Source organism: Sciurus carolinensis, chromosome 3 (assembly GCF_902686445.1).
Source record: "Sciurus carolinensis chromosome 3, mSciCar1.2, whole genome shotgun sequence".
Lineage (NCBI taxonomy): Eukaryota > Metazoa > Chordata > Mammalia > Rodentia > Sciuridae > Sciurus > Sciurus carolinensis.
This window is the reverse complement of record NC_062215.1, coordinates 14,224,358-14,795,632: the sequence shown is the minus strand read 5'-3', so window position 1 is coordinate 14,795,632 and position 571,275 is coordinate 14,224,358. Positions and strand designations below refer to the sequence as shown.

At 45.2% G+C, this 571,275-nt stretch overlaps 15 protein-coding genes, 3 non-coding genes and 2 pseudogenes across 44 annotated transcripts; 8 read left to right on the top strand and 12 right to left on the bottom strand.

Moving 5' to 3' along the window:
• Positions 1–1,341: 1,341 nt before the first annotated feature.
• Ccdc47 (coiled-coil domain containing 47) lies at positions 1,342–24,721 on the bottom strand. The gene is made up of 13 exons (XM_047544512.1): positions 24,402–24,721; positions 19,191–19,471; positions 18,330–18,437; positions 17,138–17,312; positions 14,613–14,734; positions 14,368–14,433; positions 10,929–11,030; positions 10,614–10,724; positions 9,377–9,462; positions 6,487–6,545; positions 6,087–6,196; positions 5,701–5,868; positions 1,342–3,044 (listed from the first exon to the last, which is right to left on the bottom strand). Exons 2-13 carry the CDS (start codon positions 19,452–19,454, stop codon positions 2,964–2,966), a joined length of 1,452 nt encoding a protein of 483 aa, XP_047400468.1. The 5' UTR covers positions 19,455–19,471; positions 24,402–24,721; the 3' UTR covers positions 1,342–2,963.
• Positions 24,722–25,174: 453 nt separating this feature from the next.
• Positions 25,175–63,655, top strand: Ddx42 (DEAD-box helicase 42). 3 transcript variants are annotated; one of them, XM_047544504.1, is made up of 18 exons: positions 25,175–25,344; positions 34,694–34,926; positions 37,505–37,655; positions 42,415–42,476; positions 43,993–44,029; positions 44,856–45,005; positions 48,289–48,393; positions 49,688–49,807; positions 50,633–50,809; positions 51,360–51,488; positions 52,097–52,196; positions 52,756–52,803; positions 53,587–53,684; positions 55,139–55,415; positions 56,825–57,051; positions 58,747–58,857; positions 60,375–60,476; positions 62,024–63,655. In XM_047544504.1, the coding sequence occupies exons 2-18, from the start codon at positions 34,706–34,708 to the stop codon at positions 62,717–62,719; spliced, it is 2,811 nt and encodes a 936-aa protein (XP_047400460.1). In that variant the 5' UTR covers positions 25,175–25,344; positions 34,694–34,705; the 3' UTR covers positions 62,720–63,655. The 3 variants fall into 3 exon arrangements, with proteins under 3 accessions (XP_047400460.1, XP_047400459.1, XP_047400461.1); XM_047544503.1 differs by lacking the exon at positions 25,175–25,344 and adding an exon at positions 25,699–25,717; XM_047544505.1 differs by lacking the exons at positions 25,175–25,344; positions 34,694–34,926; positions 43,993–44,029 and having other exon boundaries at positions 37,639–37,655.
• Positions 63,656–63,765: 110 nt separating this feature from the next.
• Ftsj3 (FtsJ RNA 2'-O-methyltransferase 3) lies at positions 63,766–71,133 on the bottom strand. 3 transcript variants are annotated; one of them, XM_047544507.1, is made up of 21 exons: positions 70,910–71,133; positions 70,665–70,757; positions 70,399–70,504; positions 70,016–70,062; positions 69,829–69,908; positions 69,309–69,408; positions 69,021–69,215; positions 68,824–68,939; positions 68,615–68,719; positions 68,430–68,530; positions 68,114–68,194; positions 67,877–68,026; positions 67,630–67,765; positions 65,979–66,160; positions 65,704–65,824; positions 65,340–65,620; positions 64,987–65,072; positions 64,807–64,906; positions 64,522–64,705; positions 64,345–64,439; positions 63,766–64,249 (listed from the first exon to the last, which is right to left on the bottom strand). In XM_047544507.1, exons 2-21 carry the CDS (start codon positions 70,729–70,731, stop codon positions 64,057–64,059), a joined length of 2,526 nt encoding a protein of 841 aa, XP_047400463.1. In that variant the 5' UTR covers positions 70,732–70,757; positions 70,910–71,133; the 3' UTR covers positions 63,766–64,056. The 3 variants fall into 3 exon arrangements, with proteins under 3 accessions (XP_047400463.1, XP_047400462.1, XP_047400464.1); XM_047544506.1 differs by lacking the exon at positions 70,910–71,133 and having other exon boundaries at positions 70,665–70,898; XM_047544508.1 differs by lacking the exons at positions 69,829–69,908; positions 70,016–70,062; positions 70,399–70,504; positions 70,665–70,757; positions 70,910–71,133 and having other exon boundaries at positions 69,302–69,408.
• Positions 71,134–71,222: 89 nt separating this feature from the next.
• On the top strand, positions 71,223–75,970 carry Psmc5 (proteasome 26S subunit, ATPase 5). 3 transcript variants are annotated; one of them, XM_047544513.1, is made up of 12 exons: positions 71,223–71,312; positions 71,902–71,973; positions 73,553–73,622; positions 73,911–74,008; positions 74,165–74,221; positions 74,300–74,530; positions 74,755–74,881; positions 74,971–75,161; positions 75,255–75,353; positions 75,441–75,551; positions 75,661–75,747; positions 75,869–75,970. In XM_047544513.1, exons 1-12 carry the CDS (start codon positions 71,289–71,291, stop codon positions 75,920–75,922), a joined length of 1,221 nt encoding a protein of 406 aa, XP_047400469.1. In that variant the 5' UTR covers positions 71,223–71,288; the 3' UTR covers positions 75,923–75,970. The 3 variants fall into 3 exon arrangements, with proteins under 3 accessions (XP_047400469.1, XP_047400470.1, XP_047400471.1); XM_047544514.1 differs by having other exon boundaries at positions 71,230–71,312; positions 71,803–71,973; XM_047544515.1 differs by lacking the exons at positions 71,223–71,312; positions 71,902–71,973 and adding an exon at positions 73,340–73,457.
• Positions 75,971–76,023: 53 nt separating this feature from the next.
• Positions 76,024–86,362, bottom strand: Smarcd2 (SWI/SNF related, matrix associated, actin dependent regulator of chromatin, subfamily d, member 2). 2 transcript variants are annotated; one of them, XM_047544511.1, is made up of 13 exons: positions 85,848–86,362; positions 81,342–81,526; positions 81,103–81,145; positions 80,840–80,962; positions 79,226–79,381; positions 78,659–78,754; positions 78,427–78,528; positions 78,132–78,293; positions 77,871–77,968; positions 77,570–77,705; positions 77,294–77,416; positions 77,057–77,158; positions 76,024–76,983 (listed from the first exon to the last, which is right to left on the bottom strand). In XM_047544511.1, exons 1-13 carry the CDS (start codon positions 86,061–86,063, stop codon positions 76,930–76,932), a joined length of 1,596 nt encoding a protein of 531 aa, XP_047400467.1. In that variant the 5' UTR covers positions 86,064–86,362; the 3' UTR covers positions 76,024–76,929. The 2 variants fall into 2 exon arrangements, with proteins under 2 accessions (XP_047400467.1, XP_047400466.1); XM_047544510.1 differs by lacking the exon at positions 85,848–86,362 and having other exon boundaries at positions 81,342–82,532.
• A 12,577-nt stretch (positions 86,363–98,939) lies between these two features.
• On the top strand, positions 98,940–110,096 carry LOC124980763 (intercellular adhesion molecule 5-like). 2 transcript variants are annotated; one of them, XM_047546649.1, is made up of 8 exons: positions 98,940–99,084; positions 102,987–103,062; positions 104,829–105,095; positions 105,912–106,232; positions 106,489–106,767; positions 107,644–107,913; positions 108,567–108,809; positions 109,166–110,096. In XM_047546649.1, the coding sequence occupies exons 2-8, from the start codon at positions 103,008–103,010 to the stop codon at positions 109,369–109,371; spliced, it is 1,641 nt and encodes a 546-aa protein (XP_047402605.1). In that variant the 5' UTR covers positions 98,940–99,084; positions 102,987–103,007; the 3' UTR covers positions 109,372–110,096. The 2 variants fall into 2 exon arrangements, with proteins under 2 accessions (XP_047402605.1, XP_047402606.1); XM_047546650.1 differs by having other exon boundaries at positions 98,945–99,074.
• Positions 110,097–116,310: 6,214 nt separating this feature from the next.
• LOC124978955 (60S ribosomal protein L23a-like) lies at positions 116,311–116,771 on the bottom strand (annotated as a pseudogene).
• A 7,513-nt stretch (positions 116,772–124,284) lies between these two features.
• Positions 124,285–125,638, bottom strand: LOC124978972 (somatotropin). The gene is made up of 4 exons (XM_047542966.1): positions 125,378–125,638; positions 125,069–125,185; positions 124,774–124,935; positions 124,285–124,485 (listed from the first exon to the last, which is right to left on the bottom strand). The coding sequence occupies exons 1-4, from the start codon at positions 125,636–125,638 to the stop codon at positions 124,285–124,287; spliced, it is 741 nt and encodes a 246-aa protein (XP_047398922.1).
• A 7,969-nt stretch (positions 125,639–133,607) lies between these two features.
• On the bottom strand, positions 133,608–136,863 carry Cd79b (CD79b molecule). The gene is given in 7 exon segments (XM_047546570.1): positions 133,608–134,131; positions 134,237–134,278; positions 134,567–134,643; positions 134,646–134,684; positions 134,919–135,233; positions 136,111–136,161; positions 136,749–136,863. Coding segments are annotated over 7 exon segments (690 nt in total). The 5' UTR covers positions 136,816–136,863; the 3' UTR covers positions 133,608–134,032.
• Positions 136,864–140,551: 3,688 nt separating this feature from the next.
• Positions 140,552–182,814, bottom strand: Scn4a (sodium voltage-gated channel alpha subunit 4). The gene is made up of 25 exons (XM_047544848.1): positions 182,719–182,814; positions 168,654–169,308; positions 168,444–168,562; positions 168,228–168,317; positions 167,804–167,932; positions 167,257–167,348; positions 165,327–165,641; positions 164,345–164,408; positions 163,967–164,108; positions 162,692–162,901; positions 161,995–162,148; positions 160,038–160,276; positions 158,163–158,336; positions 157,165–157,521; positions 152,402–152,890; positions 150,311–150,446; positions 149,698–149,852; positions 149,012–149,185; positions 148,368–148,490; positions 146,868–147,146; positions 146,560–146,613; positions 146,231–146,368; positions 145,597–145,701; positions 144,750–145,020; positions 140,552–143,939 (listed from the first exon to the last, which is right to left on the bottom strand). The coding sequence occupies exons 2-25, from the start codon at positions 168,924–168,926 to the stop codon at positions 142,648–142,650; spliced, it is 5,574 nt and encodes a 1,857-aa protein (XP_047400804.1). The 5' UTR covers positions 168,927–169,308; positions 182,719–182,814; the 3' UTR covers positions 140,552–142,647.
• A 5,058-nt stretch (positions 182,815–187,872) lies between these two features.
• Positions 187,873–188,490, top strand: LOC124978837 (mediator of RNA polymerase II transcription subunit 28-like; annotated as a pseudogene).
• Positions 188,491–193,987: 5,497 nt separating this feature from the next.
• Positions 193,988–198,565, top strand: Prr29 (proline rich 29). Of its 2 annotated transcripts, XM_047547297.1 has the most exons (6): positions 193,988–194,069; positions 194,307–194,382; positions 194,567–194,679; positions 195,552–195,772; positions 195,912–195,982; positions 196,169–198,565. In XM_047547297.1, exons 1-6 carry the CDS (start codon positions 194,010–194,012, stop codon positions 196,183–196,185), a joined length of 558 nt encoding a protein of 185 aa, XP_047403253.1. In that variant the 5' UTR covers positions 193,988–194,009; the 3' UTR covers positions 196,186–198,565. The 2 variants fall into 2 exon arrangements, with proteins under 2 accessions (XP_047403253.1, XP_047403252.1); XM_047547296.1 differs by having other exon boundaries at positions 195,912–198,565.
• On the bottom strand, positions 196,994–205,738 carry Icam2 (intercellular adhesion molecule 2). 4 transcript variants are annotated; one of them, XM_047547292.1, is made up of 5 exons: positions 205,623–205,738; positions 201,184–201,287; positions 199,586–199,852; positions 197,977–198,297; positions 196,994–197,326 (listed from the first exon to the last, which is right to left on the bottom strand). In XM_047547292.1, exons 2-5 carry the CDS (start codon positions 201,251–201,253, stop codon positions 197,139–197,141), a joined length of 846 nt encoding a protein of 281 aa, XP_047403248.1. In that variant the 5' UTR covers positions 201,254–201,287; positions 205,623–205,738; the 3' UTR covers positions 196,994–197,138. The 4 variants fall into 4 exon arrangements, with proteins under 4 accessions (XP_047403248.1, XP_047403250.1, XP_047403249.1 ...); XM_047547294.1 differs by having other exon boundaries at positions 205,635–205,724; XM_047547293.1 differs by lacking the exon at positions 205,623–205,738 and having other exon boundaries at positions 201,184–201,407.
• An 11,288-nt stretch (positions 205,739–217,026) lies between these two features.
• Ern1 (endoplasmic reticulum to nucleus signaling 1) lies at positions 217,027–295,354 on the bottom strand. Of its 2 annotated transcripts, XM_047544856.1 has the most exons (22): positions 295,113–295,353; positions 267,741–267,861; positions 252,400–252,433; positions 251,171–251,243; positions 247,130–247,202; positions 244,683–244,805; positions 241,235–241,336; positions 239,891–240,152; positions 238,380–238,458; positions 237,188–237,353; positions 233,925–234,043; positions 230,328–230,519; positions 228,356–228,623; positions 227,914–228,004; positions 227,279–227,468; positions 225,807–225,906; positions 225,330–225,529; positions 221,831–221,978; positions 220,848–220,975; positions 218,659–218,782; positions 218,184–218,251; positions 217,027–217,438 (listed from the first exon to the last, which is right to left on the bottom strand). In XM_047544856.1, exons 1-22 carry the CDS (start codon positions 295,167–295,169, stop codon positions 217,226–217,228), a joined length of 2,931 nt encoding a protein of 976 aa, XP_047400812.1. In that variant the 5' UTR covers positions 295,170–295,353; the 3' UTR covers positions 217,027–217,225. The 2 variants fall into 2 exon arrangements, with proteins under 2 accessions (XP_047400812.1, XP_047400813.1); XM_047544857.1 differs by lacking the exon at positions 218,659–218,782 and having other exon boundaries at positions 217,301–217,438; positions 295,113–295,354.
• A 15,278-nt stretch (positions 295,355–310,632) lies between these two features.
• On the top strand, positions 310,633–310,702 carry LOC124981540 (small nucleolar RNA SNORD104). The gene has a single exon (XR_007108050.1). It is a non-coding gene; the product is annotated as a small nucleolar RNA SNORD104 (small nucleolar RNA).
• Positions 310,703–310,907: 205 nt separating this feature from the next.
• On the top strand, positions 310,908–311,039 carry LOC124981567 (small nucleolar RNA SNORA76). The gene has a single exon (XR_007108073.1). It is a non-coding gene; the product is annotated as a small nucleolar RNA SNORA76 (small nucleolar RNA).
• Positions 311,040–313,382: 2,343 nt separating this feature from the next.
• On the bottom strand, positions 313,383–418,823 carry Tex2 (testis expressed 2). 2 transcript variants are annotated; one of them, XM_047545068.1, is made up of 12 exons: positions 418,691–418,823; positions 378,415–380,083; positions 358,469–358,669; positions 356,963–357,308; positions 352,055–352,302; positions 340,607–340,753; positions 335,369–335,468; positions 326,129–326,261; positions 320,005–320,130; positions 318,019–318,228; positions 316,013–316,133; positions 313,383–313,833 (listed from the first exon to the last, which is right to left on the bottom strand). In XM_047545068.1, the coding sequence occupies exons 2-12, from the start codon at positions 380,056–380,058 to the stop codon at positions 313,711–313,713; spliced, it is 3,399 nt and encodes a 1,132-aa protein (XP_047401024.1). In that variant the 5' UTR covers positions 380,059–380,083; positions 418,691–418,823; the 3' UTR covers positions 313,383–313,710. The 2 variants fall into 2 exon arrangements, with proteins under 2 accessions (XP_047401024.1, XP_047401025.1); XM_047545069.1 differs by having other exon boundaries at positions 320,005–320,124.
• Trnas-cga (transfer RNA serine (anticodon CGA)) lies at positions 368,346–368,418 on the bottom strand. Its single transcript has one exon. It is a non-coding gene; the product is annotated as a tRNA-Ser (tRNA).
• Positions 418,824–461,135: 42,312 nt separating the features above from the next.
• Pecam1 (platelet and endothelial cell adhesion molecule 1) lies at positions 461,136–532,017 on the bottom strand. 11 transcript variants are annotated; one of them, XM_047544288.1, is made up of 17 exons: positions 531,957–532,017; positions 506,768–506,930; positions 506,655–506,681; positions 496,878–497,171; positions 495,059–495,364; positions 492,994–493,269; positions 490,721–490,969; positions 488,812–489,087; positions 486,763–487,050; positions 486,012–486,119; positions 484,824–484,851; positions 484,026–484,099; positions 481,825–481,878; positions 480,274–480,336; positions 474,500–474,556; positions 466,911–466,933; positions 461,136–462,181 (listed from the first exon to the last, which is right to left on the bottom strand). In XM_047544288.1, exons 2-17 carry the CDS (start codon positions 506,829–506,831, stop codon positions 462,152–462,154), a joined length of 2,217 nt encoding a protein of 738 aa, XP_047400244.1. In that variant the 5' UTR covers positions 506,832–506,930; positions 531,957–532,017; the 3' UTR covers positions 461,136–462,151. The 11 variants fall into 11 exon arrangements, with proteins under 11 accessions (XP_047400244.1, XP_047400243.1, XP_047400245.1 ...); XM_047544287.1 differs by lacking the exon at positions 531,957–532,017 and adding an exon at positions 523,383–523,538; XM_047544289.1 differs by lacking the exon at positions 531,957–532,017 and adding an exon at positions 522,604–522,622.
• Positions 532,018–544,801: 12,784 nt separating this feature from the next.
• Milr1 (mast cell immunoglobulin like receptor 1) lies at positions 544,802–561,184 on the top strand. Of its 3 annotated transcripts, XM_047545469.1 has the most exons (8): positions 544,802–544,945; positions 545,035–545,076; positions 546,645–546,698; positions 550,649–550,918; positions 555,170–555,286; positions 557,806–557,895; positions 559,198–559,266; positions 559,849–561,184. In XM_047545469.1, the coding sequence occupies exons 1-8, from the start codon at positions 544,894–544,896 to the stop codon at positions 559,899–559,901; spliced, it is 747 nt and encodes a 248-aa protein (XP_047401425.1). In that variant the 5' UTR covers positions 544,802–544,893; the 3' UTR covers positions 559,902–561,184. The 3 variants fall into 3 exon arrangements, with proteins under 3 accessions (XP_047401425.1, XP_047401426.1, XP_047401427.1); XM_047545470.1 differs by lacking the exon at positions 546,645–546,698; XM_047545471.1 differs by lacking the exon at positions 559,198–559,266.
• The last annotated feature ends 10,091 nt before the right edge of the window (positions 561,185–571,275 follow it).

Sequence of the window (571,275 nt, the reverse complement as noted above, 5' to 3'; positions counted from 1 at the left end):
TCCCCCGCAAAATACCTTATCAATTTTGGCAGATAAAGTCAGAGAACTTGGAAAGGATCTCCTTGGTTTCTACAGGGAGAGAAAAACAAAGCAAAACTGTACCATTTGGAGAAAAGTCCTACAGAATACCATACCTTTGTAAAGTACTTGAGTTTACAGTTTTACATTGTTATCTCTTGGTTCTGAACTACCTATAGGTAGGTAGATAGTAAAATAATTAGTATCCTCACTTCCTATGAGAACAGGCTCAAAGAGGTCGAAGACTTGCCTAAAAGTCAAAGGGTTAGTTTGCTAGCCCTTGCTTTTGTTTTGCAGACCCCTGCTTATTTTGGCATTGCTTAGTATCCAGGCAGTGGAGATTGGAGGACTGAACTTTCTAGTGAGAGACAGTGAAAAACATTCTCCTCCCTTGGTCTTGTCATTCATAGGAGAGATAATGGTGTCTTAACCCAAGAGAAGGACTTATCATGGTTTGTGGATCTTAATGTCCCCCAAAAACCATGTATTGAAGACTTGTGGTGCTCTGTTGGGAGGTGTCAGAGCTATCAGGAGTTGGGGCCTAGTGGAAGTAAAGCTGGGGCATTGGGGGAGTGTCCTTGAATGGGATATTGGGACTCCAGTCCCTTCTCTCAATTTCTCTGCTTCCTGGTCACTATGAAGTGAGCAGCTTTACTCCACTGTGCATGCCCTACCATGATGTTCTGCCTCACCATAGGCCCAAGTGACCAAGGACAAGCAAGCATGGACTGAAACCTCTCAAACCATGAACCAAAATAAATCTTTCCTCCTTTAAGCTGGTTATTTTAGGTCTGTCATAGTAACAAATGCTAACACAAACTGCAGGAAGGAACCCACCAGTAATATATGGGCTGGGCACAGTGACAGGCCTATAAAACCAGTGACTTGGGGAGTGTGGCAGGAGGATTGCAAGTTTGAGGCCAGTCTTAGTGACTGTCAAAAAAAAAAAAAAATTATTTAATAATTAAAAAGGGTTGGGGATGTAGCTCAGTGGTAGAATATTCCTGGGTTCAATCCCTAGTACCCCCCCAACAAAACAAACAAAAAAAAAGAGGGGACTCTAAGAATATAAAACACTTCAAAAAGTGGTAAGTGAACAACCAAGAGATCAATTCTTTTTTTTTTTTTTTTTTTTGGTGGTGCTGGGGACTGGCTGCAAGGCAAGCACTCTACCAACTGAGCTATATCCCCAGCCCTCAAGATCAGTTCTTTTGAAGGAAAAGCACTTCAGGGCTGACTTTTACTGATCAGAAAGAATTTTCCTATGGGTATATACTCTTGTAAGACAACTCCAGAAAAGTCAAGGCGGCACTCTTGAGATTATTGTCAATCAGTTTAATATATGTCCATAGGTAGTTCATTATGAAGACTTAAATTACAAAATTAGCTGCCATGGTCCAAATATGTGGGACTTTAAGAAAGCTTATATTACTTAAAAGATAGCTAAGCATATCAACTTTGATTTCTAAAATGTATTTTAAAGGCTTGTAATGCAATGCTAATTCTAGAACTATATAGCACTAAATTAAATGTTATTTTTGTCATTTTAATAACTTAAATTCACAAACTGTTAAAAAATATTACATCTGCATCTCCCAGTTTACACATTTCTGTATTAACCTAGAGAAAACCCATGTGAAAAGTTCCCATGCAGTTACAAAGGCAGCGGTACATGCTGTTTTCACAGCAACTCATTGTTATTGCCTCAGAACAACAGATCTGCACATAAAGCATCAACAAAAATCCCTCTTCCCATACCCACCAAAACACCCAACCCTTTCCCATCCCCAGCAAAAATTACCTGGTACCAGCAGTGACTTAAAAAATGCTTTCTTGGTAGAAGCATTTATAAAATGCAGAGATCTGAACAAGCCAAATGCTTGTACAGACAGATGGGCCTCTCCCCCAAGTTTCTTCCTCAAGAGGCAGAACTCTCAATAGTTTAGGAAAGCTCAGTTTTTGAAGTATTATTTATGCTCTTTGTGGCTATTTCTTTGAAAGGACATACCCAGTCTCAACTGTGGAAGAGAGAAAGCAGAGGGAGAAGCTAAGGTATACAGCCATGACAGAGTAAAGCTTCTCCATGAACATCCAATAGATTGCATTAGTCAAGAAGAAAAATATTTGTGATCTCACACAGATCAATGATCTGATTACAGATGTGATCTAGGTGAAGCAGTTAATTTTTCATGCATTTGATACTCCAGAGAAATAAACATAAAGCCATTTAAAATACAGCATTCACATTGTCATTAGCTCATAGTATGAAGTAAGGAGAAAATCATGCTCCTTTACTACCTACCTCTAGAATTTTCCAGGTACACATCAATACCCTAACACCTACAGATTTCCTACAATACTGTCATCAGCAACTCCCACCTACAAAACATACTGCATTAGGTTCTGAGTTTCCTGAAATTTTGTCACCACAGTGTTCTAAATTTAACTTTTTCACAAGTTCAATGTAGACACAGAAGAAAACACCAAGCAATATTTATTGTGCAATTCCAGTAGTTAATTGTGGAATCTTGGTTTAGAGTCAGGTTCCATAGCTACTCCATCTGCTTAAACAAAAAGCAACAACCTAATTATCCCCTGTAAATTTCATGATAGTTCTTCAAACATTAAAACACTAAAAACATTGATGATTCATGTTATAATTTAAAAAATACTTTAAAACTACACATATTTTATATATAATTTCTTTTATAAAATAATCAAAATAATTTGATTATCTGGAAGAAAATTACTGAAATAGAGCCCTTTCAATGTATCCACAACCTCTGTAAAACTCCAAACCAAGAGCAGAATAGATGATGAAATTAGGATTTCTCAGAACAGAGAGTATCTGAACTTTAAGGTGAGAAAAGGAATTGTGTTTTTTTATGTTTCCTATGAACTCAGAGCTTATAGGTGGCATTAGGACTCAGATCTCTGGGATGATTTTACATGGCTTTCACTTTGATTTGTTTCATTTTCATTTGCTTCTTCTCTAACTTCTTCTGTTCACGCCTCAATGCGGCTTCCTGGAGGATAGGAAGGGAGAGAAAGAAAGAACCCAAACTTAGTTGTAAGCACATTTGAAAAAAATCAAAAGCAGAATATTGCCTATATTATTCAAAAACTTAGGCTTGTAACACAAATAACATTCTAGAACAGAGTTAACTCTTGATAGCATAACAAATTATGTTTCAAAAGGTGATCTGTAAATTCCTGATCTGGGAACTACTGACTATTCTAGGTTCCCACACAAATAATAAAGAACTTCCTATCAATACTACAGTGTAAGTAAAAATGCTTATTAATCCATAGGTGTCTTTTCATATAAGTAGTTTGAAGAACTGAAATATCAATATTAATGCTACTTTAATGCAAACACATTCTGAGTCTGGATTCACAAAGGAGGAAAGAACCAACCCCCTTTGGCAATGCTCTGCCTACTGTGACGGCCTAGTAGCAGGCAACTACAGCATATATGTCAAAAACTATATTATTCTGGGACAGTTATATGAAGTAGTCAAAGATATTCTCCCAACATCCTCTTCCCTCTTTCTCAACCTCTATCTCCACCACAGTCAATCTTTCCCCAGCACTATCCATCCCTATTCCCATATTACATATTATACTCATGTATAAAACTCAAGATACTAGAATATAGTATGGTTAAAAAACATATTTATGTTAATATATTTAAGTGATATTTTATGCCAAGACCAATATATGTGAAAAATGTTCACTTTCAATAATTTAAAAAATGCAAAACAAGACACCATTCCTCACTATCAGATTTATAACTTCAAGCAACTGATAATGTGTTTTCATAAAGATATGAGTAAAGGGGAGCTTTCATACAGTGTTAAAAGTGTAAATAGGTACAACTTCTTATTGGCAGTATCTATTAAAATATTTTTCATAAATATATGTATACATGCATACCTACATACTTAATATTTCTTGAAAACAATCCTAGAAGAAATATATATTCACATGTATGTACATACATATGGATACCTCCCAGGACTGTTTTCCTTAAGAAATAAAAAAGCACATATGTGGGAAGATATTAATTTCTTGTATTTATAAGCTGATTTACATTAAGAAAAGATATATACACACTTAGCATATGAATGGATATATAAACAGTTGGAAAACTATATAAACAGTATTTCCTTTAACAGTATTAACAGTAATTACCTTTAGGGATGGGGGTGTTTGAAGGATTGTTATATTATTTTTACATGGTAATTATGATTAATTTTAACTTCCGTGTATATTTTTCACTATGCTTTTCAAACTAAATATATAAGAAAACAAAACAAACAAAAAGCTATATTAGCAGTGGCAGGGAGGTCCAGCTCACTTGTATGAATGAGCCATTCAAGTTGGAAATTGGCCAGATGCAGTGGCACATGCTTTTTAATCCCAGCTACTTGGGAGGCTGAAGCAGGAGAATAGCATGTTCAAGGTTATCCTTGCCAAGTTCAACGCTAGCCTCAACAACTTGATGAGATCCTATCTCTTTTTTTTTTTTTTGCAGTACAGGGGATTGAACTCAGGGCCTTGTGCTTCTGAGGTAAACACACTACCAACTGAGCTATAGCCGCAGCCCGACCCTATCTCAAAAAAATAAATTAAAAAAAAAAAAAAATATATATATATATATACATATATATATATAAAGGGCATTACCGCTTAGTGGAAAAGCACCCCTGGGTTAAATCCCCAGTACTGCTAAATAAATAAATAAATGTCAGTCAGAAATTGATTATAGCTTTCTTTTTTCTTGACTTCTTTTCCAGTTAATTCACTAGATCTTCTCATAAGGTTCCCACACTAGACATTACAAAACAATGGTTCTTAAAAAAAAAAAAAAAAAAAATGGTTTACATCCACAAGAAACTTTCAGTCTAACTCAAGTTCTGGGTCGCCTTTTTCCTTTAACCCACTCTAGATTCAAATCCTAGAAAAAACAGAACTTCCTTTTTCATATAAAAATGAAAGATATTAATGATTCCTGTATAGATTTTTTATGTGTATATATTAAAAAGTCATTTTCATTTGTAAAGAAGACTGCATAAACAGCTAAACTTTTAGGGGAAAAAACCCATCAACTAACCCAAACCAAATCAAATGAAGCATGATGAGATAGATCCAGGCACGGTGCCTCATGTTTGTAAGTGGTTTGGGAGTCTGAGGCAGAAGGACTGCAAGTTCAAAGCCAGCCTCAGCAACTTAGCAAAGACCTAAGCAATTTAGAGGGAACTTGCCTCAAAATTAAAAAAAAAAAAAAAAATTTTTAAAAAGGCCGAGGATGTGGCTCAGTGTTAAGTGCTCCTAGATTCAATCCCTAATACCAACAAAAAAAGGAAAGAAAAGAAACATGATGAGAGAGATGCAGGCAGAGCTGTGATATCCTGGACACTTAGATTATAGTTTTAATGCCTCTTCTGGCAACTGTAGTGCACACAGAAGTTCACATTTTTTTGGCATCATATCCCCTTTGCTCTGAAGAATTTTCTTCAATCTTCGAGATTATTCTCATTTAAATTCACAAAATATCCCAAATGTTGAGAAAATACTAAACTTTAAGCCTGCATACATTCCTATATAGAACTACCTGAATAATAGGCATCCTGATATAAAAATCTGTATTGCTTCAGTAATAAGGTAAGCGTGTCTTACCTCCAGTCTGCGTTGTTTCTCAGGATCTTCTTCGTTCATGATGCGCTCCTTCTCTGCTCTTTTCTTCTCTTCACGCCGCGACTGTGCAGCTTCCTGTCTCTGCACGTGTGTCAGTTTCAAGAAGTTCTCTTCTACTCGTGCACGGTTCTTATCTGCTTTTTGTTTGCCCTTTCCCCAAGAGACAAAGTCTTTCATAAGAAATGCATTTCTATTGCCACAAAAGTAAAATTTCACTCAGCATTCTTGCATTAAACTACTTTCATCTGGCACTTTTCAACTAGCAAAAGTCAATAACTGAAATCATTGACAGCTGTTCCCTTTACACCCCTACCCAGAAAAAACACTAATAAAAGGTACCAGTTTGTAATAAAGGCTTTGGGTCTTACTTCTCTGTTGAGTCGAAACTTTTTGGCTTTATCAATAGAATAAATCACCATGTTCATCAAGGGTAGCAACGCCTCCATATCCTTTGGGTAAGTGTTACCTGAGCCAGGCACTGGAAAACAAAGTCATTTTCTTATTGAGTTAATGGCAGCATTAGTACTTGAGTCACCGATTTTTTTTTTTTTTAATGTTAACAGACTCCTCTCTCCAAGTTTCCTAGCAGAAAATAGAAATTAAAATATATAAAATGTGATCTTCTTGAAGAAACCCAAAAATCAATACACAGGCATGAGTTTATTAGTTTTAATGTAGAGTTACATATATCAATAGCAAAGGAAAAATACTCTCCTTAAGATCATCTCATAGAAAACCAAGAACTCAGAGAGGACCCAGAACACTTACCATTAAATGTAAACAATAGTGTCCTCTTAGTGTCAGGCAGCTTTAAAGGCTGACCTTCCCTGTCATAAAAGAAAAGTCTTTTAAGACAGTACATAAGACAGACATTTTCCATGCACACAAGTCATTCTGATTCATTTAGATGGGCAGATACCTGCAAATAATCAGCACAGTATATGCCTTGGCATCCCCAAGTCAAATATAATCTCTGGGCCTAAAGGAGATTTAAGGTCATCTGGTCTATTTGGCTATGTGATGAAGGCATTCCCAAGTGACCTTCACCCTACATTTGAACACCTTCAGTGATGTCCCCTGCAGGTAGGATATATTCCATCTCAACTGGGAAGCCAGAAATGAGTATACATTTAAGTATGAGGTTCACATTTTATATGACACTTGTGCTTTTTTTTGTTTGTTTGCAGTACTTGGGATAGAACCCAGGAGCACTCTACCACTCTGCTAAATCCTGTCTTTAAAAAAAAAAAAAAAAATTTTTTTTTTAAATAATTTTGAGACAGGGTCTTCCTAAGTTGCCTAAGTTGGCCTTGAATTTGTGATCCTCTTGCCTCAGCCTCCCAAGTAGCTGGTATTACTGGCTTGTGCCACCCTGCCTGGCCTATTTGCTTATTTTGATGAATTATATTTTATTTCCAACTTCTATGCTATCTTCCCACAATAAAGCATCTTACTTGAGTTAGCCTCTGAAGAAATTTAGGGATAATCTACTATAGCATACGGTTGGCCCTCCATATCCATGGGTTCCATACCTGCTGAGTTAACCACCTGCAGATAGGAAATATCTGGTAAAAGAATGGCAACTGTAATGAATATGTACTGTACAGACTTTTTTTTTCCTGCCATTATTCCCTAAGCAATGCAGTATGACAGCTGGTTACATAGCATTTACATTGTACTAGGTATTATTAATCAATCTATAGTTTTAAATATATGGAAGGATATGCATAGGTTATATGCAAAGACTAAGACATTTTTATGTAAGAAACTTGAGCACCCTTCATTTTTGGTGTCTGAGGGAAGTCCTGGAACCAATTCCCTGTGGATTTGGGGGGAAGACTATATAATTTAGTTCTGTCTTTGAAGATTCCTTTATAATCTTTAATTGTCAGTAATCCTCCCACTTGATAAATATTCCAATGTGATATTTTGTCCCTGGCGTTGCAAGGATGATACAACACCATCTAGAGGGTATAATCTGAATAATTCTCATACACAATTAAAATCCAGAATGAGTTTTTTCTTGTTGTTATTGTTTTGATGCTGGAGAGTCAACCCAGGGCCCCTAGATAGACAGCTTTATTTATTTACTCAGTACTGATAATTGAACCTACTGCCATTTTACCACTGAGCTATAGCCTCAGTCCTTTTTATTTTTTGAGAGAGAGTCTTCCTAAGTTGCTGAGGTTGGCCTCAAACTTATGATCCTCCTCCCTCAGTCTCCCCAGTCACTGGGATGACAGGCTTTTAATTGTACTCAACTCCACTACCCATGAGAGTAGTGTGCAACTAGAAATTTAGATAGTAACCAGTTCTACATGACAAGCAAACTCAATGATGCCCTCCTGAGACAGGCTGTGAATTTAAAGAATGAATCCTAGCCCTAAATATGTACACCTGGACAATATTACTTTAAAGCTAAAAACTTACTTGGGGATAACTGATAATATGCTAGCAAATGATATAATCACCTAATTGTTTAAAGAGAAAAGCCAGAAAAAGTTATGACAAAATACATAGATTTATAATCAAAAGTCAAACCTCATAGACAAATTAATATTATAAAATTTGGAAAAAAAAAAAGTGCTGGATGTGGTGGTGCTACTTGGGAAGATGAGGAAAGAAGATTGCAAGTTTGAGGACAGCCTGGGCAGTTTAGCAAGACCCTGTTTCAAAAATTAAAAACCAGGCATGGTGGTGCATGCCCATAATCCCAGTGACTGGGTAGGTTGAGGGGTTCCTAAGTTTATAACCAACCTCAGCAACTTAGCGAGATACTACCCCATAAGTAGAAAATTAAAAAAAGGACTGGGCTGTAGCTCAGTGGTAAAGTGCCCCTGAGTTCAATCCCCAGTACTAACAAATGAATGAATGAATAAAATTAAAAGGATGGGGATGCAGGATGTGTTACCATTTGTGTGCGAGGACCCGAATTCAATCCCTAGCACCAAAAACAAAAACAAAAACCAAGATGTTCCATCTTCTTAATATCAATCATTCTGTAAGAGTCTCATGAATCATGAGTGGGTGATGCAAATAGGCAGAGACACAGGCAAAATAGGTTAGGCTAGACTCATTTGTATGTCTCCCATATATTTTCTTTCTTTATGTTTTTGGTCCTGCTGAGGATTGAAACCAAGGCCTTGCATATGTTAAGCAAGTGCTGTGCCACCTGTGTTACATCCCCCTCAATGACATCTCTCTCTCTCTCTCTTTTTGTTCCAGGGATTGAATCTAGAGGTGCTTTCCACTGAGCTACATCCCCAATACTCTTTAAAATGGTATTGTTTTTGTAGTACTGGGGACTGAACTCAGGGCCTCACACGTGCTAGTTAAGTGCTCTACCACTGAGCTATAGCCTCAGCTCATTCTTTTTATTTTATCTGAGACAGGGTCTAGCTAAATTGTAAATTGCCAAGGCTGGCCTCAAACTTTCGATCCTCCTGCCTCAACCCAGTTGTTGGGATAAAGGCGTGCACTATCTCACCTGGCTTTTCAATGACCTCTCATGATGCATACAGTCAAAACAAAGGAAAACTTGGATACCATCACCAACTTCCCTCACTCATTTGGTAAGAAAACTCAAAGAAGCACTTTGTGGTGTTTCAACACAGAAATAGCAAGAAATACTAATTTCAATGTTTTATCTCATACGTACTCTTGCATAATTTTTGGACCAGAGAACTGGTCTGAAAAATGAATGGATTCAATCTTGTCAGCATAGTGTGTAAGAAAGTGAACCATCTGAAAAACAGAAAATAAAATTATTTTTTTAAAAGTTGATTTTGATGCATTTCTCTTTTTCCATAAAGATTCACCCTTCAATCCCCCTTATTTTGAAAAATAGCACTCAGACCAAAATGTTTTAAAAATTTAATTTAAATAAGGAACCTCTCTAAAGTGAAATTAATATCATTCTCATAGAGCAGCTGACAATATGTCTCAAAGCAATTCTGTAAATAAGAATGAAAGCATGAAGACAAAATCTAAAATAATTCAGGGGATTCTTCTTTTTATTGGTACTAGAGATTGAGTCCAGGTCACTTAACCACTAAGCTTCATCCTCAGCCCTTTTTATTTTGAGACAGGGTTTCACTACGTTGCTTGGGTCCGCCCTAAATTGCTGAGGCTGGCCTTGAACTTGTGATCCTCCTGTCTCAGCCTCCCTAGGTGCTGGGATTATCGGCGTGTGCCATCATGCCCAGTTTCAAGGATTTTTTTTTTTTTGGTACCAGGGATTGAACCCAGGAGCACTTAACCACTAAGCCACATCTCCAGCCCTTTTAAAATATTTTATTTAGAGACAGGGTCTCACTGAGTTGCTTCCGGCCTCACTAAATTGCTGAGGCTGGCTTTGAACTCTCAATCCTCCTGGGTACTGCCTCGGCCTCTGGAGCAGCTGGGATTACAAGTGTGTGCCACCATGCCTGGCTTAAGAGATTCTTTTTAACATGTCACCTTGAATTTACATTTGAAATTATCCCTGAGTTATTATATAATTTAATGTAACTAAGATCTATTGTTATAACACAAATAAAAGAAAGAAATGATTCTCTGTACACCTTCTTTTCCCATGCTAACTGAAAGTCAATATTATGGACCAAATGACATGGTAAAAAGAATTAAAGTTGTGCTCCTTCTTCAAAAAATCTGCATCATTAGTTATGCTAGGAATAATTTGCTATTCATTCAGAGAATTTTTTGACTAATCAAATTGTCCTTTTGACAACTATTACTTAAAGTACTGCTTAAAGTAAACTATTGCTTTCAGGATTTGTGTGAAAAAGGAATATGTAACTAATGCATTGACATAAAGGGAAGAATTCATACAGGGTGACTTTTAGGCAGAGTGCCTTCTTAATGCCAGGTCTGGCAAATGTCTTTTTTGCATTTACCTTTGTATCCATCATTCCCTCTGTGACTTCTCCCATCTCTGATAGAATGGCCAAAGAGTCTGGCAGTCCATACTTTGCTCCAGACTTAGGTTTATCACTACAAAACTCACTCTGGAGGAAGAAAAAATGGAAACTAAGACAGGATATTTGATTATGCACAAAGATTTCCCCCACAAAAAGTGTATGTATTGACATATTTCAAAGCAGAGTTTAACAATATTTGAGTGAGGTAATTAATTGTCCTGTGCAATGAACATCTATTCAATAAAGAGGCACATTTTCTACACTTATTTGCATCAGAAAAACTTGACATACCAGATCCTGCATCTCTTTTTGTAGTCGCACCAAGGCTTTCCGTGTGCCAACAGCAAACACATAGGTATCCATGTCTTCATCATTCATGGTTACTTTTATTTGCTTTTAAAACAAAACAAAACAAAGCTTACCTATTGGGTCTATGATAGGTAGATTTCTAAATGGCCCCTAAGAACTCCCTTGAGTGGGATTTGCAAATATGATGTGATCACTCCCATAATCATGTTGTTATAAGGCAGAAGGTTCTCAATTGGTTGATTGTGAATGAACAAAAAGGAGTATGATCTTGGGTATACCCACTAAGTGAGCAAATCCTTAAACAGGACTGGGTCCTATTTGAAGAAAAGAATCAAACAATGAAAGGGCTTATGAGAAGAATGAATGATAGAGAACTGAGGGTGGCCTCCAGGAGCTGAAAAGTCATTCCCACTTGACAAGTAGAAAGAAAAGGGAGACCTACAACTACAAGAAACTGAATTATGCCAACAACCTGAATGACCTGAATGAGAAGAGGTCCCCAAGAAGAAAATTCTACTCTAGCCAACACTTCAATTTCAGCCTGTTAAGACCAGAGCAGAGAACCCAGTGAACCCATGCTTGGACTACTTATTTTTACAGTGAGATAACAAATGGGTATTGTTTTAAGCTGCTAAATTTGTGTTAATTTGTTCTGCAGCAATAGAACACCAACAGATTCATAAAGGAGTACTCAAGTCCAGAAATCAGCGTTAACAAGATCCTACCTGGAAATGTGGTAAAATAAGAAATACAGGGCTGGGGATATGGCTCAGTTGGTAGAGTGCCTGCCTTGCAAGCACAAGGCCCTGGGTTCAATTCCCAGCACCGCAAAAAAAAAAAAAAAAAAAAAAAAAAAAAAAAAAAAAGAAATACATTTGTTTTTTGTCTCAGGTACCAAGCTCCTAAAACCCTTAGAATTGCCTGAATGATTAGAGTGTCTTTTGTTGTTGAGAAAAGAACCCTTTAGGATCCCACAAATTTATGCTAATGCAGTGACTTTGGTTGGCCCCTAGATGGCCTCAGGAATGGGGCTGGTCACCAGAAAATCGAGGGCTTACAGGGTGTGATCTTTCAGCCCTATTCAGGACATCTGGGGAAGAGAGGAAGAATGGAGATTGAGCTCTACAAAGACTACAAAACAAAGATGGGGATTTAGCTCAGAGAATAGTACCTGCCTAACAAGTTCAAGGTCCTGGGTTCATCTCCAGTAGAACAAAAAAACTCCTGAATAAGACTCAGAGGGCTTCCAATTTGGTGAACTCATCAATTTGCTGGAAGAGTAAAATGCTGAGAGGTCATGCTCAATGCATACCCCTCTCCTATATCCAACCCTATGCCTCCCTGTTATTTGGCTATTCCTGAGTTGTATCCTTATGTGTCTTTTTTATTGGCCATTCCTGAGTTATATCATTAAAAAGAAATCAGTAAATGGCAGTAAAGTGTTTTTCTGAGTTCTGTGAGACAACCTAACAAATTAACGAACCTAGTCAGGGGTTGTAGAAATGTCCAATTTATATCTGATCAGTCAGAACTGTACATGGCAACATGGATGGCCTGGGATTTGCAATTGCCTCTGAAACAGGGAACTGGACCCTTCAACCTATGGGATCTAAGCTAACTCCAGGCAGACTATATCAGAATTGAATATTCAATTGGTGTCCAGGCAAGTACAATTATTAATACTCTGCATTAGGTCAAAATCAGAAGCCTAAAGAGTCTGATATGATAAAACATGGCCCTATTTATCATCTTATTTATATTTTTAAGTGTTTGGGCCAAACAATTATCAGTATATGGAAAAAAATAAATATTAATATTGGGTAAGACCTGGCAAAATGGTAGCTGTAAAAGAAAATGTTTCTGCTCTTTCAACATTGACAGAAAATTACATAAAGTCAATATCTTAAACAGAATCCTGCAAGAAAAAAAAAGTAACTAAATATAAAAAATCATGAGTTTATTAAAGCAATTTCTCTTTGGGAGGTAGGGACAAAGGAGGGAGAGAAGGAGAAAAAGATAAAAGTATGGCTGGCCCAGAGGAAAAGAGATTAAGTCTACTCTAGGAAAGAAATGAAAATGATTCAAACACCAAAGAATAATTTCTATAAAAAGATGGCTGAGGGCTGGGGATATAGCTCAGTTGGTAGAGTGTTTGCCTCACATACACAAAGCCCTAGGTTCAATCCCCAGCAACACACGCACACGCACACACACTCAAAGATGGCTGTAGTCACAGCAAACTTTCCTCATTTTTAACTAATGTTTGGTGGGGAAAAAAAGATGATCGGAATATTAAATGATGAGGCTCTAAAATTTAGTGGATTAAGTCATCAATGGTCCATTAAAAAAAAATTAAAAGATGTAGGTTTACAACTAAAACTGAAACCTTTAATGAGTTTCAATCCAATAACATTTCAAAGTACTAAATTTATACAATATAGCACTTACTTAAAAACACTGCTTTGTATTTCCACATATGCATATATATGTCTTATTTTACTAATTCACATAAAAGAAGAAATTGTCCCTTTTTTTTGTTTATTTTTTTTGATACCGGGGATTGAACTCAGGGGCACTCAACCACTAAGCCACATCTCCAGCCCTATTTTGTATTTTATTTAGAGACAGGGTCTCACTGAGTTGCTTAGCAGTTCGCTTTTGCTGAGGCTGGTTTTGTACTCGTGATCCTCCCACCGAGCAGTACTGGGTATTGAACCCACAGTGTTCTATCATGGAGCTACATCCCTAGTCCTTTTTATTTTTTTATTTTGAGATACTTGCCTAGGTTGGCTTTGAACTTACAATTCTCCTGTCTCAGCCTCCAGAAATGCTAGGATTACAGGTGTGTGCCAAGATGCCCAGCTATTCTGTATATTTTTGTTTCTTGTACCAGTGGGAACCAACACAAAATATTTACTGAAAGAATTAAGGAAGGAGGAATGTGGCATTTCTAATAAAGGATACATTTGCAGTTTAGCAAGTTAATTTAATGAAGGAAAAAAGGTATGCCTAACAGTAAGACTCCTAAATCATGATTTGAGCTCTTTCAACCAAAATTATCTGAAGCAAAGAAATCTGAGAAGAAACCCAGCTCTTTGCCAAAAATAAAGGCATACACAAGAAACAGAGTTAGATATGATGGCAAACTATTTGTGACAACTGCACTTCCCTCTATCAAGGCTAATTAAGCTGATCTCTATGGTGGTAGAGTATTATCTCCTTCCTTCCAAAAAGCACACTAAGGCCTCCTGATAGTTGCACACTGAATGGAGGAAGATCTGTTTAAATAGAGAAGGATCAACTTTTTGGTAAGGGATACAAGTTGCCAGAAATTCCAAAAAACAATCAGGTATAAATGGAATAAGGTCTAAGAAGTTACAAATTCAATCTGTTATAGAAAACCAGCAGAAATAATACATACCACTTGATCACTCATTGGCCTCATCATCCGTGCCAGGACATTCAGTAAGTCTTGTCTCTTCAGGAACTAAATATATAAAGAGTTAATATAGTTATCAAATATCCTCTATAACACTTTTGCCAGGTAGTAGAATAGTTAGACCTCATTTTAAATCAAACATGAAGAGATAAGACATTGAATTTAGAGCATTAGGAACCACATCTGGAAAGGGAAAATATACATTGGACCAGAAGTTCCCTACTTACCCTCAGCTGGATAAGCATTCCCTCACAGCACACTCGACCAGAACACCACAAGTTATAGATGTGCTCATTCTCCTGGTTCAACTTTCCAGTGCTTGTAGCTTCTTTGTTAGTTCCATCATCCCCTAAGGGTAAAACCACTTAATGTGATTCACTGATTATTTTGGGGCCTAATCATTACACCCTTCCTCTATCCTGACTCCAACATGATCATAGCTTTAGGGTAGCAATAATTTGTTATCTCATAGAATCTCTTTTGGACAGAGAGTATATGGACTGGCACTGTTCCTTTAACTACTACTTTTTTTTTTTCTAGTTTAGGGGTTCCATTTTCACTCTTCAATAGATTTGATGTATTTCTTGTACTTCTTTACTCATTATCATCTAATTTTTAAGGATTACTCAGTGTCACAGTATCTTTTTTTTAAATACATTTTTTTAGTTGTAGGTGGACATAATGCCTTTTTTTTTTTTTTTTTTTAATGTGGTACTAAGGATCAAACCCAGTGCCTCACATGTGCCAGGTAAGTGCTCCACCACTGAGCCACAACCCCAGCCCCTCATAGTGTCATCTTGATGAACCAACCATCTTTATAAAAAAAATTGTTGACAAGTCCTAGATTTTCTGCAAAAGCTTCATTAACCTCAATTATCTCTTCTGATAGAGGAAAAAAGAATTCACTAGCTTTCGCACTTTCCAATGCACCAAATTTCTCTTGTTTTAAAAAATTTTGTACCAACTTCAGACAGACTATAGTAAACATCTCCCACTGAGAGGCAGAGCAGAGGGATGGGTAAGGGGAAGCAATGTAGAATGAATTCTTAAAAAATAATGTTATCTGTGCATATATAAACATACCACAGGGAATTTTACCTTTGTGCATGAGTAAAAAGAACCAATCAAATACAAATAAATAGAGGAGCAAAAGGAAGTCTACTAAAGTAGAGGAAAGAGAATGGGGGGAGGGGAGGAAAAAAGTGGGATCATGAACTAAAATCAAATTCCAAGCATGTATGAGTTTGTCAGAATGAGCCCAACTACTGTGTATAACTATAAAGCTGTATATTAAAAACAAAAACAACAACAACAACAAAAAAACAACTCCCAGAGTTGCCTGCACCAAATTGATTCCTATCCCTGGTTCCAGTACTATTTTCTGTTGTCATCCTTTCATGTTTCTCTGTGAATTTATGCATGGAGAATGGAGCAGATGGCACTTGCCCTCAGATACCAGCATGTGGTAGGCACTAAAGCTGTGGGCAGCTCCTCATCATTCACTGGGACTTGTATGCTGGGTGACCGTCTAGATTGGTGGAAACAGAGGCTCCTTTTTACTTTTAAAACTCTTTGTCTCCATAAAAAATAACGGACTCTAGCACCACATGAAAATGAAGCAAGAGAGAGGGCCAAAAGCTGCTTATGTTTTTTAATTTTCTGGTCAAAAAGCACTCTGACAAACCACTGCACAGCAGTGAGAGCAAAGGACAGCATGGACTTTGGCATTTTTTTTTTTTTTTTTCCAGTGCTGGGGATTGAACCCAGGGCCTTGTGCTTGTGAGACAAGCACTCTACCAACTGAGCTACATGCCCAGCCCTGGACTTTGGCAGTTTAATAGTTCAGCCAAGTTTAAATATTTCAGCTCTTCAGTTCCTTCCTTAGGAAAATAGAAATTATACCAAACTGACAAGTATTGTTACAAAAAAGTAAATAAGAAACAATGTATGCAAAGTACCAAACACAATATATAAAGTCTGCTAAAGAGTAGAGTTTATGAATCCCTATTTACTATTTTTTAAAATATTTTTTAGTTGTAGATGGACACATACATTTATTTTATTTATTTACTTTTATATGGTGCTGAGGATTGAACCCCATGCCTCACACATGCTAGGCAAGTGTTCCACCACCAAACTACAACCCCTGCGCTGCTATTACTAATTTTTTTTTTGTATCGGGGTTTGAATCCAGGAGTGCTTAACCACTGAGTCACATCCCCAGTCCCTTTTTTTATTTAGAGACGGGGTCTCACTGAGTTGCTAAATGCCTCGTTAATCTGCTAGGACTGGTTTTGACTTGCAATCCTCCTGCCTCAGCTTCCTGAGCCACTGGGATGACAGGGGTATGCCACCATGCCTGGTGCAGTTATACAGTTGACTGATAAAAGATAAGAAAATTACTACATAAATGCAATATACTCAGTATATTAAACCTAAAAAAAGTGTACCCTCTTCAAGCAGTACATGAAAGCAATTAGATGCTTATGCTTAGGAAAAAACGCACAAAGCTAAGGTACTAGGGAACAAAACTGAACAAATTATATTGCTTTATTATGTGCACGTACAAATATGTAACAAATCCCACAATTACACATATTTATAATGCACCAATTGAAAAAAAAATGTGAGAAGAAAATGCTTCTTCTTCAGCAGTTAATGAAAGCACTTAGAAGCTTATGCCAAAGGGAATAAACTGTTCTTACTAGACTATTTTCAAGCAGGCAGCAGGACATATATTGGCCTAACTTACCCACTAAGGTAAAGTTGCTCTCCAAAAGTTCTCTATGAGTGTTAAACCAGGCCTGAGCGAGGCGACTGTTTTTATTCTTTCCAATGATGTAGTTCATGATATAGGCAAGGAGACCAGTCACCATCAAAATTTCTAGATAATAACTCTCCCAACTGTTCTGGAGGTGTGCAGGTACCTAAAGAATCAAAATTATTCCTATTAATGTTCAATAAGGCTGAATGATAGAGTCTAATAATGGTAAGAAAAATGAGAAGACCCATAGGCAAAAGTAAATCTTTTACATAACTGTCACTGAATATGGTTGTACGTTGAAAAATAAGCCTATTTTGGTTTTCTAGGTCAGTTTTGTAAAAGATTCTTTAAGGAAATGTAAGGACAATCAGATGAGATGAAAAGCTGGCAAGCCCTTTATATTAACTTGGTTCTGAGTTCCATCCCAAAATATATCCAGTGAACAGTATTTCTGTTCATTTATTTCTATTTTTTTTGTGTGTGTGTGTGTTGGGTTTGAAAGCAGGAGTGCTTAACCACTGAGCCACATCCCCAGTCCTTCTAATATTTTATTTAGAGACAGGATCTCACTGAATTGCTTAGGGCCTCACTAAGTTGCTGAAGCTGGCTTTGAATTCACGATCTTCCTGCCTCATCCTCCTGAGCCGCTGGGATTACAGGCCTGCACCATCATGCCTAGCTATATATTTATTTATTTTTATTTAATTAGTTACACATTATTTCTTTTAAAAAATATATTTTAGTTGTTGATGGACATTTATTTATTTATTTATTTATATGTGGTACTGAGAATCTAACCCAGTGCCTCACACATTCGAGGTAAGTGCTTTACTGCTGAGCCACACCCCCAGCCCCATTATTTATTTCTTGATAATTAAACTAACTAGGAGAGCTAGAATAAAACATAGGCATTCCTTTTCTAGGTGTGGATCTTTATTTCTGGGGTGATGGTGGTGCTGGTGATCAAACCCAGGGCCTTGTGCGTGCTTAACAAGGGCACCACCACTGAGGTACACCCCGTTTCTAGGGTAGATGTTTATCAGAATAACTGATGTCAAGTTCTTTCTCAATGCCTACTATTACATCAACATTAGCCATATGTCACTAATTATATTTCTGGGATTAATGACATGAAGATATTTTGTTGGTTAGTTTGGAATTCAGAATCCTGTATACCTACATCAACAATTGTTATTGGGTCTTTGTTTTTGCTAGAAGATGTATCTGGTTTGTCTTCATAACCTTCAAATTCTTCATCATCATAAGGCTCACTCTCAGTATCTCCCTCCTATAAAAATGAGACATAATCTGTTTTTCTCTACAAATGTCACCAGCATGTGTCTGATTTTGTGGGCAACATTTATAAAAGAAAAGAGACTTATTAACAAAAAGCCCAGAACAAAGATAGTACATGTTTTCAGCAAAATATCAAAGGGTTCAAACTTACAGTTCTAAGATAAATAAGTTCTGGAGACCTAATGTACAATACAGCATGGTAAAAATTAGTAATACATTGTACACTTAAAATTTGCTATGACAATAGATCTTAAGTATCTTCATTACACATACAAACAAAGGAAGCTATGAGGTGACAATATGTTAACTAGCTTGATTGTCGTAATCACTTCACAATATACACACATATCAAAACACCACATTGTACAACTTAATATATATAATCTTCATTTGTCGCTAAACTTCAATAAAACTGAGATAAAAATCCAAAAACACAAAAATGAAGAAGTATGGGGAGTACCCAAAATTCTAAATGATGACAATCCTCACCCATATATAATATCTGTTCTCCAGTCCCTTCCCTAGTCAGGATTTCCATAGAGGAGGAAAATACAAATTACCATATTAATGTAAAAGGTGGAAACATTGGTAGGTAGAACTCTACTTATTGAAGAAAAATGAGATTCCAGAGAGTAAAGGTCTCCCTAGATCTGTGTCTTATTTCTAATATTTGAGAGAAGTGCTAATTATAAAACTTTCCATCCTCCAAATTTCAAAAACAAAATCAATGAAAGAGAACCCCCACCTGGGTATCTGTATCTTCAAAATCTCCTTCTTGGTTTTCATCTTGCCCTTCCAATTCCACAGTGGTCTCATCTTCATCATCTTCAGTAGTTATCACCCGTTGAGGAGATTCAGTGACAGAATCTTCCAGGACATCCTCAAATTCAGCAAAGTCATTATCATCATACTCTACTATGTCCTCCTCATCCTCAAAATCATCAAACTTGGCTTCAGAGACACTCCCAAACACCAAAAGGACAACAAAGAAAGCGTGGAAAGCTTTCATTGCACCTTAAAAATAAGCTTAAAAAACAAAACAAAAAAAGTCTTAAAATGAACTACTATTCTACATACATGAAAATTTGTAAAAAGTTAAAATAAAAATTTACAAACCTCTCCTGCTTTTCTCTTACTCAGTACTCTCGGATTCCAAAAACAGTATACAGAACAAAACAAAACACACACACACCAAAAAAATGAACTTAGGTCAAGAGGCTTGGGGTCTAGTGTAGACCTCATCACTAGTTATCTATAAAATCTTGGATAAATCAATTAATTTCTTTAGCCTGGGGCTCTAAATTTTTTTTCCATTTAAACTGGGTATTCCATAAACAATTTTTTCTTCTTTTTTCAATATACACTTTGACGGCCTATATCAAGCTTTCATTTTCTAAAGAAAATGAAAAGGACAAATCATGAAGGAATAAGATGCAACTATTTACCTGTTAGTGATAACCAAAATAATATGTAAAAAAAGCCATGCAAGGCTGGGGATGTTGCTCAATGCATGTGCAAGTTGGGCTTGATCCCTAGCATAGCACGCGCACGCGCGCGCGCACACACACACACACACACACACACACACAAAGGCCATTTGCCCTTAGATCAATTTTGTGTGCCTGCACATGTTATAAGAGTATACACTTAAGACACTAAGTGCTAGGTACTGTCCTAAAGGCTTTATGAAAAGGAACTGATTTAATACACAAAAAGCAAATGTTTTAATCCTCATAACAACCCTCTCAGGAAAGCAGAATCACCAATATCCCCATTTCACAGATAAGGAAAATGAGGTACAGAGATGTTAAGTAACAAAACTATCACATGACATAGATCTGTGATTTGATCCCAGAGTTCTGTCTTCAGAATCTTTGCTATGAGCTATTTCTCAGGTTGCTTCTCAAATGTAAGCTGGTGGCTGTGGCTTTATATTACTTAGAGTAGTAATTTACTAACAAACTGTTTCTAGTATGTATGGTAGAATTCAATATACTATCATTTTATGGCTTTCAGAAAGGAAAAGTAAGTATTCAACATTTGAACAAGTTTGTGAACTAACAAAAAACATGACAAAAAATTATATGAAAATATAAAAGACAATGCAATCATTTTATCTAACAGGTAAAGTATTTGTGCTGCAATAGGAAGTAGCTAAGGGAGCTTGGGATGTAGCTTAGTTGTAGAGTGTTTGCCTAGCATGTGTAAGGCCCAGGGTTGACAAATAGTTAAGATATTTCGAACGATCAAAAAACCATTTAGAGTAATGCAAAACCAGGCCTAGTCACTTAGGCAGGAAGGAGAGATAAGGGGGGAGAGAACTGGAGAACAAAAGAGACTTTAACCTATAAAAGATGTAGGGTGAACTCACTTCTTGGGACTTTTAGAACATCAGCCATGGCCCCCTTCTTCCTGCTGGGAGAAGTCTGTATTATTCCCTTTAAATAAACCTGCTTAATATGCTTAAAAAAAAAAAAAACATTTAGGAGCCAGTGGTGGCTCAGGAGGTTGACGCAGAAGGATCGCAACTTCAAGGCCAACCTTAGCAACTAAATGAAGCCCTAAGCAACTAAGCAAGACCCTGCCTCAAAATAAAAATAAATAGGGCTGGAAATGTAACTCAGTGGTTGATCAAGCCCCCAGATTTGATTTGTAGTACAAAACAAACAAACAAAAAAACTCCACGAAAAGCCAAACCACTTAGGGTTTTTTTTGTTTTGTTTGTTTTTCAGTCCTGCCCTCTTATCTAAACACCCGACCTATATCATCCATTATCTAAAAGGCATGCCTATTTTCATGTCATACAATCCCCCCTTCTCAAATACTATACTTGGTAACTATTTTAGGTTTCGTGGAGTAGACACCGGTGTGTTGGGTACCTTTGAAAAATAATCCTTTAAAAATGTAAGGCATTCTTAGTTCAAAGGCCACCTCTAGGGGTGGTCCTGGGGGGCCCCCTGGACCTTTGATGGAACAGATGGGAGGAAGAAGAGGTGGATGTGGAGGACCTGGAAAAATGGATAAAGGCGAGCACCGTCAGGAGCGCAGAGATCGGCCCTACTAGACACACAGACCCCGCAGAGCTGCATTGACTACCAGATTTATTTTTTAAACCAGAAAATGTTTTAAATTTATAATTCCATATTTATAATGTTGGCCACAACATTATGATTATTCCTTGTCTGTACTTTAGTATTTTTCACCATTTGTGAAGAAACATTAAAACAAATTAAATGGTAGTGTGCTGAGTTTTTTTTTCCTTCTTTTAAAAATGGTTGTTAACTAAGATTTAACAATGGGAACCCCTGTGAGCATGCTCAGTATCAATTTGGAGAATCAAGAGGGCCTCTAACTGTAACAATGTTCATGGTTGTGATTTTTTTTTTAAATCAAATTCCAAATATTTATAAACAAACAAACAAAAAAGGCCACCTCTAGGGCTTTTGTTTGTTGACTCCTGCTCTATAGTCATCTTAAACTCAGCAGGTTATCTGAATTCCCCTATTTTTATATTAATCTCATTTTTTCCAGTCTTCTTTTATAAAATGAAATATCTAATTTCGCACTTCTACATTTGAAATTTAATCAGCCATCACACTCTCATGTATTCTTTGATTTCCAAAGTCACTGTAATTCAAGTTATCACCACCTGCTGAGGAACCACAGTATTATCCTAAACTGAATTCTTTCCCTAGTTCCTACTACTCTTCCTTCAAAACCACTGTCATAGTTCTAAAACAACTTTTGTTACATAAGGATTCATTAATCCTCAAAGGTTAACCAATTCCTATTCCTGCAAAACAATATAAAAAGTTTTCTGGCTTTCACAGTTTGCCATAAAATGATGCTACTATATCAACTATACCTTCATTAGGTATATTACCATGCCACTAGGCATATGGTCATGCCAAGATAAGTGAAACATGATTCCTGACAAAAATTTGCTCAGGGATCTAGCTTAAAGGCTATGTATTACAGTATTATTTATGACAGTACAAATTTTGAAACTATTTGGTTAAACTATGGATGTATCCAAACAATCTTACTTTTGTTCACCAAAATTTGTTACAAATGTAGTGTTTAGAAACAAATAGACATAAAGAAAAAGGTTTAAAGGTACATATACCTACATACGAATAGTAGTTAGTGTGTATGGTATGTTTATTGGTATTTTGTCTTTTTTTTTCTTTTTATTTCTCTAACTTTCCTATGATATATGCTTATAATTAAAAGAAATAATTCTTTGTAAATAAAAATACTTTTCTGCACTGGAGAAAGAAGACTGAGGAACAGCTATGACACAAAGGCCTGAAATAACCCAACTTGAGGAAATGAGGCTGAAAAGGACAGCAGTGATTTTAAGTTTTGTTTATTGAAAATGAGTAGTTTGACAAAGCCATCCTTAAATGAGATAAAGAACAACAAAGGAGAAAAATGAAGAGGAAAAAGGTAATAAATTCAATTTAGTACTTATTTAAAAAGAAAGTAAATGGATGGGCTGGGGATATAGCTCAGTTGGCAGAGTGCTTGCCTTGCAAGCACCAGGCCCTGGGTTCAATCCTCGGCACCGCAAAAAAAAAAAAAAAAAAAAAACAAAGAAAGTACATGGAAATATAAGAGTTCAGGACACAGACATGAGCTAGAAAAAGATACTATGAGAATGGACAGATCACCCAGAAAGTATTGAGCTGAGTGGGTGAGAGGTGGGGGGAGAAAACACCCAACGAAAATCTGGAAACAAGTCATAACAGCCAAGAGGTGGGCACATATCTCCTGTAATATCTACCACACAAAAGGCACTCTTTAAATATCTGTTCCCCTCATTATAAACACACTTTTAAGTGTTAAAAAGTGTTTTAGGGCATCCCTTTTCAGATCCCAGGCTTAAATCTTTTCAAATAGAAGCAATTAAAGGTTAATCCTGGTGCTGTCAACTTGATTAGACTGCCAAAACAGAATGGTCATTTTAGACTGAATTTCAACATGGAATGTTCATACCATAGAAGCATTTTTAAGATAAGTTAGCATGTGACAGGGCTCCTTCAAGGTTATTTAGGTTAAAATTATACAAGTCATTTGTGTATTGGCTTTTCCTTTCATAAGTCTGGTGCACCTGTTAACCCATTTCTCAAATGCACAACTCGGTGCCAGGCCACCCAAGCTCTGGGGCTTCTGAAGCTAGGGAACACTGAACCAAGGCAGGGCACAAGCACCAAAAAGTCTGGTTTGATTATGTTTTGTAAGCTAACTAGGCAGTCTCTCAGTGACTAACTCTGGACTTAAAAACGAAAGAGTAAGTAAAGTAACCATTTTTGGTTGTTATTTTAGAAGAGGCCTCTATGATATTAGCTAAAATGTAAAATCTCTAGACATGTAGTCATTCCTGTCTCCTTAAAAGTGTTGGTTAAAAAACCGTTTTATATTAGCAATCTTCAGAGAAGGCTGACTACAGAAAGTAATTGCTTCTGTCAAATCACCCTTCCTTCAGTCTCTCTCCACCATGGAGAATCCGTTCATCCCAGTGTCTATGCGCCATTCTTCTTGCCTCACATTGTAAATTCCCTCTAACTTTGTCCTTTTGGCTGGCATTTGCTCAGAGATCTGCGAAGATTTCAAAAATCACTGAAATTACCCCAGCCCCCCAAAAACCAGTAGAAAATGGGCCAGAAAAGTGTGGACAGAGGTGTAACATAACATATATATGTATGTGTACGTGCATATATATACGTATATATGCCTGTGCGTATATATATATACATATACACACACTTTTTTATATGATTTTTTAAAAGAAAGTCAGGGATAAGAAAAGTCGCAGAGATTGATGCATGTCACCACTGGCTGGACATAAGGGCTGGTTAAGTGAAAAACAGGACCAGATTATAGGCCACGCAACTCAGTCACCGCTCCGCCAGGCCCAGCCCCACCGACTAACGCGTCATGGCCCGCTACCTACCTTCCCAAGGCTGAAATCCGGCCCGGCGCTTCTGTGGCCTGCTTCTCAGCCTGGCTGCCACCTTTACCGTCGCCGAGGTTTTACTAGCGGCTATGCCAGTAGGACATCGCAGAAGCAGGTAGCTCAGTCACGCCGCGCCTCTCTTCACGTAACCTCTGCCGTCCGTTACGTAGAATGCGTGCGGCTCATCCGCGCCTGCGCGCGGCCTGGGGGGCGTAACGCGAACTCGGTTACAGCGCCAGGCCTCTCCCTCCCCGGCCCAGTTGAAGCGAGGTGGGGCTGCTGGGAAGATTACATAATCCCCGCCCCTGGGCCATAAGTGCTCTCGCCCAAGCCAGCACTTTCCATTAGGGTCCATTCGAGTTGACGTCACTCTGAACTGGTGCTCCGGAAGCTAAAGGTGGCCATGCTCCATGGGACCATGTGGTCAGAGGCATGCGAGGAAATGTCCAAATCGTATTTGCAAAGGACCTGACTTCAGGGGATCGACTTTTTTATGTACATGTTGTTTTCGGCCAGGCGCCTTTCTCTTGGGATCCTTGGGCGACTCCCTGCCACTGCCACTCTTGCTGCATTCCCAGACCCCCTTTCTAGACGGGCCATGAACACTTTACCCAGCAGCAGTTTCCCGTCAGAGTGCCCAAGGAGCCTGTGAGGGATGCTGGAACTTCAAGGGCGGGAAGTAGCGGTGCCTTCCGGCAGCCATAGCCCCCCAGGCCCCGCCCTTTGGCCCGCGCTCTCCTTACTGCGCATGTCAGGTGTGCGTTCCCCTCCCTCCTTGGCCCGCCCCCCCGCCAGCAACGGGCCGAGAGGCGGCGGCGGCGGCGAAGGGGGCGGAGGGGAGGAGCGCGGCGGGACAGGCCCCGGACCGCGCGTACTTTGGGTCGTGGGATTCTCTCCACGCCGGCGGTAGTAGCAGCTTCCGCTGCAGCCATAGCAGCAGGTTTGTGTGGGGGAGGGGGGCAGGACGCGGGGTCGCTAGCCCTTGGAAGCACTGGAGGTAACTGTGGGGCCTACCGAGGGCTGAGGAACCCCGGCCTCGCTTAACAAAGAGTCGGCGGAGCTTCTTCTGGGCCCCGGCCGCCCAGGGACCGGGGAGGGATGGGAGTGCGGTCTAAGGCCTCGAGAGAGCCTTCGGAGCCGCGTCGCCCTCCCACGGCTCCCGCTGCTAGCAACTCATGCCGAGGCCCAGTTGGCGGCTTTCCGGAGGCGGTGCCTGCCAGGTTAGGGACGGGATTTGCAGGGTGCCGGGCTCAGAGGCCGAGAGTCACCGGGAGGATTCTGACTCAAGTAGGCAAGGAGATACAAGTCCCCGGGTAGGTGTTCCCGGTAGCAAAAGTTGACAGATAAGGTTGTAAAGACAGTGATCTTTGTGAAACCTTGGGTAGATCAGGGATTGGCATCACCATTGTCACAAACTTTTTGCGGCCTGCTTGAAATCTTATATGAGTAAATAATTTCTGTGGATTGCAAGCACACGCGCCAAAAATATAAGGAAAAACTTGTACTCGTGAGTTTGGGGTGCATTACAAATTCCTTGTCCTAGTGAGCATTTTTCTCTTTGGCCCTCAGTCTTTGTTTGCCTTTTAATTTTCTGTTACTTTCCTGTATATTATGTTTTGTAGATGATTTTTGCATATCTGCACCTGCCACATACATACGCACGAGTTACTACCGGGCAAGGGACTAGATTTTAATTCATTTAAACTTTTTAGAGCCCCACCCAGTTCTGGCAGGTAGAAAGTGAGCGGTGTTTAGAACAGATACTTGTTTTTAGACTTGTGAAGAAGTATTTTTCTGTACCTAGAAGGAAGGTTATGTAGCATAATGTGTAATTCATTCATTCAAGAAATATTTTTATTGATGCCTACTGTGTGCCTGTTCCCTGGCATTGTTTTAAATATTAGAGAAGTCTTTGACCCCTGTCCTCACGAAACTTTCTTATGGGGAGAGAGCTGAATATATATTCGACTGTATATTAGAAGTTAATCAGTATTTAAGGAGAAAAAGAAAGCTGAAAAGCAGAATGGGAAGGTGGTTTCAATTTGTAGTAGAGTGGTGAGGGAAGTCCTTTCAGACAAATTGATATTTAAACAAACTAGAAGGAGGTGAGGGAGTGAGCTGTAGAAATATTTGGGGGAAAGGAACTTTCCAGTGGAGGGAACTGCAAGAAAGAAGACCTTGAAGAGGATAAAGCTGGCCTGTTAGAGGAACAGAGAGAAGACTGATGTGCTTGAAGTACTAAGCAAGGAGGGAGTAGTAGGAGATAAGGTCAAGAAAGGCAGGTGGGAGAGGACCAAGACATTTTAGGCTATTATGAAGATTTCACCTTTATCCTGCATAAGATGGGAACCATCTCCCAGCAGAGGGCATAAGATTTGACTTACATTGTAATAATGTAACATCATTCATGGGGTAGGGCAGTTCTTCAGATTTGTGTTCTGTCATAAGGATAGTCATAGTCCTTAGTATCATTAAACTAACAAAGAAAGGGATGCTTTTAAAATAGTTAACAGCAATTACTTACATTCGGTTTTAAAAGAATGTGATGAAATTCTTGTTTTTTATACAGATTTTCATTAAAGAACTGATCAGTATATAGTGTGAGGTTTCTCAAAGCAGATTATTAGGTAGGGTAGATGCTCATCAGCTGCCACTGTACTTCTCCCCAAAGTTTCCTCCAAAAACTTAGTAATAAAGTAAGAGTTTCTATAATCAGTTGATTTTTTTTTTTAAGTCTACTACTTTATTGATTTATTGTATGAGGAATGGAACCCCCAGGGGTGCTCTACCATTGAGCTGTACCCCCAGCCTCTCTATTTTGAGACAGGGTCTCTAAGTTGCTGAGGCTGACCTCAAACTTGTGGTCCACCAGCAACTCTCAAGTTGCTGGGATTACAGGAGTGTGCCACTGTTCCTGGAAAATGTCAGGTGGGGAATTTGGTGAAGGAGATGCCACTTCTCTGAGGAAATCATATTTGTGTCATTGTTCTAGGAGTTGATATTTCAGATGGTCAGTGAAGGATATCAAGTGTAGGTAGATATAGTGAGATTTAGAAGAGAGAGAGGATCTAAATAGCAGGAAGAGCATTCGTCAGAGTTCCTGGTGTTCTTGAGAAACTGAATGCACGTGGGGAAATCTGGTTAATATGAATGGTAAAGTAGTTTTTCTATCTCATTCCAGCTTGATTGAGTAACTATGGAGAGGTACTGAATTGTAGGAAGTAACAGAATCAGAATTGTGTGTTTAGAAAACATGAGACCAGGATCTAAAGAACCTGGAGAAATAGGGTTTTCACTGAGCATATCAGTGCTTACCTCTCTGATATGACTAGTTCCACAGTATAACCCACAGAATGCTATTCTGCCAAAGGAAGTAGATATTTGGGATGCCTCCAGAACTGCAGTATCTTTAGGTGGCCAGAAGGTAGGGTAAAGTGTACATCTTTTTTATTTATGACTGTAGATGCCTTTTAGCATTGTTTCTTGGCCTTCAAATCTTTGGCTCTAGTTTTGGCTTTGGAAGCAGGAGCTTCCTTCTTTCCCTTCAGAGCTATTTTGATGAAAAGCCATTTTGTTCCCCCCACCCCTGGCGTTAGGGATTAAACCCAGGAGTGCCTCTACCCTTGAACTATATCCCCCATTTTGGTTTTTTTGAGATAGGGTCGCAGTTACCAAAGGTAGCATCTAACTTTGTTATCCTCCTTCCTCTCAAGTAGCTGAGATTACAGGCAGGTGCCACCATGCCCCATGTATTTTCTCTTTTGATAGTAACATTCAAACGGGTGTGGGGTACTATCTCATTCTGATTTTGATTTGCATTTCCCTATTACTGAGTCAAGCATCTCTTCCTGTGCTTATTGGCTATTTTTGTATCTTGTTGGGAGAAATGTCTTTTCAGGTCCTTTACTCCTTTTAAAATTGGTTTGTTTTTGTTGAATTTATTGTTTTTAATGAAAACCCATGAAGTTTCCTTGGTGTAGGAAGCTGAATGTTGAATATTTACCTCGAAGCTACTGAATAATTCCATTTTCACCATCTCTGTCATCAATCTGAGAAGTGTTTATGGAGGTAGTGGTGAGATTTTAGAACTGTTAGATAAACTAGCTGTCCAGCCTGGTGGGAAGGATGATATACCAGGCATATTCTTGACCTGAGAGAAAGCTGTGTGTGCATCTTTGTATGTGTGTACCAAAAAGGGAGCTTTGAACAGACCCACATTTAGTAAGACTATAGTTAATGTTTTAATAATCCTTATTATATTTTGACTTAAATGATTTAGTAGATGTCTCTTAATATTCAAATTAATTTTAATAAGAGGAGTGTCCATCTTTTTTTCTTTATTTCTCTTTTTTTATAACTTCATATAACCACTTAGAGTGGTAACATGTTACCATGATGTATGCTTATAATCCCAGTGGCTGGGGGACTGAGGCAGGAGGATCACAAATTCAAGGCCAGCCTCCACAAGTTAGGACTTAAGCAGCCTAATGAGACTGACTGAATAAGGGGGTAGGGGTGGAGATGTAGCTCAGTGGTAAAGTAACCCTGGGTTCAATTCCCATACCCCCACACCACTCTCCCACCGAAAAGAGAAATTGGATGGTTATCTTCTTCTCTTAGCTATAATTCCACAAAACTTTGTGTCTGGTAGCTATATGCAGTGCTTTATAATAGGAAAAAAATTAAGAGAGCAAGTAATTAATGATGCATTTAGGATGATCTGGTTAAGATTAATCAGAAAGGACAGACAACTAGAGAACAAGGTTTGAAATAATGGAAGACATTGGTTTTCACAAATTCTAGGATGAATTTTGGAGAGCCTGGATACATATCATTCATTCATTCATTTATTTTGCAGTACTAGGAATTGAACCCAGGAACACTCTACCACTGAGCTGCATCCCCAGCCCTTTGTATTTTTTATTTTGAGACAGGATCTCACTAAATTGCTTAAGCCCTCACTCAATTGCTGAGGTTGTCCTCAAATTCTTGAGTCTCCTGCCTCTCCCTCTGAAGTCACTGGGATTACAAGTGTGCACCATGGTGCCCAGTCTGTACTTTATTTAAATGATGCTCATCTTTTTTTTTTCCCCATCTCGTGGTAAAATACCAGTGCTACTTCTCATCAAAATGAAGTTTACCACAGTTGTAAATGAACTTTCCCAGTGGAAAATTGCCCTTCTGCTGCCATTACATTTCTCAGCCTCACTTAAATGAAAAAGAATTGGTGGTGGTTATCATAAGCAAAAATACGAAGTACTATAGCACTATCTACTTTGCTTCTTACCACACAAACTTTGAAAGACACAGAGATGCTTTATAGAAAAGTTTAGTTGGTTTTGAAAAGGCACATGGATGTAGTTGATTTTTTTTGTTTTGTTTTGTTTTGTTTTGTTTTGTTTCTTTTAAACATTCAGGAAATTTTGCCACCACCACTCCACTCTTTCTGTTGCATGATGGCACCTGTGACTATTGGGATAGACAAGAATGTCATTCAAACTAAAAGCCAGAGCCAAAATTTACACAGTAACAGTATACTTTTCTTCATGCAGCGTTTTGTTTCCTAAATACTCAATTTTATAACTTGTATTAGAATGCATAAACTTGTATTCTAACGATTTTACATTTAATGTTAGAATACAGGAAAAAAAATGAGGAGGAATATAGACCTGGGAAAGAGAAAATGGTGACATAGAACCCTTATTGCAGTGAAAATAGACACATTTGTACCCCAACTATATGATAAGAACGTAATCCATTTATATTTCCAGAAACTTCTCAAAGCTTTCCTTCATTTATGAGAAAGATCCTCCTCTGACTTTAACTGGGATGAGATGTATCAGTTTGTTTCCATAGAAAAGTTCAGCACAACAGGAAGTAGTTTTAACCTTGATCCACTCACCTGTTAGCTTAAGGACAGCCATACTGCCCATAATCATTTCAAAAACCCACATAGTGAACCGGGTGGCATACGCCTTTAATCCCAGCAGCTAAGGAGGCTGAGACAGGAGAATCAAGGGTTCAAAGCCATTTGCAGCAATTTAGCAAGGCCCTAAGCAACTCAGTGAGACCCTGTCTCTAAATAAAAATACAAAAAAAAGGCTGGGGTTCAACTCCCTGTATCCCCCCCCCAAAATTCCAACATGTAAATTTAAAAATTTATTTCCATCTATAACTGACATGACTGTTCTGTCCTTATTCTCTGCCTTTTCAGCTTGGGAAACCACTCTCGGTTTGGCTTTAAACCCTCAGCACCTTCAGCAGCATCTGCTTGATTAGGCTTTCTTTCCTCTTGACTCACAGTTGTATTTGTATCTCCATAACAACCTCCTCAGCAATTTATTTGCCAACTTTTTCTACTCATCCATTCTTTTAAAATGCATTCCCTTTTTACTTAAAGTAATGATTCTTGGACTGGAGTTGTAGCACAGTGGTAGAGTGCTTGCCTAGCATGTGTGAGGCACTGGGTTCAATTCTAAGCACCACATAAAAATAAATAAATAAAGGTACTGTATCCATGTACAACAAAAAATATTTTTTTTTTTACAAAATTTTTTTTTAAAAATTAATGATTCTTTATAGTTGACAAGGTATTTTTGTATGGTATGCTATTAGGATACATACTGAGCTGTTCACCTTGCTCTACCTGTTTTTCTGAACATGTATCCTGTAACTTTCCCAGATGTCCTACTAAACTAACTGTAGCTGCAGTGAACTATTTTTCTGTTCGCCATACTACTTGCAGCAACTTCAATCTAAAATGCCTCTGCTGCCTCTTTGCTCTTATGCCTCTTTATGTTTTGAAACTTAATACCAGTGTCATCTCCGGAAACAATTATTTTTCCCCAGGAAAACTTCTGTGACTTCTTTTGACTCATCCTAGTTCAAAGAACCCTTTCCTGGACCACCAATTAATGAGTGAATTTTGTATAAAGCATCATGTGTGGGTGGGGTTTCTTTGTTGTAGTTTTTGATGGTGCTGGGAATCAAACCCAACACCTCAGTGTGTGCTAAGCATATGCTCTACCACTGATCTACTACCAACCCTATTATGATGTTTTTGGTGTTTTCATCTTTTGTCTTTTGTGATGGTAGGGATTTAACTCAGGGCCTCGCACATGCTAGGGAAATGCTGTACCACTGAGCAACATCCCCTGACCACGATGTTGGTTTTCAGCTACCTGAAACCTACAGTGACAACTCCTAGAGAACAGGGACTATATCTTTAGTATGTAAATGTCCAGCACCTAACTACTTACTTTCTTAGCAAACTTGCAGTAAACTGTTGAAACTTTTCCTGCTAGGAGATCATTCATGTGATTGATTGATTGATTGATTGATTTAAGGGGGGAGATGGGGAGTCCTAGGGATTGAATCCAGGGATGCTTTACCACTGAGCCACATCCCCAGTCCTTTTTATTGAGACAGGTCCAGGGTTCTTGCTCACTTACTGAAGCTGGCCTTGAATTTTTGATCCTCCAGCCTCAGCCTCCATAGCTACTGAGATTATAAACATGTGCTGTGTGATACTTAAAATCCACCTGAATCTAAATGATGTCTTACCATTCTTCCTTTGCCTATTTTCTGATTTCTTCAGCTTATTCATTATATGTACATGATATATGCTAGGCAAAATGAGGTTAAAATTTAGAGTCCATTTTTGTGTATTTGGAAAATACTTGTAAACATAGTTATACACATTAGTTTAAAAACATTAAATACTAAGATTTTCTTGCTTGTAAATATTCTTAATAAATTTCATCTCCTTAAAATTACATTGATTTTACATCTCAGTAAAGTTACATTGAGGTAACACCTTATGAGAGTCCTCATTAAGTTCAAGTAAACTAATACTAAGTACCTACCTTAGCTATGTTTACCCGTGATAGGTCTAAAATGAGGAAAGACGGTCCCTGTCTGGAGCTTAGTTGTGGTCTAAGACTAGAAATTGACATACTTTAACTTAAATTTTATTCCAAGCTGACTAAACTAAATGCTGTATCATTCAAATAAAACCTGTAAGATAGATCCATGTGAGGGGCATAAACCAGAAAGGTACAGAGCAATTTATTCCAGGTCCCTTCAACAATATTACTGTAAAATGTGGTTTTTGGAACTTTTTCCATCTCAACTTCAAAGCCATTTTCTTACTAATGGTAAATACCAAAAAGAAAAAAGTGAAAATCAAAAAACTGGTATTAACATTTTGACCTAGACTTCCAACTCTGTTTGTAATGTGTGTTTTACATAAATTGAATCATACCACCCACCTTGTTTTATTCAATGTGTAATGGACACTTCCATAAATATAAGTAGTAATTAGAATTTGTAAGAGTTAGAACACATATTCCTTTTACTAGGCAATTATGTTTTTGTTTCTGTTTTTGTTTGTTTTTTTTGTTTGTTTTTTTGCAGTGCTGGGGATTGAACCCAGGGCCTTGAGCTTTCAAGGCAAGCACTCTACCAACTGAGCTATATCCCCAGCCCAGGCAATTATGTTTTAAAAATTGATACTAAGAAAATAATTAAGGATATACCCAAAGATATAGCTATCTTGTTGACAACATAAAATAGTAGCGAAGGAATATATTTATTGACATTGCAAGATATTACAGTATATCAATAGGTGAAGAAATCAATAAAATACACAGTATGGTTTCAGTTTCGTTTTTAAATTTTGTATATGTGTATGCATAGAAAAAAATAACAAAAGATATGACAAAACTACTTATCTAGGAGAGGAAATTTCAGGCAATTTAAAAAAAATTTTTTTTTTCCTCCCCCAGTACTGGGTGTTGAATTTTCCCTGGGCAAGCATTCAACCATTGAGCTACACCCCAACTCCTTAAAAAGTGTTTTTATTTTGAAACAGTTGCAGTAAGGTGCCCAGGCCATCCTTAACTTGTGATCCTCTTACCTTAGCCTCTTGAGTAGCTGGGATTTCAGGTGTGTGTCACCATATTGAGCTCCAGCTTTCTGAATTTTCTGCTTTCCTGTGAAATTTAAATAAATTATGTCATTGAGAAAGCTCTTTGGATTAAGGGGGGGAAAGGCTTTTTGGAGCCAAGACTAACAAAATTGACTAATAAATTTGTAAAACGATTTTGTCAATACTCAGGAAATTTCTTTGTAATCCTTAACCATAGGCTAACTAATACTTCAGGGAACTTGTCAGTGAATTATGGTTTCTTCCCAGATAGTTTACTTTCTAGTAGGAAGTTGTTCAATAAATTCCTGGTTAATAAGTACCCTTCAGAGAGACATACGTAGGTATTAACTCTAAATACTTTTATGTCTTTTTTTTTTTTTTTTAACAGTCTCACTGTTGCCCAGACTGATCTCTGACTCCTGAGCCCTAGTGAGGCTCCCACCTTAGCCTTCTAAGTAGCTGAGATTATCAGTGCCCATTGCCATTCCTGGCTCTGATCTTACCTTTTAAGTTTCAAGTCTTTGTTTCTTCCAGATGTTCTTACCAGAGTACAATTTTGGTTTTGGGACAGTGTTGCTGATAGCATCTCAGCCTTTGATATAGTAAGCATTATATTATAATGGGGCGGTTTTTTCTTTTCTTTTTTTTTTTTTTAAGGTACCGGGGATTGAACTCGGGGGCTCTCAAACCACTGAGCCACATCCCCAGCCCTATTTTCTATTTTTTTAGAGACAGGGTCTCACTGAGTTGCTTAGCATGTTGCTTTTGTTGAGGCTGGCTTTGAGTTCAGAATCCTCCTGCATCAGCCTCCCAAGACGCGGGGATTACAAGCGTGTGCCACTGTGCCCAGCTTGTTTTTGTTTTTTGAGGTGTTTTTTTTTCTCCTGGTGACTAACTTCTGTAAGGATAAAGATTAAGAGATTGTTTTTTATCTTAATATCTTTAAATTACCTAATCTAATACCTACCCCATATTAGATTCCCAAAAATATTTCTCTTGTAAGTACTTTTGGCAACTTAAATGTTGATTAGCAATGAAATCCTTTTGATGAGGGTGGTACTGCATTCCTATTTGAAACCCCAAAGAAGCGGATAATTCTTCAATATTTTAGGAACTAATCATTTGGTTGAGGTTATTATATCTGTCTGAAGTGCAGTGTTACAGTTTCGTTTTGTTTTCTATTTTATTTATGTGCGGTGCTGAGAATCAAACCCAGTGCCTCACACTTGCTAGGAAACCTCTACCACTGAGCCACAACCTCAGGCCAGTGTTACAGTTTTGAGAGACAAAAGCTTAAAACAAAATTGTGGGTAGCTATTTATAAAGTTTATTTTATATTTGTGCATCTTATTCCTAACAGATCATTGGCACCATGAACTGGAATAAAGGTGGCCCAGGCACTAAGCGGGGATTTGGTTTTGGAGGTTTTGCCATCAGTGCTGGGAAGAAGGAGGAACCTAAACTCCCACAACAGTCCCACAGTGCCTTTGGGGCAACTAGCTCATCTTCTGGATTCGGAAAGTCAGCTCCACCACAGCTTCCTTCCTTCTACAAAATTGGATCTAAGCGAGCCAACTTTGATGAAGAAAATGCGTAAGTGGTATTTTTCATGCTTTAGCAAAATTTGGTCTTTAAGTTGCTCATTTTATTAGCAGAAATTAAGGCAAAGAAACTTTGTTTCCCAAATAATGACTTCCTAAGTTGATTATCTCACTGTATTGCATTTTTCTAGTATGTAAAATTGTTAAATTTACTTTTTTGTAAGGAATATAATATTTATACCTTTATTTCTTCCATGAATCATGATTTCTCCTGGACTAACATTTTAGTGGGAAGTTATGCAATAAATGCATGATTTCAGGGTGTGAGGCCATTGAAACTTAGTATGGTTGAAGAGTTTTATATAATTTATGTGAGTTTTGATGGTCTTTGCCGCAACCTTTTATTGACACCATATAAATTGTTTTGTAAAAACAGTTGTCAGAACTGGTAGAAGCACATGTTACCATAATGTCTAACTTCTCAAAATCATTGTATTGTAGCATCTTACAGTGATAGAAAAATCTACTCAGATTTTCCCTACAATGTTGGTTTTTTTGTTTTTTGTTTTTTGTTTTTTTGGGAGGGGGTGTGATTCTTGGGATTGAACTCGGGCACTCAACCACTTAGCCACATCCCTAGCCCTATTTTGTATTTATTTAGAGAGAGCTTCTCACTGAGTTGCTTAGGGCCTTGCTGTTACTGAGGCTGGCTTCGAACTCGTGATCCTCACACCTCAGCCTCCCCAGCTGCTGGGATTACAGTAGTATGCCGCTGCACCCAGCTTCCCCACAGTTCTTAAGAAACATATTTATCGATTATAATTTTTACCTTGCTTCCCTAATAAGGTGTTGTAAAAAGCTGGGATATAAGTGTTTGAGCCCTAATTCCTAAGGATAATATCTCTTTGCTGAATTTAAAGAAATTTCTTACTGCTATTATTTGGCATCCTGGTTCTGACACTGAATTTGTTTTGACTTGCTGTACTAGGGATTAAACCCAGGGCCTTGCACATGTGAGGCAAGTGCGAGCTACATTTTCAGCCATTTTGTTTTATTCAGAGGTTGGGTCTCCAAGTTTCCCATGCTGACCTCATACTTAGGATCCACCTGCCTCAGCTTCCCATATAACTGGGATTACTGGCATACCTCACTATTCCCAGCCATAATTTTTTTTTAAATAAGTAAGATTATTAAAATAATGATAAACAGTTGAGTAAATGCATAAAACAATAATATTTTATCATCAAGTTTTACTTGCTCTACATAATTGCATGCACCATACTCTTATATTGCTGGTAGCACACTAGGTTTGTTTATACTAGCATTAGCACATCTCCACAGACATGTGAGTAATGTGTTGTTTACATTGTCAGTAGACTTCAGGAAATTTTCAATTCCTTTATAATTTTATGGGACCACCACTATATATGTGATCTGTTGTTGACCCAAATGTTCTTGTGAAATATATGACTATATAGCATATATAATTACTACATTAATTTGTATATATGTCTGTATAGTGTAAATTGTTGGTGCTTTTCAAATAATTTCTATGAAAACTTGAAAAGTTTTAAATTTTTAAGTTGCAGATATTTAAACTAATATTTGGTTATATATATATATTTTTTTTAAATAATTTTGAGGTAAGGTTTAAACAATGTTTTGTGTTATTTTAGTTTATCAAGATCTGTATTGATACCTCTTCTAGAATGTTTGTTGTAGAAAGAGTGATGGTTTCTCAGGCTTTGAAGATGTCCTTTCTGAACACTTTTAAGTAGTGTGGGTGAATGATTGTGGACTGAGCAATTATTTTTAACTCTAAAAGTTTTCTGTTAGTTCTCAGAAAATAGTCCAGAACTTCTTAAGAAAGTCCTTAGCCCTTTGAAAATATCTTTAATTTTTTTAAGGATTATAAAGAATGTCGTTTTTAATATTTCATTCAAAAGATTTATTTTTCCTTTTTAGCATATACTCTTTAATATTTGCTATTCCTATTCCAATAATGAAATACTTAATTTATACTGAAAATTTATTCGTTTTAACAGAACTGGGGATGTGATTTGAACAGACACTATTGAAATGGATTATCTGCTGTGACTGCTTTCTTGTAATATTAGAATTTTTGTACATACTTAGTAATACTTAGTAATTAAGTCCTTAGTCCAAAGTCATGGAGGTCTCTTAATTTGACCTGAAAAGGAAACTTTTTTATTTTTTTGTTGTTTTTTTTTTTTTTTTTTTTGGTATTGGTATTGAATCCTGAGGAGCATTAGCACTGAGTTACACCCCTGGTCCCTTTTCTTTCTTTCTTTTTTTTTTTTCTTTCTTTCCTTTTAGGGTGTGGGGGTGGTAGGGTCTTGATAAATTGTTAGTTTTGCTGAGTTGTTAAGGTTGGCTTCAAACTTGGAATCCTCCTGTCTCAGCCTCCTGAGTTGCTGGTTATAGACATGCCATACCATGCCTAGCTAGGAAAAATCTTTTTAGTAGTAAGATAGACCATAATATCCTAACGCCAAAAAAAAAAAAAATGGTTGTAACAAAAGATATACCATAGTAAAAATTTCTGTTAAATTCTGATTCACTAATCCCAAACTAAATAGTCAGTTACTAATCTATATTTTAATTTTTAGCTATTTTGAAGATGAAGAAGAAGACTCCAGCAATGTTGATTTACCTTACATTCCTGCTGAAAACTCACCTACCCGCCAGCAGTTTCATTCCAAGCCAGCAGATTCTGACAGTGATGATGATCCCTTGGAAGCATTTATGGCTGAAGTAGAGGCAAGTATCAGTTCATTGCTTCATTAAAATATGTAGCAATTAGCTGGGCATGGTAACACCTACCTGTAATCCCAGGTACTCAGGAGGCTGAGGCAGGAGGATTGCAAGTTTAAGGCAAACTTCAGCAACTTAGCAAGGCCCTAAGCAATTTAATGAGAACCTGTTTCAAAATTTAAAAAAAGACCGGGGATGTGGCTCAGTGATTACATGCCCATGGGTTCAATCTCCAGTACCAAAACAAAAGCCCTCCCTCCTCAAAGTCTGTTTTAGGTTGTTTTAAGGTAAATGCCAGACACACAATTTCATCCATCAGTATTTCTGTATGTGTAAGATAACTTTTAAACATAACTACTATATCATAGTAACACCTAAACAAAACCCTTAAATATAGATCTTACCATGATCTTGCTTGCAAAGCAAGCACTCTACCAACTGAACTCTATCCCTAGTTCCTGATCTTTTATTCTTATGATCCTCTTTCAGTTCCTCAAATATAGAGGCCCCTTTATTGTTTTCTATATTTATTCTCTCTCTCTCTCTCTCTCTCTCTCTCTCTCTCTCTCTCTCTCTCTCTCTCTGGCTTACTTTCTTTTTTTTACTTTACTGGGGATTCAACTCATGGCCTCATGTATGTTAGCTAGGCACTCTACTGCACTACCTTTACTCTTTATAATTTCTTATTTACTTCATCCACTTATAAAACTTAACTTCTGTGTGCATAATTCACATCTTTAGTCCCATGCTTTGTTCTCTTTGGTTTTAACACTGCTTTTCTGGAAGCATAGTGACTATTTTTACATGGGCATGTCCCACTGCCATCTTAAATCAAATTCATCATCATTTCCTCCTTAACCATTCACTCTCTTGTTATAGTCCTATTACTAGCACCAGTATTCACGCAATCACCTTGATGTAAAACCTTGTTTTAGCATCTTTCTTTCACTTGCCCCCACACCACTTTTTTCTAAGCAGATTATCAAGAACATATACATATATATGTATATATATACATTTGTCGGAGGGTAGGGTACTGGAGATTGCTTCCAGGGGCACTTTACTACTAAGCTATATCCCCATCCCCAGATCTTTTCATTTTTTATTTTGAGTTGCTTAGGGTGCTGGGGTTATAATTCAGTTGGTAGAGTGCTTGCCTCAAATGCACAAGGCCCAGGGTTCAGTCCCCAGCACTACAAAAAAAAAAAAACTTGAGTAGGTTAGGGCCTTGCCAGGTTGCTGAGGCTGACCTTGCACTTGATATCTTCCTGCCTCAACCTTCCAAGTAGCTGGGATTATAGGTGTATGCCAGTGAGCCCAGCTTCAAACATAATTCTTAACTTACTATAGGACATAGAAAAAAAGTGTATGTAATTTTTAACATGGGAAAACTGAGCCGTAAGATAATTCACTCCTTTGTGTATGTGTATGATGCTGGGGATTGAGCCCAGGACCTCATGCCTGCTAGGCTGAGCCCTAAGATAATTTGTATCATCTGCCCTTCATCATATTGACAATATGTGGCATAACTGGAATTCAAACCTAATTTTTCTTGCTTTAGTAGTCCCAAGAGCCTAACTTTTTCCAGTATATAACACTGTCCTTCTTCACTTACTAAGTCTGTTGATCTTCACAATTTCCCTTGCATCTTTTCATTCCTTTCTGTTCCCACTATTATTTATTCTACTTGATTCCCTCTCAACTCTTGCGTGATTTAAATTTTTTCCCTCCTTTAGACTCTCTCCTGTTTATGTAGTCTATAGCTACAGGTCGATGAGACCAAATCACATTTCTTATTATGTTAATCCCTTTGCTTAAAACCTCTTCTTCATTGCTAATGAAATAACATTCTCCCAGATTCCTTAGTTATCTTTAGTCGGAATTCATCTCTCCTCTAAGAAAAGGGGGAAAGGCTGCAATATGCATCTGTTTTAGTTTGAGCTAGATGTTGTTTTTAAAAATAGCCACTATTTTTAAATCAGGGAATTTTATCTTAATTTTCAAGCTCCATAAAGTGAAATACCTGGCAATACTAAGCCAGCATTCTTGTGTGGCAAAAACAGGCTATTGCTGAGTAAGTAGCTGTCTGCTTTAGACAGGGCATGCATTTTCCTTGATCAGATCAGTTCCTGTTTTAACGTTGAGACCACTGCTTACAATTATTTATCATTGCATTTGCTTTGTAAGTTTTCTTTTGGTAGAGGAATATTTTTCCAAACTCAGTTCTGTTACCTAATCAGAAAATAAAAGATGGAGGGCAATACAAGAAAAATTAGCACACTTCTTTAGAAGATTATTCCTATTTATAGAAGTGCAAACAAAAGTATGTCTATATGGCAAAAAAAAAAAAATACAACTTTTCTTATCCTGGCTTTATTCATTTGTTACCAGCTTGGCACCCATTAGATATTTGAGTTTCTCACCTTTGATTTAGTCCAGTTCAAGATACTTGTTGAAACAGTATGTACCTAAAAGGTGACATGGCCAGAACTCACCTCTAGCCCCCAAATTCTTCATGCTGTTTTGTTCTGTATCTGAGTTCTTGCACTGTGTATTTCTGCCACTTAAACTATTCAGGACATTTATCATATGCTTCCCAAAATTATTCAGGACATACGTGAAACTTACGATGTATTTAGTAAATGATTTGCTCTGAAAGTAAAGATAATAAATGATTTGCTGTGTTTGAAATGTCTTGTGCCCATTGTTTTCTTCCTCCTCTTGAGATCGTACGTTTCCTAAAGGTTGTGTTTCACAGAGAACCTTTTGTCATCATTTCTTGAAATTCCTTATGATGGATTAAAAGAAACATCCATTCTTGATTTTTTTAGGTTTAAATTATAGTAGTGGCAGCTGACATACTCCTTTCTGAATGAGAGTAAACAAGAACATCCCAAATTCTCTTGCTTGACATTTTAATAGAAGTTGTTTGAAGGTTTAATCTTTTTTGGTACAGTATCATTTGTTGTAGTATCATTTCTCCTGGGTTTATCTTTTCGGTGTGTATCGAAGGGTTTTGTTTAGAGAGATTAAATATTGTCTGATCTAGAAGAACATGTTGATGCCTAAGTGGTTTTTGTTTTGTTTTGTTTTTGTTTTGATATTGGGAATTAAACCCAGAGATGCTTTACCACTGAGCCATATCTCCAGTCTTTTAGTTTTTATTCTGAGACAGTCTCTTTGACTTGCCCCAACTGGCCTCAGACTTTCTGTTGTCTTGCCTCAGCCTCCTGAATTGCCTCCTGAATTGATTATAGGTGTGTACCACCTCACCTGGTTGTTTGCATTAATTCTTTTTTTGGTAGTTGTAGATGGGTAGAATGCCTTTTGTTTTATTTATTTTTATGTGGTGCTAAGGATTGAACCCAGTGCCTCACACAGGCTAGGCAATCACTCTGACACTGAACTACAACCCCAGTCCTGTTTGCGTTAAATCTTGATCTTACGTGTCAGTTTTCCTAAAAAGTATAAAGTTTTCTAGTATGTGAACCAGATGATTTGTTTTTAGGTAGTGTTCTAAAGAAAGATTTAGACTAAAAGAAAATAATCTGCAAGTGTTGTGACCCGTTTAATGTTACATTGTATCATGTTTAATTTATAATAATATGTATATCTTGTATCTGGCAGCTCTCAATCCCTTGAAAAGTAGGTTGTTCCTGTGTAATACTTTTTAAAAAATTAATTCCTCTCTTGGGAACATTTGATTGGAACACTTGATTTAATAGAACATCTAACCATGACATGATCTACATAGTGGCATTTTAAAAAATCAAGGATAATCTGAAATGCTTTATAATGATAAAAAATTGTGCAGAACATGTATAACCTTAGAAAAACCATTTATATTCTTTTGATATTAATTTTAAGTTTATAAAACAAAGGAACTATTTAGATTTGCAATTGTTGATTTACTGTGCATAAGAATTGCCTTAAGAAAATGAAGAAAACTCTACACATTGAACTCCATCTCCAAGAATTCTTATGTAGTAGGTCTAGAACAGAGTTTTCAACTCATAATTATTAGTATTTAGGGTTGAGTAATTTCTTTTCTCATGAGGGCTATTTTATATATTGGAGAATATTCAGCAGCATTGCTGACCTTTGCCAACCTGTGACACCAATCTCCCTCAATCCCCAAGAAGTGATCCGTGGTTATGAGTTTGTTAATTTTTCTGTCCATGATATAAATATGTGTGTTACAGATAAAAAATTTTGCAGTTCAGCTGGATATGGTGGCTATTTGGGAGACTGAGTCAGAAGGATCACAAGTTTGAGGCTAGCCTGCAGAACTTAACAAGACCCTGTCTCAAAAAAAGTGAAAAGGGCTGGATATATAACTTGGTGGTAGAGTGCTTGTCTATGTGCAAGGCCCTGTGTTTAATCCCTAGTACTGCCAAAATAATAATACAATAAAATAAAAATCACACAATCCATGTATAGCCAGTTTTAGAATATTTGGATATTTCTCCTTTAAAAATAATTGTCAGAAGTGGACTTTGGTTACATCAAAATGCAATTGTCAAAACAGCTAGGGCTGGGGTTGTGACTCAGCAGTAGAGCCCTTGCCTAGCACATGTGAGGCACTGGGTTTAATCCTCAGCACAACGTAAAAGTAAATAAATAAATAAAATAAGGTATCATGTTCCATCTTCAACTAAAAAAAATAACTAAAGCTATGACAATAGTTCTAATCTGAAAATTCTTTATTAAAAATTTTTTCTTTCAGTGTTTTTAGTTGCTTGCATATAACCTTTTGTTTCATTAGGATCAGGCAGCTAGAGACATGAAGAGGCTTGAAGAAAAGGACAAGGAAAGAAAAAATGTAAAGTAAGTTGTTTTCTTCTCCCTTACCTTGGTTACTTGAAAATTACTAAAATACTGCCAGGTCTACTCTCCCAAAGTTTATAGAGGAAAAATTTAAGGTACATAAATATCTTTTCTTGAATATATTCCTGTATTTTGAATATTTTTATAGGTATAGAGATGGCAAAAAAATCTTCGCATTTGCAGTAATTAAAACGTATTCTGTTTAAAGAGTAGCATTTGGTTTTCGACTATAAATAGTTGTGGTAAACATAAATAAATTACGGTGGGGGTTAGGAGAACACTGTTACTAAAGTTTGGGTTCATTGTTCTTAGTTTTGTTCCATAATTAGTATAAAATAGGTTATAAAGAGTGACATCATGGAATCTGCAGTTGTAGCTTAGTGGTAGAGGGCTTGCCTAGCATGTATGAGGTATTGGGTTCAATCCTCAGCACCACATTAAAAAAATACATAAAGGCATTTTGTCCATCTACTACTAAAAAAAATAATAAAAAGTGACATCATGCTTTAGTAACCATAGTCAGAACTTCAATACTTTATTTCCTGGGAAAGAGAAGTCTCTTGCTGGATATATTCCTAAGGCTTTTTCTACCAGGCATAGTTGGATTTTTCTATCCCTTTGCATGCAAGTCAGTGCTTCAAGCCCTTCCCAGGGTTCCTGTACCATGTGGAGGTTCAACCCTCCTTTGGTGCTTACAGTGTATTGCATCCTCTTCCAGCTGCCTTAGCCTAGTGGTGTTGCTTGCTGATTGCCTGAGGAATACTAAGTGCTTTAGGTTAGGCGGAAAGTCTGATTAGAAAGCGATGGCTGTGGATGGACTTGGAGAATAACTCTTTGGTAGAGCATTTACCTAGCATGCACAAGGTCCCCAGTTTGATTACCAGTACCATGCCCCGTCTCCCATATGCAGTTCTTTGAGGAAAATAGTTTGGATATGTATGGGAACTAAACCATATTTTGCATAACTGCAAGAGATCCAGCAACTGGCAGTAGTTCCCTTCTCCATATGAACTGCTTAGGAGTTTTAGTTCCAAGCTCATGAAGGAGTTACTGTAGCTTTTTCAATCTTTCCCCCATCCACAAGGCAAATGATTTTGGCTCAAAGTTATTCTAGAGCTGGAAACTAAGGGACATTAAGAAAGTTGGGACTTACTTTCTAGTGTATACCAAATGCAGGATGTTTTTATAAAATGAAGTAATTTTCACAACTGCATTGTGGTTTTATGGGTTGACAAGGCTAGGATCCTTTGGTATCTACAGAAAGTTTTTACTTCTATTCATATTAGTAATTGATATTTTTAGGATACCATATCATCCCATTCAAAAGAAATGCCAAGTGTAGCCCAATAGAGCAAAACCACACATATTTGATTTACAGTGTGCTCATTGCTGCTTTGTTATTGTTAGTGTTGAGTGTTCCTGTTCTGCATGGAATCCAACACTAATTTACTGTAAGTATGGAGCTGGGTATGTGGAACATTTGCAGGGAAGTTTGTTTCTCCGCTTGTTTTTCCAGGGGTATTCGAGATGACATTGAAGAGGAAGATGACCAAGTGAGTTCCTATGCAGTATTTCTCTTTTATTTTTACCCCACAAAGTCTGTACTGGGAACAAGCTAGAACTTGCCTTTACTGAAATGGCCATTCCTGACATTTAGCAGGGAATGTCATTTGACTTGCTTCTTTTCTACCTGTGTGACCAATTGGAAATATTCCATAAAGATTCACCTGGCTTTCCCCAGTTTCAAAGATGTAACTTTTGATCAGCTGACATCAAAAACAAACATGAGCTTTATTCAGCTTGCTTTCTTTAAATTCAAAATTAATGTTTATTCTGACAAATCAGTAATAGTATAGGATCTATTGATGGCCTTAGAGCATCTAACCTCTATCTCTAAGGGTTCTGTTTCATTCTTGTATTTGAAAATGGAACATTAATGACTGTCCATTAGTATTTCTTTTCTCCATTGTTGAGTTTTAAGATGGTGAGAAACAGAGTAAGCAATAGCCCTTTCCAGGTTTGTGACCTTTTTGATCAGTGTCTGCTTCCAAACTTGGATTGGTAAAGTCCCAGTGTGTGTTCTATAGCTCTGGGCAGGTTAGATAGACACCCCACCCCAGGAAGGCTGTGGAATAAACAGATTTATAAATCTTCTGTTAGACAAGTTAAATTATTTTGTAGTACTAATTGCCTTGTTCATTTCTTGTGTTTGTTCTCCTGAATACTGCTATTGTAAAAGGATTATTACTAGTAAAAGTCTTACCTTATTTGGTAGGTATTTAAACTGTTCAGTCTTCTGGTACAGTGTGCTTTAATTATTAGAACAGAAACATTTCCAACTGTACTTGGGTGTGATTATGTCCTTGTGCTTTCCTGCAGGAAGCTTATTTTCGATACATGGCAGAAAACCCAACTGCCGGTGTGGTTCAGGAGGAGGAGGAAGACAATCTGGAATATGATAGTGATGGAAATCCAATTGCGCCTTCCAAAAAAATAATCGATCCTCTTCCTCCCATTGATCATTCAGAGGTATGGTGTTTCTTGTTGCATTGTTATTATTTCAAATGGATACAGTTTTCTTTAGCTTTAATATTTAGGGTTTCCCAATATCTGAATACTCTCATGCCATGAGAATATTTGTACTTTGGGATCTTATCATCCCTGTTGAGGCTTTCATAGCCTATGGTGTTACTGAAAGATAGAGCTGAATCACTTGTTCTCATTTAATTTTAGAATTTTTAAGAGTTTTTTTTTTTTTTTTTTTTTTTAACAAGCAGCTGTACTTGTCTTCCTGAACCAATACTTACTATCTTCCTTTCCAATTGGCCTTAAGTCTTCAGTTGTTTTTTAGTTGCTATAAATATTATTGCCCTCAAATAGGCAGATCAGAGCCTTTTTCTTCAAAGTAAAGGCCAAGAATTATGAGTTCCATAATCAGGAAAAGGAAATGAGACTGTCAATATACACACTTGAAAAAATATCAGTGCTTCCTCCAAGTTAAATATCAGACTAGAACTTGCCTACCCTAGTGACTAGATCTAAAGCAGTGGTTCTCAAAATGTGGTCCCCTGAAGGAACCCTTTCAGAGTCCATAAAAGTCAAAAGAATTTTTATGATACTAAGAATTTGTCTTTTTCGTTGCATCAGCATTTGTACTGATAGTATAAATGCAGTATAGGTAAAATTATTGCCACCTTAGTATGAATTAAAGCAGTGGCACCAAGCTGTTCTAGTAGTTATTGTATTATTCCTTGCAAGACCATTGCAATTTAAAAACAAAAGTGGGGAGTTCATTTAAGAATACCTTTATGGAACAGTAAAAATTATCATTTATTACATCTGATCCTTGAGTTACATGTCTTTATTTTTTGGAACTGGGGATTGAACCAAGGGGCGCTTAACCATTGAGCCACATCCCCAGTCTTTTTATTTTTTATTTTGAGACAGGGTTTCACCAAGTTGCTTAGGGCCTCACTGAGTTACTGGGCTAGCTTTGAACTTGGGAATCCTCCTGCCTCAGCCTCCCAAGTCACTGGGATTACAGATGTATACCACCATACCCATGAGTTAAATGTCTTTTTATTCTGTGTGCCCAAATGGGAAGTACACATAAAACATTTCTGTTGCATATCAAAATATGATAGTTGACTCAAGGAAAACCACTTAAGTGTTCAAGTTGTAGGCTGAACTAGCTGTTTTATTTTCATGGAATATCATTCACCTGAGAAAATAAATGATACTTCAAGGAAAACAATTGTGTTTGTTGTCAGTGCTAGAAATTAAAACTTTCAAACAAAAATTAGAATTTGGAAAACTTATATTTACCATACTGAGCTTGCCAGTTTTTTAGTACTTTAAGACTATGGTGATAAAATTGATGAAATTAATAAATATGAATTTTAAAATTCATAATGAGCTGTGTCAGCATTTAGATAATCTGCATACTATCTTAGTGAACCAATATTTTCTATATGATCACTACATGACATTACAAAATCATGTTTGAATAAAGGTCCATCAAAATATAATCATGATCAATGACTTTTAAAATTTTTATTTATTTTTTAATATATTTTTTTTTTAAAACAGGGGTTGCTTTACCTCTAAGCTACACCCTCAGAAGCACTTTTTTTTGTTTTTGAGACAGGGTCTCCCTGAATTGCTGAGGCTGGCCTTGAACTTGTGATCTTCTTGCCTCAGCCTCACTGAATTGGGCCACAAGTGTGCACCACCATGCTGACTAGACCAGTGACTCTTAATGTAATTGGTATACAAAGTTCAGTGATTTGGTATCAGATTACACAATGAAAATAACCTTTAAATAAGAAGTGGCCACTAGTCAAGTTTTAGTGTGATATAAAAAAAGAATAGAAGCTGAGTGAAGTGGCACATAATTTGTAATCCCGGCAGCTCCAAGACTGAGGCAGGAGGATTGAGTTCAAAGCCAGTCTCAGCAACTTTGCAGGGTATATTTTTTTGGCTCCATCCCTGGTACAAAAATAAAAGTTTTGTTAAAAAAAATAAATAGGGCTGGGGGTATAACTCAGTGGTAGAGTACTTGCCTAGCACATGTGAGGCACTGGATTCAATCCTCAGCACCACATAAAAATAAAGGTATTGTGTCTATCTACAACAAAAAAAGTTTTAAAAAATAAATGTATTATAAATAATTTGATGTTAGAGAATCATTTAGGCAAATTCAGTTGAACAAAGAGATGCTTTATTACTGAGCTACATCCCAGCCCTTTTTAAAATTTTGAGACAGGTTCTCACTTAGTTGCCCAGGCTGGTTCCCAATGCTGGGATTACAGGTATGCACTGCCATCCCCAGTTAGCCAAATTCTTATGTGGTGGTATGCTGATGTTTTGTATCTTAAAAGTGACCAATGGAACAAGCCCCAGAAATGACTGCTTCTCTCTTGGAATTAAAAATGCATAGCCTTTTTTTTTTTTTAAATCTTGCTAGGGATTGAACCCAGGGGCACTTAACCATTGAGCCACATCCTGAGCCCTTTTTATTTTTTATTTTGAGACAGGATCTCGCTAAGTTGCTGAGTCTGGCTTTGAACTTGTAATCCTCTTGCCTCCTCCTCCAAGTCAGTGGGATTACAGGCATGCACCACTATGCCAGGCTAGCCATACATTTTTAAAATTATGCAAGCGGTTTCTTGTTTTTAAACAGGATAGAGCTCCCTCTCATGGGAAAGCTTTTTCTCTTTTTTAAGAAATATTAGCAATGTGTTTAAATGCCTAGAACTGGGTGAACAATTTAATCCAAAACATATTTAAATGTTATAGGATGAAGTGTCTTCCTTAAAATTCTTGTCCTCTTAGGACTTTGGCATTGTAGAAAGTCCTTGTTCTGCTTCTAGGTTGTTCAACTCTGAGGTGTTGTCACTGGGCATGTTAGTACATACCCAAAATCCTAGTGAGTGAGGGAGGAGTGCTGAGGCAGGAGGATCACAAGTTCAAGGTCAGCTCCTACAACTTTAGTGAGACCCTGTCTCAAAATAAAAAGGACTGGGGTAAAGCGCCCTTGGGTTCAATCCCCAGTACTAAAAAAAAAAAAAAAAAAGTTTTTTTGAGGTGTTGTTAAAGGTTGGTCTCTTTGGGAAGTGGATTTATATTTATAAGAAAAGGTAGAAGCTTTACTTACTGGAAATGCGTGGCAAGAAAAAATGAATTCCTTTGTTCTTTCTAGCAGGAAGGGGATTATTTGTGTAATATTTGTAAAAGACTATTTTGCACTAAAATCAAACTTACAGGATTGACTCTTGAATTCTAGACTAACTTTGAATAATTGGACCTGCAGATTGACTACCCACCATTTGAAAAAAATTTTTACAATGAGCATGAGGAGATAACCAACCTCACTCCACAGCAGTTAATAGATCTCCGGCATAAGCTCAATCTCCGGGTAAGACACTCATTTAGCAAGCATTTTTATGTTAATGGTAGTTAGTCTAGGTTTGTAGTCTTGCTTTTGCAAATTAATAACCTTGGATATCTTTTCTAATGGTCCCTCAACTGCCTTTGCTGGAATAATAATTATATCGCCTAGGCTTACTTGTCTTTATTTGATTGTTTTAGTCCTCCAGATGATATTTTAGGATAGGACATTTTTTCTTTCATGTATTCAGTCAACTTTATATGTACTGTACTGTGTGATATAGCAAAGAAGGGTTATAAAACCCCTCTTCAGGGAGAGGAAACAGGATTGTGAATAACACATGAAGTCTTAGCATATTTTGAAATTATGATACACTTCTTAAATTACATGTAGTGCACTTTTTTAAAAAAGAAATGAAGACCTTATAAAGACATATATCCACTACTTTCAGAATGAGATGGTTTTAATTGCTCACCAAAGTGTTTTGGGTTGCTCTTTGGCTATATTGTTTAGGGTCCTTCTCATGTTAATTAATGAAACAGATAATACACTGATCTACTTTGATGTGGATAACTTTCTGGTTCCTTTGCCTTATTGAGTCCTATGTGAAAACTCTTGTTTTTCAAGAGGGGGTGTGTGTGTGTGCACGTGCGCACACATTCATTTGTTTGTGTTTGTTTTCCCAGAGGTTACCAATCCTCCCATAAAACCTTTAATGAAATCCTATTTGGAAATGTCAGCATCACTGGGGAATCATTGAAAGGTTAGCACTGTTGGAAACACAATAGAGATTATAAACTGTTCTTGACCTGGGCATAGTTATAACAGTGCTTGGCAGTGACTGAAACATCACTTGGGGATACAGTAACTCTTTTGGCTGTGATAAATTATATTTTTGTAACCAGTGGGTATATACTTGTCTTAATCTGAGCTTGTATGCAATTTTTGTTTTGTTTTGGGTAAATTTTATTTTATTTTTTTCTCCCACCTCGTTAATATTTATGCAAAACTAGGAAAAAAGAATATTTTTTTTAACAATTCCTTGAATGGGTTTTCTTTTTGTTTGAGATAATTTTTATTTTAAAGATTTTTAGGTATTTAGTCATTTAAAACCAAGTGACAGTTATCTCAGGGAGTTGTGTTTATGTGAGGTCCTCATTCTGTTTGAGGTTTTGCCTTTTTAGTGTATACTTTTGGCTTCAGATTTGTTTTTACTTTTTCATACTAAAGCTAAGTGTTAGATCCAGGTAAGTGTTGTTGAACTTCAAATGCTATTTATATTGTAGTACAAGTCATTCCTGGGAGTTGTCTCTATCTCTAGGTTTCTGGTGCTGCACCTCCTAGACCAGGAAGTAGTTTTGCTCATTTTGGATTTGATGAACAACTTATGCATCAGATTCGGAAATCTGAGTACACACAACCCACTCCAATACAATGCCAAGTAAGTAAACATAATGAAAGACAAATGAAGAAGAATGATATTTCATAACAATATTTAGTTGACAAAAAAGTTACGACAGTAAAATAATGTTTAAGGCAGAATTATGTTGACATGGATAAAAGGTACAAATACTTCCTGTGGCTTTGTCTTTAACTTTTCCTCTAATTAAAAGGTGATCAGTGACATAAATGAAACCCAAGAGGATTTTTAAAACTTTTTAAAAATTAGAAAGCAAATGTGAATTATTCACCCCTCTGGGAAATTATAAGTGGCCAGGAAATGTCCTTTTGTGCCTGATAAATACCTTGAAAGCATGATATGAAGAAACAGTCCTACAAAAAAAAATTTGTGCGTAGACAAATTTAGCACTAGCAATGACTGAAATTGCTTTGTCCATGAACTGAAAACTTTCATTTATTACTGAAAGTTAATATCTTCTCTTTCCCAATCATAGGTGTGAGTCACTTATTCCTCAACAATTGTCTGTACCTTCTCAAGGGGAGAACATTTTTTAAAATTTTAGCAGTTACTTCCATTATAAATTGCTATTTTGCATTTCTACATATCAAACAAAATGTAGGTAGTTATATTCTGTAAATGGTGATTGAGCCACATGAAGAAAATGATGATTTTTCCTATAAATCAAGATGCTTGTGGGAATGTCAGGCCTTTTTCACTATTTGGCAGTCAGTATCCATAGCCCAGGATATTTTTGTTTCTTTGGATATAAATGTTACTAATAATAATTTATCCTTCCTCAGGATTTCCTTCAGTTCATCTTTAAAATTGAAATTTTAGAGTGTATATACTTTACTTTTTCTCCAGGGTGTGCCTGTGGCATTAAGTGGTAGAGACATGATTGGTATTGCCAAAACAGGCAGTGGAAAAACTGCAGCCTTTATCTGGCCTATGTTGATTCATATAATGGACCAGAAGGAATTGGAACCAGGTGATGGACCAATTGCAGTGATTGTGTGTCCTACTAGGGAGCTTTGTCAGCAGGTATGTGCTTTGTATAGGTTGTCTTCTTCCAAAAGTGGATTAGCAAAAGACTACCCAATCAAGTGGATAGAATAACCAGGAAACTTTTTTTTTTTCAATTGTGATAAGTACATACAAAATTGACCATTTTTTTTAGGTGTACAGTTTGATGGCATAAAGCACATTCACACTACTGTGCTACCAGGAAACTTCTGGAAAGTATTCTGTGTTACATATTTTCTTTAAAAGTAGATACACTTTTCTACTGTTTTTTGAGGGAAAAAAGGTATTACAATATGGGAATTGTTTGTATTAAAACCTCACAATGTTTTTCTCTAGGGTTAATTCATTTTTCTTGATAGAAAGGCAATGGCAGAATCAGGAAGAAAAGTTAAAAGAATAATCAAGGCAAGATTTTAGACAGCTTGAGTTTATGAATAAAATTTTAAACCATGTTCTAAGTTTTCATTTTCTTTATTCCATTCGGTGTTTTTCAGAACTCCCTCTTGGGTTGTGATAGAGGTGTTTGTTAGTGTCCCAGTTTGTTAATATGTTATTAACAACTTTGTAGATCCATGCAGAATGTAAGCGGTTTGGGAAAGCATATAATCTTCGATCAGTGGCTGTGTATGGAGGCGGGAGCATGTGGGAGCAAGCCAAGGCCCTTCAGGAAGGGGCAGAGATTGTTGTGTGTACCCCAGTAAGTATATCTTGTCTAAATGACTTCTCAGCCTCTCGTATGGAAAACATGGTTAGTTTTGAAGGGAATTCCCCCCAAATTGTGGTAGAGCAGGGTTAAAACTATCCTGATGAATGACAGCCTCTGGTTTCAGTATGATTTTGATTGGTTGACTTAAACAGCAATCCAGTATCTGTAACATACACATTAGCAGCTGCAAGTTCCCCTCTATTTCAAATAGTTTTTCTTGTGCTCTCTTTGGAAATGGATCATGGTTACTAGATCTTCAAGAGTTAGAAAGATACTCAGTTTGGTTAGAACTGCCTAGAGGATTGTGATCTAAACATGAGAACCCATCAATAAGGTTTTAAATCATATCATTTAAGAATACCTTACAAAGATTGTTCTGGCCACAAAATATAAACCATGGTTAAGTAAAGGAAGAATCTAATTGAGTTTTTAAAATTCTGTTCTCTCGAGCTATATAGTACATAAAGTTCCAGACTGTCAGACTGTTATCTATTATTATCTAAGACTGAAAAATTAGCACTTTTGCCAGGGATGCAGTTTTGGAAAGTTCTTGTAAATGTCTTTAATTATAATTATTATTCACTTTGTGCATTTCACAGGGTCGACTGATTGATCATGTGAAAAAGAAAGCTACTAATCTTCAAAGAGTCTCTTACCTTGTGTTTGATGAAGCAGATCGAATGTTTGATATGGGATTTGGTATGCCTTGAAAACCAGTCTCTTCTGTCTCTATCCTCATACTAGTTTTTTTCCATGTTTTTCTAGATTTAACCAATTATTTTAAGTATAAGAGAAGCTAAAAATACTCCTGGATTGGTTTAGATTATAGAGGATAACTGAGACTTTAGCTACTTTTTGGAGTTTTCTTAGAAGTATATTATTCTTGATTGAGTCAAGGAAATTTGAAAGTTGCCTTGTATAGAGGGGGAATATTTTCTGTTATTTTTATTCATATGATGTTGATGTGAAAGTCAAGATCAGTATTCTTGGGTAGGTGAATATCAAGTCATCCAAAGTCCTTGATTTTTTCCAGACTCTGTAAATTCTAAATAACCATCTTTGCTAATTGTGATACCACCCAACTCAGCTTCATGGAGGGCAAGTTTTTTGGAGCTTCTTATCAAATGATATGGCTAAGAGTTTCAAAGCTTCCTTAATTCCTACAACTTCTCATGAGAATTTTACTAAAATGACTTTTTCCAGGCCTCTTGAAATGTATTACAGGGTTATAATATTAATTTTACTGTTGTTCTTCCAGAGTACCAGGTTCGATCCATAGCAAGTCATGTCCGTCCTGACAGACAGAGTATGTATGAAGCAGCTTTATTATAAAACCTCATTTGTACTTAGAATGAACACCTGCCTATTTTATGGACAGTTATGGAAGCAAAACCAAGTATTTATATACTGGTTAGAACCATACATGGAGCAGAAATGACCATTTATCTGGGCTAACAGAACCTAAGAGAGGTTGTAGGATATAACTACCCATTTTTATAGATGATAAAACCAAGACTCGGAAATTGAATGACTTGCCCTAGTTTGTACAGTATTATCAGTGAGTAGAAATTGCACAATATAGATCTGATTTGAAATCAAAAGCCTTTTTCCTCAACCATGCTGACAGCTCATTTTTTGACTAAAAGTGTAATAAAAATATAATAAAGGAAAATCTTTTTTCTTTATAGAATCAATTTCTAACTAAACTTAAAAAGTTCAGATAGATTTTTGTTTTTTAAAAAACAAACAACTGAGTGATTCTGGGTTGTTTTTTGTTTGTTTGTTTTTTGTTTTTTGTTTTTTTTTTTAGAATTGAGTCCAGGGGCAGCTTAACCACTGAACCACCTCCCAGCCCTTTTTTATATTTTATTTAGAGACAGGGTCTTGCTGAGTTGCTTAGGGCCTCAATAAATTGCTAAGGCTGGCTTTGAACTCACAATCCTCCTGCCTTAGCCTCCTGAGCCACTGAGATCACAGGCATGTATTGCTCCACCTGGCAGAGCTAAAAAATTCTGAATGTCAAGGAAGCTTAGTGGGTATTCAATAAAGTCGTACTGCTTCTTTAACAGAATTTACTTTACTTTTTTAGCTCTCTTATTCAGTGCAACTTTTCGGAAGAAGATTGAAAAACTGGCCAGAGATATCCTGATTGACCCTATTCGAGTGGTGCAAGGAGATATTGGAGAGGTAACCTTAAGCAGAGCTAGAAGGGACTCCACTGGGTTATTTCTCATATTATAGAAACATAAAATTGATTCCTCACTGGAGATTAAAAAAAATTAAAATGCCATGTTTATAAATGAGACAGCATGTTTCACATTTACTTTGAAGTACACGGGTTCGTTAGATGAGACAAGATTGGCAAAATGTTATAATTGTTGAAGCTCAGTGACAGGTACATGGAATTTGATTTTGTTCATTTTGCTTGTTTTGGAATGTTTAAAAAATTCATAATAAACCTCTTTTTAAAAAGGTTTAAAGAAACAAAAAGGTCTACCTGAAAGACTATCATTTTAAATGATTATTTGAAGTCTGCATAGGATAGAGTGGGATGTCTCTTATGGACCTGGTGAAAAAAGTTAATGTTTGATTTCCTACCTATACAAATGACCTATGTGAAAAAATTTCTCTGAATTGCAATTTAGAATTCAGAATTCAGTTAAGCTGCTCAGAGAATTCCTTAAGTTGCTTGTCATGTGGTTTTTTTTTTTTTTTTTGTATTAAAAATATGTGGGTATGTGGTATGTATATGTAATATGGGTTTTTTTGTTTTTTGTTTTTTGTTTTGGTACTGGAGATTTAACCCAGGGATGCTTTACCACTGATCTACATCCCCACCCTTTTTATTTTTTATTTTGAGACAGTTGCTGAGGGCCTTGCTAAGTTGCCGAGGCTGGCTTTGAACTTGCAATCCTCCTATGTCAGCATCCTAAATTGCTGGGATTACATATGTGCACCACTGTGCCCAGCAGTTTAAAATATATTTTGTATAATATCAAACAATAATTGTATATATTTATAGGGCACTGCATATTTTAGTGTGTGTGTATATATATATATATGTGTGTGTGTGTGTGTCTGTGTCTGTGTATGTGTATATACAGTGTACTGTATCCAGATCAGGGTAATTGGTATTTCCATCTCCTCAAACATTTTACCATTTCTTTTACTTTGGGAACATTAAAATCTTCTCTACCAGTTTTTTTTGTTTTTTTGGTTTTTTTTGGAAATACATCATTAGTTGTTGCCAACCATAGTTATTTCTTGCTGTGTTTATTATTCAAGAAATTTTTAGTGTAGTTGTCATCTTGACATTTTACAGTTTTAATTTTTGAGTGCCTTCTATGTGTATGTATGAATTGTGCTAGGAACAGTGAGTGGGAAGGATCCAGAAGAGATTTCTTTATAAGGAATAATCTGAATAGGTATATGAAAAAAAGTATTGCAAAGAATTGGGATGTACAAACTAAAAAGTATGTGTACATACAGGGGGAGGAGAGCAAGATGATTTGTAAAGAGAAGTAACTTTTGAACTGTACTTGATATGCTTAAGGAAGACCCAGAGAGAACAGGGATCATTCAAGACTCCTCAGATGCAGACAACAATGTCACAATCACCTATTTTGTTTCTTCCTTCCCAGGCAAATGAAGATGTGACACAGATTGTGGAGATTCTCCATTCTGGGCCTAGTAAATGGAACTGGCTTACCCGGCGTCTGGTGGAATTTACTTCTTCAGGGAGTGTCCTCCTGTTTGTTACTAAAAAAGCCAATGCTGAAGAGCTAGCCAATAACCTTAAGCAGGAGGGTCATAATCTTGGGTTGCTCCATGGAGACATGGATCAGAGTGAAAGAAACAAGGTCATTTCAGACTTCAAGAAAAAGGACATCCCAGTCCTGGTGGCCACAGATGTTGCAGGTAGAGTATAAGTTTCACAGTAACTGTAACCAGTTGCTCTGAGGGTGCTGTCTTACTTTGTTTTGAGACCTGTATCATCTGACCAGGCTGAAAAACTCAACTAGCCTGACTGGCTTCACCCTGCAGAGCAGCATTTCAGCATGGTGATCACAACCTGGAGTTCTGGATACCACTTTTCACTTAGTGTCTCTCTGAACACAGTGGCCCTACAACTAGAAGACACTTGGGGAAAAAAAGGTTTTTCCCTTTTTGTGTGTCTGAATATAGTAGGTATCTTACATTGATCGTTATTAGTTGGGCATACTTCAGTCAAGATCAGAAAAGTAGCAGGGGGTACACACCTGTAATCCCAGCAGCTTGGGAGGGTATAGCAAGAGGATCTCAAGTTCAAATCCATCCTCAGCAGCTTATCTAGGCCAAAGCAACTCAGCGAGACACTGTCTCTAAATAGAAAAAAAAAAACAGTAGAGATGTGGTTCAGTGGTAAATTGCTCCTGAGATCAATACTTTGATTCCTAGTTCAAAAAAACAAAATCAGAAAAGTTTTTGGAGTGTGATTTTTTTGGGGGGTGTGGGGGGCGCCAAGGGTGAGGTGGTGGGTACCAGGGATTGAACCCAAGGGCACTTAGCCATTCAACAGCCACATCTCTAGCACTTTTAAAAATTTTTGTTTTGAAACAGAGTCTCACTTCTTAGAGACTCGCTAAATTGCTGAGTCTGGTCTCAAACTTGCAATCCTCCACCTCAGCCTCCCAAGCCACTAGGATTATAGTCATACACCCCACACCCAGCTGGAGTATATGATCTTTCACTTTTTTCTGCTATTTTATTAGCTACCCTAAAAACAGGTCTTTTTCTCTCAGGAGAGAAAATGCTCAGCTTTAAGATACATTTGATCCTGGGTATAGTGGCGTATTCCTACAGTCTCAGCTACTCTGGAGGCTGAGGAAGGAGGATTGTTTGAGGCCAGCCTATGCAAAATAGTAAGACCCTATCTCCAAAAAACACATTCGATGTCAGTTTAATTTTTTTTACAGAATCTGGTGAAAAGAGAGAGTGTTGGCAGGGATGTGGCTCAATGGCAAAGTACTTGCCTAGCATGTGTGAGTCCTTGAGTTCAATCTGTAGCATCACCAAAAAAAAAAAAAAAAAAAAAGAGTGAGTGTTTGGCAGGTTATTGATGACAAAAGATAAACCATTACACTAGATGGCCTAGCATCATTGAATCTGTGGGGGTCCCATTTGTTCTAGAGGGTAACTTATGTGCCTGTACTACAGCTCACCAAACCCATTCACTCTGCCTAAATAAGGGAAATTAATTTCTTAGAGCTCAAGCATTTTTAGTTACTTTGATCTTTTGACTCCAGGTGAAGAATATAAGAATTTGGTTGCTTTTTTTTTTTTTTCAGCCCGTGGTCTGGACATTCCTTCAATTAAGACTGTCATCAACTATGATGTGGCACGAGACATTGATACCCATACTCATAGGATTGGCCGCACAGGAAGAGCGGGCGAGAAAGGTGTAGCCTATACCCTATTGACCCCTAAGGACAGCAATTTTGCTGGTGACCTTGTCCGGAACTTGGAAGGAGCCAATCAACACGTTTCGAAGGAACTTCTAGATCTGGCAATGCAGGTGAGGGACTGGGCACACGTCACGTTGCCTCAGATTGTTCAACAGCTAAGTTGAATTCCAGCAGGCAAGGAAGGTAATATAGACAGTTGGGAAGAAAATGGGTTACAAGGTACAGATTGGAATTGTGGAATATTAAAGTTCATCTGGTCTATTGGCTCATCCTGTCCTTTTGACAACATCTGTGTTGAAAAGTGTTGAAAAGCTACTCCTTGCTTTGTGCTAAAATCTGTCCTTGTAATTTCTACCTACTTAGCCCATGGTACACTTATGAGTGATATCTGCTCTCTTGATGCTACCCCCTCCCTGCCCCTGCAAAAAAAGAAAACCCAAAATGGCTTCTCTTTTGGAGGGCTAAAATGGATGGTGTCTTTTTTTTTTTTTTTTTTTTTAATGTGGATTTTTTTTGTTTTGTGTTTTGATTTCTTGTAGATGGACTCGGTGCCTTTATTTTATTTATTTTTATGTGGTGCTGAGGATTGAACCCAGCGCCTCACATGTGCAAGGCAGGTGCTCTACCACTAAGCTATAACCCCAGCCCTGGATGGTGTCTTTAAGAAAACAATTGTGTGGTACTTCTTACAGGCTGAGATCTGAGACCTTTGACCACATGCTGATTGCCCTCTTTCAGAGATGTCCCAGTCCAAAACCCAGTGAGGCGTTATGCCAAATCAAAACTTTGAGTCATCTTAATACATGTAGCTCCCAAGTTACAGATGGGTTTAGAACAAGTTCTGATATTGGGAACTGTTTTAATTTAAGTCTTTGTTAGATTTGTGGGCCAGCCCACAGCTGTGTTAGCCTGAGTACTGCACTTTTAGTTTGGCACTACCTACATTTCTGATCCTAGAGTAAAGGAGAGTGCAGGAGAGAGGAGGCAAATAGTACTTTTCCCATTTCCTTGGGGGAGAGAGCCAGTGCTAAACTAAAAATTTGAACTGGGTACATTTTGTCTTTGATTTTTTCTTAACATTTCCTTTTGCATTTCATGCTTTCTTTGCTCAGCATTTTTCTCAGTCCTGTCTACCCCTCAAGTACTCTACTTTTTTAATAATGTATGAATGTCACATAAAGCTTTAACCTCCCATAGATGTTTGTATTCTTAAGTGACTGTGAATGAGTGTAGTGAACAGTTTTCTGGCTGTGATCAAGTTCAGTGAAAACTTTAAGATAGTGGGTAAATAAAATTTTCAGTTGTGTGGTTACTAGTACTTCCTGGGAGTCTGTTCCTAGAGTTGAATAAGCCAGATGAACCTACTTTTTTTTTTTTTCCTTCACTGCTCAACCAACCAGTTCTATAAAATTAAGCTCTAAATGTTTATGTCAATAGAACGTATAGGTTGTTTGAGAAACAAAAACAAACAAATAATAATTCAGTATCCTTTAGGAGTTTAGAAGTGGCCAAAGTGACTACTCTGCTTTTAAAGCTTACTTAATCACTTCCCTTCCAGGAGGCCTTGATGGAAGGAACAGTAAAGGAAGCCTTAGAATATAAATGTAAATCTAAACCTCCTAACAAATTTGGTAGATTAAACTACTAAAAACAGCCAGGCTGTGGGTCCTATGAACACTGTCTTCCTTGCCATAAACGAATAGACAAAGACTTCTTCCCTCACCTTAATTTCCTCTTTGACCTTGTCCTCTTCCTCTGGGCTTCTCTCCCTCCACTGGCTTAACCTTGAATTGTGTTCAATGCAGAATGCGTGGTTTCGGAAATCCCGCTTCAAAGGAGGGAAAGGCAAAAAGCTGAACATTGGTGGAGGAGGCCTAGGCTATAGGGAGCGACCTGGCCTAGGCTCTGAGAACACGGTGAGTTCAGATTGCAGTAGTGCTCTTAGAATCAGTTCCATGCCTTAAATGATGGTAGGACTATTCTGATTTACCTTAAAAAGCCTCAGAGTTCAGAATCTTGCCTGGCAGGTAGCATTTATTTAATCTGTTGGTTGAAGTCAATGCAGTGCTGGCTCATAACAAAACTTACTATTGAAGAATCATCTATGTGTACTTGGCTGATCAGCTTTGCTCAGGAAATTAGTCTAGATTTGCAGTGGTTCTCAAATTGTAGTCCCTAGACCAGTAGAACATAGACTCATCTTCCACCACAGACTTGGTGACTCAAATTCTGGAGATGGGGTCTGTTTTTACAATCCCTCCAACAATGGCTTACAGTCTGCTGTTAGGAAAACATTGCCAGAGAGTCAGTGTATAATCTCTAGCTGTATCTTGTCAGAAATGATCCTGTGCTCTGGGAAATTGCATTAGAGGGGTAGGGGTTAGCTTTTCTCCCAAACCAGTTAGCTAGAACACCCCCTTACTGGCTTAATTGCCTGGTGGTTTTGTTTTTCCCCCAGCCCTCCCCCACCCCCTGGAGATGGGGGTCTTGCAATGTTGCCATTCATACTGCCTTAACCTCCCAAGTAGCTGGGACTAAAGGCACGTGCCATCTGTACCTGACTCATTTTGAGCTGGCAAGCTCAAGCAGTGCTCCCACCCCAGCCTCCTGACCTCCTCTCCTGATTGGCCAGGACTCTAGATATGCGCTAGTAGACCTGGCATCTGATTCATGTCTTTTTTTTTTTTTTTTTTTTTTTTTTTTTTCCTTATTGGTGGTGCTGAGAATTGAACCCAGGGCCTTGTGCATGCCAGGCAAGCACTCTACCAACTAAGCTATATCCCCAGCCCAATTTATGTCTTGTTGATCCCTAAGCTATGGAAGAAAGCTGCCAGTATACTTTTCTGGAACATTATAGTTAACCTGGCATCTTTGATATATAAATACTCTTTTTTTTCCCACAGTAATGATGATAATTAATAATAGTGATAGCTAATAGTTATTGAGCACTTTATCTGTGCCAGGGCCATTCTAAGTATTAATCTTCAACCCAACGTAAACATTCAGATAATAAAACTGAGGTGCCCAAAGTTACACACTGGGTAAGTATTGAAATAGAAATTCAGACTCTTAATGGCCTTGATTCAGAGCCTAAACATTGTAAAATATGCTATACTGGTGACTTTTCATCTTTTACATAATTTTTATTGAATTGAATGTATAAATAACTAATCAACTTTGGGCATGATCTGATGGACATTTCTGACTATTAGGGTTAATTTGTAGAAATAGAATTACTGGGTTGAAGGGTACAAACTTTTTTAAATGACTTTTTGTTACTGCACCTTTTCTCACAAAGTGTTAAGTAATTTTAAAAATATCCAGTTCCCCTTGCAGCCCTCTTTTTAGAGTTTTCGGTATAATGAGGCCCACTCTGTGGCAGTCTGCTTTTCCATCTGTTTTTCCATTCTCATGGATATGTTTATTTTCTTAGGACCGAGGAAATAACAACAATGTAATGAGCAATTATGAGGCCTATAAACCCTCCACAGGAGCCATGGGAGATCGACTGACAGCAATGAAAGCAGCTTTCCAGGTCTGCATTCCCAGCCCATTTACACCTTTCAGTAGTAACTCCTAAGCAGTGATGAAGGGGCCTACTTTTTCTGAGGTGATAGCTGAGCTTGTAGGCTTCATGTGGAATTAAGGCCTTCTCATTGCTTGGATTGCACATTAAACTTAACAGTACCTTACCTGGAGATCTAAGTGTAGAGCTAAACCCCTTGTGCTAGTCATCTGAATCTGTCCTAGCTGGAGTCTGGGACTACTGTACTACTGCAACAGGGTTTGTCCTTTTCTCTACAGCCTGTGGTGTTACTGACCTCTAAGACTTTTGCAGACTGGTTGAGTAATTGCAATGTTTTTGGCTACAACCAGTTTGATGCTATTCATCTTTTATGAACTCCACACCTTCTTTTCTTTTTTTAAATAGTGTCTCACTGTGTTGCCCATACTGGTTTCAAATGATCCACTCACCTTAGCCCCCCTAGTAGCTGGGATCACAGGCATGTGTAACCGTGCTCAGCTTTCTTATGAACTTACCTCTTCCATACTTGCCCTTCCACTTATCAAGCTGGCATCTGATTGACTGGGCTTTAATTTACATATTTAATTTGTCTTCAGACAGATAGTTCCAGTTTGGTCTCATAATTTTTTTTCTTCTGTTTTTCATTAATAGAGGAATTCAGAAACCCTTGTTTATGAATCTAGGATTTATTTTTCAGATTTGAGAAACAATGTGATACATAGTACACATATTGTCACACCAACAGGGTCTATAGCCACATCTTCTATAATCAGTCTCATGTCTGAAGCAAAATAGTCATACTAAGCTAAATAAATAGAAACTAAATAATAGCCTTCAGTCAGTTCAAGTTAGGTTTTGCTGTCACCTTTTTTTTGGGGGGGGCGGTAATTGGGGGTTTAACCCTTTGTTGCTTTACCACTGAACTACATCCCTAGTCCTTTTAAGATAGGGTCTCCTTAAGTTGCTGAAACTGACCTTAAACTTGCAAGCCTCCCAAGTTATTTGGGATTGAGTATGGTGCTGGGGATTAAACCCATGGCGTTGCACATTTTAACTGTTGTTTTTTGTTTGTTTGTTTGTTTGGTTTTTTCGGGACTGGGGATCGAACCCAGGACCTTGTGCATGCAAAGCAAGCACTCTACCGGCTGAGCTATCTCCCCAGCCCCCGTGTTGCACGTTTTAGATCTATTTCTAATCTGCATTCCCAGCCCATTGCTGTGAAACTTTTTAAAAAGTGTTTTTTGTTTTTAGAACTTTTTGGTGTTTTTGAATTGTAAATAGCAGATTGCAGACCATAAATATGTTGAATTGCTATAAACACAAAAGGCTTTATTCTAGCCTGTCAGGCAATATATGTTGATACATTTAGGTTCATCTCTCCACAAAACTAACTGTCTTTACAGCACAAGATCAAAAGGGCCTGTGCTATGGGGGCTATCAGGATACAAAAGTCACAGTGCCTGGATAGCTAATTTCTGTGTAATCATTGTCAAATTTATATGTATACTCGTTTCTTGAATTTGTTAACATAACTACTACTGATGTCTTTCTTTCAGTCACAGTACAAGAGTCACTTTGTTGCGGCCAGTTTAAGTAATCAGAAGGCTGGAAGCTCTGCTGCTGGGGCAAGTGGATGGACTAGTGCAGGGAGCTTGAATTCTGTTCCAACTAATTCAGCACAGCAGGGCCATAACAGTCCTGACAACCCCATCACCAGTGCTGCCAAGAGCATCCCAGGTTTTGGCAATACAGGGAACATCAGCAGTGCTCCAGTGACCTACCCTTCTGTCGGAGCCCAGGGAGTCAACAACACAGCTTCAGGAAACATCAGCCGAGAAGGAATTGGGAGTGGCAATGGGAAAAGAGAGAGATATACTGAGAACCGGGGTGGTGGCCGTCATAGTCACGGAGAGAGTAGCAATCGGCATGGTGATAGTCCACGTCACGGAGATGGTGGTCGCCATGGAGATGGATACCGCTACCCAGAAAGCAGCAGCAGCCGCCATACTGATGGCCATCGGCACGGAGAGAACAGGCATGGAGGAAGCACAGGCCGGCATGGGGAGAGCCGGAGTGCAAATGATGGTCGGAATGGAGAAAGCAGGAAAGAAGGTTGTAATCGTGAAAGCAAGGTGGACCCCAAGGTGGACAGCAGCAAGGTGGACAAGGTGGACAGCAAGACAGATAAGACAGCAGATGGTTTTGCTGTCCCTGAGCCACCCAAGCGCAAGAAAAGTAGATGGGACAGTTAGAATGTATGTGCTATAGCGTGAAATCAGTTGTCTTTAATTTTATTTTTAGAGAGATTTTGGTAACTAGGTGTCTCAGGGCTGTGTTAGGGCCCAAGGTGTAAGGACCCCCTGCCCTTAGTGGAGAGCTGGAGTGCAGAGACATTACACCTTCATCTGAACAATCGTTCAGATGTTTTCTTGGGAAGCTGTTTTGGTCCCAGCAAGCAGTGAGAACTGGGTAGCTTCTTTTGGCTCTGGGTGAGTTTCTTGAGGATAAGTGGAAGGTACTTTCAGAGAAAAGGGCCTTGTAGGGCACAAAACTCACTCTAGGTTTATATAAGTAGCTTCTATTTTTTACTAAAATGTCACCTTATAAACATCTATAAATTGAATTTCTTTTTCTTAGCTATGTGGCCAGGCAGTCCCCTTTTTAGGAGTTTGTGTCTGCAAACTCAGTCCATTGAGTTGTTAGGGATGTTTGGGAAGCAATTTGGTGCTTCCAGACATTCGTGAGAGGGAGATGCCCAATTCCAAACAAGAGTTGACACTCAGGTCCCCTATAGCCAGGTTTGTATACAGCCCTGAGACATGTAGGAAGAGGCAGCCTTCCAGACCTAGGCTTTGAGATTTCCAGAGCCATTATGATTGAAGGGAAGTGATTGCTCCTGGAAAGGGTTCCAGGATTGCTCCACGTCTGAGGTGTTGCTAAATTTAAAATTAAAAAAACAAACTCAACAGCTTTTAAAATGTCTTCTCCTATTTCATTGTATTTTTTTTTTTAAACTTGCCCCAGTGGTAGAAATGTCTTTTGCTGAAATGATTTTGATGATTTTTGTTCTATCTTGTTTATAAAAGGAAAAGAAATATACAAACTTTGAATTTTGTGACTTTGTGAAGGTTTCTTTAAGATGTGCATTCCTCTCTGCTTGCTCTCTAGTAAACGTTTTACTACTGGGATCTGCGGATTGTTTGTCATTTCTACCTTACAGTAATGGTGCATATTAAATTATGACTTGGCACAGTGTAGTGGGGATGGTGGGAACACTCAGATATGGGAATTTATTAAACTGTCAGAAAAGATACCTCTTCTATCATTTCGGTTTTTATTCAGAACTCAAGATGCCCACATGCCCAAGAATAGGCTATGACAAACATGACCAATGCTGAACTCCACCATGGAAGTGTGGAGTCTGTCAGAGCAACAGAAAAGTTACTGCTTTCATGAGAGAACATCCTTTAGCCACTAGAGGCCACTGTGGAGCTGTGGGTACTACAGCAGGGCTGGTATCAAGGCCAGAGTGAGCTACCCCTTCTCTTTCCTCAGTTTTATAATCTTCCCAGAAGACAGGTAGCTCTACTCATTTCCGCTTCTGTTTTTTCTTCTGCTCTTTACGTTGTTGTGCTCGCTGATCTTTCTTCATCCTGGAGTCCACCACCTTGAAATGACCTCTAACTCCAGCTGGCCGCCTCACCTTGCGGCCCACACCTTTTTTAGCTACAACATAGGTGACTTGGCGTTTCTCCTTGCCAAGCCCAGCCTTCTTGTAGAGACTACAAAGGGGAAAGCAGATGGGTTAGAGGTCTGCTTTTTTGCTGTTTTTTTTTTTTACCCTATTATGCCTCTGTGCATGTATTCCCCCAGTTACCTTCTTAGCTGCGCCACCTTTTCTCGTTCTGAGATGTCCACTGTGTTCACCACAGCTTCTGCCTTCTTCTTGGTCTGCTCCAACTTCTTCAGCATCTGGGATGGAACCTCTGTCAGGTGACCTTTCACCCCCCATGCTCTACCCACACCTAACCTCAGGCAACCCCCCACCACTTACCCTCCGTTTCTTTCTGGCCTTGGCCTCAGCCACTTTCTTGATGGGACGTGCATTGATTTCCCGCCAACGTTTTCGGTAATACTCCACCTCTTTCTTATCAACAGGCAATTGCCTTATCCGGTGCTGTTTCTCTTCCTGCACAAACCACTCTGGAAGCTCCCCCTCATCTTCATTAAATGCATACCTGAGCAAAGTACATCAGTCCATTAACCAACCACTTCAGGCTTTAGGAAGAAATCATCCACATAACCCACCATACCTGATTATTTTCTGTCCCCCCCTTACCGGTTGAAGGAGTTGTCTATAAGGTCTCTCTTGGCCTTTTTGGAAGAGGCAATAACAGCACCTAAAGCAAGGCCTTCAGGATCTAGAATCCGATGTTTCACTAGAGGGAAGGACAAAAGTCAAACCCTGATTCCCAACAGGTTCCCACTGGTCTCATTCCACTGCGTACAGAGCTCTCACCTGGGTCCTCGATAGGCACTATCTCAAACCCGCTGTCATCTGACTTAGGTCCACGGCTTCGCTTCTTACCACGTGATGATTCACAACTGTGGAAGATGGAAGGACTATATTCTACCCTCTCTAGTGCCATGCAGACCACACTGCACCTCATCTCTGCTTACTACCAAAAACCACTTAAAGAACTTGCAGAAATTCTGCCATTCAGATTGTGCCCTTGCCAGTTAAGTCAGAAACACTAGTACTTTTAAAGCTACCAATCTATAGCCAAGGTTATAGGAACTGCCCAAATTAGAGAAATGATTCACACCACTGCCTCTACTTCACTCCGTTTCCCATCAGCTGTACCCACTCACCGCTCTTCATCCTCACTGCTACTGCTATCACTCTCTGAGCTGCCATTTTCTTCCCCTCCAGGATGAGTGGCACTTTCTGTTCCTGAGGGAGTCTTTGTCCCTTTAGGGATCTCATCCTGGTATTGGGGAGACTTCCTTGGGGTCTTCAAACTGGAAGGTGGTGGCTGCTGCTGCTGCTGGTATTCTTGCTGCTGCCCCTTCCGGCGGCTCTCATATAACAGTTGGGCCTGACTGATTTCCAGGGCCTCATCAGCATCATCCTCCAGCCCACTGAAGCCATCCTGTGGTAGAGGGATTTTCAGCTACCTTTATCCCTGGGAATTCTAGTATTGCATCAACCTTCTTGCTCCCAGCTTCCTCTTACCTTTGAGAACCACAAGTTGGCTTGCTCTTCCTGCAGCACTGTCTTTTCCTCCAGTGGTACCAACAGTGGATTTTCTTCCTCTACCTCCTCCTCTTTATCTTCTACTTGAGTAAACTGCACACTGCAGACCCAAAAAGAAAGTTGGGGGAGGCCTGGCACCCCTGCAAATTCCCAGAAGCCTTGCTCCCCTTGTCTCTGGCAATTCCCACAGGGACTCTGCCTCAGAAATTGAGCTGAGGGTGGTGACACTCCCTTTGGGCACACACACCCCTTACCTCTTTGGGTCCTTTAGACCCTGATGTCTCCTGATTCCTGCCAACTCCTCTGAATCCAGGTCACTGTCCAGAGATGCATCCTCCTCCTCCTCAGCATCTGACACATAGATGTCATCCCTTGGCAAGTCAGACAGAAATGTGTCTGCAGCACTCATGTCACCTTGTGTTACTTTCTCTAACAACTGAAGAGAAACAAATCAAATGCTCAGAGGAAATACAGTGCTTTTTCTCACTTCCAATATCTTGGTTCATCCTCAGCAACACAAGGAATGCAATTACGCTATCTGCTTTCACAAATAGGGTAGCTATGACCCTGGGATGTTAGTGGCCTGTCTAAATCCCACTCAGGTCCAGTCCCAGTCATTGGTTTAAAAATCACTTTCTTCCTGAGTGCAGCGATGCGCCCTGTATATCTAGCAACTTGGGAGGCTGAAGGAGGAGGCTCACAAGTTCCAGGTCAGTCTATCAACTTAGCAAGACCCTGCCTCAAAAGGGCAGGGGATGAAGCTCAGTGGTAGGGCACCCCGAAGTTCAATTCCCAGCATTGCAAAACAAAAAACAAAAACCTTCTCAGAAGGTACTTGAATAACCTGAGAATACATCTACACTTTGATTCCACTGAGAAAAGCAGCCCAGACAATATGTCAAAAGAACTGTTTCACTTCGAACATCAGAACCTCAAAATTTTTTGTGTGTGTTATTGGGGATTGGACCTGGGGCACTCTATCACTGACCTATGTCCCCAGTCCTTTTTATTTTTGAGACAGAGTTTTGCTAAGTTGCCCAGACTAGCCTGGAACTTGGCAATCCTCCTGCCTCAGCCTCCTAAGTAGCCAGGGTACAGATATGTATCATCACACCAAAATCTATTTTAATCATGGCAAATGGCTATTATTTCTTCAGTGTTTACCACAACAGGGATTGTACCTAACCATGTTTTTAAAAAAAAAAAAAAAAAAAAAAAACTTCCTCACTAAAACACTAACATATTCTTCTATTATGTACAGATGAGGAAACTGATGCAAAAAGAAGGAAGATGGGAGTGAGCTCAGAGTCACATAGTTCAACTGGTGGATCTGGAACTGAGTCTAAGTTAAGCCTAAGCTAAGTTAAGTCTGCTCTAGGGCAGGCTCTACTGCCTTTCCTGTGCAACAAAGCTGACCTGGATTGTGACATGTCCGCAAAAAAGTCACAAAAACTTGTTTTGCTGTGACAGTTTTTAATCAGAAAAAGCTTGTGCTTCAGTACATGACATAACACCACCCAGCAGTCTAACATGAGGTGCTAACTTGGTAACAATGAAGAATGTTGTTTTCTGTTGAGGGACACCCTGTCTTCATCTGTGCTGGTCACCCAAATGCCCTGGGGCTGCATCTAATATAACCTGAACTCTTGGTCCTAATAATCTCATTCAGAACCATAAATCTATAAGACACAAATCTTCCTCTTTTCATCACTGTAAGCTTCTTCCCATCCTCTTGTGTTCATGTGGTTCTAATTTTATCCCATCTCCTCCTGCCTACCAAGTCTTTACAGGTGCAGTCAGCAACCAAAGCCTGTAATCATTCAGTACACTTACCCAATGCCTCCCACCTCCAGATACACAAACTGACCGTTGTTTCCTCAATCTCTACACTCAACCCCACCTCACCTGGTGACCCCGAATGGTGCGCAGGGAAAACATGCCTGTCTCTCCCTCATCTGCAATGGAAACCCCAGGCAGATCCATCTTCAGCTCTACTCGTTCCCGCTGTTTTCTCTGCTCACGTAGCAATTTCTTTTTCTTCCTGAAGGGATGGGTTGAGACATTAAACCTGTTGGGTTCTGAAGATTCCTTATCTATGCCTTCCACTTCCACCTTCAGGCACTGAGGGACTGTGTATTAGAATGCCCCTCACCTCTTTAATTCTGCTACCTCCTGGGCTTTCATCTCTGCCAGGGTCTGGTTTAGTTGCTCCTCCTCCTCCTCCTCCTTAGAGGGCTGCCTTGTGGTTCCACCTATTGACTCCTCCTCTTCCTCACCTTCTTCTTCCTCTCCTGAGCTGAGGCTGACAAAACAGTCCAAGGAGTTGTTATTTTCCCAGACACGTCCTCCAACACCCAGAACAGCTATCTTGATTTAGTTCCCACCTCACCTGATGTCTAGTGCCTTTGCTTGCTCTTTCAGTTTCTTGGCCACATATCGACGAAGTTTTGTTCTCCAGTTCAGTAGTGACCTGTCCCAGAAATACTCATATTATCATCTCTTCCTTTGTTCTTGTCCCCTCTTCTATTTTCAACCCACTATTTAATTTTTAGACTTCAGCCACATAAATGCTAAGGCTCACGTCTCAGCCACAAACCTCCAGCACAAGAGCACACTTTTCCCAGAGATCCAATATCATGGCCTTCAGAGAAAGACCCTTTCCAGTCCTCAGGGCTCCTGGTCCCAATACCCACCACACTGTATACCTGAGTTCCTTGCGCCCCAGCACTCTGATGTCCTGACAGCATGCCTGTATGTCCTCAGTGGTGGCTGGATGTTGTGCCAACTCTTCATCATCTATTGAAATCTATTTGGGAGGAAAAGGAGTCAGGGGAGATTCTCAGGTCCTGTGACTAGAGTTCCCTTACGTTTCTTGAGTTTGAAAACTCACTTCGCTGGCCTTGGAGAGGAAGTCAACAGGGTTGGCAGCTCGCAGGAAGTCAGTGACTGAAGTACGGTGATAAAGAGTAAGGTCACCTTCAGCATAGCCTTCAGCCTTAAGAAAAATGGGTGGGTGGTTGTTTCTGAGGTATCTGAATGACTCATAGGGCACAGCCTCCCCAGAGTTCTAGGACCTGTGGCCCCCTTCCCCAGACACACCTTTGGCTTCTTCTTGGACACCAACTCAGTAACAGTCTTAGCCTGAACTTCAACCTCCTTGAAGGCAAACTTGGGATCGAAGAATTTACTATCAACCTTGTCAGGAGCCAGAAATCCTAAAACGATTATGACATATTTCAAAATGTGGTTTAGTAGTTAGAAGACTGGATCAAGATTAAGAAGGAAATAATGCTTACCCTGGCAGACTACAAAGATTTCTGCAGATTCATGGCGAGAAGCTTGGGGCTTGGTGGCTTGGACCCGACGGAACAGCTGCTGGAATATCCACAGCAAGGGTTGATAATCACGAGAACGGAAAACCTTTGTGATGAAGCAGCCACCACGGGCCAAAAAATCACAAGCCAGACGCAGAGCCATCAGTGTCAAGTGGGCTATGGGACAGAGACAGTCAGTGAGGACCTGGGTGACCTGCAAGTATACCACCTCCACCCCCACTCTCATCTCCAAGCCCACACACCCTGCACCTTGTGAGTAAGCATCATGGACCCAGCTGGCCCCAACATTGGGGGCCCCGTCATTGAGTACAACATCAACCTTCCAGGTCTTCAGCTCCTTCCTCAGGGCCTATGCAAAAGCAAAGAGATTGTGGCAACAGAAACAAAGACGTAGCTAAGAATTCAGTTCCCAGCTTACCACCTATCATCCAATTATTTACTAAGTGTCCTCCATGGCCCAGATCCTGTGCCAGACACTGGGGGATATAACAGAAAACAAACTAACACATCTCCATCGTTATGAAAGCTAAGTATAACAGTTCACTTGAAAGCACTTCACTAAAGTCTGCCCTTCCCCAATTCCAATCACCTTCATCCCCAACTCTAAGACAGGAGTAGACACTGGGATTGTCATGGGTCTGTCAGAGATGTCATGTGGGTACTTGCTCAAAGCATAATAAACAGGAAAAAAAAAAATGACTTTAGAGGGAGTTGAAGGATGTGGATGTTTGCATATAAAGGGACAGGGAGAGAGAGAGATTCCTATTACCTGCCTACATCGTTCTGTAGTGATGTCCTCCTGGAGAGTCACCACATTGGGGAGAGGCTTGATTGGAACCAAGTCCACTCCTGGGAGAAATCAGATCAGAGTATTCTAGAGGGCTGCCTCAATGAAAGGAGGAGGGGTACCTCATACACACTCCCTAAAATACCCAGGAGAGTCACCTGTTACTCACCCACAATAAGACTGGATACAGGCATAAACTTAGCAGCCACCTGGAGCCTATGAAAGGAACAGAGATTAAAATACCTAGGACTATCCCTTTCCCTCTCTTGTCTATGTGATTTCTCACCCTCACTGTTAGGGGCACCTCCTCTGGAGTGGCCAACATGTCATATACACGTTACAAGTCTTTTCTACACAATCAAGAAATGACCCTCGGCCTCTCGCGGACTTTACCCCCCAGGTTAAAAGAGACCTATGCTCTAGAGTGCACAGAAATCTTAGGCTGGAATTATTGCACTGCGGGTCCGGAAAGGTCCGTATCCCGATCTCAAACAACACAATTCTTAAGCCAACCAGGGCCAGGAGGTTGCCTTCAGAGGATGTGGTACCCACCATCCTCCTGGCGCAGCACACAGATCCAGCAAGGCTCGGGCTTTCTGCAGGAACTGAAAGCGGCGATTGAGTTGGATCAACTTGAAAGCAGAGCGGGAACGGTAACCTGGGGTTGGTGGCAAAACAATAAGGTTCACTTAGCACTTTTCCAGGACTTCCCCATTTACACAATCCACCACCACTTCTGCGGAAAAAGAATCCAATATTCGGAAAGGCAAAACGAAAAGAATCCGGATCATTGTCTCTCAGAGCAAATCCTGACTCACCAGTCTCCTTTGCCAGATGATAAAACTTGTCCCGCCGACTCTTTCCAACTTTGCCCTTCTTGCCCATGATGAAAAGGTAGAATGTTACTCAATCTGGGGAGAAAGCAGAGTTGGGAACGTAGCTTTTAAACAAATTCCCCTTCCATTTCCCACTTCCCGTAGCAACCACGATCCTCGCCTAGTTTCCCAAATCTCAACCGAGAACCGTTCACAGCAGCAGCAGCACATGTAGACAGCAAGTGTACTTGTACTTCCGCTTCCGCTTGCGCCCTCTGCGTTTCTGGCGTCAACTCTTTCGCCATCTTGAGTGTGGCCATTAATCTTCAAGTTTTGCCCCTAGATATTACGAGTTGAAAGTTAGAACCAGAAAGGCATATTAAAAGAAATAAATACATAGATTCTAGGAAGCAACAACCAGGAGTTCTCTTTCGTCTACATTCCCTAACAAATTTCCTGACTTCGAGAAACCGCCCTTCTCATCAGGGTTCCGGTTCGCATGTCGCCTCACATCCCGCCCACTGACCCGGAACTCTTCTCTGCCGGGTTCTTAGGCCGCGAGCCCTCGCTTCCGCGCCTGCGCTCTAAGGCGGCGCGGATGCCGGCGGTCTCCGTTGAAGAGAGAAGATGGCGCTTGACGGGACAGAGCAGGTATGGTGGCTTCGGCGGCGGTCGCAGTCGGGCAGAAACCGTGGCTGGGTATGGAGCCGGCATGATTCTAGGTGGGAAACGGGCCGGGACAAGAGGGTCAAGTGGGTCGGAGTTAGGTGGACCAATCCAGAGTGGGCCTTGCCTGAGACCGGATCTGCTGTGTCAGCGCCGCCACCAGCGAGTCTGGCAGGGCTGGGTAGAAGTGGAGTATGGAGCGGTGGGATAGGGAACACGACGATGCGCAAGTCACAGTAGGCCGGGGGCCGGTCCTTAATGCTGGCTGTAACACCAGTAATAACACCTCGAATCTATATGGCGCTTGCCACAATGCAAAGTACTCCAGTGTATATGGTTTCTTAATTCTCCTAAAAGCCTTAGAAGGTAGTTGATATTTGCATCTTTATATTTTAGTCACGGGAAATAGAGAGTTAAAGGGAGGGAGGAATTAGAACCTAGATGTTAAGCCTCTAAAGCTCTTTTTGCCATCCAGAGCTTCCTGGTAACAAGCCTTATGGTGAAGTGCCGTGGAAGTGACTACCCCTTGGACGTTTATCCTCACGTTTAGTAATTACACTGTGTCTGTCTTCAGATGGAACTTGAAGAAGGAAAAGCAGGCAGCGGACTCCGTCAATATTATCTGTCCAAGATTGAAGAACTCCAGGTGAGAACAGACTGGTTGGGAGGACAAGGGGAGTTGGAAGGGATGAAAATTGAGGGAAGCAGATTTTCATATAATTCCATTGGGAATGCAGTGGAAGAAACTATTTTCCTAGTTTCTTTGAAGTTTTTTGAAAAATACAAGAAGTAACAAGTACATTAAGTAAGCAGTCTCTTGTTCCCTTTAAGCCCCACCTCTTTCAGAGCAGTAGTATTCACAGTTTGTTATTTTTCTTCAGGTGTGAAATTTTAAGAGAAAAGGTACCGCCAGCCCAAGGCCATAATTTTTGGAAGAAGTGTGATTGCAAGGATTTCTTATAAAAGGGAAGGCCTAGGCCCAGGATATCAGGAAGGGTTGGCGACTGGGTGAAACTTCAGGAACTTGAGGAAGGACAGTATTGAGTCTGGACAAATCTGATGTCATGGGGACTGAGTTAAAGGAACAGGGCAACCCAGTGCTCTATTTTAAAGAGTTAAACCAGAGCCAGCATGGTGGTGCACAGCTGTAATCCTAGCAATTCAGGAGGCTGATACAGGAGGATTGCAAGTTCGAGCCCAGCCTCAGCAGTTTAGCAAGACCCTGTCTCAAAATAAAAAATGAAAAGAACTGGGGTATGGCTCAGTGGTAAAGTGCTGCTGGATTTAATCAATAGTACCTCCCCACACACCAGAAAAAAAAGAGCTAAGCAAGAAAAATAGGTGGGATTGGGGTGGGGGAGGCACAAGGACAATTTCCAAACCCTCTGTATACTTGCAGATATTGTATTTGGTTTATCATTTTTTAATTCTTCTACATGTAGTTTCCTATGTTCATCTAAGTACTCTTGAAATGAAGCTGGTTTGTTGATGCTATGCCCATGTGCAGTTTGGTGACAGGTTTTTTAAGTGCCTTACCTTTTAATTGATAGCAGCTTGGCTAGAATTAAGGCCTCTCACCTAAAGCTATCTCTTGCTGGGTGAGGTATGCCTATAATCCCAGCAGCAGGAGACTGAGACAGGAGGATTGAAAGTTCAAAGCCAACCTCAGCAATTCAGTGAAGCCCTTGGCAACCTAGCAAGATCCTGTCTCACAATAAAAATTTAAAAAGGACTGGGCAAGGCACAGTGGCACACAATAATCCCAGCAACTTGTGTGGCTGAGGCAGAAGTATCACAAATTCAAAACCAACCTCAACAACTTAATGAGGCCCTAAGCAACTTAGAACCTATCTCAAAATAAAAAGGACTAGGGATCTGGCTCAGTGGTTAAGCACCCCTGGATTCAATCCCTCATACCAATAAATAAATAAATAACAAAGCTCTCTCCATTGCCTCTTCAAAAGAAAGTCAATACACAAGCCAGCTGTAAACTTTTCTCCATTAGATTCTTTTTTCGTGGACCAGTATTACACCTCCTTTTGTGGTGGCTGCCCTAGACTCCTCAGGGATTCTTGGAGGACTGAACAAGGGTCATTAGGATCCTACTGGAGAATCTGAAATAACATGCAGGTGACTTTCCCATGGTTCACATCTGCCTGTGAGGGTCTTGGCCAAGATCCTGCTGTTGCTCTTGAATAGTGGAATTTGTCTCTTGCCCTCCACAGCTGATTGTGAATGATAAGAGCCAGAACCTTCGGCGGCTACAGGCACAGAGGAATGAACTAAATGCAAAAGGTGAGGGGGGCAGAGAATATGGAAAGCCGTACATGGGCAATTTGAGATGTGGCCGTTCCTAATCTCCCTGACCTGCAGCCTCACAGCAGTGCTATTTCCTTCCTGTCTACAGAGATGCTTCACACAGACATTATGTTGTTTCCTGTGTACATCTCTCTGTAAACCCCTTCAAGATGTGACTTGTCTTTGTATGACCTTCCCTTCAAAATTTTAAAGTATTACTTGATTCTTGCATGTTGAATTCAGGGGACGGGAAGGGAGGTCACTACTGTGTCTTTTGCCATCTAGTTCGTCTACTGCGGGAGGAGCTACAGCTGCTACAGGAACAAGGCTCCTATGTGGGAGAAGTAGTCCGGGCCATGGATAAGAAGAAAGTGTTGGTCAAGGTAAAAGCAGAATGGGCCCAGGCTGTTGTCCATAGCACTCCTGCCCTTTGTACGTAACCTTGGGAAGACTGTGTTCTAGGACACCCATGGGTCTTCCTGGGTGAGGTTAGTGATTTGGTGGCAGCCAGAGAAGGTCATGAGCCCCTGTTTCTTCAGGTACATCCCGAGGGCAAGTTTGTTGTAGATGTGGACAAGAACATCGACATCAATGATGTGAGTGAAACTGATGAGGTAGGTAGGGGTGGTCAGCTCTTAGGGCATTACTTCCTGAAACTTGGCCCCTCCATCCAGGTGACACCCAATTGCCGGGTGGCTCTAAGAAATGACAGCTACACTCTGCACAAGATCCTACCCAACAAGGTGGACCCTCTGGTGTCACTGATGATGGTGGAGAAGGTGCCAGATTCAACTTACGAAATGATTGGTGGACTGGACAAACAGATCAAAGAGATCAAAGAAGTGATTGAGCTGCCAGTGAAGCACCCTGAGCTCTTTGAAGCATTGGGCATTGCACAGCCCAAGGTGAGGAACAGGCTTCTCCAGGAGATAGGCTGTCCTCCCTCCTCTTCTGGCTGGGGGAGAGGTTTCTAGGTCACTAAACTGGTTTGGATGTAAGCTCTGGAGGGACCTCAATGAATTTGTGTCCCTAACCTCCAGCAAGTGAGCAGACACAAACCAGCACTCACGAAATGTTCACTGAGTGAATGAGGCTGGCTTTCTGCCCTGAGTCTTGCTGTTTCCCCCAGGGAGTGCTGCTGTATGGACCCCCAGGCACAGGGAAGACACTTTTGGCCCGGGCTGTGGCTCATCATACAGACTGTACCTTTATTCGTGTCTCTGGTTCAGAATTAGTGCAGAAATTCATCGGAGAAGGTAACAGTGGCTAGGAATGAGCAAGCCAAGTGGAAGGGTGGAGGGTACGAAGCCTACTAGCTCCTAATGCCAGGCTGGCCTCTGCACAGGGGCAAGAATGGTGAGGGAACTGTTTGTCATGGCACGAGAACATGCTCCATCTATTATCTTCATGGATGAAATTGACTCCATTGGCTCTTCACGGCTGGAAGGGGGCTCTGGAGGGGACAGTGAAGTGCAGCGCACAATGCTGGAGCTGCTCAACCAGCTGGATGGCTTTGAGGCCACCAAGAATATTAAGGTGAGGTGGTGGCCTCAGGACAAGCCAAGAGAAGGCCTGGGGTGACAAGCAAGCCAAAAAGCTTAGCTGAATCTTCTCCTTTTCTGTGCTTAGGTTATCATGGCTACTAATAGGATTGATATCCTGGATTCTGCACTGCTTCGCCCTGGGCGCATTGACAGAAAAATTGAATTCCCACCCCCCAATGAGGAGGTCTGTGACGGGTGGTACCTGGAGCGGCCGCGGCCGTGGGGGTGGGGGTGGGGAGTGGGGCTCAGGGCTCTTTTCTCCCATCTCTAGGCCCGACTGGACATTTTGAAGATTCACTCTCGGAAAATGAATCTGACCCGGGGGATCAACCTGAGAAAAATTGCTGAGCTGATGCCAGGAGCATCAGGGGCTGAAGTGAAGGTAATTAAAGTCTCAGAAATGGGGCAATAGCAGGAATGTCTGGGTTCAGGGACCAACTAGGTGTTGAAGGGCCGTAGCAACAGGGTCTCAGCTTCCTTCTCTTGCTCAGGGTGTATGCACAGAGGCTGGCATGTATGCACTACGGGAACGGCGAGTCCATGTCACCCAGGAGGACTTTGAGATGGCTGTCGCCAAGGTACATTCCTCCACCTTTCTGTCTTTGCTGTTGGGCTGATGGTGGCAGTGGAACAGGGGCTTAGCTTGTGTTCATTCAGTTCATAGCTTAATGCTCATATGTGCTTGCTCTCTTTCCCTAGGTCATGCAGAAAGATAGTGAGAAAAACATGTCCATCAAGAAACTTTGGAAGTGAGGGATGTCTTTTGTGTGTATCCCTTAAATAAAGGTCTGTGGGACAAGCCCTCTAGGACTCGAATATGTTAATGAATGGTCACACTATTCAATGACCAGATCTGGACACCACCAGTAAACAAAGGAATTTATTTGGAAATTTCCAAACCTGCCAGAAGTGGCATTTGCCAAGCCCTAGGCCCACCCTCCTGACTAAGCTCCAAGGACAAAAACAATCCTCCCAGCCTCCCCTCACCTTATGATGCCCTCCACCACGCACACACACCCCTACCTCCGGCTGGGCTAGAGATGTGGTGCATCCCCTCCTCTCTGAGGCTCCAGCTCCCTCAGCCCAACACCTGGGTAGAGGGGCAGCCCCCTGGCATCCCAGGAGATGATGGCGGCTATAGCCGCTTGCATAGATTTGAGTAAAGAAAATAAGGAAGGAGGCACCAAATAGGGCTCCTTGAAAAACCCCAACTTACCCCTGTACAAAAAAGTGGCTCCCACATAGAAAATCCTGCTCCCCAAATAGTGCAAATACCCAAAAGAAAGGAAAATACCAGCAACAAGGCTGGGTTACAGGAATGGCAAAGAACTTTGGTTTAGAAAGGCTAGGAAGAGTCTGGGCTGGGCCTCCTCTTCCTCACCCAGCTCCTTAGAGCCAGCTCTGCCCAAGAGGGGAGCCTGTAAACAAGCAAACCCAGCAGCCTTTGGTTCCAGAATGTCTGTTATGACAACAAAGCAAAGCCTCCAGCAGTCCTACTTGGGCCTGCCTGCAGGGAGCAGAGGAGGCATCTTGAGAACCCAATTAAAGCCAACGCAAAAAGTAAGTAATAAGGCTTTGGGGACCAAGCAACAAGGAATCCTATCTCTACATTTATGAAACTAAAGCTGGGGAATAGAGGTTAACAGGAGACACTGTCACCCCTCATCCCATCCTACATGTCTTCAGCCCCAGCCAGGTCCCAGAAGATGGTCCCCTGCCAGGCTCTAGGGCTGGGAAGGAAGGAAGACATCCCTGAGCAGTTAGGTCAGGCGAATTCCCAGCACCTGTTCCAGTTCCTGCCTTCGCTGCTGCACCTGGAGGAGGAAAACCATGGCTCAGGCCTCTGCTATTCAAAACCAAAGAAAGACAGACTGAGCAGAGCCTCACCTTGGCAAAGATGTGCCTCCCCACTGCTTCTTGGGCCCAGGGCTGGTGGTAGAAAGCAGCCCGTCTCTCCTCCTCAGGATTTCCGATCACATCAGTGATGATCTGCAGAGAGCCCAGAGGAAAGCCATGAAATAATTCTTACCCCTGAGCCAGTCTGCCCTTTGAACTGGAAGAATAGTACTTGGGGATAAAAATCACACAGAGCTTCCCATGGGTGAAAAGGACAGAAGACCATACCTTGAGGTCTCGGCGTTGAGAACGGAGCCATTCCTGGATAAAGTCCTGGGGGTCAGTGCTAAAGCTGAGCATGAAATCCCTCTGAGTCTTCAACTGGTTGATGGACTCAATGGTCTCATGGATCTGGGGAAGGGGTGCATGTTTCAGATGTGCTCCACCAATGGGATCTATTCTCACTGAGCCAGAGATTCTATCCCCAACATGCTGTAAGTATGAAAATAACAGGCCCGCCCTCATCCTGGGTCCCAGAGGAGGTGGTAGGAGTGGAGGGCCCACCTTGACATCTAGAGAGGCAATCTCCTGCTGGTTGGTGGTAGAGGCCAGAAAATTGCTCATCTGGGCTTTCAGTGGGTCATCCACCTCCACATCAATGTCATAACACGCTGTCTTTTTCTGGTCATTTGGGTCCACACTGCAGGCAGTGCACAGGAAAACGAGGGGAAGTGTGTAGCCATGTCCATCATGCCCACCTGGGGCTCATTCTGTGCAATAAACCAAGCCGCCGTGCCTCTCTTTGGCTTTAGATCAAGCCATGGGTGAACCTGCTCTTCAGAGTTTCCTTGTCTGCTTCACTTACCTAATGACATGGTTGATGACAATGGGGTCTGGATGCTGCAGCAATCCAGCCAACTTCATTGGAATCTCAGAGAATCGGAGTCGGCCACAGCTGAAGATCTGGAAAGAGCACCAAAGATGGTGATGCCTGAGAGCACAGGAGGTGTGGACCATTACAGGGCCAGCAAGGGCAGCAGTCAAAAAGACTGGCCAAGAACTAGCCTACTGGGGCTCTAAGGCAGATGAGGCGGGCTGGGAAGGCAAAGGATGGCGCCCAGCTAACCTGGCGGAAGTAACGGTTGCAATTGATGTACTCGCGCTCGTGCCCATCTTGCAGCTGATTGTGCTTGATATAAAGCCACAGGGCCTGCATGATGGCAGCCCTCGTCTGTGTGTGTACTCCCAGCAGCCTTGCCAGCCGAGGGTCCAGTTTATACTGGGGAGGCTGGGGATGGATAGAGGGGAGTCATAGGAGGGGTTTTTGTAGGAAAATCAAGCAGAACACAGCAGGGACAGGAAGGGTTTATAGAAATCTGCCCTCCCCCACAAGTCCCTGTAATCCTAAGGGCCTCTGACACCTGATGGTCCAGCATGAGCAGAAGGGTGCACTTGACATTTAGGTCTCCTGGCCGTTTCACTTGGAAGCCATCTGTTTCCTGGGTGGTGGGCATCCGGTGCCACTAACAGGTAGGAGGGGAGGGGAACAGTACTTATCACCAACGGGAAGGCTCCAAGAATCCTTGGCCATTCCCCAAATGACCCATTAGCCTGTGACTGATAAGCTCTCCCCAGGCCCAGGGCCATTCTTACCTCCACCAGGTGGTTGTCGGGTCCATATAGTTCCTTGTCTAACTCAATGACAAGACTCTTAAAGAATGAAGAAAACTTCCTCTTCTGTTTGCTAGGCTGGGAATGGGAAGGGATTATGAGATTGGGGGGGGGAGGTGGTGGTGCCCGCTGAGTTCTTGTACCAAAAGCTCTATACTAATCCCCCAAAAGGAACATTGTTTCAGCCCTGGAATTCAGGACACTGATGAATTTAGGTCTGAAGGAGCTGTCAGATTGGGTAAATTGACCAGCCACGGGGAAAGGCTTAATGCAGCCTCACTGCCAGCCACTTCAAGACACTTGGCTGCCATCTGCAGGAAATTTACAGCTACACATCTTCAACCTGGGGCTGCGGATGTGGCTCAATGGTAGAGTGCATCCGTGATGCCCTTTCTATTCCCAGCACCAACAAAACAAAAACCAGCCTCTAATTGGCTAGGGCTGTGTCCTCTCCCTATGGCAAGACTTCTCTGGGAATGCCCATTTCCGGTCCCAGTCTTAAACCCATACAGGCCTCCTCCCCTTCGTACACCTCCTTCCCCAACTCACATCATCCAGCAGTTTTCCCTCCACTCGGAGTTCCCAGGAAGCCACTTTGTCCCCTGCTGGAGTTCCCCCAGGGGTCCCTGCAGTTCCCGCACTATCACCTTCTGCCTTGCTGGGACTGAATGTATTGGAAATGTAGATCCGAAGCTTCCGCTTTTGCTAAAGAGGGGGAAAACAAACAACTAGAGGTGGACCAACAGTTAGAAATCACTACCCAATCACCTTCCAGATGAACTCATTCAGCAATCCATACTGAGTGCTATAGACCAGGGACTGTGCTAGGCAGTGGGAAATGGAGGCAGTAATCCCAGCCCTGGCCTTCAAGGAATCCACAATAATATGAGGAAAACAGATATATCACCACTAATGCCAACACAGAGAGACTGGCAGTGTGACGGGTACACACAGGGTGCTGTCAAGAAAGTCAGAAGCGGGCTGGGGCTGGGGCTCAGTGGTAGAGTGCCCGCCTAGCATGTGTGAGACCCTGGGTTTGATCTTCAGCACCACATAAAAATAAAACAAAGGTATTATGTCCACCTACAACTAAAACAAAATATTTTTTTTTTAAAAGTCAGAAGTCCCTAGGTCTGGGAGTGTGGCTTAGTAGTAGAGTGCTTACCTAGCATGTGTGAGGCCCTGGTTTCATCCATAGGACCACAAAAACAACAAAGAAATGAAGCCTCCAGGTTATATTTTACATGAAACCTAAATAACCACCATTGCCCCCCAAATAGCCTAGGCTCCTGGAAAGCCTTCACCACAGGAGACTATTCTAGATTATTTTTAGGAGTACAGAGTGTGAAAGAAATGAAAGCCTCTCTAGAGTTGGTAAGAGAAAGGAACTATCCAGGCAGGTATGATGGTGCACCTGTGATCCCAGCAACTTGGGAGGCTGAGGCAGGAGGATCACAAATTTGAGGCCAGCATGGGCAACTACGGAAGACCTCAGCAACTTAGCAAGACCCAGTCCTAAAATAAAAATAGGAAAGCTTGGGGACATAGCTTAGTGGTAAAGTGTCCCTAGGTTACAAAAAAAAAAAAAAAAAAAAAGAAACTACCCTACTATCTTATCTACCCTTTGGCACCTTTCAGACTTTTGACCACATGATTCATAACTTTTTTTTTTGTAACTGAGGAATGAACCCAGGGGTACTTACCACTGAGCTACATCCCCAGTCCTTTTTATTTTTTGAGACAGGGTCTTACCAAGTTATTGAGGCTGGCCTCAGACTTACAATACTCTGCCTCAGTCTCCTGAGGCACTCATTTACATTTTAAATAATCACCCAGAGGCTGGGAATGTGATTCAATGGTAAAGCATTTGTCTACTATGTGGGAGGCCATGGGTTCAATTCCCATTTCAGTCTGCTAAAAGAAAAAAGAAAGTACTTCACTACTGACATATTTTTATATTTTCAACTGTGTTATATTCATTTAAAATATGCTGACCACAACACATTAAACTGAGTTCACGTCCTACTAATGGGCTGCATCTTGCATGTGAAAAACACTGCTCTAGTTCAATGAAGACCCCACTTGGCCCTGGAAACAAGGCGGAGGTAGGAAAGGGAGGACAAACATTTTGGGAAAGACCCCAGTAATCAGGGTTGCACATACTGTCAGAGGCTTTTTGATGGCCTCCTGGATCTCCATCCGCTTGCGAGCAATGGTCTGGTCCAGCTTCCGCTCAAAAGCTAAGAGATCCATGTATGCCTGAGACTCTGGGACAAGCTCCCGAATCTGAGGGTAAAGAAATCCAACAGCTTGCTTCCAGCAGTTCTGGCTCTTTCTTCCCTTCCTTCCCCATCCAAGGATTGGGGGAGATGGCCTCCCACCCAGTCAGCCAGACACTGGGGAGAGCTCTTTCCCAACACACTCACTCGCTGAGGTAGAACCTTATCTGCCATCTTCCTCCTCTTTAACCTGGGGAGGACAGAAACTCATTTAAGAGGTTAACAGTCCAAAGGACTCTCGTCCCCAACCCACCCCTCCAGTCTCCAGCAACCTTCCCCAGGGAGCCAGGAGTCTCCCTCAGTCATCAAAGCTCTTGGGATAGAAGGAAATCTTCTGCTACCACCAGAGCTAGACTAGGCAGTGTGGGAGAAATTAATGGTCTTACCCCCGGCGCTGGGCAGGAATCGGGGGCTGGGCCTGGGGCACAAGCAGGCGTTTTCGGAATGGATCCATCATGGTGGGTGGCATGCCAGGTCGAAGTGGAGCAGCAGTGCCAAATGGGGAGCCAGTAGGGGGTCCCACCTGCAAGCCAGCCATGGGCATCCGGCTCCCTGGGGACATGCCAGGCCGCTGGGGGAAGTAAGCCAGTGAGGGTGCATAGTTCAGTGGCAAGGCCCTACAAGGCAGGTAGCCTATGCCCTCCATCCCTCTCTCTAGCCAGGCCTGGCCCTGAGCAGCACATGGGGAGCCCCACTGGAGGCTGGAAACAAAGGGGAGCTGCTGCCTGAGTACAGGGTGTAAACCACACCTGCCCTGCCCTGCAACCGCCCTTGCAGCCGTGCCAGCAAATGAGGCTGCCAGAGCCCAGGGGTGGGAGGAGAGTGCTGCCTGTAGAGGGAAGGGCCTGGGGAGCTTCTCAGGGACGGTGCGGCCTTCCAGCCCCAGCATGCTGTGACCCTGCTCCCTGAGACTGGAGGGCTCTGAGGCACTCTTAGATGGTCCCACTAAGCATTCCACTCCTCCTCCCCCCAGATCTTGAGAAAGAAGCAAGGAGGGAGGCGGGGGGGCAGTGTCACAGTCAGGCAGAGGGGTGTAGGAGGATATAAGCAAGCTAAGGGGGCAGAGTCCCAGAGTCCATTCCTGTCACCAGCCTTATGGTAACTGAAAAAGGTTGTCAGTATGCTAGCAAGACTATTAGGCAGAGGTACCCCAGGTGAGCAACTGCAAGAGGATGCCATGGATGTGTCCCAATAGGTGGGGATGACCTCAGGCACAGAACAGAGACCATTTGGTCACCATATGGCCCCTATCCACAACCAGAACTTAATCCTCCTCTCAACTCCTTACTGTTAACCCCTCCTCCTGCCCCTAAGCCAGAAGACCCCAAAAGAGAAGCTATGGCCCCTGGGTTGCTGTGAGAGTGAGAGCAGCTGACACCTGGACTCTGCCCTTGATCCAGGCACCACCTGGCAGCCTGGCTGGTGCTGGCTCAACTTAACCCTAGCAATCCCAAATTAGAGAATGGGGATCAGATTATCCTGGGATGCAAGAAGCAGAGTCACAGGGTAAGCAGCCACAATCTGGATGACAGAAATAGCTTCTTTTAAAGCCTGCAGAAACATCACTCGACCCAGGCTCAGCTCCCCAGCATTTCTGTAGAGCCCATCTGGGAGTCCCTCCACCCCTCAACCCCCTTCCCATGGCTGCTGCCTGCAAGGCCTGTTTGGCAGCTCTGCTTCGCACACACTGTCCCTGGCAGCTTCCCGGGGCTGGCCCCAGGGCCCAGATTATGCAACCAGCACAACCAGCCAACCAAACCAGGCTGAGTGGAAACTTGCACCAAATCAAAGGACCCTCCCCCATCCCAGCATCCTGGAGATGTCTCCCCCGCCTCTTAATGGGGCACCCAATATGTCCCAATACAGTCAGATTTGTGACCAGATGCAGAAATGGAGAAAACTTGACCCAGAGATGTTTGGAAGGGAACAAGGGAAGTAGGGTGGGAGAGTTTGTAGAATGAGGAGTTAAAAGTAGGGGCCCTGGGACCTCAGAAGTCCTGCCACAAGTCTCTCCCCATCAGGAAGAAATTCATCAGAGCTGCTGAAAGGCAAAAGACAGCCTGTTTTTCTGCCTTAATGAGCCATGGCCAGAGATTACAGAAAGAGGCGGGAGGCAGGCGGGGGGCGGTTAGTGTGGCCACAGCTGTTTAAGCCCAGCCCAGAAATCTCAGGTTTGAGTTTTTCCCAAAGTTTAGGACAAAGGGAAGGAACAACTGCAAAGAGTAAGCTAGTGAGATGTGGTCCCAAGAAACTACTCACTAGGGTTCACAAAACCTGCAGCACCACACAATCCTCCTGGGCAGGTGCTCAGGTAACAGGAAATTCCAAAACCAGGCAGCACAGGAGGGCCTGGAATAGGCCTCACCCTATTAAGTCTGGAGACATCTGCTCCAGACTTCCTGGGTTCTGAGCCCCCAGCAGAAGGCTGCTTACAGTTCAAGTCCTGGCTCAGCCTGGCCAAGCTCCACACCTGGGCTTTGAAGCACCAGTAATTCCTTCCCCTTCAGAACAACAACTCAAGGGTTTTTGTTTTTTTTGTTTTTTTTTTAAACAACTCAGCCTCCCAGCCTCCCCTCCTGCAGCAGGGCTAGGCAGGTCTGGTTCCGTCCTCTGAACCCCAGAAGGTGCAGCGATTTCCTTTCCTTTGGCCCAGCACCCACCCATTTTCCAAGCTTAACAATCACCCAGGAGAACAGGGATGCTGCAGCCTCCAGGGGAGCAATCTAGGGCTCAGGTGAGACATGCTCTGCTTCATCCAAAGCCTTTGGCCCTGATGCTTCTGGTGGATGGGCCTAAGGGCCTCAGTTGGAGAACAAGACCCCCAACACACACCCCATGAATAGAAAGTATTTAGAACTCTCTGGAGTAAACCCAATGATACATAGTTGGATTTTGTTTGTTTGTTTGTTTGTTTTAAGCTTTTCAGTTGACTGTGATCCAAAGCTAGAACCATCCTCTGGAGGGAGATGGGCTATCATATCCCTTCTTTCAACAGGTTCACCTGTTTGCCCAGTTAGGCCCCCAAATCCTTGTTCTTCCATTTACTCCACGAAGCCTTATCAGACAGGAACTCCTTTGTTCCCCAGACCTCAAGCCTTGGAAGTCTTACAACTGAACTTAGAAAGAAAGCAACAAGATCCCCCTTAAACTCAACCAAAGTTAGCTGGCTTCTTCTTCCCATCTATCTCTTTTGTCCCTCAGAGGAGGAGGAGGATGGGGAGATGATGATGATGGGAAACTGGTGGGGTGGGAAGTCCAGCTATCTCCTACGCTACACCTAACAGCCCAGGGCTATCCAGCCAGCCAGCCTGGGATTGCCACAAGACCCAAGGCCATTCCCTAGAAACACTATGGAATCCATCCTCACAGGGGCTTTCCCAAGGGCACATTTCCTATGGGTTGCATGCCAAGGAAACTGAAGAGGCTTTAGTGTGTTCCAGGTCCGTCAAGGCTAAAAGCCCCCAAGGCCAAAAGCCCCCAAGAAGCTCTCAGGCCAGGTCTCAGCTAGCAGGCCCAGGGGCGAGAATGACTGATGCAGGGTCCCTCAGTAACACCCTGGACCCATGAATCCCCAAAGGGGAGAACAAGATGGGAAAGATGGACAACATTTGGAGTTCTTGGAACCAGTTTTGTCTCTGTTCATACTCAAACCCATTGTTTTCTTTTAAAGAAGAAAGGGGAATAAAGAGTAAGGGGAAAAAAATCACTATCCCCAATTAAATAAGTATCTCCTTTGAAAGTGAGGGTTCAAGGGACTTGGCAGATTAGGTATATGAGAATCCACTTGTGAGACCTCTACCTAAGGACACCAAGATATAACACAGGAAGCCACTGTGCACACCTTAAGACATTAGCACAACATGGGTTAGGATATGGCGCTGTCAGAACCTGGAAACTAAATAAAAGCAGAGAGGTGTGGAAAAAAGGATGGACACAAATCCCAAGCATTTTAGGGCAACCTGAAATAATGCACTGGGGAACTGACCAGTCCCATAACAGAGTCAGGCTGACCACAGGATCAACTCTCTGCCTCTCAATGACCTTTGAAGCTGCAACCTGAGATGCTGTCTTCCAGAGATCAGGACAGTACCCTTTGAAGCAACTCCTGCAGCTGCAAGCTCCTCTAGACCCAGACCAGTAAGACTCGCTGAAACCATTCAGATCCTCAAGACTCATCAACTCCTGGACAATGACATTAGGCAGGAAGCCCAGAAGACAGTCTGCCCAAAATGGTCTGTTACTGGGCTGGGTCTTCCTCAGGCCTGGCCACCACTGTCTCTGGTCTAACCCAGAGTAATCCTGGCAAAGGCCTGGGACTGACCAGGGAGTCTAGTATGCTCCTGCACAGGCTGGAGTTCCTGAGCCCTCTCCTCTGCCTCCCACGCTGTGGGAAGCGAGGCCTCCTTCCTCCTCACTAGTTAGCAGCTGGGAGCCATCTCAGACAGGCTAGGGCTCTGCCAGTTCCCAACTATTAAAAAGGAGAGTAGACCTAGAGTGGGACCGAAGCCAATGCTGGGTAACCCTAGATTCTCAGTAAGGACCCTTTTCCAAAACTTCATCAACTCTCAGGGCTTCTCAACCCAGAAACTGCACTAGGTTTCCCAACCCAAGCGCGCCCACAACGCCTCCATCTCTCACGCAGAATCCCTGTGCCAAGAAGACAAGAGACTCTTCCAACTGCTTCAAACCTTCCACCCTTTTCTCTAACTCTGCCTCCATTCCCTAGCCGCAATCCGAGGGTCCTCAGCTTGGCCCTTCACTGGCTCCTGAGAATTCCTCCTGCAAGGCCCCTGCGCCTTCTTCCCGGTGCTCCTCCAGGGCCCTCACTCAAGGACCCCGGGCAATATAACCTGGCGCCCTCGCGGCGCCGACCGCCGGTCGGCCCGCCTTACCTGGTACTGAGCAGCTGGGCCCGCGGGGCCCATGGGGCGGAAGGCGGCAGTCCCGGGTCCCCCCACGCCTCCAGCGGGTCCCGGGCCCCTGAGCGCCGGGCCGGGCAGCATTCCGGGTCCCGCTGGGGGAGGCGGCGCTCCCAGGGCCGCAGCCACGGCGCCGCCGCCGGGACTCAGCGGGGGCAGCGGGAACCCGCCCGCGCCACGGCCCGACATAGCTCCGTCCCGTCCTGCGGTGCTCGGATCCGGCCTCCGGGTTCCGCGTCGAGTCCGCTCCGCGCGCTGTACTCCGCAATCCGGGACTTTCTGATCTTAATTCCGGGTTCCGAGGTTTACCAATCCGGGTTCCGGGATTTCCTAATCCAAGTACGCGAGTTCCTCACAGACGCGCTTTGGGTCAGGGCCGACCGTGATTCCGCTCCTACACGGGAGATCCGGATCCGGGATCTGCTGCGGGCCCGCTCGCCGCCTCCGGCCTCAGGAGTTTTGATCGCCGGAGTCCAGTTACCAGAGGCGGCCACTCACTCCAAGCCCCGCCCAACTCGGTCCAGCGCTATGCCCCGCCTCTACCTAGCAGCCCAATGGAAAACGACTCTTCAAGTCTCGCTCCTCGAGAGACACGCCCCTAACAGAGACACCGCGCCTAACCGCCGGCCTCAGAGCCCCGCCCACACCCCTTGGGCTGGCCCTTCACCGGAGGGGCGGGAGCGGAAGTTGCGCATGGAAGCGCCAAGCCAGGGGCGGGGTCAGAGGTCGAAGGTCAGTCAGGGCCTCCACAGCTACAGCTTTCTGCGGGTTGTAGCTACCTCGCCAAGATACCGACTGTAATAGTTTCATTCAGTCCTTCTTTCTTTCTTTCTTTCTTTCTTTTTTTTTTTTGGTGCTAGAGCTTGAACCCAGGGGTTCTCTACCACTCAGCTGCAGCCCCAGCCCTTTTTATTTTTTAAGACAGGGCCTCGCTTAGGCTGCTCTTGATGTCAGTCGTTCTTCATTTTCAGCGTTAAAGAAGCTTCAGAACTGTTATCCAGGGCAGAAGAGCCATCGACTGGGTTTGTTTTTAAAAGCTCATCCTGGTTGCTCAGAGCTGCCAGGGAACATAGGCGGCTCCAGACTTGATCCAGCTGTGTGAACGGTTGACTTGGCCGGACGCCTAGGTCTTATCACACATTTTTAAGATGGGTCTGCCTGTCTTCAAGGAAGCCTGATGCTTTACTCTACAGGGCATGTTTCTAGTGGAAGGAAATTTGCATAACAAGATACCTCCCTGTAGTTAAATAAGTTCTCCAGTGTTTATAGCACTACATTTTTAAAAATTCAGTACTTTTTCAGATACCACTGTCCTGTTCTCAGAAGGTGTTCAACATAAAGTGCTTCAGCTGAGCTAGGGACCAACCTTGTGGTGGTGTGGAGTCTCCCTCCCCAATACAGATCAGTGCTTCGTAAACTTTAATGAACATAAAATACAGATACCTGAGGCTCTTGTTAAAAATGAAGTTTATGATTCAGTAGGTCGGGGCAGGACCCAAGATTCTGCATTTCTAACAACCTCCCAAGGTGTGCGCTGAGTAAATCACTCTTTTGGGAAGCCACCACAGACATATTTTTCCCTACAAAAATATCCTCTGCTTTATGTTTTCATCCCCAGCCAAGTGATTGATTCCTTCCTTGCACCCCAGATACTGTTTATAAAAGTCTTCCATCCCTTTTTAGAAATTATTTCTCACCTGCACCTCTTTGTATCTTTGTGATAAATTCTGCTGTGACTGTTTTCCTGCCTCTTGGTCTTCTCAAAGATCCCTCTCGTTTTCCCCTGAGTTGGTTACTTGTCACTATGGGAGCAGGCTACTGAAATTCTTTGTTTCAGTCATTGAACCATGACCCTTTCCCAACCCTGTAAGATGGATAATTAATGTCTATTTCCACCCTTTGAACCTTCTAGAACAATAGTAGTTCTGGAGAAGTGCTAGGGGCAGTAGTGAATCAGAATCCTCTGGGGACCTATTCCAAATGATCCCTGCCAACCTTCCCTGCAAACCAATGGCTCCCAGTGTGGTATTATAAAAATAAGCCTTCCCAGTAATTCTGATACAGTCCCCTTTGTAGAGAACTACCACTCTGGAAAACAGGCAAGCTAATACATGCATTTAAAAATAGATAAAACAACTAAATATAATCCAGGCCCTGTAAATTGTTTGCTTAAACCCTCCCAGCTCCCTATTGCTCTTAAATTGAATATCACACCCTCTCCCATGATATATAAGACTCTGCAGACCCTGACTCCTGCTTACCTCTGTAGTCTCATTTTAAATCTCTGCCTTTGTCTCTTGAAACAGTCCAGATAGTGTCTTTGCAATTTCTCAAACCACCAGACCCTATTCTTCCTTAACTTTTCTGCTGTCTTTCTCTAGTTCCCACCAAATGATTATCATAGTATGTAATTAAATATGTGTATACTGGCTTACCATCTGATCTGGCTCCTTCACTAAAATATAAAACTCTATGAAGGCAGGATTCTTTCTCTCTGATATTCACATAACATTAACTATATCAGTGAACAATTAATTGTGCATGTATGAATATGTAACAATTCCATTATGCATAATTACGGTGCATCAATAAAAATATGGAAAAAATTTTAAAGTGAACAATTCAGTGACATTATATTCACACTATTCTGCCACCATCACCTCTATTTAGTTCTGAAACAGTTGTTATCACCCCAAAATAAAATTAAGCATTAAGCATTATCCATTCCTCCCTTCTTCCCAATCCCTGGCATCTACCAATCTGCATTCGATCTCTATGGATTACCTGTTCTGAAGTTCTGGATAGTTCATGTAACTGGATATTTTGTGTGGCTTTTGTGTCTGTCTTTCTTCACTAAGCATAAGGCGATTTTGTTTTTGTTAGTACTGGGGACTGAACTCAGGGGTGCTCTATACTGAGCTACTCCCACAGTTCTTTTTTTTTAATTTTGAAACAGGATCTTGTTAAGTTGCTGAGGCTGGCCTTGAACTTGCAATCCTCCTGCCTCATCCTCCCAAGTTGCTGGAATCACAGGTGTGCACCATCATGCCCAGCTAAGCACGTTTTTGAGGTTCATGTATGTTGTGGCATGGATCAGTACTTTCTTTTTATGGCTGAATAAACTCCATCGCATGTGGAGTAATTTCTCTTTTATTTTGTCATTGATTTCTACTCTCAGTCCATTATGATCTGATAGAACACAAGGCAGTATCTCTATTTTTTTTGCATTTCCTAAGGGCTGCTTTGTGGCATAACATATGGTCTATTTTCGAGAAGGTTCCATGTGCTGCTGAGAAGAAAGTGAATCCGCTCGTTGATGGATGGAATATTCTATATATGTCTATTAAGTCTAGGTTATTGATTGTGTTATTGAGTTCTATGGTTTCTTTGGTTGGTTTTTGTTTGGAAGATCTATCTAGTGGTGACAGTGGTGCGTTAAAGTCACCCAGAATTATTGTGTTGTGGTCTATGTGATTTCTGAAATTGAGAAGGATTTGTTTGATATACAGGGATGCACCATTGTTTGGGGCATAAATATTTACTATCGTTATGTCTTCCTGATTTATGTTTCCCTTAAGCAGTATGAAATGTCCTTCTTTATCTCTTTTGACCTGACTTTGGCTTGAAGTCCACTTTATCTGATATAAGGATGGAAACCCCCGCTTTTTTACTGAGTCCATGTGCGTGGTAGGTTTTTTCCCATCCTTTCACCTTTAGTCTGTGGATGTCTTTTTCTATGAGATGAGTCTCTTGCAGGCAGCATATTGTTGGGTCTTTCTTTTTAATCCATTCTGACAGTCTATGTCTTTTGATTGATGAGTTTAGGCCATTAACGTTCAGGGTTATTATTGAGATATGATTTGTATTCCCAGTCATTTGGTTTATTTTGGTTTTTAAGTTGGCTTGGTTTCTCCTTTGAGTGGTTTTTCTCTTAGGTAGTTCCTCCCTTTGCTGGCCTACATTGTTGTTTTTCATTTCCTCCTCATGGAATATTTTGTTGAGAACATTCTGTAGTGCAGGCTTTCTATTTGTAAATTCTTTTAACTTTTATCATGGAAGGATTTTATCTCATCTTCAAATCTGAAGGTTAGTTTTGCTGGGTATAGGATTCTTGGTTGGCAACCATATTGTTTCAGAGCTTGAAATATGTTGTTCCAGGCCCTTCTAGCTTTTAGAGTCTGGGTTGAGAAGTTGGCTGCTATCCGTATTGGTCTCCCCCTATATGTAATCTGATGCTTTTCTCTCTTGGCCTTCAAAATCCTATGTTTATTTTGAATGTTAGGCATTTTCATTATAATGTGCCTTGGTGTGGACCTGTTGTGATTTTGTGCATTTGGTGTTCTGTAAGCCTCTTGTATTTGATTTTCCATTTCATTCTTCAGGTTTGGGAAATTTTCTGATATTATTTCATTGAATAGGTTGTTCATTCCTTTGGTTTGTATCTCTGTGCCTTCCTCAATCCCAATAATTCTTAAATTTGGTCTTTTCATGATGTCCCATAGTTCTTGGAGATTCTGTTCATGATTTCTCACCATCTTCTCTGTTTGGGCAATTTTATTTTCAAGATTAAATATTTTGTCTTCATTGTCTGAGGTTCTGTCTTCCAAGTGGACTAGTCTTTTGGTGATGCTTTCCATTGAGTTTTTTATTTGGTTTATTGTTTCCTTCATTTCAAGGATTTCTGGTTTTTTGTTTTTGTTTTTTTGTGTTTTTTTTTGGTTTTTTTTTTTTTGTTTTTTTTTTTTTTGAGAATCTCTATCTCTTTGTTGAAATGATCTTTTGCTTCCTGCAGGTGCTCTTTCAGCTTATTGGTATTATCATTCATTGCCTGCATTTGCTCTCTTATCTCATCGTTTGCTTCGTGAATCATCTTAATCATGTATAATCTGAAGTCCTTTTCTGACATTTCTTCTAACATACTGTCATTGGATTCTATTAATATAGAATCTAGATTTGTTTGGATCATTTTCTTCCCTTGTTTTTTCATGTTGTTCATATATTTTCCCCTCTAGCAGTGCAGATCTGGGGTATTGCAGATTTCCCCCTATAGGCTTATAGTGGCCCTATAGGTTTCCAAAACCCTTTCTTTAAGGGGAGATCAATATTAGCAGTGCCCAAATCAGACACTATGCAATCCTAGACCAAATAGCCCCTATGGGGACAATAACAAAATTATCATAGTAAACAGAATGAGTTCAAATATTATCTTCGGTAAAACAAACAGGTTTGCAACAAGGTCTGCAATTTCTTATGGAGGACAAAGAGGATGCAGAGGGATGAAGAATGTGGCTGTTAATGGGATAAGAAAAGAATATACAGAAATTCTAGAAAATAGAAAGGGTGAAAGTGTAATCAAAAGTAATTGGATATTAGCATGCAAAAAAAGGGAGAAAGAGACTCTGAGGGAACAGGTAAACAAAAGGAAAAGAGAGCAAGAAAAGTAAAGAAATAAAAACTTAAATTTTTAAAAAGGAGAAAAAAGAAAATCTACAGTACAACCGTCATATACTAATGAAACCTCCCAGTGTTCAGTAGCCTGATGCATGAGAGGTACCTGACAATGAGCTTCAAGCCTCCAGCAGGCGTCTCAGGATGGGTTTTGCCCCACCCAAAGATCGGAGCTACGGCTTCCAGGATTATCCCAGATGGCCGCTCTGGCTTCGAAATGTGTTGGCAAATGGGGAGCTGCAGCTCAGGGGTGGACGTGGTCAGCTGGAGGTCCTGGAGATGAGATGCAGTTGGTCCAGCAGGGGTTCTGGAGGTCCGGTGTGTTTGGTGTGGTTGTGGGATCCTGGATGCCGGGTGCAATAAGTCGGTCTGGGGTCCCGGTGATAGGGCGCAGTCAGTTGTTCTGGGGGTCCTGGCGGCAGGGAGCAGTCAGTCGATGTGAGGGCCCCAGAGGCAGGGAGTGATTGGTCGGGCTGAGGTATCCTGGAGACAGGGCTCAGTCAGTCCAGCCAGGGGTCCTACGGGGTCTGGCTGTTGTCTCAAAATGGCGGCAGCCACGTGTAATCAAACCTGCAGGTACTGCAACAGTGAACTTCCAGGCAACAGCAGGCAGCTGGTGCTCCCCTGGCGGTCAGCGATCAGTTTGCTGACTGTTGTCAGACGATCGGGAGGTGAACCTCATGCGTTGGGTGATGGATAAGTGTAAGGCAGGTGATGGACTGGCGAGAGGCAGGCAAATGGTGGATGATAGACGCCTGACAGTGAGCAATCTGCTCTCAAAAAAGGCGTCGATATGCTGGTAGACTGCAGGTCATCACAGCAGACAAATGGGGTAAACACCAGGGGATCAATAAGCAGCAAAAACTGCCTCACCGAGAAACAGATATCCTCTGCTTGAAACTGGAGTTACGGAGCGACAAGGAACACAGCCTCCCTCTAGTCCGCCATCTTGGATCTCCATTGCATGTGTATACCACAGTTTGTTTCTTTATTTGTTGATGGACATTAGAGCTGTTTCTGCTTCTTGGCTATTGTGATTAGTGTGCATCTATGAACATGCATGTGCTTATATTTTTTTTTTGAGTAGTTGTTTTTAATTATTTGGGTTATATACTGTGTCTTGATCATTATTATAATGTACATGAACAAACAAATGATCTATGAATGTGGTAGGAGAGAATAATAAATAATAATGTTAACATTGAGTTAACTGCTATGATAAAATATCCTAAAAATGTTAGGGAGAAAATAGAGACATCTAACACATGATAGGGATAAAGGAAGATTTCATACAGAGTAAGCAAAGAGTAACTGAAAGCACATGAAAGGGAATACAAAAAGAAAAAGAAATGGCATTTATTGAGCACCTTCTATGTGTTAATCTCTGATATATGTTAACAAAGAAGATACATGCACAACAGATCATTTCCCCGTGTACTATATTTTGAATCTTGAGTGTCCCCCAAAGCACTGTGTGTGAAGGTCTTGGTCCCGCAGCTTGGTACTGTTGTAAGGCAGTAAAGTCTTTGAAAGGTGAGGCTTAGTGGGAGGTCCTTAGGTCACTGGAGGCATGCCCTTGATAGGGGATTCCTCTTTGTAACCTGGTGTAGGCATTTTTTTCCCACTACATGCTCATGCCATGATATGTTGCCTTGGCACAGTCCCAAAGCAACATGACCAGTCAATCATAGACTAGAACCTGTAAAACTGTGAGCCAAAATAAACCTTTTCTCTTTATAAGTTGATTGTTTCAGGTATTTTGTTATACTGATGACAAGGTACCCTGTTAATGGGGAAAAATGATCAATGAAGACTTCTTGAAGGAGGTTATGTATGAGTTAGGCAAAGAAGACAGAGTATGACTTAAAGGAATGAAGCAGTACTAGGTGAATCAGAATGAATCAATCTGTGTTGCTGGATCATCTGTGTGCACGTTGTGGTCATAATTCTCAACATACACTATTTTCACAGTCAGCACAGTCTAGCAGGTAAAACATCAAAAGTGTAGAGACTTCTGATGGTGGGAACAGATAGAGGTATAAAAGCAGTGGGCTTCAGTCAGGTACAATAAAGCATGCCTACGATCCCAGGTACTTGGGAGGCTGAGGCAGGAGGATGACAAATTCAAGCCTAGTCTTGGCAACTTAGTGAGATCCTGTCTTAAAATAAAAACTAAAAAGGGCTTGGGATGCAGATCAGTGGTTCAAAACAAAAGAACAATAAAACAGCGAAATCCTGTGGGGGGGGGTTTGGCCTGGGAGCCAGTCTCTTAACCTCTTAACCATGAGAAACCTCAGTGGTTTTATGTTCTTCTGATGTTGCTGTGACAAGGAGTTGGCAAAGAGAACCTAGGAAATTTGGAAAGGCTCCTTTGGAAGGAAAAATTGACAGATGGTGTTTACAGTTTTGCTTTGGTTCTTCCATCAGAGTTGAATGCCAGATGTTTTCTTCTGGTTTCTAAGCTAGTGTGTCACATCCAAAAGGCTCTTTTGCCCAAATGTAATGAAATGTGGGTATACACAGGTAAGAGTGAGCACACAGGCAGTGAATCCCATGCTGGCTCAGCAAAGTCTGACTTGCTGCTGTGTAAAGCCAAGATTTGGTGTTATTATTCTAATCGTTTTTAAATTTTTTTTAAAGTCATGTAACAGCATCAGTGTCTGACAAAAGAGGACTGGATAATCCACATGAGACAATGTTATGCAACCATTAAAAAGGATGTTACAAGCTGGGCGTGGTGGTGCTGTGTCAGCGATCCCAGGTGCTTGGGAGGCTGAGGCAGGAGGACTGCAAGTTTTAGGCCAACCTCAGCAATTTCGTGAGACCCTATTACAAAAGTTTAAAAAAAAGGGCTGGGGGTATAGCTCTGTGGTGGAGCACCTGCATGTGTGAGGACCTGGTTTTGATCCCCAGTACCACAAAAAGAATTATAAAAAAGGTCTTATTAAAAGGAAAACTATAGACATGGTAAGATCAGTAATTACTGAGTAGAAGAAAGGAAAGGTGAAGTTGAGGACGCTTTTAGGGTAGTAAAACTATTCTGTGTGACACAGTAATGGTGATCACATAATATGCATTTGTAGAACTCCAAAGAACTGACAGGACATGGTGTGTGCCTTTAATACCTGCTACTTGGCAGGCTTAGGCAGGAGGACCAAAAGTGTGAGGCCAGTCTCAGCAACTTAGCAAGACCCTGTCTCAAAATAAAATTTTAAAAAAGGCAGGGGCGGAGGGAGGAAGGCTGGGGATGCAGCTTAGTGGTAAAGTGTTTGCCTGGCATGCACTAGGCCCTAGGTTCCTGGGGGAAAAAATCCACAGAACTATGTAACACACAGAGGGAGCTTTAGTGTGAACTTCAGATTCTAGCTGATAATAATGCATCAATACTAGTTCATTCATTGGAGCAAATGCATCACAGTAATGAAAGATGTTATTTTTTTTTCTGTAGATCTAAAATTGTTACAAAAAATAAAATCTATAAACTGGAGTGCTAAACACTGGAGTGGGGGAGTAGTGGGTGGCAAGGCTACAGCTAGTCTGTAACACTTTCACAGTCTCTGGAGTTAAGGTCTGGGACATGATTTTGCAATTTGTTCTCTCTCCAGTGCATGGTTAAGACCTGCATGGCATTGTGGTCTCAGAGGCCTTTGCTAGTCACTTCTTAGATCCTTGAGGTGACCTGGATTTTGAATTTGGATCCAGAGTATTGGTATAATTAATAAACAGATCACTCCTATAGGGAGACAACAGGAAATGGCCTCTACTGGGATTCTGTCATATCTGTACCCTCCTCCTGGCCCCTAAGTGTCCTTGTCCTTTCAGTTTCTCTCTTTAGCTCTTTTCTCTACACCTGATGTATCCAGACATACTCATCTTCTTCCATCCTTTCAATTACTGTCTGTTTTCTGATGACCCTAAATCTCCATCTCCAACCACCACATTTCTCTTGAGCTTCAGATCCATATTTCCAGTTGCCTGCAGATGATTCCCAGCACTGCAAAAAATAAAAAAATAAAAATAAATAAATAAATAAATAAAAAGCATAAAAGCCACTGACTTGTGAAACAGTCTGTCTAAACTTCTTAGCAAGCATAATTGGCTCTTTATTATCTGTCCTCATGCTTTTTTTTTTTTTTAGTTGTAGATGGACATAATACTTTTATTTTTATGTGGTGCTGAGGATGGAACCCAGTGCCTCACATGTGCTAGGCAAGCACTCTGCCCCTGAGCTATGACCCCAGTCCATGTCCTCATGCTATCCTGATAGCTTCATTTTTCCCCAATAACCCATGTGTCCCACCATCAAGCCACAATGAACTCACCTCCTCTGAACATGCCAAGCTGCTTCATAGCTCTGTTTTCTTTCTGCCTACAGTGTCACTAGGATATAAGTTTCTCAAAGGCGGGGGCTTTGTCCTGTTTGCTATTGTGTCCCCACTACCTAGAACCATACTTGGTATAAAGTTAAGTACTCAATACATATTTATTAAGTAAATAATCTTCCCCAGTTTTCTGCCATACAAGCAGTTTATCCTTCAAGGTCAGCTCAAATGTCATTGCCTCTGAAATTTTCTTTTCTTTTTTTTTTCTTTTTTTTTTTTTTTTTGCGGTACTGGGGATTGAACTCAGGGCCTTGTGCTTTCGAGGCAAGCACTCTACCAGCTGAGCTATCTCCCCAGCCCACCTCTCAAATTTTCGACTTACTATTCCCATCTTCCAACTGCCATCATCAATTTGTTGGGACCTTTTTGATTTTTCCCAGTACTTGGTCCAAGGCTCTGTAACAATATGCAACATATTATGCTGCAGGCTTTGTGTGGGGAACTGTCTCCATCCACAAACCCCGCCTGTGTGAACTCCAGGAGTCACAAGGACTTTGTGGAAATCACGAGGGCTCAGGAAATAACTCTGATAACTCCATTCCCCACCCCAGAACTCTGTTTCACTGTCCATTCTGATCAGTAGATAAACCATTAGGACAGGTTGAAACCACCTTAACCTTAACAATTCACCAAATCCTTAAGCATAACCTTTGCCAGAACACTGATCCATTTGAAGGAACAACTTTTCCACTTCCCTAAGAAAGCACCTTTCACATAAGGACAGGGCCAGCCAGGCAAGCCTATTTGCCAAAATTAACTAAGGCGCCAATTTATAAAATTATCAGAATGTTTAAAAAATTATTTTTAGATGATACAGCTATTTTTATTAGATGGGATTATTTTAACAGCCCTTTTTAATGCCTTGAAATTTAAGTTTTTCAATAAAAAAGCAAAGTTTGGATGATATGCCCCTGAGGAATTGGGAAAAGATTAATACACATATAGCATTTGACAAAATAAAAAATGACATTCAAGGGCTGGCAGTATAACTCAGTGGAAAAGCGCTTGTCCAGCATTTGGGAGGCCCTGGTTTCTATCTCCAGCACTACAAAACAAAAAAAGAGACACTCAAAAGTTACCTGAAAGAAGTAAGTAGCAGAAGAATCCTGCCAAATATGAGTGCAGATATTTTGGTTTCTAACCAAGAATGATTAGGATGTTGATTTGTAGCAGTTTGGTGAAATGAACATAAATGGGTAAACCATTCAAAGCCACAAAGGAGAAATGGGGGTGGTTTAAAGGGTTACCACAATACATCTTAAGGACTTGGCTCAGATTTGCTTTTGGTTTTGTCATTATTGTTTATGGGTTTTCTTCCTGCTCCTCCTCCTCCTCCTTTTTCTCTCAGTAGTAAGAATTGAACCTGGGGTCTTGCACATGCTAGGCAAGTGCTCTATCACTAAGCTACATCCCCTGCGTGCCTCAGATTTAATATGCATTAGTCAGAAATATGTTAGTAAGGATCCAAAAAAGAAAAACAAGAAGTGAACATGCTAAAAGTTATTTAAAATAAGAAATTTATGAGGAAGCAACAGGAACAATCACATGACAAATACATATTGCTAAAGAAACACGAGATACACAAATGAAGATAACAGCAAAAATACTTTTCATAGAAAAAACAGTCGTGTTGAGATATAGTTGACAATCAACTATACATTTGAATTACACAACTTGACAAATTTTGATGTAAACTACTTTTTTATTTGGTTCCAGGCATTGAACCGAGGGTGTGTAACCCCCAGTCCTTTTTTAAAAAAAATTTAATCTATATATATCTTTAGTTGTAGGTGGACAGAATGCCTTTACTTTATGTGGTGCTGAGGATGGAACCCAGTGCCTCACACATGCTAGGCAAGCATTCTACCATTGAGCTACAACTCCAGCCCCTCCCCAGTCCTTTTTATTTTTTATTTTGAGACAGGGTTTCTGTGAATTGCATAGGGCCTAGCTAAATTGCTGAGGCTGGTCTCTAATTTGCAATCCTCCTGACCCAGCCTCCTGAACCACAGGGATCACAGGCGTGTGCCACTGCGCCCAGTCATAAACTATTTTCTTAAAGACTTTAATTACCTTATGACTTAACTTCAGACAAATTGAAAAATCCTTACAGTACTTTCATGAAGATTAAAAAAAATCAACTAAATCTTGCCAGCTGGGTGCAGAGGAGCAGGCCTGTAATCCCAGCAATTTAGGAGGCTGAGGCAGGAAGATCAGAGTCTCGGAAGCAGTGAAATCCTGTCTCAGAATAAAAAATAAAGAGGGCTGGGTATGTAGCTCAATGGTAAAGCACTTTTGGATTCAAAAACCAAAATACCCCAAATTTACCAGAAATCTCCCAAATCCGTTAAAACCAGGCCCTACAGCAGTTAACTTCGAGCAAGTTTATGAAGAGTTAAAAGAAACACTGCGTTTTGAAGAACTGGTATCAGGAGTCCTCCCCACTTTGCCCTTTTGAGCTGTCTGGGGGATGGGATGATGTCTCTGATAGGCGTAGTTCCTTCATTCCGCTTCTGATAGAGGATGTCAGAGGTGGGGATGATGACCAACGTTAATGACCAGAAGAAGGTGATGGTAACATCTTCTCTGGACAAACCCAAATTTTCATTTGGAGAAAAGTGAGCGAAAGATGATGGCCTAAGTGTTCTTTGCGTGTGGAGTGGGGCATAAAAATGGGGGGTAGGGAGCGCGAGGAAAAAAAGGACTTTTCGAATACTGCCAGAGTCTCGCTAACCCTACTTCCTAGCTCAAGCGGGGGCAGCCTTCAATGGACCCCGGAGAAATCTGGGGGAGTAAGGGCCTCAAGACTTATGCTTTGCAAGATGCACTATCCTAGGAAGAAATGGAGCTGCGCGCGCAACTAACTGCAGCGCGGGACGGCGCGCGCGTTTAGACAGAACCACCAGACGAAGACACAGGGGAGGACAATCTCTTGTTTTCTTTATAGAGCCATTTTTTGCTGCAACATCCAATTCCATTTCATTTTCACTTTGTTTTATTGAGTATTCATTATCCTCAGTGAAATATGTGCTCTCTGCCACACAGGATACAGGCCTCCTTACCCTTATTTTCCCTGCGCATCCCTCCTTTCGTTTTACCTTCTTGTCCCCCCACTTGTCTCAGCCAATTCCGTTGAGATTTCGCGTTGACGTCACGAGTTTCTAGGCAGATCAGGAAAATCCTCCCGGCTGCTAAGCCGGGATGCGCCCCCTCCTGGTGGTGCGGACCAAACGGTCTGAGCGCGTGGCGGGCTGTTGAGAGAGGAGCTTGCTAGGCGTCTAGCTACACGAAGAGTGGTGTCCCGTGAAGCGAAGAGCGGCCCCGCGAGGGCAAGGGACGTGCAGACGGCCTCGGCTCAGTGAGGATTTAGGTCTTATTTGGTTGGTTTGAGTTCATTCCGCGTTCTGCCCCGCCTTTTCTATCAAATCTGGAGGCCTCGCTCATGGTTGGCCTCGCCATTCACACGAGTGGCTGGGTGCCGGGAGGAGCACTCGTTTTTTTTCTTTTTATTTTTTGGTGCTGGCGATTGAACCCACGGCCTTCCCGATATTTTTAAAAATGTTTAAATACTGTCTGCCTTAAGTAAAAAAAAAAAAAAAAAAAAAAAAAAACCTTGAATGGACTAGGTGCGATGACCGCTCTTGTAATCCCAGCAACTCCGGAATTTAAAATTTAAATTGGCTTACATTCTAGGCCAGCTTCAGCAATTTAGTCTCAAACTAAAAATGAAAAGGGCTAAGGTTGTAACTCAGTAGTAGAGCACCCCTGGGTTCAATCCCCAGTACCAAACAAACAAACCCTCATGACTCCCATGTGCACCCGCCCTGCACCCTGCTAGTTGGAAGCTCTACCCAGCTAGAACTGGTCTTACGCCCTGCACCCAAGGGGCGGTCTGAGTTCCTTTCCATAAGTATTCACATATTTTATCTAGTTCATTCATCTGTAGTTGCTAAACGTTCTTAATAATTCTAGACTCTTGGGATCCAGCATTGGATAAAACAAAGGGTCCTACCAGTCCAGAGCAGGAGAGGCAGAGACACTGATGACAGACACAAGCCTTTCAAGTAAAGAGGAGTGTGTTAGAGTGTGATGTGAGCCATGGGAAAAGAAGGTAACAGACTGAGTGAGCACTGGGGCTCTAACAGAGGGGAGATAGTTGAACTGGGTAGTGTTGGGGGAGAAGGAAGTAAATCACAGCTGGAGGGAAGTGAAGGTGGTTTAAAGGGCAAAATGTAACTCCTTTTTATAAGAAACTGCAAGAAACCCTTATATATAAGTGGAAGGTGGGAATCCCAAACTTGTACCCGAGGTCCACTGCAGGCCATTCGGCCAAAGCAATTCATAGCATATCAGTATTTGCCCCTCTTGCAACCAACACCCAGGGACTAGTGTGCTGACCTAGACTATCAGACAGTTTAATATTTTAAAATTTGGCATAGAATCTCTGGAATAAGAGGAATTTTAAAAAAGATTTAAAAATTGTTTTCTAGGGATGCTGATTTTGTTAACAATATGAATATAAAATCTCATGTTTGAGAACCGGATTATAACCTGCCACTTGAAAGCAAGGTTGGAAGATTAGAGCTGTTGGGATAGTGCATAGGTGGTGGGGAGGGCATGAAAAACCAGAACAAAATGTGTGTCTGTTTATGAATATGCACCCTGCTTCTTATGCCTACTTACGGGCATAAAAATGTACTAGTAGTGACTACAAGGAAAACCAGTAAGCTTGATGTAGTGATCAGAAGTGGGGGGTCTTTGTCTTAGCTAGAATTCTAAGAGCAGAACGTAGTCATGAGATAAATTCACAGCAAGGTCAGACTTTGCAAGCACAAGGGTAACATCTGCGAGCTCAGGAGAGATTAATAGAAGGAGCTCTCAGATTAACTTCTGGAGACAGAAGTCCCCTCAAAGCACAAATAATCTGGATTCATGGAAGGTACAGAAGCAGTGAAAGACCGAGCATTGGCTTATATTCAAAATGCCTAGATTTGAATCCTGCCATCCTCTGTTATTAATTGTGTGGCCTGAAGCAAATTAGTTTACCTCTCTTAGCCTCTACTTCTTCATCTATAAGATTGGGGATAATCACAGGATTGTATGAGACAATGATAACACAGCACCCTGTCCAGTGCTTGGATTATAATGTTAGAAATTATTACACAGAATATAATAGAGTCATTGCAAGAAGATACAAAAATTAGAGTATTAAATCTGAAATAGTTATTAAGAGAGTACTTTGCCCTCAACTTCAAAAGTTCATTTGGATTATATCATGTACAGATAGATAATGTGACTTTTTTTAAAATTATGTACTATGGACTGAGGGTATAGCTCAGAAATAGAGTGCTTGTCTAATATGCACAGGGCCCTGGGTTCAATTCCCAGCCCCAGAAGGAAACAAATGAACAAACAAAATGAATTTTAAACATGCCCATCAAGAAGTAGGAAATCCATTTTCTTTCGCCTTTCCCATGCCACTTCCAAAAAACAAAAATGACATATAAAATTGATATTGTCTAAATTTTTTGTAAGGTGTAGAAAATATTTAAAACACTGCTATTTTTATTAACATACTTGATTTGAACTAACTCATTTGATCCTTATCTCCCTTTATTATATCACTTAGAATTATTATTTTATACATTTATCTTTCCCACTAGACTTCCACGAATTCTGTGTCACAGGACAAAACTGTCTTCAACAACTTAAATAACTTGGCATGTTGTAGATGCTCAGCAGTTGTTGAAAGAAAGAATATATAAATATAAGCAGTCCCACTTGGGACTTTTGTACTTTTTCCAACAGACTTGTTACTCAAAACACAATTTTGAAATTTTCTTCACAGTCTGAGTGCTTTATTTAGAATATCTTCAATGATAACAGATCTTCCTAGATAAGGAATATAAGTCACTTAGAGCAAAGTTTGGCAAATAAGGTGACTGAGTAATATTTTTGTTCAAAGAATAAGATGGTTGAATAAAGAGATAGATTTTTCTTTTACACCTTGTAAGTTCTAAAAATCATTTCCAAAAAAGTTTTAAATAATGGTGTCATCAGTGGGAGCTCATAGCCTCCCATAGTGTAATTTTGAGGGATAACATTCACTTAGAAGTATGAATTTTGATAAGACTATTATCTTTTTTTTTTTTTTTTTTTTTTTTTTTTTTTTGCGGTGCTGGGGATCGAACCCAGGGCCTTGTGCATGCAAGGCAAGCACTCTACCGACTGAGCTATCTCCCCAGCCCAAGACTATTATCTTATGCATAAAACTAAAGTAGACCTGTACAAAACATAATGTTTGAAAATTCAAATACAAAATGAGAGAGTTGAGTGTGATCCCCCAGTATACATTGTGGAGGGAAAAAAGGAAAGTAAAAAGAAATTTTTCTTAGAAAAAATTAGCTTGAATAGGGTTTTGAAAGAAAACTGAACTTGGTATGAATTGGTGGTGAAAAAGAAGTGTACGCATAGATGTAACTCAATCAAAGCAGTAAATCCAGTTTTTTTTTTGTTGTTGTTGAATGTGAAGGCAGGTTAAAAGGAGATGAATTATCTTGAGGAGTATTTCACAGAGGTCCTGAAGGGAAAGTCCTGATGAAACATTTCTCCCTCACATCAGAGAACAAGATTGTAATGACCATGTTCTCTAGATTGAGGGTCATATTCTTTTACTGGATAGTGCCAGATAAACACTGCCAAAATCCATCTCTAAACTGTTTCACATGTTTCCATGTTGGCTTTCTATGAACTCAGCCTAATAGATGGAGGCAAACTAGTAAAAGCATAAGTATAATATTAGCTTATATAAGAATCTTGCTAAGCAAATATTCCTTCATAACTGGGTATGGTGGCACAGACCTATAATCCTAGCTACTCTGGAGGCTTGGGCTGGAGGATTACAAGTTTGGGACCAGCCTCAGCAATTTAGCAAGACTACATCTCAAAAAAATAAATAACAGTTGGGGATGTAACTCAGTAGAGGAACTCAGCACTCCTGGGTTCTGTCCCCAGTACTCCCAGTACTTAAAAAAAATAACGAGTATTCCTTTGTCCTTTAACATATTTTCCATCATTGTTCTATGCTCATAAGCCAACTTAAATAAATATATGCAAGAAGTTCTTTATTGCACTCAAATTACTGATATTTTTGCTATAGTCTCTTCAGACTACATGAAGTATCAGGAAAGGGACTGACTTAACAACATCGAAGAATTTTATATGACTTTTTTTTTTTTTGGTCACTTTTTCCAACACTGCTGTCATTTTTCATTCTCTCCAGCTTTTAGCTTTTCTCCCAAGGATGGAGATGCTTCTATTTGGTGTCTGGACCCTGCTGACCTTGATCCCTTGCCCAGGTGAGGCTGTTTGGGAAAGTTTCTTTAGCCAGTATATGTGTGGATACACATGTCTGGTCAGTGAGGAAGGGGATGAAAAGTATGGAGTGGGGCAACTATTAAGTATTTATTCATCTTGGCCCGTGGGAGAAATTATCCTCTTTCTTGGGTCACTGGAACACAGAGTGCCCAGGTATCTCTGGGTTGTAATTGGGTTAACCTAAATTAATAGACTATCAGAGAGAACTCTCCCTAGGAAATATGCCTTTTCTGCAAGGCTCCCTGCTACCCTACAATTGTTCTTGTCTTTCTCCTTTCAAGAACATTTTACTTCTTTGTTGCAACCTTTTGTGTCATGATTAGCCATAACAGGATCCTTTTTGTATGTGTGTGTGCTAGGCAAGGCATCACACATGCTAGGCAAGGACTCTACCACTAACTACATCTCCAGCCCTATAATGGAATCTTGTTAGGGCAGGGCCTATTATAACTCAGTTGCAAAAAGTTGTTGCATTGGTAAGAAAGGAACTCTGTAGCCTTATCAGGTAACATTTCTACAAGATCTGTGCAGAGGGAAATGTTTGTTAGATGTAGTAGATGGTGGATATGATAGCTAAAGGCGACTTGCAGGGAAGGCTTCAGGAGACCGTGCACCTCACCTGTATCAGGTGTCTAAAATATTTCTGATGTTTTCCTCAGTGCACCTGAGAATATTTCCCTAACTTTGTGTTAACTTTCCATTGCTGGGACACAATACTTGGGACAAAAAATTAACTTAAGGAAAAGCTTTTTTGGCTCATGGTTTCAGAGATTTCAGTTCATAGCCACTTGTCCACATTGTTTTTGAGCGTGTGGTGAGGCAAAACATCATAGTAGGATCATGTGGTAGAACAAAGTTGCTCACCTTCTGGCAGCTGGGAAGCAAAAAGAGAGAGAAGAGTGGCCGGGTCCCAATATCCCAAATGACCTGTCTTCTACTAGACCTCACCTCCTGAAGGTCACCATCTCCCAGTAGTGCCACAAGTTGGCAACCAAGCCTTTAACATATGGGTTTTTGGGGGACATTTAGCTCTAAAGCATCATAGACGAAACTTGTAAGTACCCCAAAACATTTGTTTTCCTTAGCAGCAAAGCAAAATAGAACATTATCACTCTGAGAAGAAAAGGTGGGAAGTTCCATGGGTAATGAGTGACCCTGGTAATGACTTTTAGGCCAGTGGTTCTAAAAGTTTGGTGTGTAGAAGGATCCCCAAGAGGCTTGTTTTTACCCCTGGCATGTTTCCAGGTCCTGCCTTCTTCAGTTCATAATCACTCAGTCTGAGATGGAGTTGGAATCTGCAGTTTTACAAGCATACCAGCTGATTCTGGTAAAGGCAGTCATTAACTATAACTTGAGAAAAACACAGCTTTGAAGTATAAGTGACAAAGCTCTTTTGCCCAGGGATCTGTATGCTAATCCCAGGAGGGTTCTCAGCAGCCAATCCTGGGGAGCTTCCAAAAATTCTAAAAGCTTAGGAAGAGAATAGATTTATGGACATGTTTTTTAGCTACACCATAAATTCCATGGTGAAATCAAGATCACAAGAAAGAAGATGAGTGGAAGGAGTAGTGGTGGAATCAGGACTCTGACCTGTTGATTAAAGGTCTTTTCTTGTCCAGTCTCCTGAACCTTTTCTATTCAGGCAGGTTTCCTGTTCCTTTACCTAGAACTAGATAAAATAGACCCTGTATTTTGTCTAGGTCTCATGGTCTTCACCAGAGTCTTTGGCATATGTGGTTCATTTCAGGAGCCATAGAAGAGTTATTTGAGGTTTCTGTTTGGCCACATCAGGCCCTAGTGGAGTTTGGACAGTCCCTAGTGGTCAACTGCAGCACAACCTGCCCAAGTCCAGGACCCAGTGGAATTGAGACCTTCTTAAAGAAAACCCAGGTTGGCAAAGGGCCTCAGTGGAAGGAGTTTCTACTGGAAGACGTCACAGAGAACTCTGTCCTGCAGTGCTTCTTCTCTTGTGCAGGGATTCAAAAGGATACAAACCTGGACATCACTGTGTATCGTGAGTTGGGCAGAGGGCTAGGGAGGAAGGAGAAGTGGAAAAACGGGAGAATTAGGGCCCTTAATAAAGATTTCTGTCATACTGGAAGGATTTCAGAGGCAGTTGCTTCTTTTTCCCTTTGGCAGAGGCTGGGTTCTGGGTTTCGTGTTAGCAGACTGTAGAGGGCTTCCTGACATAGCTTCTGGAGGACAGGAAGCAGATGCTAATAATGCTTACTTCTGAATCATCAAGAAAACATGAAATTAGTGCTGAATTATTTGCTACAAGTTGTTAGAATAACAGAAAGGAGAGTCTTTTTGAGCTGGGGTAGTTAGTCTATGGAAAAGGATACCCTAAGCTTAAGAATGGACAGGCTTTGAATCATTGGGGCAGGTGGTGAGGAAGATCTTTCAGTGGGGCAACTAGCATTGGCAAAGATAGGGCTGTAAGAATAAGTGGAATCTCTGTAGGGGAAGAACTTGGTTAGCTAGAGTGTTTTTTGTGTGATTCTAAAGGTACTTTAGAAGTTGCTCAGCCTCTGAAAACTTGTAAAAGGTAAAAGCTGTCCAGAATGGCAGCAACAAACAAAGGACCTCCCTGCAGTTGTCACATTTCTGGGTTATGGCTCTAGCCACCTTCGTAGGCAAGAACAACTAGAAGGCTAACTCATCCCATCTAGGGCAGGGGCAGCAGGAAATTGACACTATATAGCAGATAATTTAAAGGTAGCAGTCATCTTCTGTTGTTTGTACATTCACAGGCTTCCTGTCCTATGCCATTTCTTTCTGGAGAAGTGGATAGCTTTCTCTCATCAAGCCCTACCTTTTTCTTTTCAAGAGCCACCAAAGCAGGTGATCCTGGAGCTGCAGCCTGCATGGGTGGCTGTGGATGAAGCCTTTACAGTGAAGTGCCAAGTGCCCAGTGTGATACCCCTGGAGAACCTTACCCTTACCCTTCTCCGGAATGACCAAGAACTGCACAGAAAGAACTTTGTGAGCATGACTGTGGCCTCCCAAACAGCTGAGGTCACCATCAGTGTCAGAGCCCAAAGAGAGAATGACAGGTGTAATTTCTCCTGCCGTGCAGAACTGGATTTGAGTTCACAAGGTGGAGGGCTCTTTCATGGCAACTCAGTTATTGAGGTACTCCGGATCTTTGGTGAGTCAGAGTCCAGGTGTGAAAGGAATCCTGGCACTCTTTTTGCTTATCTTTCCTTGGCTTTTGGGACCCAGGTCCCATAGGGTTTTGGCTGTGAGGGTAATTGAACTCCACCTCTACTTTAACTCACCTTGAGAAAGAGAAAGAGAGATAGATTGATTTTAGTCCCACTCCCATCCTACTTTGTATGGTCCTACACAACACATTATTTATCATGACTCTCCTTCTTTCTTTCCTTTTGCTAATTTCTTGGCAGAATTCTCTCAGAGTCCCCAGATCTGGATCTCTTCCCTTCTGGAGGTTGGGATGGCAGAGACTGTGAGCTGTAAGGTATCCAGGGTATTTCCAGCTAAAGAAGTTATATTCCACATGTTCTTGGGAGATCAGGAGCTGAACCCCTTCCTCTTCTGGAGAGAGGACACGGCATGGGCCAATGCCACCGTTCGGGCCATGGAGACTGGTGATCAGGAGCTGTCATGCCTTGTGTCTCTGGGTCCAATGGAACAGAAAGCAAGAAAGTTAGTGTATGTCTACAGTAAGTAACTTGCCTCTTCCTTTTCCCATATGGGTTCTCCGCTCTTGAAAACTTACACAGAAATGGGTTGATAATTCAACTGTAGATATCCCTGCTAACCTTTGCCAGGAATACTCTCAGGTCAATATTAGTCTTCTCTTTGTGTGTAGGCAGGTTGGGATGTCCGTCTTGACAGTTCTAGCAAGCCTTCATCCTCTGCTTCCTAAGGCCATCCTGTATACAGAGAAATTCTTGATGTTTGAATTTCATTCTAGAATGAAGGGAAATCTAAGATGAAAAAACATCTTGCTGTCCTTTCAACAGAGGCATATAACCAAATATGTATATGCTGCATTTGTTATAAGAGAAACTCTCAAATCCCCAAACCTCTTTGTTATTCCTTTGATTCAGCCTTTACAGAAACAAAATGACATCCAAAATCTTTTCTCTGTTGTCTGCCTATGCAATGGAGAGAGACCTCCAGCAGAAAGTACAGTTCTGAAAAATGTGTTTTATTTTTCTTTCTTTTCTTTTTTAAAGTTTGTTTAGTGGTAGATGGACACAATACTTTTATTTATTTTTATGTGGTGCTGAGAATCAAACCCAGTGCCTCACACATGATAGGCAAGTGCTCTACCACTGAGTCACATCCCCAACCCTTTTCCTTTTTTTTTTCCTTTCTTCCTTCCTTCTTCCTCCCCCCACCTTTGGTGCTGAGATTAAACCCTGTTGTATTCAATCACTGAATCTCACCGACAGCCATTTTTTTTTTTTTGGGTGCTGGGGGCCATTTTTATTTTTTATCTTGAGACAGGGTCTCACTAAGTTGCCAAGGATGGCTTCGAACTTGTGATCCTCCTTCTTCATCCTCCTGGGTCCTTTTTCCTATCTTTATAGGTTTCCCTCCACCAATCCTGGAGATAGAAGAATTATACCCCCTGGCAGGGACCGATATTAATGTGACCTGTTCAGGACATGTATTAACATCACCCAGCCCTACTCTTCAGCTACAGGGAGCCCCAGCCCTCTCTGCCCCTGGGGAGACTGCGTGGCTTCTGCTTACTGCCAGGGAGGAAGATGATGGCCGAAATTTCTCCTGTGAGGCCTCTTTGGAGGTGCAGGGTCAGCGATTGGTTAAAAACACTGTGATTCAGCTTCATGTCTTATGTGAGTAGAGACCTGGTATTTCTTAAGACAAGGATTACTAATTTCCCATTTCCAGAGATCTTCTTGGCCAATAACTTCATTGTTAGCATTACCACATTTTCCTCATTGAAAAATTAAAGAAAATGTAGTGAAAGCTCTTTAAGCTTACCTTGCCCCAGGGAAGTGAGTGGGTAGTAAGATGAAGGAAAATTGGGACCCAAAAGGAAAGTGGTTTCAGTGATCAAACAGCAAACAGCAGTAACTGGGGGCAGACGACTGAGCGAACATAGGAAGGGGCTGATGCTAAGGAGGGAAATTTCCAAAAATTCCATATCAAAATTTGTATTTTGCAAAGTGGGAAATCCTAATTTCTGAGTTTACTGCTGTTCAGCTCTTTCTCCACTAAGAAGCTAAATGGGGCTCCCTTGACAGAACAGTGTTATCCTTTAGTCTGCATCCATAAACATACCCTAGGCTGCATCTGAGACTCCTTTTCCATAGGGAGGGAAGAAGCAGCTGGCTCAGAGCAGGGAATTAATAATCTTCCCCTTGGGAAAGAAAGTTGTTAGGTGGAGGGAACAGCATTTGGGTGGTATAGGGAGAGGACTGAGCATGGGGGTGAGAAGGGAACAGAGCATACTGAGTTGGCCTCCTTGGGGAACTCTCTTTTGCAGATAAGCCAAGGTTAGAGGAATCTGGTTGTCCTGGTAACCAGACATGGGTAGAAGGAATGGAGCAGATGCTTACTTGTGTCCCAGAAGGAAATCCAGCTCCAGCTTTGCAGTGTACTTGGAATGGAATGATCTTTGACCTTGAAGTGCCACAGAAGGCAACCCAGAACCACACAGGCACCTACTGCTGCACAGCCACTAACAAGCTGGGCTCCGTCAGCAAAGACATTGATGTCATTGTTGAAGGTGACTGCTCTGCCCTGCTGTCAGGACCAGGATGGAATTCCCCTAGGGGTTTGAGATTCTTTTTTTTTTTTTTTTTAATTTAAAATTTTTAATTTTTTAGTTGTAGATGGACACGATACTTTATTTTTTTATGTGGTGCTGAGGGTCTAACCCAGTGCCTCAGATGTGCCAGGCAAGAGCTTTACCACTGAGCTATAACTCCAACCCTTCAAGATTCTTATCCAAGCATGAAAAGAATAAAGATTTCAGTGGGTTGGGGAGGAAGAGGCTGAGAAGTGGGCCTGGTGGGTGAGGGTGGGGGTTATTCTCTTGTTCTCAAACCCCTCTCAGTTCTCTGTTGTCTGTGCTTGGACTAGGACTGGAGGAAGGAGTCAACTCTACCCTCTTCATCATTGTTGTTGTCCTCGGAGTGGGTGGAATCACCTTAGCACTGTATTTAAACTATCAACCCTGCAAAATGAAGAGGAAGAAATTGCCCTATAGGCAGAAAAAGAATAACAAAGAAGAAGAAAACCAGTTTTCTGTTGAACAAGCAGAAAAGTGCAACTCACATAATTGTTGACTACAAACAGCTCTTTGGTTGACAGAATTACTACTGGGGTTCCCCAGGGAGGGAAGAGTGGATAGAGGAGAAAGGAAGAAACAACAACACAAGGTTGCATTATCCTTTGTGTTATGTTGTCCCATAAAGCAGACATTGTTTCAGGTCCCCATGTCCTTTGTGTCCAGGCCATCCACAAGTTCACTTTTCTCTTTGAGTTCACTCTAGTCACTAGGAAATTCATTCTCAGTGTCCAGCTAGTGAGAGGGCCCTTTGCTCCTTGCTATGTGCCTCAGTGGATCATTCTTAGATTCACAAAGATCCTGCTCTTACATCTTCATTCCCACCACCCTTTTCTCCATGAAATTGGACTCATAGGTTAAGGGCTTCAAACATCTCTGAATTCCTTTTCATAAGCCATTGCAGAGTAATCTCTGAGTTCACATTTGACATAGCTGTTTACCTATATGGGCTCTTAGGTTTAGTTTCAATGTTTATTCTCCATTTCCCTAAAGATGTACCTGTGTTCATCTGCATGAGAACTGTTTCCTTAAGTGTCAGGAGGAATCATCTTGTGTTGGGGATGTTGCTTAGTGTGCCATGCCACTGAGTTTAATCCTCAGTCCTGGGAGAAGAAAAAGTGAGAGAATGAAAAAAAATCTCTCGTAAGATTTTATGATTTGGCTTTCTTTTCTTTTCTTTGGAAAGAATTTATTCATCCTTGGAGAAGGCATGAGGAATCAGAAAACCAGATCTTTTCTCTCAAATCAGTCGTGAGATGTTTACTGAAATGTTGGCTCTGGTGGAAATAAATGTGATTTGGTGATATTTGAATGCATTTTTCTTTGTATCATTACTGAGAGACTTTTTAAATTAAGCTAAATATCCTTAGAACTTTTTCTAAGGACAGAATATCAAGTTGATAGCATGAACAGTCAACCCCAGGCAGGTAGTGCATTAACCTATCTGAGGGCAGCAGCCAATCTGACCGGCCCTCCAAACTAAAATTCAGAATTCCAGATAGAGGCCCACACCCATACTAGCTAGAAGTAATGCAGCATCAGACATCAAAGGGGAAATATTTTCTCATTCCTCCAGACCTCCCTGAGTCTGGGTTTTGGGAATTGGTATAAAAACTACACTTGGGTTTTACCACATCCTGGCAATGGAATGCATTCATGAACAAATCATTGTTCCTGCCATCCACAAGCTTATAGTTGATTAGAGAATATGTTAGCTTTTCATTACTGTAACAAATACCCAAGATAAATGAACTTAAGGAGGACAGTTTTATTTTTGCTCACAGTTTCAGAGGTTTCAGTCTATGTGAAAGAGGAAAACTAACCAATGGTCTTAGAGGTTAACAGATAAACCAGAAAATTAGGAGTTAGAAAGTGGACCAGTCTTCAAGGCTGTGAAATTAAGAGAACACATCAGGTGATGGGAAGTCAGGAGGTCATCTCAGCCTTCTGAGACTGTGCTGTGTGGGCAGCAGAAATACCAGACACCAGAGCCAGACAAGTCAAAGCCACTAAAACTGAACTATCAATGCAGGATAATAGTCTGTCCTATTTTCAAAATAAAATTAGAAATTTCCCCAGATTATAAAGAAGCAAGTTCCAGGTGGCAAGGGGCAAATACATGCATAGAACAGTGACGCATAACCCATGTACCTTTATTAGCATAGTAAAGCACCCCACAGGTGGAGACAGGCTGGTCATGAGGTAAGTAGCATGAAGAAACATGAAGAAGAGCACAGGTGGAACTAAAATCCCATGCTACATGTGATGACATCAAGAGACTGAGTCCCCGCCTACCTGTAGATGCCATAAAACTACACAACTTTTTGTTCTTTGTTTGAGTCAGCCTAACATACTCTTGGCCAAGGGTGCATTTTTCTCCTCAGCAGAATTCCCAATAAAATCTTGCCTGTGTATTTGCACTCATTTGATACAGTTTCATTTCTATCGTAGCTGGGTCAGAGTTACTGTCTCCAGAATCACAAAGTCACTTGACCCTGATATTCTTGGGCCTGTGGCAAGGCAGTATAATCATGATAGGAGGTCATAACAGAGAAAGCTGCTTACCTCCTGGCAGCCAGGAAGCAAAAAGAGATGGGAAGAGGCCAGGGTCCAAATATCCTCTTCAAGGATATGTCCTCTGTTATAGTTTTGGTCTAGAATGTCCCCTGAAGTCTCATGTGTTGAAGACTTGGTCTCCAATGCAGCAGTGTTCAGAGTGGTACTTTAGGATAAAGTGATTGGATCATGAGAGCTCTGATATCATTAATGGATTAATCCATCAATAGGTTCATAATTGAACAAACTGTGGGGAGGTGGTGGAAATTATAGGAGATAGAGTTTAGTTGGAGGAAATAGGTCACTGGGGGTTTACCCTGTAAGGATATATATTGTCCCAGACCATTCCTTATTACTCTCTGCTTCCTTGCCACCATGAGGTGAGCAGCTCTGTTCTGCTACATTATCCCTGCCATGATGTTCTGCTTCACCCCAACTAATGATGATGGGTTCACAACCATGTGATGGGACCACATGACCATGGACTTAAAACTCTGAAACCATGAGAAAAAGTAAGTATTATTTTCCTTTAAGTTGATTTTTCTCAGGTATTTTGTCACAGTGAAGAAAAACTAACACCCCAGCATCATGACTTACTTCCTCCCCCTAAGTACCATCTTTTAAAGGGTCCACTTTCTCCCAATAGGACCATAGGCTGGGTACCAAACCTTTAACAGATGGCAGCTCTTTGGGATGGACACTTAACCAAACCATAGCAGGAAAGCTAGGGCAAATGAATAGATTACATTTGTGCATTAACTCCTATGATCAGAAAAGAATATATTATTAAGAGAAAGCCTAACTTATGGGAGGCTTCATGGAGGGAGAGAAAATGTTTTGAGTTTACAAAATAGCATTTCTCCAAATGACCTTCTCAGTCTCATTTTTCCCACTAAAGATGGTAATTCCTACTCTGTCATCATGTGAGTCTAATATAAATTATTCATCTTCTAAAGTTGAGCATTTGGGGAAGAATCTGGGGGGAAAAGCAAAAAGAAAGCAGGGTATGACCAGCCTAATCCAGGGATCTCTAGCCATTTCAGTGTCAGGATTGGCTGCATTAGGCCTGTAGTTAGTTGTTCCACATCTTCAAATACCACCCTATGACCCCAGATCCCTGACTCCCAGTGAATACAAGAAGGAGGTAAGAAGGGGGTCTTTTGGACTTTCTACTTTCTTCAAGGATAGCTTTTGCTCCTCATTGCCACTGGGTGTCACTGTTGACAGGTTTTACACGGTCCCATCAGATCAAGGGTTTCTGCAGATCCACGTGTCTTTGGCCCCTGATTCTTTGCAGGAGAGTGATCTACTGCCTCAGGGTTAAGTCCAGCAGCAGATGACTCCTTGTCTGGGTTTCCAGGGTTACACCTTTTAGAGGTCAGTGCTTTGGATTTTCCATCCCACCAGGCCTCTTCAGAATTGGTCTAGGCTCTTCCCCTTGTAGACTTTACCTTCTGTTCTTCCTTTCCCAGGATCTATCCAATCAGGGGTTGGCTAGCCCCTTCTTGCCAATTCTCAAAGCACAAAAGATCTCATTACATCTATTTCCCAGAATAACAGAACTCCTAAGGGTAGCTGCCTTTGTTGTCTCCAGGAGTCCCCAGACATATCTTCCTCTAAACGACAAAGCGACCTGCTTACAGTAATCAATAGCTGCCCTGATTATCTTCAGAGAAAGAGTGAACTTTAATACCCCTAACATTTATGCTCTTAAAGATGGTCAAGGTGACTTTTTGGCATCTTTCTAGATCTGAGAAAGCATAAGTTAAAAATTCAGTGGGTCTTCTTACTTAATGGGTAGTAATAGTATTTACCTTATAGGATTACAGTTAGAAAGAAATGAAACAGCACTTGGAAAACATGAATGTGGTACCATGCACATGTTCACAAGTGTTGGTTTTTGCTATGTGAATAATCCCGATGGTAATCGTGTCCTTAATTGTAATCATAATGAACTTGAGGCAAGAGTCAGAAACCTGTGACAACTGTTAAGGACCATCAAAAATTGCACACACCATGCGCATTTCTCTTATCTGTTATGATATCTCCTCTGACTTTCCTAGTCTTTTTCCTCCTTCTTCCTCTACTTTCTTCCTTTTTGGTTTCCCAAGATTTAGGAATAGTAGTTGGATAACCAAACTTACAGTTCATTTGCATTGAACTAAGGGGTTTCTAAAATCAGGAAAGCTTTATGCCAACTGGAACTGGCTGGGAACCCTAATACTAATATTACCCAAAGCGTTTCTCAGCCATGCCAGGGTCTTCTGTGAATTCTTTTTTTCTTTTGAAGGTGGTGCTGGGGATCAAACCCAGGCTTCAAACCCAAGCTTGCTAGGCAAGTGCTCTACCACTGAGATGAAACTCCAAGGGCCTTCTGTATTAAAGGCTTGTCTTGGCCCAGAAGCCCAGATCCTGTCCCAAGGAGAACTTATGCAGAAAGGGGGGGGGGTGTCAGTTCTGTCTAAGTGTGTATACAGGGACAAAACTCATAGTGCATGTTTTGGCAATGCTGATGGAAGACATCCAGAATTTATTTTTGATTAGGACAAATTCAAAAGATTATATGAAACCAGGATTGGTGGCACATACCTGCAATCCTAGCTATTCAGGAGGCCAATGCAGGAGAACTGCAAGTTCAAGGTGAGCCTCAGCAACTCAGTGAGACCCTGTCTAAAGATGAAAAATAAAAAGGAAAGGAGATGTAGCTCAATAGTACAGTCCCACTGAATCCATCCCTAGTAACACACACACACACACACACACACACACACACACACACAGGATTGTATGAAGTCAGAAAAATGTTATCCTGGGGGCATGGATTGCTTGAGCTCTATTGAACATTTCCTTGTGCAAGTCTTACTCATCTTAGCCTCAGGAAGCTTTTTCATTTGAAAATATTGTTTACATTTTTTAAATTGTGAGAATATATACATAATATCTACCATCCTAACAATTTTTAAGTGTACAGTTTGGTAATGTCAAGTACATTCACCTTCCTGTGCAATCATCACCACCCTCCAGCTCCATCCTGCACCATGGAGACTCAGTACCCATTAAATAACTCCCAGCGCCCTCTTCCCCCAAGTCCCTGGCAGCCACCATTCTACATACTCTATGATGGATTTGACAACTCTAGGTACCTCATCTGAGTGGAATCACACAGTATTGTCTTTTTGTGACTGACTTACTAGAAAAAAATTTAATGATTGGTTAGAATAAGAAGAGAGAGTTGCACAATGAACCCGGGTCTCTTGTCTCCTTTTGCTCCATTTTACCTATATGACAGCTATGAACACGTGCTATCTAGCTCATTTTTAAAATTTATTTTTTTAAAATTCCCTCAGTACCAAGCAAGGTTCTACTTTTTTGGGTGTGCGTATGGTGCTAGGAATTGAACCTAGGGCCTCACACATATGCTGTCCTCTGAGCTAGATTCCCAGCCCTATCTCATCTTTGTGATCTTTTTTGTATATTAGAATCCCCTGGGAAACTTTTTTTAACAAATTCTCTTTCCAGAACCCTGTTCCAGAACAAATTAGGCAGAATCTCAGGGCGTGGAGGTCATTGCTGTTTAGAAAACAAGTGCTAGGCAGTTCTAATTTGCAGCAGAGTTTGCAGGCACTGCCTAATTGAAAGAGCTTAGAGGCAGAATGACAACTAGCAAATCGAAGTGTTTAGGATAAATGGTCTTTAAGGTCTTTTTGAATTCTAAAATTTGACAAAATCAGCTAATAACTTTGTAATTCTCAATTAGTGGTTCTGCCACTATTATTAACGTTGGATCCGTGTAGACACTCCAGAGTGTGGTTCTACCTGCAGTCCAGTGTTGTCATGACGACCTCACTTTAGAACCTTCTTAGTACTGACTGACCCCCAACTTAGGATGGAGCCACTTTGGATGCAATAATATACACATTCAGCAGAGACTGCACTTCGAAGTTTGAAGTCTGATTGTTTTCCTGGCTTAGCAATATGTGGTTCAACGTCTTGCAGAACTGGACAGAGGGAGCAAGCCATAACTTGTCAGTCACACAATTGCTGGGGGTTGGGGGCGGGAGGGTACTCTACAGTGTGCTGTGCTGCTAGGCTATGGTGGTCAGTAGGTTAGGTGTATTAAGTACATTTCTGACTTGCAATATTTTCAACTGACAGTGGGTTTATTCAGATGCAACCCTATCGTAAGTGGAGTGGCACCTGCAGTTACACTCATCTGTGGGCACTGGACATTGTAGTTCCCCTGTCACATTCATTCAGCAATCACTAAGATATCTCCCATTTCCTTTTTTTAAAAAACTTAAACCAAGTGAAAATTATAGTCTTTTACTCTATCAACTTCTAAAGACTACAAATTTATAAATAATTCCAGGGTCATAAGAGAGATATTATAAGGATATTGGTTCAAGCTTAATGTGTGAAATACTTGTCTGAAACCAGAGTGGTTTAATAGAAGGAGTTGTCTTGTGAAATCTTAATTTCCTTGATTCTAGTGCTATACAAATCATAGGATGCCATCTGTCCATCTGTAAAGGGTGCTATAGAACAAGATTTCTAACATAATGGAGTGAGGATGCCCTATGAGTTTCTGATTCCAGAATTTTCTTTTATTTATTTATTCCTTTACTTATTGGCTATACTGGGGATTGACCCCAAAGGTGATACACTGAGCTACATCCCCAGCACTTCACTTTTTTTTCATTTTGAGACAGTCTCAAACTTGTGATCCTTCTACCTCAATCTCCCAAGTGACTAGGAATACAGAGTCGTACAGCACTGTGTTCAACTCCAGAATTCCATTATTTTAAAGTCAGACAAAAAAATGAATGAGGAATTTTTTATGTTAGAAAAAAGGGTATGTTTAGAATTAGACAGTGGACTCTGTTTAGATGATCCCATTTTTGTTGGCAACATCCAAAGCATAATCAGGAGCCAGTTGAACGAATGCTTTCTTCTCTCCCTCAGGCCTGACCAGGGTGTTAACCCTGGCCACATCAATGTCATAGAGCTTCTTTATAGCTTGTTCAATCTGATGTTTGTTGTTCTTGACATCCACAATGAACACAGTGTGTTGTGGCCGTCAATCTTCTTCATGCCTGACTCAGGAGTCAGGGGGAGCTTGATGACTGCATAGTGGTCAAGCTTGTTTCTCCTGGGAGTCCTCTTCCAAGGATATTTGGGCTGCCTATGGAGCAGCAATGTCTTGGGCCACCAGAGGGTAGGTGATGTGCTGATCTTTTTATGGCTGTGGATGCCCTTCAACACTGCCTTCTTGGCCTTGGAAGTTTTTGCTTTGGCTTCAGCTTTGGGAGGGGCAGGAGTTTTCTTCTTAGTTTTTGGTGCCATCTTGGTGAAAAGAAGGAAAGGTTTTTGAGTTCAGAAATGGAGCTCCACTCCCTAGCCAACATGTATGTTATTAAATATAAAATCTACAAAATGCATTCATATGGACTCTATTTTAAAGAAGATTCATTATAACACATGACAATCTGAGCTTCTCAAGAAGATTAATTAAGGTTGATTATTTGCATTGTAAAAGAGTTAATGATCTCATAAAAGCATTTATGGATGATACGGTTACTTTGAACATCTAAGTAGATTTACAGTTCAATGGTCACTTAGCCAAGATGCTTAGAGACTGAAAATTTAACTGCCCTTTCAAGCTCATTTGGAAATAAGGAACATCTGAAATGCCATTAGGAAAACCGATTATGATTTAATAAAAGTTTAGACACTCCACTGAAAACATGCAGCATGCCAATATTCAAAGCAAAAATAACCAAGATTTCTTGAGTGCTGTAATATGTCAGTCACATCAGAAATAGCATTTCATTTAATCCTTGCATAAGCCTTGTAAAGCAATATTTATTATCTCATTCCTGTCAAGTAATTTGTTCAAGAGCACAAATTCCACAGAGTCCAAATCACTCTGTTTCTTTGCCTCATACCAAGTTATCCTAATCCAATGCTCTTTGAACAAAACCGCTCACAACTTGAAGACCAAATGTGTTTGGGTTAATCTTTGCCCTTAAAATATTTTCAATAAGTGCTAGTTGCCAATGTTTAAAAATTAGATTTGTATAAAAGTCTGGATGTCCCAGCTGTCTTGAGGAATCAGAAGGGCTGGCGGCCCTGTTCCTGCACTGGTGAATTTTGACAAGGCTGGACAAGCTTTGACTTAAATGTGTACTGAGCTCCTCAGGTTGCACTGTCTGCCTCCTTGCCTCCTCGTCATATACCTCACAGGAATGCTGGGTGACAATTGTGATTTGCCTCCTCCCACCCAACCCTTCTCATCCCTCCTGTCAGTGTCCATGTGGCACCTGTTGGCATGATATCAAAACCCCCAATTTAGAATCTCTTCCACTTCCCTTGTCCCATTTCAGAATCCAAACACGCTAGTTTTGTTTGTTCCAGACTCGTTTTTTTGTTCATTTTTGTCACTTCCCAAGGGTAGTTGGACCTAATGAATATTCACCTTAAAATTTTTGCACAGAGGTAACTATTGACGTCAAGAAGAAGAGATAAGGCTGGAAGGATATGGAGATGGGCCCTTGGGTAAATTCCTGGGCAGTAGAGCACAAATAGCATCTGTAGATATTTTCTAAGAAACTTACAAAAAAAGCTATTTTTAAATGAGGACCTAGGTGACTGGGGTCCATAGCTCTCCAAAGAAGGGAAAATGCCTGGTTGGTATTTTTGAGTGGACTATGAATACCTCGTGGACACTAAATGCCTTACCCAGGGTTGGGCAGCAGGCTGACTTCCTTAAACCCATAGACCTATATAAACCCCCAGACAATAACCACTCTTGGGTATCCCTCTCTTGGGACTCCCTCCCTCCTTGGGAGCTCTGCTTTCTATTACTCTAATAAATCTTGCTACTTTGCTCTCACCCTTGTGTCCAGGGATTTTATTCTTCAAATTCATGAGACAAAGAACCCAACCCCACACTCCATGCTACATACTTGGGAGCTCTCCCTGTATCTATGTAAGGGTGAGTAAAAAGGACCAATGGCTTTTTTGGGAGCCCCAAGTTCCAGTCACATGTTTATTCCTCTCTCTGGAACAAAACACTGGGCATCTGTCAGACACTTATCAAGGAGCCCACTAAGTCCAGTCCTCTACCGGTCTCTGGCATGTTGGAAACAGAGACTTACCATAGGTCATGACCACACTGGTAAGGCAGCAGTTAAGTCCAATAGGTCACATGGGAGGAGGGGCAGGAAATGCTGACCCCTAGAAGCTCCCCAAACAGGGAGGTGTCCACTAGCCAAAGAGACAGTTTTCTTGGTGCAGGTACTTATGATCTGTTCTCTTTTGTTTGTCTTTCATTTAGGTGGGAGCCTGGGCCTCAAAAATAAAACATGCCACTAGCCTGCATTTTAAAAATTGGGATAGTCCGGGCTCAGTGACCCATGCCTGTAATCCCAGTGGCTCGGGCGGGAGGCTGAGACAAGAGGATCATGAGTTCAAAACCAGCCTCAGCAATGGTGAGGTGATAAGCAACTCAGTGAGACCCTGTCTTTAAATAAAATACAAAATAGTCTGGGGATGTGGCTCAGTGGTCGAGTGCCCCTGAGTTCAATCCCTGGTACACCCCACCACCACCAAAAATTGGGATAGATTTGATCCTCAAACACTAAAAGGAAAATGCCTGATAATTTTATGCACCCAGGCCTGGCCTGATTACCAACTGGGGGATAAAAAATGGCCTCTGGAGGAAAACAAACTCAACACCATCTTAAAGCTAGACTGGTTTCACAAAAGGGATGAGTGGTCAGAAGTGTCCTATGTAGAAACCTTTTGACTCTCATGCTCAAAATGGCAGTTTCCTTGCTTCTTAGTGGTCTGTCTGATGCCCATCTAAAATGTAAGTTACATGAACAAGTGCCCAAATCAGTTTGAGTCCAGGGAAGGAAAAAGTGTCACTTTTAAATCCAAGGTACTGTGGGACATAAAAGACTGTTTTCTCTCTTCTTGCATTCTAGGATTCTGCCCTTTCAATAAGTTCCTGCCTAAATGGCTTTCTCTTCTCTCTAGATAGGCACGCTCACATGTGTGCGTGCGCGCGCACACACATACACAATCCCATAGGTACAATTTTTCTTTTTCTTAAAAACATTTTTCTGAGGGCTTCATGGACTTCCAGATTCTTTAAATATCTGGGCTGACTCTAACCTGATCCAAAAGTGACCCCTGGTCTGATGTCATCTTTTTCCAGTCTTTGTCTTATTCTAAACTCAAGTTTTTCTGATAAATTCATCTTTGGTCCTGCACCAATTAGTCTTGTTTTGTCTAACTGGAGTTTCTAGCCCTATGGTTTTCTTTCTGTTGTTTTTATTCAGAGGCCAGTTGTTCAGGAGTTAATTCTCAGATACACTAGAAAAGGAACGAGATCATCTTCTCTGAAGAGTATTAAGTAGGAAAAATAAACAGTGGTGCTGGTGGGAGTGGATCTGCCCCCATGGAGGACAAGTGGTCACTTGAACCTTTGATTTCAGGTCTTCCATAGACGACAGACTCTACTTCCAGCGTCTCCAATTGTACAGGCCTATCCTATAGCTGAGTCATACTGCATATGAATGCTCATAAGTCTCTTAAAAAAATACATCCAAATGACTTTCAGGTCATGTGACTTAAATTGGTTAAAAAGATAAGACTAAAGATGTCTTTAAAATTACATCTACATGTTTTTCTAAGAGACCAGCTAACCAAGAGTAGTATTTATAAAATTTTCAGCGTACAACATCCTTTGCTTTTAAGGATTTTTCCTTTGGCAGGAATAACTGACTTAAAGAGTTAACTAGACTTGTCTGATACCTTGGCTTTCATGGGGAACATAATATTAACAACTAGAATGAATATGTTAGATTTACACAAATGGGATTAATCTTCATAAACATGTTAAAAGAGATATCTGATTAATTTACAAAGTTAAAATACTCAAACGCCAACTGATAAATACTAACTCAAGTACTTTTGGCTTTTTAAGTTCCATAAGACAATGTATTTTGTGATTTATTAAATGTGTTTTTGTAAATTGTTGGTAAATGAAAATTCAGTTTAAAACGGCTTTGTTTCTGGGCCTTTACTAAAAACAAGATGATTAAGGGTTAAAATTCTATTTACTTGTGTTGTTCTACATGCAAGGAACAAACAAACAAACAAAAAAAAAAAAAAAGAAAGAAAAAGAAAAACCAAACTAGTTGTTTTTTAAAATTTTTTTAAGTTATAAAAGGACACAATACCTTTATTTTATTTATTTATTTTTATGTGGTTCTGAGGATTGAACCCAGTGCCTCACATATGCTAGGCAAGTGCTCTGCCAGTGAACTACAGCCCCAGGCGCCCAAACTAGTTTTGATGAAAAAAAAAAACAAAAAAAAAACCTACAAGGAAAGCATAAAATATTTTATTTTTATTGAGAAAAAGTAATTTCGTTTATGTTCACAAATTTTAAGTACTGTTTCAAATTGTAAACTTAAAAGGTTAACAACTAGGATAAAAATATAAGAAAGTTATAGATATGAAAATATATTTTCTTAACAAGGAAAAAATGTTTCTGAAAGAGAAAAATATCTGGCATGGTAAAGTAATATTTTTATCCTAAAGTTCAAAATAAAAAATGAGACAGGACAAAGCTAAGGATGTAAACAAGCTATAGAGTATCTAAGTAAGTTACAGAAGGTTTGTAAAAGGTAAATCTCAAAAAGTTTGTGGGTTATTAAGTTGCATATCCTCAGTGCAGTCACTTAAGGTTATTTAAGGAGTTTTCTTTCTTTCTTTCTTTTTTCAATGTTTTTGTAGTTGTAGATGGACAGCATGCCTTTATTTTATTTGTTTATTTTTATGTGGTGCTAAGGATCAAACCCAGTTCCTCACAAGTGCTAGGCAAATGCTCTTCCACTGAACTACAGCCCCAGCCCCTATTTAAGGAGTTTTCTAAGGTCAACTTTTAATATACTGATATAAAACAAAGTCTAATTCTCTATGCTTAAAAATGACAAGATTTTCTTAAAAGATTGATCTGATCTTATTTATCAAGATAATTTCTTATGTCTATTAGGTTTCATTAACTAGGGTTCATACCTATTTTAAAGTTTTTTAAAAAATGTTTTATAGCCCTGGCTAAATAAACAACTGTTATTTTAGGATATCACAATAGAATTGACACCTTAAATTTATGTGACTAGAGATATGTATACAAATGAAAACTAAATATGTTTGTACAAGCTTTGTCTAAGTGTTATGTAAAAGCTAGTAAGATGAAAACTATATAGGTTTAATACATGCATGGTAAGCAATGAAGGCTCTCTTTTATACATCGTATCTGACATAAAAGGACCACACTGTCATTTAATACCCTGGCTTACATCTGTTTTATCTATACATATGTTTCATTGTTATATAAATGAGATGCATTTATACATCAGATAAGTCTATTTTTGATACCTCACCTGAGTTAAGGTTCTACCTCTCACCTTACTCCATGTTAGAATGACTCCAAAATGGTCCATAATTAAGCTCATTTAAAGTTATGTGCAAAAGATAATTTTTATTATACAGATTACTGTGATTTCAAAATAAATAAGGGATATAATGCAAAACTAAGGAAAGATTTGGGTAAATTATAAAAGGTATTAAGGTTGTAAGAAAGTTGTAAAAGAATACAAAATTTGTAAAGAATTTCATATATTATGAGTTAATAAATTAATGGGTCTTTGTAGAGGCTAAATAAATATTAACTACACCTTAGTGTTATTATAGACACTATGTTTCTTGGTTTGAAGCTATTATACAAACTAAATCATCATACAACTTTATAACTGTTGCCTGGTAGGATTTTACAAAATTACTACTCCTAACAAAACAACCTGAGCTAATTTAAGACAATAAACCATCAGATAGGATATAATACTGACTTTCAGTACTACTACTGACCCCAATTAAATAAAAAGAGTAACTATACAATCATAGGCATTAAAGTTAAAACCCAGTACTCTTATTTTCAAGAATGGTGAAATTGGCCTGCTGGTTGTTTAAAACTAAAACTTGGAGACCAAGTCAAAGATGTAAAAGGTAACAACAACAACAACAACAACAAACCCAAAACCTAAAACCCAAACACAACAGCAACAACAACAAACCAGTCAATATTTTGGCTCTTGCCCTCTAAGGTCAGCCAGAATGCAGGGAATGACTATACTTCTCTAAGGGCCCTGCAACTCTGGTGAGTCACCAGGTTTCCTTATCAGGGGATCAACAGGATCCTAGAGACCGGGAAGCCAACCAGTACACGTTCTGCAAAGGGGAGTGTCTTTGGAAATAGTCCCTGATGTTTCTGAGAAAGCTATTTTACAAAAAATTAGATGGCATTCCACAGCTCAAGGGGAAACCTGTGCCATTTTAAAAATTAAAAATTGACTATGTTTTCAGCAACTCTGCTGATGTTTCTAAAGCCTTAAATGACCTCCACTTAGAAGTGAACGGCATGCTAGACCACACCTGAAACTCTAACAAGTTGCTATCTTTGCAGTCTTCAGAGGCTGACTGATAACACTATATTGTTTTGTTCTAATTGTTTGCAAAAATTAATACTTGACTTTCTTGTTTATGGCTGCACTGGCATGATCCTTACCCTATGTATATCTTGTCCAGTCACCTGCCAGCTGCTCTCATGGACCTCTGTACCGCCCTAATGCGTGAGACACCTACAGAAGACCATGGAGACACTACCATGGAAGTACCAACTGACTTTTATGCATGTCCATTAGATAGGCCTCTGTAGGAGGACCCTGGCTGCTGTTCCCCTCTCAACACCCCTTTCGGCCTGAAGAAGCTAGAGCTGTCATTGCCCAAATTCCCTAATGACAGTTAAGGTTACCTTTCTAGAGGGGGGAACAACATCATGAGGAAGAGATAAGGCTGGGAGGATATGGAGATGGGCCCCTAGGTAAATTCCTAGGGAGTTGAGCACAAACAGCACTTGCAGATATTTTCTAAGAAACTTACAAAAACTATTTTAAAAGCTGGACCTATGTGGCTGGTGTCCATATCTGTCCAAAGAAGGGAACATGCCTGATTGATATTTTTGAGTGGACTAAAGGTCCATGAATACCTCATGGACACTGAGTGCCTTACCCAGGGTTGGGCAGCGGACTGACTTCCTTAAACCTATAGATCTATGTAAACCTCTAGACAATAGCCACTCTTGGGTATCCCTTGTCTCTCTCTTGGGACCCCTCCCTCCCCAGGAGCTCTGCTCTCTTTCAATTATTCTGATAAATCATGTTTGCTCTCACCCTTGTGTCCATGGACTTTATTCATCAAATTCATGAGACAAAGAACCCAACTTCCTGCTCCATGCTACATTGACTTGACATGTTATCTCCCACGCGGTCCTTTTACTCTTGCGCTTAATAATTTGTCTTGTTTTCATTTATTCTGGTGTTTGGGAGCCTAACTTTGGCATTGCTGGTGGTGTTGGGGAGAATGCTTCCCACTACTTTTTGGGGGGACCTGTGACCTTGCTGAGCTGTGATTGCCCAGAAAGCTGAGATACCTAGAATGAGGGTGTGGACGTAGTGTGTGAAACCCGAGTGGAGTGAAGTGCCAGCTTTGTTCTGGCCCAAGAAGAGCCAAGTCTGGGTCTTGACAGAGCCCATCGCATCCCTCGAGTTGGTCTTCCGGGCCTGCCTCTTGCCCCACACCGCCCACCTTCTGTTCTTAGTATGAAAACACCTGGTGAGACAAAATCATGCAACTTGATTTTATTAGGACAGGATGGTGGGCACTGGAGTGGCACTTCCCAGGGCAGAGGGAAGTGCTGGGGCAGCATGACACAGATGCCATGTCACTAGAAGGCGCAACTGCTTTCCACAAAGCGGCGACACTTCATGACCCGCAGGTAGGTCTCGGCCTTGTGCAGGTCCTTCTTGAAGCAGGAGAGTAGCCCGTAGTTCTTGAGCAGTGCATCATCACTGCGCAAATTGATGTCAAACTTGTCATAGGTTTGCTTGAGGATCTGCCCAGCCCTGGGGCTGCCATCTTCCAGTTCCTGCAAGGGGAAGAAAGGGCAGGAGAGACCGATTCCCCCGGGAGCTCTGCTCTCCCTCTTCTAGCCATTTTTCTCCCTCACTCTGAGGCCAGAGAAAAGGTGGGAGGATTCAAAAGGAGAAATGAGGAGTAAGGTGCGTCCTCCTGCCTCAAGCCCTGACTGGTAAAAAGAGAGCAGCAGCCTATCCGTCCCCAGCCCACGGAGCCCCAGCCCTCAGCCGGGCCAGGAGGGTCTCCAGGCCCAGGTCAGCTCTGGCCCCAGGGTTGGGGATCCTGGCGCCATCCTCACCCGCATCAGGGCCTGGATGCCCTCCTCCAGGTCCTTCAGTTTCTCATAGACGCGGTCGGAGGTGCCAAACACCAGACTGTTGGTGAAGACCCTGCTGAGGAACTGCACAGGGCCCAGCCACGACTGGATGAGCAGCAGGGAGAAGCGCAGCAGCTCCATGTCCTGCAGAGGGAGGGCTGGCGTGTGACGGGGAGGCCTCTGCCTGGGCCTCCCGCACCCCGCCCCAGCCTGGGGGAGAAGGCTGCTGGGCAGGAAGGAAGAACTGTGTCCAAAAAGAGCCCGGACAGTCACTCACGGATCTCTGCTGGGCCTCGTCTTTGCCCGTGGGGGCAGGGATGGTCTCTGAGAAGCAGAAGGCAGCCTGGGCGTTCTGGATGGAATACCGCTGTCCCTCGGGGATATAGGCACGCTCCTGGGGAAGCACCGTGCCAAAGTCGGAACTGGGGACCAGCTCTCATTGCTACTTTTTTGGGAACCCCTTCAGTGTCTACTCAGTTTCACTTGCATAAAAAGCCCTGAGCCCCTCTGTTTCCTCCCACTGCTTCCTGGTGGGGGGAATCACCCTTGCTGCCACCCCGCCCAATGCTCATCCCTGGGAGCTTACAAACTCTTTGTAGGTGTCAGCAGCCAGCTGGTGCAGGTGCTGGGCTCGAAGCACAGCATTGGCAAACAGGCTGGACAAAGGCATGGCTGGGAAGGTGCTGGCCTCCCGAGGCCAGGACAGGCAGAGCAGGGTGAAGGCCAGGAGCCAGGCAATCCGACAAGCTAGAGAAACGCAGGAGGGCCAGGAGGCCACCCTGTCTAAGCCCCTAGAGCAGTACCTTGTCTTCCCACTCTCCCCAGGGACTGAGAACATTCTCAACATGGCCCGGTGTTGGGCTTTGATGGCTATACTCACATTAAAAAGCCCCAAATACCAGGGTTAGTGCCCCCATCCCACCTGCACCGACCCTGCATCTCCTCTCGGTCCATCCCATACCCAAAGGGGTATTAGGGGTGCTTACCTGCAGCCATTGCACCTGGGTGAACTGTCCACAGAACCCTGGCAGTTTGAGGAGCTCAGCCCTAGGATCCTGGAGTTGGTCTCTTGCAGCCCTATTTATACCTGGTCCCTTCTCCCCCACTCCAAGGCCCCCACCTACTTTCTCTATACATTTATGCATGGGGGCGCTGATGGCTGTGCTGATGGATAATTTAGAAGCTTCTTCCACTCATCCTGTTCCCGCTCCTCGCTGGGGTCATGTCCCCCATCCTATCATCTCCTCACCACTCTGATTAGGCTTGTGATGGCTGTGCAGGGTCTCAGCGAGGGACCACCTCGTCCTTCCTCTTTTTAAGTGGGAGGTGGTAGAGGAGAGTAGCCGGAGTCCAAAGGTGCTCTGCCAGAATGTCATTGTGGGATAGTCTGTCATGGTGAGGATGGCCCAACAGGGTTCCCCGAAAGGAAAAAGTGACTTTTTAAAATTTTTTTATTTTCTGTACTGAGGGTTGAAGCCAGGGCCTTGCACATGCTAGACAAGCTCCTCTCCACCAGGACATCCCCATCCCGTTTTATTTTTTATTTTGAGACAGATTCTTGTTAAGTTGCCAAGGCTGGCTTCAGACTTCCAATCCTCCTGCTTTGGCCTGAGTCTCTGGGATTACAGGTGTGCATCCCACAACATTGGGTTAGGACACCTTTCTGGAGAGCAGTACTGACCCCTTCCCACTCTCCAGTGGTTCCCCTCCACTCACTGGAGACAGGGTATGAACTGGGGATGGGGGCCAAGGACAGCCTATAGATCCTGGGGTCTCTGGCCTAGTTCATCCCAATTCCAGTTTTGCTTTCTCCACTCCTTCAACTGGGCCAGCAGAGCGGCGCTGGATGCAGTGCTAATATTGACCACTAGAAGGCACGAACCTCACATACTGACAACCCCCCCAACACTCAGTTTCTGGGTCTCCCCCAAGTCCAGTTCTGTGGGGCAAAGGACCCAAACTTCAGGCATTGCCCCTGATCCTTGGACCTGCCACAGAGATGCAAATCAAGAAGCAGAAATCTCAAGAACAGACAGACCATGAGTGCTTCCTTCCATAGCCCTGAAACCTCAGTATCAAAGTTGACTTGAGTTTCCTCCCTGCATTGAAACTCAGAGTACAGCATCCTGAAAGATGCCCTCCAGTCATTATGGTCTCCTTTTTTTCCTTCTCCAACTCCTTTCAGTCCCTTTACAGAGCCATCAGGTGACGAGAGCCTGCCTGCCCGTCCTCACATTCAACCCCTACAAGCACCTGTGAAGGAGATGGTATCATCACACCCATTCTTCAGAGGAAGAGACTGAGGCTCCGAGAGACCGACTTGCACAAACCAATTCAGCAGAGGCAGCAGCTCTGCACACGCTCTCTTCCGTGTGTTTCGTTGTCCAAAGTCCTATCCCCCGAGCAGCCTGGGTAGTGCCGCTCAGTTATTTTAGCTTCTAAGTCCCTCCGAATGCTGGGATCCTGTCCCAAATCACAAGAGTGTCTTTGCATCATTTGCCCTTCTGTAAGCAGCAGATTGTTCCCCCTCAATTTCCAGGTGAGGAAGTCCCAGGGGTACAGGTTTATGTGGGCACCTCGGAGCAGGGCAAGGAGAGGGTGCAGGGACGGTGTCTTTGGGCCTTCTGGAGCCCAGGCTCTGGAGTGCACCAGCCTCCAAGGCCCCCGGTGCCGATGGGAGGGTAAGTCACGGCCCTTCAGTGCAGCGCCCTGCTCCTGGAGTCTCGGAGCACTTGGCACTCCACCACGTAGGAGAGGATACCCACTGGATGACCAACTATTCTGGAAGGTGGACTTGTTTAATGTCGGCACCAACATTGAAAAGGCACATCCCTGTGGTCTGGAGAGCGAGAGCTCAGACCTCACCACTTCCCCATTTTTAGGACCAGAAGACAGAGCATCTTTCCTTCCGAGCATCCCCAAAGCGTTGCCCAAGCAGTGCCCCCCACCCGACATCCACCCTGAGGCCACCGGGATGCTGGGGTTGTTCTGCTGGTCGGTCTGGGAAGGCCTGGGACAGGGGCAGGCTCTAGGAAGATGGGGCCACACAGGGAAAGCAAGGATACCCTTTCCTCTCCTCCATCCAGCTCCACTGAAGAGGAGGAGCCAGGTGGGAAGTGGAGGGTTTCTGAGCCTGGGTAGCCTTCAGCCACGTTCCTTCTGCATTCCCCAAGGAACGTGGAACCCCCATGACAAAGACTTCCAACTGAAGCTGGGGAATTATATGTGGGCTTTGGCCCAGAGGGAAAGTCTCTGGCCTCCTCTAGGAGGGAGGACAGGAGGGTGTAAACGAGGTGTGGCTGAGGCACCAGAGAGGTTACTGCCAAGGACCAACTGGGACCAGTCAAGACAGGGCAGCCTCTCCTCTCGCCATCTCATAACTGAGGTGACCCCAGAACTACAGTGGCCCAAAGGACTCTGGAGTCCCCTGGGGATACACTCTGGAAACTACTGGGCCCAGAAGGCAGATGTATGGCAGCAAAAGTTGGTGATCACTAATGGGGACCTTTTCAGGGATTCTGGTGACAGAGACCACATCTGTCATTCATTGCTTATAGAAATAAAACTTTGAATTGGGCCTGGGATTTTCTCCTCCTGTCCTGGGAAGTTGCCCAGTCTTGGGGTACCACTGAGACCCCTGACTCCTCCAGGTTCAGAGACTGCCCAATAATGGTCTCTATCATTAAGGAGAGACTATGATTGGCATCTCTGATGTCAGCCTCCAAAGACTCAAGATGAACCCCCCCCCCAGTTGTCCCCAGAGAACACCCCCTTTATAACTTGGATTTCTCAGTGTATTTGGAAACTCTTCACATTTCCAGAACTGACCATCTCTGGGGGTCTGTGTACCTACTGTAGAAGGTCACAGATCTACTCTTGATCCTAATGTGGCCTTTCAGGCTTCAAGAGCCGCTTTGAGGTTCAAGTCTGTGGACTGGGGGTGAGTTTATTTTCTCACTCTGGTCATAGGGATGGTCATAGAGGGATGGGTGGCCTGTCTTTCCACTCCTTGTTGGTGATGTGAGGTCCCCACTTCCCACCTCTAGCTCTAGAAGGTGAACTTGAGGTCAGAGGCTGATAACCACATATCACATAGGGACATATTCTACCTCATCATAGCTTCCAGTGTCCTATACATGAGTCTTAGCACCATTGATCACTCAACCCACTGGGTCAAGGTCTTTAGAGAGGATTATGAGGGGATCCCCAAGGGCTTTTCCAGGGAGGTGTGTTTCGGAAGGCTTCTGCCTGCCAGGCACTATTCTGAACAATAACACATGTAAGTCTCATATAATTGAGGACGCAGAGGCTCAGAGATGAAGCAGCCCAGGCTCCCCCAGTTCCTGAGGGAAGTCTCTTCGAGGCTGCCCATCTCTCCATGTCAGAAGCCTCATCCAGTAAAGAGAGTGGTACTGTTTGGCGTGGGCAGGATTTTCCTTGTACAAAAGATGATTGGGTCCCCACAAAGAAGGTGTTGAGTGAAGGTGGAATTGAAGGCAAGGCAACTCAGCCTCAGAATACGCTGTCCACAGGCATTAAGGACCACAGAAAAAACAGCCCCCTGTAGCCAGATTCAGTGAACCAAATCCCACCGTCCTTCGTATTTGTATTGCACGTTTCGCTGTTCATCTGCGTTTTCACTTCCTGTATCTCACTGGACCCTTGAGTTTACCCCACCATGCGATCGGAGGGCTTGAGCATGGAGGAAGCGCCTTGGTGGGGGAAGGCTAGGGCAGACCCCCCTGTGTGGGGGATGTCGTTTACACTGGCTGACAATCCCAGAACAATCTAGAACTCCAGGACCAGCTAGGTAACTGGACATGCTAGTAGTCTCAGCTTTGAGAATTATCCTCCAGGGAGAGAAGGCCATGGAGAAAGAAGCGATGTGCTCGGAGGGGCGTTCCAACGGCTGTAGGAATCATGGGCTGCTTTTCCTGATGTGTGCCCTTGCTGGAAGTAACCACTCCCACCTGGTCCTAAGGTTGCACGTGGACATCTCCTTCCCTTTATTCCTGCTCCGCAAGCTCTTACAAGGCAGGCTGGATTTCTGCCATCCATTCATTCATTCGTTCTTGCCCTCACTCCCTCCTTCTCTATTCAGGCATTGACTGAGTCGTTAAGGAGTTGGAGCAGGCCAACGGGCACACCAAGGTGAACAGAGACAAGGCGCTTTCTCTTCTGGAGCTCACAGTCCACTGCGGGGAGACGGTAGCTAACAAACGTGAACTATATAATAGTAAAATATAGACGGAAAGGTCAATTTGAGGGGGATTACCATGAAGGAAATGGTAGAGACATTGAGGGGAAAGAAGCAGCCTGGGAGTGGAGAGAGTGGGCAACCCGGTGCAGGCTGGGACCCCAGGATTAAAAACATCTGCTGAGTGGAACAAATGAATGGAGGGACAGAACCAAGAGAGGAACTCAGAGATGGAACGGACTGGGAGCAACAGGTAGGCATGTCCTGTCTAGGTGTCCTCCTGTTAGTAGTTATTTCAAAATAACAAGGACGGGAACTTGAATGTATGGCAACATACATAGGGAAAACAAAAACAAAACCCGAAAAAGTGTGCAAGGCTGTATGCAGGAGCTGATTCCAAGTTCACACGAACATTCTACCAGACTGTGACCTGCGGAACCTGGACCTAGGGGAGGTGTCCGGCCTTCCCCGCCTGCCCCACGGAGACGGTGGGTTAGGTCCAAGGCAAAAGTGTCTCTCTCCTTCTTTTGAAAATTGCTTTAGGATTAAGTAGTCATCTGTTTCTAAGAGAAGGCTTTTGGACTGGGTAGGGCAGTGGAGTGTCTCAAGTGAAAGGCTGCTGTTTCCATGACAACGCAGGACCTAAGGATGTCATTCCAGGGGCCGCTTGGAGACCTGGACACAGCTAGAATTCCCCCGATCAGGTCCTCATTCCAGCCCTGAAGTGGACTAATGGGAGCAGACAGAACTCAGGAATCCAAACTCCATGCCCCGGGATGGCCTCTGGGGCCCCGCTCAGGATAAGGATGAATGCTACCCCCCACTGTCACCCAAGCAGTGGCAGGTTTTCATATTTTGTTTTTTTCTCACCTCTGATTCTGCTGGAAAAACACCCAAAGCCTCAAGTCAGATGGCCCCAGCCCTAGTAGCACCTGCAGCAGGAGGGCCGGAAGTCAAGCTAGGTCAGAGGAGGAACCAGCCTGTATTTAAACCAGGGTCCCGAGGGACCCAGATGGATTTCCCCCAGTGGGCAGTGGGGCATGTGCCCACCAAGGGTCTCAGAGCTGATCTGAGGAGGGGGAGGCCAGCAGGAGCTGGGTTCCGGCAATGGCGGCCCAGGGGCAGCCTCTCAAGGGTGCTGGGAGGCCTGTCCAGGTCTTGTTAACAAGGGATGTTCCTGTAGGGCTTCAGACCTTCTGATGAACAGGAAGAGTGAAACTTTTCAAAGCCCAGAGCTTTGAAGAAGTCAAAATTACCCCAGGATCTCCTCTCCCTTCGTTCTTTCCCTTCTCCTTTGGTTTAAAGTCTTACTGCTGCAAATCCTGCAAGGGAGGTGGATGCGCTATGGGGTAAGAAGGTTGCATATGGAGTCAGGAGGTTTGTGTGTGACTTTTGGTCAATTCATGTAGTTTCCCTGGGCCTCAGTTCTTTGTTTGTATGGTGGCGATAAGGACTAAGGGATTTAACCCAGATAATATAAGTAAGTATGGGGTTGCTCAATAAAATTTTATTGATTATTAAGAGGTGTGTTCAATAAGAATTTGCTTATTGAACCAGCAACTTGGGAGACTGAGGCAGGAGGATCGCAGGTTTAAAGCCAGCCAGCTTCAGCAACTTAGCGAGGCCCTAAGCAACTTAGTGGAACGCTGTTTTAAGAAAAAAAAAATGTTGGGCTCAATAAAAGGTTTTGTTTACATCTGTCTCCTGATTGTGGAGGTAATTATACAGAATTCATAGAACTCTACAACAAAAGAGAAGAAACTCAATTTTACTATATGATAATTGAAAAAATAAAAACCCCAAAAACCAAAAATCCAGCATCTGGTTCAACTTCTGTCCTTCAGATAGTTGTTTTTTTTTTTTTTTTTTTTTTTTTGAGATAGGGTCTCACTATGTTACCCAGGGTAGTCTTGAACTCCAAGGCTCTAGCGATCCTCCTGCCTCAGCCTCCTGAGTATCTGGGATTATCAGTGTGCACCACCACACCCAGCTTCAGATAGTTTTATGACTCCCAGTTTACAGATGAAACAACTGAGGCCTGGGATACTCCTCATCCCCACCATCAGCACCCAGCTAGGTTTCCACTGCCAGAGTCAGTTCTGGGGCCAGGAACCCATAAGACAGACAAAAACACACAAATTGTGAACTCCTAAAACAGAAAAACAGTCAGGGGGGTGTCTAGTGGAGGGGACAGCCTCCTCCCAGATGACTTTCAGTCAACAGGCCCCTCAAGGCCGTAGGGAAGCCCAGTGTTTCAAGGGTGTTAAATTGTTTTCCTGTGCAGCCAAGGCCTCCTCCAACCCAGGGCAGCCCCAAGTAGGGGGAGACCCTGCTTGGGGGAAAAGTGAAGACTCTACAATCTCTGACAGCTACCCAGGTCCCTGGTGGAGGTAGGGGGACAAAATTAGTGCCACTATGCAAAGCAACAGGAAAGCACAGGCTCCAGCTCAGTGGAGGCAGATGCCAAAACAAGCCAGTTCCCTCCGGCAGCCTCAGCCAGGGAGGGAACTGCCCAGCCCAATCCGCCCAGTCCAGCCCAGAGTGTGTTCTGCCTGGTAACACAGATGGACCTGAAACTCCAGGTGTGTCTGCCTTACCCCCTCACCCCACCCCCCGGCCCCCGGAGGTCTAGGGGGATCTGCTAAAAATTGATGCTTCTCTCAGACCTTGGTTCTCCAGGTAAACTGGAAGCTCCCTCAGGATAGGGATTCTCCTGCCTGAATCAGAGCATGAACCAGAGAAGTGCTTCAGGGTCCCCTCCAGGTCAACAGGAAGTGGAGCACAGCCTGGCTGGGAGCGGGGTTTTGCACACAGATTAATGGCACCTGATCTCCCAGCTGTGAGTTGCTCCCAGTTACTCCCACAGCTGGTATATTTGGCCCTGATTTGCAGGACCCTAAGGCCCATTTTGGGGGTAACCCAGGGCCTTCAGATGCGATGCTGGGAAAGTCTGAGGGGTCACCTAAGGACTCCCAAACTTAACCACACTGAAGACTCCCTCTTTATGAATCTCTTGGTGGCTTTGGGTGAAGTTTAAAAGACAATGTCCCAGGTTTGGTGGGGGATGGGTAGGGGGTGTTGTAGAGGCAGAAAACCCCTGACCCTCAGGAAACTTCCAGTCTAACTGGGGAACCAAGAGACATGAGCAACCCAGGCAGTAGCTGAGGCATAGGCTGCTCTGAAGTGGGCTCGGCACTGCCTGGGGCACTGCGGGAGGAAGTTCTGTAAGGAGGACTTGAAGGGCAGGATTGGGTTGGGATAGGTGTTGGGTGGGGTGGCGGGCAAGTTCCTCCAGGGTTGAGATTCTAGCACTTAGAGCATCAGGGTCAGAGGAGTGCAGGGTGAGGGCATCCCTGCTCAGGGGTAGGACCGGCTGGATCTGCCTTTTTGCAGTTGCTGTAGGCCCAGCCAGGGCCAGAGGGGAACAGGGAAAGACGGGGATGTGATGTCAGGCCCCAGCTGGGCCTTCAGAGACCAGATGACCATGGTGGTCCCCCCTCCCACAGCCTCCAGGCCCTCAGGTACCACATTCGGACGCCACGCCTGACCACAGCGGCACACTCATCCAGTCCGCGCACGAGATGCCACATGCCTGTGTAGGTTGTCAGACATTATTTATTCCATGGGAGAATGGGCTCCAGGCTTGGTGCCCCTGGGATGGGAGAGGATGAGAGAGAGGAACAAAGTTCTCACCCGCCCTTCGGGGCCATGGGAGGCCATGGCTCTTCCCAGGTTCTGCAGGAAGCGGGTCTGTTCTGAGTCCATTTGCCGGTTCCAACAAGTCTCTGCTTTCCAGTCCCAAACATGCATAGCCCCCCAGAAGGTGGGTCCCCTCTATGCCCTGAGGACTCCCACTGCAAGTCACTGCCCTCTTGTCCTACTCCAGGTCCTTTGGCAGGAGATGGCAACCTGGGGCTGGAGCGGAAGGTGGCTTGGCAGACCAGTTTTGGAGGCTGTCTGGGGATCCAAGGAGGAGGGGCTGGGCGGCAGCTCTGAAGCATCCATGAGACCCGAGAACCTTGCTGGAGAGTAGGGGGCGGCTCCTCACTCCTGGCCTGGGTGCTCCCCAACAGACCACTTCACCTCCCCTGTCCGCAGAGTCACTATGTCCTCGTAGGTGGCTGTCTGGTCAATGTCCAGGCCCTGGAGACAAGAAATGGAGCTCAGGCCTGGGCACACCCTGACTGAACCAACAGACAGCGGGCACTGTCCTCTCAGCTCAGAGCATCTGGGTCACCTGTTCCTTACCTCATAGGTGTGATCTTCCTCCATTCCTGCTTTGCTGTCATCCTGGAGAGAGTTGAAGGGAGGGATCAGAGTTAGTGTCCCTTAGCCCCTGTTCCTTGCTGGATCAGGCTGGAGAGGGCTGGGGACATGGGCCGGTGCAGAAAGGAGGGGAGGGACGCAAGGTGTACCCTCCAAGAACAACTGAACAGGTGAGCCAGAGGGTGGGCCTGGGACTGAGCTGGGTCTAGAGGGCAGCCACAGGTGCTGGCAAGATGGAGGCCCGGCCCATGTCTGGCCTGCCCTGTGGCCACCTTCTTGGCCAGCGAAGGCTCTCCCTACCCCTGTGGTCACCTTGTCCAGCAGCAGGAAGATGGGCACAATGATGAAGAGGATGATGAGGAGGGTCTGGATCATGATGATGCCATCTTCAGTGTGTTCCGCCTTTTCAACTGTGCCAAGGTGCTGAACCCTGGGGGAGGCGGAGATGGGGCCGTGAGGCCGGGGCAGAAGGTTCTTGAGGGAGCCCACTCTAAAAGCTTGCAGTTGTGGCTCTCTGTGCACCCCTCAGGACCCGCTTCCCAGCATCTGTCCTGGGTGCTCTAGGGCCACACCATCCCATAAGTGGCTGCTCTTCCCTGGTGGCAGGCTGGGCCGGGGAGTTCTGGCTGGCTGGCATGTGAACACCTGTCTGCCCAACACACACCCATGACTCGCAGCTCCGTGCCACAGCCCCAGAACACAGGCTCGGCGGTGCAATTCTGCTGGCAGAAGTAGATGCCGTTGTCCTCGAACCGAATGCCTTGGATGGTGAGGGTGTAGACAGAGCCGCTGCGGGACTGCAGGATGGGGCCCTGTTTCAGGGGCAGCTTCCGAGGCTCCTGGTTCATATTCTGCTTCCAGAACCAGGTCACATTGCTGGCGACGCTGGAGTCGTGTACGTAGCAATGCATTTTCACCACAGAGCCCCGTTTCTTGGCCATGAAACGTGGATGCTGCCAGATCCGGGAACAAGCACTTCCTGTGGGCACCAAGGCCAGGCTCAAAATCCTCCTTGCCATTTTTCTGACTGCCAGCCTCTCCTGCAGGTCCCTGCCCTGGAGGGCACCTCCCCTGGCTCTGTCTGTCCTTGCTTCTCAGGGTGCGAGGAAGTCAGGGGCAGAGGTGTTGGGGAGCGGGCCACCCTAGAGGCCACACGCCAAAGCACTGGACCCTGCCTTTTCTTGGCCCATTTGTGTTTTCTTTAGGACCCTGGGACCCGATTTCTTTCCATGCTCATTACGACAGCCAAGCTTAGGCCTCACCCCAAAGCCTGGAGGCCCACAGGACAGTCTGCCACCTGGCCCCATACTTCGAGCTCTCCTCCCCCTGGGCTACCCTGCACTTGTCTAAAATCCTCAAGGGCTCCCCTCCACCCCCAGAGGACTAAGGCCACACTCTCAGCCTACCAACCGAGGCCCTCCTCTGTCACCTCTGTGGCCTCCCTGTGTGAATCTGCTCTGCTTGCCTTCTTGAATCCCGTGCTTGGGACCATCTCCCGTCTGCTACAAGGAGCCTCCTTGGTCCCAGTAAGCAGCCCCTTGGAATCCGTGAGCCCCTCACTCTGCAAACCCTGCCCCGAGGGGCTGATTATGAGGCTGAGCCCAGCGCCCCAGCCAGATGGGCCTCAGTGGAATCCTCTCTGGCTCCACTGATCTGAGCTCAGCACCCACAGGGGCCAGGACTGAGCAGCTGGTCTGATGAGAGGACAGCTGGCTGGGGGTGGAGCCTCAGAGAGAGACCCTAAGGAGGCCTGGGGATCGCAGTCCTGGGGGGGACACCCAGGCTAGGACGGGACAAGGGTCAGCCCCAGAATAGTGACACACTTGCCCATAGAAGCGGCGGGCAGGGGGACTGACCTTGGGGATTCGGGTACATGTCCTTTTCTGTCATTGCCGGCACGGGCTCCCCTGCAGGGTGGGAGAGAGTGGGCGGGCCCAGGTCAGGCCTCTGGGAGCCAAGGGCGGCTTCCTCCCTTCAAGCCCGCTGCTTCAAGACCCCTCAGCTCTCCCCGCCCCAGCCCTGGGGAGACACAAGCGGGAAGGGGTGCCGGAAGTGGGGAACCTCATCTCCAGCTCCCCTTCTGCCTCTAAATGAGACGGGAGGGAAGTCACGGCTGGGAGGGCGCTCCCATCTTCCAGATGAAGAGGGAACCATCCTGGAACACGAATCTCTGCCCTCCTGTGTGCCCTCCGGGGCTTAGGGGTGAGCCACACACTGCTCCCCTCCTCCTCCCAGGCCCGGCTCACACACAGCCATAGCTGCCAACCAGGTTTGTACCGTGTGCCCAGCACAGTCCAACACCCTTCAGGCAGGAGAGGGGTTGGGGCTGCAGACCCCAGCCAGTCACCACCCCTGTGACCTACAGACCCGGACCTCAGGGCAGCCAGAGGGGGACAGGGAGGCAGCGAGTGTGAGACGCGGGAGGAAGTTGAGAGCAGAAGACTCAGTCAGCAGCACAGAGCGAGGCCGGCAGGCCTCATCGTGGGCGCCATACCTGAGAAAAGCAGCAGCAACACCACCAGCCAGTTGCCAGGCCCCGGGGACAGCACCAGCCTGGCCATGGTCAGAGCTCTGTCCCAGAGCCTGGGCCCGTGACTGCGTCTGAGGCTCTTGGGGGAAAGCGTGTAACTGCCTGGCTGCAGCCCATCTCCTCCCCGCCTCTTCCCCTCCAGGCCCCTTCCTGCCATGCAAATTGTGACCCAGGGGAGGCATCAGCTCTCCTGGGACCCTGGGGGAGGGTGGGCGTTCATCAGCTGGGCTTCTAAGGCGACCCAGGTCGCCTGGGTTGGGAAGCGCAGCTGGGGCCTCAGAAGAAGCCCTGCAGGGTGGGGTTCTGAGTCTTCTGGGCATAGCCTGTACCTCTCTCCCTGGGTCCCCATCCCCTTGATGGTCATCTCCCAGGTCTGCCAGTTCCTGAAAGTACAAAGTCCAGTGAGTCTCCATTCCTAGGCACTTAGCTAAACACATGGGAATGAATCCAAGCTCGTCCTACAAATGAATCTGAGTGCCAGTCGTCTGCCCTGGACCACCTTTACCCTGTGAGAAGAGGAGAACCAAGGAAGGACAGTGCAGGGGCCAGGGGAACCAGGCCAGGCACCTGGAAGGGCCCAGAGCAGAGCCTCTTGTCTGGCATGCAGGTGACTACGTTGGAAGTTGACCTGTGGAAGAAGGGAGCCACAGAGGTTCTTGAGCAAGAGCAGGGCAAACAAGGCAGCCACTCAGGAGAAGATGCCGTCTAGGCCCTGGTGAGGGGCGTCTCTTCCTCGTGCTGTGGAGAGTTTGCTTTGGGCTGCCTAAGTGAGTGGACTAGGTAGAGATGCTTAGAGACAACCCACTACTTAACTATCAGGGGCTTTGCCAGGAGCAGTGGCACATAATCCCAGAGACTTGGGAGGCTGGGGCAGGAGGATCGAAAGTGAGAGGCCAGCCTCAGCAACTCGGAGAGTACCTAAACAACTTGACCATGTCTCAAAAAACAAAAACAAAACCCCAAAAAACAAACCACTCCCCAAAACAAAAAGCATCAGGGGTCTTCTTCAGGGAGTTCTGATGGCATTGTGTTGTCCACAGCTCCAAGGAGTCTTGGGCAAGGGACAGGGGGATAGTGTGGGTATGCCCTCAGGTTCTGGAATTAAAAGGCCCTCTGGCTCTATCCTGTCAGTCAGCAGGGTGGGAGATGGACTGGCAACCCTCAGGAGTTCATGCAAACTCAGCTTCCAGCCCCTGCGGAACCCTTGCCCCAGGGTGCAACCTGCAGACTGAATAGACTTGAGAACCTCAGCCCCACCACCAAGTCCTCTCCAAGTTTTATGTCTCCTGGTGGCTTCCTTCTCTCTTGTCCTTTGCCTCTTTCTCATACTGTGACTCCCAGGAGGGGAAGACAGATGCTAAGTCCTCTGTTGACATTTCACTGTCCCTAGGACCCTCCATTTCTCAAACAGCCTGCGTGGGTGGCAGACCTGCCTGGGTTTGGGGAGCTGCGACCCCTCATCCCACACAGAATCGGCATGCAGAGGGTCTGGGTGCTTCGCCTCTCTCCTGGGCCTACGTGTCACCTGACAGGTGGGGCAGACCAGGAAATCGGGGATCCAAGGGTTAAGTGTGCATCAGAGGGACGGCTGGTTCCAGGCAGTCCCAGATATTCTTGCTCATTTCCAGATGTTCCGAATGGAAAAACATTTCTCTGAAAAGGTGTCAGATGTTCAACTCGCAGAACAAACAGCCCAGGAATAAGAACATCACCTGAGGTCAGCCCTGGGGACCACGGGCCCCTGTGCCAGTTGGGGGAGCATGGAGAGAGACCAGCTCAGGAGTGGGACAAAATCCAGGGGTCTCTCTCCAGCAAATTCTACCCTTCCTGAGCCCCTGGGGAGGGAGGCCTTGGTTAGCTTTGGGGCTAGTGTCTCTCAAATTTGGGAGGCTGTTGGGGAGGAGTGGGGCTCACTGTGTGCATGGGGTGATCTCACACCTGTTGCTCCCTGGGCCGGGTGGTGTGGGGCCGGCTCAGGAGCTGGTCCTGGGGCCCAGGTGCCTCGTTGGCGGGGGCACAGAGGTTGGCAGAGGGCAGCTGGCATCCTCCAGACTCACAAACATCAACATCCCCTGTGGCAGGAATGCAGATGTGTCCTTTGGACTTCATCCCCATTCATGCCAGGAAGGGTGCCCCTCCCCGGAGCCGTGTAGGCAGTGGGGCCCCCGCGGCCTGCCGGGTTATTTGTCACAGTTGGGGCTGTGTTGTTCCCTGTCCTGGGCCTATGATGATGCCCTTTCCTTCCCAGAACAGGAGGCTTCGTGAGCCCACCCCCGCCTCTGCCCCCGACTGTCCGGAGCTGCACACTCTGACATCTGGTAGCCCCCTGCCTTCCAGGAAAACAGCGTCAAAACAAGAGAAGGAGGTGGGGGTGGGATGGGACCAGGGCTCAGACGTTGGGGAAACAAGAAGGCAGGGACCCCAGTCACCCTGGGAAGGGTAGGAGGGGGAAGAGTCTCAGGAAAAAAGGAGGCCTGATCTCTCCTGGCTGCCCGCTCAGCCGCCCTGGGCCTGGGGGGTCCTTGTCACTGCTGGCTGAGAAGGATGCCGGTTCAAATCTAACCCTGCATGAACCAGCCAAAACCTCCCCGGTCGCTGGTGGTTCTCTATGGGTCCCTCACTGGGAGGCATTTGGAAATGTGAGGGTCACAGTGGGCACCCCTGGCATTCACAGGCCAGGGGCACTGAAACATCCAGACAGGATGGACAGTGACCCGCAAAGCAGAGTTTCTTGGCCATCAGCACCCCCGGCAGGCAGCACCCATTCTTGACCTCTCAGAGACCAGGTGTCCTCATCTGTATACAGCAGAAATATTCCTCAGGCGTGTTCTCCACGGGGGGCTTGCTCAGGGAAGCCTGGAGCACTTGGCATGCTGGGGCACGGTGCCTCCCGGAGCCGGAGCAGCTCCGATGGGGTGGGAGTAGCTGTGAGACCGGAGCCTGAGTTTTCTGTTTCCTGCTCAGTATTTTGCCTTTTTTCTTCCCACTGGCCAAGGTTCGGGAGAAGGGTAGACCAGACCCCCGCGAGCTTCCTGTCCTCTGGACCAGAGAGGCCATAGGCGATGTCTGTCTGAAGAAACTCAAAGTGAGAAGAAGCCCCATCCCCACAGGTTGGCAGCCTGTGGGGCTCGGAGAACACTGTGGGGTGCTCCAACCCCAACAGCCAGAGAGAACTGTGAGGTGGCAAGGGGCACAGAGGGAGTCGAGGGACACAAGGGCCACCTGGGAGACTGGGCCCGTGAGTACCCCTCATCCCTTGTGCTGTGTAACCTCAGGACCCAGAAAAAGGGGGTGCAGAAACTTTAACCCTAGGAGCCAAAAGTTGCTACAGAAAATAAAATTACATTTAAAATTGCTTGTCACCCACTGGGCTTGTGGGCTGAGTGTTTTTAAACATGCTCTCTGTTGTGCAGAGGCCCGTGTGACCCTGGGCTCTCGGGCCGGGGTCAGCAGTCCTAGAGGGACATTACCTATGAGGAGGGGGAAGGGCTGCCTGTGAGCCCCACAGGCCTTGAGGTCTCTCAGGGGGTAGAGAGGTGGAGGCGGATCTTGGGGGGTGTGGGGACACAGGGTCCCCATCTGAATTTCCTGGGTGCTGTGTGTTGGAGGAGGGACTGGACCCACCTTACCCTACCCTAGCCCCCAGAGGCTCCCTGTGCGGTCCCCACTGGGCACCAGTAACCACTGGTCCACCTTCCTTCTTGCTGTCCCCAGCCCTCGCCCTCTTCCACACACGCAGAAGGCAGAAACCACACAGCAGAGGCCAGGGAAGGGTTTATTGTAAGAACTGTACAAAGAAGCTCATTTGCTAGGCTGGTTTGGGGCCAGTTCCCACCTGGTGGGAAGGGGCGTCAGTCTGCAGGGGAGGGGGCCACAGGCAGGCAGAGGCCAGACCCTACTCATCTCCTCTCCCCCTGCAGTCGGTGAGAGTCCGTGGAGAACATCCAATCTGACAGATTCCTGAGGCTCAGGGCCCACACCAGTCTGGGGCCCAGGAAGGGAAGGCAGAGGAGCAGGGTGCTGGGCAGGGGAAGGCTGACCCTCTCCTGGAAGAACCTTCTGGAAGAAGAGGCAGAGTCACTGCAGGAACAGATGGAAGGAATTGAGTTCTTTTCCACAGAGGAGACACAGGCGGGAGACAGGGAGCAGGGCTGATGACAGAGGAGCTGAGGGAGGAAGGGAGGCAGGCTGGGAAGGGCAGGGCAGACAACAGGGAAGACTCTGGCCCATAAACATGCACGCATGTGAATACGCGCACGCACACAGAGACATGTGCACACACACAACTTGTTTTGGAGATTTTGCTGCTTCCTGAGTTTTAATCAAATGGCGTTTAGAAACAAGAAGAAAAAGAAGAGGAACTTAGGCCAACAGAGGACTCAAAGTGCAAATGTTACCACACGTGTTCACGTTAACCCTCCTGGTACAGATTCACTCTCCCACACACAGGCACACTCATGTGAACAGGACAGGACAGAAGATGCACGCATACAAGCTCACCAATCTGACACTCCAGGGCACACTGACACACACACACACAAAGATACCCAGACACACATGAATCTGCTGGCAGCCTCCACAGTGGCTCACACGCACACACGCGTGCACACAATACACACACACACACACACACACACACGAACCCACATACAACTACACTCAGGCTACAAGCAGACACAGTCACAGAGGTCCACACACAAGTGACTGAATCCAGACAGCCCTGAGCAGGACTCTCACACCCTCCTCCAGGCCCAGCCTCTATTCTCTGGAAGCCAGCAGAGCCCAGTACAGCCATGTCTAGGTCATTCATGCTGGTGGAAGTGGCTTTCCCGGCAGCAGAAAGTCAGAAGTTGGAGCCCCAGCTGGGTTAGCCTTCTCTGCTGCATGCCTCAGAGCTGACATCTCTTAGGGTCACTTTGAGGAGGTGGGAAAGGAAGAAGAGACAGGCAGGGGGAAGATGAGGAGAGATCTCTGAGGCTTGATGGGGTACTAGTAACCTGGGGTGGACTAATGAAGGTGTCAGGAGGGGGAGAGGGAAGGAACAGAATCTTCGTACTGAGCATCAGGGTCCCCGGCCCCACCCAGGTCTGGACACTCAGGCCAAGTGCAGTGACTTGGCTGGCAGGACCCAGCCTGTACTACCCATCCATTCTTCTGAGAAAAGGGCAATTCCTAAGTGGAATCCTTTTTTCTGCTCTTCCCCTAGGGGCCAGCCAGGGGAGCTGTCCACGGGCCTGGATGTGACCTGGGGAAGGATTTCAGGAGTCACACTCTCAGCCTGATGCAGCAGGATCCAGTGGCCAATTGGGTTTGTGGAGCAATTTCTGGACCGGTAACATTTCCCTCTTCCAATGGAATTCCTGAGCCGGCAGAGGAAACTGCACCCCAGAGTCGGAAAGGCAGATGTCCACACTCACTGAGGTTAAGACGTCTTTGCCCAGGCTAGAACTGGGGACCTGGGCCACGTCCTGGAGAGAGGCCAGCAGCCCTTAACACTCTGGTGACAGGAGGGCAACCAATCCCTCCATGGTAGGCTGGATCCTCCCCATGTGGGGGACAGAGATTCTGATATTCAGACCTCCCCCAGACCAAGAGGAGGGGTGGCAGGGCCCAGGTCTCGTTGGGGAAGTGAGAGCAACTTGAAGTGAACTCAGAGGTAGGGCTTCCACCCATCCTGGGGCCCTGAATCAACTCCCATTTGCTACGGCCTAAGTGTCAACCCCAGCATGGCCAAATCCTTTCCTCCAGAAGGGAGCTGGACACAGACCCGGATGCAAAGCCCAGCTCCATCACTCAGCCTGCGGGCACTTTGGGGGAGCTCTGGCCTGTGCCAAGACTCAGCTGGCCACCTCCATGCTGCCTGCTAGACAAGAGACTCTTTGACTCCTGGGCGCACCGTCTGCCCCGGTGGTAGGGAGGGAGGCGGGGCAGCGTCCGAGGGGCTGACAGGAGCAGGCGGGGCAGCGTCCGAGGGGCTGACAGGAGCAGGCGGGGCAGCGTCCGAGGGGCTGACTGGCGTGGGCCCCGTGGAGGGTCCGGTCTCCCCTGGGGAGCTGCTCTCGTCCCCCTGGCTCTGCACACTGCTGTTCCCATTCTCGGGACCGTACATCTTGCTCATGGTGTTGGCAATCAGTCCCTCCTTCTCAGGGGCCCCGTCCCCGTTGCCGTCCTGGCTGTGGCGGTACATGTAGGAGGCCTGCTTCACGGAGCGCTGCAGCAGATGCCGGCGGTAGGCCCTCTGGATCTTGATGGCGCACACCTCCTCGTGCTTCCTCTTGAGGGTGGTGGTGATGGGCTCGTAGGAGACCTTGGAGGGGTTGGCTGCCATGAACTTCTCCTCCATGGTCTGCTTGAGAGCGTCCATTTCCCCAGAGTCACCCAGCACCTCTTTGGTCAGGGCAAAGAGGATGTCCAGGCAGTGGATCTTGTCCCCTGGCACCATAGGCAGGTCCAGGGTGATGAGCTTGATCTTGTTGGGCTTGGCAATCCTCAGCGGCTCCTGCAAGGTGTCCACGAAGTCAGAGAGGCGGCTGTAGTCGATGAACTGTGTGGCATCCGGGTCGAACTTCTCCCAGGTCTCGTAGAACATCTCGAAGTCATCCTCGCCAAGTGGCTCGCTGCTCTCCTCGGTGGCCACGTTGAAGTTCTCCAGGATGATGGCGATGTACATGTTGACTACGATGAGGAAGGAGATGATGATGTAGCTGCAGAAGAAGCAGATGCCGATGGACGGGTTGCCGCAGTCGCCCCTGACACTGGTGCCTGGGTTCTCAAGGGTGGGGTCACAGTCCGGGGGCCCGCTGTTGAGGATGGGGTTCAGGAGCCCATCCCAGCCAGCAGATGTGGTGATCTCAAAGAGGCAGATGATGCTGTTGCCGAAGGTCTCAAAGTTGAACATGTCGTCAATGCCCGACTCCTTCTTGACGTAGGCAAAGTTGGACATGCCGAAGATGGAGTAGATGAACATGACCAGGAAGAGGAGGAGGCCGATGTTGAAGAGGGCAGGTAGCGACATCATGAGGGCAAAGAGCAGTGTCCGGATGCCCTTGGCTCCGCGAATCAGCCGCAGGACACGCCCGATTCGCGCCAGGCGGATCACACGGAACAGCGTGGGTGACACGAAGTATTTCTGGATCAGGTCGGACAGTGCGAGGCCTGCGGGGAGGAGCGGAGGGTGGGTCAGAGAGTCGGGGCGTGTGGGGCTCCCTGCCCCAGAGAGGAGCAGGGGGCGCAAAACCTCCCAGCACAGGCAGGACCACCTGACTGAGGTGACAGCTGCAGGTGAGATACGCCAAAGCGACGGGGCTGTCAGAGACGCCACAGGTGACGGTGGGGTGGGGAGACCAGCTGTGTGATTCTGGGCATGCCACTCAGCTTGCTGTGACTCAGTCTCCTCATCTGCACAATGAGGGTGATAACAGGACCACCTCGTGGCCTGGCTCTGAACAGAGATGAGGCCTGTAAAGCCCACAGCACAGCCAGGCTTGCGGGAAGCACTCAGTGGTGGCTGGCACTGTCCCGGTTAGACGTGTGGCCGAGCTCTTGTCAGTGAGTGCAGGTCCTGGAACCTCCTACGCTTCCCACTCGGTATGTGGACACCTGAGCCACAGGTACGTCAGGTAATGGGCTCCCTGAGGTGTAATCACGCTTGAAAAGGTGACAGGCTGCCTGTGAGCACGAGCATTAAGAGTGAATGTCAGGCACACACACGGGTGTGTGTCTGGTGCTGGGGATGGAACCCAGGGTACCATACCACTGAGCTTCATCCCCAGTCCTTGTTAGTTTTTGAGACAGGGCCTTGCAAAGTTGTCCAGACTGGCCTCGAACTTGTGATCCTCCTATCTCAGCCTCCCGAGTTGCTGGGATGACCGGCGTGTGCAATTGCACGGGCCTCCTGTGTGTTTATGTGGGTTTGTGTGAGTGTGCCGGGTGCAGGAGGAAGGCTTTCCTGAGAGACCAGCTCACCCACAATGGACAGGATGACCACCACAAAGTCGAAGATGTTCCAGCCGACCGTGAAGTAGTACTGGCGCAGGGCGAACATCTTGAGCACGCACTCCCCCGTGAAGATGATGATGAAGACCATGTTGATGTTGTACAGGATGTCCACCTTGAGCTGGCTCTGGTCGTCCGTCTCCACCATCATGGTGACCATGTTGAGGCAGATGAGGATCATGATGGTGATGTCGAACACCTGCTTCGTCACGAAGTCGTACACCATGCCCTGGATCTTGTTCTGCAGCACGAATGGGGGTGTTGGCAGGCACGTGTGTGGACACGGGGTAGGGGGCACGGTCGGGGTCAGGACAGGATGGGGACACTCAGGAGACACCGGATGGCACGATGGCACCACACCGAGGACACACAGAGAGGAGGTGTCAGGGCTGATGACGGAGTCTGCCACAAGAGGGAAAGGCCTGGGACCCCGCCATTGTGTGGCACCTATGAGCTCTCCTCACTCTCGGATCCTTCCCCCCTTCAAGGTCCCCGAGTCACTCCTCCCAAAGTCACTGCTCACTGGGGAGGTGTCTGGGTATCCTCTTCCTCTCCCTTGTCCCAGGGGCCACGGAGGGTCCCAGGTGAGGAGGTGGATGGACACTAGGGTCCTCTGCAGGGCCAAGTAAGGACTATAGTGGAAGCTGCTGTGTGTGCACATGGTGTCTCTGTGCACTAAGACTCTAAGGAGGCGGACTCACTTCACCCAGGGACATAGCCCGGCAGGCAGAGAGCAGGCTGAATTTGGCCCCCCAATGGCCCCCTGGGGCAGGAGCCTGGTACAGGCCACAGAAGGAGGGGTCCAGACAGCGGGTACCTGAGGCCGGGGAATTGGCTTCTGGGGCTTCTTGGAGCCAAGCTTCTTCATGGCGTTATAGTACTTCTTCTGTTCCTCTGTCATGAAGATATCTTTCCCTCCAAAGTATAGTGAAATAGGGCCCATAAGGTTGAGCTGGGGCCCCCTCCCTGCCTTCAGGGCCCCCCGACCTCAGGTACCACCCTCAAGGCAGACCCAATCCCTGCAGAAGCACCTGGTGGGGAGAGGGAGGGGCTTTGGAGGGACCAGAGATGGAGGGATGGAGGAGGAAGGGAAAGGGAACTGAGAGAGATAAGGGTCCGGAGAGGGAAGGGTGGAGGCGACAGATGGAGGGAAGAGGACTGAAGTTGCCTTGAAGCCTATGCTGGTCAATTTCCATCAGCGTCTCGCTGGGTCCTGAGAATAACCCAGCAAGGTAGGTTGTATCCACCTCGTTTTATAGATCAGGGAATCCAGGCTGAGGGGCCACGTCACTGCTCAGGGCCCCTGGAGGGATTTGGAACCAGGCTGCCCCAACCATGCAGCCTGCTCAGGCAGACCGGTGACCACAGGAAGGAATGAGAGAGTGGACACGGAGGGGAGGCGGGAGCCCCAGGTGGCTGGGCGGGCCGGGGAAGGTGGAGAAGATACTCATCTTCTTTTTCTGCTGGTTGAAGTTGTCGATGATGACACCGATGAAGAGGTTGAGTGTGAAGAAGGACCCAAAGATGATGAAGATGACGAAGTAGAGGTACATGTAGATGTTTACCTCGTACTTCGGCTGCTCCTCCTTCTGTAGGGGCCACAGGACAGGACTGTGTGGGGTGCAGGCCTGGGGCTCCCCCTGCTCCCTAAAGCACTAGGGGGCATCCAACCCCAGGCTGCAGGGGCTCCCAAGGAGATGGCATGGAAGGGCAGGGATGGCCACTGTGCCACTGTCTCACCCAGTTGGCTCACCCATCACAGCTCAGAGAGCTGACTCACCTCCCGGGAGTCCACGGCTGCATACATGATGTCCATCCAACCCTTGAAGGTGGCCTGGGGAGGTGGGGTGCAGTGTGAGGGGTGGGGGCTTCACCCAGGTTTCCCTCCCCTCCCAGCCTGGCTCTTCCTGGAGGCCACCTGCCAGAGCCCCATGGGGCAGACATCAGAGATCAGAGAGATCTGGACACTACCTTGGGGGAAGCAAGGTGGGAGGTCCCCTACCAAGGGGCGACAGTGGCTTTAGGTGCAGAGACACTTGCAGGCACCTCTATGCCAGTTCAGGTGTAGTGGCAGCGGGCGACACTCACCACCTGCAGCAGGGAGAGGTAGCCCAGACCCACGTTGTCGTAGTTGACCTTGACATTGAGCCAGCGAACCTGGCCCGTGTGCATGAGGCTCTCGCATTCAGACTTGTTGTTGACCTCGGAGATCTCGAACCTCTCTGAGGTGGTGGTGTTGATGCAGTAGTAGAACTTGCCAGCGAACAAGTTGACACCCATGATGCTGAAGATGAGCCAGAAGATGAGGCAGACGAGCAGCACATTCATGATGGAGGGGATGGCGCCCAGGAGCGCGTTCACCACCACCTGTGGGCCGGGGCCGGGGTCACCGCCGGAGCCTCTCCCAGGCCCCCCGAGAGAGGGCTCCCTGCCTGCACCCCAACCAGCGCACCAGGCTGAGCTGGGCCTTGTCATTTACAGAGGGCTGATCTGAGCCAGGCCAGGGGGAGACGGATGGGGGTGGAGCGAGACTCGGGGAGCTGCCGCTGGGTGGGCAAGGAGGGCGCTCTGCTTGGCTGGAGCTGCCAAGAAGCCATTGGGCTTCTCTGGAAGCAGTCTGGTCACGGGTCACCAGAGAGGAGACAAACACTCTTTCCTCGGCCCCCATAGGAAACTCAGCCCACGTGACCCGGCCCTGCTCACAGCTCAGTTAGTGACAGACACAGAAAAGGCACAGAAAAGAGAACACCAGGGTTTCTGAAGCAGCAGGACTCCAGGGTTGGAGCTCTGTCCCCTACTTTCCCTGGTCACACAGACCCAGCAAACTGTTTGGTGGTCTGAATCTGAGAACTGTCCCTTTTCAAGGAGGAGCCATTTCATGACCTCCAGACAGAGTGGATGGCAGAAGCCCGGCGTGGTGCCCGGGAGAGCGCTATTCTTGGTCGAAGCACCACCTGGCTGTGTGGCCAAGGAGAGGTTATTTCCCCTCAGTGGGGAAGGGTCCCTGGCCTAGGGGTGGGAGGGCCTGGCACCGGGGGCCTCTTGAATGAGCCTGGACCCTGACAATTCCCTGGAGTCCCTGTGGAGTGTGTCTTTTTGGTGGTAGTCCTCTGTCGTGGGCTGGGGAAGTCCCGTAGACTTGCCCAGACTCTGTGTTTACCTGTCACTTCCTGTGTCAACAGCCTGAGGGGATCTTCTCTGAATTGACCCTAAACTGGAGCTCAAGGGCAGACAGCTCAGGGTTAGGGAGCCGGCACCTTCACACTTGCTTATGTTTCAGGGCCCTGGGGCCCAGACTGAGGTCAGGGAAGGACACCCAGAAACCCACAGCCTGCCTTCCTTCCTCTTGTCCCTGCTGAGCTTTCCTGGGCGCTGCAGCACCTCTGCTGCCCCCCGGTGGTGGCGCAGATGAGCTGAGGGGGCTGAGAGCGCGGGAGGAGGCAGGCGCAGGTGTCTCAGGGCCCCACGCCCCGCGGTCAGCACCTTGAGCCCTCTGCCTGCCCCTGGCGGTGGCTGGGGTACAGACACACACCCCTCCACCCTGCCCTGCGGGTGGATGCTCCCCCATCCCGAGCCCTCTGTACCCACCCTCATGCCCTCGAATCGGGACAGTGCCCTCAGGGGACGCAGGGCCCGCAGCGTGCGCAGGGATTTGATGGGTCCCAGCTCTGAGTAGCCCAGCCAGTTGGCTACCAGGCTGATGATGGAGACCTGCAAAGGAACAGTGGGTGGCCCATGAGTGCAGGTGCCCCTAAGCTCAGGGACACAGCCCCCCCCCGGGTACACTCCCCCGGGGGTGGGGGAGTCTTCCTGGGCTCACAGCTCCTGGTTGTCTCCCTCTGATCCCTTCCCTAGTGGGAACAGCAGTCCAGGGACCTGTCCCAGCATCTCGAGCGTGGGCTCCAGCTCAGTGATGTCATCAATTAACTGGGGATGATGGTAAACAGGAAGGGACATCTTCACAGGCCTGTGTGCCCATCAAAGAGGATATGGAAATCCTCCGGACATACTGGTGGGCGTCATAAGACCCCCAGCCTGGCTTCCCCTGAGGAGAGGTAGCCTCCCCCCCCCCAACCCCGGGCAGCTGTGTGTTTGTGGGGAGCAGAGCTGACTGGAGGTCGGACTCCCGTGTGGCCCAGGGCAGGTCCTCCCTCCCCATCCTGAGCTCCCTAAAGCCCTCAGCTACCACAGCTTTCAGAGCTGGCTGTGGGGCCTGGGCCCGGCAGACTCACGTCAACGATGAGAAAGTCAAGCCAGCACCAGGCGTTGGTGAAGTACACCTTGAAGCCATAGGCCACCCACTTGAGCAGCATCTCCAGGATGAAGATGTAGGTGAAAACCTTGTCAGCGTATTCCAGGATGGTGCGGATGACCCGCCGCTGCTCGATGTAGATGTCCTCGAAGGCCTGAGGGGCACCAGCATGACCTGTGGGTGGCCAGGGGCCCGGAGGCTGGGGCGACAGCCACGTCCCCTACCCTGCCTGATGCTGCCGGTTCCCAGGGTCTGCCATGGGACCAGATGGGGCAGCTGTGGACATCTCCCGGCCCTCTCTCCATCGCGGGGAGGGGTAGGCCTCCCGGTGGGGAGGAGTCTCTTGGTTGTCAATCATCTGCTAGAGGGTTTCACAGTGACATAGGTTCAGTTTTGCCCCCGTCTCTCCAGGGCCCACCTGCCTCCGCATTGGCTGGGAGCACATACAAGTCAGAACCCACAGAACAAAATGGGGGGGACTGTCATTTTAAGAAGCTGATGCATTCTATAACCTATCCTGGTGGTACGGGTGAGTCCCTTTAGGATTCTTTGGATTCAGGACTCTCCAGGCTGTGACCCCCCTGGTATGGAGTAAGAGAGCCCCAGGGGACCTGCTTGGGACTTGACACCTGCCTCTGCCTGCGCCCCATCCCCAGTGATGCCTACCAGGGCCCCACTGCTGAGCAGGATCATGAAGACAATGAAGGTCTCAAACCAGTTGTGCTCGACGATCTTGAAGCAGGCCCTGCGGAGGGTCCACCACATCTTCCCACGGCCTTGGGAGATGTCCACGTAGAGGCAGGGGCAGCGCTGCACGCAGGCTGGGGACAGGGACAGGCACCAGGTCATACACCTGGGGCCGCCTCAGTGCGTCTCCTCAGCCTCCACTTCACTGTCCCCAGACCCAGGGTTCCAGTTCAGGTCCTCCCTTTGCAACTGGCTCCACCATGTATCAACCGCCACCAGGGATGGACAGGTGGGGGAAAGATGCTCTGCACACAGGACTCAGGCCACCAACTGTCCCCATCCTCCCCCGCCTTGCCCGGGCAGGCTTCACTCTGTCCAGCTCAGGACCTCTGAAACAGGACCCTGTTTCTCCAGAGCTGTCTCCTGAGGCCTGAGGCTCCAGGGTCCGGTCCGCTCACCCAGAGTGAGGCAGGGGAGGGCGGCGCTGGGGAAGAGGGCCACCTGCTTTCCTGCGGCCTCCTCTGGCCCTGGTGACACCGGCTGGGGGAGGCACCCGGGCCAGGGAGGGTGCAGGCTGTGGGTGCGTCCTCACCCTCCGTGAAGCACTCCTCAGGCTGCTCCCCCTCGGGGTTCTCCTCGGCCTGCTCCTCGGGGTCCTCCTCAGGGGGCTTGTAGTCAGCGGTGCTGCAGACGGAGGAGTTTCCATCGTAGAGCGGCTGCGGCGGCTTCTGCAGGGACCACAGGGGCGTATGACCCCTGGGTCCCAAGAGACCCCCTCATCCTCCCACCAGGTGGGGCCGGATGGGAGACCCGAGGGAAAGGAGGAAGAGGGGGGATCAGACCCATTCACCCATCCATCCATTTACTCCGCCCTGGTCCCGGACAGACACACAGACACGGCCCCACGCACAAGAACCCAGTGCTGGAGGTGGCCTTGGTCCTGCCCCCGTGGCACATGAGGCCTGGACAGCGCAGGGAGAGCATGAAGAGACAGGTAAGGGAGGAAGCTGGGACAGAAGCCGGGGTCGGGGCGGCTGCGTGGGTTCAGGCTGCGGGGTGACCTGGGAGTGTGGGGGACACCAGGGGCCTGGCAGAGGGAGAGACCGACAGGTCCTGAGAAAGCAGGAGTAAGAAAAGAGGTCAGGACGGAGCTGGGCTCCCATAGACTGCAGAGAACAGGCATCTGGTGCCCCCAGTGTCCCGGCCTTCCCACCTCCAGGGTCTGTTTGGCTGAGGGATCCAGAAGGGATGGAAAATTCTCCCCAGCCAAGGCCCCAGTGTGGCGCCAAGGGAACCTGATCAGAGTGGGGGTGGGGTGGGGGGGCTGGTGCTCCGGTCTGGCCAGGCCTCCTCCCACCTCCTCCGGGTGCTGTCCCAGGCCAACTTCCCAGTCCTGGCCTCTACTCTGCAAGGGGACCCTTCATGGCTGGGGGTGAGGCCCTGAAGAGGAAGACCGATTGGGCAGCTCGGTGGGGGGGAAGCGCCACATCCAGAGCCGTGACCAGAAAACCTGGGATGGTGGTTCTTGTTCCCAGCTGACAGAAAAGGAAACTGAGTCCCAGAGCATTAGGTCAGCCAGCCACGGCATCCACGGAGCTGCTGGCTCTGCCCAGCTCCCACAATATCCCCTGGGAACTATGTTTGTCCCCCTTGGAAGAGTCCTCAGGCCACCCCACCCAGAGACTTGAACCCGGCATTCTCCAGCCCCTCCCCCACCAAGTTCCTCCTAATGAGGTTTTCCAGCCCCTCCCCCACTAAGTTCCTCCTAACGAGGTCGAGGGCAGTGCCACATTTTTCAGGGTATTTATAGCTCAGCAGGCACTTGGCCCCCTGGTAAGTCAGCGTGCCACATATTTGGGGTGAATAAGGAGTCAAGAGCTTTCAGGGCAAAGTTCATTAGGCTCCAATCTCCAGCCAGCCCAGGGCTGGTGGCGTGGGGTGGGCAGGGCCCTGGCCTCACTCCTGTGCTGGTCTTTTCCCTGCTGTGGCTGAAGAATGGGTGAGGGGTCAGAGTCAGCCCCCCTGGAAGGTCCAAGGCAGGGTCCAGGCCGCCAGGCCAGCCTCTGGAAGACCACCACCTTGTTCCAGTCCCTCCCCACCCTCGCCAGGGAGAGATAGGAGTAAGGGGCACCTTGGCCCAGCAGCAAGGGCCCTGCCTGGGCTGGTGGGTGGGGTGTCAGGACTCTTTCCCTGAAACTGAGTTACACCTCTCTGCTATCCTCGTCCCCAAATCCCATGGGCCCTCTGACCTGGATCTGGCATCTTGGCCCACACTGTGAGGTTGGGACCAGCCCCAGGTGGGGTTTAAGCAGAAAAAGATGATTGTGGCAAGCACTTGGCAGGGGCTTTAAACCCAGAGGGGGATTTAAGAGAGGCCTCTTTGGTCCCAGTCCTGGAACTAAGGAGCCACAGGTAGGATCATCCTGTCCAAGAGCACCACCTGCTGGTAGGAGAGCAGGTGGGTTTTGCCTGGCCCACCATCATAACCATGTCAATTACGATAAACCGGTCACCATTCACACAAGGCTTTCTAAATGCTCCATGCACAGCCTGCCACGTAATGCTCACAACCATCCAGGAGGTGGGAACCATTACCCCCATTTTACAGATGGAGAAACTGAGGACTGAAGAGGATTTGTGACTTGGTCCACGACCCCTCTAGCCAGGCCCTGGATGGGCTCACCTTGACATCCTCAGGCTCTGAGAAGGTGTCTGTCTCCTCTTCCGTGGGCATCTCCAGGTCAGACTCCTCAGAGGCGATGGGCACCTGGATGGTCAGGTAGGGGTTGTTGATGAAGTTGAGGTGGTCCAGCTCGATGCTAGAGGGAGGTCCATCCACCAGGCCCACGTGGTTCAGGATGTGATTGTCCTTCTTCAGGTCCTTGTCATCCTCCTCCGGTGGTGGCTCCTTCTTCTCATCCTCAGGGGCACCTTCCCCGGCCTCTCCAGCCTCCCCGGTGCCCCCAAGCTCCCCGATGCTGAGAATTATCTCCTTGGGACTCAGGATCTTGCCGTGCAGTAGCCCCAGGAGGAAGGTCTTGGCAAAGCTGACGCCCCACTTGATTCGCGCGATGGCGATCTGCAGGTTGTTCATCTCGCCGTCCTCGTCTGAGGCCGCCAGGCTGTCGGCACTGAAGGAGCTCAGCAGGAGGGCCAGGAACAGGTTCAGAACCTGGGAAGCAAGGGTTGGGGAGCCTCAGGCCACCCCCCGAGTGCCTGGGGGACCCCCCTCAGCCACCATGGGGGTTCCGGTCTACAGGTCAGACCAACTACATGGTGGGCATTCAGGAGGACGACACCTAATGGACTCTCACAACGGCTCCTGGGGGGGAGGGCTGCTATGGTCACCCCCATTTTGCAGATATGGAAACTGAGGCTATGATAGGACTCTGCTGCCCGCAGCAGGGTTTGGAGAGGTACACCGGGTGAGAGGGACTCTGCATGCTCTGTCCTCTACCTTCACTGTCGGGGCTGGAGAACAAAGGACAGGGCTCCAGTCTCAAGTTTCTGGGGAAACCATCTTTGAGGCTTCTTTTCCTCATCTGTTAAGTGGGACTTTTAATAGATGCTGTGTTCTGTCCCCTGTTGCTCTGGAAGACATTTGTCCTACAGTTCACTCCTTCCTCTCCTTGGGGTTCCCTACTACAGCTCTTCCTATTTCCCTTCCTCCATCCCTATTGACAGGGACCTTGAGGCTACTTACCGGCCACCCTCTTGTCCCCTCCCCACACCTTATTTTCTAGTGGATAGACAATTACTGAATCCCTGCCACTGTTGATGAGCAAGTGGCCTCAGGGAGCCCAAAGTCAAGTAGAGACCGACATTTGATGAGAACAATACAACACCGTGGGTTTTGTGGCAACAGGGACTGGCAGGTGCCGGCTTTGAAATGATGCTGCTTGTTCCAGATCCCGGTTTACTAGCTTTTTACTAGCAAGTTGCTTCACAGCTCTGTGCCCGTTTCCTTGTCTATAAAAAAAATGGGGCTAATTCCAGTAATCCTCACATTGTTTGGATGATTAAAAGATCAATACAAGTAATGCTCAAAACACGTTGGCTGTTATTATATGTGCAATAATAGAAAGCTCTACATGGTACAAGGAAGAGTATGATTAACTTGGCCATTTCAGCATTTTATAGATGAGGAGAGAGTCCCAGAGAGGTCAAGTGGTTTGCCCTAGGACACACAGTATAGTCACGACTAACACCCAGGTTCCAGTCACAATTTTAGAAGTTACCGTTCACTTAGACTACCATGTGAATGATATCCCCAGAAGTTTGCAAAGCAATGACCTTTCCTTCCACCCTCCACTCCCAGGAGGTGACACTGACTGGGGTGGGAGGTCCTGGCTCTTGTCTGCCAGAGGCAGAGCCAGGTTCTTACTCTCTGGGGCCTGGGGCCTGTCATTGCTAGTGGATAAGAGGGAAGCCATGCCCTTGACTGTCGTCCCCACGTGCCTTGCTGCCTGGCTTGACCAGTGTCCTCCAAGGTTTTTACAGGATTGTCTTAACTATCACGTCAGCACAACATCATGAAAAGAATACACTAAGACCCCCTTTGAAAGAGTGTGCTGGGGGATCTCCATCCCTGGGCCCCATCCTCCCACTCCTTCTGCCTGAGCCCCCCACCCACGTTTAATGGTTCTTTTCTCTCCCTCGGTGGGAGGCATCCAGTTGCCAGAAGCACATCTGAGATGGGAATTAGCTGCTCTCTGGGTCAGCAGGGTTTGCACACGGCTCCTGCTGGGGACAGAAATAGCCTCCTCAGGCAGGGGGAGGGGTGGGGAGGGGAGGGGGACAGAGGTCATGTTCCCCGGGGGGCTCTGTGGGGTGGGTCATCTGTGACCTAGTCACTTCCTCTTCTTCACAGTAACCAAGCGGAAGTGATCAAGTGCCAGGGATGCAAGGGGCACAGGTCCCCACCCTCCCTGGCAGGGTGCCCTGGCACCCTCTGGTAGACACCTGCTTCTCTGAGACAAGGGGGTGTGGTAGGAGGGGACAGTGCCCAAGGAGCTGACCATGCTGCCTCCTGGGCAGCTTCACTTGCTCTGAGAAATCTGGGAGAGTCACAGAGCTCAGCCGGGGGAGAGAGAGAGAGAGAGAGAGGGAGGGAGAGAGAGAGAGGCGGGGGCCACAGAACACAGGTGGGACCATGCAGTGGCTATAGACCCTGAAGCCAGACTACTTGGGCTCAAACGCTGTTCTTTTCACTAATTACCTCCCTATGCCTTTGCTTCCTCATCTGTCATCTCATAAAGCCATCTGTCCCCCATAGGAGGCTGTGAGTATAAGTGAATGGGTAGCACTAGGCACTTTACCACTGAGCATGCTCAGAGTGCCTGCTAGGCCCTGAGCAAGGGCCAGCCGTCCTCAGCATCGCGGCTGGTGTCACGGTTATCATTATCGCTAGTGTTGTTCTTATTGGCATTGTGGTTACTGGAGTCACAGACACAAGCTCTAGTCCTAACTCAGTTTCCTTTTTCTTTCTTTCCTTGGTACTGGGGATTGAACCCTGGGGTGCTTTACCACTGAGCCACATCACCAGCACTTTATATATATATATATATATATATATATTTTTTTTTTTTTTTTTTTTTTTTTGAGACAGGTTTTGCTAAGTTGCTTAGGGCCTTGCTAAGTTGTTCAGGCTGGCCTCAAACTTACAATCTCCTTACATCAGTTTCCCAAGTTGCTGGATTATAGGAGTGTGCCACCCAGCCCACCCAGCCACATGCTGTGTGACTCTGGGCAGTGTCACCCCAGGGGTGGAGACAGCACAGCGGGTCTGCCCATCTCTCTCGAGAAGATTAGGAACAATGCACAGAAAGCCCCGTGTGCAGGTTTGCAGAGGGCAGGAGCGTTATGCCAATAGCTGGTGCCCTACCCCCCCACAGGTGTCTCATCAATTTTAGAATTTACCAGTTTTATTACGATGATTAACACAAAACCACAGGCCTGTAACATCTGACCTCCCCTGGCCTCGTGCACCAAGCACTTTTCAAAGCCCTGAGGCCTGTGTTACATAACCCACAGGGCCATGGCCATTAGCATCCCCATTTTCCAGATGAGAAAACCAAGGCCCCAGAGGTTAAATTTTTGCTCAAGGTTTCCCAGTGAGCAGGGAGCAAAGTGGGAATGTGAAACATTTTTGAGTGTCCACTCGTAGGGACAGAAACCCCCCAAGACTCTCTCCAGCCATCTGCAGGTCCTTAAATGTATATTTAGAAACTCCTGCTCAGAGCCAGTGAGCCACCCCATCCCGGCACCTTCCCTGTCTTTCTCCACTCCCTCAGGTGCATGCCCCACCCCTCGCCCCTGGGGACAGCAGGTCTGGTTCTTCACTCTAACTGTCCACTCGCTCCTCCTCCAGCAGAGGTGACACCCCTCCCCCATCTGCCCCTGTCCCCCGCCACCACCACCAGAGCTCAGTGATATCCGAGAAGCGCTGACCCAGCAGCCCAAGGATTCCACAGGTCTTTGCGGAATGTGGGGACGTGCATGCGTCTTCCACCCCATTGCCCAGGGCAGTGCCAGCCACCATAGGGGGCAGCTGGGCACAGCACCACAGGGATCTGAGGGTATGACCCTCACTCCCACCCCAAAAAGGGGAGGATTTGGGATGGGCAGGGTAAAGAGAGATGCTTCCACAGGCCCTGGCCACAGAAATGCTGTCCAGCTGGACCATGGACCCTGCCCCTCACCTCACTACGCCTCCTCCGCTGCATAGCCTCCCAGCCCAGCCCTGAGCCACAGGAAGGAGTGGGATGGATGGAGTTATGTCACCTCTGGAGTCTCCCAATGCCAGGGTCTAATTCTTTTTTCCAGAACTCAGGAACAGAGGAGAATAAGAGGGTAGGAGAAAGCCGAGAGGCTGGGGGTTCTGGGTCCACCCCATGCTGGGTTATACTGCATCCACTAGTGAGGCCAATCTTCCCAGCGACCTCAGGAGGTACCTATTATTTTTTTCTATGTGGCAGTTAGAGAACCCAGCCTGACTGGTGAGTGGGCATTAGCTCAAGGTTACACAGAGGATGCCCAGGGAGCTGGGATAGTAAAGCAGGTCTGCCTGACTCAGTGGTGTTACTTTACTCAAAATACTAGTAACCTACAGTTCCGTCGGAGTCTGGAGCTTGTCTGAAATGCAGATCCCCAGCCTCGGGCCCAGGCCTGCTGAATCAGATTCTCCAAGGGTGGGGCTGGGAATCTCTGTTTTAGAACCTCCAGGTAATGCTTAAGCAGTTTAAAATTTGAGAATGGCTGGGTGAAGCCATATAAAATTGCCATTTCAGGGGCGTGGGGAATAGGAGATAAAAAACCTGACAGCAATTTCCTAAGATCTATCTACTAGCAACAAAGCCCTGGAATAACAGCTTTATAAAGGAACTGGACACGCCTTGCACACTTCCTGGGTGAGGGTGGGGAAGCTCCCCAGCTGGTCTCACTCACCACCAGGTTGCCGATGACCATGACCATGAGGAAGACGGTGAGGCACATGGCCTGGCCAGCCACCTCCATGCAGTCCCACATGGTCTCGATCCACTCCCCACACAGGATGCGGAAGACGATGAGGAAGGAGTGGAAGAAATCATGCATGTGCCAGCGGGGCAGGCTGCAGTCGGTCGCGATCTTGCACACGCACTCCTTGTAACTCTTGCCAAACAGCTGCATGCCCACCACGGCGAAGATGAACACGATGATGGCCAGGACCAGCGTCAGGTTGCCCAGCGCCCCCACGGAATTGCCGATGATCTTGATGAGCATGTTGAGCGTTGGCCACGACTTGGCCAGCTTGAAAACCCGCAGCTATCGGGCAGGGGGAGGACAAGGGCAAATGAGGCCGGGTGACAAGTGGCCCAACCCCAGGACCCCGGCCTCAGCACAAAGAACGATTTCAAGTCGTCTGAAGTCCCACCTCTGAGTGATCAGAGGTCTCTTTGCCTCTTGGTTAAATGGGGTTACTCATGTCCTACCACTTCTTGCTATTAGTATGTTAAAAAGAGAAAAACGTCCTTACCTGTTGAGGACAAAGACAAAGCATTTTACTAATGACATTTTATGTCAAGATTTGCTTTAACATACTTCCCCTGCCAATAAAAATGGGGGAAGGGGGTGAAACAAGAATCGTAGAATGTGGTAGGTACTTGGAGGTTTGTTTTCCTTTGTCTATATCTATATTTTTGTATGCATGGAAGGTCTCAGAATAAAGTTAAAAAAATAACGTAAGTACCCATGATGGGATTGTCCCAAAGTCGTCCACCGTCAGCTCCCTGGGTTGTCAGTGTGGTACCCCCAGCACTGTGTGGTAAGGAGGGATCCCTGGCTCCCTGTTTACAGGTAAGAAACGTTCCTGGGCAGGGCAGGGGGCCTCGTTTCCAGTCCTCTGCCTTCCTGAGGTTTCTCCTCCCACCCGCTTCTCAGTCCCTGGCCCTGTGGGTCTCTCATACCAGACGGAAGGAGCGGAGCACAGACAGCCCCTGCACGTTGGCCAGGCCCAGCTCCACCAGGCTGAGGGTGACGATGAAACTGTCGAAGATGTTCCAGCCCTGCTGGAAATACTCGTAGGGGTCCATGGCGATCAGCTTCAGTACCATCTCAGCAGTGAAGATGCCTGTGAAGACCTGTGGGGCAGGGTGGGTCCCTGTCACAGAGCCTCAGGGAGCACAGGGCCTTTGGAATCCCCCTCCTTCTGAGGGAGGCTCTGGAGACTGAGGGGAAGAGGTCCGGAGTCTTGAGAGGGAAGGAGTTGTACCCACCACCCCCATGCGTGTAGGTGGGATTTTTTTTTGGTAGTAGGATTGAACCCAGAGCTACTTTACCACTGAACTATAACCCCATCCCCTTTCAAATAAAAATAATATTTTGAGACAGGGTCTCACAAAATTGCCCAGGCTGGCCTTGAACTTGTGATCCTCCTGCCTCAGCCTCCGGAGTGGCTGGGCTTACAGGCAGGCGCCACCATGCCTGGCTGGTGTCCCTAGCTCCACGAAGTTGGCAGGGAACATCACACTCATCCCACAGATGAGCAAACAAGGTTCAGCCAGGTCAGCACCCCGCTCTCAGTCACACCAGCCAGTTCTTAGGGTGCCGAATTCAGGTTCTTTCCTCTAAGCCTTAATCCTATCTACTGGGTCCATTCCCAGGACTTGGCAAATCTTGGTGGACTCAGGCTCTAGGGGCAAAATCAATGAGGGTCAGAGTTGCTTCCCTAACCTCGGAACAGGAACCTGAGGGCTGTATAGCCCTGAAAGCTTCCTGGGCCTGGTCCCCCTGCTGCCAGGCATCAGCTGTCCTGGGTCCACAGCCTGCATGGGCACATGCTGAGCCCCTCCCAGGGGCTGTCCCTGGTCATAGCAGGTGTCCAGACAGCAGCCTGGTGTCGGCAGGGGTTGGGCAGGCGGGCGGGCCCTGCCCATCACGCACACCCCAGCAGCTGTGCCATGATTCCAGGGCACACCCTTGCCCCCTGGCCCAGCCTGGCCATGCTGCCTCGTGCATCTCCATGGGAGAGATGTCTTGGCCTTGAGGGCCTGGGGACTGCAGGGCCTGATTCTTGTGCTACCCACCCAGTCTTGGTCCTGCCCAGGTCCCACATCTCACGCTCCCTGAGTTGGCCTCCCTGTTGGGGTGGGAAGAGCACCTTGCCAAAAGCCACCCTGGAAAAACTGTGAAGGGGATCAGGAAGGGTGGGTGGGGCTGGAGGAGGCAGTGGCTTTTCCTTTGTCAGGCTCCACTGGGGCTGGCAACGAGGTGATAATGCTCCTAATGGGCAGGGATAAGCGGGTGGATCAGGGCATGTCAACAATAGCAGAGCAGCAAAGAGTTGGAGAGGGGAGCCGCCTGGCCAGGCAGGAGAAATGGGGGAGTGATGGGGACTATTCCCTAGGGCATCCAGGGGGAACTGAGGCCCTTGGGCCTGGAGGCATGTGGCCACATGCCACCATTCCCAAGTCCCTAGGTCCCTTTCAGGCCCATGCCAGACTAAGGAAATGGAGAAACTTGTTACCCGCACATGCCTCCATCTCCACACCCCCACTCCCACCCCCACTTTCAGAGAGTGGCCTGGATCCCTGACCCCGGGGGAATTCTGATCTCAATGAGCCCAGAAACTCACCCTGCTCTCCCTGCCCCTGAATGCCCTGATATCCATATTCCACAACCCACCCATCATCCCATGTATCTCCCTCATACACATCTCATTTCCACATACAAGGAAAACCCCACCTGTTCCCAGATGCCCCCCCTAATATGCCCGTAGTTCCAGAAAGCCCCTCTGGGTCCTGCCCCCTAAGGACCTCCCTCTCCCCTAGGCCCCTCCGTACCAGGTTGCCCACAGAAAGCACGTTGTCGAAGTGCTCCGTCATGGGGTAGTGCTCCATGGCCATGAAGAGGGTGTTGAGCACGATGCAGATGGTGATGCCCAGGTCCACGAAGGGGTCCATGACGATCAGGTGAATGATATGCTTGAACTTTACCCACGGGGTGCAGCAGTTCCATATGAGCACTTTGTGAGCGCACTTGTACCACCATGGCGGGCACTTCTGGTGGGCCTCCTCCAGCTCTGCGAGTGGGGTTTTAACAGGTGCCAGATGAGGAATCTCCCGCGCGCCCCTTCCTTCCTCCACTAGCTCTTTGGGACCCACATCCAAGCCCCATCCCTTAGCGCCCCACACCTCACCACTCCAGTGGTTTAGCCTAGCTTAAAGTCCCCCTCCTGTGTTCAAAAGACCCCACCCGCAACAGGGCCTTCTCCAAGCTCCGCCCCACAATACGTCACTCCCAAGGCCTGCCCCCTAAGCCCCACCCACATGACCACACCCCTCGGATTCCCTGCTGTAAATCCTGCCTCTTGGAACTCTGCAAGCCTTACAAGCCGCAAGCCCCGCCTTCTTGGCACGCCCCGCCAAGCCCCGCCCCCCAGTGAGCTCAGGCTGGACTCCAGTCCTCTGCCTTGGCCCAAAGTTGCTATCCCAGCAGGAGAGACGCAGAGAGAAGAAAACCCAGGCCCACGAAAGTCTGGGGAACAGACTGAGACCCCCTTAGGCTCTTCTTCCTCACTGCCAGTAAAGTCGGCCCCTCCGGATCCTCCTTTCCCTCTAGAGTGGCTCTCTGAAAACAGCCCCTGTTCTTGCAGCCCCACAGCCACGAGGCTCAGTAAGGACCATGGGATGAAGGCACTCCTCCACCTGGTCTCTGTGGCCAATGGGAGCTGCCTTGGTCTAGGTATGATCTTACTGACTCCTCACTGGAAGACTAAGAGGTAAATATAAATATTAGTACCACCTATTTTATAGATTAAAGAAAGGGATTGGAGTGGGTGGCAGCCTCATGGAGACCCTGGGAACAACCTCAACCCTGCCAGGCATGAGAAACCCAAACCTCTCTCTCTGAGGCAGCAATGAATTCTAGTCTGTTGGTGACCTCCCTCACCTTCATGTCCACCCCTAGGCCATTGCAGTGCCCTAGCATCTGAGGCTGGAAACTCCTGGTGAAGGTCCCAGGAAGGGTAGGGGCCAGCCCTGTCTGTCCTTCATTCTCTGGCACACAGTCACCTGGCTGCATTATGCAAGGTCAGGTGAGATGGTATCTTCTAAGCGTTTGCAAAGTCCTGTAATCCCAGCCCACCCCCACCTTCCCGACTCCCCACAGAGTCCTGCAGAGGGACCAGCTCCTCCCTGGGTCAGACTTCCTTTCTTGTGTCAATTCTCTCTCCTTTGTTTCCTCCTTTCTTCCTCCTTTCCATTGCTCTTCCCTCCTTCCTTTCTTTCCTCTCATCCATCTATACTCCCTTTCCATTCAGGAATCTTTCAGTCCATCCATCCATCCATCATCTTTCCACCCTTCTCTTATTACAGTATCTTTATTCTCCTCCCAGGTCCTGGGTGTGGTACAGGGATTGGGGGAATCTCTGATTTTACTTGGGGAATTTGATGTTGACCTTTAACATTTATCCAGAGAACACTGGAAGAGCAAGCTCTTCAGTTTCCGGAACATGGGGCCTTCCTGGTTAGTATTATTAGCCTGTCCTTCCCCGTTGCCTTGGCAGCCCCCAAGGCCCTCCCGGAAGCCCCTGGTTCCCACAGCAGCTTGGCCTTGCAGCCACAACTTGGCCAGGTTAAGACAGAACTATATTTATCACAGCTCATTTCTTCATTGCCAATATTAAATTACTGTCCTCCTGAAGCCGGGTTCAGTCAGGCTCCACCCTGCCCCTCAGGAGGCTGAAAGGCTTGTGGGTAGAGCAGACAGAGTAGGGGGAATGGGGCACAGGACACTCACCCTCCATAGCATCAGAGATACCACTGTCTGCGCTGCAGCTCGGCCGCGGGGGCCCCTTCTCTCCTGGCGATGTGTCCAGGCTGCCGTTGCAGGCCTGACTGTGGGCTGGGTCCCCGTCTGCCTCCCCACCTTCCAGCGCCTGGGTGGCCTTGGCCTGTAGACCAGCAAGGGTGATGGGTGTGAAGCCCAACTCTGAGCCAGGGGATGGATCCTTGACTCTCAGAGCCTCTTGTCAAGTCCTTTAGGATGACAGCCCCTCTTCTTGGCCTGTCTCAAACCTAGCAGGTGGGAAAGGGGCCAACTTTGGTGGTGGTGAGGTGACAGGGTAAGGACCAAGTGACTGAGAACCTAAACCCTGAATACCCTCCACTCTCAGAGACTGACCCTATAATCAGGAGATTGAGAAAATGGGCAGCTGCTCCCTGCAGCTACACGGGGACCTGCCTCTCCTCAACATGGACCATGAAACCATACGTCTTTGAGCTGGAGGAAACTTCAGGTTTCACAAGAACAAATTCCTTGTCACAGATGAAGAAACTGAGGCACTGAGCAGAGAAATACTCCTCCGACTGCCTAGATGACACCCGTCCCACTGGGGACCTTTTGCTACTCCTGCCCACCCCCTTAACCAGCAGCCAATCAGCCCTGGCTGAAGGCAGGGAAACCCTGGGTCTGGGCCCCCTCCCTGGGTTCACACCTTCTCTAACTCCTCCTGGTGCTTTTTTAATTTCTCGAGCATCTGCTGAAACTCCTCCTCTTTCTCCTGATCCTCGGCTAGGGTAGCCTCGTTCTGCTCAGCATACGCCATGGCCACCACCGCTAGGATCAGATTAATGAGGTAGAAAGAGCCCAGGAAGATGATGACCACGAAGAAGATCATGTAGGTCTTGCCGGCTGCTCGAAGGGTCTGAGGGTGGCGAGAGAAGGAGGAAGGGGTTTTCATGGCACCCTCCCTCACACGCCATTGCCCAAACAGGTAAGCAGAGGGCATCCCTTACAGAGCCTGGGGTTTGATGGCCTTTGAGGCAGAGTATGGCCATCCTTGGCAGGCTAAGCCACAGTCTGGGAAACTCTGAAATATATACATGGGATCCAGGTATTCCTGGTGTCCTGACAGAGACCCCTGAGGATCCCAGCCAGGCATCCTGAGGTCAGAGTCAGGACAAATGGTGGACATGGGCTTTGGGGCCAGGTTGAATCCTACCTTTGCCATAGAGCCTGGTACTTAGTAAGTGCTCAGTAAATAGTAGCTGCTATAATCACTATTATTATTAATATCACCAGGGATCAGAAGGCACCATCCCTCAAACTCAATCCTCCTGCCCTGCAAACGGTACATATTAAATACAGGTGTCCTTTATCCACAGGGATTGACTGGTTCCAGGAGGCACCCCCCAATTAAAATCTGCAGGTGCTCAAGTCCCTTATGTAAATGGCATGGCATTTGCATCTAAGTTAGGCACATCCTCCCTGTACTTTAAATCATCTCCAGTTACTTATAATATTATATATAATGCAAATCAAGTGCTTTGTAAAGAGTCGTCATACAGTATTATTTAGGAAATGATGTCACAAAATATGTATGTACATGTTCAGTACAGACACTTTTTTTTTTAATCTGTGGTTGGTTGAATCCACAGAGGCGAAACCCGATGATGCGGAGGGTCAGCTGTGACTGTGTGGGCAGAGCTGCCCCACTGCTTTCTGTGAGGCCTGGGACTTCCTGGGCCTGAGCCTGTGCCAGGCCCAGACTCCGCTCATAAAGCAAAGGTGGGAATGAAGATGGGCTGTGGCTTGGCTCTGAGCAGGCGCCTGGCATCAGAAGGCTCCAAGAGTTTTCAGGGGCACTGACAGGGTCCCGTGGAGGAGAGGGCCCAGCTGAAGATGTGGCCATCCTGGGACAGGCTCCATGAGGCCCTGAGGAGGCAGCGGGGATGGAGGGCGGTGGATGTGGGGCTGGGGGCAGCTGTACCAGCTGGAAGAGGTTCTCCCAGTAGTCCTGAGTCATGAGGCGGAAGAGAGCCAGGAAGGCCCAGCTGAAAGTGTCATAGCTGGTGTAGCCATAGTTGGGGTTCCGTCCCGCCTTGATGCACTCGTAACCCTCTGGGCAGTGCCTGGGGACAGGATGGGAGACTGGCTTTAGGGAGGAGAGCTCCAGCTGGGGACAGACTGAGGACCCCAAGGGAAAAATATCCCTTAGTCCTGACTCTGTTCCCCAAACAGGCAGGTCTTCCACCCATGCCCAAGAATTTTCCTTAGGTTCCCATTCACCCCACATCCGTGTCCCTAATCAGCCCCCATCTCCCAAGACTCCTGGGGCTTCTTTTTCCCACCCCTGGGCATTACTCACCCAGCATCACTGCTGTTCCCACAGAGCAGGGCATCATTGGCACCGTCCAGGAAATAGTAGTTTGCTTCGGGAGGCAGAGGTCACAAAGAAGGCACATCACCCACATGGACACACGCAGGCACGTGCACCCATTCCACGCCTGCGGACAGGTCTGTGTGCACCGCTTACACCAAATAGGTGTTCCCTGGGGGCCCCTCTCCCTCCTTGGAGGACGGCCCTGAGTTCCAAGGTCCCTGGGTGGGCGGACTGCAGAGGTCAACTCCACACAGTGTCTTCTGGGTACCTAGTGTAGCTAAGGTCGAGATTCAGCAGGGACACAGGGAGAGCCAGAGGGACATGTGTGCATGTGTGTGTGTGTGCAGGGTAAGTGGGGGTTGGAATCCGGGTGCAGGGTGAGGAAAGGGCACCCTCTCCCATTGGTTAAAGACACTGGATGGACTGAGTGGCTGTGTGAGAGTGCGTGCGTGTCTCCTGCGTGCCTGTGAAGGATGGGTATGTGACAGGATGAGGGTGTATGGGTGCCTGATGGTGACCCTGCCAGGATATGAGCCCAGAGGGTGACGAAGGAGAACTGGGTGCACAGGTTAGGTCCAGAGACTATCGCTCTGTATAGAGAGAAACTCAGGATTTTTAAAGCAGTTTACCATTTAATTGTCATAGCAACCCACTGAGGAATTGCCACCTCAGTTTTATAGGCAAGATTCTGAGGGCCAGAGGTTACACGGGGTAGTAAGTGGTGGATTAAGATCAGGTCCTGGGCTGGCGCTGCAGCTCAGTGGTAGAGCGCTTGCTTAGCACGTGTGCTGGGTTCCAGCACCATATAAAAATAAGTAAAAAACATAAAGGTATTGTGTCCATCTATGACTAAACATAAATTTACAAAATCAGGTCCCTCCAGACTATTTGTCCCAGAAGAGGTGGAGGCAGAGGCCGCCCTGGGGGCTGGGGCGGGCCTCCCCTTGCCACGCACCCTTGTTCTTACCTTTGTCGTTGATGTAGGCCTCCCAGTCGAAGGTGTAGTTGCTGGCCCAGCTCTCCTGGCTGTTCCACGTGTCATTGGCGTACCACGTGTCGTTGCCATACCACGTGTCATTGCCGTACCACGTGTCGTTGCCGTACCACGTGGTGTTGGTGTCGTTGAAGGGCGGGGGCCAACGCACGCACTTCTGCCGCAGGTTTCCCATGAAGAGCTGCAGCCCCACCAGGGCAAAGACGCTCAGGCAGAAGACGGTGAGGATCATCACGTCGGACAGCTTTTTCACCGACTGGATCAGGGCCCCCACGATCGTCTTCAGCCCTGACCACAGAGAGGTTAAGAGCATGGGCAGGGGCAGGGAGGGGTGCAATGGACCCCAAGCCTTTGCCTTTGCTCCATCTCCAAGGCTCCACGTAACCAGGCACCACCAGCCTTCCCAAATTAACCCCACTGTTCTCCGGGCACATCCTCAGGGTGGAGCCTTGGAATTGCCCCAGAATTTCAGCTACTAGAATGGACCCTCAGATTCACTGGGCTGAGACTCTAACACCACACATAAGCACACGGAGGCGTTGAGTACACGTCTCTAGGTTAGCACTCCCAAAGTGTTCTACAGAAGGCTAATCTCCAGAGCTGGGTCCTTAAAGAGGCAGAGGGGAGGTGGGGTCCACATGTTTGTAAAAGGAATGTTTGTAAAAGTCCTGCAGAGATAAACAAAAACTTTTATGCCATATTTCCTTAACTTCTTTGACCTCAGAACCGTACTATATGTATGTAATATATACATACAGGTTCACTCCGAGAAGCTCTAAGAGCCTTTGAAACATCACTGCCTTCTGCCCCTTCAGACAAAGGCATAGCTGACCCTGATGGATTCCCAGGGCAGATTCCCACCACCTATGGAAGAATCACTTCTTGGACCTGATCCCAGTCTCTCCCTTCATTTCGGTTTCTTGCCCTGAGATGGAAACCAAATGCACAGCAGCCTCCTTTGAGAACACGCCCTGAGCCTGGGGGATGCTGGCCCAGAGCGAGGCCGCTGCAGCCCGCACTCAGCAGTGGCTGGTGTGTGTGGGGAGGGGCTCCGTAAGCACTTCCCATCCCGGGTCTTGCCTTCCTTCGCTCCATGACAGGGCTTTGGACTAGAGAGGACTAAGGTACTTTCCTGGCATCAGGATTTAACTGTTTCCCTCCTCCCACAGCCTCTTCTCCATCCCTTTCAGATCATCCTTCCTCCACGAATGAACCGTCTCCAGCTTCTCTTTATGCATTTATTTTTTTGGTGCTGGAGAAGGAACCTGGGCCTCACCCCACACTAGGCGAGTGCTCTACCACTGAGCCACGTCCCTGGCCTCCAATGGCTTTATCGAGGGGCTGGATGAATGGATTCTGTGCAGGTGGTCCTTCTTGAGGTGTGACCTTCTGGTCACCCTGCCCCCATCACTGAGGACTTCTGGTCTCTGTGCTGCCCCCTCTGCTTACTTGATTTACCACACACTCAAACATCCCAGCCCACCGGCAGCACTGGTCTAAGCACCCCACAGATATTAAGGCAACCGGTCCTCAGAACAACCCAATGAGTGGCACTATTCTTATCTAGTTTGCAGAGAAGGGAACTGAGGCACAGACAGGTTAAGGTCAGTGGCAGAAAGTGGTACGGGGAGGACTGACCCCAGGTTGTCTGACCCCAGAGTCTGTGTTCTCTCTTGCCTTTCTATCTGCCTCTCAGATGCCCAGCCTCCCTCAGGGGGCCTCTTCTGCTCTCTGGCCACGTGGCCCCTCTGTGTCCAGGCTGTGGCATGCGTCCTACGCAAACATGGTCCCGGGATGCTGTGACCTGGGGCCAGGGTTCTGGAACTCGAGTGTCAGGTTCTAGGCTTGGGTATGGCAGGACACCTATTGGCTGAGGCCGAGGGTCCCTGCCCCTCTTTGGTACCTGGGATGACTGTGATGGTTTTCAGGGCCCGCAGCACCCGGAAGGTCCTCAGAGCTGAGATGTTGCCCAGGTCCACAAACTCTGTCACGTACCTGGTGTGGGAGAGTGGGTGGGGGCTGCATCAGAGCCAGGTGAGTGGTGGGCTTCTCCAGGCCCAGAACAAGGATTCCCAAGGACCTTGTGGTCAGGGTTACCACAGGGGGCCTGGGGCAGGTCAGACGCCCTAGGGTTCCTATTGGGACCCAGTGTTGGGGAAAACAGTGCAGCGGTCTTGCTGCTGGGCAGTGGAGGCGGTGAGGCTAGCCCACTTGCCCGGTGGTGAGGCCGGGGTCAGGCTGCCTTCTGTGGGTAAAGATGACATGTGGACGGAACATCAGCAGAGAGTCCAAGCCAGAGCCTGGACAGGGCCACCCCTAGAATGGTGTAGCTCGCTATCCACACTACTGGCCAAATGGCCCCCGTGGTCCACTCCCCTGATTTCGCCAGGAGGTTGGCTGCCCTCCCTTCACCCACCCCAACCTCAAGACGCCCTCAGGCCCCTGCTCACGCCATCGTGATGACACTGAAGTCCAGCCAGTTCCAGGGGTCACGGAGGAATGTGAAGTCATCAATGCAGAAGCCCCGGGCCAGCATCTTGATGAGGGACTCGAAGGTGTAGATCCCTGTGAAGGTGTACCTGAGGGCAGAGGGCCAGCCAGGGCCAGGCATGTCACCCAGGCAGGGTTGCGTGTGGCAATGATGGACCTTGCACAGAGGGAGGGGCAAAGATGAAATATGTCACCTAGGGGTCAAGGACATGGGTGAAAGTGACCGTGTGCCTCCCCCCCAAGGGCTTAAAGTGTTGATGAGGGTCACAGTGATAGTGTGTGTCCCACTGGAAGACAGAAGCAGTGTCACTAAGCATCCTGAGAGGTGCAGATCCCCGGGATGGGCTGCGCGCCCGGGCTGGGCCTTTGGGAGGGGAGACTTACTCCACGTCCTTGGACCAAGGAGGCGGGTCACTCATGGTCATGAACACACAGTTGGTCAGGATGGTGATCATGATGAACATGCTGAAGAGCGTGGGGGCAGTCAAGGAAAGTGAGGGAGCAGGTGGGAAGGGGAGGGAGGTGGACGAGGGTCTCCTGGCCCAGAGTGCCCTGTCTTGCCCGCCCCGGCCTCCCACCTCTCCCACTTGGGCAGGATATGAGTGGATTAGCACCTTGATGGCGCCACGCCTGACGATGCTGAAGGGGCTCAGCATGTAGAGGGCAGGCGTGGCCGAGAAGCGGAAGATGGCCTTGCCCTTGTTGAGCACGATGAAGGTCTGAGGCAGGGAGAGAGTCTGTGAGGCCGGGGGACACACAGAGAGATGGGCAACAGGCAGACGGATGGAGGGAGCCCTCCTAGGTCCCAACCTTCTTGTCGCTGTAGTAGGGGTCCAGGTCCTCCAAGGGTATGCCTATGACCTCCGGCGGGGGGTCCCCATAGATGAGGGGCAGGTTCTTGCCGGCCTCCAGGTCACTGCGTGGCTTCCGTTCGGGCTCCTCAATCTCCATCTGCTTATTCCGTTGCAGCCGGGCCTCCTCTTCCACTGCCCGCCGTTCTATGGCTGCCAGGGACTCCCGGGTAAAGGGGCGCAGGCAGTCGGGGCCAATGGGCACCAGGGTGGGCAGAGATGAGCTGGCCATCCTTGCATCCTGGGCTCAGGGGCCAGCTGGGTGGCGGGTGGCTGGCTGGCTGCAGTGTGCAGCCCCGGGGTGCTGAGTGGCCACCCCTCCCTGTGTCTCCTGTCCACTCCTCACCTCCTGCCTGCCCGGGGGCTGGGCCAGGAAGGTAGGTGTGCAGGCCCTGGGATTGGGAGATGTGCCTGCAAGGCCCAGGTGCTGCTGCTGCGCAGGCGTTGGGCACAGAGCATCCCCCCTGGGCCTTGCACCACACTCTCCCCAGCAGTGGAGTGGCCCCCTTCAGGACAGACAGCAAACCAAACAGATTCTCTTCCACCTTGGGGACTTTTGGCCAGTGCCCTCAACTGCCTCCTGGGCCCGAGCTCTGGGAATGTGTGACTTCAGCCTATGGGGACAGAGAGAGAACTTCAGTTGTCTGTGTCCAGTGACTACTAGATGGGCCAGGACCAGGGACCTGGTGAAACCCACCTAAAGCAACACTGGCACATAGATTTCATCTTAGAGGCCACGTGCATTGGCTGATACTGACTACCTGGAGATGTGGGTAGAGACCATCTAGGGGTCACAGCCAGACTGATGCCAACAGATGGCTGTGATTGATTAGCAATGTCTGCTGGGGCAGGACCATAAGAATGTGGCATCTCTGCCTGTAATTGCCATCCCTGGTCTGAAGAGAAGGGAAAAGGAGGATATAGGGGCATGGAGTCCCCTTCCTGATCTTTGTGGTGCTTGGCCTTAGGTTGAGGCAGGGAAGAAGGAAGAGCTCAGGCCCTGCAGAGGGTCCCAACAGCTCTCTCCCATGGCAGGGCTCCAAATTCCTGAGCAGATAGGGACAGTTAGGGTATGTGAGGGGCCATCTCTGGAGAACTGTGGATGCTAACACATTAGAGGACACATAGGAAAGGTCATGGGGACAAGGAGAGGGACAATTTCAATGGTTGGTGGCCCCTACATGAACTAGATGTGGGGAAGGGGTATCCACCAGAAAACTCTGGGGCCTGTGGGCACTGTGTAGCTGTCTCCCAGGTCAGTCCCATGCCTCTCCTGGCCCCTGGCCCCTTGTGTCCAGAGCTCTGAGTCTGTTCCCTGTGGAAGAGCAGTGCTAGATCACTTATGGAAAATGTCCCTGGGGGAATGACCATATCAGCAGGCACTGGGAGACCACTGCAGCCCAGTCACACGCGGCCATCACAAGGCCCACGTGGAGGGATCCTGGAGCACCCCCAATGCAGGGACTCAGGCAGAGCCACAGAGACTCCCAGAGCTACGCTGAGTGGGTCCAGGTGCTGTCACAGTGTCCCTGCCCTGGCCAGTGGGCATACTTCTCAGGCTTGGTCAACTTGGGGAGCACTGCCAAGGAGAGGCCAGAGCCATTGGGCAGAGCTGGCCACACCCCATGCCCAGCTCCTCAGCTGCTCTCTGCCAGCCTCCAAGGAGTCGTGTTTCCAGGGGGATGACTCTGCTCGTTCCACCCATCCTGTCCTGCAGCTGCTCACTGACCCATCGCGTGTGCGGGTGCGCGCGCGCGCACACACACACACACACACACACACACACACACACACACACACATTAATGTGCACACCCAACCTGCAGCCCCCCTCACAAAGGCCCTCCCAGCCCTGCCACACACTCTGACACCTTCCTCTCCATCACCCACTCCCTGCATGCTCACATTTACTTGTCACCACATGAGTGCAGTGACCTGCCACATGGCCTTGGAGGGACTTACCCAGTTTGCAGTCTACATTTGGCAATCCTCTTATCCCTCCCCCAACCCTCAGTACTGGGGACCCAACCAGGGCCTTGCACATGCTAGGCAAGTGCTCTGCCTCTGAGCTACAGCCCCAGCCCAACAATTCCCCTTATCTTTTTTTTCAGGGTAAGGTACCAGGGATTGAACTCAGGGGCACTTGATCACTGAGCCACATCCCCAGACCTGTTTTGTATTTTATTTAGAGACAGAGTCTCACTGAGTTGCTTAGCACCTCACCATTACTGAGGCTGGCTTTGAACTTGTGATCATGCTGCCTCAGCCTTCCAAGTCACTGGGATACAGGCCCGGTTCCCTTATCTTGATGTCGCTCACTTGATACTTCATAGGAGCCCAGGGGGACCACAAAAACCCAGAGCCACAGGCAGGCCCCAACCCAGTCCTTGAGGAAACCACCTTTACCCGAGTCACAAGACGACGGGGGATGGACCCCGTCCTTCCTCTCAGCTGACCCCCTGAGAGAACTTTTCTTCTTGAGAGTGGACATGGCCCACCCCACTGGCCACTCTTCCTGTCTCTGCTCTGGGAGCTCCCCTTTCCCTGCCATGGGGAGATGCTCCTTGTACAGCACACATCTCTCCCTTCAAAATTTGTCCTTTATCCCAACTTCCTGGAGCTGCTTCATGTGCGGATAGTTCGTTATGTGAAGGCAAGAAGTATCTTTATTGGCTGAAGCCCAGTTTGGGTTGGAAACCGCAGAAAGCATCACTATGGCAGATTTGGTCGGTTCACATACCCCGTGGATGTCCCTCCCCAGCATCACTGTCCTCTCTATTCTCCAGGAGTGCGGCTGCTTGCATGCTCATCTGCTCTTTTCAAACAACCTCCCACGGGATCCTCCCTCCCTCCCGGTACATCTCCATCCCATCAACTGTATTTCTAAAACCACAAATCTGATCTCTCTCTCTCTCTCTCTCTCTCTCTCTCTCTCTCACACACACACACACACACACACACACACACCCCTCACAAATCCTCCAGTCTTCCTGCTGCTTAACAGCAAGTCCAAAATGCCTCCACATGGCTCCTCCATGATCTGATCCCTCCTGGTGTCCAACCTGTTCCTCACATGTGCCCACCTCTGGCTTTACTGCCCCCATTTCCACAAAGAGGCAAAGAGATTCCCACCCCCACCCCGGGAGCCTCTGCTTGTGGTCTGCTGGCCTCCTGGAACACCTATCCTGTCTTCTGGAGAGCTCCAATTTGTGCTTCCAGACCCAAACTACACAAGAACCACTTCCTCCAGGAAGCCCTCCCTGGGCACCTTGGCTGGTTGGATCCCTCCCCTTGTTGGTACCACAGGTTGCCTGGTGCTCATTAAAACTTTACCAAATGAACAAATGAACAATAAATTAGAAGCACGCTTCATGTGAGCTCCTTTCTCCTTTAAATGCACCCTGAACCCAAACTGTAACCAGAAACCCCATCTCCGGCACATCCCTGCATCGGGCTCTTCCCTCTCCCCACCTGCTTCGGCTGCACTCGGCTGGTGGCTCAGAGGCCTGGTTGCTGTGATTCTCAGCTTTCTGGTGCCTTCAGTTCTTTGGTCCTGCCTTGTCCCCCCTGCATCGGATCCCTTCCAGGTTACTTCCCTCTTCTTCCAGCCTCAGGAACACCGCAAGGCCGGGGACGCCTCTGTCCCTCGTGACACTCGCCCAAGGAAACCCAACCTGCACCTGCCAGCTGTGCTCCTTCTGAGTCACCCCTAAGCACTGGATATTGCCAAAGACGCCCCTGGACTGGGCTCGCAGTGACTTGTGGTTACGCACTCCGGCTTTGCCCTTCATCCTGCCAGCCCTGTACGTGCAGAATTTTCTAGTAGTCTCATTTTTCCACTTTTCTGAGAACTGATATTTCAGGTCTTCTCAAACTTCCACATTCCATGGTGCTCCTGGTGACCACCTGGCCCCAGCCTTCGTGGGGGATGTGGGAGCGTTGCACACCACCAATTCCACTGCCCCTCTGCCTCCATCCTGACACAATAGAAAGAACATAAAAACCCAAAGCCACGTCTTCCCCTCGGGCTCAGGACTGGACTCCTCCTCTTCCCCAGGTCCTCGTTCTCCAGTTACCTTTCCTCTTTACCACTCAGCAACTTCTTCCCACCTAGGAGCAAGCACCAGTGTCTCCCATCTTAAAAATAATGGCGGCTACGACAAGGCACCTGCCAGCCTCACACCTCCCTTCATCTCCTGCCCTATTTTTTCTGTCCCTGTTCACTGAAAAACTTCTTGGAAAGTATCTACACCAGCTGTCTCTACCTCCTTACCTTTCGTTCACTCATCAACCCATTCCAACCTGGCTTCCGTTTCCCCCACTCAACTGAGATGTCTTTTGTCAAGTCACTAACACCCTCCCTGCTGCCAAGTCCTGCGAGTGCGTTTCTGTCTTCACCTACCTCAGTCTCTCAGAAGCATTCAACCCAGTTGGCCGCAGCCCCCTTCTGGAACATTCCATGCTCTCAGCCTCCATGGAATCACACTCATGGCTTCTTTCCTACCTCTCTGACTGCCCCTTATCTGCCTCCTTTGCTTGTCTCTCTTTCTTTACCTAATCTCTAGAGTTTCTCAGGGCTTGATCTTTGCTGGCGTGGAAGCATTCCTGTGACCGTGTGCCACAGGAACAAGACACACTCCTTGAACTCTGGACGGCTGGCCAAGAGGCACCCCGGCTGCATGAAGCTTTTGTGTTCTTCCACAGTTCCACCCAGGAAATGGCACTGCCCCCATACAGCGGCTCAAGTCAAAAACCAAGGTGGCGCCCTGAGTTCTCCTTTTCCCTTAGTGTCTATGTCCAGCCTGTCCATTAATGTCATCTCCAAAATGCATCTAAACTCCACCTTGATCCAGCACCCCGGCCCAGCCCACAATAATCCCTTGCAGTGGCCAGTTTCCTGGTATCTGCTTTTTCCATCCCTACTTTTAATCAGTTCCATAAAGTAGTCACTGATCTTTTAATGACAAAAATGTGTGTTCCCTCTGCCCACCCTCTGTGTTGTTTCTCCTGTTAAAATTCCCTAATTACTTCCCATTGAACTTAAAATACAACCAAAGCTTCCTGCAGTGACCTAGTAGCCCCTGTGGACCTAGCTCCCTCCCACCTCCCACCTTTGTCCCCTGATGTCTCCTTGGTCCCTCCCCTCTAGTCCCAAGGCCAGCTCCTTGACTGCAGGGCTTATACCTGCCTTTGGGCCTATACCCAGCTCCTTGGTCTAAGTTCAGGTGTTCCCTATTCCAAGAGATGTTCTTCCTCCCTTACCTCGATATCATTTATCATAATTTGTAATTGCTTGTTTGCCTAACTTGTTTGTCTTTCTCTCCCACTAGATTGAAATGTGGTGTCTGTCCAGGTCAGCTTGTCTGGCCCCAACACCACATGGTGGGCCCTCAGTAAGTGTTTGTTGAATGAATAAATGAAAGAATGAGGCCTTGGGTAGAGCCCCTTCCCGAGACCCCACTATTCTCCTGTTTGATCTGTTCATTCATTCCTCCATCCCCTCATCATTTTGTTCATGTGCCAGGAGCTGAGCTAGCTGTGGTAGGACACAAAGGTGCCCAGCCTGGTGTCCTGCCTACAGAGGGCGGGACAAAGGAGCAAGGGGTTGTGGGTGGTATGAGAAGAAGGTGAGTCCTGCTCTCAAGAGAGTTGATGGTGCTGCAGGAGTTCAGGTGGGTGAGTGGTTACTTCCAAGAAGGAGGAAAGATGTGACTTTTCATTTGTGTCTCAAAGAATGAGTAACAGAAACACAGGGAAACAGAGGGAAGGACATCCCAGGGAGAGGAAACAGCCAGAGCAAAGACAGAGGCAGGACACAGGGACCCCAGACCCTCCTTCCATGGACCTCTGCAGCCTGTTCCCTGAGTCATGGCAGTCGAGGACCGATGGGCTCCTGTACCCTTCACTGTGCACTTGAGAATGTTGGAGTCTAAGACCTGAGTGAGCAATGAGTCCAACTCCCTTGCTTCACCATGGGGCGCTGGAGCCCAGAGAAAGGCAGCAGCTCTCCCCAGGACACCTAGATATTCATCTGGCGTCTGTTTTCTGAGCGTCTGCTATGTGCTGGACTCTGGTCTGGATACTGGTGGACCATGGCGGTGGCAAAGTCCCTGTCCTCCCTGAAATTGCATACCAGAGGGAGGAGGTAGACAGTAAATAGGGAAGCAAATAAGATAATTTTAGAGAGTGATAAACAAGGGACAGAGCCAAGACAAAACCCAGCTCCTCAGGAGCCAGGGCTGGAGCCCATTTAGCAAGTAAAAAGTCCCATGGTACCTCCTCTGAAACGGAAGTATGGGGCGGAAGTGGTGGATAAAGTCAGGGCTTCCTGGGAGCTGGAGCAGACAGGGATGGGTGGGGGAGGAAGGGTCGGGAGAGGCGCAGGCTGGGGCCAGCTGTCCACAGGCAGGGAGCCGAGGGTGAGGACGCTGGAGGGCGAGGCATCTCTTCCTGGAGCAGATCCAGCCCAGCATTGTCTCTCCCTGTGGCACAGCCAAATCGGAACACCCAATTCCAGATATAGTCTGACCACAGAGGCCTTTTCTCCCTGGCCAGGACACACTTTGTGTCCATTCATCCCAAGATGGCATTGCTTCTTGGAAGTCCAATCACCCTTGGAGCTTGCCATTACCTTTCTCAGTTGTGGTCTTCTTAGCCCTTCCCTGTCTGGCAAACCGTACAACTGATTTTTCTGTTTTCGTTCTAAATGTACCTCAACAAAATATTAGCAGACTAAATTCAATGATGTATTAAAATAATTATATTCCACAGTCAAGTCGGACTTATCTCAGGCATACAAAGCAGGTTCAACATTCGAAAATTAATTAATGTAACCCATTACATCTACAGGTTACAGAAGTCACATGATCATATCAATAGATGCAGAAAAAGCATTTGAAGAGGTCTTTCATTCAGTCATAAGGTGAGGTACACCTATAATTCCAGCAACTCAGGAGACTGAGGCAGGAGGATTTCAAGTTTGAGGCCAGCCTGGGCAACTTAGTGAGACTGACTCAAAAAATAAAAAGGGCTGAGGGTGTTATGCAGTGGTAGAGCATACCTGGGCTCAATACCCTGTACTACAAGGAAAAAAAAAATAGCTCTAACAACAAGCATGATATAGGCTCTCAGCAAACTAGGAAGAAAGGAAAACTTCAGGGAGTTGATAAAGAAATGTTACCAAAAACCTTATAACTAACGTTGATGATAATAGTGAGAAACTAGAATTTTCCCTACTAAGATCAAGAACCAGGCAAGGGTGTCTCCTCTCATCACTACTTTGATACCGGATTGAAATCATGACTAATGCAATAAAACAAGAAAAGAAAAGAAAAGTTTTACTGATTGAGAAGGAAGAAATGAGACTGTCTTTGCACGACACGATTGTCTATGTACAATATCAGAATAGACAAAAAGATTCTTGGAGCCAATGATGATTATAGTGAAGTTGCAGGATACAAGGTTAATGCAAATCCAGGTGTAGGACTTTACCTCAACCTCTACTTAAGTTCCCTTTGTGTCTCTTCATCTCAAGTCTTTCATGGAGGCCTGTTGGATCTTAATTTTCCCTCAGTTCAAGGCTATCTCTCACTATGATCCTGATAGTCGCAAATAATTGATTAGGCAAAGCTCAGGAGAGACCACCTCCGAAACTTGCTGCTTTGTACTTCTAAAACTTTCCCTCCTGGGACACCTATTCTTTTAGGGAGGGTTCCTTAAATATCCAGAAACTCACCCAGCTGCACTCTGGCTGAAATCCCCCAAGTGGTCTCAGCCAGCCCGGGCTGTAGAAGCCACTCTGGACTCCTCTGAAAGACCAAGAATGGAGGGGGGTCTGCTCCTCACAGCCCTCCCTGTTCACTTAATACACATCCCTGGGGATGAAGAGATGGCAGGTAGCTTGCTGGCCTTACTCAAGACTCCACCCTTCCCCTCTTGCCAATCAGGCATGTCCTTGGTCCCCAGCAGAGTTACTGTCACACACCAATGTCTGACATTTTTGTTTCTTTGAAAGAAAAACTACCCAGAGCTCTTAACTGGCCAGTGGAGACCCCCTTTAAGCTCCACCTGCAGTGGGGGCTCAGACTCAGAACTTTATGGAAAACCGAAGAGATCAGACTTTTCTGTCCTGGTCATAGGCAACACTGGGCATCCAGAGGGTCTACTCCCCAAATTCCTGTGTTCCCACTGTGGCCCAGCTCCAAGAGTGAAAAATCGACCTCTGTTCCCCTAGCTATAAGTCTTAGCTGGAGCAGGCTGGGATGCAGATGGGAAGAGCTTAACTGTGTTATGTCTCTGCCAGCACTTAAGGCCTGGAGAGGCGGGAGAGCTGTGGCCTTGGCAGGCCAGGCCTGGAGGAAGTTACCCCAGGTGGCTCTCCCCTCCTGGCCTAACACTCTCTGCAGAGGAAATCTGTTCCAAGGGGCCTTGGAGGGCAGCCTGTAGCTGGGAGCCTAGAGCGGAAACCCCTGGATGCTCAGGGGCCCTGAGAATTCTGGAAACCAATCGGGGTCAGGTGGGGGAAGGCTCCTGAGCCAGAGGGGGCAGCTAATGCTGATTGCTGATTGGGGTTCAGTGGGTCAGAACAAGCCTCTTTTTTTCCCCCAGTCATGTGATATGACCAGTCTGATAATTGTTCTACTTAAGAACTAAGAATGGTAGAGGTGGCCACACTTATTTTGCACTCATTGTGTGCCAGGGCTGACTTCCTGTTCAGGGATATATTGAGGACCCTCTCTCCACGGTCAGTCCCTTTCCTGCTGATTTCCAAGGGCTCTCAAGGAACATTGGGCGGTTCCCCCAACCTTCTGCCTCTGCTCCTCAGCCTGACCCTTTCCCTCTACACAGAGTGCTTCCGGTTGGCTCAGGACCCTATGAAATAAAATCCTACGAGTGGGCTATGTTGGAGTTTTGTGCTCTGTGACCCGTGCTGCTAACTCCCTCACAGCTCATCTGTCTGCTCTAGAAGGTTTTTCTCCTCGAAGCAAGGCTCCAGGGGAGGTTTTCCCTCCCAGGTCTGAGCCTTAAGTCAAAGGAATTTCTCTCAAGTGTGGAATTTTAGGCTTCCGTCAACTTGGGAAAGTCTCCTTGGAGTAGGAGGGTTGGTTCCTCCAGTCCTCAAATCTCAGCACATCTACTCATACTTCTGATGTGCACAGGCCCACAAAGAAATATCTTCTGACAAAAAGCAATGGGGGACACATTCATGTGTCCATGCCCTCTTCCCAATGTTTCACTTTTGTCCTCCCTGCTACCAAATGGCAAAGTCAGGATTTGAACTCAGCTCTCTCTCACGCCAAACCCGCGTGCCTGTTACTACAAACATGGCCTCCCTCCAATCCTTTGGGGAACAGGCCTGGGCATGGCTGCCCTCCTCCAGCACAGGCATTGCCCTGGGCTGACCTGGCCCTGGCCCAACTGTCTTCTTCAAAGGGCAGGCCAGAGTCCTTGAGCCAAGCTCCTGAAAGGTGTGGGTTCTGGTGGGCATCCAGCAGGTCCTGGCAGGACTGTATTTAGGCCTCCCGGGGCTTTGCGTTGGCAGCTGAGGTGGGAGGGTGGGTGGCACAGAGGTCAGTAGTTTGATAAAAAACCTTCCTCAAGGTATGGTTTTTATTGGCACCAACCGATTGGCATATGCACCCTCCCCCGACCTCCACTCCAGACCAGCCGCTCGCACACACTCACTCACTCACTCATCAGCTCTAAGAGGCATTTCCCAGCTGCTGGAAGGGATGAGGAGGCGGATTCGTTCCACCCAGGCCTGGGGCTCCTTGCCCTCTGTTGCCTCAGATCTTTCCAAGGAGTCCCCAGCACAGTGACCTGGATAGCATAGGTGCCCCCTCCCAAACAGAGGTGTGCACACACCCCCTTCCACAGGCATGCCCAAGGTCTGCCCTGGACACAGCTGCCTCCCCTCTCCTGCCCATGCCTCCTGACAGTATCCTCACCGTACCCTGCCCCTCTGCTCCTCCCAGAGCAGGAGAACATCATGGCCCACCTGGCTCCCCTTCCCCTTCACCCACCCCATAAGGGGCGAGGCATGGAGCTGAGAGCCCTTCCTGCTGAGACACCACTGGAAGTTGGGGTCATGGCCACCGGGCCTCCAGCTATACTGAAATTCCCAGGGAAGGCTGACAGGCGGCCCTCTCCTCTGACAGCTCCACCCTGACCCTCAGCCAGCGCCAGGGCTAGCTGGAGGCTTAGCCAACCCAGAAACTCTTCCAGGGAGGTTTCTTGCCCTCCTCTTTGAAGATCCTTCTCCAAAATCAGGCTGACCAAGAACTTGCAAATCTCAAGAAGACAAGAGTCAATGGCAGATATCACCAAGAGGTGAGCCCGGGTCTCTGCCCTGCTGGTCTGCTTCCAGCAACCTCTGCAGACCTCAGGCTGCAAGGGAGGGAGTATGCTGCCTAATTTATAAAGGACTTGCTCCAGGGAGATCAGACAGGAAGAAAACACCTTTCCCTGCCACCCCCAGCTCTGAAGGAGGTCAAGAACTGTGTAAGACCTAATTTCTCTCATCCACACAAGGCATTTTTCTTTCCAGGCCCAACAGCCTATTGGCTATTACCAAGCCACAATGCTATTAGTGAGCGGATGTGTAGAGCTGACTACATGCCAAGCATTTAATCCTCCCCATGACTCTATTATCACCCCATTTGACAGATGAGAAAACTGAGGTATGGAGAAGGAGGCGACTTGCCAGATGAACATGATGTAGTAAACTGGGATTATCAGGCCAACCCTCTTGGAAGAGACCCTGACTGACATTTTTTGGGGGGAGGGGGAATTGAACTAAGGGACATTCAACCATTGAGCCACATCCCAAGCCCTATTTTGTATTTTATTTAGAGACAGGGTCTCTCTGAGTTGCTTAGCACCTCACGTTTGCTGAGGCTGGCTTTGAACTCACCATCCTCCGACCTCAGCCTCCCGAGCTGCTGGGATTACAGATGTGGGCCACCACACCTGGCTCTGACTGGCTCTTACTACTAGGCTGTATGGTCTACCCCTGTCTAAACTGGACCATGACCTTCTAGCACCTTTGGGGTGGGTGAGGGTGCCGAGTTTCGCAAACCAGTTCAGAAGCAGAGCGGGGACCAGTGACTACTGGGGCTTCCCCCTTTCCTGCTATGCTAGGGCTCCTGGCAGAGAGCCCTGAGAGGGGGCTGTGGTCACCCTGCCTCCCACCCTGCTGCCCTTTGGCTCCTGGAGCCCCTCATTCCTCCTGCCACTCCACCCCCCAACACGGGCTGTTGACTGAAAACGGCAGGGAATAAAAATAGCCATTGCTGATGAGGCAGAGTGGAGCCGGCACCCGTGAAAGGCCGGGCAGGGGCGGTGGAGGCTAAGGCAACCCGGGTCCCCCAGTCCCAATTAGCATCTTGGGATGGAGTCACAGGTCTGTCCCCACCAGTGCTGGACTGGGGACCCTGCGGAAATCACCAGAATTGTTTAGACCCCCAGCACCTGCCCCAGCCCTTGGGCTGCCCCTGACTACCCACTGCCCCTGGGTCTCAGGAGTGAGCTCTGTCCCCAGCCAGCCCTGCCCAGAGTTAGCTTCCACCTCAAGGAGCAGGGCCTTTGGCTGCTGTGGACAGAGCTTGGGGGGCTCTAGCCATGAGCTCCAGGTAAGTGACATGACCCCTCTGAGCCTGTGTGCCTCCTGTAAGAGGGGTCAAGAAAATGACAGTTTGAATAGCCTGTGAAGTGGCCAGCGACACCCATGGACCCCACCTGCTCCCCTCTCCCGTCCGGTCCCTGAGGCCTTGGGGTCAGGTTTTTCACCCGCAGAGTGCCTTGCTCACTACTCCCTGAGTCCCAGTCCCTTTCCTCCTCTGGCTCTGCCTCCTTCTGGAGTCTTCTTCCTACTTTATTCCAACTCCTCCTTGCCATTGTCCCTAGTTCCTGCCTGTTCTGGTGGCCAGAGTTGCCCCCAAAGGCAAGGACCTGGTCAGAACCACCCAACATCTGAGAACCAAGACTTTGGCATCCACCTCAGAGTTCCCTGGGCCTGGCCTGGGACAGGACAGAGACCCTGGTGAGGGAAGCCAGCTGGACAGGTCAGCCTTGAACTGGGGAGGTGACCCTTGGTCCTGAGCCCCCATCCCCACTGGTTTCCAACCAGAAATCATGAGCAGGACCATGCTGGACCAGGGCTGCCCAGGAAGGACCTCATTTACCTTCCCCAAACTACCTAAGATCCTTGAACAATCCCATGAGGGATGCCTGGGGTGGAACTGGGGGTGGGCTGCTGAGGAGCCCTGGCGGCAGGGCCTGGGGCCTGTGTCCCATGTGGCTTGGGCCCTGCGTGGGCTCCCCTTTGCCTGGACGCCCTGCCTGAATGGTAGGTTCCAAACACCCTTGCGTATGTCTAGCCTTCAACCTTGTCCCACAGGTGATGTGGCTCCATACACTTGTGCAGTGACTCACACCCCTGCCACACAGGGTGAGGACGCTGGCCATGACTAGGGGACTTGGGGATGATGCCAGAAGAATCTTAAGGGTCTAGGAAGGCCAGCCTTCCCTTCCTTCCATGTCTACCCTGTACACCTGACTCCAGCCTCTGCCACTACTGGGGTCTCCTTGGCCCAGGTCAGACACCTGGGACATAATCACCCACTGCCTCAGTCACAGATGAGTGATGGCAACTGAATTCTTGACGCCACCCCACCTCTGTGGAGTTCAGCTCGTTCCCCTTTCTCCAGACTGGCTACCGGCCCCCACCTGACTTATCGCTATGGCTGAGTTAAATGGCCTCCAAAGCACCTTCCACCTCTAGCCCTCCCAGGCTCCGGGGTCAGTTTATTTTTGTGCAGGTGCCTACTGCAGGAAGCATGGGTACAGGGGGACATGTCTAGGGTGCCTACCTGGAGTGCCCCCTCCCATAGCACCCTCAGACTTAACCTGGCCCCCTGCTTGGACCCCAGACCCCAGCAGGGGGTGAGGTGACTGGACATGGGGATGTGACAGGGCCATGGAGTGGGGGAGGGGCTTGCGTGTCCTGCTCACACAAAGTAATTCTTCAAAAGCCTCTAGCCGCCCTCTGGATTTCCTGATCCTTCATGCAAGTGGCCCCTCTGGCAAGCAGCAACGCTTGCACCCCACCACTCTTCAGCTCCCTGCACTTCCAAACTGCACCCCAACTTCTGCTCAGACCCTTCCACCCTCTCCACCAGCCACTGCCTGCTGCCACCCCAGTGCCCTGCTCTGCCAGTGGAGGGAGGGGATGCAGCCTGCCAGGCACTGCTCCCCACCCCACGCTGGAGCACCACATACCCTCCTGAATCCCCCCAAGACTCTACTAGCCCCTCAGAGACCCCTGGGTGCTATGGCCCCATCTTCCTGCTTCTCCTTTGGTCCCCTCCTCTTCCTGGAGCTCAGTTTCTTCAGGAAAAAAGTCCCAGAGCTGAGTGGGCTGGAGGAGGGCGGGGACGGTGGGCAGAGCCCAGACCGGGGCTGGCGGCACAGCCTGGGATGTGTCCTCCGCTGGCATCTCACAGATTCCTGTTTCAGCGAAGCAAAGGAGCCGCCGCCACCCCCACCGGGCCTCCTGACGCTCTCCCGCCACCCTGCTTCTGAGCCCCTGCAAACGGACTCAGCAGAGCCACTGTTTTGATCTCCTACTCTCTTCAGAAGAAAATGAAGCCTTGTCCCTGTCCCTTGGGTCACTCCGTGCCTGTCCAGAGCCAAGCTTTAACCATGGGGTCTTTGTCACCAGAGCGAGGACCCTTGCTGAGTGAAAGTGAAGAAAGCCAGCCAGGCAAGGGCAGAGAGAACCAATGACAGGACAGAGAGAGGCAAGTTTGGGGACAAAGAAAGGGTCAAGGTAGAAGGAGAGCAGCTGGGCAGAACGGGCCCGGGCACAGGCAGCAGAGCCTGGTGTGGGCAGGAGGTCAGCGGTGCCAGAGCAAAGTGGTGACTTTCTTGGAGCCAGACTGGGGCCGAGGCCAGGGTGGCCTGTCTCTTGGGGTGGCCCGCCCTGGGGTACCCAGCTGGGGTGGAGTGGAGGGGCACGGTACTCACTGTTGGACGGAAGCGGAGCGGCGACTGACAAGCCCGCAGCGTCGTGCCCACCTCGGGCTGGGGCTGGAACTCTGGGGGACTTGGCTGGGGGGCCGGGCCGACGGGGACAGCTGCTGCCGCTGATGTCACAGGGTCATGAGTGAAACCTGAGGACTGGGCCAATCTTCAGGTGGGAGCCTCGGCCACACTTCCCTGGCGGGTGTGCTGTGGGCTCAGCCAGGGAGCGCCTGGGCTCTGGGGCCTCCCTGACCTGGGAGTGACAGGCTGCGCACACTCGCCCACTCACGCACACGCGCACACACACATGGGGGCACACTGCGAGCCCACATGCCCAGGTCCTCTCCCGACCTCGACACACTGGGCTCGTTTTCACACTCGAATCTCCTTTCGCTCACTCCCAGGAGCGCGCCTGTGGCTCAGGCTGGCTCACACACTTGCACACTCACACAACTGTGGAGCACACTCACACGTGCCTCTGCCACACACAAATGCTGCCCTCCCAGCATGAGCCCCCTTTCATAATCTGTACAAACCTTTCCACTACTGTCACACGCCTTCACACACACACCTTCAACTCACGTGGACAAACACACTCCCAGGCTCGTATGGGGCTGGTGTATAAGTACATGCTTGTGCACACGTGGCCGTGTGTGCTCAGGGGCACACTCATGCCCAAACAGATGCCGCCTATCATGGACAAAGGATTTGATCTGGTGGGTCCTGTATTTTCACACGTGACTTCTCTGAGCAGTGGTCTGTGCCCAAATACATGCTCCGGTTCGTATGAACACAGGGCCACTCACCATGCTCACTAGATTTGTATTGAGTGTACGCCTGTCTGCACACCCACACACATGCGGGCACACGCACGTGCACACACACAGCCAGCCGTTTAGCCAGACCACCCAGTGGTCTCAAGGGGCCTTTTTCTGCCTCCTCCACCCCCACCCCACTGGCTAGACATCTGTCCCCCAGAGCCTGGGGAGACAGTGTGGTGGAAGGCGGGAGGAGTTGGCACAGTGCCCCCACCCACTCTGGGGCTGCGGTGACCCCTAGTGGAGCTGCTGGGAAGTGCCCCGGCTCACCACTGGCTCCCAGGCTTCTGCAGAGGGCTGCGGGAGGAGTGACTCTAGAGTCCTGGCCCCTCGGGGCCTCCCCCTTCTCCCCACGCGGTCAGAAAAGCCTCCGTCTTTTCTGGCAGCCCAGAGCTCTGGCTGCTGCCTCAGGCCTCCAGCCTGTGCGCCCTGTACAGTGCCCTTTCAGAGGGGCTCAGGGTGGCCGGGTGAGCAGCCACCCTTAGCTCCGGGGTTGGGCCCGGTCCTCCCAGCCACTCTGCTCACACTCTCTGGATATAGTCTTGACCCTCCTTGGGGGCCAGGCCTGGCTGTGGCTGGAGCACTTTTTGCTGGGCCTGGGACTTCCCACATCTCAGGTCCTGCCCAGGGGCCACCATGGGCCCCTGTGGAGAGTCACCTACACCCTGAGAGATGGGTTTTCTAAACCTAGGTGTGGGTGTGAGTGCTGGCGTCCTCCACACAGGGTTCTTTATCCTGTTTGCTGGCATTTTCAATAAGCAGTTCCCTTAGCTTTATTGTGAATGTAACCTGGATGCCCCCCCCCCCAGCCCTTCTTGCATCCTTCTCTTCTAGCATGAAGGAAAAGCATGCATTTCTTCCTAATCCCCTCCAAACTGTCTCCCCAAGGCTTTTCCTCCGGGTCCCTCTTATCACTTCAAGCCCTGCCGTGGCTTCTGTTCACTTTGCTGATGGTCGCTGCCTGTGAACTGGTCACCATCCCCTTGATAGACACTGAACCCTGCCTGTGGGCACTGGAAGTGGGTGGGAATCAGCTGCCATGTCCACTTATGGCTCTGCCTCTTTGCTCTCTGCCTTGCCTAGGCCCAAAGTTCTATAGAGTAAAATGTTCTTCAATAAAGGCTTGGAGTGGCTGCAGGGCATTAGCACACGAGTGGGCGGGGCTACCACATTTGGTTATATGGGTTGTGCCACCCTGGGCACATTTGAGGTCACTATAGATTAGTATTTAACATGATGATTTTCAGGCAGATAGTAGTACCATGTCTCAGGGAAGGAGTTAATTTTTCTAATTTTCACCAAGTGTTGTTTGGATTAGGGATGGGGTTGACTGGAAATCAAAACTGGGTGTTAAATAAATATGACTTTATTTCATAGCTCAGGGGGAATGAATTGCTCTCTCCCCGACCCCTCTCGGTGAGGGTATTCCTCCTAACTTTAGGCATCTGCTCCTCCTCTACTCCAAATATGTGATTCTGGGGGACTACTGATTTCACCTCACCCTTGACTCAGGGATGGAGATGCCAGTCCTCTTGCCCATAGTGGTTGGTCCAAAAGCTGGGTGTGTGACTCAATGGGGGCCAGAATCCTGCCCTGTGATTTTTATGTATCTGGACACAAAGAAAGACAACCACCCTGGAAGTCCAAATTTGTCAGAAGGAACTGAAGTAAATCTGAAGGTGCTTGTTGTGTCTCCCACCTGTGGAGGAAAACTGTCTGTGGAAGGAGGGAAGGAAAACACCAGAGGAGGACGGGTCCAGGGGAGGGAAGAAGAAAGTCCATTTCTGCCCTGAGTTATTTGGTCAGGCTGATTTCCCAGAACCCTCAACAGGATGCTCCCTCATGGTTGGTGCCCCCACCCAATTCCAGGGATCCTGGGAGGAGAGAGCTCTGGAACTCCATCCCATAGTGCATAGTGCAATTCCAGTGGGGTAGGTCCCTGTTCTACTCAGTTTTTTGTTACTGTGACCAAAAGACCTGACAAGAACAATTAGAGGAGGAAGAGTTTATTTTGGCTCATGGTTTCAGAGGTCTCAGTTCATGGATGACCCACTTGCTCTGGGCCTGAGGAGAGGCTGAAGATGGTGGCAAAAGGGTGTGGTGGAGGAAAGCGGCTCAGGACATAGCCACCAGGAAGAACCAGAGCTCCACTCACCAGGGACAATATATGTATCCCAAAGGCAGGCCCCAGTGACCTACCTCCTTCATCCACAACATATCTGCCTACAGTTACCACCTGGTTAATTCATTTCAGTGGATTAATCCACCGGTTAGGTTACAACTCTTGTAAATGTTCTTGCATTGTCTCACACATGAGTTTTTGGGGGACACCATATATCGAAACCATAACATTCCAGCCCTGGCCCCTGAAAGCTCATGTGCATCTCATAATTCAAAATATATTTAGTCCATTTTGAAGAGTTCCCATATTATTAACAGTTTTAGCATTACCAAAAATTCCAAGTCAAAAATCTCATCTGAGTGGGCAGGGGTTGTGGCTCAGTGGCAGAGTGCTTGCCTAGCATGTGTGAGGCACTGGGTTAGATTCTCAGCACCACATGTAAATAAATTTTAAAAAATAAACGTCCATCAATGACTAAAAAAAATTTTTAAAAATCTCTTCTGAGACTTAAGACAAACTTTTAGCTCTTTTCCCTTGTAAAGATCAAAAACAAGTTACATATATTTAATACATAATGGCATAGAGTAAACATGTCCATTCCGCAAGGGAGAAATAGGGACATAGAAAGAAGGAATGGGACCAAAGCAAGACCAGTATCCAGTTAGGCAAACAAGTCCTATGTTCTGTGTCTAGAATTTGGGGCACACGGCACTGTGATGTTCTCTCCAAAGGGCTTGCTTAGTTCTTCCCCTGTGGCCTTGCTGGTTGTAGCTCACGTGGCCTCTCTCTAGGCTTGATCTTGCTGGATTCCTGTAGCTTTCCTTGACAACTCTTAAGCTTGGGGGTCTCCACTGCAGTTTTGGCTTCCTTCTCACATCTTCACGCATCACCCTCTCAAGGGCACCCACAAGGACTCTGACGCTGCTACACTTCACCTGGTCTCCTAGGCCTTCCTTTGAAATCTTGGTGAAAATCTCCATGACCCCCTCACTCTGGCATCCTGGATTCCTGCAGAAGCAGCACCATGTGGTTGACATCAAAGTCTACTACCATCTTGAGCAGTAGCCTACCTCTCAGGACCATGGTTACAGCAGCCTCTGAGTGCCTGAGCAACTGAGCACAATCAAATAACTTCCGAGGCTCTCCTCACCCCAGGTAAGAAGGGTGCGTCCATGGTCTCTTCTCACAGAACTTTTTATTTTTACGTCCTTGAGCCTGAGATGATTGTGGTCTTGCCAATTTCTGAGATGCCCTTGAGCCATCTTTCCTATTGTTTCTGGGTAAAGTACTTTGAGTGTTTTTAGTGGCTGTAATCTCTTTAACAACCACACTCAGTTTCACTCCCACTTTTCTGGTCAAACTGCAAGTTTTTCAAATCTTTCTGCTCTACTTTCTTCCCCTGATTATCATAGTAAACTTAGCTTAAAGCTGTGAACAATATCCATGCTACTTCCTGAATGGTGTGCTGACTTGAAGTTTCCTCTGCCAGTTTAATTAGTACATCACCTTTGAATTCAGCCTCACAGAGGTCTCAGGACATGGGCAAAATGTAAACAATTTTTTTTTTTTTTTTTGCCCGAATCTACCATGAATGACCTCTGGTTCAGTTTCCAGTCGGTCCTCCCCTGAAACCTCACTGAAGCCAGTTTTTTTTTTTTTTTTTAATCTTAAGACAGCACAAATTTATTTCCTCAGAAAGAACATGGTCAATCTTCAGATGAGACGTATGAAAAAAGAATATTCTGATGTCAAGAACGAGTTCTTTGACATTAAACATTAAAAACCCAAAATAGAAATGTCAATACAATGGTGGAAAAGTTAAAAAGTCAATGACATTTCTCAGGCAAAATGGAATGCTGGAATGAAAATATAATTCTAGATGAGCATATCAAAAAGTTCTGTGGCATATTCTGCAGACTGTCTCCTTCGACCTATGAACAGCTGTTTCTTCCTCTCCTGACTTTCCCATGGACGCTATAAAAGCTAACACTTAAAACCCCTGGTCTCCCAGGTTGATAGGATGAAGATCAGAAGCACATAGAGGAAGGAAGCCTGTGTTGTGAAGACAGCGCTGGGACCCTAAATCTGCTCTTGGACTGCCTCCCTCTGAACACTTTGTGGGAAACAATACTAATTTAAAAAAACAAACAAACAAACAAACAAACAAAAAACCTGTTAAGGAAGCAAAACAAGAAACATGGCCGCATCACTGGGCATATGTTCTCCGGGCAGCCTCCAGGGCTGCCGCCACCCCCACAGGGACTCCCGGGCTAAGTTTCCCTCCTCCAGGCAGCGCCTGGCCTGCTGAGAACTTTTAGCAGCACCTTGGTGGATGAGTTGGAGCTGTCATTCGAGGCTTGCTTCGCTTCTCTCGAGAGTCAGGATTATGTCAATGGCACCCATAAGGCAGAAATTTGAACTGTGTTGATCAGTGTATCCAGAAGTTTCCAGACCCTGCAAGACAGAATGCTTTTTTTTTTTTTTTTTTTTTTTTTGCGGTACTGGGGATCGAACTCAGGGCCTTGCGCTTGCAAGGCAAGCACTCTACCAGCTGAGCTATCTCCCTAGCTCAGAATGCTTTTTTCTACAAAAAAGATTGCAGTTGTCTGGCCAGAAACCAGAGCAAGTGATCAAAGAGGACGTCTCAGAACTAAGGAATGAATTGCAGCGGAAAGATGCGCTGGTGCAGAAGTATTTGACAAAGCTCAGGCATTGACAGCGGGTGCTGGAGGACATCAGTGTGCAGCACAAAGAGCCAGCCAAGTCCCTCAGGGCTCCTTGGCCTACCTGCAGAAGGCTTCTGCCAATATCCCTGCGCCTCTGAAGCAGACCTGAGAGGGGTCTAGCCTACAAGGTAGCCTCTTGCAGACAAGTTTCACCAAACCTCTCTCTGTGTGGACACGGCATTTTAGAAAAATTATTTGCCAAGGAATGAGTTGGTGTTAATTTTGTTTCCACCTAAAAATTTCCCCAATTTTTATGAACTGTTAATTGCTTGATTAGTTTATAAAATGCCTCTGGCTTGGTGAACCAAGCGAGGTTTTGTTTTGTTTGTAGCAAAGTTTAGGCTTAGTTTGATGACACAGATTCTTTCTTGGTTTTTTGCTTGTTTTTAAAATTTTTATATGACTTTTTTTTATATAGTTTTTGTTTTTCAGTTGTTAGTTTGTTATTATCTGAGGGGGAAAATTATAATACTCCAGATTCAGGGGAGAAGGAGTTTGGTTTTAGGCCTTTTACGATTACTACCCATTCATGGTAGTAGAGAAATAAATTTGCTGTCTCAAGACCTCAAGAAGAGGAATCTAATGCAACGTTTGCAATGCTTCCATAGCGGTACAGAGGGCAGATATTTTGTAAATGGGTCAGAAAAAGGTTTACAATATGCTGTTAGTGTAGTAATATCACAGTAGATCCTTAGGTGGATGCTGTCTTTTGTTTAGGTAAGTTTGCATGTTGTGAGGTGTGGCCTGTTTGGAGGGGAGCTGTATTAGGTGCATGACACCTTAGATGCCTTGCCACAGTGAACCCATGTGAGTAACAAAGCAGACCCAGTCTCTAGCATGGCAGTGGGACACACAGGTGAAGTACGAGGGGTCAAAGCTTGGTCTGATTCTTTTTCTTTTGAATTTTTGTTTTGTTTGCTAGTTTTTGTTTTGCTTTTTGGAGAAAAGGCAGTTTACATGAAGGAAGGTTCTTGCTCATGAATTTGACTCCCAGGGACTAGGGCCTTGGGGTGGAGGTGACCTTCAGAGTGATCCTCAGCTCTTTCACCTCTAAGGAGAGCACATGGCTGCTCTGGGGAAGGTATTTGCCCTCTTGTTGGAGGAGATTTTCTGTTCTCTGTTTTATGCTTCTCTTAGCTCACATCCCTTCAACCTGTGCAGACTCTCCACTGTCTTCTGACTAGTCGGTAGGTCTGTGGCTGTGTCTTGGTTCGATTTGTCCTCTCCAACCCTGAAGATCCCTCCCCATGGGCTTCGATATCCAGTCATATTCCTGGTCTGGCCTGGAGGTCACCTGGTCCACGAAGCCTCCACTCTGTTCCAAGGCAAAAGGACTTTGATTCCTTCCACTGTCTTGTGGGTTGGTGAGTGGTGTCTGTTTCTGTGCCCCTTGCTGCATTGTATGCTCATGGGAAATAGGCATTACTTCCCTTGAATAGAAACAACATGTATTTTGCACGATACTTTGTACTCACTTTGTACACATTACACACTTTGTACTCACTATATACACATTACATATATGTATATATATACATATATATGTATGTATATATATGTATGTATGTGTGTGTGTGTGTGTGTGTATACAACAACTCATTTTGTTTATGTGCTGTGAGGATGATATTTGTCTTGTGGACCTGTGACCTGCGATGACCAGCCCGAGGTCAGCATATCCCTAGGTGGAATGAATAGGTCAAAACTTAAAAGTTGTTTTTTATTCATAAGGGTTTAACCTGGTCATCTCATGCTAGTTAGAAGCTCTGATTGGCAGCTTTCAGTGTCTCGATTAAAAGCCTAAATAAACTAAGTTTGAAGCAGTCTTTCAATGATAAAGGTGTTTTTGGTAAAAAGATAGGAAACTGTTCTACTTGGTGCTTAGTGAAAAATGTTTTGAATTAGTGTATACACAAGTTATCATCATTTCTTTATATTAATTCAGAAGTTATCCGTCAAATAAATAACAGTTTTTCAATATCGTCAAAAAAAGAAAGCAAAAATAAAATAGATGTAGAAAAAATTAGAGTTCCTTATCAAGTTAGAGCTATCCATCAAACATGAAAGTTTATATTTTAAAATATAAGATATCACAAAAATTCATTCTGAATGAATGAATCCAACCTCAGCATTCATTCTTAGGAAACTACAGAAGAATGTACTCTACCAAACTGAGATGGCTAACTCAGAAACTGAATGATGAGAGACCCAGGTAAATAGGGACCTGACAGGAAAATAGTGTAGAAGTTCAGAACACCAGCACCGAAGGCCAGTTCCAGGAAGACTATAGAGCAGACTTTAATAATATTATCATCACTCCTTCCATCAGCAAGTTGTGATATGAGTTCTTCAATTTCTTCCTCCAATTCTGTACACCTTGATTTGTCTTTCAGTAATAACATCATTTACTTCTTGGCAAACTTGAGGAGATTGTCCTTGGGCAATATTCAAGGAGCCTGCTACTCACGTAGTCTCTTCACATTAGATGGCCTGGTCCCAGGGGTGGCTAGTGAGGTCACCCCATCCTGAACAGACATGCCAAGGGCCGGAGGACCAGAGGAGCTGCAGCCCTGCAGCACTCAGGAGGCTAGTCTTTACTGTTCACAGTCCTATTGACATTAGGGTCTTCTACGCTTCCACCAGAATCCCCCATTAAGTTACACTTACAACATTCTATGTTTGCATCTCTAAACTTTTCAAAATTCCTCCCCCCGAAAACCAGCTCCAAAGGCTTCGGAACCACACATTAGTCATAGCAATGACCCCATTCCTTGGTACCATTTTCTATTTTGGTCAACTTATGACCAAATGCTGTGACCAAAAGACCTGACAAGAAAAATTAAAGGAGGAGAAGTTTATTTTGGCTCATGGTTTCAGAGGTCTTAGTCCATAGGTGGCCAATTCCATAGCTCTGGGTCTGAGGTAAAGAAAAACATCAAGGCAGAAGGACATGGTGGAGGAAAGTGGATCAGGACATGCAGGACATGGCCACCAGGAAGCAGAAAGAGAGTGCCACTCATCAGGGGTAAAATATAAAACCCAAAGTTGTGTCCACAATGACCTACCTCTTCAGCCACCCTACCTGCCTGCAGCTACCACCCAATCCATATCAGTGGCTTGATCCATGGATCAGGTTTCATCTCTCATAATCTAAGCATTTCACCTCTGAACATTCTTGCGTTATCTCACACATGAGCTTTTGTGGAACACCTCATATCCTAACCATAACACATACCTCATAAGGACAACCATAATTTGCAGAAATAGTGTATTTAGAGTTTCTAAGCAGAAAAATGGAATTCCTTCACTCTTGTATTTCCAAGACTCACTCTTTGCAACATATTATATGACAGTCACATGATTTTACAGAGTAATATATAGTTTCTTTCCTTCAATCCTCATGTTCTAGCTCCTTCCAATTCATGTCTCTAGGTATCGGGTATGAGAAAACGGCCTCTTGCTTGCCTGGTGCTCTCTCGTGTTCCCTCACCTATACTCAAAATAAGCATTGAAATTTCCATTCAGATTCTTAGGGACTTTTCCTCTCCATTTCCATCTCAAGAGGAGAGGAGGAAGCTTGTTTTTTTCTAGGTCCATACTTTTTAATGACCGTACAATATTCCTTTGTGCATATTGCCTTCATTTTATTCAACCATTCCCCTATTATTGGACTTAGAGTAATGTTCAATTTTTAACTCTTAAAAATAACACTGTGATGAACACATTGGAGTATAAATTTTTTCCATGTTTAGCTTATTCCCAGAAATAGATTGTCCAAGGCGACAGGCAGAACAAATTGTCTTGGGACACTAAATTTTGGTACACACACACACACACACACACACACACAAATCCAAAGATGTAAACAAGAGTTCTTACTGATGAAAAAAAAAAAAAAAGAAAAGGAAATAGGTGGAGTGGCCAGCGCCTGAAAGAAAATAATAGTAGTCAAGGAAGTAGCTGGTGAGTCACCTCCCCTGCTCTGGGGGACTAATGTTAGGTCTCCTCAAGCAAAGGAGCTTGGCAGATGTGCGTGAATTTTCCTTTTTTCCAGCGGCAAACGCTTTGGTTTTCCTATGACAAGGAACTTGAACCCCATAAGCCAGACACTTTTCACTTCAGCCTTGTTTTCCAAAATACAAGATCCACGTACAGTTAACCAGCAGTTTTACGTCTGCGGAACTAGAATGATCCTCTTCCCACCTGCTTTCCACAGCCACCTCCAGCAGGCTCCAGGCTCCTTTTGGAGGATAAAGGTCACAGCCAAGCCTTTTTCCTGGCTGTCTCCAGTTTGAAGTGTCTTCTCTCTCCCAAGCTGCTTGATCCCATCTGAGGGACACCTTGCTCAGATCTCCATCCCCTGGTGATAGAATCTCTCTTTCATTATCTCTTCTGTTTGTCACCTAGCAGGGACTTTGCATGGTCTTGTAGTTCTGCTTTCTTTTCAAGGGTCTATTTTACTTCCCCACGGTACTGGAACCAAGGAGGGTACCAGGATACCATCTCCAGTTTAAGGTTTGTTGGTGGGCACAGAGATCGGCTTTGTCTTTCTACCTGGAGTGAGGGTAGAGATGGAGCAAGTGACCACAACTTGTCGATGGCTGCTGCAGCGATAAGACCAACAGGGACAGATAATGCGTTGCCCACCAGCCCCCTCCCTTGGAGACAGGACTAAGAAACAAAGGGGGAAGGTGGAAATGGCCTTTCTGGTTCTTGAGTCCAGGGCTGCCAGGAAGGGGAGCAGAAGAGAAGGGGAGGGTGGGGGAAGGGCATCTCATAGGGTGCTAATCCCAGCTTCCTGTCCGGATTTTCCTTGACTGCTGCTCAGGGCCTATCTTAGGATGGTCACAGCTGCCGAAATAGATCTCTCGCCTCACCTGTTCTGAAGCCATGAAGACCTTGCTAACTTCCTGTCAGAACAATGCAAGCTTTGGTAACTTTTCCAGTACATGGACATGACTGGAGTCACTGGTGTTGAACTGCCCCCTTTATCCACCTCTGAGGGGTAGCAATTCACACTGGCCAGAAATCAGGGAGAAAACAAAGGCGAGATAAGCAGTTGGCCACCATTTTTTCACCCCAGCCCCAGCCTCTTCTGTGAATTCGATCAGGGTTTCCTCCTGGTCTTCTCCAGAAACCACTCTGTCTGCAGGAGGCCCCTCTCCTGATTGACAGAGTGGCAGGGAGCAGATCCTGGGCTGTCTCACTGGGCAGACCCTCACCCGCAAGCCTGCTCCTATAACAGTCTCTATTCCTGCTGAACTCCTCAGCTGAGCGGGGGCTCTGGGACCAGCAAACCAAGCCTGCCCAGCTACTCATTCATCCATTCAACAAACACGGCGCCCAGGTCTAGCACTGGGGGCAGGCAAGGCCCCGAGATAAAGGAAGGTGTAAGACACGAAGTCCTGGGAGCCCTGACCTAGCAGGGTTAGGGCTGAACCTCTAAAGAGAGAGACGGGCCTCCTGGTGGCCAGACTCTGGTAGGAGTCCACATCCGGGAGGCGCAGAGGAGGGCAGGGGGCGAGTCTCCCAGGACACCAGGAGCCTGGGCGGGTCCGCGAGTGAGTGGCAGGCATCCTCCCTTGGCGTCGCTAGCGTTGCCAAGGTAACCCTGGCCTACGGACTCTGGCCATGGCTTCGGGACCCGGCGGGAGCTGGGGTAGCGCTGTATCACAGAGTGCAGTCCCCACGGTGAGGGTGAGGGTTGAGTCGGGAGCGGAGCCTGCCTTTACCTGGGACGGTGGAGCTGGGGAGCCGCCCCTAGAGGGGCTGGATTCTGCAGGGGCTGTGAGGTGGGGTGAGGAGAGAGACCCCAAACGAGGGAAAGACTGGACAGGGAGGGGGAGGCAACACAGGAGGAAGGTGTTGGGGCTCCTGCCCCATCCCTTCTCCACCTGGCCGGGCTGAGTCTCCCGCCCACGCCCCCAGCCCTGGGTGACCATCCTGCAACCCCTCCCGTGGGCCGTCCCACCCCCGCCCTCGCAGCCCGGCCGCGTGAAGGAAGGTGAGACTCTGGGGTCGCCCTGCCATGCCCTCCTCTGCTTTGCACGTCCCTTTTCTCGGGGTCCGCGCTGCACAACCTCTGCTTCCGCTGGGGGCTGGACTTCGGGATGAAGGCCCTGGGGTCGGGGTTGGGGCGGGGAGGCGGCGCGGGGCCGCCTTGGGCCGGCTGAACTCCTGGCCCCTAGACCTGCTGGAGCTGATGATGCTGCAGAACGCGCAGATGCACCAGCTGCTGCTGAGCCGCCTGGCCGCGGGGGCGGGGGCGCTGAGCCCCGCGCGCGACTGGCCCAGCCCGCAGGTGCGTGGGGGTGGGGGCACCGGGTCGCGCACTGCTGGCCCTGGGTGATCCAACCCGGGTTTCTGCTGGAGAAAGAGGCCTGGGCAAAGAGGCAAGGGGAGCCAGCTCACTCTCGAGTCCCTTTGGCATGCATTTAGGTGCCAGGCCGGGTGTCAGCCTCCATGCCCCGAGGGTCCCCAAACCAAGACCACACAGAGCTAGTTTTAAAGGAAATTTCCCGGCAGCGCAAGCCCCGCCCCCTTACAGAGGCACCTGGACTCTGTTGCCTAGACTCAACTGGTATTTGTTGAACAAGTGAAGGAATAAACCCAGGGCTGTGGGTTGGTGTGGCTGGCGTGTGAAGTGTACTTGGCATGCGTCACACCTGGTGAGGGATAGGGGAAAGAGCTATCCCTCTTTGGAAGAGGTGCAGGAGGTCCTAGAACCAGCTTTTGAGAGCCCAGTAGGATTTTGACCTTGGTGGAAAGGGCGAGGGGTAAATCCACCCTCCAGGGATGGGCAGGGGGACCCTCAGGATAAGTCCCCAACTCATTGAGGGGCACAAGGCTGTTCAAGAGCTGGGGGTGAGGTCCAGGGCAGCTCAGTGGACTCCAGACCCCAGCTCTGGAGTCACCTGGATACTTCCAGTCCCTGCTCTGCCAGTTATTAGCTGGGGGACCTTAGAAAAGTCATCCAACCTCTTGGAGCCTCAGTATTCTTACCTGCAAAATAAGGAATAAATGTCTCCAAAGTGCCTTGCTTGATATGCTAAATGATCAGTAGCCATGATAAAAGCGCAGCTCAGGAGAAAATAAAGTAGAGGAACACAGGAGTGGGGGTAGGAGAGTCTAATCCTGTGTCACCATCTCCCCTCCCCCTTTGCACAATCCCAGGTCTACCTAGAGGATCAACAGGAAGAACTGCAGGAGCAGATGGACACCCAGGAGGAAGGGCCTCTGGTGTTCCACCACCACTACCTGCCCTGTCCAGTGCCCTCCCAGGGCCCCCTACCACTCTGGCCAGCCCCTTTCCTTCCCCCGCCCCCACACCAGCCCCTCTTGCAGGAGGCACCCAGGATTCAGCACCGGCCTCCTCCCTCCCAGAAAAGGGGGATGTAAGTGAGGCTGGGGTCTGGGCTCTGCCAGTTTCCTGCTCTGGGGCCAGGCTGGTAGAGCAGGCCAGGGGATTGTGGGGGAAGCACTGGCGCCCACGCCTGGGCCTCTGAAGGGTCTTCTTTTCTCTCCCCATCTCAGGAGAACTGTGCCCCCGCCCCCACCCCCCAGTGCCACAGGGACTGTGGGTGCAGATGTACCTCCTGCTTCAGGTAGGGGGCTGGGTAGGTGTGCAGTGGGCCCAAGCCCAGGAGTGGATTGGGAGGCCAGGAGGGCCGTGTGCCCTGTGTGGGGGCATCTGCTCTCACTGACGTGGGTACTGGGCTGCCCCCTTCTGTATTCCTCCTTGGGGTCCACTGGGGCAGGAGGGAGGCCAAGATGGGGTGCTATCTCCCTAGACTACTACGATGTTTAGAGTATGCCATGAGGATGGATGCCTGTGGGGGCCACGCCTGCTTCAGCGCAAGACAGAAAACAGTCTGGAAGTTTCCGCCTGCCCCTCTGCTGTCTGTCGACTCTGCACCCTTGCTGACAGCCTTTCTTACTGGCTCAACCTCAGCCAGCCCCTCTCCACTGTGGTTTTTAACGGGCCCGTAAACGTTCCTTCTTGCCCCTTCCAGGGCTTGAAGGCCACAAAACCCAGCTCTGCCTCACTGTCTCCTGCCTGGACTAGAGGCGAACGCGGTGCCAGAGCCCCAGGCCCACCTTTGTCCCTCACTCCTCCTTCTGGGATGACAAAGATGGTGGGGCTGCCTTTTGGCCTAATAATGGGGCAGGAGAGAAGACCAATGCTCCTGTTTTCCCAGATCTTGAAGACCTCCTTGGGGGAGAGAAGGGCCCAGAGTGGTGGAGGAGAGGCTAGCTGGGTAGGACGTGGAGCTGAGCCAGTTCCCTTGGGCCCCCTCCTCATACAGTAGGAAAGAGAGTCAGTGTTGAGTCCTGATCCCACTAGGAACAGCCCGAGGTCCCCTAGGGCCAGGTGAGAGCAGTGACCTCCTCCTCCAATAGGAATTCACGACTGGGGGCCAGATAAGGGTGGTGTTGGATAATGGCCAGTCAGCCAGAGGTGCCCTGAGCCTGGGTCAGCAGAGCCCTGGAAGACCCTATGAAGGAGAAGACAGGAAGGAGGCTGAGGGACCTGTGGGGCCAGAAGTCCATGCCTGGTGCCTTGTCCTTCTCAACTGTTGACTGTTATCCCAGGAGCAGACATGGAGGACACAGGGTTAAGTCCAGGCATTTGTATTCAGGCTAGAAAAGAAATGTCCCCAGGGTCCTGGGCTGCTGTCATAGTCCTTCAACCAGGGCCGGACCACAACCCTGAGGAGTCACGTTGAGTTCCAGCAGTCACCATGGCTGTGGCCACGCAGCTCACGCAGGCTGTGCCCGGAAGACCTGGGGCAGCCTCTTCCAGGCAGCACGCACCCCATAGGTGCCTGTCCGCCTCTGGCGCCAGTGCTGGCCGAAGATAAAGCAGAGCAGGACGGACGTCACGAACAAGAACAGCAGTACTGACACGACTGGGAAAATGATGATCGTCTGGTTGTTCAGTGTGGGTTCTGGGGAAGGAGGAGGCGGTGGTCTTAGAAGTCCGCAGGTGCCACCCATCACGCACACCCAGTCATTCACCCAGCAGTCACCCTGGTTGCCAAAAGAAAGGTCACATGGTGTCTGCCTCCAGAGTGGGATGTAGGATAAAGGTGACCCAGGCCTCAGGCACCAATGCGACTGTGAGGGCAGATGTCCCCCCTGCTAGCAGCTCCTGAGACCAGCATGTAGCTGAGCACCATGGCCTGGAGCTGGGCTGGTCCAGAGTAAGCCTCACCAGGCAGAGCCCAGTGCGTTCTGTGCAAACAGGCTTCCTGTTGGGAGAGAATGCTTTGGCCACCGAGAGTCATGGAACAGCTGTGCCTCAGGGGCCTTATGGGTCAGGCAGACCAGCCTGCCATTGCAGAAAGCAGCCACGGGCAGAGAGAGCACGTTGCCTTGGTCAAGGCCACACAGCTCATGAATAGCCAAGCACCGAGTTGAGCTCTCCTGACTGCTGGAACACACAGGGTCTGGCTGGGGACTTGAGAGAATCAGGAAACGGGGGAGAATAAAGAGGAGCTCTCAGGATGACATATGCACCCCAACCTGCCCGAGAGTGGGGCTCAAGGCTGAGAGGGAATGCTGTCTCCCTTCACCTCTGCCCTTGGGGTCTCCTCACCATAGACCTCGAGGACCTGGTTTTCCGAGATGCTGCGAAAGACACTCCCACCGCGAGCCCGCAGGTCCAGCTCAGCCTGACAGGAGAAGTTCAGGAGGCCATCCTCTTTGTTTGCTGTGCTGTTGAGGGCGACTCTGGCCTCTTGGGGGGCAGGTGCTCCCCCACTAAAGGTCTGGCTGTGCAGGGTCTCCTTGCCACGGAGCAGGGTGAGGGTGAGGCTCTCAATAGGCTCCACAGTGGGCACCCTGCACTCGATAGTGAAAGGTTTGCCCAGGGTCACCCACATGGGCTGCAGCTTCAGTGTGACCTGCTTAGGAAGCTCTGTGGGGATGAAGGAGGAAGGACTGGTCAGCATGGGGGTGTGTCTCCACAGGCCCTACCTGGCCAAGGTCACTTTGGTGTTCCAGGAATTATAGGGGAGGAAGTGGGTTGGGGTCTGGGTTGCTCCAGTGTGATGAGAGGAGGAAAGAAGAATTAAGGCTGAAGGAGGTGCCAGGTGGTAGATCTGTGGATGTGATTAGGAGAATAGACAAGATGGAGGTGAGCTGGTGTCTACAAAGAAAAGGTCCAGAATTTGTACAGCTAGCTGGAAAGATTAAAAAAAAAAAAAAGTTTGGGTCTGTCTCCTTCTTATCCAGATATTAAAACAATTTCAAAAATTAAACAGTTGGATGGAGAAGCGAAGAACTCATTGGAATTGGGCACTTGAGAAATTGAACGGAGCGGTTCCTTAGAGGGTGAGGACTGGAGTCAGACCAGCCTCACTGCTCCAGGGTCAGGTTCGTGACTGCTGAACAGGGCTCTGGTGGTGTCCACTCACTCCCACCTCCATTCAGGATCACCTGTTGGTTTTAGGACATTTCTCTATTCATCTAGATCCTCTGATGCTGGTGATGGGGGGGACCTCAGAGATACCCCCAGAGCCAAGATGCTGAGTCCTGGCCTACCTGGAAGGTTTACATGGCTCCTGGGCAGGTGTCTGTGAGTGATAGTCACACATTTGCCATGGGCTCTCAGGGTAAGATAAGGACACCAAGTGGCCCTCAACCTCTTCCTGGTGCCACCTCCCTTCCTGGTCCCCTCCGCCCATGGGAAAGGGTTTCATTTTCACTTTGACCACGCCAGAGGTGATGTCCTCTGCTGCCCCCTACCGTGCCCTAGGCCCCCCAGCATCCATTTGCCTCCTGAGCCCCCGACCCGCCACCACCATGACCTGCCCTACCACATGCCCCAAAGCTGTGGGTCCATTCCACCTGGTGTCCGAGGCAAGGGGCCCACGGGAGAGCATGCCCAGCTCTCCTGATGTTCCTCCACCATTGTCATGGATGCAGGTTGCTCTGGTGCTGAGCTGGGGGGAGCTGAGGAACACTCCATTGAGAAATTACTTCGGGATGTTCCTAAGCCTAGGTCGGCTGTCCTCCTTAGAGCAAGCCTCAGAACCGGGTGGCCTGCTGCAGGAATACCAGTTGGGCTCAAGGAATCCTACCAAGTGTGTGGGCCTTGTTCTTCCCTGATCCTTGTCACCCCAGGGACCCAGGGAGGTGGAGGCTGTGATGGAAGGCCCAGGAGCAGCACCTGGGGAGGGGAGGGCCCGCACACAGCCACTCACGGTACACGCTGACGTTGAGACTCTTTGTCTGCTGCTTCCCAGCACAGTTGAAGTAACAAATGAGGACCATGTCCTGGGAGACGTTAGAGATCAAGTAGGACTTCCACTGAGGCTGCTCCTCCAGCAGAGTCTTCTCCAGGTTGGTCTCCAGGCCACCTGATTCAGGCTGAGCACAGCTGGTGCTGCAGTTGACCATCCCAGACCCTCTGCTCTCCACCACCAGCCTCTCTGGCCATGTGTATACCTCGAAGGCCGCCTCACCAGACTCTGGAAGAGCAGAGACATTGTGCAGTGAATGTCCCTGCTGCCCTGCCAGCGGAGCACCTACCCCTGGTACTCAGGACTGAGGACCAGGAATCCAAGAATGAGGGCCTGGATGGTCCCTCTGTTCTCCCACTGTCCTCAGGCCTGTGGCTTCTTGACTAGATCCCAGAGGTCTCCCAGCCTCTCCCTGCCTCTGGGTGCTCCTTCCTCCAACCCCTCCTTGCCCCTCAGCTGCACATTAGCCTTGCTCAAGATCCTCTTCCATCTCCCTCAAGCGCCAGCTGAAAGTCCCCTCCTCCCTGATGACCTGAGAATGGAGGTGAGCTCTGAGCTGTGCTCTCTGAGCCGAGACCTGTGTCTAGCCCTTCCCTCCTTCTTTTCCTTTCTTCCATAAACTCTTTTCAAACACCTGCTATGTGCCAGGCATGGTGCTAGGCTCAGGGGACATAGCAGGGACCAAAGCAGCAAAGCAGACCAAGCACTGCCCTGGCAGAGCACATGTCGCAGAGAGAGAGAGAGAGAGAGAGAGAGAGAGAGAGAGAGAGGGAACAGACAAGGACTCAGCAGGGCACCCAGCCTGCCAGGTGGTGGTGCTGCCAGGAAAAGGAGTAGTGGGGGGCATCATTTTAAACCACGCGTTGAGTGGAGTCCTCACTGAGACAGTGACATTCGGATCCTGACCAGCTGGGCCAGCCTGTGTCCCCTGCTCCTGTCTCAACCTGCAGTTAGTGGCATGCGATGAAATGGCAAAGAGAGAGGCTTTGGAGGTGGACTGCACTGGGGTGAATCCGGAGTTGGCCCGTGCTGGCTGGGGCTTCCCCTCCCTGAGCCTCGGTCTCTTCCTCCACCAAGTAGGCTAGCGACCCCAGCCCGAGAGTGCTTGAAAGCACATGGTCGACCATCCAGGACACGGGGTGCTCAGCACATGGTGCCACCTCCCTTCCTGGTCCCCTCCGCCCACGGGAAAGGGTTTCATTTTCACTTTGACCACGCCAGAGGTGATGTCCTCTGCTGCCCCCTACCGTGCCCTAGGCCCCCCAGCATCCATTTGCCTCCTGAGCCCCCGACCCGCCACCACCATGACCTGCCCTACCACACGCCCCAAAGCTGTGGGTCCATTCCACCTGGTGTCCGAAAGGCCAGGACCCCAGCCACTGCCCAGGGCCATAGGGACCCAAAGTCAAGCTGGCACAGAAACCTGTGCCCATGGTGGAGTGAACCCCACGTTCAAAGACTCAAAAAGTGTAGGGCCAGGACCCTCCTCTCCCCTGCCTGCATCCCGGGAGCAGGGCAACACCCCACCCGGGCAGCCACGTGTGGAGAACCCGGCTCACCTGAGCAGCAGAGCAGGGCGAGAAGGGCGGCGTGTAGGCCCCAGCGACTGAGAGACGACATCTCCAGCATGGTCCACGGGGTCCCAGGGAACAGCCGAGGGCGTCTATGGGAGACAGACCGTTGAGGTCAGGGAGCAGTGAATGGAGCCACAGCTCCAAACCCCTAGCCTTCTGTGAGCTGATGACCACATTTCCTCTCATTATCCGAGCCGGAAGCCAAGTGTGCAGGCCAACTCCCGGGCAGCCAGGACTCCAGGCCTCCAGTCCTCCAAGGGTCCAGGCAGAGGAAGCTGGGACACAGCCGATAAGCAGGGGTGGGACCTCGTCTTCCGATGCCCCGTGCAAAGGTGGGGTGAGTGAAGGGAGCGTGTGTGCGCGCGCACGTGCGCGTGCCCTAGCAGAATCCTTGTGTGCTGTGTGCACACAGGCCAAATGAGGCCTACAAGGCACAGATCTGGGAAACCCCAAATCCCACAGGGCACTTTGTTGAAGTGACCTCTGGGAAGAAAATGTTCAATCGGGATACCCAGTCACCACGGCAAAGGCGAGAGAGACCTGGGCTTTTTAAGGAAACTCAGGCAGGAATTTGGGGTTCTCCTGTGAATACCCAGCACATGTCTGCATAAACCAGAACCTCCCGCTCAGCTTCCACCCTAAACCTGCCCCAAATTCAGCTGATTAAGGGCCCATATGAGGCCCAGAACCACAGGAATCGCAGCCCACAACAGTCCCCAGAGGCCCAGGCCCAGCAGAGAAGGGATCTGTCTGGCCTCAGTCGGACCCCAAACCCCAGCCTCAGTGTCTGGGCCCAGCCTGCTGGTGTTCCCCTCCTCCTTCCAAGCAGGGCCTTGGTCCGAGAGGCCTGGGGTTGAGGGATTGCAGTCCATCTCTAGGGAAGCTTCCTGCTCACTCAGGAGTCCAGAAGCAGGCACAGGTGAGGGCTGGACTCTGACAGTTCAGGACCTTCCCTGGTGGATCTTGCTCTCCACATATCCTGCCTTTGCTCTCCCAGTTCTGTCCCAGATCCCCTGATTTTTCAGGGAGTTCCAGCTGGGGCCTTTAGAAATGCAGGCCCCAGAGTTGTAGGGAGTCTGGCCCAGCTCCGTTCCTGGGCTGAAGGGCACTGGACCATCCGCCCTTCCCTCACCACTGAGACCAAAGGCAGTTACTGCTCTGCAATCATTGGGTGTTGTCCTTCTCAACCTGGATCCAGGAAAGTCTCTGGAAAAGGATCCTGGGCTTTGGAATGAGGCAGGGAGGAAGGGGCAGAAGTCGAGGCTGGAATCCCAGCCAGGAGGGGTCAGTTCCACTTGGGGCTGGCAGAGTACTGAGAGCAAGGAGATCTCCTCCTACCCACGGGCAGTCTGAGGAGGTGGCCCCAGGGGCGTGGCCAGCAGGGTGGGGCTCGAGGTGCTGTTTGGTGGAGACTGTGGCCTCCATTGTACCATCACCCTCATTATACAGTGGCGACATTCTGCATTATATTTACGGCTGTACCCGCGATAGGTTGGTCACTGTCAAAAAGCACCCCATAAATATTAACTCATTAATCCCCTAACTTTGGAAGATAGAGCACTGTTACTGTCCTTGCCTTACAGATAGGGAAACTGAGGCACAAACAATGAAGGGACTTGTCCAGGGTTGCACACCCAGGAAAGAGTGAAGTTCCTGTGAGTGAGCGCCAGCTGCGGTGGCTGATGAGCCAGAGCCAGAGCAGGAGGATGGTCAGGGGCTGCGTTCCCAGAGACCCTCAGGAAGGAAACCAAAGACAGAAGGCCAGAAGAAATTTCTGGGCAAGTCTCTGGTACAATATATTTATAACAAACAAAAAGGAGGAGGAGGAGGAGGCACCAGTAAACATTGCTAGGAACCAGAGTGGGAACATAGCACCAGATTGAAAAGAAAATGATACAAATTCACATGAACAGAAAGTAGAGGGGTGGATGCCCGAGGCTGGAGAGAAGGGAAATCAGAGTTGTTTAATGGGTCATTTTAGTTTTGTAAGATGGTTCTGAAGATTGGTTGCAAAACAATGTGAACATACATAACACTACCGACTTGTACATTTTAAAATGGATAAATGGTACATTTTATGTGGACTTTACCACAATTAAAAATAAAAAAGACTTATAAATCCTGCAGGCCATGAAAAATGAAACCAAGTAGATCAAATCTCAGAAAAAAAAATATATAACTTGCCAGATGTAATTTAGGTAGAAATAAAAAGTTTGAATCCTTCTGTAACTCTTAAAGATATTCATTCAGTGATTTTAAATCTTCCCCCAAAGAAACTGCCAGAAGTAGGGCACAGTGGCACAGGCCCATAATCCCAGCTATTTGGGAGGCTGAGGCAGGAGGATGGGAAGTTTGAGGCCAGACTGAACAACTTAGGGAGATCCTGTCTCAAAATAAAAATCATTTTACCTTTTTTTTTTTTTTTTTGAGTCTCACTGAGTTGCTTAGGGCCTTGCTAAGTTGCTGAGGCTGGCTTTGAACCTGTGATCCTCTTGCCTCAGCCTCTTGAGCTGCTGGGATGACAGGCATGTGCCACACACCTAGCTCATATGACCATCTTAACAGATCCCAAACCAAAAAACAACACACACACAAAAACACAGACACACAAACACACTGATGACATTCAACATCACTTCTTGGTAAAAGCTCTTAGAAAATTAAAGGGAAACTTACAAAAAACTTATATATTGTTTTTAATGAGTAAATAAAAGAATCTCCTTCGAAATCATGATCTCTATTTAATATGGCACCAAAGGTCCTAAGATAGTGCAGTAAGAATGAATCATTTAATTAATTTGTTAGTTAAAGGTCTAAGAATTAGAAAAAGAGTAAAACCATCAGTATTTGCCTATTATGACCACCTAGGTGAAAAAAATCCAAAGGAATCATCAGACAAATGATTTCATCAAGGTATAAGATTTTAGCTAGCTATATGATTAATATCCAAAAATATGTTGCTTTTATGTTTATCTGTAACATACAAAAATGTAATTTAAAAAACATGTCATTTATAATAGCTAAAAAAAAGGAATAAGAATAAATCTAAATCCTAGACCCATAAGACTTGTAGTAAGAAAATTATAAAACTATTGAAGGGCATTAAAGATAATAAAGGAAGAGATAATCCATGTTTATAGATAGGAGATTCAATAGTATAAAGATGTCGATTCACCCCCAACTGATCTACAGATTCAGTACAGTTCCAGTTAATCCCAAAAGGCTTGCTCATGGAAATTAAAAGCATGTCATTAAATTTATGTGAAAGAACAAAAAATACTAACAGAGGACTAAAGTCCAGAATACATAAAGAACTAAAAAAAACTGGGTATGGTGTTGCATGCCTGTAATCCCAGAGACTTGGATGCCTGTAATCCCACAGAGGCAGAGGTGGGAGGATTGCAAGTTCAAGGCCGGACTCTGCAACTGAGTGAGGCCCTAAGCAACTTAGTGAGGACCTGTCTCAAAATAAAAAAATAAAAAAGAACTGGGGATGTGGCTCAGTGGTTAAGCGCCCCTGGATTAAATCCCCAGTACAAAAAAAAAAAAAAAAAAAAAAAACTTCAAAAATCTTACCACCAAAAAACGCAAAACACAAACAAAAATACTCCAAATAACCCAATCAATAAATGTGAAAAAGAAAATGAACTAAACAGACACTTCTCAAAATAAATACAAATGGCAAAAAAATACATGGAAATTGTTCAACATCTTTAGCAATTAGGGAGATGCAAATTAAAAGTACATTTATATTTCCTCTCACTCCAGTTAGAATGGCAGCCATCAAGAATACAAATAGAGCCCCCCAGTGACGCACATCTGTCATCCCAGCAGCTTGGGAGGCTGAGGCAGGAGGATCACGAGTTCAAAGCCAGCCTCAGCAACTCAGTGAGACCCTGTCTCTAAATAATATACAAAACAGGGCTGGGGGTGTGGCTCAGTGGTTGAGTGTCCCTGGGTTCAATCCCAGCAACACACACACAAGGAAGAAATATATGCTGGAAGGATGCGGGGGTCGCAGGAACACTTTTACCCTCTGCACTGTTGGTGGGATTGCAAATTAGTGGAAATCAGTGAGGCTGGCCTCTCCCAGAGCCAGGTAGGGTTTCCCTGGAGGAGACTCATCACAAACCCACAATGTCTGCTGGGAGGAAGGGGACTGTCCCTTCCCTGCACATCAATCAGTTCTGACCCCAAGGGATCGGTGAGTTGCAAGGCAGTCCTGCATTTCACCCAGATGCCAGAGCAGAAGAGGGAGGGGAGGAGGAGGAGGAGGTGGGGCCGCAGAGGCCAGGCCCGCCAGGGGCTTTGCAGCAGCTCTCCAGCAGAGGGACTCTGGGGGTCCCCATCCGCTCTGCTTACTGGGGAAACTGAGGCCCAGAGAAGGAAGGGACTGGGACTCAAGCCTTGACCTTGTGACTTACCCTGTGACCTACCCGCCTGGGCCAGGAAAGCGCAACGAGGAACGTGCACGAGTCGCCGCCGGCCACCCCGCAGCTTCGACTCAGGTGTTTTCCTCTGCGCCCTCGGGGTCACGTGCTTCCTGGGCCCGGCCCCGCCCCAAACTAGGCTGACTTTGGATTCGCTACGGTTTCTTTCTTTTCTTTTTTCTTTTTTCTTTTTTTCCATTGTGGTAAAATATACAAAACAAAACTTACCATTTTAACCACTTTGACATGCGGTTCTGCAGCACGCGGTGCACTCATGGCTCTTCAGCCCGCGCCATCGTCAGGCAACGCAAGATTGTTCAGAATAGAGTTGCACGTTGCCTGAACTAGCCTGGGCACTGGCAGCTTAATTTGGTGCCAGGTCTTTATGACTAGAGGGTAGGGGAAAATGGCACCGATGCTTGAGAACATCTCCACATGCTTTTAGTCAAGCTCTAGGACGTCGTTCAGAATAGTTGTCAAAAGCCAGACTGTGTAGTACTGAGGAAACAGGGCGTGAGCAGTTCACAGCAGGCAGCTGTGCCCACCAGCTGTTCCTGCATAAACTGGACTTTCTCCAGCTTAGCAGAGGTGTCTTCCCTCTGCATTTGGGTACAAGCCAGCAGGGTAGACAGGGGCACACACGGGTAATGGTGGAGACTGGATACAGTGCCTGAGGCAAAGCCCCCAAGTGTAGCCAGGGTTAAGACCCCTCCCACACTTCCTCAGGCATCATTCCCTTGCTGGCACCAGGACCTATGCTTGCTAATCACAGCAGGCTCATGATACTCGGGGCTGGGGCAGGAGGGAGGTCAGCGAGAGTTCCCTGCTGGCTGAGTCTGTCCCTGAGGACTGTTAGCTTTCTCTTCCTGTAACAAATGCCTGAGATAATCAACTTATAAAGAGAAAAGGTTCACTTTGGATCACAGTGTTGGAGGTTGCAGTCCATGCCTTGTTGACCCTGTTATTTTGGGACTGTGGTAAGGCCACTCAGCATGGCAGAGCAAAACCACTTTCTCTTGGCTGTGGCTGGGAAGTGAAAGAAAGAAGGGCCTGGATGGAGTCTCACCGTCCCCTTTAAGGGTACATTTCCAATGACCTAAAGGTCTCCCACTAGGCCCCACCTCTTAAAGGTCCCACCACCTCCCAATAGCACCATGAGCTGGAGACCAAGCCTTTGGGTGATATTCAAGATCCGAACTATGGCAGGGACCTAAGCACGCTTTGGGAGGAAGGGATGATGAAGAAGGGGGCTTGGGAAGTGGTTCTCACTGAGCTGTCCCCTGTCCCCAGGGTCTAGACCCTGTCACCAACACCATTTCAGACTCATCTAAAATCCAGGGGACCCTGTTAAGTTTGAATTTATGATAAATTATTTCAGTATGTCTCAACTATTGAAAATCATAATAATTGCACATTGTGAGTGTACACGTGTATGTATGTGGAAGGATGCGAGTGTGTGTTCTAAGCTCTCCAGGAATCCAAACGTGCACAGCGTTGAGAACCAGCGCACAGGGTGGAAGAGCTGAAAGACACTGAGGCATGGTCACATGCTTTGGGGTCAAATGCGTGGGGTCAGCAGGGGTCTGCTGTGGGCAGAGAGCAGAGGGCCCTTCATGAGGGGACTGCCAAGTCACTCACAATCATCCAGTACTCAGAGAGAGGGAGGGAAAGACTAAGGAGGCCCCTCTTCAGAAGGGAGGGGTTCTTCTTTTGAATTCAAAACATGGCACTCCACATGGATGCTGAAACTGAACTGGAGCCCGGCCTTGAAGTCCCCAGGGCTGACTCTCTTCAGGCAGGGCTCCCTTTCTTGCACTGCAGGGGCTGGGCCCACCTGGAACTGTCAGGTTGTAACCTGTGTGTCCACTCTGGAAGCTGCGCACAGAGTCGTGGTGTTCTGACAGTCGGCGGGGTTACGGCCTCCTTCCACGCTTCCTCCAGCATCTGGCCCACCCTCCTCCCGTTTCATTGCTTCTGGACAGATTGCATACCAGATCTCTTAATTTCCTTTCCTTCTCTGCTGAATTTCTGGGACGTTCCACTTTGCCAAGGTCATGCTAAGTAAATATTTATTGATCCTAAGCAAATGGCTTGCTTTTTTGAGACATATGCTTTATAGCAAGGGGTCTCAAACTTGAGTATTCACTGGAGGGTTTGCTAAAACCCAGACTACAAGGCCATATTGAGTTTCTGATTCAATGAATCTGGGGCAAGTCCTGAGAACATGCATTTCTAACAAGTTCCCAGGTGACGCTAATGCTCCCCTTCAGTCTGTCTGGAGAGCATGCTGTTCACAGAATGAGAAGGTGTTCTCGATTTCAATAAAGTCCCCCTAATCACAACCACAAGTGGAAACAGGTATGGAGGAAATGCTGAACAGGGAGAGGAAGGCTAGTGTTTCATGGTGGACTGAGGCTCAGTAGCCAAGAGATTAAATAACAGGCTGCAGGGTCAGCCCAGCAGAGTGGAGTTACAAGGATAATTTGTAAAACATTGACTTAGAGCCTGGTTCACAGTAAGTTCTCAATGAAGTTTATGGCTATGGTTACACTTGGTACCTGGACTTGTTTCTACCTCTGTCCCTACCTCTCTCTGGACATGGATGAACTACTGCATGGATCCACAGAACGCCAGACTCCAAGATCATTCCCATAGTACATATTCTGTTGTGTTAAATCCTTAAATGAGAAAAAAAATGTGAACATACATTAACTAAGAAAACTACCAGCTAATGAAGAAATACAATTTATGAAACCAAGCCCTTCGTCTCCTCTAGTCTTACGTGCTGAACACTTGGCGCCCCAGAGGAATGGGGCAGCACTTGGGCGCCATCTTGTGGCCACAGTGAGCAAGCACCCAGCTACTCTGTCCAAAATGCTTGACAACTACATTTCCCAGGCGAGAGATGGTGACAGATCACATGCCTTCACAATCACCAACAGGGTTGCAAAGAGCTGGGATCCTGAGTTTTAAGGGTGATTCACGTAGATGCACGACTTTATCTACACACATCCACTAACCAAAGAGCTGATGGAGGGAGAGGTGAGGAGGATCTCTAGAGAGGGAGATGCTGCTCTCTGAAAAGTGTGGGTATCCAAGTAGCCACCAGCTCCCTTTCCTTTGTTGCAAGGGAAACAATCAAGCCAAGATTCTCCTTAGTCTTTCCCTCCCTCTCTCTGATGGCTGCATGCTTCCTTAGGAAGATGCAAAAGGCAACTGATCAGCTTATTGCAGAAAGCAAAGGCAAAACCCCAGATGTGAGGTTTTTGTGAAAAAATAAAACCAGGTATTTATGTTTTTTAAACAGTTCTACTTTTTTTTTTTTTTTTTTTTTTTTTTTTTTTTTTTTTTTTTTTTTTTTGCGATGCTGGGGATCGAACCCAGGGGCCTGTGCTTGCAAGGCAGGCCCTCTATCAACTGAGCTACATCTCCAGCCCTCTACCCCCAGTCTTGAGAGGAAGACTTGGCTTCTCTGAGGGGTTGTCAGTCTGTCTCCACGTTTCCTTCTGCTTTCTGTTCTTTGTATGCTGTAGTCTGGAAGAATTTTTTCTTTTCTCTTTTGAGGACATTCTGAGAACGCTTCTGTAGGAAAACAAAACCAAAACCCAACTGGATGTCCTTTGCCCTAAGAGGAGGATGAAATCGCCTCGGTAGGGACGTTCTCTCCTCCCTCCTGTTGGTCTCTTTCCTTGACTTCTTTTCTGGGTGCGAATTGTTCTTATTTTTCATCTCTTTTTGGGCTTTCCTTTCTGCTCTTCAATTTGCCTTAGACGACCCGCTAGCTTCCTTTCTGTTGTTTCTCGTTTCTTCTTCTCTGTGCCCTTCCAACTGCTGCCGGCGTGTCTCCTTCTGAGCCTTCGTCTCTCCTCCTTCGCCGTCTGGGTTTCTGGGGGGAGCGGGGAGCTTCTGCTCAACCTCCTGGTCCCCTAGCCTGCTCCCTGGCTACGCCCACCCCTCCCTGTTGACAGTTTGCACTTTTCAATTCTGAAGTTTCTAATTTGTCTTCAGAGTGCATGGATGTGACAGGCTCCCCTAAAACACTGTAGCTGTGTTTCCTGAGTCCTACGTCGCATCCCCAGGTGTCAGCTCCTCTGTGAAGCCCCTCACAGGGCATGGAGATGGACCTCGGGAGGGCTTGGCTGCTCCCTCTGCCCATGAGTCCCTGGTGTGGGGTAGGAGCTGCCCTTGGGCTCCCACTCCGCCCTCTGCTCAGTAAGATGGGGAGTGGGAGGGGACCTTGGTGGCTGTTCCAGCTGTGGGTTTGCATGTGCTGTCACAGGCTCTTGCCAGCCCCCAACTTCTACCCTCTGCTTTTACCCAGAAATGCACACTCCCAAACTGCTATGTGGCTGACACGTGGCAGGAGATGTGTCCCGGGAAAGCCCCAGTCCACGGGGGCACCTCAGCTGGCCATGGGCAGTCACCTTGGGGCAGCTTTGAGGCTGAAGGCTCCCATTGGGGTCACTTCTGAGCATCCCAATGATCCCGCTCTATTTCTGTCCACTGGGATTTTCGTGCAGACCCCCTTCCCTTGCTACCCTGCAGGCAGGGGTGTAGGAGGGAGGCTCGCCAAGGAACTGACCTAGAGTTCTAAGTATTTGAAGAAAAACTCCCTTGAAGGGCGCGGTGGCTTTCCAAGGCTGTGGTTGCTGGTTATGGCTCAGCAAGAGCCAGTCTCTGGAATCTGGGTCCAGCAATGGGATGGATGTCCCTTTGGTTTTCTTTTCTCAAGTCCTGAGACAACAAAACCAAACCAAAGCCCCAAACCAAACAACAGCACGCAGAACCAAACCAAATGAACATTAATAACAACCACCACCAAAAAACCCCACCAGAAACCGGAGCTGGACCTGGGAGGATCCTGGTTCTCCCACCTTGCAGCAGCCCCCGCTGGTGCTGTCTGGGACCCCACAGGCCCCTGGCAGAATCCTGGATGCTGCCGCCCAGCCACCAAACTGGCTGGCCAGCCTTCCTGGTGCCTCCCTTTGCCCTCCTAGCCACCTGCAGGCACCTGGTCAAGCAGCCCTTTTCTAGAATTTTCCATGGAGTGGTTGGCTTCAGTCAACAGACACTTGTCAAGCGATCAGAGTCCGGCCTTTCACACCCAAGGAAGAGTTTCCCAGCCTCATGGAGAGGAGGCCCCTCCTGGCTGCAGGATCCTCCGAAGCCCTTGAACTTGCTCTCACAAAGCGTCCTTGGCTGTGGGCCATCCCCCTTCCTGGGACCTGCTCCCTGCTAATCTAGCTTCAACTCTTTGGAGCAAGACACAAAATGGTTCGTCATGTGACAGAGGCCAAGGACATTGACCCTGATGTCTCTCTGGGTCAAACTCCTGTTTCTTCAAACGTCTGTGGTTTCCAAGCCCCTCACTGCCCAACCCTCCACCCAAGCCCATCATTTGATAATACAATGCCCAGCACGGAGCTTGGCACGTGGAGCATCAAGCAGGAGCATGTGCACCACGCCTGTACCCAGGCCAGGGCCTGGCCTTGTTGGTCAGTGAAGGGCTCCCCCACAGGCCACCCCCCACCCCCTCCTCTTAATGTAAAGGTGGGCTGCTCATAGAGCTTTGTGTTGTGGCTCAGCTTATTGTACTCTGGAACCCTGAGGCAGTCACTATTTGCTGGACTCCCTCAGAGGCCCAGCCCTGTCCTGACATCCTGCCCGTTCCACTCCCATGGTCCATCAGTGTGGCTTCTCAGCAGCTGCCAAGTTCTCTCCAGCCCTGCTACTCTGCCCTCAGCAACTGGCCAGAGATGGGCTCATGATCTGGGCTTGGACCTTGGCAAAGTGAGCTGTTAAGTGTTTTCAATCATGAGGGAAATACTGGGCTGCAGGGACAGAGAATAAGGCCAACAAGCAAGGAAGGCACAGGATGCCCCAGAGGGCCTGGTCTACAGTCGACTGACAATCTCTTGAAGTTATAGTAAATATGGGCACAAATGACCCAGATGATCCACATATTAAAAGACCATATAAGTGGATACGTTGACTGACAGGAGATGTGTACTATACAATCTTTGTATGTCTGTCTATTTGTATTTAATGAAATCTAACAAAAGTACAGAAAATAGGAAACTTCTTCATAGCCTGACACTGACTCATACGAAGTGCCTGACCTCACAGGGCCTGTCTTCGGGCAGTCAACCCTGGCTGTGGCAGCATGGCGCAGCGGGGCGGGGAGAAGTCTCCTCAGAAACTGGCCTCCCCTGAGGACTCTGTTCTCTGTTCTCAGAGGCAGCAAAGGGAGCTCCCAGTTACCCCCTCCCAGGCCAGGGCCATTTCTAGGCTGGGTCCCAGCTCTGCTGAGCAGCCCCAAGAGGAATCCAAGGGCAGCTCTCTTTCTCCTGGGATGTGGCTGTGTCTAAGACCCAGTGCTCAAGAGAGGTGTGTCTGCAGGTCTCAGTGCTGTTCCCAGAGTCCCTCAGGCATGAGACGGGAGGGGGCCTGCGACCATGCAGGCCCTGCCGTGCCTCCTCTTTGTGAGTGGTCCCTGTCCTGGTGGGAGAGCCCAGGGAGCCTCACCTGACGTCTCCAGACAGGATGGGGCTGGGGAGGAGAGAGCACGCTGGGAGGGTTCTGAGCACCGGCACACCTCACTGGGCTCGTTCCCTGCGTGTGCGTGGACCTCCGAGGGCTGGTGCTGTGCGCCCACTGAGGCTTTCCCAGTGTTGGTTGGCCGAGTTACCGCAATAATGGTTCTTCTCCCCTCCTGCGCTTCTTGATCCAGAATCCTACTGGCTGTATACACGCTGCAGACTCTGCTCTGGAGCCTAATTCTCACTGAGTGACATGTCAGTTCACAGTTCAATTGGCCACATTCCTAAAAACTCAGCCCAAATAGTCCTTTTGGGAACTTCAGGCAATGTTTCAGGTAAGCTTGTCCCATAAACTTCCGCCAAGGAGAGAGTTCCAGGCCCTGGGTCCTGCTGGATGACACACACTGTCCTGCCAGCTGGGCCGGCGGCTCAGGCCTTGTGGAGCCTGCCCCTCAGAAGACAGTAGGACGAGTCCCCAGCTTGTGAGCGAGGCTCAGGCCCCTAAGAGAATAAACCAACTCCCAAATCTAAAACTACCTTTATTTGTGGTTGGCTTGACATAAGATGCCATCATCAATCAGCAGATTATAAAACTATACAGGAGGTACAAAAATAGGCCGTTAACTCAGATAATGACCCTCATATCATCAAGCTTTAAAAATACACATAAAAGTTGTACAATCTGGCATTTTATAAAATATAAAACTAAAAAAAATTTTAGATTCCACAAAAAAGATTGTACCACACAATTAACACATACCAATTAAACATTAAACCATCCACAGAGAAGACATGGCGGCACAGGATTTAAAAAAAGAAAAAAAATCACCTAAAAATTAACATTTTACCCCGACCAAATTATTCACCTTTAAAGACAAGACTACTGTAAGGCATTCATCCATGGAAGGATACTGTATAACTCTTCCTTTTCCAGTTTTAAAATGGTCAGGGGTGCTATCCAAAACAGATGATGTGCTCTAAGCAAGTGCAACCGTGACTGGATATACTTCAGAGTAAAAATTAAATAAATATAAATAGGTTCAATAAATAGGACATTGCAAAAGAACACTACACCACGTTTGCATGTGAGAATGCTGCATGGTTGACCAGTAATGCTTAGGTGAGTGGGGACGCCCCCGTCACAGCTTTAGGGACACTGGGAAGGAATACTGTACCCCCCAAACACGGAGAGCAGGAGAGGCCCGAGGTGGGGACTTCGGCAGCGTTGGTTAAGGCTGCTCCAGGGACAGGCTCATGGCAGATTCGTCCTTAATTTTTGTGGTGCTGGGGATGGAACTCGGCGCCATCTGCACACAGGCAAGTGTACCACCGCTGAGCCACCTCCCCAGCCCAAGGTGTCTTTTGTGGCTTTCCAATGAATATGGAAAGGACTCTGGTGTCTAAACAAAAATCGGAACGAGAGTAACTCATGGGAAATCACTATTTCATACAGAAAACAGAGAATAAGAAGAGAGCAGATACCCTGCCTACAAGGTGACAGCTCGACTCGGGGGAATGTGGGCTTCCTGCACAAAGGCCCCACGGCCTTCTGCCAGAACACCCGGCTGACACCACTGCTCCCGGATGGGAAGGGATGAGCAGAAGCGTGGTCTCAGAAACTCAAAGATCAAAGAGAGGGCACATGGGATTTAAAGACGCTCTTCCAAGGGCTGCTGTGCTGGCTCTTCTGGTTTTTCTGGCACCTTCCGACCAATGACCAACCGAAGACAATGAACAAGGGGCAGACAAAGATTCAAAGAAGAGATGGAGAATGGAACAGTGGGCAAGCCACACCTGGCCGAAGCCCAGCTGCTGAAAAGAAAGCAGCCAGGAGGGGAGAGCAACCCGGGGGTCAGCTTCTGCGGGAAGTTCACCTTGACAGCCAGTTACTCTTCCACTGGGGCAAGAAAACACTGCCAACGACAACTGAATCACATTCACACAGACCTCTCCACAGGGTCAGGCCAACCCTGACAAGACCCCATCTTCCAGGGTTGGTGGAAAGAAAGCACTTCCCTGGACCCCCTGCCCTGCAGACCTCCAACCCAATATGGGTCTGAAACTGACCAGTGCTGTTTCCATGAAGAGCCTGCGACGCAGCCGCAGCGAGAGCAGGACGCCTGCATGCAGGCTTCACACAGATGCTCTGGTGACGGATCAAGAGGTAACAGCATTCCCCAAAGTGCACACGCTTTGGTGCCAAATGACTGCTATGTGGTGCGCTTCAAAAAACTGAGGTTAAAGACTTAAGAAGCAACAAGAGGAACATGGCACATGGCGAGAGGCTTCACACACAGTCAAGACAGATTTCAGTGAGAGTCCTTGGTTCCTAACAGATGGGACCCAAGTGTCAGAGGTGAAGACAGCACACTTCTAGAAGGCTGAACAGCCTTCCAGGAACGGAAGCCTTGTAACCTGGACTGGGTGCACCGTGTTGCGGAGCCATTCTGCCTCAGAGAGAGAGCACCTTCCTTGCTGAGCAAAACAGGAAACTGGCATTCTAGACGCAAAATGGATTCACCAGATGATGCCCAGGTGTTTTCAAAGCAAGTGCCTGGGTCCCTCGAGGTGAGGAGAGAGAACGGACAGATGGTGACCTGGTCAGAGCCCATGGACTCTGAGAAAAGGGCAATTTAAAGGCAGAGGTACAAACCCCACACTCACACCTCCCCTGCTGCTGGGGTTTCTTCACAGCACTGACGTCTTTGTTGGTGACTCTCACAGGCAGCTCTGTGAAGGCAGGGGCCTTGCCTGTCTGGCCCATTTATTTCTCTGGTACCTGTGTCCTGCCCAGCACATGTAGTAAGTGCTAAAATAAAATGTGCTGGGTAAAGGGTTTGAGGAGTTTGGGTGGCAGAAGCTCATCTATCTGGTGAGTGGAAAAGTAGCCGAAAAAGCTGTCTCCAGGCAAGCTGGGCCAAAGCCGGGAGATGACCACGCTGGGCCGCAAGAAGCTGCCAGAAGGAGGTGAGCAGCAGTCCCAGCAGCAAGGAGTCCTGTTGAATCACACATGGCACCTGCTCTACCTCCTGATACTTTCTCAGGCTGTCACCTCCTGGGCCCACCAGCAAAGTGACCTGTACAAGTATACAGACAGAGCTGTGAAGGCAGACCCGGTAAGAGCTGGAAAAAACACATCTGGCTGTGCTCCTGGAGGACAGACCATGTGGCAGGAAATATCCAGGGAGCCGACCAAAGGGCCCAGGCTGCAAGGTCTAAGCGGGTTCTTCATGAGGTTCAAAAATGTAGGGTTACATTAAGCAAAAGGCCACTTTAGTCATTAGAAAGAAGGGAACTGAATTCTAGAGAGGCAGAATAAACTTTGGGTAAGTGACTCTGATATGAGCACAAGCAGAAAAGCTCTCACAGGAAGCTGCACAGCGACCCTGTCTCTGTATATAGGTGCCGATGCTGCTCTGACATCATCAGCTGGAGACTCAGCTGTAGGAAGTTCCCATAGAACATTTCCCCCCACAGACCATGACTGCACCATAACCTCTAAGCTCTTGGGAGGGAAAAGACAGAGGTTCTAACTAAAACTAAAGTTAGAAATGTATATTGATTGGTTTTAAGGGGAAAAAAAGGTACTGACATAATTTAGGGAACATTACTTTGACATTAATACATTTACATAGTGTTACTAGACTGTTTTACTCTTTAGCATTAGAGAATAATGTTCTACATGGGAACACTCTCAAGAGGATGACGATTTTTGGTACCACACAAAATAGAAGATATCTTGCATTTCTTCCTCATGAGTAAGCCTCAAGTTAAGTTTAACTTATTTATGCTAATATAGCATTCTACAGAATGATCAAAATAGATTAAGATTTGCCAGGAGAGCCAGGTGCAGTGGCGCACGCCTGTAATCCCAGCAGCTTCGGAGGCTGAGGCAGGAGGATCGTGAATTCAAGGCCAGCCTCAGTAAAAGTGAGGCACTAAGCAACTCACTGAAACCCTGTCTCTCAATAAAATACAAAATAGGGCTGGGGATGGGGCTCAGTGGCCGAGTGCCCTTGAGTTCTACCCCTAATACCCGCCGCCAAAAAAAAGATTTGCCAGGAGAAATATGAAAGCTGGCCCACAAAGCCTGCAGTGACCTTGGCCTTGGCTCCCAGCCCACAGGCCCTGACTCATCACATGCATCCTGATCCACTGGTCTCAGGGAAAGAGGGGCCTCATTGCTCACAAGCTGGCTCGGAGCCTTCTCTGGGCAGCCAAGAGGTTTCCCCTTCGGCTGCTCCCCTCTGCTATTGAGGGCCTGTCCCTATCCCAGTCTCGTGTTAGCTGCCCTCCTTGATGGCCAGGGAACTCTTCCCCTCTGGCCCCACATGGCCCAGGACACAATCCACCACAGGGCCTCCGCTCAGGCCACTGGTGCAGTGGCCAGTGCAGCCTCCAGAACAGAGTGTCCTCTTCATTTCCCAGAGCCTGTAGACACCCGTCAGCTGCCCGTGTGCACTGCTGAGCAGTCCCTAACTTCACACCTCGTGCTCATGGATTTGCTGCCTGGGGCAGCACTGTTACCAGTAGCCAGGGCGCCTCTGGGTGCATCTGTGATGAGGTTCCTTCTCCCCAGGACAACACCTCCGAATGGCCTCCTCCTCAGCGCCCCTCACTCTCCAGCCCATTCTAGCAGAGGCTGCACTTCCTGCATCCCAGCCTAGCTGGTCCCAGTCTGCAGGCAACACAGAACTCCTCTGCTCCCTTCCTGAAAGGCCTCAGCTGGCATCAAACGGGACTTTTAAAAGGAAACAAGTTGAAGTGAGTTCAACCAGCAGAGCGCCAGCAGTGCTCCTTTCTCGCCTCCTCTGCAGACATCCTTGGGCTATAAAGCTCTCAGGGCCAGCATCCTCCCAACTCCCTATAGGTCATGAGGGTCACTTCTCCCACTTCCTGGGGTCAGCATAATCCTCTGCTGGCTGCAGAGTGGGCAGCTCAAGGCACTTGGTTTGGGAAGCCTGGTCTCCCTGCTAAGCTGGGAGGCATCAAGCTCTGGACTGCGGAGACCAGGTCTGCAGTCACAGCTGGGCCACCACAATGGAGGGACTGCCCTGGTCAGAGGGCATCTGGAGTCAGTGGGGGCTGAGGCTCCAGGGGCTCATGGAAGTAGTAGGGCTGGAAGAGTCTCTCGTGGCTGCACAGCTCCATGGCCCGGTAGGTGTGCGAGAGGAGGTGGGGGAAGCGCGAGGTGAAGTAGCGCACAAAGTCGTCCGGGAGGGAGCCCAGCGTCTCCCGCACCTCCACTGGGAGCTCCCGGTAGTGGTGCTTCTGCAAAGAGAATACAGAAACAGAGGGTCGGCAGCTAGAAGACAGAGCGCTGGCTGCTCCTCTGTAAAGGAAAGGAAAGGAAAAGAGGTTTCCACGGCCCAGACCATCCCAACTCTCCTGCCTCCTTCCCTCCTTCAGGAAGAGGCTTCAAAGCAAGCAAGGCCCAGCCTGGGGACAATAGGTGGAGCTTCCCACTGGAGTGGCAGGTGCAGTAGGGTGCACAGGCTCCCAGGACAACCAGGACCAAGAGAAAGTCCTGCAGCTGCAAGTGCAATAAAGTCACCTGGAATTGAAGTATCCCATATGGCATGGGGACTTCTGTGCCTGGGGTTGGGCCCTGTTTGAAGGCTACTTGGTGACAGCATAGACCAAAAGCACCCCTAGGCACTCCCAGAAGACAAGGAGGACCCCTCCCTGAATCCTGGAGACCGGGCCTGTGTGAGAAGGTGCCCTGAAGGCCTCTGTTACAGTGTTCGTACGGTGGCTGTCAGTCAGGGGCACCATGGAAGTCAGCAGAGAGACCCTGAAGGACATAGCTCAGAGAGGCTGCTCCACAGAGCTTAACCCTGCTCCTCAATGTCCCTGGAGAAAAAAAAAACCGTGAGGGAAGAAACAGCCTCTAACTTGTCAAGTCCAGCCTCTGAGAGCTGGAACCCAACATGAGGAAAGGACTGGTAGGGACAGATCCAAAGAGGTGGGTACCTGTGTGTGGCCACCTCCCCCCCAGCACCCACAAGCTCTTCACCTTATTTCTCATGGCTCGAAGGAGATCTCTGACGGAGCCACCTTTGTAAGTTCTGAATTTACGTAGATCTAGAAAACAGTAAGGGATGAAATGGCTAAGAAAGTAACAAACAAATTTTTAGAAGAAAACAATTCCTGGAGCCCTGGGGATTAAGCAACTGGACTGAAATGTGACATCACTTCACTTACAGTCACAGGAACAGATGCCCCCACTCTGAGGGTGGGGTTAGCATAAAGTCATCTCAAGGTTGCAACCAGATCCGAACTGACCCCCAGTTACTATCATTAACCTGTCACTCTAAGATCAAACATCAAACACGTCAGTACAACCACACCCCAGACCACACCTGAGAAAATCTCAGACCCGAGGAGTGGGATTTGGAGCCTGAACAACCTGCAGCTGCTGGGTCCATGCTCACTTCTTAGAAACGGCTACTGCTTTTGAAACATGCCTTCATGGGCTTTAGTAAGGTCACCTGTCTGGAGGGGGACGGTGATGTTCTCCCGCCAGTCCATCTTCACCACCGCTCTCCCGCCTCTTTCTAACTGCCTCACTATCGGGCCATCCAGGGACTCCTTTTCTATTCGGTCGCTCACGTCCTGCCAGGGAAACAAGGCAACAGATGCTGGTCAGCGTCGGAGGTGTTGAGCACTGTAGCGTTTACGCGCTACAGCACAGAACGCCTGCCGCGTGTGGGTCTTAGAGAGCTGGTATTCCTCTTTGGGCCCAGGAGGCCTCCCAGCAAGCACACAGCCCTCTGCCTCCCTAGCCCATGCTCCTCCTCCATGAGTAGCTGGAGACCATCTCCACGACAGACCGTGAACACATCTCTGGAATTCCCCCCTGCCCCACAACCATGTATACACAGAGCCATATGTATAATCTGCATTTGCCAAAACAAAAAAGGAAAAAAAATCCTGAGATCCATTTGCATCCTATGCTTTATCTATCCCATAAAACATGCTCAAATCCTAACCAACTAGGAGTATCGTCACTCCTCATTTGAACATCAGAAAAGATAAGAAACCAAGCCTTGTTTTTGAGGGAAAAACTTGGTGGTGAGAGTATGGGATCTGGAGGCTTCCTTAGGTTCAAGCCCTGTGCTGTGTTTGTTTCTGGCAAAAAATAAGGAGAAAGAGGGTCAGCCTCTCCAAGCCCCCACCCGTAAGACAGGTCGGTACTGGAGGGGACAGGCAGGGATGAGCCCCACGCATGCTAACACTGAGCAGCCTGGAAGAGCAGACAAGATGAAGCCACCCTGACTGAACTCCTAATTTGCAATCCTAGAGAAAAGCCTTAGAGAGATCAGATTGTCATAGGGGCACAGTAGGGATGTGTTTCTGAGCTGACATGGATAGAAGTTGGCTGTTTTGGCAAGACACGACTTAGAGACACTGATCCTAAACCATGGTGAGGTGGAGGTCCCTTTGTGCAAGTTTTTTTTTTTTTTTTTAGTAGTAGATGGACACGATACCTCTATTATTTATTTATTTTTATGTGGTGCTGAGGATGGAACCCAGTGCCTCGCACGTGCTATGCAAGTGCTCTGCCACTGAGCCACAACCCAGGCCCCAAGTTTTATTTGTTCTATATTTTGCCATAAAAGTGACCTGGACTTGAGAATTTGGAACAGTAATTGACCCTGATGCTACATGCTGCTGCCCTGGAAGATGGCACTGAGCCCGCCCCTCCCAAACCAACCAAATGGTTACCAGCACGTGCTGTGGGCCAGGCACTGTCCTCCCTAGGAGGCAGGAGAAAGCACAGAGAAGGAAGCAATCACTTCTGACCTCAAGCTTATGTTCTGAGGGCTTCACTACAGCCAAGGCCCCAGTGGGATTCTAGGACAGTGTGATGGGCACTTCTGAATTATGGTGCTTTCAAAGCTCTGCTTTGCCAAGACCCAGGAGCAAAGCTCTACCCAATGAGGCTGCTCTTCAGAGCTGTGCCGTGCCGGGCGGGAGGCATTGGGGCAAGTCATGCTGAATGCACACCACTAAGAATGAGAAGCATAATCTCCACAAAGCTACCTGGCAATGTCACGAAGACTATCCAAACACCAAAGGAGTTCACAGTCATTGATTCTGTAATTTAACTTCACAGAATCTGCCCTAAGCAAAATGAGAGCCAACCAAGGATTAGTGGAAAGATGACAGAAAAAAAATCCAGTATAGGGATTTATGACTTTGAACAAAGTTATATAACGCCTGAGATTTGCTCCAAAATAATCAGGGATGGGGAGAGGGTGGAAGTTAATACTTGTTGAAGCTGGGAGATTGGTAAAGGGAAGTTCTTTGTAGAACTTTGATCTACTTTTTTGTATATTTGTAAATTCCATAACACTGAATTTAAAAATTTTGGCACATCCATATGATAAAATAGTTGTTAAAATTTTAGAACTTCAACATGAAAAAAACTTAAAATACTATGTCTAGTACAGGAAAAAAAAAAAAAAAAAGAAGCAGCAGGATACATAACTGTATGCATGGTGTAACCCCAATTAAACTTTCACCAGTTATGACATAAAAACATTAACTTGTCAGCCATGGTTCTATCTTGGTTATAGGATTATCGGTCTTTTGTTTTAGTCTTTGTCCTTTTCTACATTTTCAAAATCAGAGAGACAGGAATGAAGGCTTGGGATGGAGAAACAGACACGTGTACCTGAAAGAACTGCAGCTGCTTTTCCAGACTCCAGAAGAAAGGGTGTTTCAGCACGTGCTTCGCTGAGGGCCGCTGCTGGGGATCCATGGCAATCATTTTCTCTATCAACTCGCGGGCAATGACATCTTCTGCAAAGGAGAAAAATCAGCGACCCATTATTTCCAACCCAAAGGCACAATGAAATACCAAAAACCTTCAAAATCTGCGTACCTTTGGATGCACAATTCCACTTAAATGAATTATAAGATAATTAAAAACTCACACCAAACTTCAGCTAACAAGGGGAGTCCTCGTGCGTTCTGTGAAAAGGAGTGATTGAAAACACCTAATACTGGAGACTTGGGAGCCACCCTGCCTCCAGGGACTGGATGATGGGCTATTAAAATGATGGTATGACTAGATGTGGACATAGACAGACATTCAAGGTGAAGTTGGAAAATGAGTGTTGGGAGTACTGTGATTTAAGACCATTCTACAAAAGTGTGCACACATGTCTAGATAAGTGCTATATACCAAGAAGTTAAGAGCAGTCATCAAACACTGTATAATGAAAATATTGGCCTTTATAATAATCTTTTGTTATAATGAATAAGAAAAATTAACCCCTAAGCAAAACAATAACTTAATTTTAGTTTATTCACGAGATAGCACTGTGCTACCATGGGCCATTAGAACCCAGCACAGAATGTGTCCACTGACCATGGGCTCTCACAGAATCATTCATGAAGCACGGACAATTTGTCCTCCTGAATGCCAGTACAGGAAGAAACCTTAGATTATTCAAGCCTTACATCACGAGCTGGAAAAAACAGGGCTCCAGAGGGGGCACTGCCCAGGGCACAGGTTTTGCAGGAAACTCAGAACTTCCTGGTGCTCCAAGGAAAACTCCAGCCATGGCATTCCCTGAAGCCCAGGGGTGAGCAGCAGGGGGACAGGGCCTCTGGGGTGCAGAGGCAGAGCCAGACCAATCCCCACCCGCTCACCGTGCTTCTCTGGGTGGAAGCACTCAAGGCTGTAGGCGCCGAGGAGGATGTTGGCCTGCCGCTGCAGGGACTTGCCAAAGGGGTGGCTGCCCTCAGAGATGACGTAGTAGAAGACGCAGCCTGCAGAGAAGATGTCCACTGTGTAGGTCTGAAAAGAAACACAGGACGTGAGATGTCTGGGAGAGTTCTCACCTCACCCACAGCTCGGGGGAAGAGCACTGCTGCCACGTTAGCCCCTGAGGGTCTCTTGGGACAATCAGCTGAAGGATCTTAATCGCCAGAATAGTCCTGGTGTCACGGTCACAGGGGAAGATGTGGAATTGGGAGCCAACTGCCAGGGATGCTGTCTGCCTCAGCCTTGATCACTCTGTGCCTTGGCTTCCTCACCAGGACAGTGATGGCGTGTTCCTCAAGGGGTTGTTGTGAAGATCAGATTCATGAATCCGTAACAGCACTTAGAACAACAGTGCTTGCCCCAGGCGGCTCCCCTGGCTATTACACATTTTTTAACCAACAGACTGGAGAATCCTCCATTTTCACTTACTTCCCTGCTATGCCCCGGGACCTAGAAGGTGCCAGCACATAGTAGGTATCTAATTTGTTAGTAAGTGAAAGAATCAGTTTTGAATTCAAAAACAGCCCCAGAAAGAAACCACCTGATAAGTTTCCAATGAAGTCGTTTTTGACATCCTCTGAAATCACCTCTCACTTATCCTGGAAACCGCTCACTGTCCAGGTGAGCCTCTCTTTAAGGAGACACACGTGTCTACCACCAGGGGCCCCCAGAGCATGGCTAGAGTTCCCCCTGCTGGGCTCCACCTCTTATAGTCTCCACAGGACAACTTGCAAGAGAAGCCAGAAACTCAGACTTCCATAGTGGGAAAACAGGCCCTTAACAATGCAGCACATTCATTCTGCCTCACCACAGCCTTGTGGGGTGAGTGGAGCAAATGGCCCCATTCCCAGATGAGGACATAGACAGAAATGTTCGAGGACAAGCTCGGGGTCTCTGCTAGACACTGACAAACTAGGACAGGTCTTCTAATTCTAATCCTAGAACACAGCCACCACGGTTGGATCTTTTTCCTGTCATCGCTTCCCATGCTTTCTGCAGCCAGTGCTGCCTCTTGTCCCCAGCACAGGCCATGCTGAGGACAGGGGTGCATTTCCTGTCTGCCTGGGTCCCAGTTAAGTTCATCCCCAGATGTCATTTGTCCTTGTCATTTAAATATTCTATAAGCTGAAAAAATATGAGACCCACGAAGTCGGAGGTCCACTGAATCTTTGGGAAGACTCAATAAAAGGGAGTGGCTACCAAGCTGCTGTGAAGTTAGCTGGGATCCAACAGTACAGGACTGGGACATGAAGAGCTGAGAACTAGGATTCGGCTCTCAAACCCTTACCACATGTCTGCAATGTCTAAGCCTGGTCAGAAGTGGCATGTGAGTGTTCTTTAAGAGAAACAAAACAATTTCAGTCAGATCCAAATTTGGAAAAAAATAAAACAAAATCTTGACCTATGGCAGAAACTTCCTATTACTTAAAGAATTATACTACTTGCTGTAAGTGGAAATGTGTTTAAAAGCTAGGCATGGTGGTGCACATCTATAACCAGTGACTTGGGTGGCTGAGGCCAGAGGACCACAAGTTAGAGGCCAGACTCCACTACTTAAAGAGGACATGTCTCAAAATAAAATAAAAAAGGGCTAGGGAATATAGATCAGTGGTACAGTGCCCCTGAGTTCAATCACCAGTACCAAAAAAATAAAATAAAATAAATGTGTTTAAGATATGTGTGTATTTTCTAATTCATCATTGTTTCTGACTTTTGTGATAACTGACCAGCTCCTATCCCCAGGGAACTGGATAAGAGGGCTTCTACCCCATCAAATCTGTTTGGGATGGCTGATCTCACCCAGGTCTGGATCAGGGAAGGGTGAGTCTTTGGTGACTTGTGTTAGAGAGAAAGATGTTCAAACATGAGCACACTCTTAGCAAACAGATACCAAAGCCAGCCTAAAGGGCTCTTGTTGGCCAAATATGAAACATTTTAAGTATCAAAAGGAATAAGGGCAAAAAAAAAAAAAAAAAAAAAAAAGAAAAAGAAAAGGAAAAAGAATGACTACAGTTGACTATTACTTGAATCTTGAGTCCACAGTGATCAAGAAAGAAATAGAGTGGGCTGGGGTTGTGGCTCAGTGGTAGGGAGCTTGCCTAACATGTGTGAGGCACTGGGTTTGATTCTCAGCACCACATAAAAATAAATGAATAAAAGGTCAGTCAATCAACAACTAAAAAAATTTTTTTAAATAAAGAAAGAAATAGAAAGGGAGTAAAAACAGAGCTATTCTTTACATTAAAATACTGGATAAGAAATGTAGAAGAATTTTCATTGCAATGAGTACTTCAGGAAGCATGGTCAACAGATGAAAGGCACTAGGTAAATGACAGCCACACACTGTGCCTAAGGATCACCCTGTACATCACTTGCTAACAACAAAGGGGGAAATGAACCTTTACAATAGACAGATCAGCAGACACAGGTGACCCAAGTTAGCATTACTAATAGGGGTACAATAGTAAGAGTACAATCTGCTATCACATGCTTCCTGATGTAGTGACCTGTGATTTTTTTTTTTTTGCCCAAAACATTTCACTTGAATCTAATCAGGCCTCCAGACCTAACATCTAGTTCACAGGAAATACAAAGATTAGAGAGAAATGTTAAACACTGTTATGAGGAAATAGGTAAACAAACTCTGAACAGGGCATTCCTATACTCTCCAAATGTCAGCAACAAGGAACAGAATAGGTGGGAGACTGTTGGGAATTTAGGGAGATAAAATCAAATGCAATGCAAGACAATCAGTGGGGTCCTGGTAAACAAAATCTAGCTCTCACTGGAAAAGTGAGTATTAGGTGATAGGACGAGAACAGTACTGAATGTTCAGGTGTGATAATGGCATGATGTGACCAAGAAGAAGGTGCTTGTTCCTAGGAGACACTGATGCTGTATGTAGAAGTAAAGGCCTGGAAAGCTGCTACTTAAACTCAAACAATTCAGCAGAGAAGGATAAAGCAAATACAGCAAATCATCGACAGGTAGGGGTACATGGGTCACAATAACATTTAATTCTCTGCATGTCTAAAACTCCTCAAAATAAAAAGCCGGGAAAACAAAAACAAACATAAAAAATAATGAAAACTGGAGGTTTTCTTATCTTATATAAATCCTGATTTTCCAGTTCTCCCAAATAAAAATGGGGTTTAAAAGTGATAGGAGAATAGGATTTAAAAAACAGACAACTGCCCCCGTTTGCCCCGCTCACGTGTCTGGGTGTGAGACAAAACGGAAATGTTTGCGTAAGAGCTCTTTGTCAGAGCAACGACCTTCCCCAGGAACACGTGCCTCAGCTCCCAAACCTTGAATTTGAAGGTTCTGACCACTGAGGCATAATGACTGGGTCTGTGGTCTTCAGAGACCACGTCCTTCACTCACGGGGTTCTCCTTGCAGTCTTCGCTCAGCATCTCTGGGGCGATCCAGCCTTCGGTGCCAGGCACCCCGGAACGGCGACTGAAGCTGTGCCGGCCCACCGCCAGCTTCTTACAGAGGCCAAAGTCAGAGATCATGGCCTTGATCCTGCCGTGTGCATTGGGCATGGAGAGGAGAATGTTGTGAGGCTTCAGATCTCTGTGAACTAAGAGAGAATTCCAGATTCACCCAATGCTTACCAGGAGCAAACCCAGCCTCCTACAAGGGGGAGTGGGTTTTCCTCAGACCCCAATATACCTGCTATCCTCTCTAAGGGTTCTCAACTACATAAGATTCCTTGTTAGATTCTCATACAACTTGTCAAGGGACCACCTAAGCTCCCCCTCCACCTCTGTACAACTGACGTAGTAAAGAGCTAACCAGAGGCAATTTCTGCCAGAGCCAGGCAGACACCCTGACCTGGTGCCCGGGGAGCCTCTCACCAATGTTGAGCGAGTGGAGGTGTGCCAGGCCTGAGGTGGTCTGCTGCAGCAAGGTGATGGGCTCTAGGCCAAGGTGGGAGAAGTCCTTCTGCTCCACATACTGCAAGAGACAAATGACAAGATCAAAGCACGCAGCCCGCAGGACTTCCTGGATCCTGAACTCATTCCTGATGCCATTTTATTACCAACAGTCTCTATCAAAATCCATATTTTCTGAAAGATTTCCTAGTCATAGACTGACTTAAACAAATAAGTAAAGCTCCAATTTACTAATTTACAATAAGAAAGATAAGAAGGCAAGACACTCTGCTGGGCACAGTGATACACATCTGAAATCCCAGTGGCTCAGGAGGCTGAGACAGGAGGATTGAGAGTTCAAAGCCAGCCTCAGCAAAAGCAAGGCCCTAAGCAACTCAATGACAAAATAGGGTTGGGGATGTGGCTCAGTGGCTGAGTGCCCCTGAGTTCAATCCCTGGTAACCTCCCACCAGAAAAAAAAAAAAAAAAAACCTGGTTCCTTGGAGGGGAAAGGGGAGACACATGCCAACTGCAACCCAAGACTGTTGAGGTATGCTCAGAAAACCACCCCATTAAAATTGGGGTGAGCTGGATATGGTGGCACATGCCTATAATCCCAGTGACTTGAGAGGCTAAGGCAAGAGGATTCATGTTTGGGGCAAGCCTCCACAATTTAGTGAGGCCCTAAGCAACTTAGCAAGATCCTGTCTCAAAATAAAAAATAAAGAGGGTGGGGGATGTAGCTCAGTGGTAAAGCATCCTTGGGTTCAATCCCCAGTACCAAGAAACAAATAAATATATAAAAGTGGAGTGATAAAAATATTTTACATTTGGTGTTTGTGGTTAAATGGATATATATATATATATATATATATATATATCCACACACACATACATATGACATGTATATGTTAAATGTATATATATATATACATATGACAGTTTAATCTGTCCAATCAGAAGGAATACATTGCATTGTACTGCAATTCCTTTTTAAAAAATTTTTAAATTTGTTATTTTTAGTTATATGTGACAGTAGAACATATTTTAACATATCATACATACATGGAGTATTAACTTCCCATTTTTGTGGTTGTACATGAAGTGGAGTTACATTGATTGTGTATTCATATAAGAACATAGGAAAGCTATTATTCTAATGTCTTTCCTAGTCCTATCCCCACTTCCTTCCCTTTATTTCCCCCCAGGCCTCTTAATGTGAGTTAGCATCTGCCTATCAGAGAGAACATTCGGTCTTTGGATTTTGGGGATTGGCTTATTTCACTTAGCACGATAGTCTTCTGTACTGCAATTTCAATCAAGTCCATAAAACAAAATAAATAATAAATTGGCAATCCCTTAAACAACATCCCAGTTGGCAGGATAAGGGAGGCTACCGGGGCCATGGCAAAGCTGTCAGTGGCCCTTGGTACGTGAAGGCCAGTCATACCCACCTCCTGCAGGGTGGCTGCACACAGCTCAATGGCAATATATTGGAACTGCCGGTCCCTCTCTGTGCAGAAGTAACGGATCACATTTGGGTGCTCATCTGATTCTCGTAACAGCTGGACCTCACGGTCTGCAAAGCTGAAACACTCAGGGAGAATCCTCTTCACAGCCACATCACGGTTGTCAAACATGCCCCTATGGGAAAAGAAGCAGCAGTTGTGTTTGGTGCAAATTGGGCTATGGAAATGAGATGAGACCTACGGACCCACAGTGCCCTCCTGAGACACAGAAGCCACCTTATCAGTCTCACAGACTGACCACTAGCAGCCCCATGGACATCAATTCTCTTTTATTAAAAATTATTTATATATTTTTGTTGTTGTTGATAGACCTTTATTTAATTTATTTATTTATATGCAGTGCTGAGAACTGAACCCAGTGCCTCACACAGGCTAGGCAATCACTCTACCACTGAGCCGCAGCCCAGTCCAACATTACTTCTCTTTTAGTGCACAAGCTTCTTGGACACCATGGTTACCACTTTGACACTATGGTGCCCCTGGAGCTTGACTCTCAGCCTGCAATTGACAGGCACTCACACACCTGGTAGGGAGGGCACAGGACTGGCTACTCTACTCACCGGTACACAATGGTGCCCTCAGCTCCATGGCCCAGGACATCCTTGGGACAGAATGAAATTTTCCCAACCATCACCATGCTGGTTTCCTCATCTGGTACAAAAGGAGAGAAAGAAGAGATTGTTTTAAACAGTTATCACCTAAAGAATTTCAAAGCTAAAATGGCTGCCAGCTTCCTGACCTCTAACTAGAAGTTGGGATTTAAGAGGCTCCACACCCCTAGACTCCTTGTATACAACGGCCAAAAGAGCTCACTGCCCATTTATGCCCAGGGCTGCTGCCTCCTCCCCTTTACTGTTTCCACCTTTACATTATTGTGAACCTTCTAGGAATGGCTCTTTATCATCTTGTGGAGACTCTACAGAAGAACATGGTGTGCTCTACCGTTCTCAGGTGGAATTCGACAGAAAGATAAAGCAGCACCAAAATGGCAACTGGCTTTACCTTCCTCATCCTGCTCCAGGAAGGGGCTGGCACCAGCCTTGGAGGCAGAACTGCCAGAGTGCAGCGAGTGGTTGGAAGCTCTGGGAGATGGGCTGGGGCTGCTGGTGCCTGAGCTTTCCGAGTAGGGGCCTGATGTGTCCAGGAGCTCGGCGTCCTGGGTCAATTCTCCAGGTGGGTGGAAGGGCAGCTGCTGCTGCTGCAGGAGCTGGATTTTCTCCAGTTCCTTTTGGAACTGCTGGTGCTGGAGCTGCTGCTGCTGATGCATGCTCTGCAAACAGAAACACAACCAGGCAGGTGTTGTGGTATTGCTGCAGGGAAACAAGTCTCAGGAAAGAATTGGCTCCCCAAGGCAGGGGGACAGGTATACTTCATGCGACCCCAGGTATGAGACCAAGGAGAAGGAACAGAGAGGCACAATCTGTCCAAAGATTGGAGGTCGTTCTCCAGTTAGACCCTTCCCAGTCTGGCCATGACCCAACGTTGGAGGGGCTGGTGGAGGCCGAATGGCCACCAGGTAGAAGCAACAGAGGAAGTTCTGCCCTGGTAGAGGACTGGCCCACAGGAAGGGGGTTCTATTTAATCCTCAAATTCCAGGGCTTTTATGGAAGTCTGGGAGCTGTTACAAAGGGGATACTGAATGGAGAGGAGGTTCTGAGGTGGAAGGGAATGTGGTTGGTGGGGCAAGGCCAGCTCCCCATAGCTGTGCACTTGATGGAGGTCAGCACCCGAGTGACTGACAGTCCAGAAGACAGTTAGGAAGCTGGGGTTTGGAACCTTGCTGTCACCTGCCCCAGTCACGTGTCCATGATGAGGCAGCATGGGGCTTCATCTCTCATGCTGCTTCCCTGGACCCTCGCTCCTCTCAAATACCCTGAGAAGTTCATTCTAGTGTCATGAGAAAAGGCAGTATCTGTGATGATTCCTACCCAGGCGCAGGAGGATGACTACAGGCACCAGGGTGCAGCCACAACCCACTGGGAAGTTTTCTAGCTCCCCTTTCTCTTAACTTGGGGTTGAAATCCTGGAAAAACTATTCATTTGCTAAGACCCTGAGAGAAGGCTTAGCTTCCCAGAGCCTAGTTTCCTCTTTTGCAGACAGAGGAGAAATAACAATGACCTCAAAGAGCTGTGTGAGGTAGAAAAAAAAAATTAAACTATCAGGTGAACAGATTGTCCACAGAAAGCAAAGTGTGTGGAGGGTTTGTTGTCCCAGTGCCCTGAGGACATGAGCTGCCTGCGCGCTGCTGTTCTGAGGAGGCAACACTTGATGCTCCATCAACTTGCTGGAGGGACCAAGGTCTCATCCCACCCACTGCCTGCTCAGTGACAGAATTTTTGCTCAATTATTTCCAACTGGGAAGTCAAAGGAATCACCACACCATCGTTTTTGCTCTAGCTGATCTAACAGGCACTTTCCAAGGGAGAAAAAGGTTTCATCTATTATCCCTGTTCTCATCTATGTTTTCATCTATTATCCCTGTTACAATTAACACTCAAATGATCTGAGGGCAGGCTTATAAACCAGCTTGTACAGTCTATTTCTTGAAAAACACAAAGATTTAGGTACAAATTTGTCCTTTTCTGAGACACTAGCATCTCTAATTACAAAATTTTTTAAGATAGGCAAATATTGACTTTTTCTTTTCTTTCTTTCTTTCTTTTTTCTTTTGTGGTACTGGGGATTGAACCCAGGAGTGTTCTACCACTGGGCTACACCCCTAGGCCTTTTTATTTTGAGTCAGTGTCTCACCAAGTTGCCTAGGCTGGTCTTAAACTTGTGATCCTCCTGCCTCGGCCTCCTGAATAGCTGATTATAGATGTGTACCACCACACCTGGTTCAAATACTGACTTTTAAATTTGAAAAGAAACATGTTGGCCATTTTTGTCTGATTGAGGAGATGGGTGGAGAAGTTCAGGAATGCACGGGAGGGCAGTGAGGCAGGAGCAGGGGAAAGGAAGGCTGAGCTTTACCAGGGGGTAGGTGATGATGAAGGCTACCCAGCCAACCAGCAGGAAGGTGCTCAGGATGATGGTGGCCATGTCCTTGAGCATGGAGTCCACAGGGGCCTCGGGCTTGGCAGGGGCACGAGCCAACTTCTCTTCCACATCCTGAGACATGGTGGTTGGTGCATTTTCTGAAGTCTGATCAACCAGGTTGATTACCTTGCATAGGAGAGAATCACTATGTCATGGCAGAATTTCTAGCCACAGGTGAGGTGAAAGATCAAGAGAATCCCTATTTGTAACATAGGACTCTTCTCTAATGCATGTGATATTTTTCTGAGCTCATCAAAGGTCACATAGTCAGATAATTGTTGCCTCTTCCCAGGCAATGGCTCTGAAAGACAATGTATTTCTACAGTGACGTTACCATTGCTTAGAAACAGATTTCAAAGCAATACTTTTTTTTTTTAATTATTGTAAACAAATGGGATACATGTTGTTTCTCTGTTTGTACATGTAGTAAAGGCATACCATTTGTGTAATCATACATTTACATAGGGTAATGTTGTTTGATTCGTTCTGTTATTTTTTCCCTTCCCCGCACCCCTCCCACCCCTCTTTTCCCTCTATATAGTCCTTCCTTCCTCCATTCTTGCCACCCTCCTTAACCCTAATGCTCAACCTAACCCTAACCCTAACACTAACCCCTCCCAACCCACATTATGTGTCATTATCCGCCTATCAGCGAGATCATTCGTCCTTTGGTTTTTTGAGATTGGCTTATCTCACTTAGCATGATATTCTCCAATTTCACCCATTTGCCTGCAAATGCCATAATTTTATCATTCTTTATGGTGGAGTAATATTCCATTGTATATATATGCCACAGTTTCTTTATCCATTCATCAATTGAAGGACATCTAGGTTGGTTCCACAGTCTGGCTATTGTGAATTGAGCAGCTATGAACATTGATGTGGCTGTATCTCTGTAGTATGCTGATTTTAAGTCCTTTGGTTATAGGCCGAGGAGTGGTATAGCTGGGTCAAATGGTGGTTCCATTCCAAGCTCAAAGCCTTTAGACCCTGATTTAGTGCCTTCCTTCCTTTTCTCTCTCTCCCTCCCTCCCTCTCTTCTTTCTTCGTGTAAGTGGTACTAGGCATGGAACCCCAGAGCCTTATACATGCTAGGCGAGTACTCTACCACTGAACTACACCCCCAGCCTCTTTTTAATTTTTTTTTTTTTTTTTTGAGATAGGGTGTACTAAGTTGCTCAGACTAGACTCAAATGTGATCTTCCTGCCTTAGCCTCCCAAGTTGTTGGGATTACATGTGTCCCACCATATCTGATCTAGTATTCTTTTGAAAATGCTCAATGAGGGCAAAAACTTCCTCCTCTGACCCTAAATTGATGTCTGGGAAAACTGAAATCATCTGTAACAACGCCTGGTGAAAAGTTGGCAGTCAGTATGATGACAAGGAAAGCTGCACACAGGTGCCTACAGAGAGTAACAAGGCTGCCTGCTTGCCTCTTGCTTTCTCCTTCTTTTCTTTTCTCCTCCCTCCCTCCCTCCCTTCCTTCCTTCCTTTTCTGCAGTGTTGAGGATGGAGTTCCTTTCTTACATTGCTTATAAACTTTTGTTGTAACTTCAAAACTAAAATGATTTATTCAAGAATTCCCATTTTTCCAAAGGTTTTAAAAAGCATCAGAAGTCTTTGTTAAAAATTTTTTTTGCTTAGAAGGCTCAAATCCGATGAAGCTCCAAACCCCTCAGAATCCTGAGACATGCACTGGTCCGCTCCCACACCCAGTGCTCCAGGTACTTCTTCTTCTGTTTGCCCAACTAGGTAAGCACACGGCCTCCCAGCCCAGTGCACTGATTCCCGGGCACCCCTCCACCCACTGGCCAGGAGCTTCCCACACCGTTCTCTCCCCTACAGCTGCTCCCTCAGTCCTCCAGGCACATCCCATTCTGCTCACACCTCCACCCAGTGTCTCCACTGTATATGGGAGGTGTGGTCTGCCTGGTGTGTGGTGGGCAGCTGAGGAATGTTTGCAGAGCATGTGACCAGCAACCGTACTCATTTGGCTACACCTGCTTGAGAATGTTTGTTAAAAAAGTCAGCCTCATTACTGTCTGAGCCAGAGTACTTTGATGGATTTTAAAAGAACTGTTGCTAAAGATCAGATGGTTAAATATATAAGTCTGGACCGTGGCTACCTCTGGGTGTTAGAGTAAGGGTATTGTCTTATTTTCTTCTTTACAGTTTTATTTCTAAGTATTCAATAATGAATATGCATGATTTTAATAAACTCAGGGCAATGCATTCAAATTGCTGCCTTAAGAATCAGTATTATTTCTCCAACCTGGGTACCTCCAGAGGTGATGGATAAAGACACTGTGCCCTGAACTCTTAAAAGACCACGATGGCCCTTTGCCTCTTGATAAAACCTGAGTCTCTCAAGGGAGTTTGTTGTGGCCACGCTCTCCACATCAGCAGCTGCTCTCATTCCCGACCCTCCCCTAGTCCAGGCCCCTTCTCCATCACTGCCCGCCCCCCTGGTAGGGTTGTAGCTTCGAGGTCCAAATGGCTCACTAAGGATTGCAGATACCCACTATCCCCCTTTGCTGGCTGTGTGGGGTCTCTGCTACAGAGTACCTGCTCTGCCTCAGAAGGTTGCCCTGCTCAGGCCAGAGCCATGGTCTTCCACACCTCTGGTTTCTGACTGGGTGAAGCCAACGGGGAGCACCAGCAGATAAGACAGAGGATGGAGAACGAGGCTGAGTTCTGTTGGGTTGAGCATCCCTCCACTGCAGCAATCAGCTCCTGGTCTGGGGCCCTCTCCAGTCTCCCCCCTTCAGCTTCGGCAGAGGTATGCCACGAGACCCCCTGGTACTGCCCACACCTGTGTCAACAGTCCCACACTAAATTCTCAAATTACCCTAGTTTGTGCAGGCCATCTGTCTCAGCTGAGACCCTGACTAACATACCCTGTCTCCACAGCCCACGTCAGCACCTCAGGGCAGCTGCTACCTGGATAACCTCCCTGTGCCTGAGGTTCTACTCTCCAGGTGCCCTGAGCCCCACCAGACCAAGCCTCTGCCACTTTAAAACCAAACCAGGCCACTTTCAGTAGTCTGCCCTTGGCGTCACAAAACTTCAAGTCTTCCCTAACCCTCCATCAGACTCGTCTGAGCCTTGGGACGTGCTTCCCGTTTGCCCCTGAGTGCTCGCTTCCTGCCGCTCCTTCCCTGGCAGCCTTGGATCCAGTTGGGCCTGCCTCCTCCCAGTGAAAGCCCTGGCATTCCAGACTCATTCCCACCCCGGCTCTCACCTCTGCTCTTCCCTTCCTTCTAGGGCCTTCCTGCTCCCGCCCATTAGGCCAAACCCAACCCATCCATCCAGTCCAGCTCCCTCCTGCTGCCTTTCTTTACTTTCCTTCACGAATTACTTCCTGCTCCTCCCCTGCAGCTTTGAACAGTTTATCTCCTTTGCTATGGATTCTGGTGTGGTCCTCTTCCCTCCAGATAGACTGTGAGCTCAAGGAGAGGGCAAAGTCTACTGCCTTGTCCACCAACACCGGGTAGGGAGGGCCAGCAGTGGCCAGTTCACTCCTCACTCACGTCCTCAAAGCTCTTTTTCTCCGAATCAGCAGGAATCACATTTTCCCGATGTTTGGGCAGATTGTTGGGAAATCTCTCCAGCATCTTGGTAGATGCAGACAGTGGGGTTTCATGGTGTCCTACAAGAGGAAACAAAGCTTGATTGAGAACAGTTCCCCAAGCAGTGATGACAATACAAACTCAGGCAACAGTCACCGCCTGCTGAGTGCGCCACAAGCAAACCCTCACAGCTACAATGAGAGGCAGCTCCAAGAAAGAGTTCATTGAAACAGAAATGTCTTTACTTGGCAGAATATAGTACTGTGAGTCTCACAATGAGAATAAAGATGAGAGGGTTTGAGATGCTTGTGCTGTGTCTCAAAGTGAGGCCCAGGTCACAGGTGAAGCGTTAGGAAGCCCCGTTCCAGGTCCAAGGAGCTCTCCTTTCTATGCGCTACCCAGTACCATCATTACCCAGCGCTCTCCCGAGCGGGCAGCTGATCAGGTGGAGTTCTAGCCCACTCTTACCTATGTGGGAGTTCTGTCTGAGGAAGTGGTGAGTCACTCATAAGACAGCGAGAGGGAACATCAGCCAGAAGAATGTGGGGTGTCGGGGTTCTCTCAATGCCCACTCCCTGTTCTCCTCACCACTATTTCATGTCTACCTGGGCATTCAACACACATTTATTGAGCATCTACCCGATGCAAATTACCATAAGAAAAGAGAGAGGTTACTAAAATAAGGACCTGGGATTTCATGTGGTTTGATAATCTGCTTATCTCAAATTAAAGGACTCCATATGCAGCCTAACACGGCCAGGCTGCCTCCTCGGCAGGCTGTTGGCGGCTGTCAGGCTCGTTTCTGTTCTCTCACTTGGATCAGGTCTCTCTCACCTTATGACCTCTCCATTATTCTCCCAAACCTATCAGAAGCTGTGACACGAGTGTGAGATGAAAACCAGCAGGATCTAGTTGTGTTTCTTGACCTGGAAAATCCCTCTTCAGTCCTTCGTCTGACCTCAATCTCTTTAGTTCAGTTCTCTACCCACAACCTAACATCATCTTTAAGGGAAACCCACTTTTGCTTCAATTACAAGTTTTTCCTTGTCTACCAAGGAGCATTGAGACGTGCTTTTGCTCAGGGGCAGGGTTTCCCACAGTTTGACTACCCACTTCAGACCCCCGAATGGGACTTGCTGGGAAGCTCAGGAATCTAAACATGGATAACTGTGGGTAACTGAGGTCAATGACAGTGAACTACAGCTAAAAGAAGCAGGTTCCACATGCCACTCTGCGCTGCAGCGTCCTACCTGCCCCTTTCCCCAATGCCCACTCTTAGTGTTCAGAGTCCCACCTGTCTACAGGGCACCCACCAAGAGGGTGCCACAGAAGTCTATGAAGTCCCACACTCCCCATCCCTTGATAGTCTCTGTGATTTATTTATCTATCAGCGTCAATTAGTTCCAGACTCCAGAGAAAAAGCACATGGCCAGTCACTGTCCTGGACCTCCTGCATCAGGCCCTCTGGGGGTAGTATGTGCCTCTTTGACAAAGTTTTGGGTGACACTGGGACCACAAGGCCAGGTCCACTGTTTAGGGCAACCATAGGCTACACCTCTGGAGCTTATGGGGCCATTCTATCTTTAAAATGAAGGTGAACTTGTGTGTCTTTCACAAAAAACAAATTGAAGGACATAAGTGGACATAAAGAGAGACATCCTATGGCCCTACTCTGCAAGAAGACTATCAAGTACTCCCTCTGCCTTATTTAAAAATGACTAGCTGTGGAGTTTTTCAGAGTGTATCTCAGAATTGTGAGATCCTAATTTAACTACTTCTTTATAATTTGTTAGGTTTCCTAGTTTTTGTTCTTGGAGAATCTATTTTATAGGGATCTAATTTTACAACCTAGCCATAAAGACCATTCCCCCATGTTTTTTTTGTATTCTCATGTACATTTCCTCAGTGTCACTCTTAATCATTGGCAGGCAGTTTATGTACCCTTAATTGGTATGTAAAACTGAACAACCTTGTAAGTTTAATGGCCTCTGCTCAATTAGCTTTTTTTTTTCACCATGGGCCCACTTCGGCATGCATCCCAAATTACTTGGGTTAAAAAAAGAAAAAAAGTAGAATTCTTTCATTGTCTCCTTTGCCTATTATTTGATAAAATCAGTAAGATGAAAATGGATATAAGGAATCAGAAGGAATACAAAACAAAACCTGGGCAACCTGCAAAGGGCACCTGAAAGTTTGCACACACCTGGTTTCCCCACCACAGGTCCTAGGTTCACGGCTCCATCGAGACCCACTACCTGGTAGGTCATGCTGCTTCCTAGTCCATGGTCTCCCAATTATCCTCATCCCTGTGCCAGAGCCCCAGCCCTGGCCTCTTTTTGCAGGTCCCAAGAGGAAGAGAACAGGGAGAAGAAACCTTGTCAACTTCAAGATATTCTGGCAACCCTACAACATTCTGGGCTGCCCCACTGGGATTCATCCCTACCTTCACCTGGGAGGTAGTGCATTTGGAGTGTGAGTGTGAGTATGTGTGTGTGTGTGTGTGTGTGTGTGTGTGTGTGTGTATGAGAGAGAGAGAGAGAGAGAGAGAGAGAGAGAGAGAGAGAGAGAGAGAGAGAAGGGGGAGGAGGAACGAGAAGGGCAGATGGGATTCAAGAAAACTCCAGCTTGCTCTAATAGCTTGGGACACTCTCTGGGAACACAGAGCCTCTGTCCACTCCTCCTCTAACCATACAAGCTCTGGCAGGGCCCCCAGTTCAACCTCAGGACACTGATGACAGCAGCAATGAGAAAGTAAAGGAACTGAGTGGGGGCTTGGGGCAGCCTCTGCCCTTGCATGGCTTTCAATCCTCCAGGTCTTAACCCTCATCTCTCCTGGCTCCCCACCCACATGAACTCCAAGCCACCTTCCCACAGAAACGGTCTCAATTTTCTTAGTTATAAAACGGAAATAAGCAGGCATCTTCATTATACAAGGTCACCATGAGGAAAAAGAAATACTTTTTTCAGATAATCACACAAAGTTTATGTCACTTTGAACCTGAATTCTGGAACATTAGATAAACAATTTCTGAGAACTGACTTGGTAACCTGGCTACACTGTTTAATCTCCTTAAGAGTAAAAATATTCCAAGGTCTAAATGACCACCTTGAAATGACAGCGCAGTGCCTTCAGCCAGGAGCATTAGAAACCAGCAAGGCCAGCTTTTGCCCACCAGGAGGCAGTACGCCATCAGCTAAGGCTGTCCCTGCAGATCAGCTCTTACCTATTAGGAGCCAGTAATTCCTCAAGTAGTTGAGCTTGTTCTTCCCTTTCAGTCCAGGGTCAAACTTGAGGTCCGTGCTGGGTGTGATCACACATTCCCCTTTGTCCCCAATGGTGACACCATCAGTCTGGGGGCCTTCCAGCAAAGGAAGGGTGCTGCCACGGGGCTGTGGAGACACGGCATGGTGAGCCCAGGAGCCCTTGCAGGAGAGCGGGTTCCCCAGGTCCTGCAGCACACCCACCTCCCCAGCTACTATCCTGAGCCTTGATGGAACTGCCATGCCTCCTGATGAGCAGTTCCAGTGTGGGCTCAAGTGCAGGACACTCAGAGTAAGACACAGGGCCCTAGACCAGGCGAGGGAAGCTTCTCTCTCAGAACAGGACTGCTACACAGACAACTTTTCAGTTCTCACACCTGGATTCTGTGGGCCAGGCAGCGTGTTACAGGGCTCCAAAAAGCAAGGATGGGAAGATCTAAGTGGAGAGTGAGTGGTTATCTACTAGTCTTGAGGGATGCAACTCATGGGTGGAATCAACTCCAGTTAGGTGCCCAGTGCTGGCTCTGGCTCTGGCACTGTTCCTGCTTACACGAGCAGTGACCAATTCACTGGGAAGACAAGAGACAACCAAGGAGCTCAGACATGGAAGGGTCAGGATGAGCCGCTGGGATCATAATGCCTCAGACATTCAGAGAAAAGACTGCTCACATGAGGCTGGTGAGGTCCACGGAGGCTTGGGGAGGTCATGAAGAATGGAAGAGATTTGAGTAGGGAAAAGGTAGAAGGAAGGGCATTTGAAATGTGATATCAGTTCCAATAAAGGCTCAGAAGAAAGATGGACAGGGAACTTTTGGGAATCCGGGAGAAGTTGCACTTGGCTACACTACACAACTCCCACAGAAAGAGGCTGTGCAAGTACTTGGTGGGTCTGGCTTGAGGAGGGCCTGGACACCATCTGGGGAGCTTAGATTTGAACATGAGAGCGACATGGAATAACCAGGCTTCCTGGCTTTAGGAGGCTGCTTCTGTTACATATCTTGCTTTCAAAGTAGAATGTGGAATGAGCAGAAGCTGCTCTTGAGACTTTCAGCTGTCTCACATTCATAACCAGCAGGATGTTCTTACGTAACTCAAAGTTGTTCTTTGCTAACAAGGACCAGAAGGCTGCATCTGCAAGCCACGCAGCAGACTCACCACAACGGCAACCCCCTCGTGCACCATCGAGGGAGAGGCATAGAGGCTGGTGGAGTACTTCCCAACATACAGGGTGGGCCTGGGAGAAAAAAGACACAGGTGTTCCAATCATCTTGTGTATGGATCCCACAAAAGGGGGCTTTTGGGAAAGCACAGTAAACCCTAAATGCCACCCACAGGAATAGCCTCATTAGCCCTGGGCATGGAGGAAAAAGTAGGGGTGTGAGGCACAGGTGCTGCCAAGGAACAGGACCGCAGAACTTCAGATTCCAGCTTCGCTTGCCACCTTCCAAAATACAGATAAGCTGCTGAATGGTAAGCCTCAGTTTCCTCATCTGCAAAATACCAGGGCTGGACTACACATTGCTCAGTGTAAAGGACTGTATCTGATGACCTTCAGTTTGGCACATACTGTGTAAGACCCTTGGATGATCCTGATCAGCACATTTTCATACCACTACCCCCAGTGCTATCACCATGCTGTCTTGGGCTTTCCAAGGATTCTAGAGGCTCGGCTGAGGCCTGGAGGAACAGTAGACTGCTCTCCTCCAGATGCATAGAGCAGAGGGATGTACAAATAATTCCAAACCAGGTGAGACTTCCAGTCCCCCAGCTGGGCAGTCTGCCTGTCTGGGGCATGGTGGAGGGGGTGGGACCCATGGTCAATGGCAGTAACAGTGTGACAACAGTGGGAGTTGCAACTCCAGATGCTTCTAGCTACTAATGTCAAAGCTCTTGTGGGGTCAGTATCTACTAAATCACCCACACCTCTTTCAACAAATACCTTCCATGTGAGCAGCATCTTACAGTTTAGACAACACGTTTTCTTTGATATTTCCCACAACTCTGTAAAGTAGGAAACTGAGACTAGGCACAGTTAAGTGACCTAGTGACAGTTTATTAGCTGGTGGGGATGGAGAACACAGCCTACTGAGTCTTTGACATACCATTCCACTTTTTTTTTTTTCCTTCTGCTTTTTAAAATGAATATAACATAATAAAAATTTAGAAAAACATAAAGTCAAAAAATAAATTTCTAGCCAGGCGCAGTGGTACACACCTATAATACTAGCAACTCAGGTGGTTTAAGCAGGAGGATTGTGAGTTCAAAGCCAGCCTCAGCAACTTAGCGAGGCCCTGTCTCAAAATAAAAAATAAAAAGGGCTAGGGATGTGGCTCAGTGGTCAAGTGCTTCTGGGTTCAATACCTGGTACTAAAAATAAATAAATACATAATTTCTTCTATTTCCATAAGAGACATACTCAAATTTCACTATAGTTATAACAGAAGTTTCCTTCCCATCCTCACCCAAAATTCTGACTTAATATTCAAGAACTCTGATGCATCCAGGGGTTACCCCTGGTTTTTATATTCTGGGGTTTCTGATTGAGACAGTCTTGGCTCATGATGTTCCTCAGGGCCTCAGAGACATCACCCTGCCTCCTCCAATGTAGGGTACACTAAACGCCAGTGTCACAGCTGCCACCCCCAGCCCTGATTCCCTGACTCACGTCAGTTTGCTCTTGGCCTCCGTCTCTTTGGGGAACGGGTACTTCCACTTGGTGATGCGACCCACCTCCCCAGACATGAAGGTCAGGTAGCGCAGGGTCTCCACAGCAACATTGATGTGCATCACCTTCCTCAGACCCTCCCGCTGCCAGACGTAGAAGGCCACCACTGGGGAGGCATAGTTTTGAATCCACAGGACGTCCCCAGATTCACTATCCACAGTCACCACCAGTCCATCACCATTGGACACAAAGTGGGACATCTCTGTAAAGATCAAACAACAAAAGTAAACTCAGTCTCACTCTATCCCACAACCACATCCTCTACTCTCTTGGCAAGCTGCAGTCAGAGGAAATGAGACTTCTGAAATATTCTGATATTCTCAGAACAATTTCATGGTTTCCAATGAACTTGCTCAGGTTCCCTGATATCAAGACACTGAGGGCTGCCTGGAGTATAAACATAAGATAGGACCATTCTCCCAAAGGCATTTTCTTCAGGGACGTTCTTTGCCATTCTATTTAATAAGTGAGAGTAAATACTGAGCAGAAAGGAGACAATGGAGCTGCCCTATTAATCTGGCATTTTATAGCATTATTTAAAACCCATGGATCAAGCTGAAAATCAGACTTAGGAGGAGCACCTTACTCACAAAGGAGCATGCAGAGAGAGACGAAAATATTTTAGGTCCTAAACCAGAAAAGGCGGAGACAGAATTTTGGATACTAAGGTTAAGATGATCAGATTGGTTTTCAGTTATCGTCTGAGTTGGAGAAGTGTTGACTACAGAAATAACTAGGGGATGAACCACACTTAGAGGAGCCTTCTTGATGAGGCTGTTAATGTCACATGCTGAGCCCCCAGTCCCCTGTAGCGGGTATTGAAACTGGGGGTGGTGCTTTACCACTGAGCTATAATCCCAGACCTTTTTATTTTTTAATTTGAGACACGGTCTCACTAAGCTGCTAAGGCTGGCCTCAAAGGTTAATGCTCCTGCCTTAACCTTTAAAGAGCTGGGATTACAGGGATGTGCCTGGCTTATGTGCTGATTTTTAAAATTATTCTGTCCAGGGGCTTGTAAATTTCTTCTGTGGTACACAGGGACTCAACAAGGTATGCCCTCCTTCCTTTCTGTCTAAACTCACCACCATTTTTCTTTGGCTCCCCTCCGACTTCTCACCCAGGCCCCTGCCACACTGACTGTGGGAAGTATTTACTAGGAGCCCACAGCAAACCCAGAACCCGGTGACGAAGGGTATCTTAACGAAAACCCACTTTCTGGTGAGGTCATTTCCATAGAGGGAATGTGCCAGCTCAACCTCATGCAGCCCACGAGGAGCACTTACTGTAGTCCATGTCGTCCTCGGGCAGCGAGGCTGCATAGTCAAAGTAGGTGGCGTTCCAGCGGAGCTCGCGGGTTTTGGTGTCATACATGGTGATGGTGTATTCTGAAGAACACAGACCAGTCCATCATCACAAAGGGACCTGGCACCTACTGAAGTGTTGACCGTATCTAGTTACAACAAACAAATCCTCCCTAAATTACATATTAAAAAGTCCAGGCTACCCATGTGGAAGAAAAGCCACGTGAATGAGAACTACAGTCCCAGACACACAAGTGAACCAACAGCAAGTGCAGGAGAGACAAGTCACCCTTGCTGTGCCCTGTAACTCACAGCTCACAGAACCATAAGCCATAACAGGTGTGTTTATCCACCAACCTTTGGGGTGATTTATTACACAGTAACATTTAGATGACATTAGAAAGCAGTACCTAGAATGGGATGATTCCGTAACAAAAACCTAAAGCAAGTAGCATTGACTTGGGACCAGCTGGAGACCGGAGGCTAACAAGAGGACTGTGAGTGGAGACTTGAAAAAGCAGTGAAGAAACCACTTCTAGAACCTGAAAAGGGGAGACCCAGCTCATGAACTTCTGGAGATGTGACACAATTACTAAGACTACTGTTTACAGTAACTTGGAATGAACTCAGGGATCTGGCTGAGATTTCTAGGCAAAAGGCAAAAAATGCTGAAATGTTTCTCTTAGACATGTATGCTATACTGCAAGACGATGAGCTAAAGAAATCATTCAGCTTTCAAGTAGAATATAGAGAAAAAAGAGGGTCCAGGGCTGACCCTCCAGTTAGAAAAGATTCTCAATGTTAAAAAAATGGCCTGAAGGCAAAGATCAAATCCAGAGCACTAGCAATAAAAAAAAAGGGCCTCAGGTCAGGGTCAAAATCAAACCCAGGGTGAGTCTATTAAGACCCTTCTTGAAACTTCAGAAAGTAATATCTCACAGACCCTCTGTTAAGTAAAAAGGGGTCTAAGAACCATAAGAGTGTTGTGCCATAGCACTCTCACTTTTCAAAGTAGAGATTCACAGCACAGCTTTTATCTAATAGTAGAGACTATCACTTGACACATGAGAAACCTACAAAGTTTTTAAAGGAATAGTATCATGGACTATAATAATCAGAGATAATTAAAATGGAAGAAAATCTCTGGACCCCCTACTTTCAATGAACAAAGAACAGATGGAGAAAGTTACAAAAATATCCATTTCTTATGGAAAGAGGGATTTCTTAAAGGACACAACCAAGAGTAACTGAGAACAATATATTAATATACCTTCCTGGAGGGCAGAACTAGGCCCTAGTCAAGGAAAAATAATTCCCTGCTCCCCAGAGTAGGGGAACCTGAACATATGCACCTGGTTGGATTTCAGAATTACTGAGAACCAGTATCTGCTATGTGCATAGCTTTCCTTCCATTTTTGAACAGGAATGGTGACAACAGGTATCCTATCTCACCATCATATGTTGGGTTGGGGGAAGGGGTAGGTGGAAGAGAAAGAGAATGAATCTCTTTTCTTCACCTAATCAGAGGAACCTCCTAGCTTGACGTAGAACCCAAGAATGCTGGATCTTGAGAGTAATGTTGTGACTGGATTTTGGGAATCTTGGGAAGGGTGAGTAGATTCTCTAAGTAGAAAGGTTGTAAACTACTGTAGTCTGAGGGAGGACTGCAGTGCAATGTCTGAAGATCACCACCAACAATTCTTCCCAGAAGTATGCAAGTCACTCTTTCCACTAAGAGGCTGAATCTATTTCTCCATCTCGGCTCTGGGCTGGCCTTAGGACTTCCTTTCACCAACGGAATGCAGTGGAAGTAAGGTTTTGGGATTTCTGAGCTCAGACCTTATAAGGCATTCCAACACCCATGTTTATCAAGTGGGAATTGAGCTGCATGTCAAGAAGTCCAGGCTATTTGTGTGGAGAAAAGTCACATGAAGGTGGACCAGAAATGAGTGAGCTGGGCATGTAGAATAGAGATGACTTGTCTTTACCCAGCCCTTCCTGTGTCCCTTACCTAGAGGGTCAGGAATAAAATGGCACTGAGATAGGTGATTTGCTATGCAGCAACAGATAATGGAAACAATAGCTTTACACAGCAATGCATGTGCATGCCACCTAATGCCAGAGTGTAGCACAAATCCCTTAAATGCCTCAGTTCTACTAGGAACCACATGATTTTTATACCTGGGTAAAGCTGGGATCACTGTAAGATTTTACCTGATGGAAAAGGTAAGCCAAAAAGTCCCAAGCAGTCACAACAGTTCAAAGTTAGAACACCTGATTTTTATGGGTGGGGTGTGCAAGACAACAGCCTAAGACCTTCCTCCCAGTAACAGGTGAGGCCTGTCAGATGCTACAGGGCCCAAGATCAGTTTCACTGATTTGTAGAAATACACTGTTTTCTGTAGCATCTGAAGGAAGGTTCTGTCTCTTTCTTCAAAGCTTAGGCTGCCTGAATGTTTAGACCTAAGTTTAGAGCTCAACTATAAGTGAATTCATCCCAGGTTTAAAATTTTTTTTATGTAAGGACCTGCTTTATCTATTTTTTTAAAAATATTATTGACATACAATAATTGTACATCTTATGAGATTGTAGGTCTTTGATATATTTTTTTCCTTCTAGATGTTTTCTTGATTCTTCTTTTAACTTTTGTGCAAAATTTTCCTGGTGACCCTGATATATGTGAGGTATGGTACATATGAAAATGAGTAAGACAGGGTTCACCCATTCACTTGTTTCAATATCTGAGCACCTTCTGTGCATCAGGTAATATGTCCAGTGTGGAGATAGAGCCAAAATAAAGTCTTACCTAGGAGAACTGATATTCTAGTGAGAGAAGCAGAAAACAAGTACATAAAATTAATAAATATATAGTGACAAGCATTAAGAAGGTGGCTGAAATAAGAGGAAACAAAATGGTGCGAAGTGGGTGCTATTCATGACTGTTAAGGGACAATGACGGTGGTGTGATGGCTGCTATGACAGGCCTGTCAATGGCTACATGTGTCCCCAGAATGTGAGAGCTGAGGTGAGTGTCTCTAGGCTGGGTGGGAGCTTTGAGGCAGGGGAAGAGACTCCACAGACAAGGGAACTTTTGAGTAATTGTGGAAGAAGAGACATCTTTGCTATTCTGAGAACTGCAGGTAGTTCACCCCCAACTGGAAAATGTTTTAATGAGAGAAATGCAGCAGGGAGGGCTGGGAAGTGGCAGCTGTACCAGAGGGGTTCTGTGGGTCCTGGTGCAACTCAGACTGCATCTTTTAGGCAACGGGGCCACTGCAGGGTCTTAGAAAGGGATGCTTAGGCTGTTTGGAAAAGGCAGTCCTGGTCACCTTCTGGAGAACAAGGGCAGGAGCAAGGGCAGGTAGCAGAGTTTTATTAGATTCTTTCTAGAAACAGGCAGGCTGTACAAGATGGAGGTTTCTTTCTTACCTGTCCGTCCAAGATACAGAAGAGAGGTTGATGGGCAGAGACTATCAGCAAAGGCTGATGACAAAGTCTGCTGCTTCTCACCAGTCAAGAGGTCAATGACATACCAAATGTCCTGCTTTTTACCTGAAAGGTCACAGGACACTCTGTCATTTCACTTATTCTCCACAGAAAAAATTATCATTGCCAAAGTAGTTGTTCTAGATATTCTACTCTATTCTGAGAAACAGGACTAAATTCTTACAATGTTGAAGACATTTCTATGATATTCTGAAGGTGACAAAGTAAATGAGAATGTGGAGATAACTTCTTGGGCCACTGGGTCTTACAATAATTTAACAACCTGATCATTGGTATAAAAATTTCTCCAAACCCAATAACCAAGTTATAGTAAAAAAAAAAAATTCTGGGGCCGGGGATATAACCCAGTTGGTAGAGTTCTTGCCTGGCATGCATGAGGCCCTGGGTTCAATCCCCAGCACCACAAAAAAAAAAAAAAAAAAAAAAATTCTGGGCTGTGGCTCAGTGGTAGAACACTTGCCTAGCATTAGTGAGGCACTGGGTTCAATCCTCAGCACCACATAAAAATAAAATAAAGGTATTATGTCCACCTACAACTAAAACGAACAAAAAAAGTTCTAACTTTCAAGTTAGATTTTATTGCTTTGATTAGTGGCCTTAAATATGAAAACTCTGGCCTGTAAAAGCAATCTTTTTCCCACGGACTAGGAGCTAAATACTAAAGAGATGTACTCAGGGTTTATCCTCCTGATAACTGTAATTTCTATTTCTCAACATCCCTACTAATTAGCCCACATGTGAAGATGATCTATAGTTACTCTTTCTAATTATAATTAGCTAGTACCTGTGACTGGTCAGTGGTGCTGGTTGTAACCTGATGCTAATGAGGACAAAGTTATCTCAGGCTCCACCCCTGGTCAGTAAGTTATTCCCAGGCCACAGTTCATATCCCTCACCTTGGTCAGCTAATTAAAAGACATGAACAGGTGAACAACACAGCCAAACAGCATATGTTTGTTAGGGAAACTCACGGCATATGTATTCACACCAGGGCATCCTCTGGTCTAAAGGTCAACATATTTATAGAAGCTATGACCTCTGGGCATTTGAATCTTCCTAACATATTAGAAAAGTATTCTACATCCAAGGACTTTTGGAAGCAGAACATGAGATCCTAGGAAGGTTACAGGGCACTGAATTTGCTACAGCTACACTTAGTTCTAACATGTAGCATACATGCTGATTCCACATGTATACAACTTGTCCTTGGATTGTGAACTCTCTATTCTCAGTAAGATGTTAATATGAAAAAGTCTGAAGGTAGAATGAGAATGTCACCAAGCAGCTATGACCATGAATCCTTTCCATCTGGTATGGCATACATCTGGTTACTTTAAGGATCACTGCAGTCTGTATAACCCAGCTACTATTTTAATGGGCAGACTGGGGAACTACCATGCTCTTAAATATGCTTAATAAACTCACTTAAGATGATACCACACAAAGATGATGGAAACACAATGTCCTAAGTAGACCACAAATGACAAATTGCTGGGAAAAGCTAGAAGACCAGATGGGAAACAGTGACATAGATGGTCAGAAAATGGTTGGATGGGCCTGGTATGGCCAGAAGAAAATCCTGGTTAGTCGTTTCCTCTGAATCTATAGGCTGGGGATTCCTCATTTCAAAGCGGTGGAAGGAAGCAAGAGCCCCAGTTTCCCTAGCAAAAACCTAAAAGCTGGCCTGCATTTGAGACCCAGAAAATCACATAAAGCTCCTGAGGCAGGAACAGGCAATAAGCACTTTCAGTTCCTCAAAAAGAAAGCTGCTATATAAACACAGGCTATTATTACTACTATGATTTCAAGATAAATACAGCTCTCCTTTGTGTTACAAATGCATTTTTATTGACATTTTGGCAGCAAAATGGTACAGAAAAGCAGGTGAGCTGATGCTTTAAAAGCTGTGACCCCAGAGGTATAAAGGCAGCTTATCTAGGCAAGCTGTTAAGTGCTGTTTCCACCAAATATTCTGATAGCAGGAAATACTAAGAAAGCCCTATAATTAATAGGCAGGGTCTAGTTTTCCTTCCTTGGCTCAGACTATTGTATTCACTTTAAATTTCGCACAATTGCAGCTGGGTGTGTTGCAATCTTGAAATCACAGGAGTAGGCCAGACCAGCAACTAAAAGCTTGTTAAATGAGTAACCATATTTATGGTGTCAATTTTTCTCCCAGATGAGGGAACCCTTTCTTAACTGCTCAGCTGATCCTGGCACTTATAGTACAACCAAGGCAAGAAAGGCCTTTCCCAGAAGGACTGGCAAGGGAGTGACAGCAGCCCTCTCTCTCAATTGCCATTTCCCCAGATTCCAGGACTCACTGTCAAAGAGATCCAAGTTTCACTGTTGAGAACAGGAATTCTTACCCATGTAGAGGATTCCATCTGAACTTCGGCATGGGGATGCCTGTACCAACTCTGGGATGGTAAAGGGAAGTTTCTTTAAAAAAAAATATTAAAAAGGAAAAAATAAGTTAACCAATCTTGTGCAATTATTACAACTTTACTGGGCAGTCTGTTTCTGTTACCCAGTTCTGCTAAAGAAAAGAGCATTTAGCAGGTGGGAGTTTTCCTAACAGGAACCCAAGAAGAGGGGGGTACCCTGTGTTTTCACCCACTTCTGAAAGGGCTTGGGCTCCTGAGCTCTGTAAACACTAACTCCTTTACTTGACACAGGATGCCAGGTCTTCTGTCCAGGGCACTTACTGGGTGTGACATAAGCCTTTTCTGGCAAGACAACATAAATATGGAGAGTTACACTAACTGCTCTAAGAGTGATAGAAAGGATTCCATCTTGGAACAGTGACCAGAGCTAGCTAGACTAGGTAGAAGGATGATGGCTTTTAGAGGTGGGAGAAAGTCATGATATTAATGCTGAAGAGAAACAACCTTGCAAACAAGCTTCAAGCCTGGAGAGAATGAGAAAGGCATCATTACATGGGCAACAAAAAAGTTGGAGGTAGAAAAAGAAATTTTGGTGTTTCCTTCAATAAATCATTCTCTATTGAAAAACAAGAAAACTGAGCTTTTTGGTTAAAAAAGGAAGTTATGGTAGGTGCCAGGAAAAGAAACTAAAAGGAATCCAAATGTTTCAACGTGTTTCATCATAAAACGGACTCTTCTGCATCTACAGCTGACATCTGACAAGTCCTTTTGGTCAATGCTCGTTTCAGTGTACTTTATTTTTGGAACACTCTGTGTTTCTGAAACTGTTCTACAGATACCCGCTGTTATAGAAATGCCAGGCTACAGTGCTGCCACCTTTTTCTCCAAGAAAGAGAAGATTTCTCTGTAGCATTAATAAACAGAACTGTAAATCTAATCAGTAATTTGGATTTTCCTATCATTCCAACATTCAAACTAAGCCTCAGAAAAGGCAAAATGCCACTATGAGGTAGTAATGCCTGTGTTTTTGCCAGATGTTTCTGATAATCAGAAAGTGGTTTGCCAGTGCTTTAGTTTGGAGTCCTGGGTCCTGAGCTGCCACAGTCCTCCTGCTTCAAGTCCCAACCTGGGAAACCTACGGTCTCTCGAGTTGCTAAGCCACAGCACACAGGAAGGTGCACCAGGTGGTGTTAAGGCCATCTTCCTCAATCAAACCTCTTTACGTCCCAACCCCAGTCCTCAAAGTTTCGGACATATTTCTTAACTTCTCAGGGCTCAGGTTCCACATCTCTAAAATGGGGGATAATCCCTATGGGCTGCTGAGAGGTTCAACATTTTCTGACAAACAAGTTGCTTAAGAAATGCTGTGGGGCACAGTAGCACACACATGTAATCCCAGTGGCTTGGGAGGCTGAGGCAGGAGGATCTCAAATTCAAAGCCAGTCTCAGCAACTTAGTGAGGCCTTGTCTCTAGATATGAAAAAGGGCTGGGAATGTGGCTCAGTAGTTAAGCACCCCTGGGTTCAATCCCTGGTACCACACACACACACACACACACACACACACACACACAAAGAAATGGAGGCTATAATAACATGGAGAAAAATGTGGAAGGTCAGTTATGCACAGCTTTCTACTGGCTTGCCCCTTGCTCATCTGCTTCAGTTCCAGGTATTCAAAGACTTTTTAGATTTTATATTTTTTTGGTGGTACTAGGGACAGGACCCAGAGGCACTTTTACTACTAAGCTACATCCCAAGATCTTTTTATTTTATTTTTTTACATTTTGAGACAGGTCTCACTAAGTTCCGAGAGCACCCTCAAATTTGCAATACCCCTGTCTCAACCTCTGAACCACTGGAATTACAGATGTGCGCCAACATGCCTGGTTCAAAAACTAATTTTAAAACACCCCAATTAGTGTCCATAATCCACTTACAGTTTAGACTAGTGGTTCTCAGCCTTGGCTGTATGCTAGAATCTCACAAACTTAGAATCTCTTAAACTTTCTATGAAGCATATGATATACAAATAGAAAAACACAGTCACGCACCTCAGTAATTTTTACAAAGTGAATGTTCTCATGTCACCAGCACCTGAAACGACATTTCTAGCACTCCTGAAGATCCTTCTTGTGCCCTTTCTTCGCCATTAACTCTTGGGGTAACTATTATCTTCACTTCAAAACAACAGAGTAGGTTTTCCTGGTTTTGAACTTTATATAAATAAATCATTTGATGTGTAGCTTTTTGGTGATGTTTTGTTCCACATTATGTTTGTGAGATAGATCCATGTTGTGAGGAGTCACAGACTGTTGTTAGTTCTGTTACAGAGTCCCATGGCATGACTATCCCTGTACTTATTTATTGAACATTTATTTTGTACTTTTGACTATCCCAGATTCCTGGTGTAACAACTGTGCAAACATTCTCCCTTTAACTCTTTTTTAACCACTCCCTGTGGTACTGGGGATCAAACCCAGGGGCACTTTACCCCTTTCTATTTATTTATTTATTTTTTTGTGTGTTGAGACAGGATCTTGCTAAAGTGCTGAGGCTGGCCTTGAACATACTCTTTCTGCAGCAGCCTCCTGGGTTCCTGGGATTACAGGAATGTGCTACCACCTCCGGATTCCCATGATTTATTTGTCCATTCAACTGTTGATGTTATTTGGCTAGTTTCTCCTTTTTGTTTATTATAAATAGTATTGCATTACATTTGGGTGCATGTCTTTTTGTGGTATATATACATGCATTTCTGTTGAGTTTACATTCGGGGAAGGATAGCGGGTTGTAGGGACTCTATGCTGCTAGTTTTCCAAACCAGTTGTGCCCTTTTGTATCTCCACCAGCAGTTCTGGTTGCTCTACATTCCACCCACACATTCCCCCCACCCCCTTTTTTTCAAATGTTCCATTTAATCATGCTGGAGAGCAGTTGTATGCATACTGAGTAGTAACTCAGTACTGTGACTTTAATTTGAATTTCCCTAAAGACTAATAAAATTTAGTGCCCTTTCATATATTTATTCATCATTTAAATGTCCTCTTATATTTTTCTGTTGGATCATCTGTATTTTTCGTCCACAGGAGCTCCTTAGATATTGTGAATATGAATCCTTCACCAGTTAAGTGGAATGTAAATACTTTGTTATTTCCTCTCTTCAGGATAAAAAGTTCTTAATTTAATCAATGTATCATTTTTTTTTTTTTTTGCCTAAATTTGTGGTTAATTTTTTTTATATCCTATTCAAAACACTGTCTACTCTAAGGTCATGAAGATGTTCCACTACTCTTTCCTTAAAGCTTTATTTTGCATTTTGCATTTAGGTGTGCAATCTGTCTGGAACTGATTTTCATGTGGACAGTCGGGGGTAGGAGTCAAGCTATTTTTTTCTTTATGGATGTACCAGTTGACTTAGACCATTTACTTATCCTTCCCCACCATACTGTGGTGCCACCTTTGTCATAAAACAGGTGACCATGTATGTGGGTCGGTTTCTAAATTCTATTATTGGGAAGTTTAAAAAAAAAAAAATCCTGATGACTTAGATCAATGAAACTGGGAATTTCTGGGACTGAGACCTAGCTCAGCCATCTTCCAGAGCTTCTCCAGGTTATTACGATATGCAGCAAAGGGTGACAAACAGCGATCTAGATTCTCAAATGGAGATGGGGTGAATACTACAACCTTCCCTGAAGGATGGGATGGGGTACAGACAGTGTTTCAAACTACAAGCTCCCAAGCTGAAGGTCTCTGGTTGTAGCCAATCTTCTCACTGCAGGGAGCCCTCTATTCTTTCGGTGTGTGGGTTGGGCAACCAGTATTTGCTGGTCTGGATCTGTTTCTGAACTCTGGATGCATGTTTAAAAACTCGTTTAGGAAGCTGTGAAAATATACTCCAGACTGCCTGAATCCAAATCCCCAGAAGCCTGTTTAAAACTCCCAGGCCTTGGTATATGGACAGAGTTAAGGACGCAGTTAAGAACCCCCCAGCGTACACAAAGAAACTAAATATCCTCACCGTTAGGCCTTCATTATTCTTGCCCCCAAGTGTATATAGGCTGCCATCATTGGGATCTGGGAGGAAGGCAGGCCTAGAGATTAAATAAAAAGTATTAGTGAAAATGTATAGCCCAGGGCACAAAACAGATATCAAAGCCATGCCAAGTCACCGGTGCAGCAGCAGTGCCATGTGAGGTGTGTGAGTAGAAGACAATTCCACCTATTGCTCTCTCATGTCAGCCACAAATAAATAAAATACCACTATGGTATGAGTGGAGAGAAACAACTTACAAAGGAAAAATCCTGAGAAACCATAGAAGAGTAAGTTGTCATTTGTTCAAAGCATTCTGAATGAGGGAGTGAAAAGGACCCAGCATGCTTACTTTCCATCTCCTCAATTGTGCACAGAATGTCAATAATTAATATTTAATAGTATGTCATGGTATATAAACAAGTAGCACAGATCTAACTTTAGTTTTGAACAAATGTTTATTTTTCAAATGGAGGCAATAAAGGCAGACTTGGAAAGCCTGACGTCAGAGAGCTTGCTAGGGAGATGGACTGAGGTCTGTCAGCAGCTTCCCACTAAGCCAATAGGAGGTGGTCCTCTGTACAGTTAATTTGCTAGAGACTGAGTTATGAGAGTCACCCAGGAACCCCTGGCTGAGTCTCTGTGCACTTAGGACACGCTATCATCTGAGGCTCTTACAGGGGATAACTGGATTTCCCTGTAATATATACTCCGGCAGTAGGTCATTGTTCTCTCCTCTGTATGAGTTTGAAGAAGGAGAGATCCAAACATTCCTTTTCATTGCAGGACTGGGGATTGACCCCAGTGGTATTCTACCACTGAACTATACCCCCAGCCCTTCTTATATTTTATTTTATTTTGCAAAATTGTCCAGGCTGGCTTCGAACTTGCAGTTCTCCTGCCTCAGCTTTCTGAGTAGTTGGAATTACAGGAGTGTACCACCACACCCGGCAAGAGATACAGACTTTGGAAGTTTAAGTTCAGAACTCAAGTTTCATCTCAAATAAATCCTTTTAATATCATTACCCTCGTCTCCCCAAGGATCACAGCACCCTTTCCCCATCATAGCATCTGTAGCATTCTGTATATCTTGCTAATTCTTGTTTATACCTTAAACTTGTGCATGTATGTGCTCCCAGTAATTAGCCCCATAAATGTTGATTGAACGAATAAGACAATGAATGAAAGGGAAGTATTGAGCAAATCAGAAAACTTACTCTTCAACATGTGTCGGAACCTGCAGCACTGGGTCTGTGCAAAAGAACAACAAAGGCATCATCAGACAGACTGGAAAATGTCAAGAATCCCAGAGGTTTCCCAGGACCAAGTGACCAGTTGCACTGACAGTGGAGGCTGACCTACATGACCTACATGTAGACTGACCTACATGTACGTGAGGGTACTTTAGAAATCATACACACAAAGACACAAATGTAAGTTCTTATGATGGTCACTGAGACTGAACTGAGAACTGAGACCAAAATGGAACTGTTGTCGAGAAACCTGCATATAACTTGGGGGGTAGACACAGAAGAAAGAACTAGTTATTATCCTCAGCAGGCAGGGTGACAGCACCACTAGGTGAGAACTTCTAAAATCCAAATTATTACCTTGTCAGAAACCTGGAATAGTACTAGAAATCCACTAGGAAATGCCAACCTGTGGCTAAAGGACTGATTTTGACCGGATGGTAAATGTACACAATTCTTTGGAGCAGCCTATGGATCGTAGAGCCTTCAAGTATTGATTCCTTTTGGTCCATTAACTAACTGCAGTTCCTTAAAGCCCAATTTAAAAAACATAAAAGCTAGTGTTTTTGTACAAAGGTGCTCACAATAATATTACAAATGACCTAACTATTCAATAATATATTTAAAATATGGAATGTCCTATTGGTAGGAAATTAAGGCTTCTAAAGTGGCTAATAAAAGTTTTAAAACTTGTTCAAATCTTTATGCAATTGTGATACTGCATGTAGAGTATTAATGTAAGTATGGGGAAAACTTTCAATGCACACAGAAAAAGCTGGATGGAAAGACCAAAATACTAATTGGAAGTTATCTCTGTGAAAGTATAAGCCACACCCCCAACCTTTTCTATATTTCTCAAATTTTCTACAAAAGCAGGCATTACTTTTTAAGTTGGGAAAACTTTTTCTTCCCTCTCTCTCTAAATCAATTTCATATTTACAACAGTTGAAAATGGGAATGTCTCCCTAGATTCTCTTGGGCACACATCAAGAGGCGGTTCCTGATTGGCTGGGGTAGATGGTGGTGGAGGTGAAAGGGCATGAGCAGTAGCACTGTGCTGGAACACATCTGAAATCCTCAGGCAAGAGACTAGAGGAGTTATTGCCAACATTCAAAACCCATGGCTACAGCTGTGCTGTACACAACTTCAGAGAACATTCTAATAGGATTTTTTAGGCAGAATCCCAGACCCAGGAGGCTCTGCTTTATGGTTTCAGACAGCTGTCTAATCCCCCTTGCCAATTGGGATTCTTGATGAAGGAAGCTTTATCAAGCTTTATCACATGTTGACTTTGCTGTGAAAGCCCAGCTCCTACACAGAGACATACGGTGCTCACTACGACAGAAGTACACACACCAGATGTGGTCTGTGGGCAGCAAACAAACAATTCACTAAACCAAAAACACTTTAGGAAACAGGATGAACTTTCAGTCAGTAAGCATATGTTTATCTTTCCCATTAATCACCTCTTGGTACACTCTCACAAACAGACTGATGCAAGAGACAGGAAATAAAGGCGAACGTCACTCACACAACTGACATAAACTAGTCAAGGTGCAATTAGGACTCAGGTTCTCCAACGTGGCCCTGAAGTCTTGCAAGCCAGGAAAAGCATGACTGTCATATTCCAAAGAAAGCTGGCAGTAAAAAAGGCATCTTTTTTGTTCATTTCAGTCACTTAACACTATCACAGATAAACACAAATAAAAAGGGCACTGTCAACACCTAGCAATTCACCAGAGACAAAACTTTAAGAGCAACATGACTGGTACTTGCTCATAAGCTGATCTTTGTGTACAGTGTTTGCTCAGTCTTATGAACTTGTCTTTAGATGCACATTTTCCAGGTTTTCTCTAGCCTACCCATGGGTCACCTGACCCTGAGATCTCAGGCCCCAAGATGTGCCCTGTACCATAAGATATAGGACACCAGTGGAAACAAGGAAGGATTCCCAGGACAACCACATTTGCATGTAAGACCCATGCTTGTTTCCTAGTCTCAGGAGGAGATAAATTCCAGAAGGAGGATCTTAGGGTCACCTTAGCATTCCCCATCTACTCAGTAAAAATGGGTACCTAAAGAAGCTTTTGTAAATGTGTGAATCAGATAAAAACCCAACAACTAAGATGGCTCTGACAGGGGCAAGCAGGCTGTGGTGTGGCTTTAGAGTATAACAAGGACCTCGTTGATAGAAAATTGTCTTCTCAAAGAATCATTTGGATCCAAAATTTTCCTGAAAATATTACAGAAAATAAATGTGTGTGGGAACAGATACAAAGTGGGGGACTGGTGGTTACTGTTAAAATGGAAAATGAGAACACAGACTAGTCATTTTTACTATTCTCTGTTCATATGCTGGGAATTTTTCCATCTAAAAAAGGTTAAAGATACTTTGGGAAGTCAGCAAAATTAAAACAAAATGCATCATCTGAAAGTGTACAATCAAAGATCAGCAGGAAAATATGGTGGTTTTGATCTAATATGAGAACTGGTATCAGGCAAGATTCTTGCTTTAAGAAGTTTTTAACCATGGGAAAAGACACACTGAGCAAACTGTAAGGCTGTAAACAAACACTACTGCAAAATAAGCCACTTATCTATACTGAGCCTGATAAGGATAAAAGCCAACCTCACCAAGTTGTTTTACTTTCAGGAAAAAGAAGCGGGGAGGGGTTTCCTTCATAAGTGTGAAAACGAGCGTTATTCAAGGTAAAGATGAGGTTACTGGGTAAAGATGTGGGAAAATAGTTGCAATTAAAGTTTGGTCTCCCAGGATCAATTCAGGAGGAGAGCAACCTGCTCACTGCTACCCAGGGAGGAGCAGCCACTGGACTCGACTCCATGTCCCTAGTGTCCAGCTGGGGCCTGAAATGCCACAGCCTTTCCACTCACAGAAACCAATGTTCTGGATGCTACTGTATCGTACTAATCTAATCGCTCTTGCTAGTTTGAGACCAAAGTGACAAAATAGATGTTTACATTATTTCTTTGTCCGAGTTCATAAGGGTAACTTATGTGAGAAATGTTCTATCTCCATAAGAAGTGAGTTTTTGTTCCTACTCCCTGCTTCAAATCTGGAAGGGCATTTCCATGATCTCCCCCTGACTCTCTTTTCTCTCTCAGGAAGTATATCCACTTCTCTAACCCTAACCACCATGAGAGGTTAGGGTTAGAGAACCACCATGAGCTCTTCCTGCTAGATCAATTAACTGGACATTTCACAATTTCCTACCAGCACCTCAACCTCCACCACCCGGGTTACCCCCTCCAGAATGGCTTCTGCTCTTGATTACCCTGCTTAGTTACCAGAACTTAGAAGACAGTCAAGACTCAAATACACTGCTGACACCTATTTCTCCCTAACACATGCCACTGGTTGTCAAACTCTGTGGTCTATTTCTACAAGGACTGCCATTCTGCTTCCTACTTCCAGTGTCCCTTGTGTTCCAAGTCCTCCCTTTTCTCCTAATCTATCTCTAGGAATCAGACAAATGTAGGCTTAAATCATGGCTCTGCCACTGACCATCTGAGAGACTTTGGCAAAGTTGCTTAATCTCTCTTAACCTCAATTTCCTCATTGTAAAGGGGGAAAAAATAGATAACACTGACTTCATGTGGCATCTCTGTGGATTAAATGAGGATTAAATATTTGTTGAAATTTTCAGTCACTGTCTTGACACAGAGAAGAGTGATCCTTTAAAAAACAAATCAGATTATGCTTTCTGGTCATTCAAAATCTTTTGTTAGCACCTGATCTCAGTCAGTAAAGGCATACATGAGCCCATAAATCCCACACAATCCCTCCTCTCACCTTCTAACGACCTCCTATTTCCTCCTCACTCTATTCCAGGCACGTAGGCCTCCTTGCATTCCTTAAATTCTGACAAGCATGCCCCTGCCTCAGGGCCTTTGCATTTGCTGTTCCTGTCTGCCTAGGTGTTTGAACAAATGTCACTACCTCAGAGAAGTCTTCCACGACCACCTCTTATTCCCCTGGGATCTCCTATCCCTCTTTGCTAAATTTTTCTCCATGACACTCACCACCCCTGAAGATCTTTACATTTTGTTACTGACTTGTTTAATGTTCAACTCCACCACTGCAAGCTCCTACAGAGTTGGTTTATCTTCTGTTGTCTGCTATATTCTTAGCTCTGAAACAGTGCCTGGCACACAGAAGGTGTTTCATGTACTGCTGACTGGAGAAACTGTTAGTTTCCCTTTTGTTTCCTGTGTAGCCTGCATCCCATCATTGATCCCTTCCAATCATCGAGCAGATATACAATCAACCCTCAACTCAGGATCTACCTCACAATTCCCTTTCCTCCATCCAGGCTCTGAGCACTGTTGAAGAAAATACTGCAATCATTTGTGGAGATACCTAATACATATATGGCCAGTTGGATTGCAGGCCAATAGATTTATCTATCTACTTTCTGGTTGGCCTCTGTTCCCATCCCTCTTGGCTGCTATTTCAAACCTTGCCTCCATGCCTCAAGGCCCATTTCTTTCTGTGCCACAGGGGGACTGCATGAGCTCAATGAGACTTCCTACCCTTTACCTTCTGAGTTTGCCCATTCCACCCTTCCCTTCAAGTCTTTGTAAAGGAACAACGCTTTAACCTTCATGCCCAGATACTTCACACTTCCATCTGCAGCCGCAGGCAGTACCCTGTTTCTGGAATCTCCAGTTCCTCCCTTCTGCTGGCTAACTACCCCTCTGCCTATAAATCCTCTGGTTCTCCCTCTTCTCTGTGCATGCTCCCCTTCCTCTCCTAAATGCATCCATTTTAAGCACACAGGTTGAATAATCTTGAAAGCATATTCACCCCTGCAACTACCATCATTGTCAAGATACAGAGTCCTTCCATCACTCCAAACATTTTCTCATACCCCTTTGGTTTCAGTACTGCAATCCTCACCCCAGACAATCATTGATAGGTTCTTTTTGTTTGTTATAATTCACAAATGGAGATCATATAGTTGGGATTGTGTCTGGCTTCTTTCTCTCGGCAAGACGTTTTTGGAATTCATCCCTGTTGTATATATCATAGTTCGCTCTTTTTTATTGCTGAGTAATATTTTACTCTAAGAATATGCCACAATTTATGTATCTATTTACCTGTTGATGGTCACTTGGGTTGTCTACTCTGTTGTTGGTTTTGCTATTGTGAATCAAACTACTATTAACATTTGTGTGCAAGTCTTTATTTGAGCCTGTTTCCATTTCTCCTGGGGAAATATCTAAGGAGCAGAATGGCTGAGTCATATTGTGTGCATTTGACTTGATAAGAAACTGCCAAACAGTTGTCCAAAGTGGTTGTACCATTCACATCTCTCCTTGTCTGAACATCTGCCTTTCAGATCCACACTCCCCCTGCTGCTAAGAGGGCTTGACAAGGGCAAATCTGCCCATGCCTCTCCCTGAGGTAGAATCCTACAATGACTCCTCTCGCCTACTGAATGCCTTCTATCCTGGTGGCTCAAGTCAGAGGTTCCCAAACTCTCTGGTTTACAGCACCTTTCGTGTCTCTCTACAATTTTTTCCCAGTGCCCGAGGCCAAAAGGAACACCCAACAGTTCCATTTATTCAATACTTAGGTCCAAACAACTTAGTAAGTACTTAGGGTCTAGCAACTGAAAAGTCTTGTGGGGGAAAAAAGTTAAAACACAAAAATTGAAAGAAAAAATTTTATTTCATTCTTAACCCCAATCACTTACCAATGGGATATGTGTACCTACTGGTACCTGTGCTGCACAACTTTCAAATCTTGTAAGGTACTGGACACTGCCGTCCTTGTTAACATTCCACATGCATTTTCATGTGGTATTTGAATTTTGTCACAGAAAGTGTCAAAAACTCACCTTCCCAATGATACAATATCACTGAAAGGAATGCAACACAATCTAATGTTAAAACTATAAATTCCCTCAAGTGTGACATTTGACACTTGTCAAGTATTACTGTGTTTCTCTCAAAACATTAAAACAAGTACAGTGGCACCTTAGAGCCTCTCAGCAACATGGTTTGGCAACTGGAGTCCTTAGTATTCAAGGTCCCCCAAAACGTGGGCCCAATTCTTCTGCATAATTATCTTCCAGAGATGCCCTTTCCCCAAACTCGCTCTATGCTTTCATCAATGTTGGTCGCTGCACTCACTCTAACCTGTTCCATCTCCATCTATTTCAATCTGTTCAATCACCCTCGCCGCCAGGAAATCAGAAATGCACCATGCACTACACTTGTGATGCAGATTTCTCAAGGGACAGGTACTTCACTGCCTGTGGCTTCTCTGGTTCTTAAATATCTGAGGGCTGACTGAATTCTAATCAATCTGGAGGCAGGGTCCATCTATTTTGTTTAATGTGATATATACACAGGAAAGTACAGAAAGTTCACTATACAGCTTAGTGAATAATCAGAGAAGAGCTCTTGGGTGGGGGCTGCCCAAGCCTTTGCCCCCTCATGCAAAGTAGGTACTGCAAATGTAGAATGGAAGGAAATCAGTAAGTTAAGGCAGTCAACATCTCATGTGGCATACAGTCACTAAAATTTTTCCTAAGGTAAAAGGTATTTCCATAAACAAGCCTGCATTATAAAATCCACAAACAGTCTGGGCAGCTGCTTCAAAAAAATGGAGGGGAGTAGAGGGGACTGCCATATGATGACCATGTTCTCTTTTCTAAATAAAAAGTTAAAAAAAAAAAAAAAAAAAGGCAGAAGCTAACAAAAGATATTTCAAAAAACACTTTCTAACAGGCTCCTGGAAAGAAAGACCCATCCTTCCAGCTCCTACCTGCAGGGTCCTGGGGAAGCCTGTCCTCCAGCTTCCCAGGGCACACCGGGAGAAGACCCTGTCAGCACCATGGCTGGTGTCTCGGACCAGCCTAGCCAGAACTGGTACTGACACAGGGGGAATGTGCAGTGGCGAGTCAGCTAAACAGAAAATGTCTTTGATGAAATCAATCAAGATCTAACGAATTATTTAAACTGGAGTTCAGGATGAATGGCCTCTCTTGGAGTGATTCAGGCAGATTTCTTCCACGTAGGAAGAAATAAGAGCTCTTTGATTACAGAAGCCATGAGAACAGGCTGCTCACTTGACGATAGCTCAAGGAACTTTGCAAGATCATTCTCTTCTTTTCCCCAGATGAGCACCGATACTTCTGGAACATATCGCTTCTCCAGCAGCATCTAGATAAGCACTGGTTGTACTGCCCTAATGCCCCTGGCCTTCCTGCTGACCCCCTATTTAGTCCCAAATGCAGGCATTTAAAAACCAGCTTCCTTGACTGAAGACTTCTCCAATGCAACCAAGATGTCACAGCACAGTCAGAAATACTCCAAACTTGTTCCTTCTTAGCGCACCTCTAGCAATAATTTGAAATGTACTGGGCTGGAGCTTTCAAAAGAGATTTAAGGACCTACAGACAAAGTTCCAACAGCTTTGCATTCCCTCTCTCTTTCTCTCTTAGGAGAAGGTCAACAACCCAAATACTAGTAATTATCTGTTGAGATTTATCACATATATCTCAAAAACAAATGTCAGGAATCTATTATCAGCTTGGTTCTCTGTAACATACTGCACAGGATAATGAAAAGAAGTGTACAACCGGCTTATAAAGTGATTATACATGAAGTGGTACAAAGACCCATAAAACACGTGGTATGTGCCACAGGCACTCCTAGGTACAATCAGAAGACATTCACGAAGGTGGCAGGTTCACAGTACAGGGACGACAAGACAACTTGAGTGAGGACTGTTATCCTGTTGTGGGAACGACGCCAGACCAGTGTGACAAGTTCCTGCTGAGGCGTAATACAAATAAGTCTTAAAGACTGCAATGGGCAGCAGGAGCCAACTGGAGATTTCTGAAAAAAGGAGAATGTTGTAGAGTCAGACAGGTCAGGTCAGACAGGTGGCCATCAGGGCAGAGATGAAGGAAAGGGGAAAGAGGAATCACATAGGTGGGAGGAAGGCAACAGGACAGCCCAGGGACAGCAGGCCTGAGCCAGGGTGGGACAGAGGAGAGACCAGCCAAACAGTCCTGACCAGGCAGTAATCAGTGAAAGAAAGGAATGAGAAAAGATGACAGATTTTAATCCTAGCGGAAGGTAACAGTGAAACTAGAGAGGTACAGTCTGAATGCGATAAACTGCCATTTCCTTATTTAAAAAAATACTGGCAGAAACATAGTCATTCACCTTCTCTTAACTCAAAACTTAACTCTCCCAAATATGTCTCATGCATTCAGGTGACCCAATTAGGGAACATTTCTCCCTAGTGGCAGTTTATTCCTTCCCTCTAGAGGAAAGGTACTTGGCTAATCTAAAACTTCAACTTCCATTAAGGTTGTTAGGTCCCAATAGTAAGTTAAAAAGTCTCAAGAGTTCTTCTAAGTCCAGATTTTATGAGGAAAGCACTTTAAAACAGATGTCTAATCAAAAGATCCTCAAATTGTAAATCTCATCAGAACTGAGAAAGCACATAACAAGTTTTCTTCAGGAATCATCCCTGCAAATCACACAATGTTGTGTTTGACAAAAGTGACCATACAAAAATAACAAAGTAATCAGGAAAACTAGCCATACCAACAGCAACAAAATTCTACTATATTCACCTTGACAGCAGTAACTCAGGTGGAAAAACGCATATGAAATGTTAAAAATCAGGCCTGAAGGAATTGAAGACCAAAAGCAAACATGCCCAAGTTCCTCTCAGGGTGTCACACATGACTTCAAGAATTCATTTTCAAGTAATGGGGTACCATCAAACCACATGGACACTCAAAGGTACATAAAGGGATAGGTAACTAAGTCACAGTCAAACAGGAGCTTTATCCATATACTTCCACAATCACAACTGTATTCCAACACATGCCAACCAACACTAAGAATACTCATTAGAGCTGATATCTTAGCTACTGCATGTGGGGATTGCTGCTAAGAGAACCCCTATGAAATAGGAAAAGTGGCACTTAGAAGCACATCCCTAGCATGAGGAAGGGAAGCCAGTGGGGATGCAGACGAACAAAGCCAACATAAGTTGGCATTTACTGGAACTGACAGGTGGGCACAAGGGGTGCATTATATAATAGCTCTATGCTGGAATATGAAACATCTTCCATGTTAAAAAGTAAAACTCAAAGGAAAAAGACAGAACCCAACACCCTTTCAAAATACTCAAAAGCAAAAACAGGCCTCTGTCACATTCCCACTCATAAGACTTACTTTCAATCCTCCACAATAATGGAAGGAAATAAACACTTTTCTTATGCTTGAGCAGTGAGGTGGAAAGGTAGATGATGCATATCCTAAGCCTTGAGAATTCCTTAAGAGAAAACAGGCTAAAAGTATTAATGAAACGTCATCAATTTGCACAATCTCTCCTTCTCATGTTTCCACCACCCCGCTGAAGACAAATCTGACTCTTCCAGAGTAATGTGCACAATAGCTAGGGGTAGGCAAGGCAAACAATGGCAAAAGCCGTGAAATGCAGGATGACACTCAGGACCAGAAACGGGAACTGGAAACCACCACCATGATGGTACAAATGACAGAGACGCATCCCAGGAGGCAAGGCAAATCCCACCTGCTTCTCAGGATTCACAGAGATACCAGTCAGAAGGGTCCTGAAAGCAGAATGGGTGTTAACTGCCTCAGACATTTACTGAGGACCCCGGCTGCCTGGAGGCCCCGTCAAAGGATGTAGAAATCCAGTAGGAAGACAGGTGCAGGCAGCTCATAGCACAGTTGGAAGTGCCATGACAGTCTGCAACAATGTGCCTTGGGAAGCCAGGTGAGAAGCCAGGGAAGGGAGTCTATCTATTACTGTAAATGAAGGCCTGAGGGCTCTAAGGCCTGGTAAGGAGCCATGTGCCAGGAGGGTGGACAGCCAGGGAGCTGAGGCTGGAGAAGTGGGTAAGAGGACTGTGAAGGTTTTGTGTACGCAGAGCTCAATCTTGACCCCCAGGAGCCAGTGCTTCTCAAACTAGCTGTGGTAAAGGACCAGGGTGGAAGTGTCCAGCCCATGATAGATGATGCGCACTCGCCCTTTTTATATGCCTCTCCTCATGCATGGATGGGCAGACTGTACTGGCAGCAGCGCCCCTATAGACAACACCAAGTATTTCGGAGACAATGCAGCATGGTCCAATTGGTCTTTGTGGAGGGCATTAAGGCAAACAGAAGGATATGGAGCACAGTGATGGCGGTCAGGAAGCTGCCAAGTTAATCTAAGACTGAAAGGAATCAGATTCTGAAGCTGCCTGCTAAGTCACAGGACATGGTGACCACCTGGACACTGAGGGGCAAGTAGCAGAGTGTCAGTATTTTCCAGATTGGTAGGCTTGACTCTGTCAGCACAGGGAAGAACCAAAACAAGAGGCACACATTTAGAAAGGGAAACACACGGGAATAAGATTATCTTAAAATTTCAAATAACTAATTTTGTTCTCACCCTCCTGAGAAACCTCTAGTATTAACCACTCCAGGGACACCTCAGGAGTCTGGTTGGGAAAGGAGCTAGATTGCACGTTTAGCATATTTTTATGATTAGCAAAGAATGGTTCTAAATCAGACCCAGTCCTTAGTGCCTATCATTATTGGAAAGGAGCTAGAAGAGAAAAAGAGTAGGGTTACTAAAAAATAACCAGTAATTTGATGGAGATTTGAGTGTCAAAAACCAGTATCAACTAGTATTTTATGGTGACTACAAGATGCTTTAAACTAGCCCTGGAAATACGAGAGTCCCTTCAATTCAACCAGGTCAAAGCAAGCTTTGTAAAAGCTAATCTGAAACAAAACAAGACAACACCATTCTCAGTTTGTGTTTGGTCTAAAATCGCAGAAATGAAACATACTCAACCTTGTTCATTGGAGAAATTTCAGAGACAGGTGGAATATTGCTACAGTTACAAAATCACACAAAATTGGGCTAAGATCACTCCTAAAGTAAAAAGTCACAATTCCCATTAGTTCCAGAGACCAAATAAGATTAATTTTCCTACTAGGTATAATTTGCCACTATGGAACAAGAAACCTCCATTTCTGGGAAGAGCAATACACATTGGGTTGAAGAACAAAAGCACCTGGCCAAAACCACTGTGGAAAGGGGCAGAGGGTAGGCTCAACAAACTTATAGTTTGTGGGTTCCTAAAAAAAGTAAACCGTGAGGAAACCACTAAATGGAGTCACAGATTTGTATTCTGAAGAACCCCAGTTGATGAGTCAAAGACATCTGTTTGCATCAGCGAGTCTCTTCCACTCCCACTGCTGAGACTCAGGCCCACAGCAGTATCCTCCCTTGCCTGGTCGGCACGGTAGACTCCTGACTGGTCTACCCACTTCTTTCTGGCCCTCTCTTCAGTCTTAAGGCTCCTGCTGATCCTATAAAGTCAGGTACTTTAGTTTCAGTCTGCTCCAGCTGCCTAAAAAAACCAGACACTGAGGACCTTAAACAAAATGTATTCCTCCCAGTTGCGGAGGTTGGGAAGTCTGAGGTCAGAGTGCCAGCATGATTGGGTTCTGGTGAGGGCTCTCCTCCTGGCTTGCAGACAGCTGTCTTCTCACTGTCTCCTCATATGGCAGAGCGGCCAACCTCTGATCTCTCCTCCTCTTGTCATAGAGACAATCCTATCATAGGGCCTCACCCTCACAATAATCGCCTGAAGTCCACACCTCCAAATACTATTACACTGAGGGTTAAAGATTCGTATGTGACAGCGGCTCAGGAGGCTGAGGCAGGAGGACTAAAACCAGCCAGTCTCTAAATAAAATATTTTTAAAAGGGCTGGGAATGTGTCTCAGTAGTTAAGCATCCCTAGGTTCAATTCCTAGTACCAAAAAAAAAAAAAAAAAAAAAAAAGATTCAATATGTGAATTTTGTGGGGAATGAACATATGGACGTTTGGTCTGTAACAACAAGACATGTCACCCCTCTGCTCATATTCCTCCAATGGCTGAAAAAAAAAAAGATGTTGAACAGGCTCTATACTAGTGGTCTTCATGGAAAGGGCACGGTCCATTTGGGAGTGCTTAGGAAATCTGTAAGGGCCTTTTCTGATGGCCACATGACACAGGCCCTAAGTGTGGGGACCAGGGAGGCTAGGTAGTCCTGCATAATCCAAGACTGAGCTGAATCTGCACACTGTTCTCGTGTTCTGCCAGACACTCACATGGGCCAAAAACCTTTACTAATTACTTAAGCCTGCAATCTGCTTTACATATAAGCACAAAAGTAATTTTGGCATGATTTCATATATGAAATTTTCTCGGATGGTAACTATTATATGCCAGTAAGACTATATTTCCTTGTATGAAACATTGCCAAGAAGTTTCCAGCTGGGAGAGCCAGTCTCCATAGGTATGGGTCAGCCTTGCTGCTTTAGATCCACCTGCATTAACAGACACAGCATTCTCTAACAGGCAGACCAGTAGTGCAGACCTGAGTATTTATATGCTAAATTCTGCATATGTGATTAAAAATTACTTTTCTAATATTTCAGTTTTGGATTACCAATTGGGTAATACATTCCTTTGTGAAACTGTGTATAGGTAGGTCCCTGTCTATAAAATTTGTTTCAGGATAATCAAGGGGGTCCCTTTAAAAAAATTATATGAAGAAGAACTAGGCCGCTCCTTTCCTGACTGGCCCCATAACCTCTCAGCCTGGCCCATCTCCTACTCCACTGCAGCCACACTGACTTTCAGTGCTCCTCAGCCGAGGACACTCCTGCCCCTAGCTGCTATGCCTTCCCACTAAATGATGCCCTAGCCCCCTTGAGGACTTGCTTAAAAGACACCTTCCCAGTGGGGTCGTCCCTGTTTGAAACTGCTGTCCTCGCACCCGCCCAACGAGGCACTACCCATTCTGCTTCTCTGCTTTGTCTTTCTCCACAGTTCTTTTCACCATGAGTTTCTTTCCTATCTGTTTCCCTGCTAGAATAAAAACTTTGAGCAAAGGAGAGTTTTCTTTTGTTATTGTTATTTTATTTTATGTTTTGCCTGTTTTGTTTCCTTACTGCATCCTTAGGAACTATAATAGCATCTGGATACCTTCATAATCCATGTACATGTTAATGATTTAGAAATGCTAGTTTAAAAACTTTTACTTATAACTCCCAAATTAAAATTAAATTGCCAACTCAGATTATCAATACATTACCATCTTTAATCTTTGTAGAGAAATAAGAATTGAGGCTCCTGGCATCAAGGTCAATTGAACTTAACTTTAAAAAGCCAGCTTATTCTTAGTAAAGCAATGAGTCCTAAACGTAATGAATACGACTTGAAACTATTAGATCTTAACAGGATTCCTCTAAGTGTCCTTTAGCTCCTCTCCTACTCCCCCACCTAATCAGTTGCTGAATTCTACCTCTCGTCCTTCCCAACCCATCTCTTCCCCCTGCCCCTTTTCAGGTCACCTTCCTGTCTCTAGCCAACCTCTACACACTGCTGCTGGATTCATCTGAAAGGAGAGCATCGGCTGAGTCATCTGCTTAAGTGTATTAAGTTTTCAGCTTCCTGTTGAATCACTAGGCTTGAGACACCCTGCGACCCTCCTGCCTTCTACCTTTAATGTGTCCCTAACGTCCTGCTGCATGGGGCCTGTCCCTGGACCCCAAACCTGCAGCCTCCTGTGCTCTTTCCAAGGCCTCTCTCCCGGCTGACACTCATCTTAGCCTCCACAGCTCACCTCCAACACCACAGTTTCACACTGCCTCTCCTGCAGCAAATGGTGCGGGCTCACAGCACATTATCAGTACCTCTCTTGCACACTTAAGAACCCGGCTCTGAGTGGAAGTCCTTCGAACTTGTCTTTTCTCCCCATCAGACCACTGTGTGCTTTGAGGACAAGGTTTCTGTTTTTCATCTTTGTGTCCATACAGATCTCTCCCAGTTTAGGTTCTCTAAATACATGTTAAATGGAGTAAAAAAGAGGCAAGTTCTTTCAGCTCTAAGTTAAAAGAGAGAATAGATTAATCTGAATGTGTGACTAAGTAACAGACAACACAGTTTTGCTTGACACAGATGAAGCTACTTAAAGACTTGGAGAAGATCAACTTAAAACTACATGTGCAGAGTAGAGCAGAGCAGAAGGAAGCAGCCTGGGGAAAGGAGCCCTGCCTGGAAACACTGAAACTGAGACAGGGGTCCTAACATGCAATAGCCAACATGTTTCTCCTAACCCCCTTGTGACTTGCTGATTTTCACCTCTATACAAAATAGGAAATTCTGAAATTTAAAGATTTCTGCTTTCATTTTAATACATTACAAGTCTCAACCACGAAGGACATAACAGTACAGATGACATTCTTGAAACCCAAAATGGAAAGTCATCATTACAGTCTTCTTGTGATCATCACTCCTGAGACAGCCGGTTCTTTTAGTGGCTTAAAGTTCTTGCTGATACAATCAGAGCCCAACCAGGTAAGGCAGGATGCCTGTGATACCCAGGATGGACACAAGGTTTGCTACTGAATTGACAAGATGATGTGACATTTTGACATATGCTAATATTTTTTCATCTAGACTACTATTTCAGAAGCTTTCTTCAACAAAGAAAAACTACTGGATGTGCTCATGAAACTAATGAGCACAAAGTAGTGCCAAAAAAACACGCTGGTGAGACAAACTATGGCCAAATGAGAATTATTATTAGACAAGCAGAAATGACACTGAAAGTTCCAAATTCTGAGATTTGCATGGTTTTTATCTGGGAAGATTACCTTGGAAATCAAATACAATTAATTTCCCAGCTGTAGGGCTCCACTCTGCTAACTAGCATCAGGAAGATAAGATCATAAGATAGACAAGTAAGAGGTTAAACAAAAAAACAAGCCCAGTCTTTTGTTCCCCTCACCACAACAATCCAATAAAGTGGTTAGCTTGGATGAATGTCAAATCTTACAGCCTGACTATAAAAACAAATGAGTAATTTGAGGAGCTGAGAAGACATTTTTTTGTAATTATGATTACAAGATTCTAATCATCAGGACCTGACATATCTAATGCAGCATAAAGACCAACTAGCCAGAGTTATTAATAGAAAAACCTAGAGCTATTTAAAGTCTGTACAGAAGCAAAGAAGCAAAAAGATAAGACCCGCTTCTTCAACTGATTCACTTAGTGGATAATCACAATTCAGGCTACAGACACGGTTTGAGCAGAACTCATTCCCTCTCTTTATCCCATTCTCTTTTCTTATTTTATTAAATAACATATAACCGTTTTCTCTTTCTTTGGAATATGTTTACTTGGAAGCAGCAAAGCAGAAGTCCAAGTTGCCCAAGAGCCAAATCCAAATTACCTTCTTTTAAAGTCCATTTGATGGAGCCTGTCCTCTTGCTGACAGCATGCAAACTCCCATCCAGCGTTGACACGAACAACAAGGTTTCAGGCAGTGTCACTGTGCTGGTGTTTCCAAAAATCTGCAATGGGATGTAAAGATGCTCCACGTCAATATGCTTCTTCACCTTGGGCATGTACAATCACAGACCCCCGCCCCAAGTTATCCTTCATAAAATCCTCCATCTCAAAGATGGAAAAACTGAGGCGGGAAGGGCCTGTGATCCCATCAAGTGCACATGTCTGCACAAGAGGTGAGTCAGGACTGGGACCAGGTCACTTATTCTTTCTCACTGTCAATCCTACCTGCAGAGAAAAAGGTTTATGACCTAACATGACAAGGATAAGAATTCTGAAAACCATCTGCTGGCAGCACCCACTGACATGGAGAGGGACGGTAAGCTCAGCCTTCTGACTTCCTTCTCTCAGGTCTATCTGCCTATTTTACACTCTAAAACCTGGGCATCTCATAAGACTCCATGATAAAAAAATAAATACACACACACACACACACACACAAACACACACACACATATACTTGTGAATAAAAGTGTGACTTCAAACTGTTACTAACAATCAAAATACAACTAGAATGTACCTTTTCTGCTCAATGAAAAATACAAAAACATTTTAAAGAAAATATCCAAAGTCTATGAAATTATCTTTCTGATCCACTGCTGGTCATAAGGAAAATTACAAATTAGTACATAATCTTTTTTTTTTTTCTGTCCCCGCCCCATCTGAGGGTCCAGGGATACGAACCATGGTTCTTGCGCATGCTAGGTGAGTGCTCTCCAAGAGGAGCTATCTCTTCAGTTCAGTATATAATCTTTCTAGAAAACAAAAGTATTCTTATTTCTGAATCCTGTAATTCTATTTCTAGAAACAAATAATTTCAGATATGGAAAAGTTCTGGGTACAATGATACATATTACATCCTATTTACAGACAACAACAACAAAATCCCAGAAAGAACAAAATTTCTAATATCTAAAAGACTAAAATAAATTCGGATACATACACTGAATAAAATGTTACATAAGCATTAACACAAGATTTTGAAAAATGCTTATATATTATCCAGTGAAAAATACAGAATCCAAAGTGTGATGGACACAGTGGTTATAATTATACCAGACAGATTTTTGTCTGCCTGTCCCCTGGTTTTGCTAGGAACTGGCCCCTCACCCATGATGTCCACAGAAGCAGTTGTGTGCACATGCTTGGGTACGCAATAGCTAGCAAGGTTTCCTAGGAAAGTCCCTATTAGATAGGGACCCACTCAGCAATGCAACCCTTGTAATGAGATTTTTCCTTCCTTTGTGACTATACTATTCCACAAATTAGCTGGTTCCTGTATGGGGTGTCTTGAATTAAAAACAGGACAAAGCAATTTGTTTATACTGCAACCATTTGAATTTTGTCATAGATACTATTTTTAAAAAATACTTTAGTTGCAGATGGACACAATATCTTTATTTATTTATTTATTTATTTATTTTTACGTGGTGCTGAGGATCAAACCAAGTGCCTCGCACATGCAAGGCAAGCACTCTACCACTGAGCTACAGCCACAGTCCCATAAATGCTATTTTTAAAAGATAGGAGTATGGCTGACTTTTAGCATTAAACACAAAAGTTCTGGTGGGTTACTTGTGTATGAGAGCCTGACCCCAGAATGCCTGGTCACCCTCATTAAGAACCCAGACGACGCCTAGTTAATCCCTTAAAAGTTTAGGCCCTGATGGCACTCTACAGATCAGGCTGAGTTGGTGGGTCAAACACTCCAGTCCTTGAAGTCTTTTTCCCTGGGGCAGACCCACTAATGAAGGGGAGGTAGGGTGTTAGGGCTGCTGCACGAACCTTGCTCCTTCCACCTCTTAGGAGTGACTGGAGGGGGAAGGTTCAGTCCTTTGCTCAGTCCAGGGCTAGGCCCACTCCCTGGAGGAGGAGGAACAATAGCGAACTTTACTGCTGCTTGCTGGGTCCATTCTCTGTGCAAGGTCTCCGCCTGAGGAAGGAGAGTCTGCTTTTAATTCTACCTGTGGAACCAGGAAACTAGTCTCAGAGCTAGAATGGATAGGAAAACAGGAATCTCAAAGGTGATGTCTGCTCTATCTGAGGATCCAAAGGACACTATGTTAGGAATGGTTAAAATTACTTTAGCTCAGAAGGTGATAAGCCACATCTGGACCTGACATGAGAAAGCTGCATGGTCCAGAGCACCAGGCCCTGTGACAAACCACTGGGGGCTGTTGCTAAATTAGACAGGGCTATCTCTCAGAGAAGAGAAGAGTTTGCAGCTTACTGTAGGGTGTCCAGATCAGCTTATTGGGAGCAGTTCCAAGACTGAATAAATGAAAAGGTAGATGTAAGCATACCTACGGGTTAAGTGTGGACACTTCCACGTACTGGTCAACTAGTGACCACAGGAATAACCATTTGTATAACAAGTCTTGGAATTCACATAAGAATTGAGTTGGAAAAAAAAAAAAAAAAAGAATTGAGTTGGATTCTCCGGGTGGCTGAAGTAGGAAGAAAGAAAACTTGGGAGAACATGTTCTCTGCCATGTGGTAAAAGCTGGATGAGGGGAAGAGAAACAAAAGGAAGCCTAAGGAGAAACATGGCTCACAGACTGAGACAGAACACCTGACTTCCACCATTCTTCCCTGGGACTCAGACATCACAGTCCTTAAGAGTAATTTCCCTCTTTGCTTAAGCTTGTTGGAATCAGGCTTCTGTCACCTGCAACTGAAATAGTCCATGCCCCCAACACTCCTGTTTTTAAAAATACAAACAGAAAAAAAGATAAAGAAAAAATATTGCAAAATTACAGCAATAGTGTTTTTTCTTCTGTATTTTCTGACTTTTCAATAATATGAGGCCATTTGCAATGAACCTTTCAAGAAGCGAAAAGGAGATAGATAAGTTAGGAGATGAGAGAAAAGCTGGAACTTGAGGAGCTGCAGCGAGCACCTGAGTTCCAGATGAAGTGCTTTCCATCTCAGGACATTAGGCAACTCAATCACCTTTGACCATCAATACCAACCAGAAAGGGACAAAAACTTGGAAACACAGAAGTCTCCTAATCAGATTGTGTACATCTAAGAACAAGAATTTGTTGCTGCTATTTAAACCTGCAGTGTAACAATAATGACCTAAATGTTCCCAAATATATCTTTTCACATAATTAATGTTTAAAAGGGCTGATATTCTCTAAAACATATCAATGCTCTTTTGCTATCAGGGTGGAGACAAAAACCATCTGCCTTGTCTGAGCATAATAAAAACCACAGGAAGAATAACTGTCTATGGTCGACTGGTGAAACAAAATATAACACTAATCACACAACTAATGTGGCCTTCTAAAAGTCTCAAAAACGCAAGGCTTTGAGAAAAGTCGAATTTAGCAAATGAGAGCTCAGAGAGTAAATCACAACATCCACAGTGAACTCACAACTGGCAGGTTCTTCTCTTTTAAAGTTTTCAACATTTCAAAGCAGAATGCCTGAGGAGCCACTCTCAAGAGTGTCATACTCTCCAAAGGTAAGAAAAAATTACACATTTTCTGGCTCTTCCCCCCACAGCATTTTCTGAAGAATGGAAATGTCTGCCTTCAAATATAGTTGCTATAACTAAAGAATTAAATATGCTCCTAGGTGCCTTTTGCCATACTGAACACAACTGAGAACTACTTGTACCTGAACATTGAAAAACACTGCTTCATGATAATGAACTTGTCCATTACCTTTGCCCAGCCGGTTCAGTCTTCAGTGCTCCCTTTTCTCTAGCATCAGGCCCTACGGCTATACACGCTAGTTTCCAGAGAGCCTGAAAATAGAAAGAAAAGGCCAATTCTACAGATCTGTTTTGCACTGACTATCTGGAATACGACTTGTGTTTAAAAGTAGTAGAATATATACACCTGGCTTTGGCAATGACTTTCAGGAAGTAATCAATAGTATGAGAATGGTAGTGGCAGGTAGTCTAATCTACCCTAAAACTAAACATCCATTAGTTAATTGGTCCCCAGACATCGGCCTCTGTTTATATAGTCCTTCTCATACAGGGTGACTGGAGATCATTCTGGAAGTGCTGAGCCTGAGGACTGTGAAGTCTGGCTACTGGAGGCAGAGGATGCTGGGGAAATAGCTATTAGTAAAACAAGCAGATTTCATTTAATGGGTCTGAATGACAGGCGGGTCCTTACTACAGCCCTACATAGCAAGAATTTCAACAAGCCCCCCGCCACCCCACATAAAAAAAAGTAAGGCCCAACATTCTGATTATAAAGCAAGCCTTCCCCAAAGTCCAGCAGCTTCATGAGGCACACCTCCTCTGTACCACAGAAGTGGAAGTAATTCTCTACTGCCAATGCAGAGATAAGTAAAAGGTAAGTCACCAAAAATTTAATTTTTCTCAATATTCTGAACTCAGTTCATTTTTAGTTCCTTTTGCATTAATTAACTATTTTATGCTTCAATTAAGAAAGAATATTTTCTAAAATGCCCTCTAAGCCAGGTACAGTGGTGCATCCCTGTAATCCCAACTACTCAGGAGGCTGGGGCAGGAGGATTGCAAGTTCAAGGCTAGCCTCAGCAACTTAGTGAGACACTGTATCAAAAGAAGAAATAAAAAGGGTTGGGGATGTGATTTAGTGGTAGAGTGCCCCTAAATTCAATCCCCAGAACCAAAAAAAAAAAAAGCCCTCTGAAATAACTTCATTTAGAAAAAAAATTATGAACCCAAGGGGCAGGTAAGTGTTTAAACAGCACAAAAACAAATTAAATAGCCTCTAACAAAAACCTACCAATTTCTAAGCAATATCTGGGACCAGTCAGAAGAAAGTGGCTCACCAGTGGCTGGAGAACAGCCAGCAAAGAACCCATTGGCTTGGCTTTGGAGGTCATGTCTATTACTAAAGTTGCCACTCCTGGCCCTCAGCAATGAGCACAGCAGGAGGCACTCAGCAAGCTCCTCCAAGATTCAGAACACAGGACTGCTCAGACTTTCTCATCAGGGTTTCAGAAATGCTGCATTTTCCAAAGAAATAAAATTCAAAAATTGCAGACACATTTCAAAAACAAGCTTCTAGGTTAGGTGACTACCTAATAACAAAGTTCAGAAATAAGGTTAATACGATGGTCTCAAGGTCAGTGGGAAGATGCAGTTCCATGCACACATGTGCCTCATACCTGGAGTTTTACAAAGCGATCTACTCTTGATGAGGATTGTAATCTCTGTCCCATTTACAAAACTGGAGCATAATAACAGAACTGAAATCTCTGTTCCACTTACAAAACACCCTCAAAAAAAGACATACATACATACCTGCAGAAGCCCCACCACTGTCCTCAGGCAACAATACCAAACGATCAAGTCTAAAGTCCATCTCTAAGAGTTAAATTCATATGGCACTATCATGGTGCTGGTTTAGTAGGATGAGTAGGGTTAAAATAAATTATTTTTTTCTATGAATCTTCTTCCCTTCCCACTTCCATCCCCATATACTACAGTATTTATGAAATTAGAATATAATGCTGGGCTTGGTGGCACAGCCTGTAATACCAGCGGCTCAGGAGGCTGAGGCAGGAGAATCAAGAGTTCAAAGCCAGCCTCAACAAAAGTGAGGCGTTAAGCAACTGAGTGAGACCCTGTCTCTATAAAACACAAAATAGGTCTGAGATGTGGCTCAGTGACCAAATGCCCCTGAGTTCAATCCCCGGTACTCCCACAAAAAGAATATAATAATCTGGTTAATAACATTTTTTTTTCCTTTTAGGAATATCATATCAACTGCTAGGATTTGTTCAGAGGCTGATTTTCCCCTGTGTATTGTATTTGTGCTGTTGTTAATAAATATTCCTGTTATATTGCATTATCCTAACTTTAATTTTATTTATTTAAAGTTAGGAAAATCATTCCTTCTAATGAAAAATACCAATAGTTGTATAATGCTAGCAAGGATATTGACATGTGTTTTCAACGGAATATAAGTATATATTATTATGTGTACCTAGATTCCTGGAATCTACACCCTGCCATCAACAACCAGGCCGCCTTCTGCAGTGAAGGGGCTCCTTGCCAGGACTCAAATCTACCGGATGGCTGGTCTCAGAGGTAAAGCAAAGGCAAATTGACTTAAGGGTTCACTTGGGGTAGCTAGTCAATACACATCACAGCATTACAGGTTAGTCTTGAAACAGGCAAGTGGGGGAAGGATTACAAAATAAAGACTTCCAAGGTATTTTCATTTTGTACACAGTTAGGACACATGAAATCTTGAGAACAATTAAAGCTGCATGTTGCCAAATGCAGAATAATAAATTTCAAGTGAATTAGAATGTGCTAAAGAATCAGAGCTTATAATTATTAACTCTATCAATAAAGCTTGGGCTGGGGTTGTGGGTCATGGAAGAGCAGTGTGAGGTACTGGGTTTGATTCTCAGCACCACATATAAATAAATAAAATAAAGATCCATTGACAACTAAAAAAATATTTAAAAAAAATAAAGCTCGAAAGTGGGAAAGGTATTCTCCAAAGGGGGCCATGCCTAAACCAAACGACCTACGAGTGAAGACAAGACTGCGAGTGCCCACCTGTAGATGCAGTAAGGGTGGACGGTTCTGATGGAGAACAAAGCAGAAGTTGGAAACATGTAGCAGCAAATAGACTAGATTGTTCAGCTAGCTCTAACTGGTTGAAAGCCACAGAATGGATCAGCTGATTTTAAGAAAGATACTTTCTGATGTGCCATAACAGGATATCATTTCTGCAAGCCTTCTTCAAAAAAATTAATATGCATACAAAACTTGTGCAGTAGTATCAATCCAGTAGGAAGTACCTCAAAACAGTATTCTATAACAAAGACTCTTGGCAGGCATTACATGACATTTTAAAAAAGGAATATCTGTGTCTACCATTCTATTTGCAACAATATTGTCTACTTCAGACTATAAACTCAAATCCAGACTATCAGTGATTCTGGTTGCTCTACACAGTATCCAGCAGAGTACTGTCATTCTAATGCCATCTGATCACATGGTAGTAGACTGTGTCCGGTGAGGGCCAAAAAACCATTAAGAATTCACCAAAGCACCAGATGAAATCACCACCAATGAGTGCATAGACCCATTACATGCAGCTCTCTCAATGGTAAAGAAAGCCCACAAGGCCCACAGGTGTAAACTCTCAGCAAAAGGCCTACCTTTGAAGGTATCTTTTTTTTTTTTCCCTCCTACTTGGTGAAGTGGCTCACTATGTTGCCCAGACTGGTCTTTAACTCTAGGGCACAAGTGATTCTCCTGCCTCTGCCTCTCAAGGGCTGGGACTACAGGTGCGTGCCATAGAGCTTGGTTTTAAGGTATTTTAAGTAAAGGTCTGATTAGACAGATATAAAATTTTTAAAATTCTAATCCAACCCTGGTCCCCAAACCCCATCTCATTTATACATCTGACTCAAAAGTAAAATACTCATCTCTACATATGGAGAGTTCTATAAAGCCACCTGCACACAGTGACATAGAAATCTCACTGATTTCAGTCTCCTGTCTACTGAAATGGTATAAAGACTCAGATCAGAAAAAAAAAAAAAAAAAAGGCATTGGTGATAGTAAGAGACTCTTCTACTTTGTCTGTTTTAAGGATTTCAGACCACTCCTAAATCATTCCAAATTCTGTTATACTTTGTTTACCTGTGTTCAGGTCAGCAATAATCCATCAACCATGCAGTTCCTTCTAACCAGTCTATTGGCGGTTGTCTCCTGATACTACGTCAATAAAGGTAACCATGACATTTGCTTTGGATGGGAGTCAAGTGTCTATCTGGGATGCAGTAAAGGGCAAGGCCTAATGAACAGTGCCATGCGGTTTCTAAACTAAGCAGCAGAGAGAGTTAAACTAGTATTTGTGGCAATTCTGGGGTGTGATGTAATTAACCACTACCAAGACAGTTAGAATTCTTCAGTTCAGCCACTCCTCCTCTTTAATGGAACTGATAAAAGGTACTTCATAAGCCTACTTTATTTCTGAGCACACAGGTATGATAATTTCACAACAGGTGAATGTATTTCCCCCCAGACTGGTTTTAGGGCCCTAGGCTAAATGTCTAAGTTCAGTGAATTGCAGTTTTGTCTTCATGGTCCCCCTGCCACCATGGGAGGATAAAAGACATCTGGGCAAGAAAGGTGCTCCAGGAAACCACACCAGGGTCATGGAAAACCCTGTTCTTATGGTGGTATCAAATCCTTAAGGTTCCCAAGGATCCTTGGGATGCTGGTCCAATTCCTGCGTTTATAGATATGAAAACTAAAACCCAAGGTGATGTAACCATTTAGTGGCTGAGCTTAGAATACACGTATTGTCACTATTTTTTGTTGTCTTCACTAAAGGGAAATATCTGCAACTTAGATCTAGTTACATTTGAGAAACCTATTAGGCTCACTTACTTTGATGGAAAAGCATCCTAACAAGCTTAACTAATAAATTCATAAAGCCATCACCAACTTATAAAAAGCCAAACTTGATCCATTTTAGGATGGAGTCTCATGTGTAGTTAAAATTGTTTTTGAGACGTCCTCATGTGATATAATCAATGCACAATATATAAAGGCATAGAAATGTTACAGTGAACCCCATTAATCTGTACAATTAATGTGTTTAAAAATTACATGAAGTAGATAATATTCATACTTACAAAGCAGAAGGAGAAGTTGTTGTCCTCATATGGAAACCCAAGGGAAAATCTCAATTAGATATCAAAATATTCAGTCCTGATAACAGCAATCAATCTGAAACTGTCAATTTTGCTCTTTATATTTTGGCTACAGATTTCTTTGGGGAGTGGAAATGGAGTGGGTCAAGTAGAAAGTGGATAAGTACTCTAGTTAAATAAAAATTACATACAAACAACTGTATTTATGGCATAATTGCCACCTACACTTGCCAAATGTTGCCAAACTTCATATGTTAAATATCAGGAAATACTCCTCTAGTAAAGATACCTGGCCAGATTGACCTCCCCAGCCAAAACCTCCACTGTTTGAAGTACTTAGGATTACCCACTTCTCTACCAACCAAGTCCACCATACTCCCTTCTTCATAAGTCCATGTGGTTCCACACAACACAGATCAAACAGCAGCCTGTTTACTGCTTCTGGAGTATATAATTTCCAAGATGAAAAGGGTTGAAGAGATTGCCTTACCAAACCTCTCATTTCACAAGAGGGGAAATCAAGGCCCGAGAGGCGAAGTGACTTGCCCAAGGCACCACAGACAGTTAACGTAGGCACAGGGCTGGCTCAAGGTCTCTGCCTCCCCATCTGGTCTTTTACCCACTGCACCACACTGTAATTTCACTACTTTAAATCATGGTTCTCTGTAAATTATAAGTGTAAATTATTTCAAGCCTGAAGCTCCCCTTTGAATACTACTAGAGTAGATGAAGATCGGCACTCTGCTCTGATATGAGGGTTGGATCTTTTAGATGAGACCAAAATGTAATCTGTAGATTCTCTAAAGACATCCAATATACCAAACAACACTGCAAATTATACAGGGCGTGGTCTTAAAAAATTATCTAGATGAAAATTCCTCAGATCCCACTATAGATCTAAGTGGGTGGGAATAACACCACAAAAAGTCAGAGGTCACAAGTCTTAACCACCATTAAAAAATTCCTACAATACATACCCATCTAGCCCACTTCTTTAAAATTTTTAGAATTTTATTTTTTGGCATAAAAGTTATATATGCTTATAGTGCACAACTGATGTTTTCTTGTTTTGCAGTACTGTGGATTAAACCTGGGAGCCTTCTACCTCTGAGTATATCTCTAATCCTTAGTTTTTAAATCTTATTTTGAGACAGGATCTCACTAAGTTGCTGAGGCTGCCTAAACTTGTGATCCTCCTGTCTCAGTCTCCCAAGTAACTAGGATTACAGATATGTGCCGCTACACCCAGCAATGCAGGCCTTTTTTTTTTTTTTTTTTTTGGTACTGGGGATTGAACTCAGGGGCTCATACATGCTAAGTACAAGGATGTAGGCAGAACTACATCCTCAGCCCAACATGATGTTTCAATGTGTATATTACCTCACATATTTATCTTTGTGTGTATATGTGGTGAGAACATTTAAAATCTACTCTCAGCAATTTTCAAGTATGTAATAGATTGTTATTAACTATAGTCACCATGTTGTAAAATAGATATCCTGACCGGCCCAGTTCTAATGATCTAAAAAGATGCTCTGTGATGAAGACGATGATGCAGCCACTGACAGGTGTTAACACCTCTGTGACAACATCAGCGCTAAGGAAATGCACTGATTAGCATGAAAGGTAAGGACCACACAACGTAAGCTATGACTGCTTCACTTAGAAGGAATAAGATGCTCACAAAAAAGGAAGGATACTTAGACAGTGACTTTTCCATGCGAAAAAAAATCTTAAGTCATCAGATTTCTGTAACTTCAGCACATATTCCTGTTTTCTAGACTCATCGAAGAGGCAGTCTTTCTATAATTCTCACATATTTGGACAGAGACAGGAAAGCATAAGAAACTGCTTGGAAGACTGTGTTGGTACAACTAAACCCAGAGCTGTGGCTTGCAAATGGAGGACTCTGAGAAGCAGGCACAAAGCAAGAACTGCCAAGAGGGAACACTGCTTCTTTCTCCAGCTTATCAAGTGGTTAGCAGGAAACAGAAGCAGGAGAGAATTACCAACAAGGAGATAGCAAACCTCTGGGTTTAAGGAAGAGGACTTTCTATACGTCAAAGCACAAAACTTCTTTCTGAAAAAAGGAAAAATGGCTCTCAGGCCAGGAATGGGGAGGGGACATGTTTTATAGGACATACTCCTATCAATAGGCTCAAATTTCCCAGGAATCTCTATCCTTAATGTCACCATCCTGGTCAGGTTCTGTCTATTCTGGAGGTCATCCAATCTTACTGCCAACTTCTGAGTCCAGAAAGTAGATTCATGGGCATGTGGACCATGGGACAAGGTGGCTAAGCTTCCAAATTCATTTTTTCTTTTGAAAACTGAGGAATAGCAACATCTCCCTAAATGCTAAGGAAGCAAAATAAACATTAAGAATTTCAAAAGCAAAAGTTATATAAATAGTAAGGAAGCTCACTTAATAAAAGAATTGGTGGTAGCCAAAGATATCACCAGAAAATAAACAAAACTCAAAAACCTGATCATCCACTCTGTCTCAAAACTCGATTGCTTCTTATCCCTTATCCTCATGGGTAACAGTATATAGATAGTGCTGACAAAGACAAGAGAGAATGATCAAGGAAAGGTTGAAAGAGTTTGCTTTGGGTGTTTAAGAAGGAAGACTAATTGCTGAAAAGATTTTCACCAAACATCACTACATTTTAATTTCTGGAATTGTATGTTAATCATTTGAAAACTTTTATGTGGCATATCATTTTCTGATGACATTGAACAATTTGACAAGTATTTGTTAAGTTCAATATAGTGCCTGGATATGGTTTTTAAAAGACATATTCTAGAGCCAGATCACCTTGGGCAGTTACTGACTGACTCATTTATGCCCTGGTTTTCTCATCCATACAATGGGGATAATAATAAAATCTACTTATAAGGGTTGCTGGGAGATTTAAATGAGTTCATATAGCCTTAGAACAGTGCCTAGAAATACAGTGGGTGCCACATCAGTGAGTTATTATTATCAATCATAATTATTACTGTGTGAGACCCCACAATCTATCATAGTAAATGAGATCTGATTCCTGCCCTCACGGAGTTTATTGTCTAACAAGGGACCACCAAAGTCAAGTAATCATGGGAATAACCAATTGCTCTAAGTGGTTGGAAAGAGACACAGAGGGAACCGTGAGTGTATAACAGAGGACCATCTGGTTTTGTGATGTGTTTGGTGGACGGGGGTCGGGGGGCTACAGTGCCAAAGGTTTTCTTGAAGGAGTAACATGTGAGTTAAAATCTACAGGAAAAGGGAAAGGAAAGGAAGAATTCCCCAAGCAGAGGGAACAGCTTGTGCAAAGACCCTGAAATTGAAGATAATTTATTGTTTTTCAGGACAAAAGGGACCAGTGTGGCTGGAGAAAGAAAGCAGAAGGGGTAACAGATAAGGTGGGGCTGGGGGAGCAGGGGTACACCAACACAAGGGTACACTAACACAGTGGGCCACCCAAACCAGAATTCCCTTTACATGACTGATTTGTTACCTATGTGGCCCACAGAGAGAGCAGGAAGGTGTGTGGATCTGTAGGGAAAATCTCAGCTCCACTAAGGTGAGGCCTTACATCAACCATACAATCTATGTGCACAGTCTAGCTGAGTCTTCCATACTTTAATTTAATATTAATTTTAGACTAATACTGCTTCACTGGCTTATAGCTGAATATTAGGGTAACACACCAAAACTTGATGGAAATGTTTTAAACGCAGCCTTCGGGACAACCCTGACACAAGCATCTTGTCTGAAGGTCTGGCCAATCATCTGATAGAGGATCAGAAAGCACCTTCTGAAAGCCAAAGTGTTAAACCTACCTCTCCTCTCTTCTTTTTGTTTTTGTATGGGAATTGAACCCAGGAGTGCTTAACTACTGAGCCACATCCCCAGCCCTTTTTATTTTTTATTTGGAGACAGGCTCTCACTAAGTTGTTTAGGGCCTCGCTGAGTTGCTGAGGCTGGCTTTGAACTTGCAATCTATCCTGTTGCCTCAGCCTGAGTTGATGGTATTACAGGCAGGCACCACCATGCTCAGCTCTTTCCTCTTCTCAATCTCCACAGTACACATGGTTAGTTCAGGGTTATTTCAGTAGGTAGAAATCTTGGGGATGCTAACCTCATAGGATGAGGTTGTCACTGAATCATGGTCTCACATTACTCAAGCAGGTAGGTAAGGACTTGAAGAACTCATCAATCTCGCCCAGGCACTCCCTGCTTCGCCTGTCTTCCTGTTGGCTGACTCTGGTTTCTAACTCTTACTTGCTAGTTCACTTATTTCACCCTCACCCCAGACTCTCTATTCTATCCTACATATATAAAGAAGGGTCCTGTTATGTAGAAGGCACTGAACACCAAGGCCTACACAACCCCTGCCTTCAGGGAGCTGACCACTTAGGAGAGGAATTGTGGAAGGCAAGGAAAAAGACTTTAAGTTCTTGATGTTTCCTGCCAGCTGACTTGGCAGCATCCCTAAGCCCTGCCTGGGGCAATCCCTAAGCTTCTGAGCAACACTACCATGCTTGGCCAAGTCATCTTACTTTTCAGCCTAGCCTATGTCCACATGACTCTGAAATCTGTTGATTATCTCCTTAAAACTCCAAGTTTAAAAAAACCAAAGTTCCTCCAATTATCCCCCAAGAACTTGGCACATGCTTAATAGATTTTTTTGGGGGGATGAAGCTGAAAGAAGGTGAAGTGGGGTACACAGGTGTGTGTTCTGGTTTGGGCTCTGGGCTAGTCATTAGATTTCTCCAGGTAACCATTTCCAGTTCTATGAAGGAAGAAGACAGAGTTGGATGAAACCTTTTAGTCCTGAAGCACAATTCTGACCTACCTGGCCTTCATCTCTCTTCAGGCTTTGCTGTAGATTCTTCTAGCCCAAACCAATCAAAACATGCCCAAAACCCACCAAGATAGTTTAGAAGTCTTGATGCCTCTGAACATAGTCATTCCCAATCCTGATCTTGCAACATCCTGGTGTCTCCACTTATCTCAAAATATTGCAACACTAGATACTAGTAATAATCTGATTCACTGTAAGGTTCAGGGTGGGTAAAACAAATAACACAGAAATCAGCTAATGTACGTAGAACCAGAAGGCTGACTCCTAGCTACACATACATGCTACAGACTCTAAATCCACCATCACACACACAAAAAGGAAGACCTCTATTCTTCTCCAAGCCACAGATCAGATAAATAACTGAACTTTACCAGGCACCAAAAACCCCAAGACTTCCAAGTACTGAAACATTAGATCAAGATGACTTAGGTTTTGTTTCAGAAGCAACTGTGGCTTGGTTCCCAGTTAGTTGAGTACCAAAAACTACAGATAAACTTCTTCTTAATCTCTACGTGTAAAGGAACTGTTTTCTTCTTTTCAAAACCAGACCAGGGCAAGTGGAAAATGAACCCTAACAGAATGATAGGATAAAATCACTGGATTGTTCAGAGCAAGTAGTACATTTGTGATCAGAGATTCCCTAAATCTGGCCTTTCAATTTTCATACAGTATTTCAGTTTATCTGGAGATGATACAAATACTTCTATAATGGAAAAAATTTAATTTTATTTGCTGTAAAATACACACACACACTTGCATTTGGGAGAGGAGCCATCATAAAAATCAAAGGATTGCTGGCTCTGTTCCCTGAGTTTAGGAGCATTCTGAGGTTTCCCTGACAGAATTTTAAACTTTTTCTTATCAAATTATAAAATTGGACAATGGTCACACTCAATGCCTCATATTTGTTCAGGATTTCTGAACATACCTGTGAATTGTCAACACCAGTCCTCTAGAAGATTAGAGGAGAAACAAACTAGAGTACAGTCCTGCAAGCTGACCCCGACGCTAAGGGCCATGATGCTCCCTGGAGTGCAGGGGGCTTTATCTGCAGCAGCACAGTGGTCAGCGCTGCAGGCCCACACCTCTGCTGAGGCCTGCAGGACAGGGGGGCTGCATCTGACGGAACAGCACAATTGTGGCAACTTGCCAGGCCCCATCTCTCTTGCTCTGCTTTATGTTTTCTGCCTGCTCCAGCCACAGAATTTTCTTACATTCTTTGTAATTTATATATTCACTATGTTATTATTTCTTGCCTGTCTCTACCAAGTAGATACAAGGTCCATGAGGGCTGGGGGCGACAATGTTTTAGTTCATTAATGTACCAGTGATTGGCACATAATGTGTGTTATGGTTTAGATAGGAGGTGTTCTCCAAAAGCTCATGTGTGAGAAAATGCAATTATTTTCAGAGGTGAAATGATAAGATTAGGCGAGGTATAACCTAATTGATGAATTAAACCACTGATATAGATAAACTGCGTGGTAACTGCAGGCAGGTAGGGTGTGGCTAGAAGAAGTTAGGTCACTAGGGATATGTCTTCGGGGTTTATATTTTGCACTTGGTGAGTGAAGTGCTCTGTCTGTTTCCTGGCTGTCCTGTCCTGAGTTGCTTTCATCCACCACACCCTTCCGCCATGATGTTCTGCCTCATCTTGGGCCCAGAGCCATCAACCTCTGAAACTGTGAGCCAAAAAATTTTTTCTTCCTCTATTTCTCTCTCTCTATTTCTCTCTCTCTATTTCTTTCTCTCTCTCTCTCTCTCTCTCTCTCTCTCTCTCTCTCTCTGGTACCAGGGCTTGAACCCAGGGGTGCTTAACCACTGCACCACATCCCCAGCACTTTTTACTTTTTATTTTGACTCAGGGTCTCACTAAATTGCTTAGAGCTTTGCTAAGTTCCTGGGGCTGGCTTTGAACTTACCATCCTCCTGCCTCAGCCTCAGCTAGGACTACAGGCATGCCCCACCATGTCCGGCTGTCCATGTTATTTTTGTCAGGTCTTCTGGTCAAAGTAGCGCAAAGCTAACTAAACAATGGACTTTTAAAAATCAGTGAGTTTGTGCCCAACCAGGGACAACAAAGACAAAAAAAATCAGTGAGTAAATAAATGGACTAACATAGATTAAAGAGAAGTTCACCACATTCAGGAGTGTGGAATCAGAGGTCAAAACAAAGCAGCCCTCCCATCTTCCATTTCCTTAGGTGAGAATACAACACTGGGCCAAAGAGAAGGTGGCCGGCAACTGTTCACTTTAACGTAAGTGGTGTTTCTAATTTAAGAAGACATTTGGAAATAAGCCCACCAAAGAGATTTTTTCTGGTTCCATTGCCTTGCTTCACACACGAGGCAGGGGTAGTTCATTTGCCCAACGTCTCACAGCTAGCTAGTAGAGAACCCTCCCCTCTGACTCCCCATCACTGGAAGAATACATTGTCATTGTGTGGGTCAAAACGTTTATGGAAACAAATGACTGCCTACTTTCTAAAACGGCTAAACAGTCAACGATGCCACTCTATCCACTGAGGGAGTGAAGGACTGGAACTGCTGGCTGGGGCTTCTATTTGAAGCATTAATAATTGCCTGCATTTATGTACATACAATGTGTTATTTTGATACATATATACAATATAAAATGATCAGCGCAAGGTAACTGGCATATCCATCATCTTAAATATTATTTCTTTGTGTTAAGAACACAGTCACCCTACCATACGCTACAGAACTCTTTTCTCCAGTCTAACTATATTTTTGTACCTAATCACCTACCACTATTCCCCTCATTCCCCCTGCTCTTCCCAGGTTCTGATAACCACAATTTTACTCTCTATTTCTATTAGATCAATTTCTTTAGCTTTCACACGTGAATGAGAACATGGGATATCTGTCTTTCTGTGCCTGGCTTATTTCATTTAACACAAACACCCTCCAGTTCCATCCTTGTTGTTGTTGCAAATGACAGAGTTTCATTCTTCTTCCTGACTGAATAATATTCCATTGTGTATATATACCACATTTTCTTTATCGGTACATATGTAGTTCGACACCTAGGTTTGATTCCATATCTTGGCTATTGTGAATAGTGCTGCAGTAAACATGGGAGTGCAGCTGTGTCTTTGGCATACTAATTTCTAGGAAAGTTCTTTTTTGTTCAGATGCTTCCTACTTGTGCTTTAACTGTCTAACTTACTCCTTCCATGAATTCCTTTTGTCCACTCCCCAAGCCATTTCACTCTTGCTACAGAGGCTCTTTTAAAACCACAAGGATGACTTTACCTGTCAGGGTACTGTGACAGAACCTGTTTTGATTCTCAGTCTCTTCATATATGGAAAAGGCAGAAATAATAAATAAGCATAAGTGTTTTGGGTAACTTTTAATAAACCTCTAAACCTTGCGTAATTCAATAACTAAGTATACTTTAATATAAGGCTGGCATCAATTAAAGAAAAAATGCTTCTAAAAAGCACTACCTGCTCTTTAGAAGTTGAATAATACAGTACAAAAGAAAAAACATAATACTAGATTCTCTATTTCTTTTTTTTTTCTTTCTTTTTTTTTTTTTTGCAGTGCTGGGGACTGAACTCAGGAACTTGTGCTTGCAATGCAAGCACTCTACCAACTGAGCTATCTCCCCAGCCCTTTCTCTATTTCTTATTCACCACCAACTAGCAAAATCTTCCAATCCTAGCCTCCCTATAAAATGAGCCAACGCTGCCTCTGCTTTGTCCAGTGCTCTGATATTATTAAGCACACATAGATGCACTGCTTTGCCCAGGATTAAGGCACAGGGTTTACTTGAAGGCTTCAACCTGGTTGCACCTTTGAGTCACTTGGGATTTAAAACTAAGCCAGGATCCACTTCCTTTGATTCTGATTTCCTTCACTTAGGATGATTTGGGCGTAGGGTTTTTAAAAGCTTCCCAGGTGACTAATTTGAGTCAGGGCTGGGAAGCATTACTTCAAGTAACATGGCCTAGGTACAGCTGTGGCCTTCTATGCAGATGTTTCTCTCACACCTATAGGCCCCCACGAGTCACGGGTCATTGACTTTAAGAGGAAAGAGATCTGATTGACCATAGTCAACAAACTCCTCTGACTCAACCAGAGACCAATGACAATGTCAGGTTCTGGTGAGCTGACAGCACAGTTTGTTCAGAAAATGTATGAAAAAATTTGGTTTCCATGACAAACATTCCCAAGGCCTGCATAAATGATTATTTCCCCATCTGAAACAGAAGGGGAAAAATAATCTACTGGAAAATGAGATGGTTTTGAATTATAATTATAAATTAGTCTATTAACTAAGGAAACCATGTTTAACACATAAGAGGATGACCCTGGATCAAGGTTCATTTTTTAACAGTGAAACATCTTGCCAAATGAAAAATGAAACAGACATGGAATAATAACAAACCATTTATCTAATGGGGTTTGGAAATGAAAAAATTGATTTCATTACTGGTATGAATCAAGAGGGTATCACTTGGGTTGTGTCCACCCAAGCAAGACTCCTGGAAGCCTCACTAATGCTGTAGAAACATACACTACTTATGAGACCCCGTTAAAGAACACAGAATACAGCCGGGAGGGGTAGCACACACCTGTAATCCCAGCAACCTGAGGAGGCTGAGAATTGGAAGTTTGAGGCTAGGCTGGGCAACTTAACAAGTCTCAAAATAAAAAATAAAAGATGGGGGGTAGAGTTCAGTGGTACAGTGCCCCTGAATGCAACCCCTAGTTCTGGGAAAAAAAACAAAAAACCAAATATGACTACAAACAATTAAAACAGCATCTACCCCTATCCTCCCCTGAAAAATCCACAACTTGTTTGATGATAAAACAGTCCCTTATTTTATTGGTCATAATGAGTCCCAAAGAGGAATTCAATATTTGCTGAGTCCCCCCATAGAGGGGCTGGCCAACACGCCAGGCTAAATGCGACAGGGGATAAACAGAGAAGCAAGGCAGGTCCCTCTTCTCTCTAGCACAGACCAGCAAGATCAGTCAGGCACGCGCGCACGCACACACACACACACACACACACACACACTCCTCTCCAGGGCACACTTCTGGTCCCCTCCTCCCTGCCTCGGGAAGCTAAGCTGAGCCCCTCCTCTGGGGTCCAGCGATCACATGGCCATAGTCATCGTGATTCTCTCTCTTGTCACCCCAGGTCTGCTTCTGGTGTCAGAACTGCTTAGCATGTGGGGGCTTCTGCAAAGGAGAATGCCCAGAACCAGCCTGATGATCAGAAATTCCATCTTTTCAGGATTTCTTGGTGAAGGCTGTGACTGAACTAGAAAAGAACAACTTTGGTTAAAGGCTTCTAAGACATGAACTTTCAGTTTTGCTATTTCAGACATATTACTGGGTGCGATGTTACTGAAAAACACACACCTGCTTGGATATTATTAGACCCCCCAAATGGAAAAAAAAAAAAATAGCTTAAGCTGTGAACTGGGTTTAGTGGCCTCTTAATCTCCAGTCTCTCCAGAGCTGGCTCCGGAACAGTGAAGATGGTCCGTCTCCCTCGTGGAGCTTCTCAGGTAAAGCAGCATTTCTTTTCAAAGCTGCATCTTTGCACCACTGCAACAAGCAGTAGGAAGCTGTGACTTGCGGCAGGAATAAGCTCTGAGTGCCTTCCAGAAGTCTACAAGTAGCCTCCTTGGGGGCTAGCCTCCTTCTCTAGCCCCCAAGCTCAGGGCAACCCGCGGCGCCTGCTCCTCAGGCTGCAACGGGGGAGCTGGGCCGATTTGTCCTAACGAATGCACCAGAACCTGAGCTCTGCAGGGGCTGCTCTCTGGGGGGAGGCAGGGGAATTCGGTTCAAAGTTTGGTTCTGCCATTCACGTATGACCCTGGGCAGGTCACCAGCCCTCTCTGGCCTTGGCTTCCTCATATGTTTGCTCTAGATAGAGTTTCAACTTGGGAGGGAGGGTCATGGCCGAGAGGAGGTGGTATGTGCCCCAAACTCCACTCTCCACGGCTCTAATATGCACGCACACGTGTGCATATGTAAAATATATTTTAAAATATCTAAAAATTCCATTTTCACTCAACTTAAAATCCACAGTACTAAAAGAAAACAGCATAGCCCTCATTGTCATTAAGGGGTATGTGTCGCAGTCCTTGTGTGCACCTTGAGACGCACTGGACCAGACAGCTGAGACCCCCATCTAGCAGTCTAATATATTCTGACTTCAGTGCACCAGAGAGGCTATCGGTTTACTCACATATGCTACTATTTCCGCAATTTTTTTTAGAAACTCCCTGCAAAGGATATACTTTTGAATCCCCTGCTCAGTTGAGGATGAATTTCATTTGAACAAACAAGTAAAAATCAAATCCAAGTGTCCTCAATACATTGTGTGATCAAACTAATAAAAAAATTGCAGTGTGACTCATGTAAAAATTGTATTAAGCAAAGACTGGAAGGAATTGGGAAATGTTTTAAGTTGTGTAAGAATAATGGGCTTAAGAATAAATATATGATTTTTTAAGGTTACTTTCTGTTTTAAAGTTGAATTATTAAGTGGGTTAGATAAATTATTAAATGATACAATTCAGGGCTGGGGTTGTGGCTCAGTGGTGGAGCGCTTGCCTAGCATGTGTGAAGCACTGGGTTCAATCCTCAGCACCACATAAAAATAAATAAATAAAGGTATTGTGTCCATCTACAACTGAAAATATTTTTTTAATTCAACATTTTAAAAAGATGATTTGTATAAAATGTAAGTTGACCCCAAAGGAGTGATTATTTTGAAAGTGACACATTGGTTTGGATGAATAAATTCAGGTATGTTTGTGGGAAAAGCAAAACAAACAAGAAACAACAAAAGGGATGACTGTCATCAAATGGCACTTTAATCTTCCTAGGAAAAACAGCTGTATAGACAAGCCACATGCTTTAAGAAGAGCAGCCTCCAAAGGAACAATCAATACATCAACTCTTGATTTGTAAACAGTCTCGAGGCAAAACTTTCAATGGCTTCATAACACAGCATACAAAGAATTTTATCTGTAGGAGACAGGCTGCCCTCAAAACCAAAGTAACAGAATTACTTCAAAATACTTCAGGGTGCTTATGGGGGGCCACATCTGTTAGAAAGCGATTAGTTTCAGATTCTGAAACCACTGCAGACCAAAGGATGTTGTAGACAAGCTATTTAACACACCAGGACAAAAAATTTTCTCAACAGCTCTTAGGTATGTAGGACGTCATCCAGAGATTGCCATGGTCACCTTTACCTTTAAAACACAAACAAAATCTAGCCAGGCACAGTGGCCCCAAATGTGATCCCAGCTACTTGGGAAGCTAAGGCAGAAAGATGAATAAATGAATGAATGAATAAATAATTAAACAGTAGGTGATGTAGCTCAGGGGTAGAGTGCTTGTCTAGCATGCTCGAGCCCCTGTGTTCCATCCCCAGTACCATGCATACACGCATATAAAATTTACAAACAAAATCTAAAAATTCCATTTTCATTCAACTTAAAATCTATAGTGCTAAAAGAAAAAAGCTTACCTTTACTTATTATTTTTATTTTTATTTTTTTGTACTGAGAATTGAGCCCAGAGGCATTTAACCACTAAACAACATCCCCAGCTCTTTTTTGTATTTTATTTAGAGACAAAGTCTCACTGATTGCTTAGGCCCTGCTAAGTTGTTCAGGCTGGCTTTGAATTCACGATCCTTCTGCCCCAACCTCCCAAGCCACTTTGATTACAGGCATGAGTCACTCAAACTGGCTAAGAGCTTACTTTTCAAATGGCTATCATACTGGATGTGATGGCACACGCTGGGAGTCCCAGAGATTACTGTCTCAAAATTAAAATTAATTAATAAATAGGGTTAGGAATATAGCTTAGTGATAAAGTGCAACTGGGTTTAATTCTGAGTACCACAAAAAATAATAATAAAAATAAATAAATTAGCTATCATAAAACCAATTTGAGATAAGTTTTTTGCTTTTTAAAACATCCAACATTCCTTGGGTGTTTCCAGGGGACTGTAAAACAGTACAAACAGCAAATTTCACCTCAAGGAATTCATTCAAAGCAAATAATTAAGTAGTTAATATACATTCAAGAGTTTAGCAACAAGGAGGTTTGTCACATTGTTTATAGTTCTAAAACTGAAAGAGTCTCAATATCTAAATGGTTGAACAGTCAAATTATGGTCCATCCATTCAGAGAAATTCTATGCAGTTAATAAGAATGATGTTGCAGAGTTAGTTATGGACAAAGAAAGATCTATTTCAGCTTGGGGAAGACAAAATTATCTCTGTAGACGTGTGCACAGAAAAAACTCTCTGGAAGCAAACATATTAAGATGTTAGTAAGTTAGCCATCAGGTAAGTGCAAATCAAAACCATAATGAGCTGGGTGCAGTGGCACAGGCCTATTATACTAGCTACTCTGGAAGCTGGGGTAGGAGGAATTTGAGTTTGAGGCCAGCCTGGGCAACTTAGCAAGACTGTGTCACATGACAAAAAAAGAAAAGGGCTGGGAATGTAGCTCAGTGGTAGAATGCTTCTGGGTTCAATTCCCAGTACTGGTATTGAAGAAAAAAAATAATAAGTTACCATTTTATACCAACTAGGATGGCTACAATAAAAAAAGACAATAAGTGTTGGTGAGGACATGAGACATTGGAACGCTATAAAACAGCATAGCTGCTTTTTGAAAAGTCTGACAGTTCCTTGAAACATTAAACTTGAAACATTAAACACAGACTTACCAGATGACCCAGCAATTCCATCCCAGGTACTGACCCAGAAATTTCACTCCAAGAAAAGTAAAAATGTATGTGAATTCAAAAACTTGTACATAGCCAGGTGCAGTGGCACGCGCTTAAAATCCCAGTGACTCAGGAGGCTGAGGCAGGAGATCCTAAGTTCAAGGCTAGCCTCAAAAATTTAATGAGGCTCTAAGCAACTTATCTCAGTGGTAAAGCACCCTGGGTTTAATCCCCAGTATAAAACAACAAACTTGTACACATATGTGCTTAGTAGCATTATCTATAAAAGCTAAAAAAGTAGAAATAACCCAATGTTCACCAACTGATAATGGACTAACAAAATGTGGCATATCCATATAATGGAATATTATACATCAAGAAAAAGGAATTAAGTACTGGCACATGCTACAACATGGATGAGCTTTGAGAACCTGATGCAAGATGAAAGTCAGTTTTAAAAGATCACATATTGTATGATTCTGTTCATATGAAATGTCCACAACGGGTGGTAATGTATAGAGATTGAAAATAGATTAGTGCTTGCTAGAAGATAGGAGGTTTGGGGGGAAACAGGAGTGGTAGCTAATGGGCACAAGATTTCTGGGATGATGATAACATTCTAAAACACATTGTGGTGATGTTTGTATAATTCTGTGAATATATTAAAAAACCACTGATTTAAACATTTTTAAATGAGTGGATTGTGATGATGGTTCAGTTATGTCTCCATAAAGTTGCTGAAAATATTAACAGAGGTAATGTTTGGGTAGTAGGACTATAGGAGAGTTTTTTGTTTTGTTTAATTTAGGTTTATCTATCCTAACTTTTCAATAATGAATATGATTACTTTAAGAGATCTTTTAAGAAACCTTCCCACGTTATCATAAAGAAAGCATCAAACATAGAAAAATTTTTGAAAGTTAAAAAGGAAGTACGCCTTTCCTTATAACTATGGAAAACTGGTAACAATCCTTATGACACAGCAGGGCAAATGCTCGGCAAAGCATGGTTTATTCCCACATCAATCCCAATGTTAGGACCCCATTCCCCAAGCTGGGCTGGGCACAGAAGCTCAAATGCTTTTACATTGATGATGGTTTACTAACGTGCTACCAAAGCAGCAAATGTATGGCATAATTCCAGAATGTTATAAGAAACATTCTGGGGGTGGGGGAGGAACACATATTTTTATTTGTATGTGAACAAAGATCATAGATAATAAGAAGTGATACAGAGCCTAAAACTAACTTTTAAATTTTTAAAACTTTTAAAATTTTTAAATTTTAAAAAAAGAATGTAATCAATGACCTTATGATTATTACTATTATTCTGAACTTAGGGCCTCGCTCGTGCTGGGCAAGCGCTCTGCCACTGTGCCACATCCCAGTCCTGATTACTATTTAAGTTCTGCTTTCTATACCTGGTCTGCTGTACTCATCTGAATATCTCTGCATTGTGTTGCTCTGAGGTAGAGAAGTCTGACACCAAACATAGAATGTGGATAAAGATAAAGATAGGAAACAATCTTCAGCTTCTGGGAAATATATCCAACCAGCATGTTTATTATTCACAGACTATGATTCATCATCCCTATTTTTTTAAGCCAGCTTCATACTGTAATCATATTGCTAGGTTACAGGCCCCCAAGTTATTTGAAAATAATAAAAGTCGAAATCAATTAAAAGGACACATTACGCTAAAACCCTATATCATTTCTTTCAATTTTTTAAAATAATTTTTTAGTTTTTGATGGACCTTTATTGTATTCATTCATTTATATATGGTGCCGAGAACCCAGTGCCTCACACATGCTAGGCAAGCACTCTACCACTGAGCCACAACCCCAGGGCCCTATATTATTTCTTTAAGAAGAATGTTTGATCACTACAAAACAATCAAAATATTGGATGTACAGATTACCTCGGATCTTGAAACCAAAGAGGGTTCCAATGAAAACAACATAATTATCCAATGATTCTTCATGGAGAAATGGAATTAAAAAAACCCAAGGCAAACAAATAACCACATCCCCTAGCTCATGCAGGTAATACTATTCTATCCAGGCAACATGAAGAAACCTTCAAGAAGCTCACTGGATTTATATTCAGGAATATGGTATATCATTGAACTTTCTTAAGAGGAACTCTCAGAGCTATGCTCTGAAAAGCTATACTATGGCAGAAAGATGAGTGGCGGGGAGAATCAATGTGCACGACTACAGTACTAATAACACAAACTAATGGAACTAATGGAACATTCTACTCATGGCCAAGGTATAAACAGCCCAGGATTGCCTATTAGGATAATTCATGCAGATAAATGATAAGCAAGGACATTTCTAGTTAAGACTCATCTCTCAGATGTACACTGTGTTTCTGTGCACACATGGTCCTCAGTTCTCAGCGACTCTTTTACCCCTATCTCTAACCAAAGTACTGGCTAAATAAATTTGATATATTTTAGCTAAAAAAAAGTATTTGGCTTCACATGCTACCAATCTTTTTAGAAATTAATAAAATGGCACCAAAACATTATAAAATGAGGATTATGACAGTGATGATGTCACACTACCAACACCAGGTCTAGGAATGAAGTGGGAAAAAAAAAGACAGCCTCAAGTGCTTAATAATACCAATGTTATTGCAATTTTGGATCTGAAAGCCTTGAGTCTCAACCAACAATGAATTAATGCCTGGCTCAATTAGAGATACACTGAAGGAAAAATCACAGTATTGCCTCCAATATATCAGTCACATCATCAATCAAAAAGAAATATCATTTAAAAATATCCTGCAGAAGCACAGCATAACATTCAAAAAGTGATGACTTCAGCAGGGCACGGTGGTGCACACAATGTAATCCCAGAGACTTGGGAGACTGAGGCAGGAGAACTGGAAGCTCCAGGCCAGCCTCAGGGATTAAGTGAAGCCCTAAGCAACTTAATGAGATCCTGTCTCAAAATAAAAAATGAAAAGGGCTGGGGATATAGATCAGTGGTAAGCCGCTCCAGCTTTCAATCCCCAATACCAAAAAAAAAAAGAAAGAAAGAAAAAAAAGTGATGACTTTGAGTATAAAAGGCAATCTGATGGAGAAGGAAAGAGAATGAACATTTATTATCCATTAGGTCCAAGGTGCCTTCTTTCACACATTAGTTACGACTGTTTCATGTATCAGGAAACCAAGTTCCTAAAAAGTAAAATAACTTACCTGAGGGCACGGCTAGCAAGTGACCAGTCAGAACTCAGGTTTGTTTTTACAGTCACTGTGTCCTGTACAACATGACTGCTACCTAGTTTAAGTAGAAACTGTTATAAACTCCACTTAGAATTTTAACACTATGTTTGGGGGGGGTCAAAACTTTTACTGCAATAAAATTCTGGGAGTGAAATCCTGACCTTTCACCTAAAAAGCAGTACAGTGAAACAAAACTTTTTGATAAGGGCTTGAAATATTTTACCCTGAGAAGTATGGATTTCTAAATACAACTTGGAAATATTTACATGAACTAAAACTATAGTCCCAGCCAAAGCTAAATAGTTACTTTTGGCTCCTTAATCTAAGTCACTCAAAAACTAAAACACTACAATCTAGGGAAAAAATAGCAAATGTGAAGACAAGAAACTACATACACCTAGGTCCTGACAATATGAAATAATCGATTTCCATGTTAAATGTTTCGTCACACTGTTTATACTCTTACTTGTGAACAATAATCTGCTAATCCAAGGTGCAGTGTTCAAGTTTAAACCTTGACCTTAGCTCTGAGTTGTGAAAGTGGATTTTCTAATGATAAAAAAACCCTTTAATTTATCAAACCCTTTAACTTATCGAAGTTTTATCAAGAAGAAAATGTAAGCCAATTTTCCTTTTAAAGAAACCTGAATTTGAAAATGGTGACCTTATTTATTACTTGGGCAGTTTCCAAATTCTTGTTACTCCAAGAACACAGACAATTATTTACCTAAAATGCATAAAAGTTCAAAGAGTTCACACTGGCTGGCCCGCAGGGTGGCACATGTCAATTCTCCACCTGGACACCTGGTACATGATATGCCATATTAAAAGGAACACGGTACCTTCAAAGAGGTCATTAAACAGAACCTGTACAAATGTGCCATACCCACATCCTGAACAATACGTTTTTTAAAAGGCACTCATTTCTTCCAACCAGAAGATATAAACCAAGTCTGCCCACAAAATGTCCTCCTCGGTCACGGTGCCCATGTCCACAGCCTGAGTGAAGGTCGTAAATAGTTAAATAAACACAAACCGGGCCCTGTCATTATTCTCCAGGAAAAAAAAAAAAAAATGGGAAGACGTTTCTGTTGAACCCACAGTGCTCTCACGTGAGGAGACAGTTTTTGGTATACATAGTTGGCTTCATCTCTGGCCCACGGGGGTCTTAAGAGAGTCCAGTTCCCACTGCTTGACTTGCTTAACGAAGCCTTGGCGCACAAAAGGAAGCCTCCTACCTCCGAATACCGAGAAACCTGCAGGGCAGGTAAGCAGAATCCAGCCCTTGGGTGAAAATGCTTCCCCACTCGCTGCTGCATTCGCTTCCCAAAGTCGCATTTTTAAAAGTTCAAACAAGGATTCGAAACTCAAGTCATCCCCTTCCCCTCGATTACAGGGCCCTCTCCGTCCTTCGGCGGTCACCGCCTGGCAGAGCTGGCGCCCACCTGTGGGGAGGGTCCGGCAGGTGGGCGGCCTGCTGGAGACAGCCCCAAGTTCGCCCCGGCCCCCCGGCCCCGGGAGCCGCTGCCGGTGACAGCCGCGCTGGCCCCAGAGGCCGGTGGGGTGGCGGACTCCTCGGCGTGGCCACGGCTGACCACGACTCCCGCCGGGAAAGCGCTCGCGGCCCGGCGCCGCCTCCCACGCCCGGGCCACGACTCAGCTGGACGCACGGCCTCGGGCCACCGCGGCTCCACGGCTCGGATTCCAGCCCCGGTGACCGCGCGACCCTCCCCCGGTCACAGCCCGGCTCGCCGCGGGCTGTCCCCACCGCCGCGCTCCCTGGTCACTCACCCTGGGGCCGGGCAATAGCAGCGCCAGCAGCAGCAGCAACAGCCGCCAGGCCGGCATGGCGGGGACTGGGCCCTGGCTCCCGGCCCGGCCGGCCGGCTCCAGGGGCGGTGCGGACGGAGGACTGGGCGGGGGCGCCGCGACGACAGCGCGGCAGCGGCCGAGCCACAGCGGACGCAGAGCTGACTAGGCGGCGGCGGCACCCCATTCCGGGCCCTATAAGCGCCGGGTGCCGCCACTTCTTCCGGTCGGGGCGGGGCCCCGGGGCGGACCCTAGGCGGGCCCTGAGCAGGGGCGGGCCCAATGCCGGGAGGGGCGGGCCGAATGTAGTCTTGGGGCGTGGCCTAAGGCGGGGCTAAACGGGAGGGCGGGGCTGCGGGCGGAGCTAGCTGCCGGCTGGCTGTCTCGGGTCGCTGGGCCACGGCTGCTGAAGAGAAGGACCGGTTCTTGGTGTCCGGCGTTAGGAGGGTCGGGCTGTCGAGGCGAGAAGCTTGTCTGATGGCGGGGGAAACTGGCAACGCCCAGTCCTCCGGGCGACCCTACTAACCCTGCCTAGGGACCGCAGCGTCAGACTTCATCAGGAGAAAGGCCCGGACAGCGGCGGCTCGGTGTACCCAGAAGCCCACTCTTCATCTTTATGGGCGAGAATAGCTGGCAGGGTAATCCAGCAGACACACGCTTCTGTCCTACCCTACAGTCACAGAGTTTACTGCAGAGGGTCCGCAACAGCTTTGCCTCATCCAGCCGAAAAAGATCCATTCCTTGGGGCCTTCTTTCTTTCTTCCCGTTCTTTGCTCTCAAGAATTCCCCACAAATTGCATCCAGCAGCCATTATTTCCCTTTGGAATGACCCATGGCCAGGTCATTCACTAAAAATTATAGGACGAAAACTATATGGGATACTTGAGTCTTGTGTGTTTGTTTATGGGACGTTTGTAGACGTGACCTTGTTAAAGCTTGACCTCGTGAAGCTTGAGATGACATGTGTCACAACTCATTGCAGGGAGTGGGTGGGTTGAGGACTCCTACAGGTCTAGTTGAGGGTTGTGGGCTATTAATCAGAATTAAAGAGCCCAGCAGCTGCTTGGTCACTAGGTCCCAAGCTGCCTTCCACTGAGCTGGGATGGGAAGAAGGACATATTACTTGTAATAAGATTTGAAGTACAAGGAAAAGAATCTTACAGATTATCCTAGAAGGAAAGCAAAAAGGAGTACTAACTTTTCTTATTTTTCCTGACTTGCTCAGATGACAGACTTAAGATCTTTTTTTCAGATTTGGGGGAGGGTGGAAGTAAGCAATGCTAGAAAAAAATGGTAAAGAAGTAGCTGAGGACTGACCAAGTGGCTGGTCTGTATGCACTGTGGGTTAACCTACCCAACTATAACAGACAGGGAAATGATCACAGGAGGCCCAAATCCTGTGGAGTTCCCCATTCCCAACCCCTAACTTGGATCACAGCTAATATACTAATCCTACCCAGGCTGGAGAATCCAATACACCAGTTTAAGAGACAAACTTAGCAACTGTGAAAGCAGGAGAAACATTTGAGAAGTGTTACTGACATGTCTAAATGCAGAGAGGTTAGAGATAGGCAGAGAGAAGTTGGTGAAACACCCTCAGCACTCCTGAGTATGGTAGCCAGGTAGCCAGGGAGGAGCCTACAGCCTTTAAATGGAGGAACTCTTACATGACTACCTGGACAGATGTAAAGTGACAATAAGACCTATAAGACCATGTGCTTGAGTTAAAAAAGCAGCTTGACTGAAAAACTTGGCTTTCACATCCCTTCTTTGGTGTATTTTCTCAAACAGTAGAGAAAGTCTGGTAGGAGAACTTGCTGTGCTGGAAACCTAGCAGACCTTTGACAATTCAAAATGTCACTGTGACCCTGTAAATGCAGCAGATGAAACACAAAGGGGTATGCTGACCTCAATCTGACTCATAAATCAATTTTACAGATCCTGGAAACAAACAAAAATCATCCAAGGAACCTGGGCCAGGTAGGAATATTTGTCCTGTATTTACTTGGACCAAATCCCTAGGCCTTAATTGCACTGTAACATGTTCTCAGAATTTCTTATGCACCACGAGTTGGTTCTTAGGCTTAACCAGTCCACATGCTTCATGAACTTCTTCCCTTGATTGGCAGTTCAGACTGATAAGCACTGGTTTTATTTATGGTGGTGTTGCCCATAATCTTGCTCTTCAGACAAGTACTGCTTTGGACAACTTTTTACTTCTGATAAGACAAAAGCTGGCATGACTGATAAATACAGAAATGAAAATATTTGTAGGGTGCCTATGAAATGGACTTGCCCTATTAAAGACCCAAAAATGGAGCCAGATATGGTGGCGAACATCAGTAATCCCAGCTACTTGGAAGTTGAGGGAGGAGGATTGCAAGTTTGAGGCCAGTCTCAGCGACTTATCAAAATTTTAAAAAGTGTTGGGGATGTAGCTCAGTGGTAGAGTACCCCTGGATTCAGGCCCCACTTCAGAAACAGAAACACTGAAAATGGACAGAATGAACTTTCTGGATTTAAATAGTATCCACTAATTAGGGCCAAGGTCATGGTCTTAGTGTAAAATAAACCCTCTTTTGCCACCATGGAAAAAAATACATATATGCATTAGCTTCAACAAGGACTGTAGCAGGATCTATATGTCAGGGAAGCGGGAGAAAGGGAGTTAGCAAGATCTTATTTCACTTCTCCTTAAAGCAGTGGTTCCCAAAGTTGGAGAGCTTTTAAAAAAAACAGGTTTCTAACACATTTTCATGGTCCTTTTCCTTACTGATTCAGAATATCCAGGTAGCAGAGCCCAAAAACCTGTGTTTCTGCAGGTAACTGAGGGACTCCAGTTCATGATAATTCCTGTGACCATTAATCTTCCTTGTTTATCAAATGTTGCCCTCTAGTGGAAGAAGTTATGAACTCGACTTGAAAGTTTGTGCCTCTTTCATTTGTGTTTAAAAATTTCCTTTTACAATTGTCAGGTTGACTGCCAGATAGCTATTTAGTAAGCTAGGAGCTACTTTTGAAGAAGGGGACTTGGAAGAAAAAGTTCCCAAATCCAGAAAGGGAGATTATATATCAAAGCTTGAGTAAGTCTCCAGGGAATAACATCTTCATAAGCAGAGTTTGTTTTTTAGTGAACTCCCTGCTGCTGCTGTTTCCAAACAGATTTGAATTCACAGGAATAATGGGATAAATAAAACAATGACCCAGGAGGCAGTCTGTAGTAGCAAGCTAAATTTTTGTCTCCTTTCTGTTCTATTGTGGTTTTCTTTGTTTCGGTTTTGTTTTGTCTTGTTTTTTTCTGGTACCAGGGATTGAACCCAGGGGCACTTAACCACTGAACCACATCCCCAGCCCTTTTTAATATTTTATTTAGAAACAGGGTACTTGCTGAATTGCTTAGGGCCTCACTAAGTTGCTGAGGCTGGCTTTGAACTTGTGATCCTCCTACCTCAGCTTCCTGAGTCGCTGGGATTATAGGCATGCACCACCATGCCAGACTCAATTCTAATATTTAAGGGAAGTTTTAAAAGCTACAGTCACTGGAAGTAGTTTGGTTCTTAGGGAAATAGAATTTTGGCTCTTCCTGTTCAAGGATGACTGAATTTGAAAATATTGTAATTCTCATTCGCAGAACTTCTCTTTACAGACTCATATTCACTATGGTACACATTTTCTTACATTGCAAAAGTGATCATTTCTTATTATCAAGGTGACTATTGACCGTTGCTGTTGACTGGAAATGTGCAAATACCTGCTATACGGGGTCATCTTGCACAACTCTTCTGTGGTTACATGTCATTAGCCCCCTTTTGCAGATACACTAAAATTGAGAAATGTGAACAGCTTGGTGGATAACACACAACTATAAACAGACACAACCTGGATTAGAAACCAGAGATCCTGGGCTGGAGATATAGTTCATTTGGTACAGTACTTGTCTTGCAAGCCGAAGTCCCTGAGTTTCAATCCCCAGCACCACTGAAAAAAAAAAAAAAAAGAAAAAAAAAAAAAAAAAAAGTCAGAGACCTATTTAACTTTGGAGTCTTCTGAGTTAACCCTAGACACTCTAACATGTTCCACCATTAACTGACTGTTATTTTTGCCTCTCTCAACAGCATTATGACAAGGTATGATTTAGGTATGTACTTAGACAATAGTCCAGGCTGGCATTTTTGTGGAACATAGTCATCCCCCCATATCTGTGAGGGATTGGTTTCAGGACACCCCTGCCCCTGCAAATACAAAAATTCCAGGATGCTTAAGTTCCTTATATGAAATGGCATAGCATTTGCATATATCCTACCCCCACCCTCCTGTATACTTTTAACAATCTCTAGATCACTAATAATACATAATAAAATATAAACGCTATGTCAATAGTTGTTATACTGTATTGTTTGGGGATTAATGACAAAAAAAAAAAAACTGTCCATGTTCGGTACAACTGCAGATCTTTCCCAAATATTTTCTATCCACACTTGGTTGAATCCATGGGTATGGAACTCATGGATAGGAAGAGCAGACTGTACTAATAATAACCAAAAGTTTGAACATGTGGTGGTAAGGGACACTGCCATCTGCCTGAGAATAGTGAACTTCCCCCTGCTTCCTCTAAGGGCTAATTCAGGCTTATCCTGACAAGTTATTCGTTCACTAGCTTCTGAGCGGTTGTGTTTCACACCCATTTATGCAAAGTCTAAATGTTATGTGGCAAAGTGTTCAAAGTGCCACTAGTTTATATTAATAATCTCAGAGGGGCAATACAACATCAGTATGAAAATGGCCATCTTCTCAAAGTACCTCCACTTCCTCACTGCCTGTCCCTCCTAATCCCCTGGGGTCTGGACCATTTTTTTTTTTTTTTTTTTTTTTTTTTTTTTTTTTTGCAGTGCTGGGGATTGAACCCAGGGCCTTGTGCTTGGGAGGCAAGCACTCTACCCACTGAGCTATATCCCCAGCCCTGTCTGGCCTATTTCCATAGAACTCTCTGGAAACTTCCCTCAAATAACTCATAAACATTCTTCCTGTTATAAATCCTTTTATCCCCAGGCCTTTCTTCAATTCAGGTATGTTAATAATTCTTTCTTCTTGAACTTTTACATCTTAGATATTTTAATTCCTGGCTTTCCTTCTGTCTCCCTGTTCTTTTTCTTCCTTTCAGACTGAGTGGTTTTTGAGTTTTAATAAGTATGTCTTACATGTTCTCTTTCTCCTTTCTTTCCAGAAGAATTCATCCACCATATTTTATAGATAATTTAAATTTTTTTTTTTACTTGTTGATGGACCTTTATTTAATTTTATATGTGGTGCTGAGAATTGAACCCAGTGCTTCCCACATGCTAGGCAAGCGTTCCACCACTGAGCCACAACTCCAGCCCCATAGATAAATTTTAAAGCGGCATTAGGTGTGGTGGCACACATCTGTAATCCTAGTGGCTCAGGAGGCCGAGGCAAAGGGATGGCAAGTTCAAAGCCAGCCTCAGCAACTTGGTGAGGCCCTGAGCAACTTACAGAGACACTGTATCTAGATAATTTTTTTTTTTTAAGGGCTGGGAACGTGGCTCAGTCTTTAAGCACTCTTGAGTTCAATCCCTGTTTTGGGGGGAAAAAGCAAAAGGAGATTTTTGCCATAATTCAGTCAGCTTCTTCTTGCAGCTGAAGTTATCTTTACCCCCTACACGGTTGATTACCACTCATTCTTTTGTTCATGCATTCATTCTTTCAACCAATATCTTAGTACCAAGAATTGGTGTCGTAAGAGAATGTCAGGGAGCCTGCAAGTTGGTAAAGGTGATGGGACACTATGCACAGAAATGACCAAGGTACAAAGGTGACTGTGAAAGTGCAAGAAGGTGGGAATAAACTCAGAGAAACAGAACTATGTGGTCTAGCGACGGGTCTGGTAGAAGGATGAAGGTGGGATGGGTAGAGCGTGGAGGGCTTCATGGAGGCAGTGGTATCTTCTTCATGGAAGAAGGGATACACCTTTTGCCAGACAGAGGAAAGAACATTCTAAAGGGACAAGGAGGATCTGCACAAAGGCCTGGAGGAAGGGAAGCACTGGGGCTTCTTGTAAACTCAAACGACTCATCAGTGGCTTCTCCACAGAGGAGCAGTGGGAGGTGAAGCTGAGAGGGCAGGCAGGATGGGCCAGGGGCAGAGACCCCAAAGTCAGACTGGGTTTTCATTAGTAGGCAGCAGTGTGAGACAGAACTAAAGTGGAATGGGCATTTTTGACACCATTGGGAGGGTTGGGGACATAGCTCAGTTGGTAGAGTGCTTGCCTCACTTGCACTAAGGGCCTAGGTTCAATTCCCCAGCACCACAAAAAAAAAAAAAAAAAAAAAAAAAAAAAGACCATTAGGAAACAGTTAAAAAAAGATGGAGACAGGCTGTATGCAAGGCAGAATGGAAAGCATTTGACTAGAAATGGAGGCCAGCCTTGCAAGAGAGGCAGATATGCTGGATGGTATGAACACCTCCCCCAGCTGGGCCAACAATGTCAATTTTGGAGGTTGCTAGTTTCCAAAGATGGCTCTGAACTTTCTTCCCCTCCTATATGCACATACTGTTCTCATCACAAGGTAGCACTTATTTTTCTTCCTCTTGAATCTGGACTGTCTTATGACTGGCTTTGACCAGAAGTGACATTCTAGGACTTCACAGCTCAGGTCTTAAGAGGCTTAGCATTTCCATTTCCTTCCTCTTAGCGTACTTATTATTGAGGTGTTCCCTCTTGGAGCCTAGCTACCTTGATGGGAGGAGTCCAACCACACAGGAGGAGAATGGAGCTGGTCCAGTCAACAGCCACAGGGGCGTGCCATCTTGGATGCTCCAGCCCAGTTAAGCCCCCAGATTTCATTAGCCACCACATGGAGCAGAAAAGAAGTTCTTGGTAGAACATGGGGCCCACCTTTATTTGGTGTATGGGTAGGTTTGTACCCAATCTGTCTCCAACCACAGCCATGAAAAGACTCATTTCCTTTCTGGTGACAAAGCCTAGAGGTATGAGGCCCAAGAGCTGCCTCTGCCTTGTAGAAGAAAGAAATTCAAAAGAAGTTGACTAAGAAAAGCACAGATGCCATCAGAGGGCCCTGGATACTTTTGGGCTTTTGGTTCTAGGCTGAATCCAGACCAGCCTGCCTAGCTCTCCTTTTCTGGTCAACTAAACCCTCCCTTACCTCCCCTAGCTAGTTTGAGCTGAGTGCTCATCACTTAACCAGTAGACCGCAATTAAAATTCTGGTTCAGGATTTTCAAGAGGACTAAAAAGACACTTTATATGACCACACCTCACCCATGATCTATCCTCAGTAAAGGGTCGTACTTTTTTCCTTTCCTCTTCCTGATGCTCACCCATACCTCAGAGGGGAAAGAAAGAGATACAAAGTTCATAGTTGTAGGTGTTTCCCCCTCAGCTGTACTGTGGACTACTTGAAAATGGGACTGTTTTATTTGATTCCTGATTTCAGGGCTCAGACAGGATCACAACCAGAAAAGGGACTTTAAAAATGTGCATTGAATGACCAAATGATGAGACGCTGTGTTTGTGTGAGGCAGGAGGGAACTGGATAGACAGTTATGTTGAGGCAGAGAGGAGGGAAGTAGAGGGGAACCCCACAGGATGGGGTACATCTCTTCCACTCCTGGCCCTTCGAACTTCCATACAACACCTTCCCCAACCCATATGTACCCAGACCAGGTTGCATACGCTGGCCACCACGCTGGTGGGACAGTTGCTCCAGACAAGGTCTCCATCTTCTCCCATCTTTCATCCTCTTTTGCTTATGCTGCTCCTACAGCCCAGGACTCCTGCTCCACATGTTTTGGATCCCTCTAAGTTCAATGTTCTTCTTGATTCTCCTCTTCAAGTGTCAGACTTTGGATTTTTCTATATAATTTTTGGCGCAATCTACTATTTCAGGTTAGGAGTCCCTAGTGCCTCTCCTCCTGGTCCCTTGCTTGGTTCCTTGAGTGGTTCATGGGGTAAGGGATTAAGTTACCTTCCCTCAAGGGTGAAATGTGTGTGAATGTTAGATGTAGTCAAACTTCTCATGTGGAATAGTTTTGACTTAAATCGCAGGCAGCCTTCAGGAGGGACCAAGAACCTAACCTTAAAATCAAACTGCTGTGAGTTCAAACCCCATTTGGCCATTTATTAATTGTGCAAATGTAAACACATTGCTTAATCCAAGACTTGGTTCTCTGATTGTTCTGAGAATTTGAAGTAAACTATGTAAAATGCCTTATACAGTGTAGATATTCTATAATGAAGTTCTCCTTGGGGAGATGACTCTGGAGTGAGGCATGTCATATGAAGGACCTTGAACTTGATCAGACTACGTCACTTTCCTGCTTAAAACTCATCAGTGCCTTTCTTTGCTCTTAGAAAACCAGGGCCTTGGGCTGGGGAGATAGCTCAGTTGGTAGAGTGCTTGCCTTGTAAGCACAAGGCCCTGGGTTCAATCCCCAGCACCGCAAAAAAAAAAAAAAAAAAAAAAAAAAACCAGGGCCTTTACTGTGACCCTGTGTGAACAGCCCCGACCACATTCATTTCATATACCTCCTTTTCTTCATGCTCCAGCCAATCACCTTCTTTCAGTTCCGGAAAGAGCCGTGTTCCTCCCCGCTGTGGGCTTCCCATATCTAAGAGTAAGCAAAATCTATAATCTTCAATTTGTTTAAATTATTGCTCATAAACTGGGTGTGGTGGCACACATCTGTAATCCCAGTGACTGAGGAGGCTGAAGATTACAAGTTCTTGGCCAGCCTCAGCAACTTAACGAAACACTTTCTCAAAATAAAAAAAAATTTAAAAAGGCCTGGGATGTAGCTCAGTGGTAGAAAGTCCCTGGGTTCAATCCCAATACCAAAAAAAAAAAAAAAATTATTTTAAATTTCTGTTCATCAGGAATGTGTGTGCAGACGTTGGACTGTTCATGGAATGAGGTGGGGACAGGGAAGAAAAGTACCTTTCTGCTCTTTGTTCTTGACTTTGAAAAGTAGACTGTACCTTTAAAAATAAGCAATGTGTTCCCAATGGCTCAGGAGGCTGAAGCAGGAGGATCTTGAGTTCAAAGCCAGCCTCAGCAAAAGCGAGGTACTAAGCAATTCAGTGAGACCCTGTCTCTAAATAAAATATAAAATAGGGCTGGGGATGTGGCTCAGTGGTCGAGTGCCCCTGAGTTCAATCTCCAGTACTTGTCCCCCCCCACGATAAAATGCAATCTGGTGGATATACAAGTTGTTTTCTTGCACCCGTTTCCTTTATTCCCCTCCCTAAGATTCCCTGATTGTCATTTGGACACAGCCATTGTTTGCATGTGACCAACTTCCAGCTCCAGGAAGGGTCCAGAATAGGTCCACCAATTTAGCATTTTCTATTCATTCCCACAATGACTGGTTCAGAGGTGAGCCCATGAAGTTAGAAGTCTCCAGTGGACATGCGTATGAGGGAGCAGGGAGCCCAGGAGCTGCCTGGCCTGCTAAGGAAGAAGCCCACAGAGCCCATGGCACAGAGGGCAGAGTGGCAGAGTGGGGCTATGGGCCACGTCTTGCCTAGGGCCTGGCTCTTCTGAGTTTTTAGGTCATGTGAGCTGCTAAGTTATTTTATGGCTTAAACCAACTTGAGATGTGTTTTCTGTTACTTTAAATAAAAAAATTATGAGTAAGTTGCAAATTACCTTACAAAACTTGTCAGAAAGCTGGGATGGTTATACTGATATCAGACAAGCTGACTTTAGTACAAGGAATATTACCAAAGATGTAAAGACATCTCACAGTGCTAAAAGTATCTATTTATGAACAAAACGTAACAATCCTAAATGTGTAAATGCCTAAAAACAGAGCTTGAGAACACATGAAGAGAAAACTAACACAACTGATAGGCGAGAAAAAACAAACCCACAATTTATATTAGATTTTCATACTCTTTATCAATTTGCTTATAGAACAAGTAGGCAGAAACTAAACTTATAAGACATCATTTTTTCAACCTTGTACCCCTGACCTTTTTGGCCAATTTTTTTTTTTTTTTTTTTTTTTTTTTTTTAGTTGACCAGATAACTCTGTGTCGTGGGGACTACCCTGAGCACTGGGTGGTGTTCAGCGGCATCCCGGTCTCCACCTGCGTTCACTTCCTAGGACTGTCATGACAAAGTGCTGCACATTGAAAGCTTGAAACGACAAAAATTTATCCTTTCACAGCTCTGGAGGCCAAAAGTTGGAAATAAAAGCTCTGGCCAGGCCATACTCCCTGCAAAACCTTTAGGGGAGAATTCTCTTTTGCCTCTCCCGGTCCTGGGCATTCCTCAGCCTGTGGCAGCATTACTCACATCTCCTCTGTCCTCAAATGGCTGTCTACTTGTGCGTCTCCACGTCCAGATTTTCCTTTTTCTTTCTTTCTTTCTTTCTTTTTTTTTTTTTTTTTTGGTACCAGGGATTGAACCCAGGGATGTTTAACCACTGAACCACATCCCCAGCCCTTTTTAAAACTTTATTTAGAGACAGGGTCTTGCTGAGTTGCTAAGGTTGGCTTTGAACTTGTGATCCTCCTGGTTCAGCCTCTCCAGCTGCTGGGATTCCAAGTGTGCACCACCACACTTGGCTAAATTTTCCTCTTCTTATAAGGATGTCAGTCATATTGGACTAGGGGGTCATTCTAAGAAACCCATCTGTAAAGACCCTGTTTTAAAAGAAGATCACATTCACAGGTGATGGGAGTTAGGGCTTCAATCTTTCTTTTTGGAGGATACAGTTCCATCCACAACACTGCCCAATGGGGGTCAGGGGCACCCCTCCCAGTTGTGAAAAGCAGAAGTGTCTCCAGACATTCCCAGATGTCCCACAGGGGGCAAAACTGCTCCACCAAGAAGCAGAGCTACTGAAGATGTGAACAAAGCATCAGTTACCTTCGTCTGCTTGACACTCACAAACATTATAGCCAACAACAAAAGAATACACATTCTCTTCAAGTGCAAAATAGACCATGTGCTGGGCAGCAAAATATCTCATATGGCAGCTTTGGTTTGGATTGACCCCCCCCCCCCCCAAAGCTCCTGTTAATGCAGTAACACTCAGAGGTAAAACGATCACACTATGAGAACTGTAATCTAATCTAGCTTGAATGGATCAATTGGATGGTAACTATAGGCCAGTTGGGAGGGGCTGGACAGTGAGTCAAGGGGGTGTGCCCCAGAGTCAAGGGGGTGTTTCCCCCTCCCTTTCTCCTTCTGCTTCCTGACCCCCAGGAGCTGAGCAGCCTTCCTCCCCTGGGCCCTTCCTCCGTGATGTGCTGCCTCATCTTGGGCGCAGAGTATGAGTTAGCCATTTATAGATTGAGACCTCTGAAACGGTGAGCCCCAAATAAACTTTTCCTCTTCTAAGCTGTAGTCAGGTATTTTGGTCACAGTGATGCAGAAGTTGACTAAAATAGCAGCCAAGCTCCAAGAGGACTCCCCCGAATCCTTGCCCCCTGGTATTCATATCAGGGTTGATCTTTATGACCAACAGAATGAAGGAAGTGATGGGTGGGTCTTTCCCAAGACTGGATAGTAAAAGAAAAGCAAGAACAAGAAAAATGCAATGTTCAGAACAGTGATTTTCTTTGAGTGAGAGAGGGAGATAGAATCAGAAAGGTCAAGAAAAAAATGAGTTTCAAAGTTATCAATAATGTCATTTTTCTTAACTACGTGGTGGGTAGAAGGATGTTTATTAACATTCTTTAAACCATACAGAAACTTCATATGCACTTTCTTCTTTGTAGATACACTTCACAATAAAAATTTTACATGTAACTTTAAACACATATATTGGACTCAACCCTGTAATTCGACCATGAGTTCCATATAAAAGGACACACTGAAAACAAAGTATAGAAAGGTTAAAAATAAAGGGATAGGGCTGGGGTTGTAGTTCTATGATAGAGTGCTTGCCCAGCATGTGTGAGGCACTGGGTTTGATTCTCAGCACTACATATAAATAAATGAATAAATAAACAAATGTTTTAGTCAGTTTTTTTCGCTGCTGTGACTAAAAGACTCAACCAGAACAATTGTAGAGGAGGAAGAGTTTATTTGGGGTCTCATGGTTTCAGGGGTCTCAATCCATAGACAGCAGGCTCCATTCCTTGGGGCTTGAGGTGAGGCAGAACATCATGGTGGAAGAGTGTGGCCAAGGGAAGCAGCTCACATGATGATCAGAAAGCAGAGAGAGAGAGGCTCCACTCTCCACATACAAAATATATACCCCAAAGTGACTTCCTCCAGCCACACCCTACCACTTCAATTACCACTCTAAACCATAACAAGAAATATAATAAAGGTCCATCAACAACTAAAAAAAAAGGGGGGTGGAGTGGGTAAAGTTATATCAGATAAACATAAACGAAAAATACAAGTAGAGAGTCCTTTCATACCATAGATATATGTAATCCAATGATAGAAGTATTATCAGCCATGATCTTTATGAGCTAAACAGCCTAGCCACAAATATATAAAGTAAATAATATTAAAAATAATTTAAAAAATGACTGGAGCATAATTTTTCAATTTTCTTTTAAAATTTCATACAGTAAAATTTTAGTAAACAGTTCTGTGAGGTTTTTTTCTTTTTGGGGTGCTGGGGATTGAATGCAGGGCTGTAGTACTTGTGAGGCAAATGTGATGAGGTGCAACTTAAGAACAGATCACTCACCACTCAGAAGTCCAATTTGAGAGTCTTTATTAAGCTGGCTGACTGACTGTCTCACACAATGCCTCAAAAAATGACTATTGGGAGAACAGCCCCAACCATAGAGTTGTAGGGGTTCTTATACCAAAAATCTCATTAGTCATAAGTGTCTGTTGCTATGATTTGAAATTACAAACTAACTTCATGAGATCATCAACAGAGGGGGAAGTGGGTCAAAATGACCCTTACCTAGGTACAAACTAAAGAATGGTTATTAACATCCACACAATGCACCGTTCACTTGGTGCATTGTTTAGGAGCAATAGGAATCAAAAGAGAGCAATTTTTCATGACATAAGAATTGTCATTTTGTATTGCTAAACATGTCATGCTAAGCAACTGAAGATGGGCACAGAAGTGGGGTGCGCCCAAGGGAGAAGCTTATTTCCTACATAACATGGAGTCTCAGAGCACAATGGAGTCTGGTCATTTCCCTTAGAGACTGGCCTAGAACATTCTCATGGAACCAGATCTGTCAGCCCATCACACAAGCACTCTACCAACTGAGCTATATCCCTGGCCCATTCTGTAAGTTTTGACAAAGGTATAAAGTCACATAAACACCACCACAGTCACGATGCAGATGCAGGATAGACAGTTCCGTCGTCCTCAGAAATGCTGTCTACTAACTAAACACACACACATACAAACACACAGAGAGACATGAAATACCTCTAAAGCAGACGTGTTCGCACCCGCCTGTAATCCCAGCGATTTAGAAGGTTGAGGCAGGAGGATCACAAGTTCAAGGCCAGTCTCAGGAACTTGTGAGATCCTCTCTCAAAATAAAATATAAAATGGACTGGAGATGTGCTTCAGTGGTAAAGTGCCCTTGGGTTCAATTCTCAGTACCAAAAAGAAATGCCTCCTGCTGTCCCCTTTTGTCAAATGCTCCACACATTCCCAATCCCTGAAAGTCCTTTGATCTATCCCCAATCTCTGTAGTCTTTTCCAAAATGTCACATAAATGGAATCTTATGGTCTTTTGAATTTGGCTCCTTTTACTCAGCATGCCTGAGAACACTCGATGCTGGGGCATCTATCAATAGTTCACTGCATTTTATTGCCAAGTAGCATTCAATTGTTCAGATGTACCACAACCTGCCTTTCCATTTACTCCTTCAAGGGCACTTGAGTTCTCCCTGTTTGGGGGGGATTATGAATAATGTTGCTATAAACATTTATGTTTAGAGATTCTGTGTGAACGTGCTTTCATTTCTCTTGGGTAAATACCCAGGGACCAATGGGTCACATAGTGTGTTTGACTTTATAAAAAACTGTCCAACTTCTTTTCAGAAATGGCCATTTTGCACTCCCAAACAGCAGCTTTTGGTAAAGCATAATCTTAACACATCAGTGTAAGTAAATGACAGCATGCACACTTCCAATCAAATACACAGTACACAAAGATTTTGACAATGTTAGAATTACAACACAGCTATCGCTGAATCAATACTTCATAACATTTTTGCATAAGACAGTTTTCACATCTTCATTTTGAGAATCTGTGGAAGGCTTATATATTCCAATGTAGAAACTGTACCACAAGGTAATAAATATTGCAATAACAAAAGTTTAAACCACAACAGAAAATAATCATTGTTAGGTGGGAATTTGGTCGACTCCATGAGGGAGACAGGAGCAACTGAGGTAAAGGGTGCCACACGGTGACCAATCAAAACCGCAGGAAAACTCCGTTGACCCTTATCTCTACCTATCACTCAGCAGTAGCCCCGCCCATTCCGGCCTATAAAGACCCTGGCAGCGAGGGCCGTCTGCGATTTTCTGCGGCTCCCTATCCTGATATGGGGTAGCTGGGGGTGCTGGGAATTTTGCCCAAGAGCCAAATTCCAATAAAGCTTGCTTCAGCCGCTTTCAGTCTGATTTTATTTGGCCACTAGCCGTGCTCCCAAGCTTACAACCATCTAGAGGGTGCTTAACACTTGTCAAAATAACTACTGCTTTGAATCAAAGAGGAGTATTTTAAATTTAAAGATTACATAGAAAACAATGAAAATAAATGCCCCCATTCAACAGACTCACGGGCTGGAACGCTTTATTATAAGACAAAAAAAAAAAAAAAAAAAAAAAAAAAAAAAAACACGGTAATTTTTCCTTATTAAAAGGAAAAACCATTTCCAAGGAAAATGTACCTTTTATTTTTTATTTTGAAACAGAGTCTTGCCAAATTGTCTAGGCTGACCGAATTTCCGAGCCTCCTGCCTCAGCCCCCGGAGTGGTTGGGATGGCAGACCACCTCAGCCCCCGGAGTGGCTGGGATGGCGCCACCGCGCCCGGTACCAGGGAGTTTTGTTCACATTTACATCCCCCACTCCTAGCTCAGCTCTGGAACAGAATGTCTCAAACAATTTAGTCTCCTGTTTGTAAAGGTTTCTTTTGCGTACTGTAAAGGCAACGCTAATTGCAACTGGCGATCGTGATGTGGAAAAAAAATTAAGAATTCTAAGATTGTGCAACGCTCAAACTTTGATTCGCTTAGACGCCGAGCTCTATGGTGTGTGTGACCACTCTATACTCTGGAGGACCCAGCGAATATGCCCAATCATCAGACAACTTTACATGCACGTGGTCAGAGGTGTGGTTTTTCTATTGGCTAATAGCGGTAAAGCCCGCCCAACCACTTCCTGTACGCTCCTTTAAGTAAAAGCCACACGGACTTCTCAGTCTTTCGGGCTACAGCAAGGTGAGGTACTCTGTGTTTTTGCGGAGTGTGGTGGGGCAGGCCTGGGACGTGGGTGGGAGGCTGTCAGCCAGCCGTGATGACATTCCAATCAAAGCACGTGTTAGACTGCTGACGCGGGTGATGCGAACTGTAATCTGAGCCGGCTGTCGCGCGGCGGCGGGAGAGAAAGGACCGGCGGGTTCACAGCCTCTAACCCACTGCCGTTGCTCTTGCAGATCGGACCCTGTGGAGGACGTCGGATTTTATCCTTCATTATAGCGCTTCAGTACTACTTAATCTCCAATCCCCTCAATAAAATGGTTTGACCCCAGCGCCGGGGTGTGTGTGTGTGTGTGTCTCTGCGACGCGCTGCCTTTGAGCCCCTGCTGTGCCTGCGCGTGGCGCCGGGGGTCAGGCTGCAGCGCCAGAGCACGTGCTCGCGCATAACTGGGGCCGCCTGCCTCCCGCTGGCGGCCCTTTTAACCGCGAGCTACATGGCCACAGCCAGAATCGGCATCAGGCTGCTGGAAGTGGGCAGTTTAAAGGGAGGATTCAGTCCTTCCACCCAAAGGCGAAATGTCCTGGGAGATGACAGAGATGACCATAAGCTCCACTGCGTCAGTTGCATTCGTGCACACCCGTATTTTCCTCTTCCTTTCCCAAATTGAGCACAGTTGCTGCTCCACTAAATCCCAGGCTCTCAATGTGGGGTGAGATTAGCAAGTTTAGTTGCATAGTGTGGAATGGCAAGAGGAAACTGACAAAGGCCCTGAGGAACTGGATTTGATGGGAACTGGCTTTGGCCTGGACCTGAATTGAGGTTTAGTTTCTGGCGAAGGTGTGGTCGTGACATAAAACCCATGTAGGTAAGCGGCTTGATAAGATGCTGTGTGACAACAGTGGGCCTAAAATTTTGGGTAAGGTAATTGCCCCAGGTAACCTGAACACCTCAGGGTGACTGAAGATGCATTGTTTACAACTATGCACAACAGGTACCTAAAAGACTACACAACCTCTCAACCACGGTTCTGCTTTTGGGGAGATCTTGCTTACTGTGAATGCATCAGAGCTGAAGGGCAAAGATACTGGGTTCTCCAAATGTGGACTGAGGAGGAATGGCACCTACCTCAAGGATGTGATAAGGGCTCTTGCTTTGTTATAGGAGGCCATTGTTGGATTGAGCCACACAAGATTCCAACACCATACAATGCCATGTAATTGTACTGATGCTTTAGGGAAGCAGATCTGCACCAGTTTTTCCTGAAAACTTCCAGTATACCCGAGTTGTCACCAAAAATCCCCTCTGCTTTAACCTTTCAAAAGGTAACCAGCTGTTATGTTTCCTAGTTCCCATCTTTAAAAACCCACTGTTATGTTTGCTTCAGGAGAGAGCTCAAAATTGTAGAATGGAGGCTGCCTCAATTATAAATAAAAGTCAATCAGATCTATCTTTTGTTTTCTGATTTAAAAGGGATTGGCACAGTGACCATCCAGTAAATGAAAGCTGCTATTGCCAGATGAGGGCCCAAGTGCCCTGCATTCATTGTTTATTCTGTCCTTATCTAAACAGGATTTAGTAGAAATAACTTAGATGCTTATCTAGTATTTGACATGAGATATTTATTTTGTGAAACAATGCAAGCTATTGTAAGTCCCCACATACTATTTTTAAGTGCAATAGGGTACAGTCCTATAATCTCTTTACACAGTAGTGCATCTAGTCCTTTGCCTTCAGTTATTGCACAAAAATATAGACCAGTGAAAAAGACATGCGGACTCTGACAGGCAAATCAGCCTACACAACGAGAAATTAGAACAGTACACTGACTGGAATGGTCAAATAATTTAAGTCAAATGTTTTAATGGTGCAATAATCAAATAAGGGTTCAAATATATTTTTTCAATATATTAATTTCTTTAAAGTCATATTCAGGCAAGGTGCTGTTTAAAAAATCACTATTAGCTTTGTCCACAGATGTAAGTTATTAAAAGTTACCCAAGGTAATTTTGACATTGGATGCAGCTTTAAACAATAAAAAATTAAGTACTTTTCAAAGCAAATTATACAATTAAAGAGCCCCCAAACTTGTAAACTAAACATTATGACACAAATGCACAAAATTAAGTTGGCAACATTAAAGAAAGGTCACGTCTGTTTTGAGATATGTAGTGTTTAATGTTGAGCAAATGTTTGGTCTTGCCTCTTGAAATTTATAGAGCAGTTCTCTGGCCATGAGGAAGGAAACTGCCTACAAAACTCCCAAACCAGTTGGATTAGCAAAGCATTCAGATTCCTATATGAAGCTTCCTGGAGCACACAGGAAATGCCAGATGGAAAGAGCATGGCTCTGGCCTTCTGGCCCCACCCTATCTACACTAGGGAGAAACAAGTCATTGTGTGCACTGTTTGACATTGTCACATAAGCTCATGTCTCAAGAAAACAATCAGGATTAGAAGCAAGGTGATTGTACCTCATTGGTAAAGGCTTGGGATGGTTTGATCTCTTGGCTTTGCCTAATGTTCACATAAATCCCACTGTCCACCCCAGCCAAAAGTGTATTAGCGTGTGTGTTCTATGGCTACTTGCTTCCAAAATGCACATGAAGGAAAAAAAAAAAAAAAAAAGGTAAGTTGCTATGCCTGTCTCTTTACCACCAATGAAATGGCTCACAAAATTCCACTCCACACAATACCATGTTGACATTCTCAGTGGAGGGCTGCAATCGTGTACAAAGTGTAGAGTGAAAAAGTGTTCCATTGTGCACCAGCTGCCTGAGGAAAAGCTTTGGAGGAGTCGAGGAGGCAAGGGGAAGCCTTCCAGTTGAACAGCTTTGCTCTGAATGTGCTTGTTTGCTGCCACAAAAACTGGTAGACTTTTTTTTTTTTTTAAAAGCCACGGTGTGAGTCACTCAACTTCCGGACCCACCATGATTCTTCTCTCCTTTGCCAAATCAAAGCTTTGCAGCAGGCAATCCAGACCCTGTCACTGGATGCGGGGAATGACACCTCACAGTGGAATGGGCACCAGCAGGCAGAGGGCATAAGCAGTCCTTGAAGAGACGATAGCTGTGGCACAAGTAAAGGCCAGGACCACAGCACAGATGGCAGCCAAGAACCCCACACCTCGAGTTAGGTCTCATAATACTGGGAACGTCTCATCTTCACCCATCACAGCTGGTCGGCAGCCTCCACAGATGGGTCTTTCAGGAGGCAGGAAGTGGAGCGAGGGTCCATGGCTGAATGCATTATAGGAATATAAACATCATCCATGTTTGGCATGACAAAAACTTTCTGTAGGGAGATATTAAAGAATAGCCATGTGGAATAATGCTTTGTTAAGCTGGCCCCCTCCTTTGTTCTGATGATAATTTTAGATAAATTAAAAATATATGTATATATGAGAAAACTTTACCCACACATTCCAAACCAATTCCTCTACCATACTTTAATTTAGAAAAAGCTGAGGAATTATACCAGTGCATGAACAGAAGAACCCAATGTCAGTTCTGAAGCAGAAGCATCAGATAAAATAACACATTCAACAACATTAATTTAGGAGAACTAGATTAACTGCTGACGATATTTACAAATTATGTTCAGAACACATACTCCAAGTGAATTTATTTTTTATTCTAAATATCATCAACAAAACGTGAGCTTAGCTTTTTTTTAAAACCCAAACTACACAAAGCTATGTATGAAAGAAATCCTACTACAGTTACTACTCAATCAGTGATTGATGGTAATAGTTCTTTGCTTGTTTATAAAATAATTTTATACATGAATTTTGTCAATGCACTTGATCCTCAATAATACTCCTATAAAAGCACACAAAAAAGTGAAGTGCTGTTGGGGAATAACAGCTCTCCTTCCATTTTCCCGACTTGTCTCAAATACATCAGCCATCCCATCTCTGTCCTCTCTGCCCTTCTTTTGCTCCTTGAAGTTCAATACCCCTAAAAGGAATGACCCATCTAAATTCTCATGTAGGATCTAGGGATACAAAAGAAAGGAAAAAACTTGATGGCATGAGATTCTTTCCCCAAACTAGGTTCAAAGTACTTTCCCACTTGGTGATAATAGTAAGCCTTTTCAGAAATGGCTTACCAATTATATTTAATCTCTAGCTTTTATATAATAACATGGCTTTTGAAAAAACAGTAACTTAAAATATCTCATCATGAAAAGAATGTAGGTCTGCAGAAGGTGAAATTCATCAAAAAATAAACAAATTGTTTGCTAATTCACAAAAAACTTGAAATACAACTGTGCTTCAAATATCTGGTTAAGGTATAGCTCAGTTGTACAGCACTTGCTTAGGAGACCCTCGGTTTGATCTGCAACACCACAAAATCAAAATAAAATACAAATATCTGATCAAAATGTGGTGAGAATGGTTCATTCCAAGGCCTCACTCACATTGCATTACATCTGATGGCAGAATGCAGAAAGCAGGCATGGAGAATGAACTCTGGCTGGGCAAACTCCAAGGCTGTAGAAGATAATTGGAAGGGGGCCTGATTCCTCTTGGGCTCTCAGGGTACTTGGTCCCTGATACATGGAAGGGTTTCCACAAATGTTTGTTGAACTGAAAAAACTGAGCAAGCAGGGAGCTTGCTTCAGGGAACTTCCCTGAATGCAGCCAGGTGTTGTCAGCTGGTCAGTTCCAGACTTTACACGGGAAAGACAAAGTCCAGAGAGTCCCAGCAGGCTTACTGGTACAAGGCATCATCATGTGGCTCTCTGACCCACATCTGGGTGTTCTCTGAAGACTACTTAGTAATGTTCTGTGGATATGTCTCAGGGCTTTTGAAATTGTACTTTTGAAATGGTTATCAGTTACTTTTAAATAATAAAATGATTTTTTTGAAAAACAGTAAGTTAAAATATACCATCATGAACAGAAAGTAGGTCTTTTTCAAAAGGTGAAATTCATCACAAGTAAACAACTTGTTTGCTAATCCACAAAGACCTGAAGAACTACTGTGCTTTGAAGTATTATTGAGAATTGAGTATTACTGAGGATTGAGTGCACTGCCAAAATTCACACATAAAATTATCTTATAAACAAAGCACCACATTTATGCCCATGTTTGATCATATGTGTTCTCTCCTGAGATGAAGATCCATTTTTTTTTTTTCCTTTTCTTCTTTTCTCTACTAGGGATTGAGCCCGGGAGCTCTTAACCACGGAGCCTATCTCCAGTCCTATTTTTCTTGAGACAGCGTCTTGCTAAATTGCTTAGGGCCTTGCTAAGTTGCTGAGGCTGGCCTTACACTTGCAATCCTCCTGCCTCAGCCTCTGGAGCTGCTGGGATTACAGGCATGTGTCGCCATGCCCAGCAGGTCCATGGTTTTCACAGAATTCCCAAAAAGAGGATCTGTGATCCCGATGAAATGAGTTCAGGACCTCTGTTCTACCCAGAGCTTTCATACTTGGAGGGAAACACAGATAACACTATGTGTTTACCTGAAACTCTTGCTCTAGTTTCTTCTCTATCCAGTCTGTCACGTGAACTAAAGTCACTTCTCTCTCTCCAAGTTTTGGCCGAGCTTTCAGCTCCACATATGGCGGCTTCCGAAAACCATACCTTTTTGAAGAAAACAAAAAACAGCCACATTTAGAAGCAAAGAAAAGAAGCAGATGAGCACTGATGGCAAGCACTCCTCATTCACATGGGGCGTTTTTAGGAATTAAAATGCTCTCTTATTTGGAGAATCCCCTCTAAAGCAAATTCAGCACAGCAAGAGTGAATTGTGAATTCCCTGTGTTCTCTCTGGACAGGGTTGGGGCTATAATGGATTTAGACCAGTTCTGACACAATGGGAAAGCCAGGAAGCACAGTATGTCCATGATCTGGGAATTCATTTGTGGTTTTTGTTTTCCCCCAAATGGAAATTTGATGAATTTTGATAAAATAAGATAATGTATAGTACAAAAGCCAAAACACAAAGGTATAAACTGGAACTTGAAAGACATAGCCTTTCTTTGAATGTCATCCCCAAGAAAGGGTCATTGAAGGAAGTGGGGTCAATCTCCTCACATCATCCTAAGCATGTGTAGACAGAGAACATTCTATAACCTGCTTCTTCTCCCCACACTCCACACTGTGCGCTTTAAGGCCGCCTGGGAAGCAGACTGGCAATCAGAACGGTTAGCAAAGTAGACAAGACACAGGGTGCTATCATACTACCTAAAGACGTGAATCTGTCATGAGCCAATGTTTTAGAAATACAATGTCAAATTGCAATAAACATTTCTAAGTGCTCTCCGCATCTTCACTTATCTCTGCGGTTCCACAGCACAGGGTTTGGCACTGGAGCACTATCCTAGGGGCCTTTAATTTTGTCTCCTACTGAGCAGTGGCATTTGCTAAATCTAAAAAGTGGGCACTAAGGAGAAAAAATATTTTATCAACAAGTATTTTAAGAAGACAGTACGGTAAGGTATGACGGGTCATTTCCAAATGATAAGATTATGTGCTTTTATTTTTTTGTCTTTTTATCATACTCATTTTCCAATCCATATGATTTTTAGAAAATAAAATCTAAAAAGTGTTATGTTGTCCTGGAAAACACTAGTATCATCATTCCTCCTCTGATAATTTCTACAGAGCCTCCTGGACACAAGTGGATATGCACAGCATGTTGGTTTCCTTTGGATCACAGAGTTATATAGTTTTACAATGAGTATAGTTTATGATACAATGAACTCCCTTATGCAGTTGCTGTATATACTACACCTATTTTATAGAATTTGGGTTGCTAATTTTAAACTGAGATTCATAGAGAGATGCTGGACTCATGAATAATTTATTTAAATGATTCTCAACCCTGGGTTAATCACTGCTCCCCAACCCCAGCTGCCTGGGGTATGGGCCAGGCATATCTGTATTTTTAGCAAGTTACCATGTAATTCTAACCTGCAGCTGGAGAAGAGAACCAACTCCTTCCACAAGCACCAAGTGCACATGCTCCAACCTCCTCAAAGTCAAGATCTAACTGAGGGGTCTCCTTAATGCCCAGACTTTACTTGAATGCATAATCCCCATCTGCCAAGTGGGGATAATGGGCACCTACCTCAGCAGGATGCTGTGAGAATTAACCAGGTGGTACAGTTACAACTGACCAGGCAGAGAATCAGGGCTTGCTACAAATGGCAGCTGGTATTACTGGTGGAACAGTCAGCTTTAGGGTGGGAGAGTTCTGAGAACAAGAATAGCTCATCCCATAAACTTCATGCATTCACCTTAATTTTTCCTGACACGTGAAGATGGATCCTTTTATGTGAATTAATCAATGACAGAAGAAAGTACAATCAAATTTACAACTAATATTGAGGTTCCATGAAAATGGCGTGGAAATGCTCCTGTCCACGGTACTTGCCCTAATCCCAGAGTTAAGCAGGGTGGGTGGGATGTTTATGGTCATGCATCAAAGGGAATCGCTTGCTGTCCTTGAGGGCCCTCTACGCACCATATTCGGTCGGTTGGGGGTGGTGGAATGTTGACCGCCAGGGTTCCTCGACATTCTTGTACTTCAACAGTTAGCAGCAAGGGGGTATTGGAGACTTCTTCAATCTTCTTTTTAATGAACTCTGTCTCTGTTGCTTTTTGGAAATATTTTGACTTGGTAATTTTATCAACAAACCTCATAATCTTACTTGTTCGATGACCTCCAACATACCTTCAGACGAGGAAAAAAAAGGGTGTTAGTGTAAACTTTGCTCTTTTACAAACAAAAAGCCCTGTGGCTCTGTGTTCGCCTTCACAGCAGCTTCACAACCATGGCACTCCTGACATTTTTGACTAGGTAATTCTGAGTGGAGGGGGCCTGTCCTGTGTACTGTAGGATTTTTAGTAGCCTCTCTGGCCTTACCTGTTTCAATGGCAACAGCATACTCACCCTCCATGACAATCAAAAATGTCTATGGATATTGGCAAATGACCCCAAATCTCCCTCAGATGAGAATTAGGAGCCCCTGACTTGACAACGGAGAGCTGGACAAAGTCCTCATATGGAAAAGCCACCCCCTCTTATGCCACTTAAATACTGAATACAAGTTCACATCTTCTTAGTTAAATCCTGCCATCTCCAAACAGCAAATGGCTGCACCAACAGGGATACAAAACAGTGACTCACTGCCTGCCTTTAGGTGGTATCATATCAACTTTAAGTAGCAAGTACTTGTCAAAGGGCTTGGAACTTCTTAAAAATGCTACATCAAGTCGACAAGCTAGGAGATCAAGAAAACAAGCTTCTGTGTCAGGCCATATCTACGTAAGATGCCCTGAGAAGAGAGGATATTTGCTTTTCAAAATCCTCCATAGCTCCAGAGCATCACGAATACTATGTATATAGGGAAAACTATTTTTCTTTCTTTCTTTCCTTTCTTTTCTGCAGTGTTGGACATCAAATCTAGGGCCTGTGCAGCTGGCCAAGCACTTTATCAATGAATTACACCCCCAGTCCCAAACAATCATTCTTAAGAAGGTCAAGCAGTTAAGAGTGAAAACAATGCACACAAACTTTTTTTAGCAACAACTTCTCAAAGGTCCACGTTCTCTCCTCATCTTCTATAGGATTTTAAAAGTAAATAGGTAGAGATTTTCTTCTTCTTCTTCTTTTCTTTCAGTACTGGGGATTGAACCCAAGGCCTCATGCATGCAAGTCAAGCACTGTACCAGTGAGCTACATCCCCAGCCCTTTTTAAAATTTTATTTTGAGACGGGGTCTCTTTAAGTTGTCCAGGTAGGCCTTGAACTTGCCATCCTGCTGCCTCAGCCTCCCATGTAGCTTGGGATTACAGGCGTGCACCACCATGCCCAGCTAAATTGATATTTTCACACAAGTTTCTAATCACCTGGCTTTTCAGTAATCTTAAGTTTCTTCAGCTCCCTTTAAATAACTCAAAGATCCTTATGAAGAGGCTGTTTAAGCACTCTGATGTTTCCGCTGTCCAAGTAACAGGCAAAGACAGTCCCTAAATGAAGTTCATAATCCAGAAGATCATTCACATTCACATTTAAAAATTCACCCAGGAAATCATCTGAATATTTCAACTTTGTAGGACTTGGCAGCTCCAGCGCAGCAAGTGGGTGCAGCTGCAGGAGAGGGAGGCTCTTCTCTCCACTGGGCACCAGGGGGAGGTGGCGTGCAGTGCAAGCCCCTCTGAAGATCAGGGCAGGCTCTGCACTGTGAGCATGCAGTTCAACGTCTCTATTTACTCCCTCAGCCAGCCGGAGAGAGCCATGGCATCAGGACCCTTAAGAAAGGAAAGCTATACAAGTCTTTTCTCGTTGTGACTTGGAATTTAAACAAGCCACTGATGCTGGTTATTAATGCAAAAAAACCCTCACTCACTGTGGAGGAAAAGATTATGGAGGAAAGAAGGGGAAAAAAGGCTTACTCTCAACTTGCCACCCTGACCCCTGGAATCTCCAGAAGCCCTTATCCACTCACCCCTCAGCCCCTGGGAGGAGCTGTTTGTCTCCCCCACTGGGATCCGGTGCATCATCTTCATCAGAGGAGCCAGCACTGGAGGATTCCTCATCACTGTCGGCTAGACAGTAAGCCCTGGGCCTGCAACTGAACAGGGGGAAAGTCAGCACTGCTGCTGGCCCACTGCCTGAGTTCTGCTTTTAGAGCATATGTGTGCATGTCTGCGCATGTGTGGACGGAGACACACACACACACACACACACACACACACACACACACAGGCTCAACCACAAGGGGGTCAAGATGGCACCTCTACTACACATTGTCATTGTCTCCAACCCACCAAGAAAGGGCCCAATCCCAAAGCGCAAGGATTGGCCTGTTACTCAGGAGACTCCAGCACCAAGTCCCCCAACAGAACTGTAGAGGACTTGGGCCCAGAAAAGTTTGCTTTTGAGCATGCGTCAGGACAGGAGATGGATCGTGATGTGGTCCACGTAAAATGCAGTGATTTTGTCAGTAGTGCAGTGGGAGGCAAGTGGGAAGGTGAAGGAAAGTATGGATGGTTGCAGGGGTAAGGTGACAGCTAATGCTGGTGACATGACCAACTCTCAATGATGATGAGGACATGCAGACAAGTCCCTTGCCTCTGGCTGAGTCAACAACTGTGGTGCTTCCTGGTTTCCTTACCTCCAAATTAGTTTTGACCCAAGACTCCTTCCTAGTGAAACTGCATATCTATCTCACCCCACACCTGCCCCATCTCTTGCGACAGGAAAAAGTCAAAACCACAAGGGGTAAATCTCAAGGGACTTGAGGAAGCAAGTGACATGAGAACCCAAGGACTTTCATGGAGAAGTACAAGTTTAAAGATCTTTCTTTTTACTAAAGTAACAAAGCCTCACCAGAGAGCAACAACCCTCATTAATCTTTTGGGTTGGAACTCAGTTTCCGGAGGCGTGGGCCTGCTAGATCACCAGCAAAGGCGAGGGACCTAGGGTCCCTGCTGAGGGGCACTGGGAAGCATCCTACTTGATCTTCAGCCCCACCAAGGCAGCTCCCTTCCTGACTGTGGCTTTGCCTCCAATAGTACTGGCAGAGACTTGTCTCTGAGTCTCAGGGACTAAATCAGGATAAAATGGATGAGGGAGAGAGTAGTCTCTGAATAGAATTAAACAACCTAACGGTCACTAAGCTGAGGTTGGGCCTTAAATTGTTGACAAGGGCTGCAGCCCTGTGGTTCTCCTCTGACACTGTCCTTGGGCCACCAGAAGTCCACTGGGGCAATCATCTCCTGACCAAAGGGGACCGTGGGCAGAGTACATGCTGTTGTGGCCATGAAGACCCAGTCACACCACAGCACCAAGCACGGGAGGGTAGGACTGAAGTCTCCACATCTGAAATAGGAGCCTGGCTGTAAGAGAATCCCAAGAATGTCCTCCCTGGAAGGACATGAGGATCTTGCCCAACCCCAGTTCTGAAACGTTAGAACCAGCACGACAGTCAGCAGACTGGGCTTCCACAGTAAAGGGGAGTTCCCTGTAGAATCAAGGTCCCTCATCCCATCCCCCAGCAGCACCTGATCACCTCTTTCTCTCTCCTCCTATCACAAGCCTGGCTGGTTCAGGAAGTGTTTCTGTGCATTTTTTGTTCACAGAGTCATTTCAAACCATTCTGTGGGGTTAGCATCCCTCCTGGTATCCAATGTATAACACAAAATATGATTTGAAAGAAAGTCTGACCTGCATCTTGAGATGAGGACAGTGAGAGATGCACATTGCCAAACAGCACACAGCCACCCTACCTCTCCATCAGAAGACAGTCCTCAGGCCTTGCTCTGCCTGGCATGCAAGCTCTCTCAACAGCACAGGGTCTGCTCCCTATCCAAACAGCACAAAGGGCTGCCTGCAGGACCTAAGATCACAGGGGGCTCTGCTGAGCCACTCCCTTATGTACCCATCAGTATGTGTCATTTGGCAGCTCCAGACCCTGGGCAGAAGATGCCAAAGACTAAGCGCTGCAGTGAGCTCTCAGATTCCCTAATTAATCCTCTGCAGCACAAGGATCAGGACAAATTTTGTGGTCTGGAAGTGAATAATTTAGATAATGCTATATCAGTTAAAGCAGATCAGATGACATGAAATCTGATTTTGACTGAGTGGTACCTCTAAGGTCTGCACTGGGAACTATATTATGCAACACCAATACTTCCAATTACATGTGTGGCTCAATGTTTGACTGATATTTGTTCATAACTGAACATGCATTTTATGATCTTGACCTCAGGATGCCAAGCAAGAACTTCAGAGAAAGACACACTGCACATCCTCGTAGAAGATGTGCTGGAAGGTGAGTAAGAATTCCATATGAGTGTGCTACCCTCCCAGAGAGCCACCTAAACAGGCTTGTTCCAGTCATGTGGCCTCCGATGCACATCTTTTTGGAATGTGTTTGGAGTCAGGCACAAAAAAAAAAGTGATTTTTTTTTTTTTTTTTTTTTTTTTTTTTTAAATCACTGATGCTCTGTCTTGAACAAAATGTTTTCTTGGTCTCATAATTACCATCACCTCAGACAATGTCTAGTTATGTCTCAACTACAAAGCAGGATGACTTGCTGTCCCTCAGGATGGTTAAAAGAATGTCAGATTCCTGAGGCAATTCTAAAAAGAAGCTTAAGAAACTCTAAGCAAAGAGCGCATAATTAGATTCTGCAACCCGATGAGGAGATCACACTCATAAAAATGTATTTTCTTTAACTTAAGGGAAATCAGTCCCACACATCTGCTGCAGATACATGTGTGTACATACTCATCAACAAGACCAAGTTACAGTAGAAACTGAGTTCTTGGCTCCTAGAAGGTCAGGGGCCTGGGAGTGGAGGGATGGTACAATAGATTAGTGACCCAACATGGAGGCCAAGGGGGTTGCCATGTGAGAACCTGCACACTGGCCCAGGCTGTAGTGGGGCAGGAACAGGCCAAAACCTCATAGGAGAGTCCACTCTGATGCCACCTGACATGCAGAATGCTTTCCTCTGACTCATTCGGGTCCTCTTCAAGTCCTTTCCTAAGGTTTAGTCTGCTCAGCTCACTACCTCAATTCCTTTTTTTATTTGTTTTTTGTAGTGCTGGGGAGCAAACCCAGGGTCTTGGTGTGCTAGGCAAATGCTCTAACTCTGAACTATACTCCCAGCTCTTGAATTCCATTTTCAATACTTACTGATGTTAACTACAATATGTGACAAAAAGGCTATGTGGGAAAGAAAAACCTAGAAGAAAAATGTCTATGAATACGCAGTAGGCACACATTTCAAAGGGAAGGAACTCACTAGAAAAAAACAACACAGATTTCAATTTCTCCATCTTGCCCTCAGGTACCACAGGTAAGAGACTTCCTGCCAGGAAGGGGGCTTCTTCTAGGTGGAATAGCATCTCCTCAGAATCTCCCCAAAGTATAATCATTTGCACATTTGAATGGGAACTGAAAAAAGCAGTAAGATAAAGCTTCAGCCCTGCCAGAGCCAGATACCTGGGAACAAACCCTGTGTGGAGGGAGGCCCTGGACAGGTGATCACAGGCTGAAGGGAGGTCAGGGGGAAAGGGCCACTGCTGGCCCATCCCATAGTCTGCTCTTTGGAGTTTAGTATTAAGGAGGGTGTCAGTGGCAAAGATCACATGTCTATGTATGCTACTGTGTATGCTGACTTCTGTCTCTCTTCTGCCACTTAGCCACAACGTGATTCCATCTGCTCACGACTGAGGAAGTGAAGAAGTAGATTCTAGAATCACTTCTGGGATTAGTTTCTTAACCACAGATGGGCTTTTAGAAGCTTTCCATGCTCCCAGAAACTGTGAGTCAAATGATGCCCATGGAGGTATCTTCTGAAAGAAGATTCCAGAATGCTCAGGATCCCCAAGGGGTTTATGCAAAAAAGGATTAAGGGTCCATTTTTTTTAGGCCTTTTTCTTCCCAGATGAAGTGCTTTCAGACTATACTTCGCTTTTTTTGAGGGGATTAAGCCTAGGGGGCACTTTCCCACTGAGCTACATTCCCAGTCCTTTCTATTTTTTATTTTGATACAGGGTTTCTAAGTTGCTGAAGCTGCCACCACACCCAGTTTTGCTTTTAAGAATAAATGGAAAGCAATTACACATCAATATATAATTTAACATCCTCACAGGAAGAAGCAAAACATTTTATACCAGACTCTTCTAGGAAAAAATGGTACTTTAGAAATAAATTAAAAATTAAATTTGATACCACCACATTCCTAATGCAGAGGGCTTTTCTCACTCAGTCTGGAGACCATAGCTTGCTTAGGAATATGTGCACCCTCTGCTCAGAGTTTGTGAGCCTGAAACTGTGCCAAGAGACCACATAAATGGCAGTGAAAGTGGAATGCCTAAGTGGCCAGGTCCCTGAGGCAACCTGATGCCCAAGAACCCCTTTCCAGGAGGAACCTGAACCTCTGTGCCAGCACAAAGCTGTTTTCTGAAAGGGCTCCTTGAACAAATACTTCTGACTGAAACTCGTGTGATTGCTACCATTTAGTAGACCTCTTTTTTTTCCCTGCTTTTTTTTTTTTGGTGGGGTGGTGGTGCTGGGATGGAATCCAGGGCCTCATGCTTGCTAGGCAAATGCTCTACCAATGAGCCCTCCAGCCCTGGAGACCTCATTTTCCAGACTGCTTCTGCAACTCTGCTGTCATGAGGCTGGACTGACGGTGCTCAGCTGTGCATGGGGGCAGGCTTGGGGCAATGGACAAGAAGTTGTGAGGGCTAGCTCAGGACCCCAGAAATTCTAACTGGGGAAGTCTGTGAGATTTCACGGGTCAGGAAAGCCTTGCCCCTATTCCCAACCCCAGTCCTTACAGGATGCTGGACTGTGCCTTCACGTCTAGGAACACAATGAAAAGACAGGCCTCTTCATGGCTTCACATGGGACCAAACAAGACTCAGCACTTACAGGGTAAGAATGCCACAGGGAGAGTTGATAAGTACCACTCACCAGAAAATACAAATCCACAGATTGCCGAATCCAAATACATTTTAAACAAATAGCAGAAAATGAAAGGAAAATAGTAGATATAGGTTAGATTGCATATAGCAGGTGAAATTCTCCAATTATTAAAACAGGAATATTTTATTAAGTTACTTGGATAAATCAGGCTAATCGAAGCAAAAGAATATTCTTGAAGGTATAACCCAACTCCCCCAGTCTGCTATTACCACATGAGAAGCATGAATGAGAACAGTAAGTCAGTACCGTAGCTAAGCAAAATCCTATAGGCTGGGTCTTAAATTTAGATCCTGTGAAGATGGCTCCTTATGTTATTTCCCTGTCATTGTACTGTTTATTTTATTTAAAGGAACTACAGAGTGAGAAATGCATTCTTAATTTGACAAAAATAATAATATCACTTAAATGCATAGTCAGAGCAGCCACTTTTAAGTTATGTGGGAAAGTAAAAGTTCTAGCATATTCCCTGCGGGAATTAAAGCAAAGATGAAAAAAAAAAAAAAACAGCTTCCCTTAATTATCTCACAACTTTGGAATATTTCTAAATCAGGTACCTCTGGACAGCAGATTCACTATTTACAAATGAAAGGATTTACTAAGCAAATCCATACTGTATTATTTTAGGAAAATATTTCTCAGAACACTTGCAGAGCACCCTCTTGGTTAAAAAAAAATCAACTGTCTCACTATAAATAATTCTGACTTGGTGATTAAAGCAGTATCTTCCCATGGGACCTTGGCCTACTCCACACAGTGTTGTCTACGGCTGAGAACTGAGCGAGCTTTGGAAGCGATGATTCCATTTGCAGAGTACTTTATCACTCAGAGTCTACCCTGCTTGTCTGAGTCAGTGGTGCTTTCTGGGTAATTGAGACTGTTACCCGCCCCGTGACTATGACCCCCGCAGTGCTGAGGCAGTAGACATATCATGGCTGAGCAGGGGGTGAGGACTCACAGTCCCTGGGAATGAAGCTCAGAAACTGTCCCCAACCTGCTCTGTAGCCCACTTACGCTGAAGCTTGCTCGCCATCAGGGGGCTCCCACACCTCAGACCTGCTTCTCAGAGGCTGCAGGGAGAGGCTGGTCCCCCAGGGTTGGGTTAGTAAATTCATATATAGCCCCTTACCCTTCTTTGCCAATTTCTCCAACCTTCAGGGCTTCAACAAGAGGCTCTTTACCTAGTTTGGTCAAATTCATTTTGGTCTCGAGAGTCATCAGAAAGGACCCATTGTAGGACATTTCCAAGTCAATCCAGAGTCCTGGAGAAATAGAGGAAAAACAGGAGGTTTTATTCCCTCCCCTCGAAAACGTGACTATAAATGACAGTATAAAAACTTATATTTTCAAGTATCCAAGTCAGCATCACACTAGCAAGAAGAGGGCTGAGGGAGCACTCTACGATCAGTGCTCAGGAGAAAAGGAGGAAATGGCCTGCGCACTTGGCAAGTAGCCAGCACTGCAGCCATCATGATGGTCAAGTGAACTCAGCGCACACGTCAGCGCTGGAAGGGCCCCGTCCTCTGGCTTCTTCTCCTCACAGTTAGTAAGAAAATACGCACCCAGGAGGAAATGGCTTGATGCAGGCAGAGCCAGATGGGTTGCTGATGGGCTGCTGGTTATAAGGCAGAAGGGAAGGGCAGAGACTTCCCTGTGAGCTGGGTTGTCTCCAAAAGACCTGGAGAGAACCACCACCTTTCCTAAAATTACCTAGTGTTGGAGTGGGGTGCAGAAAAACATGTCAGATTTAGTTTGTTATGAAGTGTGGGGACAAAAACTTTTTGACCCCCTTTCTTTTGGAAATTGCCTCATAATGGAAACAAAAGGATTACCTTCCAGTTCTCAGGACTATTTAGGTAAAGTTGGGTAACCACTGTTTCTGAGTTTAAAGTTCTATTCCTTAGAAAGATACTATCACCACAGACTCAAATCTAAGAGGCATTTAGCTTTGTGGAATTCCACTGGGGTGGCCACTGACTAGTGTCTGAAAGGCTGGCAGGTAAGGCAGGGCATGCTGTGATTTTTCAGAATCAGTGCTCGGTAGCACACCTTGTGAACTTCCAGTCAAAATGTAATTCTTCAAGTGGGTGTAAATGTTAATAAACTTTTATAGATTCCCAAAAGACAAATGACAACATCTAAAAGGAAGCAGGAAACTAATATAAAACCACTGTTCACACACAGCAGCCTTTTCAAGCAATTACAGTAAATGACCCCTCCCCTACATGGCTACCCCTCAGACAAAAGCACTGCTTAACCCGAGAAGCACTAATGGTGTAATTCCTCACTAAAGGCAGAATAATTTCCATTTTGTGTTCAACAAATTCTCTTTATCATAATTGAAGGTGATTATTTTCCATGAATGACCTGGTTTAATTAAGTGACATGCAGATCAACTGGCTATAGCAACACTCACAAAAACTGCTTTCTCACACTAAGCAGCTAAAAGATCATTAACGAGATGACTCTTCAAAATACAATTACTGGAAATAAAGGGCACTTCTGCTTCAATAAAGACACTCACTCATTAATTACTTCCAATAGAAAGGGGAGTAGGGCAAAAAAGGCTAGTATTAACTTAAACGGAATAAAAAAGAATATCAAAAAGGAAGATTTTCAGTGTTGTATATCTCTGGCTCTTTTAAACTTGAAAATTAACAGATTCAAACTAACTATTGTATTCAAACATAAGCACTTTTAGAAATCCTCAGGCTTCCATAAATATTAACAGCATGAACTGCCTTTGAAAGTTGTCACATTAAAGGCACCAGAGTTTCACTTCTTCCAAAATGGAAGGCTTTGTTTGTCTGTGTTTTGAATGAGGAATGTGGACACAGGCTCAGTAAATAGCTGGCTCAGGTCTCAGTCACTGGGTCATGGGCTGGGTCCCCTGGGCTATGGTCTAGCCCCACTGCCAGGGGCTGAGGTAGGAAGGCCAAAGGAACATCAAGGAGCCCAGCTACATGGACTAGGGCTTGGGTATGGTGACCTCTATGGGGGAGGGCTGTGGACAGCCAGCTCCTGGCACATCCTGGCTTCCCTTTCTCTGCCATGGCCAGCCTACTCTTACTGCTTGCTCTGGTCTTGCCTACTGCTGCTACCAAGAAAGAGGTTGAACTGGGTGGCCAGAGACCTGATATCACAAGACACGGCCTGGACATCTGACCAGTCCTCTGAAAGGGAGGGATCTGGTTTTTATAGTGCTGGATATGTCCAAGGAAGCCTTCGGTCCTGGCACCCAGTGAAAATAGTCAAGAATGGATTGAGAATTTTTAAAAGTAGATATGAATGGAAAATAAATATTTCAACAAATTAATATAATGTGCCTGCACTGAGATGAGGATAGGGAAACTATTTTAGCATTAGTGGCAAAGAAAAATTTCCTTCTGTGACAATGACTGAGCAGGTTACAAGTGCCCAGAAGACCTGGAAGCATGCTCGACTTTCGCAACTGAGTCCAGACCAAATGGCCAAAAGCCCAAGCCTTGCAAGACTGAAAGAAGAAATGAGGTTATCAGGAAGGCTGTCTCCCCTTGGGGAATGTGTAAATGGAGCCACAATGTGAAGATGGAGACACACACTGTTCCATGAGACATCTTAACTTGATGCAGCTACTCTGGATGAACGTGGTAACAGGTCTGTCATTTGTGCTCCTGACAGATGTTAGGACTCTGCAGGGAGGCATTCCATCTAAAATGCTTCCTTAATCACCTGCTCTGGGCATTGCTCAAGGACAAAAACCCAAGTTGAGAAGCAGGACAAATTTTGATGCTTTAAGCAGGATTAAGAGTTGGCCCTGAGAGAGTCTCAGGAAATGGGGCTGAAGGCCTGACTGTGAAGGGGTGCCCAAGTTGAGAGGCCCTGGGGGATGGTGAGGCCTGATTATCAGTGAGCCCCTATAAAGCTGGCACTTCATTTGGCAACATATGAAACACAGCTGACAGTGAGCAGGACAAGCTTCAGTCAGTCTTTGTGCGAGGACCTGCCAGGTCGTTTTCCACTCTCTACATTCCAGGGAGCAGGAGCAATCGCCACCACCAGGACCACTTCTCAGAGGGACTGCAGCAGAAACAATAGCTCATTCCACCCGAAGTGCTTACGGAGTTTTTACTACAGGACTTCAGAGTTAAAAAAAACACTAGGGTGGACCCTGTCCCTAGGAAATACATGCTTGAGGAAGAATAAAGATGGCGTTGGCCACCTGGTGCAGCTCAGACCACGGTTCCCAAGAGACAATAAACATGCCTGTTTGCATGTCCCCAGAGACAAGGGGAGCCACAACCAGCACAGACGTTCTTCTGCTTTCTCCTGGGGTTTCTAGTGAACTAATCCCATGGCCTCAGTAACTCTCCTACCACGACCATGTAAATGTGGTAGTTTCACACAGCAGCTCTGTGTTATTGCTACCGAAGGCCTCGATTTGTCTCTCTGGGACAGGCTTAACAGGACATCTGCTGCTTGGAGACAGTAGAGGACCCTGGAGCCTGGCTCACCTTAGCTGGCCCTCATGTTCGTTTTTCCTCCACTTCCCTCATGGAAAGTCAACATTTAGCATTTAAAGAACAAACTCCTTAAAATGGATCATCCAATAATATGCTATTATGATCAGATGCTGGAGTTGCTTGGCTCTCAGAACGTACCACTGATTGTTCTGTTCTGTTCCTGCTCAGAAAACTCAGCAATCCCTTAAATCCCTGAAATCTGGTTGTTTTTTATGACAACATCATTTTTCTTTCTCTGCTGCCACTGTTCTCTGACAAGGAGCTCCACTTCTTCAAGCCTGACAAAGCCGCAAATCACAGTCCCCTCCTCCCCACTCCATCCACCTTCCCCAGCAGGTATTTCTTCCCCATTTCCACACAATCACTTTTTTCTTTCCCCAACACAGTCTGGTCAGGGCGCGTGCCCCTCCTGCCAGCAAGAGCTCTAGTCTGGCCCTGCGATCACTGCAGCTGTTCCCCTCACACCTGCTCTTGAAGCCGGTGTAGCAGGATGGCTCTGGCACATTTTCTTCCATACTAACTGGGACTGGGTAAAGGACCTGAGCATGACAAGGTAAGGTCCAGAATAGGACTGCAAGGTCCAGAATAGGTGGTACCTGCAGTCACAGTCGCGACTGGGGCATCTCTGGAGACAGACAAAGACAGCCCATCACTGTGTCTGTTTCAGTTTTGCAGCACGAGGCATTGAACCCAGGGCCCTGTTCATACTAGGTGAGTGCTCTACCACTGAGGTACACGCCTAGCCCAGCACTGTTTATGGGGAACACCCAGTGACACTCTGCAACTTTAAATACGTAAAGCATATTCAAATCCATCTCTGAGGGGTTGCAGTCCACATCCATGGTTCGTTCTGACTTGTTGACACACCTGTGGATGCTGCTCTGCTACCCCTGGTCCCAGGCACAAAAGATGAAACCCTGGTTGACAGAAAAAGGTCCCCACCACACCCCTTCAGGAAGCTTTACTAATAATAAAGCTTGGCGGCGGCGGCAGCAGCTGCCCCCAGCAGCTCACTAGGGGCCATGCACACACTCTGAGCCCCTTTCTATGTACCATTTCATCTCCACTGCGGCCAAATGAGGCAGACTCCAGCACGCCAGGGGTAAAGAATCTGAGGTGAGGGGCTGTCAGTAGCTTCTGTGCTGTCTTGCCACTGGGGGTGATGGTGTAGGAGCAGGGCCCAAACACACAAGGCCTGGCTCCCGAGGGCGTCTGGCCAGGGCCTGGAAGTGTGAAGCAGTCAGAGCGAGGTTGCCGAAGGCCCCTAGTGGGCTACCTCCTCTGGGTTTTGGCTGTACAAACATGGCAGGGCTGGCCAGGGTGACTCTGGTTGACCTTTCGAGCCCACATCATTCATCTGCTTCATTCTTCAAGGGTTCTTTAAAAAAGAGCTACACATTTTACATTAATTTTTATTGATGAAAAAAAAGATTAGGAGAGAATATATTAAAAATACTTACAAAAAGTAACCCTGGCTATCTCTCTGAATGATGGGATTTTCCTTTTTACCTTTTCTGGATATTTTATTTCCCCACAAGACTACCTGCTGGATGAATGAGCAACCATCACCTAACAGTTAATAGCATGACTGGAAAGAGCTTAGCTGAGAGATGGTCTAGTGGAACCCTAGGGCAGGCCCCAGACACAGCAGCCAGGGTGGAGATGAGAGGAACAGGAGAGGCCAATCCAGGAAGGAGGGATAACAGCCTGGGCCTTGCTGTGTGGCTGAGGAGAGAAGGCAGGCCCACGAACACCCCACAGGAGGAGGGGCTAGTTTCAGGGTGCATGTGGAGCAGAGGTGAGGCAGGAGGGCACAGCCAGTTTCCAAGGGCAGATCTTGCTCATCTTCCAGTCACCTGCCATTGGTAGGAAGAAAGGATGCCCTGGGAAAGAGGGTCATTTACCTCATTCACTGCTACACTGAACTCAAATGGGCAGCATGTCATTCAGAGGAAGTACAGATTGCTCCTTTTAGCAGCAGGGCCACAAAAGCTGAGAATGGCATTTTTCTTTTTGTTTATCTAGCAGGACCTGATGGCTTGGAGCTGTAGGGTGGTCACCTGGACACCACAGTAACCCACATCCTAAACTCGCCAACAACAAGCAATGAAAACAGTAAACTAACAATAGCTAATGTTTATAAAGCACCTGCCTTGCATCAGGCGCTAATGCACGTAACTCTCATGACAAGCCGTGAGGTAGGTGCTGTGAGGGTCTCCCTTTGAGCCTGAGGAAGCAAAGAGGTTCAGAAACCTGCCTAAGAATGTGGAGCTGTGAGCTGAGCAGTCTTGCCCCAGAGTTAGCCCCGGGAACCACATTCTGTGTTGCCCAAGAAGAGCATCCCTAGGACAGAAAAATCTTACCAGCTCTGGCCTAAATATCCCTTCCAAGTCATGTGCTGCCAACAAGCAAGCACAAGTTAGGAAATATTTTTCAAAAGGGCAGGGTCAGCTCCCATTGGAGACGCCTCTCCTTGGAGCTACTGAAGCCTCCATTGCCTGGGTTACATTTCCCTGGAAGGTTGAGCTCTGCTCTTCAGGGCCAGTTCTAGCAAATCATCCCAGATTTCAATCTCCCTAAAGGGAAAGGTTCTCTCCTAGAGCAATGGAATCCAACACAGTGACATGTCGCATAAAGACCTCTGGTCACTGATGAGTCCCATAAGATTGTCATCTAAAGACATCACAGTGTCTTAGCTTGTGTAAAGCACTCTATAGTATCTGCATAACCAGGAAATCAGCTAATGTTCTTGAATGTATCCCCATCACTAAGTGATGTGTGACTATTTCTTTCGTGCTCATTAATGTTTTATCATCATATATGCATCCTTTGCAAATTTGTAAAAACCTAATTTGATCATATTTAACCCTGTGAGCTTCATGTCTTTTTTGTTTCTTTCTTTGGTCACATTTTCTCTCTTGTTATACAAGCAGGCAGAGCTCTAAAACTTGCCCTGAAAGGAGTTAAATAAGCCTCAAATGGATTAAGAACCAGCAATGCTTTGATCTGCACAGTGAAATGTCTCACCCTGGCTCCTGCTCCCAAGAACAGGAAAGAAGCTCAAGATTAGGTCTGGAATTATCCTCAAAGCCTGACCACAGTTGCCCCGTGAGGCTGTAGAGTTCAAAGCCTCAGGGACATTTTTTAGATGCTGCAAAGCCCCCTGTGGTCCTGCACCCCTCTCCTTGGAAATTTCTATTAATTCAGCAAAGGACAGTACTGAGATAAGAGATTGCTAAGGCATCAGGAAATAGAGCACATGTATTGTTTACTATATTAAAGCATGACTCTCAGGAGGTTGTGTCAGCTAATCATTTCCCAGTTTGTTACCAGTCAATTCCTGAAGAGGCAAAGAGCAAAGGGCAACAGAGAGGCCACCTGAATCAGAGGAAGGAAGGCAGCTCTTACACATTGAAGGGGTGAAGATCCCAGCTACGTAACCAACACAGCAACAACACACCTTTTAAAATTGTACATGGGGTTAAAGAACTTTGGTCAGACCATTTGCAAAGAATCCAAGTCTCTTCAGTGAACTAGAAGTTACCAAACCCAGGAGCACACTGGTTCATCAAGGTATAGGCAGAATAGAGGGGTTACAGGCAATCTCAACACACAGGTAGACTTCTGGATTTGCAAATGCTTTGGTCTTTCTCTGAATCAATGTGATGCTAAAAACATGAAAATATGGGCTCCCTTTCAGTTGAAATATTGCTAGAGAGATATGCAGAGCTGCTAACGATAGTGACAGAGATATCTCTTTGTATTTACATCAAATATACACAAGAACAGAAAAATGATTTCCTTACATATGACTTACCATCTGACACTGCCATACAGAGACAAGAGTAGCTTCTATAGCTTACAAATTCTACAAAACATTTACTTGAAAACAAATATCACTCTCTGGAAAAGCTGTAATTATTTTTTTCCTAAACTTGTTCCTGAACCATTTTAAGAATAATATAATTATGGTTTAAGTGGAAAGAGGCTCACTGGCAAGGGATGCTACAGTAAGTAAACTGGTAAGACTGGTAAGACTTTTCTCTGAATGCTAATGCCTATCTGGCTAACTCCTCTTTCTTACTTAACTCCTGCATACTAAAATTATCCTTTCAGTTATTTATTTTTTAATCTCTTTTTTTTGTTCTTTTTATATATACATTACAGTAGAATGTATTTTAATGTATTATACATATGTGGAGTATAACTTATTCTAATTAGGATCCCATTCTCATGGTTATACATGATGTTGAGTTTCACTGGTGGTATATTCATACATGAACATAGGAAAGTTATGTCTGATTCATTCTACTATCTTTCCTATTCCCATCCCTCCTCCCTTCCCTTCATTCCCCTTTGTCTAATCCACTGAACTTCTATTCTTCCCTCCTGACCCCCTTATTGTGTGTTAGCATCCACATATCAGAAAGAACATTCAGCCTTTGTTTTTTTTGGGATTGGCTTAGTTCACTTAGCATGATAGTCTTCAGATCCATCTCTTTACTGGCAAAAGTCATAAAGTCATTCTTTTATATGACTGAGTAATATTCCATTTGTGTGTGTGTGTGTGTGTGTGTGTATATATATATATATATATATATATATATATATATATATATCACATTTTCTTTATCTATTCATCTGTTGAAGGGCACCTAGGTTTGTTCCATAGCTTAGCTACTGTGAATTGACCTGCTATAAACATTGATGTGGCTGTTTTACTGTTATAGGATGATTTTAAGTCCTTTGGGTATATACTGAGGAGTGGGATAATTGGTCGAACAGTGGTTCCATTCCAAGTTTCCAGATCCTTTTAAAACCACATGACACAAATATCCTTTTTGTTGTTGTTATTATAGTACTGGGGATTGAATATAGGGGTGCTCTACCACTGAGCTACATCCCTTCCCACTTTTTTTTTCTTGAGACAAGATCTCATGAAGTTGCCAAGACTGGTCCTGAACTTGTAATACTCATGTCTCAGAGTCTTGAGCAGCTGGGATTACAGATGTGCACCACCATGCCAGGCTCAACATATAAATCATCCTCCTCATAAATATATCTAAACTCTCTGTATTCAAATCAAATTCTTCTTCCTCCATCTACAAAAGTAGCATGAACGCTGTATCCGCAGCATGTTTAAAAAAAAATCAATTCTGACTTGAGAGTTTGAGGCAGCAGGACTACAAGTTTGAGGCCAGCCTGGGTAACTTAGTGAGAACTTATTTCAAAAAATAAAAATAAAAAGGGCTGGGGTGTAGCTCAGAGGCAGAGCACCTTGCTTTAATCCCCAGTACTACTTAAAAATCAATTCCATGAGCTTTTGTCCAGCAGCAAGCCTTCCTCTCACAGTATCATATTTGAATATATGTCTTTGTCTTTCACTTACTTAGTACCTACTAGGAGTATAAGGGACATAAAGAGATAAAACCTGAAGGTCAAAACATTTACAACCTAGAAGGGGGGGTGGTGGTGGGGAAGAGGAAGTAATGTGAAGAGAGGAAGCTCCTGGTAGGGGCCAGGGCTGGGGAAGATACCCAGAAGCCTGTGAGAGAAGAGTCAGCCCACTGCCTCACACCATGGCCAGGGCTGCAGTCCACACGGGAGCTCAGGCCCCTTCAACTGGCATGAGGCCATCTTTGGGCTGGAGGTTGTAACAATCCAAGAGACTGGCAGGGTGGGGAGCTGGAAGTATTCCCCATCAGTGTAAGGCTGTGATTGTTAAGAACCAAAGACATTCAACATGAAATAGGATGGTTCAAAGATTCCAACTTCCTCCAAACACAAAGTCTTGGTATCGAATCGGCAGCAATGGAAACATCTGGACACTCATATAATGATCAATTCCAGTCTAAAGTCAGAGTTACCTTGGTGATCAACATAAGGCTTGAAGGCCTGAAGGATTTTTGGCACAGCCACTCCCATGTCAAGTTCTGTCAGAGTTAGCTCGTTCATAAAGTAGGGGAGCTAGAGAAAAGAAGTAAACAATAAATGAGACACATTAGTAATCTGTAAAAATGCTAAAGTCAGTCAGAGTTCAACAGACTCTCAGAGGGCATGGTAGTCAAGTTTGGGAGATATGCCACTTATTTAACCAAATTTAATTGTGCACACACCATGTACCAGGCATTGTGCCACAGACAGAACCATGAACAAGGAGGCCGGTTCCTTGCTCTGGGGAGGTTCATACTGGGAAGGTAGAAACAGATGAATAAGTAGACAAATAACATAATCTCATAAAGCAGGTAGATATGGGAGCAGGGAGCTTGGTCAAGGGTGGCTCTTTTAGTCACGGAGTCAGGGAAGACAGTCTGTGGAGACAGTCAGCCATGCTGGTGAGATCGTAAGACCCAGAGTTGGTGAAGCATGGGCTGTGGAGCTCTCTTAGCTGACAGGGCTCAGTGCAGGTAGGAAATCACTACATTTTGGATGGGAAAACTTACCATGTGTATTAAAACCCTTGTAGAAAATCACATCTCTTTGGCCCTGTGCTGGATATTTTCTATTTGCCCCCATAGACATACTCCACCCCTAGGCTGAGAGGCTAGTCTGTGTGAACTGTATCTCTGGTCTTCTTACTGGACCTGGTCATGGGATGGGGATGTACAGGGAGGAGTGTTGTCAAACACCTGTCCTCTCCACTGAAGGACACTGCAGAGGCAGCCCTCTCTACCAGCTACCCTGCCCGATTTCTGATAATCGATTTCTGCTCCCTGCCTTGCCCTTCAGGAAGAATCACAGATCCCCACCTCTGCCGGCCCAGGAAGACCATGAAAGATGAGTGGGTCTGAAACCCAGCCCACTGTCTAACACGCTGGCAAGGGCTGCAGTCCACACAAAAGCTCAGGTCCCATCAACTGGCCTGAGGGCATCTTTGGGCAGGAGGAGGCCCTATAACAAGAGACCAGAAGGAGCAGTGTCTCTTGGACCCCTCTGGTCACTAATCTGACTGAGTATGCCATCTGGTTTCTGTTGGGCCCTGACTAAAACATACCTCATAATCTATCAGCAGAAATTTATTCTAGAGGAAATAACATAAAAGTGTTTTTATCATGCTCAGAAATTCTAACACAATCTCAAGATTATACAATTAATTCATCTGTATTTCCTCCACCTGGATTTTTGTATTTTGTTTTTGTTTCGTGGTACTGGAAACTGAACTACTATGACTGTGCTACTTCCCAGTCCTTTTTATTTTGTTAATGTTCAGACAGTATCTCACTTAGTTGCCCAGGCTGGCCTCAAACTTATGATCCTCCAGTCTTGGTCTCCTGAGTAGCTGGGATTACAGGTGTGTGCTACCACGCCTGGCTATGTATGTATTTTTTTTAATCTTCACACTATTCATTATTTTTGTGTAAGATATAAATTAGGGATTGAATTTAATTTTTTCCCTAAATGGCTAGTCAGCAATCTCAACTACCACCTTCAAATACTAGATACTCAACACACTGGAGTTCTGTATTGAGCTTTTTGTTTTCTACCACTATCAAAATGCTCTTATTATTTTAGCTTTATAATACACTAATTTTTTTTCCTTTTCTTTTGGTACCAGGGAATGAAACTAGGAACATTCTGACACTGAGTCATGCCCCAGTGAGATGGGAGCTCACTAAATTGCCAAGGCTGGCCTCAAACTTTCGATCTTCCTGCCTCAGTCCCCTGAGTCATTATGATTACAGGTGTACACCACTGCACTCAGCTTAAATCTGGAAAGTTCTTTTCCTTTTCATTTCCTCCCAGAATTTTCAAAGTTATGAGCATTTTACCTGTTGAACACTGGAATAATTTTGTAAGATTTAAAATAAGATTAAGATTTTTAAAAAATTAAATATAAACAATGTTTCCCATGAAATGAGTTGCATCTAGTCAGGCATGGACTTAATACCTAACCTGGCTGGGCCTCTTCAGCTGGTTCTATGTAGAAAAGCATAAACTTATAGGATCCATAAGGAGAATTGCACCTCTGATCTTTCCCAGGGATGGAGGGGTTATGTTAGAGAGATTCTGATGTCTCAATGAGCAATATGTGAGGAGAGGCAGAACTCAAGCATGCATTTTTTAACTGGTGGTTACTGCATTTGGAAACCTTTCTACAAGCACAGGTGCTGCAAGCGGGGTTGAATCTCTATCAACCTACAGGAATTTACTTGGTGAAGGACATACCCAAAATCTCACACACCTCACAGTGGTTTTGTGTATATTGTCATCCCAAGTCCCAGCACTTCAGGAGCCTGCTGGGTTAGAGAGTCTTCCAGGGGCTAGCCAAGGAACAGGCCACCTCCATCACTGTTGCTATGGGAATGTAAGTCTGACAATGAACCACAGAGGAATGTAACTGTCCTTCCTTTTCTGTGCCACACCTCCCTCCACTACATCATCCTGTATCCTAGGGCAAGTTCTGAGACAAAGGAGGGGCCTGAGGCACTGAGGAGGTGGCAGGGGTGGATGAAGCTTTAGCTATATGTAAGCACAATGGGGACTGCTAACCATCGGGGCCTTTCTTCCTACTTATTCACCTGTTTACCCAACCTCAAGATCTAGAATATTTATAACCACTCCTCCTCACACCCCTCCTATCCAGCTCTCTACCCTAGAACAGCCTCCTGCCTATCCTGCAGGACAAGGCAAGAGATGGTCACTCTGAATTCTCACACTGCTGGATCTAGATCACCCTTCTCCTTTCTAACCTTTTAGTACTTCTGACCTCAAAACGCAAAAGCGAGTTGGTTGTGAACTGCAAGTTCAACCAGAACCTTTTCCTTCATATCCAATAGGCCTGAGTGAGGCAGGAACCCACAGGCACATTCCTGACCCTCCTGAGTAAACTCACTGGTAATAGGGCAGTCATGATAGGCAATGCTCAGCTTGGTGGATGATTAGTCAGAAACTGTGAGCGATGACAGAGCATCTGCTCAAATAGGCAGGAGAGGCCCAGAGCCCCTGAGGGCCCCAAGGCTGTATTCAAGCAGCAGCCAAGGCCAAGAGTGCATTTGCTACTGGGACAGAAACCCAGCTTATCTGAAACCCATCCTGGGGTACCAGTGCACACACAGGACTGTGTCTTACAGCATGACTTATTGTCACGTGCAAGGGTGACAATCTAAGACTCCAGGATAAGGCCAACAGAGTTCTCCAAATGTCAGACCATCAAGGGACACCAGGAGGTGAGAGATATATGTCACAGGGAACTCAGGCTCCTCCAGGCACTCTTCTGGTCCCCTTTTGGCTCTTGACTGGCTGTTAAACAGAACCCACTTACTACTAGGTTGAAGGGTTAGCGCCCTCCAGAGGTACTTGGCTATTTGGTGGTAATGAGTTCTTTTGGCAATTACAGAGAATCTGGTACTTTTCTTCTGCCTTTCTGATCATTCCTATGCCTGCGTTTCCTTTGGTCATCAGGGCACTTCACTATGCAACAGCTCAGGTTGGGGGTGAGCGTGTGGTTGGCAATGGAGGGGATGCAGCCCCCACTCTGAATTCTCACACTGCTGGATCTAGATCACCCTTCTCCTTTCTAACCTTTTAGTACTCCTTTAGTATTTCTGACCTCAAGATGCAAAAGGAAGTTGGTTGTGAACTGCAAAAGCCTATCTGACCAACAAAAGAGAAAATGAAAACAGAAAACTTTCCCTAACTTACTCTGGTGTGAGGGAATCATCGCACCCCACCACGAGGGTGGTGGCCCCATGAACTTCAGGCTCCAGGGTGAATAGTGGAACAAGTCTCTCAATTGGTCTGGACTGTGCACAAGGAGAGCAGCCTCTCTCTGGAGCTCAAGGAAACCCTATTTGCTTTTTCACATTGCCAGGAAGCACAATTCTCCCCTCAGAAAAGCAGACAGATAGGAAAATTGCAGGGGCAGCTCTGACCGTGTGCCTTGTCCTGGGACTACAGCCTCTGTCCTTTCCAAGGTGGTGAAGAGGCTGAGTGGGCTCTAGGTTGGCTGTTGATGTCTCATATTCCATCACAGAGGGTCACAGCTGCTTACACACTGGCAGACGCTTGTCAAAGAGCCCGCCCAAAGCCCTATCCCAATTTCTTTCTGGAAATCTGCTCCTCCTCTAACTGGGGTCAGGAAAAGAAATATGCTGGCTTGCTTGCAGATTGGCAGGCAGAGCTTACCAGAACTTAACCAAGCTAGAGAAGGCTCTGCTCTTCACCTGGGGGAATGCCTGATACCAAACGGAAGCTCCCCATGCCCACATTTTCCTTCTAATCTATCTTAGTTCATAGCTTCTTAACCTGAAGTCCCTAAACTCTCTGAAATCATGGGCAAAATTCTGTGCCAGTGTGCAATTTCTATAGGTTTCTGCTTCTCAACGATATCTATGACTTAAAAGAATTCAGACCCTCCAAAAATTTAGAGCCACTAATACAAGCTACAGACTGTGTTACTCTTCTTGGCTGGGTCTTCATCAGGTCAAAGATATACTTGTAAAGAACCTCCAGAAGGTCTCTTGGTTGGTAAATGTGTCCTTTAATGACCGGCATGAAGAATACTTTTGCAGTTTAAACTCACTTCCAAGAGGCTGGCTTAGCACCAGGAATGTTTTTTCAGTTGAGAGCCCAAAATAAAGTACCATCTGGCCAAGAAGTAAGGTCCACTGCAGACACATTCCAAGGCACGGCTCCTAACTTTCCCAGCTGTCGGAAGCAGCGTGGCTTAGGAAGGGGTCTTCAAATAGTCTGGATTTCCTCTGAGTGTACTGTGTAGCCTGGACCACTGCAAGGCTGGGACCAGGCTCTGACAGACAATTTAAATTTGTTTCTTACTCAAACATAAGAGAACTATACAAGAAAAATCAGTTTTAGGAACTCACATTTTCCCTAACAAATTCTGGACTAGCACCTAGAGTGGATAATTTTTATGTGGCAACACAAGAAATAAAGTAAACAGGATAGTTCAATCAGTCCCCAGATACACTTAGTCATAAGATCAAGGTCAGACTGTGATCCAGGTCTGATGTGTTGTTTGAGAACAACTTACTGGTTGATGTGTTAAATGCTTAAAACTAAGTTATTTTTCACTTAGGACACATAGTACAAAATGTCCACAAATTAAGAAGTGGGAAAATAGAAGTCTCTTATGTGAAAAACAGTACCTTTATTTTGCTGAGTTTCATCTGGATTTTTTTAGACACTAGATCCGACCAGTATTTCTCTCCCAAGAAGTCCCAAAATATTCTTCCAAGCAAAGCATTCACCCAGGCTTCCTGTTCTTCCTCCTCAGAGGGTGGAGCCTCTGGCAACTGGCAAAAGTTAAGGGACCAAAATTAGCTGGAAGGCAACTGGAGAATAAGACAGGTGCTTATTTTCATAAAGTCTCTGAAGTTCCCTCCCTTAGAATCAGGGGACTGCATGAGACATACTTCTTCCCCATAAATTACAAGTCTCACATTAACTGGTGAACAGAAAAGGGAGAAACGAAAGCCGCCAGCACAATGGAAACCTCTGTTTTCTTTTTCAACAGTCTCCTAAGAACCAGCTACTAGTCTATACAAATAGCTTAGCTACATTGCCCCGCCTCCCACAGTGTCACCGACATATCTGATCCAATGTCATTTTTTTCAGCCGAGGCTTGGATGCGTACTTGTCTAGCTGGTCCTCCTCCAGGGAGTCTTCAGTTCCCCAGGGGCCATGACTCTTAGGTTCAGCCTAATCCTTACAAGGTCAAGATATTTGGGGGAGGTGCTTCAGAGGCACTGAGTTAGTGGCATCAAGAATTTTAGAAGCCCTCTCTCCTGGATGAAGAGGTGGGGTTAAGGACCACAGGCTGGGTTAGACAGGTACCTGCAGGGCAGCTATTTTCCCCAACCTCAGCCCAGTGAAACCCCCCATCCTTACCTCCACTCTACAATCTGTCTGAAACATTTGCTGTGGCCAGTGTGAGCAAATCTGTCTTCAATTTCCTAGGCTAGCCATTAGACTATGGACTCTGGCCTGGCACGGGTCAGACATGGGGATAAAGGGGAGGAGAAGGATTGGATTTAGAGTTCAGTGGTAGAGTATTTGCCCAGCATGGGTGAGGCCCTGGATTCAGTCCCCAATACCAAAAACCAAAACAAAAAAAAAAGAAGAAAGAGGAAAAAAGAAGAGGAGGAGGAGGAAGAGGGAGGAGGAGGAAGAAGAGGGAGGAGAAGGAGAAGAGGAGGAGGAGGAGACAGAGGAAGGGTGTGTATGTGTGTTGGTGGGGAGAGCAGGCACACCTATGTGAGGTTTAAGTGGTTGTCTGCAGGTGGTAAGTACAGAACTCAGTACCTGGAAGCTTCCACACTGCTGGCCACACACTGGCCCTATGACAGACTCCTCCAACTGCCTCATTCACATTCACCCCCAGAAGATGGGAACCTTGCATCTATTCAAGGGAGGAGAGCAGTATGTGAGCGATGGGACTGTGGGGGGTGGAGTAGGAGAAGTTAGTGGTCCTCTGGTGTGACACTTTTCCTTGGGCTGAGGTCTCTAATTACAGATAGAGACACCAGCTTTGGAAAGTAAAGATCAAAAGATCTAGAAAGGTAGAAATCTGTGAAATGCTCACGCTTTGCCCTCCTCCTGTGGTTTACATGAATGCATCTGTCCTGCCACACACTTGTGCCTCCTACTTGTGCATCTGCACCAGCACTACCATTCTGGGCCCATATCACAGCTGTGTACACAGGCTACGGTGCTCTGCGGTGCTCATGGGTCCAACACCAGCAGTTCTGACTACCTGTGAGAACCACCAGGGTCTTCGTCGCATACCTGCACGTGACAGCTCTGTAGCCTGGAGTTGAGGGGCTGGCCCCGGTAGGCCAGACACAGAGCCTGGGCATAGGCCACGTGGACAATTCAGCACCCATCTGTCCATGACTCTTGTCACTGCTAAGCCATCTCTCTCTTTGGTGGTGGCAGGGTGCTGCTCACATATTCAATCACCTGTTACTGATATATTCTAAGAGCCTTCAAATTTGAGTGTTTTTCTAAGTCCCTTGTTAATGTTGTTAACTCTCACTTTAAAAATATTAAACCCTGCGGGGCGTGGTGGCACACACTTGTAATCCTAGCAGCTCAGGACGCTGAGGCAGGAGGATCTCAAGTTCAAAGCCAGCCTCAGCAACAGCGAGGTGCTAAGCAACTCAGTGAGAACCTGTCTCTGAATAAAAAATACAAAATAGGGCTGGAGATGTGGCTCAGTGGTTGAGTGTTCCTGAGTTCAAACCCTGATACCACTCCCTACATCAAAATATTAAATGAATATGTTGGTCCTTCCATTTAAGAAATGAATCTACCTCACTCTTTAATGTCTGTAAAGCATTCTATCAGTGATTTTCTAGTACTGTCATGTATTTGGACATTAAACAAGACATTTGCGACCACCAAGTCCTAGACAGAAGGGCAGAAGTTTGCATCAGCGACCACTCAGTCATGCCACAAACTCTACGTGTTTTTTGAATATTTTCTTTCTATCTAAACATCACCACTTCAGTCCATGGCTATTAGGTGCAGCTTTTTGAAGGCTGCCATCTTCAAGTCCCATCAGATCATCCACACAGACTTCTGAGCAAAGCACTCACCTGAGGGCAATGCCCACTCAAGCTCTTCAGGTGGGACCAAGCTACTAATCACAGAAGGCCCTGCACCTCTTACCTAGATTTATAAGTTATATAAGAAAGTGGATTACTTTTTCCCTTAAAAGAGACAGTCTACCCTTTATCAGCTTTTCTTTACAATCTTCATTTTCACAGAAACAGATTTTACATAAAATCGTAAAAAAAAAAAAAAAAAAAAAAAGGCTCTTTCACAATGTGTGTCCAAACCAATGGCACATGATGTGGTAAAATTTCTGAAATAACTGACAAGTGGGTTGATTTTCCTCTTCAACAGCTCCTGCTTCTAATGCAGGCTTCTCTCCACAGTTGCACCAGGAACAAAGGAAAACCTGAGAGCAGCACAACACTGACAATGCATCAAAGAAGCTTTATGAACAAAATCTGGACTCAACAGGCTACTGGGAGAACTCATTTCCAATGCTGTCATAAAAATTTAAGAGCTTAGAGAACAAATGTGCACACACTTCCTAATACTGCCGTTTGGCTGCAGGGAGAGATGTGAGGAGAATATTCATTTTGCCATTTCCATTTCAACTACATACATACTTTAGAAGTGGTAGCTTCCCAAAGATGGCTGCAAAAAAGAAAAAGAAAAAAGAAGGGGGGGGGGGGCGGGGGTTGGAGTTCAATGGTCCAAGGCTGAAGCAAAGCTATCAAGACTGTCTGAGCAGTTCTGAGGATATATTTTATTAAAAACTAATTTCAGAAACCAAACTAACACAGATTTGCTCAGTTTCGTGGTGTAACACTTCCTATTACAAATGGCTGGGCAGCCCGGCTTTTTTACTTAGTGCCTCTGCTCCTACGTTTGGCCACACACAGCTGCAGCCGCAAAGCTGTCACAAGGTGTCACAAGTGGCAGCTTGGTCCAGGAGAGGACCCTTCTCCCACATTTGTTTGCTTCTTTCCCTGATTATAAAAAGAATGCACGTTCATTAGAGAAAATACTTGTAATCTCACTGCCCAGATATAATTATTTAAAACATCTTTGTTATATTTTCTTTCAATCTTTTTAAAAATGTGTATAAATACTTTTAAAAACACAGAACTCTTTTTCAAAACAAAATTGGGTCTAGCTATATAGTACTGTATTTTTATTTTACAGCTATATTGAGATATAATTCACAGACTATATAATTCATCCATTTAAAGCATATAATTCAACAGCTGCTGTAGAAAACAGTATGGGAAATTCTTAAACATTTAAACACACAATGACCACATGATGCAGCAATGCCATTCTGGTATAAATCCCAAAGAACTGGAAGCAGGGTCTCAAAGAGATATGTGGGCACCACCTTCATAGTCCCATTATTCAAAATAATCATGTAGACACACTCAGGTGCCCAGTGACATAGGAAGGGATAAACAAAGTGTGGTATATACATACAACGGAATATTATTCAGTCTTTTAAAGAGGAACAATGTCCTATCTCATGCAACAACATGGATGCACCTTAAGAACAGAGTGCTGCTGGGCCCGTGGTGGCACATGCCTGAATCCCAGCAGCTTGAGAGGCTGAGAGGCAGGAGAATCACAAGTTTTTCGGAACATTTTCATTATCTTCCAAAGAACCCCGCGTCTATTAGCAGGCACTTTACTCCCATACCCCACCCCACTGTCACCAGCCTACAGAACAACATCGTCTCTATGATTCAACTAATCTAGACTTATCTCATAAATGGAATCATACATGTCCTTTTATGACCAACTTCTTTCAATTAGCATAATGTTCCCAGGATTTATCCACGCTGTGGCAGTACATCATTTCTTTTTAATATAGCACAATATTTTATTGTATCCATATACCACACTTTATTCATTTGTCAGTTGACAGATATTTGGGTTGTTTCTGACTTCGGTTACTGTGAATAAACTGCTATGAACATTTGTGTACAAGTTTTTATGTGAACTTGTGTTTTCTCTTAGATTTATATCTAAGAGTAGAACTGACAGATCATATGATCAACTCCATGTTTAACTTTTTGGAAACTACCCAACTATTATTGTTCACAGTGTCACCATCTTACAGTCCAGTCCCACCGCAGCACAAGTGGCTCCAACTTCTCCACACCTTCCCCAACACTTACTATCTGCCTTTCTCATTATGCCCATCCTAGTGGGTGTCCAGTGGCATCTTCCATGGTTATGATGACTAATCCTGCTGAGTACTGTCTCGTGTGCTTATAGGTCATTCTCATATCTTTTTTGAAGAAATGTCTATTCAGATCCTTTTTCTGTTTCTTAGTTATTTACCTCTTTATTATTGATACACCCTTTATTATTATTATTGATACACCTCTTTATTATTATACACTCCTGTGTATATTTTGGGTCTCAGACCTTCATCAGGAAAGCAATTCACAAATATTTTTTCCTATCCCATGTTCTTCTTTTCACTGTTAAGGTTTTAATTTTGATGAAGTTCAATTTACCTATTTTTTCTTTGGCTGTTTCTGCTTTTGGTGTCTCAGCTAAGAAGGTTTTACCTAACTTAAGAGTCACAAAGACTTATTCTCCACCCTTACCCCCAAACTACTGGGGTTGAACTGGGGATACTCTGTCCTTGAGCTACATGCCTAGCCCTTTTCATTTTATTCTGAGACAGCGTTTTGCTAAATTACCAGGCTGGCCTCAAACTTGTGATTCTCCTGCCTGTCTCCTGAGTTGCTGGGATTACAAGTGTGCATGCACCACTGTGCCCAGCAGATTTACCTCTTTACTAGAGGCATGTAGTTTTAGCTCTTACATTGAGGTTTATGGTCCATTGTGAATCAATTTTTGAGGCAATGTGAGGTGAGCAACTCAGGAGGCTGAGGTAGTAGGACCACAAGTACAAGTTTGAGGTTAGCCTCAGCAACTTAGCAAGGTCCTAAGCAACTTAGGAAGACCCTATCTCAAAATTAAAAATTAAAAGGGCTAGGAATGTGACTCAGTAGTAAAGCACACCAGGTTCAATCCCCAGTGAGAGACAGAGAGAGAGAGAAAGAGAGAGAAAGGGACCGAGACCATTCTTTGTCCTGTCAATTTGTTTTGGCACTCCGTCTCCTTTATAAATTTTATTTTAAAACTGGATGTAATACTTCTTTTTTGTTTTATTTTTTGACACCGGGGATTGAACCCAGGAGTGCTTAACCACTGAGGCGTAGTCCCAGTCCTTTTTTGTTCTTTGAGACAAGGGCCTACGGTGCTGAGGCTGGCTTTGAACTTGTGATCCTCCTGCCTCAGCCTCCTGAGCCTCTGGGATTACAACCGTGTGCCATCACATCTGGCTGACTTCATATTTTTTACTTATTATCAGATAAGCATTTCCCATTTCCACTTTTTTTAAAAAATATCTCTTTTAAAAAAATTTTTATACCTTTTTATTTATTTTTATGTGGTGCTGAGGATCAAACCCAGTCCCGTTTGAGTGTGAGCCAAGCACTCCATGAGCTATGGCCCCAGCCCCCCATTTCCACTTTTAAGATCTGAAAAGAGGAAAAAGAGAAGCCTTGAAAAACTGCTGTGTCCATGATAGATTTCCTAGTTTTAATCTGATTCTTATTTGCTGGTAGAATTTTCATCTGATAGTGCCGAGCTTGTGATCCAGCTCATTGACACTGGCGAATGAGTGCAACCTAGAGTAAAGAGGACATGACTCTATGCTGGGGCAACTTATACTACCTCTAACATTTCCTAAAACCTTCCGCCAAAAAAGAATAGAAATGACTTTGGTGATCCACACTGGCATTTCCCAACTGGAGGAGGGCAATTCCTGCCCCTCCACTATCCTCTCTTCCAGGCAGGCCACTCCAGGGTACACAGAATCAATAGCCTTGGTCCCCTGAGCAAGTGCAGTTGGCCTGTGGGGTGTCACTTTCTGACACACACACTAGTGGAAATACTCCCCCACTATTTGACTTTTACACTTTTTTTTTTTTTTTTTTTTTTTGGTACTAGGGATTGAACCCAGGTGCGCTTAACCACTGAACCACATCCCCAGTCCTTTTTAATATTTTATTAGAGATGATCTCACAGAGTTGCTTAGAGCCTCACTAAGTTGCTGAGGCTGGCTTTGAATTTGTGATCCTCCTGCCTCAGCCTCCCAAATTGCTGGGATTACGGGTGTGTGCCACCATGCCTGGATCATGTTTTTAGTTTCTTTGTTTCCTGAATTATTACTTCGATCCCCTCCCCAACCAAATAGTGATACTATATAATTGAAATTTTGGGCTTAACAACTCTAACATTGCTTCAACTCCCTGAACTTTTTTTTTTTTAATTGTTATGAGTAAGAATAGCTGCCAATAAAGTTTTAATATTGATTAATATAAACCTAGCCCATAGTTCCTAGTTATATCTCTGGGTGTTTTTAACATTGATTTGGATCCTGAGTACCAGTGAACTAATAATACCTCATTCATCTCCTGACCAGTGGTTTAACTTGTTTAGCATTGGGCAATATGACAGAAAGGGGGCCAACTATGTGGACATGGCCATCAAAACCGGGAGCCCTAAGGGAGAGATTCTTTGACTGTGACCCATGAGAGGCAACAGGAGAGTAGGATGGGGAGAGGAAAGGGTGGAGAGGGTGGGGCAAAGTCTGGAGCTGTGTCCCAAGCCTTCTCTGTGAAAGAGGGGACATGTGATCTTGAGCAAGTAACCCAATGGTGGCCAGCACTGAAGACGTGATGGGGCACCTTGGGGAAATGTCAAAGTTTCCTTTGTGCCTCTGACCTCTTTTGAGTCCCTTGGCTTGGACTCATGATACCAGAAGCAACACAACCCCTAAGAAATAACCTGTCTTTGGCAGGAGGAATGAGCACTAACGACATCTGGAAGGTGCATGCTTGGCCAGACTAGGAGAAGCTGGGCACTGGTGGGAACGGACATCCGTGCAACCCTAAGGAGAGGAACTCAGCAATATCCAGCCAAACTGTAACGTACATTCGCCTTCTGACCTTGCAGTCCCACTGCTGAAAATTCATGCTGAAAACACACCCACAACAGCAAAAGCAAAAATTCACCACATTCAGTGCAGCACCGTTTTTAATTGCAAAGTATAGGAAATAACCTCTAAGCCCATATGGGAGAGAGGCTGAATACATCCACACAAGATAAGAAGTCCTCTGTTGCTGTTTCTAAAGGGGGAGGGGAAATTTTATGAACCGAGAGAGTGATTTCCAGAAAAGGAAATGTTCAAAAGAATACCACATACTATGCTACCCCCTGAGTAAGGCAGAAGAGGAAATAAGAAATACAGAATGGATACACCAGAGACTAAGAAGACCGGTTCCCTCCAGGGAGTGAGTGGGAGTGGCAGGGAGGGACAGAAGGAACAGAGCAGGAAAGAATCTTTTCTGAAAACATCTTTGTACAAGCTCTGTTTTTAAAATTATGTTAATGTCTCAAATGAACAAAAACAGAAATATAAAAATCAATAAGGATAGGGGAAAGGTCTTTATTTGCTCAAATCACAACATTAATACACCCCATTCCCAGGGCTGGGGATGTGCCTGGGAGATAGAGCATCTGACCAATTGTGCGAGGGCCTGGATTGGATCCCTAGCACCAAAAGAGAAAAAAAAAAAAAAAAAAAAAACCAGCATTTCCAACTGACTTGTAAATAAAAGCATGAAAGTTTCTACAACTAGTACTGTGGGGCTGGGGTTGCGGCTCAGGGGTAGAGCGCTCGCCTAGCACGTGGAGGCACTGGGTTCCATCCTCAGCACCACATGGAAATAAATAAATAAAATAAAATAAAGGTATCATGTTCATCTACAACTGAAAATATATTTTTTAAAAGTAGGATTGTGGTCTTATTTACCAAAAATGATGCAATGATATTTCCTAGTCCCCATGCTCTTCCAGGTTTTGTTTCTCCCTTGGGAATAGGAGGAACCCATGCCCCTTTCCTTGATTAACAGAGCAGGATCAACATGGCCCTTGCTTTCCAAGACAGGTCATAAAAGGCACTTAAGATTCTGCCTGATTCTTTCTTGAAGCATGTTTGCCTTGGGAACCCAGTCACCATGCTAGAGGAAGCCTGGCCACATGGACAGGAAATGAGGTCCCCAACTTTCAGCCCCAGTTGGTTCTAGTCAGTTACTAGCATCTACTTGCCCTCCATGGGAGTGAGCCATCTGGAAGTGGATCCTCCAGCCCCTAGTGCAGCTTCCCTAGGTGACTCTGCATGAAGTAGATGGAGCCCTCGTATGCTAAGCCATGTCCAAATCGCAAATTTGTGAGGAAAATAAATGTCACAGCTTGGAGCCATCATGTTTGGGGTTATTTGTTACAGAGCAATAGACAGCAGAACTAATACCTTTACCTGAATCAAGGGCATCTGCATCACCAGACCACCGAGAGCATGGACACTGTCCTCACATGCTTCTGGCAGGCCAAGTGGATGTGGCGGCCTCACATTAAAGCTCACACAACCTTCCCCAGAGACAATGATCCCTGCCTGCACACTCTGACTCTGGTTTCAGCCCCCGGCAGACATCAGTCATTAAATTAACTAGGCTGAGCTGGGCACAGTGGTGGCACATGCCTATGATCCCAAAGACTCAGGAGGCTGAGGCAGGAGAATCCCAAGGTCAAGGTCAGCCTGGGCAACTCAGTTGAGACCCTGTTTTAAAAAGGGAGGTGGATTAGGGATGTCGCTGCTCAGTGGTAGAGCACTGCTGGGTTCAATCCCCAGTACCACTCCCACCACCAAAAAATTAGCTAGGGTGGAGGATGGGGACAAGGACTCAAGGAAAAACCAACTAGGACAGACATATGGTAACACCAGTCAACTGAAATGCAAGAAAAGACTGCAGAGTTTGCAGTGTGGGGTGGCTCAGGCTGGGGGGCAAAGAGCCTTCTGACCTCAGTAGCCCCTGCACGAAGACAGTTTCAAATTTCCCTTTGTTGTACTAAGTCTTGAAATTATCAAGAATAAAAGAAATCATCCCTGTCTGCTCTGCCTAAGGGGGTCAGGAAGTGCAATGTGGTTTTAAAAGATTTCCATCTGACTTAGAAAAGGGGAAAAAAAAAAAATACTGTGTATTTAAGGGCTGAGTGCCAAATGGCTGAAAGGAGGTTTGGGGTAGAGACCACACCCCACCCCCAGCAACACTGGGCAGAGGGCTGGGCGGGGACCACGTGACACAACACTACACACAGCACACCCAGAGGAAACAATGCTCTAGAACAGGGTTTGTTTTGCTTTTTAATTTGAGAAAAGCAAGCACTTTATTCAATAATCTTCTCCTGTCAGTGTACAGTTCTCCTGATTTTCCTAGGTCTGAAGAGTCCACATAGCTGATGGCCCAGGGAGAAAGAGAATCTGGGGGAGAGAGAACCTGCCAGTGGCAAACAGGACACCTCTAGGAGAGTTAGATCACCCCGCTCGAGCCTAGAGGGAGGTCTGCTTTCATTATCGCTGGTAACTTAGGGCAGAGGGCAGAGGGCAGAGGCAGGGCTGAGGGCCAGTGGAGGCCCATGGTCTTTTTGCACTGATAAGTTCACATGGGTCAGGTCATGGCCTCCTCCACATACAAGGCCTGCTAAGGCACAAGAGGAGGTCACAACATGTTCCTTGTTAAGGACAGAAATTCGAGGACTGAACAGAAGAAAGAGGCTGAGTGTTCCATAGGTGGAGACTGCACCCCAAAGCAGTGGGACACAGTGCAGGCAGGAGGCCTCAAGTCCAGTTGGACTTTAGAGTGACCCACTAATGTGACAGTCACAACAAGTTGAGGGCCTCAGGGTCCCAGGTCGGGTTATGCATGCTTGATCACTTAGCAGCTGCAAGTCTAAGCCACCTAAATTCTCTTGAGCTTCATTTCTTCATCTACAAAATGGAAAGAACTCCATCTAGTGTGCTCACAGGATCAGAGTAATTCCATTAAAGTACCTAACTGAGTCTGGCATGTGGAGGCCTATATTATTGATCTTACCTTAGATGATTAATGTCCAGCTTGTTACAAGTTGGAAATCATGCTCATGGTAAATCTTCAAAAGCACTGGACATAGTTAGAAGTCTTAAGAATTTGATTCCCAGTTTGTTTTTGTTTTTGAGACAGGGTCTCCCCAAGCTGGTCTCAAATTTGTGATCCTCCTGCCTCAGGCTCCAGAGTTGCTGGGATTATTAGTGTGCACCACCATGCCCAGCTGAGAATTTGAGACTACAATGGTTACTGAGGAACTAGACCTCTATTATCACCTCTCTGACCTTCCCTACTGATCACCCAGTTGCTCAGGCTCAAAAGCTAGGAGTCACCTCTGCCTCCTCTTACATCCATCTGCAAATTTAGCCAGCTCCTCCCTCAACGCGCATCCTCAGCCTGCCATCCCCCACCCATGTGTTGTTACCACCTGCATCTCGGCCCACCCTCCCCTGCACCAGTTCCACCCACTCCTCTCTTACAGACAATTCTCCATGAAAGCCACTTTTCTTTTCAGAATTAATCAGATCACTGTCACTCCCTGCCCAAACACTCTAGGGCCTTCCATTTCCCTTGGAACAGATCTGAGGAGGCCCTGCTGGCCCTCCAGTGTCCCTGCCTCCCTCTCTTGCCCTTGCTTCTATTCAGCTACCCTGGCCTCACTGCTGTTCCCAACACATTTCTGCTGTGGGGCCTTTGTACTTGCTTCCAGAGGCCTTGTGCCCTCTGGAATGCATTTCCCACGTTTTGCTGTTACCTTACTGCCTCAGGCCCTCAGGCCTCTGCCCAAAGGTCACTTCCTCAGAGGTCCTGAGTTAGGTCCATTTTTCATCCCCCTTATCTGACTTCAATTCTTGTCACCACCTGAAGCTCATTTCTAGCTGTCTCCCTGAGTAGAGCACAAGTTCCCTGCAGGCAGGCCCTTCTCTGTCCCGCTCATCACTCTGTTCCCAGGGCCTGGCACAAAGCAGGTGCTCAATCCTTATGCATGAGGAAATGAGTTTAGGGAGAAGAGCAGAAAGGCGCTGGCCCATGGAACTTTACCTTTTTCCCAGCTGTGGGGCTGCTCTCTGCACTCTGCACGGGGCTCCTGTGGGGGCTTCGGCTTTCCTGCGGCACACATCTGCCCATGTACACACTGTAGTCTAGAAGCATCTTCTGCCGTACACTGCCCACCAGCTCCTTCTGCTTTGGCTGGGACATGATCTCCTCCACACTGCCTTTGCTGCTGCTGCGACTGTGGGTCAGGTGCCCCGAGGGACTGCTGTGTCTGCTGTGGGAGGGCAAAAGCCCTAGAGTGAAGAAGTGACAGCTGTTAACACAATTGAAGAAAGGAACGATCAAGTAAACCAGACCCACAAGCACAAACTCTCCTGGGTTAAGTAGAAAAGCAGCCAAAATGTCATCAAGTGATTGCTTAAAATAGGTTTGCAAGGTGACTTCTGACCCTGAAAAATGCCTTTTGCTCTAATGATATAAAACTGTTTATATTATTCTCTAAGATAATCCCACAATGAAATGTATCTGGTGGGTTCCTTTTCCTTGTGCCTGGTGATCTTTCAGGAAAAGGTCAAATATAGCATTGATACACCCCAAGTCAGGGAGGACCTGAGGATGCTATCAGGGGCAAAGGAGAGTAGGCAGAAATTTAATTAATTGTTCATCCACCGCTCAGGGCAATTCCAGAGATGCCACCTTCCATTCAAGGAATCATTCATAAAGCACTTTCTCTGAGCTGATTCAACACTAAAGAGAAGACCAAGGCATAATCCCTGCCCTTGAACACATGTGTGCAGATAAATCATAATCTTCTCTAACAAGTGTGACGCAGAGGTTCTGACCCTGGCTCTGACATTGCAGCAGAGATACCTGGGCTGTCTCTTGAGGGAACAGTTGCCATTTTCCTGGCTCGGGTGAGGGAACAGTATTTCAGGAGAGGGAACAGCATATAAAAGGAGCAAGGACAGGGCACAGTTTGGAGACCAGGGAGAGGTTCAGCGGAGTCCCACACAGTGGACATGGGTAGAGGAACAAGAGCTGGGGGTGGAGAGAGAGGCTGAGAACTAAGTGCCAAAGGCCTTAAAAGCAACCCTGGATTCAAACCTTATCTGTTGCAGGAGAGGGGTTTTAAGCATGGAAATGCCTGATGCGAACAATTTTATTCAGATTTACTGTGAGAGGAAGACGAAGAGAAGAATGGTTAAAAATCAAATCGCATCACTTTACTTTGGAGAGGTTCCAGCCATGTGAACTGCAGCTCCCCAGAGTCACAAAAAGAGTTATGCCAGGCATTTCTTAATTTATAGTTTAGCTAGATAATTTTCGGTACTGATTATTTGAGATTTTACCTCAAATTAAAATTTTTATAATCTTGATTATCCTCACATCATTTTAACAAGTAACTTTATTTGTTTTTCGGTAGAGTACTGAACTCAGGCACTCTACCACTGAGCTACATTCTCAACACTTTTTTATTGTGAGGCAGGGTCTTGGTAAGTTCTCAGGCTAGCCTCAAATTTGTGATCCGCCTGCTTCCGCCTCCCCAGTAGCTGGGATTACAGGCTGGCACCACTGTGCTCACCAACATTATTTTTATTTTTTATTTTTTTGGTTTTTGTTTGTTTGTTTTTGCTACTGGGGATTGAACCTAGGGTGCGCTTTACCACTGAGCCATATCCCCAGCCCTTTTTATATATTTTATTTAGAGACAGGGTCCCGCTGAGTTGCTTACAGCATCGCTAAATTGCTGAGGCTAACTTTGAACTCACGATCCTCCTGCCTCAGCCTCCCAAGCCACTGGGATTACAGGCATGGGCAAGGTGCAGCATTATTTTTAAAGGTTGGAATGAGCTATCTTATAGATTTATTCTATCATTTTATGTATGAACTTATGGAAAAATAAACTATAAACTCTATAATACCACTACAAAGATTTTCTGTATAAATTGAATTTGTATGTTTAAACAATAGCATAAAGGGAAAAAAAGGTACACCAAAAACATTTAAAAATTGATAAAAACTAAACATAATGTGGTATCCTAGATTGGAACTTAGAAGGGAAAAAGGAGTTCAGTGGAAAACCCAATGAAACCTAAAGTCTAGAATTTAGTTAATAATTTAAAAAGAAAAAGGAAAAAAAAAAAGATGACAATAAACAGGACCGGAGAACAACGACACATCACTCCACGTTGAGCCCAAAGGACACAGGGCAAGAAAGAAAACAGTGTTCCATGACTTGGTTGTCATTCACTGCTCACTGAGTAGCCTCTTCAAGCTAATGTCACCCTTCCCTAGAATGGCAGAGAGCACAGGAGTCATTGCTGCTCGGAGCATCTCATGGATGATGGCCCTTGATGACATGACGCTGGGATTGTGCCTGGCAACCCTACTCCTGCTCCTCCTGGAGCCATTTCCTGCCCTGAGACATGCAGTTCCCAGTTCCACCCCAAGCCTCCTGAGTCTGAACCTGCACTATATCAAGATCCCCTCAAACATCCAAGTCCAGGTTGCTAGAGAAACCTATGACTTCAGTGACAGCATCTGTGAGGAAGAAGACAGGGCTGGGTGAGGCAGCAGAATGTCTCCTGTCATCTTGGTATTGGGAGAGGTGCCTGGCCTTGGCACCAGCCACACCATCACAGCTGACAAGTCATCCGTGCATAGACACTGGTTCAGACACGGCTTTGAAGAACAGCACAGGCCTCACCAATTTACCTTTGCTACTAGTTGCATCACATTTTGGGTGGCTTAAATTTATCATAAATATCTCAATTCATAGCTTTTACAGGCAACCCAGACTAACAATGCATTTTTAGTGGTGTGAAAATGTAGCCTTGCTGGCTTCAGTCTGAGTGAGAGTGCTAAGGGCTTTCCCACATCCCTGCCTCTTACCATTAGGTTCGTTGTGCTGAGTGGAAGTCTGGGAGCTTACAGCAGATTTCCAAAAATACAAACTTATTGGAAATAATCAAATGCTTTAGCTAAATCTATAAATAACATGCTGCTTTGGAGGCTGCTCTGGGAGGCCCCTGAGCACCTAGGGCAGTGTTTCTGGGTGGTCTCACACACCCCTGGGAACTGCTTGATTCTCAGCTTCAGTGCTTAGGCCAGTGGACTACGACACTCCCAGCAGAAATACAATGGGAGCCACTAATGTGAACCACATACACAATTTTAAACCTTCTGATAGACACATTAAAAAGGTAAAAATAAGCAAATGAAATTAATTTGAATATATTTTATTTGATCCAATATTTCTATAATTCTATCATTTCAACAAGTCACCAATATAAAAATACTTTAATGAGGTATTTCACATTATGCTTTGGACTAAAACACTGAAATCCAGTGCACATCTTACACTTAGAGAATCTCATTTTGGACTGGTCACATTTCAAGGGCTCAAAAGCAACATGGGCTGGTGGCTACTCGGTCAGACTCATCAGGAGAGCTGAGCAGGGCTGGTGCTGAGGGCTCTCACCCATGTCAGTCTTCTTTAATTCAGTGTTATTGGTTGAACTGTGTTCCCTGAAATATATGTTGATATTCTAACCCCCAGTGCCTCAGAATATGACCTTATTTAGAAACAGGGTCACTGTAGACAGAATTTGTTATAATGAAGTCATACTGGAGGGAGAAGGACTTTTTATCCAACATGACTGGTGTCCTTATTAAAAGGAGAAGAGACACATAGAAACATTATGTGATGATAGAGAAGGGGTTTGGAAGGATGTAACTGCAAGCCAGGGATGGACAGCCACCAACAATGCTAGAAAGAAGCAAGAAAGGATTCTGTGTAGTCTCAGAGGGAGCACAGCGCTGGTAACACCTCATTTTTGAACTTCTAGTTTCTAGTACTATGAAAAAATAAATGTTATAGTTTTAAGCCACCCAGTTTGTGGTACTTTGTTCTGGCAGACCTAGAAAATGAATATATCCAGTTAGCTCCCTATTCACCTTGATTTTTAGTGCTTAAGGTGTTTCCAAGGGACTTCTGGGATCTTAGCTCCTCTGGGTCTGGGTAGAAGCTAGTGTTGAAGCACGTGTGCTGGGTAAGGACCCAGATTGGCTCCCAGAAACAAACAAAGCAACCTGAAGCCATATTTGAGACCTGTGTGAGCCACAGATTCCCCAATGGACACAAATCCTTGTCAGAGAAAGTTCCAGAGTGGCTCCACTCTAGTCTTACTCCAACCTAGAAAGCTTTCCCTAATAATGCCCATACTGATTTTGTCCTCTGACATCCCACAATTACTGACTGCACCATGTTCACAGTAATTTGCAAACATCTGATTCATGTGAACCAGTTTAGTCTAATGAGCAAGCACCTGAACTGACAGTTTTGTCTCCTGCAGTACCAAGCCCAGCCAGAGCTGAACAGAGTAGTAGTACCACATAGTTACTTGTTTGAATGACCAGGATCCCACCTGAATGGTCAGCAGGAACAATGGAGCCTGCATTTCTATGGTGATCACAGGCTTGGAGCACAGGTTGAGGGTTTAGGAGCACCAGAGCCAGGCTCACCTGGTTTGTTTTGTTTGTTGTGTGTGTTATGTGTATACCTACAGAATCAAAACCAGGGCTTTGTGCATGCTAAGTGCACACTCTTTCACTAAGTTACACCCCCAATCCTCACCTGCTGTCTTATAACTTGTATTTCCCATTGCTGATTCTCTCAGAACATCACAATATGTACATAAGAAATAAAATGCCCCCGGGACCTACCAAAGGCTAACCACATACACTTGCAAATGAACCTATCACTGGTGAAACAACTGAGCACAAAGGATTGTAGTGATCCGTCAAAAAGGCACATGAGTCTTGAGAACACCTTTCAGATAGCAGAGAGTAATCAATTCAGGGTAGGCTTTCTTCCTGTCTGCCTGGGTAATCTTTCCCAACCTCCCTACAGGCCCTTTAAAATTGCAAGTGCACTTTGCACAAATGCATTACCTTGTTTATTTCCAGAGACACCGGGTGGCTTTTTGAGGTCCGACTTCAGCTTAGATGCCAGAATAAATCTCCTAAACCACTCCTCTTTTTCTCGGCCAGTTCTCCCGAACAGATAAAGTATCTGATCTCGCTGGCCAGATCTTGTTCCCTCTTGAGGGTGGGGTGGCTTTTTAGTGTCCTCGCTTCCCTTAGGGTCTTCTCTCTCAGCTGGTGGCTTCTCTTCCGAAGTTTCCTTATCAGTCTGAGTCTTAGACATAAAGTCATCTTGCCGACCAAGCTCAATACAAATGGGGTACTTTTTATTCCAGATTCGTTTGCGAGCCAAACTTTTAGGTACAAGATAAATCTAGAGAGAAAGGGAAATGATGATTTATAAGCTAAAGAGTGGCTACATAGTGTATTAATATTATACACAGCATAAATGCAAGCCTTGTATAATTTTTTACTAAAATGAAGAATATGAAATAATTTTCACTACCTGTCTACAACATGACTATAGGGACTGGAATAAATTTTTAGAAATTACTTTTTACTCCTCAAGATTTACAAATACCTATAATTTTCAGGGAGTAGAAGTAAGTAATGTTAAGCTGATTATTATCTACCAAGTTTGGCTATCAATCAACTTTAATAACCTTGTGTGAAATCTAAGTTGGGAAAAAAATAAATCAATCTATATGGAAAGCTCAAGTCAATGCTGTGTATCAATTCAAGAATAAACTTTTATAAAAACTACATTCAGTATTTTTGTCATTTTGGGGAAACTTAAAAGATCATTCAGATGAATTGTAAGAATAGAAACTATGGCTTTCTGGAGTAATAATTTACATTTCTCACAATAGAATATACTTTATCAAAATAGTTATTTTGCCTATTCACGATGCACAATGTTCACATTCTACAGAACTTTCACTCATTGTTAGTACCCTCGTACTACTACACATAGGTTTTCATTTGACTGAATTTTTTTTTTTTTAAGCTCTGGGGATCAAACCCAGGGTCTCGAATGCCAGCCAGCAAGCACTCTACTATTGAGCTTGCATCCCCAGCCCTTCGCATTTTATTTTGAGAAGGGTCTTGCTAAATTGCCTAGGCTGGCCTTGAACTTGCAAACTTCCTGCCTCAGCCTCCTGAACAGATGGGATTACAAGTGTGCACCATGATGCCCAGCTAAGAATTAGCTTTTCAAGTCAGAATTCTGAGTGCAGGATGTCCTTGCTTCTCAAGGTGTGAGCCATGAACCTGCAGCACGATTACCACCTGAGAGCCTATAAAAATACAGGCTCTCAGGCCCCACCCAAAGTTGCTGAACCAGAATCTACATTTTCAAAGGTGCCTGGGTAATTTGTAAATGCATTAAAATTTGAGAGGTACTGTCCTAAAGTATACCAGACCTTAAATAACAAAAAACAAAACCTTTTTAGGGAGAAGGATGTAGTGAAGCAATCAAGACTCCAAATGCTTTTCACTCAGTTATACTCTGCTTCCCAAATCATTTGGGCTTACCTTGCTGTCAGAGAGGTCATAGATCTTCTGGCTGATGTAGGTGACCTCAGGTTTTGTTTCATTGTAGCTCGCCCTCCTGGATATGTTTTTATTGGGCTTTGAAAGTCTTAAGGTTCCACCCTCAAGTCGAACAAAGACAGAATGTGTCAGAGTTGCATGGTAAGTTTCTGGATCATAGTTGTAAATCTCATTCATCCATCCCTGGTGGAGAAAAACTTGCATTAGTAAAGCAGAGCAAACACACATTCAATTCCATGTGAACATCATGAACACTGTGGTACTCAGCACACTGAAACCAAGCTTGACTTTGGATGCAGGTGTCAATTTGGACTAGACATTGCTGAGACACTGCTAGGTTGGAAGGCTAATTAGTGATGAGGAGTAATTTGGTATGTTTTTGATAATCAAAAATCTAGATCTGTATGGAACCAACCTAGGTGCCCTTCAACATATGAATGGATAAAGAAAATGTGGTACACATACATGATGGAATATTACTCAGCCTTAAATCCCAAATTATGGCATTTGCAGGTAAATGGATGAAACTAAAGAATAATCATGCTAAGTGAAATAAGCCAATCTCCCAAAATCAAAGGCCCAATGCTTTCTCTGATAAGCAGATGCTGATGGGGGACGGGGTGGGGGTGGGGGGGTGGGGGGAGGAATGAAGAGAAAGAAGGAATTTTGGATTATGCAAAGGGGAGTGAGAGGAGGGGTAGGGTGGTGGGGATGGGAAGGATGGCAAAGTGAGACAGACATTATTACCCTATATACATGTATGAAAAAAAATTTTTTTAAATAAATAAACACACACACATTTGGGTCTGTCATTCTTTGAAAAAATAGACATTTCCATGGGAAGCATTTGAATCTCACACCAAAGTGCTAACCTGAAAGCCTGTGAGACTGAGGAATCCTCAAAATTATTTTATTTGTTCATCTACCAAAGCATCTGCTGAAACAATGCGCCAAGTAATACATCAGGAGTTGATACAAAGATTTTTTAAGAAGGGCTATGGATGCAGTTCACTGGTACAGTGCTTGCCTAACACGCACGAAGCCCTGGGTTCAATTCCTAGTTGTAAATTTAAAAAGGCTAGGGGCTGTAGCTCAGTGGCAGTGCACTTGTCTAGCATGTGTGAGGCAATGGGTTCGATCCTTAGCACCACATTAAAAATAAAATAAAATAAAGGCATTCTGTCCATCTACAACTACAGAAAAAAAAAAAGGCCAGGATTCTTGACCCAAGGGTGTCCCAGAAAACTGGGTCTTTATTCTACCATCCTATAATCCACTAGAACAACTATAAAAAAGTTATCATAAAAAGAATACCATGAGGGCTGGGGAGATAGCTCAGTCGGTAGAGTGCTTGCCTTGTAAGCACAAGGCCCTGGGTTCGATCCCCAGCACCAAAAAAAAAAAAAAAAAAAAAAAAAAAAAAACCACCATGAGTGTGAGTGGAAATAAAAATGGACAAACATACCTCTCTATCATGGTGTGTGTGGGGGGGTTGAAACTTAGGAATCAATACATAGATTTATACACCTCAAAGGATTTTTTTTCTCTCTTTTGGATGAGCTGGGAAGATTTCTCCCTCCTGCCAGTGAGCAAAGGCCAGTAGCAGCATCTATTCATAAGTACTGAATAAGCAAGCAGTGGCCATGGAAAGAGAGTGTAATTAGGTGTATGAAAAGAAACAGCAGCGATTAGAGCAATGAAGCAAAAAAAGAAGACAAGCAATGCACATCAGCAGCACCTGGAGTGGACTGTACCATCAGCATCAGTTTGGGTGGTATATCCTGCTAAGTGTACAACATTCTTACGTTCATAGTGTTTTTTCCTTTTTCTTTAGTCTGTTGTTACGCTGAATTATACTCATTGACATTTTTTGTGTGTTGCTGGGGATGGAACCCAGGGCCTCGTGCAGGCTAGGCAAGCACTCTACTACTGAGCTACATCCCAGCCCTATCCACAGGCTTTTAAATGCTGTCTCAGTCTTACATTTTCAAGACTAATGATGCATTCATCATGGCATGAGGAAGGTAAATTATACCAGTTCATGAGAGCTGACTCTATACACTTCCCAACTTTACGCTCAGTGACTTCATGTTGGTAGCTTGTACCTGACCATGGTGGAAATTTTTACATGATAAAAACCAGGGAACAGTACAAACTTAAGGCTTTGTGTGTGTGTGTGTGTGGTGCTGGGGCTTGGATTTAGGGCCTTGTACATGCAAGGCAAGCACTCTACCAACTGAGCTATATCCCCAGTCCCAAGGCTTTTTATTTTATTCTTTTTCTTTTTTCTGAGAAGTCAGTTTAGCAGTACATTATGATGATTATGATGATGATTTTTTAAACAGTACTGAGGCTTTACCCAGGGCCTTGCCCATGCTAGACAAGTGCCCCACCACTGAGCAAACCCCCAGCCCCTTATCTTTTTTATACACGGCTAAATCTGATTTGCTGCTATTTTGTTCATTTGTGCTCTAAGTTCACAAAGGCAAATGGTCTTATTGTTTTCATGCAATCTCTTTTGGTATTTTCTGGAAGAGTGTGTGAAGAATTAAAATATTATTTCTTCTTTAAAGATTTGTTAGAATTTGCCAATGAAGCCTGAGTTCTTTGTAGAAGGGTCTGAGTTTTCTTTGTAGAAGGGTTTTAATCCAATTTATTTCATTCCTACTGGGCTGTTCAGGCTATGTATTCCTCTGATAGTCTGTGTTGCTGACAGTATTTCCCTCTAATCCTTTCAATGTCTGTCTGTGGTGATGTCCATCTTAGGACCCACAGTAGTAAGTAAGCCTCATTAAATGAACTAGGAAGTGTTCCCTCTTCTCTGTTTTCTGAAAGAGTTTGTGTAGAATTAATATTACTTCTTTCTTAAGGGTTTGGTAGAATATGCCAATAAAGTCATCTTGGCCTCGGATTTTCTTTGTAGAAAGGTTTTAAACCATAAATTTGTGCTTCTGTTAAATGCTTCTTCCTTTCTAATATAAACTTTTAATGTTATTAATCTCCTCCTAAGCAATGTGTTAGCTGAAATTTCATTCAATTGAAAATATTTTCTAATTTCCTTCAGACTTTATCTTTGGACCCACAAGCTATTTAGAAATAAGTTGTTTAATTTCCAAATATTTGAGAAATTTCCAGTTACCTTTCAGTTACTGATTTCTAGTTTAATTACCATATGATGAGAGAACATTCTCTGTATACTTTCAATTTTTATAATTTTGTTAAGGTTTATTTTATGGCCCAGAGATGGTCTATCTTGATAACAGGTCTGTACACACTTGAAAAATATTCATTCTGTTATTGGGTGGAATTTTCTCCAAATGTATTATTCATCTTTTTAAACACAAACATTTTTACTAAACACCTCTTCACAGAACCTTGTTTTCTTTTTATCCAATTTGATTGCAGAAAATACTGTCTTACATAAAACAGGTTTTCCAGGGCTAAAGTTGTAAAGGTAACGTAATAAAGAGCTTGAAGCAGATGTGATTTTTCTGGGCTGTTCCAGGTCCCTACTCAAGGCCAGACCGTATCTATTTGCAGAGCTATTAAACCCGAGAAGAATCCATGGAGCAAAGGAAGGAGGGGCTGATGCCTGAGAACCTCTTGGGGTCAGAGAATGACGACTGCACTAAACAGCAACTTGCTAGCCATTTGGCCACAGAGTCCCTCTCCTGGGATTGTTCTTCAGTCACTTTGTGCTGAGTGTGCATGTCCTGGCTACAGTAGAGGCTACCTGAGGTACAAAGTGCGTGTGATAGCTCTGTGTTCCACCATAACACTTTTGCTGAGGTGCTCAGCATTTATTTAATGACTATTTTGAATTACGATCATCATAATTTGATATAGGACAAGCATTACTGCAACAGTATCTCCAGATAAAATATCTTTCATTAATTTCCAGCAATATAATATCACAGAGACAAGGAAAAGAGCCAATAGAATGAACAAAGTATTGGGATGTGGGGCAAAATTCCTAGCATTCTAGCTCCATTCACCAGACTAGAAAGGTTGAAGAAGAAAAAGAAAGTCATTATACTATGATGTTATTCTCAAATAAAGACCGATTCAGAGTAATGTAAGCTGTGGAGATTTCGGCCTTGGGAAACTCCTGAGATTGGACAGGTTAATCACCTGATTTATGAACAAGAACAACTTAGGAATAAAAGGTTGTTTCTCTCCAATTGTTTTCATTTTGTCTTTCCTAGCTAAGTCAGAAAATGCAGAATTGCCCAGGGAGGTACAAGTCAATGAGAATATAATGTGAGTCATTAACATGAGGCATGAAAATGTATAATTATAAATTGCCTGGTAGTCTCATTAAAAATGAAAAAATAAGCAGGTCAAAGTTATTTTAACTATGTATTTTATTCAACCCAATATATCCAAAATATTATTTCACTATGTAATCAGTATCAAAAATGGATGATATTTTACATTCTTTGTTTTACACTAAGCCTTCAAAATCCAATGTACATTCCTTCACCTTGAGCGCACCTCGGTTCCAGCTACCTACTCTTAAAGGGCACCGTGGCCACATGTGCCAGGAGGCTTCTGTGTGAGACAACACAGGGTCCTCTGACAACTGGAACAACCAGAACAGGAGAAAACCTCCAGCTTCTTTCTAATGCTTCCAACACACGTGGTCTTACAAGAAGCATCTAACTCAGTAATGTCAGTTTCATGCTGTGTTTTACTAGGTGTTTTGCATAATTAAATTACAGAATATAATCTCATTTCCAGATGAAATGTTCTGTTGTAGAGATTCAAAACCCTTTTAAAAATGTAAACAGAAAACTACTTGCTATATTAAAAACACAGGAAGAAGAATTTTTTTAAAAATCTAGGTTAAAAAAAAACTTAAGCTTTTAAACTCTCAGTTCTTTAGTAACATGAAAAGATACTCAATTTATGGACAAACCGAGGTCAAGTTTTCAGCTTACTCCTTTGATTTTCAGATTTGGAAGGCAAGACACACAGGTGCATGCATTGGGATGTAAGCGGCACCAGGACAGACACACTCAGGTGATGAGCCATTATTCTGCCCTGTCTAAGAAGCTTCAGGTCAATTACTAAACTTAAGAAAATCCTAGTATTAAAAAAAAAAAAAAAAAAAAAAAAAAAACCCAAGTATCTGGTTAATAAGGGCAACCTTTTCCACAGTGCTTCAGGGATCTGGCTTTTAGCCACAAGGCTGGGCACCCCACCCAACAGCCTGGAGAGCTGGCCCTGCCAGCATGTGTCCTCTCACAGGGCACTCCGAGATGAGTAAGCTGTTACCTTTCTTTGCTGACAACTCTGACAGATACAGGTCACCTTCTACCCCTCACCCAATTCCAGGAATTCTAGAACAACCTGACTCAGAGGAATGTGAAGGAGAGAAGTGTTTGGGGCCCTGCCTACACAGTTCAAAGCACAAAGCCCTACCTGGAGCACTAGAGTAACAGAGGTAAGAAGCCAAAGGGGGGCCTAGGAGAATCCTGCCCTTGGGAGAGTCCCTGGGGGCTCCAAATGCCCTTCTTCTAGGAGGGGTCTGACTGGCCCTCCTTTTTCCTACCCTATCTTCTCAGACCCCCAGCTGCTGTGGTTCCTCTTTCCTAAACCTGAACTACAGTGTTTCTTTTTTGTGATAAAGATCTATTAGACACTAAATTCCATAGCTGTCACCAAAAAAAAAAGCCATCCACGAATCAAGATCTCAATTGCACGTCTACCGTGATTAATCATCTGTTAGCCTAGGTGAGATCCTATCCTGCTCTTTCTTGATTACACAAAAAGACTACTGGTCGAAACACAGGTGCTGACACCAACCACACACCTTGGCAGCGGTGAAGGTCGGACGGGCTTGGGTCCCAGTCCTGCCTTCACCACTTGCCAACAGGTTGCTCTGGGTGATGCTTGGCCCTTGGACCCCAGTTTTCTCCCCTGTGAAAGGGTCCAGCGTGCTTTCCTCACCCCACCTTATCCTATGCCTAAGCCACAATGATTTTTCTCCACATTGACAGTGCTTTTTGAGGAATAATTTACACACCAAATATGAACACATTTTAAGCCTATGCTTTTTAAAGTGCTAATATTAATGTTCACAATAGTAGCTGGCCTTTAAGCATATACTATGTCTCTAGGTATCTCGGGTGCATTATTTTCTTCTGCCAATTCCCTATAACTTCACAAGTGAGCAAAGTGGTAAGAGGAGAAGGGATGTGCCTCCCAAGGTCCAGAGACTGTCACATCTGTGACTTGAACCAAGTCTCCCTAACTCTGAGTCTCGGGCTCCTACCTGTGCTCCACGCATAACCTCCAGCCCCAGCCTGGCCCGCAGAATGGCTAGTGCCTCGGTACCCCTCAGGTCAGGGTAATGCTCCCTTCTCTGTCACTCTGCTCCTGTCACTGTACCTGTTAACTGGCTGGTTTACTGAACTGAGTTACCAACTCCACAGAACGGGGATCAGTCTATCAATCCCCACAGTAACAAATGTTTACTGAATGAAGCTGGATTCGGAGAGTGGGTGTGGAGAGTACAGGAATCCGTGGCAATCACAGGTAGGCAGGGCAGGCTGGCGTGCCCCCGCAGCCCCTGCAGCCCGCACATGGAGTGTGGCTGTGGAACTGGAGACATACGAAGGAACAAGGCCAGCAGTTACTTGCAAGACTTGTCTCTGTTCTTAAAGAGAAAAACCAAGGTAAAACTGCACAAAACTGTGCAGAGCAAGAAAAAAAAGAAACAGAGTCTTGAGTGAAGTGTTCAGGCTTTTGAGAACAGCATTTAAATGAGCTCCTTCTTACCTGGAGAGAGAGGAGTTGTGGACAGAGCCCAGGTGTCCTGCCTCCTACCCAAGGCTCTCCCTGGAACATTACAAAGGCAAACCCTGAGACAATCACAGGGGCTACTTCACCTGAACCACATGAGACAGGCAGAGTGCAGACTGGTCTTCGGAGGCTCAGGACAAGAGGCTGGCCAAGTACGACTCTCTGCCAGCCCTCCTGAATTCTGCCCGGGGTGCCCCTAGTCACCTGAACCAGGCTGCCCTTGCAGAAGGCGATTTCCAGTCAAACCTAATCATCTTTTCATACCATCAACCAGTCAAGTTTTTCCTGGGACTTGAATAACTCCCAGGATTAAGCTACATGTGGAATTTCTAGATTTTTTATGAGTTATCAAGTCTTGAAGGCAGCACAGCAACTCCACGGCCTTTGTTCTGCTTCCCATACAGTGCCCACTGTCCACTGCTCACCTGTTCTAAAATTCTTACCAAGTGAGGTTTCTGCACCTTTAGTTTGGTATGAAGCATGGGAATGGGCATGAAGAGAGAGGACAGACTGCTAGCACCCCATTCTGTTTCAAGAGCTCAACTGGAAAAAAACAAAACAAAAATGAAATGCCCTCGACCCACACTAAACACATCTCAGACAAGACTCATTTCTTTCTGAAGCTGGGACGATTAAAATGGAGACAGTGCCTGCCACTGGGGACAACGACCCAGTCAGCAGGCTGCAGCTGTCTGGCCCACAGACTGGTCCTGTGATGGTGTTTGTAAAAGGTCAGGGGTTTCTCTTCAATTCTCTACTGGATTTTGATGTCACGTTTGGCTGAAAATACAAACCACAATCTATAAAGGAGCCCTTTTAATACTTGGAGAGATTAAAAGCTACAATTAACCTTTTGCAAAATAATAAAGTCTGGAAGAACTACTGTTGTGCTCACTTTCAGTTTATGGTGCCAACGAGGAGTTCAAGGCCAATGCTCTTACGCAGCTTGATGCTGAGCTGACAGAGAAAAGTGCCAGCCCTCTGGCCCAAGGAAGCAATGGGAATTCCTCTGCCTCCAGGGTGCGGGGAGCCTGAGCTGACACCATTGCACTGCTTGTTTTCACCCTGTGGCTGTGCTTGGCTGTGCTGCCTGGGCGCCTGCCCATCATCCAGATCCCTGCTCATTCTTTCTTTGAGTCTATCAGGGAAGAAGCAAATCCTAAATTGAGACCACTGCTACTAAGAACCACCTCTGAAGCACACAAAAAGGTGATTATTATTCTTTTGTCCCTCAAACTAAAACAAAAGCAGGAGTTCATCTTTACTAGGCTTTTCAATCCACGAACAGTTGAGCACTAGAATCATCAGTTAAAAACAGCATCACAGTCAGCCAGGTGTGCACAACCGTAATCCCAGTGATTTGAGAGGCTGAGGCAGAAGGATTGCAAGTTTGAGGCCAGCCTCAGAAACTCAGTACGGTCCTAAGCAACTTAGAGAGACCCTGTCTCAAAATAAAAAATAAAAAGGGCTGGGGATGTGATTCAGTGATGAAGCAACTTGGTACAAAAAACAAACAACAATAATAAAAACTCATCATCACAAACCATGTAGAATAGTGAAGAAACAATCTAATAAGCATTAGGTACAAATCCAATTTCACCTATGAAAGATAAGAAATTTGCAGACATACAGAATTCATACAAGGAATGAAAGTTTTGAGCACATAGCCAACATTCAAAACAAATGCTACTCAAAGACACTATGGAGAACATTAAAAACAAAAAAATATTTAAGGGAAGAAAGTGCCAGCATCAATACCACCCACACCTCCCAACTGCCTGTTTCAAGGTCACCTTCACAGATATATCACTAGAATCATAAGAGTCAGGGCTAAAGCCACAGGCTCTGGGAAAATGGCCTTTATCCCAGCCTTCCCAGCCTCCAGGGGGCACCTCCCAAAGTCAGGTAGGTTTTTAATTCTAATGCCTTGGCAGACAGTAATAAAGTAGGAAACAAAAAGCACTTAATTAGTTGGACAAAGAACATAATCTCAGATGAACCACTATAATAACTAAAGTCTTATTTATGTTAATACATGATAAACCATATTAGTAAGTATTAAAATTATAATAGATCAGTAAGCTAATAAAGTACTAGCCTCCAAACTTTCCAGATCACACACCTCACAATTAAACAAATTTGTTAATATATACCAACAATACAGACTTTTACTTAAAAATCATATATATGTTCTAATACAGATTTTTAAAAATTTTTTAATGTTATTGTATTTTCATACTGTTGTTTTATTTATTCATTTATTTTTATGTGGTGCTGAGGATAGAACCCAGTGCCTCACACATGCTGAGCAAGCACTCTACAACTGAGCAACAACTGCAGTCCCTAATACAGTTTTATAAAATGTAAATAGAAATACACAGCAAAAGATGAAGTAATTAGACTTTTTGCTAAGTTTTAGTTTTTCCATTATGATACTTTCATACTGTCTTTAACTGACTTTTTTTTTTTCGTACTGGGGATTGAACCAGGAGCACTTATCCACTGAGTCACATCCCTTTTTTTGTGTTGTTGTTTTTTGTATTTTATTTAGAGACAGGGTCTCACTGAGTTGCTTAGGACCTCGCTAAGTTGCTGAGGCTGGCTTTGAACTCGCAAGCCTCCTGCCTCAGTCTCCTGAGCTGCTGGGGTTACAGGTGTGCACCACCACACCCCGTTTTAGCTGACACCTTAAGGTCTAATATATATGCTGAGGGTAAGGCTCACTGTTAATGATAATAGATGTAAATCCATTAGTTCAAATAGTCTTATTAATAATTTCCAAGGTTTTTGGACAAAAGTCTATATGTTAATTATCACTAGGTTTATTTTATTTCTTAACCAGAAAGAACAAAAATAGATACAGATAGAAACTTTTAATATTTTCTTACTGGTAGAGTCTTGTAGCAACCCATTTGGACACCACTGAAAGAAAGAAGCATTGGAATAAAACAATGAGTAATAACAGTGGTGTGGGCACCTACACAAAAACACACTCCCTGGGGCTATCTTGTTTGCATATTCAACTTTGAGAAAACTTTTTTTTTTTTTTTTTTGGTGATGCTGGGGATCGAACCCAGGACCTTGAGCTTTCGAGGCAAGCACTCTACCAACTGAGCTATATCCCCAGCCCAGGGAAACCTTTTTCTTTTATTGACAGTACTGGGCATTAAACCCAGAGGTACTCTACCACTGAGTTACATTCCCAGGCCTTTTTTTGAGGTTTCCCTAACTGGCTTTGAACTTGCAATCCTCCTGCCTCAGCCTCCAAGTCACTGGGATGAGAGACATGTTAACACAGCGCCAGGCCAACAGCAAACCTTTTTCTAAAGGTTAATTACTATTTGATAAGGATAGTCTTTCATAGGGCTGTGGCTGTAACTCAGTGGCAGTATACTTGCCTAGTATGTGTGAGGCATTGGGTTCGATCCTTAGCACCACATAAAAATAAATAAAGGCATTCTGTCCATCTACAAATACAGAAAAAAATTTTTAAAAAACTTATTTAAAAAAAAGAACAGTCCTCAAGGTATTTTGTTCTTTCTTTACATATTAAATATAAACTTGGGGTTGAAAAGATAGCTAGCATTTTTTACATAGTTAATACCTTTTTCTTCCACAAAAGCATGATTTGAGAAATCTTAGACCCACAATGCTCACAACCTCTTTCTTCACTCCATAGATGACAACTGGAACAAACCTAAAGATGGTCCTGGAATACCTAGCCAGAATTCAGGATACATTTTCAAGATGCCATGAACTGTTCTCATACATAGATGAACCAGCCATGTCATAAGTTTATGAGTTGGTTGGAAATTAGAAAAATGTTGATTATTGAACTAAATGTTGGGTACATGAAGAAAGCATTGTATCAGTTTTCTAACTTTTGCATTTATTTGAAATATTCTACAATAAAAAGCTGGAAAAGAAGTCAGGCCCAGTGGTGCACACCTATAATCCCAGCAACTCAGGAGGCTGAGGCAGGAGAATCACAAGTTCAAGGTTAGCCTCAGCAACTTAGGGAGGCCCTAAGCAAAACAAAAAATTTAAAAAATCACCAGTACCCAATCCCCCCCCCCAAAAAATTCCTGGGATCATCTGTTATCCTAAACCATACATTGTTCCTATGGAATTCCTGGGTCTGATTCCCAGCATAGAAAGAGGGGAGGGCGGGAAGAGGGTGGAAAAAAAACACACAAAAACACCAAACACCACGAGGTCTACCTGCACTGAAACCATCTTACCTGATAAATCTTCTAGCAATAAGGTACACTAGGAAATAGCTATGTTTATAAAAATCATACACTAAAAATCAAGTGAGGGCTGGGGCTGGGGCTCAGTGGTAGAGCGCTTGCTTGCCGGCATGTGTGAGGCACTGGGTTCCATCCTCAGCACCACGTATAAATAGATAAATAAAATAAAGGTTTAAAAAAAAAAAAAAACCTCAAGAGACCCATTCCAGAGGCAGAACATTTTCAGTTAGTACACAGAAGGAATACTTTTATATTTCTTTTACTTATTGCATTGAGGGTTATAAGCTACCAACAGAAAGCAACCAGGCCTACCTTGGCTGTACATATGAGGCCACTTTCTCCTAACAATTTGTTCACTCTAGTTTATTTTAAAAAAAGAACTTCATGAAATTGAGATTAAGTTTACAAACTACAATTTCTTCTCAATATCAGTAATGTCCTCCCTATAAAATTGCTCTTTTACATATCAAAACCAAAGCCTGCATTCAGTGAACCTAATTATTGTGAAAAACCTGTGCTTTTTGTAATAAATATCTAACAGTGCTATGATCTAAAGAAAATTCATTTCTACTAGTCTCTGTAATGGTATAAATATAATTCTAGTGAACATTCTAGGCCATATTTTTAAACAGAGACAGATCATCATTCTGGAAACCAACAGCCTACTGCTGAATTCTGCTGGTGGTTTATAAGTCTAACATAAAGAACCTGCTCAAGAATATAATTCAAAACTGCATCTGAGTCACACACTCAAATGTAACTCCAAGAACTTTACGAAATCTTCAGGAAGTTTTTCATTACAAACATAGAAAAGTTGGTGTACAGAATGGCACTGAATGAAATATACTCCTGGCCAAGTGACAAGTATTCTTGGGGAAGAAGAGCCATCCAATCTGATGATGAATATGTGGCAAACATCCGAAGCACAACGTGCTGACTCTACTGCCTCCTTCTCCCAGGCCCAACCCATTCCTTCCCAGGGTCTCCAGCTCAGGACATCTAGTTAGTCACCCCTAAGAACTCCAGAGATTTACCAAGCCAGGGTTGTCACTACAGTGACACCCTTGGGCTCTGTGGCACAGGAGACTCTGCCTTAAGCTAACTGGCCCAGCCACCAGGTTCTAAGTCCCATGGGCTTCTCCCAAGGCTCCAGTTGTTGCCCTGCTTCCTGGCATTCACTCCTCGCTTGAGCTGGATGCCCAAGGCAACTTTTTCCCTGGCTGGCTCGCTCGCTTGCTTGTTTGTTTGTTTATGGCACTGACCACATCCCCAGCCCTTTTAATTTTTTTTTATTTTGAGACAGGGTCTCACTAGCTTGCTTAGGGCCTCACTAAGTTCCTGAAGCTGCCCTGGAACTTGTGACCCTCCTGCCTCAGCCTCCCGAGCTGCTGGCATTATGGGTGTGCGCCACCACATTCAGCTCTCCTTCTTTACATCGACCATGACCTCCTGCACATGAAGAAGATGCAGGTCAACATTCCTCATTACTTGTATTCTTGATAATTGCCATTCTGACTGGAGTGAGATGGAATCTCAGTGTGGTTTTTAATTTGCTTTTCTCTAAAGAGAAGTTGAACATATTTTGTATATTTGTTGACTGACTGTATTTCTTTTTCTATAAAGTGCCTATTCAATTCCTCTGCCCATTTATTGAATGGATTGGTTTTTTTTTTTTTTTTTTTTTGGTGTTAAGTTTTTTGAGTTCTTTATATATCCTGGAGATTAATACTCTATCTGAAGCGCGGGTCGCAAAAATTTTCTCCCATTCTGTAGGCTCTCTCTTTACACTTTGTTTCCTTTGCTGTGAAGCAAGTAATGATTAAACTTGATAAGGGTGTATGGGAAAAGGTACACTCATACACTGCTGGTGGGAATGCAAATTGTGGCAACAACTCTGGAAAGTGGTAAGGATATTCCTCACAAAACTTGGAATGGGACCACCATTTGACCCAGTTATCCTACTCTCATATCCAACAGACTTAAGATCAGCATACTACAGTGATACAGCATACTACAGTGATCAATGTTTATAGCAGCTCAAATCACAATAGCTATGCTATGGAACCAACCTAGGCGCCCTTCAACAGATGAATAATAAAGAAAACATGGTATATATACACAATGGAATATTACTCAGTCATAAAAAAGAATGACTTTATGACTTTTGCCAGTAAATAGATGGATCTGAATACTACCATGCTAAGTGAACTAAGCCAAACCCAAAAAACCAAAGGCTGAATGTTCGCTCTGATATGCGAATGCTAACACACAATAAGGGGGTCAGGAGGGAAGAATAGAAGTTCAGTGGATTAGACATAGGGGAATAAAGGGAAGGGAGGAAAGACGGGAATAAGAAAGACAGTAGAACGAATTGGACCTAACTTTCCTATGTTCACATATGAATACACCACCAGTGTAACTCCACATCATGTACAACCACAAGAATGGGAAGTTATACTGCTTGTATGTATGACATGCCAAAATTTACTCTACTGTAATGTATATCTAAAAGGAACAAATAAAAAATGTAAAAAAATATATAAACAAATCCTAACAGTGGAAAGAGAAAAAAAATAAAAAAAAAAACAAATGGGCACTGGGTACAGTGGTACACACCTGTAATCCCAGCAACTCAGGAGGCTGAGGCAGGAGTGTTGCAAGTTCTAGGCAGCCTCAGCAACTTAGGCATTGGAGGTGGTTCTCTTCTACGGACATTGTGCCAGCTCTTTAGCCACACGGAGGCCCTTCTTGCGTATATTCCAGAGCAGTATATTCTGATCAGCTGTGCTTGTGTGGGAGATGGTAGAGTACAATGTGGCCTCAAAAGCCACATACCAGCCTTTGAGAATAGCCACTTCTTGGCTGCAAATTCATCTCTTTGGTTTATCATCCCACATACACATCACTGCTACAGCACCATGTTTAAATACAAATCAGTAGTGTAAATGGAATATGAAAACTATCCTGATAAGGTAAAAAAAAAATTTTGCTTTTCTCTTCCCTGTCTCTCATGTTGTCACAGAGAAGAAAAACTGTATCTGGCATTGTTTTGGGGGCCAATAAAGGATCTAGGCTCTTAGTCCTGTCCAGGATGCAAGCACTTCCTGGACCCGTCAATGAGAACAGAGGTTTAAAAACACGTGGTCTCCCAAAATAGTCCTTGAGCAACCTGGCTCCCTGCTCGACTGGCTCATGGCTCACAGATGGAGCCTACTGAGGGAACAAAGTATGCAGGATCACCATCACGGGCGTGCCTCTCTATTAGGGAGTTTAGGCAATGGCAAGTGTTAGAGCCTCTAGTAGCAGGGAGGGTTTGTTTTGTTTCTTTGAAGGTTTTCATACAGGCCTTCAAGAACTGCAATATCATTTTCTCTACAAACCTCAATAGGATCCAATGCACAAAAACAACTCAAACCGGTGCTTGGCTAGTGTGCATGAGGACCTGGGTACAATCCCCAGCACTACCAAAAAAACAAAAAACAAACAACAACAAAAAAAACCCTATTCAAAAAGTAGCTCTTTTGACTCATTCCAGAAACAGGTTCAAAGATGTCTTAATTCTGTTTTCCATTGCTATAATGAAATATTCAAAGTCTGGGTGATTTTAAAGGTAAGGCTGATAAAGGTAAGAGGTTGACAGGTCAGCCTTCTGGAGGCCCAAGAGCATGCTGCAGCATCTGCTCAACTTCTGGTAGGGGCAGGCGCTGCTCCGTGGGTGGGGAAAGAGGAAGGGGCAATCGGGGACATGAGGAAGAGCAGCGTGTGTGAGAGAGAGAAAAAGGGAAGGTGCCTAGCTGGCTTTGTAACAATCCACTCTCGTGATAACTAATCCACTTTTACAGAGCTCCATTAATCCTTCCGCAAGGGTGGAGCCCTCCTGACCTAATTACCTCTTAAAGGACCACCACCTCTCAATACTGTTACCCTGGAAATGAGTTTTGGCAGGGACAAACCACTGCCAATCACAGCAAAAGACCTGTTTTATAAAGTAACTGAGAACTGTCTCCTGCATCACTTCACTGCCACGAACCTGGGGCAGAGTGAAAACCCAGAACTCACCACCATGCCCAGCTCCCTAACCTTCCCCTGAGCACCCCACCATTCTACTCTCTTCAAAATGCAGGGGGGCTGGGGTTGTGGCTCAGTGCTAATTCACCACCTAGCACACGTGAGGCACCAGGTTTGATCCTCAGCACCACGTAAAATAAGTAAAAAAAAAGCATTGTGTCCAACTACAACTAAAAAATATTTTTAAAAAATAAAATAAAATGCAGGAGGGCAGGGCTGGAGATGTAGCTCAGTGGTGGAGTGCTTGCCTGGCATGTGGCAAGGCCCTGGGTTCAATCCCCAGCACTACCGAAATCCAGGAGGGCAGCACTGAATGAGTGAGCACTGACTGGCAAGAGATAGCCGACTTAAGTGCAGATGGTTTCTAAGAAACAAGCATCAAGTTTCAAAACCTGTCAAAGATGGACAGGATTCTCTATTTCAATGGGAAAAAGAAAAAACCTAAGCTGTATGTTTTAGTAATGTTTTCCTTCATCTTCTTAAAAGATATCTCTGACCTGGGCATGGTGTGTGCCAGTGATCCCAGTTATTTGGGAGGCCGAGGCAGGAGGATTGCAAATCCAAGTCAGTCCGGGAAACTCAGCAAGACCCTGTCTCAAACTTAAAAAAATAAAAGGGCTGGGGAATGTAGCTCAGTGATAAAGAACCCCTGGGTTCAATCCCCAGTAACCCCCCTCCAACAACAAAAACAACAAATCATTCCTACCAACCAAGACTAGTTTTTTGTTGTTGTTATTTTAGCAGGAATCAGGATTCCTTTCAAAAGGCAACTCCATCAGGAGATGACAAGGTCAATTTAAGTCACTGACTAGATTTTCATCTATTCATGGATCCATCCACTCATCCAGCAATGATTTACCACATGCCCAACACACAGCAGGTGCTGAGGACTTGGCGATGAACAGATGGATGTGGCCTGTGTGCTCACAGAACTGGTGGTATAGACAGAAGATTAAAAACATGGAACCACAGCTCTGTTAATACTATGAATTCTGGGAACCCTCTCACAGCGTGGGGCTGCTGCTGGGAAGAGGCTACTAGCTGCTAGATCTCCCAGGGTTCCTGACATTTTGCAACTAGCTCATTCCAGTGGAATGTGAATAAAAGTGGTATGTAGGTATTTAAGTAGATCTGCCTTGTCTTCGCTTTCTTGTCTACCAAAGAACTGAATGCAAAGAACTCTTAATACCTAGGACAGGAACTAATTGGCAAACAGCATCATGGGCCTACTTCTGTCATGTTTTACTGGAAAACGGGTCCATCCATTCATTTACCTATTATCTATGGCTACTTTCCTGCTCAGGGCAGAGCTGAGTGGCTGCAATGAGACTCTTGTGCCCACAAACCTAAAATATTTACCATCTGGTCCTTTAAAGAAAAATGCTTGCTGAGACACATGATGGCAAGAGCCTAGGCCCCTGACTCAACACACTCAGGAGGCCACAACCTACCTGGAACACTTATAAAGAAGACACAAAATAAATTTGTAGTGTTTTACAATAACTAGTATCATCCCAATTCACATAGGCCCAGGGAGAAAATATAACAGAAGAAAATAGATGATCAAAGTTGATTTCAATATACTTTTCTTATCACAAGATTTGAGTCCTAAATTTAATGTTAACACTGCTAAATGTTTTAAGGTCGCCTTATTTTTTTTCATTTATTTATTTATTTTTGGTTCCAGGTATTGAACCCAGGGGAACCTAACCACTGAGCCACATCCCCAGTCCTTCTTATTTTTTTATTTTGAGACAGGGTCTCACTAACTTGCTTAGGTTCTCACTAAGTTGCTGAGGTTGGCTTTGAACTTGTGATTCTCCTGCCTCAGCCTCCCAAGCCGCCAGGATTACAGGCCTGCAACACCATACCTGGCTAAAGTGACATATTTTAAAAATGATTCTCAAGAGCATGCTCTTTTACTCAATAAAATTAATTAGCCCAAAGATCATCTGCATTTGAAATACTCAGCTGGCAAGATACAACATACCCTTCTAACCTAGAGTAGTGCCCTCTTCTAAGTAGAGAATGGATTTAGCTAGGTTTCTAAAAATCGCCCTGCACATCAAACAAAAAACTCAGGCTAAACTGCCTCATTAGCAATGAATCCATTCTAAACAAGTTAATACTAAGAATGAAAAAGAATTACCAAATGATCAGACCTGTTCAAACACCAATCAGGAAGAATACTCATAAGACAGCCTAAGACAATTTGCTTGGATTACAGGTGTCAGTCCATGAAAGCATTAGAGTACTTGTTCTGTTCAAGGAAGATTCAGATAAGTTTATCCCGGACACAGCAAAACACCTTCTGCTATGATTTGAATATGGCTGGTTTGTCCCTTCCAAAACTCACATTGGAGTTTAATCCCAGTTGTGAGATATTAGATAATAAGAGGGTAGAAACTTAATCTGATTATAGTATTTTGAGGTGAGGCCTTTGGCAGATAATTAGGATTAGAAAAGGTTATGAAATTTGTTTACAATAAAAATAAAGTTAAAAAAAAAAAAAGGTTATGGAGTCGGGGGTCCCACAAATTGACTACTGGTGACTTTAAAAGAAAAGGGAGAGAGACCAGAGGACGGACGGAAACACACACACACACACACACACCTGTTTCCTGTCAGATAATGCCCTGTACTACCTGGGGCTGGTAAGAACATCATCATCAGATGTGGCCCCTCAACTTTAGGGAAGATCCATGAGCCGAAATAAACCTGTGCTCAACTTATCCAGTCTGTGGTATTGTGTGATTAACAACAGACTAAGATAACTTCCTTAAAAAGAAAAGGTTAGTCCTACATGGTTCCACCAATCACTAACTGTGTGACCGTGAACAAGTAACTTAACCATTTCCTCATGAGCACATACTGTATCTGAATAGGATTGTGATGAGGACTGAGTGAGATAATGAGTGACCTAAGCCTAGCCCACTGCAGGTGTTCAGCTTATAGTGTTGCCTTTACCATTCCAACGATCAAAAGCACCCAAACTGTTACGCCATTAAAATCTTACTCCACTGGCATCCTTTGGTTGTAGATAAACCACTGACAAAAAGCAGTGATTGGATCAACTCTAAAGACTGGATTAAAATTAAAATCTTCCCAAGACAAATAAGTGCTCAAACCAGTTTAAAATGAATGCCAGGCGATCATTAGGCACTGGAATTAATAGAAGCACCATTTTTCTTGGCAAAAGTTAGCACTAACTTATTTAGTGGGCATGTAAATCAGGTAGTCACAGCACCACCCTATCCAAGAAGCTGAGCCACAATGCATAATGAGTCACTTCGCTCTGCTTCTGCATCATATATTAATGCTAAGCTTAAGGGTGTCACATCCTTGATTCAACACCACTTCTCTTAAAAAAGAAACTGTCTCATAACATATTGCCATGTGGAAGAAAGAAAAAAGGTCAGCTGTCTAATACTCCATCCCATTAAAGCGAACAAGTATAAACCTGCACACATGAGAACTTAAGAAAGACAGCAACTAAGACTATCTATCAAATCATTAGTTATAATTCCCTTCCACGGGTGTGATAAAGAATTTTTTTTTAATTCCCTGTGTATTTTAAACAATGATCATGTATTTCCTCTGAGCAAGGAAAACAGAGTTTTAAATATAAAAATCAAATAGCAGTTTAGTTTTTTTATTTTGTTGTTGTTGTTTGTTTGTTTTTAGTTTTGTTTTACAAGGGAGAGAGGTCATGCTGCTGTTTTTAGAGCATTCTTATTTACATAGAGAGGAGGAAAAAACCTATTAGTTTAATAGAAAAGCTAACAAGCTTAGAACTTGAAATACTAAAGGTTTAAAATCAATAAGGTCCAAAAATGCTCCAAGAAAACTGAGCTCTTTTTGTTCTTCCATAATGCAAAGGCTTCTTGGGGCAGGTCCAGGCACGAACTTTCTGTAGAAGTGTCATGGGAAAAGTAACAGGGCACACCAGGCTCTAAATTCTACCTCTGATACTTAATTAAATAGCAAAAATACTTGGACAAATAACCACTTCTCAGAAATTCTCTCCTCATGTGTGAAACTGGAAGCAAAAGAATTAGACAACTTTACAGAATAATGGTTTCTAAACATTTTTTAATTCTACATCCTATCTGTAAAAACATATATAAATGTATATATGGGGGGAACACATATGTTTTATAAACCATATAAGCTACAACTGCTTTTGTACTGGGTATATTAATGAAACATATATAATAACGAGAAAAATTTCAAATTTGTAAATATAAACAGAAGTTCTAATAGATTCGTCTTGCACCCTGATGGATCGACTCGGGCATCCATAGAAGGCCCAGAGCCTGGCACCTGACATGCACAGGGAGAAGTGACATCTTTCTCCAACCCATGCCCCGCTGGGCACAAGAGAGAGGATAGCCAGCAAGGGTCACCAGGGGTATCAATTTGCCTTCTCTCCCTCTTTGCCTTTTCTTACAATTCTAGGAGTCCAGAGTCTCAAGAATATTTAACCCTAATAGACCCAGCAATATCAAAATCCTCCACAAGTAGCAAATCCCTGGCAAACTGAGAGACAAACTAACATAGGAACTGGGTGTAAGTACTACTTTCTAGAGTCATGGAGATCTTTGAAAAACTACCTGGTAAATCAACAAAACTTGAGCCAGAATGAGCATCCTGGCTGTCTGGAGAACGGAAAGTCCCTCCAAGTCTTGAAACACTGCTTGGGCAAAAATCTTTAACAATGAGCCAGAATAGAGCGGTTTGCTATGAAGGAAGGCCGAGAGTGAGAGTGGGCGCGTACCTGCTGGCGGCTCGTGAGAGGCTTACCTTCAATATTTCAGGTTCTTTGATGTCCAGAGAGCTTGTGTGCCAGTGTTGCAGATGTTTATGTGACTTGTGACATTTATGAGCACTTGGTGGTGTAAAAAACCAGATCATGCAAACTGCAGTCATGAATCCAAGGCCAATTCCCAGAAAGAGGCCGCTCATGTAGTAGGGGAGGGGGAGGATGAGGTACGCATAGACACACATTATAAAGAAGGCCAGCGTCTTCACGGGCAACTCGGGATGCTGCGTGGCCAAGTCCGCCTCGTCTTCGCTGTCTGGAGCTACCCCACTGTCTGCGAGCACCTCTGGCTTGAGAGCAACATCTGGGGGCTTATCGGCCCTCCCCTCGCCCTCTGTTTCCAGGTCGAAGTCCTCGGTGTACAGTTCACAGAACTCTTCGTCTTCTTTGCTCACTAAGGCAGACAAGGAACACTTCTCAAGAACTAGCGAGCTTGTCTTCAGGCCCAAATCCTTCAGACTGCTCGCCTGGGAAACTCGCAGCTCTGCCTCTCTAGCAGGCTCTTCAGAGGTCTTTGGGGGGTCGCTCCTGGGGACGTTGGAGTCACTGCTGTAACCGTCCCCCTCAGAGTCGCACTCCTCCTCCTTGATGCTGTAGTTGTTATTGCTTTCCAAGTGCCCGTTCAAGCTGGACAGATTGGAGAGTTCTGAAGCACTTGAAGATAAGGCTTTGGGCCTATGGCTGCCACTTTCTTCCCCTATGATTTTACTAAGGAGCTGAAAAGGCTCGTATATGACTTCTGAAAGGCGTCGTTTAGTGTCTTCGATTTTCGCCTCCATTTCGGGCACTTTAAAAAAGGAGCGAGTATCAGAAGGAGAAGTCAGCGGGGAAGAAGGTGCAGTTTTGGAATCTCCACCTGTGTTTCGCGGCTGTGTGAACTGCTTAAACAGGTGTAAGTTCAGCTTGGAGTCAGGGGGCTTATAGGACACGGTATCTGACTCCTGCCTGGATGTGTCTGTGGACAGAGACTTGACTAATGTCTTCATCAAGTGCCTGTGCCTTGGGGGGTGTGGGGATTCTTTTGGCTCTACCTCGGTCGACAGGGACTTCACCAGGCTCATGAAGGGTTTTGTGCTGGAGAGGGTGGAGGATGAGGCACTGGATGAGAGGACAGGAGACTTGGAAGGAGAGGACAATGGGGAGGAAGAACTGGTTTTCTGCTCAGAAAGGGACGACACACTGGGAGAGCTAGCTAAGGGCCCTGAAGAAGATGACCCTGGGGAGAGAGCCAATGGCACTGTACTTAATACTTGCACTGTCGGAGCAGGGGACTCCAACAGCTTTACAGTGTTCTCGGAGACGGGCAAAATGGCAGGGGCCTGGGACCCAGACAGTCCATCTGCCAGGACGGGTGAGGTGGCAAGGCCCACGGGGTCATGACCACCTAAGGGTTCAAGATAGAGGTCCTCCTTGGCTTCAAGCCCGGTTACAATGCTTTGGTCATCCAGCCCCTCTTCGAGGTACTCCCGGAACTCCTCCTCCTCTTCCTCCTCCTCCTCCCCGGATGCCGAGAAGTGAATGGCGATGGTGTCTCGGGACACAGACCTCTGCACGTGCACTTTGGGGGCTGATGGTTTTGGCATGTCAATGGTTTTCTCGGCATGGCGACCATTCAGACTTGTCATTGCCAGCTTCACTAGGACTCAGGCTCTGTGAAAACAGTGAGAAAAACAGAAGTCAGAGTGCTCTCTCCACGGAGACACTGCCGTTTGCAGACAGGAGCCCAGATGAAGCTCAGTTTAAATGATGATCATTCTTTTATTTGGCAGATGTCTACTGTTTTTTCATTTCAGCAGGTAAATGGGTTAATTTTCACTAGATTAATTCTAGTTAGGCATTCTCTTTTATAAGCAAACCACACCAGAGTTATAAATGCCATATAGTCTGTCTTACTTCACAACATCTGAATAACTGTTTCCTCCCTTTTAGCTGGCTCATTTCTATCAGCAATTCTCTACTACAAGGCTTGAAATACTGGAACAATAGACGTTACCAGTATTCAGAAGACCAACAGGATCAAAGGCAGCATCCTGGTGATTTTAATGAGCTTGGAACAAACACTTCACCAGTGGCCTTCTGGCTGTAAAGAGCTAGCCCAGGATGGGTATTGCTTCCCCTACAATTTTCACAGTAATGCTAACAATTATTTGGCTTGTGTATACCAACACTGTCAATCTTGCCATTGCAAATAAGTGGCAAAGTATCCAAGTGGAAATCTGTAAACTAATCACCATGATTGGCTCCTTTATCCTCCAAATGACAGGCACCACATGACCAGGGTAACTTTGGCCACTATGAAGACATGACCATATTCTGAGGCTTCAGCATAAAGCAAACATCTATTTTAAACTGAATCTATCATTCAAATGGCAAGAAAATGAAGTATGGATGCTAGAGCCTATCACCAATCCAGAACTTTATTACGGACTGCAGCAAGAGACACATTCGCCAGGCTCTCTGCCCTTTTGGAGCTAAGTAGTTAGTTGGAGAGAAACAGACCCTTGGAGAGTTGGGCAGCAAAGAAGACACTAAACCACCTCAGGACATCTGGTACATTATATCTCTCCTTACTCACTTACAGCCTATATAGTTTGGACCTTAAATATCCCACAAAAGCTCATGTGTTAAAGGCTTAGTCCCCAGCACAGCAGAGGTAGGGCTTTTGGGAAATGATTGGATCACAAGAGATTTGACTTCATGAATGGATTAATCCACTTATGGACTCAAAGCTTAATGGGGTTGAGGGGAGGGGCTCTGTTATAAAAGCAAGTATTTTCTTTGCTTCTTGGCTGCCATGAAGTGACAGATTTACTACACCACGTGCTCCCCACCATAATGTTCTGCCTCACCACAGGCTCACAGACAGAAGAGCCTAGGGACCATGAATTGAGACCTCTGAAACCGGGGGCCAAAATAAATCTTTTCTCCTCTAATTTGATTTTCTCAGGTATTTTGTCACAGCAACAGAAAGCTAAGTAACACATGGTCCATTAACTGAGCACCACACATCTTATCAAGCATCTCAAGATGAAAATTAACACCACAACCTGGGCAGAGACACTATCAAAAAGAGCTAAGACCCAGGGCAGACTTCAGGAGTTCTTTTTTTTTTTTGCGGTACTAGGGATGGAATCTAGAGCCTCGTACTTGCAAGGCAAGCACTCTACCGACTGAACTATCTCCCCAGCCCTTCAGGAGTTCTGAGGAGGGCAAGACAATGTGTAAGGGAGGTCAGACACTCCCTCAGTCTTCTAAACTGATGAGTGGGTGATGGCAGAATGGGCATAACTAAGATGAAGGAAGGGACAAGGGCATGAAGATGATGAATATAGGCATGGTGTGGTCAGTCAGCAGGGTCTGTTCAGGACAGAGGGTAGATGCTGGGGGTCAGGAGGGACCACGGGTATGAGAGAGGCTTCATTTGGAAATGAAGATGTTTATGCTGACAGCATACAACCCAATATAATACATAGACAAGAAATCTGCCGCAGAGGTGGGAAACAATGACCCTGGATCACTGGAGTGTGGAAACTCTCTGGCAAGGACAAGAACACAGGGCTAGAGCAGTCACAACATGGACACATCTGAAACTATACCTTTTTTAACCTTTTTTTTCTTTTGCAGTGTTGGGGATTGAACCCAGGACCTTGAGCTCAAGCACTCTACCAATTGAGCTATATACCCAGCCCTGGAACTATACCTTTTTAGTATCAAATACTTGAGAGAAATTACTTCACAATAACTTTCCAGCCAACTTTTACACAAGTTCCTCCTGACCCTCTGGCTCTCCTCTGCTTGTCGAATTCAGGAAAATGGAGCAATCGCCTTCAACAAGATGAAGCCATTTAAATGGAGGAACTGGGGGCAGCTAGGAAAACAGTCTCGGGTCCAGGACGATCCTTCTTCGAAGGCTTGCAAAGAAGAACAATACCAGGAGCAACACAGTTTTCATTTAACTGTCACCTAGTTTTACAAGGGTAATTTTAAGAGAAAATTATAGAGGTAATACAAAAAGAAAGTTTGGCACTTGATAATTCCCAGTAAATTGCTTTAATAACATAAAGGACGACGTGGAAGGCTCCGTTCTGAGGCTGCTTCAGGCAGACATCGGCTGCCAAGTGAAGGCTACTCTGTCAAGTGCAAAGCACATGATTTTGAGGCTGAAGGGTGTGAGCTGGTCACTGGGAAGCATGGCAAGAGCAAAGAGGCCCATCTGCAATTTGAGGGTGGGTGACCTGGGAATCAAGGCCCAAGGTCACAGGGTGAAAATAGCAATGCGTCCAGGAGCCTGTGGTCTCAGCAGCCAGGCAAGGCCCCAGGGGAAAGGCCGGCACAGAAGGCTGTAATTTTTTGGCAGGGGTCACCAGAGGCCTACTCACCTAACCCCCTCCCACATAGTCAGGGGTGGGTGTCCTGACCTGCCAGATCTCTAACCAGTCTCAAGGTCTGTGTCTGGCAATAGGGCCTGAGTTGGACCCCAGACGGCCAGATGAGGGCAGGCAGTTTAGCTCACCATGGTCCCTACTATCTCTCCTGGCTTTGAGCTGCAGCTTCAGAGGTTCACACTGACCAAAGTCTGACTCCACTTTCCTAGTTTTTTACTAAAATCAGCCACATGAGGCCAGAGCATCACTACTAAATCTAAATACATGAAAATCTCTGGACCTCTGTTTACTCATCTGCAAAATGAGGCTGATTCTAGGACCAAAATCACTGGATCACTGAGTGAACTGGAACTTGAGACCATGGTATGGTCTCTAGACAACCCCTCAGATGGTCTCCTCCCCTCTATCCTCCCAACGGCTGGCTACCAGGGCCAATAGAGTCAGCCCTTCTCGCAGTCAGTCCCACAGGACAACAAGGCCAAGAGGAAAGAGTCCGTGGCCAATGCCCCAGAAGATAATGTGGTTTCTCCAAAGGCATGGCCCTGCCACAGTGGGAAGACACTGCACACGGGGCTTCCTGGATGTCCTGCCCACACAGCAAGCTGCTTCCTCAAGCATGTCACACACACTCCTTATTCCTGCTTGTCCTGGTCATGGCACCCACTCTCCACGATCAGTCATGGATGGCTCCCCCACAAGCTAAGGGCTTGGTTCTCAACCAGTAGCATGTGACCAGCTGCACTGAAAAATGAAGGGCCTCATTATCCATCTGACAATCTAGCACCATAAAAAATGATGAGACTCTGCCCTCTGCTACCAAACTCAATTATGTCTGGACTCAAAAAAGAGATAACCTTTTCAACCCTCAGGAACAGGAGGCAATTTCCTTCCCAACATGTCTTTTTCTAAAGCCACCAGAAAACACCTTGGAGTTTAACACTGACCTCTGAGTCTGGTGAGGGAACAATCTATAGCACATGTTGTCACTATGCTCCTCTAGGGACGATTTCCTGCCAGAGATGTGTGTAAGCAAAAGTCTGATGTGATCACAGTGGTTGCTAAAGATTAATCTTGCCTAGGCCCAGAAGGGATGCAGGCGGCAAAGTCAACATGGAAAAACAGGCCAGGCTCTGATGGCTGGGAGTCGCGCTCCATTATCAGGCCCACCATTGTGCTGAAACAACAATGAATACCACAAATGTTTTTAAATCCTCTGAAAAGCTCTGAAGCTTTGGCAACTGAGCAAGGAATAACCAGGTAGAAACTAAGGAAAATAAGAACAAGAGAGATAAGATTTTGCCTTTAAAGCATCAGCTGGTCAATCCTGGCAATATGGTACTTTTACTTTAATGGCCTCCAAAGTCCAGGGCTGGCTGAGGTGGAGCACTAACTGGAGACTCCCAAACAGAGCAGGAACCTCAAAGGGCTATATCAGCTTATAACTGGTGAACCCAAAGAAACCAATCCTCATGTACATTGGGTCCCCCTTACCGCCACTGGTCCTTGGAAATGAACCTCCTTTGAGGTGGTCTTGAGGACAGGGTCTGGCAGAAGGGACTAGAAGTCATCTTCCCAGAAAGGTAGTCTTGCCGAGGGCCTCAGGTTATTCCTACAAAATACTAGCTCATACGCAAATAACAGAACCAAAGGTACCAGGCTGACAAGGAAACAAGCCTGAGGACCAGCAGAAATAAAGATGGTGGGGGAAAAAAGACTTCAGATAACCAAATTATCAGACAGACCAACTAGCAAGTGTGCTTCAAGATGAGCTCAAAATATCTGCAGGGAGAATTACAGGTAAGCAGATACACTCAACAGCTATTTTGGCAGACCAAAATGAGGTCAGAAATACCTAACCTAGAGGGCTGGATGTGGGACTAGAAAGAAAGGAACAGATGGGAAAGAAGAGGAAAAGAAGCACAATGGTCCAGAGGAAGACTGGAGGGGAGGGGAAAACACGAGGAAGAGGTCAGACTGGCTGGGCACAGTGGCGCCCACCTGTAATTTCAGCAGCTCAGGAGGCTGAGGCAAGAGGATAGTGAGTTCAAAGCCAGCCTTAGCAAAAAGCGAGGCGCTAAGCAACTCAGTGAGACCTTGTCTCTACAAAAAACATAAAAAAGGGTTAGGCATGTGGCTTAGTGGTTAAGCACCCCTGGGTTTAAGAATCCAGATTGCCTGAGTCTCTAACCAATGAGATGTGCAAAGACAGGGAGGTAGAGTAATACTGCCCCCCCCCACACACCTCAAATATATTTGCAACTTAATCCCTCAACCCTGTGAATATATTACCTCACATGGCAAAAGGGATTTTGTGAATGTGACTAAGTATCTAGAGATGGGAAGAATCCCCCATGGGAGTGGGTCCAATGTAATCACAAGGGTACTTAAAAAAGAGAAGGGGAGGGCTGGGGAGAGAGCTCAGTTGATAGAGTGCTTGCCTTGCAAGCACAAGGCCCTGGGTTCGATCCCCAGCACCACAAAAAAAAAAAAGGGGGGGGGGGGCGGGAAGGGGAGGCAGAAAACTCAGAGAAGGAGATGTGAAACAAGCATGGGTCAGAGTGATGTGAGGAGAGGGCAGAGCCGAGGAATGCTGGTGGCCTCCAGAAGTTGAACAATCTGTCTGTTTCTTGCAGAAACAGATTCCCCAACCCAGTGGAATAAATGGAGGTCTGGCAACATCTTCATTTCAAGACTTCTAACCTCTGGGGTTATGAGATAATGAATTTGTGCTGTTTTTAAGTCACTAAATGGGTGATAATTTGTTCCAGGAGCAATAGGAACAGTATACAGGGAGGTACGCAAGATAGTCTGAGTTAGGTGTTAATCTTTCTCCATTAGGTAATAAGACTACATTATTAAAGAGGAGATTTAGTGATGCTGTGAACTTTGCCACTGTCCCAACTACTTGAAAATACTGTCAGCTTTCCCCATTAATAGGGATCTTGGGCCTCATTCCCTTTGTAATAGGAAGGAAAGCCTTGTACTACTCTCTAAAGTAAATACGGGCGAGTAAGAGGTAGGAAAAGGTCCAAAGGAGACAGAAAATAAGCAGAGAAAACATTTGGTTTATTTTCCAGGACCAAAGTTCACTCCTCAAGTAAAAGAATGAAGTTGAATTATATAACAAAAATAACAAAATGAATCAAAGACCTAAACACAGATTTGAGACTATAAAACCTAGGAGAAAAAAGCTTTATGATATTGGATTTGGCAATGATTTTTTGGATATGACACCAAACGAACGATAGCAAAAGTAAAAATAGATAAAAATGGTCTACAGCAGAATTTGAAGCACGAAAAAATAACAGAATGAATCAAAAACTATTACCCTAGGTGAATGTATGATTACAAAAACTACATGCCTCTACTTCATGTACAAACAGAGAAACAAGATGTATCCCATTTGTTTACAATAAAAATTAATTTTAAAAAATTTAAAGCACATATGTCAAGGGACACAACAGTGTAAAAAGGTAACTTACAGGATAGAAGAGAACACCCCAAAATTATGTATCTGATAAGGGGGTAATATCCAGAATATATATAGAACTTTTCCAATTCAACAACAACAAATAACCTGATTTTAAAAATGGGCAAAGAATTTTAATAGACATTTCTCTAAGGAAGAGATGCAAATAGCCAATGAATATGTGGAAAGATGCTCAACATCACTAATTCAGGAAATGCTAATTAAAACCACAATGAGATTACCACCTCACACCCATGAGGATGGCTGTAATTAAAAAAGAATAGTAGTGTTGGCAAGGATGTAAAGAAATAGAATCCTTGCGCACTGTTCATGAGATCGCAGAATGGTCTAACTACTATGGAAAACCTAGTATGAAGTCACTTAAAAAGCTAAAGTAGAATTGCTTCATGATCCTGCAATCCCACCTCTGGGTATATACCTCAAGGAACTGAAGGCAGAATCTTAAAGAGATTTTCTGCACACCCATGTTCAGAGCAGCATCTTTCACAATAGCCAAGAGGTGGAAGCAACAAGTCTCTAGGGACAGATGAATGCATGAACAAAAGGTGGCATATACACACAATGGAATATTATTCAACCTTAAAAAGGAAGGAAATCCTATCATGTGTTCCAACATGGATGAACCTTGAGGATACTTATGTGAAGTGAAATAAGCTAGTAATAAAAAGATAAATACTGTATGATTCCGCTTAGATGAGGTATCTATAATAGTCAAAGTCACAGAAACAGAAAGCAGAATGGTGGTCATTACCACAGGCTGGGAGAAAAGGAAATGGGGAGTTGTTATTTATGGATACAGAGTTTCAGTTTTATAAAATGAAGAAATTCTGGAGATTGCACAAAATGTGAATATACTTAACACTACTAAACTGTACACTTACAAATGGTCATGATGGTAAAAAAAAATGTGTATTTTAAATTGTAATATGTATAATTAAAATGTTTTTAAAAATCTCATCTTTTAAACTTCACACTGAAATAACTTAATACTTTGAACTACTTATTATGCCAACTAACAATTCCATTTAAATTCCCACCAACTCAGGAGGCTAGGCAGGGGAATCACAAGCTCAAAGGAGATCCTATCTAAAAAAAAGAAAGGGCTGAGGATGTGCTCCAGTAGTAATGTACCCCTCAGTCCAAACCCCAGTACAAAAAATAAAATAAAATAAAAAATAAAAACCCTCACATTGTTCTTCAGTTACATCTCAGTGTGGTTAAGTTCTAAGATAACAGATACAAATGTATTTATGCTCCCATCCTTTAGCTGAAAGCAAAGAGCAAATTTAAAAAAAAACGATTTAAGGGGCTGGGGAGATAGCTCAGCTGGTAGAGTGCTCCCCTCGCAAGCACAAGGCCCTGAGTTCGACCCCCAGTACCACAAAAAAAAAAAAAACAACTATTTAAGAATCAAATGTACTCTGAACCTTAGCCTTAGCCAGTCTGTTTCTAGAAAGCAGAATGTCTCCAATCATTCTATTGATGGTCTTTCCTAAAGTATTCACCGTCATTCTCCACTAAAAGTTACTATCCCTATAAAGAAGTTCTCTAACACTGAGAAAGCAAAATAAGAGTTTTTTGCTGCAGAATTTATATAGGATTCTATTCTCCCCAGTCAACAAATAAGAAACAAACCAATGGCTTCTGCCTAACCAGAATACCCATAAAACTGATTTAATTTCTAGTCACCCAAAAAGGGTTTTTGCTGTTCTAAAAGGGTCAGTATCAGCTGGGTGTGGTGGCATGTGGGTATAATCCCAGAGACCTGAGAGGCTGAGGCAGGAGGAAGGCAAGTTCTAGGCCAACCTCAGCAACTTATTGAGGCCGTCTCAAAATAAACAAAAAGGACTGGGGGTGCAAATCAGTGGTAGAGGCACCCTTAGGTTCAATCTCTAATACTGCATAAAAAAAATTTTACCCTAGTAATTTTTTTTTAAATTTTTAATTTTTTTTTTTTTTTTTTTTTTTTTGGTGGTATTACTGGAAATTGAACCCAGGGCCTCACACAGGAGACTCGACTTTTTGCATAGGCAATCCTCCAAGGCACTTAGATCTTGCTTATCAGAAACTCACAACTCCTTTCCCATTAGTTATTATGTTTGGAGACCCACAGTCAAGGCCTCTCACCCAGTAGGATCCTGACCACCACCACACAGGGCTTACACCTCATGCATGCTCTACCTCTAAGCTATAACCCCAGATTTTTTATTTTTGAGACAGGATTTTGCTAGTAGCCCAGGCTGGCCTTGCATTTATAACCCTCCTACCTCAGACTCCCAAATCCTTGGGATTACAGGCATGTGCTACTATGTCTGGCTAAAAGAGATTATCATCATTAATTAAGCCAGGAAAACAAGTCAACAATTAATTCCAAGACTACATGCTGGCATTTATCAATTCAAAAATAATAAGCTCTCTGAATCTGGTTTTTGTTTTATCTTTTTATTTTTGGTCTAATTTTCTAATAATAACTGCTCTTCCTACCTCCAGCTATATTTGAAACAGGACAATCCTAGAGTCCTACCAGCAGGGCTGTAAAAAGATGGTTCCTTCCAGGCCACTCTATTATCACCAACACACATGCTCGGGTCCCCCATACTAGGCTAGACAAATACTAGTGGGGCTATTATAACTACTATTTCTTTCTAATTCATATGCTAGATTAAGGCAGGAAGGGAAGAAAGCCATACTGATTGAAAATGGAACTAGCTTCCAGATATAGAGAGGACCCTAACACATGTTAGAGGCAAGCCTAGTTTGGAATACATCTCATCTCTCAGGAGCATCCTTACTCCTTCAAGGTCACTATTAAAATCATCTGTTTTATAAAATTCAGCTTGTTTGGGCTGGGGTTGCAGTTCAGTGGTAGAGTGGTTGCCTGGCATGTGTGAGGCACTGGGTTCAATTCTCAGCACCACATATAAATGAATAAAATAAAGGTTCATCGACAACCACACACACACAAAAAAACTTAAAACAAAAATTCAGCTTGTTAGACATGTGCTACCTCTGAGCAAGCTTGCATTTAGACACTTGATGTCTAAGTACCATCACAGTAAGTATCACAGCTTGGCCTGTGTCAGTCAATAGTCTTCATTTGAAAACTTCTCTTGGTAGAAAGAAAAGGCAAGTTGCCTTCTACTGCAGGGGATATCTTCACACCTCTTAACCTGTGCCTTTTTTTGTAGGAGTTGCTTTTATAAAAAGGGGAGAAGGGAGACCGTAAGACTGTATTTTTCTGCCTTGATGCTGCACAGGAAACTGAATCTGGTCAAAACCAACCATGGTAGGAAGATCTGATTTAACCTAAAAATCTTAAGCACATCTTTATAGCTATCCCTTAACTCATTTAAAGTCAATGAAGCACCTAAGAATCACCAGCAGTCATTCTAATCTGTTAATATTCCACCTTACAAACAAAATCAATATTGACATTGTAGATAATGAACTAGTTCTAACCTTAGTTTCATTTAAAGAAAAGAAAAAGGAAAAGATAAGATGCTACTTTGAGCACAGACAATCCTCCAAGGCACTTAGACCTTACTTGTTAGGAACACACAACTGCTTTCCTGTTAATTATTAGGTTTGGAGACCACAGTCAAGGTCTCCCACCCAGAAGGGTCATGACCACCACACACCACACAAGGTTTATACCACTAATAATAAACTAGAATCACCCCCTTCCTCCACTACTGGGTCTTCTAACCACCAAGAGGAAAAGTACCACATCCCTGAGGAAACAGGAGTTCAAAAGCATCAATACAAGTAGAATTGTGCTCTCTACACAATTCTTAATTTGAAGAACTCCTACATTCAAGTCTTCTGCCAAATATTCTTGTTCAAAGTGCTGGCACCTGATATTAAGAGCAAATAGTCCCTAAATGTTAACTGCTCTTGTAAGCATTTCCTCAAGTCTATAAAGATTCTTTCATGTTATTTTAATAGCTATATAGCAGGAATATTCCATAATGTAGTCATTTCAACACAGGATACTTTGAATATTTTTATTACAAATAATGCTACAATGCTGTGCATGAGGCTATACACAACCTTTGCCTGCCCCTGATGATTTCCTCAAAAAATGCTTCTAGAAATAAAACAGCAGGTTGAACGGCATTTTGAAAATTTCAATTACAAAATAGTAATGATAACAATTTGAAACTCATTTGAAAAACTTCAAAATAGAGTTAGGGGAAAAGTGAAATTCTCCTCCTCTCCCGGAAATCTACTATTTAAACAATATCCTTCAAGACATTTTGTTTGCATTTATAAATAGACATGTACAGCATTGTCCTGCTTCTACTCTTGAATGAGAGCACACACAACTGCTTTGCTCTTTGTTTTCACTTACTGTTTCTTGGACTTCTTATGGTCTAGACAGACAGACTGATGGACACACATGCATATACACTTTCTCTACATAATACAGATGTACATTTTACTACATAGACAACTTAACATTCCTTTATTGATAGAAATTTGGGTTTTTTCTAATTTCCACCATTAGAAACAATATTGCCCAGAAAAGCCTCTCTATGGGTTTTGTGCTTATGAGTGAGTCTATGGGCAGCAGGCCTTTTTAGAAGCTGAACAGAGGCAGAGCTGCTGGGTCAAAGGGGACACGCACTTAAAATTTTGAACAGGTCTTGCCAATTGGTTCAATTTAACAACTGCACTCCTACTGACACCATACAGAATGTTCGTCTCGAGTCCTCAAGGTTGAACTCATTTTAAATGTCTACCGACCCAGCAGCTGAGGAAAAGGTATCTCACTTGCTGATTTATAGTCACTCTGTATCACAACCCACCCACTTTTCTCTCCGTTCCTGGCCCTTCATATTTCCTGCCCAAGGGCTTTCATTACCCACCTTATGTATCAGGAATGGCTAACACTTTGTCTACTGTATTGTATTTCAAACATTTCCCCCATCTCTGACCTGTCTTTCAATTTTATGTTTGTTTTTAATATTCAGTTTTATATTATGAGGTACTAAAACCCTCACTCTTTCTTTCTTTATAGCTTCTGGGTTTTAGAGCTTCCTGAGGAAGGCTGTCATCCCACTAGCATAAAAGCTGTCTTTGAAATCTTTTTAAACAACATTAAAATAAATGTAAAACATGTATTGCTCTGTTTTCTGGGCATGGGTCAAAAACTGGAATGATTATTTCTGGGCATGGAAAAACTGGTATGATTATTTCTCTGTATTTTCTAGTTACAACAAACAGTTAAGTATTTGGATTTTCTCCTCCTAAATCATTAGTAAGCAAGAAAGCCTAGTTTATGTATCTGAATTCCATTATTATCTATTGTTCATTCAGTTTCTCCATATGAGAGAAGTATTTCAGATTAATTCTTCATAAAATGAGATAACTCTTTGAGAACAAAAAGGCAAAGAAACAGCTTATTTTTCAGACAGAAACACTAGCTTTTATACAAGTATCAGCAGACTTAACTTTGATATAGGGCAGTAAAACCTGCTAAGTATAATCTTACATCAGAATTCTATTTATAGATAGGAATCTGAGACCCAAGAAGATAATGTTTTAAAAAATTGGGTTTGAGGATGTGTGTGTGTGTAGGGAAAGTGGTGGAGAGAAAAAGAAAGCGATGGGCGGAGCAGGGAGATACGGCTAGGCTTTGCCCTCATGGACCTTACAAGCTGGCCAGCAGAGGCAGGGCAGAGAGCACATTCCAAGTGGAGGATGAAGCATGAGAAAGAAAGGTGGCGAGAAACACAAGGCCGCATGGGAGAGGCGAGGTCAGGAGCTACTGTGTTCCTGGCAGAGGCACAGCCCTGCCCTGGCCAGTGTCCTCCTGTTGGTTCCTCTGAGAAGAACTGCTTGCCTGTGGGCCCCATCAGGGGCATTCCTCATCCTCAATCCTGGATGGAGCTGCAGGCAGCCTAGTGACGAAGCCACAGCTCTGCCCTGTGTGAGATTCTGAGAACTGTTCAGTTAGTGGTAGGTCAGTCACTGAAAAGACATACCAGTGAGGCCATGGGCAGCAGAGGCAGGAGCTCCAAGGAGGAAAAAGTCCCTGAAATGACGGCCAGGGGTGTACCACCTCCCTGAGCTCTACACTCAGGGAATCCGCCTCCATTGTCTTCAGAGAATTTTCCAGAAGGCTCTAAATTCTATCAGAATAGAACACTTATAAGTTCTGCTTTTCCATTTTTCCCAAGAGAAATTTTTGGCAACTATTAAAGTCAAGCAAAGGAAACCAGGGTGCAGTTCAGCTGACTAATGTTCCTAAGGCAATTAAGCCAAAATATTTTTCAAATAATATTCAAACAGCTCATCTCACATTAACAAATACTTCTAGACCTTCCAGGCTTGTCTTGTTCGGTCCAGCTACAGAAACATCCCTTCCATTCTCTGGTCATAGGTAGAGTTGCTAAGTCCACCAGGAAAGAGATGCAGATAATCAGCACTTGCATGTGCAGAGGCACAAGAACAGGCATCAATCTGGCCTCCTCAAGCATCCTGCATCCCTCCCACAACAGCTGCCCCTGCTATGGCTATGACACAGGCAGAACTCTCACCAGGCTCTATTCCCCAGCACCCCAGCCATTCCTACTCTGCACAAGCATCAATCCAAGCACAAACACCAAACTTCATCCTCTCCTGGATTCAAACTACCGCACCTCCCTGTTCCCACCACCCTCGCTTCTCCCACAGTACCCAGGTAAGCCCCTAATGCCCTCTCACAAAAAGCAAACTGTCTCCTCTTCTGCCAGCCTCTTTTAAAAAATGAGGAGAGCAAGGTAAGATAAAGGCTGGCCTCATTTTCAAGAGCTACTTTCAGACCAAGCCACCCCTCAGTATCACTGTAAGTCATTAGTGGTGCTGTCTGCTGCCCCTCAAAACATCCCTAGTCTCCGTCCTGGGCCTGAGTCACCCCCAAGGCCATGATCTCCAGCCAGCTAAGAAGGTATGGCAAGGTCTCACCCCTGCCAGTATGCAGACTATTCCAGTCCTGGTTCATGTAGTTCAACCCTACCCTTGCTGTTTCCAGGAAATTCCTTAATTGTCTCATTGATTTCCTAGATTCCCCACTGGTGTGATTCTGAGCTGTGTCTCTCATCCAGGCCTCGGATTTATCTCCCTCCTTTCTCTATGTAAACATAAGTCCTTGACTCTAATTCACTGGAAAGATAGTAGGAGTTGCCATCCATCTGTCTCCCATTCCAACTATACATATCTATCACTGTGGTCATCCTCTTAGGAATTGCTCCATTCATTTCTCTCCACCCCCAACCGCACACAGACCTACCCAGCTCCAATCAGGCCTGATTCTAAACTCAATGGACCCATCTGCCCTTCCTTCCTGTCCATCCAAACCTCATCTCCCATTAATTCACGCCCATCTATTAGAGAACTGCTGCTCTTCCAGTCACAAAGACCTCTGACTCAAATGGTCATCTCTGGTACACTCGTCCTTATTCCCCAAATGTCTTTAGTTCAGATGCCAGAAAAAGAATTCTGGGTATGAAGCTGAAGATCCAGTGGGTAAGCCAGACCCTTCTTGAAGTCTGAACTCTGTTTCCAACACAGCCCAAGGACATGAGTCTGCTTTGAGTCATATGTGAAATATGCTCATTCAACAGACTCTGGAAAAGTACAGAAGAACTGGCCATGCTGCCCCCAGACACAGAGGCCCACACCAGGCAGAACTGTAGTCACAAAGCCCCTGTGCACAAGAATTGTCCTGGGAATAGTTGAAGATCTAAACACAGTCACAAGGAACCGTCAATGACTTCTAGCATCACCATCATCAGGCTGATGATCAGGCATCAGAGAGCACACGGGAAAACATCAGATTTGTCTAGAGAGCGAACAGAGCACATGGATAGCTTCTAGTTAGCATGTATGGAACCAGGTGGTCCCTCTGCAGCGGGGCTTAGGTTGCAAGGTAAGGGAAAAAGCAAGCTACCTATAGCCAAAATTATCCCTGAGATCCTCTTTTTTAAATATTTTTTTAGTTGTAGGTGGACACAATACCTTTATTTTATTTTTATGTGGTACTGGGGATCGAACCCAGGGCCTCACATATGCTAGGAAAGTGCTCTACCACTGAGCCACAACCCCAGCCCCCTAAGAATCTCTTAAGTCTCCCACGAGGTACCATATAGGTGCTTCAGGTGACCCTGTGAGGTCACTGTTGTGTACACTTAAGTATGAGAAACTTGGAGGCAGGCTAGAGGATGGAAGGGAAGAAAAGATTGAATGTAGGCCAGCCATTCACAGTTCTCTGCCCCTGGCAAGACCAACTAACCCCCTGCAGGGCGGATATTCTCTGGGGTTCCTGCTTACTGCAGCCTTTACTCTACCTTGTTTTAGTATTAAGCTTCTATAACTTTAAGACATACTAACAGATGTATTTGTTGTGAAGATTAAGGTAAAAGGTGCTTAGATTTCTGATGTGAAGTGCAACATCACTGCACAGAATATCTAGTTAAGAATTCAGGTTCTAGTTGGGTGCGGTAACACATGCCTATAACTACCCAGCTATTCAGGAGGCTGAGGCAAGAGGATCACAGGCTGGAGGTCAGCCTCAGCAATTTAGCAAGACCCTGTCTCAAAATAAAAAATAAAAATTTAAAAAAAGGAGGGGCTGCTGGAGATACAGTTCAGTGGTAGCATGCTTGCCTAGCATGTACAAGGCCCTGGTCCAATCACCAGTTCTGGGGAAAAAAAACAACAACTTAAACTCTGAAATTAAACAGGCCAGTTTCAGCTCCCAGCTCATTTATTAGCACGTAACCCTGGACAAGTTTTTGCCCAAAGCCTTTTTCCTCCTATATAAAATGGAGATAATAGTGCCTACTTTATAGGGGCCGCCAGGAGAATTAGGAAACAACACTTAACAGATGTAAGCAATTATTATTATTGGCATCCGCAGCAGGCCCAAGCACATCATTTTTATCCATGCCGGCCTGGCCTGTGGACTCACGGCATGTAATCAAGGATAAAACAGACAGATTGTCTCCAGTCTTCCCTAACCACCAGAACTAGGCTGTCCTGTCTGACTTTAGGTTTAGCTCAGGCAGCTGTGATCATTAAGAATGACAAACAAAAGGACAATGTAGAAACATGGAAAAGTCCATATGTTGTAATATACAATGAAAAAGCAGAACTTGGGATGATGTGTTTACACAGAACACAACTCTGCACAATCAATAGGACCCCAGGGAGGCTAAAAAGACCGAACAGAAATCTTTCCTTTTAGTGCAAAGTTGGTTAAAAGGATCATTCTGTAAAGGAGAGCACTGTGTGAGATCTGTGATTACGCCAACTTCTTTTTCTGTCCCCTCCCCTTGTTGGCCACATATTTTGTAAGACTCTGACAATATTTAACAGAAATTAATTAATCCACTATTATTTTTCTATTTCAATCCTGGTTCAAATTTTAATCAACAATCCATATTTATAAAGGGTTCATAACATTATGAAATCAAATCAGTGCCACAGGTGTGATAAGCACAGCTAAGCAAGCAAGAAACAACCAGTTACTTAATTTTGATAGTCAAGGGCACTCACATTCAAGGTCAATTTCATTCTAAAGGTAGTGAGCACATTCAGTGGGTGGAGTGAGACCTGATGCCAGCTCCAGTAACAATGTCTAGAGTTAGACCAATCCTGTCTCAGAAATTCTGATTATGTCATCTGCAGCCAATCATTACTTGGAATCAGCATGAAACCACAGTTGCAATTCCAAAAGGAAGCAAGGAAAGTTGATGGTTTGGGTAACTTCTATGTCCTTAATCTTAAGTAAAGGTATAAGCCTTCTGAAAAGGCTAAAAATGGTCCCTTGGCCTACAAGGGTTCCTTTGCAGATGCCTAGGTCAGCTCCATGTAGCAGACTGCAGGTACTGGGGACTAAGCCCAGAAGCACTTAACCTCTAAGCCACATCCCCACTTCCAGTATTTTTATTTTGAGACGAACTCTTGCTAAATTACCTAGGGCCTTGCTAAATTGCTGAGGCTGGCTTTGAATTTGCAATCCTCCTGCCTCAGTCTCCAACCCACTAGGATTACAGGTGTGTGCCAATGCATCCAGCTTGATTGATCATTCTTTTTTTTTTTTTTGTACTGGTGATTGAACCCAGGGCCTTATGACTAGGAGGCAAACACTCTACCAACTGAGCTATATCCCCAGCCCTGATTGATCATTCTTAATCGTTACTTTCTTTCCCTTTTCTTTTTTTTTTTTTTGGTATTGAACCCAGGGGTGTTTAACCACTGAACCACATCCATAACCCTTTTTATTTTGAGACAGGGTCTCTCTAAGTTGCTTAGGGTGTCACTAAGTTGCTGAGGCTGGCTTTGAACTTCCTCCTGCCTCAATCTCCGGAGTTGCTGGGATTACAGGCATGTGTCACCATGCCCAGCTCAATTGTTACTATCTTAATTGTGATTCTCAAAGTTCGGATGCATTTTGGGATTGGGCAAAGAAGAGGTGTACCAGAAAATCCTAGGAAACATTTTAGTACACAGGTGATCCAACCATCTCTCCCCAGTTCAGGGTTTGTCATAATTGAGGAAGGGGAACTAAAAGTCACATGATTTGAAAAAAAATCTCAAGTAATCAAAACCTGTGGTGCGTGAACCACCACACTCTCACAAAAACACACACCCATGCCCCAGTGACTGCCCCGGAATTGAGACTCACCAGTCAAAAACTACATAGAGGGCTGGGGTTGTGGCTCAGTGGTAGAGTGTTCACCTAGCACACATGAGGCCCTGGGTTCGATACTCAGCACCACATAAAAAAATAAAGGCATTATGTTCATCTACAACTAAAAAAATATTTTTAAAAAAACTACACAGAGTATCAGGTACACATTATACCTACTTAAAACACAAATATGCATACATAGGAAGAAATGATGGAATCCAGGAATTCAGTAGGAGGTTCAGTACCAACTATTCCTGGTTAATCCAGTCTGCACTCACACTCGAAGACACCACCACTTCAGAGGCGACTACTTCATGACAGGCTATTGCCCTGGAAGGCACACCTCCCTCAAGGTCATCATTCAACCACTTCAGGTATTTTAAATGAGGAATCAGAAGTGGGCAGTTTCTACCATTGGCACAGGGCACAGACTGTGCATGTCTTACTCCTCATTTTGGTTGTACTTGTCTATACAGTTTGCCCTTTGAGTTATGGCCTCATCTCCTGAGGCCTAGTGCCAGCCCCCAAACCACACCCCAGGTACAGAGGTGATCCGAGCCAGGGCCAGTCCCTGTAGGTCTGTTTCGCTGCTGTCTCAAAGGCCAACTGCAAGGAGGAAGGCAGAAATAAGGAGTAAAGAAGAAATGCAAGTGGAATGAAAAAGAAACCTTGATGCATAAAACAACAAGAAAAAGCTGCTCCTTGGCAGATCAGAGAAAATAAGCACAAGCATTTCATAACCAGAAATATGAGTACACAGCATGGAACCAAACTGTCGGATCTAATTCTGGAGGTGCTATAAACCCGATGGCTGGATTGGGGCTCTAGATGACATTTCAAAGAAATGAACGCTGTAAAATTGTGATCTTGATGTTTTTTCTGTTCACAGGTCCAATAACTGCCTAACAGCAGTATCCCGCCCTTTCCAGATGATTAGTGCTGAGTGTTGCTGGGCCATTTTCTTATAGTTTATGAGGGTCCTCAGTGAGTGCTGTCTGCCAAAGCAAAACACCAAACAGGCGGAGAGCTTCCTGGCCAACCACGTGCAATTAGAAGCCCATTAAATACAATTCAGACACCTCAACACTCAGATCATCCTCCATGGTAGAGCCAACAGCGGCGGCTAACTGAAAAGAGGCTGCCCCTGGAACAGCCTCTCTGGGTCTGGATTTTCTGATCTGTCAAATGACAGCCACGATGGCAAAACCCCTCCCCTCCGACCCTTGGGAGAAAGAATAAATGGGACAGCATTTTACAAACTGTGGAGTGTAGGTACAGCACCAGCTACGCCTGGTTCCTACAATCTAACCTACATTGCTTCAGATGCAATGACAATGACAGAACAGGAAGGTGACAATTAGCCACTACTGCCCTCTCCCCCAGATCTTTAAGATGGAGTAAAATGTACCACCAAAAAATAGTGCCATTTGTTCTCAAAAGGCCCTATCAATTTGGCAGTTACTCTATTTAAATAAAGATGTAGGATGGCTTTTTTCTTCAGAAAGTACAGGTTTTTATTTTATTTTCCCAAAAACTTCATGACTGCCATTTTAATTGCTGTGAAGGACACCAGTTATGTCTTGAGCAGCACATGACCTTGTCAACCGAGGGCCACAGGCCACTTCACATGTCCAAGTCCAGCGCAGTTCTGACTGAACTAAAGGGCCAGCCCCTGAGGGCTATACCAACACTATCTCACAGAAGCCCCACAACTCTGTGAGGTAGGAACTACCATTAACTTCACATTTTACAAATGAGGAAAGACCTAAAGTGGTTCAGGCAACTTACCAAGGTATCAAAGCTATGACACAGGGCTAGGACTCATGCTCCAAGGCTATGTTCTTAGCCACTGTGCTACACTGTCTCATTCAGCTACTTCCATTGACAAATCGGTCTGGAACCAACAGAAACTTTCTACAAGTGTTCTGTGCTCCAAGAAAGAGTTCCATCCACTCAACAGTTAGTGGGCACATCACTTCAGATGGAGACTACCCTATGTACCCAGTGGGAGCATCAAAATTCGGGAGAACTTGAGTCTAAAGAAAACTCAAGAAAGCATCAAAGATGCCAAAAACAAAAGTTGTAGTGATTCACACTGTAGACTCTATTGTCATGGCCCCTCAAAACCTGTCTGGGGCAAACAGCAGCCTATTGAAGATATGCACCATATTTCAAAGACTTTCACAGAAACCAGAGTTTACAGCAAAAAGAAACTGCCCTCCCTACTACCTACTCTATCCTGCCCCTCTAATTCACTGCATATATTACATCATAAATCTTCCACACACCCTTTTTTGGATTATGGGAACACATTTCCATCCTTAGGGGAGTTAGTAACATTACCTGGGGCTTTACTGGGACACTGTGAGAGGCAACCTCAGATGAGGCTCCCCACCAGGTTCCGCAGGTAGCAAGTGTTCCTTCAGACCACCATGATTAGTGACTATTCATGAGTATCTTCCCTCTTGCCCTGGTTCTCTAAGGCAGCTGCCACCACTGATTTTTCCCTATGTAAAGTACTTCATGAAATGTTAATCTAAATGGTTCCAGGCACTCCCACCATACAGGAATTAATTTCAAAAATAACTGGTTAAAAACAAACTCTTCTTTTCCCCTCAATTTATTATGTACATAAAACAAGCATTTGGAGTTGATTATAGATCTAAGGCTCTCTTAATTTCACAATTTATTCACTGCTACAGGTCTGTTTGTACAAACATTTTAATGTCAGCCAAACCTTTCAGTTGGACACATGGAGCTGAAGCTCTGAGAGTGGAAGCAAGGCTTTAACATTCAGCACTTGTCATTTATATCCTGCCTCACAAAGCAGTTCCCACCTGCCCTTCGGGGGACTTAGAGAGCGGAGGAGGGAGAGGATCAAATAATTAACGTCAGAGTCAGAAAGAAACAAGACAAGCTCCAAGAAACCACATCAGTTCCACTCAGTTTGTGTATCTGTCCTGGAAGGATCCCTCAGCCTCAGGTGGAAATGGGCTGAAATCTCAAGGAGTCGGGATTGGCTCACCAATGGTGGTAGTGTGCGCATTCCACAAGAGGGAACCACATCAGCAAGGACCTGTGTCTGGAGAGGGGCAGGACCAGGTCTTGCCAGTCCTTGAAGGCAACGACGAGGATCTGGTCTTTGTCCCAAGAGCAATGAAGAATGACTGAGGGGTTACTGCATGTGATCTGGTGGGAGGTGCGGGGGTGCATGCTCACTCTGGCTATTTCCTAGGTGCCAGTCCTCTGCTTTGGAGGGCAAATGTTGGGATGTTTATTTTGAAAAGTTTTTTTGTTATCACCTGCAAATATTTGTTCTTAGTTTCAAGATAATCCTAATTTTTGAAAAGCTGTTTTTGCCAATTCAATTCTGCTTCAACTTCTAAAGAGTTTCCCCTAGTTAGACATATGGTCACCCCCACCAGGTTTTACAAAGTTTAGTTATACTGTAATCAGGGATTGTGTGTATGGTAATAGGAAATTTTCTACCATCCTTACAGATGGCAGGTGCAAGCACTACACAGAAATAGGGGACCATGTAAATGAAATCTTGATAAATGGGGGTGGAGGGGGCACCAACTAGTGGCACACTGATTTTACACTGTTAAAGGTACCTGTAATAATAGCGCTTCTCAACCTGTCACTGCCCACCCACAGCCCAGCCTGCCCTAGCTCAGACACAGGGCAAGGTGATTGAGGTGGCAGGAAGGTAAAGGCAGGAATCACAAAGGGAAGAAGGAAGCAAGGACCATGTGGCTTTAGGCAGGTCAGACAGGTGGTCTGGTACTGGGGAAAGAGTACACATTTCCAACTCAGATATCCTGTGCCATCACCAGCTGTGTGACCTCAGGCAAGTTACCTAATCTTTCTGAGCTTCAGTTTCTCATCTGCAAAACTAGAAAAGTAAAGTCTACCACAGGGCATCTGTGTGGGCATGAAAGGTATTCTACAAAAGCCTCCAGTGCGGGCTCCTCCTTGGAGGCACAGTCCCCTTCCTTCCTTGACAGGTTTAATGTCAGTTTCCTGGTCTTCAAAGGGGCAAGAAAGGTGACAATAACAATAGGTGCTGGAGGATTACAGGAAGATGCCCAAAGACCTGTCAATTTTGCAGTGTTAAAATATAAGCAAATGCTTGATATGCTCCAGTGATATGGAGCCCTATACAAATACTGGTTATTAATGTGCCCTGGGCCTATGGGATAATGGGAATAACTGTGGGGCTGATTAACAGGTCACATGTGTGAAAAATGCTTTTCGAAAGTCAGCACCACTGGCAGAATTCACTGCTTCATAAGAGACTGGTTAAAATTTGGGGGATTTGGTGCTTTAAAACGACATTCAGAAGGAAAGTAGCCTCAGGTCAACAGCTGCAATCCCTCACCCTGTGCCCAGGCCCTGTGTCTGACATAACACAGGGGCCAAGAGAAAGTGAGGTGTAACTTAAACCCCAGATCTACTTGGTAGTCTCCAGAAACACAAGAATACCTAGTTGGGGACTGCAGATGAGGCACAGAACCAGTGTGTAATGTTGTTTGTCCTGGGAAAATGCATTTCTTTTAGGAAACTGAAATTCCAATCCAGTTACTATATCAAAGAAAAGGGATCCTTCTGGAAAAAGAGAGGAACATTACCATGTAGTAGTAACTCATCAGATAAATAAAGCCTTCTCGGCAGGCTACCACCTACCAGGGGTTCAAAGAGCTGCTACTCCCCAGAAAGTCTGGACTCTAGACCCGTGGCTCCCTACCTGCCTGTGCACCATAATCAACCCTCCCAGCCCCTGCGAGGCCCAAGGGAAGTGTAGCAAAGGACCAGAAAAAAAGATGTAAATCTAGTATGTGCAGTTTTCACAAGACACCTTCCTAAAAACATGTATTTTATTCTCAAACAGAAGATTCTGGAAATCGTGTTATGCATAACAAACAAGCATCCTTCATAACTAATGCAATGCCTCCTTCATAACTCACATAAAAAGCAATTCATCTAACAAATTAATTTCAGACTTTAAATACCCACAAGGTCAAAGGCTATAATTAGTCTTTCTACTCTACAGGGGAAAAAGCATAAGAATAACCAGGGAAATAAAAGCAGAGTTAGTATTGCTTTTCCAAATACACATATTAAAACTACCCTTAAACAAAAACACCTTCTTCGAAAAGACCCTTACAGGAAATAGCCCCAGCTCCCCAGGTGGGTGGGGAGCTGCACCTTCAGAAAACACTCCTGTCACTGAACAACTCTCTCAAAATGAGGCCTGGCTGACAGGTTCCATCCCTGCTCCATCTGACTGCCCAAGAAGTCACAAGTTACATTCTCAAGGGAATGCTTTGATCCTCCAATCAAAACATGTCTTTACTATCAGGAAACTCCCTTTCCAATAGTCTCATCAGCCCTCATGGGGTCAGTGTCCCAAAAGAAGCTAAAACATTCTTTTAAAAGGTGGCAGAACTTTATCCATTGAATTATTTCAAGAAACCCAAGTGTTTCACAGCTGCCTGTGATGAGCAAGGGTTCTAACAAGTTGGGAACTGTTTGGAGTCAAAATCTATTTCCCAGGAAAAACTCTTATAAAGTAGCAGTTCCCACAATCCTTTTGTGGGTGCTCACCATTGTCTGCTGGACCTCATGGTCCCAGCCCCTGAAACCAAGATAGCAAGTCTGTAAGTCTTCACTTAGGATTTTGTTTGTTATTTCCACAATCCCAGAGTGCTGGGGACTTGAACCCGGGTCTCCAGCATGAGAGGCAGGCACTCTACGAGATGGGCTATATGGCCGGCACTTCACTTAGGATTTTGATTTTTGAATTTGTTTTGCATTCTTGAATGGTGACATTTTCCACTGCAACTTTTTCTTCTCAGAGATACATCATTTTATCCAGCTTCCCAAGAAAGATCAAAATTAATGCACTCTTCAATGTTTTAGTATATCACTCAAAATGCAGGACACATCGCCATAGAAACTTTCCTTGTAGGCAAGTTTTTTTTTTTTTTTTTCAACTAGTGTTTCAACTTCAAAATGTAACCTTTCAATCACTGTTCCCTGGGTCCATTAACGAGCAGGTTCCAGATATTTTAAAAAATTTAACATGCTATAAGAATATACATGAACATTCCCATTTTAAAATTTTCACTTTTTATTTTTGTTTTACCAAATCCTTGTTCTCTGTGATTTTTCAAACATGAACATTTAAATATCTAGCCAGGCACAGTGGCTCATGTCTGTAATACAGAGATTTGGGAAGCTGAGGCAAGAGGATCGCAAATTCAAAGCCAGCCTCAGCAAATTATCAAGACCCAAAGCAACGTAGTAAGACCTTGTCTCAAAATTTAAAAATAAAAATAAAAAAGGGCTGGGGATGTAGATCAGTGGTTAAGCATCCCTGGGTTCAATCTCTGGTACTAAAAAATAAAACAATAAAAAAAGAAAACTGAAATATACAGACTACCGGAACTCTTCACTGCCACCAACCCTGGCTGCTGGCCTGCTGTGATCACGCCTCCATTTCTACAAGTCACAGAAGAAAGTAAGTGACCTGCTTACTCTGAAACTCTCACTTTCATTCCAAGTATACCCAGTTACCAATATTTTTTTTCACACATGTGGCAATTCTGGGCCTCTCTTCAAAAATGTGACCAAAGTACAATAAACAAGAGGCTGAAAATGAGTGCTTTTTGCTTATTCTCCTGGGTGACAATCTTTTTCCTCCATTTCTTCCAAACCAAAAGTTATCCTTCTATTTGGAAAATATTCAGTTTTAGAAAAAGGTACCTTTACACTATTATTTCCAGAATGACTAGATGTACAGAAGGAGAAATTACAATCTGCTGAGAAAATTGCAAAATAATTTCTAACTCTATTTGCTATAATTTGACAATTCTATCTTAAGAGTCAAGAAAATGTACCATTGTGAGCTGTCTCAAGCCCATTATCCTAATTGAAATCTATTTAAATGGAATAGTTAGTTCCTTTTCAAGTCACATAAAAGCTCATACAGAGCAGAGATCCTTCCTATTAAATCAAGGAATGGTACGCCTATAAAGTCCAGGTCACCAAGGCACTTAAGATTTTAGCCTCAAAATACCTCAACCATTTATCATGGCACATGTGAACAGAGCTCTAGATATCTTCAAATGCTGATATACATATAATTGAAGTACTGAACAATTCCCCTTTAAAGAAAATCGAAGACAAGAAAAGCAGATATATTATTAGTCATGTAGTTGGTTTTCATCACTAAGTTTTCTTCCAAGTTTTACTGTTTTCTTTTCAATACAATGAACCAGCTAGATGTTGTGGAACACATATGAAGCTACTCAGAAGGCTGAGGCAGGAGAGCTGCTGGAGCCCAGGTATTTGAAGCCAGCCTGGACAACGTGATGAAAACCTGTCTCAAAAAAATAAGACAATACAAACAAACAAACAAAAAAATCACTGGCTGGGTGCAGTGGTGCATACCTCTAATCCCCAGTAACTCAGGAGGCTGATGCAAGAGGATTGAAAGTTGGGGGCCACAACCTGGGCAACGTGGTGAGGCTCTGTTTCAAAATACAATAAAAAGAGCTAGGATTGGTTCCGTTTGGTAGAGTGCCCTGGGTACAATCCTCAGTACCACAAAAATACTGGAGCTTTCACTCTTTTGTGTTCATGGGATGAATAATCCTGAGCATCTGACTTTGTAATATGCTGCACATTTTGGTAACTTCTTATTAAAGCGGGTCTGTATCACAGGAATGTGAACCAACTGGACAAGAGAGGAAAGGCAGCCACAGGACAACAGGACACAAAGCAAGGCCAATCGAAGGCTTATAGACTGCAGCAAGAAATTGTCTCCTCCCGAGACTGAAGGCCAAGCACTGACTCCCTCTGTATTTAAAGTCCACAGTGCTGACACTTCATTAATCTTAGATGAATTTCACAGTAGGTTTTGTGTAATTACCAACAGCTTGCATTACCAGCTCATGGGATGGCTCCATCAGTGAAGAGATCCAGTTTCTTCAGCAGTGTCCAGGATCACATGCCCACCTTTGTGTGAAGGTGAGTGCTGGCAACAGCCTAGGAAATCCTCAGAAGCAATTAGATAAAGAGCCCCTCCTCCAAAACTCCTAGGAAGCCAGCTCCCTGACTTCCTGCAGCACTGGGGAAGAAGGAAGAGATGGGAAGAAGCCTGAAGGGCCAAAGGCAGAAGGTAAATACCTTGACTATAATTTAAATTTCTGTGGCTAGGGGGCATAGTTCAGAGGTAGAGCATTTGCCTAACAAGCAAAAGTCCCTAGGTTGATCCCCAGCATCCAAAAAAAAAAAAAAAAAAAAAAAAAAACCCTGCAATGTCATTAACTACCAGCCTTGTCTTATATACTGAGCTGCCCCTGTCGGGGTTGAGGGAGCTCTTTCTGAAAGCAACAGCTTCTCTCTCTCCCACCTGTGGCAAAATTGGAAAAAGGAATATAAACGAGAACCATACTCCCATGAGCAGAGCTCCCCATCACAGGACACACACCAGGTTAATGAGGAAAGGAAGGACTGAGTGACCAGCAATGATGGCAGCTGTGTGCTCCAGACTGGTCACAGGCTGCCACAGCAAATGTCTAGACTTCAGCTCAGAGGAGCAGGCTGAGGCCCCAAGGTATTCCAGGAAGGGACAGGCGGAAGGAGGAAGAAGGGGGAGAAGGAGAAACAGCAAGACGGTGGAGGAAGAATAAGAGATAAATTCAAGAAAAATGAAGAAGGGCCTTGTGAGAAGTCTAGGGGCAGGAAACCAGGAGGGAGAAAACATCCTGGGGCCCTGGGTGCCTGGTTAGGAGAACAAGTTCATCCCGTGCTCCCTCTACAAAGGTTTCAAGGATCTGAGAGGGAGATGGCTTGCAGGGAAGGAACAGAGTCTCAGGGTACAAAGACAACCTGGAAGAGCAGTGGGGAAGCCACACCATGAGGAACCTGTATTGTGCTCACTGACCTTATCTGTGCTCCAGATTCACTGCCTCCGGGGTCCCTCCATTCTCAAAAGCTGGCTATAGAGCTGCCTGGACAGGAGGTGTGAGAGAGAGGGTTTCCTTAACCTGTCTTGGCTGAGGGCTACTTGAAAGCCTGATAAACATCAAAGACCTCAACACAAATGCACACACAACATCCACGAGATTTCTCAATCCATTTTCCAAGAGACAGACTTCCCTTTTCCCTCCCCAAGGATAAAACTCCAGATGTTTAGAGTAAGAGGGTTACAATTTTGATTTTATCACTCTGGATGGCTGGTGTGTGGTCCTGGGGAGTTTGGGAAGGACAAAAGAGACAGGGAGAACAAAAGTTCCGCCCCAAGAAGATGATATCTTCTAGGGCCTCTCAAAATTTTACCAGTTATTTTACCCCTGGAACCTAGACCACAGGGGAAAAATAGTTGGTTACTTTGTAGATATTCAAGAAATAACCAAAAAATTGAAAAAAAAAATTCCAAAACATACTTAAGAACTTAAGTGAAAAAAGAGAGGAAGAGAGGGAGAGAAAACTGGCACACTGACTTACAAGCTATTAATTTGGAAGAAAAGAATTTAATTAACTATTTTATAATTTAAAATTATGTTTAATTCTTTTCAAGGGGTTAAAATACTTAAGATTCTTCAAAGACCTTCCCTAAAAAGAACAGCAAGGTGCATAAGGACCTCATTTTAAAGATTCACAGAAGGCTGACTCCCACAGCAAGCGTCTGAACTTGCCCAGTCACAGTCCCCAAGCACACTCTTCTGAGCAGCGTGGTTTGCTGAATTCTCAAGGGACTGCTGCATAACCAACCGACATTAACTATGAGGAGCTACTCTGCCTTATCAGTTCTTCATCAGGCTTCAAAGAATTTGGCTTGAACCCACTCCAGTGGTCAGATGAGGGTTCTGAAGCCACTTCTGGACTTCCCACTAGTCTGGCAGGGCCCTTCCCTCCTTCGGCACTTGTGTCACACAAGCCTGTGATGCTGACATGTACCCTATACTAACAGGCAGGAGGAAAAACTAAAGAGTTGACCCATGAAGCTGCCCCTGACTTACTGCTTATTGTTGTAAGATTAGGAAACTAAAACTTTCCATTCTCAAATTACCAACTCAAGCATTTGTATAAACGATATCCCAAGAAAAAAAAAACATGGCCAAAAACTACCCTCTTTTCCCTTAGCTTGCCATACAGCACCATCTCGCTCAACATTAACTAATCAACAGGGTGGCCAGCTGTGTGCTCACTCAGCAGTACGGGGTGCAAGGCCAGAGCCCCACTGCAGCACTGGGGGAGAGAGCCCAGAAGAGTAGGGCGGGCGTCCTGGGAGATGGAACTAAAGCTAAGGGGTCAACTCTGGAGATACCACAAGGCAGCTAAACTGCTTATCAGGCCACAGCAGAGTGAGGTTTTAGAAACAGTCATAACTGCAATTTCTGGAAGACTCCTTCAAAACTGTGGTTTAAAAAAAAAATACACATTAAATATGTTTTCAATTTTATTTTTTGAGACTAACATTCTGGCACTATAAATTCATACAATACTTTAGAAGGGCCTCTTGACTACCCACCACAGGACATTCTGGGTCCTGGACTTGATATGCTTGCTGCCAAAACAATTCTATCACCTAACTAGGAAGCTCAAGATGTGCTGCATTCCCACCCCACCTTCCCTAAGACTTTGGGACTACAAATCAGATCTGAAATAAAATGCATTTCGGGCTATTAAGCCTCCCATGAACGCGCCTCTCAATCACAGTCAAGTCTTTAGACAAAAGCTAAGTCAACCAACTGGGTTTAGTCTCTGGCTCAGAGCATGATCAATAGTCATTTCTGTTGGGAGTTTTAGCCTAAAAAAAAGAAAATTAATGTTCCTGCTTTACCATTAACCTAAGCCTTCAAGATCGAATACCACTCATCCTGTCCCCACAGGTTTTAGCTTGCCCTGGGAAATTAAAACAAAAGCAACTCCTTTCCCACGGGCTTTCTACTTCTCTGACTTATTTTCCACTTCAATCTCACCTCTGAACTTAGCCAGAGCAGCAGCTCAACCTTCCCTGGGGACAGCTCCCTCCAGGCTTCATAAAGCAAGTACTGGAGTTTCTGCTCTGAAATCTGTAGGGATGTCAAGGAGACACACAACAGTTTAGTCATTGGTGGGGTCGGGTGTAGCTCAGTGATAAGAGCACACAATTAGCATGTGTGAGTCCCTGGGTTCCATCCCCAGCACCAAAGAAAAAACTATCTATAGTCACTATTGTGGACTAATAATATTCAAGAGGTCATCTCTAAAAAGCATCTGAGGACATCAAGATGGCTCCTGTTCCAGTTTAGAAAAGTAGGAGTTCCATCATTTTAATCAAAGGAAACAAGTACAGGGTAGGAAATGTTCAGCCCAATGACTTCAGTGGCAGAGCCAAGTCTGTGTGTGTGCGCTAGTCACAGGCTCCCTGGCCCTCTGATGGCTTTAACCTCATCTACTTTGTCAAATGGCTTTTCCCTATTTGGCATCAAGTCCAAAATACACACACACACACACACACACACACACACACACACACACTTCCCTCTACCTCTCAGAGGCCAAATTAGCAGCAAGATAGGGTTAGAAGTCATCACACGGTCATCTGTAATAGAATTCACCTAAAATACAAAAATCTTCATAGTAGACTTCACCTGTCAGAGGGTCCATTTTAAAATCCACACTTGCCTTGGCCTGGCAGACTGAGTCCTACAAGGACAACACCTGCTTTCCTTTACCTTCCTTTCCATCATAATGGCAATGTTTTCCATTAGGTTCCATGATGAGGGTACAGAGTAATCCCTCAGAGGGTTTTCTTTTGGGGCCATGGTACCCATACTTCTTGGCTCTACCTGCACTGCTGACTACCAACGACCCTCATCATACCTTCCTCGGTACACTCCAAGGTCCTCAGCACAAGGTGGACTGAGCTGCTCACTCTCAGGCATAAGTTTATAGATATCAGAGCCCCCCCCCCCTCAGGGGTGTTCTTAACCACCTTCAGTGCCATTTCCACTAGAGAGTTCCTTCCTGGTCACCCCTTTGATGCCAAGACAGTTGCTAAGCCATGCCTGTCTCCTTGTTATCTGAATTTTCCTGTACACTTTTCACTTCTGTTTCCTTAATATAAAGCTTGAAGTCCTCATAACCAGACTTGCAAGACTCCCAGAAAATACCTTACCCTGGTCTTGTCTGATTATCAGAGGCTCTGGTCTGGGGAACCAACCCCTCCCTTTAAAAAGGACACTATCTAGGAAACCAACAAGTGACATCTCATCCTAACTTTCTCTTTCAGAGTCACAATCACAAAAGCTGTCGGAGAAATTTATCCACCATCTTTGCCAGAGTCCTTCAATTTCCTATTCATAACTTCAAAGTTCCAGAGAAGATCATTTCTCCTGTCTCACTACTACATGGCAGTGGATCTGTGGGTACTGGAAGGCTCCCAGCTAATTTGGAAGTGGGCCTGAGGAAGACAGCAAGTCCCCCTATCTGTAGTGCCAGTGCTAAACATGGCTGCCCCTTCTCTCCAACAGGGACTATGTCCCAATAACAGAAGGCCTCTTGTCCCCCGAGGTGCAACAAGAATTCACCACTACTACTGCCTGGAGCACCCGCCTGCCTTTTTACTGTTTTAGTTGTAGATGGACACAATACCTTTATTTATTTATTTTGATGTGGTGCTGAGGATTGAGCCCAGTGCCTCACCCATGCTAGGCAAGCATTCTAGCACTGAGTTGCAGGCCCTGGCCCCTGCAGCCCTTTTTAGAGTCCATCTGGTATAATTTTTTAGTATACCCAGGGCTACAATCAAATGCTTGTCAAACACCCACAGGTGAAGCACTCTGGTTTGCTGCTGGGAGCAAGGGAGATGGATAAGAGGTAGGAGAGAGGTACAAATATGAGCAGTACAGACCCCATCTGCTAGGAAGACAACTACATCCTGACCCTGATCATACAGACTGCAATCTTGACCTTGAGGTCTCAAATTAGAGCCCATGTTTGAGAGAAAGATGGCTCCTAAGGCTGGGTACAGAAAGTCCATCCAGATAAGAAGGCCACCCTCAAATTTCATCCTTTCACCAAGGCAGGCAAATGTCTTTTAAATGTCTAGGAGAAAGGTGTAGAAAATGTTTCCTCGGACCCGTTTTCATAAGGTGCTTCCTCCAAATCACTGGATAGCTCAATGATGGATCTCTGTGGACTCTTCCTGCTTCCCACTTCCCCTCCTGGGTTATTCTACTCTAAAAAGTACTCAACCTCTCCAATAAACTCAAGTTTTAAAAAAAATTCCTAAAGTTAAGTTTCTCCTTATTTTCTAGCACACTTGCACACACTCATCCATTCACCAACAAATGTTTTGAAAGCACAGGCGGCTAAGTCCTAGGTACATAATGATGAGCAAAACCAAACGGGCCAGTCCTCCTGGAAGAAGGGGAAAAGCAGGTGTCTACTAAACGATACATATAACGAACTGTTTATCAGTTGCTGCAAAGGGTAAGAAGAGAAAAGGAGGGTGAGTTAGGGGATGGAACCACTTCAAGCACAGGGTTCAGTTCCTGAAAGGTCTAGCTCCCTCCCAGCTGGGGATGGGGGCAAAGGTGGCCAGTGTGCCTGGAGTGTAATAAGCCAGGAGAGAGAGAGAGGCCAGACTGAAGAAGGCACGAGGGCTGGATCCACACGTTCAGAATGCGGACCTTAACCCAGGAACAACAAGAAGACTTCGCGGGGTTTGAATGAGGATGTGACAAGATTATGTTGGGAATTTTTTACAGACCACTCTGCCTGAACATGGTGAGTAGATTAAAAAGGAGGAAGAGATACAGGCAGGTCAGTGAGGGGCTGCTGCAGTTTGCCCAGCAAAAAGATTGTTGTCTGAACTAGAGTGATGGCAGGGAAGCCAGAGAGAAGAGAACCAATCAAGAGATGGTTACAATGTAAAGATCTACAGCATTTGGCAAAGGAATGAGTAAGAGCAAGGGGGAGGGACGTCCAGCTTGTGTCTGCAGTGAGGAGAAATGTTAACGACCCCTAGCAGAAAGCACAGCTGTGCAAAGTCTGTAACTCACTAGGATACTTCTCGTAGCACCTGTTATCCAAAATTTCTAGATAAATCTAAAGTCTTTCTTCCTACTTCTTATAACTGTCATCCATTCTAAACACCTATTTATCAAGCATCTAGTATGCGCTAGAGATGAAGAAGTGACCACGAAAGCCTGTGCCCTCTGCACCTGTCACCTCCAAGCCCCTGGGTGCTGCCCTAGAGCAGCCTCTAAATCCTCTTGGCAGGGGACCTAACTTCCAAGGCTGGGGGTAGTCCTACTCCTGAAGCTTCAGTTGAGCCACTTCACTCACTCCTTTCTACTTCTTAGAGACACTGAGCAATGAACAGGCAGCAAGTACTTACCACTTGCTCCTCAGTTCATAGATACTCTACCCAGACACCACAGCACGGAATCTAACCTCTCTGAGTCACTGAGACCTGCAGCTCCCCCTCAGGCAGTTTTTCTGTCTACCACAAAATCAAACTCCTTTTCTCTAAGATGTTCTGAGTTTGGGAACTACTGTACTCTTTCATTTGTTGCCCAAATTAGTTTGTGCTGGATTCTATCCTAGCATCAAGACTGGTGATTTTAAACACTGGGGTTGCACTGGCAATATGGAGTTATTTAAATTAAAATTAGATAAAGCTAAAGCTTTGATTTCTTAGTAGAACTACTATCTTTCAAATGTTCAACAGTGGCATGTGGCAAGTGGTACCATGTTGGAGAGCACCAATCTAGAACACCAACATTATAGAAAGGTCTGTTGGGCAAAGGCCCACAGGGGCACTGCTACTGGACTCTTTGCATGTTTGGTTTGAATTTCCCCTTAAAAAAATGAAAACAAAAATTTAAAATACAGAGACCCTCAACATTATTTACTTGTGTCTTCTTTGCTTTTATAAGTGAATGTTATATATTTTACTTTAATACATACCACTAAAATAATTTGTTTCATAGTTTGGGCTTTGTAAAATCCATTTGAAAATAACCTGTGACTTTGGTAAGAAGGGGGCTATAATTTTATAAGCCACTATAGACACAGACTCTCTTATTTTTGTAAATGTACCTTACACACTGTCCACTACAGCTAATATGTAGTAAATACACTGACTGATCATCTTGAGAGTGCTCTTAATCTTTTATGCCTACTTTACAAAAGTAAGTCTATAAGACACTTCCAAGAAATGCTCATTTCAGATTCTGAATATCAACTACCTAACACAGTCTTATAATTATACAGGATGCAGGACTTTTTTTTCCTCCATGATCATTTTTACCATATGGTTTTTCAGTCCAAAGACACCTTTATACTATGACAGAAAATCCACCAAAATGCTTCAGTGTGAAGCTATCTGCAGGAGTAGGAAAGTGTTGATAATTATTAAAACTGAGTGACAGATGCATGGGATCCATTATAGTATTTTTACTTTCATTTTTTTTTATTTTCAAGAATAAAATACTTAAAACTAATTCAACTATATACAAATTTGACCAGGTTTAATAAATACTTTGCAAGATAATTATAAATTTTAATACTATTCTACTGAATATCTCAAGTCAGAGCAAAGAACCAAAGACTGGCCTGCTTTATAATCTCTCATACATAATCCCAGAGTAGCTATTCCTCTGAATGTGGAAACACCACATCAAATCTTATCAGAGATGGATCTCAGGCAGGTATTGTACACAAGTCAAGAGTTGTCCCATCTGATCACCTAATAATAAGGCCACTGGCCTCTGACTCCTCTTAACAGAAAAAAAGGCTAAAAATCCACCTTCCAAACACTAAAGCAGACAACTGTAGGCAGGAGCAGAGGACAATAGCTTCTAGTCCACCTGACTCCAAACTGACCACCACACTGGCTGCAGAGGCTCCTACAGGAGGTGCAAGCTCTCCCCAGGAGCAGGTGCCCTGCAGAAAGTTCAACACCAGGCTGCCTGGAGGGCCTGCGGGAGACCTGCACGCTGTCCTCCTGCTCCCATCAGCCCTGTGGTTACCCCACACTCTGATGAGACGCTCACCCACTCCAGGTCAAGTTCCCCACTGTCCTGAGAGTCAGATCCTCACTCATAGCCCTGTCTGTCATACCAGGTACTACTCTTAGGGTTCTTTCACAGTCACTTGGGAGTAGCAAATTGAGACACAAGAGGTTAAGAAACTTCCCAAGGACCCTCCAATGGTGACCAGCTCCTGGGCCCCTGCCCTACCCGCCGCTGCACTGCCCTCTCCCATTCTCCCCTCTCTGCCCCATCCCTGCAGTTGCTCCCTCTACTGCAAGACTCTTCCCAACACTCCTAGCTGTGGGTGCCTTCCCTTTCCCTTTTCTCAGTGCCCTGTTCTTCTTCAGAGGAAGATTTTACACTCACCACAATGTCATATATACAGTGCACATAAAGCTCTGTTGACTTGTTTATTGTCTAGACTAGATAAGGTGCCAAGTGCAGGCAGGGGCCACATCTGTTTTGCTGTCAGATTCCCAAAGCCAAGCACAGTGCTTGGCCCCAGGAGACACTCAAATGCTTGGTGAGTGACTGACAACCATTGTTCAGTAAGTCCTTTTAGAAGAAAAAATTTTAAGTTCTCTACTAGCCCCAAAAGATAAATACACCATCTTCAGGAATACTGCTTAAAAGACAGCATTAGGTTTAGGAAAGGACTGAAAATTGGATAAGAGAACAAGCCAGCTTATGTCGGCTTTAAATAGCAAAAGAGAAAGGAAACTTACAAAATGCAAACTGTGATTCTGAAAAGTATTTTCAGGCTCAATTCAAAGGGTGGGTTTTGATCTCAAATCTTAAATAAGCTTATGACTGAAGACAGTGCCTCTTACCCCTGTGCCAGTCTCAGCTGTTAGAATAAGCTGGGGAGGCCCTCAATGTCTTAGCTCCTATAATCTTCTTAGGGGAAAACCTTAGAGCCAATATTCCAGGCAAATCCAACAGGCAAAGGTTACCTAGCCATTTCAAACCACTCCCAGGTTTCCCATCCTGTGAGTTTCCATACAGAAAGGTAAGATTTTCCCTCAATAGTCCCATTTATGCTCCGCGGAATGACCGTGGAATGGCTTTTGTTCACCAAAGAAAAACCTCTCCTTTCAAGGACTTAAGTCCCCTGAAACTCCTACAGGAGTTATTCTTTAGGTTTAACAAAGTTCCCCCAGTTCACAGACATCCTGAAGGAGAACTCAGAATTTAAATAGTTGTTAGTATGAAATAACAGGCAGGAATCTGTGATTTCAAAGTAGGGGAATCTTATTTTTAACCTGGGAAAGCTCCCAGGGTGCATGGCTTGAGAGGACTCCAAAATGAGGTAGGACCCACCTGAAGCAACCACAGAAATCAAATGGGAACAACAGAAGCCTGCGTTCTAATCCCAGCTATAAGCCCTTGAACTTTCAGTGATCTTGGCCATGTTATTTAACCTCTCTAAACCTCAGTTTCCCCATTTTAGAATTCACAATAGTATCTACTACTTAAGGTATTGTGAGGTTTAAAAGAACAGTCGCAGGCACACAGCAATTCTCCCTAAAGTTCAGCTAACCAAACTGCTCTTACCTGCTAGCTGTCTTCTGCTTTGCAAAGCACTATCACAAGCATCCAACCGAGACTTCGCAAGTTCTAAATTTCCTTTCAGTCATTTAATATCTCAGAGCCTATAATTCATATACTCATATAATCTATGAGATTGTGTTAGAGGCGGGTACCTAAGAATGAATCCTCATTTGGGAAGAGAGATCCTATAAAGCCAAGAGTGGTAAAGTGATGTGGCCAGGAACCTGGGATAACAGATGAAATCACCAGGACAATCACCAGGCCTCTCGGCCCCACATCCAGCACACTGTTTACCTCCATCAATGCCAGGCAAGGGCTTCTGCACTGTCAGATCTCCTAGCTTCCTTCTCATTAAGTGTCTCACGGACACTTCATGCTTTGTAATTAAGCACTATAAAGGAGTTTGAGAAGGAGCAACACCGAATCTTGTATATAACCTTGAGCAACTTTAAAACTCACACATAAGAATACTCAAATAAGTTTAGGTTCACCATCCTTTTATACCAGTTTTTATTTTTAACTTGGGATTTAAAGTTGACAAAGACCTTAATGAATAGGCAGGACAAAGGGAGTTGTCTGTCCATGGCTTGTTAGCTCCTGAAGTTAATGCCAAGTCAAGGGACAAGTCAGCCAAAGGGCAGAGCTCCAGGCAATCTGGAAACTGTTCCTGCAGCCCCAGATCATGGGGTACTGCCTGCGCTCTGAGTGGCAAAGCTTATGGGAGTCTCTGCAGCTTCACCCAAGAGCCACCTATCAGTTAACCATTCATTCTGTCATCTGACAGCATCAACTGCTACTAGGTACTCACTGTATGCCAAGGACATGAGTGACCTCATTCAAACCTCACAACTACCTATAAATAATGTACTCTCTAGTCCATCTAATCTAAAACCACTGACTGTAAGATACACCATTAGTTTTCACACCAAAAAATGAAGACACTGCCCACTACGACTCTAAGATGGTTATATGTTTTAGGGGTTTTTTAGAAATGTTAAAAAAGAGTACAAGTTGCACTGTACTATCATTGTTAAAATGTGAATATTGTCCCACTTTACAGATAAAGAAACTGAGATACACAGAAAGCGACTTTCCAAGGTCACAGAAGGGTAAATAGAAGCACTGGGATCCAGACCCTGTAAGCTTAGCCACCTTTTCACAGTAGTAAACCTGTATTTCTTAATGGCATGGAATACCCAAAACTGCACCTGGCAGAGAAACAGGACACAAGCTACTATCTTGTCTCCACCACAGCACAGAAACCCATTAACTGGCAGTCCTCCAAACGTCTCTGAACCTGACCATTCATACGACTGCTCAAGCAGACTCTGAGCTACATTACTCCTCATGAACTCTATTCCTCTCTCAGGAAAAGAAACATGGTCAATGGAAAAGCACCATAGGAATCAGAAAGTCCTAGACAGAAATTCCTGCTCTGCATCAGTCTATCACCCTGGAAAGTTACTGAATCACTCTGAGCCTCAGTTTCCTCTTCTCTAAAGAGAGGCCATCACTGCCACCCTCAGAGGCTGGAGCAGGATGGAGAGGATACAGACAAATGACAGGACATGGTACCTGGCAGAGCTAAAACCTGACAATGCTTTCTTTTTAGTGCTAGTCACCTCAGCTTTGGGACAGAATCAAAGAACATTCCCTATAACCACAATAACTGCCAAAGGGGACACTCAAGAGATAACGAAGATGAACAGAAGACAGAAGACCCCAAGGAAGATTCAGGAAAAGAAATTAACTAGAACTACATGGAAGAAAGGGCCAGTTTTTTTAAATGCACTTTCCAACTTCCGAATAAATGAAATGACAGGCAAAAGGGATTAAAAACAACAGGTGCTTACCATGAAGACACCAGTCAACAGACATGAAGACAAATAGTTTTATACCTAACCTGACACACAAAACTGGTCTTTGAAGATTCAATTTGATACGAAAGTAATCTACATTGAGAAGAATTGCTTTATTACTTTGTTTTGTTTTTACATTAAATAATATTCTGTGCATTTCTCCTTTTCTATCCTCAAGGGCTTCAGAAAATCCTCAGAAAACAGCTTTTGATTTGAAGGGAAGACCAATCATACAGCATGTAAAAACAAATTCTTCCCCCTTTTTTCCTCCTTCATATTTGTAATGCCTAGCAGTTTCTTATACACCACAGACTCAATAAAAATTAGTTGGATATTTCAACTGTAGGCACATTTTTTCATATTTTTAAATATATTTTTATAACTATTTATTTTTATGTGGTGTTGAGGATCGAACCCAGTGTCTCACACGTGCCAGACAAGTGCTCTACCACTGAGTCACAAACCCAGCCCCTAGGCAACTTTTTTAAAACTCTAAAACATCCTACACATTTATTCTATCTAAAAGCCTAATCTCTTCTGCTTCTTCTTCAGAAGCACTCATAATCTCTAATAATAAACAATATGCTTGGCATATGCTGTATCTCTGATCTTAAACAGTGACATTCTACTTGTTCCTCAAACTTTCAACACCTGGCTCCTCAACTGTTCATTCCTCCTCATCTGTCCAATCAGTGGATTCCTTGTCAGTGGACTTGATTACTCATGTTCTGATCTGAATCAGTTTGTTAATCTCCTTCCTCTCAGGCCCCGCACCTTTTCCTGGAGATAAATGCACAAACAAGTTAGTCCTCGGAGCCCTCCACATTCCCTCTCCATGTCTTCACTGACACTCCCAGAAGGGCTCACTCACAAAAACCTGATTCCAGCTTCATCACCTTGAGAGGCTTGTTTTCCATACTACCAGTTTCTGGAAAAATCTAAAAGAGAAGTAAAATCCTTTCAACAGTTGGGTGAGAGCTAATAGAAATGGCAGTTTCACTCTACCAACATGGGATAAACTTTCTTGTGTCACCAAATTCCCAAACTCGCAAATTAGTTGTCCCTCCATTTTTCCTTAATGTTGTCCATATAAAACTCATTCACTGTATCTCTCCAGCTTAAACCTGGATCCCGAAATGAATGCTCCTTGGGTGAAAATCATCAAAAACATGTAAAAGGCTCATTCCTTTCAACTCATGTGCGGGGCACTGACAGTGTCAATACGCTGGGACTCCAAACGGTACAACCGGTGCCCTCAAGGAGCCCACGCTTTTCCTTCAACTCTAAAAAGGGTGCATCCTCTCTGTGCAGCGTGTATGAAATGTAGTGACAAAGTACTCCATAGCTTTGGAGAAAGAGGGAGAGTGGAAACAGACTTTGCCCTTATATTTGATGCCCTGTAACCATAACAACCGATGATTTAAGTAACCATCAACTCGGTGAGAGGCTAAGTTTTCCAAATACCGTTTTCAATGGGGAAAAACTCCCTTGCACCAACTCCAGCGCGGTGAGCGCTCTGGGCAGCGTGTGGTGCAATGGAGCGGGCTGTTCCATTCCCACTCCCGGTCCCAGCGTTTGGAGTCTGGGCTCAGCAGCCAGCAGGCAGCGGCCGCCACCGTCAACCCCGCGCTCCCGGCAGGGCAGCTGGCATTAGGCCTCAGCCCAATGTCACTTGTTAACCTTCCGATCCCTCGGGTTTCGGCGCGCCGCCGCCCCCTTCTATAGCACACAAACCACCCCACAGTCACCCACAGCAACCACCACTGGCGTTTTCCCGGAGTTGGAGGAAAAACAAGCGAGGCGCAGACAACCTCTAACAGATTCACGTAAAAGTAACTGAGGTCCCTCGACTTCCAAGCATTTCGTGACGAGGGCGAGGGGGCGGCAAGAACCCGGGGCCCCATTCATAAAAGTGCAAGCCTTCTCCTTCAATGTGGTGTGGATGCTGCTTTCCTGCCGGGTTCGGCCCGGCGCCCCGGGACGACAGGCTGGGGACAGCCGGCCGGCACCTCCGCCCAGGGTCAAGCCCAAACTGCTCGGCACGGCCCCGAAGGAGGAAGGTTCTCCTGGCCGGCGTCCGGGTCCATACCCTGGCCGTGACAGCGGGACGGGACCGCAGACCTCGTGCCCCACCGCGCCAACGGCCGCCAGACCCGGCCGGCACCTCGGACCTGCGGGGTCAGGCCGGCAACAGCCCAGGCCTTCTCCTCGGGGCGCTCCCTCCGCCGCCCCACCCGGGCCCGGGCGCGCTCACCCCGGATCCGCTGGCTGCTTCATGGTACTGCGCCGGCGCCCGTGCTCCGCGGCCGCCGCGGCTCGGGCTCCGGCTCGCTCTCCGGCTCTCCAGCAGCCGTCCTGCAGCCCGCCCGCCCCCGGGCACCGGCCGCCCCGCCCCGCCGGCGGACCCGCCCCGCGCCGGCCGCCGCTGCCGCCAACCAGAGGGCGGTGTGGGCGGAGCAAGTCGCGCGCTAGGCCCGACGAATCCATCCCCTACCGCGCGCCGAGGAGCGGCCACGGAAATGGGCGGGCGATTCGTCCGGGCTGTTAAAGGGGCCGCTGCCCTCTGGACCCGAGGAAGGGGTGGCGGCCAGAGGTCCCCGGGTGTAGGATGTTACCTGTAAGAGTCCCGAGTGAGCCTCTCTCTTCTGGCTCTTTCCCCAGTTCTTTGCACTTCTAAATTTCGTCTTTCGGCTGCCTAGCAACAAATGCCTCTGACAGAGGGAAACTGAGGCTCCGAGAACTATGTCTTGCTGAGCAAATTCATTCGAATTTGGGTTTTCGAAGTTCTCCGGGCACATCTGTCCCCGTCCAGAAATTGGCTTTAAAAGGCAAATTCCCAGCCTCCCTACCTGTCCACAACATCTAATTCCAAACGGAATCTGTTAGTTGTTTGGTTGGTTAGTTTTTGAACTGGGGATTGAACCCATGGGCACTTTAACCACTGAGCTACATTCCCATCCCCTTTTTAAAATTTTGAGACAGGGTCTCACTAAGATATCAAGACTGGCCTTGAACTTGCTATCCTCCTGCCTCGTCTCCAGAATTGCTGGGATTACTGATGTGCACCTCTATACCTGATTTGTGGCTGGGTTTAAGAGCTTAGAACTCATTTAGTATAAACTACTCATTTTAGAGAGGCAATGTCTGAGACCAGGAGAGGAAAAGTAAATTCTAGAGATGAATTTCTCACTTGGAATGAGCTTCCTATGTCACATACTTGTAATCTCAGCGATCTGGGAGGCTGAAGCAGGAGGATTGCAAGTTTAAGACCTGCCTCAGCAATTTAGCAAGGTCCTTACTGAGACCCTGTCTCAAAATAAAAAGTAAAAGGAACTGGGGATGTAGTTCAGTGGTAAAACACCCCTGGGCTCAACCCCCAGGATCTCCCCCACTCCACCCCCCCAAAAAGAGAGAAGAATGAACTTTTCGGGCTGGAGATCCCGCCCATTTTGTGTTTATCACTTGAGATCCCGAAGTAGCAGGAAGGGTTGGCATACCACACTGGCATACTTGGAGAGTTCTCCTTCCTTATCCACATTTCATCCTATGACAGTGGATCCCAAACATTAGTATCAGCATCTGAGAGGAATTTAACATGCAGATCCCTAAGTCCTGCCCCAGAATCTTTAATTCACTGTGTCTGGGTGGGTGGACTTGGGGAAAATATGCATTCATCTTTCCAACACCTCCCCTCAGTGATTCTGATGCGGTTGCTCCAAGGACCACATTCAGGTGCATATTTCAAGTCTATCATAGTCATGAAATCTAGGTTCAACTGCCAAAAATAAAGCCAAGCTTCTTTTTATCCTCAAAATTAGTAATATGGTTGGGGAACTTGCTAATACAGCTAGAGGTCACCTACTGGGAAACTTAGAATGGTTCCCTAAATGGGTCTTGCCAAGAACCAAATTTAGAACAGCACTGTATCTGGAAGCAAAAGCCAAAAGCTTCAAATCCTGGGAGAGGGAAGGGCAAGGTCAAGGCCTGGAACTTAAGGAAGTCAGCCTTGTTCTCTGACTAGTGAGATAATGTGTAAATATTGTTAAGGAAAACACACCCTTGCTCATTCTCATCTCTAGGCCCAGTCATAACCCGGGGAGGATGCCCTATCCCTTTAATGCCTCATTCTAAACCATCAAGCCCTGCCCACGCACCAGGCCACATTCCTTTCCCTGTTCCAGTGTCCTAGACACCTCACTATCCTGGACTTGAGGTCAGCCCCTTCCCACACAGATTACCAGCTCTTGGAGTGGCCTCCATACAACCCTTTTTGCTGCAATATCTTGTGAACTCTGTATGTGATAGGGATGCCTGCATACCAGGTCAATCCACCTTGTCAGGGTTGAGTCTCCAGGTTGCAGACATCACTGACTGAGATCATCACTTGCCTCCCTTGGCCTTCCCAAAAGAAATGAATTCTTGTCCTGATAAGAGAGGACTCCAGTTGTGGATACCTGGAAATGTACAGCAAGGGCAGTTATCAATGGAGCTACAGCTTGAAGCTCTTTTGGGCCACATCTCCAAACCAGCAACTCAAAAGGTGGTACCTTGACCCCTTCAAGAGCCCTTGGAAGCTGACAGTGTGCCCCTCAGAGTGCCCACCTCTCTCCTTGCCCATATCCAGCCTTACACAGATTTTAGATTAATAACACATCATTGACATGACCTCAAACAAGGGGTAAAAAGATACAGCAAGAACACCAAGAAGGAGCCCTCCCTTTAGAAAAGTGAGGAATTTGGATGCTTTAAAAAAAAATAAATGAACATACAGTAACAAAATATTAAAACTTCCTATTTATTAAGAGGTTACGCTGCTTTAGATCCTGTGCCAACTCCTGTGTACATATTAATTCACTGAAACCTTACAGTAACCCTATGTGGTAGGTATGATTGCTATTTTCTCCATTTTACAGATGCAGAAACTGAAGCTCACAGAGAATTGGTGATATGTCCAAATAGCAGGGCTAGTGAAAGGAAGAACCAGGATTCCTAGCCCTAAGGACCAGGTCCTTCCTAATAGTGCCTGCCAAAATGCCTTCTTGCTGCCAGAAATAGGATGAATAACTTCAAAAAGCAAAAGATCACTAATCTGTATTTTGTCTGTATATAATATATAATATAGAACAACCTTGGAGTTGAAGTTCCATTGCTCTTAACTTACCATCAGCTTGACCTTGATTTGACCAAGTCATATAATTAAATCTTGTTGAGTCTCAGATTGCTTATCTATAAAATGGGAACAATAAATTCTGTCTCCTTGGGCTGGCATGAAAATCAAATTAACTGAAGAGCATATGTGACTATACAGATGGTCCCCAACTTATAATGGTTCGATAAATGATTTCTATTTATTTATTTGGTTCCAGGGATTGAACCCAGGGACACACACTACTGAGCCATATCTCTAGCCCTTTTTATTTTTTGAGACAGGGTTTTGCTGAGTGGCTTAGGGCCTCGCTAAGTTGCTGATACTAGCTTTGAACTTACAATCCTCCTGCTTCAGCCTCCCGAGCCACTGGGATTACAGGCATGTGCCACTGCACCTAGTGATTTTTTTTGACTTTATGATGGCACGACCAACATTCAGTAGAAGCTACCCTTTGGATTTTTATCTTTTCTCAGATAAAAAATGTGTAGTAGGATGCTCTCTTGATGCTGGGCATTGGCAGTGAGCCGCAGCTCCCATGAGCCACATGACCTTGACAGGAATTGGCCAGTACTCTACAATACAGAGCTAAGCTATGATGGTCAGTAGGCGAGGTGTATTAAATGCATTTTGACTTACATGTTTTCTGATAATGATGGGGTTATTATAACTCCATCATAAATCAAGAAGCATATGTGCAGGTACTTTGAACATAGAAAGGAAAAGAGTGATTTTAGGGCTTGGTATACTCATTGTAGTGACCTCTAACACAGGTCAAGGGTAATGATGTTAAATTCTGATATCAAGCAAGTTTCCTTACTCTGTCCCCCAAATAGCTGCTCTATGTGCATAGCATGTACAAATTGAACTGATATTTTCTAGTGACAATAGGATCTTTTCCTCCTCCTCCTCCTCCTCCTCCTCCTCCTCCTCCTCCTCCTCCTCCTCCTCCTCCTTCTTCTCCTTCTAGGGATTAAACCCAGGGCTACATACATGCTAGGCAAGCACTCTACCACTAAGCTATATCCCTAGACCTAGGATCTTAAATCACAGATATCCACACCCAAGTTATGACTCTGGCTTCTCCCAGCCTCACCCCAGCTCTCTCAGTCCAGCTTCAGCTATCCATTAAAACTTTGTGGGTTTTGGTATACTTGAATTATTTCCAATTATGACATTTCAAGGTATATTTGTCTCCTGAATCTCAAAACAAAAAGTACTCTATCATCTTTAATTCCATTTTTGATACTGCATTGCACTTTCAGAGGGAGAAATGGTTAAGAAGTACAAAAAAAAAGAGGTAGAACAGACACTTCACAGAAGATCTACAATCAACATATATATGAAAAATGTTCAACATCTCTAGTAATAAGAGAAGTGCAAATCAAAACCACCCTAAGATTCCATCTCACCCCAATTAGAATGGCGATTATCAAGAATACAAGCAACAACAGGTGTTGGCGAGGATGTGGGGAGAAAGGTACACTCATACATTGCTGGCAGGGCTGCAAATTAGTGCAGCCACTCTGGAAAGCAGTGTGGAGATTCCTTAGAAAACTTGGAATGGAACCACCATTTGACCCAGCTATCCCACTCCTTGGCCTATACCCAAAGGACTTAAAATCAGCATACTACAGAGATGCAGCCACATCAATGTTTATAGCTGCTCAATTCACAATAGCCCGATTGTGGAACCAACCTAGATGCCCTTCAATTGATGAATGGATAAAGAAACTGTGGTGTATATATACAATGGAATATTACTCAGCCATAAAGAATGATAAAATTATGGCATTTGTAGGCCAATAGATGAAATTGGAGAATATCATGCTAAGTGAGATAAGCCAATCTCAAAAATCCAAAGGGCAAATGATCTCCCTGATCAGTGGATGATGACACATAGTGGGGGGTGGGAAGGAGGTAAGAATGGAGGAAAGAGGAACTGTATAGAGGGAAAAGAGGGGTGGGGGGGGAAGGAAAAAATAACAGAATGAATCAAACACTATTATCCTATGTAAAAGTAGGAGTACACAAATGGTATGTCTTTACTTCATGTACAAACAGAGAAATAGTATGTACCCCATTTGTGTACAATAAAAATAAATTAAAAAAAAAAAGATAGTGAATCCACTTGTACGTCTAACAAAGGTTAGGAATCCAGTGCCACAGGCTGTGCTATTAATCACTGATCACCAAGCACTCAGGAAGTACTGGGTGTGTGGAGAACACTGAGGAGAGAGGTAAAGCCATCTGCAGCAGGGCTCAGGTGGGCTTGTCACACCACCTCTATCAGAGAAAGACTGGCAAGTTGATAGATCATTAAATGTTCCCAAGAGGGCTGGGGAGATAGCTCAGCTGGTAGAGTGCTTGCCTCGCAAGCACAAGGCCCTGGGTTCGATCCCCAGTACCGCAAAAAAAAAAAAAAAAAAAAAAAAAAAAAAATGTTCCCAAGAGGTAAACCCAGGAGCCGTGGGGGCAAGCATAGGCCCTTGTAACCCCTGGGGAACTCCAATACCATTTCCAGGGTGGCCAGATAGAGGTTTTTAAGAGGAACCAGAAAAGTAATAAAAACCCAAATAAGAGTGTTATCTTCCAAAGCAAAGGGAGAAGAGGTTGGAGGAGAGAGGAGTCAACAGCAACACATGTCTCAGAGGTGTCAAGTCAGAAAGGGCCTAGAAAGTGTAGAATTTCTTGGAAATCAGAAAGTTAGGGCTCAGGTGTAGTTCAGTGGATATGTGTTTGTCTAGTATGTGTGAGGCCCTGGGTTTGATCCCCAGCACCAGGAAGACGAAACAAAACAAAAAACAACAGCAACACAGAAGGTTACTTGGGGTCATTGGCAAGATCAATGCAGTTGGGGCTGGGAAGACAGAGGCTCTCTAGAGCCAGAATGAGCAGAACCAAGTGGGGAATAAAAGAATGACTGGGACGGGGCCCAAGGAGGTCCAGGGGGTGGCGTTACTCTGGAGCAGGAAGAGGGTCTTTTCTTCCTGGAGATAAGCTGGGTGAGGGGGCAGAGGGGGATGCAGAGTCATTCATAGGTGGAAGACAGGAAGCGGAGGAAACTCCTGCCTGCAGCATCTGGCTTTTAGCTCATAAGTAGGAAGGAAAGCTATCTCTTGGGAGTGGGTGGGAAGGTGATAACCGGGGGCTTTGTGGGAAACAGTGAAGGACTGGAAAGGCCACTGAGAAGAATAAAGGAAGGAACTGCCAATGGAGAGGGAGAATTCCAGGCGGCCCCAAGGGCTGGTGCGTTTGAGGCAGCACCAGGGCCGTGGGGTTACATGGATGGCTCTGGGGGATTGGGGTGCTTAGTCCAGGCCTGAAGAAGTCAGAGTAGGGGGTTAACAGGGTCAGGAACACGAGAAATACTAAGCCATTGGGGGTACTGGCGACAGGGCGATTGAAGTGATGAGTCATGGGTTCTATGTTGGATGGAGCAGGAGGGAAGCCCAAGGAGAGGATGGACAAGAGGGGAGACGGGAAGAACCGGACTATGTTCATTCAGGTCATAGGCAACAACTCTTAGGGATGACAAGGTCCTGTGTGGCCACAGAAGTAGAGTTTCTAACCACGCCTGGGTTTCCCGCTCCCTGGTTCCTCTGTGGAGAGACCTCTGAGGCCCAGGGCATCCTCAGCCCGTTCTGCTCCCTTTGTACCACACAGGGATGATTTTCAAGATGGTGGGGGTAAGGGGAACAGCCACAGCTCTCAGTTGTTTTTCCTTCTAAAATGAAACTTGTTAATCAGAAGGTTTCCCACCAGCTCCAAGAGATGAGCATCTATGGGAAAGACCCCATGAAGCAAGTCTTCAGAAGCTAGACACGGTGGCATTCGCCTGTAATCCCAGCGACTCGGGAGGCTGATGCAGGAGGATGAGAAGTTCAAAGCCAGCCTCAGCAAATTAGCAAGACCCAAAGCAACTTAGTGAGACTCTGTTTCAAAATAAAAAATAAAAAGGGTTGAGGATGTTGCTCAGTGGTTAAGTGCCCCAGTTTCAATCCCTGGTATGAGAAAGAAAGAAAGAAAGAAAGAGAGAGAGAGAGAGAGGGGGGGGGGGGGGGGGAGGGAGGGAGGAAGGAAGGAAAGTCTTCCGAAACTTTAGATACCCTCAACCCAAGGGTTGATGCTCATGTGAATAATTCCTGCCATAAAGGACCAGTGAGCAGTGGATTATTCACTTGGCTCGTTAGCATGTGAGACCCAAGGTTATTAAATATAAATTTCTCGAAGTTCTGTCATTCCAAGGTCCACTGGGGAACAATGGCTTTTAATTGATGTGAAGCAGAGCCAGAGTGGAATTTCTAGGGAGAAAAACTAACCAGTCCACCCCTCCCCTCGTTACTCTGCACCTTGTGTCTCCGGGACTTCCTAACGCTTGGCAGGGAGAAGGAATACACGGATCAGTCAGTGCCCCGACTCTTCCTCAACCACCTCCGCATGGCTATTCCAAAGTGTTCTTTGGTTTTTCTTTCTTTTCACCAGACTGGAGATTGAACTCAGGGGTGTTCTACCACTGAGCTACAGCCCCAGCTCTTTTTGTTTTTTATTTTGAGACAGGGTCTCTCTAGATTGCTGAGTATCTTGCCAATTTGCCCAGCTTGGCCTCAAACCTGCCATCCTCCTGCCTCAGTCTCTGAGTTGCTGGAATTACAGGCATGTGCCATCACAACTGGGCTATCTTATGGATCTTAAATATTTCCCAAAGGCCCATGAGATAAAGGCTTAGTTCCCCCTTTGTGCTTTGGGGAGTTGGCAGAAATGTTAAGAGGGGGGTGGGGGGCCTACTGGGATGTCTTCTAGTCACTGGGGGTGCGGGACCCCAGCTCCTCCCTCTCCCTCTCTCTGTTTTGCATGGCTATGAGGTGGGCAGTTTTGCTCCACCATATATTCTAAGATGTATTTCCTCATCACAGGCCCAAAGCAACAAGGCCGATCATGGACTGAAACATCTAAAATGGTGAACCAAAATGAACCTTTTCTCTAAAAGTTGATTCATCTCAGGTATTTGTTATAGTAACGGAAAGCTGACTGATACACCCACTAGCCTTGCTGCCTTCCAACCACCATCCTCCCGCCTCTACTCCAGCATGGGAAATCTGATCTTGCGTTTGCCATGAATCACCCTGGAGCACAGTGCTCGCTCCAGGGGTGGAGGGGTCAGCATCACAGCCCACCAGTACTGGCTTCCACCCTGCCTTGCTCAACCCTACCTGCTCGCATCACAACATAAGTCGCAGAGGTGGGAAGCCTTGACTGGCCACTGCAAGCCACACGTATGCACCTAAACACGGAAGAGGACTGGGACATTTTTTGTGTGTTTTAAACCTTAAAGCGGTGATCAATACATCATGATAAAGAGAAACCAGAAGGGAGAGAGACTGGCTCCCCACCAGGTTGTTAAGCAGAGTCGAGAACATGAATCGAAGTGGTGGGCTCAATTAGCCTTTGCTCTTTCCATGTGGCTCCTCAGCATTTGTCAGTTCAGAAGACAAGGATGATCTCCATTCAGGTGAGAGTTTAAGCCAAGGAAATATTTAAATCTGTTTTGGCCAGGGTTATCTATAAAGAGCTTGAGTCAAACGAGCTCTCTACCACTGAGCTACATCCTCTTTCTCTTTTTAAAATTTTTATTTTATTTTTTATTTTGAGACAGGGTCTTGCTAAGCCACTGAGAGTCTTGTTAAATTGCTGAGGCTGGTCTCAAGTTTGTGGTCCTCCTGCCTCAGCCTCCCAAATTGCTAGGATTACTGGTGACTACCACTGGGCCCAACTATAATGTTCTTTTTAAGGAAGCATTAGGTTAGTAGTTGTGGGCCCATCTCAACCTGGGTTGTAGGTCTGCTTCTAGCATTCCTGAGTCATGTGACCTTGCACAAGTTATTGAATCTCCCTGACCCCCTGTTTCCTCACCTACAAATTGAAGATGTTCATATTATACATTATCATAAAGATTAATTGTTTGTGGGGAGTAGTGACACATTCCTGTAATCCCAGTGACTCAGGAGGCTGAGGCAGGAGGACTGTAAATTTGAGGTCGGCCTCAGCAATTTAGCAAGACCCTGGCTCAAAAAGTATTGATTTGGGGATATAACTCAGTGGTAAAGCACACCAGATTCAATCCCCAGTATGGTCAAAAAAAAATTTTTTAATGTGTATAAAATGTATAGTATAGCATCTTTACATAATTAGTACCCACTTAATGGTTGCTATTATTTTTTACTCTAGAGAAAATTACTAATCACAGAATGTGATGCATGCCAGAAGACAATGGGATGATGTGCTTAAGACTCAAAAAATAGAAGTGAAAGATGTCACATGGAGGCAGGAAACCAAAAACACTTCTAATCCTTGAAACAACCAAAGGGTTCTTATCTTATAGTGACTATAGATCTTGGAGTTTCTAGGATACCATCCTGAAAATAGTCTCTCTCATTGTTCTGGTATATAAACTCATATTTGAGAGATAGTCACCCTGATCTTGGACCAGAAAACAGCATTATAGATCTAGCCCATCAAAAAGCCCATCAGTGGATGAATGGAAAAAGTAAATACAGTGGAGTATTATCCACCCATAAAGAAGAACAAAATCATGTCATTTGAAGGAAAAATGATAGAACTGGAGTTTGTCATGTTCAGTAAAATAAGCAAAACTTAAAAAGGCAAGTATTTTATATTTTCTCTCATCTGTGGAATCTAGAAAAAGTGCCACATGAAAGCAGAAGGGAGATTACCAGGAAAGGGGAACAGGATGTGGTAGGGGGAATCGGGAGGGTGGACACAGTCAAAGTATGTTATGTGCATATGTGAAATTGTCACAATGAAACCCATTGTTGTGTAGTTAATATACACAAATAATTATAATATTTTATTTTTTGAAAGGGAAGGAGTTGGGTGTGGTGGTGCATGCCTATAATCCCAGTGATTTGGAAGCCTGAGGCAAGGGGATCCCAAGTTCAAGGCCAGCCTCAACAGTTCAACAGAGCCCCTTTCTTAAAATGAAAAATGAAAAGGACTGAAGATGTCACTCTGTGGGAAAGCACCCCCGGGTTCAATCCCCAGTCCAAAGAGGAAGAGGAGAAGGAGGGAAAATGGGGGTGGGGGGTGTGGTTTAGTGACAGAGCAAGTGTCCAGCATGCCAGAGGCCATGGGTTCAATCCCCAGCAGTGCAAATATAACTAAGTAAATAAAGAAAAGAAGGGGAAACATCCTTCCCAGTTTCCTTTGCTTCACTTACCCCGGCAGATCAGGAACACACGCCTCCTCCTCAGGAGGCTCCTCCTCCACACCTCACCCAGGGGCAGCTTTGTTTCCACAGGTGAGCTCAAGAAACTGGCACAGGAAACACAGCAGAGGAGGAACCAAGCCGGCAGGTGGAGGGCTCCACCCGCCCCTCCAACCCCCAGCAACCGTCTCTCCTGCTGCGCCTCTGTGATCCACCACAGCAGGAAATGGTTTGGGTTCTTCTGTTATGAATGTAATAGAAGCTCATTTTAGAATATTAAAAGATGAAAAAAAAATACGGACACACAGAAGGAAGAAAACACCCATTTTCTTCCAACCTATTAACAATTGTCAAAACATTATATTCCCTTTTTTTCTTTTACATCTCTTTTTATACATTATATACAATCTTGTATTCTCTATATAAAATTTAACATCATAACATAATGAACAGCAATATAACATGAGGCAAAGAAGGGCTTGGCTTGGAGCCAGAAGGGTCTGAGCATTAATTCCATCTCCGCTACTTGCTATCTGACTTACCTTTCCTGAGTCTCAGGTTTGCCATCTGTGTAATGAAGATGAAAGACACGTTCATTCTCTACCACTAGTTTTCTGTGGGGTCCTCTAGACTGTAAGCTCTGTGACTGGTTCTCTGTTAAGTCCATCCAGTCTGGCTCTGGTGGATTAAAGATGGCCATTCTTCCCATCTACAAGTACAACTTACTTCTCCACTCTCTGGAATCTTTAATTGGGCTTGTGTGATAGCCAGCTTCCAAAATGGTCCCTCATTGATCCTCACTTCCTGGTCATTCATGCCCTTTCATCGTCTCCTCTTGCCATGAACCAAGGTTGATTTGTGTGACAGAGGATGGCAGAAGAGACAATGCGCTATGTCTCAGGCTAGCTCACACAGGACATTCTGACTTCTTTGTCTCACATCACTCGATCTGGGCAAAGCAGCTGCCATGTTGTAAAGACACTCAAGCAGCCTGTGGAGAGACCCACGTACATAAGAGCTGAGGCCTCCCGCCCACAGCCAGCCCCAAGTAGTCCACTGTACACATGCGCCATCTTGGAAATGGGTTCCGTGATATGTACATCCAGCCTTTAGATGAGTGCGACTCCAGCTGACATTTTAACTGCAATCTTCTGAGATTCCCCACCGCAGAATGGATCAGAAAAACTGCTCTTGTACTCCCTGGCCTACAAAAATGGTAAGAGGTAAATACTTATTGCCATCTTAAACCACTAAGTCTGGGGATTATTTGTTATGCAACATAGTGAATGAATACATCCTATGACTGGCTTTGATCAATAAAATGAGGCAGAAATGATATTCTGGGACTTCTAAGCCCAAGCTTCAAGAGGACTGAAGCTTTCATTTCCAGGCTTTTGCAACCTAGCCACCATGTTGTTCAAAGCTCAAGCCACATGGAGAAGCCACGTGGAAGAGAACTGAGGCACTCCAAGAGGAATCTCCAGTTCATCTCCCAGCCAACAGCACAAATGGCCATCCCTGTGGGCAAGCCACTGTGGAGACCCCAGCGGAGCTGGGCTCTAGACAATGGTGCAGAACACACAGCTGAACTCTTTCAACACAGAAATGTGGGAGAAGATATAATGGCTGTTGTTTCAAGCCTCTGAGTTGCGGGGTGATGTTTTATGCAGCAATGTTTAACCCTAACATTGGGCCAGCCCCTGGCATGTAATTACCTCTTAAGAAATATCTGGTGAGTAAATGAATGGCCCTGGTGGGGGCTCAGTTTCCTCTTCTATAAAATAGCAGAAGTTGGGCCATCCCATGCTTTCCATTCTAGGTGCTATGTCTGCCTAACTAACTGGCTTGCCAAAGCTCTCATTGTTTTCTTATAGGAAGACTACTGTGTCTGTGGCATCTCTGTCCCCCACCCCAGCTGGTTCCTCCTTCCATGCTCAACTACCCCAGGTACCTGCTTCCTCATGAAGCTGTCCTGGTGATTTCTATCATGGGTCTGTGTAGCTTGTCAGGAAGAAAATAGGAGATGACCTCTGCCTTACAGGTGGTCCCTGCTCCTTGCATTGGAGGAAACTGGAAACATTCCTAATAGGTCTCCAGGACAGATCAATTGCAGGCTATGTTTGCCATTTGGCCTCCTCAAGGCCAATCCTGTTGTTAACTACTGGTTACAAAATGACTGACCTCTTTCCCAGAGTCCAGGACCTGAGCTAAGTTTCCTAACACAGAGACGAGGTCTCTGCTTCTGTGACAGAATGCTCAACCCCTGGTTTATTAGGTCTCCTTGTTTGCCACAGAGGCTCTACAATTACTTTTATTAGTGGGCCCTATAGCCACTGGAGGGAGGGGAGATCTCTATCATTCCCATCAAAAAAGAAAGAAAGAAAAAGGAAAGGAGATGTCCAGTAGCTAGCCTAAGGTCACAAGGCAAACCCAGCTTACTAGTGGAACTGGAATTGCCTCCCTTTTATTTCCAACCCCTCACCCCATCCTCCTACACCTATTTTGTAGGAGTCACTCTGAGCAATCCTGGTGTGACCCACTTAAATCATTATTGAGAGCAATTGGTCCTTCCTGATTACAAGTCATCCCCAAACCATCATCATTATTATAATTGGTAAAGCTTCTTTCTTTAGGCTATGAAGGTACCTGTCCCAGACTCAAGAAATCACCCAATTTCTGGAGGCTGGGAGGAACTAAAATGTCATTCATCAACTCAGAAACCTGATTAAACACACGCTGAGCCCTACACGCCCTACCAGGTGCTGGAGAGACAGCAGGGAGCAAAGCCCAGGCTCTGCCACCAGGAGCTTGAGACTGGTAGGAAATGCCAAAGTCCTTCCTCTGCTTTTGTTTCAATTGTCATGGTAACTGTCATAGACCCCAGGTCCAACTATGGTGTAGTTTTCATACTGTAAAACATAGGAGCAAATCCCAACCTCCACCTTAGGACCCAGACTGACCCCATGGCCTGCTTGGTCTCATCTCTTGAAAGCCAGCTAACATGTCTCAAGGGGAGCTCTCAGCTCCTGCCTACCCCCATCTTGTCAATGGCTCCTCTACCCACCCACTCACTTGGTCACATCAAGGATAGTGAATTGTCCTTGATTTCAACCCTTCTAGGTCACATCCGACCGATGAGCGAGTCCTGGATTGGGCATATCCAAACTTGTTCTCACATCTGTCTGCTTCCTTCTGTCTCCATGGTCACCATCAGGTCTCACATGGTCTGTGTTTGCTCAACGATTCCACTTTAAATTGAAAATCACAAATTTTAATTGGTTGCTCCACCCTGCCCAGCAAGGCTATATTTCCTAAGTAAGTTCATGTCCCTACTCTCTAAGAAAAATGGTGGCTGCTCTTTATGCAGAACCCAGCATCTCGTCTTCCCACCTGATGCTCTTGCCTCCCTTTTTTCTGAAAGTGGGGCCCAGAAACTGCCTCACCCCCATATTCTTGGCATAAGTCCATATACCTGTGGCCTCTGGACACAACCTCTCTCTTTTCTGTCCTTGATACTGTGAAGGCCTGGCCCCTCTAGCTCCCTGAGAGCTACCTACTGTAGCCATGTCCCTTTCTCCTGCACTCAGCTTCTTCCTGTCTACTGGATCGTTCTCATTAACATACACTTATCTATCTTCCCCTGAAAAATCCCCTCCTGCTCCTCCTGCGGCCCCACTCTGCTGTCCCTGACAGCAAAACATCCAGAGAGCTCTCTTCCTCTCCTCTCCAACCTGTTCCAAAGTGGCTTCCGCCAACATCGCTGCCCAGAACCTGATGCTTTGTCAGACCATAAATGCTCTCTGTTGCCACACCTGGGGGTCACTTCTCAGTCTCTGTCTTCCTTGGCCCTTTCTCAATCCTTTTACAAACATCAGTTCAACAAGAGTTATGGAAGGCGACTGTATTGGTCTGAGCTCCCGCACTAGGCCCCAACAGAGCAGACCAGACCAAAATGGAATCATTCATGCAAAATGCCACATAATCAAACTGAGAATTTAGGGAAGCTGGTAGATGCCAAAAGAGACCAGTTTTTCCTGCAAACTGGACATTCTAGTCCACCAGAGTCAGCCTAATAAGGAAGTTACAAAAAAAAAAAAGTAACCTGAAATAACCTGATGTTAACCAATCTTTTTTTTTTTTTCCTATTGTTCTATTTCCTGGTTCTCACCTTACAAAATCCACTATTCTGCTATTACCCAGGCTGCTCTCATTCTATCCACAAATCACAAATAAAAGCCAGTTAGATCTTTAAATTTGTAGTAATTTTGTCTTTTGACGCATCTGTTGGCCATGTCTCTACTCATCCAAGCCTCGTCGCCTTAGTCTGGTCTCTCGTATTCTCCCTAGGCTGTGGTGGACAGGGTCCCAGGTCACACATTGCTGGTGGTCTGTTTCATATGCTGCAGATTCAACCTGATCCACTGGTGCCAGCAAGTACGAGTGGAGCATGGACAGAGCAGGCCCCGGGATGTCTGCCACAGTCACCAGACCGTGTCCCCGCAAGCCTGTTCTCTTCATCTTATACACAGGACCAGAAATGGAAAAGGAAAAATTGATACAGGGAGTTAGAGTATTTCTGATGTTTTTCTCCTCTCAGTTTCCATGATCACTGTGTTTGAGCAACAGAGGAAAGTTGAGTGTCAAAGAAATGAGATTCCTGATAAGAGGATTTGGCCTCACCGGCAGGGAGCTGACCTGTGGGTAAAGAGCAGGGAGGAGATCCGTGGAAATGACCTGCTCACTATTGCCCTGAAGGACGGGACAGCCCAAGACCTAGCTGGCCTTACCCACAGTTCCCAGGCATCTGGGATGGATCTCAGTGACTGTTTCAACAACTTGGCTACAGAATTCATGGTCTGCTAGAATTCTGTTAACCTCTGTGTTGACAAAGACTGCCCCAGGGAACAACTGGAAAACTCTCAGCCTCTTCTCCCTTTCTGGAGATCGGGCCACAGAATTCCAGCCTTTTCCTCATTACCCACCTCCTGCTTCTCAGATCCCCTCACCTTTGCCAGACTCTGGGGCTTATGTTTTCCTTTCTCCAAGGACAAAAATCAAACTCGTTACCCTGGCAACCACTTTCTTTGGCCCTGGGTTGTAAATTGAAGAGTGGCCTAGGTCCCTCTGGGCTTCTCTTGCCCACTATGTATCTCCTTTGTGGCCCTTATGGAAAGAGTGATTCAAGTAATTACTGGTCTCTGTCCCTGGACTGTGACCTCCAGGAAGGCAGGGCTAGGTTCTTGTCCTTCCCTCCTTACTCTAGACCAGGCCATCACAAGCCCCCCAATAAACCCTGCTAAAGGAACAATGTCCACCTGGAGATGGCAAAGGCTCCTCTCTGGGCTCATTTGTCTCTTGCTATATTGATAATAATGAAATTTGGCACCAAATTAAATGGATACACTAGTCGGAGAGTTAAGTAATGGTAATAACCAATGAAATAGGGGTCACCTGACTCACAGATAAAATGTGGTAATAATTGTAACCAACTCATGGTAGAAGCACTATCATTTGAGGATAAGGAAAAATATACACAAACCAATAACTGGCCTGCCTGGTTCCCAGGAAGCCCTACATCTATAGTCATTGTGAAGTATGCAGCAATAGACTTGTTCATGAGGAATGTATAATAATGTTGAAAATCACTATAATATCACGTTTTAGAATGATAATTATACATACCATGTAACAGGCATTAAAGGAAAAGTGTCTAAAGGGAATATCTCAAAATTAGAGTTGAGTGGTGATTTCCTATCATCTCCCTTCCCCCTCATTCTGCTTTCATAACAGTTGTGAAAGTTCATTGCAGAAATCTAGAAAACACAAGATGGGGAAAAATTTGAGGTTTGATCAATTATGAAAGGGCAGTTTTGAGATTTTTTGTCTACCATACCTACCACACCCTCCTTGGTTATTTGCTACCAAGCCCGTTAGCGCTACCATGTGGCCAAACTGAGCAACTGTTCTTCAACAAAAACAAAACAAAACCAAACCAGGGAAGAATTAAACTGATGATGACATAGCTCTATGAGTAGTATTAAGGTCACGTAGGGCCACCAGCCCTGGGGCTTTGAACCCAAGATCCAGCTCAGTCCATGGCACCAGTGGGTGTCTCAAGGTCCTCATGTAATTGTGTTCAGGTGAGGAAGGTGGCTCAAATATTTCACATTGTTGCGAAAGAAAAACGTAAACACACTCCAGCTTCATTTGCTCTTAGCTGATGTAAAGATCACTCATTTCGGAGGTCACACAGCGGGGCAATACATTATGAGTGTCCCCCTAGCTTTTGCTCTTGAACACCTCTGACCCGTGGTTCATGGCAGTAACGGTTGCTTGGTTACTCTTCAAGGATGCGCAGACGACTTTTGCTGAAAACATGACTCTTCACTTGGTCCCGCAGATACCCCATGGGTGACTGGAACAGGATGAAAGGGCTTGACATCTCTGCCTGCAGATTGCCCGTCTCCTTTGCTGTCTTAACCTTTGATTCACATTCTACTCAGCTCTGCATATAGACATGTGGATCATTTGAAAAATATTTTGTACAGAACTATAAAATGAAGTTAACTTGACCTAGGCTTGTCTAGCCTCTCCCCTCCCACCTCAAAGCTAAAGACACCTACCAGCTGGCATGACTGGAAACACCAGACCAAGGAAGGAGGGTAAAGAGGTAGCACCCAAATTCCTGGAAGATCTATGCCCATTCCCAGAAAAGTTGTGAACATTCCTCCCCTTCATAATTCCTACATCTGTAACCCTTCAACTTCCTGGAGTTGGGAGGTTGGTTTGTGACCATGGACTCCCAACATCTCTCCCACATTGGTTTTTCTCTGAGCTTCCAGACCTGGGTTTGGTAACAACATGAAAGACTAATCCATGACACATTCTCCGTTCCTATAGTTCACCTTCCTCAGAGCTATTCTCTGTTCAGTGTGAGCCCTTCTGGAAACTTGACTCCATTCTGTCCAACCCTCAGAAAGGACCCCACCTACCGCAGTGTTTATCGCCAGTGCAGAGAAACCCCGATGCCTGCCCACTGGAAAATCACGTGGGACAGGGTGGAGTCCAAGAGGAATCCACACCTGGGTTCCTCAGGGCAACTGTGCCCACATAGGAATCCTTCCCAGGTCACCCCTGTCCTGCAAGGAGCCTAAACAGGGCCTTGTTAAAGTTACTCAGCTTTGCTAGGCTGAGGCTTCTTCTAGAAGTGGCAGGAATAGACTGGAGTTTACCAGGGGGTGGGGCCCTAGCCACGTGAACCAGAACCCTTTTGGGACCACAGACGTGATGAACTTCCTTGCTTGAGCCCAGAAATTCTGCTGCAGGTGGCGTGGGCATGGCCAAGGAATCTGAAAATGACAAAAGCTTGCTGGATTTGGGGGTCTGGGAGTCCCTAGATGACGTCCTTTCCAGAATTGCTAGTCTCTGTCCCCTTCCTGATGAGTCTGGAAAACTTCCTCCTGAGTGTGGCATTGTTTCAAGTGCATTTAAGAGTGACATGTGTGTCATGGAAGCAGGGCTCCGGAGGCTGCAGTGGACTTCCTCCCTGCCCTGCCCCTTGACCCTGAGAAGCCTCACTTTCTTCCTCTGTGAAATGAAGATAATATTAGTATCTACCTCACAGGGTTATTGTGAAGACTATTTAATTATCTATTTACATTATAATTACGTTGAATCATAATCATTTAATATATGTGAAACTCAAAGCCCTTAAAACTGTGTTTCACCCAGAAGAACTAGCATTTGTAGTGATTCTTTTAACTATTACTGTACATACATGGGTGCCTTTAAATAATTTATTTTTTGTTTCTAATTTTTTTCTGGTGGTGTGGATAGAACCCAGGGCCTGGGGTATGCTAGGCAAGCACTCTACCATGAGTGACACACCCAGCCTAAATAATTTTTAAAGGGTACAACCGTGTTATGATTTGAAATGTTTGTGTCCCTTTGAAATTTATCTTGAAACTTAATCCTCAATGAAGGAGTATGAAGAGGTGGACCTTCAGGAGGCATAAGTAGGAAGAGTGTCCTTGTAAAAGGCATTGAGGGAACTCATGGGTTTCACTGCATAGCATTTTTCCTCTCTGGAGGATGGACAGGTGACATCTTGGAAGCAGAGAGTGAGCCCTCATCAGATATGAAATCAGCTGGAACCTTGATTTTGGACTTCCTAGACTTCCCAGAAAAATATTTCAATTATTTATAAGCTACCTAGTCTAAGTTATTTTGATATAGCGGCAGGAAGGGACTAAGACAAATCCTTAAATCTTGAAAAAGAACTTATGGGGTGTAATTAAAATACATGGTTCAGACTAGGCGTGGTGGCACATGCCTTTAATCCCAGCAGCTCAGGAGGCCCAGGCAGGGAGATTGTGAAAAGCCAGCCTCAGCAATTTAGCAAGTCCTAAGCAACTCAGTGAGACCCTGTCTCTAATTAAAATAGAAAAAGGGGCTGGGGGTGTGGCTCAGTGGTTAAGTGGCCCTGGATTCACTCCCCAGTACTTAAAAAAAAAAATTCGAGCCAGCCCCCTTGCAACCCTCCAGAGTGAATCCAGGTGGAATAACCCAGTGTCACGGCTAAGCAGCACCATCTACAGAAATGAAGCTCCCTGAGAAGGAATGAGTGGCAAATGCTCAGGGGGATTCAGGAATAGGCAAGGACAATTGTAGGGACTGGGTCTAGTATTTTAATGACATAAAGGGGGGTTCCTGCAATGGGGGCTGCTATAGTACTCAGACGGGTCTGGTGGCCCAGGCAGCAAACTGGTCACTGGCTACAGCATTGCTGGCTCTATCCACGATGAGTCTGTTGATACAAATAATTGTCTGGATTTTTTGTTGTTGTTGTTGAAACCAATTAAATGCAAATGAATTCACTAGAGTGCAGTCCTGTGAGGGTGGGGGGGACTTTATCTTTTTCACCACTGGATGCTCAGCCCCGAGAACTGCACCTCACAAACAGCCTGTGCTCCTACGTGTGAATTGAATGATTAAACAAGTGAATGAATGAATTAATGAATGAATAAAACTGGTCTCTTGGATTATTTATCCAACTCTTGAAACCTTGATGAACGGAGTATTCTGATAAAGAAGTTGTGGTTTGGATATGGAACAAAGGCTCGCAGGTTCACAAGTGGGGCTCTGGGGAAGTGATGGATCAGGAGAGCTTTGATCTCATCAGTGGATGAATCTGTTGATGTCTGAATGGACAACTGGGGCATACTTGGAGGAAGGAGGTCACTGAAGGCCTGCTCTAAGGGTTTGTCTTCTCTCAACTTCTCCATCTCTCTGCTTCCTGGCTGCCATGAGTTGAGCAGATTCTCTCTCCCACAATCTTCCGCCAGGATGTTCTGCCTCACCGCAGGGCTAAAGAAATGAAACAGGTTGACCAGGGACTCGAACTTCTGAAACCATGAGCCAAAAAATCAACCTTTTCTCCTATAAGTTGTTCTTACTGGGTATTTTGGTTATAGCGGTGAAAAGCTGACTAACACGGAAGTTTATAAGGAAGACTTCTCTTTACCCTGCACCCTGCAGCAAGGAGCGCTGGAGTTTGTGGGGGACTCAGACACCTGCCTTCCCAGTGTTTGCTGGGGGACAGGGTGGGCATGGAAGCCAGCTGCTATCGCGTTCCCTCTGCCCGCAGAGAGAGACACGACAAACGTCTGAAGCTTTCGAAGTTTATTGTGCACAGTCTTCCTTTCTTTCCCTCTTTTCTATCCCATTCTCTCTTTTCTTTCTCTCGCTCTCTTTCCCTCTGCTTAACTCTCGCCTGCTCCGGTCGCTCCGCTTCTCCTGCTCGGCTCACGCCTGCTTCGGCCGCTCCGCTTCTCCCGCTCGGCTCTCGCCTTCGCTCGCACTCTTCTTCCTCGCTTCTACTCCTACTCTCAGCTTCTTCTTCTTCCTCTCAGCTTCAGCTTACTCTCACTCTCCCACCCACCAGGCTTATATACACTTCAACCAATCAGGGGAGAGTACACGAGGTAAACGCGCGGACAGCTGCAGGCATAGAATAGGTACACGAGGGGGGCATGCTCTAATCACATTGTTAACTAGCCAATCATTGGAATCCGCTGGTTGTTTACTGTATAGCTGGCCGCTTTTGGCTCAGCGCCAGGCGCCATCTTGACCGTGCCCAAGGCTAGGGGTCCCGGAAACCCCGACAAGCTGCCCCTTGCATCCAGCTACTCCATCTCTGCTCTCTCATTTTAAATACTCTTCTGGCACATCCAAGTGAGTTCCTAGGTTATTAAGAAGCCTCAAGGGCAGGTCAAGGGCAGGTTGAGGAATGGCTTCTGTTTGAAGTTTCATCAAAGAGAGAAAAGTAAAATTTCAGAATCACAGATGAAAGGACTTACTAGGAAGCAGGATTTGACTTTGAAAAGGTCATCTATAGCCCACATCGGATCACCAGGTGTTCTCAAAGGACAGGAGTCAGAACACCTCAGCTATTTCCTTCTCTGATGTTCTATCCAGCACCTGGAGCAAGGCAGACATGCAGCAGTTCCATGGCAGCCCATCCTGGAGTGGAGAGGGTTGAACTCCGGGGCTCTGGGGAGGTGAGAGCTCTGTCCACAGCTGTTACCGTCAGGGTCCACTCTGCAAGCTAGCAGTTCTGAGGAAGGACATGTCCTTGTCTTGGAAGGTTGTAGAAAGAGTACTGTCCTCAGAGTCCAAGGCATAGCCCATCCCCACAGTGAGTTCAAGGTGAGCAAGATGGAGTCTATCCTAAGGGAGAAATTTCCAGAGCAAAAGAAGAATGATGGACTGACCACTCCCCTGGTGGAGAGAAGATTCTAAGGCCTTCCTGTCCAGTCAGCTTCTGGGGATCACAGAAGACCCAATAGGCTATTTCCTCAGAGCCACATTCTCTGGGCACGTCAGTCCTGCACCCAGCAAGTTTCCTTTCTCATCCAGTGGGAACACAGAGGGACCAGGACCCTACAGGGCTTCCATATCGGGCTCCATCTTCCTCAAACTCTGGGCTCACGGATTTCCCAAAAGCCCCAACTGTCACCCTTCAGACACCCTCTGGGCACACAAAACCTCCTCCCTCTCACTTCTTGTTGAAAACTAAAACTGACCCCCACCCTGATTAGGTCCTTTTTAAAACAAAGTAACTGTAAACAACATCTTTGAAATAATTGGGGAAAATTGAATATAAACTGAAGGACATTAAAGACATATAATGACTTCTGTCAGGTGTGACAATAGTATCTCCTGTAGGAAAGCTCTTAAAAGGTACACTCCGGTGTTTTGAGGTGAACCACCACGTCTTCAAGTTCTTCAGAAAAAATTAGGAAAAAAATCTGGCAAGATATTAACAATTGTTAAATCCAGATGCTGAGCATTTCATTCTGTATATTTAGGAATTTATGTTTGGGAAGAGCAAAGTTCACCCCCATTGGGAAGCCTTCCCTGATCCTCCAGAAGTGGGTTGGGTCTTCCAACTGGTAGGAATGGCAGCTAAATATTTATGTCCATTTTTATGAAAACCTGTAGGAGTGTTTTCTTTTTTTTTTATCAGAAAACAATCCAAATGTTCATCCAGTGATAAATGGATAAATAAAATGTGGAATATCATTTAGCAATGAAAGTGTAAACCTCAAAAAAGCGATATTAGATGAAAGAAGTAAATCACAAAGGACCACCTATCTGACTCCAGCTGCATGACAAGTCCAGAATAAGCAAATCCACAGAGACAGAGAGTTGATCAGTCATTTCCTAGGGCTATAAAAGGGGAAATGGAGGGGGGTGATTGCTAATGGATCTGGGATTGCTTTTGGGGCTGATGAGAAGTCCCCAAATTGATTTTGGTGGTGGTTGCACAACCCTTGAATATTTCAAAAAACCTTTGAATTGTCACTTTAAAGGGGTGAATTACATCTTAATCAAGCTATTTCTATAAATTTATACATATATATATATTTATGGCTATTACCTTGTCTGTGCTGCTGAGTAATAAGACAGAGATGGATATGAGATGGGCTGCCTTCCCAATTTAAAACAGAGTAATAAAAGATGTGCTGGGGAGGGAGGGACAACATACAACAGGCCTATAAATAAGACCTTGGCTTTTAGCTGACTGATGCAAGGTGCTGGTTAGGGTTGCTTATCTGTGACCTGGCAAGGAGCAAGGTTTGATCTCAATTCATTTACTAAAGAGCCCAGTGTGATGCTATGGAGAAAGGAAGGAAGAAAACTTCTCCCACGATGGCAGAAGGATATAATTAAAGACATGAATTACACTTTCCAGGCTTTGGAGACCAACATGTAGCTTTCCGCAGGCATTGCACAGACAAGCAGTTTGAAGAATTCTATAAATTATCTTGGGGGAATAATATGAGGCACCTCAAGAATTGTGGTGGGTGGGGAAGGAGGGAAGGCAAGAAGACAGATCAGGAGCAACTAGGAACAGAAAAGTCTAGTGTGAATTCTCAACCTGGTGACCCACAGCCAGGACCCATGTTGGGGACTCACGCACCATTAGCAATTTTCTTGATCAGTTGCCCCAAGAATGCGAACTCTAGGAGGGCAGAATCTTTGTTTTGTTCGTTGCTGCATCCCTGTGGCTGCCACACCATAATTTTTGTGTGTGTGCTTAAGTTATATGTTTATTACTGGGGATTGTTTTATTTTATTTTCAGACAGGGTCTTACTAAGTTGCCCAGGCTGGCCTTGAGCTTGCAATCTTTCTGCCTCAGCCTCCAGAACAGTTGGGATCACAGGCATGTGCCACTGGGCCTGGATGAATAAACAAATATTTAAAAATTAGATTTGACTTCCATGTCCAACCAAGATGGAATAACAGAGCCCAGCCAGAAAAAAATGGAAAAAAATACTGGGCAAAATATGTGAAACAATTATTTTTAAGATATTGGACATCAGGACAGTGATCTTTGAGAAAGTAGAAATAAAGGCTATAAACCCTACAATTGCCCCCAGCTAATTGCCTGGAGAGTGTCCAGGCTGGTGGTTAGGACTGGCAAGCAAGAATCCCCCACCAGGGTGCAGACTGGTTGAAATCAGAACATCAACTTCTATGGGGCCTGTGAGATCTACTGAGTATCTGCCCATGGGAGAAGCTGCTAAAACCTCAGGGAGTGTCAGTGGGGATACTATTAAAATCTAATGGGGCTAAGGACCATTAACTGTCTCCCACAGTCCATTGGCAACCATGCAATAAGAGCAAGAAATCTACAAAAAACACACCAGATGGAGGAAGAGTAGCCCCTTTGCCTACAGCGTTCCTACAGCGCCCTCTACTGACAAAGTTTAGCATTGTGCCAGCTGCAAAGAAGAAATGCTTACAAGGTCCAGCTCAATTATCCCAGGGCAGGCAATGAAGGGTAGATTTAGAGATGAGAGGGAATAAATGGAAATGGGTACAGCCATAGTCTGACATCCAATAATAGAACTAGCTACACCTTATTCCACAAGTAGACAAAGCAAAAACTGCTATTATGACAGCTATGTATGTACTCTGTGATTACAAAGAGGAAAGATTGAGCACATTTGTTAATAGAGATACAAAAATATGATAAAAGATCTAAACTGAACTTCTAGAGGTGGAAAACAGAATGGTGGGGTGGAAGATGGAGGTACAATGGATGGGATTAATTACAGATTGTATGTTTCAGAAGAGTAAATTTCAAAATGTAGTATTTTAAACTGTCCAAAATGGAACAAGAGGGATAAAATACTGGGGGGAAAAATGAACAAAGCAATATCCCCCTACCTCCTCTCCTTCCTTATTGTAGGGATTTGTACCTTAAAGGGACAAATAGTAGCTATTTTAGGCTTGTGGGTCACATGCTTCCAGTAACAACTTCTTAACTCTGTCTATTCAATTCTGTTCAAAATCAACCACAGGGGGCAGGGATTGTGGCCCAGTTGTAGAGCACTTGCCTGGCATGTGTGAGGCACTGGGTTTGATTCTTGGCACCACATACAAATAAATTTTTAAAAAATAAAGGACCATTGACTACTAAAAAATATTTTTTAAAAAATCAACCACAGATAATACATAAGCAAATGAGCATACCCATTTTCCAATAAAACTTTATTTAAAAAGCCAGGTGGACAACCCATGGTCTATATTTTGCTGACCCTAGAGCAGCATTCAGTGAGAGTTCTAAGTGCCCATCCAGCATGCCCAGAACCCAGAAGGACTGCTGAGTCCATGACGAGAGCTCTGCCTAGGTGGTGGCCCTGTGTCCCTCTCCCTCTCCCTGACTGGTATTTTTCTCCCAGATCTCGTTCACCAGGGTCTGGAAGGACAACAGTCACTGCAGTGTGTTGAGAAAGGCTCTCTGAAAGGTGTCCATGTCCTAATCCCTGGAACTTGTTAATGTTTCCTTATACAGAAAAAGGTCTTTGCAGATGTGATAAAGTGAAAGGTCTTGAGACCAGGAGGTTCTGGGGTGGGCCCTGAATACAATCACAAGTGCCTGCGTAAGAGACAAGTGGAGGGAGACTGGACACACAGAGGAAAGACAGCACGGAAACAGAGCAGATGACTTGAAGATCCTCGTCTTGACATCCAGAGTGAAGGATTGCCACAGCCACCAGAAGCTGGATGAGGTGAGGAACTGATTCCTCCCTACAGCCTCTGGAGGGAGCCTGGCCCCAATGACAGCTTGACTCCCACCCCATGCAATTACAAATTTTGAATTTCTGGACTCTGGAACTGCAAGAGAAAAATACATGCTGCTTTAAGCCAGGCAGTTTATCCTAGTTTGTTACAGTAGCCCTAGGAAACAAGTACAGCTCCCAGAAATCAAGTACAATAATTAGCTGTGATAACAAAGTTGAGCTGGGTGTGGTGGCGCACACCTATATTCCCAATGACTTGGGAGGCTGAAGCTGGAGGATCACAAGTTCGAGGCCAGTCTTGACAGCTTAGTGTCTCAAAATAAGCCTGGCACGGTGGCACACACCTGTAATCCCAGGACCTCGGGAGGCCGAGCAGGAGGATTACAAGTTCAAAGCCAACCTCAGCAAAAGCAAGACACTAAGCAACTCAGTGAGACTCTGTCTCTAAATAAAACACAAAACAGGGCTAGGGATGTGGCTCAGTGGTTGAGTGCCCCTGAGTTCAATCCCTGGTACCTGCTCCCCCACCACCAAAATAAAAAGGGCTGGGGTGCAGTTTGGTGGAAGTTCAATCCTTGATACTTAAAAGGAAAGAAAATGTAATGACCTTCCCCATCCTAGTTAATAGGTTCAGCATTAGCATAAAGCAGTTTTTCCAGAGCCTGTACCTCAGCCCACAGCAGGCTCTGTGGGAGAGGGAGGGCAGCACAGCTAGGAAGGCAGAGGGGTCCTTGCTTGGGACTCTGGGGGTGGGGGTTTGAGTCCCCTTTTGCCTTCCTCATTAGCTGCTTCTAGGTAGATGCCAGTCTTTGGGCCCCTTACCTGCAAAACTCCTGAATTGGCGTAATGAGTTTTTCCTTCATGTTCCAAATTCCAATAAGTTTAAAAGAACAGTTAACTGGAAATAAGAACAGTTAACAGCCAATAAGAACAGTTAACAGGAAAGTGTACCATTACTAACTTTGGGTTTGGGGGAGTGCCAGGTTCTACACTGCTCTGAGTTTCAGGATTAGCAGTAATGGTAGCAGCTGCCAAATTTGATCACATTGCCTACTATGTGCCAGGTGCTGTGCTAAGCATTTTACATAAGTCCTTCTCCAGAGATGGTGGAAATAGGACAATGGAATTTGCACTATGGAATCAGAAAGACCTGAACTGGCATCTCAGATTTGCCACACTTAACTGTGTGACCTCAGACAAGTGGCTTAACATCTCTGAGCATCAGTATCCCTACCTACGAAATGGTGACACCTTTACCTGTTTTTCCTGAGATATTATGAGGATCAGATTTACCTTCAACAAAATGCTTGGCACAGTTCTTTACCATTCGTTCTCTGTAACAAGTGGAGGATTTCTGCTGAAGATCATGTTCGCTAAGGGGATAAGCCAGTGTCCCTCAGTTGGAAAACATCTAAGTTCCACCAGCATTCATTCAAAAGGCAACGCTGTCACTCCCAGCCCCGCCCCACGGCTGTGCGACTGCAGAATACTTCTGTGACTGCATCTTGACTCATGCATGCACAGTAATGTTCAGCCAAGAGCCCAGTGACTAATTTTCTTGCCTAAAATTTATCCTTCTTTCTTTTGTTATTACAGGCTGCAGAAAAGACATAATAAATACTCTCTGAGTCTGACAACGAACAACAACATGAAATGCTATTTGAAACTGAAAGTAATCATTGTGTCTACAATCCTAAAAAAATTAAATAAATCAAGGGGTCGCTATTAGAGTCCATCTTAAGTCATGCTACAGGACTGGAGTTAAAAAGAGGGATTATATCCAATGATTCATTGGTTTTGCCCCGTGAGATGCTGCTCTGCCTGCACCTTCTGCCCTGGTTAAAAACACCCCAGCCCCAGCCTGCTGCCCGTGGCCCATGGGTGTCTCTCACCCAGTCCTGTGGATTTCTCACCTCTCCTGCTGGGGACTTCCTCTGGTCTCATGGCCCCCACCCACCCTGGTGCATTTGGCCTTGGCCTCCTGGGCACTTGCACAGCATGATCATCAGTCTCCCCATCTGCAGGCCAAGAGAGTTTTCTGATCATAGTGGCAGCAAGATCAGAGGGGTGACTGCCTGTCACTTGGAACCTGCTGGGTATTCACGGGATTGCTTCTGTTCTTCCACTGAGGCTCCAAAAGCCTATTAGGTGGCTTTCACTAGTCCCACTTTACTGGTGGAACAATTTTCTAAATGTTGGTCAAAGTTACCAAGCTGGTAAACCATGGGATGGATTTGAACCCAGGGTGGTGGGATTCATAAGTTTGTGTTCTTCTCATTTTGTTGGTTTCCTCCCTGGGCTCCTCACGGCCCACGTCTCAAACTCCGCCCTGAGATATCACCGGATAAGATGTTAACAATAAGTTTTCCTAACCTGGAATGGAACCACCATTTGACCCAGCTATCCCACTCCTTGGTTTATACCCAGAGGACTTAAAATCAGCCTACTATAGTGACACAGCCACATCCATGTTTATAGCAGCTCATTCACAATAGCTAAACTTCAGAACCAACCTAGGTGCCCTTCAACAGATGAATGGAGAAAGAAAATGTGGTACACATACACAATTGAATATTACTCAGACAAAGAAGAATGAAATTATGGCATTTGCTAGTGAATATATGGAACTGGAGACTATCATGCTAAGTGAAATAAACCAATCCCAAAAACCAATGGCCAATGTTCTCTCTGATTCTGACTCACAGTACGGGAGGGGGAGAGAGGAGGGGAGGTTCACCTGACTGGATAATGGGGAGTGGGGCAAGGGGGAGGGGATGGGAGTGGGAGAGAGAGTAGAATGAATTGGACATAACTTTCTGATGTTCATGTATGAATACAGGACCAGTGTAACTCCACATCATGTACATCCACGAGAATAGGAAGTTATACTCCATGTATGCATGATACGTCAAAATACATTCTACTGTCATGCAAAACTAGAAGGAACAAATAAATAATGTGAGTTTTCTTTAAAACTACACAAAATGTGTGTTGTGGGGAAGGAGTATCTGTGGTCAAATAAGTTTGGAGTCAAATATGCTTCCTGTGCTCCTCCCTCTTGGAGACTCTCTGGCATATCAGTATGGATGACCTTCAAGTAACAACAATAACAACAACAAAAACCACTTCCAGCTGGAGTTTTCCAAAGGCTTTTTTTTCCTCCCCCCCGGAACCCCTGTGCACTGAGCATGGGTGTTCCTTGGCACCCAGTCTGGGAACCACTGGCCTCCTGGCTCAGCTTGCATGTCGTTAGCCCAGTGGGTATGCAGGCTCCTGAGCTGGCCTTGCCTGCCACTCCAGTTTCACCTCCTCTGCCGCCCTAGCTCAGCCTTCTGCTCCAGCCACACCTCTCGCTCGCGTTTCCTCGGACAGAAAAGCGTGTTCAAACCTCCATGCTTTCGCACAAATTGTTTCCACTGCCTGGTGCTTTCCCTCCTTCTGCCCTCTGCACCTCTAGGAAGCATTGTTCAAGCCTCCTAACCAGAGCCAAATGCTCCCTCGATTGAGGTGACTCTGCACCTAGCACTTGCCTTTTGGATCACTGTCTCTGCGGGGGTTGAAGGGTATTTGTGTCCACGGGGCTGTCTTCTTGAGGGGCAGACTGTGCTTTCTTTATTTTGGAATCTTCAATGTCAAGCACAGGGCCTGGCATGTTTGCCAATGAACTTTCTATTGTTTTCTAGTCTGTTTTCTCAGTATATTTTTCTGAGATGAAAAAAAATGTAATAATAAATACCCATTATCCTATTATCCTAGAGGGATCAGGTCAATGATTTTCAGTTTGAGGAGAACATAAGAATGACTGCCGGGCGTGATGGAGCACACCTGTAGTCCCAGCGGCTCGGGAGGCTGAGGCAGGAGGATCATGAGTTCAAAGTCAGCCTCAGCAACTCAGAGAGGCACTAAGCTGTTGGGAGAAATCCTAGTTCTTGGCCTGCAGCAGTTAATGTCTCAAGTGTGTAAACTTACAGAGAGGAGCATTCTGCTCTGACCACCTAGGAATGTAAACAACTGCCCCCAAATTTGCCTAGTGTTACCAAGGGAATCTGTATAGGGGCCTGGTGGTCTGATCCCCCGTGGCACATTGTGATTGGTTTAAAAGTCTATAAAATGTATGGTTTTTCCTGCAATAAACGAGTTTACAGGTTGCTCGCCACAAGCCTGCTTTTACCCAACTCCCGGGGTCTGGGTTATGGCTCAGTCGGCTCTTACCTGCGCCTGAGCTAGCCTGGCACCCCTACGCTAAGCACTCAGTGAGACCCTGTCTCTAGATAAAAAATAAAAAAGGCTGGGGATACGGCTCAGTTATTAAGTGCCCCTGGGTTCAATTCCTGGTACCAAAAAAGAAAGAAAGAAAGAAAGAAATTACGTGAATGAGCTTTTTAAAAATAGAGATGCTCAAACTGCAGCTAGACCACCCAGCCACTGCCCCAGTGTGTGTGTGTGTGTGTGTGTGTGTGTGTGTGTACAGGCACACACGTGTCTTTCACAAACTTCCAGTTGATTCTAAAACCCATCCCTCATTAAGGGTCACTGCTTAGGTGATTTCTAACATTTTTGCACCACACACGACGTGGCTGTAGTATCTTTGTACACGAATCTGTCTCTTCCCTCAGACAGAGTCTGAGTAGAGTCCTAGGGATGGAATCCTGAGGGCAGGAGGGTTTCTGAGGCTCTTGGGACAGGTCCCCAGCTACCCTCAGAAGGGTGATGCTGCCTCCCTCTGCCACAGCAGCTTCAGAGGGGGCTTGTCTCATCGGCCCCCACAATTACAGCCACTTTGGACAAAAAAGAATACAAGAATAGCTGCTATTAAATGTGAGAGAAAAATTGCCTAGCTGGGTAGTTTTTCAAGAGAGGCATTTAGCAAGCTTTTGATGCCTAATTACTGTTTAATCAATCCGAGGAACACACAGACTCATTATTTTCCTTTCGCAGAGACTGAGGATTGGAACGCGGGGTTGGGGATTTTGCCAGTGCCGTGAGCGTCCGTCACTTCACCAGTTTCCCAGGCTTGGGCTGGGCTGTGTCTCACCCTCTCTCTCCGCCTCCCAAATGCTCAGCTGAGGGGCAGCTCTCCTCAGCCAAGGACATCTCACCAGCGAGGACACCCACTTGCAGGCAGGGGCTGGCTGCCCTCACCCAGAATGTTCTTAGCTGTCATGTTTTCTCTTCTTTCCTCCTCCACCCCATGCTGGTGAGCAAATGTGCCCCTGGAAGAACCTCTCAGCATGGACTCCCATGGGGCTGGGGTGTAGCTAGGCGGTAGATGGCACGTGGGTTCCATCTCCAGCCCTGCACTGGGACCCACTTGCCCCAGAGGGAGGAGGCCCCACCGGGCAGTTCGTTCCTGCTCAGAATGGCGAAGGCTGCACTCACTTCCCAGTCCTTCAAGACAGGAGGGTTTCCAGGAGCTACAGTATAGCCAAGAAGTTTCTAGAAGGAGGTAACCTTGCCATGACCAAGTCCAAAGGAGAACAATATTCAGTCAGAGTTTCCATGTGATCATCCTCCGACCTGGAGAAGACCCACATATGTGCATGAACCTAGGTGCAATTTTTTTTCTTAAAAAGTCTATTAATGGGCAACTGGTTAAATAAATGAGGGTCTTTCCATATTCTGGGGTGGGTCATTGTACCAGGAAGTTAAAAATAACGAGGTTAAAAAAAGAAAGAAAACTATGAGGCAGATGTGTAGGGATGACACGTAAATAAATATCTGCTGTTAAGTGGAAACAGAAGAAAATATGTATAAATGATTCCTTTACGAGGGGTGCAGTTGGGTAGGAGAAATACCTCTCCATGTTCTGTGACACAGGAGGGCAGGGGAGCTATGACTGACAACAACTAACTGAACAGTTCAAAATACCTAATAGAGAGGACTTTAGATGTCCCCAGCATAAAAACATGGTCTGTATGGGGTGGGGTGGGTGTGTAGCTCAGCAGACAAGCACTTGACAGTGTGTGCAAGGTCCCAGGTTCTACATCTGGCACTGCAGAAACATGTCTCTCATACACACACACACACACACACACACACACACACACACACACATCTAAGACGATAGATACAGTAATTACCCTTACCTGATCATTGCACATTGTATTCATGCATTGAAATGCTCCACTGTAACTTATAAATATGTATAATCACTGTGTTAATAAAAATATATTTATTAAAAAGAGTCCATTTATGTAAAAAAGAAATACTTATTTTATTTGCCCAATGTTTAATGAGGACCACTTTTATACCTGCCAGGTATGCGCCAGGGCTTATAACTACCCAGGAAATAATGGAAGGAACCCTTGGTGCTGGTTCTCCGTAGGCAGGGTGTAGGGAGATGGCGGCCATGAGGGTTTTGATGTTTTACTCTTTACTCTCCTTTTTTGGGTGGGGGTACTAGGGATGGTACCCAGAGGCACTTAACCCCTGAACCACAACCCCAGCCCTTTTTATTTTTATTTTTCATTTTGAGGCAGGGTCTTGTTAAATTGTTCCGAGCCTCACTAAGTTGTTAAGGCTGGCTTTGAACTTCTGCTCCTCCTGCCTCAGCCTCCAGAGTCGCCGGGATTACAGGTGTGGTGCATCACTGTTGCTATAGTTACCTCCCAGCATTCCATTCAAATTATAAATCCACAGATGGATTAATCCACTGATGAGGCTAGGGCTCTCATAAATTAATCATTTCACCTCTGAAATTGGAGAGATCATGTTTCTAACACAGGGCTTTTGGGGACACTTCATCTTCAGACCACAACAACTTACAAATTACTTGCTGTCTCTTTCCTGTCCCCCCAGGGTGCTTTCTGAGGGCAGGAACCTTTCTGTTAGGCTCACTCGACTCCTAGGACTTGGCCCTGCGCATGGCACATAGTAGGGATTCAAGAAAGAAGGGATCTTTTCAGATTAGGAGCTGGGGGGAAAGACAGTGACAGGGGTCTTGGTCTAGGAGTCCTGAAGTTCAGAATAAACTTACTTACCTGGCTCCCTCTCCTGGGGTTCTCTCCTACCTGGTCAGTCTGGTTTGAGGACTCCCAGGTTGAGCTTTGTGACTTTGAGAAGTTTCAGGACAAAAAACTCACCATCCAACATTTCTTGTATTCCTAAAGAGCAAAGAGTGTTGTTCCTTGAGTTTGCCAGGAAAGCCCAAACAGTCTTGGAGGGGCCGTGCTTAGCAGTGGTGCCTGACTCTAGCTAAATATTAGGATCACCTGGGCAACATTCAAAAACCACAGGGGAAAATCCAATTTCCCCCTAGACCAATTCAATAAGGATCTCTAGGGGTGGGACTCAGGCACCTGAGAGTTGGAAAGCTCCCCCAATGATTCCAATGAGCAGCTAACATTGCAAACCTCTGCTCTAAGCCGTTGGGTATTGGGAAGAGAAGTGGATTGGTTGTGTCTCCCTTAACCAGCCATGTGACTTTGGGCAAGTTGCTTAACCTCTCTGAACTTTATTTTCCTCGTTTATAAAATGAAATAATCCTGTCTTCACACAATAGCGTAAGGCTTAATTGAGATCATTATTTGAAAGAGCTCAGTTCATTGTGAAGCAGGATACCAATGTAAGTTGTCATTTTCTGATTTGGTTATCGGCTCAGCAAAGAGTTGGAGGTTGGGCAGGGCACTGCTGGGTTAACAGGGGGAGGAAAGAAAGGAAACTGAGTGACTAGCATAAGAAGGATAGAGAGTTAAAGGACCTCCTAAACCGTTTGTACTAGGGTAGGGTCTAGCCCTAGGGGAAGCCAGGGTGACAACAGGTCTGGGTGTATATCTTATTTTGTTCCTAAAGCTCCGTTATTTTCTCATTCTGGGCGCGGCCAGCATGAGGAGCTGGAGATGTCAATCATCTGAGTTAGAGAACTACAAGATGGGAAGGTGCTGAAGGATAGTGTTAGGCTCTCCTGGGGAACTTGCCAGCAGACAGGGTCCCTTTATGGGGTCCCCCTTCACATCCACTAAAGAATCAAAGATTCTCCTGGGTTTGTGCACCTGGGCCCAAGCCAGCAAGGACCATCCCCATGCCCCCCCCCTCACCGAACCCCCAGAGTAAGGAGGACAATCCACAATTGAACAGCAGCAATTCTGCCTCACTTGTCCACCTCTAACGGGCGGCCTCTGCTCTTCTACCTAGACCTTTCCCTTGGTCTACCAGCTGCCCCTCCTTCCACACCGTGCTCAGTAATGCACGTGAACCCGGCGTTGCCTTTGGCAAGACCGATTCTTGCCAAGAAAATAAGTATAAGAGAGCTGGGCGTGGTGGCACATGCCTGTGATCCCAGCAACACAGGAGGCTGAGGCAGGAAGATCCCAAGTTCAAGGCCAGCCTCAGCAACTTACAACTGGAGATGTAGCTCAGTGGTGGAGAACTCCTGGGATCAATCTCCCATAGCAGAAGAATAAAAAAACTTGTAACTGCAATGAACGTCATTCCCTTATAGATATTAACTCTTGATCATGACGATTGTTCCTTTTAAAACAAATAGGGGTCCAGGGTCTGGGAGTGTGGCTCGGTGGTAGAGCGCTTGCCTGGCATGTGTGAGGCACTGGGTTCGATCCTCAGTACTGCATATAAATAAATAAATAAATAAAATAAAGGTATCATGTCCATCTACAACTAAAAAAATTAGTAATTTTAAAAAATAATAGGGGTTCAATCTCCTACCTCCACTCCTTTGTACCCCAGGCAGGAAGGACGCCGTCTCTTCCTTTTTCACCTGCCCATGGGCTTGACCTTCCTTCTCTCAGAGAAATAAGCCAGAGAAACAAGAGAACCATTGAGAGGGAGTTCAGGGTTACTGTAGCTATACAGCCCAACTCACAGAGATCCCAAGTCTTTCTTTTTTAAAAAATATTTTTATTAGTTGTTGACGAAGCTTATTTTTTCTATGTATTTGGTGCCAAGAATCCAACCCAGCGCCTCACACATGCTAGGCAAGCGCTCTACCACTGAGCCACAACCCCAGCCCCCAAGTCTCTTTCTTAGGCAACTCTTTGTGACTTAAAGTGTACCCAAAGATGGTAGTTCTTCCTCTTTTTAATGTTGGAAAAGTTTAAGCTTTTATAAAGGTATGAGGAATAGCATGAGACCACTTGCAAACTTTAATCCAAATTCATTAGTTGTTAACATTTACCCATTTGCTTTCTCTCTCCGTGTGAATACACAGTGTATTTTTTAAAAGTATTTAAATTCTTATTGGATCCTTTGAAAGGTTCAGGCATGATGCTAAATTCCTAATATTTCATGTATTGCTCAAGAATGAGGACATTCTGCATACCCACAATATATTATCACATTGGAGAAATTTAACGTGAATACCATGTTTTATCTAATATGCATTCCATACTCATTTTTTCCATTTGGACCAATAATGTCTTTTATTGAATAATTTTTTTGGGGTGCTGGGGATCGAACCCAGGGCCTGTGCTTACAAGGCAAGCACTCTACCGATTGAGCTATCTCCCCAGCCCCCCAATAATGTCCTTTAATAGCTTCCACCCCCGCTTCAGATCTGGGATCTGATCCAGGATTGGGTGTTGCATTTGTGTCTAGATTCTTGCGTCCCTTTTAATCTAGAGAAGTTTCTCAACCAATTTTGATCTTTTCTAACATGAAAATATTTGAAAAGTCCAAGCCAATTGTGGTAAAAGTATAATTACTTGAAACGTTGCTCAAATTCAACGTGAGAGCTTTTTCCTGAAAACGGAAAGTTCGTCTATGCCGCCGCCAGGTGGCGCTCTCAGCAGGCCGTGGTCCTGAAAAGCCCTTGCGAAAGGACAATTTGAGGGACGCAAACGTGTTTTGAGTCAATCAAGCCTGTGATGTTGGAAGTGCCCATGCCTTTGTAAAGGCACGTGGTGTCCTTTCGAGCAGGGCTTCGAATGTGAGTCGCCTGTGGATCTCCTTAATCAGGATTCTGCTGTGGTAGATGTGCAGTGTCCTAGAGATCTGCCTTTCTAACACTGCCACATGATTGCATTTGAAGAAATGTATCTGTCTATAATTAGGCAGCTTTTATTTTTATGTCGTAGTCAGCAACAAAGCTGGGCTGATCTATTGCTCTCCTCCTCCTTTCCGACCTTCAGCCTCCTTGCTTCAGTACCACAGGGCCCTTGCTTTAGCTGACCCTCTGCCTGGAAATCGCTTCCCTCATACCCTGTGCCTTGGCTAAACCCCTCAGCAACCTGGAGTCTGCTCAGATCTCATCTTCTTAAGGATGCTTTCCCAGGCCACCCTGTTGAGTACTGCCACCTGCCCCTAACCCTGCCCGCTGTTCTCCCACAGCCTGCTGACTCTTTTCGGGTTAGCCCTCACCTTCTCACATGTCACAATCTATTTATCTGTTGTTGTTTATTTCTGTCTCCCTCTGCAGGCAGCTAAGTTCCACCTGGCAAGGGACCTTTGTTTTCTTCACTGCTCTATCCCAAGCATTCAGAAAGGTGTCTGGCACATAGTAGGTGTACAAGAAACATTTGCTGAATGAATGAAACTTCAAAGGACCGTCAAGAGAATGGAACCAATCCCCTCACTTTATGGATGAAGAAATGAGCTTCAGGTCTTTGGGTTAGAAGAAGACCCGTCCAAGTCCTCACAGACTGCGGGGACATTATTCCCAGTCACCCAAATGAACATGAGTTAAAAGTTGGACTTGTTTCTACTAGTGAATTTCTAAAGCTCTAGTTTTAATTTTTATAGTTGATGCTAGGCCCTTCCCCAACACATCGGAAGCACTGACAAGAGAAAGGTTAGTATAGGACGGAGTAGTGAGGAATCAGATGGGGGGGATGTTATCTAAAGGAAGAGGGAGTTGATGGAACAGGCTCTTGGCGGTTGTTAATTACGCTAATGGGCTGCAGAACTTGGCTCTACATTCTTTGGCAGCTGAAGTTAAACAGGAAGCACGTGGAACTACATAGTGTTTGTTGTCTGACCTAAGAAAACCTGAGGTCTCAGCAGGGACCCATGTCCAGGAGGAATTTAGTGGTAGAAAACCCTATGTCTATTGGGTCCCAAATTGGATGAGGTTCGCCACAAGAACCCAAAGTCATGGTTTAAGAATATAATCCTTTTATCTGCAAAGACTAAGAGGACTAACAGAATAGCCAGGTGTGGTGGTGCATACCTATAATTCCAGTGTTTCAGGAGACTGAGGCAGGAGGATTGTAAGTTTGAGGCCAGCCTAGCGACTTAGTGAGACCTGTCTCAAAATAAAAGATAATTTTAAAAAAGGACTGGAGATGTAGTTCAGTGGTAGGGTGCCTCTGGGTTCAATTCCCTGTACTGAAAAAAAAAAAAAAAAAGAGAGTATAAAGTTAATTCTTTTTTGCTTTGTGGTTCAGGTGAATTATACTGTAATGATCCAAACTGAACATAAAAATGAGAACTAGTTCTGTGAAAAAAAAAAAAATGAGAACTAGAGAATCTAGAGATAGTTTCAACATATCTAGGAGTATCTTTTACAAATATCTGAAGTCTCAAATTTTTGATAAACATAGAGTCACAGCAGTTCATGAACGGGATTTTCATTTATTCCACAAATATTTATTGAGCTTCCACTGCAGATGTTCTTTTCTACTCTCCTGCCAATGGACCCCATACTGTTCAAGTATAAGGACTTTAACATAAAGAGTTGACCAAAGACCCTCATGTGAGCTCAATTATCCACTTAGCATTTGTAGGTTGATAAGAATACATTCCCATGCATGGCAAATGGATGAAATTGGAGAATATATGCTAAGTGAGATAAGCCAATCTCAAAAATCCAAAAGACGAGTGATCTCACTGATAAGGAGATGATAATACATAAAAGGGGGTGGGGGGGGCAAGAATGGAGGAAGGAGGGACTGTATAGAGGGAAAAGAGGGATGGGAGGGGTGGGGGGAGGAAAAAATAACAGAATGAATCAAACATCATTACCCTATGTGAATGTATGATTATGCAAATGGTATGCTGTTACTCCATGTACAAACAGAAACAACATGTATCCCATTTGTTTACAATAAAAATAAATTAAAAAAAAAAAAAGAATACATTCCCTTGCATTTCAGGACCTTTTGCAATGAGTTCAAAGTCTCTCCGATCTGGGGATCCACTTTGCAAGTAGATCTTTAACACTAACTGGAGTTGACCCTATAAACATTTGACATTCTAGCAACTTTCCCCTGCACAAACATGACTGGAAAATCTGACTTTTCTGAGCAAAGCACCATAAGTTCCAGAGACCATATATTCCAGGTGTTCTGCTGCATCCTCTGCACCTGCTACAGGATCTGGGCTTTAATGGAGACTATAAACTCTTTAAGAAGAATTTCTTGCAAAAATATTCAATAAGATGAGTCCTCTGAGTGCTGGCTAGGCTCGCTTACCAACTCTGCTACCCATTGCTACCTACCAGCCCCCAAGAGTGTGATTCAAAGTTCAAATTAGGAGCCATGAGGGCTGGGGGGATAGCTCAGTTGGTAGAGTGCTCACCTCGAATTAGGAGCCATGGCCTACCTACCCCAAACGTGGTGTGCAACAAACATCACATGACTTCATCATCATAATGAAATATAATCTGTCTCTGATTCCTCATTTTTCCAGGCTATTGGGACAATTGACCTCTATTGGAAAATACCTTCCTCTCCAGGGTTGCAAAAGAATTTAAAAGTCTCACCAGGCACGGTGGCGTATGCTTATAATCCCAGTGGCTTGGGAGGCTGAGGCAGGAGGATCACAAATTCAAAGCCAACCTCAGCAATTTAGAAAGGCCTTGTCTAAAAATAAAAAATTAAAGGGCTGGGGACATGGTGTTTTTTGTTTTTTTTTTTTTTTTAAATTTATATTTAGTATTTTATGGTACTGGGGATTGAACCCAGGGATTTCCACTGAACTAAACCCTTAGTCCTTTTTGTCTTTTATTTTGACATAGGTTCTTGTTAAATTGCTAAAGCTAGCCTTGAACTTGTAATCCTCCTGTCTCCCAAGTACCTGGGATTATAGCCCAATAATCCCAATGCAGGGACATACATTTTTAAATCAATATCCTGTGGCATTAGATCCTGCCTCAGGGTCTGTCCTCACTTTGGAAGGCACTGAGATTAACTCTTCTTCCTTTTCCCAGGACCCAGTCCCAGACTCTGTAGAAGTCCCTTACACTGATTTCCTCCTTCTGCAAATTCTGGCCCCAACAACTCAATCCCCGAGGAGGGAGGGTTGGTATACCAGGAACTAATGGAACAGTTTCTGGCACTAAACCAGATCCTCCCGTGCCAAGAGGTTCCAGGAAAACTAGCACATCCCAGATCAGAAGGAAGTAAGGCAGCAACTGGGGACTTTTTCCTAATGAATCCAATGAGTCCTTGGAAAAATAATCCACCACGGGTCAATTGTATGTAGAAAACAAGTTCTAGGCTTTGGGGGGCTTTTTACCCCCTTTCCTAAAGAGAGAAAAAACAATACAAAATATTCCATGCACTGGTTTTCAAAATAAATCACTGGGAATATAAGGCTCATCCATAAATATTAGCAATGCATAACCTTCAGTCTTGTTCTGGCCAGTTCATGGGAGGGGGCAAAAAAGGGAAATGATGAAATGGAGGAGGAAGAGGAATGGAAAGGAGAGAGCAGAGAGAGTTGAAAGTGAGGGAGAACTTCGGAGAAAATCAGAGAGAGAAACACGGTCATATTTCAGAGACGTGGCGACAAAGCCCAAGAGACCAAAGTGCAGCTTGAGAAGGCTCCAGAGATGAAGCTGAGATTGTTATTTGAGGGCAAACCACTGACTTCACACTTTCCCATTTACACGAGCTTCTTAGAAACAGAAAGTCTGAGCTGTGAGATGTGAGCTCAGTCCTTCCACTCCTTCCTATCCTGAGTAGGATGATGTCACCCCCCCGCCCCAAGTATTTCACATCTACATGGAGGCTCAGAATGAGAGCTTATTTGGAAACAGTGTCTTTGGATGTAATTTGTTAAAATGGGGTGAGCCCTCAGTTCCATGACTGATGTTCTTTTAAGAAGCCATATGAAAACAGACACTGGATGATCCATGGAAGGACATCCCTTGATGACCAAGGCAGGCACCAGAGTGACCGATGTGCTCTAGAAGAAGCCAAGAGCCTGTGTGGGGTGTGTAGCATCACCAGCAGCTCAGTTTAGACTTCTGGTGTCCAGAACCATGAGACAGTAGAGTTCTGCTGTTTTAAGCCACCTAACTTGAGATAATTTGTTATGGCAGCCTTGGGGGAAAGAAAACACACCTTCTTTTGCAGAAGAGGCATCTCCAAGGTCTCTGAGTCAACGGGTGGTCAGCCTCCTATTCCAACTTACCTTTTTCTTTAAGAATTTTATTTGCTTTCCAGCATCCTTCATCTTATCTGAACATAGAAATAATATTTCCCTTCTATTGTCAAAGTTCATTTTGAAATAATGGTCTATTTTCTGAGGTTTGAAATCCATATGAAGAGACGATTCAGGTTTTTAGAAATACTTTAAACTATGAAGCTTTTCAATAAGTTTATTGCCTGTTCCTTTGGTATTCTGGGTCAGGCTAAGTGTTCATTACTTTTGAGAGGGGAGGACTGCCTTTGGAAGGACATTTAGGTTACCACGTGTTTTCTTATGCTGAGCACCTTGGGTGTTTTGTTTTGTTTTGGTACTGGGGATAAAACCCAAGGGTTCACTACCACTGAACCACATCCCTAGATCTTCTTTTTTTAAAATTTTGAGATAGGGTCTTGCTAAGTTGCTGAGGCTGGCTTTGAACTTGTGATCCTCCTACCTCAGCTTCCCAATTTGCTAGGATTACAGGGGTGCATGCACCACCATGCTCAGCTACTCTGAGCAACTTTGTGAAAGCAAGTCAAGTCCTGCTGGGGACATTGGATGAAAGACTGTCTTTGAAGTAGACCTGGCCCCCCACCACTTTCTTTTTTTCAGGGCTGGGCATGGAACCCAGGACCTCACACATGCTAGGCAAACACTCTACCACTAAGTGACACCCCCGGCCCCAAAGAAGACCCTTTGATAGGAAATGTATTAACCACTATTGTGGAGATTTTAGCTGACATCAAATCACACGGTGTCCAAAAGAGGTTTTAATTATTTAGAAGTCCTTAACCCTTTTTTTGGATCATGGCTCCCTCTGAGAAACGGATAAAAGCTATGGATTTTTTTTTTTTTTGCCAGAAAACTGCACGCCCTCGCCATTCTTTGCCCCTACTCTCAGGGCATTCCCAGACGCCAGGCCCCACTTGGTCCTCCACCCGCTAGACCCTGGGTTGAGGCTCTCAGCTTGGAGGCTGTTCTCACAGCCTGTGGGGGTCTGAGACATCTCCCTCCTGTTCACCTTGTCATCTCCTCTGAGATGCAGGTGGGAGTTCGGCAGAAAGTCCCAGGGAACTTCAGCAACCTTCTGAAGAGGACTCGTTGAATCATGTGGCAAGACCCAGGGACTGACAGACTGTCCTGCTATTCCTTGAAAGCACCATGTTCTCTCTTGCCTCTGGTTCTTCTAGAACCTTCTCCCTTTGTCTGCTGAGCTCCTCACCCTACCTTTCCCCCACCTGGTGCCCTTCAGTTGGTTCAGGTCTTTCACTAGACCCGACTTCCTCCTGAACTTTTCCTGACCGCCCTCTGCTCTTCCACGTGCCCCCCATCTGTACTTTTTGGTTCCCCCGAGATCCCTGTCACACTGTGTTGTCATGGGTGCTGCTCATCTGTGTCTCTGCATGTTCCAGGAGGGCGGGGGCCACATGAGCCTTACCATCCTCCTACCCAACACTCAGCTCGGTGTCCTGAGCACAGGGTGTGACGGGTACAAACTTCTTGGGTAAACAGATGAATAACAGGAAGCCTCCATGCAGGGCGGCTCAACTTTGCCACTACTGGCATCTTGGACTTGGTGACTTGTGGGTGACTGTCCTCTCACGGTGGGAGGTAACCTGCATTCTTGGTTTCTACCCACCAACCACCGGTGGCTGGTGGCACATTCACCCAGTCAGGACAACAAAACATGTCTCTGGACACTGTTCAGTGACCAATGGGGGACAAAACCACCCTGGTTAAGAACCTTTGCTTTAATGAATGACCATTGACCTTTGGGGTCACTTTGCCCATCTTGAGTCTAGTTCAGATAGTCAATCAATGAACATTGGTGGGGCCAGTAAATGATGGTGAAATGAGCAACTGACTTCTTGTGGGTCCTCAGAAGAGGGATAAAATTTTACTACACAGAGCTGTAACAAATGAGGTCCCCTGCCGAGAAAGCTGCCCGCCTCGCTCCCCTGCCCCTCTGCGCACCTGCTCAGGCTTGCGTGCTTCGTTATGTGAGCTACTTCAGGAGGCTGAAGTCAGGGTCCTGGGATGAGATCATTTTTTTAACCATTAAATCAACTCAGGAAGATCCCTGCTGGTGTGATTTCGTCCTCAGAAATAGACAGAGGGAAAGAATTTAAACTCATGCATATTCCATCAACAGGGTGTTCCTGCCAGTGACCTTTCTCTGGCAGGGGACTAAAACATTGATACAGGGACTCTTCTTGGCTCTCCCCAAGTGATGGACATGTCGGACTTGAAGGTCGTTCAAGGTTGTGCAATCGTCATCTCGTCCTTTGGCTTGAACCTGAGTCCAGGTCCCCAAACCTTGGGAATGTATAATATTTTTGTGATAGTTTGTGCTGGAGTAAGAATCCCTGACTTTCATCATATTTTCAAAGGAGTTTCAAATTCTCAAATGTATCCGGGCATGGTGGCCCACGCCTATAATCCCAGTGGTGCGGCTTGGGAGGCTGAGGCAGGAGGATTGCCAGTTCAAAGCCAGCCTCAGCAACTTAGCGAGGCCCGAAGCAACTCAAGTGAGATCCTTTCTCAAAATAAAATATAAAACGGCTGGGGGTGTGGCGCAGTGGTTAAACTTCCCTGGGTTCAATCCCCCCCCCCCCGGCCAAACCCCTCAAATATGAATAGTCATTAGTCTAATCTCTTCATTTGAGAGTAAAGGAAATGGAAGCTCGGAGTTTAAGCGGCTCCTTCAAGTTTCAGCAGTTGGAATCTGGGAGAGCCCAGATGCACACTCAGACTTCCCGGTACCTTTCTGGCCAGCCAGGCGGGGCAGGGGTGTTCTGAAGGACTGGACCTGGCGAGGAATGAAGTCCGAGGTCACTAGAGAGGATGGTTCCTGAGGACTGGGGGGTTAGGGAGGAGTGTGCCCTGCCAAGAGGGTGGCCAAATAAAACAAATGATGGTGTATTACATTTAAAATTCAGGCAGACGAATTATTTTCTGGGTATAAGTATATCCCAACCATTATATGGGATAGACTCACACTAAAAAAAACTTATTTGTCATTTCTATGAAATTCATATTGAACTGGGTATCTTGGATTTATGTATTTATTTAAAATTTTTGTGCTGAGTCCTGGGTGCTGGGTGCCTTGGATTTATGTATTCATTTAAACTTTCTTGTGCTAAATCTGACAACCAGGTGTGCTAGGGATGGCCCCAGAGTCTTCAGCTGGGAAGTGAACACTAAGCCACGCGCTGACGGGTTTTAATGACTTCCAAGTCTGAGACTCACACTGCCTCTGACCCTGACCTCCGTTGAAGCCACATGGGCCCTTGGTCTATGCAAGGTACAACTGGTAATGAGCCCAGCTTGGTCCTCTCTGTGGCTCCAGAGGCCCGAGGAGGCTTGGAGTGTTACAGGTGTCCCATTTGCATGTGACCTTTCAGAAGATGACATTTCACAGATCCGTGAAGAGTAAAGATCAAATTTATTTAATAGAGCACCCCTCAGGGCCCCCGCCGCTGCGTCACCGAGGCCAACAGGGAAGGCTGTCTTGGTTAGGTGTGTGTACTCCGCAGCACGACGGCCGCGGCCTGCTTCCACGCTCCCAAGACCCCCTCAAAACCATCTGGAGACCTCAGGAGACCATTTTTTTAAAGTAAGGAATAAATAAAAAAAAAATTAGTAAGAAAAATACACATTTCATTTTTCTATTGAAAATACTATCCGCTGTAGGCAACCATCGTCTCGTCTTTTGGCCCTCAGCAAGGTAGAAGAGAAGAGAGCTCAGAATCCCGGGGCCTGCTCCTCCTTCATTTTTGGTCATGAGCGTCGCCTGGATGAACCTCATCTTCAGGCTGGTGTTTCAAAGGAGATGCTCCCAAGCAGCAGTATTTCCCCATCATGGCCAGTGAGGTCACAGAGGGGACGGAGAGAAGCTGTATGGCCAGCAGTGTGCACTTCCAGAGGACAAGGACTACCCAGAGCTATGGGCTTTTGAAGGACCACAGGAAGAGAAAGAAAGAAAGAAAGAAAGAAGAAAAAAAACAATACCCAAAACAAGCTGCCCCCAAACCAGGCCATTCTCTAGAAGTGACTGACTATAAAACAAAACCAGTTTCAGTGTAGGAGGGTACATGGGAAAGTTTTTTTTGAATCTCTGTACAAGACAAAATATTCAAGTTTCAGAATATCCCAGTGGCCTGTTTACCCTGAACCTCCTCTTGCTCTTCCAAATTGCAAGGATGCTCCAACTTGGAAGGAGGGCCACTGGGCAAATAAACAGCCCCTCCTAATTTCTTTACACCCAACATTAACGCAGCAGGGTGGATACAAGAACTGGTGGCTCGGCCTGAGGAATTGCTAGGTTGCTGGGAGCAGGGCAGGTCATAAATAAATGCACAGAGCTCTTGGAACACAGGAAGCATCTGCTCCTCTTGGGGACGTGGATGTCCTCTCAGGAATGAGCACCTGTCTTCATGGTCTTAAGTCCCGTCAAGGGAGCCTTCCGTTCTCTGTAGTGACAAGAGACAACACAAGCTATGGTCACACCCCTCAGGATTAAAGATTGATCGCCCTGGGAAGTAGCACAGTGGTAGAGTCCTCCTGGGTTCAGACCCCGGTACTACCCTGCCACAGATTTGGTTCTGTCTTTAAAAAGTAAAGGAATCCTGATACATTTTGATGAACCTTGAAAAAATTAAGCTAAATGGAATAAGCCAGGCATAAAGGGACAAATGCCAAATGATTCCACTTATATGATGTACAATAATTATCACATTTATAAAGACAGAAGGTGGAACAGTGGTTGCCAGGATCGGGGGTGGGGGCATTGGGGAGTTACAGTTTAATGGGCACACAGTGTCAGTTAGGGATGACGAGAAGTTCCGGGGTGGACAGTGGTGTTGGTGGCACAGCAACATCATGAATGCAATTAATACAATTGAATTATACCTCTTTTTTTTTTTTTTTTTTTTTTTTTTTCAGGATTGGGGATCAAACCCAGGGCCTCATGCACATGCTAGGCCAGTACTCTGCCATTCAGCCACATCCCCAGCCCTTGAATTATATATATTTATTTTTTCAGTACTGGGGATTGAACCCAGGGGTGTTCTGAGCTGCATCCCCAGTCCTTATTTTCAATTTCCTTTTGAGACAGGGTCTTGCTCAGTTGCCCAGACTGACCTCAAGGCTGCAATCCTGCCTCAGCTTCCCAAGTCACCAGGATTACAGGTGGGTGCCACCATGCCTGGCTGAATTATATACATTTTTAAATGTTAAAATAATAAATTTCAGGTTTTGTATATTTCACCATAATAAAAAGTTTTTTTTTTTATATATATATATAAAAGATTCCTCATGCCTTCTTCTAGTGTTCTTTAACTGATTCAAAGGTACTTGTGTCACTTTCCTGTCTCCCATTTGCCTGGTCCCTTATCTGACCCAGCACTGTTTTCTAAGCTGAGGATGCAAGAACCTGCCCTCAGGAACTTTATATTCTATCAATTATTGATAAATCACGCTACTATGAAGTAGAGCAGCCTTAACGAACTGCGGGAGTTCAGAGGCAATTAGAGAGCCCCGACCTGGGCAGCAGAGGAATCACAGAAGTGGAAAGAGGCTTGCAGGACAAAGGAGCAGAGCATGCTGGGAGATGCTGGAGCAGAGGGCCTCTGGCTGATAGAGGGCCCAGAAGAGCAGGAAGCATCTGAGTCCACTCTTCTGGAACCTTCATGGGCATAGGACTCCTTGCTACTGATGGAATTCAGGAAGCAGGAGCAAGAGAGGATATAGGGGGGCTGGGGAGATAGCTCAATTGGTAGAGTACTTGCCTTGTAAGCACAAGGCCCTGGGTTCAAATCCCCAGCACCCAAAAAAAAAAAAAAGAGAGGATGTAGGATTGCCTGAGCTTGGGTGCTCCATGGCCAGGCCCACCTGCTCTCTGAGGGTGAGATGGGATAGGGCCTCCATTTTGTTCTGGCCTTGCTAGATCTAAACCTTTTAGAACAGGATACCCAGCTGAGGGGCTACAGTTAGAAGGTCAAGGCTCTGGCTCCTCCTGTGCTTAGGAGAACCCCGGGCAAGTGGCGCAAAAGAGCTGTGTTGGCCCCAGGGAATTGGAGGTTCACCAGGGCCGGCAGCTACCCACTACCATTTCCTCCACTCCGCCCCGAGGAGGGAGACGTGACCCTGGCGTTCAGTCTTTCTGCAGCCCCAGACCAAGTCGCTTCCTAGACACCTCCACTCTCCCTCTCTGGGGCAGATAGTGCCCAGGGCACTGCTGCAGGACCAAGACTAGAAACGGAAAGGGCTGGACCACAGTCGGCAGGGCCTCAGGGATTGTGAAGTAAAAGTTAACATGCTCTCACCCAGGGACTGGACTTGCTGTGCTTGAATCAGAGGCCAGCTGTCAGCCTCCCAAGTACAGCCAGAACGCGATGTGGACCCCCTCAAGGGGCATTTTCCTTTTAACCTCCACTGAGATCTCTAATTTCTACTTCTAGAAAGTACTCTGAGCATTTCCCATCTACTAAGACTGTGCCAGGAGGTCATTTAATCCTTGCAACAACTAGGCAAGGAGTTTTTATGTCCTCAGTTTATAGACGAGGAAACAGAGGTCTTGAGAGGTTAAGAAGTTTTCTCAAAGTGACATGGCTATGCAGCTTGTTAGGGGGAAGTTGAGTTTGAATGTGAATCTCCAATTCCTAAGTCAAAGCTTGAAAGGTTGAATCCTATGCCTCAGGTAAGCAATTCCCCAAGCATGGCAGGGGCATTACAGGGTCCAATAAAGTAAATCCCCTGACCACACTTACTATTTTCCAGAGTGTTTGATGGAAAGAACTTCAAAGTGGATAATCAATTAACTCTTATGGTGGTTTACTTCTCATTTTAGACCTAAGAAAATCCTAGAGCTGGGCATGGTGGCGCACACCTGTAATCCCAGCTACTCTGGAGGCTGAGGCAGGAGGATCAAAAGTTTGAGGCCAACCTCAGCAGCTTAGTGAGATCTTGTCTCAAAGTAAAATATAAAAAGGGCTGGGGATGTGGCTCAGTGGTAAAGTGTTTGGCTAGCATGCACGAAGCCCTGGGTTTAATCCCTAGTCCTCCTCCCATGTCCCCCCAAAAGAAAAATATTTTAATAAGTGGTCATTATTGTTGTTGCTATCATGCTGTTGCTGATCATCTCCACTTTGTAGACAGGGAAACTCAGGTTTGGGGAGCACAGGGTCACCCCAAAGAGGGCTGCAGAGCTGGAGAACCCACTCTCCAGTCTCTTGAACTCTGTTCCTGGGCAAGTTCCAGTGCAGCTCAGTTGCCTGCTGGCCCTGAGAAAGAGGGAAGTGAGCTGTCACTGGCAAATGCCACCCTCACCCCAACCCACCGTAAAAAAACAGGTTCTCCTCAAGATCCCAAGACCCTTGCAGGTTCAGATTCACCCCTTTCACTCAGGCACAGGGTGTTCTCTTGTACTTATCTGTCTGCATTGGCCACAAACACAATTTATAAACAAGGCAAAAATGGCAGAGGAAAAATGAAGTCAGAATGTGCCATTGAAGCAAGTCAAACAATACCAAATTAGTAGCTGGCTAAGTGGCTGTCTCATTGTTCAGATATTTCCTCCAATATGTTTTCAGAAGCAACGGCCATTAAACAAGAGGGGAATGATCGCCAGGTTTGATTTCAGGAAGGAACTCCCCTCCCATTTCCCTGTTAGGCGATTCAATTAATTTTCTCCTGACCTGCGCGCTCAGGCTGATTATTAGGGAAACTATACCTGCTTCTTTTATAAACAAAATCCACTCGCTTAAAGATTCAAAATTCCATCCCCGATAGCCAGGAGCCCCCTGTCTCCTGCCAAACGAGGGGATGGGACCAGCCTGGCTGAGCTCTAGGGAGCTTTGTAGGAGCAGAATTTTGGGGCCCACGGGAAAAGGGAAAGTTCTGTCTGAACTGGAGCTTGGAAACTTTGTCCAGGGAGTCCCTTTGGATGGAAGACAAAGTAAATATGTTGATCCTGCATTATGTCTATCACAGCAGAGAACACTTTTTTTTTTTTTTTTTTGCAGTGCTGGGGATTGAACCCAGGGCCTCATGCTTGCAAGGCAAGCACTCTACCAATTGAGCTATCTCCCCAGCCCAAGAACACATTTTTATCAGGGTCCCACACTGGCTAGGGAGCAAAGATCTCACTCTCTGGAGGCCACTATTACTGGAACAGTGACTTTACTTCTTACAGGGAGTCTTATGTTGTGGACAGCACTGGCCAGGAGCCTAGAGACCTGGCCCTGGGTGATGCTGGCCAGGAGTTCCATCAATGCAGCCCTCAGGTTCCTCATCTATAAACAGGGCTCCCTGCTTTTCCAATGCCACGGTCTCTGATTTCAGGAGTCTGGGTGGGTGTAGGCTAGAGAAAGACATCCATTTCATTTCTCTTTTCCTTAAATTGATAGCTTTCCTCCATAAAAAGAATGTCAGTGGCTTCCTGTCTGTCAAAGGCATAATAAGCTCTGTTTTACAAGAATTCAGACTTGGGCAAAACAAAGGAAGCCAGGGGCCCACTGGAAGGGCTAGCAGAAACCTTGCTGGAAGTTCTTCCCAGACTTAAAGAAGCAGTTTATGAGGCAAATTCCTCATTTCTGAAGAGAATAGCTGCCCCGTTAACTCTTGCTTTGCTGGGTAGCTCGCAAAAAGGTTGAGAGTGGGAAAATAGTAGGAGACAGGTCTCTGTACAGTTTGAACTTGGGTCTCTGTGTCTTTCTTAAAAAAAAAAGTAGCTGGGAATAGTAGCACAAACCTATAATCCCAGCTCCTTGGGAGGCTGAGGCAGGAGGATTGCAAGTTTGGGACTGGTCTGGGCAATTCAGTGAGCCTCCGTCTCAAAATAAAAAGTAAAAAGGGCTGGGGATATAGCACAGTGACAGAGAGAGAGAACTTGGGTTCAATTCCCAGTACCAAAAAGGAAGGCAAGGGGGAAGCAATAGGTACCCTGGATTCCCAATCTTATTAGATGATTTCCAGGGTCCCCTTTCCTATGTGGGCTGAGATGTAATGATAGAAATAGTGGAAGAAAATATTCAAAATCAGAATTGGCCCCGGCTAATCAGAGGAACTCAGGGTTCCTGGTCTAAAACAGCGTGGGGGTGGGGGGGGGGGTCGGGGAAAGCAGGCCCTGGGAGAGTCAGGAAATATTTCACTGCTCCATGGAGCACTTTTTAAAATGATATATGTGAAGTGCGTACTTACAGAATATCTGTTTTCCATGAAATCTACAAAACAAAGGATAACATATCAGTAAGCATGGCAAAGAGCACACGGGGGCTTCCCCACCAGCTCTCAGGGGCTGGAGCAGATTGGGGAAAGAGGGTGGGGACAATGATACAGAGGGGACACCAGGCCATGTTCTGGATTGGTGCTCAGGTTCACGGCTCCTTTACCCACAAACAGGCTCCCTGGGAACCGCAAGCTCCATGAGATAGGTCCATAAAGCCCCGGGCACCTCTTTTTAACAGTTTTTTTTTTTTAAATAGTAACATTTTTTTTTTTAGGAAAAATATTGAAAATGAGAAAGGAGAAAGTAGAAAATGAAAATGATCCCTGGTCTCACGCTCTGAATTCCACTGACACTTTTCCCCTGTAATTTTCTGCTATTAGTAGGCATTGTTTTTTGAGGGGAGGGGGCAGTTACAGTTGTATGAAATATGACATTTTATATCCTATCTTTTGTATGTAACATGACTTTCTACGTATTTCATTGTACTTTCGTAAACATAATTATTAAAGTAGCTACATCACAATTGTTAAGTGGATGTGAAACTGTTTACTTGACGATTTCTTTACTTTAAAAAGTTAGGTTCTTCCTAGGTTTTTGTTATTTCAAATAATACCATCAGTATCTTCTTTGGGAGTAAAGATATTTCCATATTTCATACGACTTTGCCTATTCCCAAGAGTGGGATCAACTGAGCGGGACGTACATACATGGCCAAGGCTCTGGGCATAGAGAGCCATACTATCTGGAAGGCAGGACCCCTGCTTCCCCTTCCCCTGGGGAGTCTCATCTCAGTTCCCTGGAAGGCCGCATTGTCTTCTTCCTGGAGGGCAGTTGGCCATGCCAGGCCACCATCGTGCCAATGGCCCTCACCAAATACCAGGAAGAAGAGAGTGAGAGTGAGAGAAGTCAAAGATGACAGAAAGCTCCGCGAGGAGGGTGAGTGGTCTCTGCCTGCATCTGCTAGCGGTGGTTTTCACTCTAAGAGACAAGTGACTAGTTTGCCACTTTGAGTAGGGCCAGGCCCTAACTCATACCAGAGTTCCTGAATGGTCAGTGGCCCATGGTTGGGGTGGATTCTCCAGAAAGCCCACTGAGGACAAAGACCTGAAGACAGAGTAGCTTTGGAAACCTCATCAGCTGCCTGGGGAAGGCTCCCAGAAGAGATGTGAGTGCTGGGGACATTTACTGTTCTTGAGAGTAGTAGAGGTAAGAGTGAGAGGGCCATAAGCCCCCTCCAAGTCCTCGATCCTTCTCAAGGGAAGCATCCTAAGGGGGCCTTGGTTCATCCCCAGTCCATCATATCACACTTCTAGAAGGAAAAGGGCCAGAAGTTCCTAAGAGGCCCCTCTTCTGTCCTGGCTGGGCCAAAGGCAGACACAATAGCAAGGATGAGTCAGCCCAGCCACCAAGTGGAGTATAGTGTCACCTCCGCACATTGAGCGAGGTCGTGGGCAGCACCTCCTGACCCAAGTCTGACTGAGAGGACCCAAAGGAGCTCATGCACTGGCTCTGCCACAGTCACAAGAGCTCTGGAATCAGACACAAGGGAGAAAGGGTATCGAGGCTATGTATCCAAACACAATTTGAGCATGGAACACTAAAAATTCAGATACGCTGATAATACCAATGGAATACCAAGTCCATGTCCATGTGTAGTTTTTGGTAATAGAACCAACAGAAAAATAGAATTTGTGGGGCAGTATTTTTTTGTTTTGTTTTGTTTTGCTGCCAAGTAGTCTACTACTGAGCTATATACCCAGTCCTTTTTATTTTTAATTCTGAGACAGGCTTGCCCAGGCTGGCCTCAAACTTGGGATCCTCCTGCCTCAGCCTCCCGAGTAGCTGGGATTCCTGGTATGCGCCACCACACCCTACAGCATCCACCTTTTTTGCAGGTTTTTTTTTTTTTTTTTCTCTTAATCATCTTGCATGCTGAAGGAGGAAACACCACCCTGGGGGACAGGTTGGCAGTGCCTGCTGACCTGGCTGGCTTGGGGCCTTACAGGATGGGTGGGGACTGACTCTCAAGTGCTCTTCTCTCCCTCCAGGGGGGACTTGGCCCAGAGGCCTCCTTTCTTTGGTTCTTTCCTGATGACCATTTCCTGTTGTGGCTGCTCCTTGCGGTAGGCACTAGCCCTATCTGTTGAGTCAGACGGGGTCCCCTCCCCACCTGAGGATCAGCTTGCTCAGCCGTCCACGGCTCACTCTGTGCCTGAAACTCAGACGTTCACGATGCTTCTCAGGGAGGAGGAACCCCTGGTCCTCACCATGTCCCCTGCCATCCCATATGCCAAGGGTGGCTTTGCTGAGAATAGCCACAACAGGAAATGGCCCCCCAGGGTGGCCAACATGAACGCAGCAGGAACACAGTGAGTTGCTCCTGAGATGCAGAACTTCATTCAGATTTGAGGGAAAACTTGGGCCTAGGAGAAACTATCTATGGGGTCGTAGAGTCAAAGGGCGGATTAAGGATTAGAATCAGCTCCAAAGGACCCACAAACTAACTTAGAAGTGATAATCCCCCAGGCAGCCTCGACGTGTTCAGGTAGACAGGTCTGGGGTGACCAAGGCAAAGACAAATGACCCCTACTTCCAGAAGCCAGGACCTTGAGACTTTCTGAATGTTATGATTGGAAGGAATTCAAGATCATTGGTTTGACTACTACTTCATTTGAAAGGTTAAAAAGTTAAAGGGCTGGGGATGTAGCTCAGTTGGTAGAGTGCTTGCCTCCCATGCATAGGCCCTGGGTTCAGTCCCCAGGACCAGGGGACTTTGGTGAGTTTGGCCAAATTTAGGCAGACAGAGGGCAGAATGATGATAGACAGAGGCCAGGGGAGAGCAGAGTCATTGGTTCTGGGGTATAGAGGTTCATTGGGGAGAGATGAAAAGGCTTAGAAATGGTGGTGATGGTCGCCCAAAAATGTGACTGGACTTCATGCCACTGAACGTTGAAAATGGCAAGTGTTGTGCATATTTTAGAACAATTTTTTAAAAGCAAGCAAGCTAAGTTTAGAGCCTAAAGCAAGATTGCAAAGACCAGGTGCTTCCCACAGGCTGTGAGCTCCCGGCGAGGACTCCTGCCTCCTCAGTTGTCCCCAAAAGTCTCTCCAGACCCCGCCCTGGAGCTGCTCCTTGGAGGCAGGCTGTCCGTGCCCTTTGGCTTATCTAGGGGAGCGGTTTTCCTTTGTATCGCTCAGGAGAAAAGGGGCTTAAGAGTCAGAACTACGCCCTATGAGCCATTTCCCAAAATAACCAATGCTAAAGTCCTGCCACCAGAAGATGGTGCAGAACAAGAAGAAGGGATGTGACCTTGACCTAAGGCCCAGCTCTGCACCCACCCAGTGGGCCCACTAATGTGTCTACGCCACCAATCACACGGGGCCCTTTATGTTGTTGGGAGTCAGCCCCTGCCACATACACAGGTTGTTTCTGGATTTTTCCTGTCAGTCAACCCTGAGTAATTGCTCCAGCGTTCTGGGAGAGCAAGAAAGATCCCACACCTTCAACAAGAAGCAGCACCTGTGTGGCACAATCAGAAGGACGAAGGGAGCACAGAGGATCTACAGAATGGTTAGCGTGTTGTTCCCCAGACCAACAGCACCCGCAGCGGTTGAGAACTTGTTAGAAATGCAAATTCTGCAATCCACTGAATCAGAAATTCAGCAGCGGGGCCAGTGCGGGTTGCCCAACGATCTGTGTTTTAAACAAATCTTGAGAACCATGGATTCAGAGTATGGCCCTTCCGCCTCTTTTCACAGAGAAGGTGACCGAGGCCCTGAGAGGGTCTGTGACTTGCCCAGGTTCAACCAGGTCACACAAGGATGTTATTCTTAATTTCTAAAGTAGATAGAGTTGGATTCTCCAGTTAAGCTGGTAACTGGAAATCAAAGCAAGAAAGATGGGCAATGGAGAAGCATGTATCCAGTTGGTTTAGCAGCACAGAGAAGAAACGGGAAGAGTTTGAAGAGTACCACCATAGGCCAGGCTCCACTGGGTTCAATCCCTGCTTTGTCATTGGCTGTGGGACAAGGACACATTACTTAAACTTTGGGCTTGTTTTCCCTATCTCTAGAGCAGGAATAATAATTAGGCCTCCATCAACTGTTGGAAGAATGATAATCAGGCCTCCACCAACTGTCGGCTGACCTTGAGGATTAAGTGAGGGTTCTGAAGTCTCACGCCCAGGGAGTGCTCAATAAATGTTGCCTATAACTGTGAAAAGAGGAAGGGGTGCTCCAAACCTGAAGGGAGTTGGGGTACAGAGAGCAAAACTCACATGGAACAGAAGAGAGATGCAGAGTCGTACCCAGAGCAAGCAGCTGTGGAAGAATTTGAAGAATGATAAAGATTTTGAAGGGTCCATGAGAAAGGATTGTACTTCATAAGCTCTTTACATAAGTAAAGGAATGTTAAAGAAGAGAGAGGGAGAGACCCAAGGTGGGTGAATTATCAGCAACTGAACAACTGGTTCCTTGGACAATCATCTGGCTTCCCCCAGGCAGACAGGGACACTGTTTTGGGGTGGGGAGTGGAGAAAAGGGGATTATAGAGAAGATAGTTTCACTCAGGGAACTGAGGAAAGAAATAAGAGGAAGAGAAACAAAAAGGAATCAGTGTGGCCTGTGGTCTTTTCTCCTTGAGCAATGGCTGAGGGGCAACACTCGGAACCAGGAAACCCCCTGACTTCCAGGACCCAAGCCTTCCAGATGAGGTTGGGGGCACCAGCTTCAGGCAAGCTGCAGGCCACAAGGGCTACAGCCCATGCAAGACTCAGGGCTCTCTCTACCCTTGGCACCTGGGCAGGTTACAGACCTGCCAGGTTAGAGACCAGCCCGCAGAGGGACCGGGATCCCTCACTGCCTGCTTCTCCCCTGGCTCAGGTGGGGTGATTGGGCACCCTGGTCTGTGAGTCTAGAGACTAGTCCTATTCTGGACGAGGTACTGAACTCTCTAGGACCTGAGTTCCTCCGGCAATTTTAAAGTATTGAATGATGCTCGCCACATGTAGGGGTAACACACTGACTGCTTGGAATAATGAATGCCAGGGCCCAAGATCCCACCTCACTCCCCTTTCTCACTCAATACCACCCTCGTTCAGAAGGTGAAGAATTTGAGCCTCTGGGGGCGGAGACATCTGGGTGGAAGTCACACACCTGGTAAGTGGCAGCACCAGAACAGGGGCTCCCTGTCTCCTTCCCACCTCGAATCCCTACAAGATTTGGTTCTTACAGTGCTGGTGTTACAGCCTGAGGAGAGTCAGTTTGTGACAGCCCAGGACTGAGTAATCTAGAACCAGCCATGGGACCCCAAGAGAACCTGCTTGATCAGCTGGCTGCCCTAAAGGAGATCAGAATAGGCCACTCCAAAATGTGCCACTTTGGCTTATTTTGAGCTGCAGTCAAAGAAAAATCAACAGATGCAAAAAGGAGCCTCCCCAGGGCTTCCTTGTCAGGTGAAAAGAAGGAACTTCTGAGACATGGGGGCTTCCTCCCAGGGAAGTTTCAGGGCCATGAAGATGGAGAAGCTGGTGCCAAGATGAACCTGGACAAGCAAACCTTACTCTATTGACTTCCCCAGATATTTACCTTCCCGTTTGTTCCCCTTGGAAGCCTCAAGCCCCTTTCCCTTTCTTTTGTCACCTACTTTATAAATTTATTGTTTCTTGTTAGGATGGTATATAGATCGCAAGTTCTAACCACCCCTTTTGTCTCCTCTGCAAAACGGGATTTGTTGTGAGGGTGAAAAGATATGATGTGCATAGGCCACTTAGTACATACAGAAAGTGCTCAGATAAGAGCTTTTGTAATAACTGAAGCAACTGAAAGTGAATATTTCAGCACTGACCCAAGAGCGTGAGCAATCCAGGGAACTATTAGGAAACTGATGAGGCATTTTATGCAATTGACCAATGGGTTCAGCCTTGAACTCTACCTCACCTTTGACTTTTCTGTTTTACTAGACAAATAGAAAAAGCAACCCAAAGGCATAAACACAGCTGGGGATGTAACTCAGTGGTAGAGCATTTATTTCTGAATTTATATTTTGATAGCTCTGAATATGTTAAAAAAAAAAATAGGCACTTGAACCAAAAATTCTCCAGCAAAGGTTTTCAAAAGTGTTAAGTTCCACAAGTGGTTAAGTGTTAAGTTCCACAAGTGGTTGTTTCTGCTCTCCTCATGAATATACTTAAAAAAAAAAAAAAAAAAGATGAATTAATGAATGATCACTTTTTGAGATAAAAAGTAGGCTCTTCAGGTCATTGAATGGTTCCTTTACAGGCAGTGGTGCATGCCTGTAATCCTGGCAACTCGAGAAGCTGAGGCAGGAGGATCGTGAGTTCAAAGCCAGCCTTGGCAACTTAGCAAAGCATTTAGCAAGTTAGCAAGACCCTGTCTCTAAATAAAATATAAAAAGGACTGGGGATGTGGCTCAGTGGTTAAGGGTCCCTGGGGTCAATCCCTGGTACCAAAAAGAAAAAAAAAATTTTTTTTTAAAGTGCTTCTCAAATGTGGGCAACATCAGGAAACCCTAAGAGCTTGAGTTCAGCTTCTGGAGAATCTGATTCAGCAGATGTGGGCCTGGCCAAGATTGCTGCTGTTGCTAGTTCATGGACCACTCTGAATAGCCACATTTTTTTTTAAATACTTTTTTAGTTACAGATGGACACAATATCTTTATTTTTAAGTGGTGCTGAGGATTGAATCCCGTGACTCACATGTGTGAGGCAAGCACTCTACCATTCAGCTTCAGTCCCAGCCCTGAGTAACCACTTTTAACAGCTGTTCCTCAGCTGTGTTAAGGACTCCATTTCAAAGAATTCACTTACACAGAGGTCTACTGTGCAAAGCAAGAGATTCAGAGCTAAAAGTATATGACTTTTGCAACTCTGTGGGTTTTTTCCTTTTTGCAGTGCTGGGGATTGAATCCAGAGCCTTGTCCATGATAGGCAAATGCTCAACCATTGAGTTACATCCCCAGCCCTGTTTATGCCTGTTTATGCTGATTTACTTTCAGAATTTAAAAGAGGCCTTTGTGGATTTCATTTCACCAGAAGTGAAAACAATAATTCTATGAAAAGTGCAATTTGGGGGTGCTTCCCCAGCTTCCCCAATTTCAAAGGTGCTCTTCAGGGAGAAGCAGGGGGGTGAGGGGGGCTGACTCCAGGCTGGGCAGAAAGCAAAGAAAGTGGAAGAGATGCGTTAGCCCACCCCGGCCCCAAAGCAGGCCACTCCGGGAAAGCCTGGTGCTCCTGAGCAACTTCAAAGCACAGCTCTTGCCTTTGTCGAAGGCCTTGGGGAGCCTCGGCCCCAAAGGGAGCCCACGAGGGAGCAGGGAGGCTCACTGGCCTCACCTGGGCTGTGCAGCGTGGCCTCTCTCAGGGTTGGCAAGCGCTCCTTGACGTCATACACAGCAGTGCAGGTGGTGGGGAGAAAGAAAATCTGGTACAAGAGGTGGTGCCCTTTTCAACCTCCTTTGCTTCCTCTTTCCCCTGCCCACTCCCAAGGCCCCATCTGTGACTCTAGCCCCCCACCTCAAGAGAACCAGGAGCCCCTCACTCACTGGGGTCGGCTTTCCGGATCTCACTGTACACCGTCTCTGTCCCCTTTGTTTCCAGAGCTGAAAAAGGGACCAGGCACAAGTCAGTAGCTGATGCTGGGTCCCAGGCCTGCCCATGGCTGTACCACCACCCACCCCAGCAGTGGCCACAGCCAGAAGCACCGGTAACTTCATTATTCCTTGACTTCAGAAGATCCCAGTCTAACCAGTGTCACTCACAGGCTGGAAGCAGGAGGTCAACAGGCTGTTGTGGGGCAGGGCCACCAGTGCAGAGGATCCCTGGAGCTGAGGGGCCAAGGTGAGGGGCTCCGCACAGGCCTGCAGCCCTCAGCTCGGCAACCCACCCCCTTTCCCTGACACGGCAACCCTGTGCCAGTGCTCTGCCCCCATCCCCCAGAGCCCAGAGCAGAACCGGGTCCTGAGTTCTGGGGTGCAGCCTGGCATTTTCAGTGGCTGTGAGGACTGGCTCACTTCCAATCTGAGCTGACGGGTAGCTGGAGTCTCACTGAACCGGGTGTGCCCTGGCACTGGTGCCTCTGAGAGTTCCCCAGGGGATTCTAATACGCACTGGGGCTGAGATCCTTGGGGTTAGATCCTTTCAGAACAGAGCACACGACCACCAACCTGGGGTGTGGATCAAACCAAACATGTACACACACACACTGTGTCTACACACACTCATACTCAGTGTGTAGACACACATGGTCACACCCCACAGTGGGTACACACAAACTGTGTACCTATGGGCATGCACACACTCAACCATGATATCCACACTCAGGCACAAAGGGCACACCCAGACACCCAGAAACCCTGAGGAAACAGGATGGAACCTGGCCACTTCCCCCAGTTCAAGACCAGGAAGTCTCATTGTAGAAAGGAGGCCCCCTGGAGAGAGGGCCAACACTCTCCTCTCACAGATGGGGAAGGGGAGCCCCAGGGCAGAGTAAGAGGCTTCCTGCCATCACGGGGGACATTTCTCTCCTAAGGACAGTGGTTGGGGCGTACCAGAGATTCTAATTGCATCGCGATACCCTCTATGCCTCACACTCTGGGGACAGCCTTCTCCCTTCCTGACCCCACACGCATCCACACTGACACTGTCCCTTCTCTTTGTCCTTTCCTCCAAAACTCTGGGCCTGCTTTGTCCCTGCACCCATGTGTGCACACCTCGCACACCCACATACCCATTTGCTCGTACACTGGCCAGCTACCTGGGCCCTTGTGTTCCCATAACACTTCAGGGACATTTACCTACAGCACATTGACTGTTCACTGTCTCCTCAGGTGGGCCCTGAGCTCCTCCAGGGTGGTGGCTCAGGTCCTGAGCACCTCCCCTTCCCAGGCCTCGCACTGTCACCTGGGGGCACCTGCCATAGTTTGGTATGACAAAGCAAGTACTGGTCAATGTCCTGCAGGTGTCTCCACCAGACCCCCTGAGCTTCAGGCAGGTCTTGGCATAATTTGCCCAGTCCCTGAGGTTTTCCATCTACCAGCTAGAGAACATGCTGCCAGAGGACTCTGCGCTCTTTGGAGATGGGTGTTGGGACTGAAATCTCTTTCCTCGACACTGAGTATGTGTGGCTCCTGAGTGAAGGCCCACATGCCAGGGGAAGGTCCCAGGGTGACCCAGTCTCCACAGTGGAACTTGGGGGCATTTGGAATGGCAAAGGCCTTGCTGAAGACATTAAAGTGATTCCCCTCGGGCAGGAGCTGGAGGTCAGTAGAGTAGCAGAGGTACCAGGCCACCCACTACAGGGACACCTGCTTCAAAAGAACTCAAGAGGCACAGCAGAGAAGCTGAAGAGGTGGCTCCTCTTGGAGAGCACTCACCTAGCATACGCAAGGACCACGGTTTGAGTCCCTCCTCGGTCCATCAGACGGAACGAATTTTCAATATGCCAAAAAGAGGCACAGCGGAGATGCCCACACAACCCTCCACTCTAGTTTGGTGGCACAGAGGGAAGTTCTAGGATCCCCAAATCTGCTGGCCGACTCTCTACACCCCCGAGGGACCCTCTGTTCAACATCAGGCCTGGTCGAGTCAACCATTCAACATGACCCTGGGTGCCTTTGTGTGCCCTGAACCGCAGAGGAGGAAAAGGTGGTTGGATCTGGTCTTAGCTTTCAGCAGTTCCAGGCTATGAGGCAAGCAGGTGGGCACAGGGTGCTCATGTGCTTAATGCTGTGAAAAATGACAAAGGATGCTGTGCATGGGGGTCACTGCCAGCTCATCTCTGACCCAGACTCCCTGTGGAGTTAGGGGAAGAGGGGCACGGCTAGGGGTAGAGAGCTGGGTGGCCAAGCTGGGGGCCTGGACACCTTGAGACGCCACTGTCCTGAGCACATAGAAGTGGCCAGGAGACTTTTCCGATCACCCTGGGGACACACTTTCTGGACCTGAGTAACTACGCCTGACACCCTCCCTGTCACCTCATAGCTCAGGGCAGCGGGGGCGGTTTCTGTTTCCAGGCGGAGCTGCACCCTGGCCTCTCCTGCTGCCTGCTGCTTGTTCTGCCCAGCTCAGCAGACTGTGGGGTGCAGCTGATGGCTGGCTCCCCTCCTCCTGCAGCCCGTGGTAGCAGCTGCCTGCTAATGACTAAACCAGGCTAGCGGCTGTTTGTCTCTGCTGTCAGCAGTGTTTCCGGATGGGGCTTTATTCTGGCTTCTGTTTTTCTATGTTAACGGAGACAGAGATGGTTCAGCGTCATGGGGTTTTCCCAGCAATCGGCCTCAGAGCGAACATGCAGCAAACCGGGATTTAACGAGTTCCTTCCCGCCCCTCCTCCACCCACTGTGACCACTTGGTCAACTGCCAGCAAGGATTAGAGCTGGATGAGGTCCCCATTCCTCCTCTATAGCTGGAGGAGGGGAGACCTTGAGAACAGGGGATTGAGTTGGCCAAGACCAGGTCAAGTTTACTTATCACTTGCCTTGGGCCCACAAAGCCCTCACCTAGTCATGCCCCACTCCCCGCCATGGGAAGGCAAGGGGTCCACGCTGGGGGCTCAGGCCTGCCTTCTCCACTATCAGTTAGCCTCAGGGAGAGGCTGGGACAAGGAAACTCAATTTGAGTCCTCTGGAATCTCCCCACTGGCACCCAAGTGACCCTGATGCCAGCTCTACACAGGCCCCACAATATGTACGAGGCACCTTTGTGCAGGTTGGGAAAGGCAACGAATTGGTTTGGCTGCAACCTGGAGTTGCACCAATTGGCAGGGACCCCCCAGGGCAATCACCTCTGCCTCACCCCATCTAGAAATCTCCCAAAAGAACAGGAAAAGGACGTTTTCCAAGGACAGGACGCTACTTCCTTCAGCTCCCTTACGCTAAAGCCTCCCAGGCACCCCGGTGGCTGTCATAGTTCTACCCACCCTGGCTCAGTAAACTGTGAAGCAAAGGCAGGACCTGGCCCTCCGTGGGAGGATCTGCGGTCTGGTGCCAGGAGCCCAGGGTGGCAGGGGAGTGTCACTGTTTACTACAGACAGAAAATGTGCAGAACCCCATCTCCTCTGTCCTCTGGTTTCACTGTCCACTGGAGCACTACCAAGAGGACAGCAGTGTTTTTCCACTTACATTCAAAATCTTTGAGTAGCCCTACCCTCTTGTTATCCATTCCCTTTCCTTCCCAGCCTGACATCCCCTTAGGAAGAAGTAAGCTGTCACTCACAGGGCCAAACCAGCATGCAGAGCTACGAGCTAGCACAGGTTGGACCAAGGCACCCCACAGTCCCACCCTCCCCAGCCCTCACTGGCTCCCCTCTGAACACCAGACCTTGTGCTCTCTCCTCTTGGGTGTTTCTTGGGCATGTCAAAGTCCACCAACTGAATCGGATGTCGCCAGGAGCTTGTTCCTCCCAACCTCAGACATCACAACCGTGCCTACAGGTGCTCCATCCAGGAACATTCAGTGATTCTGTCTCTCTGTCCTGACCATTAAATTTTCATCACATGCTATGATCTGTCTCCAAACTATATCTAGAGTCCATTCATTGCTAACAGTTTGGTCCCACCCTCGTCTCCTCTGCCTGGTGATTACACACCAGTCTCTCTACTTCCATGCCTGCCTCACTTTCCATGCTGGCCAAGAGGATCCTTCTAGAAGAACAGTGGAACCTGCTAAAGCCTTCCATAGGCACCTTAATCCTTTTAGAATAGGATGCAAAGAAAACCTGAGAGGGCCTGCACGTTCCAGCCACAACTCCACCCTCCCAGCTTCATCTGCATCATCTGTCTGTCTACAGACACAGGCCTCCTTACAGATCTTAAATGAGCCAAGCTCTGAGTTGCCATACCCTATGCTATTTCCCGGGTCCCCCCTTCTTTTGGGGACCACCTCTTCTGCATCTTTCAGACCCAGCTTAAATGCCAGCCCTCAAAGAGTGTTTCCTTTTATGTCTTCTTGCCCACCCCATTCTGCTCTTTCTCAGCATTTATAATCATCTGATAGGATCTGTTCCTTTGCTTGCTTGTTTTTCCGGCTCCCCCTTAGGAGATACTTCTGTCTGTGCCTTTGCTTCTTGCACAGTGGCGAGATCCCTTATGGGTCTCCATCGCTCTTCAATACATCAATCACTTTATAAGAAAACGAAAAGGAGGAGAAATTCAAGCCTGCCATGTCCCTCATCCCTCCTGAGTCCATTCGGGACTTGGAAGTGGGATACTTGTAGCTGTGCAGATGGAGCAATCCAAAACTCCAGGGACTAGTCTGATGGAAAACTATGGGCAAGGGGCCCAGCCTATGGCATGCAGCCCAGGGGCTGCATAGGACAACTTTCTCAGAAAAGTTCTACCCACACACCCATTGACACAGTGCCCAGAATCATGCTAAACAAGAGAAGAAGGAAGGACTTCAAAACTCCTCCCAGATCGTAGCACAAGAGATGGCTTCAGGACGCCATGACCACATGGCTCTGGCTAATGACAGACAGACCCAGCCTGGAAAACTGCCCAGGCTCGCCTGGCTGAGAACAGCCTGGCTGTAGCCTCAGCAGGAAGGGAGATAGATGGCAACAGTCCTAAGGAGTGCCCCAGCAGGGCCAGAAGGTTCTGGATGGCTGTTTCCTTAGAGCATGCAGGAGGCTCTGGGGGAGCTGAGGAGGAGGAGGATTAGGAGAAGCATGTTTTATTAACGGTGCCAAAAGAAACCAAGATTGATGTTCTGGTGTTTGCTATGGACTGGCCCACTTTCCGTCAGTCTCCCAGCACTGAAGCAGAGATAGGGACTTCCAGGTGGCCTGCCCAAGACAGATGATAGCGCACATTTTCACTTCATTGGCACTTTACTTTTATTTAAGCCGCGGCATAAATCCAATGCCACCATTCACGCTGGAAGGGATTCTGTGCTTTCAAAAGCGACCCTCTAAAGAGCAAATCCCTAATCCTTAAAACATGCATCGATTGACACCTGTTCGGTCTGCACAGGCCACTTTTTTAGGAACACACTCCATGGGGCTACCTGTGGGAGAAATTGAACACTTCACGGTGAGGCTGCCCTCAGGGTCCCTTCCAGAGGAACAACTTGCTCAGCCCTCAGTCATCTCCTGGCACATACGTAGTGAATGCTCAACGTGGGTTACCTGTTATTAATAGCTTCATAACTCTTCATAACTAATGGTTATTAAAATTTTATAGCTCCTGCCTTAGGCACATCCCACAGATCTGCTGACACCTCCCTTCTGAGAGACGCTTCTCACTGGGCACAGCACCCCCACTGTGGTGCCTATACCCAAACCAAGAGCAAAGCATGGGTCTGGGTCCCTCTGTGGGGGGCTTACCTTGATGGGGCTCCACTGAGGACACTTCCACTTCAGTGTACTCCACATCCGAGCTCAGAGAGTCTGTTCAAAGGAACCACAGCACCCTGTTTAGACAGCATCTTCTTTGGGGATATTGGGCTCCCTTAGAGGTTTTCATTCCAGTTATTTAAGTCCTCTGGGGCTGGGGTTGCAGCTCAGTGATAGAGTGCTTGCCTAGCATGTGTGAAGTACTGGGTTTGATCCTCAGCACCACATAAAAATAAAAGTAAAATCCTCTGAATATCGAGGGGGTGGCCAGACACAGGTGGAGTTCCATTTTAGGTGGACAAGAAACCTCCACCTGGGAAGGCAGGAGGAGCCTGGCACTGGCCTGGGACTCCCCTCTCACGGGGACGTGGATGGAGCCTGCTGCTGAGGTCCCGGTGAGAGGACTTAAAACAGGTCAGTGGTTACAGAAAACAGCCCAAGATCAGCCACGGCAATGAACTCCCACTCGGGCTTCCTCCAAACGCCTCAACCTTCCATGCTGGGATGCTTTCTTTCTACACCACCCCCAGCATGCAGGAAAGGATCTCAGGTAGCAGGCTCACCAGCTCCAAAGTGCTTTGCGGGTCTGAGGCATACAAGGTAATGAAATCTCTCAGGGTGCTGCAAGAATCGATTTGTCTTCAACTCAGAATATTATTTTTCTTTTAGAAATTTTTTTGGCTGTCAATGGACCTTTATTTTATTTATTTACTTATATGCTGAGAATCGAATTCAGTGCCTCACACATGCTAGGCAAGCACTCCACCACTGAGCCACAACCCCAGCCCTATTATTTTGTTTTTAAGGCTTAAAGAATCAGGAATTCTCACCAGCAACTACACAATGATCCTGCAGTCAAGAATTCTTTACAAAAACAGGCTTTCCAGAATTCTTTTACATCTTTAGGAGTTTTAGCGACCATGATTGTAGCCTAGTAGGGAAAGCAACTTGATGATTTAGTCTGACTCTTCTGAGTTTAAGCAGAAGCACACTATTGTTAATTACTTGAAAGAGTTCCAAGTTTGCTAGGCTTGGTAGCATACATCTATAATCCCAGCATCTTGGGAGGCTGAGGCAGGAGGATCATAAGTTCAAGGTCAGCCTTAGCAACTTAGTGAGATCCTGTCTCAAAATAAAAAAAACAAAAAGGGCTGGGGATATAACTCAGTGGTAAAAGCCACCCCTGGGGTCAATCCCCAGCACCAAAAATAAAAATAAATAAATAAATAAATAAATAAATAAATAGAATTTCCAAATTGATTACCCAAGAGAAAGAACATCTGCTTCCTTACTCAGTAGTCTACTCTGAATCTGGACATTGCTTTTAGGAATAACCCATTCACCTATTCAGTTGGGTTATCACTAAGGACATTAGATAGCATCTTGGAAGGAAGCAACTAATCATCTCCATCTTACACACCAGTTAGTCACAGGGTCATCAAGAGGGCTGGGAGATTATCTAGTCACCTTAAAATTTTAGTTTTCTTTTCCTATGGGTCTTTTTTAATGTGAAAGTTTCTAATAAAACTCTTAGATAATTACCTTTATTTTCATTTAATGGTTTCATTGCATGGTTTCCGACATCATCACCATAACCTAGTTGAAAAATAACCATTAATTAGGATGAGTGATAATGGAAATTTGAGTTTTCTCTAATTTTTAAAAAATTCAATGCCTCTAAGTAAGCTTGACTTCTTCAGCGGTGTAAGTGACAAACAGTCATGTCTCTGGGTCTCCTCCTGGGTCTCCCTGTGGGCCCCCTCTGACCTGCTATGTGGTCTATTCGTAACACCAGTGGGACCCCTACCATCTCAAGGGTAGGATGACAGGTGGGGGAGGGGCACTTTTGTTTGTGATTATTTGGAATTCAGAATTGTTCCATGTGAGCAACAGCCTGATTTCTAAATTATTCCTTTTCTGGAAGGGACCAAACAGCAACTATAAATATGAAGGATATTGGTTAAGTAACTCACTCTGGTTAGGGAACTAGATTGGTTAGAGAACAGTCCCTCCAGATATTACCTTAGTGGGTATAGACAAAAAAGTTTGGGGTGGGGGGTATAGCTCAGTGGTGGAGCACTTGCCTAGTATGTGCCACCTGGGTTTGGTCCCCAGCACCACACACACACACACACAGAAAATGTTTTTGTTTATTTTTATTTTTTTTTAGTGGCCATGATAATCTTCTATCATTTCACTTTTAGCACATGTGCTACCAAAGCTAGTACTTTTGTCTTTTTTTAGTAAAGTTGGGCACTTAATCCACATTCCCAGCCCTTTTTATTTTTAATTTTGAGACAGGGTCCCACTAAGTCATTCAGGGTCTTGCTAAGTTGCTGGGGCTGGTCTCAAACTTGCCATCCTCCTGCCTCAGCCTCCTGAGCCACTGGGATCACAGGTGTGTACCACCGTGCCCTGCTATTAAAAGAATTCTTACAAATGTTATAAATACTATTCTTGAAGAACACATGGTTTTCTATAATTAGTATTATGATTATGAAAATCATAAAATCCATGCAGAGACAAGAGAATAAGAATTGGAGTACTTCTGACATTTTGAAAAATTAGAACAAAATCCTATATTTTTAATATAAATCAATGTTGACATTTCATTTAAAGCACTACTGTATTTAGTAGCAATAATACAAAATACCAAAAGGCACCCCCCATACCAAAAAGGTATTATTTTCTCTATAGCAGTAGATTACTTTATGCTAAACATTGAGAAAATTTTTTAATATAGTTTTTTTTTTTTTGGTTCTTTTTCCTTTTTTGTAGTACTGGGGATTGAACCCAGGGTCTTGTACATGCTAGGCAAGCACTCTACTACTGAGCTACACCTCCACCCCACCAAAGTGTTGTTCAAATTTTATTTTGAGATAGGATCTCCCTAAGTTGCCAGGCTGACCTCAAACTTATCCTCCTGTCTCAGCCTCCTGAGTCACTAGGATTACAGTCATGCACCACCATAGCTGGGCTCCTGCTCAATTCTTAAAACTTATTTCTCAAGTAAATTATTTCCCTGTAAAATATACATCTTAAAAATACCTTATTTTGTGAGACACTGTTATGGAATTAGAATTTTCTATTCCCCAAACTGCTGATAAAGACAGAGAATTGTTTCAAATATGATTTAAGACAGAACTTTTGTGTGACATAATTATAGCCTGGCTGGGGTTGCTGAATTGCTTGGGCAACTTTATCATGGACATAACAGGATTAAGAACTACTGGAACTAGCCACGCATGCCACTGAGTAGACCTGTAAGCTTGGGATGAGCCTCAAAACAAGTATCTTGGGCTGGGGAGATAGCACAGCTGGTAGAGTGCTTGCCTCGCAAGCACAAGGCCCTGAGTTCGATCCCCCGTACTGCAAAAAAAAACACAAGTATCTTGTGCATCTAATATTCCACCTGAGAAGATGTTTTACCAGGGCTTTAATCTGATATCTGGTCCCCGCCTTCCAAGTGCACGCTGTTTTCTCATGGGTAGTATTCAAAGTATCTGAAGGCTACAAGGCATTAGGGTCTTCTCCAGGTTTCATTAACAGGAAGTTTAGAAGGTGGTGAAAACAGAATAAAATGTTCTGCCTTTCCTTTAAAGTTTTTGTTTTGCTTATTAGCTCACCGTCTAATGCCTGATTAGATAAGTACCCCTGCTGGAAGCCAGGTTTCCCTTCTAACTCTAACCCCACCCACTTTGGTTGGTAAAACTCTTGGCAACTGAAGGAAACCAGGACTTTACCATAATGGCTGTTGGCTTCAATATTGGGATCCAACACCTTCTCGTTGTTGGAGTTCAGAAGTGGTGCTGCTGGCCTTGAAATGAAAGTTGAAAATGAGAAGAAAAAGAAAAAAGAAAAAAAATATATATAATTTTGTTTTGTTTTGTTTTGTTTTTGCTCTAACCTCAAATTAACAAAATCAGCAAAGAAAGATCACGAGAAAGCAGAAGGAGTTTTCCAAAGGAAAGAAAGCTTCACTCTTCCAGTTGGAAAACTAACAAGTTTTTCAACTCTAAGATTATTTGACCGAACTTTCTGCTGCTAAAATAAGAGTCAGGGCCAAAGAGTTCTGGATCTGTTGCTCTTAACTTCCTGAATCTTCTCCTGTGCTGGCTGCTCTCCACAGCACAGCAATAACTTCTATACCACTGGATTTCAATAATAGTAAAGAGAGTAATAATATTTTTTTAAAGGTCAATTTTATTTTGCCAAGTAAAATTTTTAAACTTCCCTCTACTACTATTATAATTTGGTACAGAAAAGAAGATTTCACAAATAACAGTATAAGAAGGACAAAATCTCAGAATAAAGCCATTCTCTCCCATGGAAGCTGGCAATCTTCTACAGACAGACAGACAGACTGACTGACTGACAGACACACACACACACACACACACACACACACACACACTCATACAGCTCTTCTTTTTCTGACTTTGCCAAGAACCACTGAAAACTTCCTAATGACCAGACTCTCCCTACAGACAAAGTCCACCCGTGCCCACAAAATCAGCTTCCCCTCTTATAAGGATACTGACCTGGACATCTCCACGGGCATCTGCTTGGCTTTAAAAGAGAAAGGAAAACCAAAGTCAGGATAAGGTGCCTGGGTTCACACCAGATAATAATATTCATTTCAACTACATTTGACTTTCCTGAAGATTACACACCCATTAAAAAAGAGAGAAAAGAAAGTTAAATATTTTCATGCTTTTGAGAGAGAGAAAGAGAGAGAGAAGAAGAGGAGAGGATAGGATAGGAGAGAAGAGAAGAGGAGAGGAGAGGAGAGGAGAGGAGAGAAGAGAAGAGAAGAGAAGAGAAGAGAAGAGAAGAGAAGAGAAGAGAAGAGAAGAGAAAAGAGAAGGAGGAGGTGTTCTCTTGGTCAATGAGATTTTGTATTACTTCCCAGATAAACCACATTTTGACTCTTAGCCAGATGTGATTTTCGTTAGTGGGAGTGATGAAGACAAAGATAATGGTACGGAACCAGATCAGTCAGTTAAGTGGGCAGCTGTTTCTTTGGTTCAAGACAATTTCAAAAAGTAAAGTCTAAATCAATCCCTGTGCTTTTAATTCCAAGCTGACTTGAGACCAAGGCCAGTGTCAGCCTTGGAATGGAATTTGTTTAGGAGCCTGTCTCTTGCAGTTTTCCTGCCTGAGAAAAGACCCAGGACCCCTGCTCATCTCAGGCAGAAGCCCCAGAGTCTCCCCGAAAGAACCCACCTTAGCCCATGAAAAAATTTCTTTGCAGAAATCATTGATTCTGTGCCCTTTTCCTTGAGTCTGGGCTAGCTGACCTGAGTCCTGAATGCCAGCAGGTGTTCCTGGCTCCCCATCCATGCCTGACTAACCCCAAGCACAGGGCAGAAATCATTGCACAATTGGCAGATTAATTGGGAAGCTCTCAGTGTGTGTGTGTCCTTGACACTCTACCAGTTAGAGGACTGGAAGTGGCCAAACCCCACAAAAACAGCTTCTCCAACCACATGAAGATGCAATTCCCCATCACGTCTCCTTGTCAGCCTGCCCAACAAGGAAAGCAGCCCCTTTCATTTTGTCTAGCGACATCCGGGGCGACAGGAGCCCCACCCCGGCGAAGGTTAGATCTGTGGTTATCAAGGTAACACCCCAAGGAGAAAAACCAGGTGCATCTCCCCAGCTCCCTCCAGGGCACCACACATCAGCAAGGACAACCTGTCACAGCAGAAGGAAGTGACTGTGCTCACCCTTGGCTTTCCTCAGAAAATAGCATTTGGCCCCAACAATCAAGGTGGCAATGATCACTCCAATGACGACAACTGCAATGAGTCCTTTCTTCCATGCGGCAAGGAAAACTGGAAATGGAAAGAAAAAAAGAAAGAAATGTGTATATAGGTTCTTCCTGGGCCAGCAGGAAATAATATCAGGTTTAAGCATCAATTGGAGACTGATTTTTTACAATTCTGTAACTGGCATCTTTTCTTAGCATCTTTTGAGGGATGCTGAACTCATAGCTGGTGGGGAAACGGTTGCTTCTGTTATAATCCAAAGCCAGCTGTGATCTTCAAGGAGGGATCAAACTGAGTTTGCTAGAGTAGACTCCATTTTGGGGTGTCTGTTCAGCCCTCCACCCTTCATGGTGGATCCCTGACCATGTCCTTTCTGCATGACTCCATCCCTTTGACCACAGGTGGTCCATGGGCAGATGTTTGACCCAAGGTGAGTCACTTAGTGTCTCTCTACTAAGAATTTTGGAATTGGGACTCTATGAAATCTTCTGACTTCTTATCATACCTAATTCCTCTTTTTTACCCAAGTTAATTTGAATGGGTTTCTGTCACTTGCAACCGTAGAGCTCAAGGACATTGTTTTTTTAACCTTCAGTTATGTGAGCTGACATCCCACCTGACTTCCCACCCACTCCCTCTTACAAGGGGTGTGATTTTTGTCCTTGCCCCTCCGAGCCCACACGTACCTGCTGCTGAGACCCCGACTTACCTCTGACTGTCAGAGTGTTGCTTTGGGAGCTGCCTCTCATGGAGCTGGCTCTGTTGGAAGCCGTGCAGTAGTACTGTCCCTCATGCTCCTTGCTAACCTGTGTCTTGTGCCAATATGTGTGGGTGTCATTTGTGACAACTTGATGGAAGGGTTTGTCCTCCTTTTCTTTGTAAAACTTATATGTGATGGGACCAGTCCCTTCAGTCACTGAGCATAGAAGCACCATCTCCTCCCCAGATTCCACCTCCTCACTCGACAGGATAGAAAGCTTGACCTCCTCCACTGGGGCTGGAAAGCAGGAAAAGGATTAGTACTGAGTGAAGAAGTGGGACAGAGAAGGAACCTGAAGTGGCCACAGCCCATGGCCACCCTCCTTCCCAGACTGTGACTTGGACTTGGTTCACGTCTTTCATTTAAGTTGCTCTTCTCATCCCACCTTCCTCATGGTCCCTGCCCTGATGAGCCCAAAAGGGCAGTAATGGACATTTTCTCTCCTCACTCATTGATTAACACTAGACACTAGGGACAACTCCATTCACTTACTACCTTGAGCATTACTGACTAGTCAGCTCAACTATCAGACTAACTTGTATGTTCTGTTGGGGTTGTATGTTGTGTGTGTGTGTGTGTGTGTGTGTGTGTGTGTGTTGCAAGATGGAAAGACTTCTGGAGATGGACAGTGGTGATGGCTGACCAACAACTGGAAAGTGCTTCATGCCACCAAACTCTACACTAAAAATTTGTTAAGAAGGTAAAGTCACAGTGTATATGTTTTATCACAACTTAAATAACAAAAGCAAACAATAAGACAAGTCATAAAGTGGTTGGGAAACTCCCAGTTAAGACTCCATGGACACCCCCAGGTGAGCATGAAAAACATCCACAAATCAATTGCAGTTTTCAGGGATAGGAAACCAACATGGCGGCTCTACCACCCATCAGCTCTTTGCTCTAACCCTTAGTTGCTGCATCACAAAAAAGGAATACTATTCCTACCAGTCTCACCTGGTGTTCATAGGTCTTAATTAGAATAATTCACTATAAAACTTCACACAGGGTTAGACGCATGGTCAGAGGTCAGTAAGTGTTAGCCACTAATATCAACCCAAATCACACCAACAACTTCACAGGGACTTCAGCATTTGCCTCTTAACATATCCTGAGACCTGAAAACTCGACTTCTCAGTGGTGCAGTCATTAGGTTAATCTTCCCAAGAACCCATTCTTATCATGTCCTTCTCTCTTCTGGCTCTTTTTTGTAAGGTTAATGCATGCATAATATGCAATTAATAAGCCGTGTTAATGATCTCGTGCAGCCATTAAACAAAAGGAGACAAAGGACGGAGAGGAGGATGCCTTATTCAACTTCTTACATGGGTTGGGGAGATAGCTCGGTTGGTAGAGTGCTTGCCTTGCAAGCACAAGGCCCTGGGTTCGATCCCCAGCACCACGAAAAAAAAAAAAAATCAACTTCTTACAACTGGATGCAGAGTATCTAAGAGATTCAAGCAATGGTGCTCCTAAGGTCTTCTAAGAGGCACAAGATAGAGGCTTAGGGAAAATACCCATCCCTGAGACAATGGTACATTTCTCTTGAGCATGGGAATCCCAGGTACACACTGGCAATTCCCATGAGATCAGACCTGTAGCTCTGATTGCTACAGGTTCTACACATGAAAGAATTGCTCCACCAGGGTCAACCACAGAGAAGAGCTCTGCCCTATGATTCTCAGGGATGGCTCTCAGTTCATCTGAAAAAGAGCAAGAGTTAAGGAAGCCCAAACTCACAACTTTAGGCTTCCTGAAGTCCCACGTATGATGTTTTTGCAGTTCACTTGAAAGGTCTGAAAAGATCTTATACTGGCTACATCGTATTTTCCAGGCCTATTACTAGGTCTTGCTTTGATGTATATTTGGTTTATGGGTTTAACACAAATAACACCCATTTCTCTTCTTGTCCCTACAATCCTGGGCAACTCCAAACCCTCCAAAATGTTACCTAAGGCCCCACCCCTCAACATGATTTTTTCCCCTAACACAGCAACTTACCTATCACCTTGACCCTCAGAACCTCGCTGACCATTCCAGGGTGGGAATGGCAATTATCTGCGGCACACTGGTATTCAACATCTTTGGTTGGTTTATCTTGGAATACTGCGGGATCATTTGAGAACTTTTTCTGTATTTCTGAAGTACTAGTTGCTTTCAAAAGGTGATAAGAAATAGGTGAAGTTCCATTTATCGACTGGCAACTGACTCTTATGGTCTGTCCTTTTATGATCTCAGACTTGGCATCGTGGGAAATCCTGGGCTTGGAGAGCATTTCTAGAATGACAGAAAGAAATTATAAAAATGGGACTGAAGGGGCTGGGGATATAACTCAGTGGGTAGAGTACTTGCCTCGAGTTCACAAGGCCCTGGGTTCAATCCCTAGCACCACCAAAAAATATAAAATAAATAAATAAATGGGACTGAAGCAATGAATCTAGCCCCAAAAATTCCTTCTTCAAACTCTGGATTTTGTTCTGTCATATCATAATTTCAAAAAAGTCTGCCTGCTTACTGATTTTCTATTTATTATTTTTTTATTGCTGAGGATTGAACCCAGTGCCTCATAAGTGCTAGGAAAGTGCTCTACCACTGAGCCACAACACCAGCCCTGCTCAATGACTTTTAAGGGACTTCTACAAGACTGCCATGCAGAGGTGTGTGTGTATGTGTGTGTGTGTGTGTGTGTGTGTGTGTGTGTGTGTTAATAAGGAGAGGGAAAAAGATGGGCCCTAGGCAAAATAAAAAATTACACAAATTCAAATAAATGTCCATGCTTATATTTTTAAACTTGTCACATATACACATATACGTATTTTTCCGTGTGTTACCTAAAGACACCAAAAAGCATATTGAGTACCCAAACAGAATATATTTTGAAACAAACTCCTTTTGGTGCCTCAGACATTCCGGACATGTAAATCACACGCCTCAAGAGACAAGAGTTCTTCTACGTCATTTTTGGAAGTTAACTTCTTGATAAACCTTATGAGATGAAACGACCAGTGACCTCCTCCCAAGAGCAATGATGACAAAAAATTAAAACATAATGGCCCACCTTTGTCTCTTACATTCCTGCCTTGGAGTTGGACGTTTAGAGAGTTGAAAACAGGCTAAGTTCCTGGTTCAACTGAGACTAAAATCTTAGATGGATAAGCCACAACCACAAATGAAATGGAAGGACCGCGACTGAGTAACAGTGACAGTGACAGCTGACTGGGATTCCATATTCACAGTGTGGCCCAAGGGTCAGCAGCTTCAGCATCACCAAAGCACTAGCTGGACAGGTAGTGACGGGCCCCATCCTGACCTACTGAATCAGAGCTTGTGTGTGTTTAAATATTTTGTCTTAGTTGCAGGTGGACACAATATCTTTATTTTATTTTGATGTGGTGCTGAGGATTGAACCCAGGGCCTCACGCATGCTAGGCGAGCACGCTACCACTGAGCCCCAGCCCCAGCCCCAGCCCCAGAGGTCTCCCGTGCACATTCAAGTCTGAGAAGTCCAGCTCTGTCTTCTTCCTACTGGAAGACCTGCCCCTTCTGGTGAGCTGGGATATGAGTCAATTCTGGAACTTAGATCTTCTTAGTATTTAGTGTTGATGGAGCAGTGTTTCCTCCCTGGCCTTTCCAGTGACCAGAATCTTGCAAGGCCACACCATCAGTGTGAAGTCACAACAAAGCCCTGAACTTGATCCTGGCTAACGAATGACACTGTCCTTGTATTGCCTCTCTCGTGGACTCTGGGCAGGAACACCCTGTTGCTCTGTCTGGACTCTCCATTTTCCACCTCTCTCTTTCCCTTGAATTCTTGCCCTGCCTAAGTCTGATCTGCCTTCAGACCAGAAGCATGGCAGCAGGCGATCCGCTCCCTTCCTCCCACTCTCCAAGCTGGTGAGGACCTACTCACCACACACGGTGATCTGGACAGTGTTGCTTTTCTTGACCACTTTGCCGATGCCTGCGGTGCAGGTGTACATGCCGCTGTCCCACTCTGAGGCGATCTTGGTGAAGTTCTGGTCCTGCGACACAATCATGTCTTCCCTCTGGATAGTGAAGTTGGCTGGGGGCGCTCCTGGGATGGAGCATGACAGGTTCAGTATTTCACCTTGGTCTAGACGGACGGAGGAAGATTCCAGCTTCGGCTTGGAAAACAGTTCTGAAAAACAGCCAGGAGGAAGGAGAGGATGTGTCTGGGCACCAGCCGGACCCCTGCCTGGAAGGAGCAGCGTGAGCCGGGCAGAACCAACTCCACCTTCCTGCAGAAGGTCTTCGCTTCTCATTTACCTGATGAGCAACCTTCACAGGGATAGACTCTCTGTGCCTGGGTCTCCATGACAGGCTCCCCTGGCCTGCTTACCCAATTATTTCATAGACATGGATAAGAAAAATTTTGCCATTTATAATGCAGCAAGTCATGATTCATGCATTTCCCGTTATTTGTTTAGTCACGCATTTCATTCCACAAGTACTTATTGCAGGCTGTCTCACTAGGTGCAGGGGAGACAGCAGCACACAAAGAGCAATTCTTGATTTGAAAGCATTTACATCTAGTGGGTGATTCCAACAAGGTGTCAGCAGCAGAGCCCATAGAGAGGACACCGAACTTCACCTTGGGAAATCAGAGAATGGTCTCTAGGAGGAACTTATCCAGGGAAAGTGTCCTGGGCAGCATGTGTTTGTCCATTAGGACTGTAACAAACTGCCACAGACTGGTCTGCCGGGGTGTGCGTCATCTTCAAAGGCAAAACCAGGTCTCAGGCAGCTTCCATTCTCAAAAACTTGCCCAGCATACAGAAGGAGTTCGGTATATGTTGACTCAATACTTTTCTCTAAGGAGATAATAGAAGTCTCATCAGCGAAAAATGTCATGAGCCATCAAAAAAGTATCTGTCATTCTCAATAGTCCAGCACACACTAGAGGTCAGGAGGTCAGGCTGCTGGTGTAACATATATGCCAACCACCCAGATGGGTGACTGGTGGCCTCTGACCTAGGACAATGGGGACTGTGGCTGTGCCTGGGCACGCAGCGTTTGCACATGGTGGGGCGGAAGGGCTTAGTGAAAGAGCGAAGGATTGAACACGAGCATGCACAAATAGACACTTTCACGGAGGGACCAGGAAGAACTGATCCTCTCTGTCTCTGTCAACCAGTAATGTAAAGAATTCCTACTACGGCCACGTATTGTCTCCAGGTGTTAAGGAGACAGCACTGGCTAGGGATGTAGCTCAGTGGTAGCGTGCTTGCCTAGCGTGCATCAGGCCCTGGATTCAATCCGTAGCACCACCAAAAAGAAAAAAAAAAAAAAAAAAAAAAAATTAAAGATAAAAGCACTGGTTAAAATGGTTAACGGTCTGCTCTCAGCAGCTTACATTCTAATGGCTGAATACATCCCATAACAAGCGAAACAGAGTCTATATTTTTGGTAATAAGTTCTTCAGAGAAAAATGAAGCCAGGTAAGGAGGTAGGAATCAGAGGGAACTTTCAAGTACATGGGTTTGGTAATCAAATGGGGTTGAGGGTGACCCTGGTTCTGCCACATGGTGACCCTTCTAATCCTTAGGTGAGTCACTACTCTCCCAGTCTCAGTTTTCACATCCATAAAATGGGTATCACGGTAACTACCTCCTAGAATAGTTATAGGCACTAAATAAAAATGGGTATAAACCTATCACAGTGCTCCACCATGGGAAACTGTTACTATTATTTTTCCTGACCTGTTGTAGGAACTACCTAGGATCTAGCACAGTGCTTGGCACAGAAGAAAGATGAATGCAGAATGATCATCAAAACACAGTATTCTATGAGGGCTTATTCTGAACGAGGAATCGTGCGAATGCTTTGGAGCGTAGTTATTCAGTCATTGCAACAGTCCTGTAAGGTGAGTGCCATCATTTCCATCTCTCAGAGCTGGGGCAAGGTCAGTAACTCACCCAAGGTCACAGAAGTAGTGAGTGGCAGGGTGGGGTTTGGCACGAGAGCCTGAAGACTCAACCGAGGAGGCAGACTGCATGCCATCTGTGCATGGCTTTTCCCCACCAGCACCGAAGCCCGGCCTGAGCACGTGCATTCAGACAAGGAGGGGCAGAAAACGTCTGGGCTCTCATTGGCCATCCTGGATGGCAGCACACTTGCTTCGGGGGCCCGCCATCGGCAAACTCCCTCCTGCGGCAGCCCTACCTGTTATGTTGACCACGATGCTGCTGACCTTGGATATGCGGCTGGACTCCACCTTGCAGGTGTAGTTGCCGTTGTGCTCCACCATGGCCATTACCGAGTACACAGCCTCGGAGCCGCGTCTGCTGGTGGCCACGATTGCCTTGTCCTTCTGGATTATGATTTCTGGAATTTCGTGGTCCAGGTGCGTCTCCTGAATGGTGCACTTGATGTGGAGCTGTTCTCCTTCTGTGATCACTCCAGAGGGGCTGACGTGGAACTTGGGCATGGAGAAGGACTCTACGAGAAAAGTGGACCAGCCAGTCGGACTGGGTTCAACCCAGGCACTTCCCACCCTTCTGCTTTTTGCTGGTCTCCCTGTTTTCCCACTTTTTTCTCCAAATTGATTTTACAAACTCAAGCTTTCCTCTCAGTTCCTCCGCCTGGGCTGCAGAAGCTCCTTTCTATCTCACTTGCATGCATCTTCAGCTGCGATGTTCTCTCTGACTTTCTAGAGTTTCCCAAAGGCCAAAGGCCTTCTCTAGGTCTTATCTACAGACCTCAGAAATAACTGCAGCAGGCGAAAGGGACCGTGCTCCCCGCCCACCAAGGATTTTCGAGACTATTCTCATACCATTTCAGGAACCTTGGCATTTCATCATGAATATGCTGCAGGTTCAAAAGTGGCAGCTAAGCAGACTCTGCAGCCCCATAGAAATACATTATTTGAATAACCACAGGCCCCCACAGTGACTTCTCCGCTAATCTATTTAATTTTTTTAAACACTGGCTACGGCTTACCAAATTGATTTTATGACTCACACGGTTTGAAAAACACTGTGTTAATAAAATCTCAGATACCAGGATGTGGTATCTTCAAGGACGTAGGGCTGTCCTCAGCACTGGTTCCCAGGCACACACAAGAACCAGACTCACAGGGCTGGGGTTGTGGCTCAGTGGTGGGGTACTTGCCTGACAGGGGTGAGGCACTGGGTTTGGTCCTCAGTACCACATAAAAATAAATAAAATAAAGGTCTAAAAATATTTTAAAAAATAAACCCACGGCATGTACTACATTATACACACAGATCTTAACTGTGTAAAATAAAATGCAAAAATTGAATTTAGAGTCATATAACACTCATCAGGGACTTTTTTTTTTTACTATAGTCGTTAAAATTCATAATAAAACTAAGATTAAAAAATAACCTCCTTTTCCAAGCAAAAATTTATACAGGGTAGGCATCTTTTAGAACATTCAACTTTTTGGTTCTCTGGGGGAGATATTTGCAGAGTACCTCTGACAAACAACTAATTTCTTTCATTTATTATGTATTTATTTTCTAGTACTGGGGATTGAGCCATATCCCCAGTCCTTTTTGGTTTTTGTTTAGACACACGGTCTCACTCAGTTGCCCACGCTGGCCTTGAACTTGCGATCCTCCTGCCTCAGTCTCCCAAGGTGCTGGGATTACGGGTGTGCACCACCACAACCAGCTTAATTCCTTTAATTTATAAAGGGCTCAAATAAATGAATAAGAAACAATAAAATGGGCAACATATATAGATAAGCAGTTGATGGGGAAAATATAATAGACTTACAAGCATAAAGAACAGACTCTCAACCTCACAGAAAACTAAAAAAATACAAATTGGCACATGTGTCTATCATGCACAAGGCACCCACTACAACCCAATGTCCTCCAGACCCCACTGATGTCTGACCCGCAAGGGCTTAACACAGTGGCTTCCAAACCACAGGTCACACACTGAATCAGTGTAGTGAATCACAGCCAGTATTTAAAAAAAAACTGAAAGAGAATAGAAAACATCAAAGTTCATCATGTATCTTAAAGATAAATATTGTCTATGAAACTTTTGTTTAGGAAATGCTCTCATATAATTAAATAAATATTATATGAACTGTGTCACAGTCAAAAAGTTTGAAAAACACTAACACGGTGATCAAGATCAGGTCTTCAGTCCTGAGAACGCAGCCCAGACAGAAGGGACAGCCCCTTCCCAGTTCTGGGTTCCCGCTCTACACCCAACCACAAACCACAAAGAACAAGGAGAGCAGGACTCTGACCCCTCACGGTGACCAGTTCGCTCCGGCTGGACTCTGAGATCTCTATGTGGATCCCAGAAATGATCCTGGCTTGACAGCGGAATACTAAGACATGGTCCTGCTCCTCAATTGGGAATTCCATCGTCACAAAATTCTGGTCCCGAGAAGTCTTCTCCCTTTTTTGCTTGACAATTTTTGTATGTAGTTCCAGTTTTTCAATTGTGAAATGTATCGGGGCCTTTTCCTCTAGGACAGAACAAGTGACTGCCACAAGCCCGCCTTCGATGGCCTCCTTCTTATCCAGAGTCACTTTGGGACTGGGAACTCCTTTGGAGAATGAGAAAGTTCAGTTAGCTTCAGTTTAACCTAGTAGCACAAGCCTCCCTCAGCTGTCATTGCGGCCAGCCCATCTGAGATTTCTGCCCCCTCCCAGACACCCCTGCTAATTTCCTGGGAGGCTTCCCAGGTATGTGTCTGGCAGGTATGAGTCTGGCACCGTGCCAGGTACTTTGAAAAATACAAAATATGCAGCCCTGGGTGTGTTGGTGTTTTCAATGACTTACGATCCCTCTGGGAAGGTGGTACAATCAGATTCCCAACTGATACAAATTAAAGAGAAAAAAAAAAAAAAACCCAGCCAGCGTATATTAATATTACTGTGGTGGTGGTTGTCATTTATTGAATACCAACCACAGGTGAGGGTTGATTTGAATTTAGTCCATAAATATTTACCGAGTACGTACTACGAGCCAGATTCTTTGGGATCTAAAAATTGGTCAAACGTTATCTCTGTCCTCACAATTTCAGACCAGAAAAGTCAAGAGATGTTTGAGAAAGTCACGTGTCGCTCGGCCCAGGGGCATATTCTGATAAATGTGCTGTTGAGTGATTTCATCACACAAATGCAGAGTGATTTACCCAAACTAAGATGGCTGTGGCAAGGCAAGGTGGCATCATCGATGGGACCACCTTGACCTACGCAGTCCATCCTTGACTGAAATGCTTATGCAGTACCTGACGGTAAACGCAATGGAACCTGAGCTGGAAATTATGCTCAGCACTCTACCTACATCAAACTTTTCTTTTTTTTTTTCACAGTACCAGGGATGGAACCCAGAGCCTTGCCCATGCAAAGCAAGCACTGTGCTCCTGAGTGACATCCCCAGGCCTTATTATTTTATTTTGAGTCAGGTTCTTGCGTAATAGCCCAGTCTGGCCTTCACTTGTGATCCTCCTGCCTCAGCCTTCCAAGGACCTAGGATCACATGTGTGCACCCAGGTACACGATACCTTTCAACCCTCTTAGTAACTCTGTGAGCTGGGAATCATTGCTATCTTCATTTTACCGATGAGGACTTTGACCTTTAGAATGGATTTGCCCAGATGGGACCCCAAACAGAAAGACTATAGAATTCAGCATCTTAACACAAACCTGTGACCTTTCTATCAACAATCCCATTGACAGTGGAGAGAGCATAAGAGATATAAGGACTGGGCCTCTGGGGGTGGCAGGGGTCAGTTTTGCATGGGAAAGTGTCAAAGAAGAAATCCCTGAGTTGATCCTGGAGGAAAAAAGGCATGGTTGTTGAGATAAGATGAAGAAAGGAATTCTTGAAAGAGGGATTCTCAAAAAAAAAAAAAAAAAAAAAAAACGGTTGGTAGAATGCTTGCAAAAAAAAGAAAATAAAAGAGAGAAAGAATAGCCTGACCTAATGCCTACATTTTCAGGTTAAGGGCAACAGATGGGCAGGTAAGTGGTCCTATTCATTCACAATTGCTCTTCGGGCCGCTGTGTGTGTGACGCTTCATCTGTTGCTCACATTCAAATTCCAGGACTCACCTTTCACCAAGACCTGGTACTCCTGAGTGGTTTTCTCTTTGTTGTTCAGAACCACCATGCATTTGTATGTCCCTGAGTCGTAGACCCGGGCTTCGGGAATAAAAAAGCTCTCCACATTCTCCATGGAGGAGACGTTATAAAGCAGCGTGTCGTCCTTGTAGAACAGCATCAGGTGCTGAGGCTTGACCTTCAAGGTGGTGCTGATGTCCACGACGCACTTCAGGGTCAGGTTCTGCCCGTTTTGCACCGTCCAGTCTGGCAGGCTCTCCATCTGGATGGTGTTGATGGTGAAAGCTAAATGCAAATTCAGGGAGGGCAGACAGGCCTGTTAGCTCAGAAACACACTGTCCTGGTGGCCTTCGCCATGTCAGATGTGGTGCCATCACAGTATCACCATATCCCATGCAGTGCAGTGTCCAGGGGTCCCAGGACCCACAAGGACCAAGTGGATAATGCCTTTGGGTAGTGGGTCAAATAAGAGGTCATTGATACTAAGTTGCTCCTCAAGATAAGGTGGCAGAGTAGACAGGAACTGCCACACTGTGGCCCCTGGAGGAAGCACAGATGTCCAAATCCTGGCTCGCATTCACTGTGTGACCTTAGGCAGCTACACTCTCTGAGCTCAGTTCCTTATCTCTAAAATAATAATAGCCCGTGAGGGTTGTTAGAGCAGATTTACAAGAGAGCAGAAAACACCCAGCTCAGAGCCTGGCACATAAATGTGTTTAATAAATGGCAGCTACCTCTATTCTGAAGCTAGATAGTCATGCTCAGAAATGCTCCTTCCCCACCCTGGCCTAATCTAATAAATGCAGTCCCAGCTGTCATTTTCTTAATTATTTGTTTGTTTTGTGGTGCTGGGGATTGAACCTAAGAGCATTTTACCAGCGAACTACATCCCTGGTCATTTTTATTTTTTTTATCTTGAGAGAGGGTCTCGTTAAATTACCCAGGCTGGCCTTGACTTGGTGATCCTTCTGCTTCAGTCTCCTGAGTCCCTGGATGACAGAGATGTACCACTGTGCCTGGCCATTTTCTTTCTTTCTAAAACATTTTTTAAATTTAAGACCTTTATGAACAGGGGCCTCAACATTTGTTGACTCTTGAGTCAAGTGGTGAACTTTTATTACGAATTGAAAATGAAGTTCTGAACAATTTAGAAACCTTTAAAGATGTCTCTAGATAAAAGTAGTAAGACCCCCATGCTTCAGCCAGCTGGTGTTTTCTGTGTAATGGCTCAGAGGTGTCACCAGATCTTGAAGATCAAAAACCACTTCTGAGGCAGCCACTTACATACCCTCACCCGGGGCCATGCCGTCAGCCTCTCAGAAGCAAAGAGCACACGTTAGGTACCCAAAGCACAGGCTGCACTCAACCACCAACCGCTGTTCACAGAAACCAGGCTCTGCAGATTGACTTGCCAAATGCGCCATTTCTGGCCCATGCACTCCAGCGCTGAACTGACTTATATCCAGCCACCATAGGCTATCAGTAGAATTCAGCTAACTAGAGGTCGTGTCAGGAGACTGATTTACAGTGGTGGGCTGATGGGAAGATGGATTGTTCAAAACCGCATACTCTCTGGCTATTTTAATAAATATTTTTTTGTCAGATGGTTCGTAATGAGCCTCTGCTCTGAAAATTTTCCAGACTAGAAGGTTTCAGGCCGTGCTCATCAGTCAGGACTTTTGTCTATGCTTCTGAACAGAGTAGGGCAGGTCTGTTTTTTGAGGATCCTCTTGGTCCTTCTGCAGCCCATCTGGGATTCTGGATAGATCCCTCATTCTATCTCAAAGAACCTTACACAGCTGTACCTTCCCTGTGGTTTTCTTTTCCAAAACCATGGATTTGGGGTTAATGAGGACTGTAAAAATATTTATTTTTCAAATTCACATGTTGATCCCAGGCTCAGGAGGCTGAGGCAGGAGGATCGTGAGTTCAAAGTCAGCCTCAGCAAAAGTGAGGTGCAAAGCAACTCAGTGAGACCCTGTCTCTAAGTAAAATACAAAATAGGGCTAGGGATGTGGCTCAGTGGTCGAGTAACCCTGAGTTCAATCCCTGGTAGACCCCTGTTCCCCAAAAATTCACATGTTGAAGCCCTAACTCCCATTATGTGACTGTAATTGGAGACCAGATCAGAACCAAAAAGAAAAGATTATATTAACATGAGGCTGTTGGGGTGGGCCCTAATGCAATCAAATTCATGTCTGTAGGAAGAAATTTGAACACAGATTTGAGGGATGGACATGCGTGCACACACACATGCGCGCGCACACACACACACACACACACACACACACACACAAGACCATGTGAGGACAGAGGGAGAAGGTGGCCATGTCCAGGTCGAGGAGAGGCCTCAGAAGACCAAACCTGTCCATAAGTTGATCTTGGACTTCTAGCTTCCAGAACTGAGAAAATAAATTTCTGTTGTTTAAGCCACCTAGTCTTCGATTTATTTTTTAAATTTTTTTGTCTTGTTTTGTTCTTTAGATAGACTCTTGCTGTTTGCCTAAGCTGCTCTCAGACTCCTGGGCTCAAGTGAGTCTCCCATGCTAACCTCCCGAGTAGCCGGCACTACGGGTGCACACCACCTCGCCCGGCTGTCTGTGATGCTTTTTATGGCAGCCTGAGCAGACTAGTACAGATGCTGTCAAAAAATTGCCTTAGGGAGTGGGATGCAGTGGCACAGGCCTATAGTTCTAGTGACTCGGGAGACTGAGGCAGGAGGATGGCTGAAGCCAGCCTCAGCAATTTAGCAAGGCCCTCAGCAACTTACTGAGACCCTATCTGGACATAAAAAATAAAAAGGGCTGGTATGTAGTTCAGTGTAGCACCCAGTGTAGCACCCCTGGGTTTGATCCCTAGTACCAAAAAAGAAGCAAAAAGAAATCGTTTTATGGAGGGGCTGGGGGCGTGGCTCAGTGGTTGAGCACTTGCCTAGCACATTCCTGGCTCTGGGTTCAATTCCCAGCACCACACACACACACAAGTTTTCTGGAACCTGAGAGTCTGGAATGACGTTGGGATGCTGTTCTGCCGGCTCCAGGCACAGCTGTGTTGGTGCGGAGCAAGGGTTCCTTTCCATCTTGTGGATCCTGAGAATTTCCTAAGGGATCATGTTCTCCTTTTTGCTTTGGCTGCTAAAAGGTACAAAGGTAAAATTCTACCTCAGCTTCCAGCAGTCTTTGTGACACAGTTTGGTGTGCTAAAGAGGCCACAGCTGCATTTGCCGACCTATACTTTCCTCTCATTCTGAATTCTCCCTTAAGCACAGCTTATTAAACATAATTTACATAAATGGTCCCAAATCGCTTTTGGCTTACTGGCCAGAATACCACCAAACCCATCTATCCCTCTTTAAACAAAGTTAAGTCTTCTTTGAGTCATTGGAAACTTACTTTGTCTATAACAGGTCTCAGATTTTTCAATGAGTACGATAGTCTATATCAAATCCTTTCTTTTGAGAACAGATTTAACAACAACAACAACAACAAAAATGACATTTAAGTGGTCCATGAGATGAAATAAGGTGGTTATTTAAATTCGACTCATTTCCTACAGCAAATCTTCAGAATTCCCTTTTCTCTACAACTTCTTTGCTGGGCGAGCTCTCAACGCTGAAGTTTTCTTTATACCCTATTTAGTTTCACCCAACTAATACAGTCCCAACCCAAGCAGATCTCTTTCCTACCTCTCAGTACCTCCTCCTTCATTTTAAACCAGGTTGTTTAGTTTAGTGGTTTTCCCAGGAGAAAATAAAGAGTAGAAGTCAAGTGCATCAGGCCAGACTACCTGGACCAAATCCCACCTTTGCTATTAACAAGTTGTGTGACCTTTGGCTAGTTACTAAACTTCTCTGAGCCTCAGTTTGCTTATCCATACAATGGGCATAATAAGTGTAAATAAAATATGAGTTTAAGTACTAGAAGCACATTTCCCAGCACCTGTGAAGTGTTTGAGAAATGTTAGCTGGATTCTATCAATCACAGAAATAAAAACTGCCATGCGCGGTGGTACACGCCTGTAAACCCAGAGACTTGGGAGGCTGAGGCAGGAGGAGTGCAAGTTCAAAGTCAGCCTCAACAACTTATGCAACTTAGCAGGACCCTGTCTCAAAATAAAAAAATAAAAGGACTGGGGATGTGGCTCAGTGGTTAAGCACCCCTGGGTTCAATCTCTGGTACCAAAAAAAAAAAAAAAAAAAAAATCACCTTGGAGCTTTACACCTGTCGCTCCTGTCCATGTTTCTAGAGAATCGTTCCAAATAAAAACCACTTTTAAGTTTTTATTTTTCATTTTCAGGTTGATTGACAGTGACTCTCCATACTCCCAGTTTTACTGGGCCCACTGTGGGATAATCCACCTGGGTCATGGCCACTTCGCTCTTCCACCCCGAATGAGCTGCCCACAGTGGCCCCACAGCCAGGCCCCAGGCCAGGGTACAGCACTGGTATGAAAGAGGGGAGCATGCCTGAGTTCAGGCCCTGAGCCCACAGTCCTTTGCTGTGTGGTCTTCGAGTTACATACCCTCTCTGGGCCACTGCTTGTGCTGCAAAAACAAGACCACCAGTCCCTGCCTTCCCTGCTGTTTCCCCTCACCTCTCTGCAGTGCTGGGGAGGGAACCCAGGGCCTCGCCTGCGCTGGACAAGCGCTAGGCCAGGAGCTGCACCCTGGCCCCTGGCGTTTTTCATCCTGACCAAGATGGCTGAGGGCATTGAAGGAGCTGTGCTTTCAGTTCCTGGCCCTGGGTGACCTTCCCTTCCTTCCTCCTGAGCACTGGTCATAGCCAATATTTCAGGAGGCTTCTCTGTGTCAGCACTGTCCCCTACCAGGCGGTTGCACAGAGGAGAGCAAGCCAGGGCTGCGGCTGCCCACGGGGGCTCAGGCTGCGTTCACGGCTCCTCTTGCCCTGGACCTTCCAGTCTCAGCACTCTCCCCCGGCTTCCTACTGGCCAGGCCTCATTTACCTCCTCTGTACACAAACCCTACCACTTCTTAACGAGTTTAAAGCACAGAGCAGCAGCTTTCTTAGTGGGGATGGTCTCCGCAAGCTCGGGACACTCCCGCCAGCTTGCTTTTCTAAATACTCTAACGCCCTCTGCTTAAAGAAATGGACTCCAGGGATTCCCTGGTGGGAGAGCAAAGGGCTGTGGCCAGGGACAGACAAGGGGGAAAGGAAGGCCGCTTGGACAAAGGAAAAGCTTTCTTTCTTTTTTGTTGGTACCAGGGATTGAACCCAGGGGTGCTTAACCACTGAGCCACATCCCAGCCCTTTTTTATATTTTATTTAGAGACAGGGTCTCGCTGAGTTGCTTGGGGCCTCACTAAGTTGCTGAGGCTGGTTTTGAACCACAATCCTCCTGCCTCAGCCTCCCACACTGATGGGATTACAGGCCTGGGCCACCACACCCGGCAGGAAAAGTGTTTCTAAAAATTTATTAAAATGAGTCCCAGTTTCACCAAGGAAGCTGAGACAGGAGGATTGTAAGCTGGTGGCCGGTCTGTGCAAATTACTGAGGTCGTGTCTCCAAATAAAAAATAAAAAGAGCTGGAGATATAGCTCAGTGGTAGAGCTACATGGGTTCAATCCCCAGTGCTGCAAAAAAATCAAAAACTTAAAAATTAAAAAATTAAAGTTAAAAAAAATGTTGACTCTCTCCATCCTAATACACAACAGCATTTGCTGATGACCCTCACCCTGCTAGTAGCCCTGTGGTGGTCACCCGTCACCAGGACTGGTCTTTGTGACCAGCATAACGCTCTAGACATGCTGAGATGGGGTCACCGAGCAGCCTACGGAGGTCAGATCTTTTCAACCAGGAGAGAGGGAGGTTGATGGACAGGGATCCAAGCTTACAGAGTCACCACAGCATAGATAAGGCACCCAGGAACCACAAGCCAAATACCCAAATACCCAAACGATGGGCCTACTCCCCTTGACCCCCAGGCCCACCAGTCAGCGGATGCTGATGCTCTCTGGAAAGATAAAGTGGCATGACTCAGCCGGCCACCTGGCCCTCAACCTGGAAATGACTCAGAAAGAAGGGGGGCTGGAGAGGAGGGGTCACCCGCTGTGGTCAGGAAAATTACCGAGCGCCCCTGAGCCTGGCATCCCCGATGAACTTCTGTGCTCAGCAGAGAACAAGCCAACTCGTCTTCCCACCTGAATCTTAAGCACGTCCAAGTTCAGTTCAAGTTCCCACCCATGAGAACAGATGGAACGCTTACGATCCAGGGTGAATAAGAGTCGGTTCTGCCGCCCAGGGCGGTGCAGACGGTGGAGACCCCGCTAGCTGCAGCTCAGTGCTGCCCGGGACACTGAGAGGAAGGGTGGCCCAGGAGAGTCCAAGGACAGTCTGAAGAAGTGCCCCCTGGACTGGGCCTGGCAGGCCGCGGGCAGGCGGTGGGTGCTGCAGGACAGCGAGTAGGAGGGCTCCCGGGCGTGAGAAATCGCTGCGCGCAGGCCCTGCATTACAGGAAGCCGGGCGTGGGGCTGGAGGGCCGGGTCAGCAGGGCCAGAATGAAATGCCTACTCGGCCATGTGCACAGGCTGGGCTCTGACCTGAGGGTCTCCAGCGGGGGCGTGCCAGCTGAGACGAGCACTTCAGAAAGGTCAAAGGTCCTTGACCCAAGACCGAGGCTGGCGCGCAGCCTGATGGTTCAGGTGACAGGGGCTGAGGCCTGAGCTGGGGCAGATGTGGGACTCGCAAGACGACTCAAAAGGATTTGTTCTGTGGACCAATGACGGCGCTCTAGAACGAAATGATGCTGATGGTTGCCAACACCGTGAATGTCCTAAATGTCACCCATAATACATTTTATAGTATTTCTATTTTACCACGATTTCAAAAAGATTTGATTGGATATGGAAGTTGAAAAAGTAGAAGATAAAATTCCCAGATTATGAGGTTCCCAGGAGGATATGGGTGGCATCAATTAAAATAGAGAGCATCAGAAAACGATAAGGAAGGAAGACAAAGTCCCCTGGTACAGCTGGGTCTGAGGAGAAGAAGGCAACAGTTGTTGGTCCCAGGTTAAGTCTGACGCTCAGGGAACAGGCCAGGGCTAGAAGAAGATCAGAGGGGCTTGTGGAGGAAGGAAAGACTGAGTTCCCCAAAGGACAAGACCTGGAACCTGCAGAGACCAGGGGGTGGGGTACAGACTCAGGGAAAAATCAAATTCTCCCCTGGGGAGAAGGAGGGTGGCTTGTTAAGAGGGAGGAGAAAAACCAGGAAAGAGGATCTAGAAGGTCAGAGAAGGAGGCTTCAGGGCATGACCAACCAGCAAGGCAGCAGAGTATTCCAGTCCTGGAAGGGCTGGAAGTGTCCCTTGCATTTGGCATGGGGTGGTTTTTGGAGACCCTTAGGGAAGGGATTCCAGGTAGGGAGGAGTGGGGCCCAAGCCACACGGCTGTCTGTGTGGAGGGGCTGGGAGGCCTGGAGGCAGAGGCAGCGCTTCTAGACTAGCCTCACAGTGCCCCTAAGAAAGGAAGAGGGACCCAAAGGGAATGGAGGAGGACAGTTGTTTGTGTTTGATTTTTCTTTTTCCTAAAAACAAGACAAGACAAAGCAAGAGTTCCCAATCGGACTGAGAAGAGCCAAGGCAAGGAGGAAACTCTCCAAGTAGGATGGGGGGGAGGCCAGGAATTCATGTGTAAGTGAGGTCCTGGAGCGAGGGAGGGAAGAGCTCGACCCAGGTGAAGGCCGGCTCTGACCACCAGCGGGGCGGATGTGTCCCCTGAAGCCAGGAGGGAAGTGGAGGATGGGTGGGGAGGCAGATAAGCCTGCAGCCAGGGCTGGGAGGGAAGTCCAGGGAGTTCCCTCCAGACTGTGTGCTAGGTGAAGATGGAGCGAGGTCATCTCCTGAGGCAAGGGAGGCGGCTGAGGTTGGGTGGGGGTTGGAGGGGCACAGAAGCCCTGAGATAGGAGGAGGCAAGGGCCGTGGGTGCAGAGTGGGACCCACGAGCAAGCTGGGCATCCTGTGGGTCTTGGGGACTCAAGAAGTAGAGGCTGGTCACAGCCCCCAAGCTCTAACCCCCGTGTGGACCCGCCAGTGCCCTGTGGCCACCGGGTCTCTTCCCTCTAGTGTAGGACAAAGCAGGAGGAAGCCTGGGAGACGCCTGCTCCTGCTCCAGAGTCTACCCCAAAGGCACAAAGGGCGTTCCGAGGACCCCAGGGAAGGGGGTGGCTGACCTCCACCTAAGGTGGGGAAGGGGACCTGAGGGTGGCCGAGCTGGGAAACAGGATGTGTGGATGGAGAGAAGCAGGAGCCCAGGCCCCGGTGTGTGCAGGGCAGGGTCTGGACAGAGCAGGCGAGTGTGGCTGGAGTGGACAGAGGCGAGCGGGTGCCACAGGAGGCGGCTGGCGCCTCTCCTTCAACATCACCGTGTATCCGTCGTTGCGTGCGGATGGATGCAGCCCAACCTCACGTGGCTGCATGCCACAGGCTGTGGCCATCACCCGTTCACAGACTGGGGGAAAAATCTCCACGAGGCAAAATGCAACTGGTCTTAAAGACAGAAGTCAGACCTGTGGCTGAGGAGGGGTCCTGGAGCTGTCGCCTGTTGACTGGCTCTTGCCTGGACTAGTTCGTCACTTCTGAGGCTCAATGACACCATTGCCCAAGGGAGATGATTTGAAGAGAAGGGATCTCTGCCTCCATGGACTGCCCTGGAGGCCAATGCCCAAGGAAGAACACGGGCACTTGGATGGAGACTCCACAGACTGTCCCTTCTGGTGGCCACGTTGCTCCCCCATCCTGGGGCCACCACCCCAGCCTTGGCTTAACCCAGCATCACCCATTTTCTTCATCTCCAAAGAGCCTTGCAAGGGCTGGGTTGTGGCTCCGTGGTGGAGCACTTGCCTAGTGCCTGTGAGGCCCTGGGTTCGATTCTCAGCACCACATTTAAATAAATGAATTAAATAAAGGTCCATCGATAACTAGAAAAAATATTTAAAAAAAAAAGAAGAAGAAGAAAAAGCTATGCGACTTGCCAGTCACCCTCTGTCTCCATTCTTTGCCAACAGAAGTGATTTCTGACAGAAGGATTCTGTTCTGTGAACTGTCTCTCCGTGCACAGTCCCTAAACCCAGCTCAGACCCCCTCCTTCACCTGTTCCCAGGCAACGCAGAACAAAACCCACTTCGCCCAAGACGAAGGTTCACCATCGGCTGTAAAGCAGCTGACAAACCCTGCAAACATCACATGCTTCCGTGTGTGGCAGCCCCGAGTGATACAGATAAAACTGTAGCCTCACCACGGATGGAAAAATGAGAGCCAGTGTCTTTTTTTTTTTTTTTTTTTTAAACCATTTAGGAGAAAGAGAGTTATCATACCAATCTAAACTATGTTCTGTCTTCATGAGTCTGACAGATCAAATTGTATTCCATTTGTGAATGAAAACAATTGAGAGGAAATAAAGGGGGGAAAAAGATGGAAAAATTTAAAATAATTGGGGATGGGGTAGGATATGAAAAAAAGCAGTTTATGGTAGAAGAACCTCCACCACATTATGGAATCGCTCACTGTTTTATCACCTCCCCAACTAAAAGCAGCCCAGCAGGATCTAGAAACACACTTAAGAGTCTGCTTCCAAAACACACTGATTAGAACTTGCCTGCGAGCAAGCGCTCTGGTCTGAGCTCTTGTAAAAATGACCACATGGAATGAGCTTTAGCTTTCCACCGGGATGGTTTTCTCAATTGTTATCAGACCCAAGCCAGCGGAGGCGAGTTTTGAGAGCAAAGCTAGGTAGAAACGGGGGGGGGACTTACAGTTCTCTTCACCATCCAGGCTCCAACCTGGAAGAGACAGGAGAAATCGGTTGGTTTCAGGAGCTGCAATTCTCCTGAAGTTTAAGTGAAGCGGGAAGAGAGGAAAAACTCACAGAACAGGAGCGTCAGCAGGACTCCCAGCCACATCTTGTCCCCTCGGGCCCACCTCAGCTGCATCCTGAGAGCCGGGGACTGCTGAAGCACGTTAGTGCCGCCTCTGGGTCATGCCTCCGGGGCAGAAAACACTTCCCCCTCGCCACAGATGAGAAACGTGTCCTGTGAAGAGCAGAAACCACTCTGGTAACTAAGAGACTGGCTGTGGGCCTGGTCAGGTAATGGCGGCCATTGCTGGAAACCCAGAACAATGAGGCCTGGGCTGGCCTGATATCGCCTCAGGAAATGACTGGCCTTCCTGAGGGACCACTGAATGCGGCCGCTTTGTATAGGTGGAAAAAAAAAAAAGGCACCAGTGATATTTGCCTCCACGTTCTTGACCCTCCCTGTCTCCTCTGAGTTTGGGGACCCCCCCTTCTTGTGGCAGGGTGACCGAGTCTTCCCTCTCTCCAGCTCTACCCTTTTCTCACTGGGCACATGCCCGGTCTCTGCTTTTCCTGTGGGTCCCCCAGAGCGGCTCTTTCCACACAGCATAAATCGGGTCTCCTGCCTTTCCTGGGCTGACTTTTTCCAAAAAACAGCAGTGTTTGTCAGAGAGAGCAGCCATCAAGGCAGCTGGGCTTGAAATTTAGGAAACTAGGACGCTCCCTCCGGCCTCCGCAGTGGGCTTTGGTGTGGAGGACAGGGGCCACCCTATGAGGTGCCCACAACTCCTAGAGGCCTCTCCAACCCGCATCCCCAAACACACCCACTTTACTGGGTCCAGAGAGAATTTTCCGAGATTTAAACCAGTTTCTTCCACTTCACCTGTTTCTGGCTTCCAGTTAAAAAAAAAAATCATTTTCTTTAAAAAAAAATTTTTTTTTTTTTTTTTTTTTTTTTTTTAACAGGACTGGGATTGATCCCAGGGGCGCTCTATCACTGAGTGACACTCCCAGTCCTGTTTATTTTACTTTGAGACAAGATCTCATTTGCCCAGGCTGGCCTCCAATCTGTGTTCCTCCTGCCTTGGCCTCCCTAGTCACTGGGATTACACCACACCCAGCCTAAAAGCCAGTTTGTGACCCTCTTCCTCCACCCCTTTGTGACCTCTCTGGCCTGAACTCTCTCCACCTTCCTTGCTCTACGTTTTGGTTGGTGAAATGAATAATTCCCACAATGTATTGTCTGTCCCCTCCCTGCCTAGGTACCCTTCCCCTCCCTGCTGGCTCATTGCTACACATCCTTCCTAACTCATTTCAGGCACCAAAGCCTCCAGAAATTTCCTGTCTTGCCCAGACCGAGCTGCCTCTCCTTGGTGCCCTCTCCCTTATCTTCCCTCTGTCAGACCCTGTCTGCAGCCTTCGGTAATGGAACCCCCGCCCCATGGATGGCTGGCTCCTTGATGGCAGGGATAATGCCTGGTACCCAGTAGATGATCCAGGAAGTTAGTCAGATGGACGACTGTCTAGGCGACATTACAGTGTTGTCAGAATTGGATCCTCTCTGCCTCTAGGGTGCCATGCTGAATGGCGCCCACTAGGACTTCCGCACGGTCAGGGAAGACACTTCGACTGGGGACAATAGGAGCCAGACTTCTCTGCCTCCCAGCAGGAACCAGGAAGTAATGGCTTCCAGCTAGAAGACGATTCCCCTCTCTGGGGTTCAAGGAAGGTTTTTGCTTTTCGTCGTCATTGTTTCGGTGCTAGGGATTGAACCAGGGCCTCAAACGTGCTAGGCAAGTGCTCTACCCCTGAGCTACAGCCCCAGCATTTTAAAAAATTTTTATTTTGAGATAGGGTCTTGTTAAGTCTCTGGCCTTGAACTTGTGATCCTCTGCCTCAGCTTCCCAATAACTGGGATTATAGGCGTGCACCCCTGTGCTTGTCTTCAATGGAAGTTATTTTTTCATTTGTTCTCTTTAAATATACATGACAGTAGAGTGTATTTGGACATATTATATATACATGGAGTATAACACATTCTAATTAGGATCCCATTCTTGTGGTTGTACATGATGTGGAGTTACACTGGTCATACATTCATATGTGAACATAGGAAAGTTACATCCGATTCCTTCTACTATCTTTCCTATTCCCATTCCCCCTCCCTTCCCTTTATTCCCCTATGTCTAATCCACTGAACTTCTATTCTACCCCACCCAACCTTATTTTGTGTTAGCATCCACATATCAGAGAGAATATTTGGTCTTTGGTTTTTCTGGGTTTGGTTTATTTCACTTAGCACGATAGTCTTCAGATCCTTCTATTTACTGCAAATGCCATAATTTCATTCTTTTTTAAGGCTGAGTAATATTCCATGGTGTATATATTCCGTGTTTTCTTTATCCATTCATCTGTTGAAGGGCACCTAGGTTGGTTCCAAATCTTAGCTATTGTGAATTAAGCTGCTATAAACATTGATGTGGCTGTGTCACTGTAGCATGCTGATTTTAAGTTCTTTGGACATATACCAAAGAATGGGATAATTGGGTCAAATGGTGGTTCCATTCCAAGTTTTCTGGGGAATCTCTGTACGTGCTTTCTAGAGTGGTTGCCCAATTTGCAGTCCCACCAGCAATGTATAAGTGTACCTTTTCCCCTACATTCTCACCAACATTTATTGTTACTTGTATTTTTGATAATTGCCATTCTGACTGGAATGAGATGAAATCTTAGTGTAGTTTTAATTTGCATTCTCTAATTGCTAGAGAAATTGAACATTTTTTCATGTATTTCTTGACCATTTGTATTTCTTCTTCTGTGAAATGCTGTTCAGTTCCTTTGCTCATTTATTGATTGGTTTATTTGGAGTTTTTTGGTGATAAGTCTTTTGAGATCTTTATATATCTTGGAGATTAATACTCTGTCTGAGTTGCAGGTGACAAAGATTTTCTCCCTTTCTATAGGCTCTCTCTTCACACTCATTTCCTTTGCTGTGAAGAAACTTTTTAGTTTGATACCATTCCATTTATTGATTATTGATTTTACTTCTTGCACTTTAGGAGTCTTAGGACATGATGGAAAGGTGGGTCTACATTTTCTTCTAATAGGTTCGGGGTCTCTGGTCTAATGCCTAGGTCCTTGATTCACTTTGAGTTTTGTGCCGGGTGAGAGATAGGGGTTCAATTTCATTCTGTTACATGTGGATTTCCAGTTTTCCCAGCACCATTTGTTGAAGAGGATATCTTTCCTCCAATTTATGTTTATGGTACCTTTGTCTACTATAAGATAACTATATTTATGTGAGTTTGTCTCTGTGTCCTCTATTCTATTCTATTAGGTCTTCAGGTCTGTTTTGGTGCCAGTATCATGCTGTTTTTGTTACTATAGCTCTGTAGTATAGTTTGAGATCTGGTATTGTGATGTCTCCTGCTTTGCTTTTCTTGCTAAGGATTGCTTTGACTATTCTGGGCCTCTTATTTTTCCAAATGAATTTGATGACTGCTTTTTCTATTTCTATGAAGAGCATCATTGAAATTTAATAGGAATTGCATTAAATCTGAATAGCACTTTTGGTAGTATGGCCGTTTTGACAATATTAATTCTGCCTATCCAAGAACATGGGAGATCTTTCCAACTTCTAAGGTCTTTAATTTCTTCCTCTAGTGTTCTGTAGTTTTCATTGTAGAGGTCTTTCACCTCTTTTGTTAGATTGATTCCCAAGTTTTTTCTTTTTTTCTTTTTTTGACACTATTATAAATGGGATAATTTCTCTTTCAGCTGATTCAGAACAATGTATAGGAATGCAATTGCTTTATGAGTGTTAATTTTATATCCTGTTACTTCGCTGAATTCACTCGTGAGTTCTAGAGGTTTACTGATTTTTTTTTTTTTTTTTTTTTGGTCTTCTAAATATAGAATCATGTTGTTAGCAAATAGTGATAGTTTGAGTTTTTCTTTTCTTTTCATATTCCTTTAATTTCTTTCTTTTGCCTAATTGCTCTGGCTAGAGTTTCAAGGACAATTTTGAATAGAAGTGCTGAAAGAGGGCATCCCTGTCTTGTTCCAGGTTTTAGGGGAAATACTTTCAATTTTTCTCAATTTAGAATGATGTTGGGCTCGGGTTTAACAAACATAGTTTTACAATGTTGAGGTATGTTCCTACTATCCCTGGTTTTTCTAGTGTTTTGAACATGAAGAGGTGCTGTATTTTGTCAAATGCTTTTTCTGCCTCTATTGAGATAATCATGTGGTTCTTGTCTTAAGTCTATTGATGTGGTGAATTACATTCATTAATTTCCATATGTTGAACCAACCTTGCATCCCTGGGATGAACCTCACTTGATCATGTTGCACTATCTTTTAAATATGTTTTTGTATGCAATTTGCCAGAATTTTATTAAGAATTTTTGCATCTATGTCCATCAGGGATATTGGTCTGAAGCTTTCTTTCCTTGATGTGTCTTTGTCTGGTTTCAGTATAAGGGTGATACTAACTTTATAAAATGAGTTTGGAGAGGTTCCCTCCATTCCTATTTCATGGAATAATTTGAGGAGGATTGGTGTTAGTTCTCTGAAGTTCTGGTAAAACTCAGCTGAGGCTCCATCTGGTCCTGTACTTTATTTTTGTTGATAGGCTTTTGATGTGTCTTCAATTTCATTTCTATTTAATTGCTTGAAATTGAAATTTCATTACTTGAACTTTTCTATGTCTTCCTGATTCAATTTGGGTAGGTCATATGTCTCAGAAGTTTGTTGATGTCTTCAATATTTTCTATTTTATTGAAGTATAAATTTTCAAAATAGTTTCTGATTATCTTCTCTATTTCAGTAGTGTCTGTGGTGATATTTCCTCTGTCATCACAAATTTTCATATTTTGAGTTTTTTCCTCTTAGTTAGCTTGGCTAAGGATTTATCAATTTTATTTATATTTTTCTAAGAATCAACTTTTTGCTTCACTGATTTTTTGAAATTTTTTTGTTTGTTTCAATTTCATTGATTTCAACTGTGATTTTAATTCCTGTTTCTACTGCTTTTGGTATTGATTTGTTCTTGTTTTTCTAGGGCTTTCAGAGGTAATATTAGGTCATTTATTTGTTGACTTTCTATTCTTTTAACAAATGAGCTCACTGCAATGAACTTTCCTCTTAGAACCACCTTCATAGTGTCCCAGAGATTTTGATATTCTGTGTTGCTCTTCTTATTTACCTTTAAATATTTTTTATTTCATCCCCAATTTCTTCTGCTATCCATTGGTCATTCAATAGCATATTATTTAGTCTTCAGGTGTTAGAGAAATTTCTATTTTTTTTTTTACTTTTTCTTTGATTTCTAATTTCAGTATCTTATGATATGATAGGATATTATCTCTATTTTTTGTATTTGCTAAGAGTTACTTTGTGTCCTAAGATATAATCTGTTTTACAGAAGGATTCATGTGCTGCTGAGAAGAGAGTATATTCAGTCATTGGTGGATAAAATATTCTATATACATCTGTTAAGTCTAAATTATTCATTGTATTTTATATAACTTCTTTAATTTTTGTTTGGAGGATCTCTCCAGTGATGAGAGTGACATGTTAAAGTCACCCACCATTATTGTGTTGTAGTTCATTTGATTCTTAAAATCCAGAAGAGTTTGTTTGATGCATGTAGATGCATGGCATACAAATATCTGATTGTTATGTCTTAGTCATGTATAATTCACTTAATATGAAATGGCCTTCTTTGTACCTTCTGGTTAACTTTAGCTTGAAGTCCACTTTATCTGATATGAGAATAGAAACACTTGCTTGTTTAAAATATCCATGTGAATGATATTTTTTCACATCCTTTTACCTTCAGTCTGTGAATGTCTTTGCCTATGAGGGGAGTCTCTTGGAGACAGCATATTGTTGGGTCTTGTTTTTTAATCCAGTCTGCCAGTTTATGTCTTTTGATTGATGAATTTAGGCCATTTACATTTACTGTTATTCTTGAGAAATGATTTTTATTCCTTGTCATTTTGGTTTATTTCAGGTTTTTGATTTGAATTCATTTCTCCTTTGATTGACTATTCTTCTAGTGTAGTTCCTCCTTTTGCTGGTTTTTAACTTTATTTTTCATTTCTTCATGAAATATTTTATTGAGTATGTTTTGAAGTGCAGGCTTTCTAGTTGTGAATTCTTCTAACTTTTTGTTTATCATGGAAGATTTTTATTTCATCATCAATTCTGAAGCTTAATTTTGCTGGGTATAGTATTCTTGGTTGGCATACATTTTCTTTTGGGACTTTGTATATATTATACCAATACCTCCTAGCTTTGAGGGTCTGGGATGAGAAATCAACTGAGACCTGGATTGGTTTCCCTCTAAATATGACCTGTAATTTTTCCCTGGCAACCTTTAAAATTCTATCATTCTGTATATTAGGCATTTTCATAATAACGTGGTTTAGTGTGGGCCTATTGTAATTTTGTATATTTGGGGTCCTGTAAGCCTCCTGTGTTTGATTTTTCTGTTTCATTCTTAAGTTTTGAGAAATTTTCATATATTATTTCATTGAAAAGATTGTGCATTCCTTTGGTTTGTATCTCCAAGCCTTCATCTATCCTGATAAGTCTTACATTTGATCTTTCCATGTTATCCTATATTTCTGGGAAGTTCTGTTCATGGTATGTTAACATCTTTTCTCCATAGTCAACTTTATTTTCAACATTATACATTTTATTTTCATTGCCCAAAACTCTTTCTTCCAGGTTGTCTATTCTGCTGGTGATGTGTTCCTTTGAATTTTTAATTTTATTGATTGATTCCTTCATTTTGAGGATTTCTACTTGTTTGTTTTTTTTTTTTTTTTTTTTTTTTGTGGTGCTGGGGATTGAACCCAGGGCCTTATGCTTGCAAGGCGAGCACTCTACCAACTGAGCTATCTCCCCAGTCCTGTTTTTTTTTTTTTTTCAGAATCCTCTCTTTGCTGAAATAATCTCTCACTTCCTGTATTTTCTTTCTGATTTCACTTCTTACATTGTCCTTTACCTCACAGATCAGTTTAAGTGTTAACATTCTAAACTCCTTCTCTGATATTTCTTCCACTATGGTGTCAATGGATTTCGTTATTGAAGTATTTTGGTTTGTTTGGGGCAATTTGTTCCCTTGCTTTTTCATGTTGTTTGTGTGTCTACCCATCTAACAGTATGGATCTAAGGCAGTAGAGTTTCTACCCTGTAGACTACAGTGTTCCTGAAGGTTTCCAGTACCTCACAATTTATGGGGAGACAAAAAATAACAACAACCAGTGCAAATAATATACAGCATTAAACCAAATAGTTCCTGCTATGACATCTACAATATTAATTGTCACAATAAACAGAAATGATGAGATCAGTTATTGCCCACAGTAAAAACAGTAAATTTGCAAAAGGGTTTATAATTTCAAACAGTGGACAGGGAGAGAACAGAAGTGGTATTGGATGTGATAAGTATGAAGGAGGAGGAGAGAAAATAGAAGTAAAAAATTAAAGGAAAAGTGAAAGAGAGAACAATAGAGATTGACTGTTAGCAGAAGAAAAGAGAGAAAGAGGATCAAGGGAAACAGGTAAGTGAGAGAGAAAAAAATATATATAATAAAAATTGAAATAAAATAATACAAAACAAAACTGAAATATACTAATCAAAGTACTGATCCACGAAAAATAACTGTTTTCAAAAAATGCTAGAAATGAGAAAAAAGAAACAAATATGAGTATGTATAAGTGTCCATGAACCATTCAGGTCACAACTGGACAAAGAAAAAAGAAATTTAAAAAATTTTTAAATTAAAAAAAAAAAAATCTTGATGAAAAGTCAAAGAAGTGTTTCTGTGGAGCTCAAAAGATTCTGGATTTCCCTTCTCAGCATGGGTAGGTGGGGTGTGAGAGGAAATTCTGTAGGTGGAGCTCCTGGAGGTGGGGTTTAGGCTTAGTTAGGTGCCAGGTTCTTCATTGAATGGCAACTGGTCTGAAGACTTTAAATCAGTGCTCCTCCAGGGTCCAGCAGTTACCAGTCCACTCTGAGAGACTGCACTCCAGGGATCTCCTCTGGGATTCACTCATGCAGTGGAGGACCCAATCCTTAGTCTCCTCCATCACCTGCGGACCCCACGTTTCCTAGTCTCTTTGGTTCAGTCTCCAAACTCCACCTCTCCTGTCCTCACTCTTTTGAAATCTGGACCAGGTTTGTCTCTCCCAGCCGGTCCTGCGAGCAGCTGGTCTGGAGGGGGAGGAGGGGAGCGGGTGGGTTTCCCCTGTGTAAACCGCTCTCCATGTTTGATTTTCTCCTGGTCCCTTAGGCACATTCTGTGTCATGCAGTGTGGGTTTGCCAGGCCCGTATATTAGGCACAGCTCAGGCTTTCCAGGAATCGGTTTCCCCAGCTGCTGGCCACCTCATCTCAGCTGCAAAATGGTTCCTTTTCTGTCCTCTGCAGGCAGCCAGGAGAGATGTGGCTTCTTTCTTGCACAAGGATATTGTGCAGTGTGACTTTCAGGTTAATTGTGCAGTGTCTTTGATCTCTGATCTACGTGTACCCAGGCATGCCTCCAGACCTCCTAAAACTGTGAATGCCTTTCATTCCCATCCCTCTACTCTGTTCCTGGGAGGGACCACTCAGGCAGGAACCACCGATGGTGGTGGTGGTGGCACTGGTGCTGGGGATTCCTTCCTTATTGTATCCAACCTCCTGAGTCCCTGATCTGCTTTGAATGTCCAGAACTAATTCTCAGTAAAGTCCCCTCTCTTTTTTATGGTTCATCCACCATACCAAGAAGCTGCCTGTCTGCTTTCTGGCTTTCACACCACAGAGCAGCCTCTGTTCTGCCATCTTGAAACTCAATGGAAGTTTTGACAGGAGAGACTGAAGAGCAGTACACACTTAATCCACTTATTTCTGAAGGAATTTTTTCTGTTGTACTGTTTATGTTTTGTTGCTGTGGTTTTGTGTCCCCTTCTCCTACTAAAATCTATCTTCTTTGGCAATCTACTAGAAATTGTCCCCACACACTTATTGGAATGTTGACTTGGGAGGAAAATGGGAAACACCATGAGTAATAAATATTGACTTCAAATGGTGATTTTTAGATATTGTAGAGTAAGCAACTTCTGTATCTCAGAGTAACGTTCAAGCCAGCAATAAATATCCATCCTCCAGTATGTCCTCTAAGTTCCAATGTAAGCTTCTAAAACATAATACTTGTTTCATGCATGATTCTAATACTTTCAAAATATTACAAGAAAATAGGCTTTATTTAAAAAACAAATGTTAGTATTTTAAAAGAAAAGTAGAAGCAGGCACTGTGTTATACATCTGTAATCCCAGCCACTCTGGAGGCTGAGACCCGAGGATTGAAACTCTGAGGCCAGCCTCAGTGACTAAGCAATACCCTGCCTTAGAATAAAAGGGACTGGGGGTGTATTTCAGTAGTAGAGCACCCCTGGGTTCAATCCCCAGGAAAGAGAGAGAGAGAAAGAGAGAGAGAGAGAGAGAAAGAAAGAAAGAAAGAAAGAAAGAAAGAAAGAAAGAAAGAAAGAGAGAAAGAAAGGGGGGGAGGGAAGGAAGGAAGAAAAGGGGGGTGGGAGGGAGGAAATAAGAAGCATAAGATCTATATCCCACAACTCACACCAGGCACTAGAATGATTTCTACATAGATCAATTAACTGAATGTACAAATGAAACCATAGACGTTTTAGAAGAAAACATGAAAGAACATCTAATACACTTGGGTTGGTGGAAACTGGTGTAAGTATAAATTAAAATCCAGAAACCCTAAAATAAAAAATTGATAAATTAGGCAAAAAAATTTGTAACTCACATCATAGGTGAAGAACCCTCCTTAATAGGTAAAGAACACTCAGGAATTAAAAAGATCAGTAGAACAGTAGAGAAATGGGAAAAGGATTTGAATAGTTTCCACAATATAAGAAAAAGTATCTGAAATTGTAAAAAGACTAAATTACCTGACTGTTTAAATGTATAAACTGCCTATGTTCATATATGAAAACATGACCAATATAACTTCACATCATGCACAACCACAAAAATAGGAAGTTATATTCCATGTACACATTTCAAAATGTATTTCAAAATACATTCTGTTGTGTAACTAAAAATAAATAGCAAATATAAATGTTTGAAAAGGATACTGAACTTTTTCCTTTCCTTTTTTTTTTTTTTTTTTTGCAGTACCCCAGCCCTGGTATTGACATTTTATAGTCAGTAGTTGTAAACATTTTTTTTTTTCTTTCTTTGTTTTTTTGCAGGGTGTTCTGAGGTTTGAATCTCGGGGCACTTTACCACTGAACCACATCCCCAAGGTTTTTTATTTTTTATTTTGAGACAGCGTCTTACTAAGTTGCTGAGGCTGGCCTCAAACTTGCAATCCTCCTGCCTCAGGCTCCCAAACTGCTCAGATTACAGGCAGGTACCACCACACCCAGAAGTAAATATACGTCGGGCGGTAGAAACTGGGCACCCAAGGACTTTTCCTGCTAAAGCTTTCTTCACTTTTGTTTTTTAGATCATGAAACTACATTATCTTTTAAATTTTTAATCTTTGGTCCAATTTTTAATTAGGTCGGTTGTTTCCTTAGTATCACATTTTTAGATATATTTCTCTAATTTTTAAATTTATTTATTTATTGTTTGCAGTTCTGGGAATTTAACCCAGGGCCTCTCACGTGCTACCCAACTTTTCTACCACTGAGCTACATCCCTGGCCCTTTTTATTTGATTTTGAGACAGGGCCTCTTTAAACCTGAGCAGCTGGGGTGGGGTGGGGTGAGGGAGGGAAGGTGGGGTAGGCAGGTAACCAAGGAACTGCAGGCACCAGGTGAGGCAGGCCTCCATCTATTTGAAGACTGTGATGATCAGAAATGAGATACACACGTGTTTCCCTCCGCCTATGGCTGTGGATCTGATTGACTTTTGAGATGAAGAGCAGGACTCATCTCCTGTCCGCTGGGCTTAGGACACACCCCAACTAGGGAACATGCCACTCAGAAGCCTGAGGTTCCTGTCTCTTCTCTGCAGTTTGGCAGCTGAACTGTCTTGAGGCTCATGCATGTTCCTTGATGATAAAATAGGAATCGAACACCCATCTACCCACTGCACAGGTTTGTTGGGAAAGTTGCAAGTATTTGGAAGCAGGTTTAACCAGCAGAGCCCAATTCAAATTCGGAAACCACAAAAGTAAAAGAACTTTGAGGTCTTAGGCATTGCAATTCATGAGTCACACGTCATATTTCCCTCAGTGTCCCACAGAAGACACAGAGAGGGGAAACCTCAATGGGCAAGCAATCAAAGCAATAAAAATACCTGGGCAGAAAAACTGAGAAAGAACAGGTGCCATAGGACAGGATCGCGGGACATCAGAAGGCCAAGAAGAGGACGTCTATGCTTAGGAAGACTCATCCGTGGGATAGGAGTCTGCTGACCTCCAGATACAGATGCAATTATCTGTTCTGGATGCTCTGAGATGGTGGTGACCCAACTCACTTTCCTCAGTAGCATTTTGAACAGGGTAAGCATCCTGCTCCTAACAGTCTCCTGGCTCCATTTGGAAAAGCTCTTTGAATATTGTTTTTATCATGATTTTTCCTTTCTTTTTCACAGCAATAAGAATATAACAACAGTAAAAATAAAAGCAAGGGTAATAATAATAGTTGGTGGTCTGGTTTGGGCCCAGCCTGCTCCATCTGAACTGCTGCTCCTAGGCCAGGGGTGTTGAGATACACCTGTGGTCCCAGCTACTCTGGAGGCTGAGGCAGGAGGATCGCCTGAGCTCTGAGTTCAAGACCAGCCTGGGCAACGTAGTGAGACCCTACCAAAAAAACAAAGACCTGCTCAAGACCTGCTCAGGTAAGGCAGGCATTTTAATGAACTCAAAGGGAAGGACTCAATGTTTTCTTTGAGGCCCTCTCAATCTAGCCCCTCACAAAGATGGGCAATTGAACAAAAAGGAGGCAGGGCAGGCTGGACAGAGTAGAGGGGTCCACAGTGCTAGAGAGCTCTCCAGGAACAGGGGACAGGATTATATCATAGCCCATGGCCATGGGCATTTGGTCTTTGTAGGCCCCTTCCTCCAAAAAGTAAAAATATACATATATATATTCTACAACTGTATTGATTTAAATAAGAACATGTATACATTACATTTAAAACTTTTTTCGATATAAAAGTTCTATTTTATTCTCCTGACTTAAAAACAAAGTTTGTGTGTGTGTGTGTGTGTGTGTGTGTGTGTGTGTGTGTTTTCCATGGGCCCCTTAAAGTATTATGGGCCTAGATATGTGCCTCCTGGGCCTAATGGAGAAGCTGGCCCTGACAGCAGATCAGCTGCAAACAGCCCCAGGGGCCAAAGACCTGTTCTCTTCCAGCCTAAGTGGCCCAGGCACTGGCCTGGGAAAAAGAAGAGTTTCACTATGTCCCAGGCACTGAAGCCAAAACAGGCAATTATGCAGTCTGTTCTCAAAACTATGAAATTACAAGTGACAATATAAAAAGAAATAGACACATTGGAGTTCATTAGAATTTTAAAAAATATTGTGTTGCAAAGGACACCATCATGAAAGTGAGAAGTAATCACAGAATGGGAGAAAAAATTTTGAAATCTTATATTTGGTGAGGGTCTAGGATCCAGAATATATAAAGAGAGTCTTACGATTCAACAACAAAAGGACAACTATTGTAAAAAGTGGGCAAAGGATTGCAATAGACATTTTTCCAAAGAAAACACACAAATGGCTAATAAACATGTGAAAAGTTGACTTGACATTATTCATCACTGGGGAAACGAAAATCAAAACCATAGTCAAATACCACTTCCCACGCACGAGGATGACTCTGAGAAGAAAAGACGGTTGGGGAGGGGGATGCAAAACACTTCCCAGCACTTGCGAGATCCTGGGTTGGATACCTCGAATCATACAAAAAACGACAAGCGTTGGTGAGGATAGGGAGAAACTGGAAGCCCATGCACCGCTGGTGGAATTATAAATGTCGCTTCCAAAGTCACTTTGGAAGGCAGTCTGGCAGCTCCCCAAAAGGTTAAAAATAGAGTTACCAAATGACCCAGCAGCAATTCCACTCTTAGGCAATCAAAACCACACAGAAATTTGGACACTGATGTTGACAGTAGCATCATGCATAGTAACCAAACAAGAGGCGATAAGTCCGTACCATGGAATATCATCCGGTCATACAAACAGTGGCGTGCCAACACATGCCACAAATGTGGGGGACCTTGAAAGCACTATGCCAACTGAAAGAAGTCTATTGTGAAAAAAAAAAAAAAAAAAGCCACGTCTTTTCTGATTCCATTTACATGAAATATCCAGAAGAAGCGAAAGCAGATTTGTGGATGCCTGAGGCTGGGACTTCCTGGTATCTTTTGGGGGGCAATGGGAAAATGTTCTAAAATTGATTCTGGAGCTGGTTTCACAATCTTGTAACTATATTAAAACCACTGCATTTGACACTTTTTTTTTTCCGCTTGGCGGTTTCCTCTTTATTGATGTGCCTCCTACCTTCCCCCCACAATTTCAGGTCCTTCCATCAACCCCCCCCCCAGAGAAGGTAATGAAAGGAAGGGATTGTTGGGGTTCTGAGTCCCTGGGCAGTTAGAAAGGAACAGAAACCAAATCAATCACTGGAGGTGACAGAGATTGACAATCAGGAAGTCTAAAGTGAGTGGCGAGGGAGGACAAAGAAAGTTGGGGAGAGGGGAGAAAGGAGAGGTACAAGAGGCCATGCCCACCATTACCCGCCCTAAGAGGGGCTGGAGAGAAAGCCTCAAACTGCAAAAGTGCAGGTCCTGAAGAGGAGAGGTGGTGGTCAAGCAAAGGTGCCACCTCTCTCTTTGTGGAATGGGACCCGCCACCTCAGGGGCAGCAGCTTCACAGACCATTGACGCTTCCACCGCTGCAGGCAATGGTGATGTTCCTGGTATGGCTGACCCATAGTGGCACTAGTGGGTGGAATGACATTGTTGACAAGGAAAAACAAAGCATCCTCAGCTCGGAGATGAAATCGCTTCCGGATCAAGAAGTAGAACTGACCAACTGTGAAATCAGAAGGCACCAAGTATTTCTTCTTGTCCAGATCTCCTCTCCGAGATTTCTACTCTCACCAGGACCTGAACCGGGTGTTTCTTTCAGATCTTCTCGCCCTCAGAGTGGCGCTTCTCCAACGGACGCTCCTCTTTGTACGGGAACTTCATCCTCCCGGGAACGGGGCTGGACCAAGCTGGGCTGAGGGAACCCATGGGAGGGGCACATTTGACACTTTAAATAAATGGATGGGGGCTGGGGAGATAGTTCAGCTGGTAGAGTGCCTGCCTTGTGAGCATAAGGCCCTGAGTTCGATCCTCAGCACCGCAAAAAAAAAAAAAAAAAAAAAAAAAAAAATAGATGGATGGTATCATGCGTGAAATTTATCTCAGTAAAGCTGCTACTTAAACAAACTCAGGAGGGAGGCTTCTCTCAGCTTCTTGTGGCTTTGGTAGCCACTTTCCATAACAGAACAGTGACTTATTCTCCTAAAGCTCTGGATCCAAAATGAGGATGACTGGACTAAAATCAAGGTGCCCACGGAGAGGTCCTAGGGGATAACCGGCTCCTTGACGCTTCTGGTTTCCGGTGGCTGCTGGCATTCCTTGGCTAGTGGCTTCATCGCTCCTGACTTCCAGGTCAGCATCTTCGATTCTCCGCTCCATCTTCGCATCGCCATCTCTGGCTGCCTGTCAAATCCCCCTTTGCCTCTTTCTTTATAAGGATACTTGTGATTGCACTTAAGGCCCTTCTAGCTGATCCAGGATAATCTCCCTACGTCAGGAGCTTTAACGTCACCACATCTGCCAAAACCCTTCTTCCACATGCTGTTGACTGGATGTTTACATCTCCCCAAAACTCATACGTTGAGATCTAATCGCCAAGGTGATGGTATTTGGAGGCGGGTCCTTTGGGAGTGATTAGGTCATGTGGGTAGAGCCATGGATGGGATTAGGGCCCAACCACAAAGGGACCCCAAAGAACTCCCCAGTCCCTACCATCAAGTAAGCACACCACAAAAAGAGAGCCAGAAGGTAAAGTATCAACCAGGTGCTCCGAGTCACATCTGCCTGCCTGGCTTGCTGTGAGGCAGCTGACCTCGTACAGCAGCTTCCCTGACCAGAAGACACAGAACTAGCTCCTGACCCAACACACACACAACTCATGAGACCAGGGCCAGTTTCTCACGTCCGTGACCTGTGACACAAGTCCTGGCTCAGAAGCCCCCACACGTTCGTGCCTTGTGATTACATCTGGAACTTCTTAAGAATTTTTGAAAAAGGGCCCTGTGTTTTCATTTATACTAGATTTGCAAATTCTATTTGGTCCCACCCTGTGACTTTGGAGAAAGGAACAGATGAGATGAGATGAGTGGAAAGGCTGTCCCTGTACACTGGCCTCCCCTCAGCCTGGAAAACGCCCAGCCTCCTGACTCAGCCCCCCTGCAGTCAAGGTCACGCCATCCCCTCTGCCTGGAAAGCTCTTCCTAAACCCCCATGTAGTTAACGCCTTCCCTCCAGGCCCAGCTCCAAGGAGGCTCCTAGACCACACCAGACCATCTGCAGTACCCCTCTTGGCTCTCTGTGGCCTCCATTATTGTGTGACTGACAGTCTATGGGGACAGCCGGGCTCACTGCTGTGCCCCTGTCATCTATACAGCACCCAGGACAGAGCCAGCCCTTGGGAAGTACAGCACCCAGGCCAAAAGCACAGCCCAGACATAAATGGTCATCGTGAACCACTGACCCAGCAGCAGAGTTGCATGGCCACACTGGCAGACTCGCTGTGGATGGCTGGTCTCAGCACTGAGCTCGGCTCCTTGGGCCAGATAGAAAGCCTGTGTGAGCCACTAACCTTGCGAGGCAGGATTCAGTCCTGAAGGGAGGGCAGCCCTGAGGCCAGCAGAGACGACCAGGACCTGAGGAGACCCCAGGGGTGAAGGCAGAAGTGAGCGTTTGGAGGTCTGAAGGGGCCTGACCAGGCGGCAGCAGCCAACAGGGCACACAGCTGGCCCCTGCGTGTCCCTCCTCTTAGATGAGAGGTGATACAGACCAATAGTAGGCCAGGCCAGGCCAAGCCAGGGCTCCTTGGGAGGCCCCTGACCGTCACTCTGACCTGTCTCGGATGTGCTTGGGCTGCTAGATTTAGCAAATGAAAATACCTGATACACAGTGTCACTTGATTTTTCAGATAAACATCAAGTAATTTTTTTTTTTTTTTTTTTTTTTTTTACTATAAGCACATTCCACATCTTGCATGAGACATACTAAAACATGATTTGTTGTTTATCTGGAATTCCAATGTAACTGGGCATCCTTTGTTTATCTGACAGTCGCTCTCTCAGGACAGCAGCCTGTCACAGGAACGCCTTGTGCAGAAACGCCAGATCTTTCGGGGACTGAACAATCTGTGGCTGGATTTTTTTTTTTTTTTTTTTTTTTTTTTTTTTTTTCCTTTTTCTTCTTTCTTTCTTTCAAGTCAGGTGACCGAGAGGCCACAAGGGGAAACAGCACAGATCAAGGGAGCTGAAATGCTCTCTCAGGTCAAGTAGGCCAATGTCCCCCAGGGAGGAAGCAGCCAGAGGACAGTCCTGCGTGCACCCAGCTGGGCCCCCTGGGATGAGAGGCAAATACCTGGGCCTGCCCTCCAGGGCGCTCGCTGCGCGGTCGGCTGGCCGGTCCGCAGATCCCTCCGCACCGTGTCACCGTGCCAGGTGAAGCTCCTCCTGCAGAGTGAAGAACCGGAACGCTCCATGTGAGAGGTGGCCTTCTGCGACGCCCCTCTCCAGGGTTGCTCTTCTCTCTGGTGTGGGGAACAAGGCGGTGCCTTGGCTGATCTTCTTGATGATGGATTCTGGCCTCTGGCTTCTCCCTCCCAACTTCGTGTCATCCACTGATTGAATCAGACGCTTGCCAGAGTCCTCATCCAAGTCACTAAAAAAATACTCAACAGCAGAAGAATGCGAGAGCGCTGTGCACCCTACCAGAGCCTCAGCCCAGGCGGTCCTGCGTTCCATACCAGTGTCAACTTGCCGCAGATCTCCTTATTGTACCAGGAATGGCCCCGGCGTTTCTCCAGGAAGATTCTGGAACTCCTCATGGGATGCATTAGATGTCTTGATAAAAACCCCAAAACACTGGTGGGGACTTTATATCCATTAGATGGTGGCTACTCTTGCTGCTTCCGTAGCAGTAGTAGTAATAATCATTAGCATCATTAGCATCATCAGCGGAATATATATTTTTTTAATCCTCATTCTCCCTTTCCTCTCCTTCTATCAAGGATGAAACGAACTTTGCTAAAATAACAGGAAACCTTAATTGGTTTATTACAAGTTCATGAAGAAATTTCCTGGGCCAGGAACAACTCTTCAGGGGGAAAAAAATGGTCAAGATTTATCTAGAGATCAGCAAAACTGACGTCAGATACAAACAGGGCCTTTGGCTTCAAGAACAGGCAATTTCCAGCTTATCATCCAGTTTGATCCAGAAGTTTAAGTTGGTGCTTGAGCAAATGCTAAATGTACTCAAAAGCAATCTGACAAATGCTGAGTAAGCCCCCCACAAGCCATTTATCCACAGTGAAGTTGGCAGTCAAGCCCCAAGTTTCTTCAGGCTCCTGGCTTTGAACCCCTTTAATCCAGGGGCAGAGAGAGGTTCCCTCCCCAGCAGGTGGGAGCCGGCAGCTGCCTGTGCACAGGGATTACTTTGAAGTCCAAAGTCGGTAATTTAAAGGCATTTATACCAGAGCCTCGTCCCCTTTTCTGGGGAGCTTTGCAGCAGGTAGAGGGTTCTCATTCCTTATGAGGCCCCCATCAGTGCCTATGGACCCCCACCTCTGAGAGGGTCAGAGCCTTTCCTGGCGGATCAGGAAAGGCTGTGGCCATTTCTCCAGTTGGTTCCTAAAGTCCGGATCAGCTGGACTGCTGAATCTGTCCTTCTAATAGTTTAAAAAAAGGGATTGAGGAGAAATAGCAAAAAAACACAGAATCTGAGACAGGACATTGACTGGTGGCTGGCACTTACGTTACCCTCTATGTTTTAGCCACTTCTGTGGATCTGCTCTGGGAATTTAAGGGAGAAGGGACATTAAAATATTTAAGACAGTCCCCACCAGCATGGTTCTGAGCAAGACACCCGCCCAGCACTGTCCTGGGTCCCCATGGAGAATGGTAACCGAAGAGTGATGAGATTCCGCCTGTGGAATGATTTTTTTGTTTTCTTTCTGTATTTGCAACGCTGGGGATGGGACCCAGGGCCTCACGCTCTGGGGCTGTCCCGCTGCGCTATACCCAGGCCTTCTGTGCAGTAATTATATCAAAAGTGTTTTGATCATGGTCTCCAGCGGAATGCGCATAGCTCTGTCCTCCCTCTCCTGGGACCATGCTGGCCACTGGCTCAGATGGCGGCTCCCGAGAGCACAGACTCTTTGGCTGGCTGTTACAGCCCTGGGAAGAACGTGCAAAGGGCCAAATGACAATTCAGAGGTCAAAAAATACTCCCAGGAGCAGGGGAAATGGGCCCACTGATGACACATAATAGAAAATGAAGTTCCCGGCTTAGTTCCTCAAAAGCTGACCACCGCATTGCCCAACAGCAGAACGCATGGGAACACTGATGGGTTGGGAGGTGAGGTGGCCGCCATCACTGTCCGAGGCATCAGCGGAAGCCAAACGTTCCCAAGAGAGGGAATTAGCACTTGCTTGGTGGGAGGGATGGCGAAACCCCAAAGCATGTGGAAACACAGGGAAAATACTGAGATAGGGACCCTCCAACTGCACTGTGAGAGGAGCATTCCATGGAAGTCGGATGTTAAGACTCAAAAACAAGATACCTGGCAGATCCGATTATGACCTTCGAATAACTGCAATGCTTTGACAGGAAGGAGGTGTCAGACTTTTTTCTTACCTTTGGGTAGGAATGACAGGGAGGCGTATTCAACTAGAACTTGGCAGCACAACAGGTAAGGAAAGTTTTGCAAAGATTTTTAAAGGCAGCTGAGAGAGAGGGAGACGATTCCAGAAGCTGTGGAGGGTCCTCCAGAGCTTCACTGTGTACCCGTAACGTCTGCCAAGAGGCAGGGTTAGGGCTGGTTCCGGAGGTCCCCAGAAGCCATGGATGCCATGCCTTCTCACTCCAGGGTGGGGAAGGAATGTCTGTCAAAGCTAACGCCATGGGTACGGTGGTGTTCCTGTAGCTGCTGGGGATGCAGACAAAGGAAAAGGAGGGAAGGCTGTTGTCCTCTGAGGTGGCCACCGCAGCGGGGATCAGAGGCCTCTTTTGTGGGCCAGGATCACAGTTCAGGCCATGAAGGAGTATTAGGGCTCCAAGTGACCATCCAGACAACACTAAAAATGCCTCTGCATCCTCATGGTGGAAGCCTAAGCAGACCAGCCGCACTCACCAAGGAGTGACAGGGGCCAGAACTCAAAACAGACAGCAAAATGCAGCCTCCAATCCCGGCTGGCAGTACCACTGGGTGACAGAATGACGGAGGCCCAGAGTGTTCATGAAAGGGTGACAGGCCCTGGCTTCCTCAGGCTCCTCCGACAGGGGCCCCACACTGACCCTGTTGTTGCCTGGAGCACCCAGCAAGGGTGGGGGCGGGAGGTGCGGCCATGGCAGAGGGAGGAAGGAAAAGCCAGGGAAACCCAGAGGACAGCTGGGACCCCTGGGCTCGGGGAGCTCCTTCCCGCTGCCCTGCCCTTTGCTCTCTGAGACAGTGATCTTGCTGGGTTGTTTTTGTTGTTGGCCACACTGGGATGGAACCCAGGGCCTCGCTCCCTCTAGGCAAGTGCCCTACCCCGAGCCACATCCCCAGACCTAAGTGTGCATGAAATAAATTCACTTCAACATCCCTGACAGCAGATGCCCACTTATCAATCAATTGATCAACAAATCAACTTATCTATCTAATCGTGTATATAGAGAGAGATTCAGATACGCTCTTCAACTCTCCCCTGAACCACTTATACCCTCTCACTTTCTCCATCATTTAGTTAGATAAAATAGTTGACCTCATTTCATTTTATATTTGTATGAGACTTATGATTTTCCTCTTTAAAAATATCATTTTTTCCAGGCATGGTTGCACACACCTGTAATCCCAGTGACTCAGGAGGCTGAGACAGGAGGATCACAAGTTCAAGGCCAGTTTAGCCTAGACAACTCAGCAAGACCCTGTCTCAAAACAAAAAATAAAAAGGGCTCAGTAATAAAGTGTCCTTGGGTTCAGTCCCCAGTACAATACACACACACACACACACACACACACACACACACACATACACACACACATACACACACAATTTATTCAGAATTCTCCTGTGGACCTTACATTTCTCTAATAATAGCTGGTATTTACTGAGTGCTTTTAACACTTCTAATGGGTTGTCTCTTTTAATCCTATGAGTTAGATGCTATGATTACCATTTTTCTTAAATCAGAGAAATCAGACTCTCAGAGAGGTTAGTACACTTGCCCAAAATCCCACAGCTAGTGGAAGTGGGAAAGTCAGTCAGACTGCTGGCTGCCTAGCTCCCCCCCAGAGCCCTTAATTCCTCATACCATGCTCATAGAAGAAAAACATTTCAAAACTTCTTGAAATGCCCCACAACAGAAATATCTTTGGCCTAGAACAAAGACAGAAGGAGGAGGTCAGAGTCTAAAAAGTCAAAGACGCAGAATATGAAATATTTATTCACCAAGGTTATTCTAGGATGCAATTCTTCACTTTGCTCTATACAATTGTCTTAACGCTTCCTGTTTCTTTACAGCTTCGTTACCTGGTTTAACAGAATTAAAATAAATCAATACACATCAAAAAGGCAGCCAAGCTGGGGTAGGAGAATGTGTATAGGAAGTGGTGCTTTTAGATAGAAATGAGACTCTCATGATTTAGGACCAAGCCTGGAGTCTGTGTAAACATTCCTAATACCAGCAATGTCGGAACGCATCTGGGTCTTGGAGCTGTACCCCTCCAAGGGCCTGCTTTAATTAGACTGTTTAAAAATGGACCAGTTGCCCAGACAAATAAAAACATGCTCACACAAAGAACCTGCACACGAATGTTCATAGCAGCTGTATTTGCAATTCCAGCTTTCCTGAAAAACTGAATCAGGCTAGATGCTCTTCAGTGGGTGGATGGTTGGATAAGCAGTATTACATCCATATCATGGAATATTACTCAGTAATAAAAAAGAACAAACTGTAGATAAACATAGGAGCTTGGATGAAGCCGGGCAGGTTGGTGCACACCTGTATACCCTGCAACCTGGGAGGCTGAGGCAGGAGGATTGCAAGTTTAAAGCCAGTCTCAGGAACTTAGTGAGGCCCTCAGCAACTTGGCAAGATCCTATCTCAAAATAAAAAATAAAAGGCTGGAGAGGTGACTCAGTGGTAGAGCCCCACAGGGTTAATCCCCAGCACAGAAAAGAAAAGAGCAAGAGCGAGAGACAGAAAAGAAATTGCATGAATCTCTAGGGAATTATTCTGAGTGGGGAAAAAAAAAATCCCCCAAAGTATGATTCTATCTATAAAACATTTTTGAAATAAGAAAATTTAAAAGGAGGACAAATGGCAAGTTGAGCATCCCTAATCTGAAATTGCAAGACTTGAAAATGCTCCAAAATTGGAAATATTTTGAGTGCCCGTGTGATGCCACAAGTGGAAAATCCCACCCTGTGAAACTTTGTTTCATGCACCAAATTAATTAAAATATTTGTTCAGGAAACAAAAAACAACAACAACAACAAAAAAAAAACCACCTTCCAGTTAGGTACCTATGCATCAAATGAATCTCATGTTTAGACTCGGGTCCCGTCTCTGAGCTACCTCATGTATGTGTACAATATTCCAAATCCTGAAAGAAAAAATAAAATCCCAATCCAAAACACTTCTGCTCCCAAGCATTTTGGAGAAGGGATACTCAGCCTGTAGTGGTTTCCAGAGGCTAGGGTGGAGGTTGGGAAAGAAGTGGGTGTCCCGCCACAGGGGCAAGAGGAGGGATCCTGGTGGTGTTGGAACTATTCAGCATCTGGACCCTGACCTTGGATATGGGGATCGACACAGGTGCTGAGACCATAGGGAGCTCCGCCCACACGCAGACACACCCGCGCATGCGTAACAGTGGAGACATTCCGTGAGCTCTACGGATCAACCAACATGAATATCTTGACTGGAATATTATACTGTAGTTTAACAAAACGTTACCATCAGGGGAAAATGGGGCAAAGTGGACAGCTCTCTGTATTATTTACCACACATGCATGTGAAGCTACTGTTATCTCAATAAAAATATCTATTTAAAAACAAAGGGGGCCAGGCACAGTGGCCTGCACCTGTAATCCCAGTGACTCCGGAGGCTGAGACAGGAGGCTCTCAAGTTCAAGGCTAGCCTCAGTCACTTAGTGAGACCCTGTCTTAAAATTAAAAAAATTAAAAGTGATGGGATGTAGCTCAGTGGTAAAGCACCCCTGGGTTAGATCGCTGGTGTCAAAAATAAAAAATAAAAATGGCTAGGGATGTGGTTCAGTGGTACAGTACCCCTGGGAATCCCTAGTACAAAAAAAAACACAACAAAAATTTGAAAGGACTAGTTTCCTGTCCTGAGGGAAATGAGTACTGTGGGATGGTCCCTGGGTGGATGTCCTCAGGGATCACTGCCTTGGGGCCCCCACAGCAGTGAGACCCTCCAGACTGCTTCTGCTGCGGCAGAGCATGCAGAGGCATAGCTCCTGTGTCAGGAGGAAGAGGTGAAGTGGGCTGTCCCATCCCTTACTGTCGCCATCTGCTGTCCCTAAGCCTAGCATTTCCTTGGGATTTGGGGTCCAGACCACTCAAAAGGAAACTTGACTTTTCACGCTGCTACTTAGAATGTGTAAGAAACGTGGAATCTACTCCAGGAGCGGGAAGGAGCGGACATGCTCCAAACCAAGGGAGATTCTAGCTACAGAGGACGCAGGGCTGCATCATGCCTCGGAACGATCCTGGGTGTCCGTGGCAGAATGTTCTAGAGAAGACCCGAAATGCCCCAGGTCCTGGACGAAATGTTTCCCTCAGGGTCACACCACCATCGGTGTACCAGAAAATGCTTCCTCCCGTGAGAGGCGGTCTAGAGAGGGATCCCTTAGTCACCTTACGGAGAAGGAGCCCAGGGCCCGGGCTGGCCATGACATGCTGGTGTGCCCAGCCAGGGGACCTCCAGCCTGGCACTGCCTCGGGATGGCCTGGCCAGAGAGCCTCCGTCATTGTCTCTGGGACCGTCTTACCTGCCACTCCAGGTCCTGGCACAGGTATGCAGAATGTCACCTGTGAGTTGGACCAACCCCGGGCAGAGACAGCGCTGATCAGGCCTCCAGCTGATGACACCCCGGTTTTCCCTGAACGCAGAACTGACCGACAGGGCCCAGGTGTGTGGCCTCCCGGCAACCTCCCTCCTGGGCCTGCCTCCCCACACCTTAGGCCTCGTGAGCCAGGGGCCTCGCCCCCGCAGGAGCCTTAGCCCACACAAAGGGACTTTGCATTTCAGTTTTCTGCCACCTAACACAATACTACCTGCAACCGCCTGTTGATCCATTTTTAAACCCTGACTAGGAAGGCCTGGGAGGAAGGGGAGAGTGGGGCCACCGCTCAGCCCCATTGTTCTCCCTCCTGCATTGTTCTGCCTCTCTGCTGACCCCAATCCCTGGAGCCCTGGGGAATCCAGCCCGATTGTTTTTCCCAAGCCTGGGCTCTTCAGGTGTGAGCTGCAGCTCTTGGGCCATGTAAGTGACTGTGACATTTCTGCAGCAGGAAAGAGGAAGGAACTTGTGGACTGTTCAGCTATGGCATCAACAATGCACCCCCACCAGCCCAGCCACAGAGGAAGAGAGCTCAGTTTCCATAGTGATAAGTCACCAGGAAGGGAGCGAGCGGGGACAGGCAGCCGCTGGATTTCTGCCTTCCCCTGACTGCCCGCAAATGCATTCCCCATTCCCCAGGACCGCACTGGAGTTGGCAGGATGCTGGGCAGCTCCAGGCTGAGCCTCCAGAGCTGCAGTTAGAGGGAGGAGGACGAGGGGCTGCCAGATAAATACGGCGATTCATGCCAGAGAGAGCTCACCAAGTTAACAGAGGAGCTCTAAGTCACTCCTAAAGTTCCTCCAGGCTCCTCTCAGCAACTTCTTCCCTTGCCAAAATCAGACTATTTTCCCCAGAAAATATTCAAGTTCTTTACTGAAAGGTCATTTGCCCCAGTTCTCAGACCTCTAATCTTTGCATATGCTGTTCCCTCTGCTTGGAATGCTGTTCCTTGCTTCTCTGGTCAGCAACTCTCCTTCCCCAGGGCTCAGATGTCTTGCTTTTGGGGCTCCCACAGAACTTGTCACCCCATAGCCTGAGGCAACACAGAGTGGTGGTAAGAGAAAAGGCTCTCCTAAGTCCAGAGTAGCTATACGACCTTGGGGGACTTACCCTTTGCACCTCAGTTTCCTCATAGGCAAGGTGCAGAGAATGATAGGTGCTTTGTGGTGTGCTTGTCAGATGTCAATACACATAAAGTACTCAGAAAACGCAGGCACATAGTCAGTACTCGATAAATGTTAGTGTCTAAAGAATTAACTTCCTTTTTTTTTGGTACCAGGGATTGAACCCAGGGGCACTTTACCACTAAGCCACATCCCCAGCACATTTTTATTTTATTGTTTTATTTTGAGACAGGGTCTTCTTAAGCTGCTGAGGCTGGCTTTGAACTTGCAATCCTCCTGCCTCAGCCTCCCAAGCCACCAGGATTACCTGCAGGCATGCGCCACTGCTCCCGGCTAAGAATGAACTTTATTAAGCAGGTGCTGTCTTTCATGAGTGTCCCTAGATCCAAAGGCTTTGGCCTTTAGTGGATTTTGAGCAAAGATGTAATTCTGAATCTCTGGGTGGCTGTTTTCCAGCCACCAGGCACAGGGCTTGGCCCCTTGGCCCCTGTAGGATCTCCCTTAGTTAACTCACCCCCAGACTAGACCCAGGCAGCCAAGGACAAACATTTCATGGGCACAGTATGCAGTGTGCTTTAATGTCCCCTCTGTTGGTCTGATGTCCCCTCCCATCCTACCCTGCCCCGGATGGGCCCAGAAAGGACCCACACTTGAAATGCTAAGCCAAGAGGCTCTCGCCCTCACCACAACTGGGTGACCCGTGTGGTCTGCAAATACCAAGAGATTCAAATAATCCACATACCTGTAACTGGAGGCCACTCAGATGCAACAGACAAGCTCCACTTTGGAAAGCCAGTCTGTTCTGTGGTTTCACTTCAAAAAATGAAACCAAACTCTTCATGCAAATACTTAGGTTTTAACTAAGTTATGTAACAGTCAGTTCTCTCCACTTAAAAATACAGCCTTCTCCAAATCTATAGAGACAGAATGCAAACCAGTGGTTGCCCGGGACTGAGGAGGGATCAGGGATTGGTGGCCAGTGGGCAAGAGGGGACTTGGGGGGTGATGGAAATGTTCTAAAACTGCATTGTAATGTTAGCTGCACCACTGTATATGTTTACAACATAGGGGCTCCCAGATCTAGTAAATAAAAGCACAGGACGTTCAGTTAAATTTGAATTTCAGATAAGCAAAGAATCATATTCTTAGTATAAGTATGTCCCAGATATTGCATGGGACATACTTATGCTTACAAAAACCATAAAACTGCCTCAAACAGTGGATGCTTCAGTAATCTTTATTAACCTAAGAAATCTGATCGTTGGCCGTCCAAAGTAAGCCTAGACTATCACAGCCATGGTTCTCAGGGCAGTGACGGGGAGGTAGGCCCAGGAGAGAATCCTGGTGGGTCCCAGTGGGTGGGTGGCACACACACAGAACAAAATGGGAATGACAGTAACTAGATATTGTAGTGCACGTGGTTTACATGCACCCTGGCTGAGTGCTAGGGGGTTGGTACAGCAACACCAAGTCCCACAGTGCCACAGACCGTCAGGGGCGTCCTGGGTCCAAACCCCAAGATCCTTGAATGAGTCCAGCAAGAAGGTCCCTTGTCCACTGGGAACTTTAATTCGTCAACTTTTTAAGTTGTTGTTTTGGTTCTGAGGATCAAACCAGAGTCTCACACACGCTAAGCACAAGTGACAGACCTACCACTGAGCGACACACCCAGCCTTTAATGAATCAAATACACATTTAAATACAAGATAGAAAAGTTATCAAGTGCTTCGTCAAGGCCATGGGGATAAAATCTTTCCAAATGAAGTAAAAATAACGGAGAGAACGTTGACGGTAAAAAGGGAGGAGACTCACCTGCTCAGAATCATGAACCCATGCCAGAGCTGACAGCATATTTCACTTTAGATAATCAGAATAGCGGGATGATTTTTGTTGTTGTTGTTGTTCTGGGGATCGAATCCAGGGGTGCCCTACCATTGAACCACATCCCGACCCTTTATGTTTTTTATCTTGCTAAATTGCCCAGATTGGCCTTAACTTGAGAACCTCCTGCCTTGGCCTCTGAAATTCCCGGGATTACAGGTTTGGCCACCATGCCCGGCAGAGGGTAAATTTTCAGGAGCATTAAAGAGAGCAGCTCCTTGCCGAGTACCCGTCTTTACGCGCCTTTTTTCACCTCGGGATCAAATTCCTTTAAAAAGCACCCCATTTTAGTGTGCTCATATTGGCCTAAAAAAGTAACTTCTAAAGAGATCTCTAACTTTTGTTTTGTTTTGTTCTCAAGTGACTCAAAACAACAAAACAAAAAAACCACCGGACATTCAGGGCAGAAAGTTAGTGGGCAGTGGTTCCTTCCCAGCCCACTGGAAAGTCCAGGAACTTGACAATGGTGCCATCTCGTGGAAGATTAGAAGGTGGGACGGAAAAAACCAGCTCAACTCCATCAGCAGTGTCTTCTCCTAAACATCTCTATCTGCTTTGGACGCTCGTTGCTATTTAACTTTTAAGTTGTTATTTCTAAAAGAGATATGTTAAAAGTATATAAAATACATAACATAGAAATAGTATATATACATATATATTTTTTATCTTTATTTATTTGTATGTGGTGCTGAGCATTGAACCCAGGGCCTCACACATGCTAGGTGAGTGCTCCACCACTGAGCCAAAGCCCCAACCTGACATAATATATTTAAAAGTATAAAAAAATATGATTTTTTCCATTCCTTTCTGCAGACATGATACTCCAGGCATACACAAATTAATGCATAAATAAATATATATACAAATACCTGATAAATGTTTTAAGTGTGCTAAAGAAAAATTTCCATTGAGGTTTAGACCCTTGTTCCCCTCAGTGGCCATGGGGAGGGGAGAAAGGACAGTGTGTGGGTCAGCTGTCCATCACTATGACAAAATACCTGAGATAATCAACTTACAAAGAGAAAAGGGTTGGTTATTTTGGCTTAGTTCCAGAGATTTTTTTGACACATTGTTTTGGGCCTGTGGTGGCACATTGTGGAGGGAGCATATGACAGAACAAAGCCACTCACCTGTCCATGGGGGAGTGAGAGAGGGAAAGAGGAAGAGACTGGGGTCCCACAATGCCCTTTGAGGACAAACCCTCAGTGTTTTAAGGATCGCCCATTAGGCCCCACCTGTTTCCACCACCTTCCAATGGCATAAGGCTGGGGACCAAACCTTTAACAGGTGAGCCTTTGAGGGACACCTAAAAGCCAAACCATAGCAAGGTGGTTTCAATTTCTGTTAGTCTCCCACAGGGGAGCGTGAGTGGGCACGGAGTTAGTATCCCGGCTCTGCCTCTACATAGTGTCGGGAGCCTTGGCTGTTCCTTAGTGGTTCTTTAAACTGAAACCTCACGACAGCTCACAGCTGTCCTGATGGTGCTCAGTAAGTGCTAGGTCTTTCTCTTTGGTCCTTGAAAGACCTAGGTGAGAGCACAGTGAACGTGGAGAGGTGGAGAGATCCTGCAGATCCATTAGCTGATGTCATTCTTTTTTTTTTTTTTTTTTTTTTTTTTTTGCATTTTTAAAATTCTTTTAAAATCAGTTCTTTTAGTCATACAGGACAGTAGAATGTGCCTTGATGTATCACACATGCATGGAGTATGACTTCCCATTCTCGTGGTTGTACGGGACGTGGAGTTACTGAGGGTGTCATTCTTGGGTCGTGACGCCCACAATCGGGAGGTCACCAGCCCGCTCCAGGGATGGGCACCAAAACTCACTCACGACAGCGTGTGGTGGAGCAAGTTCCAGGAAGAGAGAGGAGAAAGGGGATGAGGCCAGCACTTGGCCTGCGAGCACTGACCCTGTCTTCCCAGAATCCTCAGCACCCTCTTCCCGGGGAGGGGGCAGAGTCCAGTGGGCATTTCTACAGACCCAGGAACAGGGCCTCCTCGCCTCGCTCCCAGGGCCGACCTGGATAGAGGAGAACCGGCAAAGTGACCCGAGCCCCTGCCAGCCGTCTGCCCCTATAAGGAATCCATGTGGCCTAAATTTGTGGTCCTGCTTGTTGAAAAACATAACCGTTGAAAAAAAGGAAAGGAATTTTGGAAAATTTATAAATCAAGGCGATGAAATCGTCATCATTACCAAAGCTTCAACTGTGTGTAAACTGTATCTTAAAATACTGTAACCTGCAAAAAAAAATCAAGACTTTGAAATAGGTTATTGGTTTTTGTTGAACTCCTAAAAGGGAAGAGAATTCCAAAATACTAAATCCAACTTTGACTGTCAGTGCTTGGGAAATATAATTTTATGATAAGCGTTTTATGAAAACCATATTGGATGGTGAACAAAGAGAAGTGCTGGAGCAGAATAGAGAGGAAATGTGAAGTTTCAACTCCAATTTTAGAAAGTGTCTCTAGAACTCTGGGTTTGCTGTTGGGGTGGATGCTGCTGGAGCCTGCGAAGTTCCCCTGGGTCAGGCTCCTCTCTGGAGGACAGGTGGCCTTCCCCTGAGAAGCCAGAGTGGTTTCATGCACCCGCCCAGCCAGGCCCAGCTGCACAGCCCGGGAAGGGTAAAGGCCCAGCTCCCTCCCTGCAACCTGCTTCAAACTCTGGCATATATTTCTGCCCCTGTCCTGTCCTACCTTCCAGTCACCTCCCTTCCCCTTAGGTCACTCCCTCAATAAATCACATACTTCAGAAGTCCATTTCAGGTTCTGTTGCTCAGGAACCCAACCTCAGACAGGAGGAGTCTAACTCTGTATCCATCTGGATGATGTAATTCAAGATGTGACTCGCATCAACCACTTAAAATAACTTCCTGATGAGCTTTTCTATTTACCACATTTCATTAATGAGCAGAGAGAATTAAAGACTGTATCTTGAGACTTGGGCATTGAGATAATGGGAATTGGAAGGGTATTGAAGCTGAAGGGCACTTGGAGCTGAAGCTGAAGTTATGCAGATAACTTGGTAACTATTGAGTCCTGCATCAATGGAAATGGGAGACTCTTCAGAAAATGAAACATTTTAGGGAATGTTATCCTTACTTGGTGATATTCTAACAGAGATTGAATGCCTTTAGATTTACAAGATTAATTCAATGAGTGAAAAAGAAGACATAAAAATGAAGAAATATGGCCTTTTTTTGTTTGAAACAAAGCATCAACTCCAAGAGGAAAACTTGTGAGATCTTTAAATAAATTATGATATGAAAATGCATTTGTTGTTGAAGGGCAAAAGTGAACATAAAAGAATTCTGAAGTCACTTAAGTGTATTAAATCCTGATGCTTTGCCTTTGTTAAAGTTCTGTGGAAGGCTAAATAAAAGTAAAGCAATGGATTAAATTATTTTTGTTATGTAGAAATGTTAGATAACAAAAATGCTGAATATATAAAATTTTTGAAGAGCATTATGAAAGCTATAACTTTGAGGGACCACGCTGGCCCCAAACTCCTGAACTCCTAGGCTCCTCCACTTCTGGTAGCTGGGACTGCAGGTTCACACCACTGCACCCAGCTGGAACTTTTGTTTTCCTTCAAAAATTTTTTATTATTATTATTATTTTGATTCCTTGTACACAAATAGGGTACAACCTTCATTTCTCTGATATACACGAAGTAGAGTCACACTGTTTGTGTAATCATACATACACATAGGGTACCAACTGGAACTTTTTAAATTTTGTAATTGTTAATGTCCATCAGAGGTTAATGTCCATGCAGAACTTAAAACCATTAACGACATGGTTAGTGTGAAGAGAAATTCTCAGTTTTCTGAGTGCACCCATTACCCAACAGTCAATCATTTCAAGGAACTCGTTGGAAAAGTTCAAGGCAGTTTCCTGGGGCCAAACTGTCCCAGACAGAAAGGGCTGACCAAAGCCTGGTCAGGAAGACCAAACTGACCACTTCTAAACATCAACAAATCCTTAGTAATTATACAAATGATTCAATTAACAACTGGCATGGAAATGTCTCACTTGATGAGCCATTTCCTAACAGGTTAGTCTAGAGACAAAGCAAGGGTGGGGTGGCATCTATTTTTAAGTTTTTCTTTTCTTTTTTTTTTTTTGGTGGTGCTGGGGATTGAACCCAGGGCCTTGTGCTTGCAAGGCAGGCACTCTACCAACTGAGCTATCTCCCCAGCCCTATTTTTAAGTTTTTGATCCATGTGCTGGTTTACAGATTTGTATTCCTCTACTGGTTAAGTATTTTTTCTAATACTTCCCCATTCCCCATTACAGGTTTTCTAAGGATTAAATGAGATTCTCAGTGTAAAGTTCTTAGCGCAACAGAAAGGGATACACTGACTGTATTGGGCTTATGGTTCTCAATCTTACCAACCTAACAAATTACTGTGGATCGTGATTGCATGGATTTGGCATGATCTGGGGCCCCAAAGGATGTGCCAGGTTCATGGGTGAATGTCTCCTTTTTCAATTTGAGATTTCTTCTCAGATTTATTGTGCCACCAATGACAATTTTCATTCGTTTTCCGGGGCCTGGCTAACATGTTCCTAGTAACGTTTGCTAACAGTTATGAGTAGTATTTTCCCTGGTTTCATCCGCTGTCCTTGTGTGTCATCTGTGGTCAGCAAGCTTCCTGCCTGTCACTGAGGGTTTCACCCCGAGAAATGCCGCTGACCTACCCATGCCCAATGCTTCCCAGGGACCCAGCCGCACCCTCTGCCCAAGCACAGATGGAGGACAAACTCCTGAGAAAGCATCAAACCTGTCACACCTGCCAAACTTCCACTTCCCTTTAGCAGAAATTCTAGCACTGAACGGGGAGTGAGCGGTCATCCCACCGGAAATTCAACTCGTGGAACTCTTTCTGTGCCCCTTTCTTGAGCGAGAGAACTTGCTGCTATCACAGTACAGACGGAGCAACTCTAATCTGAAAATCCAGAACTTTTTGAGCCCTGACGTGATGTCCACCGGTGGAAAGTTTCACCCCTGACTTCACGTGAGGGTTCGCAGTTGAAACACCATGCACGACACCGTTTATTCGGTATTCCCAAGGGGAAAAAAGGCCCTCCCGTCCCCTTCAGTTGCGATGTACCTTTTCCAGTTTCCCTCAGCTTCCTCCCACAAGCGCGCCCACCGATAAACCAACACCCAGAGGCCAGATGCCTCTACAGCAGGTTCTTCACGGTGCCCGCCCTGGGCCACCACCTCTGCGTTACTATGTGGTTTTGTTTATTCTCTGCTCAGCAGGGTGATGATATTGTCGAAAATGTCAAAAAGGTCAGCAGATACCCCTATGTGTAGCAGTCATAAGAAAAAGGGGAAGGATTTACGTCCATCTGTAGCCCAGGAAGCCACACTGTCGGAAAAAACTGGACGGAGGTGAGTGAGGAACGTCTCACCGAGGGGGTGAGGTGCACTGACCAGCATCCAGGGCCCAAAGAAACTGAAGGACACACTTGACATTCCAGGCTGAGTGCCAGGCACAGAAGATAATGAAAAACAAGAAAATGCAGCTTAAGGCTAAAAAACGAGGCTCTCGACTGTGTTTGAAGAGCGGCCTGGTGACTCTCGACGGTGTGCTGATTTATGAAATAAGCCAAGAGCCATCGCGAGGAGCTGAAATGGAAGGGAGCTGTAAGTGTTCAACAGGCAGGTTGTGGCTCTCCCAGAACAGACGTGGCACCCTGTATTTGATGATTTGTGATGATAAAGCGAGGGCTGATCACAAAGCGGTGGCAGAATCCATTGACGGGTTAGCCAACCTCGCGGCTGATGGAAACCCAATGCCAGACCAGTCTGTAATACTGGTGAAATACCGCTGTTTTGATGTCGTTGTCCATAAAGGCAGTGACTACGGCTGACAAAGCATCCCTACAGGAATCAAGGATGCCAAGGACAGAACAACTGTGCTGGGATGGGCTCTTCACCGCTTACAGGAGTGTGGTTTTTTGTTTGTTTGTTTTGTTTTTGCTACCTGGCTCCAGTAGAAGTGAACCCAGAGGGCTGAACCACTGAGCCACTTCCCCAACCCATTTTTATATTTTATTTAGGGACAGGGTCTTGCTGATTTGCTTAGGGCCTCACTAAGTTGCTGGCTTTGAACTTTCGATCCTCCTGCCTCAGCCTCCTGAGTCACTGGGATTACAGGCGTGTGCCACTATGCCCGGCAAAGGGTGTGATTCTAACCAGTCCATTAATGCTAACGAAGGGCAAGATGGCCAGGGATATCTGTTCTGATTGGTTTCCCAAACATTTTGTACGAGTGGTTGGTGTTGACTGCAGGGAAGCTGAATTGGCTGATGACTACAAAATTTTGTTATTCCTCAACAACTGTTCTGCTCGTCCTGCAGCTGAAATTCTCATCAAAAATAATCTGTATGGACTGAGGATGCAGCTCAGTTGGTAGAGTGCTTAACTTGCATGCACAAGGTCCTGGGTTCAATCCCCAGTACCACACACACACAAAAGTTATATTCTTTATGCCATGTCTTTCCCCTAAAATGTAACTTCATCAATTCAGCCACATGGTCAGGGTATCTTTAGATCAATAGAGAGTAAATATAAAAACGTGTTCTTGAACAACATTCTAGCAGCAGTGATCAGAAGTGAGGGCGTGGAAGTTTTTCTCAAGGAGTTTAGCATGAGGACTGTGCCTGCTGTTGCCAAAGCTTAGAACACATTGATTAAAGACACACCCGTGAATTCTGACCTCTGACCCGCTCGGTGTTCAGTGATGACACTGAACCAGGTGCTGACCTTGAAGGATGCTGTATGCTGAGTGAGGACTAATATGATAGCTGACTTTCTTACGTATGTACAAGATACTCTTCAGCATCCTTCAGTAAGCCGAAGTCTTTAACATTGACAACGGGGCTCTAGTTGTTCGTACATTGACCGATGGTGAAATAGACAAAGTGGTCATGATATCAACCAAAGTGTCATGATAATGGGAAAAAAAGAAAGCCTCAGATGACATGGTGGAAAATGTGTGATGGGTTTCTTAAGGACTAGAGCAGCAGGCACGGTAACAGAACAAGATATCACGTCCCTTCGTAAAATCAGATAATGATTTCTAAGACAACGATCACTGTACTGAGGCAGATGACTTGCAGGAAATGTTTCTTTGTGTTTTTTTTGTTTTTTTTTTTTTTTTTTGTGGTGCTGAGGATTGAACCCAGGGCCTTGTGCTTGCAAGGCAAGCACTCTACCAATTGAGCTACATCCCCAGCCCCAGGAAACATTTTTAAAAGTCATCCAGCAGAATGCATCCTCATCCCTAGAGGACCCTCTTCCTGGTCCCTCAACTGCATCAGATAGCTCCTCTTACCTAAAACATTAAATGAGGGGTACAGTAGACTTTTAATGGAAGCACAGCCTGGGGACTGGGGCTGGGGCCCAGTGGAAGAACACTTGCCTGACACGTATGTGGCACTGGATTCGATTCTCGGCACCACATATAAATAAATGAATAATAAAAAAAAAGACTTCACATTCAAAAAAATTTAAAAATTAAAAAAATAAAAAACACAGCCTGGTTGGGGAGGGCGGGGGGAGGGAAATGAAAGCTGCCCTTGTTGTTTGTCAGCTGATACAGACCTTCTGGGGACGCCCCTGCTCTGTGCACCCTGAACATTGATTCATTTTTTGACTATATTAATGGCATGTGATTTTTTTTTTTTACCACTAAGTACTTATATGTGAATAAGTGTAAGAAAATGATTGCTTATTGGAAGTGTATAAATTCAGAGCCAGGAATGATAGAGAGTGACGCCTCTGCTTTCTGAAGGTTCAGCATACACAAACTTTATTTCATGCACAAAACAATTTATAATATCATATAAAATTACCTTCAGACTGTGTGTGTGTGTATAAATCCCCAAGATCTCTCATTATGTATATTGCAAATATTCCAAAGTCTGAACCTTCTGGTCCCAAGCATTTGGGATAAGGGATGCTCAAAAAGCAGCATAAATCACTGAGTGTCACACTTTTTAAGAAGAGCATGTAACTTAAGACTTTCTATAAACTGAGGGTTAGAGACATTTTCTTTCCACACCCTGGTGGTCACACCAGGAGGATGTGGGACGATTCCACTCTGCCCTGGCTCTGCTCAGATGCCCCAGAGGTGACAGGGTATGGGCCCTGAAATGACTGACAACTCTGGGCTGGGGGCTGGGAGCCCAAGCTGTGTGTGTGGACACCGGAGAGGGACGCTGGCCTAGAAGAGCCTGTTCCTGGGCAGGGACCTGGCTTCTCCACAGACAGGGCACCTAACATGGGAACATGGGATAAGAACCAGCACCTCAGGTGGCCCTTAGCTCTCTCCCCTGGGAAGCCCCTTGTCACACACCCACTCTTTTCAGACCTGTGAGAGCTGAATCCATGGCCTTACTTCTGTGTATGCTTCAAGGAGCCTGGAGAATTCTGGATCCAGTAGAAGTGAACCACAAGCCCCTCAGGGTTGAACTGAGAGACTCTGAGGCCTAAGGTCAAGAGGATTCTGATGGTGAGTGAGGATTCTGGCGGTGGAGAAGGCTTGGGAGCCCACCTTTGGCTCAGAGAAATCAGGGGTTGAATCCCAGCTTGCTAATCACTAGCTGAGATTTCCCCCGTGTAAAATGGGGATGGTAATCCTCCAGAGGATGGGAGGACATCATGTGGGAAAAGCATTCCACCCAAGGACATGAGGCCGTAAACAGCCGCCACAGCTAACTGCCCTTGATGATAAACTGTCCCTAAGGATGCATGTTATCCATGGCAAGGAATTTCATGGAAACTGCAGAGCAGGGAGGGCTGAAGACCTTCCTGAGAGCAAGAACAATATGTGGAAATGAATTACACTCATACCCTACTGGGTACTTTCTTTGTTGAGTGTGCTGTTTCCATTTTTGTAGTTTACCAGGACTCAAAACAGGTATTTTCTCTTAAGAAATTTGGGGCTATTGTTCGCAAGAGGTTGGGTTGACGGAGGAAAGGCTGGACCCCAGGTGAGTCCTTCCAGCAAGGAATATTATTTTCACCTTTCATGTAAAACTTACTTTTCCCTTCTCAGTGACTCTGCAGTTTGGAGTCCTGGCCTCTGGGGAAGTGGCCCTGACTTCCTGCCCTTCCAGAGTGGTGCCTACTACCAGGCTTGGCTGAGGACAGGGAAAAGTGTCAAGTGTCCCTTTCCTTCCCCTTCTATATAATAAGAATATTAATTCAGAAAAAAATTCCAAAAATGCTAAAAATACACTCTTCCCCATAACTCTAACAGCCAGATAGGGCCAATATGGACATTTTGAGAAAGCATTCCTCCAGTTTTTCTCTATGCATTTAAGTTACATATTACCTCACAACTGTTTATAACAGGGTTTTCTGTTTCATTGACCATATTGTGATTCTCTTCACACATCATGAAATAGTCTACAACATCATTAAAAAAAGTGTTTGTCATATACACTGGAAAGTATGAGCAGTAGTTACAAACTAGCACGGCATTTTTTTTTTTAATTTATTTGTGGTGCTAGGGATTTAACTCAGGGGTGCTTCACCACTGAGCTACAGCCCCAGCCCTTTCTGTTTTCTCTTTTGAGACAGGGCCTCCCTAAATTGCCCAGGCTGGCCTTGAACTTGTGATCCTCCTGCGTCAGCCTCCCCAGCCACTGGGATTACAGGCATGCACGACCATGCCCAGCAAAATGTTCAAGATTTTCTTTTCTGTTCTACAAAACAAGCGATAGTAATTTGGATATTGTTACTCACTTTCAGTCACTGTATTGCTGTAGACATACTTCATTCAGGAAAAGTTTTTAGCTTGCATTTTTTGGAGTGAAGATTTATAGAGATGTTAAGAAGTAACTCAAATAATGTAACTCCGGTTTCAAAAAACTACATATGCTCTCTTAAACAGGTGATTTGATGACTCTTGGCATTATTTTTAAAGTAAAATTAAATTCCTTTTTTTGTAGCTATAAATCAATGTTGCACAAATGGACATTTAAGACGAGAGCATCTTCCTACTCTAAAGTAGTGGATGGTGGGAAAAAGAAAAAGTTGAGGGTTATATTGGAGCCGGTCACCCGTACAAAGGCCTCCTTACAGACACACATGGATTTGTATGTGCAAACACAGTTGTGGTCTGTTATACTTTATTTCATTTCACTGATCATTTTCTTCCAACTATAACTGAAAGTAGCAGTCTGTAATGTTTTTGTAAACCTTGCTCCTCTTCAGTTACTTATGAACAAGCAGTACTTAATTTTCCATTGCCACATTTCCCTGATCTGACAACGTCTTTTTCAGATTCGTTCTCTACTCACTGAGATTCACTGTCCAACAACTGGACTTTTGATTCACTAAGCGATTCAATAGGAAAGAGTTCATCTGATCCAAGACGGTCATTTCCCAAGTTTTGTGTCATTTCCACCTTTGCCGTTTAGATCTTCTGATGTATTTATTTTGTCCTGAAATGGAGGTTTGTCCTGGATCTCTTCTTACAAGGTGAGTAGGAAAATGGCAACTATCCATCTTGAAAATAATAAAAGTTTCCAAGGTCTTCTCCTTGCCTGAGTCTCGTCTCCAATTTATATTGTATCTGAGAGAGAAACCTTTGCCACAGGTGTACATAAAAATGTGGGTACCAGGGGCTGGGGATATAGCTCAGTTGGTAGAGTGCCTGCCTCGAAAGCACAAGGCCCTGGGTTCAATCCTCAGCACCGCCAAAAAAAAAAAAAAAAAAAAAAATGTGGGTACCCCAAATAAATCTCTTGTTATTCTGGATTTGGTTTTGTTTTTCCAACTAGCCAGCAGTGGTAACTGAAAGGTGACGGGATGCTGGTGAAGATTGCCAACACGAAGAAAAGAGGAAGCAGAATTTGTGCATGCATCTGACAGTAGTACGCCCATTCAAGTTTTGGGGCAAGGTGGTACATGCCTATAATCTCAGTGCTTTGGGAGGCTGAGGCAGGAGGATCACAAGTTCAAGGCCAGCTTCGGCAACTTAGTAAGGCGCTGAGCAATTTAATGAGACCCTATCTCTAAATAAAAAAATAAAAAAGGGCTGGGGATGTGACTCAGTGGTTAAGCAGCTCTGGGGTATCCCTGGTGCCAAAAAAAAAGTGGAAAAAAAAGGAAACTTTTATAAAGTACTGTAAAACTATTGTAGCCACAAACTGGCAAAGGAAGGACCATTTAAAAAGCAGGCGTGATTCGTAATTAGAGAATTGCACACAGGTCATTTTGGGAGCAGAGAGGATCGGATGTTACATATATAACAATATAACCCGCAGGGCACGGTGGCGCACACCTGTAAACCCAGCTGCTAGGGAGGCTGAGGCAGGAGGATCGCAAGTTCAAAGTCAGCCTCAGCAAAAGTGAGGTGCTAAGCAACTCAGTGAGATCCTGTCTCTGAATAAATACAAAATAGGGCTGGGGATGTGTCTCAGTGGTCAAGTGCCCCTGAGTTCAATCCCTGGGAACCTCCCCCCCCCCAAAAAAAAAAAAAAAAAAAAAACCAAAACCAAAACAAAACAATGTAACAGCCAGATTTTTCTTTTTCTTTATCCCACTGTCCAAGGCCCCAGCCAGTTGGAAGCAGGGCCAACCTGCCCTGTGAGAACTTGTGTAGTAACACAGGACGGTGAAACCAACCCACCGGATTATGCAAAGCTCGTGGAGATCCTCTGATTTCCTCAATATGGTCAAGAAAAAGAGGAAGTTCTCCAAGCAGCTCATCAGCATCGAGGGTACCTCTACCATGATCTCTGCTCCACGCTCCTCTCTGTTCCACTTAAGAGAATGTGGAGACATTTGAACGTGCTCTTCTGGGGCATTTTTTCTTCTGTTACCTGTAAGCCCACACGTCTTCTTGAGACTCGACTCCACACCGAAGCATTGTGTGGAAATTCAGCTTTCTCATGTTCCTTTTCTCTCTTTCAGTTCAAAAAGCCGTTCCGACTTGCAGTAGCACGAGAACAAATGGTAAGTTTCATTTTCTTCTCACTGAAGCTATTTTAATTAAAATGGGAAGATGGTCAGCTTTAAACATGAGTGCTCGTTTATAAGGTTTTAGTTAGTTTGTTTGCTTTTAGATGAACAATCAAAGAACAAAGCCTTTTCAGCTACATAAACTGTTTATATGAACTGATTTTAGGGAGGGGGTTGGAACATTTTTTCCTGAGACTCAGAGACAAAGTATTGAGATTGCTTTTACAATGAACTATTTCTAACTTTCTGTTGTTGTTCAACTAGGAAACCAATACATAATCATTGCAAAATAATTCAAGCAACACTAGAAATATATATATATATATCAGAAGGCAGGTCCCGTGTGGTGACCTGTCAATCAATCCCAGCTACTTGGGGGACTGAGGCAGGAGGATCGCAAGATCAAGCCCAGCCTCAGCAACTTATCGAGATGCTGTCTCAAAATAAAAAAATAAATAGGGCTGGGGATGTGGCTCAATGGTTAAGGGACCCTGGGTTCCATCCCCAGTACCAAAAAAAAAAAAAAAACAGACAATCTGTCACTGCGTTAGATCCTCACCCTGGCTCTGCTGCTGCCCAGCTGTCAGCCTGGGCCCGGACGTAACTAGCCTAATTTAATGTGTCTCAACTATGAAGTGGAGTACTAAAAGTACCTACCAAGGAGGGTCCTTGTGGGGGTGGAATGAGACAGTCTTTGTTCCTCTGAACAGCTCCTGGCAAACAGAAGGCTATTGGTATGTGCTAACCCTATTCCATATGCATTCTTTATTCCTGTATAAAATAAAACTGTGGTCACATTTCCTCTAATCCCTTTCCACTCTCTATTTCTAGAAGCAACCACTATCAATCATGTTTTTCTATTCAGTATCATTGTTAAAAATTCTTTTTTCCTCCAGGGCTGGAGATTGAACCCAAGGCCTTGTGCATGCGAGTCAAGCACTCTATCTAGCACTTAGCTACACCCCAGCCCTAAATACACTGGTGTACAACTTTTCCTTTTAATAGAAGTTATAGATTTATCTCTTTTTTTTTCCAAGAGTTGCATGGTTTTTTTTTTTTTTTTGCAGTACTGGGGATTGAACCCAGGGATATTCTACCACTGAGCTACATCCCCAGTTCTTTTTATTTTTTTAATTTTGAAACAGGTCTTACTAAATTGTTGAAGCTGGCCTCAAACTTGTGGTCCTCCTGCTTCAGCCTTCCAAGTAGCTGGGATTACAGGTGTACACCACTGTACCTTGACTACATGGCATTTTATAATATGATCCAGCCATAGTTCATTTTTATTGATTATTCCACTTTTTTTTTTTTTTTTTTTTTTTTTTTTTTGTGGTGCTGGGGATTGAACCCAGGGCCTTGTGTTTGCGAGGTAAGCACTCTACCAACTGAGCTACATCCCCAGCCCGATTATTCCACTTTTTTCATAATATAAACAATTCTGTAATAGCACTATACAAAACATCTTTTGTGGGCAAATGGGAGTTTGAGAGCATCTCTGTAGGATAAAATCCTAAGAATTGAAATTTGCCAGGTCAAAGGGAATATCATTTAAATTATTACAGATTCTCAGTGTCGCCCTCCCACCAGGCTGAACCTACCCATGGTCACCAGCTGGGGTAAGTGTGAGCTCATCACAGTGGCCCCAGTGGTGGATATAATTGTTTATAAAATGTGTGCCAATCTAATGAGAGCAAAGTGATATCCTAGTATTTTAATTTGAAGTTGTCTCATCACTTAGAAAGTTGCACATCTGTTTCATGTTTATTGGCCATTAAGGTTCCAACATTCCCATATATAGGAAATGTGGGGATGGCTATCTGGTTGGAAAGGGAAGTGAGGTCTTGTTTTGAAGTTCAGCAGATGCATGACTGAGAAAAATGTTAATTATGCAGATCAAAGAGTGGGAGGGAGCTGACGGTATTTTCCAGGCATATAAATCTGTCTTCCACCCAAGCTGAATCATTTGGTCCCAGTGGTATCTAGTGGCCATCTGCATCTCTTCTTCTAGAAATTACCTATTTATATTATTTGCCTGCTAACTGGATTGTTGGCCTTTTTCTGGTTGATTTGAAGTTGACTTCTGTATGTTTAAAAATCCTTTGGTTGTACTGACTCTTTAAGCATTTTGTTCACTTGACTTTTAATTTTGTCATAGAGGAGTTTGAAGTTCTTGGGTAGTTCAGGTTTTTAATCTTTTCTTTATGGCTCCTAATTTTTTTTTTCCTTATTTGGAAAACCTAATCTGACCTAACAATGTAAAAATATTTCCCTGTATTTCTCTTCATTCTTTCATAGTTGTTTTTGTTTCATTTTGTCTGTTTGATTTTCTGAAGGGGGTTCTTTTTTTCTTTGGCATTTCTAAATAAGGACAAACAAACAAGCTATCAAAAACACTGGAACCAGATCAAAAAACCTCAAAAGCCAACTTGAAAAGCAATAAAAAAGTGACAGTAAGAATAATAACTGTAATGAATCAAAACACATCAAATATGTTCAAATGCATTTTTAAAAGATTCTGAAAGAAAAATATCTCATTGCTATAAGATGCTAAGAACCAACTTTTTTTTTTTTTTTTTTCAAAACTGGTCAATAAAAGGACAGAGTCAAACTTTACCCTGACTTTCTATATAAACCATATTTCAATCTAACCAAACAATTGACCAGGAAAAGTTTCTCTTTATAGAATTATTTCAGATAATAAATAAAAAGAAATGAAAGAAGTAGTATATTCCACTTACCAACTCTGAATGAATTGGTTATTCCCAAAGGCTACTAAAAAAAAAAAAAAAAGAAAAAACAGATCAGCAGATAGTATATGCTTCCTATGGAACTGCACATTTCCTACTATGATGCTTTCTTGCTAAATAAAAGCATCAACAGAGGATCTTGAGTAGAGGTGATAGGAGGTAGAGAAAAATACAGAGAAAAAGAAAACACGGAGACAATTTTAAGCAAAATTGGGGCCAGCTGGGACACTGCACTTGGATGGAGGAACATTGACCCAGGACTAGCTCCACAAGTTTATTATATAGGGTCTCATAATCAGGAAGTTAAAATATAGGGGTATTATAAATTATTCAAGACTTGTGAGTTATCAAGAGGCTTTTTTATTTACAGAACTAGAAACATTTTTGTAGCTATCCTACTGTTGCAATGCTAGGAACATCTTGCTATTATCCTGCTGCACCCAGGAAGCCCATTGTACTGGAATGTCTGATAACTGTTAGTATCAGAGCCGAGTGTCAAGGCTGTTCACATCCTCAACTTTGGGCAAGGAATGTTTCCCAGGCTTGGCTTTTGTCAACCCCACAGGATCAGCCAATGACTAGGGGTTCATCTGCTCTCCACAAATCTGCATTTCATTAATTCTATACCTTTAATAACTGATTTATCAGAAATATAGGGGACAGGGGCTACCATAGAATCAGCAAAATCCTTATCATAGAACACTCAGAACAAACAACTTGCTCTCTCAACAAATATATTACAAGGAAAAAGTAGGCAGAAAGGTCCAAGGCCTATAGTTTTGGTTTATTTTCATTTGTAGTGCTAGGGTTGAACCCAGGGCCTCAAACAAGCCAGACAAGCACTATACCACTGAGTTACGTCCCCAGGCCTGAAACTGGTCTTAGTCATAGCAGCTGTTTCAGAGTAGTTGCTAAGTAGGATTAGTCTTGACAATATGGCAGCCTGTTTCATTGGTTTGGCTTGGGAGAGGTCTTGCAGCAGCCCATTGTAAGGAATTCCACGGAAACCATGCCGGACACGGGAAATCACATAAAGGAGTTTATTAAGCAAACAGAGTGTCTCCCTGTAGGGTAAGAGAGAAAATGAGAGGAAAAGAAAGGGAAAGAGAAAGGGTGCGCGCAAGAAAGAGTGTGAAAAGCAAGGAGGAGAAAGAAAGTGAGTCAGGGGAGAGAAAAGATGGCGGGGTAGCTACCGTGAAGTAGTTGAATCCCGCAGGGCTAACAGGGGACCAATAACGGAGAAGGATACTTGCAAGCTGACTGATGAACCAATAGCTAGCCAGGATGTTCACAGACTGACAGTAGTTGGGAGGCGGGGAAATGGCTGCAACGGAAAGGGCGGGGAGAGCAGCTTTCAGACTGACAAGCTAGGTTGTGATGAAACGGAAAGGGCCGGGGAGCAGCTTTGTATTACACCCATGACCTGAGCATTCATCCCTGTGGCCCTGCCATGCCATTTAAGTGGGGTGAGACGGGAATGACTCCATTTTACATAGTAATTTTCACACTGCAATTGGTAAAGCAGCCATCATTCGTATTGGCCATGTAGGGGGCTGCTGGGTCATTCTTGTGGTTTGGACAGTGTTTGTGTTCTTATCTGTGGATGTGACTATGGAGTGGTCTCGTTTCTGTCCTAGAGTGGCTTCATCTGGTGTCAGTGTTCTATGAAACCATTCATGTCCGATAGCAGAACACCAAGTCCTCGGCCGGGACAGGTCACTTTCTGGCCAGGCCAGTCTGTGGTTGTCAGAGCCTCCTCATCTCTTTTTCAGTACAGACATTTGTGAATAAAACAAGAAGTAGTCAGATATTTGCTTTAAAAATAGTCCGTTTTCTATTGACGATAGCACAATACTACAGACTAAGTCAAGGCAGCTCTTTAGCAACATATATATGCATGTCTTGGTCCCTCTCCCTCCTCTCTCTCTCTCTCTCTCTCTCTCTCTCTCTCCCTCTCTTTCTCTTTCTCTATCTTTCTCTCTCTTTCTCTTTCTCTATCTTTCTCTCTCTTTCTCTTTCTCTCTCTCTCTCTCTCTTTCTCTCTCTTTCCTTTCTTTTTACTCACTGAGATTGAGCCCAGGGTCTCACGCATGCTAAGCAACAGCTCTTCCTCTTCCTCTTCTTATAGAGCCACCCATATTCAGTCATGGGACTCCACACTGATGACCTTATCCAATCCTCACCACCTCCCAAAGGACCCGCCTTACACCACAGTGTGTTTGCTCTCTCTTCATACCTCACAATAGGGATTAAATTCCAACTTGAGTTTGGAAGGGGGCAAATCATATTCAGACCCCAACAATCCTAGGAGGGGTTGGAGGCAGACAATGGGATGGGTCACGAGTCGTTTATTGTTGAAGCTGGATGGTGGGTCCATGGGGGTTCTTGATGCTGTCGTCTATACTATTTTGTTTGAAATTTTCCAAGATAAAAACAAACATGAAAATAACTGATGGACCACACGAGCCATCAGACAGAAAGTGTGTCCTGGAAGCTGGAGCTGTGGAGAGATTTCCAAGTCAGCAGAGCCAGTCCTGCTGGAGCCCCTTTTCAGATCCTCCCTGGCAAGAGAGGCGGCCACCACAAAAGAGTTCACCGGCTCACATCCACCTGCCGGTCACAGCGAGGAGGCTCCGGACATGCTGAGCTTCTTCATGCACGTGGTCTGCCTCTGCAGGCAAGGAATACCTGCCTTAGGAAAGCTGGCCAGGACCCAGTGTCCCCATCACTCAACCCATAAAACATGGCTAGAGGCCCACTGAGTTCTTATGAAGGGATTTTAACAAGGACATTTTCGTCATGTGATTTTTGTTTTCCAGAATTCTCTTCTCCAAGTTTGAACTCAAATACGAATTCGGTTGTGATGGGTCAGAATGTATCTCTGCTTTGCTCCCACAAGAACAGATCACTGGACATCACCTATTTCTTGTTTTTGAATAAGAAATTCCTGGTCACCAAGACAGGAAGAGGCAAACCTGTGACTTTTAACCTAACCATCTCCAGTGCGGATGATTTGGGCCCCTACAAATGCAAAGCCACGGTCGTCAACTGTTCATCCTACAGTGCCCAATTCAACTTCACAGTCATCGGTAAGTAGGTCATCTGACACTTGGAGGTCCTGCGATTTGGGGGATTTGTACCTGTTGCACCAAGGGCTCCTGTGCCCCTGGCCAACACTCAAGAGCCTTGTCACTGAGGTCTTTATTTTTTTTGGGGGGTGGGGTAGGTAACTAGCGATTGAACTCAGGGAACTCATCCACTGATCCACATCCCCAGCCCTATTTTGTATTTTATTTAGAGACAGCGTCTCACTGAGTTGCTTAGCGCCTCACTTTTGCTGAGGCTGGCTTTGAACTCAAGCTCCTCCTGCCTGAACCCCCAAGCTGCTGGGATTACAGGTTATGCGACGGTGCCCAGCAAGTTCTTTATTCTTTTTTTTTTTAATATTTTTTCAGTTGTAGACGGACACAATATCTTTATTTATTTTTATGTGGTGCTGAGGATGGAACCCAGTGCCTTACACATGAGAGGCAAGCACTCTACCACCGAGCTACAGCACCAGCCCCTAAGTCTTTATTCTTAATAATTCCAGTTCACTTTCTCTTTCAAAGACCTTGGGCTGTTTCAGATAATAGTCTTAGATCTTTAGGCAAACGTCATAGATCTCAGATGCTTTATTTCTTGATTCCCATCATGTGGGCAAAACCCCCTTCTTTCTGAGGACTCAAGAAGTCTTGGAATCAGGGCACAAACTGAGCGAAATCATAATTTTAAAAGGAATATGCATAAGAAGGAAAGTCCCAATAAACGCAGTGGACAGGGTGAGGAGCTAGAGGATAATATTTCCTAGTAGGGCCAGTGGACCCATGAATACATGTTTTCTCTGCATGTATGTTTTCTTCAAGTTGTTACACTGCCCTGGAGACAGTGTAATTTACCTGTTCCAGTAAATTCTAAAACTACGCCAGTCACAGTGGTCCACACCTGTAATCCCAGCAACTTGGGAGGTTGGGGTTCCGGGAGCGGCCCCAGCAACTCCGGTCCCCGGAGGACAGGTGGAGTCTGTGCAGAGGAACGACTCGAAGCCCTGGAGCAGCCTGAAGCGAGTGCTGCTCAGATTTATTTTAGCTCTTCTTTTACAATATTAAGTAAAGCAGGATTAAACAAGATACAAGTTATAGAGAAATTACCACCAGGTTTGTCATTAACTTTCCAGCAGGTGTCTAACGCAGAGCGGGTACATTAAGGTCAACTTTCTATATTTACTTAGTTACTCACAGGAGCATATTACAGTGAAAGGTATTTTCCTCTTTTCACCCTACTGGCCTTTATTTACCCTTCGATGTCAGACCTACTGTCAGCATAATGACTATTTTGTTTTAAGCTAATTTTACCAAACTACTAAGCAAAACATGCACTAATCTTTAGCTCATGTTATTATGTTTTTGATTTAACCTTAAAGGTCTACTCTATTACCTAAACAAGCTCAGGTAAAACTAAGTTAGGTTGTTGACTGCCAAACAATCAGTGTGAGTGCTTGATTTTTATCCTAATGTTCTTTATGTTATTGATTTATTTTCTACCTACTATAATACATATGTGAGACCTAAGCCAGCATAAACTACTTATAACCAGTTAACATGCAATGAAGGCATTTGATCTTGAGATAATATTTTTCTAGTTGTTTGCATATGCTGTTTCTTTGTTCTTTAGTCCTACATTTCCAGGGTGGCCCTTGACGTCCAAACCTTTGAAGGAAGGACAAAAGTTGGACATTTGTCTATTTACCATTAATATTAATTATTCGTTCACCATTTTCGTTGTACACTCCTGTACAGGGAAGAGGCAGATCTGTGGGAGGTGGGTTCTTATACTTATTCGCTTGTTTCCCTCTAGGTGGCTATCACAAACGTCCCCCAATCTAGTAAGCTAAGTAGGGTGGTCCTTGTACTGTGGGGACAACAAGTCTCCTGTTCGTCAGGCTGGTTTGCTGGTCAAGCATTAACTGGGGCAGGTGTGGTCAGCATAGGAGCAAGTGATTCCTGTAACTAGTTTTCTGGAGAACTCCTCACACTCTGTACCCTCAGACTTATTATGTGTGATGTTGGTACATTTTTTAAAGCACTCCTCATCCTCCCCCAAGCTCCACAGTCTCATTGAGGTTAAATTCTTATCACGACAATCAGGAAATATGTTTTGCAGTTGCATAGTTATAAGTATGATAATTATAAGAAAACACCCAATTCCTAGGAGAGGTGACAAGCAATTTCCTGGAATGATGGCCTTGCCAAGCCCTTCCCCTTGCTTGGACCTTGTCAAGCAGCATGGCGGAAACAGTCCCCGCCATTGAGGCAGGAGGATGGAAAGTTCAAGGCCAGGTTCAGCAACTTAGCAAGGCCCTAAACAACTTAGCAAGACCCTGTCGCAAAAGAAAAAAAAATAAAAAGACCTGGGGATGTAGGTCAGTGATAGAGAGCCCTTGGGTTCAATTCCCATTACCAAAAAATAAATAAATAAATTTATGCCATCTTTAATTAAGGCCTATCAATTAAGTGCCTGCTCTGGGCATGCAGCTGTACTCCCGGGATCTCAGTGATGCCTAAGACGTGGTCGTGTTCCCAACCCAGTAAGAGGTGAAGGTATGAGCCATACACACAAATTCATTGATCGCTGATTGACTCATCAAATATTTCATGAGAATCCAGATATGCCTAGCCCATCAGGTTCCCGGCCTGCTGGAGCTTCCGGTCTAATGGGGGAGACACAAACACAGCTACTCACACAAAGAAACCACACGTTGTCGGGGCTGCTGCAAAGGAGAGGCAAGCGGGATGGGGAGGCGGGACCCGCCTAGGCAGCAGCGCTCTAGGGAAGGCCCCGCACAGGAGCGGATACTGAGGTGGGGCCCCGAGGAGGAGGAGGAGCTCGCCGGTCGGAGAGACTGGGAAAGAGGGAGCCAGCCCAGGACCATCGTGCTCAGAGCTCCCACTCGGGGAGGCTGGTAGAACTGAAGGTCAGCTGAGAGGGTGCGTGACTCCAGCTGAGGCTGGAGAGAGAGGGGACCAAGGTAGGAGGGGCCTGGAGCATGGGAAGAGTTTAGAGTCCTCCATGTGCAAGCACAGGAAGGAAAACATCAGGACGCCATTTGTCACCTTGAAAGCTAATTAATTCAAAGCGGGTACCAGGCAGGAGTTGCAAGCTGGGGACTGGCGGGGGTGTCTTGCCATCATCCAGGAAAGAAGCTGTGGGGAGATGGACAGATACGGATGGATTCAAGAACTATGTTACAGGAGCCAGCAGGACTTGCTGACTGGTTAGAGTCACAGATAGTGCAGGTCAGGAAAGAAGCAGAATAACTCCTGGGTGTCCAGCTTGATGAGCCAACGAAGAGGGGACCGGCCTCTGCTATGGGGGAAAATGGAAGAATAGGATTTTTTTTTTTTTTTTTTTTTTTTTTTTTTTTTTTTTTTTTTAATGATACAAGGGGATTGAACCCAGGGGTGTTTTACCACTGAGTTGCATCCCCAGGCCTTTTAATAGCTGAATTCTCCCCCAAAATAGAGCGTGAGTTAACAGAGCACACCAGACCCCTGTATTTCCTGTTGAGAGTTTCCCTTGAGTCTATTTGGCAGGGTTACTTCTGCTTTTTGGAGGAAGTAAAAGATTACTGTGCAACTGAATTCTATAAATGAAAATACAGATAGGATATTTCTGGATGGAGAATAAAAGTCACTCTCAACCTCACACTTAGAGCTGGATCACTGATAAAACTATACTCATTATTGATGATAAGCAAATAACCAGAATTGAGAGCCAAATAAACCTCTTTTCTTTATACGTTACCTGGTGTCAAGCATTTTGTTACAGCCACACAAAAATGGACTAAGATAGTTAGTGAATCTAATTTGCTTAGCCTTTAACATGTCCTTTCATCCTTCTAGACCTGGTGACTGCCCCAGTGCTAACCTCAGATCAATGAAGCAGAAACAGACCAACATGTAACACTACACTGCATCTTTTTCAATGGCTCGCATAATTGCACTTTCTTTTCCTGAGTTGCTTCCAGAAATTGCAGCTGCTTCTGTACCCACCCACTTCCCACTTCGGCCACCTAAATGCAGAGTCCCTCTCGTAGGGTCCACGCAAACTCTGATGGAATTGCTTTCTCCCATAAAGGACTAATGAGTTAACTGGTGGGTTGTGGGTACCCGCTCTGCCTTAGGGATCAGCTGCACAGTATGTTGGTTGCCTTGGGAGAGAGGGTGATTGTCCTTCCTTCCAGGTCAGTGTCACTGGGGAAGAAGGCTGTGCACTGACCAGGGAATGCTGTCTTCTTCCAGAAGAAGACAGCTGTCCTATATGCCCACTGCTGCCTCTGCTGCTTCCGGGGTTACTACTGGTGTTCCTGGCAATAATCCTAGTTCTGGCTTTTTGGCTACAACAAAAATACAAAGCAAGTAAGTTCTTCACCATTCCTACCCCTGGGTTTGGGATATAGACAGCAGGGCGGAGGGTGAGGAGGGTCAGAATAGAATGTGGAAGGGCTGGGGGGTGGCACAGTGGCTGCACACTTGTCTAGCATGCATGAGGCCCTGGATTCCACCCCTGCACCTCAAAAACAACAACAAAAAGACAACAAAATAACAATTCCCAAGCAATGGAATGGGGAGAAAATGAAAAGAGGAGACGGGGGTGGGGAAGGTGAATAATCCCGCTTCCCAAATGGCCCTCATCTGCCCCTGAAATCCACTCCGGCCTGCAGCTTGTGTGGTCACCTAGCCTCTCCCCAGAGGAGCCCCGTGGGAGGCCTAAAGCTCTGCTGTCACCGGCTCACAGTTCCTAATAATTCCTGCACTCTTTCTAAAGTCATTATTTTGAGAATTTTTTTATAGTTGTAGATGGGCAGAATGCCTCTATTTAATTTATTTATTTCTATGCGGTGCTGAGGATGGAACCCAGGGCCTCACACGTGCTAGGCGAGCGCCCTGCCACTGAGCCACAACCCCAGCCCTAGGTCATTTTTTAATAATGGCAAAATACTTATGATATTTGCCCGTTTAACTACTGTACTTTTTTCTTTCTGTTTTGCGCTGCTGGGGATGGACCGCAGGATCACCACCCGGCTGCCTCCCCCGGCCCCTCCTTAGCCATTTTAAGCACACAGTTCAGTGACGTTGCTGTGCAGCCCTCGCCACATCCCCGTCCCCGTCCTGTCCTCCCGGCTGGGTGTTTCTGCCGGCGCGACTCCCCCAGGTGCCTCCTGAGTGGAATCACGCAGTGGCTGTCCTTGTCCGGCTGATTTCACGGGCGTCGTGTCCTCGGGGTTCTCGCGAGTGGCAGCGCAGGGCAGAACGTCCTCCCTGGTCGGGGCAGAAGAAGCTGCGCTGTAGGCACGTCCCACATTTTCCCCGCCCGCCGCCCCTCCACCGCAGCCTGGGGAACTTACCGTGAATTGCGCTGCTGCGAACCTGGGTGGACGGGCGCTGGCACTTGAACAAGCGGCCCGCCTGTCCATCGGCCCGGGGCGCCGCACACTGCCGAGCTCACCCTGGCGGTCCTCCCTGGCACAGCTCCGTGCCTCCGGCTCTCCCTCGCTAGGGGCAGCTCCGCCGGCTGAGCCAGGGCGTCCTCCCTTCCCCACCCCGGGGCTGCATCCGGCAGAAAACTCACTAATGTCCCCAGTAAAAGGCCCCGGTTACCGGTTTTCACTGGTCCCCTCTTTGGACCTCCTCTGGTTCAGCTTTTCAAGTGGGCTTTTCATGGGGGGAATATCAAGATTTGCACAAGACACTTGGTGTCTGGGCACACAAACCAGCAAGCTGAGTTGTGCGGGGCAGGCTCCTCTGCCTCTGAGCCTCAGTGTTCTGGCCGGTAGGATGGGGCTGGGAAGATGCTGTCAGAGAGAACTATACACTGGTGAGAGAACTAAATATAGATGGGAGGCCCCTGTGCCTGCTTCCACTCTAGAGGGTCAGGGACTCAACTGAAAATGGGCTGAGGTGTCACTCAGCATGTGGAGCATGTGGTCAGAACACAAGGCTCTGAGTTCAATTCCAGGACCAAAAAAATAAATGTCCTAACTTATACTTCTAATTTTTTTTTTTTTTTTTTTTTTTTTTTTGGTACTGGGGATTGAATCTAGGGGTGCTTAACCACTGAGCCACATCCCCAGTCCATTTTATTTTGAGACAGGGTCTTCTTGTTAAGTTGCTGAGGACCTCAATAAATTACTGAGGCTGGCCTCAAAACTGCAATCCTCCGGTCTTAGCCTCCTAGGGTGCTGGGATTACAGGTGTGTGCCACCATACCCAGCCACATCACATACATTTTGAAAGCACATCTCACTTTCCTATGAAAAACCAGGTTCTTGTAAGAGTTCTTCATTATTACTGACATAGAACTTGCCCCTGTCATTGAATATCTCTTGAAGATGTGCCAAATATTCTTTTGACTCTTCTCTTCAGGAAGGAAAGAAAATGTGACCTGCCTTTTCTAATGTAATCTCTTTTTTTTTTGGTACCAGGGACTGAACCCAGGGGCACTTATAACAAGTGAGCCACATCACCAGCCCTTTTTACTTTTTATTTTGAGACAGGGTCTCACTGAGTTGCTTAGGGCCTCACTAAGTGGCTGAGGCTGGCTTTGAACTCGTGATCCTCCTACCTGAGCCTCCCAAGCTGCTAGGATTACAGGTGTGCGCCACTCACTGGCCTCTAATGTAATCTTATAGACAAAGAATGTTCCTCTCAGGGCCAGGGTCGGGGGAGTACATCAGGAGGGACCCTAGCTTGGAGGAGTAGGTGCTTTGGACAAATATAGGGTTTCCCCTCATTAGACATTAGTGTAGGCCACTGGAGAAGCCAGCTGCTCTTTCTTTCAGAACTTAGGAGAATTCTGCTCCTTGGCAGAAAAGACAAGGAGAAGGGAAATGTGACCAAATCTGTCCAGTTGAATGATTCTGTACCCACTTATGTAGGAAAAGCCATGAGACAGAATGTGCCCAAGGATTCTGGAGACATACCCATGGAAGGTGACTTGTACGTAAACATCTATAAAACTCCCGCAGGTGAGAGAACTTTGTTGAGTGCTTTAGTAGGTTTGGTTGGTGGGTTTTGGGTTCTTTTTGCTTTCGAAGGTCTATCAGACACATGGGTAAAAATGGAACCAAAGGAACAGAGCGCAACATCTGTCTCCCTCCTGCCTGACATCCTTTCTCACCCCAGGGGCCGTGGCCAGGTTAAAATCTTCCCACAGATATCCTCTTGAATCTGCTGGTATCTTAACCAATGGTAATGGTAGCATGTGGCAGAGAGGCCATTCTATACTTTGGGGGTTGTTTTTTGTTTTTTTCCACTTTAAGATATCTTGGAGATTTTTTGTACAAGTTCAGAATGATACACACTGTGTTCCAAAGTCCTTCACGATTATTTATTTATTTATTTATTTACTGGCACCAGGGATTGAACCCAGGGTTGTTTTACCCCTGAGTTACACCCCAGCCCTTTTTATTTTTTGAGATGGGTTCTAGCTAAGTTGCTTAGGGTCTCCCTAAGTTGCCGAGGCTGCCCTCAAACTTACAATACTCCTGCCTCAGCCTTCCAAGCAGCTGGGATTGATTATAGGCTTGTGCCACCGTGCCTAGCTGCCTCTTAAAAAAACAAAAAACAAACAACAAAAAAACATACACACACACACACACACACACACACATATATATATATATATATATTCATTTATTTTAATTGACCAATAAAAATCACATATATTTCTCATGCACCACATGTTGTTTTGAAAGACCTACATTACTTGGTGTTGGTGTTTTTGCAGGATGGACATGGAACCCCTGGGCCACACACGCACTCCATTGAGCTGCACCCCAGCCCGGGTACAGACTGTGAAATGGCTAAATGCAGCTAGTAAGCGTGAGCAGGACTTCACATGCTGTCATTTTTATGTGGAGAGAACACTTGAATCCTGCTCCCTTAGTGATTTTCGGGAAGCCGGTACCTTGCTGATACCCATATTCTGCACGCTGTGAGATACACGTCACCTCCCAGGGGAGGCAGGACAGGCTGCGTTTCACGGTGGAGACCCAAGACCAGGAGCTCCACCCTCCCTGCCCCCCGGCACTGGGCTGGGCGTGGTGCTAAGCAATTTACCCACCCTAACGCAGCACCACCAACTCCCCGTAGGTCTTTCCCTTTCGCGAATGAGGAATCCGTGCTAGACCTGGAGTCAGGCGGGGGAACCCATGGTCCCAAATGGCAAGAGCTTTCCACAAAGCCCATGAGCTCCACACCACTGCCCCCGTGTGGCCAGAGGGTCAGACAACTGGCCCAGTAACTCCTACGCCTTGTGTTTTGCCCAGGGACAGGATACACCCAGGAGATCCATTATGCTACCCCAGGATTCGAGAAGGTGGTGCCAGGGAAGCCAGGTGGGCCACGGGGGTGGGGAATAAGAGCTGCTGTTGACAGATCAGGGTCCCTGTGACATCGCCACAACCAGGGGCTTTGGACCCAAGGCTGGGGTGGTTGGGGGCTGCGGGTACACCCCAGGAAGCCGACGGTACCCACTGATAACTGCTCTTAACGAATCTCATCAGGAGATGGAACAGTGGGAAAGGGGGAAGGACGGGGTAGGGAATGTCCTATAAAAAGTCCCCAAAACATTTTCAGGAATAAATGTTTTGCTGGGTGCAGTGACACAGGTTCGTAATTCTAGAGACTAAGGAGGCTGAGGCAGGAGGATCACAAGTTTGAGGTTAGCCTCAGACCCTCAGCAACTTAGAGAGACCCTGTCTCAAAATAAAAAGGGGGTGTAGCTCAGTGCTAAAGTGTCCCTGGGTTCCATCTTCAGTACCAAATAAATAAATAAATGATTTAACACGGTTCGGGAAAAACCAGTCAATGCTTGGTTCTAACAGGCCGCCTACCTCCTAGAAACAGGATTTTAGAGCCCCTCTGTTCACATATCCTACATTTCCTGAATTACCCGTATCTTCCCTTTTGTATTTCAGAAACCTGTCGTGATTGCAACACCGATTACACCTACTCTGAACTCACCTTCTGAAATTTAAAGAAGCCAACTTCATCTCAGCATAAGACGCTTTCTAGGAAAGCGGATTTAAATGAAGCAAAAGGAGCCGCGTTTGGCCTCTTGGAATGTCTGACCCTGTGAATCCCTGTTTCTCAAGGCTAAGCGCTATTTCTTTGAGTCGCTTGGGTTTGTCCCATGGTGGCACCAGACAGCAGTGGTTAGGTGGACCCCCTGGGTCCTTCTGCTCTTCGTGGGCGTGGACCGTCCTCCCTATTCCCTGGGTCATTTTCATTTTGACTTTTTCCCCAGATTATTTTTAAAAGGACAATTCTTAGGCCGCGATGCTCTGCACTGTGTATCCTGGAGCCATCACAGTGACCATCATTCCAGTTTCCCTGTCCCTGTGCCCACCAAGGTTCCTTGGAAGTGGATCTAAAGACCCATTGGGGGCAGGGAAGAGGAAGGAAAAGAAGAAAACGGAAGAACACAGAGGCAACTCAATAGTCCAGGATGATTTCACTTCAAGATCCTTCATTGACCCGAGCACGGTGGCACATGCCTGTAATCCCAGCAGCTCGGGAGGCTGAGACAGGAGGATCGAAAGTTCAAAGCCAGCCTCAGCAACTTAGCAAGGCTCTGTCTCAAAATTTTAAAAAAGGTGATGGGGGGGCTGGGATGTAGCTCAGTGGTTAAGCACCCTGGCTCAATCCCTGGTACTCCTCCCCTTCAAAAAAAGATCCTTAACTTAATTACATCTACAAAGACCTTTGTCCCAAATGAAGTCCTGTTCACAAGTTCCAGGAGTTAGGACACAGACTTATGTTCTTGGGCTGCCACCATTCAAGCCATCACAGGGGACAAAATGATTTCTAGCCTGAGTGTCTTCTTCTAGGAGTTATAAGTAAAGGAAAATAAAAGTCAACAGATATTTCTAGGATCCCAAACAAGCAGAACAGCTTGACCAAAGTTATCGACGCTCTCTTCTTGGTTTCGGGGCTGCCTGAACCTCAGTCTTGATTGTTCCTAGCAATGAACCTCTGACCGGATGGCCACGGCCTCTGTTACGTGGACACTCACAGGGATGGTGTTACTAACTTGCTCTTGTAAGTGAGGAGACTCAAGAGTGAAGCCATCTTTCAAGGTCACCAGGGCCTGGTAAGGATTGAACTAGGAGCTCAATCCTAGCCAACAGCAGCAGGAATGCCTCTTCAGGGTGGGCAGGAGTGAATTTAAAGATTCCGCTGCCATGAAGCAGCACGCATGAGCATCATTCCTCACTTTCTCTGTTGATATTTTTATTTATGGAAATCAGTATATTATAGAGGCTAAGCATATGCAGTTTCAGAGTCAGATCCAATCTGAACCTTAGGCTGAGTCATGTGCCGTGTGACTCTGGATAAGTTACTTAACCTCTCTGGGCTTCACTGTCCTCGTTGGTAAGGAAGAGGATGGGAATAATACTCACATCATTGTGAGAATGAATGTAAAGAGCCCAGGGCATGATCAGGTATCTAATAGAACCTCAAAATGCCAGCCAGTCCGAGGGTGATGGCGCTTACTCGAGGCAGGCTAGTCGGCTGCCACCCTTAGGAACCCTTAAGCCTTCGACATCATAAACTTGGTGACTTGGCCGTCACTGGTTTCCTCGTCTGCCTTAACTTGAGCTCCTCTGAAGCAGAGCCAGAGACAAGGACCAGGGAGCAGGGAGTCTACTGGAGGTGATCCTGGGGAGGAGGCGTGAGGGACCGAGGAGTGAGACAGGGAAGGAGGGAAAAAGTCCAGGATCACCGGCCGGGGCCACTTTGGGGGAAGCTGAGCCGGGGCCTGAAGACCCTCCGAGGTCTGCAAGTCCAGACTGCCTGTGTCGGAGGACCGGCCGGGAGAGGCTTCACTCTCGGTGGCCACCCCCTCCTAGCTGAGGGTCACCCAAGAAGGCCTGCGCCGAAAGAACCGGTCCACCAGCCGGTGCCAGGGCCCGGCAGGCAACCACAGCTGCGTGCCCTGCTTGGCTGCGGCTGTGACGGTGCCATGCGGCCCTGGCGGGCATGAGAGGGGAGACCAGGAGGGCACGAGGTGGTGCCCCTGCCCCAGTCCCAGCACCACTCAGCTGTCCCCGTGCCCACCATGGAGCTGAACCTGCCACTGAGGACGCCAACCGGTGCCAGTCACGACCTCCCCAGGGGACTTCCCACAGGAAGGTGGACCGCGGCAGGTCCTGGAGTCCTCAGTGATGCTCCTGACCTCCCTCCCCATCATCTGCGCTTGGTTCCCACCCCCCTCACTGCAGCTGTCCAGGTGGCTGGGGTCACCCAGATCTCCAGCCCCACAGGGTCTGAGCCCCTGGCTGCCGTGCCCCCCTGGGGCCGTCCTGGCTGCCTTGTCACCCGGCACGGAAGCATCAAACGATGCCCCCTCCCCAGGGGAACCCTGGGCATACTCCTCCCTGCCATGGCGGCCACTCCAGGGGGTCACTTGGAGTCACCCACAAGAGGTTCTCTCCGCTGGCCCGTGAACTGCCTCTTCCTGCGTGCGTGCTCTCTGTGGGCATGGACAAGGGACACAAAGGTGCCCAGCTTTCTGCTCACTGCCACGAGTTCACCCACCCTGTCTTCCCCGCATCTTCTGCTCTCTGATCTTCTGATCTCGCTCCTTCCGGTCACCTGTGGGTCGCCCGCCCACCTGAGCGCTTGCTGCTGTCCGGGCGTCTGAGTACATTCCTATGGCAGACGCTTCTCCCTCCGCACAAAGCGGAAGACCCCACACGCTGCCCGGAGCTGTGCCTGCGGGGAAGATCTTCCCTCCCTTCTGCCTGCAGGACGCTCTGACTGGGTCCAGCAGTGGTCCGGTTCTGATTCTCACCAGAATATCAAGCTGACCAAGTCAAACCAGGTCTGAGTTTACTTTGGCAGGTCATAGGTGTGAGCTAATGAGGCCTTAGAGCCACAGAGGCCGGTGACAGGGGACTCTATGCTCCCGCTCTTGTGCCTTGTTTTCCACCCGTGGACCTGCTCAGGCCCAGTGCTGGACGTCCCACTTCCCTCATGTATGGGCCACTAGTTTCCCACCTGGCAGTCTCCCACTCCTGATAGACATCTCTGGTCACAACAGTCACTTGTCCTGTGCTCAGGCACTTGGTCTCTTTGAAAACTCGATGGCAGGCCAGGAGCAGCATTGTGAACGGTGAGTTGTTCTTTGGGGTAGAAATCATGGCCTTGCTGTCGTACCCAGGTGACTCTTCTGGATGTCCCTAACTGATTTAGAGGCACTAGATCTGCCAGATCAAATGGCCTGAGGAGCCGGGCAGCTGGGTTCCACTCAAAACTAGCAGCCTCCCAACTCGCCTGCATTTAAATGCATGGGGCAGTACGTCCAAGTGCGGCCAGCGTGAGAAAGCTTGGACCAGTGGCTTCCGTGCATTCCCACTGAAACAGGCATTCCGGGCCCCCCGGTATCAAGCCTCAGCTCAGACCTGGTATCTGACAGCTCCTGGAGTCCCCTGAATGGACTGGTGGGCTCCTTTCTTCAGTGTATAATTTCTCTGCTCAAGAACTATAAAAGCTGGGTGCGGTGCTGCACACCTGTAACCCCAATGGTTCAGGAGGCTGAGGCAGGAGGATCATAAGTTCAAATCCAGCCTTAGCAACTTAGTGAGACCCTGTCTCTAAGAAAAAATATAAAAAGGGCCGGGGATGTGGCTCAGTGGTTAAGCACCCCTGGGTTCAATTCCTACTCCAACCCCATCCCCCCAAAAAAGAGCGCTCAGAAGCTTTGGGGAAGGACTGAGAGAATATTTACCATTTATACTTGCTATTTATCAACAGAGTCTTTTTTCTAGACGACCTAATAGTTCTGTCACTGGATGGGTCTGAGATGTGGTTCAAGTCTGGAAACTGGGTGAGAATTTACAATTTTCCATTTCAGTGCTGACACCAGTCTCGCTCCCATTCAGTTGCTTTGGATCTTTTTTTTTTTTTTTTTTTTTTTTTTTTTGGTAGAAATATTGTCCTTGGCCACCTATGGCTCTTGCTTCTAGAAACACCTGGGTCTCTCGGCCTAGGTCTCATGAGCATGAGTCACGACCACTTTGGCCTTATCACCCACTGAGGTCCTCACATTCACCTGGGTGCCACCAGCTATCCTCTGCTGTTCCAGAATCCTGCTATCCCAGTGGGCACCAGGCCAGCCAGGGCCATGGTAGCATCTCTGGCTGACAGGGGGCAGCCACTACTTAGGTTTTCCCTAGTTCCAGTGCGTTTGGATTGCTTTGATGAAGGAAATGTCCCTGCGTACAGGCCCACCTGAAGAGCTGGTCCGCTGGTGTGTATTCCAATCTCCCCTAATAAATCCCTTCTACATACCTCCTTCTCTGAGCCTTCTGACTCTGCCACAGAATTTCCCATAGCCTGGCACTGTCCAGTGGAAATAAAATGTGATCCACGGAGGCACTTTTGAATTTTTCCAGTAGCCATAATAAAAAAAAAAGAAAAGAAACAGGTAATAACAATAATAATATTATAATTAATAGTATTTAATTTATTATTATTTTGGTACTGGGGATTGAACCCAGTCACTGAGCTGCATTCCCAGTCCTTGTTTGTTTTTTGAGACAGTCTCCCTTAGTGGCTGTGGGTCTTGCTAAGTTGCTGAGGCTGACCTCGAACTTGGAATCCTCCTGCCTCAACCTCCTAAGTCACTGGGATTACAGATGTGTGCCACCATGCCCAGCAAAACAGGTGAAATTAATTGGAATCATATATGTTATTTAAGCCACTATATATCTAAAATGTTATCATTTTAACATGTGCCCCAAGCCCTCTTTCACCCAGAATGCAGCATTGCTTCCAGCTTCTTGTGGCTGCTATGTTGGGTTGCTTGGTTCTAGGCTCCAACTGGGCCCAAGCTTCAGAAAGACATCCCTGCAGCAGGTTCTGGACCAGCTCCAGGTGTCCTTGGCATGACACTAACTCCAATTCCCTGATCCAGTCTTATGCTCAGCACTCTCAGCCACCCTCTGCCCTGGGACCTGCTGGCTCCTGGCACCCCTGCAGCCCTTGGGGAGGTAAACAGTGGCTCCCGCAGCAGGATTGTCCTTCCCCGCTCAGGCTCTGCTGAGACACGACCCTGCTCTGTGGGGAGACAGGGATGGATCTTACAGAATTCTGTGAAGCAAATAGAGTGGGGGCTGCCAGGGGCCGGGGCAGAGGGGTTAGGAGTGACTGTCTAATGGGCCCAGACCTTCAGTTTGGAAGATGGAAAAGTCCTGGCCATGGGGGTGTGATGGTGCCCAACCACACAACCGCGTTTAATGCCACTGAATCGTGGACCTAAAACTGTCAGGAGCATAAATTCTATATTGTGTGCATTTTAGCACAACAGTGAATAAAGGTATGAGCCATCTGCCTCGCATGAGGCTTCCAATGGCGGGGGGAGGGTGCTGTCCCCAGAGGGCTCAAGGGAATTAGGGATTTCGCAGTCCCAAATGTCCACGCCTCAAGGCCGGCTCCTTCCTTCCCTGGTCGCACTACCTTTGATCAAATCCTGGATTTGCTGTGGGCACCACCTACCCCCTGGCTTTGGGGGATGAGGGCAGCTTTAGGTGTGCTGAGGAAGCCCTCTAGGTTTCCCGGTTTGCCCTGAGTCAATAGCCTCTCATTTTCTCCTTGCAAAGCTTCTAATGCGGATGAGAGAAGCAACCAGCGCCCCGTAATTACTGTCGCTGCAAACCTAAGTACTGCAGCTCTTGCTCAACCCTGTGCTCCTCCTTCCCGGCACCTCGCTCTCCACCGCAGGGGAAAGTCCTAGGACTTGTGAAGCCTTGGCATGTTAGGGACCTCGCTGCCCCACTCGCCACCCTCTACAGAGCCCTTGGGGCATCTGTCCACCGAGGCTGCTTCCTAGGCCCTCCTGACCCCTCTGTTCCTGAACTCGACTGAAAGCAGAGCCTGAGATAAGGCCCTCTGTGCACATAGCTTATCTGGGAGGTGGACCCGGGAATGGGCCTCAGTGACTGCAGGAAGAGCCAACAGAAGCGTCTGTTGTTGAGTTGGGCACTGCAGGGGGCACCTAGGCTGGATCCCACTAGAACCTTCTGTGAAGCACGAAAGAGGCTCTCAGAAGTGTCCACTTGAGCATCAGTGGTGAGAGGCATTGATCAGTCAGCTTCCAAACCCTGTTGTCTGAAGGAAGCCCCAGGAGGGGACACCCTCCTCCGTCTCTAGTCTGCACGGGGGCAGCTCGAGCAGGCTTCCTTTGCTGTCTTACTCCATGGCACTGGCAAAGGCTCAGGACAGAAAAAATGATGTGTTTTGTGTATTTGAAGTAAGAAGTTGTAGGTACAGAGTGGGGGGAGCCCTAGAGGCCGCTGGAATCAGAGGTGAGGCCCAGAGGATGTGACACAGGGCAAGAGGTGTCCGACATGCCTCCTTTATAACAACTTTTTTTTTCCCTTTTTTTTTTTTTTTAATCGCGCAAGAGATTTTATTAACCAGACAGGCAGAGTGTCTGCCCGCAGGGTGAGAGAGAGAGAGAGAGAGAGAGAGAGAGAGAGAGAGAGAGAGAGAGAGAGAGAGAGAGAGAGAGAGAGAGAGAGAGAACGTGCAAGAACAAGTGAGAGAGTTTTATAAAAACTTTATAATGACAATAATAATACTTGACACCTACTGACCCTGTAGCTGTTCTAAGTGCTTTGGTGTATGTCCTCTTGTCATCCCTGTGACTGCTCCTTGAGGCAGGCACTTGTATTTCCCTCTTTTCATACAAAAAGAAACTAAGGCACAAGGTCACTCAGTCAAGCCTGGTGGAGGCAGGAAAGAAACTTGGGTGGGAGGGACTGTAGAGCCCGCATTTCTAACCACGACGTCTTTACCTTTCTAAGATGTACATTTGGATGTTCAGAGTGAGGATTGTGGAACCTGGTCACCAGAGGGACAGTGGAGGTCAGAAAGGAAGCAGGGAAAGGCCGGGCTGTAGCTCAGTGGTAGAGCACCTGCCTGGCATGAGGTCCTGGGTTCCCTCCTCAGTCCTGCAAAGAGAGAGATAGAGAGGGGGAGAGAGAAGGGCACAGGGACCTGGGGACCACACACACTCACTGAAGGTCAGTCACGGGCACAATCAGTGGGAGGAGAGGGTGGGAGAGACAGCGGGCAAGCAGGCAGAACCAGGTCTGGGAAATAGATTCCTAAAGACGTGGAGGTGGATGGAGTAGGTGCAGGTAGGAGGGGGGAGGTCAGGATTGTGGCAGACCCACAGGCCTGCAGCCAGGCACCAGGACACATGCCTGCAGGTAGCAGGCCCTCGTTGGGTAGCGGGATGCTCGCTTCTAGAGAGTTCTGACCAAAGAATAAAATAACATCATCTTGAAACAACAATATCCACCACTCTGAAGAAAACGTTCTCTGTTCACAGCACTGCTGACAACAAACGTGTGGGATTTTTTTCACGTCAACAACGAGTTTTCCAACTCTTGAGGCCCACTGGTGCCTAGTGATTCAAAGCACTTCCCACACTCACCTCTGGGAGTGAATAGCGGCCCCCAGGTTACAGGGCTCAGGCCCACAAGGCTGCCCTTGCTTCAGAAGCCAGTTCAAAGTCTGGACCTCATGTACTTCTGACCAAATGGCTATAAATTGGGGGTTCCTGCCATCCCTTCCCAAGGCTGGGTAATTTGCTAGAATGGCTACAAAACTCAGCACAAGTTTACTTCCTATGCTGATTTATTATAAAGAATATCAGAAAAGATGAGTCCCTGGGTAGCTAGCTGCGAAGGCCAAGGTCCAGGAGGGTCCTGAGGGTGGGAGTTTCTGCCCATGGATTCATTCACCAAGACATTCCATATCCTTCAGTGTCCCCTCAGCCTCTCCTGAAGACAACCATGCCAATATGGTGGATTTTGTTTGTTTGTTTATTTGTTTTTTTGGTACCAGGGATTGAACCCAGGGGTTCTTAACTACTGAGCCTTTTAACCAGTCCTTTTTTATTTTTAATTTTGAGAGAGGGTCTTGCTAAGTTGCTGAGCCTGGCTTTGAACTTGCGGTCCTCCTGCCTCAGCCTCCAAAGTCTGAGAGCAATTACGTTTTAATGTCTCTCACTTTGAGTTTACCTGATATGACTGTGATCGAGACTCAGGGTGCATTTATGACAGAATGTCACAGAGGATGCCTGGTTCTTCCCATGTGTCCTCTCAGGCAGTGCGGGGTGTCAATTTCTCCCGTAACTGGAGATATCCGCTGGGTTTCTCAGATGAACACACCACATTACATTATTAATTATAGTATTTTGTAATAATTAATATTTTGTGGATAGGCTCTTTGAAATTATGTAAACATGCTATTGATCAGTTTGGAATCTGATATCCTTTGTTGCGTATATCTTTATGGAGTCATGGATTCCTATTTTTATTCAGTAAGTTGTCATCCATTACCATCATGATTTATTATTTATATCTTTATGGAGTTATGAATTTCTATTTTATCCAATAAATTATCATCCATCATTCCCATGGTGTATTATGATGCTCAGATTGCCCTAGATCGACCAGCAGGGTCCCCTCCAAGCTGGCTCTGTGCTCTTTTGACATGTTCCCATCATTTTCCTTGCTTTCAGATTCATCTGGCACTTGTCCTGACCTTACTCTGGAGTGATCCATTTTTCTCAAGTCCTGGTTTATTCCAGGTGAGCTCTATATTTAGAAACCAGATTCTGAGCTCTAACTCTGATCATGAGTCTCAGGGTGTTGCTGCTTCTAGACCCTTCCAAGGGTCAGAGCTTAGGAACATATTTATGTACATACTTACATTTACATCTGTATGCATTTCTATGTCTCTGACTGTAGTGAAATCCACGAGTTTACACTGACATCACCCATTCCAAGCCAAGGCCACAGCGATTCTAGTTTTCTCCCTCCCTCATCTGTAGCAATCTGGACTATGAGGCATGGGGCTCCCAGCGCCCTCAGTGGATGTATGGACTTTCGTCAGTCCCCCTGTGTATAATAAATCTCCAGTCAGACACTTGCATACCTCTTGGACTGGACGCCCCACGCCCCCACACCAATGTCCCCTTCTGCAGAAGTCCCTCCACTCTCTCAGTGTCCTACATCTGAGCTGGAACCACCACCCTCACCCCACAGCTCTTCTCCTCACCCTGCCTGGGCTCTGTCACAGCTACGCCCTCCGCACCCCACTCAGAATCCAACACCCAGCAGGCCTCCGTCCCCACCAGGACCCTGCACGTGGACACCCCTCCTAGCTGCCCCTCCGAGACAACACCCTTGTCACTCCATCTGGGCTCCGGCACCTGCCTCCTCCCTGCCCACTTGCAGAGCTCTGTGCCGCTCAAGGGCTCCAACCCCATGGGGGCTGGCCCTCCACTGTGTGGACACCCAGCTCCCTGCTCCATCAGGCCCTGTGCGGCTGCCCGCCTCCCCCCAAGACCCTAACACCCAGCTCCTGGCTACTGTGGTTCCACTCCTCCTAACTGCCACCCAGAGGCCCCACCCCACCTGACGACCTCTGGATTGACTCCAGGAAGGGAAGAGGAAGAGGTCAACTGAGTTTTTCATTCGATAGCCCTGTTTCTCATGTTGGTTCCTTTGCACATCCTACATTCTCTACACATACGATCTGAAAATGCAGACAGATGTGCGTACAGGTCGATGAGTTTGATCAAGAAAGCGCTAGTGAGCCCCACGTGGTGGGGTGGAATGTCGTGGGGACCCACCCGCCCCCAACCCGTCCCAGCCCCGTCTCCCAGGTCAGCCCTGGTCAGGGGAGTCACTTCCTTGCTTTCCTTTATATATATACATATATATATATTTTATTCTTAATGGTGCTTTTTGTTGAAAAGTTTTAATTTTAAGATCTTAAAATGCACAGTGTATGTGGGTCCAGATGAAATACGTTCTTCACCTGAGGTCATAAAAGTAGGATCCTCTGTCACTATCTTATAAAAGCTTTTTACATCTACTTTTCTTTGTTTGATACTGGGGATCAAACCCAGGGGCATTTTACCAGAGCCGCATCCCCAGCCCTTTCCATTTTAAGACTGCTGAGGCTGGCCTCAAACTTGGAATCCTCCTGCCTCAGCCTCCGGAGTAGCTGGGATCACAGGTGTGCTCCACAGTGCCCGGCTACTTTCACCCTTCAGGCTGCATCCAGCTGGAAGCGCTTCTGTGGTGAGGCCAGGTTGGCTCCAGTTCCTTCCTCCTCCCCACGAACATGCCCAGTTGCTCCAGCACTATTTACAGAAAACACGATCCTTCCCCCACTAAACCGCTGCGTCATCTTCTCCACAGTCCAGTGTCCATGTCCACGTGGGTTCCTTTCTGGATTTTAGACTCTGCTTCATCATTTCACTTAACTGCTTGGAAATGAGTCTTGCCGCCTGTGCGAGCGAACCTCTCCACCTGGTTCTCAGGCACCGTCTTCGCTCTCCCTGGCTTCTGTATGGCCACATGCACTTCAGAGTCAGCCTGTCATTTTCCTAAAAGTAAATCCCTGGTGGGGATTTCAACGGACATTTGGGGCTCACCACCATGTCCACAATACTGAGTCTTCCAAGCTACAAATATGACGCACCTGACCTTTCGTGTATGTCTCCTTCCCTTCTCTCAAGAGCATTTTATCATTTTCTGCATGAATATCTCACATATCTTTTGTTAGCTGCACTCCTAGGCATTCAGTATTTTGACACGATGGGAAATAGTATTTTTATTTCATGTGATTGACATAGAGAAACACAGGATTTGGGGACTTTGTATCCAGCATCCTTGCTAAATTCTCCTTTTAATTGTAATCCTCTGCAGATTTTCTTACACCACCGTTGCTGCCTGGGCCTCAGCTGCCTCCCATGGAGGAATTGGAGGCCGGAGTGGAGGGCAGAGCTTTGCCAGGACAGCATCTTGCTTCTCTGCCAGGCCACACCTCCCTCCTTGCCCTTCACTGGTGGAGAAGAGCCCTGCCTCAGTGGCAAGGCAACGGTAATTTCCTAGGTTTCACCCAACAGGAGGAAGGTTATGATGCCGTTTGTTTTTATTCTGTTGGTGCTGGGGATGGAACCCAGGGCCTCATGCATGCCAGGCAAGCACTCTACCACGGAGCCACAGCCCCAGCCCGTAATGTGGTTCAAGAGTGCCAATTAGCGGGTCCAATGGCCTGTGCCTGTAGTCCCAGCTACTCAGGAGGCTGAGGTGGGAGAATTATGTGAGCCTCAAAATTTGAGACCATTTGGGCAACATATCAAGACCCCATCTCAATAAATACATAAACAAACAAGGCTGAGACAGGAGGATCTCAAGTTTGAGGCTAACCTCAGCAATTTAGCAAGGACCTGTCACAAACAAAAAATACAAAGGACTGGGGATGTGGCTCAGTGGTAAAGTGCTCCTGGATTCAATCCCCAGTGTTAAAAA

What these genes read in the sequence shown, in the direction of transcription:
- Ccdc47 (XM_047544512.1), bottom strand. Translation starts at nt 19,454, where the DNA reads ATGAAAGCTTTCCACGCTTTCTTTGTTGTCCTTTTGGTGTTTGGGAGT. An exon ending in AAAAAGAGATGCAGGATCTG is followed by an intron (nt 10,725 to 10,928) that starts GTATGTCAAGTT and finishes TTCTTCCTCCAG; the next exon opens with AGTGAGTTTTGTAGTGATAA. An exon ending in AGTTTCGACTCAACAGAGAA is followed by an intron (nt 5,869 to 6,086) that starts GTAAGACCCAAA and finishes TCTTGGGGAAAG; the next exon opens with GGCAAACAAAAAGCAGATAA.
- Ddx42 (XM_047544504.1), top strand. Translation starts at nt 34,706, where the DNA reads ATGAACTGGAATAAAGGTGGCCCAGGCACTAAGCGGGGATTTGGTTTT. An exon ending in CCACTCCAATACAATGCCAA is followed by an intron (nt 49,808 to 50,632) that starts GTAAGTAAACAT and finishes CTTTTTCTCCAG; the next exon opens with GGTGTGCCTGTGGCATTAAG. An exon ending in CAATGAAAGCAGCTTTCCAG is followed by an intron (nt 60,477 to 62,023) that starts GTCTGCATTCCC and finishes TCTTTCTTTCAG; the next exon opens with TCACAGTACAAGAGTCACTT.
- Ftsj3 (XM_047544507.1), bottom strand. Translation starts at nt 70,731, where the DNA reads ATGGGCAAGAAGGGCAAAGTTGGAAAGAGTCGGCGGGACAAGTTTTAT. An exon ending in GCACCATTCGGGGTCACCAG is followed by an intron (nt 66,161 to 67,629) that starts GTGAGGTGGGGT and finishes GTTTCTCTTCAG; the next exon opens with TTGTTAGAGAAAGTAACACA. An exon ending in AGTGCCTATCGAGGACCCAG is followed by an intron (nt 64,907 to 64,986) that starts GTGAGAGCTCTG and finishes CCTTCCCTCTAG; the next exon opens with TGAAACATCGGATTCTAGAT.
- Psmc5 (XM_047544513.1), top strand. Translation starts at nt 71,289, where the DNA reads ATGGCGCTTGACGGGACAGAGCAG. An exon ending in AGAACATCGACATCAATGAT is followed by an intron (nt 74,222 to 74,299) that starts GTGAGTGAAACT and finishes CCCTCCATCCAG; the next exon opens with GTGACACCCAATTGCCGGGT. An exon ending in TGGGCATTGCACAGCCCAAG is followed by an intron (nt 74,531 to 74,754) that starts GTGAGGAACAGG and finishes TGTTTCCCCCAG; the next exon opens with GGAGTGCTGCTGTATGGACC.
- Smarcd2 (XM_047544510.1), bottom strand. Translation starts at nt 81,844, where the DNA reads ATGCTGGGGCTGGAAGGCCGCACCGTCCCTGAGAAGCTCCCCAGGCCC. An exon ending in ATTCCTGCCCAGCGCCGGGG is followed by an intron (nt 81,146 to 81,341) that starts GTAAGACCATTA and finishes TGTCCTCCCCAG; the next exon opens with GTTAAAGAGGAGGAAGATGG. An exon ending in AGGGAAAACTGCTGGATGAT is followed by an intron (nt 78,755 to 79,225) that starts GTGAGTTGGGGA and finishes TCCCATTCCCAG; the next exon opens with CCTAGCAAACAGAAGAGGAA.
- LOC124980763 (XM_047546649.1), top strand. Translation starts at nt 103,008, where the DNA reads ATGGAGATGCTTCTATTTGGTGTCTGGACCCTGCTGACCTTGATCCCT. An exon ending in GACCTTGATCCCTTGCCCAG is followed by an intron (nt 103,063 to 104,828) that starts GTGAGGCTGTTT and finishes GGTTCATTTCAG; the next exon opens with GAGCCATAGAAGAGTTATTT. An exon ending in CCTGGACATCACTGTGTATC is followed by an intron (nt 105,096 to 105,911) that starts GTGAGTTGGGCA and finishes TTTCTTTTCAAG; the next exon opens with AGCCACCAAAGCAGGTGATC.
- LOC124978972 (XM_047542966.1), bottom strand. Translation starts at nt 125,638, where the DNA reads ATGTTGAGAATGTTCTCAGTCCCTGGGGAGAGTGGGAAGACAAGGTAC. An exon ending in ACGAGGCCCAGCAGAGATCC is followed by an intron (nt 124,936 to 125,068) that starts GTGAGTGACTGT and finishes CTCCCTCTGCAG; the next exon opens with GACATGGAGCTGCTGCGCTT. An exon ending in GCATCCAGGCCCTGATGCGG is followed by an intron (nt 124,486 to 124,773) that starts GTGAGGATGGCG and finishes TTCCCCTTGCAG; the next exon opens with GAACTGGAAGATGGCAGCCC.
- Scn4a (XM_047544848.1), bottom strand. Translation starts at nt 168,926, where the DNA reads ATGGCCAGCTCATCTCTGCCCACCCTGGTGCCCATTGGCCCCGACTGC. An exon ending in ATCAAGGTGCTAATCCACTC is followed by an intron (nt 168,318 to 168,443) that starts ATATCCTGCCCA and finishes GACTGCCCCCAC; the next exon opens with GCTCTTCAGCATGTTCATCA. An exon ending in TGCTCCGCTCCTTCCGTCTG is followed by an intron (nt 157,522 to 158,162) that starts GTATGAGAGACC and finishes CCTGCCCGATAG; the next exon opens with CTGCGGGTTTTCAAGCTGGC.
- Prr29 (XM_047547296.1), top strand. Translation starts at nt 194,010, where the DNA reads ATGGCTTCGGGACCCGGCGGGAGCTGGGGTAGCGCTGTATCACAGAGT. An exon ending in GCCCGGCCGCGTGAAGGAAG is followed by an intron (nt 194,383 to 194,566) that starts GTGAGACTCTGG and finishes CCTGGCCCCTAG; the next exon opens with ACCTGCTGGAGCTGATGATG. An exon ending in GCGACTGGCCCAGCCCGCAG is followed by an intron (nt 194,680 to 195,551) that starts GTGCGTGGGGGT and finishes GCACAATCCCAG; the next exon opens with GTCTACCTAGAGGATCAACA.
- Icam2 (XM_047547292.1), bottom strand. Translation starts at nt 201,253, where the DNA reads ATGCTGGAGATGTCGTCTCTCAGTCGCTGGGGCCTACACGCCGCCCTT. An exon ending in TCTCAACGTCAGCGTGTACC is followed by an intron (nt 198,298 to 199,585) that starts GTGAGTGGCTGT and finishes TCATCCCCACAG; the next exon opens with AGCTTCCTAAGCAGGTCACA. An exon ending in CCAGGTCCTCGAGGTCTATG is followed by an intron (nt 197,327 to 197,976) that starts GTGAGGAGACCC and finishes CTCCTTCCCCAG; the next exon opens with AACCCACACTGAACAACCAG.
- Ern1 (XM_047544856.1), bottom strand. Translation starts at nt 295,169, where the DNA reads ATGCCGGCCTGGCGGCTGTTGCTGCTGCTGCTGGCGCTGCTATTGCCC. An exon ending in ACGAGGGGGTTGCCGTTGTG is followed by an intron (nt 237,354 to 238,379) that starts GTGAGTCTGCTG and finishes GTGTCTCCACAG; the next exon opens with CCCCGTGGCAGCACCCTTCC. An exon ending in GAGGGCACCATTGTGTACCG is followed by an intron (nt 227,469 to 227,913) that starts GTGAGTAGAGTA and finishes CTTTTCCCATAG; the next exon opens with GGGCATGTTTGACAACCGTG.
- Tex2 (XM_047545068.1), bottom strand. Translation starts at nt 380,058, where the DNA reads ATGACAAGTCTGAATGGTCGCCATGCCGAGAAAACCATTGACATGCCA. An exon ending in AAGAACCTGAAATATTGAAG is followed by an intron (nt 358,670 to 378,414) that starts GTAAGCCTCTCA and finishes TTTCTCCACCAG; the next exon opens with GGATGGATGAATGAGATTTA. An exon ending in CTCCTCCCAGGGGCTGAGGG is followed by an intron (nt 318,229 to 320,004) that starts GTGAGTGGATAA and finishes CCTCGTCTGAAG; the next exon opens with GTATGTTGGAGGTCATCGAA.
- Pecam1 (XM_047544288.1), bottom strand. Translation starts at nt 506,831, where the DNA reads ATGCAGCTGAGGTGGGCCCGAGGGGACAAGATGTGGCTGGGAGTCCTG. An exon ending in TTTTCTGAGGAAAGCCAAGG is followed by an intron (nt 484,852 to 486,011) that starts GTGAGCACAGTC and finishes TCTCTTTTAAAG; the next exon opens with CCAAGCAGATGCCCGTGGAG. An exon ending in TGAAGCCAACAGCCATTATG is followed by an intron (nt 481,879 to 484,025) that starts GTAAAGTCCTGG and finishes TTTTTCAACTAG; the next exon opens with GTTATGGTGATGATGTCGGA.
- Milr1 (XM_047545469.1), top strand. Translation starts at nt 544,894, where the DNA reads ATGTGGAGACATTTGAACGTGCTCTTCTGGGGCATTTTTTCTTCTGTT. An exon ending in CAGTAGCACGAGAACAAATG is followed by an intron (nt 545,077 to 546,644) that starts GTAAGTTTCATT and finishes AAATTATTACAG; the next exon opens with ATTCTCAGTGTCGCCCTCCC. An exon ending in ATTCAACTTCACAGTCATCG is followed by an intron (nt 550,919 to 555,169) that starts GTAAGTAGGTCA and finishes GTCTTCTTCCAG; the next exon opens with AAGAAGACAGCTGTCCTATA.